General features: G+C 33.3%; 2 long non-coding RNA genes and 1 other non-coding gene across 4 annotated transcripts; all 3 read right to left on the bottom strand.

The window, feature by feature from the left end:
* Positions 1–159,440: 159,440 nt before the first annotated feature.
* LOC123384615 lies at positions 159,441–412,123 on the bottom strand. 2 transcript variants are annotated; one of them, XR_006595988.1, is made up of 7 exons: positions 411,815–412,123; positions 408,543–408,737; positions 400,740–400,897; positions 332,638–332,682; positions 185,384–185,566; positions 167,162–167,227; positions 159,441–161,113 (listed from the first exon to the last, which is right to left on the bottom strand). It is a non-coding gene; the product is annotated as an uncharacterized LOC123384615 (long non-coding RNA). The 2 variants fall into 2 exon arrangements; XR_006595989.1 differs by lacking the exon at positions 400,740–400,897 and having other exon boundaries at positions 411,815–411,959.
* LOC111556999 lies at positions 188,813–188,960 on the bottom strand. Its single transcript, XR_002736717.1, has one exon. It is a non-coding gene; the product is annotated as a small nucleolar RNA SNORA62/SNORA6 family (small nucleolar RNA).
* Positions 359,741–362,812, bottom strand: LOC111560117. The gene is made up of 2 exons (XR_002741688.2): positions 361,516–362,812; positions 359,741–360,213 (listed from the first exon to the last, which is right to left on the bottom strand). It is a non-coding gene; the product is annotated as an uncharacterized LOC111560117 (long non-coding RNA).
* Positions 412,124–552,487: the final 140,364 nt, after the last annotated feature.

Raw genomic sequence — 552,487 nt, 5'->3', positions numbered from 1 at the left:
CTCTCTGCATGATGTAAGAGCTTTATCAAGTCTTGGAGTTCCCTTTGGTACACAGACATATGTACTAAAATTGTTTTCTGTCCTCTATTCCAAACTTATAGGCCCAATATGTAATCATGTTATAGGGTCAAAACTTCCCTTCTCATTAGGAGAAAGGACAAATTAAAGACAAAGATGTCACTGATTTGAAGTAATTATGAAATCTCAAGAGAAGGAGAATATCACTCATGATTTTACCAATCACCTTCAAATAATCTCTAATTTATGGAACTGCCACATCAACTATACATGAATATGTATAGTTTCACTCAGTGTGAAGATTTTTTTCATATTAGTTTAGATTATGGTTTTTTATATACTTTTGAAAATTGAGTATCCATTTTGATGAATTATCTGTTTATTGATCTTTGTAATAAAGAAAAAGTTAAGTCGTGCAAATTTAAAGGTGAAATTTATATTAGATTTAATTTTTTAAACAACACTGAGATTAGTAGTTCTGAAGTGCAGAGATGAAGCTAGATTTTCTGGTGTTTACACATTTTTATTTGGATGCTAAAACTTTTAACTGTATTCTCAAGTGTATTGTTCATTTCATGGTCACATGGATTCAGTTGAATCTGGAACTAACTAAGCCTTTGAAATAAATAAAGGAAATTGATCTGTAAAATAACACTTTTCTCTTGGATTAAGTTTGTAAACAACACAATTTTGCATGTTATATTATTACCTAAATTCTCAAAGTTTCATTTAATATTTTGGCAAAAAGAAAAAAAAGTAAATATTCCACTGTCAGGAATAATGCCTTGAATTATTATTTCAGCAACAGCTATCTCATTACAAGAAACACAATTGAATGTGTGTTCCCTGATTTAACATCTAATCTAATATTTTGATACAGATGCATGAATGCTGAAATCAGTAAATACAAGTTAATATGTATAATATAAAAACACAAGGAAATAAATGGATGCCTGTCAAACAGATAATTAGATAAATCAATATCCTGGGATACATTATTACATTAAGAAGCTTTAAAGAGCAACAAACATTTGCCAAGATTTTTTAAGTGTAAAGAATCTTTATAGTGCCCTTTAAAATACATCAGAGAAATACCACTATAACCACAATGCATTTATAAAAACATAATGGTCATTTTCCTTAGTATTTACTTGAGGGTGAAGCAGAGGTAATGAAGACCAGAGTTTCTTCTACTTATTTTATAGCCATTTATTTCCATCATAATAGAACTAAAAGATTGATACTATCCAGGTTGCTTAGGTCAGCTTGACTTTGAAGCTCTTTTTTCTGCACAGAACTTTAAAGTAAACTAAAGAGCTAAAATGTCTTAAGTGCCCATCACAATATTCTGTGGTTGAAAACTAAATGAGAAACATTAAAGTTAGGGTCAGATACCTTGATATGATGCAGTGATGTTGGTTCAGTCAATGAGCTTGGTGTGATTAAAAACTATTAGTTGATAATAGTATAAATAAATAGTACAAATTACTATTAATTTACCTTAATAACTGTCTTCAACTATAAAATAAGGATAAAGAATAAATTTCAGGGATTAAGTGTATGGAATGCTACATATGTATTTTCAACTGCCATGGAAGAGATTTAGTAATTGCAAGCTATTATGCTTGGTCTGCAAAGGAGTATGTGCATTAACCTATAGTCAAGCAAAAGCAATAAAAAGATTGTCAGAAAAAAAAAGTATTTTAAAGGAGGTAGTTTAGGATGAATTAAATGTAGAATAGAATAGAATAGTTTAAAATCAGAGGCAGAGAGGACAGTTAAATGTTACAAAATTGTCCCAAATGTCTGATAATACACTGAGCCAGGGTGAATGGAAACAAAATATATGAATATAGTTCTGATTTTTTAAGGAGTTACAGATATTTAGAGCTAAACTATGTAATTTTACTCAAAATGTATATAAATATACATATGTAATACTTGCTATAGCGTGGCCTTGTATATTTTCTTTAATTCTGAAAAGAAAGCTCCAGAAATATTAGCAAAACTTTAAATGCACTAGCTTAATTTTTTAAGAGAAAATTGAAACTTAGAGTACGATATATTATTTAGCAACAATTAAATGCACTATCTTAAATTTTTTAAAGAACACATTGCACTTCAGAACCAAAATTTAACAAAAATAATCTGAAAAAATGTTAATATGTTGGGACTTCTTCAGTAATATATGTGAGGTGGGAAAAAACAAACAAACAGAATTTTGTCTCAATTAATTCTGTGTCTATCCAACTCTTCTAATGCTATCTTTGCAGCAATTTTAGGACTAAACAATCAACAACCTTACTAATAATTATAATTAATCTCTGACAAAAAAGCTCTATTCTAAACTTTAAAGTATGGATACAGTTTTTTATGTATGATACCTTTCATACAATGAAACATTATCAGGCACATTACTAAACAAGACACAACTGATGTAAAAAACAAAGAAATAACAGAAAATAACAGGCCTATGGGGAAATATAACAGAGCTATCAAAAATGGGCTTAAAAATAACTTTCAGGGAAGGGAATGCAAGACATGTTTTGGCAGAGAACTAAAAACAAACAAAAAACAAAAAACAAAAAAAAAGGAAATAAGGAAACCACCTATTGGAAATAAAAATTAAAGTACTATAACTGAAATTAATGATCTTGCATATGTGTTTCCTAGCATATTAACCACATTTGAAGGGAAAATTTTGACCTGAGGTGTGTGTATGTGTGTGTGTGTGTGTGTGTGTGTGTGTATTCAGAATAAAGCAAACAAAAAAGAAATGATTAATATACAAAAAAAAAAAAAACCATGAGACAAGGGATATAGTTAAAAGGTACAACAATCATATAATTAAAATCTAAGAATTCTAAGAGATAATGATATCCAAGATATAATACCTAAGAGATATAAAATATATAATGGCTGACTCTTTTAAATAAAATGTAAAAAGACACCAATAAAGGATTAATATCCAAAATACATAAAGAACTGATACAACTTAATACCCAAAGAACAAATAATCCAATTAAAAAATTGGCAGAAGGAATGAATAGACATTTGTGCAAAGAAGGTACACAGATGGGCAACAAACACATGAAAAGATGCTTCACATCACTAATCACTAGGGAAATACAAATCAAAACTACAATGACATAGCACCTCACACCTATCATAATGGATAAAATAAAAAACATAAGAAAAAACAGGTGTTGGTAAGGATGTGTAGAAAAAGGAACCCTCTTGCACTGTTGGTGGGAATGCCAATTGGTGCAGCCATTGTGGAGAACAGTATGAAGCTTCCTCAACAAATTAAAAATAGAACTACCCTATGATACAGGAATTGCTCTCCTGTGTAATTACCCCCAAAATACAAAAACATTAATTCAAAGGGATACATGCACCCTATATTTACTGCAACATTATTTACAGTAGCCAATCTACAGAAGCAGCCTAATTGTCTATTGATAAATGAATGGATAAAGAAGCAGTAGTATATACATACCATGGAATATTATTCAGCCATAAAAAACAATGAAATCTTGCCATTTACAACAAGATGGATAGAGCTAGAGAGTAAAATGTAAGTGAAATAAGTCAGTCAGAGAAAGATATATAGCATATGATCTCACTCATATGTGGAATTTAAGAAACAAAACAAATGAGCAAAGGGGAAAAGAGAGAGAGAGAGAGAGAGAGAAACCAAGAAATTAACTATAAAGAACAAACTGATAGCTACCAGAGAGGAGGTAGGTGGAAGGGGGTGGGGGTAAATAGGAGATAGGGATTAAAAAGTTCACTTATCATGATGAAATAAAATAAAATTATTTTTAAAAGACATAAAAAGACATAATTCAATGTATTTTTCAACATAGAGGGCCACATATTATTTGTAATTCACTGTTCACCTGGGAGATAGTTCAGCTATTTCAGATATTTGGATCTAGGTCAAGTTACAGTATACATTTCTTAGGAGAAAAATCTTGAGAAAATTTTTCTTAATCCAACTTGATAAACCATATTGCAAGTGGCCATTCTCCAAGATTTTGATGAAAGTGGAAGATGAAAGAATCTGAATTTCAACTTGATATTTCTTACAGTCCATCTAAGACTTTCCAGAAGCACTGAGGACGGATACTAATTGGTAGGTTCACGGTCACAGCCTATTCCTAAGGCACCCAGGAAAAGTGAGATAACAGGAAAAGAATTTTCACAATAGAATGTAAGTTGGAAATTACAACACAAGTAAACTTTGAAAAGCAACAGAGACTTCTATTACAAAATAAAGTAATAAAATAAAATTAATACAATTAAATTAAATTAAAAAATGCCAAGCCACAATGCCAAAAGCCTTTCTGAACCCCAAACAGAATAAAGTAGAAAGTTATACAAATTAAAAATGATCTTTTAAAAATCAGCCAAAGTAGGAGTCAAGGAAGTGAAGAACTTATTTCAAAGGAGCACCCATAAGATAGATAGCTGACTTATCAAAAAATAAATAAATAAAAAGAAAAAAAAAAGAAAAAGGAAAAAGAAAAAATGCCAAAAGATAATGGGATGACATCTTTGACAAGCTGGAAGAAAATAATTGCAAATCTAGAATTCAATGCCAAGTGAAAACATCCTTAAAAAATGAATATTTAATGCATTCATTTTCAGGTAATGAAAATTTGATAGAATTTGTCACCTGCAAACCTATGATGAAAGAAATACTAAAGGATTTTTTTTAGACAAGGGGAAGATGATTTCACAGGTACACAAGGACCCTCAGAATTTCAGATTAATGAATAACATGATAGGTATAAACCTAGCTATGTATAATGAATGGAGTTGTACTAGACAGTATTTTCATATCTCGTGTAACTAAAGATATATATTTAAAGTACATAAAATAACATGATTGGAGAAGGCAAAAGAAGTTGAAGTGATCTAAATTCTAAGATGTTTCTGTATTATCCAAAGAGAAGTAAAAGTAATTTACTTACTGTTAGAATTTGATATGCCAAGGAAAACTTGTCATAAAATCTTACTTATCTTCTAAAAGAATTTCAGTAAACAAATATAAATAATGTGTACCTACCAAGATAATACAGGGGAAAATAGAATAATAAATATTAACCAATTATAAGCTAACCAAAAGAACAGGAGACTAGTGTCTGAGGTCAATCTTAATAATTTATTTTAAACAAGCTAAACCAAATCAAACTATTTAAAGGTGTTTTCAATATCTTCTTACTATTTTTATTTATTTGTGGGATCTGTAGGAATGTCTGCTTTTTTATTCTTGGTATTGGTTCTTCTCTCTCTCTTTTTTCTGATTCTCTTTTCAAAGAACCACTTTTAGCTTTGGTGGTCTCCTTTAATAGAGGTTTTAAAACATATTTTATTATTTTTTGCTTTTATATTTATTATTACTTTTAGTTTATCTTCTGAAATTCAGACACCTATGTGGTCCAAAGGACACTGTTGAGAAAGTGAAAATACAACCCACAAAATGGAGAAAATGTTTGTAAATCAAGTATCTGATAAGAGATGTATATTCAGAATATATAAAGAATTCAGATGTATATTCAGAATATATTTAAAAATTTATATATTAATATATATGTTAAATTTGTAATATATAAATATTTTGTATACTTAATTTATAGTGTATATTTGTATATATTAATATATATATTAAATTTATACATTTAACAATGCCTTCCCACAAATTAAAATTCAGGATCAAATGACTTCAGTAGTGAATCCTACCAAATATTTAATTAAATAACTGACATCAATGTTATACAAGATTTTATAATGCAACTAAACAGGATTCACTGAAGGGGAATGTGATAATAGTTTAACCTTCAAGCTTCAATCGATTTAATTCATTATGTTAATAGAATTTAAAAATCACATAATCATTTTTATCAACATATTAAACTTAATAAAATTAAATATCCATCATTTAAAAACTTTAACAAACCATTTATTAATAAACTAATGAATAGTTTATACAATTTGAGTTGTACATTTGTGATTTGTGAAGTTTTGTGTGTGCAATATGCTTCAGTAAAAAGGTATAAACACATTACATAGAACAATAAAATATTTTTCAATTTTGCTTCACTAAACTTTTAGTTTCTGCAAGTGTTTTTTTTACATTTTTTTAAATGTTTTATTTATTTTTGAGAGAGATAGAGCATGAGAGGGGGAGGGACATAGAGAGAGGGAGACACAGAATCCCCTCTCTGAGCTGTCTGCTCAGAGCCTGATGTAGGGCTGGAACCCAGGAACCCTGAGATCATGACCTGAGCTGAAGTCAGACGCTCAAGCGTCCTAGTCTCCAAGGGGCCCCTAGTTTCTGCAAGTTTTTAAGTCCGTGCACGTTAAAAACAGATTGCTACACTCTCTGCTTTACATTATTTTGCGTTTTATTTCTCTAGAGAGATACAGGTTTTATTAGCTTACATAAAAATCAATGTAAAAAATCAAATCAAAAAGCAGAAAAGAAATAGCATACTTACAATCTAAAGGAAGTTTAATTATATATTGAATGTTTATACAAATTAAATAAGAATATTCTTCCAAAAACCTCTCATAAAAGGCAGGTGTTTTTAGGACTGACACTGGTACATGTTGGTTTAAATAGATTTCACCAAATTAGAATAGATTAAGAAATGAGTTTTACTGGAGAGAAATAAAAAGGAAGCTCACCAGTGTAGAGATGCATCTGGGTTCTCATGCTCCACATTATCTTGTGGAAATATGTTTCAGGTCAGGATTTCTGTTGCGTATGCGAGAGTTTAGCTGTAGAGAAAACTCTCCTTCCGTGCATCTTCCTCCAATAAAGCAACAGGAGGAAAAGGTCCTGTCAATGTAGAAATATGCAAGGTGCTTTGTACCGGCAAGTCTAGGCATGGATGTCAACGCTTCTAAAGTTATGTGGAAAGCTAGTGCCCAGCACTGGAAATGCTGGGATAGCTGGAGTTTGGGGGATTTGGGGATGTTACATTCCCCCTGTGTGAAGAGAGAAAGCCATGGCCCTCATAAAAAACAAAACATGGCTTTATTTTCTCTTATTGGGAGAAGAAGGCTTAGGGCTAACTTTATCCTGGCAATTGATGGTGAGTTTTCAGCTTAATTTTCAGACAATTTGCTCCTAGAATAAAAACAATGTGCCCCCAATGCTCTTTTAGTAATGTATTAAAACATAACACTTAGTACACAGTAGGCACTCAATAAATATTTGCAGAATAAATAAATGCATCTTTTTTTTTTTCTTTTCCTGAGGAAGAGAGAACCTGATAGGAATCATACCTTGTTACAAAGGAGTTACTTGTTACTTCTTTCTACCCAGGAATTTGGTCCTTTGTGAATTTAATAAAATTGAATTAAATAGTATAATGTCAACAGAAATACTGAGAAAAATTTATTCCTTCTATATCAGAAATGAAATAAAAAGGAATAATTGTCCATATTTACTTTTTTTTGCTCAGGAGCAAACATACTGTATATAGGATTCTTAGGTTCCTAATTATATAAATTAATTAAAACAAAAGGAAAAATGATAAAAAGCAAATGAACAAGAAACTACTATAGAATTTCCACATGCCTTAAAGCCTAACACTACATTTTATTGTTCTTTTTATTTATATATTTCCATTTCTACTCTAATACAGAGAAAACTTAAAAATCAAGGCAAATATGAACAAAATTGTGTTCCAATTTAAGAATTTCTTCTTTCAAAGGAAAAATAAAAAGGTTAAGTGATAAATATTGTTAAGTCAGCTTGGAATACTATGTGCCTAAAATTGATGTGTGATAATAAGAAGAAATCAACTAAGAAACTTACTAAGAAGTAAGAGCTAAAACACAGGCCTAATGACTGAGTTGTATTTATTCCATCTAAACGTAACTTCACTATTTTACTTTGCCTACCTGCTAAGGATATGCCTTAGCCCTTTATCTTGCAAAGTCAGTGAAAATTAAAGGAGCAGCCTTCCCTGAACACTAGAAAGGATCTTAACTTACTAAGAATTTAGCATGACTGGACTAATGTTGCCAAATAAAATAGAAAATGAATTAAATTTGAAAATCAGATAGATGGGTATATTCTTGGGAGAAGCATGTCTCAAATATTACATCATTCATTCTTAGGCTGAATATTAACTAACTGCAAATTTAATTGAGCATTCCACATTTTTAACTGCAAATCTGGCCACAAACTAGAGACAAACAAAACAAAACAACAACAACAACAAAACAAAGCCCTGAGGGCATCAGCTATGGGAACTTTAGTAAAAGTGAAAGAAAAAATTTCCAAGACTACTTTTACTCTCCCTTCTGAGAAAACCTTCAACAAACCTATATTGTGTTGGGTAGATTCTGTTTTTTGAAAAGTTGTAAAAGTCTTATTTAACCCTTGAGGGACAAACAGTTAAATTGAAATAAATAATTTAAAAATATATTTATGCATTTCTTTCTTTTTACTTGAACTGATCAATATCACCAAAGTAATAGGAAATATAAAAGCAGATAAAATGATTTTTTTTTCTCTGTTGGCTTTTATAGTTCTACTTTGGTTTTTGTTGTTGTTGTTGTTGTTGTTGTTGTTGGGAGTATTTTACTTTAAATTTGTTTTCATTTGCATGTTAAAGCTGTGACAAGCCCTTTTCTTAGTAAATAGAAGTTTCCTTTGTGTTGCTTATTTTTCCAATGTGGCTGCTAAAATGATAAGTTCTTAAGCTACTCAAAGGGATTTAAAATGAAGTCCTCTGACTACCTGAAAAGTATTAAGGGGTTTGTTGTAACTGAAATTTGAATTAACTACTGTCTAACTTTGTTAAGCCAAGAGCTTTCTCTATCTCCTTCTTTAAAAGCTGAATTTTATTATCAGTAGGCCCAAATAAACTAGATTTTAATTAATCTCATTTCTTTCTCTTTTTAGCTGTGCATTCTAGACAGCATTACATATCAAGGAGCTTAGAAATCTCAACAAATATGACAGAAAAATACTTGATATTTTGCTAGTTGAATATAAAATATAACCTTCTCTCCTTTTGAATTTTCTTCTGTTTAAATGTGGTAATTGAAGGAATTTTACTTTGGTGCCTACATCTTCCATTAATCTTAAAGCACTTATAAAACTCCAGAAAACTTAACTAATACATTTTTCAAGGTTTTTCTTTTTGTGGTATCAATTTGCATTTGTAAAAGCAATGATTAATTTATAGAAGATATATGTAGAAAGCATCAGGATTCAAATAATGTTTTAAAAATAAAAAAAAAGAAACTCATTCTTGGTAGTTGGAAGCCTTTATCCCCAACTAAGCCAACAACTCTTGGCTAGAAAAAAGTCTGAAAGAAGATGGACTAACTTCCAGGATTTAAAAGCATTTTCAAATCCTAATTGTCTTGGAACATAAATGCAGTCATAAGAAATAAAATTGGTTTGACAGGAAAGTTTCTTAAATCAGCAGGTCAAGCAAATCACAGTATTTTTTTTTTCCAGTAAGATATAGTTCCCTGAAAATTTTTGAAACATGAAAAAAATAGTTCAATGTTACTTATCTTTCATATTTTAGTATTATATTTTACTGATTACCAATTTTTGTCAATCTCCATCCTAGGTGTTCTTAAGTATTGATTTATCATTTCCAAGATTATTTATTGAATGCCTAGATATATACTGTTATTATTTTGCAGATGAAGTAAATTATAATTGAAGAGCTTAAGTAATTTTTTCACTGCTAGGAAACAGCAGGGTGAGCAATGAACTTTCAGATTTATATAAAGACTATGAACATTACTTGATGTCACACTGTCTGTTATATAAGCACTTTGTCTCTAACTCATCTACCCTTCTAAGTATCTATTGTAATTTCATGTATAGTTGTAAAAATGAAAGAAAAACATGATTATTTGAAGTGATTGGTCCTAGAAAAGGAATATACAAATGGCTCTCTTTAGGCAAGAATACATTTTAGCTATAAAGAGTAGTCTCATGCATCTAAGTTATTTTATAGTCTTCTGTTTCTGATCCCCTAAATTCATAGCAGCACAGTCATAGCTATTTTTAAAGTTGATCTTATGATTTGAATCTGAGAAACAACAAAGGTATATTTTAAACCACATATTTAAAAAATGTAATAAAATAGTTTGTACTCCCTTACAACATAGATATTTCCATTAGGAGAATACGAATACATTTTTTAAACTTTAAAATTATAAATACATTTTCCTGATCATTCATCATTTGTTTTGTTTTTTTTCTGTGATTTTGTATAGGTTAATAATTCCATTTCATGTGGAAACTATGGAGTCTGGAGCTGTGCAAATCTGCTCTTGATTTCAGCTACAAGGTATTGAACAGATTAATCCTGGGTCTCAGTTTTCTCATCTGAAAAGTGAAGATAATAACAATTGCCTCTTGAATATTATTGTAAAGGTTTAAGGAGATCACGGATATAAAATAACAATGACAGAGAAAATGCTTAGATAATAGCATAGATAAGAATGATAAAGCATAAAGGAATGAATGAAAGATGACTAAATCAGACTATCTAAAGCAGAAGTCAGAAGGTATCTGAAGAATATTTAAAACATGGAAGATTACATGTGTTTTAGATCTCTTAGAGGTTAAAGAACTACTATATTAAGAGAACTTAATTAAGTGAATCAGAAGGATAAGAATTGGTAGTTGGAAATTAGAATGCTTTTTTTAACTAAATTATATTTTTGGATTGTTTCATAAATAACATGAGCTCTGACTGATTATAGCTAGTGTTAGAACTTGATAATTGACACAGTAGTTGAAGTGGAGCAAAGGAAAGGAGATAAGGAGATCAAGGAACCTAGCAACCAGGTACCTCTTTTGATGTAAATTCATGTACATGAATTTCTGCAAAATGTGTTTGTTCACCTGTAATTTAAATGATGCACATCTCTCCAACCATATTCTTCTGTATGCATTTGCTAAATAGGGCTATCGGCATTATTCTTTTAATTTTTTATTGCTATTTATTTACTTTTTTTGAAAGAGAAAGGGAGTGAGCACGGAAAGGGCAGAGAGAGAGAGAGATGGAAAAAGAATTTCAAGCAGACTCCATGCTGTTAGCACAGAGCCTGATGTTGGGCTTGACCTCACCAACCATAAAATTATGACATAAGCCCAAACTCAGAGTCAGACGGTTTGGAATTTGGATGAGTTCTGTATGAAATTGGCCTGTAAAAACATCAGAAAATGATTTTGAAAGTTTTAACTGACTGAGTCACCCAGGTGCTCCTATTATTTTAAATAAAATAGGTAGAAATTGGGAAAATAATATTTTTCTTATTGGGATCATTAAATTGACAAGATTGGGATCATTAAATTGGCAAACTGTCACTATTATCTTAACCACATGAACATATTCTGTCAATAGGAAAGATGAAAAAAATGACAAATAGAAATGGATACAAGGATGGATGGATGGATGGATGGATGAATGGATGGAGAGTCTTAGTGGAGCTAACCCCAATTTCAGTAACCCAATATCTTTCTCTCTAGAATTTAGTATTTGTTTCTTAAACTTATCCTAACATAATAAAAATTCCCAAACTGATATGCCAGGAATCCAAGATATTCTTTTCTTAAGCTAGTCTAGGCATTTCTTTCTCTTGCTTCTGAAAATACCCCAATGCTAATGTAAAAGAATATAGCCAATAAACTCTCATCCTCAGATCCACTCCCCAACATTTTCTATTTTGCATTTCCTTGTGTTGTAGACCACAATCAAGCTGTCTTTAGAATCGGACATTGGAATCAACCAACTGAAGGGAGAGATGTGCTGGATCTTTCCTCACCATGCTTCTGTCTTCATAAAACAATCCTTCCTGTCAGACAATCTTCTCTTGGGTGGAAGTCTAGAGCGCTCCTGTATGTGTAACTACTGATCTACCTTACTACTTCCAGCTTACAGGTGATAATGGCATTTTTTTCTTTTGCTACATCAGGGTGTTTCACTATTCTCAGTTGATTTCTATTATTCTTCCCTACACTTTTGCAAATATTCTCCTTATTAAAATATCTTCAACTACCTCTTTTGTATGTCTATTTCTTGATGGCACAATGACTGTTACATATATTTAATTATTATTATAAATACACACATGTATGTGTTTTTAATTCTGATGATATATGTGAATATATATCCATTTGGAAATAAATAATATAAACACAGCAATAAAAAAAGGTAGAATAATTGATTTATTTAAATATTCTGAAATACATTTTATTTTAAAATTTTATCCTCAGTTCAAATGCTTTTTTCATTAATCACAGTCACTGATTTTGACGTTTTTACAGGCCAATTTCATACAGAACTCATCCAAATTCTAAAGATAAAATGACTTGTTACTTCAAACTCCTTGGTAAGTCTAGTTAAGTGCAACACTGTCAAAAAACTGAAGAATAGGGCTCTAGATTCGTAGATATATAAATTCAGAATGACATTCCCAAGTTTTATTTGACGTTTCTTGTATAATGTCAAAGAAAAAATATATTGGGTTGAAAATTTTCATCACTTCTCCATTAATTAGTAAAATCATAAAAGAAAATTGCCTTTTACCTTATAACTTTGGGTATTTTTGTTTGAAAGCAAATATTTGCAATCATAAGGACTCTTAGAAATCACACATACATATGAGTGAGGAATTTGTTTGTACCTGTTTGAATTTACAAGACTTTTTTCTATTTCACCATGCAATGATATGTTATTTTTTCCCTAAAAGTGATTTCAAAGTATTATACTATCATCTATATTAATCGTGATAGTAAAAAAACATTACTATCACAACAATAGTTTCTACTGTGCCAATATGACAACTTATTATTTATTCTTGTCTATAATACAAGGCAATATAATATGCCTTTTCTGCATTAAAATATAATTTTTGGCAATATACAAAGCAGAGACTAAATATCATAAAAGGCCATTTCTGGGACTAGCACTTGGTAAAATTCTGAAAAATTGGGATATGTGTACATAGTTGTTTGTTCAGTTAGTCACATAATGAATCCATTAAAGTAATTTTCTGATTTTCTAAAACAAGGACATTTCAACAAACAATAGATAATTGTAAACATTTTTAAAAATAATTTTAGGGGCGCCTGGGTGGCGCAGTCGGTTAAGCGTCCGACTTCAGCCAGGTCACGATCTCGCGGTCCGGGAGTTCGAGCCCCGCGTCAGGCTCTGGGCTGATGGCTCAGAGCCTGGAGCCTGTTTCCGATTCTGTGTCTCCCTCTCTCTCTGCCCCTCCCCCGTTCATGCTCTGTCTCTCTCTGTCCCAAAAATAAATAAACGTTGAAAAAAAAATTAAAAAAAAATAATTTTAAGTAGCTCTTTTGAAAAATAATTCATGTAAGTGACATCCTCAACAGAGCCATTTCATTAAAGCACATTTTAATGGTAGTGTCTGAAGTAGTGTTAAAGAGACTTATAGGTTTAATTTCCAGGATGATTTGCTAAAATATTCCACTATAGGTAAATGGACAACCTGCTATAATGATCAGTCACTAAAACTTACTCATTGTCTATTTAAGATTGCACTTGACAAATTGATATTTTTATTCATCATACAGTTTCTTAATGACAGAAAAGCTAGGGAATATCATAAAAGGTTATTCTCTTGAGTAAAATTATCTCATCTAAACTGAGGCCAGGTTGTTCTGGGGTAGCAGGATTCTGTTTAAAAAAGTAAACTGATTCAGCAATTTATGAAATAATGCTATATATAAAATAAGCCCATAGCATTTGACCACTGAAACCATCAATCTGCTTTATTTAAAAAGTTGTAAAATGTAATGCTTTCTAAAAAGTCATTTTGTTACTCCTGGATATGGTCAGTGACAATAAAGCTAAAATTCTCATTGAAATAAATAATTCAGAAAGGATTAGGAGACGCTTTTCAAATGGGTAATTGTGACAGAGACTGCCTGTTCCTTACCCCATCATAGGATATTCCTTTCTCTCTTTGAAATAACATCAGAGATTTCCAGGTGACATTTAATGGTCTAAACTAACATATCTCCCAGCAATTTATATGTGTAAATTTATATGTGTAAGAGAAATAAAATATATGTGCCCTGGTTAATGGAAATGTCATTTTAAAAGTGTCTTTTTTTCACTTAAAAATTCTGCTGGTTGGATGGTAGATGTGATGGTTGGAACTCAAGCAGGCATTTTATTATTATTTTTTTAATTTTAAAAAATTTTTTATTTCAAAAGAGAGAACGCGTGCATGCAAGTGGGGGAGGGGCGGAAAGAGAGGGAGACAAGAGAATCTCAAGCAGGCTCTGCGCTGTCAGTGTCAACCAAAGACAGGTTTCAAACTCAGGAACAATGAGATCATAAGCTGAGCCAAAATCAAGAGTCTGGTCCTTTAACCAACTGAGCCATGAAGGTGCCCTGTGGCATTTTAAATAATAAGAGAAAAAATTCATGAATTGTGAATTTTGGAACAAGGAATTAAGGACACTAGTTCTTTTGTGCTTATGAAACAGCAAAATTAAAGTTAAAAAGACGTAAGTAAGATAATTAGAACATCTCATTTTTAGTTTTGCTCATCTAGCAAATTTCTGGTAAAAGATGTTCTTGACAAGAATCCAGTTAGGTTTTGTGAATGTTGTTATTGGAAATGGTATAGGTTACTTTCCAAATACTGGTATAAGTGAATTGACAGGCAGGCAGTTGCCCAGATCTCCAGACCAAACGTAAATAGACATTTCGTTTGACAGTTACCAGGAAGAATTTATAAGAACTGCTTCTTCTCTTAGAAACTTGAATTAGATCTAGTTGAACAGTTGAAATAATCTGTAGATTATGTGGTAATATATTCTCTTCTTTCATGAGTGTGAAGTCTTTATTCTGAAAGTAAAATCTTGACTACTTTTTTGAAAGTGAAAGAGTTAATAGTTAAGGAATAATTAGTTTTAAAAAGAGCTAGTAGATCAGCTGGAATAAATAATTCAGTAAATATGAGTAAAATAAAAAGAACGTAAGTTTCTAAAAATCTGAATAAGTGAGAGAGTATGGCAAGTAATGAAAAGAAGACATCACACAAGTTAGCCCAACTGAAACTAGTTAATTTGTGAAAGATAATCTCAGATATCCCACCAAAGAACAATTACCCCAGGCCCCTATTTTATTCATTTTTGAGTTTCAAATGAATAGAAAACATCACTGATATAAAAATCAATCCAACTATCTCTCTGCCCTTAATTAGATATATGTAGCTCAAATATCAGTACCCCACGAAGTCATGTATGGCATGTGCATAGATATAGATATATAAACATTCATAGAGATAGAGATAAAGGGAGAGAAAGACAGAACATAAATATGTCAGGGAATAAATACATAAAAAATATCAATTAGTTCAGAAGCTTCGGCTCCTGAGTTGGACAGGGTAGTTTAGCTTTTACTACACCAAAAATCCCTTTTAAAAATGTCTGGATAAAATACAGGGACTGTATGTTCAGAGGCTTCAGACAGTGTTGAGACAATGAGAAGTGCTGGGGCTAAGAATCTGAAGAGAGAAGCTCAGGGATATTTGGCAGTCTTAAGAAGAGACTAAGATAAAAAGTTTTGGATGTTCTGATGCAATGAATATTTCAGGACTTCTCTTTTGCTGTTGAAGGTCCTGAAGTGAGAGGCATGAAAGGGAGGTTGACCTAACATTATTAGGTTTTGAAACCAGCCTCGGCTCACACAATTGCCAATTGACACACACACTTCAAAAATACCATACAGAAAAAGTTATTTGGCATGCAGAAGAAAGTACAACAGGTCCAAAAAACAAGAGAAAAATAGACCATAGAAACAGACCGATAACGATGGGAGGTATTGGAATTGACTGATAAGAATTTAAAAGAAAGAATGTATTTTTAAAATATTCAATATAGAAAACATAGATGTAATAAATAAATAAAAAGTTCATAGTGGAATTAAACTCTATAAAAATATTTCAGGTGAAACAGGGAGAGGATAAGATGTTCACTATCAAATGAGGTTCAAATTCAAAAAACTTCATGTATGAAATGGCATTTTAGCTGAGTTTGGAAGAGTAAGCTGACAAGTATGGATGTCAGTAAAGAAAGGATTATTAATGTAATTGAAACTTCTCTAGGCATTTAAAGTAAGTTCAATATCAAAACCCACACAAAATACACCCCCAAATGATTGTGGAGCCTGTTTTTCATCAATGAGAAGTAGAAGATTAGAAGAGAGTCAAAAACACAAATAGTAGACTAATCTCTTTTTCCAAAGTTGAGAAAGGTTGATTCTATACTCTGTAAACAAGTAACCATAGAAATAATTTTAGCAATATACAGAGTAAATATTGCATAGGCAATTTGAGTGATGATTCGGGGCCAAAATAATTCAACTCATGCCAAATTTTATTGGTTTCTTTCTCTTTTTTTTCCCCTAAAAAATTTTTTTTCTTGAGTTGCTAAATTCAAAGATGAGGGTCATACTATACACGTAATTTCGCTTGGTTTCTACCAAACATGTGAGAAAAAAACCTGCCATTTTTAAGTGTGGACCCAATGGCAGGGTTACAAAATGGATTGAAAATCAGTTAGCCAATAAATGCAAATAATTTTGATGGTCTGGGTCAGTCTGGACTTCCTCTTAGACTTTCCCTGTCGCCAGTCTTCTTATTTTAAATGAATTATTAAATAAAAATCCATATATTATATTTGAAGAAGATACAAATGTAATACCATATATTATATTTGAAGAAGACACAAATGTACAAGAGATGAAGCAATAAATCTTATTTTTTTCAATTCAAAGTAATCACAATAGGCTAAAATAGATGTCTGAAGTGAAAATGATAAACTTCTGTAATAATAAATGTAAAATAGTGTTTCTAAGTTCAAATATTCAATCAAACAGAAGCAGGTTTTGGAAATAAGGCTTGTACAATAGTTCACATAAGTGTGTACTACATTTGGTTGACCAAAACATCATTATAAATCCAGGTAGATAGAATATTGTATAAGCTGAATATAATTTTACACCATGTTAGAATAACAACAGATTGTGTAGTAATATTGTGGTTCATTATGAGCATTCTGTGCAAGAGGGCTAATGGTTAACTAGAAAACATTCAGAGGCATTTGACTGGAAAAATGAATGAAGGAAATTCACAATAGGAAAAAATATCAAAAGCATTAGTATCAAAAAGGGTTTGATATCAATTAAAAATAATTTTTTAAGTTTATTTATTTATTTTGAGAGACAGAGAGAACGAGCAAGGAAGGGGCAGAGGGAGAGGGAGAAAAGGAGAATTCCAAGCAGGCTCCACACTGTCAGCACAGGGTCCCACATGGGTCTGGAACTCATAAACTATGAGATCACGACTTGAGCTGAAATCAAGAGTCAGACACTTAACCAACTGAGCCACCCAGGTGCCCCATCAATTAAAAATATTTTGTCAAAGTATTTAAAAATATAATAAGCTCTGTTAAATTTTACCAATTAGATGAAATAATCATTAAATGTTTTTTGTATTCTGATTTTGCTGTCAATAGAAATTATTTTCTCTCTCTCTCACATATATATAGACTCATATATGTGTATATGCATATACACATAAATATCCATATAATGTATATAATATCTATCTATCTATCTATCTATCTATCTATCTTTCTATCTAATGAGCAGGATGTTGGTATATGGCCATCACAATTTTAAAGTTTATGAATCTAAGTGTTGAACATAAATATCTTTTGTTAGATTACTTTCTTTTTTTCAATTTGTCTTATAAAGAATTGTTAAAATATGTCACTAGTAGAATCTATACTGAGAAGCCTGTCTGTGTCAATCTGTTCCAATTTTATGATTAAAAATATTATTAGTTATGACTTAGTAGGCTAAAAAGAGAAGAAAATTGTGTAGTTTACCTTCGCTGAAATAGATTCTACAGTAAAATGTGCACCCATTAGTTTTATGTCTGGGTTTTAGGAGATATTAGAACCTGAAATTATTCCTTTTCTGTTTTCAGATCTTCTACTGAGTTCATCTCTGCAATTCATGTCAAATTTTCTCTCCTGTAAATTTTAAAAGATCTTATATGTTTTGCCCATTTGACCCAGTTCTTGATTCTACACTCTAGTCTACTGTTCTTTCTTCAGAATCAGAATTTTGGGATTAAATGTCTTTAAGAATAACTGATATCCTCAGTGTTGTAATTGGGGAAATTGAATCTCAGGTATGTAAAATATCTTGTACAGAATCACATGCCTGATTGGCCATGAGCTGATGTGATGAAGTCACAATAAAAAGTCAGACTTAGTTTGTCTTTTTTTTTTTTTTTTACCTTAACACTGCTTCCTTATTTTAGACATGTCAATCTTTTCTATAGAATCTCTAAGCTCTTTAGAAATACCAATGATGTTAATAAAATGCTGAACCTACAGTAGGTATTAAATGCATGTAGATTTGTTGACTGAGTTGCAATTTGCTCTTTAAAAAAAAATAAGCACAAAGGAAATCTGGTTTAATTCCACAGAAAAATAACGTTATAACCTACGTTAAAAACAAACTTTTAGAAACTTCAATATATTATAATGTGGCTCTGGGTCAAAGGAAACATATTCTTTAATGTAATGGTATAAATTTAGTTATTGATTTTCTTAAGACAAAAAAATGGGACTTTGAAATTGATTTTAAATACTTTCTCATAGAAGAAATCTATCATTTTTATTTTTTTTAATTTTTTATTTTAGAGATAGAAAGCAAGTGAGGGACAGAGGTACAGGTGGAGATAGAGAGAGAAAGAGAATCTTAAGCAGGCTCCATGCATAGAGTGAGCCCGATATGGGGTTTGATCCCACCACCTGGGATCATGACCTGAGCCAAAATTAACAGTCTGATGTTCAAATGACTGAGCCACCCAGGTGCCCCAAGAAAGCTATCATTTTATCTTAAAATAATACATGTATACACTAAATGAAATACATGTGCAGTGATATATAAATAGTGCTATACATGTATAGATGTGCATATGATTAGTTCCTCAGGAATGGAGATACATAGGTGGATGATGAATGAGATGACAAGTGAGAGAGAGAGACTTTGTTAGTAATTATATTCTTCAGTTCTCTGCAACCAAAGGATCAGGCAATTTTTTTTGGAAGGTGGTCACATTTCACTACCACCAAGAATCACTCCTGGATAACCCAGAACTAAACAGTTGAGAACAAGCAACACTGCTGTTTGGGATGGTGCCTAATTATAGAAAAGCCACATCCCAAATGAAAGTTCAAAACTTTTCAGGGGCGCCTGTGGCTCAGTTGGTTGAGTGTGTATAACTCTCGATTTCTGCTCAGGTCATGATCCCAGGATCATGGGATTGGGCCCCATGTTGGTGTCTGCATTGAACATGGAGCTTGCTTAAGATTCTCTCTCTCTATCTCCCAGTGCCCTTCCACTGTTACTGCTCTCTCTCTCTCTCTCTCTCTCTCTCTCTCTCTCTGAAATAAATAAAATGAAAAAAAAAACAAAAACAAAAAGAGAAAGTTCAAAACTTTACCCTCTTTCCCATATTAAAACGAACTATCTTTCACTTAATGTTGTCTTTGTTTCAAACATATTTATTTCAGGTAAGATAATTAGTAACATCTCCAAAGGAAAAGAAGTGATATTTTACTTTGGCTAATTAGTCATTACACATTATTTTTTTCTAAGTTCTAGTTCCTATGAGCATTATATGACTTTATCTAATTTGAATTCTTGTCACATTATTTCTGGAAAGCATATCATTATAAAATTAAAGTTTAGTAATTCAATATTCCTGTTTTATATGTCAACTCCTCAGAATCCGATTATTGTTGTTGTTGTTATCTGAGGAGGATCTATTAGAGAAAATCCTTTAGTGTGATTCTTAGATATGATTCTAAGAGATTGGCATGAGGAGGAAGAGGGTGACCCTACAGATCTACTGTCAGTGGCAAAGTAAGTAAGATTAGTGATCGGCCCTATGAGGCTTGACAAGAGCAGTGAGTAAGAAATAATACATAGATGGTACTAAAACCTGTAACATATGTCGTAAAGTTGCTTTAATCCAGAAAGAAGGGTAGAAGTGAAGTAGATCTTGAGCAAGACAGAAGTTATGAGTGAACCTACAGGAACTTCTAAGGTCTTGACAACTCAGAGAGGAAAAGAAAATTCAGAGTGGCTAAAGCCAGAGCACAGGAAGCAAATGGACTGATGGCCTGAAGTTCTGATGTTGTAAATGCAAAACTGGTCTCTTTTTTGTTTGTTTTTTCCAATAAAAATCACTAACCTTCAGCTTTCATTGTGAGCTATAGTAACTGAGTTTAATGAGAGCTAGAAGTTTACTAGGGTCTACTAGAAAGTTAGATAGGAAAATTATTTTCTTTTTATTTATTTATTTATTTTGAGAGAGACAGAGAGAAGGAGAGAGAGAGAGGAAGAGAGGGTGTGAGTTGGGGAGGAACAGAGAGAGAGAGGGAGAGATAAAATCCCAAACAGGCTCTGTCAGAGCCCTATGTGAGGCTCCATCTCATGAGATCATGACCTGAGCCAAAAATCAAGAGTTGGTTAACAGACAGAGCCACCAAGACACCCAAGAAAATTACTTCCTAATAAGTCATATCTTCCCTGGTAAAAGCTGTATCTCAATCAGAGAAACAATTTTAATAATAGTAAGTACTACCAAAAACTTGGAAGAAATTACAAGGATGATGGAGCTGAGACCCATTTCTACCCCAAACACTTATTCTCAGATCTCTATCAAAAAATGCATCCATTTATTATTGTTGAAATTTTTTCTTTTAACTATTTTCTCTGCTTATTAAGTTTTATGTTTTATATAATGTTTTATTTCAGCACTAAATTCTCTTCTTAAAATATTATAAGAATATGTGATGTTAAGTGATTTTTCTTAAACTGATTTAAGCTTTTTACTCTTAATCAAAGGACTTTGTCAGGTTAAAATGAGCTAGGTAATAACACTAGCCTAGAAAAGATGATGCTTAATGGTTTATTAATAAGAAAAAATGTGTAGTGGTAAATTTGGGATGAAATCTGTTCTGATTAAAAACTATGTTTATCAGAGGGTTAATAAATTTACATGTTTACTAAAATTGCATATGTTGTAACTCCAGGGTTTGGATAAATAAGTCTAAATTTTATTTTTCATAAATGCATAGTGGGTTGACAAAAAAAAAAAGCCCTTTCTATAGATCTAAAAGTTCAGTAAGATGTATTTTGATTCTAAAGTCAAGAAAATGAAAAAAAGACCCAAAAATAGTGTGGTTCTCTTCCATCACATTGTTCATCAAATGTGAACATAGAGCTCATATGTATGTGAACATACAGCTCACATTGTTGAACATCAAAGTTCAAATTGTCATTTGTGGTTATAACTTATATTTTGTTGTTGAAAATGGACTAGAAAAGTGACAAATCATGATTTCATTTTCTGATATCAGAAATGACAAAAAGTACAAAAGTTCTAGATATGCTTCATTGTGAAGGTACAGCAGAAATGGGCCAAATTGTAATGAACTTTTAAAATCCTTTTTACAAATGATACTCTGCAGGAAAATATCTGCTTTGAATATCATAGAATAAAAAAAAAAAAAGAATAATGTCCTGTAGTAATGTAAAAATAATTACTTATGTGTTTTTTTTTCCTTCTTCTTAGGTTCTACTTTATTTGGCAAAACTCAGAACTGACAATTCATATCTCTCCAATTTTCCAGAGACAAAAGGGCCATAGATTGGGGATCATCCACCACCATCTCCAGGTTTTATACTCAGGCACTTAGACATGGTTTAACTGATAACCTGACAAAATATTTACTACTCCAGCAATTCATAAGTAAACCGTATCTACATGAATGTAGATTTTGTTACTCATCTCTGGTACAAAGGTAAGATTCATAGTTGTCCCCACCTTAGTAATGAACAATCAGATCATTATTTAATACGTATTTGTTTTACTTTTTTGAATTGCCAGTGTATTTCGTAAGTTTTCTTTTCTGAACCATACTAATACAAGTTCCATCTTTCATACCTATTCTATCGAAATCTTGACGTGTCCTCAGCTCTCTGCATGAATAGCACTCTTCTTTGCCACATTCTTTTGTCAAGATTTTACTAAGAAATTTTTGAAGGTTGTTATAGTCTGTGCCTTTAAATTGGTAACTTAGGGAAAAATCACATTTGAAACTTTGTTTCTGATTCAAGAACTGAAAAGTTTACAGTAAGTTGAAATCACTATGGTATTAGCAAGGCCTGAATATAATGGGAATCCAGTAATTGTAAAAAGGTTTAATTTTCAATAAATTTATCAAGTGCTGACTGGATTATATGCCAGACAGACTGTATATACGCTAGCTGAGATCCTTGTCTTCACAGCACTTATAATTTATATTAAAATGTTGAAAAGTATTATAAATATGAGAGTTAATAAATTGTACTAAAGCTACTGAAATGAATATTAGAAAACATGCACTGTTAGTGATTTTCTTTCACTGAGTTAAGCTCTCTGTTATCAAGTGAAAAACTTTCAAGTGAAAATGAACTATTACAGCTTATATATCTTACTCAGACCTACCAGGCTATCATAAGGGTATGCCAGCAAAGAAGACACTTATTGATTTATCAACAAGGTAAAATATCAAAGGGTTGATTTAGGAATTTTAATATTTCTAATATTTCTAATAATATTTCTAATATTATTATTAAATTATTATTATTATTAAATATTTATTAAATATCTGATCCATTTGGTGGTAGAAAGTGTCCCTCAATAAATATTAAAATTGTGAATTGCAAAGATGAGTAAAAACAGAAATACAGTTAATACAGAAATAAGAGCTTTCAAAACCAAATATCAAAAGTGGAAGAGATTGTTGCTAAAATTAAGCCAACACTAGTGATGTTATCCTGTACAGAGTAAACCATTTTTTTTTTTGAAGGAGTGTTACTGCCATGCTATTTGGTGTTTATTATTGTTTTTTCATTGTGACAGCATTAAAGTACATTAAGTATCCTGGTCCCTTCTCATTTATTTGCCTATCCAGTATATATTTCATGATCCACAATTTTTATGTTTTCAACTCTTTGTATCATTATTGTTCTGTTGTGCCCACACAAGGAAAAACACACCTAGAATTAGGTCAGATATTTGCTTCTTTAGCTCATTCATCCACCTAGGAAGAATTACTTGAAAAATGCTATAGTTCTGCCTCCCAGTAACACTATTAATTCTTATTCTTCAGCCTTCAGTCAGTCCTTCAATGTATCCTTAGTCAATGCACTCTGCTTCCTGGGCAGTGGATATTTAAAGCCCTTCCACTTTATTTTTAAAGTTCCTTGGGGGATCATCCCATCACTCTCGATCATAATCTCCTTTTCCACTTCACAGACAAAATAGAAACTAATAGACCTTAATTGCTTGGCATTTCCCCCTCTCAACCACTGTATCTTTTTCAGTATACACAAATCATTTCCTAATTTGTGCCCTCTATACATGAGAGTAAGTTTTTGTATGTCAAGACCATTTCCTGACATACGACTGGCATTATTTTCTCAAAACACTGAATTTCTCCCCCCCACCAATGTTTTATTACCTGTACAATATAACCTCTCTAACCACTTTTTTTCTACTGTGTTTTCTCATGCAGCATTTAACTGTGTTCAAGTTTACCCATTTTGGAACAAAATAAGAAATAAAAAAAAAACTTCTTTCTGGAACCATGCATCCCTCCAGACCCATCCTCTCCTTCAGCTATGCAATTCATCTCCCCTCCATGTCATAAGGGACTCTCTTGAAAATAAGCTTACTCTGCTATCTATCAGTAATCCCTTTATTCCTCAACACACCAAATCTGGTTTCAATCAGCTTTATTTCTTCAATAATCATCAGAAAACTTCACTAAAATTTCTCTGATAACCATGGAAAAAAATAACACAGCACTACTGTTTTGTTACTATTTACAATGTACCCTTTATGACTCTCATTGCATTTTTGTTCCTCATCTGAAACTATGGACAACTCTCTCTTCCTTGAAATACCTTCCTCTTTTATCTTCCACTCCTTTACACTCCCCGGTAATTCCCTACATTTCTGTCCACATGCATAATTTCACTTTCTTTCAATGTCATTGTTATTTCTCATTTATTTTTTTTCAAATATTTTAATGTTTATTTTTGAGGGAGAGAGAGAGAGAGAGACAGAACGTGAGTGGGGGAGGGGCAGAGAGAGAGAGAGAGAGAGGGAGAAACGAAATCTGAAACAGGCTCCAGACTCTAAGCTGTCAGAACAGAGCCCTTTGCAGGGCTGGAACTCACAAATTGCAAGATCATGACCTAAGCTGAAGTCGGACGCTTAACCCACTGAGCCAGCCAGGTACTCCTTCTCCTCATTTTATTTTAAAATTGATGTTCATCTTGGATCCTTTTTATGTATGTTTGTTGATTAATCTCATCAACTCCATGGATTAATGTTCCATTTAGAAAATATATTTTTGCAGTCTTGACGTTTAATCATTTATTTTTGTGCAAACTTAATCATCTTTTATGTTTATAAATATTCCCTGAACCCACCAATATACACTTAGAATGTCTCTGTGAGGGGGGAAAGAAAAATTTAGAGAAGGAAAGATGTTAAAGAGTTTGCTTAGAATCTGTAAACAAATTAACATATACATAGAATCAGCATTATTTCAATTTTTCAATGTTTGTGTTGCAGAAAAATAATAAACATTACATAAACCCTTCTCTTCTCCACCACAGTTCCTAAATTATGGTTACATGTTTCAGTTGATACTATGGCATAGATGCTCACAATGCCTATTAGCATCATGACAAAAAGAATGAGGACGCCCTTGTTATTAATACTCAGCAATCAACTAGATGTATGACTTTAGTTAAATCATTTAGTCTTGCCAACTTTCTCTCTAAAAGAAGGACTAAGAATCAGATGCTTCCTAAGGTAGTTTAAAGATTGTAAATAATTCAACTAATCCTTACCACTTTTACATTTTCTAAGCAGAAGAGCTATTGTTTACTTTATGGCTCTTCATATTTACATCAACACTGCAGGAGTGCTGAAGAGCTTCTAAGAGCTGGCAAAGAAACATGTGGATGCAAGTCCCAGAGTCCATTAACCTCAACTGAGTAGGCTTATTCTCAGCTGCAAGTTTGTGTCCAGACATTTCATTATCTCCTCCTTTACTGTCAGCTGCCAGGATGCTTTTGTGGTCATTTGCATAATTTAAACTGCTGTCACTGACAATCTAAGTGTTGCTTTAGTCTATCTCTTGACTCTAATGTATACACAGTCATATACGTTAATATTAGGCTCAAATTAAGTGGAGTCTAATTCTATCAAAAGTGTGCAAATATTTAGTGTCTCCTTCAAATTCCTTATTTCTGAGAAAACTAAAGGAATGAAGAAAACCTAACTACTTGAGCACAAATGACTGACTTTTTTGAAATATGTGGTCAAAGTGCTATAATGATTAAATTTATTTTTCAGGTTCTTCATCTCCACCTCAGATATAACAATAATTTAAGAAGTGTCATGTTCCTAGTTTGCTTTGGGTCATCTTTAAAGTATAATTTAAAATAATCTTTATGGTGCAAATGTATTAAGAAGAAGCACATATCAGGAGAACATCTTGTGTTACGCGTTGGGGTAATTTACCTGAATGCAGGACACCTTGCCCCAAAAGGCAGGATAAATCACCTGTCGTTCTACTTTAATTCTTATTCTTCTCAATATCACTTCTTCTCCTTCTAGAGGCTGATTCCATTTCTGGAATCCATTAAGAATTTTATATTCCATTTACTAGTACCTGCTTCTTTTCATATAATCTAAATTAACCCAACTCCACTTGACAGTTGAGCTTCTAAGAAAAAGCTCAGTTCATCATTATAAAGCTGACCCAAAGGAATGGATAAAAAGGCTTTTATATAATAAAACACCGAGCTCTGGCAATCACAACTTTTATTAACTGGCATACTCTAAAGAGCCTAAGCAAACACATTTGAGAAATTGATTTCCCTAGGTAATATCCCTGGATGCCCTAAGTAAAATCCTTTGCTGAATAGTTAAGTTGGAAAAGACAGAAATAAAATAAACTTTTAATGTGTAACCACTCCAATCATCATTTTTGGCTTTAAAAAAATTTTGTAGGAGTCAAGAAGATAATTTTGCAATTTATAAATGATGTTTGGCAAGCAAATTTAGGTTTGTCTCTGTCTTGATTTAAAGGGTTTGTGAGGTTTGTTTAGTTGTTTTTTTCTCTTTTAAAAAATTTCCCAAAGTTTAGACTACAGGGGTCTTCGTATGTGTTTCTATTTTATCTTGGGCTTAAACTCTATGATAGGCATCACTGTATGGTACTATAATATGCTATTTATTTTTGGTTCTTGAGAGGAGGAATTCAGCCGTACTAGTTTTTATATTCTTAATGTCTTGCCTGACAGTTTATTTTGAAACTGAAAAAAGAAAGAGCTTTGTATTTTTTCCTTAGTATATGAATATTTGCTTATATTTTGCAATTTACAAAACACTTTTGGCTACATTATCCCAACCATGTGCTCAGGAGATCCTGACATTTTGGAATTTGTCAAGAAAAAAAGAGGAAGAAAGAAAGAAAGAAAGAAAGAAAGAAAGAAAGAAAGAAAGAAGAAAGAAGAAAGAAAAGAAAATCCAAGTAGTCAGATATATGTGCCAAATAGTCATATAAGAATTTTGCAATTAGTTTCAATAAGCAAGAGAAGATTAATTTATTGTTTACCAAGAGATGCCTCAAAGATTTGAAGAAAACAAAGAATAAAGTCCCAAATTAAATTAATCTGGCATCAAATGCATTCAATTTCCAAAATGCTTCATGTACTTTGCTTTTGACGAAACAATAGCACTACTTTTTTTTTTAATCATGGAAGGTTGCATTCATAAAATAGTCACATATTAGAGGGTAAAGAATGCTCCCAATACTATCCATAACTAATATGCATCATACTAGATAATGGATATTATTTTCCCTTATAAAAATATTTGTGACATTTATTAAGAGATTCAGTAAGTAAAGGTTGAACAAATGCTAGTAGGAGAGCTTCTCAGAGTGCTGCCTCTGGAGTGTGAACATTCTAATGCAATGCCAGAAGTTCACCACTGACTATGCATCCTTGATTAGACAGTTATCAGCACCTAGGTTATAGTTCAACCTGAAAAGCACACACATAAACATTACACATGCTGAAATGTTTTTAAGTAAACTAATATTTTAAAAATTTGGAAAAATATATTAAAGACAGAATTGAATAAATTATGATTCCAGGTAAAATATGATGATAGCTCAGGAGTAAGTACTATCCTTCTCTCATACATTACTTTGTGAGTATAAGAAAAACTCTCCTGGCTCATTCAATCTTTGCTTACTGCCTTAGGATAATGGGTAAACCCACAGCCAAGAAAAAGAGTAATAACAATAGGAAATTTGGTGTCAGACCTGGGGTCTAATTTCTTAGTTCTGCCACTTACTTGCTACATGAATGTGGAAAAATTAACCTTTCCTCTACAGCACAAGTCCTTACTCTGTACAATGGTTACCCAACTATGATCATCTCAGATAGATGTTAACTTATTCATTCTGTATTATTTTAAAATAGTATCTCTCAGGTTTCTCCTCTTCGTCAAGGATTTATGAGAGGATAATAAATCATATCCTATCTTTCTTGGTGCTTCTATTCAAATGAGTAAAATGATGAAACAGATAATAAAAAATGCATATATATGTCATATAGTGGTGGGGTGAAGCATGAAGTAAAGTAACAGTGGAGGGGATAGGTATAGGAGCACCATTTTATGTAGAGGCATATTTAATCACTGAAATCTGATGTAAGAATATTCCAGCAGAGAGAAGTGCTAAGGCCACAAAAAGCCTGTGTATTCTAGGATTCAAAAGAAGTCCAGCATGTTATAATACAAATAAACAAGATTCAAGGTTCAAGGATATGAGGCCAAAGAAGGAAAGAGATGACTGACCAGTTGGATTGCGTGAGAATCAAATGAGGTAATAGTATAGTGCAGTCCTAGGCATATAGTAAGTGCTAAATAAATGTAACACATTTAATCTCAGAATCAATCCTACTGGGAGAGAGACTGCTACCTAAAATATGCTGCACTGGGATAGCAACAGGAGTTGATTAACAGCAGTTTATGGAAAAAGCAGTGATTGAAAATTGTGGCCCTAGACAAACATCTAATCTAACAAACAGCCTAATCTAGGGGTTTGCCAAAGACAGACTCTTTTGGATGTGTTTATCCATTTAATTCTAAGTCTTTCTATAGTAAATACTGTCAATCAAGGATTACCGTAAAAGGTCTTGCTCACAAATGCAAACAAATGTCACTGCTTGTAAATATTGAAACACCACATAGACTGAGTTGGTTCCAAGTGTTGTAATTGGTATCACTAGAGGCTGATCATTTTTAGGTTGTCTTATTCATATTTTTCTATTGGATGGTTGAAAAGTTACAGTTGATTAACAATAGCAAAATAACCAAGGGGCTAATAAAAAGGAAGAAAAAATTAAATAAAAGAAACATCAATGTGTTCTTAAGCAAATTGTTTTTAACAGACAGACACACAATTTTTGAGTAGATGTGTTAACATGTCAATAGAAATATAGAAACATTCAATATCTTATTAGCACCTCTTGTGCAACAATTATCTCCTTCATAGCATTGATTTTTATTGATTCCTTAGAAATAATTACTGAATAGTTATTCAGATTATTTGAGTGCCAATAAAATTCATATATTTATGCTTTAAAATTTGTGAGGACAATATTCATATAAAATTGTTTTTGAGTGACAAAATAAAAAAAAAACAGCTGTAGCTATTAAGTGAATATACTGTTTAAGGCATTTCATGTCTTAATAGTTGAATCTTCCTGTGGTACATAAAGATAAAAGTGTAATACTGCATAGACTATATACTTCAAAGATATGTACAGCTGGTCCCACTCTCAGATGGGTCTGAGAGAAGTAAAGGAAATTTCCATTAAGACTGTGTGTGGTAGGTTTTCCTACATTTTCGGGAACTTTCAGGGTTTACTATTTCATCTAATAGTACTGGTGGTTCGTAAATAATTCTCAAATGGTTACCTGCCAAGGAAGCTCACTAGTTTTCAAACTGATTGACGTGACTCGTGATAAAAGACTCTCTGCCAAAGTAATGTTCAGATGAAATTATTATATTGATGGATCTCAGACATTTCTTTCAGTCAATTTGTTCAGGATAGGTTTAGGATTTTCATTGGATAATGCCATAATTGAAATACTACTGCTTCAGAGAAGAATTTTAAAAAAGCAAATTGAAGGATTTAGTAAGTTAAAAATTTTACTTATGAAAAAGGAACATATTCTTAAACACTTAGTGTAAGAGAGGCTCAAGCCCTACAAATTAAGAACATAAAATGATAAAATTGGTGAGTAGTTTGTTGTGTTTATTAGAGTTCCTGGTTGGGGGAGGGACTAACAAAATATATATAAAGTAAAAGTAGATTCTTTAATCCCAGAAAGAACAGGATGTTTTTAGATTTTAATACTTAAAGCATCATTGTTATATTCGAGCATTATTGCATACTTAACATTTTCTCTGGCCCAGATACAATTTCTTTCTTTTCTTTTCTTTTTTAAGATTTGACTTGAACAGCAAAACAAGCTATCTGAAATCAAACCCATTCTCGCATTTCTATTTCCTTTATTTAGATTCTGTAGGGAGAAAGGAGAGCTCTATCTTGGTTTGGACAGAAAACTAGAGAACAACAGGTAGAGGACTCTATTTTCTTCAAAGTTGTGCTAATAGAACTCTTTTTTATTCACTTCTTTCAAAGGGATAGATAGTTCTTTTGGGAAGTACAAGACAAAATATTTGAATTCTAAATTTAGTCTGCTACTATATTACTTATAAGGATGTTGGATAACTTAAGGAACAATTAAGTTGTACACTGCAAGGGCCTCAAGAAAAACTGAAACCACAACTTCGCATGAGGTAGCTGGATCTTCTCTTTCTTCCCCAACGCCCTGCCATTTTCTCTCTCCCTCACTGATTGTTTTTACACCTTTTCTTCAAGTAAGAAAATATGGGCACTATCAGCAAACAAAATTTATATGTTAAAGCTTTAACTAAGAGAAATATTCTGATTCATTTACTGAGATTCCAAATCATAAATGGAGAAAACTTTTAAATGGTCTGTTTTTTGTCTTATATTCACATATAAACTAATTAATTGTAACTCGAGGGCCAAAATCATGCCACAGTAATGGCGACTTCTGTGTATCCATCTGGATGGAGAGTTCCCGAACTAAGGTTAGTGTATGTTGAGCATAATACCATAAATATCTTCTACAGAGTATGCAGATACCACTAACAGAAATACATTTGTATTACTGAATGTATAAAGTAATTTACCTTAGTCATTTAATTATGAATTCTCCAAAAAATCAACTTTCTCTGTTATCTTAAGCTCGCAAAGATCCTGAGAGACTTACAAGCACTACTATCTTAGTGAGGTTGACGTAAGACCCAGCCATTTTAATGTTGTAAGTAGGGGCAAGAATAGACATGGCCCAGAAAATAGAATTTACAGATACTATTAAGAACAGGTCAAGATTCTAATCTGATTAAAGAGATAGGAAGAGTGATTCAACAGAAGATTTCTCATTCAAAAAACCAACGGAGAATATCTAAGAACTTGCATTCTGATGTCAAGCTTCCTTGATTCTAACTTAATTGCTATCACTCTGGGTAAGTAAAATAATTTTTCTAAACTTTAATTACCAAATCTGTAAAATAAGTATAGTAATAAAATCTATCTACTAAGCTATTAATAAATGGATTGCGCCATGAGAAAAATTTAGAAAACTGCCAACCACGTAGTATGGACTTTGTACATGCTAGCCATTATTATAATTTTGTTACTCTGTGGAAGGAAAGTTGAATAAAACTTGTGTAAATTTTTCTTAAACCAATATGTGAGTAAAAATATTGAAAAATAAATCACAAAATTTAAAAAGTATAGAAAATAGAAACTATTCCTTTCATTGAATGGGAGTTTAAAATAAACACTAAGGAGTTATCTGAATTTTATATTCTATAATTTTACTGATAATTATATTTTAAAATATGATGCTTTTGAAATATCTTTTTCTGGAATGTGATTTTTTTACTTACCTCCTTTTCCCTACAATTGTGGGTTTTTGGGTATGTATGTATGTATTCGTGTAAAAATAAAAAAAAATATATAAGTGATTTTAAAGCCTATTACTGAAACTTTGAGCTATGTATATAAATTTTCTATTGTACTCTTTTGCATTTATGAACATAGGGTAATTGCTCCTGTTCCACTATTGTTCTTCATACATTGAAAACTGGGTGTAAATAGAAAATGAACAAAACGATATGAGTACACTCAGTACTAATTTTAGTACACTTAGATTCTAGACTGTTTTAATAGAATTCTCCTAAAAGTTCACAGGGAAAAGATCAGTTTCTTAAAAGAGTACCATTGATAGGTAAGTATTCTTAAATTTGATCTATCTCATATCATTCAATAGCAACCTAAGTGTTTCAAAGCACTGTGATCAGTTTCTTAAAAGAGTACCATTGATAGGTAAGTATTCTTAAATTTGATCTATCTCATATCATTCAATAGCAACCTAAGTGTTTCAAAGCACTGTGATAAATAACTTGGCATACAAAATAAATAGAAAAAGTCAAAGTAGTTTGATTATAATAGTCACTTAGGAAGAATCTTCCTAAGATATTTAAATTTCTGGATCTTGCTCTAGACCAGGGTTCAGCAAACATTTTCTGTAAAGTGCCAGATAATAAATATTTTCCACACTGTGGGCCATATAATCTCTTTCACAAATACTCCACATTGCCACTGAGATAAGACAGTGGCCACACAAAATAGGGAAGATGATGAGTATTTATTGTATTTTAAAACTACAAAAAACACCATGGTCTGGATTTAGCTGGAGCTGGAGAGTGATAGGTTTTCAGACTAATTGAATCAATCCCTGGGACCTTTGAATAAAGATTTTAAATAAGTAGCATAGGTGGATTGTCCTGATCAGACATATGTGGGGAACATAAGGACACATATTGCAGGTGGCATGTGCATTTTATTAGATCTCAGTTTATAAAGATATTATATTCCTGAGATTTGTAGTTAAGCTCCACAGAGACTAAATGGAACAGGTAAGAGAGTTGTACATGTGATTGAACATGTGATTCTTTAACTCTATTTATTTGGATAGAATATAAAGCATTTAAGCTCTTCAAAAAGGTCATAATGGAGAGAAAGGAGTGCCACAAACACCATTTAAATATTTATGTATATATATCTATATACACACACATATATATTTTTTTTTTTCATGTGAGTGAGTTCCTTTGTCAATTTTAAGCAGTATAATCAAGCTTGAAGGTCACTCTAGATTTTCGGTTTCCCTTGAAAAAACTGACATATTTGACATTCTCTATGTCATCCTGTTTTGCATTTTTAAAAGCCAAAGCTCACCTGGAACTGAATATTGCATCCCCCTTTTAGTAAAAACATGTTTTTTTCATGATTCACGCAATCCTCACCTGGCGTACTTAACTCATTAGGGTTAGTTGAATGTCCTAGCAGGTATTTAATTTTAGACTCTTGCTTTACAGTTATTGTGTATACATTTCACTCATCAGGAAGAGAACAGAGGATCCTAGAGGGATTTCTTTAGGGGAAATGAAAATTGCCTGCTAATGGGTAGAAAGATTTAAAGGTTACCAAATGTATAATCCATTTCCAGAAAGTACCCATTTATCAATTCAGACTGATTATATATCAGCATAATTTGAATACTTTAATGTATGCATGCTTAGTATTAAATTTTCCTATTACACATATTCTAGAGTAATCTGATAAAGACTAAAATAAAACAAAACTGAACCACTTTCCCAAGGCAGGTTAAATGAACACTGCATTAAACTTATGTAAATGTAAATATCTCTATGTCTTTTAGACATTCTGTTTCTTATTAAAACTAATAAATGAGATTAACTTTGAAGATATTTTAAACATTTTTGTAATGTTACATTTGTAAGGTAAAATGAGGTAAAAAGCTGTTTGGGATTCAAGGCCATGAGACACAAACCTCAAAAATATAAGGTAATGAATTTTAGGAGTAATAAACAAGTAAAAAATTGTTTTTTGTTTTACTATTTATTTTTGAGAGAGAGAGAAAGAGACAGAGAGAGACAGAGAGAGTGCAAGTGAGGGAGAAACAGAGAGAGAGGGAGACACGGAATCCAAAGCAGGCTCCAGGCTCTGAGCTGTCAGCACAGAGCCCTACCCAGGGCTTGAACTCACGAACTGTGAGATCATGACCTTAGCCTAAATCAGACACTTAACTGACTGAGCCACCCAGGTACTCTGAGTAATAAACACTTAAAATGTCAGTATATGAAAATAATCTCTTAACATTTGACTTTATAGTCTCATATTGTTTCCCTGAGTTTGAGTTGTGGTATTTTAAATTCTGCCTGCCAATCTTACTGGAATTTCTTTCATCTCCCAACATCTACCTAATAAACCAAGTAGGATAGGATAACTCTACGGAGGAGGCACTTATTTTGTTTCTTTTTCAGACAAAGGGACTGAACTGTAGAGAGACTCATCTTTTCAAGTCACCTACTGCAAGTTTCAAGGATCCCATAATCCCATCATCTTTCATGGGACATTGCCTCCAAAGACAGGGATATACAACAGTGGATGAGGAAATTATGCTTTACAGATCACAGTCCAACATAGGGCTTGTTGCTGTCTAACTTTGCATAATCTTCATAATCTCTGAGTATTGATATGTGAGGAAGTGATATCTAGAGTGTAGCTCAGGAGAGAAGCTAGCCAACTAGGAGAATGGATAACAGAAAGATATGAGGAGCTTATAAAACAAAAACAAAAACAAAAACCTAGGTCCTTGAATGTCTCTTCAAGCTGCTGGATTAACCCACTGCCTTATCTCAAAATTTTTGTCATATGAGATACTAAATATCCATAGAACTTAAGTCACCAACAGTTGTGTTGTATGTTCTTTGCTACCACAAGCACACTAACATGAGGAGAATATGACACATGGTGTTATCCCATGCAAAAACTGATAATTGATAATTGAGTACACTTACACTACTGCATGTATTAAGAACAGTAAAAAGTTTAGAATTATAAATTAACTTAAAAAGCAAGTGGCTTAATATTGTTCTAAATTTATGTATCATAACTATAATAGACAGTAGAGTTTAAAGCCAGCCCTCATTTTTAAAATAGTTCCAAATATTCATGTTAAGTGTTTTGAGTAACCTTATTATTTATGACCTACAAATATGAAGCGCCTGACATCTATTTATCATCTCTCTCTATTTCTCCCTCTACCTACTTACCTATATGAAATAACATGCTGCAAATAAGATAGCAAATAAATTAAGTTTTAGAAAAATATTGTATATAATATTCACTAGTATTTGCATAATCCAATTCCACAATTACCTACTTAAAATCAACAATTTATGGGGCACCTGGGTGGCTCAATTCAGTGGAACATCTGACTTTGGCTCAAGTCATGATCTCACCATTCTTGGGTTTGAGCCTCTCATTGGGCTCTGCGCTGACAACTCAGAGTCTGGAGCCTGCTTCAGACTCTGTGTTTCCCTCTCTCTCTTTCTGTCCCTCTCTTGCTTGTGTTCTCTCGCTCTCTCTAAAATAAATAAAGAAAGAAACATTTTTTTAAAAAATGAACAAAGTTATTACTATTTATTAGGGCCAATTACACATATCTAACTTGTGAGATATTATTAGCACTGTTATCAGTTCAACCACATACATTTTTCAGTTAGATAATAATCTTGGCTATATAAATCTAGATAGGAGCTTCTTGTTTATGATTCTCTGGATGTATGAGACAAAAGATTAAGACTGGTTAGGAAGGCTAAAAATAGCTGAATCCCATATTTCTATTAGCAAGGATAAAAATTGCATACTTTTAATATCCTGATCTGATGATCAAATCACTAATCCCAAAGTGTTTTACTGTTAAATATTGTTTAAAGATATATGGTTTTAGGATTAGCATCATGATTAATGTCAATAATGTTTCTGCTATTTGATAGAAGATTATATGCAAATAAATATTAAAGATTAAACTGTTTCTCATTTAAGATAACCCAATTGTGATAGATTTATGTATGTACAAAAGTTTATGTGTGTGTATGTACAAATATTCTAGTATGTATAAATTCTACCTTCGTGTGTGTGTGTGTGTGTGTGTGTGTGCGTGTGTATGCACATGATGAGTGAGGGGCAGAGGGTGAGTATTTCATCAAAGTTTTTTAAATGTCCTACAGTTGACTGACAGTTCACTGTCAGTTCACTCTGGTAATTCTCTGCTGCATAGAATCACTCTGAAGCCAGTTCAAATATTTTCTTCAGTTTTATAGATATTTTAAGTGGATTTATTTCACAATTAATATGTAGTACCCTTGATATTTTACTTCTTATCACTATTGGCTTCTACACAAAGCAGAATTCAAAGCCTTTTTAGAATGATCCAAAAAAACATGTCTCCTTATATTCCATCCTTCTCAGTTTTGATCACAGTGGGGAGAATTATTTCTTTCTGTTCACTGGATGTGGGGCCCCAGACTGACATGACTCTTATTGGAGATTCCTGATATGTCTGGGTAATTGAGCTGGGGATTTTTCCAAGCAAACTCTCTTCTATGAAACAGGGTTGAATTACAGGCTGGGGAGATGTAAATGCAGATCATCATTCTTCAGAGATTTCTCTTGGCTGAAAGCATAGATGTGATTAGACGTTCAACAGTTTCTTTTCTTCAAGCTAATCTGTTTACCTCCATGTGGGTGGGCTTAAAACCAAATCTAAAACCTGAAATTGTTTTGTCATCAATGTTGACTGTCAGAGGCTCTGTCTACATGAAGCCAAAATAGCCAGATGGAAAATAAAAAGTAACATCCATCATCTAAACATTTTCCTTTCCCAATGCCAAGCGTGTAGATACTTGGAAACAATGTCATGGTTGACCGAATGTTTTGCTTTTAATCTAGATGTTTTGGCATTGTGTAGATACAACCTCAGCACGCAGCTTTACTTCCTGTACAAAATTCCCAGATCTGCACAATGGTAGAGATGTTTTTTTAAAAAATAATTCACTTAAATGTAACAAATATGTGTGTGTGTATTAAACTCTTCACTTGAATAATGCATTATGCTTACTTGGTATTGTAGAGTATATCATGCTGAATAACCGTAGTTGAAAACAAAAAGTAATCGCACACATGCACAAGTAACTAAGATTATTGGCCTACTATAATTTGTAATATTAAAAAAGTGCATTTTCATAATGCAACCGTATCAGAGAGGGGTTGATATGGCAGAGCAGACAGAAAGGAGAGCTGGGGAGGCCTCATGGAGAAACAAATTTGTTTTGAAAGTTAAAAATAACCAGGGCTTCTTAATAAGAATATGTGAATTTGAATGGCATTTAAGGTACAAAATGTATGAACGGAGTAGGCAAACACTGGCCTATTGACCAAATTTGACTGCTGCATATTTTTGTATATAGGTATGTGTATACACACTTATTAGTTTACTTTTTGTTTACTTATTGCCTATGGCTACTTTAGCATTACCTCGTTAACCTACAAAGCCACAGATATTTACTATACGGTCTTTTTGTTTTAATTAAAATAATTCTTTTTATTTAAAATGAATTTTTTTAACGTTTATTCATTTTTGAGAGAAAGAGCATGAGTGGGGAAGGGACAGAGAGAGAGGGAGACAAAGAATCTGAAGCAGGCTCCAGGCTCTGAGTTCCCAGCACAGAGCCTGACATGGGGCTTGAACTCATGAGCTGTGAGATCCTGACCTGAGCTGAAGTTGGATGCTTAACCGACTGAGTCACCCAGGTGTCCCTTCCCCCCCCAATTTTTTTAATGTTTATTTTCGAGACAGAAACAGAGCATGAGCAGGGGAGAGAGACAGGGAGATACAGAACCCAAAGCAGGCTCCAGCCTCCAAGCCATCAGCACAGACTCCAATTCGGGGCTCAAACCTACGAACTGTGAGATCATGATCTGAGCCAAAGTCGGTCGCTTAACCAGCTGAACTACCCAGGTGCCCCTACTCTATAGTTCTTTATAGACAGGATTTGCCACCCTCTGGTATATAATTTGTTTAGAGTAGTAAGGTAGAATACATTGTGATTGGCAAGTAGGATGGATGCCACTGATGTCCGTGCTTTGGATCAGGGGGCATTGAATACATCAGATTAAAAATAGGAAAAGAAAGAAAGGAAAAAAAGGATTGAAAAGGAATTTCAGTCCAGAATGTTTAGGATATTACTTAATATGAATAATAGCAAGATTAACCATTTACTGTTGACACAAAATCAGTGACAATGTATGTAATTGTTTGAAGGCTGAAAGAAAGCAGAGGTACTTTGGGAAGTATTTCAACATTTTATTAGCTTAAAGATAACTCTATTTAATTGAAATTTGATGCCAATGGTTTTAAAAACAAAGTAATTATGATGTAAATAATGACTCCTTAATTTATTCATTTTGCAAAACCAAATGCCAATGTTTTAGATGCTAATATAATTTGTTACCTAAAAATGATGGTCCTAGGGTCTTATCGCTTGAGATTATTTTTTAATTGTTTTTAATGTTTGTTTGTTTATTTATTTATTTATTATTTTTTGTTTTTAAAAATTTTATTTTTTATCTTTATTTTTATTTTTTAAATATGGATCTGTTTATTTATTATTTTTAAAATATAATTTATTGTCACGTTGGCTAACATACATTATATACAATGTGCTTTTGGTTTCGGGGGGAGATTCCTGTGATTCATCACTTACATACAGCAAGCACTTGTTGGGATGAGCACTGGCTGTTGTATGTAAGCGATGAATGTTTATTTGTTTTTGAGAAAGAGAAAGACATACACACCGAGAGTGTGAGTGGGAGGAGGGGCAGAGAGAGAGAGTGGGAGACACAGAATCTGAAGCAGGCTCCAGGCTCTGAGCTGTCAGCACAGAGCCCAATGTGGGGTTCAGGAAATGTGAGATCATGACCTGAGCCTTAGTCTGACACTTAACTGACTAAGCCACCCAGGCACCCCTGCTTGAGATTTGAAATTATGAATGGATTGGGAAAATTATGTAAATGTGCTGGGTTTCATTTTGGAAACTAAAAGATTAATGACAACTCTTTTTTCATAATGTTGATGGCTGAATCAAATAAGGTGTTCTGACTAGAGCAGAGATAATAAACAGTTATTGTGACTGTACTTATTATTTAATTGAGGCATAAATGTGTTTTACTTCGAAATAGACTTCAAGCAAATAGTTTCTGGTTTATAACTTAGTTTAACAATGTTTTGAAGGATAAAGTACTTCTTTTTCTGCAGGGAATATATAGAGCTCTATATCACTATGGCCTGCATGTTTTATCCAGCATAAAGTTCAAAGGAAAACTAAGGGAACAAAGTGGTGCCTGAAAATAGACATGGAACATTTTTTCTTTGCCTATTCACTTTATCCTCATAGCTCTGGCCATGTCTTTCTTGTATGTGGCTTTCACAAAATGTGAAACATAAGATAAGTTTAAAGTGATATGGGAAAAAAAGATAAATAAAACTTTGTTTTTCAGACCAAGACATAGTACAGATTATGACTTCATGTTTCACATATTTAATGTAATTTTTTTTACTTTAACAATACACACACACACACACACACACACACACACACACACAATACAGAATTAGATTGATAATGGCAGGAACCCAAAAATAAACTTCTCAATTTTAGTTATTTTGGGAAATACTTATATATCTCATGATGGATACACAACACAACATTTACAATAGTAGTTAGTTACAACACATGGTATCTATTCGCTAATGAAAGTTTCATTTAGGATAAATGAATATGTTCATAGAAAATTATGTTGAAACCCTGAAATTTACTTCAAAACATTCATATTCAAATTACTTTAATTGCAATTTTTTAGAAAGAACAACTTCCAATAGTGAAATTATGATTATGTAAAATTGGAATATAAAGACAAATGCATATGTAAATAAAGTATATAGATATAAATGAATGTACAATATTTTCATGAATAATAATTGCAAGTTTGTAAATATATTTGATATTTATTCTTATTGTGTTGCTTTGTTATTGTTAGGCTGCTCTAATACAGGCCATAATAATGAATTGGACAAGTTCATTTCTGTCTTTATAATGTTGTGAATGTTCATCATGCCATTCTCTCATGGTAGAATCTAGACGGGTGTCAGGGCAGAACTCTTCAATTTTGTTGTTGATTTCTTAGGCTCCACACATGACTCATCAATTCTCAGTTTGCATTATGTGGTGATTGATTGGGACCTGGGATTGTGAGAGGATATGTTGAAGATGGCAAGTGCAAATATATGATTTGAACTTTATAGTGGAGGTTAGTCATCACCTCATGTAGCTGTTTTTCTTAATGTAGTTCACAAACTGGGAAAGAAGAAACTTGACTCTGGTGAAGAAGAAAAGAGAAAGGAAATTGAGATGCTATTGTACCAGGCTGGCCCTCATGGTAAAGATTTCCCTTCCTTTGATAAATAGTATATTTTTTAAGAGAGGTGATTGAGAATATGGAAATCGATGTTCCATGTGTTTCCTACGGGAGCTATTTCTTTTTCCTTCCCTTCCCTTTTCTTTCTTTCTTTCTTTCTTTCTTTCTTTCTTTCTTTCTTTCACAACCACTTAAATGAAAGCTATGTAGATCCTGAAGTATTTCTTACAGACTGGCTCTACCTTTGGATTTAAGATATCTGTTAAGTTCCCCTATGACATTTGTGCTCTAATTAAAGGAAAATAGAGAGTATGTCTATTCCCTTCAAAGATAAGACTCTGGAAGCTATATCTCTTCATTCATTCACATTGGTCAGAATTTGGTCACATGGTTATTCTTCTGGGAGAGTGTGAAGTGTATTATTTATTCTGGAGACCATGACATCAGCTAAAATTTGAAGGTTATAATACTAAGGGAGAAAATAAAAATCAACATGGGAAAATAGTTAACAATCTGCACCACGATGATTTTGCACTTAAAAATTGAGCTATAAAAAACAAATATTAATACTATTTTTCTTATGGAGTTGTCAGTAATTGATCTGGGCATGGTCATTTTATGTGTTATGTGTTTGAAGAAATATCACTTCTACTTATTGGCAAAATATTCAAGTAAGTAAATGTAATTTTCAATGAGTAGTTATTTTTCATTTTCTTTTTGTATATAATTCAGAGATATAATACTTTTTCTAGGAAGTACAGTATATTATTATGAACACTAAAGAATAATTGTGTCTCTTTTGATCATTGTATTGTGTCCTCAAAAATTTACATTCTTGAAAATGTGTGTATGTTTTGAGATGATGAATATCTTTAAAACACTAAAAACCTGAAGCTATTGTGCTTTTATTCTTAAAGAAACATCTCATATAATCCACAGTTGGAAGGAACATGATCAACTTGCATGCAATATAAATGATTAAAATGGAAAAACCAGTGAATATAAAATGTATCATTAAAGAATTAAATATTTCTGACAATATATAAAAAGTAAAGAAGTTCATTGAAGGAAAATTATGGCCTGTATGTCAGAGCTTTTCTGCATTGTAGAAAAACATGCTTTTTGTAGAAGCTTATAATTATGCATGAACAGGAAAAGAAACGTTTTCCTGTTTTAAAAGGTTTATTTTTTTAGTTATTAAAATAAGTAAAAAAAATATTTCTGTGTAAGCAATTTAACAAACAAGTCTAGTAAATTTAAATGAGTTAACCTGAATAACTCATACAAAATACCTAATAACTAATTCTGATGAAGTGAGGAAATCAAATAGACAATTTGAATTTAATGCAGCCAATTTTATGTACAACATTATAATTTCTCACAATTTGAGTTTTACCATACTAAGCTTCTTTAATCTATACCATTAAAGAAAAGTGAATAAAATATAATGTTGATTTGTGGGATTCGGGCAGTTTTACAAAATTGAGAGCAAGAGCTGTTGAGGGTTATATCTCATGATATAAATGGGAACAGAAAAGAGGATTTGGAGAGCAGAGCTGAGCAGTCAGAGAAAAATACAGGCAAGAGTGGAAACCACCTAATTAAAATAACAGTGAGTAATGGGACTGTCAATACTGTCTAGTCTTTTACAAATTTTTCTCTGTATTAGGACTTTTTTCTCCAGAATTTTAATTGCTCTATATATTTTTTACAATACAGTAATTGAAAATATTTTTAAAAGATCACACTACTCATATTTTAAACTGACACTGAAATCAGTCTTATTCCTGCATGAGAATCAAGTATATATTGAACATACATAGTTTTCAAATTAAATGATCCTTTATTCATGTGAGAAAAGTCTTTCCAAAGGCAAAGAGGAAAAGTATTAATATATTAAGAGGTGACATGTGTTCCCAGGATCACCAAGGAATTTTAGGGAGTGGAAGTGAACGCTATTAACAATAGACACTGCTAGCTGGATCTGTTTTCTGCTAACTAAAATATAAAGTCACTTTTACTTTATTCCACTCTTTGTGTTTTTTTTTTTTTTGGGGGGGGGGATTTTCCTGGACAACAATCTTGTTCTTCAATGGAAAGGAATTGAACGTGAGTGAGATTCTTCTGGAGGTGAAACTCTTCTGGATCCTTATTTGGTTATAGACAAGTCTCTAGAGTGCATTTATACCTTGGCCTGCCCTCTGCCCCTTGATAGAAGCTACTTGGAATTTTTCTTCTATGCCAATGACTACATGGATAAATTTGCCTAATTCAGGGGTGTCACTTTTCTACATGTGAGTTATAATCTCCAACTCAGGTCCTTGTGAATAATTAAGTTGATATTTTTTTTTATCTCTGTTTCACTCTTTATAAATCATTTCCAAATCCACATGGAAGGTAGAAAGGGAAGCAGAGAGACAGTATTGATATTTACTCTCAAACCCCAACATAATCTAATTGCTGATAACATGACTAAGTACTATCAGCACTATCTGAAAGCATAACATTGCACAATGATGTATAATAATGTGTGTACAATATATATACTAAATGCACATACATATATATCTTAGTAAATAAAGCTAGTCATCGGAAAATTTAGTAATTATACTGGATTGCCTTTAAATATGTTTTAATAGATGCCCTAGATTTATTAAATTTACATCCTTCTTTTTTTTGGTTAGGAGTGGGGGGCTCTTCTACCATACCACAGTTTTCCTATATCAGATCCTTTATAGATTTTTTTTCTTTCAGAAATTATCTTACTTAAATCTATGAATGTTTCTGATTTCATTCAGGTCTCTCCAGAAATGCCACCTCCTCAGAGAAACCTTCCTTGACTGCTAAATAGAAAGTGTCCTCTTGGTCACAACATTACTTCCTAAACTCTTACTCTGACTTACTTTTCTTCATTGCACAATAACTCTCTGAAGTCATGTATGTTTTATGTGAATTTTTAACCTTCTTTACTAAAGGATTTTGTCTTAAATTGGTCTACAGAAAGACCACCAGCAGTTGCAAGGAGGAAGGATACACATCATGTGTAACCAGGCTGTCTCAGTAAGAAAGTGTACAAAAGAACTTGTTATACGATTTGAGCTTGTGAAAGGAGATTTGGGAGACTGTGTAAGAATGTGGGGTATTATCTGGGTTGGATGCTTAGTCTATTTGAGCTAGTATAACAGACCTTATAAACTGAGTGGCTTATATACCACAGAAATTTATTACTCACAGCTGTGAGGGCTGGAAGTCTGAGAACTTAATGGTCAAGGTATGGTAAGAACACTCTTCTGGGCAGCAGATGCTCTTCTTTCACTATATCCTTACAAGGCAGAAAGGGTATGAGAACTTTATGAAATTCCCTTTTTAAGGGCACTACTGCTATTCATGTTCCATGTTCTAATCCAGTCCCAAAGCCCCACCTTCTATTACCATGATATTGAGGGTTAATATTTGAACATATGAATTTTGGAGGGATGCAAACATTCAGTACACTCCAGGCTATTCCTTTGATAGCAGTGCTATTTTATTTTTTTCTTTCTCAAGGGCACATCAAACTAAGTCTTGGAGCAAATTCTTCCACATATACAGGCACTTATTAATCAGATGTTTTCTAGCAGGAAGCATGAAAAGAGTCATGCAAGCTATTCCACAGTTACCATAAAGAGCCACTCAACTTTGGAGGCTCTCATCACATTTTATGAAAGTTCCACATTTGGCAGAATGATAATCCAGAGACAAGAGTCTATCCCCCTTTATTAAGCATCAGCAACCAGAAATGCTACTAAAAAGAGCTCATTAAAGGCCTGTGTAAGAATCATGATTTCAGAGCCATCCCTTAAGAAATAGGGTTCAGGCCTCTTTGGTTCTCCAGGCCATTTGCATAAGTGATAGGTAGGGTCTCTATTTTATCCACTCTATTTTCTTGATATCTCCAATTTCTCCAAAGAAGAGCTTATTTATCTTACTAAATAACAAGTTACTAATTTTACCAACAAAACTATATATTTTATATGCTAAATAATAAGATCTTATGTGCTTATTGAGATATAAATAAATGAATGGCTTGCTTTGTTACTGCTAGGGCTCTTCGACTTCATGATATATTGTTAGCTGACATCCTGAAGTGTTGATTCTCAATTAAGGCAATTGATTTTTCCTCATTTCCAGATATTCCATACAAAGCCCTTACAGAATATGGTTCAGTTCACAAGCCTAAAATATTTTAAGTAAATCAAAGACATTTTAACAACATCAGTATGTCCTGATTTTTCTACTAAGTTTTGGCTAACCATCAGTTTCCTTTGTGGGAACATTTTTCTCTGCATACTATTGGCCAAGTAGTGTTCACTCATTTACTAGGGCCTGCCTGGAAAGAGCAGAATGAATGTGGTTTCAGAATAAACTCTGAGATGGATGCTGATGACACTAACAGATGGGGAATGACAGCTACACTTCTTACAGCTGATTTGCCAGTTATTTCTTGGAAAATGATCTGAGCTATGCCTCTAAGGCTGCACCACCCAACTAGAAACTTCTGAGTGTAGCAACTATAGATTGATCTTCCCTCTTGAGTTACTGCCTGAAGAATATAAAATTGCAGGTAAAGGGAATTATAGATTAATTTTCTTCAATCATTAATGTATTTTTGGTATTGCAGCAACATTTCTATTGCCGTGAAGATATCAATGAGCAGGCCTTGATTTTATTAAATCTATTGTCACTTAAAATTCTATGGTTTAATGTGTATTCATTTATAAAATGCATATGCTATATGAATATTCACAACTCTATATATATGCTGTAATCCTTGGTAATTAAATCTTATATCTTCATACTCATAAGATTAGTATGTTATGAGTATTAGTATGTTATGAGTATTAGTATGTTTTGAAATAATAAGATAAAATCTTTTTTCCTGGGAATTTCACAATGATTCCTTTAAATACAAATAGATATTTTACAAATGGATATTCTCTCATTACAGATTTTTCTAAGACACTTCACCAAAATAATTGATAGATCATTAACTCTAGCAAGGATGAGCATATTTGTAGTCTTAGAACTTTCAGCTATATTGTAAAACATGTACCCTGAAGGCATTTTAAATGCGGGTCATCCTGGAGAAATAAAGGCCAGAAGTTTGCATACAATTCCCATTTTGTTTGCCCAAGTCAAATCTCCTCTACACTGTTCCAGATAAAAGAGAAGAAAAAGACATAACTGCTGGTGGTATACATTCTTGGGATCTGAACACTTTCTTATAAATTATTATGTAGACATATGTGTTGTTAGAGGTAATTTGCTAATAATAAAAGGCAGACATTTGTAATGATTTGCTCTAAGAACAATAGACAAGTATCTCTGTGGTAGCATCCTTCTCCCTCAGTTAACTCAGTCATACTCTCAAGAGTTGAAAGAATATAAAATGGGGGAGTGAAGCATGCCCACTAGATATCTTCTACTTCATTCTTGGAATGCTCCATAGAAAGTGTGGTAAAGAGTCCCTAAATTGCTTCTTCCTAGAGTCACTATCTGCATTACCTGAATAAGAGATTTTAGTGACTTCCTTAAATGTTTCTAAGAGTGTAGGCTGACTAGGGAACAATGGTATCCAAGAGGAGAAAAATTATTTACTTTTCTTGAGAGCTCAGAATTTACTAACATCAATGTCAGTGAAGGAGACATAATACAGATTACTTTCTCCTTTCCCAAGGAAAATATTATTCATGTGATGCCATTTGTTATTTATAAATTTATTCATTTATTTTAATGTTTGTTTATTTTTGAGAGAGACAGAGAAACAGAATGGGAGTCGGGGAGGGGCAGAGAGAGAGACACACACAGAATATGAAGCAGGATCCAGGCTGTCAGCACAGACCCCGACACAGGGCTCAAATCCTCACAGATGTGAGATCATGACCTGAGCTGAAGTCAGACACTCAACTGACTGAGCCACCCAGACACCCAACCATTTTTTATTTATAATCTAAAGAGCAAGATATAGAAATGATGATTGTCGCCCTCATGACAATAAAACAATACTGTATAGCAGGTATTATTTTAACCTTTTCCTCATTGGTTTGATTGACTTTTCGAGGCCTGGGTGTTCCTTTTTACTGTAAGTACTCCTGAGAAAAGCAAGTTGAGAAAATAAAAAGATTACTATCATACTATGCCCATTTTTGCTATATTTGCTCAATTTTGCTATATAATTTTTTAATCTGGTAACTGAAATTACAAAAATGAATTGAAAATGTTATTAATCTACTTCTAAAATGAAGAAAAAAAGAAGGGAAAATGATATAGTTATTTCATTTCTTTTACTATATCAAATTAGAATTTTTTTTTGATTTTTTTTTCAACGTTTATTTATTTTTGGGACAGAGAGAAACAGAGCATGAACGGGGGAGGGGCAGAGAGAGAGGGAGACACAGAATCGGAAACAGGCTCCAGGCTCTGAGCCATCAGCCCAGAGCCTGACGCGGGGCTCGAACTCACGGACCGTGAGATTGTGACCTGGCTGAAGTCGGACACTTAACTGACTGCGCCACCCAGGCGCCCCCTCAAATTAGAATTTTATAATTACCTCTAAAAGATGCAAGAAAAACATAAGCAACATTAATAAAAATTCTTAAAAACTACCTATATATTGTAACAAAGAAAAAAAAACATTATTAAATTAAGTTTTGCTTTCTTTCTGTATTTTTAATAAAATTAGGGCATTTTAACACACTAATTAATAATGTATTAAACGCTAATGTTTAAATGTTTTTTGGTAAGTTAAAGAATTTTTTTTTCATTTTCATTTATATTTAACAAATTAATTTAGCCTAAGAGTAAAGGTATGTAAAGTTAAGATCACTAAGATAAATTTTATATTTTCATGATTTTGTTTTGCATTTTTAATTTTTTATCACTATTTCACCCTTCTTTTTTTAACCTACCCAGGAATGTAGGAAATCAAACAACATTGGAATTTGATACTCTCATTAATTAATTTCCATTCAAGAGATTATTCCATTTTCCAATCATCGCCTCAGTCCCAGCACTTTTACCAAACATTTTGCATAGTGTGATTAATTGTCATTATTTGTGGATTTCACAATTGTGAGTTCTCTTATTTGCTAAAATTTATTGGTAACGCAAAATAAATAGTTGAGGTACTTTCACGGTCACTCAGGGACACATACAGGATGGCAAAAAATTTGAGTTGCCTGTGCCACACATTCTCTGCTTAAGTCACACAAGGCAAGATTCGGCCTTCTTATTTCAGATCTCACAAGTGTCTTCTTCAGGATGTATTTAGTGCTATGTTTTGGGGCATTTTAGTTCGCATTTTTTTTTAATGTATGTAGTTTTGCTGGTTAAAATGGCCACCAAACATAGCACTGAAGTGCTGTTTAGTGTTCTTCAGCCCAAGAAGGCTATGGTGAATCTTATGAAGAAAATAGGTATGTTAGATAAGCTTCCATTAGATATGAGTTATAGTGCTGGTAGCCATGACTTCAATATACTTTTTAAATGCTTATTTGTTTTTGAGACAGACAGAGAGAGAGAGAGAGGAGAGAGAGAGAGAGAGAGAGAGAGAGAGAGAGAGAGAGAGAGAATTTGTAGGGAGCTCCAGGCTCTGCGCTGTCAGTATGGAGACCAACGTGGGGCTCAAATTCACGAAACTGGAGATCATGACCCTAGCCGAAGTCAGACACTTAACCAACTGAGCCACCCAGGTTCTCGCCCTGGCTTCAATTTTAATGAATCAACTATATACGTATATAGTTGAGGTATTTTAAAGCAGAAATTAATATAAAACAAAGTTATGTATTGATCATTTGATGAAAATACTGAGACTGGAGCCCACAGGAACCTAACCCTGTGTTTGCTCTAGGAAAAATGATTCAGTATTAGTTAATCTACTGTTTATGTCACTTAATAGAACTGCAGCGTGGGTCACACATATTGGCTATACTTATCAACTCCCAAAAATGTTCACTTCCATTTTTTTTTTTTTTGCATATGGCATTCAGTGACTATTTCCATCTTCAGTTTTGTGAAGATAAGTAGCAATTTAAAAAAAAGCTTTTGGGGCGCCTGGGTGGCGCAGTCGGTTAAGCGTCCGACTTCAGCCAGGTCACGATCTTGCGGTCTGTGAGTTCGAGCCCCGCGTCGGGCTCTGGGCTGATGGCTCAGAGCCTGGAGCCTGTTTCCGATTCTGTGTCTCCCTCTCTCTCTGCCCTTCCCCCATTCATGCTCTGTCTCTCTCTGTCCCAAAAATAAGTAAACGTTGAAAAAAAAATTTAAAAAAAAAAAAAAAAAAAAAAAAAAAAAAAAAAGCTTTTGATGGGGCACCTGGGTGGCTCAGTCGGTTGGGCGGCCGACTTCGGCTCAGGTCATGATCTCGCGGTCCGTGAGTTCGAGCCCCGCATCGGGCTCTGTGCTGACAGCTCAGAGCCTGGAGCCTGTTTCAGATTCTATGTCTCCCTCTCTCTGACCCTCCCCCATTCGTGCTCTGTCTCTCTATCTCAAAGATAAATAAATGTTAAAAAAAATAAAAAAAATTAAAAAAATTAAAAAAAGCCTTTGAGAGTTGTAGTTGTATTACTAAAGTTGAATTGGCAATCCATTGAAGAGTTGGAAGTTAAACATATTATTTTCTTAATTGGTTGATATATGTTTAACCTGTTGGCCATGCTAAATTTCTCCCTATACTTCATCCTATACATTCTGATAATTTTAAAGTTCCAGTGTTTTATGGCTCTACTATATTCAGTCCCATTCTTTAATTTCTATCCTTTCAACCTGTGATCTCCTCATCTCCCACTTGAACTACCACATCTATACTCAAACAAGTTTCCAAGTCTATGGTCTGTCAAAATAATTAAACTAGGAGGCCAGTTAACTGAGGTGGCTCTGGTGCCCTGGGAGCCTACATGGCAAACCAAACTTAACCCAGAGTCAGTGCGCTCAAATCTGAGAACACAAAACTTAAGAACAATCAATCACAAACAGCCATCACCTCTCTAACAGTTGCATCCCTCAAGATGTATAATGCAATAATATGACATTATCTTAAATTTCCCCCACATACCTTATAGACTCTTATGTTAATACTTCTTTTCCTGTTCACCTTCATTAATGATTTTCTTATGCTGCCCCAGCTTTGAACTGATATCAATTCTTCCAGGAAGTTTTACTTTGATATATTTTCTCCATATGCAATACATGTTGTTAGAAATATTTCATTTATATAATTGCATTTGTTATTTTTTTAAGTTTATTTATTTATTTTGAGAGACAGAGAGAGAGAGAGAGAGCGCGCCAAGGAGGGGGCAAGAGAGAGGGAAAGAGAATCCCAAGTAGGGATTCTGGCAGCACAGAACCCAATGTGGGGTTCAAACTCATGAACCACAAGATCATGACCTGAGCCAAAACCAAGAGTCAGCTGCTTAACTGACTGAGCCACCCAGGCACCCCAATCTTGCCATTTGTTGATTTGAGGCAATGTAAGATTATATTTTCAAAACTGGACGCCTCATTCATCTTTGTATCCTTAGAGCCTACTGTGCGTCATCTAGATTCTTAGTAATGTATCAATAATCCTTAAATGATTGTTAAGGTTAACAAGAATCTAATTCAGCTGAAATACTTATTTCTAGAAATTTAGATTCATAAGATATACCATCAAAGTTGCTAGTCATTACAATTTAGGACTTCTGTAAAAAAAAAAAAAAAAACTGTTCCAGGTAATTCTTTTTTTTTTTTTAAGTTTATTTATTTTAAGAGAGCATGGGAGGGGCAGAGAGAAAGGGAGAGATGGAGAATTCCAAACAGGCTCTGCACTATCAGAGCAGAGCCCGATGAAGGGCTTGAATTCATAAACTGTGAGATCATGACCTGATCCAAAACCAAAAGTTGGTTGCTCAACTGAGCCACCCAGGCTCCTCTAGGTCATTCTAATATAGATGATTCTAGGACCACATATTAAGACATCCTAACTTAGATAGTATTTCATGTCCCTTTTATATCTAATAGCCCATCCTTCTCTTGAGGAACTAGAACAGAAGACAACTATTTTCATAGTTATAATTGTGTTAAGTCTGATTCTAAATGTATAGCATCATTATACAAATGTTATAATAATGATAAAGTCTTATACCTTTGTATGGCATTGAGAGAGTTTCAAGTTTAGGATGATTGTTCAGAAACAAGGTAAACATTTCTGTAATTTGTCTTTTTGCTGTTGTTTTGTTGTTAGTGTTCTAGAAAATTACTCTATGCAGGAAGCAGTACTATATTGTCCTACTTTGTATATCTCTATTTGGTTCCCAAACAGTAACAAAGATGGAAAGACTTATGAAGATGTACTTTTGTTAATAGGCTTTAAGCATTTATTGAAGAAAGAAAAAAGTAGGAGACATTTTATAGAATAGAGGAACACATGTTCAAAAACACATGCACCAGAAATCTTAACTTAAAATATCTTCAAAGGCAATTTAACACATTTCCTGGGGATCCTATTATTTTAACAACTGTTGTCAGGAAATTTAACCTCATTTTTATCATAAACTTATCACACTGAAACTGTTTTTTTTTTATTTCTACGATTTTATAAGCAGAGAAGATAGAAACCTGCTGTTCACTATGCATATGTACAGAACACTCACTTGAGAAAAAGACTTTATTATATTGTTACTCAGATTATTAATCTCCAAAATTTTTTAATACAGTATATAATCAAATTCATTTTGACATTTTCCTGGAAGTCTAGCCAAAAATGAATTGATACTGGCTTATTAGTCTGCAATTGTGGATGCTTTTTATTTTACAGCTTCTTTCTCTCTAGAAGAGAAGGGACTGTAACCTTTTGGGAACTGGTAAATTTTTGGTAGTTATTTGCAAGGCCATTCAAAGTTACTGTCATTCTCTGAAATCAGTTTATCTAAACAAAAGTTGCAGTTTTAAAAATTGCCTCTAGTTCCAGACATGCATGATTATCATAGCAGTAGCTGATCTCTAAAAAGTAGAAAATAAGGAACAGAGTGGAAAGCAAAAGATGTATTTCAGGCTGTGATTATCCCATTTTAGCATAGCAGCTACACTGCAGGATGAACAATTCAAAGCACTTTTACAGATTAGAAACAAAGTACCCAGATTGCCAAAGCAAAGGTGATGGCTGAACAGTGGCTTTCTTGTTTCCCATTGCATTTTCATCAGAGAAATAACCTTACTGAGAACGTGTATTTTTCAGCTCAGAAACAGAAGCTATCGTTTTGGTTCAATAAACTGATAGAAAAGCCAAGGGATTCCCACTAATCTCATGGAATTTTGTGCAAGAAACGTATATACGTAAAAAATTATTTTCTTCTACAGCTGATTGCAATTATATTTTCTTAACAATGTCACAAAAATGTTTTGTTTCCTATAAGATGCTAAAGAAAAATTAAGAATGTTAAAAATGTATACAAAACTACACTGTTCAAATATAAAGTAAATTATTCAAGCAAGGCCAATTTCTGGATATTTAAAAAACAGTTTATGACATTAAGACATCAAGCATATAAAATATAAACTCCAAATTCTACCACCAAGTTGTTTAAAAGTATCCTAGTTAATTGAATAATTAATTCTCTTTTGAATATGTTTAATATTTTCTAATGAACCACACTCAACAACTCTGTGTGTGTGTGTTTGTGTGTGTGTGTGTGCTGATTCTTTTGCAGTCTTCAAACATCAAAACAAAAAAAAAATGAGTTAAAATTCTGTTAATACATAACAGGTTTCTGTTGGGTGATTGAAAAACTCCTGGGAAGTCAGGGTGTGACAGCTCCAGTGTCAGTTTGTGTCTGTGTGCTGAGGTCCCACAGAGAAGCACAGACACTGAACCACCCCAGATGGTTAGACATGAGCTGCCTACGGGCAGGGTGCTACAGAGACAATTTCCTAAGCTTCTGTCAAGCTCCATTATCCATCCCCTGGGAGTGTATGATTTTAGAAATGGTAGTCTCAATAATTTAAACATGAAACACAGTCGGAGGGAGGGGGAGTCAAAGCATGTTATTTTCTCAGTGTTCTTTTTAAGCATGTTTATTTCACAATTTCTTTCATACCATTAATGGTCATACTTCTAAGCATTTCACACCATTTATTAGTTTCATTTCTCTTGAAAAGTTTCTGTTCAGAGTAAATATTTTGAAGGTTTCCTTGTGCTAAAATGTTGATGGCTGTCACAGTAGGAATAGTAACAATAATTCTCATGAGGACCTGACTTGCCATCCAGTGTGTAAGAATCTCCAGAAGGTCTTTTTCAAATTACACATACATGCCTTTCTCCTTTCTCCCTTCTTTTTTGCAGGAGGAACATTAATGTCATCTCTCAGTTCCAATGGAAGTGTAACGTGACATGTTACTGATGGAAGTGGACTGTGTATAAAGAGTGTGCAGGCAGAGAAAGCATTGAGACCCACACATTTTGGCAATAATGGACAGAATACGTTCCCCACATACAGTGCCGGCATCAGTCAGCTACAAACATGTAGCAGATGGGCCCTGTGACAGTTAAGCAGAGTAGAAAAGGTGTTGTGAAAAACTGATAGTTGCATAAGAATACCTTACCCATCCATGCCAAAGTTACAGGAGTAAGCTCATTCTAACAACACTGTTTTAATTGAGCTGTGCATGACTAGAAAACATTTTGTGTTGTTTTTAAGGCACAGCATTAGCTATTAACTCATTTTCAGGAAATATATAATTTACTCTGTAACTCACAATCTTTCATCACCATAAAGCACAAAGCAAACTTTTGCATGGAAAATGGATCCTGATGAATGAATTGTGTCTGAGATTAGTGTGAAACACATAAAAGTGAGTCTAAGGAAGATTCCTAAAGCAATGGATTAGTGATCATTAAAAGAAAGTAAAGGGCTTCTGACATAAAGGATGAAGGGAACCTCATACCAGCAGGACTTCACACTTTTCTGTAATGCTGTCATGGCAGAGCATGTATCATTGTTTATGTAACAGTTGCTGAGGAAGACAGGCATTTGGGTCTTGTCCAATCAAAACAAATTTTAGTTTTAGTTATATTTTTAACTAGAAAACATAACTTTAGATTATAATGCAGAGAAATTATACCCTGAGTTATGCACGCACATGAACTGAAAGTAATTACGTTGTTCTTTTCATGTAGATTATTCTTTCAGTAGTTATGAAATTTGAGTTTACAAGCCACATTAGCAACATAGAACATATGAAGCTGAAATATCAAGAAATGTATAACTTTGAAAACGAAAACTGTGTCATAAAGAATCTTCACACTGGATATGCAGACTTTTCAGTTCTATAAGTGACATGATGTGGTATTGACTGTAGATATTATCTTCATTAGCTCTTTTCCTCAAGATTTAAAAGAGCATTTTTCACTCATGTCCTAAACTTACTAGTTCCAGCTGTATCACCCCATCCTACTCGTTCTTCTTTCCGCAAGAGAAAAACAATTATAAACATCAATTTAAAATAACTGATGAGATATAGCCCATAAGGTAAATTTATATTACTAGTTTCTATTGTATTAAATGTTATTTTTACTATAACTAATAAAATAATATTATTTATTACTTACCACTTACTGTAGTAAGTCCTTTATATACTGTATTCCATTTAATGACTACAAACAACATTTTTAAGATAGGAAAATAATTTCACCCATTTTATAATGGCTTACAAGGCTTAAGGGAATTCACCAAATTTAAATAGAGAAAAGAAGATATAATTAAATATCCATAACTGTACATATAACACATATGCCTTTAACATTATCATCATTATTATTAATTAAGTATAATTTCTGCTTGTACAATGGTATTTTCCCCATTGAATTCAACAGTATTTTGACATTTTAAAAATGGGAACTGCATTGACTAAAACTGAATTCATCGTTTACTTTGGCATGCTGTATTGCTTTAACATCTTTAGACACAATTTCAACAACCCTTGAGGCAGAATTTAATGAACTGTATTCACTGCCTGAAGTCCAGGCAATATTCAGGGCTCCTTGAGTTAATCTGGTAGAATCCTCAATCTGTGCATGATTTCTCTCTTTGGAAACCCCAGGTTGGTCAAGGATATATTTAAGTACATTTGAAAAACATGCCATTTTCTGACATGATGTCAAGAAACCACCCAGTGCTGCGAATGAAATTCAAATTTCTTATTTCAGCAGCAAAAGACCTTCACTGCTGAGTTCCAGCCTAATTTTTATCTTTATAACACACCACTGTCATCTCCATTCGATCTGAAATATGTCTACTTATTATTTTTGAACATACAGTTTTCGTTTTTACACTTCTGTTTTCCTCAGTGTGAAATATTTTTAACTGTTTTGTTTAGTCCTTATTTGTCTTCAAGACCAGTCTCTAAAGACACCTGTTTTTTATTTTTTTATTTTTTTTAACGTTTATTTATTTTTGAGACAGAGAGAGACAGAGCATGAACCGGGGAGGGTCAGAGAGAGGGAGACACAGAATCTGAAACAGGCTCCAGGCTCTGAGCTGTCAGTCAGCACAAAGCCCCACGCGGGGCTCGAACTCACGGACCGCGAGATCATGACCTGAGCTGAAGTCGGACGCTTAACCGACTGAGCCACCCAGGCGCCTCTAAAGACACCTGTTTTGTAGAATGTTTCCTGATCTATTTGTGAGAATTTATTTCACTTTCTTTTTTGTTTCTAACATGCACTATTATAAGCAATAGTATAGTCATAATTACATTGCAATTTATTTATCTCTTGCTTCTTTTTCCATTTGTATTTCTCTCCCACTTGGCTATAGATTTCTTTGAATAAAAAACATCCAGATCTTTGATATTCAATAAGGCTTATGAACTGAATTATGTGAAATCAAGGAATTCCTCATGATCTCTCACATATCAACTTATTTTAAAATCAATGTACAATTTTTTCCCCACTTGTTTGTAAATGCTGCCTCTGAACATCCTCATCTTAAAGTTTGACTTACTTGTGGCAATCAAGTACATTTGTAATGTTTTTATTGAATAGTCCTAATATAGTGATGAAAAAAGGAGCATCTAAGTTGAGTTTAGAATTTGTCACTATCTGTGTGACTCAGCTTTTTAATCTGCAAAATAGGGATAATAATCATTAATGATTGTACCTCTTTCATGGGTTTGTCTGGAGGTTAAATGGTACATTGAAAGGACTTAAAACAATATCTAGTATATGTTAAGCACAACAAAATGGCAGGAAACTTAGGTTGTAAACTCTGGGAGGACAGAGATTTTTCAAAGCTATATCCTCAGTGCCCTTTTATGGTTCTAGGCATAAAGTGGTGGTCCAATAAATTTATTCTTTGAACAAATGAAATAATTTCAAATACATTAATCTTCCCTAATATTGTTATATAAAAAAATCATACTTGATTTTGAATATTAAATAAGAATAATCCAATTAAGAAAGGGAGCAGAAGGCAAAGTGTATTCTAATGAAAGAAACAAGATTTCAAATAGAAGAAGGTATAAAAAAGGCATTGTAAATTGGGAAAAAGTCAGATTTACAATTTTGAAGGTTATAATACCCTTTTCTCTCCTCTTCCTCTCCATCATTAGTTACCATAATCAGTAATAACAGGTACCAAATTAATGACAGGAGAGTGGGGATGGAGAAATTATGATATAATACAGAGTTATTTAGGAGCCATCATGTATAGCTATGATTATGATATTGCCATCATATATAGTTATCCATTAGTTATTAATGGACATGAGGGTTTAACAAGAGGAAAATTTGAGAGTGAGCTCCAAAAATATATTTACCAAGTAGGTTATACAGGGAAAGAGTCCATTTGCATGATATATGATGATCACAGATTTAGACACTGAGTTTGAGATATCTGTGTAAGACAACCAAATGAAAATATCCAATAATCAATTGCACATATTCTAGGGATTGGGAAGGTGTTTGGTCTGGAAAAGTAGATTAAAAAATCCATCACATATAGATCCAAAATTAAATCATGGCAGCTCACTGAGAAAAATGAAGAGAATGAGAAGAAAGGAAATAATGACAGAAAACTAGCAAAAATGCATATTTTAAATTGTGAAGTTCAAAACATAGAGTATGTTGTCTCTGGAGCAATAAGAAGAAGGAGATGGGCCAATACAACCCAAAGCCACAGAGGAATAAGACAGACTTTGTGATTTTGACAATTATTATTTTTAATGTACTTAAAAATGCCCTCATTGGAGTAGAAAATGGAAAATCTCAGTTACAGTTGGGAAGTAATAAAGTAAAAATAATGTGTTTTTGAGGGAAATCACTTTACATAGTTTCTGTTTTCTTTGCGAAGTAGGATGTTATCTGCTAATTCTCCATGACACAAAGGAGAAAGACACAGAACATTAATCAAGACAATTCTGAAGGTGGAAAATAGAACTTTTTGTTTTTTTCTTTGAGCTGGTAGTAGACGTTAAGTGCTATATTTACACATTTAAATACTCTGCAAAGTCCCTGGTTAATGATTCTAAAAGTATAGACAATTCATCAACACATCATTGTAAATGGGCATAAAATGGATTTATGAATAAGCCTCAATTTTTATTTACTACCCTTATTTTGAGTGAATATGGATTTCTAATATTCATACACACATACACAAAAAATCTGTAAATTAAAAGATGGCTGTTGACATTTTTCACAGGTTTAACTGAATTAAAAAAAGATTTCATACTTTCTATTCAAGGACTCTTTTTGCTAACTTTTCTTAATCTCATTAAAAAGAAAATGTTTTTTGTTCAATAATGATATTAAATTATTTTTGCTAGTATAGCAGAACAACAAACATTAATTCATGGCACAACTCAAATATGCAATAAAAATGCTCCTCTTTAATTTCTATTGGTCGAAATTATCAAATTTGGGGGAGCATAACTTTCTGAAATAACACCATTTTTAGATTCTTTTGACTAGTAACTCATTTTTGAATAACCCAGTTTTCCTTGGATCAATGCTCAGTTTTTCACATTTCCTCTCTTGCCATTCTGACCATGAGACATAGCTGCTCCATGTTCAGACTGTCTAATGATACTTGGAGGAAATGAATGAAGCTTATTTTGTTTGCATACACATGTGCAGGTTTTTATGCTATTCTTGAGGCCTTCTTCTAGGTGACGTGGTCTGATCTGGGCGTTTGCACAGGAACGCAGCTGGCCCGGTTGAGCCATTGAATCTATTGTGCTGGCTAAGTCTGTGGATCTCATTTTTTTTCTTCTTTTTTTTTCTCTTAAGTTTTTAAATTACTTGACTTTTTGCTCTATCCCCTGATCTCTGTTGGTTGACCAGTTTCAGGAGCCATGGTCTCATCACTATGGCCTATATAAATTTCTGGGCCCCTTTATACTATGCTTTGGCCACAGGGACTCTGTATAGTACACTTAGATGTTCTGGTATGGATAATGTATATAATCACTGCTGTGCCATAATGTAGAATACAGCACAGAGCTTAATGCACAGCTTCTCCTAGAGCCTTGTAGTCTCCCCTCGCTCTAGCTATGTCTAGCCTTAATGCTTCTTATTTATGGTCCAGAACTGGGATACGGATACAAACACACACACACACACACACACACACACACACACACACACACGCACACACACATATATATGGAGAAAGAGAAAGAGATTTAATGAAGATTATAATATCCTGAAATTTTCCATCTTGAAAAGGAGAAAAAATATCTCATCAGTATAAACAGCTAGAGAAAAAGATGTAAATAGATCTGTCCCTCAGGGTGAGCACAGATACAGTGCTATGGATATTCTGGGAAGACAAATTAGTAAAAATATCACAAGGCACTTGAACTGGGCCTTATTTCTGAAGTAACAATTTCTGAAGTAAATATGAATGGAATTTGGCAAGCAACTGAGGTACTTAGGTTATTCTTAGAAAAGTAAACAATTTCAGGCAAGACACAGAGAGAGGAAAGGATTGGGCCTGTATGAAAAAAGAGTTTTTAACTGGCTGAAAGACAGAGACTGTGAAGGAAGAAATGGAATATAACATGCTATAGGTGGAGGAGAAGCATATTACGAAAGGTTTTCAGGGCCAGATGGGAGGGTGGTCATTTTTCTATATGCAATTATTGACAGGTGAAGGTTACTGAGTGGGGCTGGGACCTGATCAGAATTTTTGTTAAAGCAGTCCTATTTGAATGTAGGCACTCTTGAGAATTTCAGAAATGATGGGAACCCAAATTCTTTCACTCAGTTTACTTTTCAAGAATTAATTAGTAAGCCTGTGTTTATAATGCATTATTCTGCTTCACAGGAAGCTAGTCATACATATGTTGTGCAATAGTCAGAACTTTGTTTTGACTATTTATTCCTTCTGTTTAACAAACATTTTCACTGCTCAATCTTGTCCACTGGTTTCAAACATCAAGATTACTTTTTTATTCTCACTTAATGAAAATTTCCTGTTCCATTGTTTTATCCTGCTGTGTTCAAAATCACTAATTTCATAAAAGACATGCAATTTAAGTTACCTGTATTATTTTCATAAGGATGATTTTAATGGTCATAATTTTATGGTGGGAAGGAGCAAAAACTCTAGGGAGAGATAGCATACCTGCTCTCAGGAAGTAGGTAGCCTTGTGATCTGTCAACATGGTTATACTTAATGCTCTGCCATAATTAATTTAGGGAACTTAATTTCAAAGTTTAATTCTCAATAGTATAACATATATCTTATAAAATGTATACATGAATTTTATTGGATCTGACTTTCTAAATTCATGAAATAATCCCCATCACACACACACATACACACACACAACACACACACACACACACACACACAAGGTTTATTGGCCACATTTACTGTTTGTGCAAAATATTATTGGTGATAAATTTACGAGACAGTCTCTCCACTCAAGAATAGAATTAACAATTCTAGGCATTGTGATTACATATCTCATTCAAAACTATTACAGAGGAAAAGAATAGATTACTAATCACTAAAGATGGACAGAATACTTTATTTTCAATGTAAATTTTAGCAATGAATCACTTTATATATATTTTTCCTCTTGGAATCAGAGGAATAGTCATTAAAGTTTTATTAAGTTCAATAACACTCTCAAATTCTGCAAATTGCCTTCTTTGCTCCTGCTTTCTTCCTTCCTTTCTATTTTCCTGTTCCATATGAATTCAATCACTTAAACTAAGAGTGAAATAAACAAGGATGTACTTTTTGCAGCAACTTCATTAGGCATGAACAGTGCTAAATTTTTACATATTGAAAAATTATGTTCATCAATTTTAATAATATTGCTTGATTAATTCGAGTAATGTTTTTATTAAACTACTCTTTGAAATGTAACTACAATGCTTAAAAATATGAGCAAATAAGAATATTGTATCATAGTCATATTTTTAAAGTGACTATATGTATGAAATACATGCAAACTTTCCTGTAATTCCTATTATAGCAAAGAATATATATACAGAAACAAGTGATATTTAAATATATTTTCATTAAGAACATAAAATATCATAAAATATGAAATAGCAAATAGAGCAGGGTGATAGAAAATGGAATAACGGACTTCCAAAAATATATGTGTCAATAAAGCACTTAGGATTTCCATAAAAGCATAAAAAAGGCAACAAAAGAGTGAAAGAACTTAATGCCAAGCATCAGGCCCTGAAAATGATTGCTTAATTAGATCAAACTTTATTTAGATATGTATTTTTGAGATTCAAGGAGAGTCAAGTGATCATCTGTTTCTCTTCCTGCATGCAGATAATCGTAGGTAATCAATTTTAAAGATTATTGTAATAAAAATTTTTAAAGATTATTTTGACATATCATTTATATAAAAGGAAATGTATGTTATATTAAGTACATATATACAACTTTTTAAAAAATGAAGTGAATGACTCTATTCACAACCCAATTTAAGAAGAGGGTAATAAAAAGTATGATCATGATCCATACATTCTTTTGGGGATCAGGTCCTTCTTTATTTCCAGTGTGGATAAGCACTATTTGACTTCTGTGTTCAACATTCACTGGTTTTCATTTAAGTCATATATATTCTATAGTGTAATATATTCTGTATTATAATTACATATTTTACTATATATTAACTTACACATTATGTCTTATATATACATTTATGTATAATAGACAATATGATTTTAAGTTTTAATTTTAAACTTTGCATGAACAGTATCCCATGATGGACAATCTTATATAATAGTTCTATGTCATTCAGTTTTATTTTCTGAATTCATCCATGTTTATTTCTTAGAAATAGTTTATTCATTCCACTGTGGTAAAATTCATTATGTCAATGTACCATTATCCATTATCCATTCTTCTGTTTATGTACATTTGAATTGTTTTTAGGTGCTCACTTTTATATATGCTATTATATGGTTATTTTGGTATATTTCTCCCAGTGTGCATAATGAGGTGTATGTTATGAAGTGGAATTGTTATGCCATATACGGATCTTGTTTTTGTCAGACATCGCCAGATTGTTCTCTGTCAGAAATTAGTTTACAACATAATTTATAATCTATCCATAGCTTATCCTCAGTTGGCATTAATAGTCCTTCTAATATCTGACCACAATGTATAAAATATTTTCTTATTTTTGGTTTGGTTTTGTGTATCCTTAATCATTGATGACGTTGAATTTCTTTCCATGAGTTTATTCACAGTTCTTTTGCATTTCTCTGAAATGTGCGTATGGATTTTCAGCTATTTATTTTTCTATGGGGTAATTTTCTTCCTATTGGTTATGTGAGTTATTTATTTATTATAGGAGGATCTACTAGCTGTTTACCAAAATGTGTTTCTTTTTACTTTCTGGCTCAAGCTAGATTTTATTTCTCAGTCTCTTGCAACAAAATATATTATGCAGCTTGGAATGTGAATGGAAATGATGTGTGCCACTTCCAGGACAAATGCATAAAAGCTTTCAATGTACACTCACCCCAGTACTTCTCCCTCCTGAAAATTGGGATGAAGACCTGGCCACAACCTTGGAAAAGGTAGGTTGAAGATTCTTTCCCGACTAATGGTGTGAGACAAAGTCCCTCCCCACATTCACCTATCCCTCCCCTCCATCATCAGCAGACACACACACACATACACACACACACACACACACACACACACACACACACACTGCTACCACAGATCAAGGCCACTCTGCACTGAAACAATAAGAATTACAACTTTCAATGCATTAAGTCTGAATACTAAGTTCTCTGTTTTTGCTGCATAGTCCTCACTCTACTAATTCATGTATGATAGAATACAATCATTTGGTCATTAGACTCATTTCATATACATTCTTCCAGGTGTTGTTTTCTTTGGTGAAAACAAAATTTAATTTTAATATAGTTGAATTTATTGTACCTTTCCTTTAAGGAATAGCCTTTTTATTATTTTTTGGCTTATTACAACATTGTACTTGCCAAGGTAAAAAATGTATTGCTTTATATTTCTTCTCACAAAAGGTTAATGCTTTTTATTTTTCTTATTTGAGGCTTTTAAATATGATGTAAAGATGAGAAACAATTGATTTCATATCGATAAATTGTCAGGACATAAGGTTTCACCTAAACAATCTGTTCCTCACTGATATTCCCTAGCCATAAATCAAGCTTTTAATATATGTGTAGGTCAGTCTCTAGGTCTCTCTTCAGCACTGCTATCACACTGTCTTCATTCTTTTGCTTCAGAATATTTGCATATCCTGTAAGGCAACTTTTCATACACAGTTTTTCTTCTTCAGATACATCTTCTCTGTTTTTGTCCTTGTTTCTATATAAATGCTTAAATGTTAGTCAAATTTCATAAAAAATCTTTCAAGTTTGGATTTCATTGACTCTGAAGATAAATTTGAGTAGAATAAACCTATTTACCATTGTGATTCTTTATATTTCATACTTTTCCATTTATTTAGGTCCTTTGCAACGTTCTTTACTAAGAGTATATATTATCCCACAAACATATTCCATATGATCTGTTAGATACAGTCCTGATTATATCATTTGTTGCTATAAATTTTAATAACTTAAAAATAAACTTTTATTGGCATTTAATACATAAAAATAAAAATGTACTTCTCACAATTATACATCCAAACAGAGTTTTTTAGATAATGAGTAAGCACATTTAACCAGTAGGTCATAACCATCTCAACTTTCATGCATTTGATTAATGTTTTATAATTTGGAATTTTGACTAGATTACTAAACACACTGTTTAGTTCATTGCTCATGCTTTTTTATTGGATGTTGTAATAATGTCAACATGATATATAAGTTTCTGTTCTTCTTTTGTCTCAGACTGCTAACTGAAACATGACCCATTGGCATTGATTTTCAGACAAATAATGTACTGTTTGAGTACAGCACTTTGGTAGACATTATTTATGCATTCCATTGGTTTATACCAGAAATGGAATTGCTATGTTGTAGGATATTAATTAATTCAGCTTTAAGAGATTGTATCATACAGATACAGTTTTCTGTAGTGGTTGTATTAAAAAAACTTACATGAAAAAGTAAAATAAATAAAAGAGATAAGAATAAAAAGAGTGGAATAATACTGAATTTTCACAAATAACAACAGAATCTTTGTGAGATTTGTAGAAAATTAACAAGTGTATAGTTATAGAACATTAGAATAAATAAACACTTTTAGCAATTTTACTCTATGAAAGATAAACAAAATAAGTTTTATTGTTATAGATGTTAAAGACAAATAAAATGCCATTCCTTCAAAAGGTATTGTAGAGTTTACTCAAATCTGTCAAAATATTATGAGACTTCTACTTCCAGGAATATGACAGGTGAGATATTTTTCAAAGATCCTCTTACTGTATTGCCTAGATGTTTTATAAACACAATAAATAAAATTTTATATGCATAGCTAAATGTTCTAGAGAGGAAACAAATCTCCAGTACTCCCTGATAGCAAATAAAAAAGGAAAATAAGAAACTGAAGCCACAGTAAAATTGTGAGCAAAGATGAAATTCAGAGCAGCTTGACACTTTGGGGCAAAATGGGGAAAGAGGCTTACTGAGGTTTGGAATACAGATAGAGGCTCCATTTGGTTCAAAAATATCCTTCCAAAAAATAAAAAAAAAGGATAAAAATATATTTTCTTGTTAGTTTAACACTTTTTCTATTGCTTATTTTATTCCATTTTTAAGTTTCTTAAATGCATTAAGGGTTTATTTTGTAATATACATTTCATAATTCCAATATATAAAAGCCATGGGGTCTAAAGCTTTTCCTTTTTTTTTTTTTTTTTATTTCTGTAGTCAAGTTGCTCATGGAACTTGAAAGTTTTTTCTTATAGCTTATAGTTGGCTGAATATTATCTGTGGAAAATACTTAGCCTGAATAGAACATGACTTCCTGGGAGAAATTTTGTTTTTGCTTCTTCTGGGTGTCAGAAACACTATCAAACTATGACCATTTTAAATCATTTCCCACACTGTAATTGCCCGAATCGTCTAGATAATAGAAATTCAAACCTCAAGATCACTTAAAAGCAGGCTTATTTTTGTTACTGGTATTAATATTAGCTTCTTATCATTAATATTCTTTGTTGAGGTCATGACAGAGGCAGACATTTTTCTTTATAGGCTCTTTTAATTGATAAATTCGCTTTTGTTCTAGTCTGTGGGGAATAAGCTTAGGAATCCCCCTGGGTTTACACCAATGGGTTAACAAGGTATAAAGAAATACACAGCCATAGAATGTTCACACCAGAGTTTGGGTTAACCAGATTGGCACCCCGAGAATAGGGATGTGCAAAGGCACCTCAAGAATAGGGAGGTGCAGAGGCACCCCAAAATAGAAAGGGGGTACAGAGCCCCTAGAATACAGAAGGAAGGGCAAAGGCCCAAAATAGAAATGGGTGCAAATGTGCCCAATACATAGGTATATGAAATAAACAAGATTAGATATTCAGGGTGGAAGCACCCCCAATTTAGTACTATAGCAGAAAAGCTGCTTTCACAGGAGGATAGGGCCAAGATAGGTAAATTGGTGAATTGGACTTTGGACCACTGAGCTGCAGGCAAAGCAGCCCAGAGTGATGATGGTGAACAAAAGGTGCCTTGTTAACCCTGAGGTTATTCCGTATCTGTCACATCCCCAGGCTAGCTAAGATAAATAGGCACTACGCCTCCTGTCTGCCATTAACGACCATCTACCCATCTGCCCAGTGCCAGGATTTTGTTTTATATTGACCCAAACCCCAAACACTGTATATCTTCAAAATCCCCCTTTTCCCTCACATCCCAAAGTTAATGTTCACAGTTTCTTTGTCCCTTTGTGCACGTCCATTGCCATGTTTGTAAGCCTTCTGATCTTAATAAATATGGGGCAAGGACCCTTATTCGGGGCTCTTGTCTTTTCCCAGACATTAGCCATCTCTCACTTTAATCCTGTGTCCGCTTTTTTGCTGGCCAAAAGAGAACTTTAGACTGAGAGTCCATGACACTAGTCTACCTTTTCATGCATTGAGAATGTAGACTTTCTATGGGCTGAAGTCTGTTGTCACCCCAGCCACACAGGCCCACACCAAGCCATTTTTCCTATGTGCCCAAAGTGCTACACTGTCTTAGATTCCATGTTGCTGACTATTTTCTAGCAAATTAAAACCACAATAATATGTCATTTCTCACCCAACAGAATGACTATAAAGTAAAAGGCAGATGATAGCAAACACTGACAAAGATGTAGAAAAATGGGAATCTTCATACTTTTCTGGTGAGAATGTGAAGTGGTGAAATCATGTTATGATTCATGTTCATATGCATGGAAAACATACTCTTAAAAAGGAAATATAAATTTACCATACGATGCATCAATTCCACTCCTAGGTATATGCCCAAGAGACTGAGAACATGCATCCGCATGAAGATAAGTACACTAATGTTCTTAGCAGCATGATTTAGAATAGCTATGAACAAACCTCAAAAACATTGTGCTGAATGAAAGGAGTCAATCACAATATATCATCTATAATATGGTTTCATTTATTAAAAATATTATGAGGGGCACCTGGGTGGCTCAATCGATTAAGCATCCAACCTCAGCTCAGGTCAGAGCCTCACGGTTTGGAAGTTGGAGCCACAGGTCAGGCTCTATGCTGACAGCTCAGAACTTGGAGCTTGCTTCGGATTCTGTGTCTCCCTCTGTCTCTGCCCCTCCCCTACTCACACACTGTCTCTTTCTGTCTCTTAAAAATAAATAAATATTGAAAAAAAAATAAAAATAAAATATCATGAAAACCCAAATCTATATAGAGATTAAACTCAAACCTATAGTGGTTGCCTAGGGTGAGTGGTTGGGGAGCTGGGACAAATATTAATAGTAAATGAGCATGAAGGATCTTATTGTGGTGATAGAAATGTTATAAAACTGATTTAACACGATATTTGCACAACCTGCTAAATTTACTAGAAAAAAATAAAATAAAATAAAATATACATTGACTTACACACTTGATATGAGTGAGTGATATATTACCTACATAAAAATCATGGTCTATGTTATATTATATAATTATCACATAAAATTATTTTCAAGGTACATATTTATATTCAAAAAAATAACTTCACTTTTAAAAGTTAATTTTAGATTATGTTTTTACAGTGATTATTTACAGCATAATTAGCCTGTTCTTATCCAAATGCACAATCATCTTTTTTTTTTTATTTTTATGGAAGCTATTTCTATGCCACTGGTCTAACTATGATGCCAGATATTTAATAAATAGGTGAAAGAGAATGTATGCCTGAAGGAAATCCTATTTTGATCAAAAGAAGCCTTTTGAAGCATTTATAAGATTATTTCCATCAGCTTTGTTTTGTCAATAAGGACTAAAGCACAGATATTGAATGACTATAGATCTTTTTTTTTTCAATCTGATAGCTTAATTTTTAACTAATCTTGCCTACACAGATTCCAAGAAAAGTAAACAAAAACTGAAAGTAATCTAATAAAATTACTTTTATTTTTTGACATATGTGTCTAAAGTCTGTCTTTTTCTAATTAAAGCCATTAGTTGGATAATATAGACTTGCAACTTGTGAAACACATAGTGTTATAAAATTTGGATAAAATGCCTTTCAAATAGGAGCCTTAAAAGTTTGGGACAGTAGTAATTTTAGTGAAAACAGCTGCATACAGTATCTCTGATATGGGGTAGTAAGTATTCCAGACACAATCATGCTGGTCTATTGCATGTAGGAAACCTTATTACTCCTTTAAAAAACATCACACTAAAGTTGATTCTTAAAGATCCAGGTGGAAGTTTAGTTTTAGAATGAAATATTCTAGGGAATCTATCATATCTGTAATTAATTAATTAATTAATACTGCTGAATAGGCCTGACAGCAAGATAAACCATGCAGTTAGGTGGTTAAGATCATCAGAGCCAGATTAGAGCAGAGGTAACTAGATTACTAATCCTCTTTCAAAGATAGGCTAACCCATGAACTAGCCTGAGGGGTGGGTGGGGCGAAGATTCTCAGTGACTATTGACAGAGTTTTTGTTTGTTTGACCAAACTTCTTTAGTCAGTTCTTGAAATACTTCTATGTCCATCTATGTACTTCCTTGTAAAAGTTAGTTTTATGAAGAACCTTGTTAAGTCCATTTAACCAGAAAATTCACCAGCATTCTTCTCAAAGCTAGAACAAGCAATCCTAAAATTCGTGTGGAACCACAAAAGACCCTGAATAGCCAAAGTAATATTGAAGAAGACCAAAGCAGGAGGCATTACAATCCCAGACTTTAGCCTCTACTACAAAGCTGTAATCATCAAGACAGCATGGTATTGGCACAAAAACAAACACATAGACCAATGGAATAGAAGAGAGACTCCAGAATTCGACCCACGAAAGTATGGCCAACTAATCTTTGACAAAGCAGGAAAGAATATCCAATGGAAAAAGACAGTCTCTTTAACAAATGGTGCTGGGAGAACTGGACAGCAACACACAGAAAAATGAAACTAGACCACTTTCTTACACTATTCTCAAAAACAAACTTAAAATGGATAAAGGACCTGAATGTGAGATAGGAAACCATCAAAACCTTAGAGGAGAAAGCAGGAAAAAACCTCTCTAACCTCAGCCGTAGCAATTTCTTACTTGACACATCTCCAAAGGCAAAGGGAATTAAAAGCAAAAATGAACTATTGGGACCTCATGAAGATAAAAAGCTTCTGCACTGCAAAGGAAACAATCAACAAAACTAAAAGACAACCAACGGAATGGGAAAAGATATTTGTAAATGACATATCGGACAAAGGGCTAGTATCCAAAATCTATAAAGAACTCACCAAATTCCACACTCCAAAAAACAAATAATCCAGTGAAGAAATGGACCAAAAACATGAATAGACACTTCTCTAAAGAAGACATCCAGATGGCCAACAGGCACATGAAAAGATGCTCAACGTCACTCCTCATCAGAGAAATACAAATCAAAACCACACTGAGATACCACCTCCTGCAGTAAGAGTGGCTAAAATGAACAAATCAGGAAACTGTAGATGCTGGAGAGGATGTGGAGAAACGGGAACCCTCTTGCACTGTTGGTAGGAATGCAAACTGGTTCAGCCACTCTGGAAAACAGTGTGGAGGTTCCTCAAAAAATTAAAAATAGATCTACCCTATGACCCAGCAGTAACACTGCTAGGAATTTACCCAAGGGATACAGGAGTGCTGATGCATAGGGACACTTGTGCCCCAGTGTGCAGCACTTTCAACAATAGCCAAATTCTGGAAAGAGCCTAAATGTCCTTCAACTGATGAGTGGATAAAGATTGTGGCTTGTATACACAATGGAATACTACTTGGCAATGACAAAGAATGAAATATGGCCTTTTGTAGCAACATGGATGGAACTGGAGAGTGTTATGCTAAGTGAAATAAGTCAGGCAGAGAAAGACAGATACCATATGTTTTCACTCTTATGTGGATCCTGAGAAACTTAACAGAAGACCATGGGGGAGTGGAAGGAAAACAAAACAAAATAAAAGTTGGAGAGGGAGGGGGCCAAAGCATAAGAGACTCTTAAAAACTGAGAACAAACTGAGGGTTGATGGGGGGTGGGAGGGAGTGGAGGGTGAGTGATGGGCATTGAGGAGGGCACCTGATGGGATGAGCACTGGGTGTTGTATGGAAAACAATTTGACAATTAATTTCCTAATAAAAAATAATAATAACCAGAAACTCCCACCCTCCATATCTTATCTCCCTCAACATTAGATTAGATTTTTCATCCTCCATCATCATCCTCTAGGTGATGTCTGATCACCCTGTCTGTCTTCAGTTAGAATCCTGTTCCATCAGTTTAGCCAGATCTCCTCCTTACCCTTGATGTTTCCTCTTACTAATTTTCCCCTCTTGTTGCTTAGCTATAAATGTTGTATTCAGCAATTGCTCATGCTGTATTCAGAGTTGAGCTCATTCTCTCTCCCCCACTATATAATCCCATTACAGTAACCCTTATATCTATTATGAAGATCCCAAATAAAGTCTGATTTATCATCTTTAATGAGCTTCACTGATTTTTTTCTCTTTAACACTATCAATGGGGAAATAATTTAAGCATAATTATGATTTCCTTTAGAAAATTCACCTAAGAATTAACTTTTAGAACATTCATTTTGGGAGGAGGTAGTTAATGCTAAAATGTAGATTGAACGATTTTGATGATGCTTGGAATGCAACAATTTTGCTTTATTCATTGAAACAAAATATTGAAATACATCACCAATTGTGTTAAAATCTAAATAAGCTTGCCCAAATAGAGGATCTTCCTGCATCTCATAAGAAGTCCACAGGAATTTTTATGGGCAGAATCATCACTTCTTCAGGGAACATAGCTTTGCACATTTTAAATTCTCCCTGGAAAATGACTGACTGATGTCCCAGTGTTCTGTGTCACATAGTAGATAAAGAGCTGGAAATCATCGGCTACCTGACTGAACTGTAAAACAGATTTATTGTGTCTACTGAGAAGTTCCTTATTTTCATAGCAACTCTGTAGATTTAGCAGGATGAGTTAGTGACAAAATGAGGAGATTAATGTATAAACTTTCCAAATGAGTTTATATTTTAATACCCACTGGAATGTTGGTAACTGCCATCCTAATATAATCATTTAGACTTTGTTGGATTGCACTTTTTTCTAATATCAAATAATTTTTAAAAGATTAGATCTTTATAAATGTTTTAATTTGGTTGCCATCATGGTAGTTAGTTGATAAGATGACCCTCCAAGTCCAATGAACCACATTTCCAATGAACCAAGTCCAATGAACCATTATATCCAAAGATGTAAATACCCTTCATTATTTAAACGTGGGCTGACCCTGATGTAAGCAATGTAGTGCAGCAAAGATGGGTTGATCTTTCTGATTATAAGATTATAAGAAACCCAGTTCCTTCTGCCTTAGTCTCTTGGAACCTTTACTTGGGGAAAGCAGGACATAATGGAAGATATCTAACTACTTTGAGATTCCTGTATTATGAGAAAGCCAACATGGAGGGTTTTCAAGAAGAGAAAAATGCTTCATTAGTTTCTTACTGTTATATAGGTTATATTTTCACGTTCAGTCCATAAATTTTGCACATAACATTCAAGTCTATAATTGACTTCAAGTAATAGGAAATTTGTAATCTCTCACAGCCACCTATGGTATAATTTTATTCATCATCTGTCCAAACATACAAGTCTAAAACTTCTATTCACCATTTAGAGTTTTATATAAAACTGAATATAGAAGTAGAATACTTGTATTTAAGTGAAGATCAACAAGTATTTGGATTTGAAATTATTTGGGCTATTTCCTTTTTTTTTTTCTTCCAAATGTTCTATGGAATTACAAGAGCTTCATGAACTTAGATAGTAAATATAGCACTTAAGAAATAAATGAAAAGGACATATATTTATAAACATAACAAAAAGGAAGAAATGCAGTAAAGGAATTACACTTCTTGATGTTTGAAGAATTCACAGGTATATCAAAAATCTGTTAATATTTTAGTTGATTTCAATGTCTTGATATAATTTAAATACACACAAAGGTACTGTATATAAATGCATATATATTTAATTCATGTATATATTCTGTATATTCACATGTATTTATATATAGGAATCATGTACAAGAACCCTAAATAGGTCTTTAATAATTAAATAAGAATGATAAAAAATATCAAATGGAAATGTGAAAAATTCTCTTCAAATATGATAGACATTACAAAGAATGACATATATATGTCCATTGATATAAATGTTAACAAAATGTATTGGAAATAATCATAAAATGCTATAATTTTTGTGAAGGAAATGCATATTTAAAAAATTTAATTTAGCCTATTGGACATTTTCATTTTTCTCTGAGTATTTCAAGCCTAAATATGAGCTTTCTGGCATGCAACAGAAACAACAGGAGACCAAGTAAAGATTAGGTCATTCTTAGCCATCATGTTCTGAATTCTTTTTTTGTTTCAGTGCCATCACTGAATTCTCTTTTTGATTTGTTTCTTATTCTAAATTGCCTCCGTATTTCTACTGAATGAATTTTCCACTCTGCATTATCAATTTAATAAAAAAAGATTATAGACTCAATTTGTATAAATATCTGCTAAAGTTCTCTCAGATAAGTTGTCTTGGAAATATTTTAGGTGGATTTAAAAACCAAATATCTTCAAATAAAAGTACAAATAAACACCGGATACAATTAATATTATAATTTCACATTTTTATATTGTTGTCAATATTGGGGAACCAGTAAGAAAAAAAATTCTCATAAAACAATAAATTTATAAAAATGAGGTTGTCAGAATTGAAAAGCTTCAATCATTGCTAAACTCTTACATTAGGCTTTCTGAAACAGTATCGATAGCTGATTTTAGAAGGAAATTTTGGATGTTTTATAGTTAAATCACTGTTATCCAAAATATCATTTTTATTTGAACATTTGATGGCAGTGAAAATATGGTTGATTCTTATTCTAAATCAAAATCATTTCACAAAAAAGAAGTTTAACATATCTTTTCTCCTTTCATAAAAGAAAGTGATACTATTTTAAAACTCACATTACTGAAAATGAGAGATTTCCAGACATCCTGCTGATCACATGAAAGTATTTAACTACACAGTAAGGAATTTGAGTAATGTTACTTAGCCAGAGGAAGGAAAAGAAGGGCAAAAGTGATGTAGAAGCATTTTTCCCCATGATTCAAATTAGGCATGTTGATTTTTGTTGTTGTTGCTAAAAGTGCATTACAAGATTTCAATGAAGCTGTCACATACTTCGCTTTATTTCCAGTTGGAAACATGTGGTCTCATTTAGAATATCTTTTTTATTTTTTCCTTAGGTCATTTGGCACACCCCAAGCTATTTGATTTCTTTTAATCAAGAAAATGAAGCACATTTGCTAAGTCTTTTTATTAATCTGATTTTGACAAACATCTAGGATTCTCAATTCTTAGGTTTAGGCTAGCTTAACTTGGGATATTAAAAAAAAATAAGTTTGCTACAATACAGTTTATTTTATGAAAGAAAATCATGATAAAATAAAATCATTAGAAAAACAGAATAAAAAAGGTGGGAAAGATTAAGATGATAATGACTCTAAGAAATTTATTATTCAAAATTCTTCTGGATTGAGGTAAGACTAATGTTATTAAAATTATATATTTCACAAGTATATATGTGCATGCATAGATGTATATTTATATTTATAGAGGTATAAAGACAACATGATTTTGATACAGCTGTAAGTCATAAGAAAGTTGTAAATGATTGACTATTTCTTTTTTCTAACTATTTCGTTTAAGAAGAATAAATCTAAGATACTTGGAAGAGAAAGAATGAGTATTTTAAAGGTAGCAGAAGTAGTCACCTTATAGATTTCACCTACAAATTAGGAAAAATAGTAGGAGTTGATTACTATCACTATAACTATATATATATAGTTATATATTATATACACATATATATACATATATATAAATATATATATGGTTATATATTATATACACATATATATACATATATATAACTATATATATAGTTATATATATACACATATATATAACTATATATAACTATATATATACAGAAAACCAATTTTAAATATAATTTAAAAAGTGTAAGGATATAAGTTTTGCAAAATTTGAAGGCACAAATAATCCTTTCTTGCATGTTTAGAAAGAGTTGGTTGATATCTCACAATGAAATATCTTACAGGAAATAAACACAGAAAGATTTGTGTATGATAAATGGGAGACCTAGATGAAATAAACCCATATGCATATTGCATGATATATACATGTTATAAATATAAATATGTATCACAGCATGTGCTGTATATAATGGATATTTATACCATATACAAGTATATATAGAGCAAGATTGCTAGAAAACAGCCACATGGCTATCAAGTGCATGGATATACATCTGTATATTTAGGCCTAATTAACTTGTAAAAGCAATGACTAATCCATTCCTCATTATGTGTTCTCTCTAATAATGTTTATTAAGTGTTCCAAGCACAATGCTACAATAAATAATGTCATGATGAGAATCTTAGTTGCTATCATCAAGGAAGTCAATTTTCCTGTGTTCAAAGAACTTAATATCCAATAGGAGAAAACAGTTATATAAATGAAAAAGCACAAAAAACTGAATTTTATGACAGAAGAATAAATAAAAGGATGGGGAAGTGGAAGTCACATGTTCCATGTAGTCAAATACACTGTAATCTGATTTTGAGCCACAACACTTATAATCTGACAACTTTGAACTCTCGGAGCTATATATTCAAAATGGATGTAATACAATTGACCCTTAAACAACACATGTTTGAATTGTACAGTTCTGCTTATATGCAGGGTTTCTACAGTACAGCACTGTAAATGTATTTTAACTTCCTATTGATTTTTTTATTAATTTTTAAAAATGTTTTTATTATTTATTTTGAGAGACAGAGAGACAGAGAGACAGAGAGAGACAGAATGTGAGTGGGAGAGGGGCAGAGAGAGACCTAGACAGAATCTGAAGCAGGTTCCAGGCTCTGAGCTGTCAGCACAGAGCCCTACACAGGGATCCAACACATGAGGCTTGAGATCATGACCTGAGCTGAAGTTGGACACTTACCTGACTGAGCCACTCAGTCGTCCCTTTTTTATGATTTTTCCTAATGACATTTTCTTTTCTGTAGCGTAATATATTGTGAGATTACAGTATACAATACATAGAATATACAAAATATGTGTTAATCAACTGTTTATGTTATTAGTAAAACTTCTGGTCAACAGTAAACTATCAGTAGTTAAGTTTTGGGGGAGTCACAAGTTGTATGTAGATTTTTTACTGTGAGCGAGGTCAGTGTCCTTAAAGTTGTTCAAAAGTCAGTGGTAATATAACCTATTCAAAAGCTGTTAAGGGGCGCCTGGGTGGCGCAGTCGGTTAAGCGTCCGACTTCAGCCAGGTCACGATCTCGCGGTCCGTGAGTTCCAGCCCCGCGTCAGATTCTGGGCTGATGGCTCAGAGCCTGGAGCCTGTTTCCGATTCTGTGTCTCCCTCTCTCTCTGCCCCTCCCCCATTCATGCTCTGTCTCTCTCTGTCCCAAAAATAAATAAACGTTGAAAAAAAAATAAAAAAAAAAGCTGTTAAGAAGATTGAAATTAATAAACTTAAAATGCCCAGCACAGTATATATGTCACATGTAACACTTCAGTAAATTATATATATATATATATATATATATATATATATATATATATATTGCTGCTATTATTACTACCAAGGTGGCTACATGAACTGGCAGTTGACAAATTTGAAATTGTCACTGTATATAAGTGGGATTTAGATGATATGCAAGCTTATTTAATATTCTGAGGAGTTTCTGTCTATAAAGTTATTCAAATAGAAGAGAAGTGAACAGATTAATTGTAGGTAATATTTATATCTGGGTTACAACTCTGAAATGGGTTGCAATAGATTGTCCCTGTGATTCTTGAGTATAATTCCACAGGACATAATATGAAAATGGAGAAAAAAAATATTGATCAAGTTGCCATAAGCATTACAATTTTCTAGATAAAGAGAACCCAAAGGAATTAAGAATTTTTCTGATGATCAGGGACATCTTGATGGCTCAGTCAGTTAAGCATCTGACTTCAGCTCAGGTCATGATCTTGGGGTTCGTGAGTTCAAGCCCTACTTCAGGCTCTGTGCTGACAGCTCAGAGCCTGGAGCCTGCTTGAGATTCTATGTCTCCTTCTCTCTCTTCCCCCTCCCTGCTTGCATTCTTCCCTCTCCCCAAAATAAATAATCATTAAAAAAAAAAGAATTCTAATGATCAACTAACTTGTTAGTGGTGTCTATGGAACTCAAGCCAAGGACATTTGTTTTCTAGGGTGTGCCTTTTCCATTGCACCCTGCAGCATTATATTACAGTGTGTTGACTCCAATTGCAACCCATAACAATCTGTCCCCCATGGGACATTTGGGGCTGATTTTAAATATTACATTACAGTAATGAAATTTCACCTATTTTCCTGATAATAGATAGATATAAGTTAAGCCGTTTTTTATTTAAGGCTTGAGGAAGTTTCTACTCTTTTTTTTTTTTGTGCATTGATATACTATTTATCAACTTGTATTTAGAAACTTAGGATTCTGGGAGGAAGATGGTGGTGTAGGAGCACACTGGGCTCACCGCGTCCTGCTGATCACTTAGATTCCACCCACACCTGCCTAAATAACCCAGAAAACCACCAAAAGACTAGCAGAACGATTCTCTGGAGACAAGCATAGATGAGAGGCCCACAGAAGAGGGTAGGAAGGGCGGAGAGGCGGTGCGGGCTACACAGACTGGCACTGGCAGGAGGGAGCTGGGCAGAGGGGCAGCCTGCTTGCAAAGCAGAGCCCCTGAGTCTGGCTTGCAAAAGTGGAGAGGCCGGACGGAGTGTGTTCGGAAAGCAAGCAGGTCTTAACATCTGGAAGGTTATAAGCTAACAGCTTTGCTCGGAGAGCAGGAGGGCTGGAGGACAATGGGAGGGAGAGTTGTTGAGCCCCGGACAACAGAGCACAACTTGACAGGGAACAAAGGTGCTCGCCAGAGCCATCTCCCTCGCCCATCCCCCAGCCCAAATCCCAAAGGGAACCAGTTCCTGCCAGGGAACTTGCCTGCACCCTGCAAACACCCAATGCTGTGCTTCTGCAGACCCATCCTTCCGGCGGCGGGTCTGACTCACTCCCGGTGCCACAAGACCCCTCCTGAAGTGGATCACTGAAGGAAAATCGAGCTGAGCCTGCCCCTCCCACCCCTGTGCACCTTGCCGATCCACACCAGCTAATAAGCCAGATCCCCAGCACCACAAGCCTGGCAGTGTGCAAGTAGCCCAGACGGGCCACACCACCCCACAGTGAATCCCATCCCTAGGAGAAGGGAAGAGAAGGCACACACCAGTCTGACTGTGGCCCCAGTGGTGGGGTGGGGGCAGACATCAGGACTAACTATGGCCCCACCCATCAACACAAGTTATTCAAGACAGCACAGGGGAAGTGCCTCACAGTCCCACACCACTCCAGGGACTATCCAAAATGACGAAACGGAAGAATTCCCCTCAGAAAAACGTCCAGGAAATAATAACAGCTAAGGAACTGATCAAAAATGATTTAAACAATATAACAGAAAAAATTTATAATAATACTCATAAAATTAATCACTGGGCTTGAAAACAGTATACAGGACAGCAGAGAATCTATTGCTACAGAGATCAAGGGACTAAAGAACAACCAGGAGGAGCTAAAAAATGTTATAAATGTGCTGCAAAATAAAATGGAGAAAACCACAGCTCAGATTGAAGAGGAAACAGAGAGAATAGGTGAACTAGAAGATAAAATTATGAAAAAAGAAACAGCTGAGAAAAAGAGAGATTAAAAAATCCAGGAGTATGAGGGGAAAATTAGAGAACTAAGTGATGCACTAAAGAGAAATAATATACGCATAATTGGTATTCCAGAGCAGGAAGAGAGAGGGAAAGGTGCTGAAGGGGTACTTGAAGAAATAATAGCTGAGAACTTCCCTGACCTGGAGAAGGAAAAATGCATTGAAATCCAAGAGGCACAGAGAACTCCCTTCAGATGTAACTTGAATCGATCTTCTGCACGACATATCATAGTGAAACTGGCAAAATACAAGGAAAAAGAGAAAATTCTGAAAGCAGCTTGAGATAAATGTGCTCTAACATACAAAGGGAAACCAATAAGACTCGTAACAGATCTCTCTACTGAAACTTGGCAGGCCAGAAAGGAATGGCAGGAAATCTTCAATGTAATGAACAGAAAAAAATATGCAGCCGAGAATCCTTTATCCAGCAAAACTGTCATTTAGAATAGAAGGAGAGATAAAGGTCTTCCCAAACAAACAAAAACTGAAGGAATTCATCACCATTAAATCAGCCCTACAAGAGATCCTAAGGGAGATCCTGTGAGACAAAGTACCAGAGACATCACTACAAGCATGAAACCTATGGACATCACAATGACTCTAAACTCTTATCTTTCTATAATAACACTGAATGTAAATGGACTAAATGCGCCAACCAAAAGACATAGGATATCAGAATGGATATAAAACAAGACCCATCTATTTGCTGTCTACAAGGGACTCATTTTAGACCTGAGGACACCTTCAGATTGAGAGTGAGGGGATGGAGAACTATTTATCATGCTACTGGAAGTCAAAAGAGAGCTGGAGCAGCCTTACTTATATCAGACAAACTAGACTTTAAATTAAAGGCTGTAACAAGAGATGAAGAAGGGCATTATATAATAATTACAGGATCTATCCATCAGGAAGAGCTAACAATTATAAATGTCTATGCGCCGAATACGGGAACCCCCAAATATATAAAACAATTAATCACAAACATAAGCAGCCTTATTGATAAGAATGTGGTAATTGCAGGGGACTTTAACACCTCACTTACAGAAATGGATAGATCATCTAGACACACGGTCAATAAAGAAACAAGGGCCCTGAATGATACATTGGATCAGATGGACTTGACAGATATATTTAGAACTCTGCATCCCAAAGCAACAGAATATACTTTCTTCTCAAGTGCACATGGAACATTCTCCAAGATAGATCACAATCTGGGTCACAAAACAGCCCTTCCTAAGTATACAAGAATTGAGATCATACCATGCATACTTTCAGACCACAATGCTATGAAGCTTGAAATCAACCACAGGAAAAAGTCTGGAAAACCTCCAAAAGCATGGAGGTTAAAGAACATCCTACTAAAGAATGAATGGGTCAACCAGGCAATTAGAGAAGAAATTTAAAAAATATATGGAAACAAATGAAAATGAAAATACAACAATCCAAACGCATTGGGATGCAGCGAAGGCAGTCCTGAGAGGAAAATACATTGCAATCCAGGCCTATCTCAAGAAACAAGAAAAATCCCAAATACAAAATCTAACAGAACACCTAAAGGAAATAGAAGCAGAACAGCAAAGACAGCCTAAACCCAGCAGAAGAAGAGAAATAATAAAGATTAGAGCAGAAATAAACAATATAGAATCTAAAAAAACTGTAGAGCAGATCAATGAAACCAAGAGTTGGTTTTTTGAAAAATAAACAAAATTGATAAACCTCTAGCCCGCCTTCTCAGAAAGAAAAGAGAGAAGACCCGAATAGATAAAATCATGAATGAAAATGGAATTATTACAACCAATCCCTCAGAAATACAAGCAATTATCAGGGAATACTATGAAAAACTATATGGCAACAAACTGGACAACCTGGAAGAAATGGACAAATTCCTAAACACCCATACACTTCCACAACTCAATCAGGAAGAAATAGAAAGCTTAAACAGATGCATAACTAGTGAAGGAATTGAATCAGTTATCAAAAATCTCCCAACAAATAAGAGTCCAGGACCAGATGGCTTCCCAGGGGAGTTCTACCAGACTTTTAAAGCAGAGATAATACCTATCCTTCTCAAGCTGTTCCAAAAAATAGAAAGGAAAGGAAAACTTCAAGACTCATTCTATGAAGCCAGTATTACTTTGATTCCTAAACCAGACAGAGACCCAGTAAAAAAAGAGAACTATAGCCCAATATCCCTGATGAATATGGATGCAAAAATTCTCAATAAGATACTAGCAAATCGAATTCAACAGCATATAAAAAGAATTATTCAGCATGATCAAGCGGGATTCATTCCTGGCATGTAAGGCTGGTTCAACATTCGCAAATCAATCAGCGTGATACATCACATTAATAAAACAAAAGATAAGAACCATATGATCCTGTCAATCGATGCAGAAAAAGCATTTGACAAAATTCAGCATCCTTTCTTAATAAAAACCCTCCAGAAAGTCGGGATAGAAGGAACATACTTAAACATCATAAATGCCATTTATGAAAAGCCCACAGGTAATATCATCCTCACTGGGGAAAAACTGACAGCTTTTTCCCTGAGATCAGGAACACGACAGGGATGTCCACTCTCACCGCTGTTATTTAACATAGTGTTGGAAGTGTTAGCATCAGCAATCAGACAACAAAAGGAAATCAAAGGCATCAAAATTGGCAAAGATGAAGTCAAGCTTTCGCTTTTTGCAGATGACATGATACTATACATGGAAAATCCGATAGACTCCACCAAAAGTCTGCTAGAACTGATACATGAATTCAGCAAAGTTGCAGGATACAAAATCAGTGTACAGAAATCAGTTGCACTGTTACACACTAATAATGAAGCAACAGAAAGACAAATAAAGAAACTGATCCCATTCACAATTGCACCAAGAAGCATAAAATAACTAGGAATAAATCTAACCAAAGATGTCAAAGATCTGTATGCTGAAAACTATAGAAAGCTTATGAAGGAAATTGAAGAAGATAGAAAGAAATGGAAAAACCTTCCGTGCTCATGGGTTGTAAGAATAAATATTGTCAAAATGTCAATACTATCCAAAGCTATCTACACATTCAATGCAAACCCAATCAAAATTGCACCAGCATTCTTCTCGAAGCTAGAACAAGCAATTCTAAAATTCACATGGAACCACAAAAGGCCCCCGAATAGCCAAAGGAATTTTGAAGAAGAAGACCAAAGCAGGAGCCATCACAATCTCAGACGTTAGCCTCTACTACAAAGCTGTAATCATCAAGACAACATGGTATTGGCACAAAAACAGACACATAGACCAATGGAACAGATAGAAACCCCAGAACTAGACCCACAAACGTATGGCCAACTCATCTTTGACAAAGCAGGAAAGAATATCCAATGGAAAAAAGACAGTCTCTTTAACAAATGGTGCTGGGAGAACTGGACAGCAACATGCAGAAGGTTGAAACTAGACCACTTTCTCACACCATTCACAAAAATAAACTCAAAATAGATAAAGGACCTAAATGTGAGACAGGAAACCATCAAAACCTTAGAGGAGAAAACAGGAAAAGACCTCTCTGACCTCAGCCGTAGCAATTTCTTACTTGACACATCCCCAAAGGCAAGGGAATTAAAAGCAAAAATGAACTATTGGGACTTCATGAAGATAAAAAGCTTCTGCACAGCAAAGGAAACAACCAACAAAACTAAAAGGCAACCAATGGAATGGGAAAAGATATTTGCAAATGACATATCGGACCAAGGGCTAGTACCCAAAATCTATAAAGAGCTCACCAAACTCCACATCCGAAAAACAAATAATCCAGTGAAGAAATGGACCGAAAACATGATTAGACACTTCTCTAAAGAAGACATCCAGATGGCCAACAGGCACATGAAAAGATGTTCAACGTCACTCCTCATCAGAGAAATACAAATCAAAACCACTCTGAGATACCACCTCACGCCAGTCAGAGTGGCCAAAATGAAAAAACAGGAGACTATAGATGCTGAAGAGGATGTGGAGAAACAGAACCCTCTTGCACTGTTGGTGGGAATGCAAACTGGTGCAGCCGCTCGGAAAACAGTGTGGAGGTTCCCCCCCAAATTAAAAATGACCCAGCAGTAACACTGCTAGGAATTTACCCAAGGGATACAGAAGTACTGATGCATAGGGGCACTTGTACCCCAATGTTTATAGCAGCACTCTCAACAATAGCCGAATTATGGAAAGAGCCAAAATGTCCATCAACGGATGAATGGATAAAGAAATTGTGGTTTATATACACAATGGAGTACTACATGGCAATGAGAAAGAATGAAATATGGCCCTTTGTAGCAATGTGGATGGAACTGGATGGTGTGATGCTAAGTGAAATAAGCCATACAGAGAAAGACAGATACCATATGTGTTCACTCTTATGTGGATCCTGAGAAACTTAACAGGAACCCATAGGGGAGGGGAAGGAAAAAGAAAAAAAGATGTTAGAGTAGGAGAGAGCCAAACCATAAGAGACTCTTAAAAACTGAGAACAAACTGAGGGTTGATGGGGGGTGGGAGGGAGGGGAGGGTGGGTGATGGGCATTGAGGAGGGCACCTGTTGGGATGAGCACTGAGTGTTGTATGGAAACCAATTTGATAATAAATTTCATATAGTAAAAAAAAAAAAGACAAAAAAAAAGAAAGTTAAAGTAGCCATTTAAAATAGAACAGGAATTGGGCAGATGAAGGCATTTGATCAGATAATTTCTTGGTTAGAAGAGGTGATTACACATCACTTATGTATGTTTACTCTGTTGTGAGATAGCTATAATATTTTTGGTTTCAAAAGTTGCTAATTTCAATTCAAGCACTAGTTTTATTTTAAATTTAAGCTTGTGAGAAAAATGGGCTAAATTATATCCTTTATAAAAAAAATAAGTATTCATTCCTAAAAACATTTTTATGTAATATTTTAACATCTTGAAATCATCACAATAATAATGATAAATTATGTCACTAGTACCTACTCTTGATATAATACAGTGAAAATGGTATTTAACTTCTATGGTCTTTCTACCCCAAACGTATAACCCCAGTTTATTTATGAGAAAAATACAAATCTCAGTTGAAGAATATCATACAAAATAATTTGCAAACACTCCTCAACACTCTGAAGATTACCCAAAACAAGAAGAGTATGAGCTAATAGCTAAGGGAAAACTAAGGACACATGGCAATTAAATGTATCCTGTGAACCCTGAAACTAAAACATAGGACTACATAAAAACTGAGATAATTTGAATAAAATATGGTCTTTAGATCATCACAATGTATCAACATTCACTCAGGTATCATGACAAATGTGCCATACTAATGTAAGAAATTAAAAATAGAGAAAACAGATTTTTATATTTAAGAAAAATCCGTAGCATCTGCTCAATATTTCTGTAAATCTAAAACTGTTCTAAAATAAAATATTTATTTAAAAAAAAACAACACATGAAAAACACACTACTATTCAAAATCTAGCATAATTCATCGTAACAAATATTTGGCCTATACTTACTATATTCAAACTATGATAGATCTTCAGGATGGACAAGGAAAATAAAAAGTAGTCCCTTCTGAGAAGATAAACAGATGAGAAATTAACATGGAAAAAAAAGGTCAACATTATTACTCATTAGAGAAATGTAATAAAAACCACAATGCTATACTTCCATAAAATGACTAAGATTGTATGATCTTTATGTCTTATAATAATAGCTTGGAAACCACACCAATATCCATCAAGAGGTAAGTAGATAAATAACTTGTATTATAGCCTTACAGTGGACTACTGTTTAGCAATAAAATACATGGAACATGGCTGAATCTCAAAGTAATTATGTTATATGAGAGAATCCAGATAAAATGAATACATACTGCATGATTCCATTTTTACAAAACTCTAGAAAGTGCAAACTAATCTTCAGTGACAGAGCAAATGAAGTGTTACTTAGGAATGAGGTGGGTGTTTAGTGATTACAAAAAAACATGAGACATTTATGGAGTGGTGGATATGTTCAAGATCTTGATTGCAGTGACAGTTCCATGGATATAAACATACCCATGTATGGCAAATCCATCAATTTGCACACCTGAGATATATACAACTATTATATATCAATTATGTCTCAATAAAGCTGTTTAAAAAAAAACCCTACATTTTGGGCCTAATATTCTATAATAAAATTAAAAGAAATAAATGTAAAAAGCAACTTTTCCTTAAGAATCATATTCTATTGAAATCTGGTAGTTGCAATAATATCATTTCTTTGTATTTGTGTATTTTATTTTAAAATTTTAAATTAGAATTCTGTTTCTCAGTAACAGTCACTTTCTGAAGGTCACATAACTAAAATGTGGCATAGCAGTACTAACACCTACATATACTGACTCTCAGAATAGTGCTCATTCCATTAAACTTGGTGATTCAAGTTGAGGAGTAACTGCATAGTTATTGTTTCCTTCAATGTTTGCAGCCGTGAACACAACATTGAAAAGAATGTATAGCAAATGTTGGAACATGAATACTTATGTGGGGATGAACCATAGTACATCATCATTTAGGGGACCTTGACCTTTCATTCAAGTAACTATGCTTTCTATTTCATATGGTCAAAAAGATCCAAGTTTAACTATGTTTACAACGAATGGTAATGTCTTTAAAATATAGCAAGATTATTACCCTCCTCTCTAACGTTCCAAACTAGATGCATGAGTTCACAGGTACACGTTCATTTACTACTAAAGAAGTCTATATAAAATGGTTGGAAATAAAAAGGAAACCAAGAAGATCTTTGTGTACTATTTCCTTATGCAAGTTCTAGTCTTATCAGTTCCTCAGAGTCATCACAATATGATATATTACATATTTTCCCTAAGTTAAATCTTCAGAGGACTTTTCTTTATCTTCGTGATGGATGGGTTCCTTCAAAACTGATAGTAGTCTGGAGGGAAATATGACTTCAAATTCTAGTTTTATTATTCTTAGACTCTTAATAAGGTTAGCACACATGCCAATTGTGTTGAACATTAAGTTTTTTTTCACTAACACTCAGGAAATCATATAATTATTCAAGAAAATGTAAGTATGTTCATTCCTAAAAGAGAAAGAGCTGACATATTCAGTCAGTCCATTATGCCTACTGTTTCTTGGCTTATGCAATAGAAATGCTGGTGTTGATGTTAATTGAATCCACTTTTTCTCCCAGTCATGGCACTTCTAAAAAAAGAGTGAATAGTTTTCACTTTTTCCACAGGAAAAAGTTCAGGGAAAAAAAATCATGTTTTCTGCATTTAGAAAGAGGAGAGCTTAAAAACACCCAATACAATTAAATTATGTAAACATTAACACATAAATATTTTATATTTTATGACTTATCTATGATACTGTAAATACTTTATGCTCAGTAAGTGCATGTTTAGCAATAAATCTTTTCTCATATAAGCAGAATTAGTGAACCATTTAGAGTAATTATTTTGAAATCCAAATTCATAGTATGTTTGTGATATTTTATCTTGTCTTGATAATTAAAAAAAAATTCAAATTCATCAGTAAAGAACTCCCCCTGCTTCAAATCCCTCTCACACTCCAATTATCTCTGATTTCCCTTTCTGCCACCAGTTGGAGAAAACTCTCCCCTTTTTAAAGGGCTCATATGATTAGGTTTGGCCCACCTATATAATCTATCCATGTGAAGGTCAACTGAATCATATCATGTAACCTAACTGGAAAAATAGGATGAGGAATGTTGGGCCATTTTAGAGTCTTAGAAATAAAATTTTGCTTACCATAGTGTGGAAGATTGACATTAGAAAAACAAATACTCTGTTTCTATTTAAATATGTTGCTATAAAACATAAATTGGATAAGCTCAGAATGGTGAGAATATATACTTGGTAGACATGATCTTATCTGCATAGGTGGAATTATTTGAAGTATGAAACCCAATGAAGACTCTAAAATATCTTAGGATAAGCTGGATATAGGTGATTTGGCAGAATGGTGGTTAAACAAAATAATCAGGCTATATGAGCATCTGAGAGGGAAAGTGTGAAAAATTGCAAGTAATCAGCAATTGATAAACAATATGACTGAAGTGTCAAACATGGAATTACCTAGAGCTAGGATGGTGAGATTGGTGAGTGCTGGAATATTCTGAGCTTTGGTTAATTACCATTTATCCTAAAGCAGTAGAAACACATTGAAGTAGGGATATTAAAAGGTCAGGGGCTTTTTGATTATGTCAGTTTCCCAGTTCAAATCAAAATGTTACCCAGACATTTTCCAAATTCACAACAATGTCCATGAATAAATATTATTTTAAAAATGTTTTCCAGGAATAAATAGACTAGAATATAGTTATAGAAGAAACAATTTCTTACTCATGAGCATGATAATGACAGCTTTTTCCCTCTGTTTTCCCATCTCCTTCCTAAAAATAGTATATAACACAGTCTTACTAGAAGCTATAATTATCTTGTATGTGTAGAAAAAATCAAATTAAGTATAATCTTGAAATCAAAACTAATATACAGTGTTTTAGGTTAACTTAAAAAAATCTCTGAAAACACAATACTGGAAACAAGGAGGCTTTTAGACAATGTTTATGTTTTTAAATAAATACTATTTTTGAAACAAAGGCATCCAAGTCACTGGGCAGGCAAATTATACTATTTATATCCTTCTATCAACTATTATTATCATCACATGTTTAGTTCAAGTTAGCCTTGTATTAAATAGAAAAAAATTGTTATAGTTAAATATTTTAGTGTCCCTCACCTAACTGGGTATAACAAATAAATATTATTTTTAAAGTTTATATTTATTAGGAACATGATTCATGTTATTAAGCAGAGAAATCTCAAACAATGTGACTTCCTTTTTGACAGAACATTAATCAGGAGATAAAACTATATTAAAGCAAAGTTTCAGTTGGGCAGAAATATAACCATATCAGCTATTTTCCATCACACATTTTATGATCCATTTATATCAAAACAATAGAATATAGAAAAGGCACTAGTCTCAAATCACAAAGTCAAAACCAGGTCTAAAAGCCAAATGAAATAATTATAAAATATGCTAAGTCTCCTTAGACTTTTCTAAGAATCACATAATAGAATTAAGCCTAATGAGAGTTAGCTTTCATCATATAACTAAATTATTTCATGGAGGACAAAGAAGAAAGACAGTTTTCTTCTTTTATTTAAATATGTAATTTTGAAAAATTAATACTTATTGAAACCTTTTTGCCATTACTAAATAAGTATCATTTTTAGAAAGTATTAATATTTTAATGTGACATCTAATAATTACAGAAATAATACATATGTAAATAACACATACACCATAGACTGAAGGTGTGTGTAACCCTCAAATTCATATGCTTAAATCCTAGCACACAATGAGATGGTATTAAGAGGTGGGCCTTTGGGAGGTCATTAGGTCATGAGGTGATGCCCTCATGAATGGATTAGTGCCCCTACAAAAGAGACCCCAGGGAGCCCCTTCACCCCTTCTGACAAGTGAGAATGCAGCAAGAAGACAGCCAACAGGACTTCACCAGACACCAGACAAGTATGCCAGTGCCTTGATCCTGGATTTGCCAGCTTCTAGGACTGTAAGAAATAAATTTTTATTGCTCATAAGTTACCAGTTTATGATATTCTGCTGTAGAATCCTGTATGGACTAAGTCAATACAATTTTGTGAATAAAATTAGAATAAGAATCAGTAAGAGTTTAAAAGAATCAAATCTTCGGCCAACCCAAGTTTCCTGATTTATGCCAAACTCATAATGAACAAAAGAAGTGGGGGTGAAGTGCAGCATAGTAGTTTTGAAAAACCACGTTTTACACTTCTGTTGGAGATCATCTTGGTGAATAATTACTTTTGTAACCTTGCTGGGGAGGATTTCAACGGTATAGTATTCCTAGTGTTGGTCCATTCTAGAAATAGAGCTCTCCTTCCTACCCACACATAGCTGCATATCTACATGGTTATGATGGGGAATCACACTTTTTTACATGACCTCTCTCTTCTGGCCACAGTGTTGGAGTATGAACGAACCATAGCCACTAACATAGTCACTCAGAATAGTCCCTCATACTTCTTAAACTGGAATTGAGAAAAAACCGGAGATATGAAACTTCTAAGTTGACAATAGTATGGACTCCCTCTGTTTTCAGAAAGAAAATGCTAAAACAAATGAGAGCAAAGGAAAGTGGCAGGAGGGAAAGAGAGGGGGAGAGGGAAAAGGGGGGGGGGAGAGAGAGAGAGAGAGAGAGAGAGAGAGAGAGAGAGAGAGGCAAGCTAACTTCAAGTCCTTACTTGCACTTGACCCTGAAGCCCAATTTACTTTTGTTAAGACTTCTTGTACCACAATCCCTTCAATATCCCTGTATTCTTCTAAAAAGTTTCCCTTTGCTTTTATTGTTTAATTTGCAACCAAAATAATCTTAATGTGAGTAAGCCTTCTCTCCCAGCCTCAATGATATTATGTGTGTGTGTGTGTGTGTGTGTGTGTGTGTGTGTGTGTGTCCCTGTGTCTCTTTGTGTATGTTATATGTTTTATGTCCACATACCCACATATTCTTCCAGTCGTGTCATCGTATCATTACTGACAAATATAAATATTGAATATTCATTAATCCACTCACTGAATAAATATTTATTGAAAACTCACTAGTTGTAAGCACAAAGAAAAGTGTAATTTCAGATCCTGTTAAGTGTTAAAAGGAACTCACACAGAAACCTGGCAAAAAGTTAACTAGTCGTTGAGGATGAAGGCAATCTTTAGGTAGAAGAGATATTAAGTCTTCTCTGAGGGGGTGAAAGTCGAGCTGGGACACAGAGATCAGGAAGAAGAATAATGCAAGAAGAAAACAGAGCTGGTACAACAGCTCTATTATCAGAATGGAACCGATGAGCTATTTGATAAATTGGAGATTTGTCAAATCAAGATTCTAGTGGCTAAGTGCAGTGAACAAGGCTAATAGAAATAGAAAATGAGGTTGGGAAAGACCCTTACCAATGGGAAGTTACTGGAGGGGTTTTAGCTGCATTGTGACATGATGTGGTTTATAGTTTCCAAATATTACACTAATTAAACTACTGAGGTCAGATTTGTAGAAGGGTAGGTATAGACTGAAGGAAATACGTGAGGAAGCTATTGTATATTCTCAGTGAGAAGAGGGGCTGATTTGGAGATGACTGATATCCAGGGAGAATAGAAGACTTGGATGGATTTGGGATATATTGGAAATAAACAGGGGCTTGCAATAAATTTGGCGGAACTTGCTATACATTGGATATAGGTGGATGTAAAATAGTTTATTCAAATATAAGCTTAACGTACTCTTTTTGAGCCACTGGGGGGATGTGGCTGTAATTTCTGGAGACAGGGAAGAATGGATGATGACAAACTATGATGATAAAGGAAATGAGTAATACAATTTTAAACATGTTATGTTTCTGATGCTTTTTCAAGCATGTAAGCAAATGTATTAATCTGCTAGGGCTTCTGTAACAGAATACCAGAGACTGGGCAGCTTAAACAACAGACATGTATTTTGTCACATTTCTGAAGTCCGGAAATCCAAGATCAAAGTGTTGCTATGGTTGATTTTTGGGGAGCCCTCTTTTCCTGGCTTTCAGACTGCCTTCCTGCTGTGTCCTCACATGGCCTTTCCTCTGTGCACTTGCAAAGAGATATCCGTGTCTGACATTTTGTCCTCTTCTTAGAGGGACATCAATCTTACCAGGTTACAGCCCCACTGTCATGACCTCATTTAGCCTCCATTGTCTCTTTAAAGGTCCTGTCTCCAAATATGTTGGGGGTTAGGGCTTCAACATATGAATGTTGGGGGATACAATTCAGTCCATAACAGTAAAAGTACTAAAAATAAAATAAATGGAAAGTCCTGAAAGAATCACAAGCCACAATTGTAATTTGGTCTTTTTGTTCAACAATATATACTAATGTTGAATGCATTAGGAAAAAAATAGCCTAGAACAAAGTTGGTAAGGATAAGAAAGTACAATCAAAATTGTAAAAATAAAAAGGTAACTGAATAAGTCCCTGGACTAATGCCTTTTTCCTTTATACAGCTTTTCCAAAAATGATTTGGAAACAGAATTTCTTTCTAAATCATGAGCACTGAATGGAATGTGTTCTGTAGAATTTGTTTGCATATATATAACATGTATAGGTACAATTAATATATATATTGTGTATATATATTAAATAGTATGTGGAGTTTACCTCTGTACTTCAAAACTCTTATCCTCCTAGTTACAGGCATAAACTGTGTTTACTCAAGGCTTTCTGGGATTTATTGATACAATAGATTATATTTCTATTTTTGTTAGCTGTATCAATAAGTTATTGTCACAATAATGTACATTAATCAACCTCCAGACCTCAGTCACTTATTTTAAAAATTATTTTTTAACTTGCACTTCTGAGAAGTTAGTTGAGGGGCTCTTCTTCACTTCCGTCAACTTTGAAAAATATTGGCAGAATTGGAGATTCATCACATTAAGGATCAGCTGAGAAACCCACTACTTTTGACTAGGGCCCTCAACTCAGCCACAGTGTGCACATCTGAAACTCTGTTTCTACTCACTGAAGATTCCTAATGTTAAACACACTGAACTGAGCTATAGTAATTAGTTGAATTCCTTAAGCATTATTTTGTTATCCTAAGAATACATTCTTTGTTGTGATTGTGATTTTTGTTTATCTAACCTGATTTGTATTATATTTGGTGAAACTGCTTTCTAGCATCAAACACCCACATCTACTATCTTGTTTGCTTGTCTAGTATCATAAATATTGCTTATCTGCAAGAGGAAAAGTTGACAGTGAAATGACTAATATCAATCACTACGGTGTTCCCAGGGGCAGGGAAGTTTGGAAGGTTTCTGCTCAGAATGGTGTCCTTTAGACACATTTTTCCAAGATTTCCATTTCTAAACTTTCTCAGAACTCTTTCATACATCTTGTTTTCATGTGCCTAAGGACTGCTTTTACTTTACTTATTTATTTAATTTTCCCCCAAATCAGGAAATTTTGTCCAGACCCAGACTGGTAACAACTGGTTTTTGACTAAGCTCTGGAGAGGTTAAATATAGTGAGTCATCCTTAAGACACAATGTAGTTCACATGGGGTCTTTTTAATAGAAAAAATGTGCTTCCTTTAGGTCAACTGCCTAGTTTTTTAAATCTTTTTCACTTTAACACTAACACTTATACTGAGAACTCTTTCTAACTGGGAAAATTTTAATCAAGGACGATTTAGAATTGCAGATTATATACAATTGAAGAAAGAATTAGAAAAGTAGGAGTTCAATCTAAGGAAAATATCTAAAATTAAGAGATATAATCACAAAAATTAAAAAAAAAGAAATTAAGATACAGAAGAAAAGAAATGAGAACATGCAGAATACATTTACTACTTTCAGATGTAGAAAAGAAATGTTACCCATCAATAGAAAAATTCAAAAAGTCTCACAAAGTCACATATCCTAATATGACTCCAACACACTTCCCAGTGTACCACTGTCACAGGGGAATTTAAAAGATGTCTCTGTACTCCCACAGAGCTCCTTGTCATCCCAGAGATCCGCATTCCCTTGTTGTAACATCCCCTTCCCTATCCCAAACAGAATTTAAGGAAAAACAGAAGATTCTGCACATCATACAGATAATGTTGCCAAGAGCAGATTTTAAAGCAGGCCATCAGAGCTCCATGAGCTCCCAGACCCAATCAAGAATCGGAAGTAGTGAGGTTGGGTGAAATATGGGATGGACTTCAAAAGGTACAAGCTTGCAGTTATTTAAAAAAAATCATGGGGCTATAGTGAACAGCATGGCTACTATAGTTAATAATTCTGTATTGCATGTTTGAAAGTTACTAAGAAAGAAGATCTTAAAAGTCCTCATCACAAATGTTAACTAGACTTACAGTGGTGATTATTTCACAATATATACAAATATCATATCATTATGTTTTATACCTGAAACAAGTACAATGTTTTATGCCAATTAAACTTCAATTAAAAAGAAATAGAGGATTCTGAGTGGCTCAGTTGGTTAAGCCTCTGACTCTTGATATTGGCTCAGCTTATGATTTGTGAGATCAAGCCTTGTGTCTGCTCTGTTTGCTTGGGATTCTCTCTCTCCTTCTCTCTCTCTCTCTCTGCCCCTTTCCCCCTTCTCTGTCTCTTTCAAAATAAATAAATAAACATTTAAAAAAAGAAGTAAAGAAAAAGAATATATTTTGGCAGAATGTAACATTATAGATCCAGGTACATATCCAGAAGTTATCTCATGAGAAAGACTATAACAAAAATGTTTATATACCTTCTCTTAAAGAGCCATTATAGGAATCACATTATCCACCAAATATTAAAGTGTGGATATTATGAAAAAGTGCTTGAAAACAAAGAGAAGGCTTGTTTATGTGTACTAATTTTTTCTTTTTTGCCTTAGTGTGCATATGTAGGTAAAGGCCAAATAAACAGCAATTATTTTTTTCCTGCTAACTTTTTATTTTCCAATATTCAGTAGAATAATTGCCAAAAGTTGCTAAAATATTTTTGTTATTCTGAAGAGACTCTGGACATGGCCTAAACTTTCTCTATGTTTTAAATCAAGAAAAAATGCAGTGAAGATGACAATTTGCTGTCAATAATCTTAGAGGTTAAGAATTTAAGTATTGTAGCAGATGTCAAAGATAGTCCATAATTATTCAGTAACACTTTGTACCGCTGGTTCTAGAATAAAGTTAACATATAAATGAAGCAAAACATGATTCTTAGAAGAGGGAGAATATCCATGGTATAAAATGCAAACTTAAGTAGTATTTTAATATGTACTTACTAAACAATGATATCAATAATTTAATAATTTATGAAATAATGCTACTGACAATGGTGTGCAAAGTTATTTCCAATTGTTGGCAAATAAGTGAAAATGATACTTCACATGAAAATTATAAATTGAGGGAGAAGTCCTAGGAATAGAGGAAGATAGTCCACGAAAATCTTGACAAGAAGAAGGATCTTAGCATCTATTATAGACATAGAAAAAGACATATACATTTTGAGAATATAGAAGGAGGAGACCTGGTATTATTTAAAGTAATTTGTGGAGACTTCTTTCCTTTGTATCCAGTGTAAACTGCTTTTTTTATAAATCTTTTTTTTTTTTAAGAACGAGAGAGAGAGAGAGAGAGAGAGAGAGAGAGAGAAGTCTTGAGCAGAGGACAGGGGCAGAGGAAGAGAGAAGAGAATCTTAAGCAGGCATGTGGAGCCCGACGCTGGGCTTGATCCCACGACCCTGGGATCATGACTTGAGCCAAAATCAAGTGGGATGCTCAACCAACTGAGCCACTTAGGCACCCCTGTGTATATTGCTTTTGAAAACTGAATATTTGCTCTCTACTAGCTCTATTAGAGTTTTGCTTGGCTGAAAAAAATTCCTTGGTATGATAATGAACTTTAGGTGTTAGGTTGACTGGGTTAAAGAATGTTCAGATAGCTGGTAAACATTATTTCTGGGTGTGTCTATGAGGATATCTGGGAGAAATTAGCATTTGAATTTGTACACTGAGTAAAAGGGGTTTACCATCACTAATGTGGGTAGGTATTATCTAACACATTGAAGGCCCCAATAGAACAAAATGCTAGAGGAAAGGCAAATTCATTTTCTCTCTCCTCGAGTTCAGAAATCAATCATCTGCCTTTGGACATCAGAGCTTCTGGTTCTCCAGCCTTAGGACTTGGAATAAATTACACCACCAACTTGCTTGGTTCTCCACCTCGTAAGCAACATATCATGAGACTTTTTAGCCTCCATAACCATGTGAAATAATTCCTGTAATAAATCTCCTCTTACATATCCATATATATCCTATTGGTTCTGTTTCTCTGGAGAAGAGAACCTTGATTAACACATCTGGAAAAAAAATCAGTGATCTATTCATACCATCTAATTTACCAATAAATTATAGATAGATAGATAATAAATACAGTCACATAGAGTCACAGTGATCTTACACATACACATTTCCTAAAGTATCCACTTGTACAGTATCACCTATCAAATTTTCCACATAAGAAATTAGAAAAATAAAAAGTTTAATGCTAGGTCAATGTGCTAAATGAAATTCACAAACCCAAATTAAGTATGATTTATTCTTAGTTGTTTTTATTTAACAAATATGTCTTACTATGAGTCAGGAACTATTTTAAATACTGAGTTACAACAGTCAAAAGAAAATAAAATAATTTTTCCTTATAGATCTTGCTTTTTAGAAACAAAATTTTCTCAAATAAAATTTATTTGTATCATGTAACTATTTTACTGTAATGTAATTAATGGCATGAGATATTTTGTCTATTTTGAAACTGTAGAACAATCTTAAGGATTGGAAAATAAGTGTCTAAAAAGGTGCCTATCTTACATATCTTGAAACTATACTACATCCTTTTTTTTTGTTTGTTTCATTTATCTACCATTTTCAAAGATAAAGTTATAGTCAATCTGCCCAGGGATAGAATGCTCAAGGAGAATAAAAGTGATGAGAAATATGTATTTAAGCTCCTAGTAGCAGAATTTCTGTAACTCAGGCATACTCAGTTTATTCCCATTACCCAGCCACATCTCATGTACAAGGCAAACTCTAAGTTAGGACTCATACTACTAGCTTTCTGCTAGAGAGAATACAGAGCTTTCCTCCACATAATGGAGATTCTTCTGGTTGATACTTCAGAGAATAAGGTCTCATAACTGGACACTGGTGCAATCAGACAATCTTGGTAGCCCTTATCAAGAATTCCATGGTGAACAAATTAAAGTAGCATATTGGGAGTTTGGATCACCAAAGAATTTCCTTTACACTCCTGGTGTCTTTTCTACTCTCTTAATCTTCATCCAATTACCTAATTAATAAATGGATATAATTTGTCTATTCTGATCAGTTGGATCAGTTGGATCAGTCTGATCAGTTGTCTCTTTTCTGTTAAACCAATGAGAGGCAGGGGAATAGGTAAAGGCATTTACTCTACAGAAATGAAATTTTCCTCAGTTATCTCTTCCAGATCTGGACTGAGAGGGTAGGAGTTAGTCTATGCTAACCATGCTCTAGTCTTATCTAATTTAATTACTAGTAATGGTGATGATGCTTCATGTTCCATCTACTGATTCTATTATTTTTCAATTGATTCAGAACCCATATGAAGAAGAGGTGTGTTTCTTAGTGAGCCCTGAAAACCCTAACAAGAGAATCTTCTTTTCATTCTGTTGAGCAAGGGCATTACATCTTCATGTCAACATATAAGCCATCAAAAATAAAAACCTATAAAAATGAATTGTATTACCAATCTTTCTACATAAAGGCTTTACACCAGCATCCAAAAAAAAAAAAAAAAAAAGAAAAGAAAAGAAAAGAAAAGAAAAGAAAATGTAAACAAAGAAAAGAGAAAAGAAGGAAAACAAAAAGGGGAAAAAAGGTGTTCATCAAATGCTTCAGGCAACTTCAGGCACTTCAGAATTAAGAGACACCATCAAGTTAGATTTTGGTGTTTGAAGTGAGCTTTGAATTCACTAAGCCAGAGAGGAGAGACTGGATAAGGAAGAAGGCCAAACTGGATTTGTAGTATAAAAATATGAGCCAATGAGTGAAGGAGCCAGAAATATGAGAGTGGGAAGCAATGTGGTAAGGTTCGGAGGAGACCAGCCTTGTTGGCATGCTTAAGAAAGGGCAGTAGCCAAAATTGTTCTAAGAAGTATTATGCTTTAAAGGACCAGGAAAATAAATAAGAAACAAATCTGCTTCCAGTAACCACTCATCACTCTTTCTATGATGGACACATAAATTAATGTACACTAAATATCATTTCTACAACCCCAACTTATATAATTGACAAAGTCTCATCAATTGATTGAATACATTTGTTAAATTAATTTTAATATTACTCTCTACATAAATCTAGTCAAATCAGACATCCAAATAAAGTTATATGAAGTAGCAGATACAAAACAATAGATTTTTCATGAATATTTAATTTAAAACTTCAGTTGTTCTTATTTCAGAAATGTTTGAAAATTGAAGTAAATTTAGAAAGAGCATGCTTATTTTCTTATTTTGTAATTTTGAAAAACTGGGCAAATATTTATACTTCTGAATATATCAATTTATTATGTTAGTAAATACAACTACTTTAGATTTGTACTAGAAAATTCAAGCACCAGGTTTTTAGCTTTCAAATGCTATATTTCTAATTTAGTATTGGATATCTGTGGAACTATTTTTAATAATTTAATTAATGGTCTATTTTAAAAAGCTACCTAGTCACCTTAAAAGGAAATGTTACAGAAAGTTCACTAACTTCAAAATAATTCAGGTAATGTGTAATAATCTCTTAGTAAGGTTGCATTAAATGTGGATTGTTGTAAATGTTTGATTTACCTTAGTGGAACAAATATGCTTTTTTTTCCAGGAAGCCACTGGGATCTCTAAAGTGTTTCTGGCTAATTGGGAAAAAATTGCAGAGAAGCAAGAGTAGCAGATGGAAAGACAGTTGGCTAAACCTACTGCCCATACAACACAGTTGCCAAAACCCTTGAAAGTAATAGTCCATTTTGGAAACATTTTCTGGAAAAACAAATGTTTGCTACTGAAACCAACATTGGGTCCATTAGGAAATAGCCAAATAAAACATTTTCTTAGCAGACATAAATATTTTACTTGAGAAATACTTGCCAGGGTAAATATGCTATTTCAAGGTATATACAACAAGAAAGAATACATTATTGTAGTCAGAACATAAAATATATAAAGAATGGGTAATTAGTACACATTATTAGCTACCTTAAACTATTATTTATCTTATGATTGATATTTCAGCAGGATATTTACACTGGGGAACAGTTCTTTTGAATAATTAAAGAATGAGTATGTTTGTACTATATTATTTTAGCTTGTTCACTTTAGCTCTAAATGAGTTTGAAAACTATAAATAGCCTAAAAATTAAGGCAAAATCAACAACCTTCAGGGATATTGAGCAAAAGGCTGTATTTTAACTCTGAGTATTGAAATAAGTTTATTACTAATTTAATTAAGTTTATCTTTTAATGTTATTAAAATTCATCTTAAATACACATGCTTTAATTTTTCAGACACCTATCAAGGACAGTTTTTAATAAAAATCAGTTCAACAATCATGATGACAATATAAAAATAAATCAAATACCTATTTCTCTGAGTACTTTTTAATACATGAAAAAAGTTGCTTTTAATGACTGTCTTTGTTTGGGGTTAAATCTTATATAGATCTCTTGTTATTCTTTTATGAGAAGTATAAATATACATAAATTCAAAGGTAGTGAGGGATTTAAAATCAATCTAGTGCAATCTACTCACTAATTACAGAGGAGCAAATTGAGTTCTAGAAAGGTTAAGCTGTTTGCCTAAATCAGAAAACAAATTAGTCATAAAGCCAGGATAAGACTTTCAGTCTCCTGATTTTTAGAGCAGAATTTTAAAATTAAAGTTGTATTTTCTTATTTGGGAGGTCAGAGTAAAATTTCACATATTAAGATATAAGAATTTAATGAGTACCAGGTCAAGAATTTTTTTTCTTATTATTATCTCCTTTATCTATAAACTGAGGAAGAGGTAGAATTAATGTGGTGGTGGTGAAATTTTCTACAAATTTTCTTAGCACTAGTAGAAAAAAATGATGTTTTGGTTTTAATGAAAATTTGTAAGTATATTTTTTCATATTCTCTCCAAGCTATGCATAAAAATGTACAGTTGAATAAATTAAACTTCAAGGTTCTGTGCAGTAAAGATTTTATTTTGACAATAGGCGGTCTAACCTTGCCCTCATCTTCTGGGTGGTGATCTTAAAGCAATAGAACCTCTTTTCTGATGAGTGTGTTTGTTTACCTTTGTGCCATGGGGCAAATTACATGCTCTATGTTAACCATATGATTTGTGGTGGAGGCTTTGGACTATGTGGTGTCGTTTTGACCCCTGATCTCTGGAGGGCCTGGAGACTAAGATTAGTTATGTATGTGGTCTACCATATCTTCATGACTGAACACCAAAAAAAAATTCTGAACTCAAGACTCAGATGATCTTCTCTGGTCAGCAATATTCTGTGCTGCAGGGAGGGGCAAGCACTGTTTGCATGACTGTACTGGGAGCTTTCATGAACTAGAAGCTCATTCTTGGAACTCTCCTGCCCCCTGCCCTATGTACCTCTCCATTGCTAATTTTAATCAGTATTCTTTCACTGCAATAAACCATCACCACAGGTATAATGGCTTTGAAAACTTCTGTGAGTCCTTTTAGAATATTATCAAACTTGAGGGTAATCTTGGGGACCTATGAACTTGTAGCTGGTGAGTGAAATGTGAGTGGTCCTGGGGACTCCTGATCTATGCAGGGATTAAATATAAAAGGTACTACTTCCAAATGAAAAACAGGAATAAGTGTTTAAATTTACAATGAAAAGATAAAAAATAAGTATTTAAAAATGTTAAGCTAGAATAATTTGCATTAAATTCCATCAGACTCTGCTTCAATGAAAGACACTAGTGAAATTCAAATACTCTGGTAGCTACTTAGTAAGAATTCCATAATGAACAAATCAAATTAGCATATTGAGAGTTTGGGCCATCTATTGATGTTACTTTGATACTGATGTTAAGAAACAGATGATGAACATGAACGTGTTCATAGAAGTAGGCAGTCAAGGAGGAGGAGCCAAGATAGTGGAACAGCATGGAAGTTTTTTGTGTTTCTCGTGTCCATGAAATACAGCCACACCAACACTAAACCATCCTACACACCTAGAAAACTAATTGGAAGATTAACACAATAATCTGCACAACCTGAACCACAGAATTCAGCAGATACGTGGCTTGGAGAGGTGAACTCGGGGAGAGAGAAGCCGGTGGCGGTCAGGGAGCCGCTTTTTCAGGCAGAGAGAGGACAGAGACTGGGGCGGTGGGGGGTGGGGGGGAGGGAGGAGAATACAGGAAAAGCATCCTTCTCCAAAAGCAGCTGGAGAGAAAGTGGAAAATTGGAAGCAGCCACAGGGACTAAACTAAAAAGGGAGAAAGGAGAAAGGAGAGGTTTAAATTCCACTAAGACTGTGAACAAAGGGAGCCCAGAGTCTGCAAATCCGCAACTCGATATCTGGTGGTGCTCTGGTGGGAAGGGTGAATCCCCAGCAACAGAGTGGGGTCTGGGAGGTTGTCGGGCCACACGGGGAAAAGTGGTTTCACTGCTGGAAGGACATTTGGTAGAGACTGTTGAGGCCACCTGGTCCAGCAGACCCCAGAAAATGGCCACATTCTCTGGTGCTGGAACAAGGTCATTAAGGGTGAAGCCTGGTGCCAGATGTGTGTTGTGATTTTCCATAATCCCCGAAAAGCTGCTGCTACACTATCTTGCAAACTTTTTCTGGGGTGGGCTGGCACCTGCCTGCAGTCTCGGGGCACTAGCAGCACCAAGGTTCAGCAGGCGTTCCTGGGTACAGCTGGCTTCCGGCCATTGTTCGGTGAGACCCTCATGCAGAGGGGTGGAAAGGGTCAAAGCCGCAGTCCTTCAGAAGTAAGGGGCCGGGGAAAACAGCCTCATCTAAGACAAATCTGGGGAGAGAGGTACTGCTGGGGCCTGGTCACGGAGAGTGAAAAGCGGGGTGTGGACAAGAGCTGCGACAGAGGACAGTTGCACAATTGCTGATCCAGGAAAACAGACTGGGTAGCTGGGTGGTGCCATTTTCACCACTCCCGCGCATGCGCATATGCACCTAAGAGCACCACAACACTCCATCCCAGGAGGCTAGCAGCGCCATCTAGTGGAGAACGGAGCCATTACACTGAGCCCCACCCTACTGGGCCAACATGGCTCTTCAAGAACACAAGTCTTAAAGGCTACTTGGTTTATGGACTATAAAGCACTACATAGTCTGACTTCTAGAGGAAAATGAAGTAATTTCAGTCCTATTTCAATCTGTCAGCAGGTCCATCTATTCAATTTTCTTTCTTTTTCTCTTTTACTCTACTTTTCTTTTTCTGGAATACAGAAAAAGAAAAAATTCATTTTTATTTTCAATTTTAGTAAAAATATTTTTTTCTTTAATTTTTTTACTATATTTTTACTTTTGTATAAATTTTTTCAAATTATATCTTACTTCGATCATTTTATTTTAGTCTACTTCAGTGTATTCACCTTTTCAAATTTACAAACGATTTCCTTTTTTCTTTTTCTTTTTTTCTCTTTTTCGTTTCTTTTCTTTTTCTTGAATGCAGGAAGAGAAAAACTTCATTTTTACTTTCAATTTATATTAAAAGTATTTTTCTTTAATTTTTTACTATATGTTTTTGCTTTTATGTAAATTTTTTCAAAGTCTACTTTACTTCCATCATTTTATTTTAGTCTACTACAGTGTATTCATTTTTTCAAATTTTCAAACGATTTCTTTTTTCTCTCTTTTTTCCTTTTTCATTTCTTTTCTTTTTCTTGAATACAAAGAGAAAAGTTCATTTTTATTTTAAAAATATTTTTCTTTAATTTTTCCTACCATATTCTTTACTTTTTTGTAATTTTTTTCAAATTCTATTTTACTCCCATCATCTCATTTTAGTCTACTTCAGTGTATTCATTTTTTCAAGTTCTCAGATTATTTCCTCCTCCCCCCTTTTTTTTTCTCTAATCTGCCAAACCACTTTCAACACCCAGACCAAAACACACCTAGGATCTAGCATCATCTATTCAAATTTTGTGTGGGTGTGTGTTTTTAATTTTCAACTTTAATATTTTTTTAATTTTTTTCAATTTTAATTTTTCTACATCATTAATTTCTTTTCCCCCTTCAAAATGACTAAATGAAGGAATTCACCCCAAAAGAAAGAGCACAAAGAAACAACAGCCAGGGATTTAACCAACACAGATACAAGCAAGATGTCTGAACCAGAATTTAGAATCATGAAAATAAGAATACTAGCTGGAGTCCGAAAGAGATTAGAATCCCTTTCTGTAGAGATAAAAGAAGTAAAAAACAGAATGAAATTAAAAATGCTATAACTGAGCTGCAATCATGGATGGATGAAGCGGCGGCAAGGATGGATGAGGCAGAACAGAGAATCAGTGATATACAGAACAAACTTATGAAGAATAATGAAGCAGAAAAAAAGAGGGAGATGAAGGCAAAAGAGCATGATTTGAAGAATTAGAGAAATCAGTGACTCATTAAAAAGGAGCAACATCAGAATCACAGGGGTCCCAGAAAAGGAAGAGAAAGAAATAGGGGTAGAAGGGTTATGTGAGCAAATCATAGCGGAAAACTTTCCTAACCTGGGGAAAGACACAGATACCAAAATCCAGGAAGCACTGAGGACCCCCATTATATTCAACAAAAAACAACCATCAACAAGGCATATCATAGTCAAATTCACAAAATACTCAGGCAAGGAGAGAATCATGAAAGCAGCAAGGGAAAAAAAGTCACTAACCTACAAGGAAAGACAGATCAGGTTTGCAGCAGACCTATCCACGGAAACTTGACAGGCCAGAAAGGAGTGGCAGGATATATTCAATGTGCTGAATCATAAAAATCTGCAACCAAGAATTCTTTATCCAGCAAGGCTGTCATTCAAAATAGAAGGAGAGATAAAAAGTTTCCCAGACAAACAAAAATTAAAGGAGTTTGTGACCACTAAACCAGCCCTGCAAAAAATTTTAAGGGGGACTCTCTGAGGGGAGAAAAGATGAATATATGTATATATATATATATATATATATATATATATATATATATATACATATATATGTATATATATATGTGTGTGTGTGTGCGTGCATGCATGTGTGTGTGTGTGTATACGTATATATATACACATATGTAAAGAAACAAAGATGAAAAAGGACCAGAGAACATTACCAGAAACTCCAACTCTACAAGCATCATAATGGCAATAAATTCATATTTTTTAGTACCCACTCTAAATGTCAATGGACTCAATGCTCCAATCAAAAGACAGGGGTAACAGAATGGATAAGAAAATAAGATCCATCTGTATGCTGTTTAGAAGAGACTCACTTTAGACTGAAAGAAACCTTCAGATTGAAAGTAAGGGGATCTATCATGCTAATGGTCAACAAAAGAAACCCAGAGTAGCCATACTTATATCAGACAATCTAGACTTTAAAATAAAAACTATATCAACAGTTGCAGAAGGGCCTTATATCATAATTAAGGGGTCTATCCCCAAAGAGGCCCTAACATTTGTAAACATTTAAGCACCAAATGTGGTAGCACCCAAATATATAAATCAATCACAAACATAAAGAAACTCATCGATAGTAATACCATAATAGTAGGAGACTTCAACACCCCGCTCACAGCAATGGACAGATCATCTAATAAAAAAATCAACAAGGAAACAATGGCTTTGAAAGACACATTGGACCAGATGGACTTAACAGATATATTCAGAACATTTCATCCTAAAGCAGCAAAATATACATTCTTCTCCAGTGCACATGGAACATTCTCCAGAATAGACCATATACTGGGACACAAATCAGCCCTAAGTAAGTACAAAAGGATAGAGATCATATTGTGCATATTTTCAGACCACAATGCTATGAACCTCGAAATCAACCACAAGAAAAAATTTGGAAAGGTAACAAAAACTTGGAGACTGAAGAACATCCTACTAAAGAATGAATGGGTTAACCAAGAAGTTAAAGAGGAAATTAAAAAAGTATATGGAAGTCAATGAAAATTACCCAAAACCTCTGGGATGCAGCAAAGGCAGTCATAAGAGGAAAGTATATAGCAATCCAGGCCTTCTTAAAGAAGGAAGAAAGATCTCAGATATACAACCTAACCTTATACCTTAAGGAGCTGGAAAAAGAACAGCAAATAAAACCCAAAACCAACAGAAGATAGGAAATAATAAAGATTAGAGCAGAAATTAATGCTATCGAAACCAAAAAAACAGAACAGATCAATGAAACCAGAAGCTTGTTCTTTGAAAGAATTAACAAAATTGATAAACCACTAGTCAGTTTGATCAAGAAGAAAAAGGAAAGGGTGCAAATAAATTAAATCAAGAATGAAAGAGAAGAGATCACAACCAACAGAGCAGAAATAAAAACAATGATAAGAGAATATTATGAGCAATTATGTGCCAATAAAATGGGCAATCTGGAAGAAATGGACAAATTCCTAGAAACATATACACTACCAAAATTGAAACAGGAAGAAATAGAAAATTTGAACAGACCCATAACCAGGAAGGAAATCAAATCAGTAATCAAAAATCTCCCAAAAAACAAGAGTCCACAGTCAGATGGCTTTTCAGGGGAATTCTACCAAACATTTAAGGAAGAGTTAACACCTATTCTCTTGAAGCTGTTCCAAAAAATACAAATGGAAGGAAAACTTCCAAACTATTTTTATGAAGCCAGCATTACTTTGATTCCAAAACCAGATGGAGACCCCACTAAAAAGGAGAACTATAGACCAATTTCCCTGATCAACGTGGATGCAAAAATCCTCAGCAAGATAGTAGCCAACCGGATCCAACAATACATTAAAAAAATTATTCACCATGACCAAGTGGGATTTATATCTGGGATGCAGGGCTGGTTCAGTATCTGCAAAACAATTACGTGATTCATCACATCAATAAAAGAAAGGACAAGAACTATATGATTCTCTCAATAGATGCAGAGAAAGCATTTGACAAAATACAACATCCTTTCCTGATAAAAACCCTCAAGAAATTAGGGATCGAAGAAGCATACCTCGGGATCATAAAGGCCATATATGAATGAACCAATGCTAATATCATCCTCAATGGGGAAAAACTGAGAATTTTCCCCCTAAGGTCAAGAACAAGATAGGGATGTCCACTCTCACCATGTTATTCAACTTAGTATTGGAATTCTTACCCTCTGCAATCAGACAACACAAAGAAATAAAAGTCATCCAAATCAGCCAGGAGGAGGTGGAACTTTCACTCTTCGCAGATGACATGATACTCTGTATGGAAAACCCAAAAGATTTCACCAAAAAACTGTTAGAATTGAATCATGAATTCAGCAAAGTTGCAGGAAATAAAATCAACACACAGAAGCACTGCATTCTGGTTGCATTCCTATACACCAACAACGAAGCGACAGAAAGAGAAATCAAGGAATCGACCCCACTTACAGTTGCACAAAAAACTTATAAAATACCTAAGAATAAATTTAACCAAAGAGGCAAAAAATCTATACACTGAAAACTATAGAAAGCTTATGAAAGAAATTGAAGAAGACACAAAAAAAGAAAAAGATTCCATGCTCCTGGATAGGAAGAACAAATATTAAAATGTCAATACTACCCAAATCAATCTACACATTCAAGGCAATCCCTATCAAAATAACACCAACATTCTTCACAGAGCTAGAACAAATAATCCTAAAATTTGTACAGAACCAGAAAAGACCCCCAATAGCCAAAGCGATCTTGACAAAGAAAACCAAAGCAGGAGGCATCACAATCCCAGACTTCAAGTTATACTACAAAGCTGTAATCATCAAGAGAGTATGGTACTGGCACAAAAACACTCAGATCAATGGAACAGAATAGAGAACCCAGAAATGGACCCACAAACGTATGGCCAACTAATCTTTGACAAAGCAGGAAAGAATATCCAATAAAATAAAGACAGTCTCTTCAGCAAGTGGTGCTGGGAAAACTGGACAGTGACATGCAGTAGAATGAACCTGGACCACCTTCTTACACCATACACAAAAATAAACTGAAAGTGGGTGAAAGACCTAAATGTAACATAGGAAGCCATCAAAATCCTTAAGGAGAAAGCAGGCAAAAACCTCTTTGACAAAAACCTCTTTGAGCAATTTCTTACTCAACACATCTCTGGAGGTAAGGGAAACAAAAGCAAAAATAAACTACTGGGACCTCATCAAAATAAAACCTGCACAGCAAAGGAAACAGTCAGCAAAACTAAAAGGCGACCGACAGAATGGGAGAAGATATTTGCAAACGACATATCAGATAAAGGGTTAGTATCCAAAATCTATAAACAACTTACCAAACTCAACACCCAAAAAACAAATAATCCAGTGAAGAAATGGCAAAACACATGGATAGACACTTCTCCAAAGAAGACATCCAGATGGCCAACCGACACATGAAAAAATGCTCAACATCATTCATCATCAGGGAAATACAAATCAAAACCACAATGAGATACCACCTTACACCTGTCAGAATGGCTAACATTAACAACTCAGGCAACAACAGATGTCGGCAAGGATGAGGAGAAAAAGGATCTCTTTTGCATTATTGGTGGGAATGCAAGCCTATGTAGCCACTCTGGAAAACAGTATGGAGGTTCCTCAAAAAACTAAAAATAGAACTACCCTACGACCCAGCAATTGCACTAATAGGCATTTATCCAAGGAATACAGGTACTGTTTCGAAGGTACACATGCACCCCCATGTTTATAGTAGCACTATCAACAGTAGCCAAGTATGGAAAGAGCCCAAATGTCCACTGATGGATGAATGGGAATATATATATATATATATATACATATATATATATATATGTATATATATATATGTATATATATATATACACAAAAGAATGAAATCTTGCCATTTGCAACTACATGGATGGAACTGGAGGGTATTATGCTAAGTGAAATTAGTCAGAGAAAGACAAAAATCATATGATTTCACTCATATGAGGACTTTTAGAGACAAAACAGATGAACATAAGGGAAGGGAAACAAAAATAATGTTAAAACAGGGAAGGGGACAAAACAAAAGAGACTCATAAATATGGAGAACACACTGAAGGTTATGGGAGGGGTTGTGGGAGGGGAATGGGATAAATGGGTAAGGGGCACTAAGGAATCTACTCCTGAAATAATTGTTGCACCATGTGCTAACTAATTTGGATGTAAATTTAAAATAAATAAAAAAGTAAAACAAGTTAAAATTAAAAAAAAAATACTGAACAGAGCTAAGCCTAGACCTGAGAGCTCTTGGCTTTCTTTGACATTGGTCTTAGTTGGACACCACTCTCCTTTTGTAGATCTAAAAAGTATTGTTTCAAAGTTTAGGAGACCCAACAAATAAAACTATAGCCAATTTTAGACCCAAGTTCTTGAAAAATACAGCAGGTATGTATAAATATATATGCACATTGTTTCTAAAAAAAAAAGAAGACAGTCGATCAAGAAAATTATTCATCAGAATTTTAAACATTTAACGACAGGGGCGCCTGGGTGGCGCAGTCGGTTAAGCGTCCGACTTCAGCCAGGTCATGATCTCGCGGTCCCTTAGTTTGAGCCCCGTGTCAGGCTCTGGGCTGATGGCTCAGAGCCTGGAGCCTGTTTCCGATTCTGTGTCTCCCTCTCTCTCTGCCCCTCCCCCGTTCATGCTCTGTCTCTCTCTGTCCCAAAAATAAATAAACGTTGAAAAAAAAATTTTAAACATTTAACGACATTTAAACATATCTCCAGGAGCAGTAGCCATATTTAAACCTACTGAAAGCTCACAGAGTTGCATTTATATATTCCTACAAGCTTTATTACTAGCTCAGATTTACCCTGAGATCTGCTCTAGTCACATTCATCTGTATGCCCATTTAAAATTTTTTTTTTAATTTATTTATTTTTGAGAAACAGAGTGAGACAAAGTGTGAGTGGGGGAGGGGCAGAGAGAGAAGGAGGCACAAAATCTGAAGCAGGTTCCAAGCTCTGAGCAAGTGGTCAGCACAGAGCCTGATGTGGGGCTCAAACCCACGAACTGTGAAATCATGACCTGAGCCAAAGTTGGACTCTCAACCGACTGAGCCACCCAGGCGCCCCTACCCATTTTTTTACCCATTTTTTTTAAAGTTTAATTTATGCAACTCAAGTTGTTTGAACAGTCTAATGTCAAATAAGTGATTTAGAAACATAAAATGATACATTTTGACAATTTAATAGGATATGTTTGTGTAGGAACATCAGTGTAAAATGTTATAGAACTATTAATTCATCAAAACAAAAGCTTCTGCACAGAGGACACAATCAGCAAAACTAAAAGGCAACCGATGAAATGGGAGAAGATATTTGCAAAAGACATATCAGACAAAGGGTTAGTATCCAAAATCTATAAAGAACTTGCCAAACTCAACACCCAGAAAACAAATAATCCAGTGAAGAAATGGGCAAAAGACATGAATAGACACTTCTCCAGAGAAGACATCCAGATGGCCAACCGACACATGAAAAAATGCTCAACATCACTCATCACCTGGGAAATCAAACCAAAACCACAATGAGATACCACCTCACACTTGTCAGAATGGCTAACATTAACAACTCAGGCAACAACAGACACTGGTGAGGATGCGAAGAAGGAGAATCTCTTTTGCACTGCTGGTGGAAATGCAAACTGTTGCAGTCTCTATGGAAAAGAGTATGGAGGTTCCTGAAAAAATTAAAAATTGAACGACCCTATAACCCAGCAATTGCACTACTAGGTATTTATCAAAGGGATACAGGTGTGCTGTTTCAAAGGGACACATGCACCTCAATGTTTATAGCAGCACTATCGACAATAGCCATAGTATGGAAAGAACCCAAATGTCCATCAATGGATGAATGGATAAAGAGATGTGGTATGTATACATACAATGCAGTACTACTTGGAAATCAAAAAGAATGAAATCTTGCCATTTGCAACTATGTGGATGGAACTAGAGGGTATTATGCTAAGCGAAATGAGTCAGAGAAAGACAAATATCATATGACTTCACTCCTATAAGGGCTTTAAGATACAAAACAGATGAACATAAGAGAAGGGAAGAAAAAATAATATAAAAACAGGGAGGGGGGGAAAACGTAAGAGACTCCTAAATATAGAAAACAAACAGAGGTTTGCTGGAGGGGTTGTGGGAGGGGGGATGGGCTAAATGGGAAAGGGGCTTAAGGAATCTATTCCTGAAATCATTGTTGCACCATGTGCTAACTAACTTGGATGTAAATTATAAAAAAATAAATAAATTATAGAAAGTAAAAAAAAAAGAAATGAAAAGGAAAGAAAAAAATTAACATACTGTCCTCAATAATTTGTGGCTAAATTTTATTTTTAAATTATTTTTATTACCATGGAATAACACACAGTCCCCTTTTTAAATTATATGCCTAAAATGCATCACTGCACTGTACAATAAATATTTATTCTTGAATTAATTCTTTGAATTATTGGTCCCAATTCATTTGAGCTGATCAATTTTAAAATTACTTTTTTCTCCAAATTCTTACTAACCATTTAGGAAGATACCTGCAAAATCAAGTGTTGTGTGGCATGAAATCAGTAATCAGGTTAATTGTGAAATCCAAATATATATATATATATATATATATATATATATACACACACACATACATATATATGTGTATATATATCTATATATCTATATCTATATCTATATCTATATCTATATCTATATCTATATCTATATCTATATCTATATCTATATCTATATCTATATCTATATCTATCTGTGTCTATCTATCCACATACATGTAGAAAGATAGATATAGCCCTAGCTAGAGACATATAGGAATAGATATAAATATATAGATATAGATATAGATATGTAACGCTTCCTTTGTCATTATTATGCCTATCTTTTTGAGATTTCCCACCTACTGCAATGGTGTTGTATGCCTCAGCCTCTAAGTCTTGAGAAAAATTTACTTGAAAGATCAAAGTAGATATTTGTAAGTGATACATTAAAAGAAATACCCAAAGCCCTCTATGCAACTGCTTTCCTCTTCTGGTTCATTAAACAATATGCAAAAACAAGAGATAAAGATGGAGAATTGCAATTAATAAAACATCTTTGGAAATAGTTATAACCTTGTATACACATTACTGTGTAGTCATCTCTAAATACGACAACATATTTTTCCTGTCATAAATTTTACTCATTTCTTGAATGATTGACATACTTCTGTTACCTCTTCTTCCATTAAACTAGAGATGAACATTTCTCCATGAGATGATGACTAATAAATAATGGTGGAGAAAAATATATTTAAAAAAAATTCCCTGAATCCATGAACAAATTTTAATTGAGCCCTACAGCATTTGATACTCTAAATCTCTGAGCAAAGGTAAGAATGACTTTTATCGTAATATTTTTGAAGGATTTCCATATTGAATGTACTTATACCTATTATTTCAGCATTCATGAAGCTGAACTTGGCTTTGGGCTCGTGGCCTACTTGTCAGTTTCTTGAAATCAAATTTTGAAATTAGAATTTACCATGGACATACCAGGGAGGTAGTATGATGTGAGTTTAATTCTTTTCTTGAAGAGCAAGCTGTATTTTACAAAATGTAACTTCAATTGTCTCAAAGAATTTTTGTTTTCTCCTAACCTTGCCATTGTGTACATGTGCAGCAAACTTTCCTTAACCTGAAAATTTAATTGCTGAATTACTGAACATATTCCAAGCTCAGATATTCTGAAGATACAGTGATTTTTAGAGGAAATTAAACATGAAATTTAAAGTATTTCATACTTTTTAAGGGGTACAGCAAATACTGTTTTTTTTCTTTTTCCCCAAATTCACTGCAGTCAAACCAAGTCACAATAATCCCAGGCCCCAACTCAAAGCTGAATCAGAATTCTTGAGTGTGGGATGAGAACATAAACATAAGAGACTTTGTGGTTAGTTTTTGTGCACATTCAACTGTAAGAGACAATGTTGAGTATTCAACAATTAGAATAAAGCTCAAGTTGTTTGACATCCTGTGGTGAGGAGGTGACAGTGTGAGCTTGTTTTATGCAGACCCATTCAAAAACAGGAGCTCAAGAATTTTTCTTTCATGCCATCGGGCCATTAAATGTTCCACTTAAGTCTCAGTGTCTCAGTGTTTTAGTGTCCTCCACTAAGTAAGGGTATCACCCTCAGTCAGGCTTGGCAAGAACACAGAGCTTGCAGGGAAAAATGGACATTGTTTCTGTGGGATTACGAGAGGTGATTTACTTGTGGAAGGAAGGAGCAAGTGGAAAAACAATGAAAGTAGCTCCTCTGTGCCTCCAATATGTGTTAACTCCTTCAGTGCAGTGCCACATGTGTAATCTGTGTCTACATGACTCCACGTAATGGTTGGCCGGGTCTTGACAGGATTGGTTAGGCTGTAAATCCCAATCCAGAATTAAAAGATGCGCTGGTATCTCCCTCGATGATCTTCTGAATATGACTTGGTTTATCAGATAGATCTCACTCTGGAAGAAAATGCCTTTCCATTGTTTTGAAATCTTTAGTGGCTTCAGATCACACTTCTTAACTTTGGTATTTAATATTCTCCACAATAAATTGCATAAAAATACAGGCATACCTCATTTTACTGTGTTTTGCTTTATTGTGTTTTGTAGAGTTTGTGTTTTTTACAGTTAAAGATTTGTGGCAACCCGACACCGGGTTTTGGTGGCATTTTTTTCCAAAAGCATCTGCCCACTTTGTGACTGTGTCACACTCTCATAATTCCCACAATATTTCAAACATTTTCATTATTATTATATTTTTTATGGTGATCTGTGGTCAATGATTATGACTTGTTAAAAGCTCAGATGATGGTCAGCACTTTTCAGCAATACAATATTTTCTAATTAAGGTTCATACATTTTTTTTAGACATAATGCTGATGCACCCTTAAAAAACTACTATTAAGTGTAAATATAACTTTTATAGGCACTGGGAAAACAAATTTTCATCTGACTTTTTAGTGCGATATTCCCTTTCTTACAGTGATCAAGAACCAAATCCACAATATCTCCAAGGTATGCCTGTAGTTCATTTTAAGTTTAATTTATCAACCACTATTCTCCTAAAAGAATCTTCTATTTCAATTAAGCTGATTTTTTCATTGTCCCTCAATACTCAGATATCACTATAATTCTTTTTGCCAGATCACCTCCTTTTTCCCAATCCAAGAATCAACTTCAGCTCAAGTCTACCTCCTTCCTAATGCTTTTCTTGGGTGCTCTGGCTCACATCCTCATACCTCAAATTCAGTGTTCTAATTCCTAGAGAATCTTGTATTATCCATATTACTTGGTCATATTTAACATTTTATTTAATATTTTTCATCCTACAAATAAAATAGAGACACATTGATAAACAAGTTAAACATCTAACACTACCTTTCACTTTCAGAATTAGCTCCAAGTAGTCTTGATGGTAGAGATTCCCCAATACTGTCTGTACTCTAGTCAGTGTTGTTCATGTTGGAGGGATGCTTCAGGTTACCTATGAGAAATATCTGCCTGGTGCAAGAGGCCCATCCTCAAATTCACTTCACATCTTCACAGAGCTTCAGGTTGTAAATAATTCCAGTGACAAGAATTTCAGTTACTACCAACAGAGAATCTCATGCCAGTGTTTAACAGTTTTGATTGTTTGAAAGCTCTGTATTTTAAGTGGATTTATAGCTTTATGTTTCACCTGCAGCTAATTCCCAAACTCCTCTCCACTCATTTGCCTCAAATGTAACAAAATAAAGAGGATGGCTCAGCAGATTACCAAAATCATTAGATTTTTTTTTCTTTCTTCTCCCCCTGGAATTTCACTGTCATTGCATATTCTCTTCACTATTAAAGGCAAATATATTCTTTTGAAGATGGAATTATTCAATTCAGAAACAGTCATTACTATATTTTCTTCCTTGGGCATGGACACTTAATTTTTTAACCAGTTGTCCAACAATAACTTTTTCAGGGAAGAAAAAAACCTTATAAATTTATCCATTATGTTAAATACACCAAGAGAACTCAATTTAAAGCTTATGGCCGTTAAAAATAAATAAATAAAGCTTGTGGCAGTTAAAACAGAAAACATATATGTAAGTGACAAGACTATAGAGTAAAAAGACAAATGTATACTCTCAAAATATGTATATTTTCTAGAAATACTTAAATTTGGAGTGAAATAATTTGTTTTGACAAAATATACTTGTCATATTTAATAAAATATAATAAAGTGACCAAATAACATTAATTATATTTATGATTTTAAACTCTATTTAGCTCTATTTTTCAATAAATGAGTATCTATTTAAAAAGTGAGTATTACTTAATGAGTAATACTTAAAATGAGTATTACTTAAAAAATTCAGAAAGCAATTTCTCACAATTAACAATGAATTATATATTATTCAAAAAGAGTTCTCATGGGAAAGAATGGATAATTGACTCTGAACTGATGTGAACTTTCAGATTCAGAATTTAATAGCAAATTCAGTTATCCCAAAGGATTGTATGATCTCATTTGACATGCAGTGAGACTTCAAAATTAATGTAACATGCATTTATCTAATTTTAGCACAATAATGTCATGGAATTTAATAAAAAACATTCTTGGTTATAGTTAGTTTGAAATAAAATTGCCTTCAAGAATGAAATCCACAAAACAAAATTGGGTTGGAAGATGGTGAGGCAAAGCTGGAAAACCGATTATTTAATGTTCTATATGTCTACCTATAACATGAATACATTAAATTTTTAGAAAACTATTATTAGATTATATTATATCAAACTTTATTATTTTAAATGGAATTTTCAATAAAAAATTATTAGTATCAGTTATATTCACTTATTTCTGTTTTTTAACATATCTTAAATTGAATATGTATGGATATATTCTTTTAACTTCATTGACATAGATGAAGCAAATTAACCTCTTAATGACTTTTTTAAAAGCATACTTTTCATTTCAGAAACAACCTGAATACTAAGGCCAATGATTGCTCCCTAGCTATTTCATGAAAGATAATATACATACAAATGTACATATAGACACTGAAGTATGTTTTATGATGTGTGTTTTACATTTATGAAATACATTTATCTGGTTTCTGCAACTTGCTTTTCAAAATTAAATCACATCCTTGCTTTACATGCCAATTAAACTGCAGATAAATGGATAAAAACACTACACATCTTGTTGCAAAAACAGAACTGTAAGAAGAAAAATGGCAAAAGTATGAAATATCATTTTCTTATATGTATATGTTTAATTTTAAATGGTAATTTTTGAAAGAAAATAAAATTTGCTTAGACTCAATAAGAAATTAAATTACTATCCCACTAGCAATTAATTACTAAATATTTAAAAAATTATCTCCATTTTTTTGGTAATATCCACATAGTTTGGGTAGAAGTTTGGTCTGGGAGATGGTAGGAAAATCTGGTTATTTTAGAGTTTCTTCTAATTTAGTTTTGGGGCTTAGAAATAAAAAGGGAGCAATCATTCATGTGTTAGTTCAAATCACTGTTGAAAGTAATTGAGAATTTATGGCTGGAATTTGTAATAATGATTGAGAAGATACATTTCTCCCACAATGTAACTTCTAATTCACAATGATTAGGAAAAAATGAAGAATAGGAAAAAATGAAGAAAATCAGTGGCTGCACTTCAAAAGGTAGAAGATGTGGGTTTACAGAAAACTGGGAAATGGAGTCATGGATATTCTGTGTTCAAAAAGTCAAACAAATTATCATGTATTTCTCAGATAATCTCCAGCCTGGCATTGAATTCTACCTGGTTAAGTATTTGAAGTTTGTTTTCCCTTCCCCTAAGCTTCAGATAAATCTACAGTAGAAAATGTTGACCCGAAACACAATTTTGTTTAGCGCTATCCTATGGCCAAGAAAAGTTAATTATTTCAAGTTTTTGGTCTTCAAAATAGATGCTTCATGACTTGAAAGACATCCTATTCTAGTAAAAACTACTGCTCCTTCTCCTTTCTTTAAATGTTATAATTAACCTGCGTATTGTACTCTGCTTGATTGTAGACAAAACCAGTTCCAAATACCAAGTATAGCAGGGTGGCCATTGAAATAATACAAAAATGATACACATATAAAGGGCCAGATATAGCACGTTGTTTTCTTCTACACCATGCTTTCAGCAGGGCTGTAACCACGTGGAAATGTCTTACATAAACCCAATGAAAGCTACCAATGTATTAGCAGTGCTAAAACCTGTTATATTACCACTATGACACCTTACTTTCAGTTATTAACAGCCATTTTATTCAAAGGTGTATTTATCATATATGCGTGAGAATGGCTAGTGGATCACATTTAATCAGGATAGTTTTACCTAAAGATTTTTAACTTAAATTTATATATAGTAACTATATTCTATTTGTATTTGCTTGTCATTGTTTAATGTTTTAAAAAGGCATTCTTGTGATTTAAAATCAATAGGCATAGCTCTAAGCTATTCATGTTTCCAGAAATGCAGGACCCTTACAATACAGGGTATGTTGCAGATCCATGGGGTTAGTGAGAAATTTTACATCACAAGGCTTTACATCATAAAAATACAGTGAGACAATTTTCTCCAAAACTGGATCTAGGCAGGGTCTAAGAGATACTGTCTCATTATATTTTTGAAAGGATTTTTTTCTTCCTGGTAACTGAGATAATGGCACTATTAATGTCTCAGCATCTGATCATCACTTTTTATCAAAAACAAGTCTGAGTCATATTAGGAAAAGAAAATTAAAGGAAGTGGGCTTTGATATGGATATGAATACTATAATAACTTCCTGAAAACATCGTATTTTATTTCCACAAGAGGATGCCATGTGAAATTGGAATAAAAAGAATGTAGGTCAAAACTTCCCTTCTAGTATCTAATGAATACATTCCTAAATAAAAGTAACATAGGTTATTTCCTAAGATTATGAAAGCTTGTAATGTATAGGAATGCTGTTTAAATTTTATTTAAACAATAATTTATGGGGCGCCTGGGTGGCTCAGTCGGTTAAGCGTGGGACTTCAGCTCAGGTCACGATCTCACGTTCCGTGAGTTCGAGCCCCGTGTCGGGCTCTGGGCTGATGGCTCAGAGCCTGGAGCCTGCTTCCGGTTCTGTGTCTCCCTCTCTCTCTGCCCCTCCCCCATTCATGCTCTGTTTCTCTCTGTCTCAAAAATAAATAAACGATAAAAAAAATTTTTTTTAAACAATAATTTATCATAAAATTCAACACTTGCATCTCTTATAAATAATTATAATACATATAATACATATAATATATATAATATAATACATATGCAAGTAGTTGGTATACTTTAAATGCGCAACACTTCCAAAAATTAAGAGAACAGTGTTCTTTTCTGTTTTTTCCCTAAAAGAACCTATATCTCTCATTTCATTTTATTAGACTAATCATTTCAAATTCTAAAAAAAAAAAAAAATGTATCTTCTTTCAGGAGATACATACAGGTTGAACTGTTTTTATGAAAATAGAACAAATTTCTTCTCAATGCATGGTTTTAAAACAATTGTTAATCATTTGTTTAAAGAATTTGAGCTAATTGCATCAAGTTTATCTTTCAAGTTCATTGAAGCAAGTATCCATTACTCTGAACACCATGCAAATCTTTATAGTATATTAAAGAGTTGTTGTTGCATGGCACCACATCTCTCATTTCTTAGGTTGTATTATTTCTATCTTATTTAATTGTAAATTCAAACTGAAAACATTTCACTAATTTGAACTTTTTATTCATTTCTTAGTATCTATTCTTCTGGAATAAAATCCGGGCATAAGATTTTCAAAATAATTCCATTTTTTAATGTCTGTCTATTTTTGAGAGAGAGAGAGTGAGACAGAGAGTGAGCAGGGGAGGGGAAGAGATAGAGGGAGACACAGAATCTAAAGCAGGCTCTAGGCTCTGAGCTGTCAGCACAGAGCCCTACGTGGGACTGAAACTCATGAACCACAATCATGGATCATGTCCTCAGCTGAAGTCAGATGCTTTAACTGACTGGGCCACTCAGGCATCCCTCAATATAATTCTAATGTTTACATGTACACTTCATATGCTTATCACTTCATTGGATATTTAAAATAAAAGGATAGCCTTTTTCCTTTCTTAATTTATTTACTTTTCCAATAGTTAATGTCTTTCTCTATAACATTAGAGAAAAGACTTAGAGAAACTTAGTAGTTTTACCCCAACAGATTTTTAGTCATAGGTAATAGTTTTTAGGGTTCTAGAAAAGGCATGTATATATGCTATGATTGAAATGTTTTGAAAAACTAATTGAAGAACACAAACAATGGGAAACAACACATGATGACTGAAAACAACAATGAAGCTAAAAGTAATGCACAATTTCCAGGACTCTAAGGCACACAGGGTGCATGTATTTCAGCCAGGCCATGGCTAACGGTGGCACCTCCCATATTAGGAATAGAGGGATTTCTACCCAGGAAATGTCATTATGTCAACTCTCCAAGAAGCTCATTCAATTACATTGTGTTTCCAAATAAAAAGAAGAGATCCAATAGACACATATCTTCTCAAGTATTTGGAATTTTGATGCAAACAGTTTGGGGCTCATGTTACTAATTATTGCAATGCTTATTATCCTTTTTACTAAGAATAAGTACCTCTTCAATTTTATAACACTGAATCAGTTGGACCAGTTTTATTTGTAGTTGAAGGATTTGCCAGTGACTAGTCATGCCCACAGCCAAACAGTTAAAATCAATGATATACTTTTTTCCTGAATGCATACATTTTGCCATTCAAACCAGGGTAGGCATAATCTTGATGGTACAAGATGAATCGAACACTTCAATAAAACTATTCATACACGAGAAATTTTATATTTCCAATGAACATACAATTTGAAGAATGTAAAAGTCACTGTTATATTTAGAATTTGCAAGTCAGCATACATGCTGGCCATGTATACAGAACTAGAATATTTTCAAGAAAATTCCACTGGGAACATTTTATAAACAATTATAATTCATCTTTACTGATATATATACATGCTCTAAAGTGTTTTTTCTTTCTTCCCTTTACATTATTAATCTTTTGATCTATTTGGAAACATTTGATTTGGAAGTATTAGTGCCGATTTTCTTTATTAAAATTTAACAGATTAACTTTCTCTTTTTCATTTTGTTACTGAAGAAATGAGCTCAAGACAAAGACAAAACAAAATCTAACACCTGTTTCTCAAAAAAAAATCTCACTTCGTAACTGTTATTTTGAATGACTTAGAAATATTAATTCCAGTCACCAGAATACAAATTTGCATAAACTATTTTTTGACCGAAATGTTAGGATGACTGTGGTAATTATTTTTTGTTTTCAGATGCACTTTCGTACTGATCTGAAAATGCAGCAGGACTAAGAAAACTAGAGCAAAAGTAATCATCGATCTGTCAGTATAAGGGTTGGTAAACTTCTGCAAAGCACCAGATAGTAAATACCTTAACTTCTGTGAACCATACGTTCCATGTACAAAGTGATCGACTTCTCCTGTGACGCACAAAGGCAATCATAGACAATACATAATGAATGTCCATACCTTTGCCCCAACAAAACAGTTTGAAAAAATAGGAGACAGATTTGGCCTATGACTATATTTTGCCAACTCCTATCTTAATCTACTGATTAAGAAAGAATACATCCGGGATTTAGTTACTAAATTGGATTTGTTTCAATTGAAAATTATATCCTCTTCTTACCAGTTTCTTCCACACACTTGAAAAAAAGGCTACAGAGAGTCAATCATGGACAGAAAGCCCATAGTGGACTGAAAGTGCATTTTTTTAATAAAATTCAATTACTCTGTTCTCTGAATGTTTTCTCTAGTCTACCTAGTTAGCCAAAATTTAGCACAATTTATTACCAAATTCCTTATCCTTTGCAGAATACCACCCCCAAAATACCTTTTAACATCCTATTGTATTTAAGACTCACCATATAAACATATGAAAGCAGTTTATGATTTTAGCAGTCATGGAAAGCAACTGTCAACAAATAGGTTTTAAGTCTACATATTCTTTGCCTTATTATTATCAAAATTGTAGCAAGCCAGCATCTATCTGAATATTTTAAAGTATGCTATTTAAATGATAAAATTTAATGAAATATAGTGGTCTCCTGTCCCATATTTCCACAATTTGGATCTATTTACATCCAACTTTTTAAAACTTGTTCTCTATTAATTTTCCTTCTACATTTCTAAATAATTTTTTTATGCTGACATGATCTGATTCATTAGTTTTTGACTTTTTAAATTTACTTTCTTCATGGCGTTTTAATATTTACCTATTTTAAATTCTTCACAGGGTTTACCCTCTCCATATCTTATCATATATGTTTATAACAATTTTGGTAAAACAGATACTTTGATGTTTATGCTATTATATACAGTCTATTTATGTGTTTCCAATATTTTTTTTTCCCTGAGTGATCAAATAGAGGTTTAAATCCTCAATATCAGTTATCCTGTTTCTCCTCTCCACCCCCCCCCCCCATTCTTGTTTCTGGCTTTTCTGTTATTTGTAATGCAAAGGCCTTCCCTTCTTTAGCATACCAGTTTGCTGCTGCCAGCCAGATCGATTTTATTCCACTGTATATAGAATCTCACTGTGAGACTTCCTGTTTACCCCATAGGATTTTCTTTTCTTTCTTGATCATGTATCTCCCTCTTTACAAAAAATTAATTCTTTCTTCTGTTAAAGTTCTAGTTACAGGAACCTCCTAGGAAAGGATAAGGTGGGCCACCTTTACTTTGTCATCAGTATCTTTATTATACTTTCAAAGAAGAATGATGATAATTTAATAATTTCAAAATCATTTTTTCTCAGTAATTTGAAGAAATTACTCAATTATCTTCTACAATCCAATGTTGCATTTGAGAATTCTAATGACTTTTCATTTTCATTTCAATTATTTTGAAAGTGATTTTTTTCCTCAATGGAAGTCACTGTTCCAACATTTTACAATGAAGTACCTTGAAGTGTGTCTTTCTAGTCATCATTCACTAATGAGAATGAGCCTGTTGAATTCAAACATGATGTTTCATGTATTATTTCTTTAATAGCCCTGTCTACTCCTTTTGCTGTTCTTTCTTTACAATTTTCTATTTATCTTCTATTATAGTGATCTTTCTAGTATTTTTCTGTAACCTTGGAGATCTTCACATTTTTCCTTTCCATTCTCACAACTGAATTTATTTATTTTTTTGTCACAATTACAACATGTAAGAATTGTATCTTCCTTTTTGATATTTTAGTTGCTAGCATTATACTTATATTTAAATTTTAATTTATTTAATTTTAATTTACTTCCCAAGTCAGTGGAAGGATCCTGCTCTCTTATTCCCATTGAAGATAGATGGCCTCACGAGCACTGACATGTTTCCTTTTCTTTCTGGGCATTTAATTATTGCTGTAAAACAATTCAGTAATGCCATTTCCTACCCAGTTGATGAAAAGACATGTGTGTACAGGAGGTGCTCCTATAGGATTCTGGAGCCTCTATTCACTTGAATATTGTGTGACCCTGAGAGTCATCTACAACCAGAGTAAACTTTGAAGAAATACGATTACTAGTATTACTACTACCATCAACACCAAAGCAACATTAAATGATTAATAATAATAATATTAATAATAATAATGCTAATAATAATAATAGTGTAAATACATATATGTTTATTTTCTTAAGCCACTGAAGTGGCCTTTTCTACCACAATGATCCAGTTTCTCCTGGATGATTTAAATTCAGTATTGTTTATTATCTCACTGAAAATTTATTCATGTTTATTTTAAGCTTGGTTGTACTTTTTACATTTTCTCTGGTCAGCTTTAAATATTTTTTCTTTTTGTTTATGTTTCATATCTGTCTTTTTCACTTTGGTAGAATTTCCTGAATGTTTAGTAATCTTTGGTTTTCTGACTGTCTTAGAAATAACTTAATAGCTTATTCTTAAGTATATGTTTGAGGTCAATGCTCTAGAGTGACTGGATTTTTATAATCCCTCAATTATAAGATCTCCAAATGTCCAGGTTATTTATTTATCTGAGAAATTTCAGGTTTTTTCAAATTTTCAAAAAAAATGTGTGATTTCTTTGGCTGTATACAATTTATTGCCAATGTTTTTGGACTAGAATTTAGAAAGACTGCTGTGTTTCTTGTGCAGCAGATTTTGGTTTAGCACATCAATATCACCATATTTTTTTAAGTTTTATTTATTTAAGTAATCTTCTACAACCCAGCTGGAGCTCAAATTCATGTTACACTCGAAAACCTGATTTTCGAGGCAAAGATGATACTAATAGGAAAAATAATGATTGTGATTTATTAAATGTTTAATGTATGTCTGTAGTTTTTGAAACAGTTTGTGTGCAATGCACCAAGTAATCTTTCTCAGCCAGTTAGATCTTATGCTACTTTATGTATCAGTAGGTAACTTATTCAAGGTCAAAGAGTTAGTAAGTACAGGATTCAGAGTATGAATACAAGTCTGTCTGATTCCAAAATTCTCAATCTTTCAAATATGTTGGTGTTGCTGAAAACAATACCAATGGCAAAGATATAGCAACAGAGGGATACATTCTATAAGAATGACTTGATTAACCAAATTGCCATTATTTTCACTTAAAAATAAAATATAGACATATTGACATATTTTTATTCTTTGGAAGTTGTAAAAGAACATTATTTTCTGGCAAAAATAAAACAAAGTCTTGGATAAATATGTAATGTTTTAAGACTGAGAAATTGCAATTAAGAATAAGTTGAGTGTGAGTTGATATAAAAGAAAAATTGAAAAAAATTACTGAAGTAATCACATGTTATTAGATAATATGTTTAAGAAAAAAGGAAACTTTAGTTTTCTATCATAATTAATTTAACAGGTTTTTGATAAAGAGATCACAGAAATGTAGAAATTCTTATTCTATATAAATAAAAACCTGTAAACACACATACAAACATATACACACACATGAAAATAAATGTCTCATTCTCACAGAATTCAGTTATTATGACATCATAATGTAACTACTGCAATTTTATTGTTTATTTTAAATTTAAGTATATTTTCAAGTCATAAAGATATAAACTTTGATAACACCAGACAACTTTGCATTGAAAATGTTTACACGTATTTCTTGTAGAGACAATTCACTTGAATACCAAAGTAAACTTTATTTATTGATACCATTTTACTTAACTAATTATTAACTTTTTTTTTTCCTGTTTGGGCAGTGATTAAAAATAGTGCTTACAATCAATGGCTTTGTTCCTTGTTTTGTTGAAAGTGAAGAGATAGTGTCATGAAATTCAAGAAAAAAGGACAATTATTCTGAAAGTGAATGAAACTACTCTATTGTTTGACAAAATGGCACCCTAATCATCCAACCATCTCTTCCTTTGACATCTAGAAGTCCTCATTGTGTGTCCAATGATGAATGCTTTGTTCAGACTGTACATTTTGAGCTGTTGAAAGTAAGGGCATCTGCCATTTTTATGCTTATGTGGCCTTACACAAAACCCCTTCTGTTATTTGCCTGACAGAGGAGCACACATCTCCTGTTTCAGCAGAAAGCCTCTGTTGAGAGTTTAAACTTCCAGTTTCTTTGCCAAACAAATACCCTATCCGTGATCAAAGTAAAGCAAGGTTTTGACATTCAAGTTCATGTTTAGCATCCATAACAGATATTAAAAATGGGGGAAAACGCTTTAATTCTAAGGAAATAATTTGATTAGTATCTGGAAATTGGCATTTCACCAAAAACTACAATGACCAACAACACAGAATGCAGGCTTTATTTTGCCCTACTCTAATTTCTCACCATTCCTACTTTCTCAGGACTTTACCAAACACACTGGCCTTATGGTTTTTCATTTTCTCAGAGGCAATTTTTCAAATTATCCCCTAGATTCATTTAAAATTGTTCTATACATATATCATCTGTATGCTTTCTCAAATTCTTTATTTCTCTAGGATTCAATTTAATCACCACAGTTCCATAGAAATTGCTCCTTCCTGTGAGGGTTAACAATGTCTCCAGGTTCTCAAAGCCAGTGGGTCTGTCTCTGCTTTTCTAACACCATTTCTCAGAAGCAGGTGAAACACTGCATGTACTTACTGTATTGTAACGTTTACCACATTTTATTCTATTATCTATTTATCTCCATTGCCCTGGAGTGAGGCCAGGTACTGCCTCTTTTAGTCTATTAATCAAAAATGTCCAGCAAAAGTCCTGGTACAAATTGGAACTCCAGAAACATTTAACTAATGAATGCACAATGAGATTTAATAGTGTATTTTAGTGCTCTTATCTACTTCTCCCTGCTGTCTGGGCATCGGGAGCAATACATTTCAAATGACTTTAAAGTTTAGTGGGATCATATGATTGATTCTAGCCAATGGATAATTAATTAGCAGAAATAATGTGCCACTTCTGGGCTAAGATTTTTAATTACCATTGCCTCTGGTACCGTTTTCCCTCATCCCAGCGATGTTGGAAGTATGTGTTGAGAAAAGATAGTATATGAACAAAGCAGCCGGAATTGCTGCCAAATAGAGCACGTCTACCCTGGAGTTTCACCCACATCACAAGAGACTTGGATCCAGCACGAAATAAACTTCTGTTTTATTATGCCAAGATACTTCCAAGAAAAGAAAAGAACACTTCAGGGACAAAAGCTACTCAATATTCAAATGTTGCAAGTTTGCAGAACAAGAAAGGAAGCCAAGTCCCCTAGACCAATTTATTCTTAACATGTGGTCTGCATATCACTGATTGTCAACTGGGCACTTGAAGTGTGAGGTCAAAACTTATTTCCTTATAACAGTAAGGCAATGTTTTTATTTTCACTGTTGATATTTCCACTGACAACTCATAAACAGTGATGGACAAAACTGCTGGCAGCTTAGCAGGTTATTAAGTCAGGGAAACCAAACAGTTATACCAGCCATTGTATTCTTTACTCCTAAATAGTCCCAGGAGAAATATGCCAATTTCACTTAAGAGTAGTCTTAGTGAAAATTTATTAAGCAGGAATTTATGAACTTGTTATTTATTTAATTTTATTAATTCCTGGACCCTGAGTTAACACTGCATTAATAGTCTTTGTGTAAAAATGAGAAGCCTGCGTGTATCTTTTTTGTCATGAGGAAAGAACTTGAACAATTGTGTGAATTGTGAGCTGAATGGCTGCATTTTCATGAAAGACCATTTTACTTGAGCAGACAATTGACCGAGTGGGACTTACCTAACTTGGGTATTTGCATGTTTCACAATAATGACAAAAGTGAGTCTATTCCTTCAAGAAAAACAACTTATGGTAACAGGTAATTAAAAGCATGCACATGAGAGTGTTTTTTAAAACACAAGAACAAAAGTTAGGTTATATAAATCCAAAGACGTGAGCATTATCTCACCGAATTTAGGCTTCACATTGAAAAGGCAAGTCTTTCAGAGTATTTTATAATGTATAGAACAGTAAGGGAATAATCTTGATTAGCTCATTACTTTAAGAACAACAAAGAAACAAAAATGCATTAAGAGAGAAAAAAATAAGTAAAGCCACTAATTATTGGAAGAAGAAAGCGCTTTATATTTAAGTCTACATTCTTTATATTAAAAAAAAATACTGTATTGTTGAAAGTCTCCTTAATGGATGGAACGTACCTGTCAGTTCAAGATCCCAGTGTGTGAGTATATGTGTGTGTGCAGAGAGAGAGCACAAGATGATTTTGTCCATCTGTGTTCTTCTAGAAATACTTATTTCTAATATTTTACTAAAGAATAGAGAGAATGTTGCAATCATTCTACTAAAGAGTATAATGAAGATTGCAAGCAAAATTAAAGATTATACTAAAAAGTCATTTTAATTGCTGAACAGTTTTTAAAATGTGAAAGGATTTAGACGTAAGTCATACATACTACATCATTATTAATAGTCTGTGGGAAGATCAGACACTGAGTCAGTGAAAAGACCTTTATTTAAACAGGCCAGTGACCACAAAGCCATTTTAAAAGGCCATTAAAAACTATGTCAACAGATCCCATTTCCCCAAGCTAATTAACAACAAACAGGCAGCATTGAATCATTTTGTCTATGAGACTGTTTTTCATTACAAAGCTGCATTGGCATGGGCGCATTTCTATTTATCTCTGAGACAATATTCCATAGGCATGAAAAGAGAGGAAAAAGTAATTTTTTCTCCCCTCTTATGTAGGAACTTTGCTCCCACTCCTACCCCTGGTGAGTTTACCACACTGGGACCTCTGAGTTAAGAGTTGTCAGTCATATTGGCTTAAAGGATTTAAAAGTGTCTTTTTAAAATTTGAGTTTCCTTAATATTAACTGGCTTAGGCTAATCCCCTTGTCTCTATGTGGCATCTAGGAATGGGCTCCTACCAGTGTAGAGAATCCAAGGGACAATATTCCAATATGATGAGTAACAGGAAGAATGACAGAATAAGAAGAGAGAAAAGGAAGTCCAGTACCAGGTTCACATTCACAGGGGTGGCCAGAGTACCTGAAACTAGGAATGGATTCTAACTAACGTTGCTTCTAGCAACCCACAAAACTTACAAAATAAAATGATGTAAACTGAGAACTTTCAGCTACAATGCTTTCCATTCCTTAGCCAAGTGGGTAAAATATTTTCCATTTTTGAGTTAGATTATAGGAAGGCAGTATTTTAATGTTAAAATAAGTGACAGCCTTAATCTTGCGTCTTTAAACCAACGCCATCTAACAATCTATCAGAATTTCCTTTCCTTTTAAGAACTATTTCCTTGATTGAGATTATGTAGTTGCAGTGGGGGATTTTAAACCCGGTGTCCTGCCCTTTGGTCAAGGTATGACACATGATGCACGTATTTTCAGTAACCAATACACGTGGATCAAAGAATTGATCTAGTGTTGAAATATTACCTATTTTGTCTGTGCCAATTGAAGGTGATTTTTTTTGTCACTTGAAATTTAAACATCATTAGGACAAAATATTAGACCAGTTGTTTTCTTTCTTTTTTTTTAATGAGGAAACAAAAAAATCTAGTTATATGAAAGTTTAATCTATAATTATTAAATCCTTTTTTAAAAGCTGTCCCTGTGAGGGTCCATGCTCCAATGCCAGTAAACATGGAGTGGCATGCCAGGTAAGTATATTTCACTGAGAACAGAGGCAGTAGTGCCTTCCACAGGAAGGCTAGAGTAGAGAGAGTAGTAGAATATCTTGCCATTTTTGGTTAAACCTGTACTTTCTGAACTTTTCATGAAGCATACATATAAGGATGATGTTAATTGTTTCCACTGTCTAACATCAAGAAGCAGAAGAAAAAACTCAAAATATTCATTCTCAAGTGCAGTCATTAACATTGGATTTCAGGAAAGAAGTGTCATCCCTTCATTCTTACTACAAGGTAAAAGGGAACTGTTAAACCAAGATGGGGAAAAAGTTAGGACTGAGATATTTCCAATAATGGGCTTACTATGATATGTTCATGTAATATAGTATATGAAAGAAATAAGAGTATGTTTCACTACCGAAGGTACATATTTAAGATTCAGCAGCCATAGGAATATTTCTATCTGAGGCAAAAAGAGGGACATGTGCACCATGATTTGTTTTATACAATACTTAGAAACATACACAATAACATATTTTTGTCGATAAAAATATATAATAAAATCAAAGAAAAGCCCGATAAAGCATAAGGAAAGAAAAAATGGGATAGAAACTGTAAGGAATCCACAAGATATTCAAAATCATGAAAATATTCTGCTTTCCACGGTTGGTGGGTGTAGGGTAATTCTTGTATCACTGTTTTTATGCCTTTCATATTTGTATAAAACTACTTGTGTTTAATATTCAAAATATAATTTTAAATGATTTTTTTTCTGAATTTAATTTTGTTCTAATTAATAAACTATTTTTAGGGCAGTTTTGGGTCCACAGTGAAGCTGAATGAAAAGTGCAAAGATTTCCCATATAATTTCTATCTTTTTTTTTTAATGTTTATTTATTTTTGACACACAGAGAGAAACAGAGCATGAGCGGGGAGGGTCAGAGAGAGGGAGGGAGACACAGAATCAGAAGCAGACTCCAGGATTTGAGCTGTCAGCACAAAGTATAACACGGGGCTCAAACTCATGGACCGTGAGATCATGACCTGAGCTGAAGTCGGACATTCAACCCACTGAGCCAACCAGGCGCCCCTATAATTTCTATCCTGACACATGCATAGCCACCCCCATTATCAACACCAATCACCAGGATGTTACATTTTTTATCAAGGGTGAACCTACATTGACACATTATAATCACCTAATGTCTATAGTTTACCTTATGGTTCTCTCTTGATGTTGTACATTCTATGGGTTTGGATAACTGTAGGACATGTACCCATCATTATAGTATCACAGAGTGTTCTCACCACCCTAAAAATTATCTGTGCTCTGCTACTCATCTCTCCCCCATCCCCAATCACCCACAGAAATTAATGATTTTAATTGTCTCCAGTTTTGCTTTATCAAAATGTTGCATACTTGGAATCATGCAGTATAAAGCCTTTTCAGATTGTCTTCTTTCACCTAGTAATATGCATTAATGTTTTTCCATATCTTTTAATGGCTTGTAGCTCATTTCTTTTTTTTATTTTTAAAGTTTTTATGTTTTTTAAGTAATCTCTATGCCCAACATGGGGCTCAAACTCATGACAACGAGTTGCATGCTCTACTAACTGAGCCAACCAGGCGCCCCTCTCATTTCTTTTTAGTGTTGAATTCTATTCCGTTGTCTGGATATATACTACAGATTATTTATCAATTCACCTACTGAAGAACATCTTAGTTACTTCCAATGTTTCAGAATTACAAATAAAGCTTCTCTAAACAATCACAAGTTGGTTTTTGTTTAGACGTACGTTTTCAACTTATTTACATTAATATCAAAGAGCACAGTTGCTGAATCACATGGTAAGAGTATGTTTAGTTTTGTAAGAAACCACCAAAGTGTCTTCCAAAGTCACTTTCCCACTTTGTACTCCTACCAGTAATGAAAGGAAGTTCCTATTGCAAGTCAATACAGTGCTACTGCAGATACAATGATGCATATCAGAATACCTATCTTCATGGACATTACAGTTTATTAGCAATGATAACACACACACACACACACACACACACACTCACACAAGTCTGCTGAAGTTTTCTTTAATGCTGGAATTTCTAAGGGTATGTTCTTAGGAATTAGATCTCTAAATAGAAATTCTTAAGGCAGAAGTGAAAAAAAGCTCATTTTTCATTTTATTTCAGTACAGAATGTCATTTGATTAAATAAATAATGGTTTAACAGTTTCTTGATGTTCCCCCTGAAAATGTCTGATAACACTGAAAGAAAAAGCCCATTTGGCATACTACATATTGCCATTTGCAAAATATAAATTATGTGTTGAACATTATATTAGGTAGTATATATACCACATTACTTCAAATCAAAAATTCATCATTTGTGAAATATTTAAACTAAAAGGAAAAATTCAGTCCAAATAATCATAAGAATTTATCAGTTTAATTTATACCCTAGACATGTAAAAATGTGATAAAACTATTTCTCATTAATTAATAAGATATTTTCCTTATTATCCCTTTTAAAATGTGATGAAGTGTAATGTTATATTCATTTTATAAATGAGATCACTGATTATCAAAATGCTGTTGCCTGATAAAGTTACAAATACAGAAAATGAAATAGTTAGGATTAATATGTGGTTACTCAATCTCTACTCATACTTTACCAGTTAATTTGGAAGCAGAAGTTAAGTTCAAATTAATATAAAATAAAATTTAAAATTTACTGTAAAAAGAAGCTTATTCTTAATAAGAAAACACATAGATTAGAAAACTGAACATCATGAATGTATCATTATACCTATTCAGGCATTTTCTAATTCTCTGAAATGTGTATTATTTTCACATATTTTCATGTCTTATGTTTTTCTTGATTTAATGATTCTTCCCTAATACATTGCTACTGGAACAGATTGAATTGCTTTAGGCATATTTTTTTTCCTGGTTTACCAAGAAGAAAATTGCTCTTTATATGATATTATCCCAAAGTAGTTGGTAGTCTTTACACATTAATGACAATATGTCTTTTAAAAAATTCCTCTATCTTGTGATTTTCCTAACTATAGTCTAGTAATTATCACAAATTCCTTCAGCTTTTATTCTTCCCTGATGTTGCAATTTGACTAATTCCTTGACCTTTAAAACTTTATTAGCTATTATGGTATTAAACTCAGAAGTAGAGAATTGCCCAATTTCCTTAAAAAGATATATTTTAAACAGATTTTCCACTTTGCAATAATCATCTTTAATAAAAATATTCAATAGAAAGCACGGTATGTAAGGTTTATCCTAGACAGTACGTATGTTAATAATTACGAAAAAGAAAAGAATCTATTGTAAGAATCCCAAAATGCTCAATAGAAAAAACAAACGTAGCACATAGTAACAAAAATAATAGGAAATAAAGCCCTAACATCAACTATGTTTAAAAGTGAAAAAATCTTCTCATTTAATGTTGTCAAAAAAAGATGAAGTGGTGTGGCATATAAGGATAGGGGTCAGTCCATCAGAATGTATTGGGATGAGGGTCAGTTATGAATGGTGGACATCAAGGTGGAAGACACAGGGATGCAAATGGGGCATCTCAGCTTATACCTTATTGTATAATTGGACTTTGGAACACTGCAAAATATTTTGTATATTTAAAATAGAAAATTAAATTTAAAAAGATACAAATTTACTTCTTAAACACTGAAAATAACATGGAATAAGTGAACTGGTGTTTTAAGTTGGTAATAAAATCACATAGAAATTTCAAGCTTTTTAAAATGCACTATTTTAATTGTATGTCCTTAGCGAGATATTTAAAAAATATATATATATACGTATATATATATATATATATATATATATATACGTATATATATATATAGCTTAAACTGAAATTTTTATTTCTCCAGTAATTGTAAAAGTAGCATTACTTTGAAATTCTGATATACTATTTTACATGTAAATGTATATATTGGTATAAAGAAATAAATATTTTAAATGGTGTTAAAATAATTGAAAAAAGGAGGCTGATGTGGCTCTAATGCCATGCTGGCCTACCAAAGTAAACCACAATCTAAGCCTGTAAAGACCTCAAAGTTACAAAATCAAGACAGTAAGGACAACCCATCACAAACAGCCAACTAGACTTAAAGCTATAGCCAATTAAATAATTTCTTTTCTTTGCTTCCATATTTTCTTGATGGCTCCAGGTGGCAGAGGGTTCCCAACCACTTTCATCTTGACACTTTTGTTCAAATAAACTCTTAAAATTTTTAATATATTGCAGTTTATTTTTTAATAAGAGGATAATAACTGTTTTTTCAGAATAATAAAAAAAAGGAATAGAGTAAAAGCCTTGAAATGTTAAAATTGAAATGGATCTCGTAAAATATGTCTTACAAAAATACATATTTCTTGGGGTCCCTGGGTGGCTCAGTTGGTTAAGCACTGGACTCCTGGTTTCAGTGCAGGTCATGCTCACAGTCCTGAGATCAAGCCCCGCATCAAGCCCACACTGGGCACGGAGCCTGCTCGGGATTCTCTCTTCCTCACTCTCTCTGTCCCTCTGCCCCCTCAAAATAAATAAAAAAAACTTTAAGAAGTACATATTTTTTTTCTCTTCCCATTCAGAAGGACAAGGAATAATCTTTCAATCATAGTTAACACCAACTACTAGGGCTCAGACTGTGGAATCTAAATATGATTTCCCACAACAGAGACACAGGGCTCTTTGGAATAATGGTCACCATAGAAAAACATGTATCAAAAGGTAAAAAACCTGCTAGAGCAAGGATGCACGTTGAAGGAGAGAGGCATCAATATGAAATACTCAGGTGGCCCAAAATGAGGCAAGTTTAACATAAAAAAAAAGAAAAAAGAAAAAACAAGACTGACTAGTGACTGAAACTGAAATTAATTGAATAAATATAAAATCCATGATATTTCATATTTGAAAAAGATAAAAAAATGACACAAACAAAAAGTTAGTCACCATTGAAAGAGTTACTTCTTATTCCAAATTTTGGTGATTAGAAGGGAAAATAATGAATTTACTCTTCCTTTCTTATGTATATTGTATCTCAAGGTAATCAAATGACTTTAGCTGGTGAGAGAAAGTCTGCTTTAAAAAGAAATTCAACTAGTAAATGTGGAAGGAATATGAGAATTTAAAAATTGTTATTTGCAACCACTAATGAAATAAATGATTCAAGCAAAAATTATCAATAGATGAAATTATAAGATGGAAATTTGAAGTTTTATAATGAAGAGATCAGTCTTTTGCCATTTCACTGATACATTTAAAAAGACAACCAGGTATTATGTTTTTTGTTTATTGGTTTTGTTCTTATGATGCAACATGAACTCCACAGTCTGTATAGGTCTTTATTTTTGCAAAAAAACTGAAAATAGCTTGAATCTAAAAGCTAATCAAGATTTTAGAGCTAAATCTAATTTGCAGGAAATGCAAGAGATAGTGGAAAACATTAAATAGCATAATGAAAAAGCAAATGAACAGATGCATAGCAAAACTGACTTGGTTTCTTCAACAATGACTTGGCTTTTTTTTTAAGTGAAGGGAATATTGTTCTTATTACAAGAAATTTAAGAGAATAATCATCAAATGCAAAATGTTTACAGAAACTCCTCCCCATGAACCCTTATTACTGTCTGTAACATTCATTTCTTCTATTATAGCACTTGATATATTGCATATGATTTATTTATTTATGTGATCCACTCTTACTAATTTAGATCCACAGTCAGGATTATATTTTATTCATTACTGTTTTATTCCCATCTAGCGTGGTTCTTGATTCACATAGAATGACATATAAAACGCTCAATGACTAGTTCTGAAAATATCTTCATTGGGAAATGTCTGAGTTTTATATTGCTGTAAAAAAAATCACCACAATCTTAGCAGTTTAAACAACACACATTTATTACCTAACAATTTCTGTGATTCAGGAGCCTAAGCCTGGCTCAACTGGGTTGTACAAAGTCTCACAAGACCATAATCAAGAAGTCAGTTGGACTGCAATCTAATTTGGAGACTTGCTTCAATGATCACTGGGATTGTTGGCAGAATTTTTTTTCCTTGCTATTGTGAGATTAAATGCCCTGGCTTCTTGCTGTAAAACATACTCAGTTCCTGGAGAATATTCTCAGTTCTTTGCCACATGGTATTCCCAATATATCCACTTAGTTCATCAAGCCATCAAAGAGAGTCAGTAGGGTGAGTCCAAAAGCAAGCTCGAGTGTTATATAATGTGATGTAATTATGGAAATGACATTGCATTACCTTTCCCATAATCTATTGGTTAGAAGCAAGTTGCAGGTCCTGCATACTCAGAGAGGGGATTATACAAAGGCACGATAACTAGAGGTAGATGAGGGAGTCACCTTCTAGGCAGTCTCACATAGGACATTATGTGTAATATTGTTCAAAATCCATTTAAACAATAAATTGCCAAAAGTGCTTGCCCTATTGTGGAATTTAATCTCCTTGTAAATAGCCACAGTTAAACCTAAAAAATGTTTAGAATTATGTTTCACATTAATGTATTTGATTTTTTTCAAATAATGAAAGCCATTTGAATTAGACTGAATTGCTACATGGATTGTGAGAGCAACAAATTAAAACATAGTTTCATAAAACAATATTTATGATATTTTATATTGAAATAATGCACAATTATGTTGTTTTTGATGTACATCCTACACAGTTACTTGTTAACAGATTACTTAACTCTAAAAAATCAATTTTTATATATATAAACATTGTATTTCCTATAGCTCTTTCATATATATTCATATATATACTATATTTCATATATACTTTTGGGATACATAAGGGTATAAATAGATAAAGATGTGGAAGTAGATATAGATGTAGGTGTATTTTTTATTCCCAAGTTACATTATCAATAGTGCTGAAAGGGCATGTCCTAATGTGTATATCCAGGCGATTGCTTTTCTTTCAAATACCTAGAATATAATTTATATTCTCAGAAGCTTATAGTATAAGACTCAACACAATAAAAATGAATAATCCAATTAAAAATGTGTAGAAGACATGAATAGAGTTGTCCAAAGAAGACATACAGATGACCAACAGACACGTGAAAAGATGCTCAACATGACTCATCATCAAGGAAATACAAATCGAAATTACAATGAGATATCACCTCACACCTGTTAGAATGGTTATTATGTTAACAACAATAAACAACAGGTATTGGCACAGATGTGAAGAAAGAACAACCCTTTTACACTGTTGGTGGGAATGCAAACTGGTGCAGCCACTCTAGGAAACAGTATGGAGGTTCAAAAAGCTAAAAAAAGAACTACCCTATGGTCCAGCAATTCTACTATTAGGTATTTCCTCAAAGAATACAAAAACACTAATTCAAAGGTTACATGCACCCCATTGTTTAGAGAAGCATTATCTATAATAGCCAAACTATGGAAACAACCCAGTGTCCATCAACTGATGAAAGGATAAAGAAGTGGTATACATAAAATGGAATATTACTCAGCCATAAAAAGGAATGAAAAATTGTCATTTGTAATGATGAGGACTGAGCTAAAGTATTATGCTAAGCAAAATAAGTCAGTCTGAGAAAGACAAACACTATGATTTCACTCATATGTGGAATTTAAGAAACAAAATATGTGATCATAGGGAAAAAGAGAGAGAGAAAAACCAAGAAACAGACTCGTTAATATAGAGAACTGATGGTTATCAGAGGGGAGGTGGGTGGGGGAATGGTTACATAGGTGATGGAGATTATGGAGTGCACTTGTCCTGATGAGCACTGAATGCTGAATCACCATATTGTACACCTGAAACTAATATTACATGGTATGTTAACTAACAGAAATTTAAATAAAAATTCTAAAAATAGAGTAATGTTTAAATGAAAGGAACCTAGCTCTACTGTTCATACACTCTTGTGAAAGAGTGTCTTATAGCCCTTTCATTTTCAAAACAATAAATATGTTGCTCCCCCCCAAAAATGCCTATAATTGAAACAAATGTTTAAAATCTAAAAATTCTAATTGGTGATAGAATTTAAAAGGGAATTTTACTTTTTATTTTCAAATAGTAGTTCACTAAAATTGGCTATCTAACCATAGATTTATCTAATCAAATATTTATCTACCTACCTACCTACCTAAAAGGAGATCATTTTTACTTTCAAATTACTCTGATCCTCAGTTATATGTATGGGTTTCTAGACTCATATAAGCAATTCAGAATTTGAGAAGAAAAATGGTAAAGAGCAAAGGTCTCTCTAATATGATGATTAATCTTGTGAAATAGAAAAAATCTCTAAGATTTTCTTGAGCTGCCCTAAGAGGAAAGAGTGATTTATTTCTTCCACCACATGTCATGTTGGCAAAGAAACAACTTCTACTGAACTTACAATCACGATAATCAGTACCTATACTTGTATTTTTTTTTCATTAATTTGTTTCCTTAGAGATTCCATAAAAGTCCATACCAAACCAAAGGGCATTACTGAGGTAACATTCTACCTAATCTTATATGAAGGGATCCAAGAATATATGATTATACATATATTGCCATACTTTTACTATATATTCCAATATATGATTGGATTCCAATATATAAATACTGTGATGTATTGTTTGCATATTATTAAACAAAATTATTTCACTACTGGAATTATAAAATATAAAACACAACTCACTAAATAAAATATGAATCCATGTCAAATGTTCAGGAGGTTCCATATTTTTATGATTAAATATCTGGTAACATCTGCTCTTAAAGTGTTCTACAAGTAAAACGTTGCTGTGTTATGATTGGGTGTCTCAGGGAAAAAAAGTGACCAATGTTTAATGGAAATAAAAAAAAACAACTTATGAACAATCTTTCCCTATCCATAAAACAGCCATATAATTTCTGTTCTTTCCTTTCTCAAATAATCGCAAATACACAGCCAACTTTGATTTTAATAGGCAAATCTGTAAGCTGTTCCATTAATTATGTTATTATTTATTATTTATTTTTGAATGCTCCTTTAATATGTTTGTTCCCAATTTTTAATATTGTTATAATCTTCCCTACAATCTTTGAAAACACACCCACACATAGGCAATGAATGAATGATAGTATGAAATAATATATCTCACTCACTCCAACTGAAGCCAGAGCCAAAGTTGGAGACAAAAATGATTAAGCCTACAGATATTAATTACATTGCTTAGATGCTAGGATCACAGAAGTACTGAGACTGGGAAATTCTCCTCCTCAGAAATCTGACAACAATTGAAAGAAGCAGGTAGCAAAATTATCTACAAAATAAAATAACTACCTATAAAACAGAAGTTACATCTGAAGCATGTTTCCCTATACCTCAAAATTTCTTGACAGTGTGTAGCTTAAGCTGTACTAATATAGTTTCATGGTAATGTACATGCCTTTGGACTTGATGAGGTAACTAAATTAAACCAATACACATACACACACATACATACCCCTTAAATATTTTTTTATCTGGTTGTTCAAGGATACATGTGCAAAGATGTTCATAATAGCATTAACTGTAATAGCAGAAATTGGAAGGAATTAAAATGTTGTCAAATGGGAAAATGGATAAATAATTTTTGTCTTATAAAATACTAAAGATCAAGGAATTAGAGCAACATAAACTGTCTTGAATCTCCTAAACACTAAATACAATTTTACCTATTTTTCAACAAAAACTTAAAGTAACTATTATATCCCACGTAATCTCTTAGATCTTTAAGATGTATCAGAGAACAAACTAGTTAACAATTCCTGTTCTTGAGCTGGAGACAAAGAAATAGCTACAGAAGAATAAGAGTTTGCTAACGAATATAAAGCTTAAGCTATGTTTTAGGTGCTTTCATTAGTGCTCATATTCAATTATGCAAATGGTGCATATTTGTTATAAATATGTTCTATGATATAAATATATATTATTCAATGAAACATACAAAAATAAATTTAAGAGCATGAGATAAAGATAAAACTAAATTGTAAAACTTTTTTTTAAATGTTTATTTATCTTTGAGAGAGAGAGAGAGAGAGCAGGGGAGGGGCAAAGAGAGAGGGAGGCACAGAATCTGAAACAGGCTCCAGGCTCTGAGCTGTCAGCACAGAGCCCATCACGGGCTAGAACCCACAAACCATGAGATCATGACCTGAGTTAAAGTTGACGCTTCACTAACTGAGCCACCCAGGTGCCCTGATAAAACTAAATTTTAAATGCCTATTTTATTTATTATTGACAGTAACCTGTATTCCTGTGGTTATAATGCTATTAATAATATAGTGAGAGTGATATGATTATATACATCAAAATTTTAAAACAGCCTCAAGCATTTTTTAGTATAGTATTTCAAAGATCTGTTTTTAAATCTTTCTCACTTGCTGAAAATTATACTTCAGAAAGTTAGGTGACCTGATTAAAAAAAAAATTTACATTATGGTAAAAAACAATTTCTGTTATAATCATATTTTATTATAAGTTATATCATTATTGAATAATGAGATTAAAGAAAGAAAATAGATCATTTTTTTCTAACAAGATAAATTAAATGGTTTTTTGTCAATTGATATTACAAGTTGGGGAGGGGCAGAGAGAGAGGGAGACACAGAATCTGAAGTCAGCTTCAGGCACTGAGCTGTCAGCACAGAGCCTGATGCAGGGCTCAAACTCACAAACCATGAGATCATGACCTGAGCCAAAGTCGGACAATTAACTGACTGAGCCACCCAGGTGTCCCACATTTTCCCAAAAACTGAATTAGATTTTCAGAAAATATATCCATATTACTATTAAAACTAAATGTGAAAAAGTTAATACTAAAATATATCAAAGAAATATTAGAAATCAAATACATGAACATGTACATGTGTGTATATATTATATATAATGTATGTAAATATAAAGACATAAATTTATATAGAAGGAGATCCAGAATGTTTACTTGTTTAAATAGAAGAATTGTAAACTAGAATGTAATTTGCATTATTATCCTTTTTTGCAAGCTTTAAAAGAACTTATTTATAAGACATTAATTATTTAAATTGTAACAACTTAGGTATAAAAACCTTTTCGTCCTTCTCCCAATACAAGTTTAGATAACAATTTGCTAGGCCTACAAAGCAAATACATGATCTTTTAAAGAGCTTTACCCATTTTAGCACTTGTGCGAAATCCAACTATCTGCATGAATTAAATGCCATGCTTATTACCAATTTTGCTCTCTATTAACTGCACTATTGCAATAGGAATAAAATATATAGTCATTTTTAAACTAAAGTCCATTAAAAATTCAATTTGCTGAGGAGTTTAATTTACCTAGAAGCACTAAATGCATTTTGGATTAAAATCCAATTATCTTGATTTTATACAGTTTTATGCAATATTATAACTCTCTAACTCTTAGTTTTAAAGCTTCTGCATGAAATTTCCTTCTAATAGAAAGTATTTGCAATATGCAATTGCAAAACTTCAAAGTTACTTTTAATTTAAGAAGTTGTATGACCCTTACTTCTAGACTGAAAACAGGCTTTGACAAAAGAAAATTAAAAAAAGAGAGAGAGAGGAAGGAAGAAATATTGTTTATTTATCTTTGATTAAAGTCACAATTCAGTAAGACATGAAAATTGTTCAAGTGAAAATTGGACTTTTCCACCATTTTTCACAAAAAGGAGAGGGAAGCTATTATCTTCCAAAATAGAATAATTTGTTTAAAATGATGCTTATAACTTTAGTTTTCCCAAATAGGATTTACCTCAGAATTTAAAATGTACAAATTGTTGGCTTTATACACTTACACATTCTGAGTATATGTGAGGGTGCATCGGGCTGCTGCCACATGACCATTCATTCCTTCCTTCATCACTCAACCTCAAGATCTGGGGAAGTCATTCAAATGAAGATGACCACTGACCTTATCCCAGGAAGTGATGAGACAAAAAAGAAAATGAGTTGTGGTATAGGAGCCCCAGAACAGCATTAGTCATTATTTGATACAAAGAAAACTCAATACACTCTTTAAATGTTAACTCTTGCTTTTACTTTTCTTCAAATATTAATTTTCTTAATAATTTCTTAATAATTTTTTTCAAATTAACAGAATTCTAAAATTTTAGCTGTCCCTGAAGTGATGATTTAGCACATGAGGAAAAAAATATTTGTCATACACTAGTTACAAGAGGATATGACAAGAGAGGGACTGAGTAAAAGATTAACAGACCTTTATATTTTCAGGCAAGAATATTCCTGGGAATTGACATAACTAATTTTTAAAATCAAATTTTGTGTAGAATGTTAACTCTGTGTCTCAAGATCTAAAATATTATGTAAAAATGAAATGCAATGAGATGCATTCATGCTGAGCTGGTAGGGAAATCTTTCCTCAACCCTCAATTATCTCAGGTTTTTTATAATAAGTAAAATCACTGCCATTTAAAAAATAAGACCTATGTAAATACTAGTGCTAGTGAAGATTTTAAAACATCTGTGTCTCAGCATATAAGGTAGATTTAAGATCAATCTGTTTTAAATCCTGATAAGGGTATAAACTTGTTCATCGAATTGTTGCCCCAGGGACACAGGGTTTTGTTGGGTTTTGTTTGTTTTTCTGACAAGAGAAACTGGACAGTTTTATAATGATTGATGTAATTTTGTTTCTAACAGTTGTCTATAAGAGCAAGGTTTACAATACAGCGAATTACAAACAGATTAGGCAACAAGCCTGAGAAGGCAGCTACTTATCAGTAATGCTCTCCCATCTCTGCTGCTTGTGATTACTTTGTCAAGTCAAATTGTAAGATTTACCAGTCCAGAATATAGTCTGCCAACGTCCAGAGAAAAAAACACACATTTTTGGAGACATGAATATTTCTTCATTTAAGACTTGACTTATAAATTGTGCATATATCATACACACACACACACACACACACACACACATTATCCATAGTCAACTAAGGAATGGATGATAAAGGCCACAATAAAACCCCAAATTTCTGAATTGCAAGGCAAACAGACCATAATCAAGAAATTCTCTTCTCACTGGGTCTGCCTTCATTTCAGGGTTCAGAGGAAATAAACACACAGATTTGCCAATTGTAGGGATCACCATCATGCTTGCCATCAGATAAGTTATTCTGAGATGATAAATTCTTCTGTTGGAAGGATGGATAGAGTTGGCTCAAATGCCACTGAGATGTTAGAAATTATACTTTGATCTAGAATGCTTTTGAAAATCACTTTTGGCAAACATTTTGTTGGAGTTCTAACCAAAGAAAATTCACACAATAAATACAAAAGTGTGTGTAGGTCAACTTAAATGACCCAATTAACTTAGTTAAATAATCCCCAATTACTACTTAAAAATGCCTTAAAATTACTAAAATTTTAATCTGATGTAAAATCAGTTTTGGAAGAGAATACACACATCCTTTGAAGAAACACATATTTCCTCTACCTCTCTTTTATATGACTATCTGAAGACCCATTAATTCAGAAAGAAAACACATCTGATGTCAAGTTCAAAAGCTTGAGATCTTATAATTGCCTGCAGAAAGTTATTTACCTTTTTAAACCAAGTTATTATGTAGCAGAAAAAATAACTCAGAGACAAACTGGAGGTAACGAGGAGTAGAGGAATTTCCCTTCAACCCTGAACCATCACTTAGAGATACCTTCCCTCACTTAGTGATCAGTGAAAAATAATTATATATCAAGGTTCAGACACTGTAGTTTTTGTCAAGTACACAAGAAACAAATCTAAATTTGTTTGGAATGGAATGGGAAAACCATTCCCTGTTCATGGATCCAACGAACAGATATTATTAAAATGTTAATACTACACAAAGCAATCTACACATTTAATGCGATCCCTATCAAAATACCACCAGCATTTTTCACAGAGCTAAAACAATCCTAAAATTTGTATAGAAGCAGAAAAGACCCTGAATACCCAAAGCAATCTTGGAAAGGCAAAGCAAAGCTAGAATCATCGCAATTCTGGACTTCAAGCTACGTTACAAAGGTGTAAGCACCAAGACAGTATAGTACTGGCAGAAAAGCCAACACACTGATCAATGAAATAGAATAAAAACCCCAAAATGGGTCCACAGCTGTGTGGTCAACTAATCTTCAACAAAGCAGGAAAGAATGTCCAATGGAAAAAGTCTCTTCAACAAACGGTGTTGGGAAAACTGGACTGTAACTAACAGAAGAATGAAAGCATGACCTATAAAAGAAAAAAAAAGAAAGAAAGAAAAAAAGAGAGAGGCAAACCAGAAAACAGACTCTAAACTATAGTGAACAAACCAAGGGTTGCTAGAGATGGGGTGGGTTGGAAGATGCGCTAAATGAGTGATGGATATTAAGGAGGGCACTTGTTGTGATGAACAATGGATGTTATATGTAAATGATGAATCACTAAATTCTACTTCTGAAACCAATACTACACTACATGTTAGCTAAAGAGAATTTATATAAAAACTTGAAACAAAGAAAAAAATACTTGCATTTAATAAATGAATGAATAAATAAATAAATAAATAAATAAATAAATAAATAAATAAATAAAATTGAACAGGAAGACTGAGCTTTATATGTAAATAGCTGACTTTGGAATATGGTTGACAAAGAGGTTGTAGTAGGAATAGGAAAAGGACAATTTCCTGCCATTTTCTTGTTGTTGGAAATTACATAAATAAATTTGTTTTTCATGTGTTATTCCCTAGCATTATATTTTTGTCGGTTGTCATTTTAGTGAAGATTCGTTTAGTAAAAGACATTTAATATACTTTATGCAATGATTTAATGTTATACATATCAATTGTAATTCATTGGAGAGGGCTGCATGTAAAAAGTTGATGGCAACACTGTTAGTGCTGCTGTATTATAAAAATTACTAGTCTCCCCTCAAGACACAAGCTTCCATGGGAAGCAGGCTAAGAAATATGTGAATTTCCAGTGGTTTTCTCTGATGCAAGGATAGCATTCCTCTAACTTTTGGGGGTTGGAGGTAGGTGTATATTGTTTAGAAAAGTGATTGTACAGGGTTTCCATGAAATCACATTTTAACCAGCTGACGCAGCTCAACATTCTCTAATATATATGCATTTTTTAATGCATCAAAAATTTCAAATAATTTAGAAACTTAAATACTAATCCCAATAATTTATAAATATATTAAATATAGTTTAAGCTATTCAAACTATTTTTATACATATCTGAATTTTCTACCTATTTTCTTATTTTTCTTCCTTAAAAAAATATTTATGAAGAGCATGCTGTTCGTTTGAGACTGGGTTAACCTGTATTCAAAGGCATCATTTTAATTTGATCTAGTGAATCCACAATCATGTTTTATAATGAAAAAAGTTCCCGAAGTGCTGTATTTCTTTCCAAGGGCACCAGGCTGTTTCCTGGTATTCTTTAATTTTCTTTGCTTCATGAGACAACTATTAAAGAATTTCAGATAAATTAATAGTTAAATCACAGATCATGCCAATTCCTTGATATTAATAACAGAAACACAAGCTGAAGAATATCAGTAACAAAGTAGAACATAAGAAGCTTCCCAATCTGCAAGTCTGTTACATTTGTAGAGTATATAGTATGCTTTCATTTACAATTATTTATCATTTATCCAGCAAGAATCCTTTATTTCATTATTATTGGTGGTTATTAGCAGTTACTAACCCATGATTTTTCTCTACCCTTTCCTAAAATACTTATACTTAGGGTGGAAGGCATTGTCTTTTACTATTTTCAGGACAAAACATTTAAACAGTAGTTTTAGGAAGTGTGTCACACCAAGAGATTGTGAGAAACCAATATCTGTTCATGTGTTTTGGGGTCTTTTACTTTACTTTTGTTGATGAAACTTTATCTTTACTACTAAGGACTAGATGGCAGAATTTCAAACTTTCTCATTTATCTTTCAAAGAAAAGTTTACACACAATGGCTTTTTGCTCATACATAGCTTAATACACCAATGGTTCCTAATTAATTCAAAGTATAACATTTTATAAACAGAGAATGATGCATATTTTATGAATAGTATATCAGTGTTCATCAATAATCAATACTTCAGTCAAATGTAAATTATCAGGTTGTTTGTCTTTATTCAAATATAAAGAATAATGCAATACTATTTAAAAATATGTATCTCCCTGAACTTAACTAACAGTAACAAATGTATCATCACTCAAATAAGAACTTGTTGGAATATTCAGGTATCATTGTCCCTCCATCAAAATAATCAGAAAAGTCATTATAGCAATTGTCCTCACCATTCCTAGACATCACCAAAGTAGAGAAAAAGAAACTCTTTGGTTCATTCAAAACGTTTTTAATGGTTTATTACTATTATTTTTCTTGAAGTGAACTTAATATGCACAATAGGAAGAATTAAAATATTTACTGAGAACCATTAAAAAATAGCTATGGACTTTACTATGAATCTCCTGAGAAACTACCCATTCCATTCTATATTTTAAGAACCATATTCTCATTTTATTCATTGTATACAGACTGACTACATGAAAACATACAGAAATGATATAGCATTATCTCTTAGATTTATAATAAAGAAAATTATATTTATTTTTCAAACATTCAAGAGTTGGACAGGATAATTTATTTTCAGAAGACGTGTATGTCCTGCAAGAATTAACTCTGACAATAATCTCTAAATACCAAAGATCAGCCCATAAATTACTGCAATTAACTAGAAGCAAATATTGAATTAATTACTTGAGCACATTAAACAAATAATATGTAATAATTCCTGAACTGGTGATATGTAGTGAAGATGATATGGTGGTATCATCTTGTGATATGCCTAAATTTATCTGGTTCAGTGATTCATGAAGTACTATAATACAGTTGATGTCATGCTGCTAATTTAGATTAAATATTAGAAAATTTAAAAGTAGAAATATTGAGTAATAGAATTTGTATTAACAATCCCCCCAAACACAGGTACTGTAAACGACAAGACTGCCTAAATCAATGAGTTAATTACAGTAAGACAAAGTTTACTACAATTTAATTTACATGTTTTACTTCAAAAAAAACCCTCAAAAGTAAACATCAAATAAACAACAAATCCATTTAGGTATGGTATGGGGAAGATAAGGCATAATAAATGAATTATTAAACCTGAAGACTTGGGGCTTTTATGTGACTATCAAGCCAAAATAAACTTGAATTCTTTATATGGGAATAGGTGCTTTATAACCAACTTGGGATAAATACCAGTCTCATTTTAATAAAGGTAGAAAGCTATATCCGTGGTCTTTGCTGTATAAAATCTTTTATTGAATCAATGTACAAGGATGAAAGAACTCAAAACAGTATTAGGTTTACCAAAACTTAGGAAAACTCACACAGCATACCAGCTCTAATAGGACAAAATTTGTAGCTATACCACCAACATTGTTTTCTTGTTCATTTTATTTCTAATTCTAAGTTATGATAGGCTGGGGAAATGGGCACATTAGAGCAGAATAAATTCAAGTTCATATACATTTTCCAAAATGAATCTTTTCAGAATATATGATTTCCTCAGTAGAAATTCATATCAAATTAAATGTATTTCCAATACTTATTTGTATTTGCCAAACCCTTGTTATCTTGCCTTAAGATATATATGTATGTGGATATATGTATATGCATATGTCAAGCATACATTTTGCACACCAAACCACAACAGAACTCATTGACGTACTACGGGAAATATTCATTTCTTTGGGCAGAAGACATGAATAGACATTTTTCCAAAGGAGACATAAAGATGGCTAACAGATCATGCTCAACATGGTGTTGATGCTCAACATCACTCACCATCAGGGAAATACAAATCAAATCTACAATGAGATATCACCTCACACCTGTCAGAATGGCTAAAATTAACAACACAGGAAACAACAGATGTTGGCAAAGATGCAGAGAAAGGGGAACCCTCTCACACTGTTGATGGGAATGCAAACTGGTGCAGCCATTCTGGAAAACAGTATGGAGGTTCCTCAAAAAGTTAAAAATAGAACTACTATATGACTCAGCAATTGCACTAATAGGTATTTACCCAAAGGATACAAAAATACTGATTCAAAGGGGCACACACACCCTGATATTTATAGCAGCATCATCAACAATAGCCAAATTATTGAAAAAGTCCAGATGGCCTTTGACTGATGAATGGGTAAAGAAGAGGTGGTATAGGGGTGCATGGGTGGCTCAGTTGGTTAGGCATCCGACTTTGGCTCAGGTCATGATCTCATGGCTCTTGGGTTAGAGCCCCGCGTTGGGACTCTGTGCTGACAGCTCAGAGCATGGATCCTGCCTCAGATTCTATGTCTCTCTCTCTCTCTCTCTCCCTCTCTCAAAAATAAATAAACATTTAAAAAAATTAAAAAAAGAGGTGGTATAAATATACAATGGAATATTAATCAACTATCAAAAGAATGAAATCTTGGGGCGTCTGGGTGGTGCAGTTGGTTAAATGTCTGACTCTTGATCTCAACTCAGCTCATGATCCCACAGTTCCTGAGTTAGGGCCTTGAGTCAGACTCTGTGCTGATGGTACAGAACCTGCTTGGGATTCTGTCTCTCCTTCTCTCTGCCCCTCCCCAGCCTGTGCTTACTCCCTCTCTCTCTCTCTCAAAATAAATAAATAAACTTAAAAAAAAATGAAATCTTGCAATTTGTAACAATGTGGATGGAACTAGAGTGCATTATTCTAAGCAAAACAAGTCAGTCAGAGAAAGACAAATACCATATGATTTCACTCATATGTGGAATTTAAGAAACACAACAGACAAACATAGGGGAATGAAAGAGAGAGAAAGGGAGGCAAACCATCAGATACCAACTGTAGAGAACAAACTGAGGGTTGCTGGAGAGGAGGTGGATGAGGGGATGGGCTAAATGGGTGATGGGTATTAAGGAGGACACTTGTAATAAGCATTGGGTGTTTTACATAAGTGATGAATCGCTGAATTCTACTCTGAAAATAACATTACATTATATTATTTATTAGCTAACTAGAATCTAAATGAAAACTTGAAACATTAAAAAAATCATTTCTTAATTTCCTGTCTACTGGTAAGCTGGGATTCAGCTCATGTTGTCTGGGGCTGTCAGAGATTAGTTCCAAGCTGTGGGTTGGGCTCACATTTGTTCCATATGTCACTCATATCTATGAACTAGTAGCTAATCAAAGCAAGATTTCCCATGGCAACAGACACACATTCAAGAGGATAAGCCAGCCATGTATTTAAAAATCAAGCATGTATTTATCTGCTTCATTCCACTGGCCAAAGTAACCCACATGGCTAAGAAGGAAGATATGTATGGAAGAAGTAAATACAAGTCTGATGAGTCTTAAAGATGATATATAGAGTCATAAAGGGATAGATAATTTAGGTACATATACTATTCTGGAAGTAAGGTTGGGTATTCAGGGAAGATTATTTGATTAAGTGAAGATCAAATGTGAAGGATAAAGCGTTAGGTTTGCAGAAATGGAATAAAAGGGTGTATTACAAGTATAGAGGGGGGATTACTAGTGAGAAGTCCAGTGGAAGAAAGAGCATGGTATTCAATAAACAAAGGCTAAACATACTGACAGGACTTTGGGGGAGTTTTTGATGATGACAAAGCACAGACTGTATATCTAAGTTATTTAGTGTGCTATCACATTTGGGACTTCAACATTAGAATAGTAGGATACGTAGATTTTAAGCAGACAAGTGAGAGAAAATTTCAATTTAAAAATAAACATTCAAGGGGCACCTAGGTGGCTCAGTTAGTTAAGTGTCCAACTTCGGCTCAGGTCATGATCTCAGGGTTAATGGGTTCAAATCCCATGTCAGGCTCTGTGCTGACAGCTCAGAGCCTGAAGCCTTCTTCAGATTCTCTCTCTCTCTCTGTGCCCCACCCCACTTGTGCACGCACAGTCTCTCTCTCTAAAAAATAAACATTAAAAAAATCTTCAAAAAAATTAAACATTCAAGGCACCTGGTTGGCTCTGTTGGTTAAGCTTCTAACTCTTGATTTCAGTTCAGGTCATGATCTCACGGTTCCTGAGTTTTAGCCTGGCATTAGGCTCTGCGTTCACCGTGCAGAGTCTGCTTAGGATTCTCTCTCTCTCTCTCTCTCTCTCTCTCTCTCTCTCTCTCTCTGTCTCTCTCTCTCTCTCTCTGTCTCCCTTTCTCTCTCTGCTGCTCCACTGCTCATTCTCTTTCAAAATAAATAAAAAATAAAAATAAACTTTCTAGGGGCACCTAGTGTCTGACTCTTGGTTTCAGCTCAGGTCATAATTTCATGGTTTGTGAGTTCGAGCCCTGAGTCAGACTCTGGGCTGCTGGTGTGGAGCCTACCTGCTGGGGATTCTCTCATTTTCTCTCTCTCCCCCCTCCCCCAGTCTTTCTCTCTCTCTCAAAATAAATAAACTTAAAAAAATAAACATTCTCTCTTTAAAGCAAAAGGGAAAAATGGCTATGTGTTTGGAGAGAGTGAAGAGGAGACTTATAGTAGACTTTCTTTTTCTTTTCTTTTTTTAAGATTCTATTCTTTTAACGTAATATCTACCACCCGATGTGGGGTTCAAACCTACAACTTGGAAATCAAGACTTGCACACTCTAATGACTGGGCCAACTGGATGTCCCAGTAGACTTTTAAAGCAGTTTAAAAGTAGTAGACTGAGCCTGGATAGCGCAGTCAGTTAAGCATCCAACTCTTAATCTCGGCTCAGGCCATAATTTCATGGTTCCTAGGTACAAGCCCCACATCGGGCTACTCGCTGTGAATGAGAAGGCTGCTTGGGATTCTCTCTCTCCCTCTCTCTCTGTCCCTCCCCTGCTTGAGTGCTCTCTCTCTAAATAAATAAATGAATAAACTTAAAAAAATTTTGTTTAAAAAGATCTAAGGTAGTTTGGTCAAATAGAGTTTGCTGGTTTAGACTGGGTATTAGTCGCAGAGTTTAACAGTATAGACTTAAATAATGGTAGTAAAATATGAACACTAAGAGGAGATAATATTTATTGAGTTTTGCTATAAGCCAAACATTGTGATAAGAGCTTCAATTATTGCCTATGTAAAATTCACAAAATTCCTATAAAGTAATTAAACTTCTATCTCCATTTCATAATTGAAGATCTCAAGGCCACAGTACTTTTGTGGAGAGGTGAAGGGTGCAGGGTGAACTTCCTAACACCAAAAACCCATTACATTTACCAATAGTCTATATTGACCCAATTTTAAAAGTTGGCTTATAAATAATACAGTTATTAATTGTATAAAATTATTTACCTAATGTGGATCTTCTTCTAGCTAGTACTACCTAATGGGTCTGTATGTAGCACTACTGACCCTTCATTAACATTAACACTGAATTTTTTATTCCTTTTATCCCAGTCATTTTCCTGTAAGATGATGCTTTATTTTGCTAGAGCAGAATCTCCAATAATGGCTGTTTTACTCTCCTTTCTTATACCTTAAGTAGCCCTGCTTCTTGACATGTTGGACACAGAAACCATTTAACTGTATTTTACATATTTAAGGAGGACAAAATGAGATTCTTTGCCTTACATTAAATTAAGTATGTTTTACATTAAATTAAGTATGTTCTACATTAAATTAAGTATATTCCAAGTTATGTGTTCATTCTTTTCTAGAGTAGGAAAAATGGGAATTAAAAAATTAATAATTTTTTTTATTTAAACATTATTTATTATTGTTAAACAATATTAATAATATTTAATAATGTCAGTTTGATTAAAAAGCATCTCAAAAAAAAATGGTTTGCCAAAGCATCTGAATCTTGACCTTAGAAAAGCATTAAAGGTGATTTGGAAAGGATTTTGGGCTAAGACACAAGGCTTTATCTCAGTATTCAAAGTCCTATAAGGCCTATTATTCCCTCTTAAAATATATGTCTATTTTAGATACTTTTTTCTCTTTGTTGTTCTCACTAAACTATATGTATACCTTTTATTTTAGTAAAACCATGCTCCTTTTCACTGGCACTCAGGTTAATTCTTGAGAACTAACAATTCAGGCTACTTTCCAGCCTTGCCTGGTGTTGGTTAGACAGGAATTTGGAGAAGTTCAGGGGAGCTATAAGATTTTAGATGTAATTTTATCTTGGCTCTGCCAAGCTGTAAAAGAGTAATAGGATTGTGAAGAATCTCTGAATGTACGACAATAGGAAAACGTGATCAAGACTCAACTGTAAGCTTTTCCTCTTGCTCAAATTGCCTTCTGCTTCTTTGCTACTTTGAACCTGGCAGCCAGCTGTGTTGGGCCTTTCTGGAGAGAAGACATCTCATCCCTATAGCCATATATCTTGGCTCTTTCTATCTTTGCTCTTTCCCTTGGGGGCTTTAAGGATGCACAGGCTTTAAAGGATGCCTTGATTTAAAATATCAGTTGTTAGAATCTTTGTTCTAATATTGTCAGTTCTGAGTCTGATCAAAAGTTCAGAGGTTAAAGCAGAAGGTTATAATCCAGTGTTAGTTCTTTTTTCCTTTTTTTTAAAATATGAAATTTATTGTCAAATTGGTTTTCATACAACACCCAGTGTTCATCCCAACAGGTGCTCTCCTCAATGCCCATCATCCACCCTCCCTTCCCTCCCACCCCCTTCAACCCTCAGTTTATTCCCAGTTTTTAAGAGTCTCTTATGGTTTGGCTTTTTTTAACCTGAATTGAAAATTAGAATTACCCAGGGAGATTTCAAAACTACCTTTGCCCTGGCCCTACTCCCAAATGTTCTGTATTAATTGGTTTCAGGTGCAGCCAGAACATAATAGTTGTTAAAAACTGCCAAGTGATTCTAATGAGTAGCCAGAAATTTCCAGAAATTGCCTGATTCTTCTATTAGGACCTTTTGAGCTCTACCACCAATGTGGGGTCATCTAAAAATTGTGATGTTCTTTTACTTGCTCTATGTACCTGGACTCGAAGAAATCCTAAAATATTGTAGACAAAATTAGTAAATTTCCACTCATTTAATCTGTATTTGACCTGTCAAGATGTTGTCACAAAATGTTAAGAAGCATACATAATATTAGCCTAACTAAGCCTATTTACATCTAGAATTCCCATGGTTCTTTATAGTTGACTCTAGAATCACACAACCAGAACCTATCCACCCAGGATATAATTTTTTTTTCTCTGCATTTGTAAATTACAATAGAGAGTTCAGTTGATTTTTTTTCGAGTGTCATATTTTTAAATGGTCAAATATTTTTGAAAATTATTTCAGATTATATTTTATGGGTTGCATTAAAATTAAATATCTCCTGTTATTAGATATTTTCTGTCAGATTTTTACTTTTATAAATATAACAATGATTAAATAATTTGTAAACTGGCTGAATCAGTGATGATATCCTCATAAAAGTAAAACCACCTTAAAGGATCCTTTAAGAATCATAATGTATATTTTCAAATGGCTTTTAGTAGAAGTTAGGTGTCATCATTTTAGAATGTTAATTATTGATCAAAGTTTAAAGAGTTAAATAGTTCTCTCAATGGAGAACCTGTTCTATAAATAGATACCTAGACAGACTTCAAAATATAAAATATGATTCACAAACAGCTGGCCTTTGGTCACGGTGGCTAGAGCTGCAAAACCATAATTTCCATTTACTACCTTTTTTGGAGTTGTGCTGTAATGGACTGATTGTATTTTCTGTTTCAATTCATGGTTGGTTTTATTTCACAAAGACTTAAATTGAGTGCTTGCAGTTTTCCTCATGGCTAATTAAATTGCTGAGGAAAAAGATGTCTGGGTAAAATAACACAATATGCTTGGATAACATATGTTTTGCAGACTTACTTTAAGCCTGGAGGAAAAACTTAAAATAAACACCAGCACTCTTAAGATTTGGCAGTTGAGATATTTGCAAGAGGGGCATTTACCTAGCATTCCAATGTCAGACTAATTCCAGATCAAAAAGAAATATGCTCATCATAAATATTCTTAGATAAACCATTTTAAGATTTCTCCAGCTTTTAAATCATAGAGTTAATTATTCAGTTACATAACCATATATTTTTAAAATTTACTTATTTTTTAATTTACATACCACGAAGTTACATTGGCCAAGGCTGACTGTTTTCTTGGTGCTTCATTGAGTTGTCATTATTTGAGATTTTTTTTTAATGAATTGGGGGAGTTTGTTTACATCTGCTTTAAAAATATTGCAAGGTATTTGCTCATTGTAGCCATATACTATGTTGTATCCATTTGGGGCTTTGAATTTTATTTACTTATTTATTTTTTTGTATGTCCTAGAATGGATCCAAAATCCCTTTACAAGTATGGTCTCAGTTTTGTTTAGGTGTTACCACAACGTACCTTCATTCATGGTATTAACACAGTCTATCTTTGTGGTGTAAGCCCCTTGTTCAGTCCTATGTTCTTGGTAAGCTTCTCAGATTTCAAAGATGATGCTAATATTGACTCATATTTATTTATTTTTTTAATATGAACTTACTTTTCTAGCAATGTAATTAGCTGGCCTCTAGTTGCTCCTCAAGTACCATTAAATCTTAGACTTATCATTGGTCAATGATTATTAAAGCTTACCTCACATAAATATATTTAAGGAAGATTAACTGAATGATATGGAGTCATTAATTCCAAAATCTGATGTTTTATAAGCAATCAATCACAGAACAGAGCCAATCCATGAGTGTCCACTAACTCAAGGTAAAATGAGAAAAATAAGAAACATATAGTGTTTCTTTCTTAAGGTAAATATATTTAAAGAAATATATTTAAAGAAATCCTTTAACAAGATTTTAATTTTTATTCTCAGTCAGTAGAGGAAAAATATAGAATACACTAACATAGTGTTAGTGAAAATGTAAAAAAAAATTAATTGGAGTACCACTTACATAAAATAAAAATACATATAAAATATAAATTTTATAAACATAACACAAATAAAAATACAAATTAAACATATTGTAATGGAAAGAAACATAGCATTTAAAAGTAAATAAGTCAATAAAGAAAACAGATAACAGTAAATAAAAACCTTTCATTTGCTTTAACAGTGGTGATGATCACAGAATCTAAAAATTGAAACATTTCTGTGTTACTACTTAGACCCTCAGTCATCCTATTGCACCCCTCCATTTTTAGCATTCAACGTTACTGCTCTCTGAGGTCCAAAATCCTGGTACCAATTTTTACAGGCAATTTAAAGCCTGGAATTAACCAGGTCACTGGAATGATATATCAGCAATATGCTTTCATTGAATCATACCTACATTGCCATGGTCCTTGTTACTGAAAGTTATAAGAAAGGGTTCTATGGGTTCAGCTACTAATTAGAAGCTAAGAATAATTTCCTGCCTATTCTTCCCAATATTATATTATGTTACATTATATTATATATCATTTATTCTTTAGAGAGATGAAATACCTTGTTTCTCAGCATACCTTTGTTTAATGAATGAATTAATGAATACATAAATGAATGAATCTATTATCAGCACCATTCAAAATTGTGCCTCAAATCTGAAATTCATTTGTGATATCTCACGATAATCATGTCACATGTAAATGACAATTGGAGCCAAAAATATGCCTCACTTTTGTTACAACATATATTTTGATTGTTAGAACCTTTCTGGTTTTATTTTACCTGTCTTTCTCTTGTTTTTCTTCAGTCTTCCTATGTGGGGAATAAGCTTAGGAATCCCCTGGGGCTTACACCAATGGGTTAACAAGGCATAAAGAAGTACAGAGCCATAGGATGTTCACATCAAGTTTGGGTAAACAAGATTAGATGAATAAGGATACAGAAGGGGAGCTGGGGCCCCCAGAATAAAGTAGGGAGGTGCAAAGGCACCAGAATAGGGAGGGGAAAGGCCCCAATATAGAACATAGGTATATAAAATAAACAAGATTAGGTATTCAAGGCAGAAGCACCCCCCGCCATCCCCAATTTAGTACTATAGCAGAAAGCTGCTTTCACAGGAAGGAAGGACCAAGTTAAGTAGACAGGTAAATTGGGCCATAGACCACTGCTCTGCACTGCAGGGTAAAGTTGCCCAGAGCGGAGATGATTCACAAAAGAAATTTGCCTTGTTAACTCTGAGGTCACATATCTTACCTGTTTCATCCCCTAGGCTAGCTAAGATAAACAGAGGTGGTGCCTCATGCCCGCTGTAAACAGCCTTCCACCCGACTGCCCAGTGCCAGGATTTTGCTTTGTATTAACCCAAACCCCTAACCCCAAATATCTTCAAGACCCCCTTTCCCTCACATCCCCAAGTTAATGTTCACAGTTTCATTGTCTCTTTGTGTACTCCCATCACCATGTTTGTAAGCTTTCTGATCCTAATAAATATGGGCAAGGACCCTTATCTGGGGCTCTTATCTTTTCCCGGACATTTGCCATCTATCTTGCATTTTAATCCCACGTCCCAGTTTCTTGCTAGACAAGAAAGAACTTTAGACCCAGAGTCTATGATGTTAGTGTTCTCACTCATTTTTTTCCCTAGTTTTATTTATTGATGGTTCTACATGCATTCTTGTAAAAGGATTTAAATTGTTTCTGGAGTAAACTAATAAATATTGTAATGCTATAATAAAGGATTTCTAAATCCCAGTGCCACCATGTTTCAGATAGGATCTGAATTTACATATCTGCCTTATTCATTCAATTTAAGTAATGATTCTTTTTCTTTGACCTCTTCATGGTATGTGGTTTCAATAAACAGTTTAATTTTTCCTGTCATCCCCCAGGACCCCATTCCATTCAAGTAGTAATTGAAAATACTACCCAACTGCAACAGATAACAGGAAGGCAGAAGGGAGAAGCATGGGGCATATCTGCTTCAATAATTTTTTCTAGTTCTGCAACATTGATTAACTCCTTAAAGTTTAAACTATAATAGTTTTTTAACATGCTCTGAAAATTCTCAATAGAAATTATGGCAAGTGCTCTAAAAGCCACAAAAGTGGATAAGCCCAAAACATATGGTTTCATTGTTATAACAGATTGGCATTACATCCTATAGTATCATTTTTATAACAAATTTGAGTTGTATTTTGTTATCATCACAGATATTTGAATACTTAGCACCTACTGCCTACCAACCTGAAACTATGAAAGATACTTGGGTTTCACTTTCTGCTCACCAACCTTAAACTTTGTGGCTCAAGGGAAAGTAGCCACAATGTTACTTTCCTTAAGAAAAGTCAACTCAGTTTGGAGCCACAGTGTTTTCCAGGAAACTCTGCCATTATCACCTTAAACCTCCTTAGTATAAATTCCCATAAATCACTCAGAGTTGCCAGTCTGTAAGTGGTATATTTATGTGAGGAAGAGATCTACAAGGAATACGTGAAATTATCAATGTGGTTTCAGTTACCCAAAGCACTCTGAAACCTTAGCTCTTGCAATATTGATTAATTAATAAATATGAATTCAATGTGAGAGAATCAAGAGATACTCTTACCTTGTACTTAAACTTTCAATTATTGCTATTTGCTGCACCACGCACACTCAGCTTTTTTTGAGTTTGGCCAGAACATGGAGAGTTTTATCAGTTTTTTTCCATGATCCGTACAAATTTCCTATTAAAAGAAGTTAATATCTCAAATGAGCTGCCTAAAACTATTAAGGAGTCGTCATAATTAAAATACGTGTGTAGGTGTATGTATGCACATGCATACACACACACACACACACACATATGAGTTTGCAAGTTGCATACCAGACAAATTTAAATCAGTATTGAAATTTTTCCTCAATTTTAGTTTACAAAGAAAGTTAGTATTCCATCCTTCCTCTCACATGATTACTGGACCATGGAGTATTTCCCTATTACTGTGTTTGATGGTTTATTGCTGACAATAGCTATCTGCTCTGCTTTGCCAACCTCTGCTGATATTTTAATTGCTTTCTTTTGTTTCTATACACAGTTGAAATTTTGAGATAAATAGCAATTAAAACATACAAGTATGTTCAGTGGTAATCACCAGCTTTTTCGTCAACACCCCAAAGGATGAGGCTTTGAGAATAGTAAATGAATTTATGTTCCATTAAGTTTAAATTACAATAGAAATATTTTTTAATGCTAGTTTTCAGGAAGTTAAAAAAAATCATCATCAGCAACTCCTCTTACTTACCTATGCATCAAGAGTAGTCCATTCTTATTATCACTATGAAAATCTGTAAAATAAGGAGGTAGCAAAAGTTAGATTTTCTCAGGATCATGTGAAGTGGAGATATGGCTGTGATTAGATTTACAAAATCAGTATATTGAAATTTTTATTTTTATTTTAACTTTGCATACAAACAAATGCCCATTTCTTTTTCTTTATTTCCAAACAGTTACTTGCTTTTAATTTAACAATAATTGTAGACTAACGTAAGGCATTATAAAATGTCCTTACTTTGATGACACAGTAAGCTGCAGAGCTAATTTCAAAGTGTATGTGGAGACTTTTTTAACGAGATAAGATAATTTTTGGCAAAACATTTCTCTAAAAATATATGACTAACAATCATCTTTGTGTTAGTTTCTCATCTGAACCATCTTCCTTTCTTTTCACTGTCCGAACAGATTCAACCCTACCTTTGAGGACAAACTCAGACCCATTTGCTTTATTAACATTATCTTAAACACACTTCAAAATGGGACATGTTTCATTTGCCCTTTCTGTTCTTCCATCATTTCTTTATAAATTGTGGATTTGCGATGTCTCATTATTTTCAAGCTCTGAACTGTCTATAGTTATTTAGTATGCAAGGGTTTGATTTTATCTTCCCCACAAGAATATACATTCTTGGCAATGATTGAATATAAAATTCTTTTTTATAGCAATTGTTCAAAGTCTCATCCATGGTGTTTATGCAATAAATGTTTACTGGTTTTATATTTTTGTGAGATAGTTGATTGATGAATTTTATACTACGAATGAATTGCCATAAGCAGGAGTGGAAAGATGGATCATTCTTTACCTTCAAAATGTCAACATATTTACCAGATCAATAATATATCTAGCCTGATTAGAAGGTCCATTAACTTGAAGCCAGAAGATTTAATGGTACAATATTCATGGAGACAGAAAACTAAATAGACAATCACAGTACCCTGCTAATTACAAGAGGGATGAGAAAACTCCTACGGAAACACATAGGAAAAGATTTATGTGAATATTGTTACTTACTATCTTATATATTGAAAATTCTATCCAAACATGCTCACTCATCATTAATTATCACTGCCAATTATGTGGCTTCCTTGTGTTTCTTTTACAAGAAGGAATAGAGAAGTGTGGTTCAAGTTTGAGGGTTGATGAAAACTAAAGAGCTATTTTCTTTGGAAAAAAATTTTTGAAAATTTTTTTTCTAGCTGCCAACTTTATTGAATACAATTCTCCCTTTTGAAATTCTTATCATTTTATCCATGTATGAATATTTGTGAGCCTTTTCTATGGGCCTGGCAATGTTCTGTATTAATCCATTTAAAACTAATATCAACACATGTGGAAGCTACCAATATTATCCCATTTTGGAGATACACAGCCAACCTGACACCAAAGGCTAGGTCATAATGTCTACCATATCTTTCTAATTCTTTTTTGTTTCCTTTTTACTTTGCTAGTTGTATATCACTGTTCTGAGACCATAGCAAAGACTTTGGTTCCCATTTAGTAATGCTAAACTTGTCCCACAGTGCACACCTTTACTTCTGTGGAAATTTATTCATGGGTGATTTCACCTTCATATCCATCATGCTCCCCTCTCCTCTGCCTCTCTAAGTGCTTGTTGGAGAATTCCACTTGTGTCATATGGTGTTATCACTTTGAATTCAAATGTGCTCGGGTAGTTAAAGATGGAATGGAGAGGATAAGGTCTAACGTACCATTCTTAGTGTCCTAATTCAGGCACTTCTATCACTACTTTTCAAATCACTTAGGCAAATATGTTCCTCAAACACCTGGCTAATAGCATTCTGTTAATCACTGTCACTTTTCCTTTCTTCTTTTGGTACTCCCTCTTTCTGTCATTGTTCATATCATAGCTCTATTCCACAACTCATTCTAAGTTTTCAATTCCATTAGACTTTTGTTCTAGAGGAAAGAGCCAGTGTCCAGTTTTTCCACTCACTCTCTCTTCTATACCTTCCTCTTGTATTATCTTTTTTTTAAACAGCAATTTTGTATAATACAACTATATCATTCTCCCTATAATATTGAAAGGTTTCATAGTCCTTACAAAATGATGCCTCTAGTAATTAGCCTGACAAAAGTTTTTCATATGTGCCAAATTATTTCTCCACCCTTGCTGTACAACATCCTCCTCTAAATCTCTAGGGGTTTTCACCCACCCCTGTCTGGAAATTCCATGTTCATTTTATTCTTCACTTTTAGTCACATAGTTTCTTTAAAAAACTAACTTCCATTGTCTCCATTTATTGATTTATTTCTTTCATCCACTTATTTGTAATTTATCATGGCATACATTTTTTTTGTTTTCTATTACATTTTGCATTTATTTTTGTTCTATGTAAAAATAATGTATTTGTAGGCCTATTCAGTAGCATAGAACTTTCACATAATAGTTACTCAAACATGAGATTGCAAATACACACGAAGTATTCCAGGAAATACAGTTGGGAAACATAAATAACTATAAATATGTTAATTAAAAGGGCTTGAAAATGCACTTTAAACAAATAACTACATAGATAAATAAAAACGGGTTGCATATTTTGAAGGTGACATCACAAAGCTGACTTTGAAATGCAATTGTTTTGCCAAAAGTTTTTGTTGTCCTCAATTTTTGATCCACAACTAATTAACACCAAATATATATTTCAAAGTGTGGTAAGTGAATCAGCTGGATTAAGAATATAAAAGGAGAAATTTTGCAAAGCATAAACTTAGAAGAGAAAAAAGTCAATGATTTTTTCCAAGTTTACTTAAAATAGCATTGAGAGAAAGAGGTTTTTTGTGTGTGTTTATACTTTTTACTTTTAAAAATTGTATTTCATTTTTATTTAAAACACAAGCAGTTTCGTTGTTCTGTGGATGAAACCACTGTTATATTATAAACTATTTTTGGGGCGCCTGGGTGGCGCAGTCGGTGAAGCGTCCGACTTCAGCCAGGTCACGATCTCACGGTCCGTGAGTTCGAGCCCCGCGTCGGGCTCTGGGCTGATGGCTCAGAGCCTGGAGCCTGTTTCCGATTCTGTGTCTCCCTCTCTCTCTGCCCCTCCCCCATTCATGCTCTGTCTCTCTCTGTCCCAAAAATAAATAAACGTTGGAAAAAAAATTTATAAACTATTTTTTACTGTTTTGAAATAAATGTTATTAAAACAAATGAAATATCTGATAAAGAAAATTCTACTTGCATGAAATTCAAACAGCTTGAAAGGTAATTTAAAAAATTAATATTTATTCATTTTTGAGAGACACAGTGTGAGCAGGGAAGGGGCAGAGCGAGAGGGAGACACAGAATCTGAAGCAGGTTCCAGGCTCTGAGCTGTCAGCACAGAGCCCGGAACAGGGCTTGAACTCATGAACTGTGAAATCATGACCTGAACTGAAGTTGGATGCTTAATCAACTGAGCCACTCAGGTGCCCCCAAATTTTTGTTTCTAAATTGTCTTACATGTTTTATAAGATCCTAACCTTAAGTAAACAGAGGTCTTGCAAACAAAATACCAGACAGAATTTAAGTTTTTGCTCTTCATTGGCATTATCTGTGAATTTTGATATATCATTTAAATGTATCATTGATGATATATCATTTATATCTGAGCTTCAGTGTTATAATCTATACTATTAAATTTTGGTTACTGATATTTCTGGGTTGTGGATAAGAATAAATTAGATAATTAAGGTAAAAACACATAGCACAAACCTTGGCAAGATAGTTAGCAACAAATATCAATTGAATCTAAATTTTAGAAAACATTAAAGCAAGGGACTTAATTCAAAATCAAGTTAACTCTACAGTTAGTTTATTCTTCTATGCCTCCTAACCCAATCTTGTTGGAAAAATTACTTATAATTGAAAACAGGATACTGTCATAAAGTGAGCCTTCAGAATCATCTCAATGCATTTAACTATCATGCATTGAATATTGGTGAATTGTATATAATGATTATACACAATTAGCATGTTTAGTTAGCTAGTCCTTTATTTTTTTAAGTGTATTTATTTATGTTAGAGAGACAGAGAGAGAGAAAGAGAGAGAGAGAGAGAGCAAGTGGGTCAGGGGCAGAGAGAACCCCAAGCAGGCTCTATACTGTCAGTGCAGAGCACCACATGGGGCTCAAACCCATGAACCATGAGATCATGACCTGAGCCCAAATTAAGAGTTCAATGCTTAACTGACTGAGCCACCCAAGTGCCCCTGGCTAGTCCTTTATACTCCTTATTTAATTAGGTTTATTTCTAATTTAACTTTATCCTAGCAGCTATACATTTATCACAAATGATTTAATAATTGAAGTTATATTTGTGGTTGATTTTTTACCACATAAATTTACCACATAAATTCTTATTTATGTGTTATTTTTTACCACATAAATTCTTATTTATGTGTTAATAAACGTTATATCAGACAATTATTGCATTTTATTTATTATTTATGTGTTATTTTTACCACATAAATTCTTATTTATGTGTTAATAAACGTTATATCAGACAATTATTGCATGGTGTAAGAAAGACTCATGTTTGAATGCTATATATCACAACTAACTGTACAAAATTAGACAAATAATTTAATCTCCCTGAGCCACAGGGCCTAACAGGAAAACTTCCCTCTTAACTTTATATAATTGATATGTAAAAGTGATAATTAAACAAATAAAGCATGTGTCAAAACCTAAATAAGACTTTTTTTTTCAAATAGTAAGTGTGGTAAATATGACCACAATGGTATTGAGCCCCAAATAGGCAGTCTGCAAATGATTATGTATTTTTCTTTGTTTTACTCCTAAACACAGATTATATTCTATGTCACACTATGTATTTTTGCCAGAAGAATTAGAAATAATGACACATTGAGCACCACATTTCTAAGACTCAAAGTTGTTCCTTAGAGTAAGCCTCTGCACAAAGGAGTAAAAATGAGTACATTGAAATTGAGAAGAGATGCACAACCGTCTTAAATTTCCTCCTCATCAACAAATGCAAGCCTCCTAAATCTCTACAGTTGAACTCTAGTCTAAAGCTTCTTCAAATGCAAAAACATGAGAATAATAAGAATTCAGACACACCTTAACATTGATTGACATTTTTCTATTAGTTCCAATCAACTGCACGGTAGACACTTACACTAGGCCATGAATAAAGGGATCTAATTTAATATATCTGTATGACCTAACCAATAGACATGGGTTAAACAAAACCAACATGGAAAGTCTAGTTGGAAGATATTAGGGCAATAGGAAACACTTTTATTTGCTCATGTGGGGTTATTAACAACATTTCTTCATGACCTAAAATATTTAAGATCAAAAGAGCTACTCATAGATAAGGTTGAATTGATAAGCATGTGGCTAAGATGCCAAAGAATATTCAACAAATAATGTTACCTCAACTTGCATGATCTGGGCTATGAGTGACTACTGGCACTAGGAGGTTACTCAGGGGAATACCCATATGTCAAGATGTTATGGTATTAATTTATGATTTATATACAGTTATGTCTTTATCCATTTGCTCATGTGTTCTGCCCAGCATGCCCAAACAATTTGTGGACATATCCTTCACTTTGAAGGCACAATTTGAACAAATACTTATTTCAGGAATTCAGGAATCAAATAGTGAAAAGTGAATCCTACTTATTGATATATAAAAATATTTTACAAATGAATTACAGTACATATATTATATAATATGGCATATGTTGCATATATATACTGTATATGCCCACACAAGTCCTGGTATTTGGGGGATTCACTCTCATCCACCATATACCTTCTCCAGCCTCTACCTTCCTTTGACTCTTTTTGTTGCTCTTCCTGGCTCTGTACCCTAAAATTTATCCTCGGACCTGGCTTAATTGGTGAATAAATGACACTAATAATTTTCTGGCTTAAATGTTTTCACAAGTGTTTTGTCTCTGCTGCTACCCACTTATAGAGACATGAGTGAAGTAAACAACACATATAATTTCAAATAACTACTTAGAAGTATCCATGATAAATAAAATTTTAAATGTAGCTATTTATGACATTCCATATGTCTACTCTCAAGTCAGGAATAGGATATTGAAAATTAAAGTTACATTATTCTGCATCTCCTAATGTTAAATACATGGACATTTTCTGTGTAGTTTAATGTTTTTCAGGTCCCATGATTCAGTGCCTTCATCCTTCAGATGAGTACCTCTCCAGTAATTCAGTGGGTTTTATCTTAAGAGCATCAAGCAGGATAAGATATACAGAATGTAAACCTAGATAAGCATACTCCAATATACCCTAAATAAGAGAGCTTGAGCCCTCTTTAAATCATATCATACATAGTTTAAAGTCCCATAATTAACTAAGAGGTGAGAAATGTCCTTAACTACATATTTGTTTTATTTGAACTCAGTAACATTTTGCCACTAAATGTAAAACAAAGAATTGTGACTACTATGAGATAAATTTGGCTTCAGATTTAAGAAATATTTCATTTAGAAGATATTTTTGCTGTAAAAAAAAAGTAATATCCTTTTCAGTTCTAGAAGAGTTTTGTGGCCAAGGATCCCAGTTTGGCAACCAGAAACAACATAAAAAAATAAAGAAATATAACTCTTTATACTTTCTTTCTTAAAACCTCTAAACTGCACAGGAATGTAAAATCCTCTTTGTATCTCTTACTTAACGCTTTTACATTTTAAAAAAAGGCCTATGTAGATCACTTAAATAAAATCTCCCTAAAGTCGGTCTCCTGCCTTTCTCTTTGACCTCCCAGGGCTTACACCATAGGTATGTAATGTGTCACACGACCCCATGTTTTAGAGGGATGCCACACTTGACTTCTACTTTGTTGTCACCACCTTAAAACCTTAATAACTTTAACAAGACTTACTCTTTCACTTTGCACAGACCTTCTCTAGGTAGCCAGTCCTGTTTTCCACCCTCTCAAGGTAAAATACTGTATTTGGCAAAGCAATAACATTTAGGCAGGCTTAAAAGAACAGTTCATTTAAAATCTTCTTTCAAGAAAAGATGTCAGTGAAAAGTTATAAACTATTAATCACTAATAATTTCTGTTCTATGAATCATATGTGAAATTGAACACATAACCATGTATCAGAGACTAACCTGTGTTTGGGAAGAAACTTCATGTGAAGAGTATCAAGAACTTAATGCATATTTTGATTTACAGTAGCACTTTCAAAACATGCATTTTAGGAAGGAGTAAATGAGGAGGTATGTGTAGAGACATCCGTCTCACAAAATGTAAAAATTTTTACCACCGGAAGAATTTTATAATAGCATTTTCTCCCAAATATTGTAAGCTGTAACACTGAAGGCATTTCCTACTCTAAATGTCTGTCTCACTCCAGATGATGCTCATTCTATGCACTTCTTTTCATGTCCTGATTATAGCTACACTACAGAAAAAGAAAATGGCTAGAAACACTTGTTTTATAGAGACACAATCTATAAAGAAAAGTGCCTTGATGAAATGGAAATACTGAAGACATACATCCATTGCTATGCCAGTCTCAAGCTAGCAGAGGCCCTTCATGTTGGTCCATATTTTCTCAGTAAGGAAAACACAACATCAACTTTAGAAATCCACAGGCTACTTTTACATGAGTTCTGCCCAGGTTTTTCTTTTGTACTTTCACCATGTGCATTTCATTTAAAGGAAATGATTGCCATATGGTTTTGATTCATTTACACTCAGCTCATAAAAGTACTATGTTTTAGGAGGTATTTGATGTCCACGAAATTTCTGAATGTCTTTATAAGCCATTTTATTAAAACCAGGAAGTTATATTTTGCTAGCATGTGAAATTGAATAACAAATGTTTCATATTTGTTAAAAGAAAATCTCTCAAATCTATGAATGCATATATATCACAGAATGACTTTGTCTATCTACTTTCTTATCTCTATGATTTTGTTTATACATTCCCAGTGAAGTAGAGAATTGAGGAAGTTATTTACAAAGTTCAAGTTTATAACTCTTTTTACAGAATTATATACTTAATTTATTTTTTTTCTTTTAAATGTTTGTTTTTTAGTGAAAATTTAATCCAGATTCTATTCCACTTGCCTGTAAATATTCTTAAAATTTTATAGTAGAATTTATTACGTATATATATATAAGTTCATTTTAGTTTTTGAGAGAGAGGGAGAGTGTGAGCAGTGGAGGGGCAGATACAGAAAAGGAAAGAGAGAGAATCCCAAGCAGGCTTTACGCCGTCAGCACTGAGCCCGATGCAAGACTTAAACTCATGAACCATGAGATCATGGCCTGAACCAAAATCAAAAGTTGGACACTTAACCAACTGCGCTACCAAGTCACCCCCAATTTATATATTTGAAAATAAAAAATGAATGTGAACTTTTTGAGTTCTGTTTATTGGTTTTGAGTTCTGTTTATTGGTTCTGGAATTCAGAAAATTCCAGAAGTCTCAAGCATACACTTTGGTTTTCCATTCCTATAGATTTCCATTCATTATTTCTTTTGAAATTTGCTTATCCGAGTGAAAAGTTTAAATTCAACACTTGAGTTTAATTAATGTTAGATAATTAATTCAGAACAACTCATCAACAAATACACTGCAGGTACCGGTTAATTAAATAAATAGCAACCTAGTATAGGTTGGAAGACAGGATAGGGGTGGAGGAGTGGGCAAGGAATTTCCCTAACAGAGAAGATGACTCAGAGGAGCCTGACTAAAATTTGGTCAGACTATCAGTGGCCAGACTGTGGATTATGCAGAATCTTATAAGCCATAGAAAGTAATTTACATTGTATTCAAAACACGAATTGTAACCATTGATAAATTGTTATCAGAGGAGGAACGAAGTCAACTTTTTTTAAAAGGGTCACTTCTGCTTCTATGTCAAAAGGTAAGACTTAATGTGTGTGATATTTTGACTTATGTATTAAAGTAGACTCTCAACTTAAATTATTTTCATTATTTTTTATAAAATTTAAACTCAGATATCCCTCTCTGTTTTCTTCTTTTATAAAAGTTGAAATACTAAATGGAAAATACATTAAATATTTACCATCCAAGTGTTGATATTTATACCTTTCCCTTATGACACAGAAATATATTCCTTTGATTTTTAAAGTTGTAAAATTAGTGATTAACATTGCCATATATTTACTGTTAAAACTGAAAAAAAAAAACCACATAATCCAAACACAACCCCCAAAATCTCTTTTATTAAATGAACTTAAATAGACATCTCTTAAGTACCGAGGTACATCTTGGTACTATCATGTTTGGTAAAGCAAAATGAATTAAAGTAAAAACAAAAACAAAAACAAAAAACTAGCCTGATTATATTACCTGATCAGCAAAATAGGAAACTCAAATTTCTTCATTGACATATTATATATATAAGTAGTGCTCTTATAACAGGGTAACAGAAGTAGCCAGACATCAGAAATATGGTCTTGTATGATGGAATAGATTTCAAGAGGTAATAGCATCCTATTTTAAAATAGTGCAATTACTACTACATCAATATAAACTGTAGAAATGATTTTCCTCTTCACCGAATTTATCCAAGGCTTATGATAAATGAATGATTTAATTCAAGAATTTCATTATTTTGAGAGGAGGAAAAGGGATAATTCATTATCCAGTTTTCTTTTAAACACTGAAGGTGGCTGATGACTTGGATATAATGAAGAAGGTTGATGAGTAAGGAGAAGCATAGTAATGTTACCACAGAGTTACATTCTATGCAATTGTCCTTTCCTGTTCTAAAGTCATAATGAAACATTCCACATTGGTAGGGATATGTTGAAAACAGTCAAACAAAAAAGATAAAAAATTCTGTTTTCATATTTTTAAATTGTTTTTATGTACAGATTGAGCATGATTTTATCTATTTCCTTTCAAATAGAATAGCAGTCAGGAGAAAAAAGACACTGTATTGGGAACAGGTTTTTCAAAAACCCTCAAAGAAACATGAATCTACTGGCCTTACTTGAAATCATTCACCTTGAGGCTTGCAAACTTGGAAACAGTTGTCTCCCGACTGCAGCAAATGTAATTTTCTCACAGAACTCTGCTGCAGAAATAGTTTCACCTATGGGTGTGTAGAAGCAGCAAGAATACTGAAAATTATTCTTATTGTCTTGAATTATAAGGTTATCTACAAGATAAGAAATGGAAAAGATAAACAGCTACCACTTTTGAAGACAAAGAATAGCCATGCTTTCCTCTCTCTATATTTAGCTAGCCAGCAGGGGTTAGAATCTTTACACCCGGCTTTTGTTGGACATTTGAGGGAATTTTTAAGTTATGTGGAAATCCCTAGCTTTTATAGTAAAGCTAATTTAATAAGAACCAATTCAAGGGAGATCAACTTATTTTGCTGCAAAGATAACTGACAGGGGAAGCAAAAAGAAGAAATCTGTCATCTGCACTGGAAAAATGAGTAAGCAACTCTCACAAATAAAAGAACATGAGAATTATATTATGTGAAAGTATATGGAAGAAGCTTTCTTTTTTTATTTAAAAAACCTTTTTTTAATGTCTATTTATTTTTGAGATAGAGAGAGACACAGAATGTGAGCGGAGAAGGGTCAGAGAGAGAGGGAGATACAGAATCTGAATCAGGGTCCAGGCTCTGAGCTGTCAGCACAGAACTCGACGTGGGGTCAAACTCACAAACTGTGAGATCATGACTTGAGCTGAAGTTGGCTGCCCAACTGACTGAGCCACCCAGGTGCTCCAGAAGCTTTCTTTATTGGTACCAAAATGTGTGAACATTTTCTGGTGATTGCTAGTTTAAGAGGAATCAATGGATGATCTAAAGCATTATTTACTTTTATATACCTCTTGTTTCATGGCAGAATTTTCTACATTTCAACAGTCAGTACATTTCCACATTCATATATTAAATGCCCAGGGTTTAGGTGACTTTTTTCTAGAAAATAGGAACTTAGAGAAAATATATTCATGTTATCAAAAAGTGCAAGGAAAGGGGCGCCTGGGTGGCGCAGTCAGTTAAGCGTCCGACTTCAGCCAGGTCACGATCTCGCGGTCCGTGAGTTCGAGCCCCGCGTCGGGCTCTGGGCTGATGGCTCAGAGCCTGGAGCCTGTTTCCGATTCTGTGTCTCCCTCTCTCTCTGCCCCTCCCCCGTTCATGCTCTGTCTCTCTCTGTCCCAAAAATAAATAAACGTTGAAAAAAAAGATTAAAAAAAATGCAAGGAAAAACATATTATGTAAATAAAAAAAGTATTTAATATATTTTTAATATTTTTATTTATTTTTGAGGGGGGCAGGGAGAAAGGGAGACACAGGATCCCAAGCAAGCCCCAGGCTCTGAGCTTTCAGCACAGAACCCAACTCAAGGTTTCAACTCACTGAACTCTCAAAACATGAGATCATGACCTGAGCCGCAAAAAAAAGTATTTATTTATTTATTTAAAAAAGTTTTTTTTTAATGTTTATTTATTTTTGAGAGAGAGGGAGAGACAGAACATGAGTGGGGGGAGGGGGCAGACAGAGAGGGAGACACAGAATCCAAAGCAGGCTCCAGGTTCTAAACTGTCAGTACAGAGCCTGACTCAGAGCTCAAACTCATGAGCCATGAGATCATGACCTAAGCTGCCACTTAACTGACTGAGCCACCCAGGCACACTGAAAAAAAAAAAAAAAAAAAGTATTGACCCTCATGGTTATAAATCAATGTGGTGGATTCCTTGGTAAGAACATAGAAAAGTGGCACAAAATAAAACAATAATGTCTGTCCAAATACATTGAAAGAACAGAAGACATGAAGTCCAAAAGCAAATTTGAATGGTAAATTCTAATATTTCACACAAACATTGGGGAAATTACTATCCCAAATAAAGGACAAAACGTTTTCAAAATTTACTGATGTATTAGGTAAAAACAGTGTTCCATGATCTAGAAACATGATTATCAAGAGGATTGTTTAAATTGTTTTGGCAGATGAGAGACATACATAGGCCATATCTAGGTTATGGAGGCCTACAAAGTAGATCTGAGTTTTTAAGTTGGCTGTTAATAAAAGTAAGAGTGGTTGGGAACTGGTCATGTTTGTGAAGTAGGAGGAAAGTTTATTTTATACCTGTAAAGATTATTTAAAGAAAGTTGCATTATGGCTGTATATATAAGAATGAGCCAAATTACCTTGATTTATAGTTCAAAAAAACAGAACACTTAATCTTTTCTACAAATTTCTACAAAGGCTCATAAACCTGGGTCTATCAGCAGCAAAAATGAGAAATATCCATTAAAGGTGCTTGAAGAACTCTGTTTTTTAGACAGCAAATAATATAAAATATTTTTCCTTTAGAAGCTCAAAGGAAACCTCTCAATTAAGTGATATTTATATAAAATACTTTTCAGGGCAGCATGTAAAAGTAAAGACTAACTAAAATAAATACTTCCATTTATAGTAACATGCTACAAAAAATAAATTAAAAAAATGATTGCTTTGCGTGAGAATTCATTTTCATATGGCACAAATACAAATTTATTGCTACCAATGCAAATATTTTCAGATGTTTACAGAATGATGTGGCTTTCAAAGTTTACTTTAGTCATAAAATATCTCAGGACATAAATTCCATGCTTACTATAAGATTGGAGAGAAGTGAAAGTATTTTATAAAATATGAATTTCTTAGCACACAAGTGTTTTCTTTCTTGTTCTGATATTCATTGCTTTCTAAAATATTCCTGGGAAGGACATACAAACTTTCCTTTCGTAATAAACTAAATAAACTTGTGTGCAAATTTTACCCATTTCAGATTAGGGTATTTATAAGTGTTTTAATTGGAGGGATGGCAGACAATGGATTCCATTTAAACCCCTATAGCCCTGATTTTCAGATATGGAAAGTAGGTTGAGTCATCAAATAATTCCTTCCTGTTCTCCTTTATATATCCCTTTAATGTAAAACAGAGGAGAGATCGGAGATGTTTCCAGAGTAAAAGCAAAACAGAATTCTATCATGTTTTAAAATATATTTAATTTCACATAGAAAGGAAGAAAGGAAGGGAAGGAGGAAGGAAGGAAGGAAGGAAGGAAGGAAGGAAGGAAGGAAGGAAGGAAAGAAGGGAGGGAGGGAGGGAGGAAGGAAAAGGCAGGGAGGCAGGCAGAGAGGGAGAGAGAATTAGTAGCTATGTTGAAATATTACTTATGGCCAAATATAATAAATTCCAAACAGAAGCATTTTAAATTAGTGTGTGTTTATTATTACAAAATGTTCACTATGGGCAGATTTAGATAGATAGATAGATAGATAGATAGATAGATAGATAGATAGATAGATAGATTTGTATATATGTATGTGTATGTATATATATATATATGTTTGTATATAAATACACAAAATAAATGTTAACAGTAAGAGTTTATAGATAGCATCTGAAGTTTGAAGGCCAACTGTTTACTGGAGTCACAGAAGGCTAAGAAATCAAGAAGAATCATAAATAGATTGTTTAAAAGGGGAGGGGAAAAAAGAATCTGTATTCATATCAACACTCTTCTGACATATCTGCTGTCAAACAATATCTGTGTATTTCCAATTTTTATGTAATGAAACCTAGTGGTTTACATAAACTTATGAGGATAGAGGAAACAAAGGAATAAAAGCCGAAAGACTATTTGAAGATTAGATTAATGGTGATGAATAGAACATTTTATCTGTAGTAGCAATACTGATAAAGTCAAGTTAATCTAGGTTAGCGAAACTTCCTCCTATGGACACATGGACAGTATCTGTCCTTTACTTATTTCCTAAAGGTTAGAACAGGTTTCCATGACAAAATTATTTTTTTAATAAGCAATGAAAACAATGACAGAGGCAATAATGGCCACAACAGCAACAACAAATGTCATTATTGCCAAGCCCTGTGCTTCAATGCTGATATGTATCTGTAAAGAAAAGAGTTGTGATGCCTGTGTTAGATTCTTCTGGCTTTTTAAAAATTAATTAATAATTAGTTAATTAATTACTTTTCATTGTGTGTACAAGGTTTAGATTTTTTTGTGACATTCTGATTTAAGATTTTAAAAAAGTATTCTTTTTCTTTATTTTAATTTTTTTAAATGTTTTTAAAGAGAGAGACACAGAGACAGAGAGAGACAGAGTGCAAGTGGGGAAGGACAGAGAGAGGGAGACACAGAATCAGAATCAGAAACAGGCTCTAGGCTCCAAGGTGATAGTACAGAGCCCAACCCAGGGCTCAAACCACGAACTGTGAGATCATGACGTGAGCCCAAATCAAGATTCCAACGTTTCACCGACTGAGCCATCCAGGTGCCCTTAAAAAGTATTTTTAATAAAATTTTGAAATATTGGTTAATTAGACATTGAAATATTTTTGTTGCTGCATATATTGGATAGGTTACCATTACATAAAGTTTACGTGTTTTTTTTTGTTTTTGTTTTTGTTTACCAATTAGCTACATTCTTGTCCAAGAAAGGTTTTCCTTTTATTGCTTTCTTTGTTAATATTTTGGAATTATTTTACATATAATCATGGGAAGGTCTTGTAAAATTATGTACCACAGTATAAAATTAAATGTTTGTGGCTTTAAGTTATATAAAGCTTTTCTTTGAAAATACTATAGATAAGTGCTGTATATCCTATCTATATTCAAAGACATTTTCTTCCTGAGAACTGTTGACTTTGAACTTACTTTCATTGCCTCCTCCACCACAATCACAGCAGAGAAAGATGATGCTTAAAATCAATATGTGGTGAAATATGTTCAAGAATTAAAACAAAAATGCCAATACATTAAGAAAAGTGTATAAATATAGAGAGACTGTAAAGTAAAATATCTTTATCCTAAGCCCTCATTATATAGTGAAGGTCTAGAAATTATAATGATATTCTGAGAATCTACCAAGGTTCTGTTATAGGAAGAGTGAAATGTAAATAACAGGTCTTTGAGTCATTGAGTCCAAGAGAACAGGAGCACCAGGTCAAATACTATATTCTGTGAGGTTCACATAACACCAAACAGTCTAGAATATTCAATGTTAAATATCCCCACATTATTTTTAGGTGATATCTCATAGTTGGTATATGAATTCTTTAAATTTTTTTAACATTTATTTATTATTGAGAGACAGAGAGAGACAGAGCATGAGCCGGGGAGGGTAGAGCGGGGAGACCCATTATCAGAGGCAGGCTCCAGGCTCTGAGCTGTCAGCACAGAGCCTGACTTGGGGTCTGAAAGCACAAACTGCAAGATCATGACTTGAGCCTAAGTCAGACGCCTAACTGACTGAGTTACCCAGGTGCCCGGTATATGAATTTTTAATTGAAGTTTGAATTAAAAGGTACTACCCACACTCTTTGTGTGATTACCTTAGACTGTATTCTTTCTGGGACAGTTTTCTTTTTCTTTCTTTCTTTCTTTCTTTCTTTCTTTCTTTCTTTCTTTCTTTCTTTCTTTCTTTCTTTCTTTCTTTCTTTCTTTCTTTCTTCCTCTCTCCCCCCCCCCCTTTCTCTCTCTCTCTCCCCCTCTCTCCCCTCTCTCTGTCTTTCTCTGTAATGGGTAAAACTCAATCCTGGTTTGAGATAGAGAATAGGAGAGGTTAACTCAAAGAAAAAGGCTTTATTATTCCAATTTGAATGTACTCTGAGTTCTGCTTAGAAAAAACAATGATATAAATCAGAAAGTTAAAAAAGGAAAACAATTTGAATTAAATTAACATTGTAAAAGTATCATTTTTGAAGGTATACACACACACATTTCCTGTCTGAACTTTTAAAGTTACCAGAGTATTTTTTCTGCTGCAGATTATATTTATCTTTGGAAAAAGAAAACGCAATTAAAGGAAAATTTAAATATCAACTCAAGTACTCATATATGTGAAACAATTTAATTCCTTTCCATTTTCTCAGCATGTTCAAACTGCTTCCTTTGGCTTCCATGACCAAAATCATAAATGTTTACTTCTTGCATCTGTCTTTCTGTCTTTTTGTCCTCTTCCACAACACCTGCTGTCCCCACCATGCTCAGTGCTTCAAAGGGCATCTCCTTGGATATTTCTCAACTGATTTTGCACTCTACTTTGGCAAATATGCCCATTTCCATGGTTACAAATATTATTTCTTATATTTTTTCCCCCAGCCTTACCTTTATGTAATCCATGCCTCCTTTCTCGGTAACACCATCAACCTTTGGGTTTCTTTCAGTTTACACCTGCAATGTGACAGAAAACACAGACACAAACACATAATTAACATGGGATAAACTGTCAAGATCAACATACTGCATGTTCTAGTATCAGCTTTATAGGAATGACAGTTAAAAATTTCCTACAGTTTATATATCATTTGGCATATATCTTAGAATTTACTTTTTAAAAAATTTTTATTTAAATTCCAGTTAGTTAACATGTACTATAATATTAATTTCAGTAGTACAATTTTGTGATTCATCACTTACATACAACACCCACTGCTCATCACAACAAGTGCCCTCCTAAATATTTCATTTTGGATCTTCTTTTATTTAAAAACATGGTCAGTATACATTTAATATATGTTCAACATTTAATAGGTTAAAAAATCTTGGCATGTAAATTTGATTCTTTGGGTTTTTGCAAATACTAATGTTTTATAAAATGACTAATGTGGACATGGAATTTACAAGACTGGAAATCTGTGATTAGAGAAGGCAGACCCTCAGATAATAGCATGAATGGCTAAAGTTAGTCATATGATTTTTGTATACATGTTTTATAATCCACATTGTACTGTCAGTTATAATACATATCTCCTGATGGAGAACGCTTTCCTTAATTCAGGATTTTATATGGATTTCCTCCATCCAAAACATCTAGATTTATTTATACCTAGCTGTGTGCTAATATCTAAACCAATGAAAAGGATTCATTGTTACATCACTAAAAATTATTATTACTATAATTTGTTAAAAAGCTATAAACATCACCAACACTAGTAAAATCCTTCTTATTAAAATCCTTCAAATTGGATGTTACTCAATATTGAGAGTATAGTTGGAAAACATCCAAAAGCCTTCTGCAAATGTGTTCATTTTGGAAAATATCACTGTTACTAAGACAAATGAACAAAGCAGATAGCAATATAAATGGAAATAAAACAGTATTTTCTAGGATAAATAAATACAAAATAACTATATATTTTTTATTAAGCCCTATAACTGATAAGGGATAGAAGCAAGAAATATCAGTACAAAAAACATTTGCTTAGAACATTTGTATTTAGGATAACAAAAGTGACTCAAACACAGCCTTATATCCATGCCTCTAAACTATTTGTTTATGGAAATCTACTTCAGTAATTGTTTTGGCTAAGTTTGCTTTCCAGACCCAGACCCGACTCTGCCAGACTATTGGCATTAAGATCATACAGTACAGACTGGGTATATACAATTTTTCTTTCTTTCTTTTCTTTTCTTCCTTTCTTTTTTCTTTCTTTTTTGTTTTTTTTATGAGAGTGAAAGAGAGAGAATGAGCAGGGAGACAGGGGCAGCTGGAGAAAAGAAAATCCTAAACAGTCTCCATGCTGAGTGGGACCTCAATCCCACAACCCTGTGATCATGACCTGAGCCAAAATCAAGAGTTGGATACTCAACTGACTGAGTGACCCCAGCATCCCATATACAAACTTTTAATCAAATATTAGACTCCAGGGGTTTTCTGGGAGATTATATATATATTCTCTGTGTGTGTGTGTGTGTGTGTGTGTGTGTGTGTGTGTGTATATATATATATATATATATATATATATATAGTCTTCAAATATATACAAATGTTTTATAAAATGTAATGTGATACTTTGTGAGTTTTACTGGATGTTTTTAATTTTAAAATGTATTCAGGTGAAACATCCTATCATTATGGTTCATTATATTCTCTAAAATATAGGTAAATAACTTACAGTGAGGTCAAAGTTAAACCTTGCCAAAATTCAAACCAGACCTGTTAGTAGTTTTCCTAGTCTAAGTTACCTTTCTATACCTCAAACAGAACACTCTTAGACCTTTTGAAGTCCAGAATGAGATGCCATCAAGTTGAAGAGGATGACTGGAGACAAAGGCGGGATGAGGAGGATGGTTTTGATAAGCAAAGGCCGAGAGGAAAAAAATCAAGGATTGTTTAGACACTGAAAAGAGGCTATGGCAAATCAAGTAAATGATTCTACTAAATCCAGAGACATCATTGTCCTCAACTCATTCGATCCTGGTTGAACATTTGACTAAAGCCAACCTGCCTTGTTTCCTTGTAGTCTTAACAATTTTCAGATAATTGTTTCCTGCACCATTATGTCAGACTAAAGATAGACTTGCAGCCTAGCATTAAAACAAAACATCTGTTGCAAAAAATAACACTACTCCCCCCCACCCAACCCCCCATAAATAGAGTTAAGATCTGTAGTTAGAGAATCTTGGAAGTTTTTTTTTTTTCCTCATACAAGAGGTGAAAAGAATAAAAATGTCTTACTTAAATGAAATGAATATGCACCTATAAATAATGAATGAATGAATTATATAAAATTAGATCTTAAAATTTGCCAATATTTCTAATTAAATTATGGATTTCTTGAAAACACTATTCAACAGCATCTAGAAAAAAATATCTGGCAATGACTAATAAGGTATGAGTTATTCAATTTACTAGTCCACTTAGTCCTAATTCCTCAGGAAAGGTCTAATCTTGGTATAAATTACATCCACTGGAAAATAGTAAAGATGTGGAAGGCTGTCTAACTTTCTGACCTAGAAAACCAATATGAATTTAGAGTGGGGAAAACTGATTCACAATATGGTAAATAACATTTACAAGAATCCAGAAACTTCAAGTTTATTTAAAAAGAACTGACTTACAGCAATTCACATTAATTCCCAGGTCTTATTTTTTTCTCCCAGTCTTCCCACTTGGTGATAGTAACCTGAATTTTTTTTAAATTTTTGTTAATGTTTATTTATTTTTGAGAGAGAGAGAGAGAAGGAGTGGGGAAGGGGCAGAGAGAGAGAGAGGGAGACAGAGAATCCAAAGCAGGCTCTGTGCTATCAGCCCAAAGCTGACGTGAGGCTTGAACCCACAATAGTGAGACAGTGATCTGAGATGAAGTCAGCTGCTCAACTGACGGAGCCACCCAGGTGTCCCATAACCTGATTTTTAAAATGTAAATTGAAACAATATAAGCATTTTCAAAATGATTTTAAAATTATTTCTTCTGGAGAAATAAATCAGTCCCAGTACAGTTCAGAAGTTGTCCATTAGCCTCTCCTTAAGCTTCTCTAGGTCTCATTTTTGAACAACTAGAGCATAATAATCCTGCATATCAGTGCACGAGGGGAGAGATGTCATGGACTTCACTAATAACCACATATCTGTGGGAGAAGGGAAGACTATGCACTGGTCCTGTGTTTCTTCTCTGCTTCCCCTCCGGCTCTTGATGTTGACGTAGCATCTCTCCAGACTTTTCCACATGGCACTTGGTGAGGCCTGTGTATCTTCACAGGATTCCTCATTCTCCTCAGATCTGAAACGTGTTGCTCATCATCTGGAAGTTAGCCAGATCGCTAAATCTGCATCAATTTTTGCAACCTCCAAATTGATCTGTTAGTAAGACATTAGCCTTTCCCTACTCGTATGTCTGTTTACAACTTGGAAGAACATACCTCTATGTATCGTTTGCAAAATATTCACTGAGAGAATATGTTATGCTAGATATTGCTTTAGGCTTGGGATATAGTAGAGAACACAAGAGAGTGAAGCTACTGCTCATATGCAGCCTTTCAGTAAGGGAGAAAGAAAATAAGGGAAGTTACGTAAATATAAAAGACTGATTAGTCCTATGCTGAGTGATAAGTGCAATGATTGCATATAGGCAGACAGGGTGGATGGATGGATGGATGCTTACATGGAGAGGCCAGAGCATAATTTTTAAACCTGAAACATAAATGCTAATGAGGATCTACTCATCTAACTTTCAGAGACAGCATTCCAAGCACAAGGAATAGCCATTGCAAAAACCAAAAATGTGGAAGCAGCTGGACAATGTTGAGGAGACAAGAGATGTCCAGCGTGGCTGAAGCATGACCAGTGTATCAAAAATGTCTTATGCTTTTCCTCCTTTTTTGTCTCCATGAGTCACCATTTATTACAGACATAGTTGTGGCAGCCAGCTTTGTCCAGGTGTAATCTTGCCTCAGCTTTCTGCCTTAGCCTCACCACCAATTAGAATTGTTTTTATTGTTTTTTCCAAGGGTATTGTGATGAAATGGTATTGGACCTGCAGGAAACCTTGGTCTTCACACATATGAATGTGCCAGCAAAGGGCTGAGACCCAATGGGTGGAGACTGAGAATTGTATTTATTTCCTTTACTTCTACTCACTTAAGAGACAGAGAGAGAGACAGAGAGAAAGAAAGGAAAGGAAAGGAAAGGAAAGGAAAGGAAAGGAAAGGAAAGGAAAGGAAAGAAAAGAAAAGAAAAGAAAAGAAAAGAAAAGAACAAAACACTTTTCAGCTCTTTACTTTTATCCCCTTCTTTCCTCTAAGCTTTGTCTTATTACAGACACGAGAAAGAAAAATAGATTCTGTGGTTCGTAAATTTTTCTCAGGCCATATTCTTTTACACTTGATGCTGTGTCCTTTAAATAATGATTTAACAATATGATGAGTTTTTCTTCAGCTTTCAAGTTCAGGGTATCAGGTGGAACGAAAAAACAACATGCCCTCCCCTATTTCCAGTCAGTTGCCTGCGTCAGATTAATAACCTCCCCATCTTCCTGTCAGAATGAGGTAGAGGCAGAGATGAGATAAACTATACAGTGAGAAATAGGTAAATGCAGATATCCCTGTCACTACCATCTCTTAGCTCCTCTTTCCCTCAGCGACTGGTATCTCAGCACGGTAGGCACACAAGGAGCAGTGGTTGAGGTGGAGGACATTATCAGGAGGGGTGAAAGTGTGAAAGAATTCAGAGAGCTAGAGGATTCTGTGAGGTGATGAATGGGGACATTTGGCTTGTAGCCTTTCAGGAACTTAGGAGATTCTTCTGCCTTCATTTGCTCTGGGAAACAGAAGATTCTTCTTGGGATTTACCATTGATTTTGAATAGCTACAATATGTTTCAGCCACTGTCTGAAACACTCTATATACGTTATAGCATTTATCCTACTCTTGATTATTTGAATACTATTATTTTCTGCATTTTATCATTGATTAACATGAGGGTGAATTGTTCCATACCCTAAATCTGTAAAGAAACAAACATTTGAAGGTAGAGCCCAAAGGTATAAAGCATTACATTTAAGTTCAGGAATGGGGGAGAGAGAAGCTTAGGTGTTCTTGTAGATTTTTCTATTCTTTTCATCATTATAAAGAAAATGGATTCAAGAAGATCTTTCCAAGAATAAATACTGTAGCTTACTAAGAGAATCTCTTGTTACCTATATTTCAGTAAACTAAATATAGTAAAGAAGTTACTGGCAGTTTAGAACCCCCAACATATGTTACAATTTAAAACATAAAAAGGAGTTGGGGCACCTGGGTGGCTCAATTGATTAAGCATCTGACTTTGGCTCAGGTCATGATTTTGCAGTCAGTGGGTTGAAGCTCTGCGGCAGGCTCTGTGCTGACAGCTCAGAGCCAGGAGCCTGCTTCAGATTCTGTGTCTCCCTCTCTCTCTGACCCTCCCCCTCCCCTGCTCATGCTCTCTCTGTCTCTCTCAAAAATAAATAAGCATTAACAAAAATTTAAAACATAAAAAAGAGCTAAGAATGGTAAGACTTTAATGTTTTAAATCTTTGTATATAAATTGATAAAAAAATTTTAAAAACATAAATCAGATAAAGTCTTTGATCTTAGATCACAGTGATATGAGTTAACCAGTGCTCTATCATTAGCCTAATTTCACATGGTACTCCTTCCTGATGTTTTTGAAATTATGGATGTGTAGAAAAACATTTTTTTCCAGAGTCAGGATTTTTATTATACAGGACAATATAGAAAAACCAAAAGCTGAAGTTCAAGTTTTATGATAGGATATCATATTGCATGTATAACTCTAATTCTTCAAAGTTCAGATAGACCTTTTCTAGCATTATGATTTAACAGTATCCAATGCATAGGTCATCACTAAAATGAGGCTGATATCCATCCTTACACAGGTCCAGTTGGTGGCTCTGTACATTGGTTAACTGCAATGAGAAATCATTAGCTTTGCTCTTGTGAGCAAAATTACCAGAAAATTCACTTTCCCAATAGTATCCAACCAAGATACTCTAATCATTATTTTTCCTTTTAAGAAATGTCAGTAACATAGCAAGCCAGGCATCCATTGCCACTCCACTGGGTCTTTATGTGGATAAAACTTGCCTTGAAGCCGCAGATGGCTCTTTAATCTTATAATGATTCAGAATTGTCCAACCATACTCTGTTTTTAGACTTTTCACTGGAAGAGAAATCCATCCTGAGTCCCTTATTTTATTAACCTATTTGGCTGGATAGATCAAAGTTTAAAAAATAATAAGGCCAGGATTTCTATTACTTTATATATAATGACACAATTCCCCTACAGTTCTTGTGATTTCAGCACCTACAGAGATTAGAACACCATATTTTACAATTGTCACTCTGCAAGCTTAAAACATGGTGCTATCCCCATTATGGTATTTGAAAAGTAAATTCTTAAAAACAAATGAAAAGGTAGCTATACATCTAATTTTTATAAATATTGTAAGCAAATAACAGTTCAAATAAAATAACATCTAAAAAGATTGTATTTTTTAAATAAAGTCTAAGCTTTTCAGTATCTACTTTTTTTTTTATTACTGATTTTCTTTCTCTGCCAACACCCCAGAATCTCACAATGAATTACTTTTCAGGGCCTTTTACTTCATTATTTTTGTCTCCTTTTTTTTTGTTCCTTTTATTAAAACAGCAGAGGTCCATTTGGAGCCCCCTGCTTGGCACGGCTGTAGGGATTTAAACTTTAGCAAGTTCAAAGAAAACAAGAATTATAAGGAGAAGCCTTGGATTTATATAGATTCTTTTGAAGAGCTCAAAGTATGAGAAACCTTTCCCATGGTCAGGGTTAAGGTTACAAAGTGTAGAACATGTAATCTCTGTATTCTTGTCAGCCTCTTATCCTTCTATTCAATTCCCAAAACACCTTATTGAAAATGGTAGGTACAGTATCGGTCAAGGTCCCAACAGGAAACAGATTCTACTCAGATTTTTCACGAGTCTTTAGTAAAGAAAATGTTTACAGGAGTAAGAGGAGGGTTATGGGAAATAACAAAGGGTGTTGAGGTAGATACTAATATGTTATTACTGACCTTACATCAGAAAAAAAACACAGGAGAAAATAATGCCGCTGAAGCCTAGTGAAAGAGACAGAGCCAGAGAAAAAGGGCTACCTAAGGAATGCTACAGAGGTAAGTGGATATAGCCACAACCAGAGAGTATTGCCTATAGCGAGGAGGATGGATAAGAGCTGTCCCCTCCTTCTTTCCTCTGATCCCTCTGGTGGTCCACTATTACCCAAATAACCAGAAGTCAGCCCTCGGGAACATCAGGAAGGCAGTCTGCAGAGATCGGCCTCCTGGGCCTTTCTTTACAGAGAAAGGTAAAGAGTATGGAAAGATGCAAAAGCAAAAGGCACAGTTGTGCCTTTGTCATTTAGCTTTTTACTTTCTTCCTTTGCTCAAATTAAGAAAACCATATTCAATAGAGGGTATACACAGTCCTAACAAGTTATTAAATCACCATGGGATGATGCCAATTAAAATCATAAAGCCACCAGTAAAACATAAAATATAACATTTGCTAGTTCCAGAACTCTTCATGCCAGGCAAGAGAGAACTTGGGGGGAGAGATAGAGGAAGTAGAGAAATAATAATCAGTGTAAATTATGCAATATAATGTACTCATAGATCCTAAGATGTAAGGGATGCACATCAGATGGAACATAACAACACAGATATAAAGAAACTGTAGAATACTTATTTCACATAATTGTACTTACACCCTTCCTCCTCCCCTCCCCCCTTTCCTTTTTTCTTTTCTTTTCTTCTCTTCTCTTTTTTTTCTTTTCTTCTCTCCTGTTTTCTTTTCTTTTCTCTGCTCTTCTTTTCTCTGCTCTTCTCTTCTCTTCTTTTCTTTTCTTTCTTTGAAATTTGGTTTTATCTACACTATCCAGAGGATAACTATAGTGACTGAGAAGTTTGCATATAATAAAATCATTTCAACACATTGTTTCCCTTAACCCTTCAGACTCATTTGTTGTGGTATATAACTCCTCAACCTTATTAATCAAAGGTCAGTATTGCATCGAGATTTTAAATAATTAATGAATCCAACTGTTTGATCCAATAACTCATGTTAATACATTATATTCTAAATGCATAATTTAATAGATTCAAAATTATACAGCTTTACATTGTCCATCTTTGTATGATCCTTTTAGAATCCTGTTCCACTATTGCTCTCCAAAGTCAGCTGATACAAGTTAGAAGGATCTAGCAAATCTTTTTATACAGATGTTATCTCCTTTGGGTGCCAAACTTAAAACTATTTCCCTGGATCAAGATGGGGCTTAACTCTTTTTAAAAATGCCTGGACACAGTGATGGGTAGGGAAAGTGTTTTTTCTAATGGTTAATTCTAATAGTTTTATGCTTTACTAACAATAAAGCATAATAATGATTATATGAAAGAGTTGTAGAAGAAATAGTACACTTGGCCCCTGAAGCAGCATTGTATTAAAATTCTACCACTAGTATATTGATTGTTATGTATAAGTAACTGGATTCTTTGTGTGGGGACCATTTACAGTGAAATGAGGGTTAAAAAATAATATCAATGATAAAATAATTTTTAAAAAGTCATAATTCAGCAAAAAGTAAAAGCAGCCCCTTTACATAGTTTTCTTTTTAAAACAGAATCTAGGTCAAAGCTTGTGTGTTAAAATTTTTTGAGGGGTGTGTTCCCGGAGAAATTCAAGTAAGAGAAAATGGGAAATTCGGCAGCAAACTTGGCCATAGATTTCCAACAAACAAAGCTGATTGCTTGACCATACTGGATATCTCTTAAAAGATCATTGGAAACAAATGCATTTGGAATAGCCCATATAGGAGAGAATACATAACAATGTATCTGCTGGAAACTTCTAATTCCATCTCATTTGCTAAAATCCACCCCCTTACTTTCAGGTATGCTGGCATAATACTCCCAGGACTTTGTCACTATAACATCAGAGGACTTGGATACTGAAATTAATTGCCAAAATAATATTTTACTGTTTGTTTGTTTCTTTTAATACTTGAGTACACAAACAAAAAGAAATTCCCAAGTGAATTCTTTTTTTTTTTTTTTTTTTTTTGGTTTGGATTTTTTTAAGTTTATTTATTTATTTAGAGAGAGCACAAGCAAGGGAGGGGCAGAGATGGAGTGAGAGAGAAAGAAACCCAAGCAGGCACTGCACTGCCAGTGCAGAGCCCAACACAGGGCTCCAGCTCACCAACCCGAAGATCATGACCTGAGCCAAAATCCAGAGTCTGGCGCTTAACCAACTGAGGCATCCACAAGCCCACTGAGTGAATTATTTTGATTGTGGACATAATTATCCCAGAACCCCAAGGTGCAAAAGCAACATTTATCTTTTTGATAATCTGACTTAATTATATCAGCCAGCAGAATAAACCCAAAGTGACCAAATAGTAGTTTAAGCCTCCAGTTCAGTGGAATTCTTATTGTGTTCATCGGTGGGGGCACTGACCTGGAAATTGAGGTCTCTAACTCAGAAGAGCCTAAATTTGTGGGGACAGAGTGTAAAGGTGGCTCATGCAAGTGATAGTAAAAGGATTTACTTCTACCTTCCTCCATTGCTTTTAGATAATATATTCTTGCTACTGACAAAGTGTCATGTGATTACCATCAGATTCATATGCCACATCCTACAAGACACCATTCAAATCCCAAAGTAAAAATCTCTCTATCTGAATCCTTAGTTGAGTCTTCAGTGAGATATTATAGCATTCTATCAGGCCACCTGCTTCTTGGTTCTGGGGAACATAGTAAGACCAGTGAATTCCATTGTCAAGAGCCTGTTGTCTCACTGACGTTGAAATATAATCAGTGCATTAACCTGAGTGCATCTGTGGCATAAGGTGTTCCAAGGATTCTGTAACACCTTGATAACCGTACAGATGGAAACATCTCAGATAAGAAAGAAAAATTCTCTCTAGAATATGCATTGATTTCTATAAGAATATATTGTTTTTACTTCCAAGGTAGAATTGGTTGATTTAATCAACCTAACACCATTTAGTTGAATAGATAGCACACCAAAAAAAAAAAAAAAAAAAAAAAGTCATGCTCAATTGAGTATTTTGTGTTTGTAGTGCTGGTAGGGTTGACAGCTTTAGCACCTAAAAATGTAAAATACACCGTTATATTTGAATTTCACACATACAACACATATTTTTTTTTGTATGAGTATATTCCACATATACTAAAACAAACAAAAAGCCAATTGTTTATTTAGAATTCACATTTAAATTGACATTGTATATATTATCTGGCCATTTTAACTACTATCTACTTGGATATTCTAAAGTGCAAGTAAAAAGATCAGCATTGATGACAAAGTACTGGGGTTTGAAGTCCATTAATAGTCTCTATCACTGTCAAAATCACAACTTTAGTATAAATACTGGAGTTGCATATAATAGAGGCAAGTTGTCATCCATGGGGCAAGTCACGCTGTTTAAGATCGCTGACATAATTTGTGGGGCCCAGTGCAAAATGAAAACTTAGGACCCTCTCTGAAAAATCCCTCTGCATTTGAAGGTGATGGCAGTGTATTAAACTAAATGTGGAGCCTTCTGAATGTGAAGACATGTGTGACTATATGGATTACACATCCGTGAAGCCACCCCTGTTCCTATCCATATGGGTTGTGAGATATTCTTTGGGGATAAATGTTCTCTGTTGGGAATTAATGTGGGACAAAATGATATGTACACTTTACATATGAGAATGGTCTTATAAGTCCATTCATTTAACTCTTCCCCAAGACTTCTTTGATCATATCTCCCAGTATTTTTCTCTACTGTCTCCTAATCAAACTGGCCAACAGTGCCTGAGAGTCAGAATGTACCAGTACTTCAAGTTGTCTTTCCCCCATGTTAATTTGATGTGGCTAAGTTCATCCTAGCTCTGTCCAGTGGAAGGATTTCTCTTTTCCACTGTTTTGGAGTGATATTCAGGAAAGGGGATGTAAAATGGTAGAAGTTCTTTCTGGCTAGTGGCAACATATTGCACTAACCCATCTCTTAACCAACCAAGGCCTTTTTTAACTCTGTCAGTTGGTCATAGGAAATTCTCATTGAGGCCAGAGATAGGAGTTGAAGAAGAGGAACAGAAGAAAGTGACATGAGAGTCCAAGCCACCTATTTTACTGTGACTTCAGAATTTTTTTGAGCCTGATCTCTAAAGCACACTTCCATCATATAATGAATTGCAACTAGGTCTGCACAACTTTATGAATTAATGTATATACAACTTGGGTTTCAGTCATTTATTGTCATTACTAAAAACTAGTAGCATATCAGGAGGTTGATAAACTCTTTGATAAAAGAGAAAAAAATTCTTGGCTACAAAGGGTATTACCTTTCTCTAGAACACTAGGAGTTTATGCTGTGACACTCCAGTTAGGTTTTTCCAATGACTCTATACAGCATCCTTACCCACTATGCATACCTTAAGTACCATCGAATACACTGGGCCATATGGATCAAGTGACAGGTATGCTTTCTTTACAGCCTGAATTTGCTGCAGAGCATTTGAATCCCACTCACAACTACCTTCAGAGTTGCCCAAACAATTAGTTCTAGTTCTAGTCCCAAATGTGGTAGGTGCTATCTCCAAAATCCAAAATTCTTCATGAAGCATTGTTTCTCTTTGGAGCTGAGAGGTGCAAAACCTTGTTCTTTATCATAAAGAGCATATCCTAGCACCTCACAGACCACTGGAATCTTAAAGATTTTGTCATTGTGAAGGGCCATGTAAGTTCTGCTGAGTTACCTGCCACCCTTCGACACACATTTATCTACATACTGTATGATATTTGACACTCCCCACTCACTGGATCCAATTAAAGTGACATGATCAATATATTGGACTAATGAAAAATCTGGAGGAAAGTTAAGTTGATCTAAGTCCCTGCAGACTAAGCTGTAATAAAGAATAAAGGAAGTAACAGCTTTGAGGTGAGACAATGAATGTGAATTGCTACTCATTCCAGGCAACCATTCATTGCTTTTGATTCTCCCTACTGATGAATATTAGGAGGCAATTCACTAATTCACTGCTCACTTACCAAGTGAATTCAAGTTAGTTAACATACAGTGTAGTTTTGGCTTCAGGTGTAGAACCCAGTGATTCCTTTTTTACATATGACACCCAGTGCTCATCACAAGTGCCCTCCTTAATGCCCATCACCCATTTAACCCACCCTGCCCCACCAGCAATCCTCAGTTTGTTCTCTGTATTTAAGAGTCCCTTTTAAGAGGGACTTAAGAGTCCCTTTTAAGAGTCTATTTTTATCTTATTTTTCCTTCCCTTCCCCTATGTTCATCTGTTAAGTTTCTCAAACTCCACATATGAGTGAAATCATAGGATATCCGTCTTTCTCTGACTTATTTTGCTTAGCATGATACTCTCTAGTTTCATCTGCATTGTGGCAAATGGCAAGATTTCATTTTTTTCATTGCCAAGTAGTACTCCATTGTCTATATATACACCACATACTCTCTATCCATTCATCCATCAGATATTTGGGCTCTTTCCATACTTTGGTTATTATTGATAGTGCTGGTATAAACACTGGGATGCATGTGCCCTTTTGAATCAGCATTTTTTTATCCTTTGGATAAATTCCTAGTAGGGTAGTTGTTGGGTCGTAGGTTAGCTCTATTTTTAACTTTTTGAGGAAGCTTCATACTGTTTTCCAGAGTGGCTGCCCCAGTTTCCTTTCCTGCCAACAGTACAAAAAGGTTCCCCTTTCTCTGCATCTTCTACAACATCTGTTGTTTCCTGAGTTGTCAATTTTGGCCATTCTGACAAGTGTGAAGTGGTATCTCATTGTGGTTTTGATTTGTATTTCCCTGATGATGAGTGATTTTTAGTACCTTTCATGTGTCTGTTTGCCATTTGGATGTCTTCTTTGAAAAAGTGTCTACTCATGTCTTCTGGTCACATACCTGGCCATGAGTTTAAACAACAGGCTATGGATTTGTGACATTATTTAGATTTTTGAACTACATTAGATTTGAAAAGTGGAGGAAGGACCACTCTTTTCCATTACCATAGCTGCTCACTAGCTCTTGAGCTTTGCATCATACAAATCAAAACATACCATAGTTGGCTGCCTATCTCCTTTCTAGGAAATCAAAAATCTATTTAGTTATTATCACAGTGTCCTAAAGATCAATTTATCATGGTAGACACTCAAGTCACACTACCCACTATATTAATTTTGTCCAGCTTGCCTCGAAAGATCAAGTGTTGCTGGCTGGTCTGCCTTTTCAAAATCCCACCATATATGCTGATTATTAGTTTTTATACGATATTATCCTCCTACTGAGAATCACACCATGCAGACAACAGCCATCATCAAGATTCTCAGAGATGTTGCTATCTCCCTTAGCAGATTCCTTACTATCTTAAATGAAAAGATTATTTAGACACTCCAAGAGAACATAATCAGGTGGTAGGTTATCTAGTCTTACATAATAAATCCATTATAGCATCCTCATTTCCTCTTACTTTAGACAGTTTTGCCAATATTGTGTCTGTTTGTTATTTATTGAAAACATTCATAAAGCCCAGTGCAGATATCACATATAGCTACTGGTAAGGTCCAAGACTAAAGATACAGAATTTTTTATAGAGTTGGATCCAAGGAAGTATCAGTAGCCTAGAACTATATTTTGTGTCCAAAGATTTTGTGGCAAACCAAACTTTCACTTTATAGTTAGAAAACTATTCAAAGAGATATAGTAGGCATATTGGACATGGAAATGTGTTTAAGTTTTAGGAATACTAAGCAAGTGGGGTTGTGCTGACGTGGTTCCAGGAAACAATTCCAGCTATGGCACAGTCAGCTGTCTGTATGAGTGGAAGAAAAGAAAAAAGTTGGCGAAGTAAGTTTCCTTGGAATGGAACTGACTACACTCTCATGTCAAAGACATAACCAAGTGGACATAGGTTGAAGGCAGTTTTCTAAGCTATGCAAATGCACAGAGTGCTAATCAGGAAAGCACACCAAAAGCCATGCCACACAGTGATACAAAGTAAGAAGGAGCATCAAGAATATCCAATTGACAATAGCTTATAAATTTTATCTAGAACAAAAATAACAATATCTTTGAACTTTACATATTGCAGATAATGAAAAATCTAAAGGCCACCTATTTCAGGAATTGAATTGGCAGCTATTGGGCAAAACTAACATATTTTGGCAGGTCTAAGAAAGTCAGAAACTAACAAAATCCTTCCTGCTCCTTAATTTTGCTTTTACATGTGTTTCCCTGAAACAGAATTACCCAAAAATGTGAAATCATTTCTTGCCAAAATTATAAGAAACATAACTTTTTTTCTAATAATCCTTTGATATTTAGTTGATATAAGGATACATGATATGCTAAAATTTAGAAAGAAAAAGTACTTCTAAATAAATTTAAGCTCTACTATTTTGAGGATCTGATGAAGAAAAGAATATCTATATCTATCTATCATCTATCTATCTATCTATCTATCTAAAATTAACTTAATTCTCTCTTTTTAATAAATGGTTAACTAAATGTATGCCATTCTAATAAATCTGACCTTAGTACATAGTTTCAAACTTTTAAGGAAACTAGATACTAAGCTAACATGAGTATATTATAAAATTATCACCAAATTTTAAAAAATGCCAACAAATAATATTTGGAATTTGAACTTAGATTGTATCATTTTTATTCTGAGATATTTAAAATGTTTACTACTGGGGCATCTGGGTGGCTCATTTGGTTAAGCATCGGTCATGATCTCATGGTCCGTGGGTTTGAGCACCGCTTCGGGCTCTGTGCTGACAGCTCAGAGCCTAGAGCCTGCTTTGGATTCTGTGTCTCCCTGTCTCTCTGCTCTTCCCCCACTCACATTCTGTCTCTGTCTCTCTCAAAAATAAACATTAATAAAATAAAATAAAATAAAATGTTTAATACTGAAGTAAAATAGTTTTCAAAATATAGTTTGCATTTTCAGTCAAAAAAGTAAACCTGAAGAAGTCTGGAATTTTATAGTATAATTTAGAAAGTATGTATATTTGAGTGAAACACAGTTCAAGATGACTATTTTCACTTGGTCTTCATGTAGGCAGCATAAGTGATTGCTTTTTGGTGTTAGTGAACATGTTATGGAAGGCTAGAATGCCTCTGAATAATTTATCTTCCTACTTTTTCCATTGCCAATATTACTATCATTAGAAACTACCAGTCCAACTATGTCATTCTGAACAGAATTATAAAGCAGAATGTGTCAGGTAAGTATCACATATACAGCTAAGGGACTGACAGGCTTTAAAAGATGAGCAGAGAGGCAAAGATGGGTACTTAGGAAAAACATTTATAGGTTTCACCTCTCTATTGCACTATGCTTCATATATTTTGGATAGTTTGACCTATTTTCTTACTGAATTCTTCAGCTATGTTTAATTTTTTACTGAAATCATCCACAGAATTTTCAATTCCAAAGATGATACTTTAATTCTTATTAATTCTGGGATCTTTTTCAAGTCTGGTTTTCGTAGTGTCTGATTTTCTGCTAATTTTAAATGTCTGTAAATATATTTTATCAGTTTATATACACACACTTAAAGGTCTTACCCAAAGGTCAATTATTTGAAGCCCTTCAGAATTTGTTCCTGCTTCCAGTTGTGTATTCTGTCTTTTGTCCACTGTATGTCCGTGAAAGCTAGGCTGCACAGTGATTACTCATGGAATTGAGATTATGTTTTAGGCAGAACTTACTGGAACATGCCATACGTGATAGGAGGGGTTCAGAGAGGAAGATGGCCAGGAATAATCCCCATGATTCTAACTTGATTAATTTTATAGGTGGTAGTGCCATTTATTAATTTATTATGAGAAAGAAGAAGTGGGGATCAAGGCAGCTATAAAGAAAAAGTTATTTCATTTTTAAAAATAAATTATGATAAATAAGCAACTTTGCATACAAGTCTGAAATCATGATAATTTTTGTCTTGAAGGTAGTTGTTTCGCTACTGAATACATTACTTTCCAATTCTTACAATGAACCTCAACTAATTGGAGTAATTCTTGTATGTTGTGTTCCTTGCAAATTAAAATAAACTAATAAATGTGCCAAAGTTAGAACCTGAATTTAATCATGGATATAAAAGACAGTCCTGCCTCCCCATTTTTTTGTACATGTGTCTTCCACAGGAAAGTAACAGTCATGTATAAATTTTGAAATATGACAGATGTTTTACAGATAGGTAAAACTTGTGCTCAATCTGACAAGTATTTTAACAGGCTGAGAATAAGCTTTATAGATCAAAATTATGATGACTTATATGAGCAAAAATATATGAAAAATATTTAAAAGTAAAATCCAAAAGGTTTATCAACTAATGGATGTTGAGTGATGAAGCAGTCTTGTGTCTTCCTAACAATTAAGGAAGCTCACTCTACTCAAACCAGCTAGAGTGTATTATGTTCTCTGCCATGGAACTCTAAAAGGCACTCTACTCAAATGAGGAATCCATGTGAACTAAAATTATGAAGTTCAGGAAAGTGGTTTTAGCATACAATCTGTTCTGTCATGAAGTTATATACATGAAGTATTTGAAACTAGAGGAACTATGCAAAGGATATGGGACCTGAGAATAATACCATCTATATTAGTCAGGGTTCTGTGGAGAAACAGAACCAATAGGATAGATAAAAATATATGAGGAGATTTTTAATGCAATTGACTCTTGTAATTATGGAGGCTAAGAAGTTCCACTACCTGCCATTTGTAGGCTAGAGAACAAAAAGAGCTGGTAGTATAATTTAGTCCACGCCCAAAGACCTGAGAATTTTGTGCAGTTGGGGGGCGGGACTAATGTAAATCCAAAATACAAAGGGATCCAAAGGCATGAGAGCCAGAAGTTCTGATGTCAGAGGCCTGGTAAGGATGGATATCCCAGCTCAAGAGAAAAAGAAAACTTGCCCTTCTTCCACCTTTTTGTTCCATTCCCGTCTTCAGTGGATGGGTGATGTCCTCAACTCAACTTCCACTTTGATAAAGATGGATCTCTTTAGTCTACTGATTCAAATACTAATCTCTCTCACAGACATACCCAGGAATAATGTTTTACCAGCTCTTTGTCCCTTAGCCTAATCAATTGCCACTGAAAAGTAGCCATCTTATCATCTAAGTGCAAAAAGTATATAAGAATAGGTATAAGAAATATAACAAGAGTACATTTTTATAAGCCAGAGGAGAATAGGGTATTACAAAAGCTCATGGAAGCTATAATAACTTGATTACAGAGGAGACCAGTGGTTGAAGCCTGAAGATATCAATCATGATCATCATGTGTGTGTGAGGGCCTTGTTTTTAGGCAGGACAGTGAGTAGCAGTGCCACTTAAAGCACAGGGAGATTTAAGAAAACTGTTTGATATTCCTCCCAACCTTAAATGTTTGATTTTTTTTTTTTTTGCCAGCATATACTTGGAAAGGCCTTCAGGTAAGAGGCAGATTCAAGAGTCAATATCAACAAGGAGATAAAGTGTGGTGCATCCCAGGGCAGAACCATGGAGAGAAAAAGAAAGAAGATGGATTCACTGTTCTATTAATACAGATTTAACCTTTTAAAAATTTTTACTAGTTCTAACCTGCACAATGTAAAATGAGTTCCACACAAATCTTCTTTTAAATACTTTGAGATTCCATTACCATATTGGTTATTTATAAAATAAGAATTATAAAGGACTATGACTCTCACGTTTATAGGTTCAAGTGTAAACCATTATACTTAATAAATTTTGTGCATGAATGAATCCTCATTTGAATATCTTTGGTTCAGGGTTGTTCAGAGTACATAACTCAGAGAATATGACATGATTTCCAAGTTTCGGTTTGCTTGTCAAAGCACTCAACCATATAGAAGAGTGGCTAATGATTTCTTGCCTAAATGTGCAATAAAATTACGAGAGATGTGAAACTCAACAACAACAAATAAAAACATTTTCTGACAGCAAAATAAATGACTAACATACTTGAAGATGAAGACATACTTACTCAATTTGCTCTAGATTTAGCTGTGTTGCATTCAGCAGGAAGCTGTCCCAGAGCAATGAAGCTGCAGTGTACACAGATGGGTCTGCTTCTTCTGGGAACAGACATCTGTATCCATCTACAGCAGCAGATCAGCAATTTCTTTTAATCACTTTCTTGAAAATTTCTGAGTTACTTACTTTCCACCTAGAAAAGAGATATGCATTCATATTTACCTTAAATGCTTGGCATTATATTAATTGGATTGCTTTGAATCATAACTATTATTTTATTGATATGATAATATTACTTTAATATTTTTAAGTTCATTTTATCCACATTTTAATCCTGCAAGGTAGTTAGGAAGTTTTATTATATACACTGATATTTTAGGAAATGACCCAGGAAGATTAAATCATTTAGTCAGTGCTATTCAACTTATAAATTGTAAACCAAAAATTAAAAACCTAATCATTTGGTTACAAAATTATGATACAGTATTTTACTATAGATATTAGTTGAGGAAAATCAATAAATCGGCACTGAAATATGACCAAAATTAGGTTAATATTGATTAAAATAAATCCATTAAAACATTTTGGTTTAATGAAAAAAAAATGGTCCAATATTTTGGCCTCACCAATACCACGGTGATTTACAAATTTTCTTTCCTTTTTTGACTTTGTAGAATTGAACATGTAAGAAAAGTTACAGCAGTAAGGATACAGAAGAGAGGGAGAAACCACAACTTATCTTTACTTTGTCCATAAGATAGACTTTCATTAGCCAGCTAAAATTACCCTAAAAATGTGATTATGACCTATTTAAATAAACAGAAGAGTTGGGCTACATGGTAAAAAATGAAGAGAATAAAGAATAATTTGCCATTGTGCAATCTTGGAGTTTTAAGAATATGTAATGGAAAGGCAATTTGATTCTAATTGTTACTTAGGATGAGGTGAGGAAGGAAATAATTAATTATACCTTTGGGTAACTTTTATTCCTTTAAAATATCCAATTTACGACTTAAAGACATGATATACTTGCTTTAAATGTCTACATGGTTTTGTATATTGTAACATTCATGACTATAATATCTTTCCCTTATTCTATCATTTTGAAGCTCCCAGACCTTTATTCTAATCTCAGTTCATATTTTGAGAACACTTTCCCAATTTATTTTACACCGCCAATGCAATCTCCTTCTTGATGTATTTTTAGTGTTCTATATCTATCTCCTAAATGAAATTGTGGTTGAATGCCTATTACCATTATTATTATTATTATTATTGTCATATACTTTCTACTCCCATTGTGTATCAGCAATGCAATTCTAAGTTCCAGGTAATTTTGGCTCCCTATCCTTCTTGCCTTTGCCAGTTCTGCAGTGAGTAAAACTGTATCACTTTGGGCAAGAAAAGAGAGAAAGAATACATGTTTTACTTCATCATTGAATCATTATTTCAGTTAACCGTAAAGCTCATCTTACCTCTGTATTTTCTCTTTTGCCATTAATAGGTTTCCAGTTATATTCAGATCAAAGCATCATAAAAAATAAACACTTACAATGTTCCAGAGACTATTCTTAGAAATTACATTACAGTGTTATTTCATTAATTCACAATGTCTCTATGAATAATAGTCATTCCCATTACTGCAATGAGGAACTGAGGCCTAGCAAGTTTATACCCTTGCCCAAAGACATACAACTATTTTTTATAATTCTTTTTTTTTAATGTTTATTTCTTTTTGACACAGAGAGAGAAAGAGACAGAGCATGAGTGGGGGAGAGGCAGAGAGAGAGGGAGACACAGAATCCAAAGCAGCCTCCAGGCTCTGAGCTGTCAGCACAGAGCCTGACGTGGGGCTTGAACTCACAGACCACGAGATCATGACCTGAGCCGAAGTCAGATGCTCAACCTGTTGAGCCACCCAGGCACCCCAAAAACATACAACTATTAAGTGTCAGTAAGGATACCAATTCAGGCAGTTTGGTGAAATATTCAAACATCTTAAACAATATGACATATTGCTTCCATTAGCTCCCATTTTACCGTGTATTTGTGTCTACGCCTCACTTTCGTTCTTACAGTGCAGGGGATTTTTTTATTAGTGTTTATTGGTCTACACAACTCCACCATTCAGCATTGTGCTTAGAAACATAATCAATCAAAAATATAGTTATGGGTAAAGTGGGACCTGTTCTTTCTGCAAGTAAAAAATTACAAAGCAATGATTACTAGTAGAATACTTCAGTAAAAAAGAAAACTATTACCTGGAGAAACTAAAGATTTTTTGTTGGTTTCTATCTCGCCCCTTCTCCCATGGACTCTGGCCTAAACATTCTCTAGCAGTTCATAGTCATAGTTTGAAAAATCTTAGTTTACAGAAAATAACATGTGAATAGCCTGTTGATCAACTAACTACTCACCCCAGCCAAAACATTTAGTAATATATTCTTCAATTAAAAAAAGCTTTAGTATGTGATAACTATGTGTTGGATGTCACGTTATGAAGTCTAAATAAAATTCCCTTTAGTACTTCCTTTTACTATTCTATATGGTCACTTGGGAAAACTTGTTAAACATTGGCCTGAAGCAATATTCAGGTAGTGCTCCTTTATGGAGCTCAGTGTCTCACAAAAATCAGTCATAGCCATGGGATTTTGAATTATTCCTCTATAAATAATATCAGAAACAATAGTTTTAAAAGTTTTGGCTGGTTCAATGGATTTGATTTTTAGCCTTGGAAAGAATAAAGAGAAGGGAGTATAAACATTTGTGAAAAAAGAGAAACCAGTTGAATATTCAAATACAGGTTTTGCTATAAATGCAATGAATTCTAGTTCTAAAATTTAGTTGCTGATTTTGTTGATGATTCATCTTTTTGCTGAAGGCTTAAAACTATTTTTACTGACTGTGAGAGCACTATGAATTGAAGGCTTAAACTGTTATTAGCATAAATGTTTTCTTTTCCCCACTGAACTCTTATCACAGGAAATGTAATTCTTTTTACCTGAGGCATTACTTAGTAATTAAAGAAAAGTGGTTTCCTAATGCTAATTTCTGTAATAAAAAGGAAATGTATGAACACATTAAATTGGGAATTGTAGTGATAATAAAAGGTACATTTCACATGTCTCACCTAGAATTATGGTTTTCTTGCTTTCTAAAATAGAATACTAAAAAGGGGTTATGGTGTTTTCATTTTATTTTCCATGAACATAAAATTCCATGAAAAGACTAAGTATGCAATTTGCTTGCCTTTATTTTTTAAATTTTTGTGAGTTTCTTTTATTTTTTCTTTAGAACTTTGTAGATTTCCACAGATATATTTCATACATATTTTGTTAGATTTTTGCCTAAGTATTTCATTTTTTTAATTTTTAAAATTGTTTTAAATTTTTAATTTTTTCTTCTTTCCTTTATTTTCATTTTTTATTTTTTTAATTTAACTTATAGCAAGAATTGCGATCAAACTCCACTCATTGGGCCAGAGCCCCTTGTGGTGTTAGCAAAAGACTGGCCCCTCATGTAGCATACTACTTACACTTGGGAGTTCATAGCCAGTGGCCCCACTCGAAGCTCTAAGAACGTGCAGATTTAATTTTTTTGTGGCAATATGAGTGGTGTTGTGTTTTTAATTTCAATGTCAACTTATTTAATGATAACATATAAGAAATTAATTAACTTTATTCACATAGACTTTGTATCCTGCAATCTTGTTCTTATTGCATATTTGTTCCAGGGTATTTTTGTTGTTTGAGATTGTCTACACAGTTATCATCTGTGGACAAAGACCGTTTTATTTCTTTCTCTAAATCTGTGTACGTTTTATTCCTTTTCTTGTCTCATAGCATTAACTAGGACATCTAGTATGATATTAAAAAAAAAGAGTAGTGCATGAACACCTTTGAGTTTTTCCTTATATTCAATAGACTAGCTTCCAGTTTCTCAAATTAAATAAGTTAGCTATATAATCTTTTGGTAGACGTTTTTAACAAATTGAGGAAGTGGCAGCTGCCCTGCTGAGTTCTCTATTGTTAGTTTTATTATATATGCACATTGGATTTTGGCAAATGCTTTTCTGCATATATTTATGTGATCATATTATTTTTTCATAATAATAAAAATAAAACAGCATTAATACTTTCATCAATAATAGCGAAGTTTATTAAATAGTTAATATGTGGGGCGCCTGGGTGGCGCAGTCGGTTAAGCGTCCGACTTCAGCCAGGTCACGATCTCGCGGTCCGTGAGTTCGAGCCCCACGTCGGGCTCTGGGCTTATGGCTCAGAGCCTGGAGCCTGTTTCCGATTCTGTGTCTCCCTCTCTCTCTGCCCCTCCCCTGTTCATGCTCTATCTCTCTCTGTCCCAAAAATAAATAAATGTTGAAAAAAAAAATTAAAAAAAAATAAATAAATAGTTAATATGTTTTGAAACTGGGTTAATTGTCTTCTATGGCCCATTTTACTTAATTACATTATTAAACCAATGTTTCAGATATTATTATCATCCACTTTTTAGAGATGGTGAAATCTAAGTCCATAGTTAAGTATCTTGCTCAATAATTATAAAGCAGGTATGTGGTGCAATTCTTTATGAATTTAGAGATTCTAGTTTTAGAGGAAACCTAATCACTATACAGTTCAAATTTGCATATTTTTGAACACTCATTCACAAGTATTTTTTTAATGTTTTATTTACTCTATATTTATTGATATAATAGAAATCAGGGGGCAATTAGGTTATTTGCATTATCAATTTTTTAAAAGACCATGGCATCTTCAACTCAACAAGCTCAAGTGAGTGAAAGGAGGTGTTTTAGGGACAGCAAATCTACCTTATCTGATGGCATGTATCAAAGTCACATCACCACCACCACCACTGTCGCCATCATCATTGCCGCTACAACCACTACCACTCTGTAAGCCTGAAATCTTCTTGAAAATTAAGCTTAGGAAACAAATAGAAAATATTGCTTTGGGGAGAAAATAAAGTGGTGATTCTCAAATTTCAAATGAGAGTTTAATTTTTGTCTTTATTGCCACTTGATTCTGAGAGACGTTTTTGAAATTTATATTCATTCTTTTGGAGTATTAGGAGAAAGAAGACTATGGATGAAATATTTTAGAAGAGAAAGACAAATTCTTTCTTGTCATGGCTCAACATATTGGAAACCATCAATTTTGGAAAGACAACTTCATTAAGACAATTCTATATAGATGGGAAAGTCTACACAGGTAACAATAATCTATTGTCTCAGTAGTAACAGGAACATTGTGATTAAATGTTATTTTCATAATTAAAAATTACATATTAATTTTATTTTTTAATTCATGCTTTCCATACATAGTAAATAGACATAAATAGATACATAGTATCATTCAGTGATTTGTAATTGGATTGTAGCTCCATTCCCACTCTCCAATGCTATTTCCAGTATATCATCTTTCTTGCTGTTTGGTTTCAGGTTGCTGATCTTGGAATAAATGCTGTTGCTTCAGGCACAGATGGCCATGTGTGACACGGCTCTGCAGAAAACCTTTTCCATACCTGACAAAGGTGTAGAGCTTTGGTGATACTAGTGGAGTGTAATGACATGTACTGAATCTGTGTTATCATGGAGAGTACTGGCAACAAAGGACATGGTGTAGCTATGAGATAAGGAGATAGATGGAATTATAGAAGAGTACTTGTTCCGTAGATTCCAGAATGACTAAGCTCAGTGATGTTTTGTAGCATACAGGTGGAAACTAAAGGCCTTCTAATTAGTCATTGATATGAAGAGCAGTGATATTTGGGTCACTCTTGGTATTTTTCTACAATTAACAATTATGATAATTTGGAAAATATTATAAACAGAGACTGAAAATAGAGCAGATAATAGATATTTTTTAAACATTAAGGGTCTCATTTTCCCATGTTTTACTGAAAAATAATAGTTATAATAACATCATCAACAACTACAAAATTAAAAGCACCATGTTTTTCAGTAGAGGTTTATTTATAGAAGCATGTGAAGTATTCCAAGACATAGGAGTCACAGATCTGAAAATCTTTACTATTTGATTGGGAATATACAAAAACAAAATACCACAAATGCTTTTATTGTAAAATATTTGTATTGGTGCAAAGTTCTTTGGGTTGCTGAGTTGTCAGCAGATTAGCTGCAGAGACGGTGATTAGGTCAAAACTTTATTAAAAAAGAAAAGTATCATCACTTATTTTGGAAAACTTCCTCTGTCAAACTATTTAGATGAAGTCCTGTTGTAAAGATAATGCTTCATTTCAAAGAATGTTGGAGCCCGAGGGGTTTTACAGGACACGTTTAAGGCATGTATATTTGTCATCATCACACACTATAATGTGCAACATAGTTTTCCTTTAAGAAGAATTAATGAAAACATATTTTGACATTACGATTGTGGACATCTGTGTTTGTTTACATTCATTTCAGCTTAATGCAGAAAATGTCAAAGAAAGAATGTAGAGTGAAAATTGTGTATCTTTCAGTTTTACTTTCATTGCTTAGTACAAAGGGATAAAAATGCATGGGCTTCTTGTGTGGTAAGAGTTTTGCTAATGGATGCATAAAGCAAACAAAGCTGAAAGGAAATGTTTTATTGCTCCATTCTGGACCATGTGGATTTTTGTTGCTCTTGTTTTTATTGTTTTTGTTGTTGTTGTTATTGTTTAAAGACTACTTAATCTGAAATGCCTGGAACTTTACAAAAATTTGGATTTGTACCAATACAAAACTTTTCTCTTAAAACATTATAATGTTGCTTATTCTCTTGCCAAGCAAAAGAAGTTACACATGTTTGGATACCTCTGGAAAAGCCAGACAACTGAAAATGAGGGGGAAACTTATTTTGCTCAAAGTACTTTAATATTTTGTCCTTTTATAATATAACAAAAGAATTTAAATACATATATATTGATGATAAGCATAACCACACATTATCTAATTCTATTCAAATTAAAAGCTAATGCTGTTTTAACTTGTAGTATTGGAGTATGTCCTTTTATTGTTAATATAGATGGATCTCAGGATTCACACTATCTTTTAATCAGATACAATAGTCAAATAATTATTTTCTTTTTATTTTCAAATATATGCTTCTGAAATCAGATTGCCTTTTTAATTGACACGTTTTTTTTCTAGAAAATCCAAAACCAAAATATAGAACATAACATGTAGTTTACATTATTTATACTTTAATCTGTAAGGTGCAAACAAACCGTTTTTCAGGGGGCACTTGGTTGTCTCAGTCGGCTGAGCATCCAACTTCAGCTCAGTTCATGATCTCATGGTTCGTGAGTTCAAGCCCCGCATCGGGGGTCTGTGCTGACAGCTCAGAGCCTGGAGCCTGCTTCAAATTCTGTCTCCCTCTCTTTCTGGTCCCGCTTCCCCACTTATACTCTGTCTCTCTCAAAAATAAATAAACATTAAAAAAATTAAAAAAAAAAACCTGTTTTTCAAATGTGTATTATTAATTTGCAAATCTTTCTTTGTCATAGATTTTGATGGTGTAAAATTACATAGATTTAAAGAATGATTAATGCAAAAATGCAGAGAAGGTAATTTTTGAACTCCTATATTGATATTTTATTAAGTCTTCAAGATGGCTATGTTAACATTTCATGAAATAATTGGATTTAATATAAACACTTTCTCTATTTTAGAAATAATTGATTGATGTTCTCCTGTGCAAAATAAGATATAAGCTCTCTTACACCACACCCACGCATGTATTTTCCCTCTATTTAACCTACCATTACTGTTTGCCACAGAAATAAATCAATGCTTGATGTTTATATTTCTGTGTCTATCTATAAACATATGGTTAACAGCTGAGAAATGTTGATTAGTGCTAAGAGCAGACAGCAGTATCAGCCTCACCGGGCAGGTTTTCAGTCGGGGTAGCTCCCTAAAATTTGAATCAGAGTCTATACTTTATCAAGATTTTCCTGGTGCACTTTTGAAGATTTTGACTCAGAAAATCTTTCCTGAGACTTGAGATACTGGATATCTAAAAATGTCTCAAATGATGCCAGTGCCACTGGCCCTGCAACCATCCTTTGTAGCAAGAATGTCAGGAACCATGGTTACATTTCTTTCATTTGTTGTATTACAAAAGAAATAACATTTGTATTTCCTACAGTTACCTTTATCTCTTTTTTATTTCTTTTTTTAAATAAATAGCCATCATTTATTTAGCTTTTTGTATTCTGACAGAACTCAGCATTTCCTATATAGTCAAACACACCGTATACTAGATTTTTTTTTCTTCAGTCTAGGGAAAGGACACCTGCAGTTTCACAACCATGCTCCTGCTCTGATTTAGAATAACTGATCTCGACTTTAGAGGATGTAGTCCTGGGTCACTCTTTATTAACAGGAGGGCCTCAACTATAGATTTGTGGGACCCAGGGTGAGATAAATGTACAGAGCCTCTGTGTTTTAATACCTTTTTGAGGAGTTTTACATTCACAGCAAAACTGATCAGAAAGTACAGAGATTTCCCAGATAACTACTGCTCCCATTATACAGCGTCTCCTCTAGAATGGTACATCCCCCACCAGAATAGATTTGTTACAATTAATAAGCCTATGGTGATGCATTATTATCACCTACAGTCCATAATTTACAATAGGAATCATTCTGGGTGTTGTATATTCTATGGGTTTGCACTTATGTAAAACGCCATATATCTATCACGATAGTAACATAAAGAGCTGTTTCATTGCCTTAAGAATCCTCTATGTTCCATGAATTCATCCATTTCCCCATACTCCAATCTCCGGAAACCAATGATCTTTTTACTCTCTCCATAATTTTGCCTTTTCCAGAATGTCATATAGTTGGAATCTTACAAAAGTTCAAAAGTAAAATTATTCTGGTTCTAATAGAGAAATATCCTTCTTTCATTATAATTATTAAGATTATATGAATATTATTTTTCTATGATTATTATAATGCTCAAATATCAGTAAGTGTTATTAATAGAACAATCTGAAATGATCTTTTCAACCATTTTACTATATTTTTAAAGGTTTTTTTTAGGTTCATTTATTTGAGAGAGAGAGAGAGAGAGACAGCATGAGTGTGCACACGAGAGAGTAGTAGGGGTAGAGAGAGAAAGGGAGAGAGAGAATGCCAAGCAGGCTGTGTGCTGTCATAGCCCAACACGGGGCTCACAAGCAGGCTGTGTGCTGTCATAGCCCAACACGGGGCTCGATGTAATGAACCATGAAATCATGACCTGAACCAAAATCAAGAGTTGGATGCTTAACTGACTGAGCCACCCAGGCGCCCTGTCAACCACTTTACTATATTAACTCCACAGGATCAGTAAGGAAATATTTAAAATTCTTGCCTAATCAAGACAGACACTGACCCTAAACAAGCTGTAAGTAGATCGAGTACATATGAGCTGAACATCAACGAAGGGTCCTACATTTACAAAATGAGACAGCATAGTGGATTAGGAGTAAGTTAATAGAGAAAGACCAAGAGTCATCTTGGAACACTGAAATACGTTCATTAGTACAAAGTCAAGGGGACTAAAATAAAAGACTCAGATGTACAATCTTGGAAACACATATAAGTTTACATGAGCATAGTCCATAATTCTTCCAGACCCCATACCCTAACCATGAGAATAATTTTATGCACCAGTGGCACTCAAATTAATTTTCTGATAAATGAAATAATTGTTAATACATTTTTAAATAAAAATAAAACAATCACATACAACTAAATTTGTAATAAAATAAATATTATATTTCCTTTTCGATTTTTGTCCTTTTGGGAAAAAGTTTACATTTATATTACATAAACAAAAAAATGCATTATTTTGCTCATTTTAGTTCTTTAAGCACTTTTTTACATAAAATGAATGGCAAGTTTCCAAATGGCTGAAATTTTCTATTTAATTCTGCTATGACCAAATGAATTAAACAAAAAGTGCCATCAGAGTCTATTAAACATGATAATATATTATTGTCTTTTGGCTCTACTTTATTTCTCAGTGTATATTTCTATCTGTTTCATAGTTAAAGCAGATGTAAATGATATAATGACACATAAAATTATCATATCAAATATATTCCTATTATTATTTAATGCAAGTGATTCCTCAGTTTAATCTTTTTAAGGTTTTGTGTAAGAAAGAAGTGTGTTTAACTGTTTAAATAAAGGAATGTTTGTTGATACAATGTACTTTTTCTAGAGAAGTAAGAGCAGTTGCTTTGTTGTTTAGTAGCTATTTCAGGGCTTGGCATGAATAAACATATTTGAGATTTAATGTTTATTCTTGCAATGGCTGTTATTAACTGAAATAGTAAGAGTAACTTAAAAAAATATGTGCTGAGGTTCTGTGTATCATAGGACTTCTGTGTATTCATCTTACCTTAATTCTTGGCTAACGGAAATGAATATATTTCCATCTCATAGCAGCAGTCTTAAAACCACTAATTCTTCTGCTAGAGATCATTCTATAGCTCCCCCTCTACATATCGCACTGGATGGATAACTGGATGGATAATTTCTGACAAAATCACATCATCACTGATAACTGCAATTAATGACATAGTTATGAAATGTTGGCCAGCTAGATTTTAATGTCACATAATAAGTGAAATTTTTGAAATTTTGATGTGTAGAAAAATAATTTAGAAATAAATATTTGGTCATAGGCACACACAGAAATATTCTATAATAAATTTCAGTCTGTTTAGCAACCATGTCAAATATATTGCAGTGATAGGTCGTATGGCTGATAGTGGAAAGAATCCAATTTAATTTTGAAATATGTTCACAGAAAATGTATAGATTCACCACACTAATTTCCAAACCGTAAGTGGAAAATATATAATCAAAGTCAAACTGCCAACCAAAACCTGGAGCAAATGACACAATAAAATTTAATAAGTCCTTAAAATCAGTGCAAACCTTAAGTATAATTAGCTACCACCATTACTTTTATTTTTGGCTCTGTGGCAAATTCCTGAGAATGGCTCCTCTTTTCCTTAAAAAATATGAACTGAAACACCTTCTCAGTAACCTTCTAATGCCAGTGGATTAATCAAAAGAAGGAGTTACAGAATGTTCACATGCTAGTGCAGCATAAATAAAGGCTTGAAATGCACGTTACACCCTTGAATCTTGGAGGCAGGGGTGACTATTGCACATGAAATGATCGTGATGGCTTCTTGATGTTCCATTTGCCAGCATCCATTCATATAAACTGTGGCTGGCTACCTTGCTGCCTTCTCTATACCATTTAAAGTTTTTTGTTTGTTTTTTTTTTAATGTTATTTTTTAGAGACAGAGAGAGAGACAGAGACAGAGAGAGAGCGGGAGGGGCAGAGAGAGATGGAGATACAGAATTTGAAGCAGGCTCCAGGCTCTGAGCTGTCAGCACAGAGCCCGATGTGGGACTCGAACCCATGAACCAAGAGATCGTGACCTGAGCCAAAGTCAGACGCTTAACCGACTGAGCCACCCAGGCACCGGCCATTTAATGCTGTATCATTAATTAAGTGATATATGTATATATCCCCTTCTATATCATATCATACTTCCTAATGCAGCTCCATGTGAGAAATTGCTTTAAATTTTTTAACAACTTTGTTGTAAGGAAAATTTTTTTTCCATCTAAGAAAATATTTTGTTCACTCTGTAAGAAATAATAAATAGTTATATTCTAATCTTTTATTTTTCCTTCCATAAACAGAATATATTTTACCCTGATATTTGTTATTTATTGTTATTTGCATGCTATTGTTTTTGGTCTCAAATTGAGCAAAGCAAGAAAAAATAAAACAATTAAATAAATATAGATACTATTATGTTGAATATCATCAATGAGTTTGTTGGGTAATTCACTTTGGTTAATTCTCCACTTACCCCATTCTTTGAATCTATCAAACTGTTGTGCTAAATGAGTTACAATAAGAAACATTGCAAACTTAATGATATTTCATTTTCCCAACTTAAGTGGAAATAACCTGGAGGCATAAAAAACTGGAGTAATAATAGTTAATTAACAGGATTCATATGTATTATTAATAATAAAATTAATAAAAAGATAGTATGTAATCCATAGGACAAAAGGAGCACTTGACACATCAATTATCCTTAGAAATCCCAAGATATATTAAGAAGTTGAAAAGTATAGACTTCCCTTAATAATTCTTGAAAGAATTGGTTTCTTGGTATGTTTTAATTAATGATTTAAGAAGTTACAGGTAATTGTGTTACTGAAATAAATTTATAGCACATACAGACACTCCTGAATGTGCAATGAATTTGAATTCAAACCCATTATGTTTTTAATCAGGCTGTGGTGATAAGACTCCTAACACGTATTTCTTATGACTCTTTGCTATGGAATATTAAAATCTCTATTTCACATAATGTTATCTATATGTTCAATTTATGGTACTAGAGAAAACTTACAAAAGCAGCTTCTCAGGGTGTTTTTAGGCAAATAAACTGTAGGCACCAAATACTATAGATTTTAGCATTAGGGAATCTCTGTTGCAGAATAAACTAAAGAAAAAAGTGGTGAATGTCTCTTAGGTTAGGGCGCCAAGTTCACAAGTGGAAAATATTGCGTATCTCAAATATATAGTCAAAGTAAAGAATCAAAAAGGAGCTTAATTAATGAGATAAAAATAATAAGGTAGGTATTCAAAATGCTCTATGTACAGAAATTAGGGATAGCTAGTTACAAGCAATAAGATGAATAAGGAAAGGCCATTTTTTAAAAAGGTGAATGAGATTTAACAAAAAAGATATTTTAATATAGTAAAAACTCTTACTCAATTAAATATTATTATTTTTTAGGTATAAACTCTACTCTCTACTCATCTAAGGGTAAGAACTTTGGGAAATTACAACTATTATAATAGGATTAGTAGTAGTAATAATTATTTAATTTCCAATAATGAAACTTAATACTATGTATAAAATCAAACACAATATAATAATCCTTATCTAAGAAGGAAATAACATGGTGAAAATATGAAATCTATCCTGATTCTGATGTTTGCTATTTTTTACTTATAACTTGAGGAATTATGTTGCCAATATAGTCCGATCATCAAGAGTTACAAGATGCAGGCTAAATGTGTGTTAGTCCTTTTAGTGACAATATGAGATTTCCTGAAAGCTGTTCTAATAATTAGTTAATTATTATTCATGACCGTGATAATGGAGATGGAGCTTAATTCTAAAGATAACTAGGTCTTCATGTATGCTGATTCTATAAAGCAGGTTATTTCCACTTAATATTAATCTGTGTGCCATTTCTCAAATCCAGTTTGAGGAACTATTCTAGTTTTCTACATTGGAATCATTTAAAAATACCTCTAAAATTTACATTATAAATATTATTAAATGTCATTAACATTTTAATTTTAGCCTGAAAAGTGTTTCATCTTTTGCATAAATATTGTGCACCATTTATTTAGCTCTTGTATCTCAGCTCTGAATCTGCTGTTTTGTACTCTATTTTGTGATGCAGAACCTAAAACTGCCAAAATGTATTTCTGTTTTGCCAGCAACCACCCAACCAGGCACTGCCAACAGAAAGGACTAAAGGAAGACCTCAAGGCTAGAGGAGGAAGAAGGGACTTCCACCTTCTTGGGTCCTTATTGTTATTTTCTGCTCTAGCTATTATTCCTGCATTACAAAATACTCCCCAAAATACAGTAGCAAAGAACTGCCTTTTTTTAAAGACAAAGAATTAGTAGGTCAGGGACTTTATGGACTCATTGTGGGGGTCCCCTGTGAAACTGCAGTCAACTTTTAGCTAAGGTTGTAGTCATGTGATCATCCAATGGCAATACTGGGCCATCATCCAAGATGGCTCATTTCTATTGCTATCAGTTGATGCTGGCCCTCAGCTGAAAGTTCAATTGGACCACATACTACAATGAATGCAAGTGGCCTCTTCACCAACACAATCTTAGGGCAATCTTTTACATGGCAGATGACTTTCTCCACAAGTGTTCTAAGAGAAGCAGGGGGAAGTAAGATTTTCAGACCTAGCATCAGAAATTACACAGCATCACTTCTGATACATTCTCTTGATTACTGGTCTGGTAATGATTAAGAGGAAGAGGACACAGACCCCACCTTTTTTTAAAAGAGGAACATCTAAGAAGTCCGGGTGGCAGGACCTAGAACCCCTTCTCTAAGCACAGACAAGGCATTTCACAGATCTGAGTTCCAGGCCCTTCTTCCAAGTTCAATGTTTTAGTAATCCCCCCTTCCCACCTTTGATTCCCTCAAGCCTAAGAAATGGCTTAATTATATTTATTTACTTTTACAGTTACCTAACTCAAAATTTAATATCAAATTAATAACTGTTAATACTAAATATCTTAAGTTAAAATAACTGTTGTGGTTTTTGCCTTCTCATTGAACACAACACTACACATAAAAATAAATATTTGGAAACAAAAGGAAACCAACTTAGGTAATAATTTTAAAAATAATGAAATATTTCAAACTGATCCTGAAGAATTAAGTCATATCTGGGTATATTGATATTTTATTTTTTATTTTTTTAATGTTTATTTGTTTATCTTGAGAGACAGAGAAAGATAAAGAAAGACAGAGAGAGTAGAGAGGGAAAGGGAGAGGGAGGGAGAGAATCCCAAGCAGGCTCCACACTGTTGGCACAGAACTGGACGTAGGGCTCAATCTCAAGAACAGTGAGATCATGACCTGAGCTGAAATTAAGAGTCAGAGACTTAACTGACTGAGCCACCCAAACACCCTAGATATTTTAAAAAATTATTTTATATGAATTACAGAATTTTATCAAGGACTAAATATTGAGTTGTTTTTATATCTTCAAGTTCTGTTAGGATATCCTGGTTCTAAAAGTAATTCTTTTTAAAGTTTAATGTAGAATACTACTTTAGCTAAAACATGGAAGTATGTAGTAATTACAAATCACTTAATTACTTAATTGTAAGAATTTTTTATAAGAATTTATCCACGTGAAAGTTTTCACTGCGATTACATCAGATTTTATCATGTTGTTGGATGAAGAATGTTTGCTATATGTTATACATATACATGTGTACACATGCATAATTTATATATGCACATATAATGATGATTATTTCAATATGCAAATTAACGCATACATTAAGTACGCTGCTGTCTTTATAGGATTTATCCTTAAATATGGTATTGATTTATTTCCCTCAAATTGTGTTTAAATGTATAATTCTAGTTGTTTACTTGTTTGCTGAAATTAGGTTTTACCATTCCTTGAAATATACCAATCCATAATAGATACCAAATGCATCATGATCAGTAAAATTCCTTCTAGCTTTGATACTTTTATGTTTATTTGTTTTTTTAATCCTTTCTTCCTCCAGAGTTTAACATTCTTGGTAAACATTTGTACTTAAGTACATAGACCTCTATTCTTTAAAAAAAAATTTTTTTTAATGTTTATTTATTTTTGAGAGAGACAGAGACAGAATGTGAGTGGGTTACACAGAATTACACAGAAGCAGAAGCAGGCTCCAGGCTCTTGAGCTGTCAGCACAGAGCCCGACGCGGGGCTCGAACTCACGAGCCGTGAGATCATGACCTGAGCGGAAATCTGACGCTCAACCGACTGAGCCACCCAGGCACCCCCATAGACCTCTATTCTTAACCACATCTTATGGAGTTTCTAAATTCCCTCATTATTAGCATGAAAATATCACACTTTCTTTATAAAAAAATAGAAAATTGTATGGTGGACTTGTTTGTGTTTCTCTATTCCAGTGAGATAATGGATTGAAATGTTATGAAACAGGAAAAAAAAATATTAGTACACCCTCACAATTAAGAGCAAAATTCAATAAATAAGAGCTAAAATATTTGGGTTAGAAAGTTGTTTTGTTCATCTTTCTAACTCGGTGATACTGTGCAAGTTACTTAACCTCTTTGTCCTTCAGTTTGCTCAACTTTAAAGGGTACCTAACTCCTATAGTTATTATGAAAATTAAATATGTTAAAAGATTAAATATGTTAAAAAATGTAAAGCACTTAGAAATGTTTGGCACATTGTAAGGGCTATAAAAGCGTTAGCTATTATTCCATCAACTACAAAGAAAGATTTACTTCTGAGGAGGAGTATCCCTTACTTAAATTGTTTATGATGTAATCACTAAAGTTATTTAAGACCATACTGCATTTTCACAAAAGCAATTCTAAGCAGGTTTTGAGAATAAGGAAGATGATGTTGTAAAGAAATTTAATTCTGAAACCTTCCTAGGGAAAAAAATCATTCAGAAATCTGAACCAATTAGATGTGCATTACAAAAATACAATAGGTGATTTTTTTTTGTACTCAACCAAATATCAGTTTTTTGTACTCAACCAAATATCAAAAATATGAAATATCTTAAAAATACGCTATAGTTATCATGGTGAATATAATGTAGTGTGTGGAATTGCCAAATCATTGTGCTGTATACCTGAAACTAATGTAACATTGTAAGTCAACTATGCTTCAATATTAATTAAATTAATAAATTAAATGTAAAATAGTTTAATAAATAAATATTTACATTAAGTATATACCATTATAATAATCTATTGGTATCAGCATATGGGAGAAAGGGCTAACATTGGAAGGAGATAAAAATAATTTAGTATTTAAGATCTGCTTTAAATAATTATTTAAAATTGTACAAATATTTCGTATCTTTAATAATAATCACTTAATTATAAATTTGAAATAGTATATTCTGTGAAAAGATTTTAATAACAAAATTAGTCACAGTCAAAGATTTCATGAGGAAATATTTTAAGAAGTGTCTATGCTGTTTAACTAAAAAAGATAGAGAAAAATATCTATAAATGAGGAAATGTGTCACCTACTTACAGACTGGTCATTAGTTAACACCAACCTATCAAAATAGCCAATAGCTTACTAAGAAGAAAACATGAAAGACTACTTTCTCATTGGAGTGAAAATGTAAATTCTATTATAGCAAATCTGTTGTGACAATATGGTGCTATTGTTCTTAACAGATGCAAAGGTGAAAAAAGCTTATTGTGAATAATCAAGGAAGAAATGAATTGATTAAAATTGTATTGTGCTTGTATTGAAATGTCAATTTACACAGTTAACTACAGTGAATAGTCTCCTTTCTGATATTTTCTGAACCTAACAACACTAGGATTCAAGTTGGTGAGTTTAACAATCAGATTAAGGCATTTTAGTCTTCACACTAATAAATTAAGTATCAGATAACTTCTGTATACATGATGGATAATCTATTATTCCTGAGGCAAATATTGCTTTAAATGAACACATGGCAAAAGGAAGTTTAACAACAAATGATAATATATAAGGTAAAGTCCAAGGATAAGTTAAATAAATAATAAATGACTTTTCAGACAAGAAAAAGAAAAGCATATATATTCTGTTTAAATTACATGTAACTCATTACATTTAGGTTGTTTAAAAAATAATTTAAAAAACGTGCTATTCCAGAGACTTTATTTAGAATGCAGTTGAAATCAAAAAACTCAGAGACCAGTTTTATATTAAGTAAGATATCTTCCTAATTTTGTATTACTTTGGTAGTATAAGATGTGAACAAATTTCAATTACATAATGACAAAACTGAAAAAAATGTTGATATTTACATAGTTTTCTATAAGGTGTTATAAAATACACCTTTAGTGTATTAATACACTTAGTCAATACATTTAGTCCCAGAGGGCTTAAATTTCCTTCACAAAGTTAAAAACTAAATGGGAGAATATATACTCAAATAGTTTAATCCTATGTCTGGATTCCCATTTAGTGCTATTTCTAAAACATAATCCAGTCCCTGAAGTACCCAGTTACAGCAGTCAAAAAAGATAATATCACACAAATATCAAATATTGTGATAAATCAAATAACAGTAGAAATTTATTTAAAAACACATTTTTATAAAGTCCATTTTGAGCTATACATTTGTTACTATTTCATGAATTTTCACATTCTAGTTTAAAATTCTAAAACTGGGGGTGCCTGTATGGCTCAGTTGGTTAAGTGGCCAACTTCAGCTCAGGTCATGATCTCCTGGTTTGTGGGTTAGAGCCCCATGTGTCAGCTGTGCTGACAGTTCAGAGCCTAGAGCCTGCTTTGGATTCTGTGTATCCCTCTCTCTCTGCCCCTCCTCTGCTTGTGCTATCTCTCTCTCTCTCTCCCAAAAATAAATAAACATTAAAAAATATTAGAAAAAAGACATAAAAAATAAAATTCCAAAATAATAAAAAATAAATTTGTGAATTAAGATGCCTCATAATTTCAACCATTTAATAAATATTTTGATTTAAGAATATTTTTTATTTTTATTTTTTTAGTGTTTTTTTTATTTGTTTTTGAAGGAGAGAGAGAGAGAGAGAAAGAGAGAGAGAGACAGAGCATGAGTGGGGGAGGGGCAGAGAGAGAGGGAGACACAGAATCTGAATCAGGCTCCAGGCTCCAAGCTGTCAGCATTGAGCCTGATGCAAGGCTCGAACTCATGAACTGTGAGATCATGACCTGAGCCGAAGTTGGACGTTCAACTGACTGAGCCACCCAGGCGACCCAGAGGATTTTTTAAATGTTTATTTATTTTGAGAGAGGGAGAGAGAGAGTGCACGCACACTTGTACGTGAGTGGGGAAGGGGCAAAGAAAGGGACAGAGAGAATCCCATAAAGGCTGCATGCTGTCAGCGTAGAGCCTGGTGCAGTGCTTGGTCCCAGGAACCATGAGATCATGACCTGAGCTGAGATTTGGACACTTAACTGACTGAACCACCCAGGTACACCATGGTTTAAGAGTTTGAGTCAATAATTTGTTGCTGGAATAACACTGAATTTTAAATATGCTTAATAAAGGTTAATAGCTCTGCATTATAATCGGTGAGAGTTTGTTAACCTATTGTCTATGTATCTGTTTTATTCAACATGATTATATGTTTATGCTTGCAAAAAAATTATATGTTTAAATATGCTTGCAAAAAAAATCAGTAAACTATCATAAATTAGCTTGTAATAGAAAGTTATGTAACCCATGGCTGTTGCCAAGTTTATAATAAATAGTCATTTTTTAAAATATTTATTCAATCAACAAAATATATATTGATGCCTATGTCTGAATGCTATGTTTAGCAATAGTCATGGACAAGATGGTTGATTCCAATACCTGCTTCTTCTAAGGAAACTTGTCAGCAATTTCCAAAGAAGGCCCAGAATCACTGACATATAATCCAATAATAATTTTGATACCTTTTTAGCTAACATAAAATGAAACAGTGACTAAATTCCAATATGGACTCCAAACACCAGCCTATAGAGTATAGGAAAGCATTGAGTATACTCTTTCTCTACTAGGACATCAGTTATGTATAATTTTCAGGCAGCTTTGTGGGAGCCAGCAAACTCTCTATTGCCAGATATCAGATTACCTAATAATCAGCACTACTTTTGTGCAGGAATATCCAAGTGATCGAAAATCTCACCTAAATGGCTAAGCACTGGAAAGAACACTAATAACATTTTAATAAAAGTCTATGGAACACTTAAGTTTGCTCTTCCTCAGTTTTTAGAAATTTCCATCACACAGTTATAGGAAGACTTTATAACATGTTAAATTAAATACAAAATGGAGACTGAACGGAATTCCCTGAGCAGACAAAACATTTAAGCCAAGTCAGCAAAATTAAATCTAGCTTATTTCACGTAACTTTGGTTATTTCTGGTAAATGCTTCTGATAATTATAAAAGAAACTTTTATAAGTCATCTCCTAAAAATGGTATGAGAAAATCACTTTTAACCAATCCCTTGATGTCAGGAAGCCCCCATTGCATTAACCAATCATTGTAAAGGTTAAATAATTTTCTCATTTCTACTGTATGTCCATTCTGTAACTTCATGCCCCTGAGCTTCATATCTATTTTTATTTTTGAAAGCTCCCAGTTTATGAACTATTCTTGCATGCACAATAAATTCTTACTAAACACTATTTATGGATTTGGTGGGTTTAATTTTGCTACTTCTGGATTTTGGGCAAATATTTCTCTCAACATGTTTTTAACACAGAAGAAAATAATTACATTAAACAGGTATTATAAAATAATTGTTCAGGCTTTATAACAGAAGCATATAAATGTTACCCAATCACAAGTTCAAGAGAATGGAATAGTGGATTGGTAGAGTTGATTATTAAATATCGTTTTTGTTAACTAGTAAAGAAAACAGAATAGAGAAGTAGCCAAATTATACTTCCATTGCTAATGTTTCCACCAGATGGATTGTAAGAGCGATTGTGTCTTGAAGTGGTTTGGCTCCTTTATATTCAAGATCAGGCCCTCAAAGGATGCAGGTTTTCTTTCTTTTTTTTTTTTATTTCAGTCTGTGGTGACCTATTTAAATTGATAAAAATCTGCATGACTGTGGGCTTTTCCTTATCTAATTCAATAGCTCTTGTAAAAGTGCAGAGAAGGTAGCAATTTGCATTTAACTGGGTGAGAATAGAACAATAAATTTTGAAAATTAAAATATGATTATTCCCATAACAATTTTTAATGGATAGACTAAAAGTAAACTACACATGAATAAGTATTAAGTTTTTGACATTCATTATGAAGTACATTAAATCTCTTAAGATAGAGATAAATGATAAAGATAGAAGACGAAACATTACATTCTATAGCTATACCACCCTGAATGCTCCTGATCTTGTCTGATATTGGAAGCTAAGCAGGGTAGAGCCTGGTTAGTACCTGGATTGAGAAGGTGGAACGTTACTACCTAAAACAAAAAGCAATGAAGAATAAATAACAACAATAAAAATATATCCCTCACATAAGAGTGCCAAAAAAGCAGACTCAGTAGATTGGGGCGGGAAGGATAGTAGAATAAATAGTAGAAAAAAAGTTTTGAATAAATGTAGACAGGTGTTGGACATTATAAAAATCACTGAGATGCACTGCTTAAAAAAAAGTAATTGAGGCTCAGTGGCTCAGTCGGTTGAGTGTCTGACTTCAGCTCAGGTCATATCTCGTGGTCCGTGAGTTCGAGCCCTGTGTCAGGCTCTGTGCTGACAGCTCAGAGCCTGGAGCCTGCTTCAGATTCTGTGTCTCCCTCTCTCTCTGCCCCTCCCCCGCTCATGCTCTGTCTCTCCCTCTCTCTCTCTGTCAAAAATAAATAAACATTAAAAAAAAAAACCCAGTAACTTGAAGAAAATGAGAACCAGAGGCCAAAAGACTATAATCAGCAAAGCAAAGTAGTTAAGTGGAAAGAAATATACAGGACTGCAAAGACAAGATTGAGCATTTATTGCTATTATTATTTCATATTATATTATTTTATTGATAATAATCTTAATTTTTGAGCAGTTTGAAATATACAGAAAAATTGAGCACAGTTCCTCCTATATACCCTCCAACCCATACACACTTTCTTCTATTACTAAAATCTGACATTTAGCATGGCACATTTGTTGCAATGGATGAACCTATATTGATACATTATTATTAACTACCCATACTTTATTCAGATTTCTTTACTTTTTACCTAATGTCCTTTTTCTGTTCCAGGATCCTATCCAGGATACCACATTGCATTTAGTTTTTAAGTCACCATCATCTCTTGGCTTACAGCACCAGCTTCATAAGAGGTTTCTCTGCCTTCACCAATTCTGTTTCTGCTCCATTATTCTAATATCATTTTTTTATTATTGACTATCTCTCTCCTCTATTAGAAACAACATGGCGACAACAGTATGTCTCCCAAGCACTTTGAATAATGTGTGACACCTTGGCATTCAGTATTAGTCTAATCCCTCTCAATAACTAGTATCTTATTTTGAACTTCTTTTCAAATTCATGGATATTTGTTATGCAATTTCACACTGTTGGCCCCAACATTTGTGGCCATAGCTTTCTGTTAGTCACATCCATTCAATCTGCTTTGTTATCGTCAATCTACAAATTTCCATTACCTTTAAAGTTTCTCTGCACATATTCTAATTCTCTCTGCTTGGCCTAGACATCAAGATGATTTGTGGTTTCACATTCAGCCAAGCTTTTTACTCTGCTTCAAATTAATTCAATCTTTTCTCTTAATTTTAGTCAACTCAGCCTTGTCCAAAATTTTGCTTTGATGTTGAGATAGTGGTGCCTAAAGTTTTAATTTAATTAAGTGAGACATAGATACCATAATAAAGCTTTTCCCGTTAATTTATTTTATTGTTTACATTAAAAAAATTTTTTTTAACGTTTATTTATTTTTGAGAGAGAGACACAGCGTGAGTGGGGTCAGGGCAGAGAGAGAGGGAGACACAGAATCTGAAGCAGGCTCCAGGCTCCAAGCTGTCAACACAGAGACTGATGAGGGGGCTTGAACACACATGAACCATGAGATCATGACCTGAGCTGAAGTCGGACACTTAACTGACTGAGCCACCCAGCTGCCCCAATTTTATTGTTCACGTTTAAGATGTAAGCATTTTAAAGCAATGGGGCTTTAGGATTTTTCATATCATGCTGATGTCTTGCATTTTGAACTCTAGCATCTGAAACAAAACAGGAAAAGTCTTTGACCACAAAAACTAATTGAGATGGCTCCACTTGATAGAAGAAAATGCTTCTCAGTAAAGAACAATCTTAGTATATCAAACTCTACATTAATTTCTTGATTTGCAGTGCACCATCCCACTTTGTAAAATTGCTACGATTAGTGTCACAAATTTATGGTATGTTCACACTTTCCAAGGCTGATAGACATTCCATTAGTGTGCATGAACTGTAGGCTCAGCATGCTTCTCATTGATAATAAACCTTTTGAAAATGAAATGACTATTTTTGACAAAGTACAATGAAGCAGAAAATGGGCAGATGCCATAGATTGTATACTCAGTACAAGGAAGATTCTAGCTAGCATTCATAATACATCAAACAGACCGATGGGGTATTTAGTGGTTAACTCCAATGTAATGACAATTGCAAGCCATCTGTCTTGAAAGCCCGTAACACATAGGTCTACTGCTGACCCACGTGCATTAGAAAAAAAGACACTTGGATAGTTAAGTAATAGATTATACTTCAAAGCAAGAATGAATTACTAATAAACTACATAAAATTTATTTTTAATTTTACAGGATGACAACAGTTACATATAAGAGATTACAATCCAGCAGCAGTTAGCAAGTTTCAAAGTATTTGGTTCAACGATTTATATAATGGTTTTTCAGCCAACTTTTAGAGGGTACTTTTTTGTGTGTGCTTAGAAAATACTACAATATTTCCTTTGCAAATTTATACTATCAGACTAAAGCTTCTATTTTTAATAATAGCATATTTTAAATCTTTTTTTTAAATTTTTTTTCAACGTTTATTTATTTTTGGGACAGAGAGAGACAGAGCATGAACGGGGGAGGGGCAGAGAGAGAGGGAGACACAGAATCGGAAACAGGCTCCAGGCTCTGAGCCATCAGCCCAGAGCCCGACACGGGGCTCGAACTCACGGAGCGCGAGATCGTGACCTGCCTGAAGTCGGACGCTTAACCGACTGCGCTACCCAGGCGCCCCTATTTTAAATCTTTTAAGGTAGCATATTAAGTGGCATTAATTTTAGAGCCATTAAGTCAAAAGTTTTTACTATTCTTGGTTTTCTAATTTTCCTGTTTTTCATCTTTTAACAAATATTGGCTACATCCAAAATGTCTGATGTAATTTTCTTTTATCAACGTTACTATGCAATTTTATAATTTAAAATTGAAATGTGAAATTGTATGCAAGGATCAAAGCCTTGAGATGACATATTGATTTTTATACTAGATTCCCTCTATTAGTTTCCTAGGGCTGCCATAACAAAATACCACAAATTAGGCGGCTTATAATAATAGAAAGTAATTGTCTGAAAAGGCTCAGCAAAGCCATCTCCCACTAAAGGCCCTAGGAAAAAAAATGTTCCATCTTTCTCCCTTAGTTTTGGGTCGCCTCAAGCATTCCTTTGCTTGTAGATGCATCATTCCAATTTTCTGTCTTTACATGATTTTTCCTGTGTATCTCCACACCACCTCCTCTCTCTCTGTGTGTGTGCCCATATTTCCCCAATTTGAAAATATAGCTATTGTATTGGACTAGGGACCATCCTATTTACCTCATCTTAAACTGGCTAAATCTATGACTCTGATACCAAATAAGGTCATATTCTGAGGGACTGCAGTTAGAACTTCACATATTTTTGGCAGGCCACAATTCAACCTATAGTTTTGCTCAAGTTGGAGTTTCATTTCTTCCACTTACCATTTCCCTAAGCAAGTTATACAGTCTTTACCTCCATTTCCTTATATGTAGACTTGCTGTGAGGAATAAAGGTGCTAATATCCACTGTGGACACACAGTGATATAAAAATATTGGCTGTTGTTACTCTTGCCCAGTTACAATCCATTTTCTTATTCCAAGGATTTTTTTAGTATTTAGTTTCTTAAATTAATATTTCATTCTTTTACAGCAGGTTGGAAGGATGTTCAACTTTGTCACTTAGGGGGAGACAATCTCATGAGTTACAGTGTTTTGCCAGGAAGTGTTAGAAACAATGACACAGTGTATCCTGACCTAGTCAACCACCAGGCCAGGCTGGGTCCTACATTGTAGGCAGATTAGTTTCAGATCTAGTTTCAGATAGCTTCTTACCATGTTGTGACATGTGGTCTTAGAATCACTCCAGGGGCACCTGGGTGGCTCAGTCGGTTGGGCGGCCGACTTCGGCTCAGGTCATGATCTCACGGTCCGTGAGGGCTGTGAGTTCGAGCCCCGCGTCGGGCTGACCACTCAGAGCCTGGAACCTGTTTCAGATTCTGTGTCTCCCTCTCTCTCTGACCCTCCCCCGTTCATGCTCTGTCTCTCTCTGTCTCAAAAATAAAATGTTATAAAAAAAATTAAAAAAAAAGAATCACTCCAGTATTCTAATAATGAGACCAACAGATTAGAAATCTGGTCATATTTAGCTCCCTTTCAGAAATGTCATTGACCTATAGAAATGGACCAACAGAACTGATGGGAAAGGACATTATTCAATCCAGAACGACACTAGAACCTTATATAAATGTAAAATTATGTGATACAAAAATAACATGATTTTAAATAATACTCATTTCATAAGAGTCTTCCCTCAGGAAACAAACACCAAAGTGAATACATTTCCTAACTGAACTAAACTAATAAAACAGTTCCTTCCTATTTTAAAGAAAGTATGCCTGAATTTATTAGCCATATTGAATTGAAATATCTACATTGCAATTTAGAACTTCCAAGAGTTAAAAACATGACTCATAAAATAGATAAAATAAGCACATGCCAATATTTTTTTCTCACTAATGGAGGAACTTTAGAGGATACTAAAGCTAATTCAAAAGACAATTCAAAAGAAACTGAAGAAAATATTCTGGAAGAAAGTTTCTAGTTTAGATAACAAAACTGGTTATGTCCTATAGAGCAACAACACTATATATTTGGGGCTATCTTTTTTACTAAATATAAATGATGCTTTTCCACATATGGATACAAACATAAAGTAAAATTAGAGACAAAGAGTTACTTATTTTTATTATATATTCTGCCGATGTAACAATACAAAGATTAATTACATTTTACCAAATAACTCTTTCATTATATTTACCTTGGAATAGACATTACACTTACAAAAAATAAAAGGGCAAAAAAACCCCAACAAATAATAATCTATGATATTAAAATCTATGCACTATTATTTTAAGTCCCATTCTTTCCTTCAATCTATATGGACTCTACATAGCATATGACTGTGCTCTACATGTGGTGCAGTTGATATCAATGAGGACAAATTACATTTAAGGATAGTTCAATATAAACAGACAGGTTTATACTTAAACCTATAAGTGAGTAAATAATGAAGAAAACCTTTTCAATTGTTCAAATTAATCAATATATAATTTTCTTAGGTATTTTCTATATCAAAAATTAAATTAAAAATATGAATTTCTAATCTCCCACTATGCATTGACTATGATCTTCATTAGTAGAGTTGAACTTATTTCTAGTTAAAGCCAGACAGTAGTGAAAGGTATTAGTTATGATGATAACTAATGATTATTTTAATCATTTTTAACCACATATCCTTATATATAAGTAAAACCATGTTTCTTTTGAAAGAAAAGCTAACATATATTGGGCATCCACTGCTGGTATGTTGATGCTACACATGAATCCTGTTATTTTATAATATATTCTATTTGAGTCCAGATACTTCCTATTTATTTTCTTATAATAGTTCAGAAATGGATTTGTAGGTTGGGACATGTTAAATATGAATTAATCAAGTTAATAATGAATCAAGATTACTTTAGTACAAATACATATTTTAAAAATCAAGCTGATTTCTCTTTGAAACCATTTTTTTAAGTGAGAGGCAAGGCCATTTTATTTTTATTTTTTAAAATATTTATTTATTTTGAGAAAGAGAAAGAGTATGAGCAGGGGAGGAGTGGAGAGAGAGGGAGACAGAAAATCCCAAGCAGGCTCCATGCTGTCAGTGCAGAGCCCAATACAGAGTTTGATCCCACTAACTGTAAGATCATAACCTGAGCCGAAATCAAGATTGGATGCTTAGCCAACTGAACCACCCAGGTGCCCTGAATCCAAATATTTTATATTAATTTAACCCTTTTCCCTTGTCCTTTCTTCTGTATACAAGATTTTTCATTAGCAAAGTTTATATATAGGATACACTTCCTTCAAAAATTAAAGTTTATAATTAAGGAATTTAAATGGCATGTTTAGGATATAATTTAAATAAAGATGTCTTCCAGATTGGAGTAAATATTGAGAATACTCAATAAATCAAGAAGGCATACCTTTGAAATTGGTGAACATTGATTTTCTGAGCACAGAAACCAGTAGAGCAGTAGAAACAATAAAGATATTAAAACAAAAGAAAGCAGAATTTAGGTAATTTAGCCTACACAAAAATTTAAATCTTTCTTCTTAATTAAATGATTTTATTTTTTTTTAATTTTTTTTCAACGTTTATTTATTTTTGGGACAGAGAGAGACAGAGCATGAACGGGGGAGGGGCAGAGAGAGAGGGAGACACAGAATTGGAAACAGGCTCCAGGCTCCGAGCCATCAGCCCAGAGCCCGACGCGGGGCTCGAACTCACGGAGCGCGAGATTGTGACCTGGCTGAAGTCGGACGCTTAACCGACTGCGCCACCCAGGCGCCCCTAATTAAATGATTTTAGAATATAAAAATTGCTAACTAAATGAAAAAGATTAATTGAAAAAATATCTAAAGTGTTATTTTTTTTTAGTTTGGAAAATAACTAGTGTAATATCGCCTCGCTGATATGTACCTAAACTGACACATTTAATTCTATTTTGGAAAAGTAAACAACCCAAACCAGCAGATTAATTTCTAAATTAAATACATTGGATATAAAGTTACAACTATGTATCTAATATATAAATATTATATATGAGGTGTTTTAATTTCAGAATTAAGTTATAAGGACGTATCATTCTGACTTGTTATTCTCATTTTACTGGCATTCATTGTGACAGATTTTCTTGATAATTACCATACAGATTGCAAACCATAATAAAAATATATTTAGGATAACAGAAATCCCTACAAATAATTATATGTTTTATGAATTTATTTTTATGATAAGCAATTAAGTTAATGGGGTGTTGATTATTCATTATGTAAAGCTTACTCAGAAACAATATTTTCATGCCTTTATTAATGACATTCACATGTCAAATGAACATTGAGAGAATGAGAGATAGTCTCTGTTCTCATGTCACATCCTTTCTGGAGTGTATTGATAGTCAATGGACAAGTTCGTGTTTATTAGATTTAATAGAATATAATTAAACTATATTCTACTTACATAATTAAAGAAAAATAAAGATTTGTCCATATTTTTAAGTGGAGAAAGTAATAGGTTCCATTGCATCCTCTATATGAAATATGTTCTTATTACATGTTTAAATGGTTCACACTTCCAATTAAAGTGTGACACATCTACTCCTTTCTGTGAAATACAGAATGCCATGACCCACCTTAGACCTATTGATTCAGAGTATACGTTTTAACAAGATGTGCAGTGACTCCTATGTACATTCAATTTGAGAAACACCAGAATATGCAATAACTTAAACTGTTGCTTTTATAAACAACAGCGTCATTTTCCACATTCTTGATTTTCAATTAAGCCTTCCTGTTGGGTGAAAATGATAAAAGGGACTCCCAGTTTTATTTTGAGCCTTGGAACTTTCTTTTGCATTAGTGAAGTAAGTAGAAAACCTAATGTTTGCCTTTCTCTAGTTTTAAACTTCTCCCAATATATGGAAAGGAGTTAGGCGCTTTACATCATACCAGTGAACTTGCTTGTGATCAAAATAAGATAGAATGAAAATAACCAAACACAATTATATCAAGATTGAAAACAGGTGAGTGAAAAAAATATTCTAATGTTTTTAGATTGCTTTTGGAAAGGGAAAAGTTAGTGATAACATTATATTATATAACTTTGTTAATTTAATTACCCATATTGAAATAACTAGATCAACCAATAAAATGATAGTTATAGTTTTTCATTTAGTTAAAAAAATTACACAAAAATTATTGGAAAAAAATCAACCAATCCAAAAGAAAAAATGAAAAGTAAGGGAGGGAAAACAAACAGAAAGTGAGTGCCAAATAAGAAGTAAAAAATAAAATGGTTGATAACTCCAAATACCAGGAATTTAAATAAATACAAGCGGACTAGTGATATAATATGAAGAAAACATTACAATACAGAAATTAAAAAAAACATAAATTACAGCTATTTGAAGGAGACACCAAAACAATAAATAAGTAAAGTTCAAAGCTATTCCAAAAAATTTGAAGCACGTAAAATGTACATAACACTTCCAGTATTCGATAAAGCTTTAGAAGAAAGATCATTACAAATAATAAAATGTTTAATTCAGCAATTCATACAAATATGAATTTTTACAGGCCTAATAATATAACCTATATATATATATATATATATACACACACATATATATACACATATATATATATATAATTTACATCATATATATGTATATTACCATATTTATGTATATGTGATTTAATACCCTCATTTTATTATTTAGTAGATCTACAACAAAGTGTCAGTAAGGGCAGACAAGATTTGAAATATTCAATTAATAAGCTGATTGAATTGATAATTCAATTACTAATGATATCCCAAGGGCACCTGGGTGGCTCAGTTGGTTGAGCTTCAAACTTCTGCTCAGGTCATGATCTCATGGTTTGTGAGTTTCAGCCCCATGTTGGGCTTGCTGCTGTTAACACATAGGGGGCTTCAGATCCTCTGTCCCTTTCTCTCTGCCCCTCCCCCACTTGTGCTCTCTCAGAAACAAATAAAACATCAGAAAAAAATGATGTTTTAAGTACAGAGTACACAGAACTTTTAAAGTATGCCCAACACATTTGTGAAAATTGAGCATGTAATTTATTTTAAAGGAATCCCAATCCAATTATAAAAGACTGTTATTAAATTTCTTTTTTAACGTTTATTCACTTTTGAGAGACAGAGACAGAGCACAAGTGGGGGAGGAACAGAGAGAGGGAGACACAGAATCTGAAGCAGGCTCCAGTCTCTGCGCTGTAGCACAGAGTCCAATGCGGGGCTGGAACTCACTGGGAGATCATGACCTGAACTGAAGTTGGATACCCAACCGACTGAGCCACCCAGGCTCCCCAAAGATTGTTATTATATCCAACCTATTTTTTTTATCACAATGCAAATAATTTATACATTAAGTTAGATAAATCCTATTCTATAAATAAGAAATAGCTAATAGTAAAATGAAAAATAAAACTAGATATTAGAAAGTATAGAAATATTCAAAATAAAATTTAAAATATTTTTAAAAATGTATGTCCTAGATAAGCAAAGTATCATCTTATCATTCACTTCCTGCATATACACATCTTTCCTTAGATGATGGCTTCTTTGTTACCCTGTGATTTCAGCTAGTTAAATCCAAGACAATTTATGAATTTTTAGTTTTTCCATATTCTTTTTTTGTAAGAGTTAATCACTCTTTTGGGGTTCCTGGGTGGCTCAGTTGGTTAAGCATCTGGCTCTTGACTTCGGCTCAGGTCATGATCTCATGGATCGTGGATTCGAGCCCCGTATCAGGCTCTGCACTAACAGTGGGGAGCTTACTTGGGATTCTCTCTCTCTCTCTCTCTCTCTCTCTCTCTCTGTCCCTCACTCACTCACACACTCTGTCTCTCCCTCTCTCAAAATAAATAAATAAGCTTAAAAATGTTATTACTCTTTCTAGCTTTATCTCCAGTGAATAATGAACAATATTCTTTTTTAATGGAGATAAACTGTCAGATAACTGACATATAACATTGCATAAGTTTAAGGTGTATAACACGTTGATTTGATACATTTACATACTGGAATATGGTTACCACCATAGCATTATCAAACACCTCTATCATCTCTATTGTAGTGTTATCTAACATCTCTATCACCTCTAACTATGGCCATAGAAGCACTCCTAACATGAGTAGGTATGAAAGGAGGAATCAAAGAGCTGAGTACTATAGAGGTATATAAAATTAGCTGAGCCCATTTAGTTAGAATCCAGTGAGGTCTTAGAAATGTCTGTTCCAGGCCTAGAGGCATAGGGTGGCAGCAGAGAAATCTAGCAAACACCAAATCTCCAAAAAAAAACCCCCCCCCAAAAAAAAAAAAAAAACAAAACCAAAACAAAACAAAACAAAAAAAAAAAACAACACACAAAGATTATGAAGGAGAAGTGGATTTAAAATTAAAAGTTCAGGGGTGCCTAGATGGCCCTCCCCTCCTCTCTCTCTCTCTTCAAAATAAATCAATAAACTTCAAAAATTTTAAAATGAATTGAATTAAAAGCTCCTATAGTAAGGCTGCCATTAGCCTGCATAAAGGAGACCGGACTCTTAGGAAGATGTTGGGGGCGGGGGGATAGCAAGAATACATGTTTCATGGCTGAAACTTAGGGACTGACCTTATTCAAGAGGTATGTGCAAACAGTTTAGGAAGAGGACCATTCAGATCACCCATCAACGAAGCAGATAAGCTGACAAAAAAAAAAAAAAAAATCGGGAAGAATTTTAAAGCTTCTGTGGAACAATGTAGACAGGTCAATGGACTGATACAAGGCTGTTACCTGCAATTGATACAGAGTATTATGGGAACAAGACAAACTAAGGAAAAAATAAGATTTGGGCCTAAATTCTTTTATCCCAAGGTCGAGCCCCAAGGATCCCTGAACTTAATACTGAAACTTACATGGTTGTGATTTTTTATTTTGTGTCTGGAATGCCCTTCTTGTTCTTTTGTCAGCCTTTATGGTTTATGGGGATATTCTGGATATTCATCACATGGACTGGTTGGGATGAATTCTTTGGCACCTCTACCTTCATAAAGGTCAGCCAAAATATACAGCCCCAAAAAGCTTATATTCCTAGATGTTTCCGATTGGAAAATTGAAACTAGATTGTAGAACAGGCAAAGACAACTTACTTGGTCATTTCATAATGTTTTCTATAGGCCAAAGTGCTACACAATATTATCTTCAAATTTTATAACCCAATCTTCCCTGTGGAAGCCACATTGTACTTAGAGTCTCAGGGTAAGGTAGACGATTGAGGTTTAAACATGAAAAAGGCCAACAATGTTTCAGAAATGCCTGATATCGTAAGAGCATTGGAATAAATCACTTCTAGTATTGGATTTGTATGCATCTGTGGATATTGCTCATGTGACCTTTATCATACCTCTTAGGCTTGCCTTCCCTTGGAGAAAAATGCAGTATGCTTTTACTCTCTGAACATTACAGAAATAGTCATCTGTGGGTTAAATTAATAGTAGCATAATGTGAACTGTTCATAGCATGCAAATATTTCATTATGTTAATGATATTTTGCCGCCAGTTTACACTGGAAAAACTTGTTTGAATTGCATATTGCTTTGAATATTATTACTCAATGAGGCCAGAATGAGAAAAGTAGCAAAGACTTTGCCTGTCCAGGCCTGTTTTGAGTTCTGTGTATTCTGAAGCACACAGAGATATTTCACAGAGTGTTATGAATACATTTTGATCTGCAGCTACCAATGACAATAAAGAATTCTCAATGTTGAATTGGATTTATAGATCCTGGATATCCTACATCTGGAATTTTACTCTGGCCTCTATCCCAAATCATCAGACAAAAGGCCAAAACTGACTGGGAACCTTAATATAAACAAAGCATAAGAGCAGTGAAAGTAGCAATAAAATAAGTCTTGACATGAGAAATTATGCCTTTTCAAGACTCCATGGAATTAAAAATATCCATAACCAACATCACATCTTATCTTAACCTTTTATGAGAAGATCCTCTTGGAAACTCTACTGAAACTTATGCACACAGAGTTCAGGATTAGAGAACTTCCTTCAACTGTTAAATATCAAATGTGTAGTCCGTTTCTTGGCCCACACAGAAACATTATTTTACAGTCTTACTGGAAAAAAAAGTCATGACTCTTCAACTTTACATTATTACTTTGCAGTAGAATATGTGTGAACCAAGTTGAATGTAAGACAAGCTCTCAGGGGTTCCATTTTGGTACAGAAACAGCACTTTCAGTTAAGAAATGATTCTTATCTAAGACAATTTAGTCATCTCTGGCCAGCTGGCCATCCATGTGTTACACACAGAGACTGACATACTCTTTTGTCCCAACTGCTGGTGCAACGGGTGGGAGACTCTCTACAACATTTGTAGACAAAAGAAAACATGGGAAAATTTAAATGAATGCCAAGTTATCAGCCATAATGATGGTAAACCACTGCTAGCCTGCAACATTGAATGCTCTAAGCCCTGGACTGGGAATCAGCTATGGCTCCTAGCTGTAAAGCACACTATCATGAATTGGACAAAAATATGTCTTTACTCAGATTTATAAGCCATCACTAATTGAACCATCTAATAGTGGACTATAAATGCATATATCTGTATGAGTTGCCTCCCTAAAAAACAAAAACAAAAACAGGTATAGCAATTCAACCATGGACTTATTCCTTATGTTTATGTATTTCATGCTCATAGGAAGCAATTCTATAAAAAGGAAACAAAGAACTTGTAGGAGGTATACCCCAAACCACCAACCATTTCTTCCTATTCAAAGAAGGTCCCTAAAAGACAAGTTGGTTTAGCCATCCTTAACTTCTTAAAAAGTTACATGGTACTTGGTTACATGGCACATGGGGCGCCTGTGTGGCTCAGTCGGTTAAGTGTCTGACTTTCGCTCAGGTCATGACCTCACGGTCTGTGAGTTAGAGTCCCGCATGGGGCTCTGTGCTGACAGCTCAGAGCCTGGAGCCTGCTTTGGATTCTGTGTCTCCCTCTCTCTCTGCCCTTCCCCCACCCACACTGTGTCTCTGTCTCTCAAAAAATAAATAAACTTTACAAAAAAAAGGTACATGGCCATATTTTCCTCTCATTTGTCTGAACTTACAGACATCCAGGAATCAGGGGGTAGGAAAAAGGAGAAATTAAGGAGAAGAGTCTAAGACTGTACCTTCTTGAAATAGCCCACCTCCTCAGAGGACAGGCGCATTACTCTTCATTTTTATTGTACCTGCTTTACTGTACCACAGCAACCTATGCATGCACTGGTTCATTTAGCCTATATTGAAGGTACAGGATATGTGACCTTAGAGACTGACTTTGATTTAGGTGATACTGGGGACTTGTATTACCTTCCCAGGGCTGCTCTAATAAACTGCCATAAACTGCTTGGCTTAAAACAACTGCAATTTATCCTCTCACAGTTCTGGAGGTTAGAAATCCAAAATCAAAATGTCAGCAGGGTCATGCTCTCATCCCTAGCTTCTGTTGGTTGCCAGAAATCTTTGGCATTTCTCAGTTTGCAGAGACATAATTCTAATCACTGTCTTAGTATTCTCACGGCCTCTTTCCTCCATGTGTCTGTGCCTGCACATGATGTTCTCCTATCTTTCTGTTTCTGTGTCTCTTTTGCTCTTATAAAGACAAAAGTATTATTGGATTAAAGGCCCATGCTGCTCCAATATAACCTCATTGTAAGCTTGCATCTTAATTACAATCTGAAGACCCCATTTACAAATAAAGACACATCCATAGGTACTTGTGATTAGGACTTTAACACATCTTTTGGGGGAACACAATTTAGCCCCATATAATCCCCCTTCCACTAGTCCCAGAGTGCAACTATAATGGAAATTTTTTAGCTGTGGGGACTTGATAGTAGACAATCTCCATCATTGTCCTTAACTTAGTAACATTCATCAAAACATTTTCAAATCTTAAAACATGAGTCATTAACTGGAAAAAGAATAATCATAGAGCATCACTATGAATAGGAAAAAGCTCTAACACTGCTATTGTTGCATCTACTTATATGTGGTAGAGTAGAGCAATACAAATAAATAGTTAAATACAATAAATAGTTACAATAAAAATAAAATTCACCTTTGAAATGCTTTGCTCTAAAGTGAGTATCATACTTTAATTAGTAAATGACATTTAAAAGCATAGTAACTTTAAATAATAAAACCTCAAACTTTTAGGTCTAATCCTGCTTTTCTTTTTCTTTTCTCCACAATCTGAGATGTGTGCAGGGCTATAAATATAAAGAAACAAAATACATGAATTGTCACTATGTATTCACTTCAGTGAGACACAGAAAATATCAGAAGCAAAATCAATAGAAAATGTGTGTCTTTTCACAGAATCTACAAAATAAAACAAAAACAGAAACAGACTGATAAATACAGAGAATAAAGTGGTGGTTTCTTGAAAGATGACCTGATTTTGTATTTCATATGAATTGTAAAGGAGTTAATATGTGTTTAGCATGTTTTGAAAATCTTCAATATGTCTCACCATATCCATTCTCCACCCTGGTCTGCACTCTGATACTGATCTATAAGGACTATCTCAACAGACCTCCTTAGCATTGGACTTCCAGCTGATTTTCCTCAATGGGAGGCACTTGCATGAGATTTCAGGATGGAGCTGAGGCAGTTCAGAATGTTGGTTAGCCAGTCATTTCAGGACACCTGTGAGTAACTGTAACCTTTACCAATGTCACAGCTTTCAGGGGACCCTCTCTATACAACTACTCTCTCTAGGTTACTACTCCTTCCCCTTCATATCTGGGAAGTTCTCAGCTGCACTTAAACATCTTGATACCTAAATTCTGACCACTTTTTTAATTAGTCCCTTTATTAAACTTCCATCATAATCAAGTTTGATGCATAATCTGTTTCTTGCTGAGCCCTGACAGATCCGTTCGAAATATTTTTTTCACAGACATTGGAAAAAAATTATTTTCCTGTTTAAATAAGCTTTAAGTAGAAAAATAATACTAATGTATGTCATTACATTTTTAAAAATGGTGAGCACATATTTTAAATTGTTTAAAATCATTTAAGCTAGCTATATTTCAACTTTAATTTGTATGTTTCCAACTTTATGTAATTGCACCACTTACTCATTTTACATCATCCGTATCTTAACCATTTGTGTTCTCTAATATTCTTTCCTTGTACTTCATTTTATTTCATATAGCATCTTTTTTTTAATATTCAGTCATGCACAGTTTCTAGTACTGGAACCAAAATTTCTAGAGTAGTGACTCCTTTGTTTTACACCAAATAAGAAATCTTATCTGAAAATTAGAAATATTTCTTTATGACTCTATACCCTAAGATTTAGAAATTGTCCAAATTAGCATTATCATAGGATTCAGAATTCTAACTATTTATTATTGCTATTCTTCAGTCCCCTTCTATAAAACAATATGAACTGGATTGTTTAGAGTGTTTTACTAGGCTCTTCACAATCTTCACATAAATCAAATCCAAGATTCTTTTATGATATTTATGGGTAAGATAAGACACTTGGCTGATACAATAACATTGACAGGATTGATTTTTTTTTTCTTTTCAGTTGAATCTTATTTTAGCTTTAGAAGATGTCCTGGTTTTTCAATATACACAAATAGCACATTATGGTAATCATATGAGGGAACTTGACTGATTATTATTTTTATTTATTTATTTTATTTTTTAATTTAGAGAGAGAGAGAGAGAGAGAGAGAGTGCATGGTGCACAAGCGGGAGAGGGGAACAGGGAGAGAGAAAGAGAATCTCAAGTAGGCTCCATGCTCAGTGCTGAGCCCGATGCAGGGCTCAGTCCCACAACCTTGGGATCATGACCTGAGCTGAAATCAGGAGTCAGACACTCAACTGGCTCAAGCCAATCAGGTGCCTCTTGACTAACTGAACTCAAACAGAATTTCTCATGTTATGTGTCCATAATAGTCTAGCATACTGTGGGCATGTTGTCTTAGATTTACTTCTTTGCTAAGAAATGTAGAACAGATAAGAAAAAATGAGATAAAAAAATTGGGGAAGAATAGCCCAGATTTAATAAAAAATGGCAATGTTCAAATGACATTTGAAATATATACAAACTATGATTTTTAATACACAAAATAACATGTAACTATTTCAATTATAAAAAAATCATATGTAAAGCTTTATTAAATATACTCAAACAACTGGTATCCCCTAAAAAAAGGCTTAGGTCTACTATCAACACTGAACTATGAGAGAAGGATCTGATACTAAACATTGTGTAGCTAAAAATATGGAAGGCCAGATGTTATGCATCCCAGGCATTACAAGGAGCTTTGTTGTAGAAATATTATACTTGAAGCTTTAATGATATTTGACAACATCTACAAAGTAAGTGATATACCCAGTATCTATAATACAGTGATGTGATTCTGGTTGTAGGAAGAAAAATAAAAACATGATTAACAATTATGTGACTGCCAATCATGACTGTTAACTCAGATTAATGCTAAAAAACACAAGAGAAATGATCTGATTATCTAATGTTGATTGTTCAGCACTGCCTACCAGATAAGTGGAGCATAATGTTTGACAACTGTTTTAAGTCTTTAATGCTCTGTTGGTGACAGACACACCGGATTATCTCTTGACACAGAAAGGTAGACAGGGATAATGGGCCTTCATGAAATAATATACTAGAGATTAATTTTGTAGACAATCAACTTTGGAAAGAGTATTACGTTTCTTATATTTTCAAGAGCAATTAAAGCCAAATGCCTCTAAAGTCAAATGCCAAGAGTAGTAATCTACTCAGACCCTACTATAGAAACTTTGGGCATCTAACTATGAGCTATAAACTACAGAACCATGGTTTATGCCAAGTAAATAATGCAGAGTTAACTCTTGAAACCTGAAAGTTTATAATATTAACTGAAGGGATGTTGTTAATTAATACAACTCAGTAAGAAAAAAGTCAAGTTCTGAAAGAATTTATAAAGGTAATTCCTGGTTTACTAATACTATCAGTGCAAATAGTGCATGATAGTCTACAGCTCTCTCATGGGCTGACACTGCCCATTATCACCCAATTCAGAATAGCAAGTGGATGTCTGGTAAAGAGATATGTTTTTCCTTATGCTGTTGCATATGGAAAGCAATTATAATTACATAAGAAAGCAATAATCACTATTTAACATACCTCTGGCCCCAAAAGAGATAGTGGTTTTGTATATTAGAATTTTCCAATGCTTTCCTCTGGTAAGATATGCTATAATCAGTGGTTTATACCGAATGTAATTATTAGTTCCATATCTTAGCAATATGATGACTTTATTTATTGTACAGCAGTTCAACCTAGATAGCTTTTCTGTTTTTTTCATAATTTCATGATTTTTTAATTTTTAAATTATTTTTGCATTAAAATGCTCCTTCTATCCAAATCATATTTTTATACTTATTCTTTGTATGTCATCATTCCTACTTTTTCTGGTACCATGTTATAAATTGTATTGCCTTTTAAAATTTTGACTCTTTATACCTCTTTTTAATTTTTAAAATTTTTATTTATTTATTTTTGAGAGATAGAGAGAGAAAGCATGAGCAGGAGAGGGGCAGGGAGAGTGAGAGAGAGAGAATCCCAAGCACGTTCTGTGCTGACAGTGCAGAGCTGGATGCAGGGCTTGATCTTACAAACTGTGAGATCATGACCTGAGCCAAAATCAAAAGTTGGATGCTTAACGGAATAAGCCACCCAGGTGCCCCATTTATAGCTCTTTTTAAAGCCCTACAAATGCAAACTGGTGCAGCCACTATGGAAAACAGTATGGAGGTTCTTCAAAAAGCTAAAAACAGAAGTACCCTATGATCCAGCAATTGCAATACTAGGCATTTACCCAAAGGATTCAAAAATGCTTATTCAAAGTGGCACATGCACCCCAATGTATATAGCATCATTACCAACAATAGCCAAAATATGGAAAGGGCCCAAATGTCCAAAGACTGATGAATGGATAAAGAAGAGGTGGTATACATATACAATGGAATATCACTTAGCCATCAAAAAGATTGAAATCTTTCCATTTGCAATGACGTGGATGGAGGTAGAGTGTATTATGCTAAGCAGAAGATGTCAATCAGAGAAAGACAAATATCACATGATTTCACTCATACGTGGAATTTAAGAAACAAAACAGATGAATATAGGGGAAGGGAAAGAAAAGAGAGAGGGAAACAAAGCATAAGAGACTCAACTACAGAGAACAAACTGAAGGTTAATAGAGGGTAGGTGCATGGGGGATCTGCTAAATGAGTGATGGGTATTAAGGAGGGCATTTGTGTTGAGCACTTGGTGTTATTTGTAAGTGATGAATAAATTCTATTCCTGAAACCAATGTTACACCATATGCTAACCGACTAGAATTTAAGTAAAAATTTGAAAAAAAAGACAAATGAAACTGATTTATTGGACAGTCTAAATTCAGTGATATATCAATATGGAATAATTGTTTTGTCACTATCTTCAGCTGTGCTTTTTTAAGTCCCACTACAGCATACTTGGCAGATATCATTTATTATTATCTACATATATGTATAAAATACAGTGATAAAATGTAATCTTATTTAAACTTCAAACATGTATTTTTCTTATCATCCCAGTGGCAGATAGTTCTGGCATTAATGACTGGACACGGGGAAATAATATGGTCTGTTTTTTCAATATTTCTCCACTTAGTCATATTTTCTCTTTGGGTTTTGACTCAAAGTCATTAAGAGAAAGTAGAGGGAAAAGTGGGAGGGCAGGGGGACTCTTCTTACTCTACTACTTCAAGCTGGTATTGCTGTAGGTCTTGCCTGACTGTCCAAGCCCAAATTACTACTCTTTCACCAGCAATAGGGCTTTCACTGTATAGAGATGTCTTCTGATATAACCTCCTCTGGCTCTTGAGGCTTCCTTATGGAAGATGCCACCTTCTGTACTCAAGCCTAGTCTGCTTCCTTATTGTGCACTTGGACTTTCAGGGAAAGAATATATTTTTACCAAGTAAAATAGCTCTTTCTAATGAATTCTGTCCCTCCTCTTTCATGTCTTCCTTTGTCTTATTATCTTCTACAAAAAAAGGCATGCAATGCAGATTACCAAATCACTTGATTCAGCAGGGCTCAACCAGGAAATTATATTTCATCTCCTCTTTTTGCAGGTACTTCCAAACTCTGTTTCTAAACCTCTTGTAGTCTCCTCACAAAGTTTAAGGGAATATTAACTTTTACTCCCTGTGGAAAAAGAACCTTTCATCATGAACACTTTCCTTCTGAAAACTACAAGTTTATCCACTTAATTATTCAAGTGTTATCTTCTGCATGTGCAGTGGTGGAACAAAGTAATGGTTGTGGTTGCAGGGTCATTCTGCTGTTACTAATTTTATCCTATTAGGATATATCTATTAGTGATCTCTAGAATGTGAATCTCCCCTCCCCCTATTTTCGGCTTAGTGATAATTGCAATAAAAGAGTAAACATCTTGCTAAACATCCAGTTACATAAAAATTGTCAGATTAGCTACAGCTTTAAGCCATTACCTTTGAAGAAGCACCTCTTTGCTTTCTAGTAGTGTAAAGGGTATTATTAATCATTGTCTAAAATTATTGTCTCCTTTCCTCAAAATTCACTAGGCACACCATGTTACTTAAACCAGTTTTTGTAAGTAGCTAATGACCTTATTTACTAATCCAACCAGCTTGTTTGTTTTTATTTTGCTTTCTCTCTTCTCCATGACTACTCAGGCTCTGTGTTATATAATTTCCATTACAAATTAGCCAAAATTCTGATTTCTTTTGACTAGTCTGTCTATTTGTTACATTCACTTCGCTGCATACCATCATAGGCATGGGTGAGCACAGGTGTCTATTCTTTTTGTGCTCACATCATAGAAGCAAAGCATCATTTGCAAAAAAAAAAACATGGCAAATTGATCTCAATATACTTTTGAAGCCAGGAATTTCAACCAGATCCTAGAAACTGCAACTAAATTTTCCATTGTCATAATGCACCTTGAAACCTTTCCACTTGACTGATTTTCCCTGTAAAGATATTCCAACTAGTAGCTATGAAAAAATCCACTCGTTTATAGGATATCAAACATTAAACTGAATATTATAATCCTATTCCCTCATTCTCACTTAAGGAATTGTTGTCACTGGTGGTATCTATTTTCTTAATTCATATGTACTTCTCAACACATTGCAAACCGCATTAAGATTTTTTTCCCTGTTTAATCAGAGAAATCAAATGACACCATCTCATTCTTTTTTTGTTTTCCATAATCTTGATACTTTGGAAGAGTATTGGTCAGATAATTTCTAAGATGTTATTTGTTTGGTGTCTTCTCATGATTAAACTGGAGCTACAGGCTTTTAGGAAAAAAGTACTGGAAAGGTGTATTTTCCTTCTCTTATCATATCAAGGGATGATGTCAACATGATCTACCACTAATGATGCTTACTTTGATCGTTTGAATAAAATGGTGTCTGCCCAATTCATCCACTGTTAAATTACCATTTTCCCTTTCGATACTCTATTCTTTGGAAATGCATTACTACACCTGGCCCATGCTCATAGTATGGAGGAATGGCTTTATCTCTACTTGGAAGAGGTGGAACTACCTACATTTATTATCTGGAAAAGTTCTGTATGGAAGATTTGTCCCTACTGTTTTCTACTAATTGTATCTCCCATATATCTCTATTGTGTTCAGATTTCTACATCTCCACTATTAAACATCTTGTCTGCAGTACCATTATCTCTCAACTGGATTATTTTGCTGTTTTCACCAACCTATCCGCTGTAATCTGTGTAAAACCTTCAATACCTTCTCATTATGAAGGTTACAACTGCTGTTTGGTTGGACCTCTACTAATCTTCCTAGCCATAACGTGCCCTGTGATTCTCATTTCTCTCTCTCTTCTAGTTATGTTGCCTTTTCATGAGTTCACCTACTTATTATCCACCCTCTTGCAAATAGTTACACATGTTGGCAGGAAACCCTTTCCTGGTATTCTTAATTCAGAAAATCTTAGCAGTAATATTTCTCCCTTACAGCATTTGCCATCGTTGCAATGGCAGCCGATTTTTGCTTTGATGATAATTTAATCAATATAGGACCCACAAACACAAGAACTAGTATCTCTTTTCCTCCAACATTTTCTTTCTAACATGAAAATTAGACATATTAGTTTGGTGATATTCTATAAGTTTTGGTTGAATCAATTTAATAAATCAATTAATTAATTAAATTAAGATGACCTAATATTTAGGTCAAGCTTATTTAGGGATTATTACCTACGGAGTATCAGGGAAGGGTAAAGTAAATGTTAAGACAGTGAATTGACACTCTAATATAAAGTTTATATCTTCACTGCTTTTTATCCCCATTCCTCAATCCCTGACTATTTAACACCTACCTCTTTCTCTGCTTTTATAACTCTTATAATATTCCAAGTTCATCATTTGCATGTCATTTAGATTACTTCATATTACTGGCCTTTGTCTCATCATTGTCTCATGAAACTAGAAATTCATGTTTCTTCTCTATTTGTTTCTTCATATCCTGATTGTCTTTTCTGTATTGTTGGGGTTGCAAGTTACAGAAATCAACTTTAAGTCACTACATATAAAATAAAGATATCTTATTTTACCTTATTTTTGATGAAAAATGTAAATATAAAATTATAAGCACATTGTGAAGTGATTACTGAAATTGAGTTAATTAACAATCCATCACCTTAGTTATTTATTTCTGTATGCATGTGGTGAGAACACTTAAGGTCTACTCTCTCAGCAAATTTTAAGTACATAATACAGTACTATTAACTATAAGCACTGTGTTGAAATGAGATATCTAGAACGTACTCATCTTGTAGCTAGAGGGTTAATATACATTGTGGAGTTCAATGACACATTAGGGATGAATGCAAGAATCTAGAGTAGATGGCTTTCAAAACCTCTACAATTACTTCCATAAGTCTTATCTGCCTCTCTCTGTTCACATCCTTTACTACTCTTTCTCAGCAAATCCCACCGCATACATGTTTTGTATTTACAGTACGCTCTGCATCCATCAATCTCTCTGGTTTTAATAACCATGGGTGAAAGACTCTGTATATCTTAATTAGTTTGTTGACCTAAAAGAGACTCTGCCAAGCAGTGTGTTAACATTAAATACATAATGGAATTCTTTACTCCACACCCGAAAAAACAAATAAGCCAGTGAAGAAATGGGCAGAAGACATAAATAGACACTTTTCTAAAGAAGACATCCAGATGGCCAACAGGCACATGAAAAGATGCTCAACATCACTCCTCATCAGGGAAATACAAATCAAAACCACACTGAGATACCACTTCACACCGGTCAGAGTGGCTAAAATGAACATATCAGGTGACTATAGATGCTGGCGAGGATGTGGAGAAACGGGAACCCTCTTACACTGTTGGTGGGAATGCAAACTGGTGCAGCCACTCTGGAAAACAATGTGGAGGTTCCTCAAAAAATTAAAAATAGATCTACCCTATGATCCAGCAATAGCACTGCTAGGAATTTACCCAAGGGATACAGGAGTGCTGATGCATAGGGACACTTGTACCCCAATGTTTGTAGCAGCACTTTAAACAATAGCCAAATTATGAAAAGAACCTAAATATCCATCAACTGTCGAATGAATAAAGAAGATTTGGTTTATATATACAATGGAATACTACTTAGCAATGGGAAAGAATGAAATCTGGCCATTTATAGTAACATGGATGGAACTGGAGAGTGTTATGCTAAGTGAAATAAGTCAGGCAGAGAAAGACAGATATTTTCACTCATATGTTGATCCTGAGAAACTTAACAGAACACCAGGGGGGAGGGGAAGGGGAAAAAAAAGTTACAGAGAAGGAAGGAGGCAAACCATAAGAGACTGTTAAATACTGAGAACAAACTGAAGGTTGATGAGGGTGGGGGAGAGGGGAAAGTGGGTGATGGGCATTGAGGAGGACATCTCAATGAACACTGGGTATTGTATGGACACCAATTTGACAATAAATTACATATGAAAATACATACATACATACATACTGGAAACTGTACTTGAAAATTCCCTAAGAAGACAAAACCATTTTAGCTGTGTAAGAAAAACTAAATCTAACCTATTTCAAGAATATAAATAAGACTTCACTTATGTTACTTCTTGTAAATGCCTCTGATAATCATAAAAGAAACTTAAGTTTCACCTTCTTAAAAATGATATAAGATAATCTTGTTTAACCAAATACCTGCCACCTAGAAACCTCTATTGTAATAGCCAAGTATTGTAAAGATTAAACAACTTCTTCATTTTCACTTTATAAACCATTCTGTAACTTCAGGTCTCTGAATTTCATACCACTTTTAAATTAGAAAACTCCAAGTTCACGAGCAATTCTCATATATACAATAAGGTCATACTGAATACTATTTATTGATCTGATGCTTTTAATTTTGCTGTTTCTGGATTTTTGAAAGAGGTTTGAAAGATATATCGACAAGTAATTCTTAGGTGATTAAAAATGTTGATGATAAATCTTTTGATTCCAATGAAAGTTATTTAAAATTCTACCTGAAACTCAACATTTCTGGATAGCTTTATCACCTCAACTATAGTATGAAGTGGAAACTTTCTTCACAGAGTTGTAGATAGTATTAAATATGGTATCCTATATAATATGGAGATATACTCACCATATATTATATATTTACATTAGGCAGTTTTTGGAACGGTATTTTGAATATTAAATTGTTTTAAAAATATGTCAGAAAAATTTTATAAGGAACTGAAGGTATTTGACCATGAGGTTGAAAAATAAATAAATATGAAAAATTGAACTAATTAAAAAGCAAGGTATGTTACAAGTGATTGTTATGGTCTCAAAGATAATACACTAAAGACTATTAACTTCACAATTCAAATTTCAAAATAAAACTGAGGTTTTAGAAGATGAATATTTTTCAATTTGACACATAATTAGAAATATAATTTTCATATTCAATGTAATGAATAACTTACATTGTAATGCATATTCCTTTGAATTCATGTTTGTGTGATCTAGTCTTTGCCTGGTAAGAACTTTCATTGACAGAGCTATCCTTTAAACTTTTAAAAGCAAAGCATAACACTCATATTTTTATGGACCCTTTTGTCAATAAGCATATATACAACCATTGCTAAACCAGGCTATTTTCCCTGAGGTACTATTTCTCCACACTGTGTATTGATTTTGGGTATGTCCTACAATGAACTGGAACAGAAAAGCAAATGCACTCTTACACAAGTGAGCTTGTAGTGTTACACAAATTGCTTGGAAAATATCCATTAGCAAGAATATTGCAAAAGAAAGCTTCATGTTCACAGTTCTAAATCTTTAAAGAGTCTCTGAGACAGTATCTGGTAAATTGCAAGTTGAAAAATGGAAAGGGTAGAAATTGAGATTTCAAGGAGGTTTCAGCAAATGGACACTTAAGAAATTGCACTGGGACAAAGAGATATTATTGTGGCAAAAAACGATAAAATTACTGTTAGTAAAAATTTCCAAAAGGCATACGCATATTATATTTCCACCTGTCTGTCTTGTATTCACTATGGGATAGTTTAGTACCTCCTTTATGTGTCTTAAAACTTCTTTTGGGGCACCTGGGTGGCTCAGTCTTTTGAGCATCTGACTTTGGCTCAGGTCGTGATCTCAGGGTCATGGGTTCAAGCCCCATGTCGGGCTTTGTGCTGACAGCATGGAGCCTGCTTCAGATTCTCTTTCTCTCTTTGTCTCTCTGTCTCTCTGTCTCTCTCTCTCAAAAATAAATAAACATTACAAAAAACTTCTTTCAGATATTAATTTTAATGATAATAATTATGATGATGATAATGATGATGCCAGCAGACTAAGGAGGTCTAATGAAGTCAGTTCCTCAGATTTTGGATTGTTCAATATGCCTCTCTAACATAACACTTTCATCTATTTAGTTCTGTTTAGCAAAACTGAAGCTTAATCTAGAATCCAAAATTTAATGTAAATATTAAATAAACAACTGTTTGGCATTCATCTAGATACTTGACAGACACACAGCACAATTTTTTTTACTTGTAGTTTATTGTCAAAATAAATCTAAAAATGGTGAAGCCTAATTTTTAAAAATTTTTTAATGTTATTTATTTTTGTGAGAGACAGAATGTGGGGAGGAAAGGGCAGAGAGAGAGAAAGAGACACAGAGTTCAAAGCAGGCTCCAGGCTCTGAGCTGTCAGCAAAGAGCCCAACACTGGGCTCAAACCCAACACCTAGGAAGTCATGACCTGAGCTGATATTGGATGTTTAACCGACTGAGCCACCCAAGCATCCCCAAAGCCCAATGTTTTACAAGATTCTGTGATATGTAAAAATATATGAAGATGGGCTTCCAACTCAAGTGAAACATTATACTTAAATAAAATAATAATACATGCATCAATCAATAAATGTAATGGGAAAAACAAAAAGCAAAACCCTAAAATAAAAATTTCCATGAGGTATCATCAAAATGACATTGGCCACTTTTTTTATATTTTCTCATTTTTGTACAGAATTTATGGTTTTTTTCTTAATTTATTTGGCTTTTGTGAAACTAGGTACAACAGGGTGTATATCAGAATGTGTGACATAAATCTTTTACTTTATTTCATGACCATTTATGTCCTATATGATAAAAATCTAAAAAGTTGACTAGAAACCACTTTTTCTATGAGGATAATATCATATTATTTTCATGTAAAGTTAATAGTATGTTGAGTAAAGTTGAGGGTTTGGAGGATTTTAGAAGAAGTATTTTTTTCTCATAAAAAACCTATACAATTATCATGTAAAATATTATCTGATGATAGACTCACAAATTTCCACTGAGATATCAATATAGAAAATTAAACCTCATTACTGTGACAAAGTACTTAGTATACAATCTAATACTATACAATCTAATCTAGAATCTAAATTAATGACCTCCTTGTACACAGCCAATGGAGTCATATTGCAAATAGTGTCCAATGCCTTGCACACCCTCTCAATAAGAGGAAATAATAAGTTTATAAGTAAACAGGGAAGAAACTTTGGCCCTCCTAAATTGTCTACTTCAGAAACAGATCCACAGTATTCATCAGGCACAAAACTCTGTATAGAAATAGTAGGGCTATTGGTCATTGTTAATTATTTCTACAAATGGACTGCACAAACATTGGGTAAGTAGATGACCAACCTACATCATTTAAGGTATAGTCCTGACAGACAAATACTAGCAATGTAATTTTTTCTTTAGATGATAGAAATCAAGTATATGTTTTTTCATTAAGCTATTGACCTTTGATAATTCTAGAATTTAAATTTCCTTTCCTAAAATCATCTAAATAATATTAGTCTGGTATTCATCTTTCTTGATCTCAGGAACTCAAAATTTCTCCCATGTATATGTGGGGGTCTGTAAGCCATGTTCACGGGCATCACAAAGCCGTACTGCATGCCTGCTTGTCACCTTATTCAGTGAATTCACACTTGATGGCTGCAACTCCCCTGTGTATTCCATAAAGATCATAGCACTGGTGACTTATAAGCTGCTTTATAAGCAGGTGACTTATAGGACTGGTGACTTATAAGCTGCTTTATCTCTCCCTAAAGCTTGTCATAGCATTCATAGGCATTCTTTCAATCTCCAAAGCACATCTTATACGAAATTGTAATATTTTCAAAGCTTTGTTAAAATTTTGTGATAACAGAATTACAACCTGGTGAGAGCAAATTATTAGTGCAGTTATGATACTGACTGACACCTGTCACATAGGTCAACTATCTCTCTAGACTTTCCTTCACCCTTCCATTTCCCTAGCCTTTGCTGGCAGCATCATCCTTACCCATATATTTCCTATCTAAAGTTCTGGCCCCAAATCCTAGGAACACCAAGAAGAAAGGGAAACAACTTATGTCTTCCCAATCTCACAACCAAACTCCTCATTTAACAAACATATGGTCAGATAGGCTTTTCTCCTAAAAAGAGAAAAAAAAAACACATGTGGGTTGATTTATTTTATTTTATTTTTTATCTTTCTATTGACTGGATTTTTTTCTGACCCAGAAAATAAATTTTAGTTTGCATATGAGAAAGATTCATTAAAGAAGTTTGCTTCTCTCACATTATTTTTCTCAATCCCCTAAAAAGCATACTACTTCCTTAAAAATGAAATTAGTTTTTATCTTTTAATAACCAATAAATTTGCTAGCACTTTATTTATTTTTCAATGTCTATTTACTGTTTATTTTAGAGAGAGGGAGAGAGAGAATAGGGGAGGGCCAGAGACAGGGAGACAGAGAATCCTCAACAGGCTCCACACTGTCATTGCAGAGCCCAACATGGGGCTGGAATTCACGAACCATGAGTTCATGACCTGAGTGGAAACCAAGAGACATGCTTAACCAACTGAGCCACCCCGGAGCCCCTGCTAGCATTTTAAAAGTAATAAATGCATTGGTCCACACATCTAAATATTAGTATTTCAAAAAGGGAAGAACCAAATATCAGGCAGAACATCAGTTAGAGTTCTCTTCAGTAGAATTTTTATAATAACTTAACAAGCTCCACTCTTGGCCTAACTTGACCTCAGCATTAGGCTGGTACCCTAATGATGATGACTGTCTCAAAGGAGTTAGCTGTGACAGCCTGGTATCCTCCCTTGTTAGCCTAATAGTGCTATAAACCTGTGGACTGAAAGAGGAGAAGTGGGTTATTATTCAGATAATTTGGTCATTTAAGGTGTCTATGAAGAAGTAAGCTTTTAATTTTGCCTAAAGATTAAAAAAAATATACATATACCTATTTAAAAGACATTGCAGAAAAGCCTCAGCCTAATGAAAATCACATGAAAACTCACTAAAGCAGGAAGACCTTTCTATGCTAACATAGAAAACTGAAAAAAACACTAAAATACTTGAGAAGTAAGAGTGAAGGTAGGATCATTTTTTGTTTGGAGACGATGGGAAGTTGTGCAGTGCTTTGTCGTTTATGATGAAGTATTTGGATTTTATTCATGTAGAAAGAAAGTTGTACAAGTTTTAATAAGGGACATGATTTTATTTACATTTTTCACAACATCACTCTGGTTGCTGTGAAGGAGGAATGATCCTAGGGAGTCTTCAACAGAAACATTTACACTCTTATGCATAAGACACAATAAAATATTGGGTCAAGAAGATGGAAATAAATATGGAGAAGACATTTTGAAGGTAAGGCTTACATGACTTCTCGATAGCCCTTATATTTGTATGAAAAAATAGAGGAATCAATGATGATTCCCCAATTTGCAAACTGTAGAAAGCTACATATATGAATCAATACATATACATAAATACATATACATAAATACATATATATACATAAATACATTTATACATATATATGTGTATATATGTGTGTATATGTATATATGTGTATATATATATTTGGGTGATGGAAACATATAGATGTCATTTAATGTCATGGAAATTGAGGCTACCTAGAGAGTTCTAATCCACTTTAATGAAAATCTAATGCCTTTTTTACTTTATGAACTTCAAAATCTAATGATGAACCAATGAACACATGATAGCATATAAACTATTTTGCTATGTATTTCATCCATTAGTTTGAATGAACACACTGAATATTTTCCAATGCTGTATCAACACAAACTTAATTATGCTAAGTGTTTCTCATCTGGGAATCAAACAATTCCCTATTTGAGAATAGCACTGTAACTCTCCAGATACTCTTGACTTCCCTCGCTCTCACTGTAAGTTTGAACATCTAATTCATCAACACAACATGTAATCTACCTTTGGAATGTTTTATAAATGGACTAATTCTTTTCACTTCCTTTACTATCACCTCGGTCAAAGCTACAGTTAATTCTCACCTGCACTGTTGTAGTTTCCTGAGAGGTCTCCCTGTTTCCACTCTTGCCATTTTCCAGTCTACTCACAAGAGAAAAGCCTAGTTGATCCTTCTATATAAATCCTCTACTCAAAATTTTTTAGACATTAAAATGCAAAGTTTTTATAATCATCTACAAAAGTCTTCCCTGATTTTATGTTGACCCTACCTCCTCTAACCTTCCCCTTCTTGCATTATACTTCATATTAGCCTTTTTCTCCCATACCAGTCGTTTTCTTGCCTTAAAGTCTGTGAAAGCTGAGTTCTTCACCCTAAATACTATTTCCCAGATATACATATGTCTCACTACATACCACTAGATATCTATATGTTTCATAACTGTATATTTTCACTGAGATGACTCCACATCTTTGTTCAACTGCCGTCTTCATAGTGAGGTCCTCTGGGGGGTGCAAATTACACTAATATCCTGTCTCTCCTTTCCACGTAACTATTGACATCAAAACTTACTTATTTGGATTGTCTTCATTCTCCACCCAGTTATGTGTAGGTTACATGAGGGCCAATATTTATTTGTTGTTTTGCTATTGGATGTAAGCCTGGATAGAGTGCCTAACACATAAAAGGAAACATTTTGAATAAATTACTGAAATAGAGACTCTACAAATTTGCCATTTTTTTCATAACTGGATATTATTTTAATAGCAAAAATTGAGATAGATTAAAAATTAATAACAATTTTCAAAAGTGGGATAATGCAAATAGGGATAGATTAAAGAAAGAGTAGTGTACCATGAAAAACTCTTGAAATATTTCTAGTAAATAATAATAATAATGCAGATAAAATTTATCATTTGCTTACTATGTATCTAGTGTTGCAGTAACGACTTTGTGCATTCTTTTAGGTTAAATGGCTGCCTCTATAGCCATAGTGAATGAGTTATGTAACTGGAACTTTTTGCTGTTATCTGATTTTAGAATCTAAGTTAGTAACCACTATCTCTTCATGCCTCATATTTAAGAAGTTGTTTTTAACTCTGGTTCTAAATTAAGATCAACATTGAGGCTTCTTAAAAAATCGTGTAGCTCATTTTTATCCTCAAAATATGAAATCTCAATCCTCAGGGGCGATAAACAGAAGTCTTTTTTAAATAAACAAGTAACAGAAGTTTCCAAGTGAAACTTCTATGTAGCCAGTGTTAGGAACCATGACTACACAGCATCAAAAAATAATTCAGCCAGAAAATAAACCATCTAGAAAAATGTTTTATTCATTGGAAAGTGAAGAAACTAAAGGAAACAGGAAACAAAAGAAAAAAAATATTGCCATCAGATAGACATATAATCCACAAAAAGTTCTGAAATATCAAACTAACTTCTAATAAAATATTAGGCAGAGATAGGATATTAAAATCAACAACCATGCAAACAATTTGCATCATAACAGTAACAATTCTCCAAATAATTATTTTAAAAATGGGTAACATACACGTTGCATGAAAATTTGCCAAAACGTTTTTTTTTATATGATAGAATGTACAACATGAGTTTAAAATGTTATAAGCATGAATAGCTATTTTTATAACCTGTTCCTATTACCAGGGAACAATAACAACAAAAACTAAACAATGTAATCGCTGCAGCAAAGGAGTATTCATTCTATCAACACAGTTTACTTAGGCACCTATCTTCCACAGGTTCAGGAAAGGTGAAATATGTATAAAACACTAACCTGCACTAAAAAATTAAACACTAGAGGGGAGAGAAATAGTCTGTAGAAAATTAATATTAAATAATCTATGATAAATGATAGTAGGACCAATTGAATCAGATATGAAAGAAGGACAAAGAAGTTAAGTGAAGTTCATATAGTACAGAGGTTATATAAATAATGTTTTGAATCACACAGATCTGATTTTTTTTCTCTCAGCTTATACTTTGGTAAGTCAGTTAGATGCTCACCAATATTCAAGCTTCCTTTATTTACACTTAATATAGCCAAGTTTTAAATGGATACATCTACTACTGATTTGATGTTATACCTTCCAGCTGATTTGTTCCATGGTGTGACTAACTTCTGCCCAATGAGATGCAAGAAGAGATAATGTAAGCCTCTTCTGGTGCATAGCCTGAAAACGGAAGTTGAGCATTACACAGCCTTGCCTTCTTCCCAATGTCAAGGAAAAGAAATAGCTACGTTGGTTCCAGAAATAGAAACCATGTATGATAAAAGCACATTGGTTCTACCTCTGATAGCCAATTACCTTTGAACTGCTATGGGAGACAGAGATACATTTTTACCTTGCTTGAATCATTGCATCTCTATTTGTCTTTGTGTGTGTGTGTGTGTGTGTGTGTGCGCGCGCGCCTGCGCGTGTGCAGCATTAATAGTTCTCTAGGTAATTCATAAACTGACAAGTTGTATGAAATTACTCAAGTGTATATATGTGATGATAGGATTTGGAGGAATAAGTGCAAAAATATATGTTTATAATACCTAGTAATCCATAACATTAAAAGGGAAAATGTAAAGGAAAAAAGCTGGTTTTATCTCCAATTTTTAGTCATTATAAACTTCATAGGTAATCTTGTCAGTTTATAGTAAGGAATGCTCAAATACATATTTTAAAAAAACACAGTCTAGAGCCACTGAATTAAGGCCTACTTATTGTTTTCTTTCCTTATACTACACTTTGACAAGTATATATTTAAAATCCATACATTATTTCTTACTTAAATTAGATTCCATAAAACCTTTATTTTTATCAATGCAAGCCATTTACATATGGTATTCCATTTTTTCTTTTAGCGTATTTTAAAATATCTGTAGGTAATAATGCAGTAGGGGCATCTGGGTGGCTCAGTCATTTAAGTGTCAGAATCTCGACTTTGGTCCAGGTTGTGATCTCACAGTGGTTCGTGAGTTAGAGCCCCACATGGGCTCTGAGCTGACAGTGTGGACCTGCTTGGGATTCTGTCTCCCTCTCTCTCTGCCCCTCCCCCACTTGTTCTCTCTCTCTCTCTCTCTCTCTCTCTCTCTGTCTCTCTCTCTCTGTCTCTTTCTCTCTGTCTCTCTCAAAATAAATAAAAATGAACAACAAAAAAAGATGCAGTAAATTTTAAGTTTGTTTTCCAGCCCCTAATTTATCCTATATAAACTGGTATATAATGTCATTAAAATTAAGCATCTTTTAAATCTAAGTTAATGTTTATACCTTTTATTTGAAATCTGAACTGAAAATGTAAATTTTTAAGTGACAATTTTTTAAAGTTTGAAGTATCTACAAAGACTGTCTCTATCACCTTTTAATTTGACAAAAATATCATCTAGAAATTCTGACTACATCATCTTCTTATATTATGGAATGTGCTCTTGGTGTTCTGCCTTCTACCTCAATCAATCTCTCTCTACCTTACTAGGTTATAATTACTATGAGGGGTATGTTGTATGTGCTAACAAGAAGTGACCCATCCTCCTAAGTCCATGGTATTTCAGTTTTTAAATTCTAAGTATGGTTACTTTCATTTACTGTAGAAATGTACAGACATTATCACACCACTACACCAGACTCTATAGGGGAAGATGCAACAAGTTATACAACTTTTCCTTGCCCCACACCAAACACATTTGTAAACACTCAACTATTTCCTAAAATGGTAAAAATATGAATGAAACTAATAAGAAGTACCTAACCCATGGGAGTAGGAGAGGGAGTGGTGGTATTAATACAGGAACCATTAGATGATGATCATGATATCTGAAGGGTATCTCACAAAGCAATTTCCTAAAGAGGAGCTGTGCCTAACTGAAACATTCCTGAAATTAAATGCAAGTTAAAATCCGAGTTATGGAAAAAAACCCATATATTAGACTGTGTCACTGAGAATTGTATACTGGTATTTGAATAATAAAGATTTTTGAGGTGCCTGGGTGGCTCAGTTGGTTGAGCGTCCAACTCTTGATTTTAGCTCAGGTCATGATCTCAGGGTCTTCGGATAGAGTTCTGCATCAGCTCCGTCCTGGGTGTGGAGAGAACTTAAGATTATTTCTCTCCCCTTCCCTCTGCCCCTCCCCAGGACTTGTCCTTGCTCTCTCAGAACAAAAAATTTTAAATGCATATTTGCAAAATATTGACACATTTAAAATCTCTTTACACACTTTGTCCTTGTTTATATATATATATATACATATATATATATATTTATTATATATTTTATTTATTTATATATTTTAACTTTTTGAGAGAGAGAGTGTGTGAGCAGGAGAGAGGGGCATACAGAGACAGAGAATCCCAAGCAGGCTCCATGAGCATGACCTGAACTGAAATCAGGAGTTGGATGCACAATCAACTGAGCCACCCAGGCGCCCCTTGTTCTCTCTCTTTTAATATATATCTTTAGTTTTGTCACTTATTATAAGCCAGCTCAAGTCAAAGTTATTATCTGATTTTAGACCGTTTTTTGGTGGAGAACATGAAAACATGTCATGTAGATTAAAATGGCCATCATGACATTGTATTCTTTATCTAAAAAAGAAACAGATTTTATTTATTTTTTTTATTAAATTTTTTTTAATTTTATATATGAAATTTATTGTCAAATTGGTTTCCATACAACACCCAGTGCTCATCCCAAAAGGTGCCCTCATCAATACCCATCGAAACAGATTTTAAAACACATAATTTTATTAGAGTACAACTCAGTGTCAGTTTTTCACTAAACTTCCGAAGCTATTTGCAAAAATATCATCTAGAAAAATGTAAAATGTGTTAAGAAGCTAGATTTCTCCACAAATAGGATAGTCTTAAATACAATATTTTTTCCAGCAATATCTACCATCAGTTTGGATAAATAGTTTTCTGAGAAACCAACTGTCTCATCTGATCATCTAAGAAAATTGCATATGATTGGGATGTTAAAACCCACTGGGTATTTTTATCATTTTATACTCAAATACAACCACAGTGTAGGCTGTACTTGTTGATTTTGGTTTTAAGGTAGCTATTATATCTTTCCCCAAGTACTTCAGCCTGAAACACATAGCTTTTTCGTTTGTAAAATGTAATCATCCAAGTTTAGTGCATACACAAGCTTGCTAATGATAGTAATACAGAAACAGTGAAAATAAACAAGTACATATATGGTGGAAGTTTGGAATCTTCATTCTTTGCATTTATCTCTTTATATAGTAGAAATTAATAAGCTCAAAGCAATTTTAATGATTATCTGAAGACCAGTTTTACATGAGGTTTCAATTATCAGTGAAACTGGAGCAAAATATTCAGGGTTATGTCAGGCACCAGGGTAGCTCAGTCAGTTGAGCCTGTGACTTCAGCTCATGTCGTGATCTTGCAATTCGTGAGTTTGAGTCCCACATCAGGCTAGCTGCTGTCAGCACAGAGCCTGCTGGGATCCTCTGTCCCCCTTTTTCTGTCTTATATTCTGTCATATTCAGGGTAATGTCATCCGAACTACTTTCACACTGTTACAGCTCAAAACAAAAATGTCCAGCTTCCTTCTCCATATCTACACAGTTATCCAGGGAAACTAACTTTATTAGTTGACAGGTCAATTCATCTTCTACAAATGTTACCACTGTGGATATTAGCTAAATATTTACCAGGTTGTAAAATCATGCTATATGAATTTATTTTTCCCAGGAGATAGTTGAATTCTTTCCCAACCTTACATACTGTCCTGCACAGGATGTTAGCACCTATGGCAAGCCAACACCTATAACAGGAAACATAATATTACATAATGTAGAAGGAACATTGGAGATTATATATATATTCCATTTATATATATTCTAATATTCTTAATACTTAACATATAATATCCTACAAAAAGAGATAGTCTCTTTGTTGGAGTCCAGGAGTCAGGAAGTAGAATATATTTTAAAGGTTTGGCTGCCTGATGGGTTTTCTCAATATATATGCTAAGTCAAGAGATAATTCTTGACTTATTTAACTTATGATATTGTGACAATTATCTAAAAACTATATGACTCACACTGACCAGAAGAGTCACCTAGTTCATTTTACAAAACGTACAGTTAGGATTACTGAAATTAAAATAAAATCTACAGAAAAGTATCCTTCAAAACATTAATTAAGTGAGTTATTGTGAAAAGGAATACATATTTGTTGACGGATAGATGGAAAGAAACCTGTATTTGTGGCTAGAACATACCTATTCTTTAGTGTTAAAATAACACTTGCTTCCTTATAGTTTTCATGTACTGAGATGAAGTTTCTGTTTTATACTCCAAATTTCTGTCATCACAATTCCAGGAGTTCAATTTTCCAAGCCTTTTTACATATATGTGTCATATATATATATATATATATATATATATATATATATATATGTCATATATATATATATATGTGTGTATATATATATACATACATATATATACACACACATATATATTGACATATATATTGACATATATATACACACATACACATATATGTATATATTTTAGACATATTATCAAAAAAGGAGAACATGAAATATCTTATGTTTGATAATCACTCTGGAATAATGTGATAGTGTCTGAAAGTAACTAGATTCAGTGTATTAGTGTAGTTTTTTACTGTTTATTTATTTATTTTAAGGGGTGGGGCAGAGACAGAGGAAGAGACAGAATCCCAAGCAGGCTCTAGGCTCAGTGCAGAGCCCAACGCAGGGCTTGATCTCACGACTGTGAGATCATGACCTGAGCTGAAATCAAGAGTTGGATGCTCAAGCCAACCAGGTGCCCCTGATTCAGTATATTTTTATTGTTTTTTTATTATCTAAATTTTTATTTAAAAATATAAGAAAATAGACTTATGACTTCTGCTTTCAGTTCCAACATTAAAAGAGCTTGGAAGTCACCATTTCCATCCTTACACCAAGGAAAAGCTGAACTAAAAATGGACAATCTTTCTTGTGCATATCAGAGAACTGAGGTTACAGGTAAATCTCAAATGCTTAACAGACAGAATTCTAATGAGTCAAAGCCAAGATCTGCTTACTTGGAGCAGAAGCAGCTGGAGACATTAATTGGTAATAACACTGATATGATAATATTATTGAAATGGTACATGCTCATCGTGGACTAATCTGAGAGTGAGAAATTATAGGGGACCACAGCATAAGGGAGGCTTCTACACTTTCTAAAATTTTTCTTCCAGAACCCAACCAGGTTCTCAGGGTGGGGATCCAAGGAAGATCCAAATTCAAGTGTAAACAAAGTTTGAAGAGAAAGCAGGTATCAGAACCAGAGTCATATATTACACAGTTATTGTCTTATTAGGAAAGGAATTTAAAATAATATGTTAAGTGCTTGAATATAAAAAGTAGATGATATACAAGAACTGATGGGTAGTGTAAGCAAAAAGATAAACCGTAAGAAAGAATCAGTATAAAATGCCAAATATCAAAAGCAATATAGGAGAAATAAAGATGGCTTTTTATTGGCTCACGAGCAGCCTGGACTTAAAACGGAATCATATAAAATGTTGAATTAAAAGAAGAGAAGACAGAAATGATGAATAAAAAGAAATCAAAGAACCAATGCAATAAACATAAAACAGAAACAAACATGGTAGATATTAATTCACAACTATCAATAAACAATTTTCATGTGAATGATCCAAATGTACCAGTTAAAAAACAAAGACTGTCAAGGTGGATAAAACACAAGAATGTAATTCTATATTGTGTATAATGAACATACTTTATATATAAAAACACAGATATGTTAAAATTGAGAGACACAGAAATATGTATCATGTAATGGAAGATTACATAATGATAAAGGATCCAATTCTCCAAGAAGACCTAACAACAATCCTAAAAGAATAAAATTCATATATAAATGCATGAAGCTATAACTGTTATAACTTCAAAGAGAAATAGACAAATCCACTATTATAGATGGGAGAGTATACTTCTACATGCTACTATCTATAATTATATTACATTACATATTAGTTTTTTTTGATATCTCTAGTTCTAATCCATTATCACATGGATCATTGTAGCTTTATCCTCTTACTTGTCTGTAACTTCCCACCTTTTCACTAAGAAACATGCTTTCCACCATTCATTACTTAAGCGTTCAATTCTAATATCTATGTATAGCAGTATCAGAATTGTTAACCCAACACCCTGTGTGGGAAATAACTTTACCAACTACAGTAAAGTGCTTTTTAACAGTTTCTTTCCCATTTAGTGTTTGCTTATTTCAGAAGTCACTTAGATGAGCATATTTTCCCATATCCTTTTCAATGAGTTTTGTTGTTTTGTCATATCCTGCATTCAACCCTGGGATCTTCAATTTTTACTTAGTAAAAACAATGATATTCATAAAACTTAATTTTTTATGCTGTAAAATTCTATGGGTTTTGTCAAATGCATAGTTATGTTTCCACGGTTACAGTATCATACAGAATAGTTTCACTACCTTTAACATAGCCCTATGTGTCACACATTCAACTTTACTTTCTGGCACCCTCTGATTGTTTTATAGTCTCTTTCCTTTGTATTTTCCCAAAATTATATAATTAGAATGATTTATTATATAGCTTTTCACAATAGATTCTTTTACTTTAGCAATATTTTATTCAACATTTATCCATATGTTTGCATTGTTTGATAGCTCACTTATAATTGCTGAGTAATATTCTCTTTCATATGTATACTTCAGTTAGTTTATCCATTTATCTCAGTTACTTCCATATTTTGTAATTATGAACATTCATAAATGAATAGCAAAACATAAAACTACTATAAAAGTTCATGTGCAGTTTTAATTGTGTGAGTGTACAAAAGGTTTCAAATCAGTTGAGTTAGAGAGACAATTGTTGGATCATAAGATATCATAATGATTAATTACATAAAAAATCCTAAACTATCTTCTATACTGGCTGTATGTTGTGCTTTCCCTCCATCAATGAAGGAGAGGTCCTACTGACCTGCATCCTCACCAGCAATTGATATTGTTGGTTTTTTAAGTGAGGAATCTGATTGTACTTGGTTTGGTTGTCTTGCACAGAGTAACTCACAAGGCTGCAATTAAGGTGTCAGCTGGAGAAGTGGGTCACCAGGTCCAGAACACATTCAAGGGGAGGGGATAATCCAACTGCCTGAATACCAGGAGAGGAATCACTGGAGGCCATCCTACAAGCTGTAAAATATTGAGTAATATGGACCATCACAATACCCATATGCAAAATTATGAGCAATGTCTGGTTGGACATTCTACTTCATGACAGAGTGAGAAAGTAAATTAGGAGAATTTTCAGCATACTAATCTGAATACAAATACATGAATCACTGTTTTATTTCAATGTGACCTAACATTTCTTTAATCTAAAAAAATGCATTGTGCTAAAATATGTAATTATAATAATGACCATTACCCTGGTGAAATTCACACCACACTCTACTAGGTGAATTTAGTTTTGTGAATTTGTGCGTATGTGTATGTGCTTCAATAAAAGGCCATGACTTGGATGTGTTTACTATTGTATTCTCATTTTCTATCATGATATAAATACTCAAATATGTTGAATGATAGATTATTTTATTACTCTCCTTTGGTACAAATACTTTTGATGAATTCATAAAACACAAATATATTTTAAATGTAACTAAATACAAATATATTTTTGCAAGTTCATTTTTCCTCTAACAAGAGATGTGTCTTTTCCATGCCACGATGAGTTCCCATATTTGAAAATGTTGCAAACTACTGACTTATTGGACAGTGTAAAAGTTATGGTCATTTGAATTTACACTGTGTTTCTTGTAAAAAATATTTTGTTGTTTCAGTACAAGTTAAGACATGAGGTCATGAAAATGTTGTTCAACAGGTATCACTGTGTATGCAAAGTGAAGGCCAGAAATGTCGATAGATCTCTGTTTCTGATACAAGATAGATTCTGTAACTTAAGACGTGACCTTACTCAAATTCTATTCCTGAATCTAATATTACATTATATATTAACTAACTGGAATTTAAATAAAAACTTGGAACAACAAAAATAAATGAATAAATAAATAAGGCAAGTTGATAATGTTGTGGAATGAATCTTCAATATCTTCATCATTTTCAAGTTATTAGGGCCGGTTAATAACTCATTCCTATTTTGTTTTGTTAATAATATCCTTAGGTGTGAAAAAAGACTTCATTAAAGATTTTCTGGAGAAAAATTTTTTAAAAAGACCTGATTTTCCTCTTTGAGTTTCAGTTATCACTTGAAAATTGAGTTAATCCTATCTACCTCACAGAGTTACTGCTGTTAGTGTTTAATGAAACACTGTATAGGAACAAAGCTCAACTGAGAACAAATAGGTCTGATTTCTCCCAAATATTCCTTATAGTTTATGTACAATCAGTAGCACTCTCTAAAATTTTTAAAATGCTCTATAACCTTATGTGCAAAGTTGTTTATAAAATACATCAAAGTTAATTAAGACTATTTAATATTTTACAGATGTTCAAAAGCAGTTACCAAACATAAATACAAAAGTAAGAGTACATATTTTAATTAAAAATTGGCTACTAAATGGACAGGAATGTACGAAAACATCTGTGAACAAAAGTTTCTATTCAAAAGAATCCACTGCAATCAGAAAGCCAACAATACTATTATGGGTTTATGGTAGATTACAGGATAATATATAATTATTTTATTATTTTTTTATTTTTTTTAACATTTATTTATTTTTGAGACAGAGAGAGACAAAGCATGAACGGGGGAGGGGCAGAGAGAGAGGGAGACACAGAATCGGAAGCAGGCTCCAGGCTCTGAGCCATCAGCCCAGAGCCCGACACAGGCCTTGAACCCACAGACCGCGAGATCATGACCTGAGCCGAAGTTGGACGCTCAACCGACTGAGCCACCCAGGCGCCCCATAATTATTTTAAATTGTAGTTAAAAATATTATCTAAAATCATGTTGTCACTACATAGTGGATGACTATTTTAAGAAGAAAATCTTTATTTAAGCAAAAAAATCATTGAAAGTGATATTAAATTAACTTGATTCAACTATTTTCTGAGAAGAAAGAAATCACATAATCTCCATTTGCTCATTTCTTACCCGTAAATGAGAGAACATGGTCATAAAACTGACAAAATTCCATATAATTCTGCATACAGAAAAAATAAATGTTTGGCCTAGAGAAAAACTATATATAATCCCACAGAAATTATATCATCCAAAGGTGATATTTCATAAAAATTTGTTCTCATAATAGTAATTATATAGAGACACTAGACCTACTATCTTCAAATATACTATATTTGCAATATTTAAAAATGTTTTCAAGCCACAAATATATTGAATTAAGCATAATGATTCAGTGCATTTAATTTTTTGTTCCATCAAATTTGATTATTCCAGGGGCGCCTGGGTGGCACAGTCGGTTAAGCGTCCGACTTCAGCAAGGTCACGATCTTGGGTCCATGAGTTCGAGCCCCGCGTCAGGCTCTGGGCTGATGGCTCAGAGCCTGGAGCCTGTTTCCGATTCTGTGTCTCCCTCTCGCTCTGCCCCTCCCCCGTTCATGCTCTGTCTCTCTCTGTCCCAAAAATAAATAAACGTTGAAAAAAAAATTAAAAAAAAAATTTTGATTATTCCATGTGTTAAGAAGTAACATTTTTTTAAAAAAATTTTTTTAACGTTTATTTATTTTTGAGACAGAGAGAGACAGAGCATGAACGGGGGAGGGTCAGAGACAGGGAGACACAGAATTGGAAACAGACTCCAGGCTCCAAGCTGTCAGCATAGAGCCCGACGCGGGGCTCGAACTCACAGACCGCGAGATCGTGACCTGAGCCGAAGTCGGCGTTCAACCGACTGAGCCACCCAGGGGCCCCAGAACAAGTAACATTTCTTAAAGAATATAGTAATCATGTTTGGTAATTTGAAAAATTTCACCTGATATTAAATTCTGATATCAAGATAGATATACTTTATATTCTAAATCCACAATATTAATTGAATCTGAATATGAGAATATGTTATTTATGACTTGTAGAAATATCTGAGTAATTGAAAGTATGGACTTGCAGAGTAAGAGTGACTGAATATATTTAATGTTTGTTCTTAAAGCTACAATGGAAATTATACATGAGCGAGTCTGTCACTCTTGCTAATGAAATAATCATTTTTTTCAATCTGTTTTAAAGTAGTTCTAAGGGTTCAATCTTAGCTTGATTATCAGTTACTTACTTTGCATTGGAACAGTAACGAACATCCCATATATGGAAAAAAATTAAACCTAGAATACTTGGTTGGTTGAATACATACGTAAAAGGTCTATAAATCAATTGTTTGGTAATTCACCATCGTCATTTCACTGTCAGTTTGTGTATAGATGTAAAGTCATTTTTTATCATATTCGTGCCCTAGACAGCAAAGACATGATTTAGACAATAGTCATGTCTCTAGTTCTCAAAATTTTTGAATATCTTCCTATAAATCCGTCTTTTTTTTAAGTTCAGACCTGTCCATATTTACATCTAATTTTTGTTTATATATCAGAAATGTTATAACTTTTGTTTTCTTAAAAGAATATGACAATATTTATCTGAAGGTAATGAAATCACTTATCTTGGAAAGCTATCTGCAACATGTTTATTATAGCATTATTTACTATAGCCAAGAAACTATATAGAAACAACCTAAGTGTCCATCCATAGATGAATGGATAAATAAAATGTGATTTATTTATATATACAGGAAATATATTCAGCCATAAAAAAGAAAAAAAAAATCCTGACATTTACAACAACATGGATAGACCTTCAGAGCATTGTTGTAAGTGAATGGAATCAGACATAGAAAGACAAATAGTGTATGATCTTGTGGAATCTAAAAAAATATTGAACTCAATGATATAGAAAACAGATTGATGTTTGCTAAGAGTGGCAGATGGGAGGTGGGAAAAATGGGTGAAGGTGGTTAAAAGTATAAAGTTCCAGGTATAAGACAAATGAGTCCTGGTGATGTAAATAAATTACAGCATGACGATTATAGTTACAATATTGTATTGTATATTTGAAAGTAGCCAAGGGAGTAGATCTTAAAAAATACCATCACACACAAAAAATTGTAACTATGCATGGTGATGGATGCTAACTAAGCTTATTGTGGTAATTATTTTTCAACATACATATATCACATTATTATTATTTTGTTCACCTAAAACATATAATGTTTACTATCTCAATAACAAAAAGAAATTCATAATTCTATAAACGTCAAAACTCTTCTTTGTAAAACACTATCACCACATTATATTCATTGTGAAATTAAAAAGAAATTAAACAACTCATATTTAAAAAATTTTCCTACAATTTTAGAAAAATTGCACATGCATCATTTTTCATTTACTTATAATAATCACTGTTTTAAAAAATATTTTTATACCTTTTATTTTATTGACATTTCACCCGTTTGAACACATAGATCTTCCAAATTTGGCGATTTAAAAACTTTCAAAAGTTATTTTAATTTTTTAATGCTAACAACATAGTCTGGTCCTCAGTAGTTCTCTTTTCAAGGGGTTTACTGACACTTGCTCTAAAACAACTGTATATATTCTCAGCATTTTTCTTGTATTAACTTATTTCATAAGTCCCAACTATTCTTTCATTTTTCAGTCTCTTTCAATTTATTTTCTTGTGTTTTTTGTTTTGTTTTGTTTTTCTCCTGGAGGACCAGGACTCATAATTGAATGCCTATTACTCATGACAACAATGATAATAGTTTTGTATTATCTATTGTCCAAAATAGTTGGTGTTAGGATATTTTTGTCTCATTAAAAGATAAAACTTGTACTATGTAGAAACTTTATACCTTAATAGTGAATAAGATATCTCTACTTATATGTTATTAACATCTCAATCCTGAGTTCTTATTTCATGGGAATTCAACACTTTTTTTGTCAATATCATGCTATTTCCCTTGTTCCCATTTGTGACAGCATCATTTTTTAAACTTAGAACTATAATAAAGAAGCTGGATGAAGTCCTTTATTTCTTTTTATCTTAACCTCTAGGATCAAGATTAACTGTAGTAAAAATTGATGTAATCTTTATGAAAAAGTGCCTTATTAGTTGGTTGCAGGAAAGACTGCCAGACTACAAAGGAAGGGGATGTTTTCTAGCTTTAATATGTATTTAAATAAGAGAATTTCCCCAGAGTTAACTCAAAAACAGAAATTACTAAAAGCCCTTCATTCTTGAGATGAAATTATGTTGAAGTACTTAAGGTAGGAAACTATAGGATTGTGAGTAAATTAATTTATTATATTTTAATCATTTCATAATAAGAAAATCTTCACATAGACCATCCAAGAATGACACTAGATTCCATATAATTGATTCCTTTCATCTTTTCTATTTTGATATATTTTTTAAGTTTATTTATTTATTTTGAGAGAGAGAGAGAGAACAGGGAAGAGGGGCAGAGAAAGAGAGAGAGAGAGAGAGAGAGAGAGAGAGAGAGAGAGAGAGAGAATCCCAAGCAGGCTCTGCATTGTCAGTGCAGCGGCCAATGCAGGGCTCGAACTCACAAACCGTGAGATCATGACCCGGGCTAAAACCAGGAGTGGGACGTTTAACTGACTGAGCCACCCAGGTGCACGTCTATTTTGATATTGTTCTTTTTTTTAATGTTTATTTATTTTGGGGGGGTGGAGAGGCAGAGAGAGAGGGAGATACAGGTTCTGAAGCAGGCTCTAGGCTCTGAGCTATCAGCACAGAGCCTGACGCAGGGCTCAAACTTGTGAACTGTGTGATCATGACCTGAGCTGAAGTCGGATGCTTAACTGACTGAGCCACCCAGGCACCCCTGTTTTGATATTCTTAAGAAATGATTTTCACTTCATGGGCCAGGAAAAGTATTAAAGCTCCAACCATTGCATTCATGTTCCAGATAGAGAATCTGGGGAAGATAAGATTTCAATAATTCTCTCTAAAGAAATTTGTGAAGTACCACATGACACATTTGCTTTTGTCTAACTGGGCAGAACTAGTCACACTGCCGTAGAATGTGAGAGGTGGTAGCAGGAATGTTTTCTTATTTCAGGTTATCATTAGCCCAATTTTTTTTAAAAAAATCAAAGTTTTAATTATTGAAGAAGGGAAATGTGTACTGAGGTTCACAACCAAAGGACTCTGCCACAGCATCTTCCTAGCATAGATGTGAAGACACGAGGTTGTGAAGCCTGATTGGTTTGTATAAATTTTGTTACTTTCATTTCACAGCTTTATGACTTCAAGCAAGTTGCATATTGGTATCCATTTGTTTATCATATAACAGGGATAAAATGACATATATCTCATATGGTTATTATGAGATTCAAGTAAATTCTTAGAATAGTGCTTACCACATAATAAGTGTCAGAAAATATCTGATATTATCTCAACTATATGGTGAAGAAGGAGAGACATCATCACTACAAGAAAAAGCATCTGATAGGACTCTAATTACAAATGGCCAAAGCCACAAATTGTACAGAGCTAACTTTAAATAGGCCATTTATTCCACTGGACCTACCAAATGATTTAAGGTTTACCAACTTTCCTAGGAACTTAGGATTGCTTAAAAGAACACACATATCTCATATCCTAATGGCACTTAAAATGGAACAATGTCAAGGCAGGAACATAATCCTCAGAAAAAAATCTATGTTGATAATGTTTTTAAGTTTCCCCATTTTATAGATGATAACATTGAGGCAGAAGGTGTTTAAATAATCTTCCCAAGACCACATGGCTAAAAGATTTTGAAGCAAGCCTACTAAGTCAGAAAGTGTAAATTACCCGAAGCATAATTTTAGCTATAAAATGTCATTCAAAGGGAAAAAACACTATTCCATAGACCTGGGAGGTGAACTGGACATGAATCTTCATTGACTTTTTTTTTTAATTTTTTTAACGTTTATTTATTTTTGAGACAGAGAGAGACAGAGCATGAATGGGGGAGGGCCAGAGAGAGGGAGACACAGAATCTGAAACAGGCTCCAGGCTCTGAGCTGTCAGCACAGAGCCCGATGCGGGGCTCAAACTCACGGACCGCGAGATCATGACCTGAGCCGAAGTCGGCCGCTTAACCGACTGAACTGAACATACATCAGAACTGTCTGTGGGCCTGGTGATGAAAGAAATAAGGGGTTTTTTCAGTCATATGACCCCAACTTTGGAGGTTATCTAAGTTTTCTGATTTCTTTATTTGACAGAAAAAAATACCATTAGTAAATCTTAGTAGCAATGCTTAAATATTCCAGCAATGCCCATCAATTATTTTTGCAAGAAGGATTTAATGATAATCCAATCCTTATGAGGCAAATGAAAAGACAACTCGAAGTAATTTAGATGAACATAATCTGGGAATGATTGTTACTTGGTTGTGAGTATTATTCAAACATGGCTACTTCAAAGACATAATGTTCAAGCATTAATAGCTTATTTATTTGTCTCACAAATAAACAATTTCATTCATAACATTTAGAAAGTTGTCTCTTCTATTTTTTTTTGATTGAAAGCAATGTGCATGCATAGCTAAAGATGCAGACACGATTGAAACTAATTTAGCTTTTTTCTCTCCAAATGCATTTTAAAAAGAGACTCCATTAGTCAAAACATTACATTCTTTCCTCCACTTTGTTCGAGTCACGACGCTTTATAATAAACCTATCCTCCAGCTATTTTCCATGCTTTTACTGTACCCACTGTTACTGATTATATATAATGGCATGCTGATGCCTATATTTAACCCTCTTACTGTTCATTGTTAAAATTAGTCACTATGGTACCTGATCACATCTCATATCTTTGCATGTTTGAAGCTTGTTGAACAAAGACAGCAGGCAAGTCCTGGATCTTATAAGACAAGAAAAGCATGTTTTAAAGCAACAAAATCCCAATTATGTTTAATCTAAGGAGAGAAAGATAAAGTTGCAAGAACAAGGTATAATACCCTGCTTTGAAAATTGTCAAATCCTTGTCATTTGTTTCCATAGAATTACGAAGGTATTACTGCCGCTTAGTTCTTTTAACAGCATCAAGCATGCTTTGATTTGCAAGACATTGCTCTTAAAAGAGGGAAGAGAAGAAACAACATTAAAAAGTTAGAAAAGTATAGCATGAAATACAGAAGGAAGACTGATACTAACTGATACAAATATTACACCATTTTCTTTCAGCGTGTAGGAAAAGTGTGATGGGAGATACCATGCTAGAAGAAAGCACATAATTTTGAATTTTTAGTGACTAAATTTATTTCCTACATATAAAGAGAAAAGGAGGTGGTGGTTACTTGTATGTGTCAACTTGGTGAGGATATATTTATTCAATCAAACACTAACCTAAGTGTTGCTGTGAGGTATTTTTAGGTGCAGTTAACATCTGTAATCAGTTGACTTCAAGTATATAGAAGATTGCTTAGATAATGTGCGCTTATGTATCCAATCAGTTAGATGGCCTTAAGAACAAAATTAAGCTTTTCTTGAAGAAGAAGAAATTGTGCAACATCAGCTCCTGACCTAAAGTGTCCAGCCTGCCAGACTGTGCCACATATTCTGGATCTGCCAGCTGTCACAAGATTCCCTCTTTCTCTTTCTCTCTCTTTTCCCTCTCCTTCCTTCCCTGCTTCTCTCCACACACACACACACACACACACACACACACACACACACACATATGTATGCATATATACATATAAATACACATATACTTACATATTTATTCTACTGATTCTCTTCTGTTTCTCCAGAGAACCCTGGTTAATGCAATTGCAAAGCTTGCTGTATAAATCATACCAATACCATTTCTTAGATAAGGCTCATTTAAATCTTCTCTGCATTAATTTAAATTTAAATACATGGAACTTAAGCAGCTATTAAATATAAATTCCAGGGAAACAAAAAAGAAACATCTAGTAGAAAACAGAATTTAAGAAAAAGAATTTCTACCAATATAGGACTTACAATCCTAAGGGTGGTTCGTATTCATGAACTTAATTAAAAGAGATTTTTATTACATACTGAAGTTTAAATGAAAGCCCAACTAGATCATTTATTAGTTTTACTATTTATATGCAGGTAACTTACGTAAATCACTTAATTGCTATTTACTCTCATTCTGAAAATGTGTGTGTATATGTCTACTATATATAAATTAATTAATCCATTTTATTGTATCTTAAACACATCTTATCAATCGCTGTAACTTTTAATTATATGAAAATATATAATATTAAAAAAATAATTTCCTTCTTTTCCTCTGCAACTTGGGTGAGTGCTGTAGTGAAGATCAAAGAGATAAATAATAAAGTGTGAAGTGCCTGGCATATAATGGAAGCCCAAAAAAGATTAATTTTCTTCCCTTCCTCAAAGAATTACCAACATCATATGATTCTTTCACAATCACAAATTTGCATGTGAATACATGTTGTAAATTACAAAAATATTAACGTTCTGCAATATTAAAACTCAAATCAGTTTTTAAAATTAACACATTGCATTATAAATTTTTAAAGTATTTATGTGATGTTGACAGGTCCTGCAAAGTACTAATGTAAAAATATAATAAATAGTAAGCATAAAATTATAATAACATTATAATTTAATTTTGAAATGGACCCAACAGTAATATTTTAAGAAGCAGAAAAACTAAAATATTTATTTACTTTTTGTGATTAAGGAAACAGTAAGTCTTGAGTGACTAATCAACATAATGCTGTTGCTGCACCCACCTATTTCCAAATAATAACTTAAAATAGTTCTCTTAAATAAACATATCTCATTTTACTGACCTTTATAATTACAGCCTAGAGCAATAGTCAACAGAGCAGAATCAGGAGCCAAAGTGTTTGACTTCAAATCCTATAGAAATTTGGGAAAATTGAACTAAATGTACTGCCACCCTTCCCACCCTCCAGCATCTTTACATATCATACAGAGTTTTTGAGTGTATTTAGTGAGGTAACACAAAACATGTAAGAACAATGTCTGGCACATACGGTATCTCAAAATATATTAGCATAGTTTTGCTAAAATACTATGCTGGTACATAATTACATCAGGCTTAATTTTATAGAACTCACAAATATTTTTTTCAGACTTAAAGAGGTGAAAAAAGATTAATTTTACTCTATAGTAATAAATAATATAATAATAAATATAACAGTAACTCTTACAACATTTATTAGTTTTACAGTCTGACATCAAATATCAAGAATCTGTTATTTACACCAGATAATAAACTGCAAAGAAAAAAAAGAGACAGAGAGAGAGAGAAACAGAGACAGAGAGACAAAGAGAACTACAGGCTGATATCTAAAAACATCAACAAAATAAGAATATAATCATATTAAACTCAACAATACATTAAAAATATCATTCACCATGATCAAATGGGATTCATTCCTGGGATGCAAGGGTGGTTCAATATTCACATATGAATCAATGTGATACATCACATCAACAAGAGTAAGGGTAAAAACCATATGATCCTTTCAATAGATGCAGAGAAAGCATTTGGCAAAGGAAAAAAATCCATTCATGATAAAAAACCCTCAACAAAGTAGGTTTTAAGAGAACATACTTAAATGCAATAAAGGCTATATAGTAAAACCAACAACTAACATCATATGGCAAAAAACCAAGAGCTTTCCCTCTAAGATCAGGAACAAGACCAGGATGTCCACTCTCACCACTTTTATTCAACATATTACTGGAAGACCTCGTCATAGCAATCAGAAAAGAAAAAGAAATATAAATCATCCAAATTGGTAAGGAAGAAGTAAAACTTTCACTATTTGCAGATGACCTAATACTATATGTAGAAAACCCTTAAGACTCCATTAAAAAACCACTAGAACTGATAAATGCATTCAATAAGGTTGCAATATACAAAATCAATATACAGAAATATGTTACATTTTTGTACACTAATATTTAAATAACAGAGAAATTAAGAAAAACAAACCCATTTACAATTTTACTAAAAATAATAAAATACCTAGAAATAAGCTAACCAAGGAGATGAAAGACCTAGCCTTTGAAAACTATAAAACACTGATAAAAGAAACTGAAGATGAAAAAAAGACATGGCAAGATATTCCATGCTCATGGACTGGAAGAACTTACAGTATTAAAATGTCCATACTACCCAAAGCAATCTACAGATTTAACGCAATCCTATCAAAATACCACCAGTATTTTTCACCGAGCTAGAATTAATAATTTAAAAATTTGTAAGGAACAACAAAGGACCCCAAAGAACCAAAGTAATCTTGAAAAAGAAGAAAACAAACTAGAGGTACCACCCCCCAGATATCAAGATATACTACAAAGCTATAGTAACCAAAACAGTATGGTACTGGCAGAGAAATAAACACATAGATTAATGGAAATAAACAGGAGAGAACCCATAAATAAATCCACACACACATGGGCAATTAATCTGCAACAAAGGAGAAAAGAATATGTAATTGGAGAAAGACAGTCTCTTCAAAAAACTGTGCTGGGAAAACTGGACAGCTACCTGCAAAAGAATGAAACCAGACCACTTTCTCACACCATACACAAAAACAAACTTAAAATATACTAAAGATCTAAATGTGAGACCCAAAACCATAAAAATCCTAGAAAAGAGCATAGGCAATAATTTTTCTGACTTTAGCCATAGCAACATATTTGTAGATATGCCTCCTGAGGCAAGAGAAACCAAAGCAAAATTAAACTATTGAGACTATTTCAAATTAAAAGCTTCTGCAGAGCAAATGAAAAAAATCAACAAAACTAAAAGACAACCTACTAAATGGAAGAAGATATTTGCAAATGACATACCAACAAAGGGTTAGTCTCCAAAATATATAAAGAACTTAAAAAACTCAACACAAAAAAACCCCAAATAATCCAATCAAAAATGAACTGAAGACATGAACAGATATTTCTCCAAAGAAAACACATACGGCCAAAAGATACATGAAAAGATGCTCAAAATCACTCATGGAAATCAAAATGCATATCAAAACCACAATAAGATATCACCTCACACTTGTCAGAAAGGTTAAAATCCAAAACACAAGAAACAACACAAGTATTGAAGATGTGGAAAAAAAAAGGAGACTTCTTGATCTATTGGTGAGAATACAAACTCTTGCAGCCATAGTAGAAAACAGTATGGAAGGTTTTCAGAAATTTTAAAATGGAATTACCACATAATCCAGTAATTCCACTGCTAGGTATTTATGAAATATGAAAAAAAAATAATTTGGAAAGGCATATGCAATCCTTTATTTATTGCAGCATTATTTTCAATAGCCAAATTATAAAAGCTGTTCAAGTGTCTATTGACAGATGAATGAATAAAGAAGATGTGGTATATATATATATACATATATATGGATATTACTCAGCAATAAAAAGGAATGAAATCTTGCCATTTGCAACAATATGGATGGAGCTAGAGAATATAAAATGCTGAGCTAAATAAGTCCAAAAGACAAATACCATATGATTTCACTCATATGTGAAATTTAAGAAAAAAACAAGTGAGCAAAAGGGGAAAAGAAAAGAGAGAGAGAGAGAGAGAGAGAGAGAGAGACAGAGACAGAGACAGAGACAGAGAGAGAGAAGCAAGCCAAGAAAAGAGTTTTAACTGTAGAGAACAAACTAATGGTTACCAGAGGGGAGGTTGGTGGGGGTGGGTGGTGAAATAGTTAAAGAGGATTAAGAGTACACTTAAACATGATAAGCACTGAGTAATGTACAGAATTGTTGAATCTTATATTGTATGCCAAAAATTAATAAAATGCTGTATGTTCACTATATTGGAATTAAAGTAAAAAAATAATATAGAAAAAAACTGGATTGTTTCATTAGATTCAGTGAAGTAGTATGTGAACTAAAACCACATATTGGACAGAATTACATATTGAAAACAGAGACATTCTTTTCATTCCTTGATTATATGTTGTTGTTACCACAATTTTATTTGCGGGTTAATGATGGACTAAACAACCCTCATGCGATTGCTAAAATAATGACAGAATGATGCAAAGTGAATACAAATAAATATTCAAAATGTCTTTCTCAAGATATACCATCTGGAAAAAAATCAGAAAATGATTAGTAATTCATGAATAAATGAATGGGTTAAAAAAAAGAATTGGTTATTTATACTATCTTAATGGATCATGGTCTGAAATACAGACACACACACATAGATGTTGTCTTAAATTAACACTTAAATTAAGTGTTGTCTTAATTTATTATTCTTGTGTTAGGTAGACAAATAGTTCCTTAAAGATATCCATGTCAAATTCCCAGAACCTGTGAATGTTATCTTATGTGCTAAAGGGTGTGATTAGGTTAAGGATCTTAAAGAGCTTATCCTGGATTACACAGGTGAGCCCCTAAATGCCATGACAAATGTGTTTATTAAGAGAGGGGCAAAGGGAGATTTCACAGAGACGCACACAGAGGAGAAGACAGTGTGACGATGGAGGCAGAGATTGGCTGATGAGGCTAGAGACCCGAGAATGCCCCGGCAGCCAGCAGAAGTTAGAAGAGGCAAGAAACTAATTCTTCCCTAGAGCACCCCCCCCCCCCAGGAAAGCATGGTCACGCTGGCTTTCAGACATGTGGCCTTCAGATCTGTGAAAAAATGAATTTCTCTTATTTAAACAGCAACCTTCGTGGTAACTCGTTATAGCACCCCTAGGAAACTAATACAATTCTTCATGACTTTGGAGCCTAAGAATATTTTCCAAGAAACAAAATGAGCCATAGTCAGCTGGGTTCTATAATACAGAAAAATGATGAGGTCAAGTCTAGGTTATCAAGATTATAGTTTAGTGAAGGTATTCCTTCTACCCCCAAACATCATGGTAGATAAGGAAACATATTCTGGACACTATATCAGTGGCTCACATGACTCAGCAGTGCTAGGCACTTTTCACTTCTTTCATAGAAAGAATAAGTAGATGTCAGGTGAAGGTGCAACCTTTACTTTTGGTATAACATTGCTTCAATAGAATTCTTCCAATTGCCTAATAGTGGCCAAAATAGAGCACACATACTTAGTTTAAGGTCATTTTTTCCCCAAAATGGAGACAAAAATGAGTCTAAACATTATTCTGAGTCTGAAACACCCCAGCTCTACATCTTCAGCAATAACAGGGCTGGGAGAGGCTTATGCACTGAGATGAAGACTTCATAGATCTTCTGCCTCCATCACCAAATGAGAAGAGAGAGTCCCAGAAAATAACCCCTTCTTCTCAACACACAAATCCTTGCCACTATTATCAGAGTGGAAGTCACTGGGACTCATTTATTTTTATTCCTAGGTTATATAAGGTGCTATAAGACCCCCAAAACCTACATTTTCTGTACTGCTATCTCCATAATGCTCTCTGTACCCCTCATTCTCTTTCCTTTTTCCACCCCTCATACAGTCTTGAAATTCTACTTCACTAAAGATTCACTTATGTTTTATGTTCATTATTTGTTGTAGGTCTCTCATTTTAAAATATAAACTACAAGGCAGCAATCTTCAATCATTTTGTTTACTAATATATTCCCCAAGTGACTAGTTACTAATATATTCCCCAAGTGTCTAGCTTATACTAGGGGCTCAGTAAATATTTGTCACTTGAATAAATGAGTGAATGAATGATTAAACTGGCAACTTTTTCCTTTTCAAGGGGAAATAAACTAATCCTCAAATATCCTGACTTGGATTCAAAGTTAGGTTCCATTAACTAGAACGAGTAATAGATTCAGTTTTTTTCATTTTTAAAGCACAAATAATAATGATTATCCTTTGTGGATTTTAATGGGATTTAAAACTGTTTTGGGATATGATGAAGATTATATACATATATACATATATATACAATATAGCAAAATATATATATAATATTTTGTTTCTTAAGTTATGGAAGGAAAATAAAAGAACAGAGAGAAAGGAAAACTATTCAATAATCAGTAGTCATGTCAATTACCAGTTAAGAAAACACAACTCCCAAGTTCTACTGCTTTGTGTTCTAATAGTTTACTATCCTCTCATCTCCAACATAGCAATTTTATTTTTCTCTCTTAAGCAACCAAACACTTTGAAAACTTTGGTCTTTTCGAATTTATCCATACTTTGCTATATAGCAACTGTTTCCTGTATGTGTAAAACAAATTATAGTAGAAGAAATTCTGGGGAAGCAAGGCATTATTGTGTTTCGAAAAAGTCAACTGTTTATTTTCTTTTATAAACAAACACCGTAGTAGCCCTCATTGACAGTTCCATCAAAATATTACTGTCAGGGTCTTTATGGCAAGAAGCCAACTGTCCTCCAACAACAGCAAATAAAATTTGAGATGAGGGTTTCCATTTGAAAACCCTGTGTAGCCCCTCTCAGATCCGTAATGTTATGATGAACTGTGATAAAATCTGGGACTAGATTAATCTGGCCTGTTGAGTCTAGGACACACTTTCGAGGCAAGTCACAGTGGCCACTACTCCCACTGCTTTCAGTACAGTAGTAAAGCCTAACTGGGTTCCACTGGAGTCCCTCCACCCCTTTAGTAATGCAACTATTGCAGTTAATTTTCCTGTGCCATTCGCTAATAATTTCACTAGAATTCATTATAGACATCATCACTATTTTTTCTAGTGGGACGACAGAATCTTTTTTCAGGGAAGTTCTTTAAGTACAATGAGAAAGAAACAAATTTCATCAAGTGAAAAGCCAAAGTAAAAAAGACAAACCCTTGGATCTTGGAATCTGCATCTATATTTTTATTTTTTGATGATCAAAGAGAAAGAAAATATCTTATTATTAGATATCAGTCTTTTTTCAAAAAACATTAAATAGGTTTTAGACTTCTTTCACACAGGGTTAAATGGAGGGTGACACTAGAAAGAATTAGCAATGCACATGATTTCTCTGATTCAACAGCCTACTTGGGGACTTCCAGTTGACCCAAAGTAGGCTTAAGACAACTAACTCCAGGTAACTATTGCACATACTAAAGACCCTTAAATATAATTTCTAATTCCTTAAACAAAGGACAATCTATTTTTATAGTTAGACTTTGCCTATGGCCTAAGGGATGTCAAGAGTTCTATAGGAAAAGAAGTGATGGTATTCTTATGCCTCACTCATGACTTTTTTTCTTTCTTTCGTTCTTTATGACATCAGATTTTTTTGAATCAAATACATTTTAAATCTCCTTCCCTGCCTTAAATATGCTTGATTGGTTTTCACTGATATGATATCCTCAACTGTCTGTGAAATATCCTTTCCTAACCATTATAAAAATTCAGAGGCTTAGTGTTAAAATGATGGAGATTTGTACCTATGTACATCCACTACTGAAACTAGCAACAGTTCTGGCAGCAGTTTTGATGCCATAGTATTGAACATTTCTTGACTCAATTCTGTCATTCAAGTGTACACAGTCACTGTGTCAAAGATTAAGAGTCAATAATTTTTTCCACAAGAAAGGTAATAACAGAAGAGTAATTCTTGTCTTGGATATACAGTGTGTACCCAAACAAGAAATCTAGAAAAATATATAAAGAGAATTTCATTTTAAGCTTCAGTGATGCATTCAAATCTATTGTCACCAAGGGGTATTCTAGAAATTAGAGTTTTAGTTTTATTGTTGACAACCTTCCCTTGCATCTCCTGCCATGTTATCAGAACTTTGCATCTTGATTCTTGAACTGTTCCACAGAAGTTTTTCTCTTCATTCAGTAAGAAAACACTCTGTAGATGTGCTACCCATTTCCTATGGTTCTTTTGTCTAACTTCTTCCGTCAGGCCTTCCTTCAATTCAGGGTCATACCTCAGATTCTGACATACAATTTTGCTATGTTTTGCTGCTAGGTATTCTATACCATAAGGTAAAATTGTGAAGATAGGGAAAAAATAATCATCATCACCAGGATTTGGTGAACTATTTAATATACAAGCAAGTCTTTCCTATTGTCAAGGATAGACTCTGCTGACAAGGCTAATATACATAGTTGTACTATTGTATATGGGATTTCTCAACATTTCATTGCCCAGTGGGAAATTATGAAAAACTGTTTTACCAATCCATAAAATAAAATACCTAAGATTACAAAGGAATTCATTATGTTACAATGCAGTTATCAAATATGAAACAAATTTATGATAAAACAGTGTATGTCTTTCTTCATTACACACAATAAAATAAGACCTAGGCACATTTAATGAATACCATAATTCCAAAGTTGTAGTCTATTAGAAGACTTTAAAAATATTAAGTAAAGCTGTAACAACTTCAGCGTAATATAAAAATATATGTAATTTATACTGCTGATAAATTCAAATAAAAAAACTAATGGATTACTTTCCTGCATACACAATGAATGAAATGCTGAATTTCAGGTATAAGTCAGTTAAAATAAAGATTTTTGCTTTACTTAGTACCCCAAATCCATGGATCCCATGAGATGTCATGGACTCTAGTTTATAAATCTATGTATTTAATTATTTGTATCTTCCACATTCGATTGCACATTCTACCAAATCCCCTGGTCTATATCCAAGATTTGGTCTATGTCAGAATCCCATGACAAATGGAGAGAAAAAGCACCTGCATTGCCTCAAAAATGGCCTCAAATAAGTTTATTTTCTCCATTCTTAGTGCCATTTCTCTTTTTTTGTTGTTAACTACTACATAAGCATTTTAACCCTCCATTACTTTAATTTGTAACCTCTTGCAATTTTATGTTCTAAAACCAGAATGACCTTTATTTTTTTTAACGTTTATTTATTTATTTATTTATTTATTTTTGAGACAGAGAGAGACAGAGCATGAACGGGGCAGGGGCAGAGAGAGAGGGAGACACAGAATCGGAAGCAGGCTCCAGGCTCCGAGCCATTAGCCCAGAGCCCAACACGGGGATGGAATTCACGGACCTTGAGATCTTGACCTGAGCTGAAGTTGGACGCTTAACCAACTGAGCCACCCAGGCGCCCCCAGAATGATCTTTAAATATACAAATCTGATGATGTAAATTAGTGTCCTTTACTTACATTCCTCATCAGCTCCACTGGGCTTACTTTTATTATCAATAGTGTTGGAGTACACAAGTGTGGAACAGTATGGGTTTATTTATTTCTCATTAAATATATATTTATGACCTTACTATCAGTAATAATCAGTGCTAAGTGGGAATATGTGTGAGTGTGTGTATGTATGTGTATCTGTGTTTGGTTATGTTTATGTGTGTATGAGAAAGGACACAATGAATAACAAAATTTCTATTCATGTACTGTTTTCTTCTTCTCTTCAGATGGTTTCTTTAAGCTTTGGTGTGTGGAAATCTGTTAATTTGTGTGCTTCTCAACATTTTCAGGTCATAATAGTAAGCATTTTATATATTACTGCTGGAAGGCATGAAAGTGTGTTCTTGCAATGACAAAGTACATTGGAAAGCAATTAACATGCTAAGTAATTGTAGCTGAATGAAAATGAAGATTTAAAAAAAAAGGTATTTCAGGTTCTTTGGCTTTTTTCATTTTGTTTATTTTTGTTTAATTGGAGGAAATTCCCAGTGATTTATTTAGTGCTTTTTTAAAAAAATGGATATTTTCCATGCCAAGCAAATTTGGCAGGGTGAAAATCCAATCTGTTGAAAGATGAATTTGTGTAATAGCAATACAGAGAGTGAGGTTCTCTCTTCATTTTAGCACTTATTGTGACCAGTGCTCCCTTGGGCCCAGCTCATTCCTTATCTTTACGTATACAATTTGCACACTTGGTACTGGAATGCATGTAAATGGTCTACATTAAAGCTGATGATTAACAAAAGTGCATATACATAAAATATGTGTACTATTTTAAGCTGCCTCAAAATGTTTGTAATTTAACTAAATAATGAAAAAATTAATTATACCACAGAAGCAGCTACCTTTTTGTCTTAGTCCCCTTGGGCTGCTATAACAAAATACTACACACATGGATAGCTTATAAACAACAGAAATATACATCTCACAGTTCTGGAAGCTGGAAGTTGAAGATCAGGTGCCAGGATGGTTAGGTTCTGGTTAAGACCCTCTTCTAGGCTGCAGACTGCTTAATTTTGCTGCATCCCCATATGGTAGAAAGGGCTAAGGAGCTCTATGGGGCTTCTTTTATAAGGGCATTAATTCCAATCATGTGGGCCCTGTCTTCATAACCTTCTCTCTTTCAAAAGGGCCTATCTCTTGATTCCATTACTTCAGAAATTAGGATTTCCACATGAATTTGGGGGACACACAAACATTAGGACATTTACATAGTATGTAAAGATGTGTGCTTATTTTATTTGAAAGAGAATAAGGAATTGCTAACACTAATGTGGTATTTTTTACTTTACTATCTAGGGTAAGTAATCATCTATTTTAAACAATGATTACAAAAGTTATCAGCATTTCAGGTTTTCATTAAAATATCTTTCATTAGATTTGTTTAAAGAGTCACTTCTAAATATTGTTGAAGGTAAATAATATCACACTGGGATTATATTAAACTTATTATGACATAGCTTTTCAGAATATCAGGTTTACTTAAAGATTTTGAGAAGGGACGTTAAACACTAAAGAAAGATATGGCATGGAGTGTACAATTTGCATAAATTTAAAGAATAAATTATGGAGATTTAGATACGTTTTGATTTTGTGCTGCAGAAAGATGAGGTAGGCCATATGGAATTGTTCTGAATTCTTCCTTCTCCCCTTACTGTTTAGGATCCATCCATGGAAAATGTTTGGGAAACTCCTTAGAGGAATGTTAAACTTAAGAAAGCATCTTGTAAACAATGTAGTAAGCAAAATTGGCTATTTTGTAGATACTAGTCTGTCTCGAGTGCTTGGTTTATATATAAGATTTGAGTTTAAATATTTCAGACTATTGCCCCAGGGAATTGTGGCTTGTCAGTTGATTGTTTGCAGTATGAATGCAACCACAGTATTTTTCTACGCACAAAGACTAGAAATGGAAGTAGATCACACACACACACACACACACACACACACACACACACACACACCTATTGCATGTATGTAGAATTTACCTTGTTTTAATAATTTTATTTAGGGATTCAATGTGACAAGTACCATAAATAAAATTTAAAAGTAGCTCCCTTCTTAATAAAGAAGTAAAAATTTTGGGGGAAGCCTGCGTAGCTCAGCTTTTAAGCACCCAACTCTTGATTTCTGCTCAGGTCATGATCTCATGGGTTAGTGGGAATAAGCTCTGCACTGGATTCCTCACTGTCAGTGCGGAACCTGCTTGGGTTTCTCCCTCTGATGCTCTCTCTGCCGGGAGCCTTGCACTTTTTCTCTTTCTTTCTCAAAATAAATAAATAAATGTTTTTTAAAAAATAAGTGAAACTATTTTTAAGAAGTAAAACCTTTAAAAAGACCTTATCTCCTAGTTACTTTTTGATATTTATTATGTAACTTTTTCTGAAATAGTATTTTATATAGGAATTCTATACATTTCCATACATCATTCATACAGAAAACATGTACTGTATTTTAAAATGCAGTTTTTTATATGAAGAATCATAACCTTTAAAGATGTAATAGAAAAATACTATTGTGAATGAATGTGAATTTTCATAGAAAAATTCGTGGATAATATATTCCTCCAAAGATAATGCATATTTTGAGGATATCTATGTTATCTGAAATTTCAGGATAAGTATATTATCTATTGGTTCTTAATCATTACTAGTTTATATTCTTATTATTTTATAAATAATTTTTACATACCCTCCAACTTTGTTTCCTTTTGGGTTATTCTATCTTTGGATCATTCTTTTGCCAAAATTTTATGTAGAAATCAAGGTAAGAAAGCATTTGTGTCAGGATGTCTGGGTGGCTAAGTCAGTTAAGCCTTGGACTCTTGGTTTCACCTCCAACCATGATCTTAAGGTTTGTGAATTCGAGCCCCGTTTTGGGCTCCACACTGCTGGTGCAGAGTTGCTTGAAATTCTCACTCTCTCCCTCTCTCTCTGCCTCTCCATCCCCAGTCTCTCTCTTTCTCAAAATAAATAGAGCCAAAGCATAAGAGACTCTTAAAAACTGAGAACAAATTAAGGGTTGATGAAGGGTGGGAGGGAGGGGAGGGGAGGTGATGGGTATTGAAGAGGGCATCTTTTGGGATGAGCACTGGATGTTGTATGGAAACCAATTTGACAATAAATTTCATATATTAAAAAATAAATAAATAAATAAATAAATAAATAAATAAATAAAATTTATTTTAACACAAAGAAGAAAGAAAGCATTTGTGTGAAAACACTGGTCTGAAGAAATATATGCAGAAGATGCAATACATATATACATACATATATATATATATGTACATATATATATATAATACATGAACATTACTCAGCCATAAAAAAAGAATGAAATCTTACCATTTATGACAACATGAATGGATTTAGAGATACCATGCTAAGTGAAATAAGTCAAAGAAGGAAAAATACCATATGATTTCATTATATGTAGATTCTAAGTGATATCATATGGTATTTGTCTTTTTCTTATTTCATTAAAAAACAAAATAAATGAACAAATAAAATGAAACAGAAACAGACTCATAGATACAGAAAACAAACTGTTGGTTACCAGTGTGAGGAGTGGTTGGAGAGTGGGTGAAATAGGTGACCTGCATTAAAAGGTGTAAGTCTTCTAGCTAAAAGTATGTCATAGTAATGTAATGTACAGCATAGGGAAAATAGTCAATAATATTCTAATAACTTTTCATGATGATAAATGGTAACTGGATTTACCATGGGGATAAGTCATAACATATAAAAATATCAAATCACTCTGATGTACACCTGGAACTAATGAGATATTGTAAGTCAATGATACTTTCAAAAATATTAACAAGGAAGCATTGTGGAGAAAACAGAATTTATAGATCTCTGTAGTACACTGATGATATTGAGATGTCCTTCTCTCTGGAATGCAGAGTAAATAGAAAAAACTCTGTTCTTCATTTCCTTTGATGTAAATATTCCCATTAATTCCATCTGAATGGAAATTTCAGTTAAATCAGAACTTTTTTTTCCCCGAATAATACCAGATATAGAGCTATTTTATAATAATACATATCTTCTAAAATTACTTCAATCGAGCATATGTGTATGTGTGTACTTGTACATATATACACATGTACACACACTCTGAAGACTGAAATAGAAGATTGCTATTGTTATCCTGTCATTTGCAACAACATGGATTAACCTGGAAGACATTATGATAAATGAAATAAGCCAGAAAGAAAAAAAAAAACCTGCATGATTTCACTTATATGTGGCATCTAAAACTGTGGAAACAGGGAGTAGAACAATGGTTACTAGGGGTTGGGGGATGGGGGGAATGGGGAGATGTTTAAAGAGTACAAAGTTGCATTCGTGTAGCTTGAAAAATTCTGGAGATCTGATGTAAAGCATTATGACTATAACTAATAATATGGTTTGAATTTTGGGAAATTTGCTGAAAAAGATTTTAGGCGCTGTCACTATTAAAAAAATGGTAACTACACGAGGAAATAGACATCCTAATTAGCATATTATTAGCATACAGTAATCATTTCACTGTATGTATATTTACCATATGTATTATTATATATTAACTACATATAATATGTATTTATATATAATATAACCTAAATATATACACTTTTATTAAATAATTAAAATACAGAACAAAAATAATATAAAAACAGGGAGGGGGACAAAACGTAAGAGACTTAAATACGGAGAACAAACTGAGGGTTACTGGAGGGGTTGTGGGGGGGGGGATGGGCTAAATGGGTAAGGGGCACTAAGGAATCTAATCCTGAAATCATTGTTGCACTATATGTTAACTAATTTGGATGTAAATTAAAAAAAATAAAAAATAAAATAAAAAAATATATATATAGAACAAAGAAATAAAGTAAAAAATAAAAGAATCACATGTGAAGAAAAACAGATAATACACTTCAATTTAGAGAGATATAAAGCCTCAATACGTATTAACATAGTAATATGCCTTGTCAAATATTTCATATGTTTTTATTTTTTAATGTTTATTTTTTAGAGACAGAAAGAGATAGAGTGTGAGCAGGGGAGGGGCAGAAAGAGAGGGACACAGAATCTGAAGTAGGCTCCAGGCTCTGAGCTGTCAGCACAGAGCCCGATGCAAGGCTCAACCCATGAACTGCGAGATCATGACCTGAGCAGAGGTTGGACCCTTAACCAACTGCGCCACCCAGGTGCCCCAAATATTTCATATGTTTCAAAACTGAAAAATATAAATTAAGGTACTGATGTGGTCAGCAATTATAAGGACTTGATCCTGAACTAACAAGCAGTGTACTAAGTGTTAATTGCTACCACAGACCTTTCTCTAATGATGCCCAAAACTTTTAAGGTTCTGAGACCCCACGTACCTCTTTGGTCTTGAGGCTTTCCTTTCTTATGTTGGCATTTCATCTGTGGCATTATTTTTATTGTAAGCTAGTAGCTTGACAATCATAATATATTTTTTCATATGCATTTTATTTTTATCTAGATGAACAGAGTTTTTTGACAATTTTAAATATGTTTACAAGGGACAGAAATTAAATCATAGCACTTCAACTACTGATGATTCCACTTACCACAACTTAACATTTACTCTATGGATTGCTGACTAAGATGGCTTATTATCTCAAAGTGATTTCATTTTGATTTGCAATGGCCATGTTTAGAATAGTTTAGACTATGTTTCAATGTAGCTAAAAAACTAGTTATTTTTCTAGTCAACACAAATGAAAACGTTTTCATTGAATTTCCTCTATATATTACAAATGTTTTCTGTATTATAATAATACATCTTGAAATACACTTTGCAGTTTAGGAACGCACATGTTGATTGAACTAAGGCTTTAAGCTGTATTTAATCTAAACAAAGCTACTGGTAGAAATGAACACATTGGGCTATTCAATGGTGGGTTTTACTGTCTCAGAGCAAGCCACTGGTTTGACAACATCCCTTCTAGAGGGGATTGGTTGTTATGGTGTTATGGTTGTTATTACCATGTATCAGGCAATGAGGTGTGAATGTGTAAACAACATTTAGACTTTATGGGTGGGATGCTGATTAGTGACCTGAAAGGGTTAATGCATCCTTTCCCCCATTAATTAACAGGAAATAAGGTAGGTCCTTTAGAGAAAGACACTGATATTTTATGTTTATGTAAATAATAATACATTACTTTTGAAATTATAGACACTATTTTATTTTAACCTAAGCATCAGTAAATAAGCATTATATGCTCACAGCTATTTTTCTGGAATTCACTTCCTTTTCATTCCTTCTCTTTCTTTGGTGTATTTCCTAAATTTAAATGTCATAAAGACTTCTTCTATATATGTTTAAATAACAAAGAATGTTAGTTTTCCTTAGTGAAGCAGGCTCATTGGAGCTTTAATTCTTCCCAGGTTCCTCTTTGTGCGCATTAAGTTGGCTCTTCAAGTAAAATATACCACATGTATGAAAGCTCTGACGCTCACTGCTGCATGTGGTTCTTCAAAGACAGCATCTCACATGTTGATCCCCTTGCCACTCTGAGGCTGTCCCTGGATTCTCTCTATTGGTCCCTTTGAACAGTCTTTGAAGTGCCACATGTAACTGCAGACAGTCCTGGGATACATCACCACATTACGAATTCCAGCTGCAAGCCAGCTTCCTGCTGAAGTTGAGGGATTGGAAAGAGATCACAATATGACATCCATCTAGTTAAAATAAGCTCAAGAAAGTTGTGAAAGGGAAAACAAAATATAAGAGAACTGAGTCTCTAAATAGCCGTTAGGCGACTAATACACGAGATCTCCAACAATCAGTTGAATTTAGTATTAGCCCGGATATTTTTGTGGCACATCCCTAACAAATTGAAAATAATGACTCTAAATTAAATTCCTGCCTTTAGTGGTCTTCAGGATTCCCTCTCTCTCCTCATCCCCCTCAATCTTTTCTCTTACACAATTCTCAACTTGTCATCACTTTGCTCTACTTTTGGATATAGGCCTAAATATATTTATTTTTAAAAGCACTACTGACAATAACAACCACAGCAAAAATCTGTAGATTGAATATTTAAAAAAGAAATACACAAACATTACTAATCTTAATATCTGTTGATGTTTGTGGAGTTAGCATATGGGCTGGTCTTAATGTGATAAAATGAAAAAAAAAAAAAAAAAAAAAAAAACACCAAACCACACTTTAAGCATTGAGCTCATAAGAAGATAGACATATCGTGTTCTGGTCTTATTTGGCCAAGGCCCAGAAAATTGTGGTGCATTATATATTGGCTCCTCAGGGTGTCGACTTAGGTTCTTATTTTTTTGTATTCTATTTATATAAAAGAAAACATACTTACATATTCTTTTAATGAAGTATGTATTTTGATCACATGAATTTGTGTTCAAGTTCCTCTTCTCTTAATAGCATTTAATTAGGGGGAAATGGACACATACTCACTATCTTTTCTATGAATTCAGTGTTTTGTCAGTATCCATAATGACTTTAATCTATTCAACTCCCCTGTTTGTTCAGCATGTATTCTTTCAAAATAAATTTGCTCACATTTTATTACTATTTATTTGTTGTTCCAAATGTTCACGTAAATCTGTATTGCCATAAATCTCCATCCTAAATACAGTCAGTGTAGCTCATTGTTGGAGGAACCAGAAGCAGCAGCATCTAAGCCATGCATTGATTTTTGATTTTGATGACAACATTTGGGGCCTCTTTAATTTTGGTATATAGCTTTCATAATGACACAGTCCTTCCCTATCATCTGGAGAATTTCTTTTTTTTAATGTTTATTTATTTATTTTTGAGAGGGGAGAGAGAGAGAGAGAGAGAGAGAGAGAGAGAGAGAGAGAGAGAGAGAGAAACGTGAATGGGGAAGGACAAAGAGAGAAAGGGAGACAGAAAATCCTAAGCAGGCTCTGTGCTGTTACCACAGAACCAGACGTGGGGCTCTAGCTCACAAACTGTGAGATCAAGACCTGAGCTGAAATCAAGAGTTGGACCTTTAACCAATTGAGCCACTCAGGCACCCCATCATCTGGAGAATTTCTAACTTCTGACTCTTGTACTGGAGGTCCCATGCTCTGGATCTAGTATATTCTGCATTCATAGCATACATCCTCCCCCAAACCCTGTTTTGGGAAATAAGTCTTCCAGGAGCGTGCTCTAAAAGGATCTATGTGAACTATTTTATTGTGCCAAAACATGTCTGAAAATGAGTTTATTCTATACTCCTACCTGATTCCTGATTTATAAGGTAGATGGGTTTAGAAATTTAAATTATGAAAATGTTTCTTGAAGATTTTTTTTATGATGCAAAAATAAATAATATAAAATTTACCACTCTAACCATTTTAACTGTACAGGTCAGTAGTGTTAAGTAAATTCACGTTGTTATGAAATAGACCTCCCAAACTTTTTCATCTTGCACATTGAAAACTCTATTGAAGAACAACTCCCGTTTCCTCTTTCCCCTAGTTGTTGAGAACCACATTCTACTTTCTGTTTCTATGAATGTGACAACTTTAGATATCTCATATAAGTGGAATTATATAGTATTTGTCTTTTTGTGACTGGTTTATTTTACTTAGCATAATGTCCACAAGGTTCATGTATGCTGTAGCATGTGACATAATTTCCTTTCTTTTTATGGCTGAATAATATTCCACTTTACATTTATAAATACCACTTTTTCTTTTTCCATTAATGTATCAGTGGACATTTGGATTGCTTCTACCTCTTGGATACTGTGAATAATGCTGCTATGAAAATGAGTGTGTAGATATCCCTTCCAAACTCTGCTTTCAATTATTTTGGATAAAACTCAGAAGTGGCATTATTGTATCATATTGCAGTTCTATTTTTACTTTAGGGATAAAATTCCACACTGTTTTCCAGTGTTTGCACCATTTTATAATCCCATCAATAGTGAACAAAAGATCCAATTTTTCCACAGCTGTAGCAACATCTGTTATAATGTTTTTTTTATTATTGTTTTTTTTCATTTTACCCATCCTAATGGGTATAAAGTACTACCCTACTGTGTATTTTGTTTTAAGTGTATTTATTTTGAGAGAGAGAGAGAGAGAGAGAGAGAGAGAGAGAGAGAGAACATGGAGGAGAGTCAGAGAGAGGGAGAGAGATAATTTCTAGCAGGCTCTGTGCTGTCAGTGCAGAGCCCAACTTGGGGTTAAAACTCACCACCCATGAGCTCCTGACCTGAGCCAAAACCAAGAGTCTGACACTTAACTGAGTCATCCAGCTACCCCACTAACTGTAGTTTTGATTTGCATTTCTCTGATTATTAGTGATGTTAAACATCTTTTCATATACTTGCTATTTATACATTATTTTTGGAGAAATATCTATTCAAGTCCTCTGCTCATTTTTTAATTGGGTTATATGATATTTTGTTGTTAAGATATAGGAGATTTTTAAAAAATATATGTTCTAGATATAAACTTCCTATTAGATGTTTGGTAAATATCTTCTCCAATTCTGTAGATCACAGTTTCACTCTGCTGATTGTGTCCTTTGATGTACATAAGTTTTCAATTTGATGTAGTTTCATTTGTTTATTTTTGCCTTTAACTGTGCTTTTATGTTGTCATATACAAAACTGTTTCAAAGTCCAACCTCATGAAGCTTTTTCCCTATGTTTTCTTCTAGTTTTTTAATTTTAGGTCTTATATTTTAGGTCCTTAATCAATCTTGGGTTACTTTTATGCATGGGATAAGATGCAGATCTATTTTCAGTCTTTTTAATTTGTATATTCAGTTTTCCCACCACCATTTGTTAACAAGACTATCCTTTCCCTGTTGAGTGATTGTGGCACCACTGACAAAGATCATTTGACCATATACACAAAGGTATATTTCTGGAATCTCCATTCTTTTTCATTGGCCTATTTGTCTGTCTTTAGGCCATTACCATACCGTTTAGGTGATTATAACTTTGTAATATATTTTGAAACTAAAAAGTGTTAGTTCCCCAACTTTTTTTCTTTTTATAAATTTTCTGGCTATTCAGGGTCCCTTGAGATGGTATATGAATTTTAAGATAAGTTTTATATTTTTGCAAAAATGCTTGCAGTGTTATGGATATTTTAACAATAAGTCTTTCAATCCCTGAATTTATGTTCCTTTTCCATTTATTTGTGTCTTCTTTTATTTTTCTTCAGCAAATTTTGTGGTTTTTAGTGTACAAGTCTTTCACCTTCTTGGTTAGGTTTATTTCTCAGTAGTTCATTATTTTTGATGTTATTATAAATAGAATTATCTTAATTTTATTTTCAAATTGTTCATTTTTTAAATTAATTGTTTATTTAATTGTTCATTCTGAATGTATAAAAATGAAATTGAGTTTTAGGTGTTGATTTTGCATCTGGCAACCTTGTGGAATTTACTAGGTCTAACAGGATTTTTTGTGGAATCTTCAGCAGTTTCTACAGATAAGATCATAGAATCTATGAACAGAGATAATTTTATTCATTTCTTTCCAATTTGGATGTCTACTACTTCTTTTATGCCTAATCACTCTGACTAGGGCTTCCAACAGTATGTTGAATAAAAGTGGAGAAAGCAGACACCATTGTTTTGTTCCTAATCTTAGAACAAAACTTCCAGGTTTTCACCGCTGAGTGTGATGTTAGCTATGGGTTTTTCATAAATGGCCTTATTATGTTGGTGTAATTTTAATCTATTATTAGTTTTTTGAGTGTTTTTATGATGAAAAGGTGTTGAATAGTATCAAATGAGTTTTCTGCATCAAGTGAGATGATTATGTGCTTTTATCATTCTATTTATGGCATATTACATTGGTTGATTCCCATATGTTGAACTATCTTTATATTCCAGGATAAATCTTACTTGAACATAGTGTATAGTACCTTGGTGGTGCTATTAAATTCAATTTATTATTATTTTTATTTTTTTGAGGATTTTTTAATCAATAGTCATCAGGGATTTTTTTTTTTTCATTTTGCAGTGTCTTTGTTTGACTTTGATATCAGACTAATGCTGACCTCAAAGAATGAGTTTGACAGTGTACACTCTTCAAATTTTGGAAGAGTTATGGAAAGATTGGTGTTAATTCTTAAGTTGTAGAATTCTCCAGTAAAGCCATTCAGTCCTGTGATTCTTTTTGTTAGGACATTTTTGATTACTGATTCACTCTCTATAGTCATTATTGATCTTTTCAGACATTTTTTTGGAGAGGGGGAGTGCAAGCCAAGGGGAGGGGCAGAGAGAAAGGGCCAGAGGACCCAAAGTGGGGTCTCTGCTGATAGGCTTAAACTCATGAACTGTGAGGTCCTGACCTGAGCCAAAGTCAGATATTCAACCGACTGAGCCACTCAGGTCCCCCAATCTTTTCAGATTTTCTAACCTTTCCAGATTCAGTATTGGTAGGTTGTGTGTTTCTATGAATTTATCCATTTATTCCAGATTACCCAACTTATTGGCGTACAGTCGTTCATAATATTCTTTTATAATCCTTTTCATTTTTGTGACATTGGTTATAATTTCTATTTTGTTTCTTATTTTTGTTATTTGAATATTCTCTCCTTTTCTTTTGTTAATCTAGAAAAGGACTTGTCAACTTTTCTGAGCTTTTCAAAATCTCTTCATTTTATTGATTCTGTTAGATTGTTTTTCTATTCTCAATTTTATTTAACTCTGCACTTATCTTTATTATTTATTTCCTTGTGCTAAATTTGGGTTTAGTTTATTCTTTTTTTCCTAGTTTTTGAAGATATGAATTAGAGCTGTTGATTTCAGATTGTTTTTAATTGTATTTATTTGCAACTATAAACTTTAATTTTTGCCCTATTTCACTTAATTTAATAAATTTTGGTATGTTGTTTTCATTTTCATTTGTCTCAGAGTTTTTTCTAATTGCGCTTGTGACTTCTTTTTGACCCTGTAGTTGTTTAAAAGGATGTGGTTTAATTTCTACATAGGTTTTTCAATTTTTCTCATGATTGGTTTCTGTTTTAATTCCATTGTGATCACAAAAGGTATATTGTATAATGTTAATCATCTGGAATTTTTTAAGTTTTCATTTCAGATCTAACATGATCTATCATGAAGAATGGTCCATGTGCATTTGAGAAGACTGTATTCTGCTGTTTTATGGCTCAGTGTTCTGTAGGTCTGTCAGGTACAATTGGTCTATAATTTTATTGTCTATAATGTTCAAGTCCGCTATTTTCTTCTTAATCTTCTGTTTGTTTTTCTATCTATTATTTAAAGTATTACAGTCTCCAAGGGCACCTGGGTGGCTCAATTGGTTAAGTGTCTGACTCTTGATTTTGGCTCAGGTCATGATGTCATAGTTTGTGAGTTTGGGCCCCAGGTCAGGCCCTGCACTGACAGTGAGGAGTCTGCTTGGGATTCTCTCTCACTCTCTCCCTCTCTGCCCGTTCCCTGCCTGCATGCTCTCTTGAAATAAATAAATAAAATAAAATAAATAAAGTATTACAGTTTCCTCCTCTTACGGTGTTGCTATTTCCCTTTTTAATTCTGGAAATAGTTGCTTTATATATGTAGGAACTCTGAAGCTTGGTGCTTGAATATTTATAATTGTTCATTCTTCTTGCTTAATTGACATTTTAATCATTATATAATGTTCTTCTTTGTCTCTTGACTAATTTTGGACTTAAAGTCCACTACACCTAGTATTAGTATAACCACCACTATTCTGTTTTTGTTACCAGTTGAATGGAATATGTTTTTGCATCTTATCCCTCTCAGCCTATGTGAGCACAGAAATCTAAAGTCTCAAAAATTGTCATAAAAGTATCTTTCTGAAATAAATAAATGAATAAATAAATAAGTCCCTTGTAGACAGGACTTAATTGGATCCCAGTTGTTGTTTTGTTTTGTTTTGTTTTTACACATCCAGCTAATCCAGGCCTTTTGATTGGAAAGTCTATTCTAGTTATATTAAAAATAATTAATGGTTTGGAAGGACTTATTGTTGCTTTGTGAGCTGTTTTCTGTATGCCTTGTAGCTTTTTGCCTCCCTCTTACTACCTTTCTGTTTCTTGGTGTGTTTTTTTTTTTTTTTTAATATTGATAGGCTTTAATTCCCATTCTCATTTCTTTTAAGTATATCCAATAGATATTTTCTCTATGGTTACCATTGCAATTACATAAAACATCTTGAAATTATAACACTTTATTTTAAACTAATAACATCTTCAATTGCATATGTGTGTCATTTTATGTAGCTTTATTTTGTCCCTTTGATTGAGCTATGTTTCTTATTTCTTTTTATGCCTTGCACATTTCTTTTTTTTGGCTGGGATTTGGGCATTAAAAAACAAGACAAAACAAAACAAAACAAAACCAAAAAAAAAAAAAAAAAAAAACCTTTCCCAATCTTTGACTACTTGGCTTCACGCAAGGGGAGGCCTTCAGTTAGCTGGACTGGAGGTTCTAGGACCTTTTAGACCTTTTCTGATCTCTTCTTCCCCCTGGTGTCTGCCTGCAGAACTGCTGCTTCTTACTTCCGTGTATAGCCAATTCCATACTCAGACTGATCCTATTAATGACCAGAATCATGTGAGACAGAAACCAATCCCTTGGGCAGTCCCCGACTAGCCAGAATATTGGATGTGTGGTGCACTCTTTTGTTTCCAAGGGAGGAACCCTGGTATGGGGAAAGGGATGTCTCCCAGTTGCTTTGCCTTATTCAACAAAGAGTTGTGCCAAATGCCATAATTTTCCTATCTTTTTTGCTGGAATTCCTTCTGGTTTCACAATAGCCTTGGTGCTGTAGGTTTTCATTTGTTCTCTAGAATTCTCACAGAGATATTCTGGTCCATATATTGTTGTTAATTCCTTATTTCTGTATGGAAAAGAGGGCTTATAGTTTCCTAGGCCTCTATTTTGCTGATGTCACTCTTCCCTCAGATTTTGAAGGCATTACTTCACTGTTTTCTTGCTTTCAGTACCATTATGGAAAGTTTTGAAACCATTCTCTTTCAGGGTATTCTTATATTACTTATTTTTTTCTTTGGGGATGCTTCTGGATCTTTTCTTTGTTTCAAGTATACTGTTCTAAAGCAATATGCTTTGTTCTGGGTTACTTTTCATTCCTTGCTTTAAAATTTGGGGCCTTTTCAAACTGAAACTTTTTTATTATTATTCTTAAAAGGCATTTCTTAAATTATTCAAATATCCACTCTCCTATTTTATTTTCTTCCTCTCTTTTTTTCTCTATTCTCTTAATCAATAGTTATTATATTACTCTGAAATTGAGTCTTTTAGATTGATCTTCTAATTTTCTTATATTTTCTCTCCCATTTTCCTTTTACTTTCTCTTGCTCTATTTCCTGGAATGTATTTTATACATTTATGCTCCATCATATCTAATTGTTGCTGCTACTTCTTCTGTCTATTAAGGTATGTAGGGCCACTTTGCTTCTCATAATTAAGTGTTGCCATTTGGTTTCTGTCACAATGTGATTCCATTACTTTTTCTGGAATTTAACTATGACAGTAGAGATGGAGCTAAGGTGAAGGATCTAAAATTCATCTTACAAGGTATTTCTCCTGGATGAAGATATCATTAGGGGTTTCAAATCAGACAAGAACAGGAGCATCAGGCAAAAGAAACAAATCTGCTTCCACTGACAAAAAAAAAAAAAACTCAGAGGGATTTTTTTGGGTTTGCATCATTCTTAGTCTTCCTAATTTCCTCTGACAACCCCATTCTAATCCACAACGTATCATGATTTTCCAACTAATACTTTAATATCCAAGTTATAGTCAAGCTGCCAAATTAATCTACATATTTAATTTAGCAAAATGAAGGCATAGCTCTGTACCTGATTTTTTTTTTTTTTTTTGGTCAAGTAAGTTTTATGGATAAATGATCAAAAGAGACCACAGATACTTTCTTTTTTTTAAATTTTTTTTTAATTTATTTTTTAAATTTTCTCAAGTTAGTTAGCATATAGTGCAACAATGATTTTGGGAGTAGATTCCTTAATGCTCCCTACCCATTTAGCCCACCCACAATTCCTCCAGTAGCCCTCTGTTCTCCATATTTAAGAGTCTCTTATGTTTTTGTCCCCCTCCCTGATTTTTATTATTTTTGCTTCCCTTCCCTTATGTTCACACAGATACTTTCTGAGTTAAGGGTCCATTCTGGAGCTGAAAATTTGAAATCATGAGTTTCTAATTTTCTTTAAGTTCCTGTGCATTATTTAAATCACTAGCTCACTCCACAGACCTTATGTCCCTTCTTTTTTTGAAGAAATGGTTTATTGCAGAAGCCACACAATTTACCAAAGTGTTGGTTTATTATACCCTTTATTTCAGGTGACCACAGGTGATGATAATGTAAGTATCTAACTACCTAACACCGCAACACACAATTATGACTACCAGTAGCTATCTACCAATGTTAACAAAATTCTTGCTGTTTTCAAAATCACCCAGCTCTGAAAAAAAATTACAGATTTTTATTTTCTTGAACATCTGTTAATTTTAACAGCTCTATACTATTACTAAGTCAAGTCTGGTTCGGTACCCATTAGAGTTCCCACTCTAGCTAATTGTAAAGAGCAAATAATTTTTATTACATTTTAAATAGTTAATCTAATATTGGGAGATCTAGATGAGGGGACAGATCCTAAATGGAATATGCAGAAACTTCTTTCCTTGTCACACTAAAGAATGGGTCTGTCTAAGGGTCAGGGGAACCTACTTTGAATAAGAGACTGCAGAATATAAAAGCCATCTGCTGAGATGGGAAGATGTCATTATAGTTGTTTGACCCAGAATCATGTTCTCTGTGACCTCATTCACATTATCTAAACTACTCACTTTTGTCTTCCCTCATTCCCTGTATGACTCAGCTATAAACTCACATCACACACTAGTGAAACTCCTTTGTGGAATACAAGTCATAGCCAGAGTCCTAGCATGTTGGATGGCAGTCTGAAGGAATTTTGAGGAAAGCAATCTAAATGATCAGCTTCCTCTAGTTAATAAAGGAAAAAAATAAAATAAAATAAAAACAAAACAAAACAAAGAAAAAAAAAACAAAAGAAGAAAAGGAACAAAAAGAAAACAGAAAACTGAGTCTAATTTCCAAACCATTCAGTCTGATTTGTCAGCACCAATGTCACAGTGAGTGTCTGCTTATAACAGCCCTGCTTAAGACTAGCACTAAAGAATGTGGGAGAAGGGAAATTCTCACCGTAAGTAGAAGTAGGAGTAATATATTTTAGTTTCTTAATTCTAAACAGAAAATCGCCCTGTTCCTGGAATATATCTGATGATCAGGCCTGGTGTGACAAATTTGGAAAACTGAAAGCAAGAGGTGTGATTTTTCAGAATGAGGCACAAGTCTACATATACACATGATCCATGCTTTTTAAAATTTTTAATTAATTTAATGTTTATTTATTTATTTTGAGGGACAGAGAGGCAGAGAGAGAGGGAGAGAGAGAATCCCAAGCAGGCTCTGCACTGTGAGGGCAGAAATCTATGTGGGGCTTGATGCCAGGAACCGTGAGATCATGACCTGAGCCGAAACCAAGAGTCAGTTGCTTAACTGACTGAGCCACCCAGGTGCCCCTATGTATGACTTTGTTAATGCTTTTCAAATGGGCGTTAGGACACTATGTGAAAGATAACATTTTTCTGTGGCTATTGCAGTCACCACCATATATATATATATATATATATATATATATTTTTTTTTTTTTTTTTTTGAGAGAGAGAGAGAGCACGTGAGCAGGGGTGGCTGAGAGAGAGACAGGGACAGGGGATCCAAAGCAGGCTCCACTCTTACAGCAGTGAACCCAATGCAAGGCTTGAACTCAAGAAAAATGAGATCATGACTTGAGCCAAAGTCAGATGTTCAACTGGCTGAGCCACCCAGGAGCCCTATTACCATATACCTTGATATTGTCTCAGGAATTATTTGCTGCCTCTAAATTCAAGAAATAATTTTTACAATATTTATACCTCTGGATGATAACCATGTGTATGTTAACATAATATTTCAGATGTCAACACTGGGAGAAGTGATACATGACATTTACTAAAAGCTAACGTAGTGAATATTTACTCTGGGTCAGAAACTGTCCTAAGTGCTTCACATATTTTAACTCATCTACTATGCACTTCATTCTGTTATTATACTGATATGAGCACTCTGGCCCTTAGGATGGAGCTCCTATACACCCAGAATATGGTTCACATATTGGGACTGTTGACATTACATACACATGAAGAGGGTGTGGAATACTTTATTATATATGTAACTGAAGTCTCTGAGGAGAGCAAGGCAGTTCTCTCGAGCAGACCCAAAATGTCCTGAGAGAGCACATGGAGGAGATGGCCTCAAGGTTTTTATTATGCTGAGGTGCCAGGGCTGAAGGTGAGAGTTTCTGACAAGAGCAGGGGCTTTGGGTCTGAAACTTCCAGCAATGCCAAAGGATGCAGGACATGGCTAGGCTTTCTTAGCTTGTGTACCTGTGGGCCTCAAGGCAGGGAGCAGTTGTAGGAGCCCATTGGATATATTTCTTTTAAATTTAAGAGAGAGAGAGAACATCAACAAATAACTAAATGGAGTTGGTACTCCCTGTAATTCCATTATATAAAATCACTCAAAAAGAATATACAAATCAAAGAGTTAAAGAAAGGGTTACAGGGAGGGATCAAAAGGATGTTAAAGGGAGAAAGCTGGGAGACACTAAAAGGGAAGCAAAGACAGGGAAAATGATTCATCATAAACAAAATTGGGAAGAAAGGAAAGGCGGGATAATAAAAATTGAACGTTGTAAAAACATAGTTTATGAAATACCATTTAGTGCAGACAGGCCTAGGAAGATAATGTTCAACATTAGTAATTTCACTGGAATGATAGATGCAGAAATAAATTTTAATTTTAGGAGTCAATGATTAACAAGCAGTTTAAAAAGGAAAAGACAAATCAAATTATATTTAAGGAGGACATAAGTTTGAGTGAGAGAATTGCTGTCTCTACCTCCCCCTTTGGTATATCTTTGTACTTTGAATAAGTAATTCATGGTTGCTTCAAATATTTAGAACATACAAATTAGCAATCATTCTAAATTCTATACTCAAACCTAAGCACTAGTAATAATTTGTCTTTCCTCCCATCCAAGTACTAACCAGGCCCAACCCTGCTTAGCTTCCGAGATCAGACGAGATCGGGCGCGTTCAGGGTGGTATGTCCGTAGACTAATTTGTTTTTCCTGATACACATTCTCATTCATGGAATCCTATTCCACATAACTGCTCTGAAATTAGACACTTGTGTCAATGTTTCAAGGTCAATAGGTATTGATACATTATTATTTTAATAAGAGTCATATCATTACATTGTATTATGGATACATTAACATTTATTCTGAATTATGTCTATGTATTATTCTCCTGAAATGTACCAGTTCTACATATACACTGGTACAGATTGTGTTATTTTAAAAATAATTTTTCTATTATATATATTATGATTATATTAACAATAATTATTAGTTTATTTCCCAAGAAGGCTGACAAATAATATTAGCTGAGATTTCCAAAGTGTTATGTATTAAGGTAGGTTTTAAAAATATATCATTCTGGGGCCCCTAGGTAGCTCAGTCAGTTAAGTGTCTGACTTCGGCTCAGCTCATGATCTCCTGGTTCGTGAGTTCAAGCCCCACGTCAGGCTCTGTGCTGACAGCTCAGAGCCTAGAGCCTGCTTCAGATTCTGTGTCTCTCTCTCCCTCTGCCCCTCCCCTGCTAAGACTCTCTCTCTCTCTGTCTCTCAATAATAAATAAACTTTAAAAAGTTAAAAAAATATATAATTCTGTAAGATATTATTTCCTTTGCCAAAGGTTATTCCAAATTCTCTTTTTACATTTTCAAATTGTCTTTTTGCCCACTTTTATGTATTTTCAAAAATGTGCTTAATTTTCCAGATACTATTTGTTTGGGCAGAAGCTGGAAAATCTAAGCAACTTCACTCTTGACACAGAGATGTTGATCAGCCACAGGAAGTACAAAGAGAGCCAGTCACAAGTAGACCAGTGAGGATCATTTGAGAAGTAAAGGAGAAATGACCATCTGTGCTCAGAAGGCACCACAAGAAGAATGCTGGGTTTGGGACTGGAAAAATATGACCCTGCTATCTTAGAAAAATTGGTATCAACCTACTTTTGATTTATCAATGTAACAGTTTTTCCTGAAATAATTACTTTCTTAATTTTAGTCAAATAGAATTTATTTTGAGATTTCTTAAATCATGGATTTTTTAAAGATTTCTTTTTATTTATTTACTTTTTGAGAGAAAGAGAGTGAGTGAGAGTGAGACAAGAGAGAGAGAGAATCCAGTGCAGACTTTGCACTGTCAGTGTGGAGCCCAATGTAGGGCTCAAACTCATGAATGTTGAGATCATGACTTGAACCAAAATCAAGTCAGCCACCTAACCAAATGAGCCTCCAAGGTGCCCCTGAATATTTTTTAATGTTTATTTCTTTATTTTGATTTTGGGAGGGGGAAAGAGAGAGAAAATACCAAGCAGCCTCTGCATTGTCAGCACAGAGCCCAATGTGGGGCTCAACCCAAGACCATGAGATGGTGACCTGAGCCTAAATCAAGAGTGGAACACTCAACCAACTGAGACACCCAGGCATCCCTCATTCTGAATATTTTTACCATAGAGATGATTGTGGCCAAATGTGACAACTTTAAGTGTTAGATGTTGCTAATCCTCATTAATTAACCAGATACAAAGCTTAAATATTATATTTGTTAAACAAAATGTTTCAATGAACCTAGTTCTAAAGTCTTTTTCCCCCTATTTTCTCAGGAGAAAAAAAAATCAACTTATTCTCAAAATGGAAACAGTCTTTTATATTACAAGTAAAAACAAAACAAAACAACAAATGATTTGCAAATACTCTCAAGTAAACTCAGCATTTCCAAGTAAAAATCATCAGACAAGATTTCAAAAGACCAAGTATATACTCAATAGTTTGTTATCTAATATATGCAATGAATCCTATATCAACTAGAATTGAGTTGATATAATTTCTTTTGTTCTCATAGCACAGACATTTTAAAAAATTAAGTAGAGGGCAAACTGCTGGCTAATTTGCATTGAAAACCAAAATAAAACTATTGTTTTAGTGTCTTTTTGTGTGAAGTAAAAAGTAACCTGATAATTTCATGGATAAACACAGGTATGAATAAAATATGTACTTCTATAAAAGCGAACATAGTTTTGTTTTAAATGTTACTATAATTATCGAATTTATATTTTTTCTTAAAGAAGGTAACAGTTTCTCATGGTTTTAAACTACCTTGAATATTATAAATCTCTATATTAAACAAATTAACAATGTATGAACACAAAGCAGTCATGACAGTTTTGGAGAGGATCTAAAAGATTTGATTTTTATCATCGTAGGGCATCTGGGACTTGGAAGGACGCCAAGACATGCTAGCTACATCTTGACTTCAAAGTAATTATTCATTTTTAACAACCCAGTGCCAATCAGGCATCAATGAAGAAAATAAAATCCTGCTGTTTTACCAATTTATAATCTTTCTTATTTCAATTTTATAAGAAATTGATGTTAAATGTGAGAAAAGTGTCTTCTTCATAATGAAGTCTCTTTGAAATACTGTTTGAAAATTCTTTGTGTCTTTTTTTATGTATTTACTTCAAGAAGATGCAATGGCTTTCAAGTCTTGATAAACTGTCCATTTCCCTATGGTTGTTTAAGAAATAAAAAATTAAATTTGTGAAAGGTACAAGATATCTCATGATAATGGGTATAACAAACAAATGAAAAAGCCACACTTCTACTTTCTTGATAGCAACTTAGTAGCTTTTTTTTAAGAATAAGTTTCAAAAATTCCAATACAAGTTATGCTGCCATGATCAATGTCTGAATAGGTAGTTGTGTTTCTTTAAACTGAAAATGCTCCCTGCACAACATGAAAATCAAGTGTGTAAGAACATTAAAATGCATCAGCTTAATCAACTTTGGATAATTTTCCCTGAAAAGATAGCATAAAAATATATTTAAGTTGACTGAATCTTTAATCTTCTGTACTGTCCTGATCTTTAAAAAGCATCAAAAATAGACTCCATATGAATTCCTCTGACCTTCAAGTAGCATGAGTTGGTGAAAAAAATACTATTTTATCTGTACATTACATATATAAGAAAACATAAATTGACATCTGGCTAGCAAAATTGAGAAAAAGAGAGTGTAAAAATAGAACACATTTTAACAAAGAAAATTAAACATCTTCTGAGTACCTTAGCATTTTGGATCATATGCAGGATTTTATTACCTGTCCAGAAAAATATCACCATATAATTTTTTAACAACCACATCGTTATTATTTAAAAGTAACTGTCACAATATTACTACCCAATTAAATATTATACTTCTGCATACAACCATGAAAATCTGTGAACTGGGTAATATTTTATTCTTGTTTACTAAAAAGGAAAAATGTATCACAAGGAAGTTATGAAGGTCACATGAAGTAACAGAGCTAGGATTCTAGAATCCATGGTTTTATGTGTTACCTTTCAGATTAAATCATGCTTTTTCTTAAAATGAAAACAAAACATACGAACATGACTTCGGAGCCTAGAGTGATCTTGTTTCTATCCCCCAACCTCCTTATCTTCATCTCACATGGCACCCTCTTAGTAATCGAACTTGGTTGGTCATTTAGTTTCTCCAATCTCTCGTATTCCCTCCCACCTTGAGGAGGTGAACACGCTCTTCCTTCTTTCCATTGCATTCTTCTCAAAGCCTCTTTAAATTAATTATTTCTACTGCCCTGTCTTTCCAATCCAGGATTAAAAATCACTTCCAAACAATAGCCTTTCAAGAAATGCTCTGATCCTCATTCTAATTAGGGTTTATTTCTATGAATTTACATGAATAGTTTCCTTATCTTAATAGTGCAAATTTAAATTGCAGTTATGCATTGATTGACATGATTAATGTATAATTACATTGAAGAACCGCTCAACAGAATCAGACCTTTATGAAGGTAATAATTTTTGCCTATTCATATAGTTGGCATATTGTAGGCACTCAATTGGTATATAATGGTGAAAAAACATTGAATATTTTGATGCTGTATACAATTTATTAATAGAAAATATGAGTATAAATATGCATTTAATGATTTATTCAATAAAAATCAAATAATACACTAATTTCATTTTTTAGATTTCTTATGTGATGTTGCAAGTCCTAACTCTGTATCTAAATTTTCTTCTCAAGGCTTTATGATCATTTATATAATCCTTTGATATCAATACAGAAATTCTCTTAAAATGCTCTTGTTATTTCTCTTCTGGCATACACTAGAGGCCTTACATTGTTAATTAGAATTTTACTTATAAAGAGGACGAAACAATACCCACAAGAGTTTTTTCAATAATTTTAAAACATCCTTGCTTCTGAATATTTGGAATATATGTTCAGAAAACTTTATTAAAGGGCACTGATCCTTTAGACATACAAAAGTACATAAATAAACATATCAGATACTTAAAAATATTTAACACACAATAATTTTTCTGATTTGGTATGTTTGTCAACTTGCTTTAATATCAAACACTCCAAATAGTAGAATCTGCTTGTACCTAAAAATCTGTTTTCCCCCTTTTCCATAGTACTGAATTTATATGGGCACATAACCTATCCAGAATACAGATCATATGCCTCAGGTCTTTCTGTTTGTATTGCGGCAAGGTGTGACTATATTCTGGCAAGGGATATAAATGGGATTAATGTGTGTAATTTCCTGGTTGTTTCCTTACTAGGTAGAATTCTGCCTTTTATTTCCTCTTTTGCCTCCCACTGGCTGCTGTAAGCACCAGGTGGTCAGCTATCTTATACTGTGGGAATGAGAGACATTCCATCAAGATTGTGAGGTTACAATAAAAAGGGAGCTGGACTCCAGATGACTTCATGAAGCTGACTGCCTTACTAGTTCAAAATTTCACATGGCAGATGAATCATTTCTGATTTTTTAAAACCACTCTTATTTGGGTCTCTATCACACTCAGCTGATATCATATCTTAACCCATTCCCCATTAATAATTTTGCAAGTTAGCAATAAAAATGCACAAAATCATTTTATTAAATATTTCTCTTGAAGAAATTAAGATCATTCCTAGCTTGGCTTTACTGAAATCTTTATTTTCTTAGTTATTGGTAAACCTATAACCGATTGCTAGAGTACTACATTTGTTCTTTTGCTTATATAAACTTCTCTCAGAATTTTTTTTCTTTATGTGTTCTACTAAATATTTTGTGTTTTAATAGTGTTGGGATTTTTCTAATCCCTCAGTTCAATTCAGTAGGTCATAAAATTTCAGTTCTGGCTAATAAATCCCATCCATCCTCCAATGGCATTAATTAACTTTAGAAGATGTACTATGAAAATTCCTCTTTTATTATATAATGAAAGACTTGGATGTGCTGTACTAGGTGGAGAAGGAGTCTGATATATGTGGATTTAGTTTCACCTTTACTCAAAATACGGTCCAATATCTCACTTAGCATCTTGTATCTCAATCTTTTTTCTTTTGTAAAATAATGTAAAGCAAACATTTCTTGGTATAACTTCCTGAGAGAGGGGCTGTTCTTCTAGCCCTTTGGAAAGTGTAAAATGGAATGTAAAAAAAAAATTTTAATAGAAAAAAGAATATATGTAATTCTTCAAACTTTAAAACTATTGAATATTTATCCTGGATATTGAATTATAAAATAATGTATGACCAGTAAGATAAGAGATATTTAAAGATAATTTTAAAAGCTAATAGTTCCTATACAAAAAAATATTCCATTGAACTTATTGTTATATTTTTAAAATATGTAACAAAAATAAATTAACATGAAATTTACATAGAAAAGAGTCACCAGTGGTGATAGAGGGTTGAGGATAGTAGAGGCTCAAAAATAATCATTGTTGATGGATCCACATATCTATTAACAAAGGAATGTAGTAGGAATGCTGTGATCTTAAGGCCTAGATATCAAGATAAATCCAAGATTTTTAAGGCAATAGGTTAGCAGAGATAATTTCAAGTGAATCAATTTCCAGAATCCCAACACTCTTTCCTAAAAGGGATCTGCCTGAAGTGTTGCCTTTATCAATTCTGCTTTCCTAAGTCTTCATTCACAATGACACTTCTCTTTCTACAAAAAACAATATGAAAGAAAAATAAATAGGAAATACCACATACCCATTCTCAAACTTAACATGATTCATTTCTGGACCCTTCTAGGACACAAAGAAGCAATGTGCTTCCAAATAATTTTCCAATTAGAACAAAGGGAGAAATATTGAGAGGGATACTAATTGATTTCATAAAAAATGGCAACATCATGGCAAGACTCCATGCTTTAGATAATAGATAGCTATATTATAATCAGAATTCAGAAGTTAACATGCTTATCACTCAAGCATGTATTAACATTTCTATTTGAACTGAAAAATTAAGTAAGATGTTTTCTGACAGAAAGGAAGTCTGATTTAGCTAATTTGTTTGATTATGGAAGCTGGCCTTGCCAATTAGTTCTTATGTTAGACATTTTCTGAACATTGAACAAGATAAATCGGCAACACTAAAGTATTAATAAAATTTTATTTAATACATCATTTACTATACAATATGCCAGATATTACATCTTCATAATTTATAAATGTAGGAAAAATGTTAGTAATTCACTTAAAGATGTGTGAGGGTTTTTATGCTTATTCATGATTCTATTGTGGAGCATGAAAGTAAAAATTCATGAAAGCCATTAGTATAGATTTCCCTTTTATCATTTTGGTGTTAGTGATGGTGTTGGTAATAGTAGTGCCTGTTTGTCAAACATCATGATTTAGTCCAACAAAATTCAGCTATTAAGTTGCAAGCAGGGAAAAAGAGAAGAGTGTGCTTACCCCATGTTTGGATTTTTACCATAGAGGGCAATGAAAAGAGGAGCAAGTAAGGTCAGGATACTGAGAAGGACTAAAATGACTAACAGTTGTACATAAATTTGATAGGCAGAATGGATACGGTGAAATCTGGGATCAAGTGGATATATTTATTTTTTTAAATACTTTTTCAATACTTATTTATTTTTGAGAGAGAGAGACAGAGCGTGAGTGGGGGAAGGGCAGAGAGAGAGAAGAAGACACAGAATCTGAAACCAGGCTCCAGGCTCCAGGCTATCAGCACAGAACCCGACTCGGAGCTTGAACTCAAGAATGGCAAGATCATGACCTAGGCCGAAATCGAACGCTTAATCAACTGAGCCACCAAGGTGCCCCAAAAGTGAATAGATTCCTTATGCTATTACATAATGTTCATGATGAGGAAAGGGGAAAGTGAACAGAAAGCTGCTTTTAACCCTTAAAGGGCTATTTCTGTCAGTGTTCTCTCAAGGTGCAGTTGCTGGGAGCATGGTTTATTCATACATCAGGGTGCGGTAATTTAAGACCATTTGGGATTCATTGTCAGCAACAGTCATTAAGATACATGAATTCTTTTAATTATCTCATATTACAGGCTTAGAAATGTTCAAACAGCTTATTGCCTTTTAGAAGGAGGGTTTAACTTCCTAGGATAAATCTCATCCTAGGTAACCACTTTACTTTGACAAAATTACAGTTTTCTTTTGAAAACAATATGCCCAATAGAGATAAAACAATAAGTAAATAGATCTCATCATTAGACCTCACCTCATCATTAGAATATAAGGAAGATTACTGTTCTTCTGGATAAGAGGAGAGTCATGGAAATTTAAGGTCCTTGAAGCTACAGTTGAAAACTTGCAAAAATAAGTAGGAATCTCAAAAGACTACCTGTGCCATAAAAGCCTATATAAATTGAAGATTTCTCCAGGAAAGAGCAAGTGAATATGGCTATTTTGATCCAAAGGGACACTACAGAGAGCAGATCTGCAACTGAAATATATGTAGTCATAGGTTTGAGTATATAAAACTATAATGAAGAAATGCAGATTCTAAAATGACTTTCTATGTGTTGCCTGGCTGCCTCAGTCAGTAGGGCATGTGACTCTTGGTCTTGGGGCCCTGAGTTCCAGCCCCACGTTGCAGGTAGAGTTTATTTAAAAAAAAATAAACTGGCTTTATTAAGGGGTCACAAATAAAGAACTCTTCCTATTCAGTAACACAATACCTATAACCTCATTAGAAAAATGGGCAAATAACTTGAATAGGTATTTTCCCTAAAAAGATGTACAAAGGGCAAAGACATGAAAAAAGTGCTCATCATCATTAATCATTAAGGGAATGCAAATTGTACCACAATGAAATAAAATTTTACACAGATTTGAATGGATATAATCAAAAAGGCAGACCACAATAAATCTTATTGAGGGTGTAGAGAAATTGGAATGCTCATGCACTACTTCGGGAATGTAAAAGGCTTTAAACACTTTGGGAAATAGGTTTTTATTTCTAAAGATGGTAGAGTTACCATAAGACCCACAAAATCCACACCTAAGTATAAGCCCAAGAAATCAAAACATATGTAACATATATCTGTACAATTATACACAAATATTCATAGCAAAATTTTACTAATAACCCAAAAGTGAAAACAACACAAATGTCCATGAGCTGATTAATGGTTACCCATACTTTGAAATATTATTCAGTGCAAAGAAATGAAGTACATGTTACAACACAGGTAAATCTAGAACACATGCTACACAAAAAGCAAATAGTAACAAGATACTGCACACTATATGATTTCATTTTTATTAAGTATCCAAAATAGGCAACTCTATTGAGATAGAAGTAGATTAGTATTTGCCTAAGGTCTAGGGGAGTCTGTTTTTTTGTGGGGGAACAGGGTCAGCTACTATATATGGGGTTTTGGGGGGTTATAAAAATATTCTAGACTTATTTTGTGATGACCATTTTATAACTCTCTGAATCTAAAAAAATATTATATTTTACAGTTTTACTTCAAATAATGCAAACCATATTAAATGGTCATATGAAATAAACTAAACATTTGCATTTAATATTTGAAAATTTTGCTCCCTAAGTTCTAAATTACCTGTTAAGAAATAGTTTGTATCCATCAAATTTCCCAAATTGGCCACTATAATTTTATTTTATTTTTTTAAATATTTATTTTTGAGAGAGAGAGAGAAAGAGAGAGAGAGAGAGAATGCAAGCAGGGACAGACAGAGAGAGAGGGAGAGAGAGTCTCAAGCACAGAGCCTGATGTGGGGCTTGAACTCACAAACTGTGAGATCATGACCTAAGTCAAAATCAAGAGCTGACATTTGACTGAGTCACCTTGGCGCCCCTGGCTTCTGTAATTTTAAATTATCAATGGTGAAATTAAAACATTTAAAAAGTAAGTATAGAAATACGGGTTATAGTATATTAGTAGTTGGTTCTGAAAGGAGTATAGACTAAAACCTGGACTGAAACAGACACATTTAAACAGTCACTAAACAAGTTGCTTATGACTTTGTGTCTTGAGTCTCTTGACCTAATGGCTGGGCCATTTTCACTTTTATTTCATTTTCATTAATTGGCCTTTTCACCCAATTAATATTCATTTTCTTTCAGAAAGAAAGTATTGTTAAAGAGATCTCTCTCAGATTAATACGTTCACAGACAAAACAAAACAAGTTTACAGGAAGTCTTTATAAATTTTGCTAAGTGACCTTAGGTAAATTCTGACTGAGGAATGCTGGTATAAAAAAAACAACAACAAAACTTGGACTTTTTCAGTCACCAGGTTTGAAGAGTGGGCTTGTTGGAGTCTATTTCTGTCTTCTCCCCAATGTGCTTTATTCTTATAGACTTCAATAAAAAAAGACAAGGACAGAGAAAAACAAACAATAGCGTCCTTGACAAAAAAGTAGTTTTCATATCTGATTTGATGATTAAAGAATCTTTCTTTGTAAATGGTGTTTTTTTTTTACTCAACCTTTTTTTTAATAGAGGATTTTTTATTTTTGAATTCAAAAACACAAAATTAACTTAGTATTTAAGGAGACTTGATACATACATACATACATACATACATGCATACATACATATATAAAAACTTGGACACAACAAAATTAATTAGACTTATAATATTCTGAAAGATACTCAAGCCAGATGCCCATGGGCTTACAAAAGAAAGTGCTGTTTTTGTATTAAAGATTTTGGGCCATAGTGATAAAGAGAGCTTGACTGATTCTCTATGGGCTTACAAGATGTTAAAAACTGGCTTTCCAAAAATAATACTTAAGCAACTTGATAATATTTGAACAATCTTACACTTAATGATGTTATGTTATATATGGAAAAGTTGAACATTTTGATGTTTATTAAAATAGAGTTTGGGGAAGTTCCTGAGATGAGCAATAAAATGAGCAACACTTATGTACCTGGGCAAGAGTTTCCTGGAATAGAACAGTCATAAATCACATTGATGAAGAAAGTAGAATGGTATTTGTAAAGCCTGCTAGAGTAAACCATGTTAATGTAGATATAGGCTGAATGGAGTACACAGTTTCAGTTCACATGATAAAAGAGAGAAAATAGTCTGGAAAGGTAAAGGTTACAATACAGAAACACAGACTATAGTAAATAGATGGGTATTGTTGAGAAACACTATAGAAAAATGTAGAACAAAATACATTGAGTAAAATCTATGAAAACGTCCCACTAAATCCTAGGCTCCTTGAGGTCCAGATATTCTTTTTTGTTAACCTTTATGACACTGCATTTAGCACACACACACACACACACACAACACACATTAAAAATACATTTGAATAAATGAAGATTAATTTACCTTATGGGGATGTGAGATACGCCCAGTGCCAGATAAACCACAGCAGCAGAGATTAACTGTGGGCTGTCCATTTAATTTATCATTATGGAAGCTCCATAAAAAATTACTGATTGACTAGATAACATTAAAACTGCAAGACAAAACTTTAAATGCACATTTCAGAAAATGTCTTAAAATACATTTTGGACTCTTCTCAGGTTTCTTGTATATAAAATAAAAACAAATCTTTATGGGATTATGTTCTTATTATTGTTTATAAATTCTTCAAAAGCAGATGTACACTTTTGTACTATGCATGCGATTGGATACATGGCAAAGCTAAATAAAGCTACAATTAGTATACAAAATTCCCATCAACTCAGCACTGAGAAAATGCCCAATTTTTACCTTGAAAATCTACAAGCAATAATCTCCAAACTTCTCTCATGGTTCGGTTATCTTGCCTTTTTCTTTCACTTCTCCTTTTCACATATGTGTAGGAGAGCTAATTAATTCACATGACCAATACATTAAGCTGATATAGTGGCATCAAATATGTGGAAAATGGTGAAGTAAAAATAAAGATATTGTACATTAAGGAGGGCACTCATTTGGATGAGCACTGGGTGTGATGAGTCACGAAATTCTACTCCTGAAACCGATACTGCACTCTATGTTAACTAACTGGAATTCAAATAAAAAAAAAAAAAAGAAAGAAAAGCAGAAAAAAAAGATACTGTACAAACAAAGCATTCAAAAGAGAGCTGTGAATATGTGACAGCTGTCGCAGCAAAGCACTGACAGATCAGTGAGAGGTCAAGAACTGTCTTCCAGGCAGAAGTCAGAAAAACAACAACAAAAAAGAAATGCAGTTCCACAGAAACAGTGGTTGGGGAATGGGGACCGTGTAACAATAAATCTGGGGAATAGGCATTTGAAACTAATAAAATGTCATAGCCATATTAAAACTTCAGAGATAAGCATTATATAATACAAGTCACTTTAAAACATATAATGAGATTGAATATGAAACAAAAATTATATTTAAATTATCTCTTTATTCTTGAGCAAAATAGTTCCATTATCTTTAATTCAGCAAACTCTAAAATGCATTTTCTGCTTCATTGCAATTCACTGCAAATGGCCCAGATCAACATTCTGAAATTTTAAGTAGATTCTTTAGCCTTCTAATAGGATTTAGCTGCATGACTTCAATATCCAAATTTCTGCCTCAGTGAACAATAGCTCAGAGTTAAAATATTAAATAGACTAAATATTAAACACATAGTTTCCTGAAGGACAAATATTACAAGACAAAATGCTTTCGGAAAGAAAAAAGAAAAAGAAAGATAGCCTGCTGGGTAATCAGTTTCAGTATTTTGACCTCTCCAGAGCAAAGTGTTTATTCAAATAATTTAGCTCATTGTTTATCTTCAGAAGCAATATCCTAGCAGAATTATCTTCTGATGTTCATAGAGTGATAGATAAAAATAGATTCACTCCTTCCTCTACTTATCCAATTTATACTGTAAGTACCTTCAGCTTTAAAATGCTGTCAAACAGACATACTTTGAAAAGGCCAGGAAATAAAGCCATAGTCTCTGCAGTTTTTCTGAATCTACTGGAGGCATGCATGGGCTTTGGCATTAGGGACACCTGTTTGGCTCAAACATTTAGGAAAATACTTAAACTTTTTGAAGCTTACTGATCTCATCTTTTGAATGATGTTAAAAATTCATACCTGTCTTCCCTTTTTGCGGAATTTAATTATAGGTATCGTGAAAATTTAATAAAGTGTTTGGGATAGGCTGGGGGGCAGTCAAGAATGTTACTTTTCATTATTGGATTTTACTCCATAGGTCAGATAATGAGAATTAAATTAAAGTAAATCTCAAATAAAGAAAATTCTATTCATAATTTTTGGACAAAAATATCCAAAAGAGTAATTCAAGTAATATAAAAAATTTCAAAGAAAAACATTTATGATGTGGTTCTAAAAGCAGATATTAGAAGGAAATAAAATTTTATATACAATAAAAGATTTCACAGGAAAATAGTTATAGGGAAGGAGAAGAATCCTAACAGATTTAAACGGATGTTCAAAAAGATATTGGTAATCAGATCTTATTAGATCTAGAAATATTCTTTTATCCTCACAACTTGCTTTCAGTCATAAACCCGAGTATTAAGTCTTATACAGCATCTGTACAAGTTTAAAGCTTACTCATCTTTTAGTGCTGCCTCATCCATGACGGTCTACCGCCTAGAATACCTCATTCTACCTGGTCTAGGAATAACATCCACACTTTACTCCTATATGGATTTATGGATCTAAACTCCTAGAGAGAGGGATCCAGGCAGGCCAGGTTGATCTCAATTCCTCCACGTTGCCTAAAATGAAGACTGGTATGCAGCTTCACAGGTGGCAGAGAGTGATCCCTGTTGGGTCTTTTTCTATAGCTCGTGCCGCTACCTCAGACTCACTCCTTTGCTATTTTTATTATTTTCTCCTGCTTTTGGATTTTGGTCACGGCCACGCTGAAATGTTACAAGTACCCTCACTCCAAAAGGTTCCCCGGCTCCTTATCTAAATTGACCCATCTTCTGTAGTTCTTTGACTTGTCTTTACTTCATATGACTCTGTTCTAGCTGTAATACTTTATGTATGTACACAATAAGATCTATTTAATAAAATTTAGTGGCCTGAAGGAGTTAATAAGCATATTTGGGGAATAATAACTGACTTTTCCTGAATCATATACTCTACATCACATTGGCTTATGACTTTATATATTCTACTGTCCAAACAATCTATGCAAGACCCACAATCACATCATTTTAAACACAATCCAGTGGCATCCTGAAGTCCTACACTATTTCGTAAAGTCAACACCCAGTTCAAGATCAAATGTCTTGGGGCGCCTGGGTGGCGCAGTCGGTTAAGCGTCCGACTTCAGCCAGGTCACGATCTCACGGTCCGTGAGTTCGAGCCCCGCGTCAGGCTCTGGGCTGACGGCTCAGAGCCTGGAGCCTGTTTCCGATTCTGTGTCTCCCTCTCTCTCTGCCCCTCCCCCGTTCATGCTCTGTCTCTCTCTGTCCCAAAAATAAATAAACGTTGGAAAAAAAAAAAAAAAATTTAAAAAAATAAAAAAAAAGATCAAATGTCTTAAGAACAGAAAGATTCAAAATAAATAATTGCTTTTAAGGTTATGTAAAATAACTATAGTGCATAATAAACTATTCTAATTTTGCAATTTTAATTTATATTATAATTGCTTTGAAATTCAATATATTAATTTTTAATAGTTATTGGAATTTCAGTGTACATCACTTCTCATATGATATGTCATGGTGTTTAAATTATTTAAGTGATGGAGTATCAAGTTTAGTAAAATAAATGTCTTTTCTTATCATTGTTTCATTTTAGATACAAGTTTAACCATTCAAACCAAAACTATCTACTTCTTCAAAATGAAACATTTAATACTATTCTCTCTCTCTTTTACCAGAAATAATAGAATTATTATTAAATTAAAAATCCTTAAGTATGATAATATTGTATTAGGGTTTCCATCATTTGTTTTTCAGCTACATGTTTTTGGTATTGAATAGCTTTTAATCATTGAATTCTGGAAAATTGCATAATCATCTCTAATAATGTGCTCCTATTAAGATAATTTAATTTCCATTACATAAACCAATCACAATTAGCACAAAAAGCAAAATTAAGAACTTTAAAATATTTTGTTCCATAAAAAGAGTTATGTTGATAAACAATACAGTTAAGAACAATCAGAGGGGGCAAAGCATCACATAATCCACTAAATGAGACACTGGAAATATAGCATCCATGGACATAAAGTTAGTTATCTAATGTAATCTTCATAAGAACAACAGGTTTGAACTTAAATTTAATTGTGCCTTATAGAACTCAGAGTATTAAACTAAATTGAGGGAATTGTTGATTTTTACCTCAATTAACTATACAAATTAATTTTAAGGGTTTTAGATATTCAAAAACACTTTCCTTTTGTGTTGTTTTTATGAATTTATAAAAATATTGTGTGTCTTGAATTGAATGAAAGCTATAAGGGAGAAAAGTAGTGTAGAACTATAGTAATTTAAAAGTAAGATGGGACACATGCATTTTGCTTTAGAGCATATAACCTAAATCTGTAATTATTCATAATAAATTTAGTGAACAACTTAATTTATTGTATGTTACAATAACTGAAGCTACAAGTAAACTGAACCGAAATCTTCCAAGTGCAGAATGATGTAAATAAACACCTATTTGTTTATTTTACTATGCAATTTCTCTGGTCAGTGCCATGGACATATCTACTGAAAGACCAAATTTCGCGTATCGTGTGATTATTTTTTATTTTTTGTCATTTTTACTTTATACAGTAGCTCTGTTCCTTTCTTTTAAAAATATATATTCTTCTCATTCCTTCTTTATCTCTGTCTCTCTCAGTATCATTGAGGTAACTATTGAAGAATGTGTGTATGGAACAGCTACAAAAGAGCTTGGTTTGGCCACTCAAGCATGCCATTAAATAGAGGAAAGAAGACCACAGTCTAGAAAAACTTGCAACTTCACAATGAGTCCATACTTATCTGAAAAATATAATGAGCTCACACAAGTGGGCCATAAGTGTATTGCAAAATAACTTTTAAAAGTTAATACTTTTTTTTCACAAATAAATAGAATGATCTTATCAAATATTAATTCCCATCATCACGACAGATTGAAGTATATGCGAAAGGTATTTTTCTGAATGATAATCAAATTATAGATATAGAAATATATATATATATTTTATTATCAATATTATATTATTTATTTATAAATTCAAAAATTTATTTCTTTCTCTTTTGTTAGAGTACAATATTTATAAATGAATTATCACAGGCCATAACATCATAATCATAGTGATCATGGAAATGACTAGTGGTTTTAAAATCCATGAGCTGATAATTCCATAAATTTGTGTTAGCTGTTGTATTTTGAATTTTTTTAAATGTTTATATTTGAAGGAGAGAGAGAAAGACAGTGTGTGAGTGGGGGAGGGGCAGAGAGAGACAGAGACAGAGGCAGAATCTGAAGCAGGTCCCAGGCTCTGAGCTGTCAGCACAGAGCCCAACACTGGGCCCGAACCCACGAGCCCTGAGATTATGACCTGAGTTGAAGTCAAGACATTTAATCGACTGAGCCACCCAAGCGCCCAAGCTTTTGTATTTTGACTAAATGCAACTGAAAGTTAATATTCACAAGCATCATTCATTTTGACTCTTGAATACACAGGGCTTTCTTCTTTGCCTTATCCATCTATATTTATTTGAAGAAGAATTTATTTAGCAAAAATCTAGTTTTTATATATATCAATTGATCATTTCTACCACTATTCCATGAGCTACAATCTTCCTTGGAAAATCTCAACCTCAATATCCAACCAAAGAATGTCATTACTTGGATGCTTATTGTAAAAAACAAACAATTCCAAAGTTAGCTTTTGTATCCCTGCCCAAAACATTTCCTTCATCTTGATTTTCTATAATAAACTAAATCTATCTTTGTCTTTCTTATAAGAAATTATTAGTCGTAAAAGGAATGAGAGAATTACAACTATGTGTTAGCTGACTGGTGACAATATCTGGAATGGTGAATATGAGAAAAGTGAATGTTATTGCTGAGTGGCCAAGGATTTTCCAAAAATCACATATTTTGCTGTAGTTGGGAAAAGTAACTCCAACAATAGGATATTCTCAAAGGATTCTCACAGGCCTTTCTGCATGGGGTGTGTGTGTGTGTGTGTGTGTGTGTGTGTGTGTGTGTATGCGCGCATACGCATTCCTATAAAATAAGTTAATGTACCTTTATTTTATGGCATTTTAAACTCGTATATGTTTTCTCAATTCCATTTTCAGTTGGCCTGAATTAAATGCTTAAAAGACAGGACTAATTTTGTGAACTGTCTGGAAAAGGGCTGAACAATTTCCTATTTCTATCCATAAAGATGACATTCATTTAATTACTATTATCATTGTTTGAAATTCAGACCAACAAAGCAAGTCAATGAATATAAACATATTAGCTAATAATTTTTGTTATTAAAATAGGCAAAATAGAAAAGAACAAATAAGTTTAAAAATATGAATTTCTTTTTAAAGCTATTAAAATATTAACTAGCTGTAATTTAAAACATCAGGGAAAAATTAAAAATAAAAATAAAAAGAAACAAAATATCAGGGAGTAACACACATCTATATTTTGAGAAATTTATACCAATTAAACTTTGATAAATAACAGAATCAAAGAGTCCAAGATAAAAGCAAATTCCATTTAAGGTTGGACTGGGACTAGACATTTTCTCAGTCTAGCACATGGCTTTTTAAAAAAGAATTGAAGGCAATTAATTTAGAACACAGAGGTTTACACACTTTTTCAGTAAAGGGCCAGAAAGGAAATATCTTAAGTTTTGAAGGCTTATGTGGTCTTTTTTGGCCACTATTCACCATTGCTATTGAAGCAGGAAAGCAGACATAAACAATAGTAAATTGTGTGATTCCCCTCCCTGAGTGTTTTGTTTTGTTTTTTTAACAAAACTCAATTGCAAGCAAGATCTGTTCAACAGACCCATAGTTTGTCAACCCTTGTAAATTATTGAGTTTTACAAATAAAGTTGCATACAACAGTGTTAACATTTACATCTCTTTAATTCCATTACATTTATAATTTTTTATAAAAAATTATTTATTCATTCATTCATTCATTCATTCATTCATTTAATTCATTCAGTGTATTTCCTTTTTTGAGAGACAGAGACAGGAGTGTGAGCAGGGGAGGGGCAGAGAGAGAGGGAGACACAGATCTGAAGCAGGCTCCAGGCACTGAGCTGTCAGCACAGAGCCCAACACAGGGTTGGAACTCACGAATCCTGAGATCATGACCTGAGCCAAGTCGGCCGCTTAACTCACTGAGCCACCCAGGCACCCCTAATTCCATTACATTTAAAACAACTTACTGAATGGAGACAATTCACTCTAACTTCCTCTCTCTTGTCAGACAGGAATATACACATAAACAGAGGCAATATACAGTGCACATTTGTTATGGCCACATACTGTAGAACCAGTTTGCTCAGGTTTGTAATCCTATGTCCCAGACATTACCTATGTATGACTTTGGTAAAGCACTGCAACCAAGTTTGCTTTTTATACCCTATAACTTCATGCTAGTGATGTAAAGTGAAAAACAAAAGTATTTTGAAGGGGATTCAAAATAAACAATAATTTTTGCAAATTAAAATATCAGTATTGTTGATTATCCTAAATGCCAAAACAATATAAGAAACCCATAATAATATTTTCAAAGATATATTTTTCTGTTATAGTATCCATGAACATAAATCTGTTTGAAATATAATAAATTCTGGTGACAGTTTAATATTGGCAAGGTAATATATTAACAATTATTTCTTTCTTAATATATTTACTAGGAAGAAGACACATCTCTTATGAATTAGCTACATGGAATTTACTAGTGGAATTAATTAGAGATGGCATTCAGTTAAAGTCAAAAAAGCTTTTAAGAAAAATCTAATATTTCATCAAAGTATTATAAAACAAAGGCAAAGTGATCCAGAAAACAGTTTCTAAATATTCTTTTTTTTAAAAAATTTTTTTCAACGTTTTTTATTTATTTTTGGGACAGAGCGAGACAGAGCATGAACGGGGGAGGGGCAGAGAGAGAGGGAGACACAGAATCGGAAACAGGCTCCAGGCTCTGAGCCATCAGCCCAGAGCCCGACGCGGGACTCGAACCCACGGACCGTGAGATCGTGACCTGGCTGAAGTCGGACGCTTAACCGACTGCACCACCCAGGCGCCCCAAAGTTCTAAATATTCTAAACACAGGAGAGATTTTAGCTAATAAAACATACATATATATATATATATATATATACATATGTATACATACATATATACATATATATATACATACATATATATATGTATATTATATATACATACATATATATATGTATATTATATATACATATATATATAATGAAAATAACACCAAATGATATGAATGGGAATGCACAAATCTTTAATATAACTGTATAAGCATATCAATTATGTAGCTGTTAACTATGTTAGATGTAACTAAATTTGTGGATAGTTTTAGAAATAACACCAGCAAAAATATCATAAAAGTACAATCAGATAAGGATACAGAAAAGAAAATTTTTTTTTAAATTTTTTTTTCAACGTTTATTTTTGGGACAGAGAGAGACAGAGCATGAACGGGGGAGGGGCAGAGAGAGAGGGAGACACAGAATCAGCCAGGCTCCAGGCTCTGAGCCATCAGCCCAGAGCCTGACACGGGGCTCGAACTCCCGGACCGCGAGATCGTGACCTGGCTGAAGTCGGACGCTTAACCGACTGCGCCACCCAGGCGCCCCCAGAAAAGAAAATTTTGTGAAATCTATCTTCTGTGAGATATCAGGTTCTGACCACGTGACCGAAAATGGAACACTGTAGGACTTCCTTTGTCTATGTTTGCCAAATCTTTTTGACAAAATTTTATGTGACAAACATTACTTCTATGGGTGATATCAGAAGAAAAATCCATTCTGAGGAAACACACACACACAAACACTGCTTTCCATCAAAAATAGTTGAGACTGATTCATGTATTTTTAAATTCTTCCATTTCTGTTAATCATTAATGATATTGTTGCTTAAAGACATACTGTGTCCTCACTTTGCAATTTCCTTTTCAGTTGAGTGCACAATCTATATTTTCTTTTTTTTTCTTTTTAATTTTTGAAGTTTATTTATTTACCAGAGATAGAGACGGTACGAGTGGGGTAAGGGCAGAGAGAGGGGAGACACGCAGTCTGAAGCAGGCTTCAGGCTCTGAGCTGTCAGCACAGTACCCGACACAAGACTCAAACCCAGAAACCATGAGATCATGACCTGAGCCAAAATTGGACATTTAATAACTGAGCCACCCAGGTGCCCCCGTATATTTTCAAAACATGAGAATAGGCAAACATTGGTTTAATATCAATGCAAAAAATCCAAATGGTAATAGCAAATTAATATATCATAATTGGAAGTTACAAAATGTATTAAGTTACAATTTTGTTTTACCTAGTGATGCATTTTTAAAATCGTTTTACCCCTTTTAACCTAAGTTATCTCACTGTTTTGGATGGTTCAGAACAATGAGATTGACCTCAAAGGAGTGTGTGTGTGTGTGTGTGTGTGTGTGTGTGTGTGTGTGTATCTTTTAGTAAAGGCATTCCCTAAAAACACAACTTAAGAGGAGCTTGAGTGGTTCAGTCAGTTAAGGGTCCGACTATCCGACTGAGCTCTGACAGCTCAGAGACTGGAGCGTGCTTCAGATTCTGTGTTTCCCTCGCTGTCTGTCCACACTGCTCACAGTCTGCCTCTCAAAAATGAACAAATGTTGAAAAAATTTTAAAAAAACACAACTTAAGCCATTTTTACATAAGACTGAGGTCTAAAAAATTAAAGATTATTATTTCAAAAGGGTAAGAATCCAAATTCTTACCCTTAAAATTTCAAAGAAACATTAAGAAATTTGTAGTCAGATCTAACATAAAGCTAACAGAAATCTTTAACTTCTATAAAAATTATTATAAATAGGATAAGAATTTTTCTATTCTTAGAAAAATTGATGTAGAATAGAGTTTGAATTGAAATGAGGAAAATGTAGACAAATACAGTTCTAACAGAGTTCTAAGATGTGTGTGATAAAATATTCTGAGTCTAACAGATTGTGTATCATGAAAATTGAGGAATTTTTATACCCAGAGCATTCGAAACAAAAATCTAGAGGAATGGTTTTGAAATTTTAGGAATTTACCTGCCAGGATTCAACATGATGGCAAAAATAAAAATAAATATAGGATAGGTCCTGCACAATGCAATATAATGTATTATAGAGCATATGTATGATGCAGATTCATTTCCTATTTGTAAGGAACAAAACTTTCATTCAATGAAATAATTTTTAACGTCATTTTCCCCCCTGTGGTTGAAGATTGAAAATTCTTTGTGTTTTTTCAAATAAAAGAAACATGAAAATTTTCACTGTGGTAAATACATATATTTAAATATAAGCTAATAATTCATATAGCCTTCTGTTTTTAAAACATTAATAATGTTTGTTATGTCACCTATGTTTATAAACTGTAATCTATTTTATTTGAATCACCTTTAAAATGTTTCTCAGGCTCTTCTTATTTATTTATTTATTTATTTATTTATTTATTTATTTATTTACTTATTTATGTTTTAAGGTTTATTTATTTTTGAAAGAGACAAAGTGCGAGTCGGGGAGGGCAGAGAGAGAGAGAGGGAGACACAGAATTCTAAGTAGCCTCTAAGCTCCAAGCTATCACCACAGATCCTGTCCTGGGGCTCAAGCTCAATGAACCATGAGATCATGACCTGAGCTGAAGTTGAACGCTCAACTGACTGCGTCACCCAGGTGCCCCAGACTCTTCTCTTTTAAAAATGAATTTATAGATACAGTTTCCTCCCTTTATCATGGAAAAATCTTAGTAAGTACAAATAATTTGGTGTTCTTTTCTTTCTTAGTGATTGTATTGGGGATCTAATATATATTCAAAATAAACAGTTTGAGAATTGGAAAGGCAAGAATACATATATCATTGTATATAAAATAGACAAATGCAATATTGACAAATATGTGGTAATGCAGCAAACACACACACACACACACACACACACAAGAGTTGAATAATATTTTACCAAGCTAAAAGTGTATTGAAATATAAAAAAGTGTTCATTCTAGGAACTTGAGGATGTTATAGGTTTTTAAAGGTTCAAACACATAAATGGAAAGAATAATCGCAATTAAACAGCAGGAAATTCAAAAGACTATAATATTGGTAATATTTAGATATTTGATTAATCGGTAATCATAGGATATTGTCTTTTCACCACTCACATGTCGATCTAATTGAATCTGTTTCCACACAATATTTTTTCATTAGTGGAATGTCCCATTTTAAGCCAAATTATATGACCCTTCTGGATCCTGTAATTAGTCTACATTTTTGGACAAGCTTCACCTTCTAAGTTATGAGAGTTCTAGATATCCAAATTTATTCTTGTATTGGTATTTTTCAGTTTCACTTCAAATCAATTTATGTGTTTGTGCTTAATACATTATTGTTTCCTCTACATGTGCCAACTTCATGTCTTTCCTGTCTTTGATATCTTCCTTAAACTAGCTGTAAAACAGACTTGGAAAAAAGCTTAAAGGTTAAATAATATCTTCATATAAATTTACAAAAAAATGGTGTTTATTTTATAAATTGGTTGCAAAGATTTTTTATAAGATCTCTTCCTTTAGAGACTCTTAGTAGCAAACTCTTCCAAAATATAAGTTCATGTTAACTGAAAAAATAATTGTAAGTAAATTACACCTAAGCATTGCACATGTTATATTTGTAATTCCTTCTCTTTATTATTATTAAAGAAACTAGTCATTTTTTATCCCTCCAATCACTATGTAAAATCTTTAGAGGATTTTGTCTTAATTTTCCCTTGGAGATAATACAGACACTGTGTTATAATAAATTGATCATATAAAGCTGGATTTTAAAATATATATATTTTGGGGGCACCTTGGTGACTCAGTCAGTTAAGCAGCTGACTTTGGCTCAGGTCATGATCCACAGTGTGTGAGTTTGAGCCCTGTGTTGGGCTCTGTACTGTCAGGTCAGAGCCTGGAACCTGCTTCACATTCTGTGTCTCCCTCTCTCTCTGTCCCTCCCCTGTTCGCTCTCTGTCTCTCTCTCTCTCTCAAAAATAAATAATTATTAAAAAATTGTTTAAACATATATATTTTTTATTTTGTTTTGTTTTGTTTTAATTATGCCCTGGAGTTCGACCATACTCATCTTCATCTGTGGCTTCTAATACTTGGGATGCTAATGTGAGCAACTCCCATAGACGATGGAAATTCCTGGAATAAGACTTTTTTTTTTAATTTTTTTTTCAACGTTTATTTATTTTTGGGACAGAGAGAGACAGAGCATGAACGGGGGAGGGGCAGAGAGAGAGGGAGACACAGAATCGGAAACAGGCTCCAGGCTCTGAGCCATCAGCCCAGAGCCCGACGCGGGGCTCGAACTCCCGGACCGCGAGATCGTGACCTGGCTGAAGTCGGACACTTAACCGACTGCGCCACCCAGGCGCCCCTGGAATAAGACTTTTAACACTCTCTTCACACACACACACACACACACACACACACACACACACACACCCCTAAGATAAAGATTGTTGTTTTTAGCAGGAAACAAGATTCTTTAGAATTCTTTTCTTTGCTTTTCATTGGGTTTAGCTCTAGTAACACATTAATTTCATGTTTATGAGTCAATGTTTATAATAGTTGTTAAGGTATGAACTTCATTGTTCAACCCTGGAGATTATTGGATCTATATTTTTCATATTTTTCCCTTGAGACTGCGGGAAATCATTCTCAGAAACTAAGAACAAACAACTCTCAAATTTCATTGGCTAAAATGGGGTGTATAAGCTTCACTGAACCTAGATACACAAAATGATGATTTACTTATTACTCAATGTATTTTGTAAAATATTTAATTGCAATATAGATTTTATTTTTTAGCTACACTGGTATAAATGAAATACAAAAAACTGCATTCATTTAATGTATACATATTGATGAATTACTACTCAGTGTGTTTAGTATATGCTGGCTGACACAATTTGCTAGAACTTTATTCTGGTTTTTTTTTGTTGTTGTTGTTATAATTCAATTATTTCCCTTAGCTTCACTGGTAGCTTCTAATAGTTAAGGTCCTATTGTGAGCAGCTCCCACAGACAATGGAAGCTCCTAGACCATGACTTTTAACACTTCCTCTCCATTAAAAAATGTAGATTGTAATAATTACGTGATGAAATCATAGAAATATTTTTTCATTGCATAAGTACTAGCTGACAATTCTTATAGAAAAAGTTTTGTGTTTATTTAATTTTCAAATATGATTTACTTTTTCCATGCCCAGGATATTAGGATATATAGAATATTTAAAATATGACATATTTATTCAAAAGAAAGGAATTATAATTCATACTAACCATATAGAACACAGACCTCTTTGACTTCGTCTAAATTGATAGCACATTTTGTAATAGGCCAATGAAGTCTGTGACCCAGACATCAACCCTTCTGTGGAATCTTTTGAGGAAATAGCATAAAAGCATTGATCATAAAGTAGTATTATTGGTTTCATGATGTCAACAAAAACCTTATTGTATCCATCAAGTGTAGAGTCCATAATTGTATAAAATGATGGATTTACCACATCTTATAATGTATATACCAGTGTTTATTTTCAGAAAATAGGCAAATATAAACATTTTAATCAATAAAACAGTATTGAAAGAAAAATATTAACATGCCAATATCACATTTGAACAAATACATAACATTACTTCAATCATATGCTTAAATGCATACCTGATACACATTTTTGAAATGTTATAAATTTGTTGTGTTCTATACAAGAGTTTATAGAAAGGTGAGAAAGAGGACTGAATTAGAATTATAAGCTGATAAGTTTTCAAATGTCAAAAATTTGATGAAGGAATTGCATACTATTTATGAGAAGGTAGAAAATACATTCTTCCCTGGCATTAAATGAGGACCTGAAAATATAGGAAAGTTTAGCAAGAAACAGTCTTAAAATATCATAGTGTGATGTCTCTTTATGGTTCTATTCAGTTTAAACCAAATTAAGAATGATGATAACAAATTCCGAAAAGTCCATAACCCCCATGCCTGGCTAAATGGCTAAACCCTGTGAAAACGCGTAACTCAGAATTTGTGCAAAATAGTGACTAAATAACATGAATAATAATATAATTCAAGATACGTGTTTTTAAATTTGTATATGTCACACTTAAAAGAATAAATTATTGACTGCATTATGCTTCAGAATTCTCTTAAGTAAAATTCAGAAATGAGTCCCTAAAAATTCAATACAGGGCCTTTCTGGTAATGTTCAGTGATGAAACCACCATGATTTCATTTGTTATGAGTTAATTATTTAACTGCTTTTCCTGATTTTCTGGTTGTTTAGTTGCAGTGAATGGATTTATGGAAAGGCAACAGAAGACAGCTGGGAGCAAAGGGGAAAAGAAATAGAGATTTCAAGTAGAAGAAATGAGAGATTACATCATGTTTGGATACAGGACATTATTCAGATGACATAAATCCAGATTAGCTTTCCTTGCTTAAAGTATTAGGCAAGGATAAGGATTAACACTTATGACATCTGAATAAAGTTGGTTTCTTTAGAACACTGTTTTGGTAGTTTGAAAATGAAATATTAAAGCTGCCTATAGTAAAGTATATTCTTCAGTTATTGTAAATACATTAAATAAGATTTCTTTACAAATATTTTTCTTTTCTTAATAAATCCTTATTACTATCTTGATCCAATGAGTTCCTTTCTTTGTTGCCAACTAGTATGTAAGAAAGGAATGTACTGTGTCTTCTTTAATCTCATCCAGCACATAAAGTTAAAGATCTGAGACTTCCTCAATTAAAAATAGTCAAAGAAAGATGTTGCCAAACTGATTTATGATGTGAAAATTATGTTTAACAATACAGAGAAATTATAGCTGCAATATATGCTTTCGTTTCCATAGAAAAGCTAAAGTCTAAATCTGTAATCTCTTGATCTTTACAACTATTTTAGCTTCTGTCAATCTTGCTTAGGAATGCATACTGACCTGATTTTAGTAGTTGATTATCTTTATTTCTAATGCTAAGGTGGATCACATATCCAAACTTGACCTAGTTACATTTGGCATAGAAGGAACTTACTATATATTGGTGTAAAATAGTTAATAAAGCCATTATGACTTTTCTTCCTGGATGTTCTATATTTTATTATCATGTGCATTTTAAAATGAGAGAATGGAGAACTTAGAAGGAGAGGGTGATGGAATTCTAGTAATGTGAATATGATTTGAATTAGCATTACAGCATGTTTTTGTTCAATTTGTAGTTGAAGAATAGAGAGAATTCTATCTTATTACTCCATAAAAGAGAAAAAATATTCAATATTTCTTCCCCACCTAATCTCTGAAGTCAGTGCATCAATTCTGTGGTACTGAAAATTATATTTTTTTCACAGTCATTTTCTGAAGTGCAGCAGCAATAATAATGGGCCTAATTACTGAAGCAATACAAAATTATTAAGAGCTTGAACTGTGAACATGAATTACAAGGGTTCAAATCCTGCTTGGCAATCTCTTCTTTGTATAATGTCGTGCAATGTACTTAGCCCCTCTATATAATAATTTTATAATCTAAATCATATATTAAGAGGTTCTTCTGCTTGTAGAATCTGAATATTTTCAATATGCAGAACAAATTCACCACATTTGGAATCACTGATATTTCATTCTCCTTGTTCCTCAATGATATTTTACTATATAACTTTTTTTTTTACTTCATTGTCTTCACTAGAATCTTTATAAATATTTAAGAAAACATTATGTTGCATGGCTAGGCTGGTAAATACCATTTAGGCTTTCTACCACCAGTAAATGCAACACTGTTGGAGCAGTATGGGCTATTTTCAGCTCCTCCTTTCTGGGAAACCATCCAAGGAACACAGGCAGAAAGAGTCATTTTGAGAAGACTAAAAATTTTTTTCCCATAGAATCTGCTTCCACCTATTGTTCACACAGAGTCTTTCAAGACCACTTGTTCCATGAAGTCCTGCAATACCTTTTTCTTTCTCTATCTTTGTATTGCTTTTTAAAATATTCTGACCCATTAAAATAAAACATTGAAGACAGAGAAGAAGGTCTGTGGCAGTAGGAAATTATAAATAAATGCAGATACAAATAAGGCATAAAAATTCATGTTTAAATAATTTCAATAATATTCTGTGGCAAATATAATTTTTAAAATATTTGGAGCATCAGTATATATAATATTTCATGATTCACTAGATTAACTTCATTATAACTTTGGTAAAAGATAAAACCAATAGGAGATAAATAGGACAAAAATAACAGTCTCATTCTTTGGGTTATGCATTGGTGCAAAACAAACCATTATACAACTTAGTGACTTCAAATAACCATTGCAAGAATGTATTTTTCTCACACTTCTGATTACATAGCAAACTACTAAAATAATCTCTTCATTAAGAAATTAAACAGCAAGTCATTTCAAGTGTTAAATTATGTTTGTGGAATTCTTTAAATAGTTTAGTCTGGAGTTCTTCAGATAGTTTAATAGGAAATATCTCTAACACCACAGAGCTATTTTTTCTGATAATAAGACCTCATTTTTCCTTCTTGAAGAACTCCAATGTTTAGTGTGTAAGAAAGTATATGTTCATTCCAAATAGTAATTTATTTCTTATGACATTACTTGGATTATTTTGACATTTTCCATAATATTTTCTTCACTTCCATTTTGTAAAATATCACTTGTTCCTTTAACATGATCTAATCCTATGACCTAAATCAGTTGGCTGGTAGCAAGGTATATAATAATAAAATATTTCTATGTTATTAAGGCATTTTTTCATCTCCATATTTTATTTTAGAATATTTGAAAAAATGCAATTAACTACCACACCCTTGTTAACTTTTTAGAGAAGACACCCCTTTCATAGGTTTCGTGTATTTAATATTTGAAAGGATGCATGGTTATAAGATTTGGCTCTAGACTTCAGCAAAGTTGTGATTTTGGTTTGTTTTTTCCTCATTCCTGCTTCCTTTTCAGTAGTTTTGTCAATATTTGACCCTTTCTTCATTTGAGGTATTAATGACCTTAATGCATATCCATTTCTTTTTTAGTCACAAACTTATTTAGCATTAATAAATATTGATAGACTAATTCACACTGATTATCAGTAAGTATCAGTAATATCTGGTAAGTGTATAAATAAATGAAGTAAATAGTTGATAATGTTTAATATTTTTCCTATCAGCTATCTGTGGGGCCTGCTTCATATTACATCATCCATATAAAATTTTACTGATATTATATCTATATCTAGTGTTAAAATGTTGAAGGCATGCCATTTATTTTTCAGTTGCAATCATTTTCACTTTTGCAGTTTTCTTTTAATTATGGACTAAGTGATTTTTTTTAATGTCTCATAGTTTTATAAGTCATTTGATGTTTCTGTGGAACTCTTAAAAATATGTCTAACATTAAATGATGAGCTTTTGTTCTTGTTTTTGTTTTCGTCAGGTGATGTTTTAAGTAAAAGGTAGGAATATATTTTGGGGTGGACAAGTAATTATTCTGAGAGCTCATAAATTATCACATATTTTGGCTTAACAAATGAGCCTTCAGCCAAAGATTAAGTCACTTACTCTAAATAGGCTAGATTTTTAGCAGAATCTGACATAAATTCTGAGAACAAACTGATGGTTGCCAGAGGAGACTGGGTGAGGGGATGGGCATAATGGGTGAAAGGGAGTGGGAGGTACAGTTATAGAATGAATAAGTCATGGTAATTAAAGTCACAGCATAGTGGTTACAGCCAATGTTATTGTAATAGAGTTGTATAATATCTGATGATAGCTAAAGTTGTGATGAGCACAGAATAACATATAAACTTGTTGAGTCATTTTGTTTTATGAAACTAACATAACATTGTGTGTCAACTATAATCAAATAAAAAACAAAACAAAATAAAATAAATAAATATAGGTCAAATTATCTTCTATAAATAGGTGATTTTACCTATTTTTCACATACAGTGCAAATTAACCAATGTAAACATGGGATTTCTTAGTATTAAAAATGGTATTTGTTTTTGAAGTATTGGTGATGGGGCACCTGGTGGCTCAGTCAGTTGAGCCTCCGTCTTCGGCTCAGGTCATGATCTCACACTTTGTGGGTTTGAGCCCAGCATCAGGCTCTGTGCTGACTGCTTGCTCAGAGACTGGAGCCTGTTTCAGATTCTGTGTCTCTGTCTCTCTCTGCCCCTCCCCTGCTCACGCTTTGTCTCACTCTGTTTCTCAAAAATAAATAAATGCAAAAAAATATTTAAAAAAAAGAACTATTGGTGGTAATTTTGATTAAGAAATGTTGTGTTATTATTGCATTGATTCTGATAATTAAAAGTTTAGAGAGAAGAAATATCTTGTGAAAAAATTTCCATTAACAAGTAAGTTATTTAAAAAATGGGTATATAAATTCTCTTCTAAAGGTAGGGATTGGATAAGTTTATTTTTTAAAGCCTCTTCTCATATTCTAAAATTATGTCATAATAGTTAATCTTTAAAGAACATCTACTAAAGGTTTTTTTTAAAACTATTTGTATAAATTCCCCCCCCCCAAATGAGATGTTAAACTAGATAAAATTGGGGCAATTGCAACTTTAGAAATTCACCTGTTAAATTTAAGCCTAGGAAATATATATTTCTATTTAAGATATTGCAATAAAAACAATAATTTAATACAATAAAAAATTCTTCTCCTTTGAGCACCATGCATAGAATGTGCATGGATCTTTATTTCCTTTCACTTCATCTAGCCTTCTGTGGAATTCTATTTAAAGCCAGTGTGATCTTTATGTTCAAATCAGCCCTGCAGGGCTGCTGAACAAAATGAATAATGAGCCCAGTGGGATCTGACTAGCTATGTCTCAGTTTGTCATGCTGAAAATTAATTGAGAATAAAGAATTTGCAATAAAACTACAACTTCAGAGTGTTGGTCTCTACTGGTAGGAACTGACAAATGTAAAATAATGTGCTACGCAGGATATAAACTTAAGTTTATCTTGTATATAGCTTTTCAAAAATGATATTTATATAATTTGATAAACCCTGAAATACTAGGTAAGTGAACAAAAGGTGAGTCAATTTGTTCAGCAAAGTATAACAAGGGTAACACTATTTTTAAAAACTATAATCTGCTAAGTACACAAAGGCTATGCATTTACTATTGCCAAAATCTGAATGGAAACTGAAAACGTAAACCATTAACTATACTCTGCCAATAGCCCAGATGGTTTCTGTCATATAAAGACAGGAAAAAAAATGTGCATATTTGACTAAAATTTTGTTTTCAATTAACTGATTTATGGTGGTTGAAACAGTAATTATATGCTTGAATTTATGCAAATTTAATTTTACCCTGATTTATTCAATACTCAGTTTTGTGTATCACAGAATTTGAAATTTTGTTTTCAATAACAATTTAATCAATACAATTTATATATGCAGACCTATATACCCATAAGAAGAAAGAAAAAATAAATCTAAGATCAATCAAAAAACATTTTCATGTGGACAAGAGAAGGGGGTAGCTACTCATAAGTATTACTTTTAGCTCATTTTCAAAAATTCATATATATTTGCTTTTTATTAGCACATTTCTATTTTTGAAATGCAATATATGAATTATTATTTTAAAACATCAATAAAGTAACACACTATTAATGAAATAACAAACTGCTAATTCTTCTTTGCTATTAAAATAAGACCCACTGGGGTAATTTTCAAAATGTTTAAAATGTTTCATGAGTATTCATTGTTTTAAAGGAAGCCTATGTTTGTAAACACATTTTGTGTATATTCATGCTTTAGGTAATCTTATAGAGCCATAAAATAAAATAGCATTTTTTTAGAAAATTTAATATTGCTTCTAAACCTTTATTCACGTAACAGAAACATTTGCTTTGAACTATAGTTTCAGAGCACCTACTAATGTAGTCATTTTCTACCATAAATGCAACTTTCTTTCAAAGATAGAATTATATTATGGGTTATTTTCTGAAATACATTGTTCCTTTTTCCTTTCCTTTTGGTTTTAACTTTATTTACGTATATATTTATCAATAATAGCTCTACTTTTAGGTGAGCAAAGATGCACAATGTTATTTTTTTATATGTACATTTTACATATTTTTATTTTTAAAATTGAAAAATCCACTGATAAAAATTAGTTTTATATGTATCTGAAAGCAGAGTATTTCTGGTTATGTTGATAGTATAGAAAACTGCTCATGAATTCAGGATCAAATCTTTCTCATTATTTTAGGAATAAGTTGTAAATTCTAAACAAATGCCAAGATATGCTCAATATCTGAGCAGGCCTAGAAAATATTTAAAGTCTTACAAAATAAAAAAAAAGTTGTATTACTCTACCAACTTCCTATCTGTAGTAGAAAATAATAATAATAAAATAAGTATATGAAATAGCAAAAAAAAAACCCCTATCAGTTCTCATCATGATTAATAATCTATTGTTTTATATTTCATTATGATGACCTAAGCATGTGTTTAATTAGATTATTGATCATTCAAGCTCTGTCTGCATGTCACTGGGGGAAAATATGGACCAAATGCAATATATAAGAATAGTTTTCAAGTTTAATATGTTTCCTTCACTTCCATTTAAATCTTCTTTCTTGGCCAATCCTGGAAATTGATATATTCCAATGACAAGTAGACAATAACAAGTTTGCTAGAGCTTCCTGTTCCTTTATAGCACGTAGTTGCAATATATATTAATTTGGGTAATCTTCATTGTAGTAATATAATATGAGTGTTTAGGCTAATAGCATCTATAAAATGCCTAAATGGTCATTGTGAAACGTTTTTTCTAAATCAGCACATTTATAATTTATTTATTGATAACTACTAAGTAATAGATAACATATTTCTTGTTATAAATATAGAAGATTCAAGAAAGGGGTATATTTCTGGATTGTCAGAGGAAGGACCTACAAAAATGGTATCCTTCACGAAAGCATTAAGAACCAATAACGTCAAAACCAATTCTTCCAGAATACTGTCAATCAAATGCTTACAACAATCTGAGTAACATTCATTCAAGAAAATGCTTGAACCTGAATAATAACGGCAATCTTAGTAATCTTCAATAATTACAACAAGACTTGTGATATTTTAACTTGCTCTCTCTCCATCCTACTTTCACCAGGAGCTCCATGGTATCCTTAAAAATCAGCAACCTAGGTCTCTGGAGAAGCCAAAAGGGGTTTAGAACTTTCCCCTAATGATCCACATAATATTTTCTCTATTTCCTTAAAAATTCCCTGGAATAAGCCAATTAACAGAACTTGTTCTTTACTAAACCTGACTTAAAATCTATTTAGTGGGAAAAAAACCCCTATATGAGAGAATTTTTATGAAACAATCAGCAGCTATCAATAAACACTGCAGCTGTCTGAAGCAGTATTACCAGTTGTAGTGCTCAAGAGACTAGCCAAAATCAAATAAACAGAGAGGTAAAAAAGAAAAGAAAATCTGGAGAATGATATGCCCACATGGAGCTTTGAAAGCTCTGACAAATTTCTGGTAATACAGAAAGCCATGTGCATGTGCTTGGTTGTGTGCATATCTGGAAAAACCTGAGAAGGCACTACTTCTCATTTCTGACAGACTTGGAGGTGTTGTACAAGCAGAAGGAAAAAGGGTAAGGCAGACATGGAAAATTCCAGAGCACTAAAGTGTGCCTCAATACCCAGAGCCTCTTGGCAAAGGTGGGAGACTTATTAATTGAAAGCATTCAAGGGAATCTCAGACTAACCAACTTCAGAGAGACTGTACTAACTACACATAAAAAAGAATATGAACCTTACTGAATTAATCTTGCAAAGTCAGTAAACAAGCAAAGAACAGTAGCAGCAGTAACAACCATAACAACAGAAACAATAACAAACCACAAGACTTGAAGGAAATCTGATTTCCAGAGTGGTCTAATTCAATTTTAAAATGGAAAAGAATAATTTTATGACACCAAATGAGATAATTTAGATTTAATAAAGACATTCTGAGAAAGACAAACACTTCTGAATTGGTCTCAAAAAGAAAAAAATTGGATAGACATAACTAGTAGAGATTAAATTCATAATTTTTAAACTTCTCAAAAGACAATCCCAGGGTTATATTGATTCTTTGGTAAATTCTACGGGACATTTTAAAATAAAATACTGTCAGTCCTTCACAAAATTTTCCAAAAAAAATGGAACAAAAGAGAATATTTCCTTATGCAGCCTATGAGGCCAACATTACCCCAATACCAAAGCCAAAGACATTACAAGAAAGCTGAAAAAATACCACTTAAAAGTAGATTGTTTATATATACCATGGCCAAATTTTATCTATATCAAGATTGCAAGATTAATTTAACACATGAAAATCAATGTAATATGCCTTATAAATATATTAAAGGTAACTATAAGATCATCTCAATGCATACAGGAAAAAAACGTTTGACAATATCAAAAAAATTTAATGAAAAATAAATTCAAGAAACTTGAAATGTAAGGGGCTTCCATCAACCTGAGTAGATAAAGGATATCTACTCAAAATTAACAGTTCATGTCATACTTAATGGTGACATACTAAAGGCTCTCCCACTAACACCAGGAATAAGCCAAAGATGTCTACTCTTTCCTTTCAACATTGTACTGAAGGTACTAGTCAGAGCAATTAGGCAAAATAAAGGAAAGAAAAATTTATTTCCATCTAAAACAGAAAGGAAGAAGTACATCTGTCTCTATTCGCTTTCTTTTTTTTTTTTTAATGTTTATTTACTTTTGAGAGAGAGAGAGAGAAAGAGAGAAGAGTGCGCACATGCACAAGTGGGGGAGGGGCAAAGAAAGAGGGAGACAGATTCTGAAGCAGGCTCCAGGCTTTGAGCTGTCAGCAGAGAGCCCGATGGGGGGCTTGAACCACAAACCACGAGACCATGACGTAAGCTGATGTCGGACACTTAACTGACTGAACCATCCAGGCACCCCATCTATCTCTATTTTCAGGTGATATAATCATGTATATAGAAAATTCTAAGGAATCCACAGGAAAACTTTTATAATTAGGAAACAAGTTTGCCAAGGTTAGTCACAAAATCAAAATATAAATATCAATTCTTTTTCTATATATTGGCAGTGAACATTTTGAAAATAAAATTAATAAAACATTTCCATTTGTAATAGCAGTAAACATATTAAAATACTAAGAATAAATTTAACAAAAGAATACATTTGACAAAAGGTGTATTTGATTTCTGCACTGAAAACTCCAAATCATTGCTGTAAGAAATTACAGACCTAAATAAATGAAGAAAGAGCCATGTTCACAGATTTAAAGACTTAATATTGCTAAGACTGTAATGTCTTAAATGAATTTATAGAACCAATATAACTATCAAAAACTCAGCAGCATATTTTGCAGAAATTGTCAAGCTGATTCTAAAATCTGTATGTAAATATAGGGGACCTAAAATAGATAATCTTAATAAAAAGAATCTTAATGAAAAAAACAAAGATGGAGGTCCTGTACTTTGTGACTTTAAAATATTTTACAAAGCTACAGAAATTAGGAAGTGTGTAGTACTGGCATACAAACTGACATATAAATCAATGGAATAGAATGGATAATCCAAAAACCATCACATTTATAGTAAATTGATTTCATCAAGGATGGCACCATAACTCATTGGGGAAAGTGCAGTTGACATGTGAAAAACCCAGTTTGAACTGTGTGGGTCCACCCACATGCAAAAATAGCGCAATAACTAAATTTTGGGAAAGTTAAAAGTTATAGGCAGGTTTTTGCACAGGGGGTAGGGATCAATGTCCCTAACTCCTGCATTGTTCAATAGTCCTTTTAACAAATATCTTTGACCAATTTGATATCTACATGCAAAAGAATGAAATTTAGTTCTTGCCTTATGACATATACTAAAATTATTGTAAAATGGAACATAGGCCTTAATGTAAGAGCTAAATTTTAAAACTCCTCAAAGAAAATATGGAAATGAATCTTTGTGATCTTATGCTATATGATTTTTTAAAAATATAACACCAAAAGCACAAGTGAGAATGTATATAAAATAGATCAATTAAAGTCCTCAAACTTAAAATATTTTGTGTTTTAAAGATCACATCAAGAAAAAATGAAAGGACAAACTACAGAATGGGAGAAAATATTTTAAGACCTATCTCTGATAAGGTACTTATATTCAGAATATGTAAAGAACTCCTACATCTCAACAATAAAAAGAAAAAGAATTAAATGCTCAAGGGATTTGAATACTTGTATGCTACTGGTGGAAATGTAAAATAATGCAGTCCTTTAGAAAACAGTTCAGTGATTCACTAAAAAGTTAAATATGCTACCATATGACCCAACAATTCTACTAAAAAGGATATACCTGAGATACCTGAAAATATATATTAACACAAAAGCTTGTACATAAATATTTACAGTGGCATTATTTATAATATTCCCAAAGTGGCAAAAACCAAATGTCCATCAACTGGTAAATGGATAAATAAAATGTGGTATGTCCATACAAATGGGATAATATTCATCAATTAAAAGAGAAATGAGGTGCTAATGAACTTCAAGAATTCATAGGATTCTTGAAAATGTTATGGTAAGTGAAAGAATCCAGTCATCAAAATACATATCATATGATCCTATTTATATTAAATTTCCAGATTAAGCAAATCCATAAAGATAGTGAGTACACTAATGATTGCCAAGGTTTTCATATAGAGAGGAATTGAGAGTTGCTACTAACGGGTACAGGCTTCTTTTTGGAATGATGAAAGTGTTCTAAAATTCAATATTGGTGATGGATATCCAACTATGCTAATGTAATAGAAACCACTGAACTATATACACCATCTAATTTTGTAGATATAAATCAAGGTGCAAGTAAATACAAATAAGTAACATTTCAGACAGGTAAATATTACCCAACTGTAAAGTTTTAGCAACTTTGTACTTTTAGTGCCAGATAGTGATTCATTTTTTAGTTTTTCAGTTATCAATATTAAAAATTAAATGTTAAACACCAAAAACATAAAAAGTATATACAACTCAGAAGTCAGATGGAGGAAGATTAAAAGTATAGGGGCACTTGGGTGAATCAGTTGGTTTAGTGTCCAACTGTTGATTTCAGCTCAGGTCATGATCAAGGTTCATGGGATTGAACCCCATGTCAGAATCTGTGCTGACAGTGTGGAGCCTGCTTCTCTCCCTCTCCCGCTCCCTGCTCATACTCTCCTTCTCTCTCTCTTAAAATAAATAAATATTTTTTAAAAGTATAAAATATTACCGCAGAAATAAATGCAACTACATTAGTGGTCTCAGTATGTATAAATACATTAAAATTGCCAGTTATATTATAAAGACTGCAAAATAGACCAAACAACAACAAAACTATCTGTAAACTATTCCCAGTGGCATACCGAAAAATAAAGAATAGAAATGATAAAAGTTTAAAAGATGGAAAAACTGGTATTAAGTAGAATTTTATTAAAAAACAGATGTAGTTGAATTAATATTAAACCAATAGATCCTTTTAAAAAGGAGTACTAGGGGAAATGTTAGTTACCACACGAAGACAAAATGAGTTACTCATTAGTAGGCTAGAACTATTACAAACTTGTATCACATAACTACATAGTCCCAGAAATTAAAGGAAAAAACATAACATAACTAAAGATAGATGTTGACAAATTCATATTAGAACTATACCATTCTCAGTAATGAATAAATTATCAAAAATTAATTAATATATTGTCCTATATTTATTTAATGAATATGTGTAATACATTTTGGTCAAAGTTAGCAAACATTCTTTTCAAAAACTAATGTAACCGTTATGAAAAGATACCTTTTACCCAGCCACAGAGCAATTCTCAAATTTCCAACAGCAAAAATAATTGTATTACTAAAGATGGTTTTCCTAATTATAAATAAATAAATTAAAAATCAAAACCATGAAAATGCCCATCAAAATAGTAGCTTTAAAATAAAAAATAAAGTTATAAATAAGTTTTGTAAAAAGAGGAAATCCATTGATTTATATAATGTTCAAAATCTTGTAGGCTTATTTTGTTTTTAACTTTTTTTATTAGTTTTCTTTATTTTTGAGAGGCAGAGAAAGACAGAGTGTGTGGGGGGGGAGGGGCAGAGGGAAAGGGAGATACAGAATCCTAAGCAGGCTCCAGGCTCTGAGCTGTCAGCACAGAGCCCAATGTGGGGCCCAAACTCACAAACTGAGATCATGACCTGAGCCAAAGTCGGAGGCTCAACCGACTGAGCCACCCAGGCGCCTCATGTGGGCTTATTATTAAAGGTACGAATTACTGTTAAAGTCTTTCAAATTTACTACCATACTTGATCTCCATTTGATCTTCATAACCTTGTGAACTACATTAGAATTACATTGATCTACACACAATACAAAGTAACAAGAAAAATCTAAAAACATGTAGACAACATGAATTTAAATAATCCTGAATGTTTAATAAAAATATTTAATTAGAGTTGAGGAAAAAGCAAGTACTATGTTTAGTAACTGGACACAGATGGACACACAGAAACATTTTCTCCATTCCTGAGTGCTAATTGTGTGTCTGGCACTATTATAACTGTTTTACCTTCATTATCACATTTGGTATTCATAAGCTACATCATGATATTTTTGGCTATTGGCAATAGCAAAAATGAAAAACAAAACAAAACAAACCTCACATTGGCTTAAACAAGAAAAATGATTTCTTCACAAGCATGAAAACCCTGAGATTGCAGAATTGGCTTAATCCAGTCTCTCAGCTCTGTTTACAGATAAATGTATTTTGTCCTTTTTTTTAATATATGTTATATATGTCATATATTATATATATGTGTGTGTGTGTTATATGTTATATATATAACATTTATATGGTATATATGTTATATATATAACATATATGTTATATATATATAATGTATATATATACACACACACACACACACACACACACACACACACACACACACACACATTTATATATATGTTAGCTTGAGATGAAACTATGTGCAGCTTGACCCCAGCATCAATCTCCTGACAAAATGAAAAGGAGGAAAGAGAAATTTCCTTGTAGACCTCTACAAGTGGTAGAAGGGAGTTTCTATCTTTTTTTCTTTTCCTTCTCCCCTTCCTTTCTTCCCCCTTCCTTCCTTCCTTCCTTCCTTCCTTCCTTCCTCCCTCCCTCCCTCCCTCCCTCCCTCCCTCCCTCCCTCCCTCCCTTCCTTCCTTCCTTCCTTCCTTCCTTCCTTCCTTCCTTCCTTCCTTCCTTCCTTCCTTCCTTTCTAGAGAAAGAGAGAAAGCAAGGGAGGGGCAGAGAGAGAGGGAGACAGGATCTGAAGTGGACTCTGCCCTGACTGCAGGGAGCCCAATGTGGGGCTCAAACTCATCAACCATGAGATCAAGGCCTGAGCTCAAGTCAGACTCTTAACTAGTTGAGCCACCCAGGCACCCCTAGGAGGCACTTTCTTACTCTGGAACATCCAGCAGTCTCATCAGGACAACTTGGTCCAAACTTTCAGCAAGGGAAATGAGAGTATCTCCTAAAACCAAATCAATTATCTATCCTCTCCAGGTGGGAATGAGCAAATTCCCCTGATTGGCCACGGTACCAAGGTCCCAAACTAAAATTTGGTTAGAAAAGTGGTAAGAATGACTGGATACTGTATAATCATTTAAAACTACCCTCTACGGGGATTTTTTGTTATTATATTTATATTATGATATTATATTATTAGTCTTACTATCTCATTTTCCTTTATTGCTGAGACTCAGTTTTCAAACCCAGACTGTTCACACTAAAACTTTTTCTTCACCATATAAATGCGTAATACTTTCTAATTACCAGTCTTTCCTTATAGGAGGATTGATGAATTCTCATAGATAAGTAAAGGCTAATGTTGATGTTTTATTCTTCATAATTTCTTTTGTCTCTGGTTTATCCCTAGGATTCAGACTGTCTCTGAATATCCATAGTTATCAGAACACTGTATCTCAAACAGAAACTTAGAATTTTTACTACGAAAAGGTTTGTGCCACAGCTGCTCTTCTGAGACCATGACAGAGCTTCAGCTTTTTGCTTAGTTTGCTTGTTCCCAGTATAATAATATGCCATGTTCAGTTTCCCTTGGGATTTCTTTTTTACCATCTCTTTGGCAACTTCTAACAAGTTTCTCTGTGATATTTTATTACTTTCATCAGTAAAGCAACATGGCTTTCTTGCTCATATACAGCTGACCTACAGTCATATTGCTATTGACTGAATGTTTTTGTCCCTCCAAAATTATGTTGAAATCCTAATGTCCAACGTGATGGTATTAGGAAGTGGGGCTTTGTGGGAGTGATTTAGTCACAGGGAGGAACCTTCAAGAATGGATCAATGCCCTTAAAGAGAGCTCCCTTGCCCCTTCTGCTATACTATAGGAAGTATGACACCCTGCAGATGGTCCTCATCTAAGCATGTGGCAACAACTTCAGCCTCTAGAACTGTGAGAAATAAATTTCTGTTGTGAATAAGATATTCAGTCCATGGAATTTTTTTTATAGCCACCTAAATGAACTAAGATACAGTTGGTAATACAGTCAGAGATCTCATGAGTGATTCTATTGCTTCTCAAATGACCCCTGTTGCTCCCCTAAGCACAGAGTAATAGGTCTGGAGGACAATTCATTTTATGTATCTATTCAGTCTTTTTAATACCTTTTGATATTAACTATTATTATTAATACCTTCTTGAAAAACCAGGATCTCCCTCAGTATATGGAATCCAGGTCTGAGAACTGGGCCTCATCTAGAAATTGGACAATAAAACCACTTTTTCTTGGAGTAGCTTCTTTGAGCCTCCTCCTCATCTAGTGTTGATTTTGTTTTGATTGTGTAAATTAAGTAATTTTCATGTGTTGGTAGTTCAGACTCCTCTTAGATGCTAGGGTAAACTTGCTGCTCATTACAATAACTTCAGACATCTTAATTTTGATTTTTAAATACTACCTGTCTTCTGTGTTTTATAATTCTATTACTGTGTTATATAATTCTAATGCTAAAAGGGTACTCGGTACCACAGCACCTGTTGCCATCAGTCCTTACCTATAAAAGACAGCTATTACTTAACTTCTCAGAGATGATGGTGACCCTCCTACTGGTGCATCCCATGATGTTTTGGTAAATGTATCCACAGAATACAGTCAGCATATGGGTTTTCTGAATATAGTATATCACTCTAGTATGTCCATTTCTCCAAGCCTTATGATCACTTCCTTCAATCTTTTCCAAGGAAATTGTTATATTTATACTTCAGTTTGTGTATACCTAAGTTTGTGGGCCTTTCCAATCTTCCAAAAGCCACTTGGTAGTTTAGCACTTCTCTCAGGATCTTGCCAGCTTTTATAATGATTCAAAGGAGAATACTCCCATATAGATAGACTCTCTTGGTCAAATTTATCATCTGTTCTCCTTGAGTGTGAGTCCTTAATATCCAACCCCATCATATATCCTCTTGGCTCTTTGCAAGTTTGTATGTTTCCTCAGTCATGCAGGACAGGACCTTTGGAGTATACTTACTTCCTCTTTTAGTAGGCCAAATACTTCCCACACAGTATTATGTTGTGATATAATTTATTGTACAGCAGAAAGGATAAAGGAGTTCTGAAGGAGGTTGAGTGCTGCCTTGAATGTAAAGGCCTCTACATTACTTTTAAACATTAAGGGACAGGATGTTTCTAAATTCTGATAGGAAGGAATAGACACTGGTGCAAATCCAGAGAGGGCACCAGGAGTTACCAAATCCCCCATCCCAAATCTCAGGGTTCCACTCTTTCTCAATCATGTCACTGATGTTTGTGTTTCAGACTTGCTGGAGTTAAAAAAGCAATCTTTGGGGGCTCCTGGGTGGCTCAATTGGTTAAGCATCTGACTTCGGCTCAGGTCATGATTTTATGGTTTGTGGGTTCGAGCTCTGCCTCTGGCTGTGTGCTGACAGCTCAGAGCCTAGAGCCTGCTTCAGATTCTGTGTCTCCCTCTCTCTCTCTGCCCCTCCCTTGCTTGTGTTCTGTTTCTGTCTCTCTCTGTCCTTCTCTTTGTCTCTCTCTCAAAAATAGATTTAAAAAATTTAAAAAGCAACTTTTTTAAAGTTTGGCCAACCTTATAATTAAATTATGGGAGTGATTCTCAATGCTTTTGCCCTTCAGGAAATTGCTATATTGTCATGGAGGCTCAATGGCTTTCCCTATCACTTTCAGTTTGTGACCAGTTTGTGAGTAGTCATCCTTAGACTTTATTTTTCTTGTAAAAGTTTTAACAATTGAACCAGGACAGCATTCCAGATGCAGTAAGTACACCAATGGCCATTATAGGACCCACAGTGCCATGTAACCAATTATGCAGCTGTAAGATTATGTTTAAAATTTTTTAATGTTTATTCATTTTTAAGAGACAGAGAGAACACAGCATGAGCAGGGGAGGGGCAGAGAGAGAGGGAGACAGAATCCAAAGCAGGCTCAGGGCCCTGAGCTGTTAGAACAGAGCCTGACATGGGTTTTGAACTCACTGGCCATGAAATCATGACCTGAGCCGAAGTCAGACACTCAACCTACTGAGCCACCCAGGTGCCCCTGTAAGATTACATTTTAGGGGTGACATCTAGGATGACTCATGGTATCTACTGTCATAAGTTAGGGTCTCAGAAAACACACTATAAGGAAGATATTTGCAGGCATGGGGTTATTAGGGGAATATTTCAAGAAACTATACATGTGAAGGTTACTGTGATTGAAGCAAGAGGGCTCAGCTTTTATCACTGGATATAGGCTGCCTGTAAGAACAATTCACTTGCAAGCTGTCAGTAGTTAACACTCCAAACAGCTGAGAAAATAAGAAGGCATCTGGGCAGCCCACCACTATACTTCCTTTTACACATAAAGGTACTTAAAAAAAAAAAAAGAATATCAGTAAGTTCTCTTAGTCTTCTTATCTCTAGGACAAATACTGAAGTCTTTTAAAGTATATTATAAGTTGTTTCAGGACAGAAAGCATTTATATTTGTTTGCTCATCACAGTTTTGAACATGGTATGTGTCCAAAACCTATTTTTATTTTGTTAAAGAATTCACAAATATTGTGACTCTTTTCACTCAAGTGTTCTCTCTGACATTCCTATATGTAAAATTCTTGACCACCTTTCACATTCTTATAAATAACACTCACTGGTCATTCTTTCCTAATTGACATCTATTTTTTGTTTGATACAGCATAACATGCTTCTTGTGTGACTGTTAATGTACTGTCTTATTATCAGTTAAAGTTGTCATTATTTGTACATATACTTGAGATATAAAATACTGTATAGTTTGTGTAAAAAACACGTGTTTACTGTAAGTAATTTAAGCAATGCATAAAACCACAAAGAATGAAAGAAAAAATAAATCTTACTACTCAGAATTAACAATCTTAAACATTAAAGGAACATACAATTAGAATATGTATGTTTAAAATATTGAATGCATTGGGGCACCTAGGTGACTCAGTAGGTTAAGTGTCCAACTTCACCTCAGGTCATAATCTCACAGTTCATGAGTTCAAGCCCCGCATAGGGCTCTGTGCTGATAGCTCAGAGCCTGAAGCCTGCTTCGGATTCTGTGCCTCCCTCTTTCTCTGGCCCTCCCCCGCTGGCGCTTTGTCTCTCTCTCTCAAACCAAAAAAAAAAAAAAAAAAAAAAAGAAAAAGTTAAAAAAAATTTTTAAAAAGAATACATTTTTAAAACTTTTACATTAAGGAAAAAATATATAAAATGAAGGACAAAATCTTAACCATACAGAAAAGTGAACTTCTTTGTCAGTATACTCCCATGTAACCATGCCCTAGATCAAGAAATAAAGCAAGAAATACTTTGTATAATGTGATTTAGGACAAATATTACTTAAATTCAGTGAAAAGAAATTGATGGAATAACATTGAAAAATATAGTAAATTTTTTAAAAATCTATTTTAAACACTAAAAAATCTTTAAAAATTCATTCTAGTATTAAGAATAGAGATAACAAAACAATCAGGATTAGAGTAAATATATTTCATAAATTATGTTCCAGTATTAGATGAATTCAAATACAAACATTATATAAAAGATGCAGACATTAAAACTTTCACCTGTCTCCCTAATTCTCCTGATTATCCTCTTCAATGTTGTTAGTTATATAGTAAATATTATACCATAAAATTTATAACATTTACATCTTGTATTATCATCATAAACCCAGAATTGTTCAAAAATACTTCTCTACATTAATGACATTGTTTTATAACATATAATTTTTTCTAAGAGGTGCTATGAGCGATGTTCTCCTAAATTTAATCAAGGTTCTATTATGTTTGTCTCTTTACATTGCTTGATATTCTGGAGGGTTTATATTATACTTTCATATTACACATTCTTTACCTTAGGATTTTGTAAGCATTGTCCAATGCTTTTTAGCACTAAAGTGACTTTCAAGAAATTTCAAGACATTTTCCTGAAAATGAAACTTTTCAAGAATGCAATGAAATATAATGACTTTCCTTCTTATACTACGTGTAAAATTTTTCCTGGATGACTAAATAATATTTTCTTCATTCTTCAGTTCTAATAATTTATGTAGGCATGCCATGTGGTAGAACATTCTATGTCTAATATGTATTTTTATGATACTTATGATCAATAGGACATTCATACTTCTTCCTGAATACCTTAATCTCACTACTTTATTTATTATTATTATCTTATATATATTCATGCACACAATTTATAGATTTATTACAAACTTTATTTCTGGATCATGTTCCTACATCGTAACTTTGGAAATGATTTCTGTTCTATTTATCAAGTTGTCTAATTTGGTTATACCAATTATTCTTACCATTGATTATATTTTCCCTTCACATGTATTATCTTCTTCCTGATATTATTTAGCATTTTATGTCTATTTATTATCATGCTTTCATTAAAAGGGTCCATAAAAACTCAACTGAATACAATAGTACATGTTTATTTTAGCTCATACTACTGTGAGTTGGCTAGTGATTGGTGATCTGAGTTCAGTGATCTTATCTTCCTCCTGAGATTACTGGAGCATGAGACATGTTCTTCTCATGGTGAGAGAAGAAGCCCAAGGAGGTAAGTGGAAACATGGAAATCACCTTAAAATCTAGGTTTAAATCTGCCTAGGAGTCAAGGAGTAGGAAAACAATGTTGGCATCTTTACTGGGAGAAATTGCAAATTAAAGAGTAAATACAGGAGAAAGAGATCTGACCAATGTTGCAATCTGTCATGGAATATTTTCACCTACATTTCCTGTGATTTCCTTATATTCCTTTTCTGTTAGTAATTCCACTTCTATTCCTTTCTGATTTCTACTAATTGATTCATCCTTAGTAATATTAATTTCCTCTGCTTCGGGTCTTTTCATTTAATTTTATTTTCATCTTTTCTGAATTCTTATATTGATAAATCCATGTCCTTAAATTGTTTTCCATCTTGAAAGTCATGTGGATAGTTTCCTCCTATTACTTTAATTTTTCTGGGTGTGGGATAGGTGGAAAAAGGCTTCATCTAACGCTTTGTGTAAGACGATGTCTAGTAATGTCCATATTTGTCTTAAATGATCTCTACCAGTATTCCTTCTGCCTTCTTAGAGTCTGTATGTCAGTCTCTCAGCCTTTTAACCACACACTCAACTTATAACATGAAATAGGTGTGTATTCATAGAGGTACAGACAAAATATTCATAGATTTTCCCAAGAATAGCAGTACTTTTATGATGTCTAATTACAACTCAAAGTAGTCTTTCCTATTTTCCATGCATTTAAATCTTTATTTACACACTAGAAAAATGATATTGACTAGAATCTTATGAATTATATATAGAAGATATTTTTTATATGTGTGTGTGTATTGTGTATTTATATGTGTGTGTGTGTGTGTCTCAGGCATAAGTAATATATTTGATAATAATTTTCTGGTTTATAACAGCAATGCCATAAAGTTCCTAAACCCTTAACAGAAATCAGCAGTAGCCTAAGCCTAATTTACATTTATTTTCCATTTACTTATTGCATTATTTTGCAGTTAAGTATTATTATCATTTTTGTGCATCTACTTTTTTTAATTCAATTTAGTTAACATGTAGTATAATAATGGTTTCAGGAGTAGAATTTAATTCAATTACTGAATCAGACAAGTATTAGAATAATTTTATTCTTTCTAAATTATGTATTAATATTTTATTCATTTACTTAAAATCATGCTGTCATTGAAAAATCCTAAAATTTATGATCATGTCTAACATCCTAAACAATTGGGTCAGAAAATAAAGAGACTGGGATTATCTTGTGGGTAGACATGGGAAAATCTGCCATACAACAAATATTCTTACCTATAGCCTAAAAGAAATAAGACAGTGTTTGAAGCTCCCAGTGTAAGCTTTCAGCATCAAAGACTGTCATATTAATCCATTTTTTTTTACTTTTATAGCATTTCAAAGAAGAAAAAATATTTTCAAATCATTCAAACTTTATTCTGTTTTAATCATAATTAATACAACACATTTAATGTAATGATCATTACATATGTATGTATAAATCTATCATCTATCTATCTGTGTACCTACCTACCTACCTATATACCTATCTGAATTTGACATAATTAGAAGCAACTATCAGATACTGTAAATAGATTTAAGGATAAAAGGAATAGCCTTCAAATAAGGGGTTCCTATCACTAACATAAAATAGATGTTTGAACAAAATTAAAATCAGTATTATTGACTTATTCTTACTTGTGTTTATTGGGTTTTTTGGATACATGAATTCATTCATTTTTATTTTTAAAAAGAGATTATTTTAATGGTTAAAAAAACAGAAAAATGTACCAACTTGTATTCTTTTTTAAGGTTATGCTTTCTGGTGCTATATTAATGTTAGAACGCATGGTAATAAGGTATAGTATAAACCATAATAGGGACAACATTAAAGAGAAAATGAACAATATATAATTCTTAAAATGATCAAGTCCACAGTACACATACAATATTTCAAAACTAGCCAGCAAACTTATAAATCAAACTATATAACAAAACCAACAAACTGTATAAATCAAATATACAGGAAGACATTCCTATCCATAAAGCTTTCCTAATAGAATCCATATATTTCAAGATCTCATAGGGAAGAATATAGTAGTGGGTGTGTTCTGGATGTTAAGTACTATGGAGGAGATTCCAGAACTTCAAATCCAGGCCTCACCAATCATCTAATTATGCATGTGAACTTGAGTAATTTTCTAATACTCTCTACTCCCCAGTTTCTATATCTGTTAAAAGGGTTAAGGGCACATGGGTGGCTCAGCTAGTTAAGCATCTGACTCTAGATTTCAGCTCAGGTGATGATCTCTTTGTTCATGGGTTCAAGCCCTGCATCAGGCTCCATGTTGGCAGTGTGGAGCTTGCTTGGGATTCTCTCTCTCATTCTCTCTCTCTCTCTCTCTCTGTCTCTCTCTCTCTCTCTCCCTCTCTCTCAAAGCAAATAAATAAAACTTGAAACATTTAGGGGCACCTGGGTGGCTCAGTCAGTTAGGTGTCTGGCTTTGGCTCAGGTCATGATCTCACATTTTGTGGGTTTGAGCCCCATGTCGGGCTCTGTGCTGACCCCTCAGACCCTGGAGCCTGCTTTGGATTCTGTGTCTCCCTCTCTCTCTGCACCTCCCCTGATCTCTCTCTCTCTCTCTCTTTCTCTCTCTCTCTCTCTCTCTCTCATTAAAAAAACAAACAAACAAAAAACAACTTGAAACACTTTTTAAAAAAGGTTAATACTGGTATCCACCTCTTAATTTATGAGTATTTATCAGGATTTGAATAGTTTTGTAGAACATTCTTAGAAAATGATCTAAGGTAGGGCTCAATAAAAATACACAAATAATAAATAGTTTATCTAGAGAACACCAGGTGGGTGGTAGAGATTACAAGGGAAATATTTTGTAAGATGATACATGTTTTTACTTGAACTTTCATGGTTTTCGCTGGCATTTAGCAGGTCATCGTAATACTACGTGTCATAATGAATATATGCTTAGAAGCCATGGAGAACTTTGATACAATTCAACTTTTCTCTACTTTAGACTAAACAGCATGTGATAAGGATGAGTAGTTCCTGAATTAACTTCTGGATACGGTGAAAATAATACAATATGGGGAGGATAGGAAAATGTTGAAACTGTAATTTATAAAAAACTTTTCAAGTAGACAGTTTTGAATTTAAAATAGAAGGAAGAAAATTTGTATCCTTGTTATAAAAGAGAAATGTGACATTAGTGAGAATAAGGAAACTATATACAAATATTATGTTCTAATTTTTGAATCTAAAAAGGACCATGAAGCATAAACAATTAAGAACAGCAGCTGAATCTCAAATTATTTGGTTTATTCTCCTCCGAATTTCCATAAAGAACCAGTGGGATGCAGACTAGGACAAGTCTATCCATAATGATATCAGTGCTCAGACATATTTATAGACCAGTGGGATGAGGCATATAAAATCAAATCCTTTATTTTGAACACATTTAATTCCTATGGGCAAAGCAAATAAATAATTTATTACTTACTAATTTACTCTTTGTGCATACACAATAATAATAAATGTCATTCTACTGGCTAAATATCCCCCCTCTCCTTGCTTTTACATCTCATTCCCTCACATCTACCTAAGGAAATTGTTGCATTGATTCTCTCTCTTTCCATCACTACCAATTCTCTCTTTTGTGTTATTCAAATCAGTGTATAAATAAATTCTTTCTTTTATATTAAAAATTCCCCTATGATCCCATTTCCCCTCTAACTTCTGCTCCATTTGTTTACTCTTTACAGGAAAGGTTCTTGAAAGTGTAGATAATTGTTAGCTTCATAATGACCCCTTGCACTAGTTTTAGTCCACAAACTCCACTAAAACTCCTCTTTTCAAAGTCACCAATGACCTTCATGTTGTCAATTCCAACAATCAAATTGCAGTAATATCACTTTGGCTATTTTGGAGCATTTCATAGAGCATATTACTCTATTTTTTTTCTTGAGATCCTTTCTTCACCTATACTGTTGAACACAACTCTCATCACTAAACTTGGGAGTGTCAATCCTTTCACATGATTATTTTGTATTATCTATTGTCACTCTCTAAGGCATCTCACATAGTCTGACAATTTACTCACCTTCCAAATGCTAATTCCTGGATTTATATTTTATGTAGTTCTCTCCTGACCTTGAGTTCCAAATATCTTACACAAATTTGACTTTTCTACTTGTGTATCTGGTAATAATTGCAAACTTTGCACATGAAAAATGAAGTTCTTAACTCCATATCTATTTGTCCTGAAGTCTCTCTCATTTCAGTAAACGCGAATTTTATTTTTTCATTTACTCAGCAATAAACCCTTATAGATTCCAGTGCTCCTTTTTCTTTCTTTTTTCCCCTCCTTTCTCAACTCCATGTATGGTCTTTCAGCAAATGATATTAGCTTTGCCATGATAGCACATATCACCACTCCCAGTCACCACCCTTGTCTCAGACCCAACCATCTCTCCCCGTAGAATATGATCACATTCTCCTTTGCATTTTAATAGCCTCTCTATGGGTACTGTCTTAAGAGACTAAACAAATGTCCTTGTGCCCTTCTGACCAAGTGATTCTGGTAAAAAATTTTAGTCACATCATGTCTCTGTTGAACACCTGCTTGCAATAGTTTCACTTCTTGCTCAGAATGAATCTCAAAGCCTTTAGTGAATGAGTTACATGGCCCTGCCAAAACAGATTCTCCATCAATTGTTTCAGGACATTTCCTACTTGGTCTCACATTTTCTTTTCCACACTCCACTCCAGTCATATTGAACTCACTGCTGTCCCTTACATATGCCAAACAAAGTCCCATATGCAGACATTTGAACAGGTGTTTCTACTGAATGCTTTCCCCTTGACACCTCCATAATCGTTTAGTTCATTTACCTTCCCCTTCCCTCCATAAATGTCTTTTTAATGAGGTAAGATCAATGCATCCACTAGCCCAATAGGTACAGTACTTGGAGCACACAGTACATTTAAGGTCTGAAAAATATATTTTTTATTATTTGCTTATTTATTTATTTAGAGAGACAGAAAGAGAGTGCATGCTTGAGAGCAGAAGGGAAGGGAGAGAGAATCCTAAGCAGCCCGCTGGGTGGTGGGGGGGGGGGGGGAGGAGGCTAGATCTCACAACCATGAGATCATGACCTGAGCCAAAATCAAGAGTTGGATATTCAACTGACTGAGCCACCTAGGCACCCTGAGAATAATCTACTTCTTAAATGCTTTCCAATATATATTATCTTCTTCCCACTTGACAGAAATGTGCAATCTTCCTGACACTATTTCTTTAACAGCATGATCACTGTTTGCAAGTATTTTTATTTCTATAAAAAGGAATGGGTATTTCAGAAATATACATCTTGATGAGAATTTAATTAGAAACTAAAGGTTTTACCACTAAATTTAATTGTTGTACTGTGTCAGCAGCAATGTTTCTGTAAAGTACTAACTATAAAGCCAATGTTATTGATGTTGCATAAACAAAAATTTTCTGCACTGAATTTTGGTTGTTTATCATTGGTTTGGTTTCTTGCTACATGAAAAATATATTCCAACTAAGTTTCAAATATCTGCTGAGTAGAATGTGAACCACAGAACCACAGAATGTGTTTTTTATAATTAAAAAAATGTGCCCCAATTTCAATTGAAAGAATGAGTTTTGATGAGTTGGCTAGTACTGTTTTTACATTTCGTATTTGCTTCTGTGGCAGAGGTAATTGGAATGACATTCTTGAATAAGAATTAAATTTTCTAACCTCTAAGATGCTATTCATGAATGTCTGCTGAATTACCAGAATCAAAGGTATGTGGTACTTTCATGCTACATATAGTCACCAGTCTCCCACTTGTATCGTGGCCAGTGGTGCCCTCCCAGGCTGTGGTCTTGATCTTCCTGCCCTCATAACCACTCCCTTTTGTCCACATTGGAATCTTCTATATTCTTGTGCTGTCGGGTATTCCTAGGTTGATATTCTAGTTCTAGTTCATTACACAAAATCTAATGTATGATAAGGTTTAAGAGTTTAATTATGCCTCTCTATGTCAATAGTTAAGAATTTCTTTGATTCAAAATCCTAAAGTTTGATTAATAGCTTCTAGAGGCTAAGAAGAAAGAAAAAAAGTAACCTCAGTGAGGAGGTAATTCACTATTCAAATCATATAATTTAATCTAAAACACATGAAATCTTTCTTTATATATACACACAAGTACCATATAAAGATATTTTGGTAAAACTTGTAATGCTCTATATCTGTAATATGATTTAACTTTAGGGATGTTTACATGCATATATTTTCTATGTTAAACATATGTTCTGTATATGACTTTAAACAGCATGAATCATAATCTTTCACTGAACTGATCAGAGTTATGAATTTAGGGATATTACTTTCAATGTAATATTTCACCTTCATTGGTGAGGTAGTCTGAGGAATATTCATTACATAAAATAGATAAGATTTATGATCTGATTCTCCCTTGCAAATACAATATTTTCTGAGAAATTTAATAAATGGGGATAACATGACTATGCTTCATAAATATTAAATTTAAGTATTATATTTACATGTTATATTCCAATGCTAAAATTCTCACAAGATTCCTCTTCTCAGGTTAAAATCTCTTGATAGAATTCTAGGCATTAAGTTAAGATGCAAAAGGAAGTTCTACAGTATTGAGATTTAGGACCTCAAAGTTGTTTGTGTTTAGGCACTTGGATCATTTCTAGTGGACACTTTATAATTACTGTATCACTAATTATCAATTTACTATTTTCCTATATATGTTCATATATATGTATATAAATATATACTTATATTCACATACTGATATTTGTACATATAATGTATGTGTGTAAACGTATATATATATGTATGCATATATATATATGTGTGTACATATATACATATGAGAGAGAGAATTTTTATACTGACTCGTTCAAGAAACTATTATAAATGTAAACTTCTTGGACTAGAAGAGTCAGCGATAGTGGATAAAATGTATCAGTTCCTCAGAATTAGAAGTCTGAATCTGGAAGTAATCAAAGGCTTTCATCAGGAATGGCTAACCTGTGTGCTACTTATCAAGTACCTCGCTATTCCATTATCTGGAATAACAGGATTCTTTTTTTTTTAAATTTTTTAATGTTAATTTTATTTTTGACAGAGAGACAGAGCATGAGCAGGGGAGGGGCAGAGAGAGACAGAGAAACACAGAATCTGAAGCAAGCTCCAGGCTCTGAGCTGTCAGCACAGAGCCGGACGCGGGGCTCTAACTCACAGACCGCGAGATCATGACCTGAGCCAAAGTCGGACGCTCAACTGACTGAGCCACCCAGACACTCCCGGATGAACAGGATTCTTAAAAGTATAGGTGATATATTTACCAGGCATCCTTACTCTCAATTGAATTATAATAATCATGGTCACCATTTAAATCTGCTTAATAACTTTTAAAAAGAATTTAAGAATAATGCATTATGATAATGCTTAATAACATCTTGGGACTCCAGGGTGGCTAAGTTGGTTGAGCATCTGACTCCTAATTTCCACTCAGGTCATGATTCCATTTCAACCCCGCTTTGGGCTCCCCTCTGAGCATTAAGTCTGCCTAGGATTCTTTCTCTCCCTCCTTCTGCCCCTCTCCACCACTTGCACATGCTCACTCTCTCTCAAAATAGACTTAAAAACTCCAAAGGGATTTGACACTTTAACCAAGAAAATGCCTCATGCATTTGGGAGCATCAACTACTGTGAGTTACCAAGCAAAATTAACCAAAATTTAGTCACAATTCAGGGGAAAAAAAAATCTGTGTGTAACTGATATAACATGAAAGTGTAGAAGACTCAAAACAACAGACTTTAGTATGCATAATTGCATACTGTAATGCAATTATCCAACTGCCATATATTTCCAGATTCTGCACAAATGTAAAATAAAATAGTGTCATTTTAACAAATAACTAAAGGTGGAGTATAGCCTGGGAACAGTTGTCTGATTCTTTTCTTCACTTTAAAACAATAAGGAGGTTACCAAGCTAAAGGGGTGAATGTGCCCCCCAGGGAGTAGACAAAATGTCTGAAAACATTTCTGATTATCATGACTGGGGGTTTGACTTTATCTAGTGGATAGAGGCCAGGGATACTGCCAGTCCATCAATGAACAGAACAACCCTCACAACAAATGTCAATAATGCTGAAGTTGATAAACCATGGTAAAGACAATAGTTAAGCAGAAAAGCACTACTTCATAGGTCTTTTTTTTTTCCTGAAAGAAAGAGGGTTACGTTTTTTTCCTTGAATCAAATATGGTGGTTACAAGAAGAGTGATTGCAACAATACATTTCCCCATCCCATTTATAGATAAAATTGAGTTAACCTAAAAAGTGTAGGTAGATGGTATTTATAACATATACTGATACTTTATAATATTAATAACTAAATTTAGATAAATAAAATAATATAAAAATTAGTATTGTCATACTATTTAAGAGAGAAATCTGTTTCTTATGGTTCTTAGATAAAGAGTCATTTATTCTAAGCAAATGATGAAATTGAAAGGATATGAAATTGACAATATAGTGATAACTGATTTACTAAATGCATTTCAACTTAATATTGCAGACAATTCTAAAATTAACAGAAAACTAAAAGTGCTTGAAGCTGGCATTTTGTATAGAAATCTGTATACTTATTAGTGGTGCACACACATGTTCTATTAACATTCCTGTAATAGCTGACAAAGGAAAAAATATCACACTAACAAACATGCGTATGTATTAACATAAATATGTTCATAATAATAAACTTACCCTTTGTTAGACACAGTTATGATGTCATCTGAACAGTGCTTTAGGCTGTAAGGAAAAGAAAAGGTTTGTCAAATACTGCACCTAAATAATAATTATAGCAATATTTAGATTTTTCATAATTTGAGTCATATTTGATTAATTAATATAAAAGCCGGCATGATTTTCCCTCAAAAAAATGTAACATAGTATTTTCTATGTAATACAAACTTCTGATGAGCAAACTTAAGATTAAAGTCACCAAACAAATTTATCCAGATAGATGTAATATTAATTTATTACTTTCTAAAGTTGTGTTTTACAGGCATAAGTACGTTTTTTGAAAAAAGAATTAACTCTATACTTTTTTTTAAGTCAATGATTATAAGGTATATTTTACTAAATTAGATCATTATTTAATCTTATATTAATTTTTAGCACCTTAAACTTAGAATATGATGGCATACTTCCAAATATTTTTAGTATATGTGCTGCCAAGGCGGGTTCAAATAATATTTTTAAACACTTTAGAAACTAGTATTCACACATTATTTGCTAATAAATAAATTATTGTTTGTACTCCCAAATATGAGATTTTTCCATCTCCCAATAATATTCCATATTCCTTAGAATTTTGTTTCTATTTGTGCTTATGTGTATGTTCCTATGTAGATATGAATAGTCACCTGATGGATTGGATTTTAGCAGAGATGTGTGTTTGTGTATATGTACCTTTATGTGTTTGTGTGTGGATATGAAAAGAGTTTTGTGATGGATTAAATTCACTTGAGATTATGGGTTATATTAGAATATCATTTTTAATTAATGCAGTTCATAGTAGTTTAAATGTATACCTAGAACTAGTTTGATGATCTATCTTCATAATTTAAAATAGAAAATAAAATTATTCCTCTTAGAAGTTTCATTTTCTAGCATACCTTTTTCCTTTGTGGAAACATACATTCTGCTATAACTACCATTATGTTGGCTGGATTATTATGAAGTTAATGCATAGAGACATTATGTCACCCAAATTTCTCAACTTTAGAGATCCCTGTCTCTCAGTTTCAGTGTCAAGCTTCCTATTCTATTAACTTTATTTTTTCCTCCTTGAAGTAAAAGAAGGTATTTGAATCTTCTACCAAGTGAGAACAGCTCACCAATCACTGCCCGCATTCCAGAGAAGCATATTTTATATGAAGTTGGAAGATGTAGGAAAAAAATTAGTATTTTCTTATTATGTTTTGGGGTGGTAGAGATAATTATCCTCCTTTGATATATTTCAAATTAATTTAAAAGTCTCTTGTATATGTTTAAAACAACTGTTACTAAATATATGGGGTGGTGCATGTTAATTCCATTTAAAGTCATGCCCAATGGCAAAAAATAAATAAATAAATAAAAGTGTGCTACTATGTAATCCTTATATTTGGCAGCATTTTGTAGCTTAGACTGTAAGTCTTATGTTAGGCTTAATGGTTATTTTTTTGAGTTGAATGTTTTGAGAACATTTTTTTCTATATAATATTCTACATATACATTTTTAATGCCAAAGATTGTTAAGGGAAATTATTTCTTACCCCGGAGTTGTAATAGTGGAATATTTCCCTTACGCATGCAAAAAAGCTAGGTTTTAAAGAATGAAGAAACTAAGCAACAAAAATATTTATAGAATAAAATCACCTAGAGGCTTTTCCTCTTTTTTGGTGCCTCCCACTTTAAATACCTATACAGACATCTATGGCTACATCTACATCTACGTGTACAGCTTTATCGATCTCTACTATCTATCATAGTCCATGAGTTTCTTCTCTAAATGGTTATATTTATGCTCCAAAAAACAAATCTTTAGAATGTCCTAACACACGCAAACACACATACACACACACACGCACACACACACACACACCCCTATACAATGAATACAACCTATTAACAGGTTAGTAAAATTTGCTCGTGGGGGGGGAAAAAGGTTTTTTTTCTCAATTTTTAACGAAACCTCCTATCTTCAAGGAAAAAAAAATAACATACATATAGCTGGAGAGAAAATATTTGGACAGAAAAACCATTTAAATCCCTGAATAAATATATGTTAAATAAATCTAATAGAAATTTTAAGAGTACTCTGCAAGTGAAAAAAACTTTATTAAAGTTATTCAAATTATCTAGAGTTATTTGAGTCTACATGAAGAGTTTCATTTAAAACAAATACACAGTCAAAGAGCTGTCTGCTGTCCTTATTTTAATAATTTTCAAAGGAAATATCTCCATTTTTTCCCATTGAATAATAATATATATTGATTTTAACAATACATAAGAAAAATACAGTAAGGTTAATCTGAGACTACATACTAAGATCATTTGTTTATACTAGTGGACATTGGCATAGATAATAGATAATTTTAAAAGAATTGCTAAACTATTTCTCTGTTATGATTATATCAAAGGTAGAAGATATGAAATATAAAACGAGATTGGATCAGTGATAGTTTCATCCGGATGATGAAGGCTTACGCCTTTTTCTAAGGTAGAGGGAGAATGCCTCTTGAATAGAGAAAAAGTATGCTAGGTTTTTTTTCTATAAGGGTATTTTGCTCAGAATAATAGCATTATGAATACCTGAATGTTCCCAATGTTTCACAGCGTTGGGGACACTATTTTGCAATCTTGATTGCACATCAGATTCAATAGAGGACTTTAAAAATCACTAATGCTTTCATAATTTTTAAAGCATCCCTCATCATTTCCTGTCAATTATGAAGAGTGCCAGATTATAGAGCTATGGGTAAAAGTATTACATGGCAAAAAATTATTGCATGGAAAATAATTTTCTTTGAAATTTAGTTTTAAAAATTAAACATCATTTTATGTAGTGTCTACACATACCAAATATTTACTTAATGATTCATAATTTTAAAAACTCACTTATAAAAACTTAACTCAGAAAATGATACCAGTGATAACCACTTATTGGATGTCTATATGAAAATGTGTTCTCATTTTATCCCATAATACACTATACCTCTTTAATCTTTGAAATATCTCTACTTCTTAATTCAATTAGAAGTTAGCATTTCAAATATAATTTTTAACATATTTTATCATTGTTTACAACTATTTAGTACTGAAGACATCAGAAAAAATAGCTCTTTTAAAATTTCGCTTCTCAGTGATTTCTTATATCTATGAAACGGTCTGAGGGTTGTTTTGGTCTCAGGTAATTTAGTGTGTGTGTGTGTGTGTGTGTGTGTGTGTGTGTGTGTGTGTGTATGTGTGTGTGTGAATTTATTTTATTTTCTTAATCTTTAATCCCTAAACATTATTGATACAGAATTTGTATATCCACTTTTTAAATTTTGGATTGACTACTATTGTTCATCCTAGAAGACACTGTCATGTAACCTTCCTAAACTTAAAATGAGCCCATTGACCCTAAATACCAAACAAAAAACAAAAAACAAAAAACAAATTGATTCACAGCGTATCTTAATGAGTGACCTATCTTGACTTATGATACATAACAGCTTACAGATATGAAAAACATAATTTACCATGAAGATACATCATTACATATGTTATATAGTTTCATGGGTACAAAAATCAGCTAGCCCATTACATTTTTATGAACATTTATTAAGATTACTATACAATATATGCAAAAGTGAAATCAGAAGTAAATGGATTATTTGCTATTTACTATTGTTCCTCAAAGATGTCTGTTCTTTCTCTGCATCTTTCTCTGCTACATTTTAATGTCTAGACTAGTGAATTACACACTAAAGCACAACATATATATATATGTTCTTCTTGCGGCCGAAGACCTGCACAGACTGCAAAGGACCGTTGGAAGGCATGTGTATATATATATATATATATATATATATATATATATATATACACAACTTTAGACAAAAACCATATATATATATCCATATATATATCCATATATATATCTCCATATATATATATATATATATATATATATATATATGGTTTTTTTCTAAAGTTGTGTGTATATAGTATTTATCTACATTTAAGGAAATATTTTGAACAGATCTAACTTATAATAATTGAATGTAGTCTTATCTTTATGAAATTTATTCTTAAATTAACTTCCCTAATTTTCACACTATTATGAATCTTTGCTTTTTTTCTAGTAAGAATTGATATTTAACATACAGCTTTCCTGGAAATATATATGAATACCTAATTACCCCAGGTAATAATGAACAAGAACTTTATGCTCTTTATAATGAAATGGTTTTCTATTGTCTTAATATTTGAAATATATGCTAGATTATATTTTTAATTTCCTCATAATTAAGAAATTTCATATAATATTTTAAGGTGACACAAAATCAACATAAATGGAAAATAATAATAAGTATTAAACTTCCTTTTGCATGTTCTTATTCATGTGCTTCCTGCTAAATGATGTTTTAATGAGTTTAGAAATTTTATAAACAGTAGCTGAAAGAATACAGGGAATGAAACATCCTTAACGATGAAAGATTGGACTTCATGCCTCAAAATATAAATGCATTTACTTTGATTCAAATCAGATCACAGTAAAAAAATAAACTTTATTCTATGAAATACTTTTTGAAATGTGCTAAGCATATCCACTTGACTTCTTTAAGTAGCCTTGGCATAAAGACATCTCTTTTGGTATCAGATTAAAGTACTCATACTTTTCCCAGTAAAGTGTGGATTTTGAACTGTTCCCCTGTAAGTCACTGTCTATATATTTTCTTCATAACATAAAAATCATTTCAACAAGACATATTTAGACAACCAGAAAATGTCTTGGAATTTCAAAACAATAGGACATTTTTTTCTGAAGATGTTATTTTTTAATTTTAGTTTACTTTCAAATGCATAGCGAAGCAACCCATAAATTTTTGTTGCTTTAAATAGGAACTTTACCATGGTTTCCATTAAGTAACTTAGTTTCTAATACTGTTGATGTCACAGATCTGGAAAATGAGGACCTCAGTTGTTCTCTATACATTTTAGGATTGTTCAAGTATTTAAAACAACCCAGAAATTTGAGGTTGAGCACATCAAGGTGATGTCTGGGGTTTTGTTTTGTTTTTGCTACATCTTCTTCCATGTGTACCTTTTAGGGTCTCATACCTACTAGTTAATGTATATATTTCAAAAGTTCTGGGGCGCCTGGGTGGCGCAGTCGGTTAAGTGTCCGACTTCAGCCAGGTCACGATCTCGCGGTCCGTGAGTTCGAGCCCCGCGTCAGGCTCTGGGCTGATGGCTCGGAGCCTGGAGCCTGTTTCCGATTCTGTGTCTCCCTCTCTCTCTCTGCCCCTCCCCCGTTCATGCTCTGCCTCTCTCTGTCCCAAAAATAAATAAACGTTGAAAAAAAAAATTAATGTTCTAGTCCCTTTTGTCATTAAAGAGAAGGAAGGATGAAGAATAATGTTTCAATAGTTTCTTAATTTTAATTAATATAGTTGGTAACACAAATGTATTTTCTTCATAACATAAAAGTCATTTCAACAAGACATAAATAGACAACCAGAAGATGTCTTGGACTTTCAAAACAATAGGACATTTTTTTCTGAAAATACTATTTTTTAACTTTAGTTTACTTTCAAATGCATACCAAAGCAACCCATAATTCTTATTGTTGGTATTAAATAGGAACTTTACTATGATTTCCATTAAGTAATTTAGTTTCTAATACTGTTGATGTATTAGTATGGTCATGCAAAAGATATGTGAAGTGCCTTCAAATTTAGATAGAGATGCCATAAATAATTTTTGAAAAGTATTTATTTCACAACATTTTGTATAATTGATATTAAATTGTTCATTTATAGAAACTGTATGGCCATGTTGTCTTTGCTAAAAATAAGTTGAAACACATATTCAGCAGCATACAAAGACAGGATGCTCTCAGTTTTATAAATGTGCCTTTTAAAAGAAAACGCTTGAAGAGCTTAGAAAACTTTGAGTTTCAATGTACCAAATTGATTGGTAATGTTTATATTTGCCTTTAACTTCACCAACCTCAATATATTTAAACCTTAAACTCCTCACTACATTGCCTTATGAAGACAAAGTCCATCACTGTAATTCCCCTGCAATCAATGAGACTTTCACAATGGAATTTCAAGTTTACCCACTTTATTAAATATTGTTAAATTTGTGTGTGTATATATATATACACACAGTATATATATATATATGTATATATATATGTATATATATACATATATATATACATGTATATGTATATATACATATATATATATATACGTATATATATATATATACTGTTATATGTCATCAGAGAACCACTGAAGCAACCTGAATTTAATGGGATAAAATTCTGGAGAAAGTAGCACTACAGAGGATGAGTTGACATTCTGCAGTGGCTTTTTTCCTCAAGGGATTACCTGACTTCAGGAAAAAACTACCAGGCTGAAGATCCAGGCAAAGATCTGGACAGAACATGACTAAAAAGAATAAGAGAAACTAACAATGTATGTGCCTGCATGTGTGTGTTTACTCTCTCAAGGACTTGAATCTTTTCAATTACTCATAGGCTGTGCTTAATTTGTATTCACTTAATTGGACATAAGTAATAAAAGAGCATGTTTCCAAATGTGGTGATGACTGTGTGGGATGATGTAATATCCGTTAATAGTACATATGATAAATGTTCTAGTTCTTCAAAAGATTACTTCTTCATTGTGACCAGTGGATTACCAGTCCGTATTTGCTTCCAAGTAACCATGGAGTCCTAAGTTACCAAGTAACTTTTTTGATTATCAGTTTCTTGACAGCAAAATGAAAATCCCAGTGTTGTTAAATACTTTATAAATAACCCTATTTAAAAGAAAACTATTATCATTACTATTGGTGTTATTATTATCATTTGATTATTACTAAAAGAAGACTATATTGGCAGGTATAATTCTAGATAGATAAACACATATTATTCGGATATCCAATATTCAGCATCTATTAGGATGGAAACGTAATCCAAATAAATTTATCCTTTAGATTAAAGAATTATAAATGACAATGAATTGTATTTTATGGGCTTTTCATTAATAATTTATTTCATTTTATTTATTTTAGGTTTTGAAATTTCTCCAATTTGCATAGGTAAACTATGAAACAATTTGATTGCTTTGTTGTCATTTTCATTGTATCACATACTTAAATTGGACTTTATTTTCCAAAACCGTTTTGCAAGAATTTATTCATACCTTTGAAAAACCATATCATTACTACTGTGTAAATAATCTCTGCTTCCCTATTATTCCAGGATTCCTTTATTTATTTATTTATTTATTTACCATATGTATAAGACATTCCACCATCACATATTTATCAGGCCAGGTGTTCTTGCAGACCCACATGATGGAAGAGTGAAAAAAAAATTCTGTTATCATAAAGTGTATATTCTCTTCAAAAGATACTGAGAATAAAACACCTACACAAGATATGTAACAACAATCAGCAATTAAAATCGTGAGGTAAAATAAAACAAAGTAAGGTAGAGAGTAGGAGAGATTTCCCTTTTATACAAGATCATCAATGTAATACTCCTAGATACAGTAGCATTTAAACAGAAGACCACGTCCATTATGAGTACAAAGTGTTGTAACTACTATAGTTTTGTAACCTGAAATAACCTTTAGTAATGTTAATTCTTTCTTACTTTTATTTAAAAATATTTCCCCTTGTTTTTGTTTTTGTTTTTGTTTTTTTGCTATACTGTAATTTTATTGAGTCCTCCAGAACACAGAACACACACGCATACACACACAAAATGAAATTTGCATTAGAATTATAACAATTTAGAATTTAGGGGCCAAGATGGCAAGGAGCGTGGAAGTTTTTTTGTTTTTTTTTTTTTTGCATCTCTAGTCCCTGAAATACAGCTAGATCAATGCTAAATCATCCTGCACACCTAGAAAACTGATTTGAGGATTAACACAACAATCTGTATAACCTGAACCAGAGAACTTAGCAGTTATGTGGTGCTGAGAGGTGAACTGGGGGAGAAAGCCACGGAGGGCAGGGAGCTGTTTTTGCTTGCAGAGAGAGGACGGAGATTGGATGGAGATTCTATATTTTTTACTTTTTTGTAAATTTTTCAAATTATATTTTTTACTCCCATAATTTCATTATATTCTATTTCATTATATTCATTTTTTCAAATTTTCAAACATTTTCTTTCGTTTTTTCTTTTCTTATTTTTCCTTTTTTTCTCTACTCTATCAAGCTCCTTTCAACAACCAGACCAGAAAACCCCTAGGATCTAGCATCCTTTATTTGATTTTTTGTGTTGTTTTTAATTTTTTAAATTTAAATTTTTTACCTTATTAATTCCTTTTCTTTCTTCAAAATGAAAAAAATGAAGGAATTCACCCCAAAAGAAAGAACAGGAAGAAAGGACAGCCAGGGACTTAACCAACACAGATATAAGCAAGATGTCTGAACCAGAATTTAGAATCACAATAATAAGAATATTAGTTGGTTTACTCTGGGATTAAGAGTATAATTTAGGAAGGATAAACATTTAGATACTAAGTATGGCCAACTGGGAAACCTATCAATGTATTTTGTGAACATTCACTAAAAAGGGGAAGCCCAAGAAATGGCTAAATTAAGTTACTAATGGGAAAGTAATTAATAACTAATCCTTCACAGATAACCATATTCTTTTTTTTTTTTTTTTTTTTTTTTTTGGGACAGAGAGAGACAGAGCATGAACGGGCGAGGGGCAGAAAGAGAGGGAGACACAGAATTGGAAACAGGCTCCAGGCTCTGAGCCATCAGCCCAGAGCCCGACGCGGAGCTCGAACCCACAGACCAGGAGATCGTGACCTGGCTGAAGTCGGACGCTCCACCGACTGCGCCACCCAGGCGCCCCGATAGATAACCATATTCTTAAAAAAAAAAAAAAAGAAGTTATTTATTGATGGACAGGCAACTTCAGTAGCATGCATAAATGGTTAAATGAAGATGTTGCCCCATTCAATTAGGTTTGGTAGATTTGGTAGCTGTTGTTGTGGAATTTACAATCCTGATGATTTTGGAACAACTGTTGATGTCTATTTTTTACCAGAAACATGTGACACTTGCTAGTAGGACTTAAGGAGTGTTATTCGTCTTTATTTTATTTTTTTTTAATTTTTTTAACTTTTATTTATTTTTGGGACAGAAAGAGACAGAGCATGAACAGGGGAGGGGCAGAGAGAGAGGGAGACACAGAATCCTAAGCAGGCTCCAGGCTCTGAGCCATCAGCCCAGAGCCTGACGCGGGGCTCGAACTCACCGACCGCGAGATCATGACCTGAGCTCAAGTCGGACGCTTAACCGACTGAGCCACCCAGGCGCCCCTTAATTTATTTTTTAATTTGAGTATAGGTGACACATAATTTTACATTAGTATCAGGTATATGATATAGTGATCCAATGTCTCTATATATTATGCTATTCTCACCACAAGTATAGATATAATCAATCACCATACAACATAATTACAAAATCATTGACTATATTTCCTATTCTGTGCTTTTTATTCCCATGATTTATTCACACCATAACTGTAAGCCTACATCTCCCACTCCCCTCCACCTATTTTGTGCCTCTCCCCACATAAATAATACCTTCTAGGACCATCCATGTTGTTGCAAATGGCAAGATCTCATCCTTTGTATGGCTGTATAATATTCCTGTGTGTGTGTGTGTGTGTGTGTGTGTGTGTGTGTGTGTGTGTGTATGTGTACACTTTCCTTATCCATTCATCTCTTGATGGACTCTTAGGTTGCTTTCATATCTTGGCTATTGTAAATAATGCTGCAATAAACAAACATAGGGATACATATATTTTTCAAGTTAGTGTTTTCATTTTATTTGTGTAAATACTCAGTTGTGAAATTATTGGATCATATGGTATTTGTCTTTAATGTTTTGAGGAACCGCTATGCTGTTTTCTGAAATGTTGTTATAGCAGCGGAATGAACGAAGGCAGTTTTTTTTTTTAAATCTTACATTCTTATTATTGTTGGTTGAAGATGTTTATATGTCTTTAAATTTTCAGTGGAGTGGCTACACAAATTTGAAAACTAGGGAAGGAACAGATTTTAATAATACGTCTCCTCACATAGTATGAAGTCAGTAAGCATGAGGTGCATAATAGAATAGATTCTGGTTTGTACACTTGTGAAGATTGTCAAATAAGTTTTACTGTTATTTTCAGTGTCCCTCTGATTATGGTGACACCCAATATACAATCAAAAGTTTTATGTCATTCTGATGTATTCTAATCCAGGATTTCTCAAGTAGGATATAACAGATTTTTAGAGAAACCTACAATACTGATGTTCATACAAAGAGGCTGTGCCCCTTTATATGAATGTTTAAGAATACATTCAAGACCCGAAGGAAGGTCAAAAGTAAAGAACTAACTTTCCCAGCTTAACAATTTCAGAAATCCATCATCTGACTACTGCAAAGTAACCTTACACAAGAAAGTGGACCAATTAGCCCTGTCACTCACAGACAGCTAAGTACAAAATGGATTTAAGGTTAGAGCTCTGAGATAGATTTAATGCATGACTTAAACAGTATGTATTATGGTTCAGTGCTACACGAATGACTGGAATCTTTGGCACATTTCTGACAAAGTGACTGATGATTGGCTGTAAGGGGAATTTTGGCTTGATAGAAATGGGTCAATGTTCAGTGTTGTTCCTCTACTCAAATAGAAACAAACTCTAGAAAACTGTCAGAGCTTTATTTTATTTTATTTCTTTTTTAAAACTTAGTCTTAGTTCAGCCACATAGCAGCAGTTCGATACTGACAAACATGGAAGAATGTGGTCTTCCTGGTAAACAATGAAGAAACAATTTTTCTCAACAACTATAATGAAACAAAGCATTGAATAAGACCAGAAGACCTGGATCCTAACCATAGTTGTGACACAAACTGCCTGTGAGATAGGAAGTGAGTAACAGAGTCATTCATTTCCCACTTACAGAAATAGAAAAAGAGAAAATGACTAAATAACCATGAAGTTTCTTCAACTTAAAAAACAAAAATAAAAAAATAACCATTATTCTATGTCTTAATAGCTTGCTTTTGTAACTCCAGTTGCTACATTACAGGATGAACTTTCAACAAAATGGTTCTTTCAGTTCAGTTTTGACTTTAAGCCCATGAGAAGGAATTATATGAACAATGAAACTATGGCAAACTAAAGTGTTTGCTTTTTTTTAAAGAATGTAGTAACAAAGATATTTTTTGGAATAGGAAGATTATTCATTATAAGTTTACATGAGCTATTGAATCTATAATAATGTTTCACTTCTCAGAAATATTTTAAATAAGACAATATTCTTAAAGTAAAAAAAAACATAAAGGCTAAAATATATGAGCAGGATATATTTGCTTTTGTTTTTCATTCACATAGCATTTTATATCATTAATTAAATCTTCAAAACAACACTAAGAATATACCAAAATGCTAGTTCACTTTGAGTTACAGTTTAATGGCTCTCTTTAATCACAAGGGATCTGAATAGTTATTTCTGCAACCTAATGGCTTAGAAATTTGTTTTAGATGAGGAGGTTTGGCTATCTGTTTTCCCATAAAAGTGAAAATAATTATTTTTGAAACTTAAATGTTCAGATTTAATCAAGTTTTTAAATGAAGTGTGGCAAAGTAACAGTATTGTAAAATTTTAAATAGAATGGTATCATCTAAATATGCTGGATGATTAAGCAAAAAATATTATGATGATAATATACAAAATCTATGTCATCAGCCAACAAGAGACAGTTTCTTGAAATAAGAAATAAAATTTTTATAGAGAACAGTAATAGTCATATATACATATATAGAATGGAATTTATATGTATGTAACTGAAAGGAATGCCCATGTGTCCAAACTAGGTTAAAAATTAGAAGAGATATTTGAAGGTAGAACAGAGGAAGGTTATTATTATATAATGGAATATTTTCACTTCATCATTTTATTGAAAATCACTGATTAGATCTAAAATATTATCATTTAATTTTCTTTCTTTCTTAGATTATAAACTTACAACCATCTATATCAAATCATTTTGTTACATTGAATGGGAATTGAGTATTTTTTAGATAGTTAATAATTTGGGAGTATGTTTGCCTCTCCTATCCCCATTATTTAGTCTACTACTGGTTAAGTCATAATAGGTGCTAAATACAATTAGTTATAGATTAATGCTAGTCATTTACTACCTTCTGATATCAGTGTACTTTAGTATCATCATGCATAAAGTAAGGGGAGCTTAATGAACAAGTAGTGATGGTAATGCAATACATAACATATAAGAAAATATTTTCTATTACAGATCAATGTATATTTTATTCAGATATACATGTATATGTATTCATTATATTATATTCCTTATGGTCAAACATGATTGAAACATATGTATCATACTCTAAAATGAGACAAGGTAGATCCACTGATTATCTTTATTATTTTGCTAAAACAAAATTTAGCTAAACTGTATGACAGATATGCTATTTTGAGCTGATTAAAATAGTCTGAATATATAATGAAATTGTAAATTATATCAGCAAATTTGGCCTAAAACTCAGATTCAGTTATGTAATTATTAGCATGTAAGCATGACTCTACTTAATATATAAATGAGCTAGAGAGGAAGTAGGGATTTGATAACAAAAAAAGTCATATATATATATATATATGTATATATATATATATACACGATGTTTTTAGATTTTGACCTTTAAAGTTACAACATTGTTTGCTCTATTTAATATATCTTTACTGCATTCATAAAGGCCTACCTGATATGATCTGCTACATGTGTGTCTCCAATATGATTAAGACTATAAAAATGAACATTGCAGGATATACAAATAACTATAAAATGAGCACTGTTAACAATTACTTTATTCCCATGATATTCACATTATTGATTGGTATGAGCATTTTCCTGAAATTCAGGCCATTTGTCTCCTAAATATACAAGTAAACTTTTTCTATTTCTATTTCTAATCTTAGAAAGTGTTAATTACAGAAAATATTAATTAAATAGCTTTTATAATTTACATCTTATCCATTAAATGCTTGGTACATTATCTGCTTCTCATAATTTAAATTTTAAAAAAATCCTGTGTTTTTTTCTTGCTGTATTTATTTTTTAATGCATTAATCAAATTTTACTTGGCCTTTAGATATGTCAACTAAATAATTGTATGCCAAAATTTCAGGTAGATGTTTTGACATATTTTCTGAAGTCTAGCTTGGCTGTGTTTATTCATGCTAGCTTTTTAGTCAACATGCCTCCAAATGAGCATTCCCACGATGTCAGGGAACAGGGCATAGATATCATAAAGGTACGTTATGACTGCAGAAAGTGAAATATTGTTCTCATGCTGCTATGAAGTGACATTCAAAATATATATTATTCTTCCCTCACAACGAGCAAATTTAATTATATATTTTGATTCAACATTTCAAATGGATTAAAGTGGAACAGTCTTCCTTAAGTATGGGATTTAACCTTGAAAATCCTGATGTGATGAACTCACTTCATTATATGTGAACACATGCTTATTGCATAATCTCTAATTCTCCTGTTTAAAAACATAAATGAAAAAAGTCTAAAATAACCCTTTGAAAATCCGCAGCAATACATACAAGTATATTTGTTAATGTGTAGTGTATAGGTTCATTCTTTTTATATCACCTTCTATCTTTACCTAAAAGGTAAAGAGCTGTATCTCCATTACCACTGTTTTTTTTCAAATTTGACTTTATAACCTTGATACTTTAGGTATACCAGTATATCTAAAAATAGATAAGAATTTTTTTCTTCTCTCTGAATGTTAGGAAAAGTTATTGGGAAGATTTTGTCTTTCTGATGAAGCACAGCATTATAAAAAGAAAGGTTTTTGGGGACTGTCACAATTGATGTCTCCTTCTTTCTCTTCTTGAAAATCGTGATTTGAAATTAAAAATGCTAGTATGTATGCACACAGTCTAACCAGAATTTTATTAAAAATATCAGAAAATCTACTGGTAAATTTTAAATTATTCAATTGACACATTTTAATATTAAACAAACTTTGAAGATGCGTGGAGACACAAAGAACTTTGAAGATGTATGGAGACACACATAAAGCAGGAGAAAAGCACTAAAATATTTTTGTTTAATAGATTAACATAGAATTAATTAATTTGTTCACCTGAATAAAATCTACATGGAAATTTCCCTGAAGTAAGACAGATATATCACATCTTTCATTATGGGAACTGTGTTTAAAAGTATTTTATCAAGGGGAACCTGGGTGACTCAATCAATTAAGCATCCGAATCTTGATTTCGTGAGTTCAAGCCCCTTAGTTGGGCTTTATACTGGCAGCACGGAGCCTGCTTGGAATTCTCTCTCTCCCTCTCTCTCTTCCCCTCCCCCACCTGTGCTGTCTCTGTCTTTCTCAAAATAAATAAATAAACTTAAAAAATGTTTTATTAATAGCTTAAGACTGTTGACTTTTTCTGCATCATTATTTTAATTATTTTCTTTAATGTTTAATATATATTATTTGTTATTATTATAATTGAATGCATACTGTTTACTAGACATTATATTTTTTAAATCTTTCTAACAACTCTTTCAGACATTACCATAAGTATTTTAATATTTTTTAATGTGTGTTTGTTTGTTTGTTTGTTTGTTTGTTGAGAGACAGAGAGAGAGACAGTGGGGAAGGAGCAGAGAGAGGAAGAGAGAGAATCCTAAGCAGGCTTTGCACTGTCAGCACAGTGAAAACAAGAGTTTGATGCTTAACTGACTGAGCCACCCAGGTGCCCTTACCATCACTATTTTATACATAAGTCTGAATGTTTAATGCCAATTATGTTGTTATAATTACAAATATATGTTAATGGAGAAATAAATGAACATATATACATTTTTTGTATCATGTATCATGAATTACTGTAAGATTTTTCAAAAATGTATAAATATGCTTAATTAAAATTTCAGAATTTTTCATTGCAATTTTAAAATATTTTATATATTTGCACATTCACTTAAAATGTTTTATCCAGAGAAAGCATGCAAAAAATTTGTTTAATAACATAATTTTTAAAATTATATTGCTTTTCTACTCATCATCTCTTTGGTTTGACAAGTTATTGAATTAATAGTAATATCTTGTGTCATCATAAACTTTCATTTGTATATACAGCACATTGGGGAAGTTATTTCTGGCTAAAATCTTGATCAGTATAATCCATCAGAATTATAAATAAACCAAATATACAATCAAATTTGTAACAATATTAAAAATATTAAAAAGCTAAAAAGAAATGTGAAATTGATTTTAGAAATATATTTTATTTAACCTTATTACTCAAAATGTTATAATTTATCATGTAAGTTTATAACATTATTGAGAGTTTTTATTCTTTTTTTGTTTTTGTACTGTCTTTAAAATCGTTTATGTACTGGACAGGTGAATACATTTCAATTCAGACTAGTTACATTTCAAATGTCTGATAACCAGGTGACTAGTGCTTGACATATTGGACACTACTGGTTCTGATTAATGATAAAATTGTATTTAATTGCAACGTGTTAATCCTAATATTCAAGATAATGTGACCCTAAATGTTATACCTTTGAGGTGGACTTTCTTCAACCTAGACAGCTATTGGAGCTCATTAGTATGGTTGAAAGGACAGTGAAAATAGGTCATCATCTAGTTCCCTTACATAAAATATCTCTCTAGCCTCCTCTTCTTAAGAGTGTTAGAGCCACTGAGAACTGATGCAATGAGAATTGTCAATGAGAATTGATACAAACATGTTTCCCTCTTTCATTCCACAGAGCACTTTATACATCACTCTTCTCTTATTTTCTTTCTCCTGTTCTGGTTACAAGCTGCCTTCTCAGAAAATCCATACTTTCAATGTTCTGCTGTTTTCCACGAACATTACCATGGGAATTAATTCATTTCTTTTTCTACTTTTGTCCTACAGATTTCTGATAAATAAAAACCTCTGTTAATATGGTTTTTAAAAAAAAATTCTGTCAAATAACTGTTTATTTTTATGAGTATATATTTCCCAGACAAATTTAAGAAAATATAATAACATTAACCATTTCAAATAACATAATTTTATTAACAAATAATCTATCCTGGGTGTGTGTGTGTGTGTGTGTGTGTGTGTGTGTGTGTGTGTGTGTGAAGGATATTAATTTTAAAAAGTACACTCAGGTCCAGATATACTTCACAGTGAATTAAAATTGTAGCCTGAATTGCTACAAACTTTAAAGTATAAAAAAGATTTTTACATGCAAATTGACATTTTAATTGTAGTACAGAATTCCTTTCCAAATTAAATAAAAATAGAATAATATTCCGTGATGCTCTGTAACCAGATCTTTACAATACCTAACTGGCATAGCCATAGGCATCTGTTAACTTCTTACTCCAAAGTGCAATTTTTTCCATATAGTAAGTTTTGCTTGATAAGCTAAATCTTACTTTCAATTTAAGGGTAATATCAAATAAGTTTTTTTTTACCCTTAATCTGAAAAATTAGGAATTCTGACTAAAAAAAATAATATTAAATAGAATTGGAATCAGTATTCTCCATAAAATAGCGTTTCTTTTTATCTTAGATGATTAAAGTTAATTGGGTGATCCGATTATTCAAATCTGTTCAAAAGTTAATTGGGTGATCCAATTATTCAGATCCATTCAAATCACAATGAACCAACATCCATCTTCAGACAAGGTAACGAAAATATAAAAATGATGCACTTCTAAACTCGTATACTTCACATACCTCCATGTTTTGTACTTCTCAATATTTTAATATTTTTTACATGTGGTTATTCAATAGCTAGAAAATGAATAAATCTCCCGAAACACACATATATATACATAAAACCTAGAGAAATATTCACTGTAGCTCACTTAAACACTTGTATTTCTCTACCCTGCTCACCTCTAGAAAACAAGATAAATTAGTCTATGATCTAGCAATCTCACTTCTGGGTATATCCAAAGGACTTGATATCAGTATATCAAAAGATATCTGTACTCTCACGTCTATTACAGCAATATTCACAGTAGCCAAGATATGGAAGCAATCTAAGTGTCTGTCAACTGATATATGCTTTTTTTTTGTTTGTTTAAAGGCAACACACACACACACACACACACACACACACTCACTCACACACAAAGGAATATTACTCAACCTTTAAAAAGAAGAAATTCTGCATTTGTGACCACATGAATAAACCTGAAGGATCTTATACTGAATAAATTAGGCCAGATACATAAAGACAAATACTGCACAATCTCACTTATATGAGGAATCTAAAGTAGTCACACTCACAGTCTTAATAACTTGAAAGTACTAAATATGTAGAAGTTGATTTACTTTATTTTAGGAGTGTTATTATTGCCGTGCTGCCAACTGTTACAGAGAGAAGGAAACTGAAGATCAAAATTGTTAGTTTTCCTTCCACATTGCTAGTAGCCCTGTAAGTTTGACAACTTATTATGTTTGCAGTATTTTTACTAATATTTTATATTGGAGTAAGCTTCTCATTTGGATTCTGTAGTGTATTATCTATGAATCTTTGTAAAAATAATTTTACATATAGAAGCTACATGTGCAATAATTTAATGAAAGCTAAGGATGTAAATTCTAAGGATCTAGAGATGAGTAAGACCATGCTCACAGTCCACTTCTGGAGGCCTACAAAGTAAGCAGAAGACTATAATGCACTGTGAGTAGTTCTAAGCTGAAATCAATAGAAGGAACTAAAGATGTTCAACCTCTAAAAGGATAGGGAGTGGTTGGAGTCTAGAAAAAATTTTCCTGAAGTTAAGATTTCTCAGCTGAAGTGGGCAAAATGTTCCAAGATCCTATAGCCAGAGAGTATGAAAGTTTAAAGTTTAAGGAGTTCAGAACAGTCATGGAAAGTCACTGGCAACATAATAAGATAAGTGATAAGAAATAACACAATAATGAAAATATGATGATAAACTGTCAAAAGAGATGTAATTTTGTTTCAAGGGAGAAATAATTACAATGTAATAAATGGACTATTTCTTTAAATATCTTTTCTACAAAGAATGCTAATATGTCCTTTCCTTTATCACTTACTCTAGAGAAATATGAACTATATTATTCTTTTTAGAGTTTCAATTATCCATGTTAAAGATATTTCACCTCCTTTCTGACTACATAAATGTTCCCCAGATGCTATCCATTTTTATTCCAGCAAAAGGAAGTTTCAATAATTCTCATGTAAAAATAAGTCCTGAGTAGCTTATCTAACTTCTTAGAATAATGAAATATAGGAAGAAGTTTCTGCATGGATATACTTTTTTTTCTTTACATATTTTTCCAATAGGCAAATCTATTTTATATAGCAATGTCATTTTATTCAATTTTAATTTTTAAACAATTAACATATGAATACTGAATATACTCATAAGGCAAAACAGAGAGGGGGCATAATAAAGATTTTCTTCTGTATTCTTTATACTAGGAATACAGAAATAGAAAAGCATGGCTTCAAAAACTCAGAGGAACTTCATAAAAACAGCTTACTTACTGTGTTTAGCTTTTTACATTTCATAATCTGCATTAAATGAAACAATTTATTTATGTATTTGATCACATTGACATTCATCCATAGTGGAATTCAAAAACAAAATCAGGCTTGGATTTTTTTTTTTAGTTTTCTACTGCATGTATCAAACTAGCCAAGGATAACAAATTTAGAATGTTTATAGAAGTCATCATAAATGTATCTATTATTGAAGTTGATAAATGAACTTCTCAGCCCATTAAAGAAACAAGGAAGGGATATCAAAGTATTATATTTGTTGCTTTTCATGGAATGTATTTAAAATGTTGAAAAATATCAAAGAATATCTCAATCAATGGCAAGACATACAAACTGATTTGGTGTTTTTTTTATAAGAAAATTTTATCAAAACATATTATTATAAAAGTAGTATTTATTGGCTTTTTTCTAGTATATAAATTTAACACCAGAAACTCAAATCTATTTAAAGATATCTTCACTTATTGAAACAATGTTCTTGCAAAGTATACTGTACTTATTGTTTTCCTAAAAATATAAGGACAAACTGCTCCCCATTCAGTTTATGAAATAAAATTAATTGTGTATGCTTTCTCTTATCTGTGTGTATGTGTGTACATGTGTGAGTATACACATATAACTGGAAAGAGTTATTTCAGTCATTTTAAAAGATAAAAAATTAACTATGCATGTTTAAAGATATTATATTTTGTGGTAAAAGTGTAGAAGACAAAACAAAAAACTTAAAATAAGTACAGTGATCATGTTGCTGGTAATAGTATCAATGTTTAAATGATTTGATAAAATTAAAAAAAAATATTTGCTTTATTGGTTACTACTGTGACATCTAGATTATGGTACAATATACCTAAAAGTCATTTGTTTAAAAATAAATTTTGGTAAAATGCTGACATCCAATCCTGTTAGATTGATTTGTTTTGTATTCTGAGGCAATATGAACTGGACTGGTTTGAAGAGAGCCAAGGAACAATACAAACAGGATGGTGGTTTGAATATGAAGCCAATTATATAGTTAGCTTTATGGCCTGGTATATTTTGAATTTAAGATACAATTTTAAATGGACAGAAATAGCTCCTATGCATTTACTTTCATGGAAATCCTTAATTTCATGGGCGTGCCTTAACAATGTACTATGTTCTAACTAGAGCTTGAAGCTTATTTTGGATATTGGATTGAAGATTTATTAAAGATAGATAGATATATCCTTAAACATTACATTTTGATCCACCTGTATGTTTATGTGTATTAGAATATCATTCACTAAAGGTTTTGCGCTTATTTGCTATTACATGGCCAAAACATTTATTGGAACTATTATGATTTATTCATGTAAATGGCATGGGTCATGGAAAATTATTTTTCTGTTTAAGTGTCTGCTTAATTAAATTACTGTTTTCCAGCACTTATTTTTTACTTCCATTTCTGTATAACAAAAATAATTTCTGTATTCATGTGGCATTTACTTGATTTTATTGCTAAAAATTGGTTAAATATAAAATAAAGAAAATGAATTGAAAAATATTTTATGTATATCACTTTTGAGACTAGATTTTTGTTTTGTTTTTGGAACTTTGGAGGAATCCTCAAGTTGACTCCTATTCTTCTAACAAGATTCAAAAAATCATTGATCTCATTTTTGCTTTCTGACATTAAGATACTACAGAATAATCATCATTTATATTTCCTCCTCCATGTCTGGAAATGTACATTTGCTCAAGATTTCTTTTAATAAAAAAATCACATATAGAGTCTATAATCTTGTCCCCAAGCTGGCTTGTTATTGTATTCTGGGCTTTTTAGTTAACATGGCTATTTTTTTAAGATAAAATATATTATGAATTTATATTTATCAATCATATTCAATAATACATCTTATTTTTTAAATACATAATTTTCATTTGTATTGACCTTTTAACTGCACATCTTTAAACCAAGTCAAAAATCGAGTTCTCAAAAACCACCAACAAAATTACTTATTTGCTTTATCCTGCAACCTGCACAATAGTATAGTATGCTTTATTGTAGCAATAGTTAGAAGTCAAGAGTATTAGGTTATGTAGTAGAAATAAAAAAACTCTTCATGATGATATCATAGTGTGCATCACTTTTTCAGATCACTCTAGATCTGAAAGATCTAGAATGTACAATAGTCCAAGTTTCCTAAATAATTTGTCATTCTCTTGAAAACTGGAGTAAAGCAAAACTCTCAGATCATCATATCAGAGGAAAAAGAATACATTTATATTATATATAGTGTTTATATATACATATAAACAATGTTTATATGTATATATATGTATATATATGTATATATGTGTATATATATACAATGTTTATATGTATATATATAAACAATATAAACAATATATATATATATAAATAGTTTATATTACATATAGTGTTAATATAGTGTTTATATTTATTGTCACCAATGAGCATATATTGAATTTTTAGTATATTATGTAGACTATGTGCACTTAATGAACTTAATATATTTTAATTAATATGATTAAGGTTTTTAATATGTTAAAATTTCAATTCATAAGTTCATAGGAATATTTGTGGAAGTAAAACTGTTAGTTACTGTAAGAAATATATGGAAACAATTCATTATTATAAAAAGAGGTAATTAGAAAAAATTCAAGTGATTATCCTGTCCCTGCTTTATAGATTGTACCTCAGTGTAAACCCATGTGATTAGGACACAATCTCTTTATAAAAGTATTAAAGTATTACAGAAAATAAGAATGCTAACATTTTGCAAGCCCTCATGAATTAATGGAATAAAGAAATAATTGTCAGTGGTTTTGAATATCACTAAAAGAGAGACAACCAGACATTATGATCACTTTAATGGTCAAAATAATTTTTGAACAAAATTATTGCCCAAATATTAAGCCTGAATTTATCTAGACACTGGATTAAACTATTAATTTACATGCAATTCAGAAAAAGAATATGCAAAATGACCACTGGTATGTAAATATCAAAAACCAGACTGCTTATGTTATTAAAAGAAAATTATTTCTTCCATAAACATACATTTAGAAAAATATGTGGGTGAGGAAAATTATACAAAATAAAGGATACGTGAGAAGCCATAATAACCAATTAAAATTTATAACCTTTGTTTGCCAATGACTATATATGGAGTGATAAGAAAGTCTCTATGTTAAAATTTTTAGGTTTGTTAATGTTATTGTGGCAATAGCTGAAAAAAACCTTCATTAAAAATGCCTTCTGGGGGCGCCTGGGTGGTAGAGTTGGTTACGCGTCCGACTTGGACTCAGGTCATGATCTCGCGGTTCATGAGTTTGAGCCCCACACTGGGCTCTGTGCTGACAGCTCAGAGCCTGGAGCCTGCTGAGGATTCTGTGTCTCCCCCTCTCTCTGCCCCTCCCATGCTCATGCTCTGATGTTCTGTGTCTCTCTGTCTCTCAGTAAAAAATAAATGTTAATTTTTTTTTAAAAAAATGCCTTCTGAAGTACAATTACATAGTGTTAAAATTTGTTTGAAAATTATCTGGGATGGGGAGTGAATAGGCAGAGACATAGATGAAACAAAATTGTATCTTGATAATTACTGAGGCTGAAAGATTGACATATGAAGATTCATCATGCCATTCTATTTCATATATATTTGAGATATGCCATAATATATATAAAAAATCTAGAAACATAAATATTTCTATACCACTAATAAGAACCCATTCAATGATAAATGCATTTTGCATTGCCTCTCATTTCCCAGCAGTTATAAATGCATTTATTTGTATTTTAAAGTTAAAGAATATGTTAATTAAATCAAAAGTAAAAGTTCACAATTTAGAGAATCTATTAAGTTGTGGATTTAGCTGACATAAAAGCAATCGAAAGTGTCAATTGAACTTGGTTCCACTACCAGCTGCACTGTCTTTGGGGAAGAGAAGAAGGTGGCTGTTTGGAAGGGTATTGTATCAAATTTCAGGATGCTCAGTCAGATATAACTCTTTGGCTTAGGACAATCATCATTCACATCTCTCTTTTTAATTTCTATTTTTGTGTCTGTTTTCATTTTAATCCATTGTAAGTCCAACATTTTTGTTTATTAAGATACTTCTCTCTTTATTTTGTTTCACTCAAGTAGCAATTGCTTTGACTTATTCTAATTCATAAATAGAAAAATCACACTGTCTGTAATCATTTTTAAAAATGTTCCATTGCTTTGCTTATTACTGAACATTATTTTCTTCAATTTATCTGGAAATATATAGAGTAAATGTTAAGCAAATTATTAAGAAAATTATCATAATTTACATACATAATCTAAAGTATAGGTGATGGAGTGCTGGGGTTCATTTGTACCTTTTAGACCATGAGAATTGTATCATTTTTTCTTTTATAGTTAAAACCCATTTCCAGATCTTCATGGAAAAAGAGAAGCCAAGTATTAAATATTCTGCCTCATAATTCTAGTGAGCAATGACTACAATCTAGTTAAGAATATTAAATTTAACTGTCTTTGAGACTACTGAAGTAATATATATGATATATTATTTGGTCACCTTAATGAACTTCTTATAATGAAATAAAAGTCACTTTAATTTATTTGCAAGACAATATTAAAGCAAGATCCACATGCAATTAGGTGTACATTGGAAGTCTAAATTTTGACCCTGTCAAACAAACAAAATGGAAAAGTTTCTCTGTGAAACACTATTCAAGAGCAATAAAAACATAAAATTCACAAAATCCAACTTAACCAAATAAATGTGTTAGATAAACATGGGAAAAGTTATTATTGCATGATAATGACTGATTGATTCCCTATCTCCTAATATGCATAGACATGTGTATGTCTTAACCTATTTGATAGTTAAAATACTGGAAGCTTTTTGACTTTCAAATATTTGTTAAAATTAAATACATAAAAGAGTTCCAATGAGTGCATTAGCATTTATGAGTTTGCAGAGGGTAAAATTATTTAAATCCCTTCCCAGAATTATGATCAGAATGAGAAATTTAAATTCTCTGCTATTATATGTTTAATGATATTTGAGTGTATAGGAAATAAGTTTACAGAAAAATTTAACAGATATATGGAAGACCAAGGAATGGTTACATTTTATAAACAAAATGGCTCTGCAGATCTTTTGACAACCCTTTCAAATTTACGTAGTCCTTTTTTTCAAAGCCTAAATACTGAAATTAGCACATAATGTGGAATCTTAGAGATTAAAAAAATATCAGAACATGAGAAACATCTCATATTTAATAGAATGTGTGGTATAGTATTCCAAAATGAATGTATGTTTTAGAATATTAATGAAAAATTTTGTTTGGAACAATGCCAATAATGGAACTAAGTACACAAAAAGAATTCTATATTCCTATTTTAGAATAATAAATGACATGATACCTGTTCTGAAGTTGCCACCATGAACTATTTAATTTTGTTATGTTTATGATATAATCAAATGTGGCCATGTTAAGAATTTCAAGAAATTGTGGCATAGAATAAAACCAGTTATTAGGTATATTCCTTTCCAAGAGTAGATAGATCATTATAATAGTAACTAACATACAATAAACACAATAAAAAAGAGAAAATATTTATTATGATAATAATAGTTGGCAGCAGTAGTAGTAGTATATATCTCAGCTGCAACTATTCTGTGACGTGTAAATTCATCATCCTACCTTAAAATTTAACATTTAATATTCAGAGGGGAAAATTAACAAGATTCTGGGAATCAACAAATAGATGCTCTACTACAGTAAATGAAATAGAAGGTGGGCCTTGTGATACCAGCATTTTTTGTTCATGCTTTGGGCTTTTTTGTGTAATTCCTTTCCTTTCCAATGAGAAAGATTCAAGACTTGCTTCTAAGTGATAGACTATGGCAAAGGTATGCCACTCCTGTGACTACATTAAATAAGATTCAATTTTGCTAGCAGAATCACCCTAGTTTTTATCTGTGTGTGTTTGGCTTAAGAAGCAAATTGCCAGGATTCTTACTACTGTAAGGAAATGAATTCTACCAACGACCTAACATCTCTGGGAAGTAGATCTTTCCCAGTTTGAGCCTCTGGATTGTAAACCAGCCTTGAAGACCTTTGATTTCAGCCTTGTGAGACTTTTAGAAATGATCCATATTCAGGCTTGGATTTCTGACTTATAATAACTGTGAGATAACAAATATGATTTATTTTAAGCTACTAAGATTTTCATAATGTGTTATGCAATGTATAAAACTAATAGAGATGATTGAAAATAAAACCAGTAAATACGTTTCAGAGAAAACAATATCATCATTGCTTGCCTGGCAAGGAATAGGTGTATCACTCAGTTATATGATCAGCAGGTTTCCCTGGGGAGATACTGTAAGCCCTCTGTGAGGGCTTTTTGAACATGAATGCTCATTTAAGATTAGTCACTTTTGGGGCTCCTGGGTGGCTCAGTCGGTTGAGTGGACGACTTCGGCTCAGGTCACGATCTCACGGTCTGTGGGTTCGAGCCCCGCGTCGGGCTCTGTGCTGACCGTTCGGAGCCTAGAGCCTGTTTCAGATTCCGTGTCTCCCTCTCTCTCTGACCCTCCCCCGTTCATGCTCTGTCTCTCTCTGTCTCAAAAATAAATAAACGTTAAAAAATTAAAAAAAAATTTAAAAAATAAAGATCAGTCACTTTTTTATAACTGATAGTTTTATTTTTTTTATTTTATTTTTTTTTAATTTTGTTTTTCAACGTTTATTTATTTTTTTGGGACAGAGAGAGACAGAGCATGAACAGGGGAGGGGCAGAGAGAGAGGGAGACACAGAATCGGAAACAGGCTCCAGGCTCCGAGCCATCAGCCCAGAGCCTGACGCGGGGCTCAAACTCACAGAACGCGAGATCGTGACCTGGCTGAAGTCGGACGCTTAACCGACTGCGCCACCCAGGCGCCCCTGATAGTTTTATTTTAAATGAATTATTCAAAATTAAAGAGAGTACACAGGTAAAGATATTAAATAAAGAATACATTTTTACTTTCAGAAAAATTCTACCTGTGTAAATTGGGCAGTTAAGCCAGAGCAAAATAATTGGAACTTATAACTAAACAATAACAGTTTTATAGAAGTTGCAGATTCTGAAAAGACCAGAAACAGGACAAAACCCTAAGAGAAGGGCATGGTAGGAAGAAGGTCAACAGGAAAAATATGGCATTTTATGAATATGAAGTAGTGTTGTTCTGGCACCATTTTTATATAGTTTGGATCTATTAAATCAATAGAAAAAGAGTAAAATAAAGATTACAAAATCTATATTAATTTTAGGAGTATAGAACATCCGCACAAAAGAACACTCTTGATAAAAGAGACAAACAAAAACCAGACCCTTGAATCAGAGAACAAACCGCTGATTGCCAGAGAGTGGTGGGGAGTGGGTGAAATACGAAAAGGGCATAAAAGTACACTTACTGTGATGAGCACTGAATAACGTACAGAATTGTAGGATCATTATATATCACACCTGACACTAATATCACACTGTATGCTAACTATACTTGAAAAAAAGACTTTTCGAGAGTTATCATTTCTAAGATATGACAAAATTCATATATCGAGACTCAAAAAGGGAGGCTATCCCAAATCTAAACCTAAGTCAGCCTGTACTTATGGGAAACCTAACAAACACCAGTGTTAGCTTGCTTATCCTTCCCTAGAAAATAAGACCTGCTAACCTTTTAAGGAAATCCCTGCCCTCCTAGCCATTCATGCCCTGTTTCTGCATTCACTCTTGTAACACTCTATAATCCCCACATCCCTCATGAAGAGTGCTCCACTGCTCACGAGGCACTATAGTCCCATGAGTTGTTTCCCCGTGAAAGAAGCACATTACAATTGTTGCTACCTTGTCTATTTTGTCATCTGACAGACATAATATGTGTCTCATCATTAAAACTGAAGAAATATCATGCATCTATTGAGTTTTCATCTAACCAGTAGGAATTGAACACTAAACCTGGGCAGCAGGGCCATTAGAGAAGAGTGGGTAAGAGCTCTAGAGTTAGAAGATCATGATCTGAAATTCTCTCAAAATCCCTGATTACATCAGAATGACTGAGGAACTGAAACGCAGGTAATGATACGGACTCCTAACGTCTTCATGGCTTTTAAATGGCAAATGGATAATAAATTCAAATACAAATCTTCAAATATTTAAGAACAATATAATAGAGTTACAGATAAATGGAATTCACCCCTTCTCTATATTTACAAATTGAAGAATTGGCAAATACATAGTACTTTTTGCCCCAAAACTGACCATTGCAGAAAAGCGTCAAAGACCAAAGAGAATCTAAAATACTAGGCTCAGTCAAAATTCTGACTTTTTTCTTATCTAAAAGGAAAAAGCATCACTGTGACTACACTGTCCCTTTTCACCTGAAAGAATATTTTCTTATGTCTAAAAAGAGAAAAAAAGTAAAAGGAGGAAATCCAAATGCAAATTGCGTGTTCATTTTAATTTCCCAATTTTTTACTATTACAGTTACTGACATAAAATTAAAGAGATACATGAGAAAGCCAAATTGATCACTTTCATTATTGTTAGGTCTATTAAGTCTTGACATTCTGAAGAATAATATCCACTGTGGCTATCACTGGTTGCCAGTATGATTAACTGGCATTTGCTGAGATCATTAGAAACATGATATTTTATTGACTTAGAGGTGGAAATCCTTTTGGATTTGAATTATTTAGTTCTGAGCATTTCAATACTTATCTTGTTCATGTCCATAACAATACGACATTAACACAGAAGTGAGGTCAGAAGTGAGGTTACTTCTCAGTCTCTTAGCCTGTGCATGTCTCAGATTCACCTCATTCGAATATCTCTGTCTCACAAGTAATTTCCAGTGTCATCTCATTCCAGGTACCAAATTGCCTCTTAGTGAATGAATAATCATCAGTCTGCAGCTATAAATGAAATTAACACATGTACATTGTATTAATGCTTTTTGCAAATCAAATTAGTGTTAGAATAACTTATGTATAGACCTCCATTTAATGTATATACATTTGTTCTATCTGGCCTTTTACACCAATATACAATTTTTAGCAGTATACTTGGAAATCAATCTCTATCTGAGGTAACTAAATTTCATTAAAGATGAAATGGAAAAAAATAGAACATAAAATGACAAAATATATTTTTAAATTGTAAATTATCTTTTGAATCTTTTTTTTAAATTTTTTTTAACATTTACTTTTTACTGAGAGACAGAGAGACACAGAGCATGAGCAGGCGAGGGGCTGAGAGATGGAGAGACACAGAATCCGAAGCAGCCTCAGGCTGCGAGCTGTCAGCACAGAGCCTGATGCGGGGCTTGAACTCACAAACCGCGAGATCATGACCTGAGCCGAAGTCAGATGCTTAACCGACTGAGCCACCCAAGCGCCCCATCTTTTGAATCTTTTGATCCCTGAGCATTTACATGATATGTTATACTCCTGATTAATGTAAGACATATTTATGGTTTCACACTGCCAGGGTTTGCTACATCCTACTAATTAGCACCATATTTTGGAAAAGAAAACTAATTTACAATCAGGTATATTAAAATAAAATGGAAAAACATGAGGTAGGACACTGCACATATCTGATATTCAAAACTACTTTAACATTGTCAAAAAGCAGTTATTTAGTTTATGTTATGTTTCTGAAAATTCAAATAAATAAAAAGGTGAAATATTAAGAATATAAAACATTTCCAAGTGAGTGAGTGTGTGTGTGTGTCTGTTTATGTGTGTAATAGTTTTCTGAATAACTTGGGAGTAAATTTTGTGCACTGAGTCCTTTTCGCTAAATATTTCTATGTATATTTTTCCCCTCACAAGAATTTTTCTTATATAACAACAGTACAATTTTGAAATCAGTAAACTCAATACTGATATCAGAGCTGTTCTTAAGTTGTGTAGGACTCAAAGAAAATAGTTTTATTTTTCCCTTTCCTATATACATAATTTACTTTAAAATGTATTAGAAAATTTATGGGTGCATATAGTAATTTTATGATAATTTAGAATAATGGAAAAAGAGTATTTGGGTTTTTTTGCTCAAACTGCATATGAAAATTCTTCATAGTATATGAGCATCATCTCCGCTTGGTCAGGTCTAAGAACTATCTCTTAAACTTTTAATTTCTCAAAAGTTGCATTGCTGGCTGATTTAATATCTCCCAACATGAAAAACACAATAGTAACACTGTTATTACTCACATGCATGGCCCTTGAGGATCAATATACATGAACCAATAGAGATCATCTTCCTTTGCTGCTTCATAACACCACTTATTCATTGCCAGCGACATCGTTGCTCATGATGCTGCATCATACAACACACCCTCATACATACTTGTTCTCAGTGACATGCCAACTGTTGTTATCATGTTCCATAGATGATGGCCACAAAGGCAAGTCTCACCCAGAATATGTAGGCAAGTGGCTACAACCTTTAATTTCATGGTTGTAGTAAATTTGCGTTCAGAATTTTATTGTGTAAACATAGAACATGTTTCCAGCCATGGATTCTCTTGAATTCTTTAGACTACAATCATTACACTTCTGGCTTATGATTTCTTCCAATATTAATCATACCCATTCTTTCTACATCACACCAGTAGCATGGAGGGTGGAAAAGGGGAAGAATGGTCCCTTTTATGCCTTTCCCTCATAAAGTGTGTATTAAGTCTGACCTGGAAGGAAAGAATAATACTACATAAATCAGTTGCAAGAGAGGACATTCACTGAGAGGGAACAAGGTCACAAAGATCTTTATTATGTTCACTTAGAGATATTTTATAATTTAAAATAACAATACATTTAAATCAGTGACCATTTTGAGTTAACTTTTGTATGTGGTACAGAATATCTGCTGAAGTTCATTTTTTATGTATCCAATTTATCAAGATCACTTTTTGTAAAGATTATCCTTTATAAAATTACCTTAGCACCTTTGTAAAAATATCACTTGACCACGAATACATGGGTCTATTTCTCAAATTTATTATTTTGCATTGATCTATTTGTCTACCTCAACATATTATGTTACTCCCTTGAATATTGCAGCTTTATAATAAGATTGACAACAGACAGTATAAGTCTTATAAATCCTTTTTTGTTTTAGTGTGTTTTAGCCATACTGTCTTTTGCATTTCAATATTACATTTCAAATATGTTTTCTGCTTCTATAAAAGAGCCTGATAAGATTTTAACATGATTTCATTAAGCCTATAGATCAATTTGAGAAACATATACATCTTAATGTACTGAATCTTCAAACCCATATACACAGTGTATCTCTTATACATATCTTATTTAAATTCCTTCAGCGATGTTTAGTAGTTTATGGTCTTGCACTAAACATGAATTCAGGGTTTGATTGCCAAAAGAGAAACACGACAGCCATAATGATGTTTACAAATCTATAGCATTTTTTCTTTTAAATATTTCTTTATTTTTTAGAAAGAGAGTGTGTGAGCAGGGGAGAGGGAGACAGAGGATCTGAAAGCAAGCTCCACGTTGTCAGAGCAGAGCTCAATGCTGGGCTCAAACTCACGAACCGTGAGATCATAACCTGAGCCGAAGTTGGACACTTAACTACGCAGGTGCCCCTACAGTTTTTTTTTTTTTAAGAAAAAGAATAATATGCTAGTAAAAGACTGAAATAAACATAAGCATTAAGGGCAAAGACTCCCTCAGAGCATAAGACCCAGTAAGGTGAATCTTAAGCTCCCATTATCTTCCTTTTACAAATGCCATATCAAGATATACTTATCTCTTGGGTCAGAAAACTACTGATATGTGTACAGAATACATGAGAATCAGAGAACCCAAAGTGCAGTTTCAGTTGAGGATTCTCATACCCTGTTGCACATATACAGATATTTTTCCTATATAAGCAGGCCACCTGGAAGTGTCACCAGGACAGAATACAGATTTTAAATTTCCCTGTTATCAATAAGTAATGTGACAACTTTATGTAAACCATTCCATATAACCCAAACCCATGGTTACAAAGCAACACTATTTTTCATATTATTTCATGACTCGATGTAGTTCAATGTGTTGCAGGTTATTTAGCAAAATATTCCAGACCAATTCCATGTTTGCTGAATTAACCCTCCATAGCACGTATCTGTAGACCTTGAATATCTTTGGTCACATTTATCCTAATTATTTCATGTCTTTCAATATCCAAATGTTCATCATCAGTATGTAAAAGTAGAATAGATTATATTAATTTTTTACCTTCATCCATGTTAAACCTGCTTATCAGTTTAAATAATTTTTGTTGTTTGTTGTTGTTATTAAATCCCTCAGGGATTTCCTGCCAATAATCACATCATCCAAATGTAAAGGCATTTATCTTTTTTCTTGTCTGGATGGCTTCCCCACCCCCTGCTCCCACACTGCTGTCTAAAAGTAGAGCTATAATACAGACCAAAATGAAGACAGACCAACTAGTTACGACACTCTTATAGTAGTCTGAGCAAATAGTTAAGACTAAGGTAGTAAGAAATATGGACTTAGACAAACTATTATAGTTATAAGTAAACAATTTGCTGCTGATTGGTTGTGGGAACATGGAAGGTAATGAGAGGAATCAAGAAAACTCCTCTATCTCTGTGTGAGAACTGCTGATGTGATGCACAGAGGGAAATAACTTGATGGTAGGGCATGGGTTTAGTGGGATATATATATTCACATCAGCAGTTCTCACACAGATTATATATATATATCCATCCCACCCCATTATATATATAATGACTATATATATATATATATACACACACACACACACACACACACACACACACATATATGTGCTTCAATTTTGATAGTTATTTTTATTTTTTTTCAACGTTTATTTATTTTTGGGACAGAGAGAGACAGAGCATGAATGGGGGAGGGACAGAGAGAGAAGGAGACACAGAATCGGAAACAGGCTCCAGGCTCTGAGCCATCAGCCCAGAGCCTGACGCGGGGCTTGAACTCACGGACCGCGAGATCGTGACCTGGCTGAAGTTGGACGCTTAACCGACTGCGCCACCCAGGGGTCCCAGATAGTTTATTTTTAAACATGAGATCCACATTATATATATAGATAGATACACAGATATAGATAGATATCTATATAGATATAGATAGATATCTATATAGATAGATATAGATATAGATATAGATATAGATATAGATATAGATATAGATATCTCAGGTTATTGTGATGGGAGGAAGAGCTACAAATTCAAGTCACCAGCATAGATAAGGCTTTTAAAGACATTGAGACAGATGAAATAATGCAATAAGAATTGTATTTATAGAATTTGGGGCATGTTCAAATAATAAGACAAAGAAGACTCAGTGCTTTCAACTGTTTTATAGAACCAGGAGTCAGATATGCATAAAAGTTAAAGTTTTAAAAACCAAAGCTCAAAATATTGATTAATTATGGTCATTAATATTCCTTTATTGTAAGCCATACTTGACAGTTGAATGGATGTTCAAGTTAGATCAAAAGTAATATAATAGCCTGATAATGAGAACTACAGTTTCTAAGGTAGAGATATTTTCACAAAGGATGAAATAATATCAATATTCAATATGAGAAGTCCAATTATACAGACGACAGCTTAGTCTTTGTTAAGCCAATTCTCAAAATCCTAATAATAAACATAAATTTAGCAAGTATACCATAGGTAAGATAGAAATTGAGATTAATAGTTCAAATTATTAAAACACTCTGACAGTGGTGTTAGAATAGATAAATTCATGGGCTGAAAAGAGAGGACAGAAGCACTTCCAATAATGTAATAATATTCATTACATTGTATTGCAATTAAACTGTGTAATTTTAAGATAGAGATGTGCTTATGTATGGCAGTTCTACATCAAAATAAATATATACACAAAAAGTTATAAAAAGTTATATTAAACTATAAATAAACAGAAATTTTCCATATGCAATAAAAACTGAAGAGGTTTGCATGGATACAAGTTGCTGAAAAGGTTTCATAAGCTTGTCAGTCTTGCCCACTGGAAAAATGACTCACAATGATGCCCTTGTTAGGTCTGTGTATTATAATTGGCCTAAGAAAATATTCTTTATTTCTTTAACGCTGATGTTGTTTTCACATAAGATCCATGTTAAATTACCTGTATTTGAAATGCTTTTTTTCTACTTTCAAATGTCAGGTTATTAAATTTCTTTTTTATTTCTCTATGGAACAGGCTGGTTTTCCATTGTGTAAAAATGTCACAGAACAGCTGTGACCTTATGTTTGGAGATGACTGCCACAATGAAGTGTCAAAGCAAGTGAAAATGCCATTCTGTGATGAAATGAGCTACTTCTATCACATTAATCATATTTATAATGACTGGCACAGGTGTAGATTGCTGAATATAAGATAACTAATAAAATGACTATTTACTATAATATTCTTCATTAGCAGTAAATTAGAAAAAAAAATTAAAGAGAGAGTTAGGTCACCATATGTCACATAAATGAGACCTAGGCTATTCACATGGGCAGCACTATGGGCATATTCTAAGGCAGAATCTATTTTTATCATGCTATGGAACATTGGGACATTTTTATTTCTTAATATTTTATATTTGTTGTCATGTTAGAAACAGAAGTAAATTTTTAACATCCAAATATTATCACCCTTACAGACAAAAGCACTGAGACTTTCCTTTCAATTTAACAGAAAATAGAACACTTTTAACTTTTTAATAGCATAGGTATTTAGGAAGGCACATTGGAACATACTACCACAAGAATATTTGTTTTTCCTTTTATCTCACATTCTATTGAGTAATGAACCTACTTTAAAAAATCTATGTATTCAAGCTGGCCAATTTTTCTCTTACTTCTAAGAGCATGTATCCACAACTTCTCATAGTTTTATATTATTTACAATTCTCATTTTTAATGAACCTATGAAGAAAATGTAGGCAGTAAATAAATAGACGATCACTAGAATTCTACTTTGGATTCACTCTACACCTGCTTTATAAATGGATTCCTATTATGACTGTTTTTCAACAAAATTAAAGTGAACTGTATCAATAATGTACTATATCCATAATTCTTATTACTTCTAAAGAATGACAAATAATACTTGTCAAGGGGCGCCTGCGTGGCTTAGTTAATTCAGCCTCTAACTCTTGATTTCTGCTCAGTTGTGATCTCACAGTTAGAGGGTTCAAGCTCCACATCAGGTTCTGCGCTGATGGGGCAGAGCCTGTTTGGAATTTTTTCTCTCTCCTTCTTTCTCTGCACCTCCCCATTCACATGCTCTTTTCTTCTCTCAAAATAGATAAATTGTAATATATAGATATATTTGTCAAAAATTATGACATTAGAAAAAAGTATAGATGAGAGCATACATAAAGAGTATGAAGCCATACTTAAGGATTCGGAAATATGTTTAGTCAACATATTAAACGTGATTACATAATTTCTATAGTGTACATGTTATACTTTCCTTTCTTTTCTCATTGGAAAGAGCAAATCTAAAAACATTTAAAAATATAGTTGTAAGTAAATGTTTCACCTAAAAGAAAAATTCACCAAAATTCAAATATTTTCAAGAAAGCTTAGAGTGAGCTCAATATGTGTTTATTAATCATTGACATCACCTTCAAAACACACACACACACACACACACACACACACAACACACGGACACAAAGACACATCCTATACGCTCATGAGCACAAACTCTACCAATTTTATATATATATATTTATGTGTATATATATATATATTTATTTATATATATATAAATATATATATATATAAAGTATATATATATATAAAGTATCTCTCTGATATTAATATATATATATATAAAGTATCTCTCTGATATTAATTTATTAGTTGTGTAAAAATCTGGTGTTCAGATCTCTGAACATATATATATATATATATATATATATATATATATATATAAAGTATCTCTATATATATATATATATAAAGTATCTCTCTGATATATATATATAAAGTATATATATATAAGTATATATATATATATATGTTCAGTATATATATATATAAGTATATATATATATATATGTTCATATATATGTGTTTATATATATATATAAAGTATCTCATATATATATATAAAGTATATATATATATACACATATATATATAAAGTATCTCTCTGATATTAATTTATTAGTTGTGTAAAAATCTGGTGTTCAGATCTCTGATTTGAGACTTTTATCCCTTCTGAGATAGCATGGGCTGGAACAACTGAACATTCATGTGGTGGAAAAAAACTAGAGCTCAATATGATCTACCATAAAAACAAACAAGTATATGTGACTATTTACTTATAATTTTTACAAAAATATTTTTTAAATAGGAAAATTATTTCTTCAGGATATGCAAAATTTTCCAAAAACACAATTTACAACAGATAAATATGATAAATTGGACCTTATCAAATTGAAAACTTCTGCTTGCCAAATGACACTATAAGAAGAATAAAACAGTAAGCAAAAGGCAAATATAACATATTTTCAAAATAGATAACTAATAAAAGACTTGCATCCAGAATGTATGAAGAACTCTCAAAACTCACTAAATATACAAGCAACTCATCATCAGCAGAAGATTTTAAAAAGATTTTAAACTTCATTATGAAAACAAAGGCAAATTAGACCATGGAAAGATGCTTAATATCATTAGTCCCTAGTGAAACAAATTTAAAACCACAGTGAAATACCTCTAAACACTTCCTAGAATGGCTAAGATCCCACTCTTGCCATTATTAGGTGTTGATCAGGGAGTACAGAAAGCAGAACTCTCATATATTTCTCATATATTTCTGTTGCAGAGGCAACAGCTAGTATGGAACACAATTCCACTGTTTCTAATAAAGCTAATGTGCACTTACCATAAGACACAGCAATTGCCAGCAAACACTTTTGGTATTTACCCAAAGATGTGAGTATGGCATTCAATCAAATATACCGTGTGAATATTTATAACAACTTTATTCAGACCTGCCAGAAACTGAAACCCACCCAAACTTTCCTTCGTGAACTGGTAAACAATGAAGGGCAGATCCATACAATGAAATACTACTCCACATTTAAAAGTCAGCAAACTACCTACACAGCATCAGCATAGATTAATTTCACATTCATAATATTAAGGGAATGAAGACAGACCCAAAAGTCTACATACTGTCTGAACCTATTTTAATGACCATCGTGGATTAGGTGAAAGTTGTACTGACAGGTCAGACCATGTGTTTCCAGGAGATCAAGTGAGGACAATGCTTGTTTACAAGTGGGTATGAGGGAATTTGGGATAGTGATGGTATATCTTGACTGTGGTTGCAGTTACACAACTCTGTGTTGTTCGAATCTCACATAACTGCACATTAAAAAAGGGTGACTTTTACTGTAGGCAATTTAGACCTAATCAAATTATAACAAAAATACAGGAGGAAATGTTACTGTTTGATGAGAGAGGTTATGTATCTCTTTGAAAATAAAACAGGACGGTAGCAGAATAAAGTTAACCTTGCTTGAAAATTATAACCTGGAAAATTCTATCTCAGAATAAGAAGTCTTTTTTCTATAATTGTTTTCTAACAATGTTTTCTTTCTTTTCATTTCTACCTTAGATGAAAACATGATTTTAATAAATAGTGAAAATAAAATCTAAACTCTTATAGGAAGTTTGCTACTATTTGTTTTACCAAAACAATACATATTCTTGCCCGGTATGTGTAAAACTGATCAATGCAAATCATTATCCTTTCTAAGAAGGTATTTGACCCTTAAGAAGTAATAGATACAGAAGTAATCTACCGAAGTCACATACTTTGTCTATACTGGTGCAATCTACCATCCCCTTTGTCTTTATAATTAATTTATTTAAAATTAAAGCATTTCTCATGATTGATTTTAGAACACTGGGTGCTTTTTTTTTTAAGGTTTATTTATTTAATTTGAGGGAGAGAGAGAGAGTACAAGAGCAGGGGAGGGGCAGAGAAAAGGAGAAAGATAGAATCTCAAGCAGGCTCTGCACTGTCACAAGAGAGCCCAACATGGGGCTCAAACACACGATCCACGAGATCATGACCAAAGCTGATATCAAGAGTCAGATGCTTAACCACCTGAGCCACCCTCATACCCCAGAACACAGGGTTCTGATAATGTTCTTACCCAAGCAACAGATTCAAACAATAGATGGAGAGAACAACTCAACGTAATAGAAGACATGTAGTATCCAACATATATGAAGAAAAGACAACCTGTAAGTTTTAGAACAAAGTCCACGAACAGAAATTAGGCAGTCACAGAACCCAAAATATTTACAGCAATTAAAGATACTGAAAAGGAGCTCAATCTTACAAGCTACCAGATAACTATAAACTAAAGCAATTAAAGCCATTATTTCAAACCACAATGTTGGGAAAAATAAAGTAGAATGATAGATTCAAATGTTGGCAAGAATAAGGATAAATTTATTTCCCTTAACTGATTCTGAGAGGGTAAATTGATATTATGATCTTCAGAGCAATTTGTCACTAGCTAATAGGTATCTATTCACAAATTTGAGTACTTTAGAGTTAAAACTTATATTAAAGTTAAATTAGACCATAAAATGTATTTATAAGCAAAATAAAATAAAATAAAAATAATAAGCAGATAATGTATATATTTTTTTCATAATTCACATGAAATGACATATATGCAATGTTCTATATGGTAGGTAGATGTTTGTCCTGTATGTAAGTAAAAACATAAGAAATTAGATTAAAGGAATAAGGTCAGGCACAAGACACTGAATGCCTTTTGATCTTGAATAAAGTTTAGTCATACTTACAATATTTTGTTTCTAAAAGTAACAAAAATAAAATATATTGTCATATTTTTTTAGAAATTTGTTTCTTTTAATAATTTATGACACCTTAACATTTACATTTCTGAAAATAGAGAAAAGTAGATTGTAATGACAGTTTATTTTTTTAGTTAAATTTCCATACTGGGTCTCTGTGTAAAATGAGGCAGCCAAGATATTACTTTCACGCTATTTTTGGTATCTCAAGTAGAAATAATAACTTACATAACTAATTGTTCAGTATGTTTATTTGACAAAGTGTGGCTTGGAAGTAGATTTTTTACTTGTGCAATATTGGCCTTTTTTTTTTAATATTTTCCCTGTAAAACAGAATTTCACCAACCGCAGAGACTGGAAAAAGTATTCATCATTAGGTCTTTGTGTTAAAGGCTTTAAAAATCTTAGTTTCTAACAAAGAGCATACATTTTATTATCCTGCTGAGATCTACCAAGCAGCAAATATGCGCAGAGACCCCATGATAGCCACAGTGGTTACAACGGTTAAAAGCTAAGCAGCACTCTGCATTTTGGATAGATTAAATGAAGAACACAGTCTTCCAGTCATTAATTCTGCTTATATGTGTAGCTTTTGAGACTTTAGTACTTTAGGTTGAACAGTATTTTTAGTAATATAAAAGTAAAAGTAACTTAACCTTGTAAAAGGCAGTGAAGACAGAGTATCAAATCATTAAAAATAAATAGGCTACTTTGAAACATCCAACTGAGAAAAAGTCCTAGGGAAGTAAAAATTGTTATGATGTCCTACTTCCAAAGAAAGTAAGACTTACAGCCAAGGATAAGATCAGCTGAATGTCTTTTTGTGACCTAAATGAATATATGTGTTTAAGAGCTAATATATTACCATATTAAATAAGTTTATGAATGATATATCTGAATTTATGATTGCTTTAATTTGTGCTGTGATTATGATTCTTTCAAATATCTATACACATGTGTAAGCACACACCTCTTTATTTTATTGTGTAGTATTTTGGTTCACTGCATAATAAGTCTCAGCTTCCTTTGGTGTCCCAGCAATGAGAGTCACTTAAGAATTAAAACAAGTCAGGAGGACCTGCACAATTTCACTTAAATACAGACAGAACTGTGAAAATACATTAAAGTATTTTAAAGTCTGACAAGTAACCTTTGACTTGTAGCAATTGAAAACATTAAATATGATGCAGACATAGGACTAAATCAACAAAAACTACAGACTTGGATTGGAAACCTTTCCCCTCAGAACTCTTTGTCAGATCACTCTGTAAGATGACTCAACTAGGAGAAAGATGCAACACAGACCTTAAATTTGGACAGAGCTTATTTATCATAATTGGTAAGAAATTGGGGTGCCTGGGTGGCTCAGTCGGTTAGGCGTCCGACTTCGGCTCAGGTCATGATCTCGTGGTCCATGAGTTCAAGCCCTGCGTCGGGGACAGCTCAGAGCCTGGAGCCTGTTTCAGATTCTATGTCTCCCTCTCTCTCTGCCCCTCCCCTGTTCATGCTCTGTCTCTCTCTGTCTCAAAAATAAATAAACGTTAAAAAATTTAAAAAAAAAGAAATACATTCCCTTAAGTACCTAAGTTAGTATTTTCTTTGATATACAAAAGAGATTTCGTGTCTCTAAGCAAGAACATGAAAATACTTACATATAGTCATCAAGTTAGCCCACCTAACAAACATTTATTCTCATTTTAGTAGTCTGCTTTGAATTTTTTCCACTTTTTTGCTCCTTGTCTAATTGCTCTGTAACATATAACAGGCAGATGACAATATAGTTGCATGAATGACAGAAAAATTACGTATTTTCAGAATGCCTCGCCTCACCTCCACCAGGTCATAAAATATTTTGACAATTAGGAAAATGTTTGAATATGCACTGACAGGTCTTACAATAAGCCTGAATACAGGATATGAGCAAAACAAACTAATAAAAGAAGTCTCCTAGGTTTTTGGTTTAGGTAACCAAATAAAAGACTGTGTCACTTAAAAGTTAGAGAAGTGGTCAATCATGAGTCTAGAAGTGTGTATGAGGAGAAACAAACCTTTATTTTAAAATTGGTTTAGTTAGGGGGCGCCTGGGTGGCGCAGTCGGTTAAGTGTCCGACTTCAGCCAGGTCACGATCTCGCGGTCCGTGAGTTCGAGCCCCGCGTCAGGCTCTGGGCTGATGGCTCAGAGCCTGGAGCCTGTTTCCGATTCTGTGTCTCCCTCTCTCTCTGCCCCTCCCCCGTTCATGCTCTGTCTCTCTCTGTCCCAAAAGTAAATAAACGTTGAAAAAAAAATAAAATAAAATTGGTTTAGTTAGATGGCTCCTGGATACTAAAGCAAAGATACAAAGTAGGAAGTTTGATATTGGGGCAAACACTGTTGGTGCACCTCCAAAATGTCTTAGGTTCCCATTGACTGCTAGTGCTATCACTCACCCAACTGCCGCATACACTGCCTGTGCTGCTGCCTATACCTGAGCATACATTGCATTTGGGCCACTGTCAACACCTCACATTAAACAGTTTCTTCCAGGGCAATAGCAAGTAAAGAACAAAAGGCAATACTCTTGTCCTCATGGTTCAATGTACATCATCACCATGGGGCTAGACTTATATCTGAAAGCAAGTCTTCATTGGGCTTCTTCTGTTTCCTATTGTTTCCTTTGGCTCTTTTACATTACCCATGACAATACAGTAAAATCTTGGATTATGAGTAACTTGTTCTGCAATTGTTCTGCAATACGAGAAAACATTTTTAATAAATTTTCACTTGATAAATGAGTAATGTCTTGCAATACAAGTAGTATGTAATGCCGAATGTCACATGATCACAAATGAGCCAATGATTCTTCTCCCCTCTCTCTCTCTCTCTTTCTGTCTGTCTCTTTGCAGGATTATGAGTGATTGTCTCCCATGCTCGGATGCTCAGTCTCAGACCACAGTGTTTGGCAGAAATCAGTTATTTTTCAGAAGGTTGGAAGGTGCCCACAATAGCCATTAGTGTATTTTTGTCACTTCAAAGCACCTATGGACAGTCCTTTGCTTTTCCATACAAGAGTAAGCTTAGGAATGCTTTGCTTCATTCTAGGTCAGGCTGCCTGCAGATATAGACCCTTTCCTCTGCTCCTTATTTCCAGTTACATTCAATACAGTATATGACAAGAGTTTATCAACACTGTACTGTAGTCAATATCTGTGCAAGTGTATACAATGGCCCCCATGCAGAAAAAGATTCCATTGAGCCAACAGATAGCAATCATTCCATCAGTAATAGTGAAAGTCATCCTATATCCTCCTCTCTCGTCTCCCTCACACTAGCCATGAAAGTTTTGAAAGGTAAGTGCAGGTTGATTTATTTTCCTTTATATTTTTATATTTTCTTTATTATTTTGTATTATATTACAGCATTGTAATCATTTTACTTGAATATTCTGGTTTGTGTAATGACTCATCTGAGTGCACTATTTCTCATGAGGAAATTCTCTTTGATATGCAAGTGCTTTGGTTTACAGGCATGTTTCCAGAATGAATTATGTTCACAAACTAACGTTTTACTTACTTTCTTGCATGTAAATTTTATTCTCAAACTCTTTTTAGGGAATCCTAATAGACCTAATATACAAGTCAAATAGAAAAATTTGGTTTAGAAATACAAATGTAGAAAATATCAGTATAAATGACATTTAACACAGAGCCTTGCATATAATTATGAAGCTAATTAATGTAGATACAGGTAAAAAGTGGGTGTAAAGCCTCGGTCCTGGGAAGCTTCAGTATTCAGAGGTGCATATGGGAAGAACAGTCAACAAAAGTAACTTAGAATGTCTTGTGAGAAAAAAAAGAATAATAAAGTGATGATAATGCACCAAGATGCTCATATGATCAAATATGCCAAAGTGCTATAGAATCAATAAGCTGAAGAAACTGAATTGATCACAAAAAAAATCTTTACAAAAAAGCAAATGTAGAAATATATTGAATAATTACAGCAAAAGCTTCACTCTCAATATTTCATTTTATAAATGACATGAAATGATTTGGCATCTTCAGCAGGACACAGAGGCCAGTGCCTCCTGAGAAATTGGGACAGAGAACATTAAGGAAAGAGGCTGACAAGAAGCAGCAGAGGGATGAAATTTTGAAGAACTGCTGTGAAGCCCTAGACATAATACCAAAATTAAAATTTATACTGGAAGAGCAGCAGAACATAATTTTATTCATATAATATAGAAAACAAAATCTGTGATTGTAGGTTTGAGAAACTCTAGTAGAATGTTAAAAAAGAAGAGAGAGATTTAGTACAACATGCAACGAGAAGAAAAGCTGGATCATAGAAGAAACACTAACAGTCAATACATTAAAAAATAAAATATCCATATGTAAACGGTAACCATAAAATGATATAATAATATCACATGATTTTTACCCATCAAATGTTAGCAAGAATGTGATGAGGGATTTCTGGAAGTACACCATTATTTAAAGCTTTCTGACAATCTATTTGTCCCTTATACATTGGGACCCAATAATTTCACTAATAGAAATCAATCCTAGGTACATTTATGTTCTAAATTTTTTATACAAGAATAACTTATTATTTCCTTTAGCAATATTAAAGGCAATGAAAATTTCAAAAGGTTAGTTATTAAATAAATACTGGTATATTCTCAGAGCAAATATAGATGAACATTAAGGTTAATGATTTTTTCCTTTTTAATACCTTGATTAGTTTTTTTTATAAATTATTTAATGTTTACTTATTTTTGAGAGAGAGAGTGAGAACGGGGGAGAGGTAGAGAGGGAGGCAAGTATTGGAAGCAGGCTCCAGGCTCTGAGCTATCAGCACAGAGCCCATGATGGGGCTCAAACTCACTAGCTATGAGATCATGACCTGAGCCGAAGTCAGACGCTTAACTGACTGAGCCACCCAGGAGACCTCTTCTGATTAGTCACAATATGATTAAAAACACAATTTAATATAGTCAAATTGAGATATTTGTATGCCAGCCAGACCTACAGCTACCATGCACATACGCCTATTATATGGAATTAGCAACTTCCATCTCTCCTTTATCCAGATAGCCATAGTATCAACTATGGCCTAAGAAGAATGTGAATTATAACACCACAATTGTTCTGAGGTATTAACATGCCTTGTACACTTTTGGGTAACATATGGACCAGAATTTATATGTAGAATGAAAAATATGCCTCTGATAGTAAATCCGTAATTCGCTAGGAGCCAACAATTATGAAGAGTTAAACTCTGGAGGGAACCCTGGTTCCAAATGGAAAGTATGGTACATAGAATGAGTCCAGGCACAACTACCAAGAAAGTTGGAGACCACTTGATGTGGAAAGAATTGTGAATGCCTATAATAGCTATATCATAAGGGATCACATAGACAGTGGTTTTTAAACAAACGGGGAAAACAAACAAACAAGACCAGATCTTGTCAGCAAGTTAAAATGAACAAAATAATTTTAAAGCAATGGTGAGAGCAAGAATTTAAGGAACTGTGAGCAGTCTGGGTTGAACAAACAACATTATTCCTAAGGAAGTTTTGAATACAAAGTATGCCCCTGATGATTCTAAATGATACTAAAGAAGCAAGGAAACCTCAACATGAGGCAGAGAGTATATAGGTTTAAATCAGTGTACTTGATATTTATTGTAATACTCCTATGATCTCACTCATATTCTTGAACTTCTAATGAAGTATCTGTGGAGTCAGAATGAATACTTTGTATTTTTCCAAAGATCCTGCATTGAGAATATGTCTCACTTATTGTATCAATTGCTCTTCATTTCAACCAAGATCAAAATGTATAATCTATAGTACGAAGACAGACTGTAAAAGTAGTTAAATGTAAATGGATTCTAAAATATATTTTTACCAGGGGCGCCTGGGTAGCTCAGTCAGTTAAGCATCTGACTTCGGCTCAGGTCATGATCTCGCAGTTTGTGAGTTCGAGCCCCACATCGGGCTCTGTGCTGACTGCTCAGAGCCTGGAGCCTGCTTCAGATTCTGTGTCTCCCCTCTCTGGGTCCTTCCCATGCTCATGCTCTGTCTCCCTCTGTCTCTCAATAATAAATAGACATCTAAAAAGTAAAATAAAATATATTTTCACCAAATGAAATAAATAACAACAGATGTTAATGATAAAAATTTTCCTGTAATAAATGATTCTGTTTTCATTGGATATCAGCTACTAAATAAAAGAATATATGTGTAAAGGTTTGGAAGTAAATATTTGGTTAATCTTTGTTGAGTTATCTATTTATGCAAATTTTTTACCTTCGTAAATTTTGTGAACTCATAACTTTGTGTACTCATATAAGTTTTAATACTTTCAGTTTTTTTCTTAAAATATAAATGCTATGAAAATGTAGAGCTGTACTCTACCTTTCCAGTATCTTTCTAGATAATTAAAATTGATTTACAAAACAATCAATGGGATTAGTGGCAAACATTGCCATTCACTATTAATAATAGCATACAAATTTTATTACATTTTGAGTGTTCTGTTCACAGAAATAACTAGTTTAAACATAATATATACTTCTAATTTCCTCAAGTAATGTGTAGACAAGTAAAATTAATAAAGTATATGCATGCAAATCATTTGCCCAACAATCTATTTTTTGATAAAGGTAAATAGTTACAACACTTAATTCTGAAATTGCATATTATTTTGGCTAATCATTGGTCACTTAAGATGAAGGAAATACTCTGCAATTAGAAAGAAAACAAGAATTCCCCTATCATCATTTTTATGTAACATTACACTAGAGGTTGTACCTGGGGTCAATTTGAGAATAAATATATATAAACATAAAGCACACAGACTGTAAAGGTAAAAGTAAAACTAGCTCTATTCAAAGATGATGTAATCTTGTATACAGAAAATCTTAGGAATCCACTAAAACTATAAGAACTAACAAACTTGTTCAGCAAGTTACAGGAGAAAAAATCAATATAAAAATAAATTTTATTTCTATATACTAAGCAAAGAAATTAAGTAATAATTCAATTTACAGTAACTAAAAATAAACTTATTAAAAAAATTAACAATAGTGCAAGACTTTTACACAGAAAGCTGTAAAACGCTGCTGGAAAAAAAATTTAAAAATAAATACAAAGACTACCTGTATTCATGGAACAGAAGACTAACATTGTTAAGATGGCAACGTTCCACAAATTGATCTACAGATTCAATATGATCCTTATGAAAAACTTAGCTGTACAATTTTCTTTTGTAGAAGTTGAAAATCACATTCCTAAAACTAAATGGAAATGCAAGGGATCCAGATTAGCCCACCCCCAAAAAAATCTTGAAAAAAAATCACATTGCCCTATTTCAAAGCTTACTACATAGCTGTAACTACTTTGGAATAGTGTTAGGTAGTTCTTCAAAATGCGAAACAGAATTATCATATGATCCAGTAATCCTATTCCTTGTTATATAACCAAGAGTAATAAGAATATATATCTCCAGGGGTGCCTTGGTGGCTCAGTCAATTGAGCGTCTGACTCCTGGTTTCAGCTCAGGTCATGTTCTCAAACGTTGGACTCTGCACTGCCAGTGTGGAGCCTGCTTGGGATTCTCTCTCTCCCTCTCTTTGCCTCTCCCTTGCTCTTGTTCTCTCTCTCTCTCTAAATAGCTAAATAAACTTTTTTAAAAGTTTAAAAAAAGAACATACATATCCAGGAGAAAATGTATATAAATGATCATGGCAGCTTTATTCCTAATAGCCAAAAGGTGGAAATAATTCAAATATCTTTCATTAAATGAATGGGTAAATGAAATGTTGTTCATTCGTACAATGAGATATGGTTTGGTAATAAAAATAACAAAGTACTGATACATACCACAACATGTATGAAAATTGAAACTTTATGCTCAGTGGCAGAAGCCAGATACAAGACCACATATTTTATGATCCCATTTATATGATATGCACCGGTTGTCAAATTCATAAAGATAGAAAGTAGATTGGTGGTTGCCAGTGCTGGGAAGGAAGGGTTGTGACTGCTAATGTGTATAGAGTTTCATTTAGGTGTAATGAAATTTTCTACAACTAAGTAGTGGTGATACCTACTCTACGAATATACTAAGAAACATGTAATTGTTCACTTTTAAAGGGTGAATTTTATGATATGTGAATAATCTTAATAAAGCTATTTTTTAAAGAGATGGTTTTAAGAAAGACCAAGAAAACAAATAAAAACATACATATATTTAGTACTTCTATCATTCTAAAGACCTTAAGAGATTGTCTTTATTTTTCATTAAATTGGTAATGATTATATAGATTTTCATCAAGAACTTATTTTTTAATTTTTAAAAATTTTATTGATAATAAATATTTTCAGTTACATTGCTCAGTTAAACATGACTTTAATAATATTAATTATAAAATATCTTGACATAAGTCTTTCAACCACAATTTACTTATTTATTTTCAATATAATTTCCCAGGGATCTCTTTCATTCCAGGCTGTGGAGATCTTAAAATAGTGTCTTAACAAACTGGAATCACTTTTGGAGGATGAGCAAGGACTCTGCTCCTTTTCCTTTACTATCTATATCAAAAAGACATAAACTTGTTATTCCTTTCAGGTTAGATTACTTTAATTACTGGATACATGGGTGACACTTTGAATTTCAGTTGGGCAATTATGCAATATACACAGATGAAATAAAGGCATGAATATATTCGGATAAAGGGACCTCATGGCTTTCTTTGCTTCTTTCTGTTTTTTTTTTTTTTTTTTTTTGATAAACAAACCTAAGCAAGCATTAAGAAGAGAAATTTGTAATTTCTTAACATTTTCTAAAATCCTAGAAAATTCTATAAACATAATGTCAGTAACTTTCAATTTCTTTAAACTTAATTCCACACAAATTACAGTCATCTACATAATAAGTACTTAAGAATACAATATCTTTGAAGTCTGTCAGGGTGATCTCTAAAAAGCTTTGTTACTCATTTTAGACCCTGGCATTACTGCCCATCAACTAACCTTTTTGTCTTTCTTTTACTTACCTTGTATTACAAAACTAACCCAAATTTAGGTGAAAGTTGTAGTTTAAATGGTAAATAATTAAAAAGCAACCTGCCAGCTCATCAGCAGCAGTATATTATTTTGTCAAGATTTTAAGAACAAATCAATTGTTTCTTTAACCAAAAAAAAATAATAACTGTTATTGCAATCAGAGGTAAGGTATTCTATTAAAAGTAAATTCCACAGAAAAGCAATGGTGCTCACTTCAACTGATAAAAGAGAATAGCTGGCATGGCATATTTTGTAGGAGTGATGTCAACAAAAAGCTTTTAGAATAAGAAGTATGTGATACAATAGTTTATAAGCCTATAAACTTCAGTGTGATTTATCTTTCTGTAATGTGAATGGATAGATTTATAAGCCATCCCTACCATCCACTGATGATTCATTAAGTAAGTATGTTTTCAGGCTGCTGTATACAGAACCTTCAACCATAAAGTCATGCAAGTGGTGACTCACATACCATATATTCAAGAAGCTTTTAAAATCAAACTTTTTAAAACTGTAATTCACCAATTACATGTGGGTCTTATGTTTGCTTTGTAACCGACACTGACAAGGGAAAGCACTTTTCTGAGTGTCTCTTCAGCTGTTTATCAGACATTTGTGTGCCCTCACTTCTAAATGGGTGGGATCAAGTAGTTGATTAATACTATTATTCAACTTCTCAGTTTGTTCTTCTTAGAATTTATTTCTATACTTTTGTTACCACAATAAAGGTTATCAGAGACCACTGTAATTCCAATTTTCTGTGGTAGTGAACAATAAATCTCAGTGTAACTCCATTGATTGAAAAATAATAATAATTGATGAATCTCAACCATTTTTAGAGTTGAGAAGATTTGAAGAATAAGATTTTAGTCCTATGGGTCAAGTCTCTCAACACTTGCTCCGACCCAAATTAACAAAATCTAAAGAGGAATAAGCAATTCACGCAGAAAACTCTAGTTTTTACAATCCATTTGAAATTAGAAACAATTCTTTCATGTAGATGTACCTTAACAACATGCCATTAAATCCATTAAATAACTCAGATGCAGCATCAATGATTTTTGCTTACATATGTACAAAGTTTTAATTTTGTTAGAAATGTCACTTCCTAATAAAGATGGCTACCATAGAATAAATCTGTGTGTGTGTGTGTGTGTGTGTGTGTGTGTGTGTGTGTGTTAATTTCTCTAATGACAAATGGCTTTTTTTAATGATCTTCCTAACTGGTAATAGTGACTGACTTTTAAAATAGAGAAAAAGACGGCAAAATAACATACAAATCACTAAAACTGTTTCAAACGCATTCACTGTAGATTTTATAAGTTAACATAAACATAGAATTGTTTTACCCATTAAGACAAATTAATGTCAAGAGGGCACAGCAAGTATCAACTGACTAAATTTGATGGTCTTGCCTTCTATAATTTTAAGATTATAATCTAGAATATTAAACTACTTTAAAATATATAATATAAATATATATATTATTTTTTGAAAGAGAGACAGAGTGCAAGTGGGGGAGAGGGAGTAGAGGGAGAAGAGGGATAGAATCTTAAATGTGGAGCTGGCCACAGTGTTTGATCTCATGATCATGGAGATCATGACTTAAGCAGAAATCCAGAGTCGGAACCTCAACCAACTAAGCCACCCAGGGGCCCCTTAAACTATTTTTAAACCTTCATCATATATGCTGAATGGATGTCACTGTGAGTCAGGACACTAGGACTTAATAAAAGTAATGGAAATTATCTTGCTTTATACAAATGATAGAACTAGAAAGAAAAATATGAGTTCAGCCATTTATAAAAAGTCAGAAATGGCTTTATGCCAATCTTCATAAATTTATAATTTAATCAACACTTCAGGGAAAAAAAAAAGTGAGCCAAGTACATTTTTGTGAGTAATAGACAGCTCTCCTTAACCCTCTTGCATTACCAAGTTCAGTTTTACTTTTTTAAGAGCAGTCATTTCTACTCTGATAATGTAAGTCCAGTATTACATAGTTAACATATTGGTGCTCAGTAATATTTGAATTCAAACGAGGAAATAAGTATCAAAAATATCAGATACTCAGATCAGAGCAACTAGAAGAACTTCAATCCAATAAGTCTAAGTTACTAAACTCAGTTAAATTACGCACATTGTGCCAGTTACGTTTTCTTGAAATTATTCACTTTCCAACGGAAGTTGTGAATGTCTACCTATGATGGCTCTTCTCATATTATTTATTAATTATCCATTTTATGCGAGATATATAATAACAGCTAGGCACCAAATATGTAAAGACACAGTCCCTGTTTCAAGAAACTGATAATCAAAAGGGAAACAAAAAAATAAATTGACATTTGTTGTTTTGTGATCAAAAATGATGATAAATCTAGGTATTTATTATGGAACACCACCTGGCATATCATTATACCATAATGTCACTTGAATTTGAGATTGAGAATTTTGCATTAACATCCATATTAACAAATAATGTCATTAATATATTCTCTTCCCAAGCAATTATTATTCATATTTAAATGAAGAAATTTTTATTTTGCACCATATCCCTGGACTTTTATGAAAGTTCTGAAAGCACTTCTGTTATAAATCTATTCATTTTATATCTAGCATTTTAGGAAAATTTCAGTTTTGTCCAGTTTTTCCAAAACAGAACAAGATGTTTTCAGAGATGTTTATAAACAATGTATTAGATCAGCAGTGTATGAAAAAAAAACAGGAAGTACTAAATCCATGGTATTTGTAATATACACATTGACTATTTGCTTGCCCTTTTGAAAGCTGCAATTTAATTCATGGCTTCTGGGTTGGAGACTAAGATATAGCATTAGCCACTGGGGCTCCGTGATATGTAATTTTGTGGTATGTGTTGATGAGCAAAAGTGGGGTTCATGATGGAATGGCTCAGGCTTGACTGCTTTATCTTTGGAATAAATATGCAAGGAAATTTTAAGAAATTATTAAGATCCCTGCAAATTCTTTGTTTCTAGGGATGATTTATAAATCTTTTATAACAACCTGCCATTTTGCATCATATAATCAATAATTATCATCCTTAGCTAAGGTAAATAAATCTGTTGGACAACATTGATAACTAGATCTCTTCTATTCCTGGATTACTTGATCTTCACTGAAATGAGAACTTCAGAATCTTAAAATAGTATATATTTTTTAATCTTCTCATGATTATTTTCCCATGATAGATAAATATATCCATGTGTGCTCTGTTACTTGTTATGTTTTAAGTTCAGACTGATTCTCAAAATAAATCATAACAATAACAAAATATGAAGGCAAACTATTTAATCATTTTAAACTATTTTTGTAATTATTTACCAAAGGTCCGGAAAAGCTTTTATTAAGCATGAGCTAACTGGTATCCTCTATTAACTTTTGAGATAAAATGTGTATAAGAAATCAATCATGAGGGTTTTATTCTTTTTAAAATTACTTTTGCTATTCTAGTTCTTTTGCCTTTTCATATAAATTTTAGAATTGTTCATTGCCAGTAATTAGAAACACAATTGATAGCTATATATTGACCTTGTATCCAGAAATCTTGCTGATATCACTTTATGTCCAGAATATTTTGTGTTGCTCTCATTGGAATTTTAACATAAACATATATTAGAAAAATTTTCATTTTCTGTGTTTTTTTTTCTTTACTTACTACAATGACTGTGACTTCCAGTATAATGGTCTACGGATGGGTGAGACTAGACATGCTTGCCTTGCTCCTGATTTCTCAGGGAAACTGTTCAGCCTTTCACTATTTATAATGATGTTATCTGTAGGGTTTTTGCAAATTTGCATTACCGGGTTAAAGAATTTACCCTCTATTCTTAATGTGCTAAAAGTTTCTTATGATCAGATGTTGGGCAAAGGCTTTTCTAAATCTGTTAAAGTGATCACATGACTATTCTGTCTTTTGTAAATACAGTGAATCACAATGAATTTTATATATTGAATTGCTCTTTCATAACTTACATATACTCTACCTATCTAAGATGCCTTGCCTGTGTGTGTGTGTGTGTGTGTGTGTGTGTGTGTTATTTTATTGTTACAAAGAACTTGTGCAACTCTACTCATAAAGAACATTGTTTTGTGGTTTACATACAATTTGTTGGGTTTAGGTATCAAGAAATGCTGATTGCATAAAATGAGTTGGAAAATATTTCCTCCTCTCCTCATTTTTTAAAGATTAATAAATGATATTATTTAATCCTTAAATATTTATAAAATTTAACAGTGAAACTTTCTGGGCATCTTTCTTTATTGGAAGATTTTGGCTGATAATTCAAGTTGATATTATATTATCATGTTATATATTTCTTCCTGAGTATATTTTGGTAGTATGAGAATTTCAAGGGTTTTCTCTTTTTCATTTAAATTACCAACTTTACAATCATAGAGTTTTTCAGAGCATTTACTTATTATCCTCTAGTTTCTATGTAGTATGCAGGGATATTCTCTCTTTCATTCCTGATATGAGTAATTTGTGTTTGGGGGTTATTCTGTGGTGAATTTTGCTAAAGGTTTAATACTTTTTTCAAAGAACCAAATTTTGTTTCACCACTTTTCTCTTGCTTTCTTTTATTCTGTGAGGTATGAGCTCAACTTATTCTTTTTTATCTATTTTCCTAAGATGTACCTTAGATCTATTTCAGATTTGCCTTACAGTCTAATAAACACATTTAATGTTATAAGTTTCTGTTTAAGCATTGAAGAAATTTTTTATATATTGCATTTTCATTTATCTAAAAATATCTTCTATTTCTCTTGAGACTTTCTCTTTGACCTATGAGTTATTTAGAAATATTTTGTTTAATTTCTAAATATTTGAGAAATATATATATATATATATATATAATATACTCATATATACACATATATATGTATACCTACATACAGTGTATATCATTTTGTTACTGATTATCGCATGGTAAAAATGTACTTTCCTACATCCAAAAAAAAGGTCAGTAAGGAAATATTAGTGGCAAGGAAGAATTTCCTTCCTTCTCTGGGGACCTGATTCTGATAAGTAAGGAGGTTTCAATGATTATTTTGATATCAATGATAGTAGGTGGAGATGTTATAGCTGTTCATGTAGAGATACCTATAGCTGGAGATGTTCATGTAGAGATAGCTATAGCTGGAGATGTATGGGTGGAGATGTTATAGCTGTTCATATAGAGATAGACTATAAAAAAAAACAACTGTAATGTCAATACTTTCTCTATGTTAGTAACAGTAATGTCAACAACATTCTCCATACTATCAATAGGGCCAGAATAAATTGTAGCAGTGAATACTCAAGGCAGAAATTGTAATTACTTAACAATTCCAAAGGGTGATTTCAAAATATGTTATCACTGGTGAACACTGAGAAGAATGAGAACCTTCCCAAGGTCAGAATGTTATTTGGCAAGTTATGTATATATACAACAGGATTATAACTACTCTAATCAGAGGTCAAATTTATCAATGTCATTTGCAAAAGGACATGTAGCAGACACTTCAAGTAGAACTAACTACTGATAAGTGGACTGACAACAGCTCATGCATTAACAATTTCATTTTAGGAAAAAAAAAAAGAAGTGCAATCACGTATTATATCCAAAACCTGCTAAGGGTAATGACTTACACATACAGTTGTTTTACACTTCACTTGATTGATTAGCTTCTGAAAGTTTATTCAGCTCTAATCAGGTTAGATGTGAATTAGAGTGCATTTATATTCATGATTATAATCGCACCTAAATCGGTAGACCCAAGAAATGTGGTATTTCCCATTCAGATACTGGCATTCTCATAATCCTTTGTCTATTTATACTTTTAAAAAGACATCTTATGCCCTATCATCAATAGCAGTACTCATACGAAAACAACTTAATCTAAATTAAAAAAAATTATCTGTCTGTAGATACCATAGTTTAAACTAGATGTGCTTAAAAAAAGTTAGTCGTAATAAGAATAAAACATACTCTAAAAAACCCACAGAGGATTGTGAAGTTATATAATTTTTTAAAAATATGAAATTAAAACTTGTAATGTCTCTCACACACATACACACATGCACACACACACACATCTCTAAAAAAAAGGTTATTAAAGTAAGGCTTCTATTGACATCCAGATGTGTATGAAAGAGTAGTTCAATATCCTGGTTCCAAAGAGAAAAAAATTCTTCTCAAAACCTGCTTGGAAAAACAAAAACAAAAACGACACTCTATATGCAGACACAAATGCACTTTCAACAGTGTTTCCTCATTCGAACTCACTTGCTATAATTAAAATACATATGGACCAACATCCTTTGGTTTCAGCTAATATATTGATTCTTTCAAACACAAATTACTGTTCAGTTCTCTGTATATCCTGGGTTCAGGAAACATGTCTTTGGACAAGACACAAAAGGCTCTTCCTCTTCTGAAGCTTAAATTCTAGTAGGATATGACAGATGATAAATAGCAAAGTTATGGAGTTATTTGAAGTAAAAGTTTCCTGGGCAGAAAGAACAACTGGTACAAATGAAGAAAAGCACATATGACACTGATATGATTCTAGAACTCTCCAAAATTGGGCCAGTGTGCAGTGGACTCAGTGTGAACACAGAAAGATGATAGCACATTAGTTCAGGGCGGTTGGCAGGTCCAGGAAGAACAGAGCCATCTTAGGAAAGAGGGAAAAGTTTATGGTCAGTGAATCATAAAAAGTGTAAAATAAAGGACAAAGCCATTTTCCTTCATACATTATTTTTAAAATAACTTCTACAGCTAAATCCTAAGGAAAATTAAAACAAAACAAAACAAGAACAACAACAAAAACAAGATCCTCTTTGATCTAAAAGGCCTGGTTTTCTTCCATACCAATTATAAACATTTGCCTTTTTTTCTTTTTAGGGGATATTGCATCTCATTTAATAATGGTGTTTAAATACTGAGTACAGTAATTAAATTTTTTGCTATGCAATGTCATATTAGCCAGCATCCTAGAAGTTTTCTAATTTGGATATATCAGAAAAGAATGGTTTACTGACACAGGCTTAAAAGGTACTTACTTATTTTTACAAGGTAACTATTATGTTTCTGTCATTTTCAGAGTTCCGTTTGACCTCTTTGACAGAGATCTCAATAAGTTTTGCCTGATAACACCTGTGATATGTAATTTAAAAGGAATTGCCTGCATTTTTTATGGCTCATCAGATCCACTCTGAATGGTCAATTAGTGTACATCAATAATTACTGCACATTCTAGAAAAGAAGATTTATATGGAATTTATAAATTATAACTCAATTATCCATCAAAAATAGAGATATGAAAACACAGCAGGTGAGTGTGAACCATGACAAATTGGATAAGCTCTCACACACCATTAAACAGCCTCAATAGTCATGTTAGGGGGAAGACTTTTGCACTTTTTCATTTTGCCTTCTCATCACCTGTTCCAATTATGTCTCTCCATAAATGAGGTCCATAAATGCCATTAAAAACAGAGTCATCTAATGCCAGTTTCCTGTTTAATAGTCATAAATATAATAAAATGATAATAAAAGATAGTTCATTAAAATGAACTATCCTTTACTGAACATAAAATTTATTATATTTAATACATAGCACCATCTAGTGAAATTTGAGGGGAATGTGTAATATATTGAATATGATGCAAAACAACTTTGCAAATATTAGAGACTAGTCCTTGTGCACTAGTTATGCATTTAAGTTTCTCCAAGAAATTTCCTAAAGAATAATTAAAATGTTATATCACACACATTTATATATATCACATTTGTAAATGTATGTTTTTTATATTAATGTTTATACAACCAGGAAAATTATCTTCAACTCAAACATACAAGCAATCCTATGCAAGCATTTATTATTTAAGTGGGTATTCCTTCAAAATTAAGAAAATACAACCTAAAATAAGTCAACTAGAATATATGAAAGTAAAATGATACATGTAGTATGTGTTGTCTCTCAAAACTATTCAAAAGTCTGTAACTTCTCTCTGTAAGAGGAGAGTAATCAGGGTATCCACAAATGTACTTCAATTTTTTAATTTATTTATTTTGAGAGAAAGGGAGAGAGAAAGTCCTCCCACACAGGAGAGGGGCAAAGAGAGAGAGGGAGAGAGAGAACTTCAAGCAGGTCTAGCTGTCAGGCTGTCAGCACAGAGCCTGACACAAGGCTTGACCCCACAATCCTGAGATCATGACCTGAGCTGAGATCAAGAGTTGGATGCTGGGGGCACCTGTATAGCTCAGTCAGTTAAACATCTGACTCTTGATATTGACTCTAGTCATGATCTTACAGTTGGTGCCCCGTGTGGGGGTCCATGCCGGCAGTGCAGAACTTGCTTGATATTCTGTCTCCCTCTCTCTCTGTCTCTCCTCTGCTTGCCTTCTCTCTCTCTCTCTCAAAATAAATAAACAAACATTAAAAACAAAAGAGTTGGACAGTCAACCAGCTGAGCCACCCAGGCATCCCAACTTCAATTTTCTTTTCTTCAAAGAATGTCCCTAATAACTTTTCATGATACTATTTGATGGTATTTTTTTTTATAAAATGCAGGCTGAAAGTTTATGAAAGTTGTTGTAATAAATTTATTTATTTTTTATACTAAATTGTCATTTTTTGCATTGTAATTCATTTTTTATTATTTTTTAAATAAAAAAAATGTGGGGCTTGAACTCATGATCCTAATAACAAGACTGAACTGCGATCAAGAGTCGGACGCTTAACCAACTAAGATACCCAGGTGCCCTAGTTGTCATAATAAATTTAATGTGCTTGTTCACAAAATATACTCTGGATTGTTTTACATATTAAATACTGAAATATCAGTTTATTAAAATAATATGTATAGAATTGCATGAACATCATATCTTACTCCTTGTGTTGATTTCTTGCCATTTTAACATAGAGTTCATCTATGCGTAGCATTTATATTTCTATACACATATGTATATTTCTATACACATAGTTTATATGTATATTTCTATACACATAGTTTACACATAAATTTGATCTTCAATGGTAAGAATGTACCATCCTTTTTGAATAAATTATTCTTAAAATTTTAAGTGTTTAATGATTCATTTAAAAATTACAACAACAAACCCATTACATGTTAAGTAACATTTTTTATGCTACTTATGTTATGAAAAACATTTTTCAAAATAAGAGAAATTTTATGAAAACAGTAGGACTAATTTACCAAGTGAATACATTGTTTTGAAATAACAACGTTTTAAAAACACTCTGGCAATAAAAGTTGTATCAGGACTTAATAATACTTTTTAACTAAAAAGGATAAGTTATAATGCAATCAAGTGTAGATTTCTTTTGCATTTCATAACTGGACTTTAAAGGCAATTCTAAAGAGATAAATTCAAATGACCTTTGTAACAATTTTAACTAAATCAATTGTATTATTTAGCTATTAAGTATTGACCAACTATCATGAACTATCAACTTAATGAATAAGAAGTACATCAGTGATGAGAACATACTGTCTGATTTTCCAACTATGAGAGGATAATTGACCAGAAGCCCTAGGTGCTATGCTCTGAAATGCGTTTCCATGTGTGCTTAAAGGCTATGCTTTCCACAGTCTCCTCCCAACCAGTGACCAAGTAAGATATAGCTAAAAAGGCAGACCCGTTCTGGGCGACATGGGACTCTAATGACAGCCATCTTTGAATTAGGAACTCCACAGCCTGGATGAGCTTCCTGTAAATTGTTACTGTCTGTAAAGCTTCCACCAACCTTCTTTCCCCCTCTCATTTACTGGGATCAGACCTGCACTGCAATTCAATGGTTCTCCTTGATTGTTCCAGCTCCCAGATCTTACCCCATACTTTTCTCATGGGTATTTCCCCTAATAAAATTCTTGCACACTTAATTACATTTAATTTCATTTGCCTTTACTTCTAGAATTCCAAAGTGGGATCCTGGAAGGACCAGATTTTTTTTTCCCTCAGAGTGATAGATATTTACTCCAGATACTGGTTTGCTTTTGTTACACACAAAGCTTTGGCTAGGACAACAACACAGAAACTAACAATACTTAATCCAGAGGCTTGAAATCCCACACAGAGTAGCACTGGGTAGGGGACAGAAGGGTAAAATTTAACTATCAGTTATGCCCACCAGCAGGTCACTTCAGAATCCATGTACTTGGGGATTGCAAGTCAAGCACAAAGAACTATGATGTCAGATGTAATTGACCTTGATGAGTAGGAGAAAGAATTCTGTTCTTAGACAATAGGGTAGGGAGGAAGATGTATAGAACCCAGTTGATCTACTTGGATAACCTCTGTTCCATCTGTATTCCCATGCCCCATTTTAACTGTGAATAGACAAATGCAGAAACCTTGAGCTGAGAAGGAAGTTAAGATTATCAAGGGATCAGGCCCATCTGGAATGAAGTTTTGGGTCATACTACTAAGTAAGCCAGCACGACTCTGAAGAGATAACTGAGAGTGGGAGGGGTTTAGAATGGATGATGGTGTTTGGGGAGGATATCAGTTGTAATTTCAAGATCAATTGCATCAATGGGTGCTAAAATTCATAGCAGTAACACTTTTCTAAATTTTTCCTTTAAAAAAAAAACAGGCTACAGAAAACCACCAAAGAGCTACCCTGATCCTACGTGGAGAAGCTGATCTGTTTAGCACAAGAGGTATACTCTGGTGGGCATGAGAATGGGAGCACAATTGACCAAGAGCCCTAGCTTCTGTGCACTGAAATTCATCAACTGTGTTTGCATCGAAGCCAAGGTTTTCACTATCTGCTCCCAACTAATGACTGAGAATGGCAAGGATCCTAAAGCTGGCCTATTCCTGGAAGATAGGACTCATTGGATTGCCCAATTTGGCTCCAGAACTCTCCAGTCACTGTGCCCAACATTTCTAAGACTGAAAAACATTCTAGGAGTCTTTCACACACATCCCTAGTCTCTCTCCATCATCTGGAATCAAATTTGCATGGCAGCATAGTGGATCTTCCAGCTATACCAGCCTCCTCCCATTTTCTCTCATGGGACATTTCAGGATTTTTCTCTAATAAAATTCATGAATGTTTAATTCTGACAGTGCAAAGTCAAGCAGCTCAACGCTAAGTTATGCTCCAGGTTAGGAATTACTAAATATACTAAATTGACGCTTTTGCTGATCCACAGCCAGTAACTTAGTAGGAAAAAAAATTCTTCCCATCTTTGAATTAAAATTCTCCCTGCATTTAGAAAGGCTAAAATAAAAATAGAAGGTAAAAATGAGGTAAAAAGAAAAAAGAAAACAAACAATTCTGTTATAGGACATAGGACAGGCAAAATAGAATAGAAAGTCTGTTTCCCAAATCACAGCTCAAAGAAACATGGAAAGAAGCTCAAAAGAAGTTCGTATTAGGAGATTCTGCTCAGAAAGGGCCAGTGACCACATAAATAAATTGCATTATTTATGTTTAAATCCTTGTGAATAAGAGAAAATTATATACTGGCCACCATTTAAAATATCATCCGGACAGAGTTTTGTAACACAGCCTGTCCTCATTTCTTCGCAAAATATTTATGAATAAGTGTATTCCTATAAAAGCTCTGGATACTAAATTTTGAAGCAATCAAACTGTTATTTTAAGGTAGAAATCACAATTTCTGCTTAGGGCATTCTCTTTGGTATGGTACATTTTTGTGCATAGTTTAAACATAGACAAATAGGGGAAGTTTCTAATTATTGTTCTTGGCAAAATCTAAAACAGTAAGTTAAAATACATTCAGTTTATACTGCACAGGGGTGCTGCATAGGAGGATCTCCTTAGGTGTGATGGAAGCTGGACTGCACAAGGGGTATGTGGTTATAAGTACATGCACAATAGAAGTTAGGCTAGTTGCTTTCTGCAATATGGTGATTGACCCTCGAAGAGAGGAAAGAGCAGAATGAGTGTCCTTGCGCTGGTCTGTGGAACACTAATAGTTGTAATGTTTCAGGAACTTAAGAGAGGATCACGTGCCTCTATTTGTCATGGTTAGAAACATGAAGTCAGGTACAAGACCTCAGGAAGTAATAAAGAAGGGTAGCAATGATGCAGAACAAGGAATGATTTACATGACAAAGAGATCTCGGGAGATATTTATGCAATATAGAGAAATGTACTGGTACTGCCAGAATATGTCCCCTCTGGTGATGTCAGGGATTTTATTTTGGGGATAATGAAGTAGAAATAAACAACCTCCTTGTACTAAAAATTGATGTGAATAAAACCATATATCTAGACAGTCTCCATTCACAAGCTGAGATATTCAATCTTTTTATTTGGCTTATAACTACATATCTGATTCTACTTTTTACTAACCTTTGGCAGACAAACATAAGCTTTAAAATTGGGCACTAAAGAAGTCTTGTCACAGTCAAGAGAAATCATGACTTTGGTATCTATTGTCTGCCACTTTCATCATGAGAGAGGGTGCCAAAAACCAGCCACTAAAATCCTTTTATCTGTATGGTAATTTAGACAGTTGGGGATTATGAATGTATATTTTGTTCTGTTTTTATAGGTGACCTAAAGAAGGAGAAAGTTGTGTTTCTCATATTAAAATAGCCTTTCCATTAGCCTATCACCACACCTAGGAATGTAGATCCAGATATACTTTCCTAGAAAGTTCATTTGTGTGATCTCTTATTGCAACACAAAAGAAGGAACCTGGGATATCCATACCACTAGTGTTTTGAATTATGAGTCTATTTCTAGGAAAGGCATGCAGAAAAATATCTTCAATACATATTTGGAGACATAGCCTTTCTATATTAACATACCCTTGAGCTTTATTTTTTTACTTTTGACTCTAGTAAATTCATGCAGTCTGCGATATAAAACAAGACATATTATTCATTACTGACAAGTTTTGCGTTTTATTTAAAGTTCTCCCTTACACAATTCTAAGACCATTGAAAATAGGCTGAGATTATTTTACTAACTTTTTAAAATTTCAATGCCTCCCTAAAGGGCACCCAGGGGTATAGTGCCTGGTACAATTTTTATCTTGAGGGAAAATACGTAATAAAAATGTAAAAAAAAATTTAAAAATAAAAATAAACATGTATATATTTTTATGTATTACAGACAATAATTTAGTAAAAGTTGCTTTTTTTCTCCATTATAATAGTACATTTTTATTGACATAAACAAAATATAAGACAAAAGAAAATACAGAAAATAATAGTGTTGTCACTATTAAAATTCTTAAGGATATCATGCCTAATATCATTATATTCATTATCCTTGTTTATGTAAATCAGCGCTACAGGTCCCAGAATTCCAGGTCTCAACACAACTCCCATTTGCAATTATTCCTCATCATTATCTCCACTTTTAGTACTTCTCTGCATAGATTTTATTTCCTCATATATTATGCTCCCTAACTTTGAAAATTCTTCCAATATACAATCTAGAATTCAACATTCATTATCAAAAAAATTCCTAAATCATTAACCTCATTTCTGAACATTCCCAAGTCTCCCCCAAAGACAGTGAATGATACCTCTAAATTTTTATTATGTGGCAGAGTTTCTTTCTTTTTTTTTTCTCCCAGCCCTGATACAAATAGGCCCAGAATTATTCTGCACACACCCTTTGGCCCCTCATTCTATATTTTAAAATAAATTCCATTATTTCTCCATAATTATCCCAATTTTTAATTTCATGTAATCAGATTTTATACTATACAATTTCTCTCTTGATTGTGGTCATTCACTAATGTGGATTTTATTTCCCTGTAGTTTTCAGACTGAGGGCCAGACACAATGAATAAAGCATACTCTCATCAAGAAACATTGATACAAAATTTATTAGGTATTAAGAGACATTTCTAAAACATTTAAAAGAAAAAAAACGCGGGAAAAGTTCAATAAATGATCAAATATCAGAATGGTAAAGAAATTTTCAACAGCAGAACTGGAAGCTATATTGAAAACATTAAAATTCTATAGGGGATGTGTGTGTGCGTGCGTGTGTGTGTGTGTGTGTGTGTGTGTGTGTGAACATATACAGTTAGAACTCTGTATATGGCCAAACTATTAATCAAATACAGATTAAATATGCACTCTCAGAAATGACTCCCATTTGCCATGCCATGGAACTACCAGACGATGTTTTCAATGAAATCATGAAAAATGAAAATATTGAATGCAGAAGTTAGAGAGTTCATGACAAAAGACACATAAAGATAATCATCAAGAAGACAGTAAAACAAAATTGGAAGATACCACTTAAGTGAGCAGTACCGGTAACAAAACTTCATATCAAAGCAGGTAAACAAAAACACCCAGGGGGTACAGTTGATAAATAACAGAGGATTCCAGTGAGCTTTCAATTTCAGATAAACTACTTTTTTAGTATAAAATGTCCCAAATAATTCATTGGACATATTTATACTAAAAAATAGCTACTCATTTGACATACAAGTTCAACTGAGTATCTTTTATTTTTATTTGCTAAATCTAAGTTACCTTATCTGTGAAAGATAACTCCAAGAAATAAAACATCTAGATGATTTTATATTTAAACATATTTATATGTATTGACATTATTTTAGAAATTTTAGAAGAAAACAATCTGTTACCTAATAAATTAAGCAAGTGGAGAAATACATAAGTAAGTTTGGAAATTAAAATTAACTTAAAAAAAAGAAAAAAGGAGATGTAACTATAAAGAATTAATTCTGCCAACTATTATATATTTGTAAATGTGAAAATAAATAACAATTTCATGAAATGATTGGGAAAGAGCATTGTGTATATCTGTGTAGGTGCACATATGTGTCTCTTTGTTTGAAATGCTAAAAAGTGTTAAAAAGATAAACCATTATTTTCTATGATATGAAAATAAGTAGTGCTTACTTTTTAAATTAAAAAAAATAGCAAGATTGGGGTGCCCGAGTGGCTCAGTCAGTTAAGCATCTGACTTTGGTTGAGGTCATGATCTCGCAGTTAGTGAGTTTGAGCCCCGCGTTGGGCTCTGTGCTGACAGGTTAGAGCCTGGAGCCTGCTTCAGACTCTCTCTCTCTCTCTCTCTCTCTCTCTCTCTCTGTCCCTCCCTCCCTCACACTCTGTCTCTCTCTCTCAAAAATAAATAAACATTATTTTTTTAAATAGCAAAATAAAATTGTATTTACAATTATACAGTTAAATACTAAGTGACTGGAGAGTTGCTGTTTCTGGTGTATTAGTCTAAGGAACAACTAGATTTGGGACAGACAAATGCTTTTTTCCCCTCCTAATACCTGTTAGTGCCTTTTGAGGTCTTAAAATATGTTTAAGTACTAATTTGATAAAATTTCACACTAACTTAAATATTTAATTAAACCTTGCCTTTTAGCTTTATGCAGAGATTAGAGACAGCCAGAAACTGACACTGCATCCAGCCTACAATTTCAATTATATGTATTTAGTACTATATTCAACAGAGTACTATATTATGTTGTTTTTTTACTTCACAGAGCTTATGTTTTAGGTCATTTACAAATTTACAGAAAAAAATCAATGAGGAGTACCATGAGTTCCCATATACATGCTCCTCCCCATTCAGAATTTCCCCTGTTATCATAACTTTCCTTCATGTAGTACATTTGTTTTGATTAATAAACCAATTTTGATACATTATTTTTTTAAATTTTAGCATTTTTAAAAAATTGAAGTATAACTGACATACAATATTATATTAGGTTCAGGTGTACAGCATAATGATTTGATATCTGTACACACTGCAAAATAATCACCACAATAAGTATGGTTAACATCCATCACCTTAAATAGTAACAAAACAAATTATTGTGATTAAGAACTTTTAAAATCAACTCTCTTAGCATCATTAACTATAGTTACCATGCTGTACGTTCCATCCCCATGAATTATTTATTTTATAATTGGAAATTTGAACCTTTTGCTCCCCTTCATCTATTTTTCCTACCCTGCCATCCCACTGCTGGCAACTAGCAACTCTGTTCTCTGCATCCATGAACTTCTATTTTTGTTTGCTGTTTGTTTTGTTTACAGACTCCACGTATGAGTGAGATCATATAGTATTTACCTTTCCCTGACTCACTTCACTTTAGCATTATGCCCTCAAAGTCCATCCTTGTCACAAATAACAAGATTTCATTTTTTTATGACTGACTTGATTATCATTAAATAAAATCCATAGGTTACCTTTGGTTTACTCTTTGTTTTGTACATTCTATGTGTTTTGGCAAATGACTAATGACATATATTCACCATTACAGTATTATACAAAAAAGTTTCATTGTCCTAAAATCCCCCTTTGCTCCATCTATTCATCATACCTTCCTCACAGAACCTCCCAACCACCGATGTTTTTACTGTCTCCAAAGTGTTGCCTATTCCAGAATGCCATATAGATAGAATTACACAACATACAGCATTTTCATACTGGCTTTTTATACTAAGAGATATGCATTTAAGGTTCCTACAGGTGTTTCTGTGCTTTTGGAGCTCATTTCTTTTTATCACTGAAGAACATTCCCTTGTATAGGTGTGCTGTAGTTTGTTTATCCACTCACTTCCTGAAGGACATCTTGATTGGTTACAAATTTTGGCAATTATGAATAAAATTGACATAAATATTTGTGTGCACATTTTAGCATACATATGTTTTCAACTCATTTTAGTAATTGCCATGGGGCACAACTGCTGGATTGAACGTGAAGAATATATTTAGCTTTGTAAGAAACTGCCACTGTCTTGCAAAGTGTCTATGCCATTTTACATTCCACCAGCAATGAACGAGAGTTCCCGCAGCTCCACATCCTCACCAGCATTTGGTGTGAGTACATGTTAGTAACCAAAATATTAGGAGCCTTTAATTATACAGAAGCATCCATAAAAGGTGGCAAATCCTTTGGTTAGGAGGCAGCAAGAGTACTTTGTTTCGTGTCACTTTTGCCTACCAGATTTAAAACACAGAATGCTATAAATGATTTCAGAAGCTAATGGTTATAAAATACATATCCACGAGTGAAATACAAATAACTGTTTTCTACTGACTTTTAATCCAATGATTGGCTATTTGTTGATTAATTAAGTATATCTGTGGCAATTTTTCCCTGAGTAAGAATTTTTCTTTCCTTTTTCTTACCTTTTCTCTATTTTTTCTTCTCTGGTTTTGAGATTTACCACTGTATTATTTTTAATTTTGTTTGGAATTTTACTTAGAAATGAATCATATGTGTATATACATGTACATAACCCCAATAGTTTTTATTATTTAGAGCTGTAACAGATTCACTAACCTTTTAATAACATGAAACTTGATATCTAAACTCAGGTTTAATGCACTATGTTGGACTCACTGACAAAATGGCCAAGAAATGCAAATATGAATAAAAAAATTCAGTAATTAGGCTCTCACTCCTTTCATTACTCCTGTGATTTAGGACAAGTTATTTAACCTCTTTTCAATTACCATGCATGGCATGAAATGAGGAACATACCATATAAACATTAGGTGGTTTGATGAAAGAACAGAATAGCATAATGTAATATGCTTTGAAAATAAGCATCTTATTTAACATGTTTATATTTGTTTATTTTATATTTATGATTTTTAAAAGCATAACCCCATGGATCTGTCATCAATTAGTATACTTGATTATATATTTAAATGTTTCATTTTCAATAGCTTGAAAATGTCATGTGATACATTGTTAAGACGTGGATATGATTTTTAAAGATGCATTGTTTTCAAATTTATTTATTAGAGAGAAAGAAAGAGAGATTGTGAGCGATGGAGGGGCAGGGAGAGAGGGAGACAGAGAATCCCATGCAGGCTCCACAATGTCAGCCAAGAGCCCTTCACGGGGCTCGATCTCATGAACCATGAGATCATTACCTGAGCCAAAATCAAGAGTTGGATGCTTAACTGACTGAGCCACCCAGGCGCCCCTAAAGATGAATTTCTAATAAACAAACTGCTTCTCTAAGTTATGGTTTTTGAAAAAAGATATTCATGAAAAACAGCAAAACATAAATATGAATAGTAGTACAGAGATCCTTCTCTGCTGAGGAAAGATAAGTACTCCAGTCAAAACCAAAATAATTTTTGTAAAGTATCAGTAAATAGGATAGATCTATGGGAACTGACTTAAAAAGTTATAATAGAAACATTTTTATTCTTCCCATTATGAAGGGTATAAAGATACAAAATACCAATAGATTTTTGTCTAGAACGGCCTGAATCTAAAGTGCTCCAGGATATGTGGATTGTGTAAAAATGTCTGTTCTCACCTAGGTTATCCTGAGCCCATTTTCACATACTTTCAAATCAGAGAAAGTAGTGGAAGCTGTCTTTAAGATTCAGTAGAGACTAATTTCATCAATATCAATATTTGAGGTAAAGATAGAAGCAGGAAGACTGATGGCTACAATATCAATTTTCAATATGGGTAAACCACGCTTACTAAGAAAGATATAATTTGAACTGTTTCAAAATTATCTAATAAAAACTATACGTTATGTATATTATATGTTAGTTTCACATCTCCCCCCAACCCCCTTGTTTTGGCTTCAGATAGATAATTCTGACAGGGGACTGGTGGGGTGAACAGTCAGGCAAAAACAGAGTTGTCCTAAAACAATAAATTATTATTGTTATAAGAAAACCTTACTCACTTCCTCCTAAATTTCTATTGCTATTTGACAGATGACAAGTTGGCCTTGTCAACTCATTCTAAAAAAAAAAAAAATGGCAACATCTAGAACTGTAGTTTTTCACATAGCGTAGCAATTGAAAATTCCAGTTGTTGAATTACTTTTGAAAACCTAGATTATTATTATTATTTCAGCTATTTTAGGCTTGTGTAATATATAAAATAATAGAATATAAACATGGAGGATTGTTAATTTATATTTTCATCTGAAAAACTAATAAATGCAAATACTTTTGATAGAAGTTTACCATTAGAAAAAAATTGGTTATCTGTATCTGTTAATATCTATATATTACCTATATTATATGTTATTATATATATATATACACCAGTTATAATATATATATTTTTCAGTACCTATAAAAACATTTATATGTAGCCATGGAAGACTACTGTCTGCGTAATGTGGTTTGAAGAAACTGGGAATTGAAGTGTGGTGAAAATATTTCTGAATTCTGTCACGTAAGTAAATGTTAGAGTTTCATTAGAAATCAGGATATGGTATTATATTTGACCACATTTTCAATGGATTTCCTGTAAAATATAACTATCCTTTGAATGAAGTAGCAGATTAAGCTCATGATAATGAAAAATTGTCCTAATTGAGAATTACTTGTTAAATGAAACATAATTCTGTCTGCTAAATATAAGTGAGTAATGGTGTTACCTAAGGGTTTATTGGACAGCTCACAGGACCTCCAGGAAGACAAGAGAAGTTGGCTTGAATACCTGATAGTCCAGAAGAGTAATCTCAGTCAAGTAAAGGATTGGTTAGTGAAAAAAACGTCACTGCCACTGCTACCAGGCACAGACACTGTAGACTATGCTGACCTCATCATTCTCTTGACCGAAGATGCCCCCATATGAACCTGTTGCCACTGCTAATCCCGTAAACTGGATGTGGATTCTACTGATTCCATGAACCTCACCATAAATCCCACGTGACACTGCTCTTTATTTTATTTGGTTTTGCCTCAGTGTCCGGAATAGGTGCATGGGATTGATCAGTCTGGTTTCCAAGTAAGTGCACATACTACCTACAAGACAGATTTGGAAAGCAAGAATCTGAAAATATCAAATTCTTCTGTTTAAAGCAGGGACTTCTTTGTAGCATAAAAGATTCTTCAAACATATATATGGCATTAATTTACTGAGGAACAAAAAGTAATTATAAAAACCTTCAACAACAACACCTTCGGTTGTCCAATATTAGTATAATTATCTCTTCCCTTATCTTCATTTCTAAAATAACCCCCCCCAAATTATCCATTTTCCCAACATAATATAATTATATTTTATACAATCAAATACATTTAAACATTCCCATCAAAAAGCTTAAACCAAATTATCATGAACTATGGCATACAAATTTAAGACCACAATCATATGCATTAAAATTTTATTCTGTCAAAATTCTCATTTTGATATTGCCAATTACACACACCCTTTATCAATAAAAGAAAAAAGAAATATATAATGAAAGGGAATTATTTACATTGTACACATATGCATATGCCAGAGCAAGTAAGGGAACATGGGTAGATGCTAGAGTACCCATTTTTTAACATGTCAACAAATCACAGTTGGTTTTGACAAATCCTCTACTTCATTAATCATATCATGCGTCCGGTAATTTCAGCAAGCAACTTAAGTGTTAAGAGTTCCTGCCCTGTAAGGTAACCCATATCTTCATTTTTAGGGGATCTGAGTCTTTGTTGGTCCTACCTGTATAAAATGGCCACGTTTTCCTTAAGGTATACCCTTTGATATAACATCACAAGTGTCTCCATTTGCATTAACTAAGAACAAGACTCAGAGTCTTTCAAGTGAAATTCTTTAGTTGTAAAATTAAATTATTCAAGAAGTAGGAGATTGATAAGACAAGGAATAATTATCAATAATGAGTGTGGTATTAAGCCAGCTACCATAAAATGCTATTCAGGCTTAATCTTCTGGGAAAATTCTGGGAAAGAGTGCAAATGCACATTTCCATCTTATTTATTCTACTCATGGGATAAGCATCATTGGTTGAGTGCTGCTCCAGGGTGCTATAATCACTTGGCATGTCCAGCCTGCTGCCAGCACTGTGTAGGAAGCTAGCCTTTCCAAAACCCAATATAAAAGGACCTTCAGTATCAGGGATATAGATACTACCTGGTGGAAATCACCTGGAGCATATAAAAGGTCCAAGAGGTATGGGTTAGGTATTGCCACTGCATGCTACACTTTGGTGTTCTCTTGTGTTTAAATTATTTTCCTTCTCATTTTTACTGAAACAGACAATACAGATTGCATCACTGAATCCACAATGAGCGCTGATGCTGTCACTATAAACAGCTACAACTCTAATAACTGCAGTTACAGGACCTAGATATAACTATTGATGTCCTATTGCAGTCCTTGATTCCTCATATTATTAGACACTAACTCAAGTCTATGGTAGGTGTGCTTGACCAGTGAAGTCTAGATCATGGACCTCGCTGTATATGGAAAGCAGATTAAAATAGAAAATAACAGGAATTTTCATATTTTTATATGATGCTAGAAAGAACTCAAATAAAAAGCATAAATGCAAGAGGAGATATTACAACTGATGTCACAGAAATACAAAGGCTCATAGGAGACTACTATGAACAACTATATGCCAACAAATTGGTAACCCTGATGAAATAGACAAATTCCTGGAAACATACAACCTACTAAGACTGAATCATGAAGAAACAGAAAATTGGTTCAACCAGTAATGATTAAGGAGATTGAATCAGGCCTTAAAAATCACTATTCACTTACCTCCATGTTTATCTTTTATTCTCCTATCTCTGTTCAAATACAGTCTAGAATCTCCTCAGTGTATACGGGAGAACAGAGAACCCCCAGATAGTTCCATGGTCTCCAAACACTCTACTTTCTCATTGTTTCTTCTCTTCCACCTTGATCTTATCATCTACCTAAAAACAAATGTCATTTCTGAGGGAAAATTTCTGTGGTTATATCCTTTTATTTTATGTTCCCATAATATCCTGTATTTTTCTAACACTATCAAAACACAATTTTTTCTTTCTTTTTTTTTTTTTTCAACGTTTTTTATTTATTTTTGGGACAGAAAGAGACAGAGCATGAACGGGGGAGGGGCAGAGAGAGAGGGAGACACAGAATCGGAAACAGGCTCCAGGCTCCGAGCCATCAGCCCAGAGCCTGACGCGGGGCTCGAACTCCCGGACCGCGAGATCGTGACCTGGCTGAAGTCGGACGCTTAACCGACTGCGCCACCCAGGCGCCCCAAAACACAATTTTTTCAAATCACGATTTTATTTTTTAATTTTTTTAATGTTTATTTATTTTTGAAAGAGAGAGAGAGAGAGAGAGAGAGAGAGAGAGAGAGAGAGAGAGAGCACAAACAGGGGAGGGACAGAGAGAGAAGGAGACACAGAATCGGAAGCAAGCTCCAGGCTCTGAGCTGTCAGCACAGAGCCTTACACGGGACTCATGAGTGGTGAGGTCATGACCTGAGTAGAAGTAGGATGCTTAACTGACTGAGCCACCCAGACACCCCTCAAGTCATGATTTTAATGTTATTTATTTTCTATTTATTTTCTCTGAAATATTCAAACTCCACATTTGAAAGTTAATTTCTCTTTTATTTAATACTTAATCTCAACCACCTAACGGGTTTCTCTTCATTTGTTGTATTATACATATCGGAGGAAGGAGAAACCTTTAAATGAATATTAAAAAGTTATGGTATATTGCAATTTGTGTCTTAGAGAATTCTCTCATGCTGATACCTAGTAACCGTGGATCTTGAGTCTGGTAGGTGTTTTATAAGGCTTGTGGGGTTATCTAGGTGAATGGTGGCTCAGACCAGGGAAATGATGGGAATTGAGAGGATTGGACAGATCCCATAAATATTTAAGTGGTAAATTGGTAAGACAGAGTAAGAGTTGATGCATGGAATAAGGTAAAATGAGATGGCCAGCTTGAAAAAATTGACTTTACTGGATTGATAAACTCAGTTGGACAGTGATGACATTAAGTTAGAAAACAGAGAACAGCCAGTTTGGATGATAGGAATATTTTCTTTGCCCTTATGCTGCACAGAAATAGACATTCTAGAGACAGTTCATAATGCCATGTTTCATTCTTTAAATTCTTTAAATGTTCATATAGTTTTTAGAATTATATACAATAAATAATCTATGTCTCACTAATTAATTATGACAGATTTTTAAAGCATATTTTATTTTTTATTAAACAGTAGGGACATCTGGATGGCTCAGTCGGTTAAGCGTCTGACTTCAGCTCAGGTCATGACCTCACCGAACATGAGCCCCTTGTAAGGTTCTGAGCTCACAGTTCGTGAGTTTGAGCCCCATATCAGGATTTGTGTCTCCCTCTCTCTGCCCCTCCCCCGCTTGCACTCGGTCTCTCTCAAAAATAAATAAATTAACATTAAAAAATTTATTAAATAGTAATAATTTATTAAACAGTAATAATATTCTCTCAAAGAAAATTATTATATGCTGAAGATGTTATGGGAAAAGTTATAATTTGAAGGGTAACTAACCACAATTTTGAATTTTATCTTTCCTAAACTTAAATATAATTTACAGTCATAAATAACAATGAGCTTTTGTTATAATACTCCTCATGAAGAAAGATATTTTACAACCCCCACAAAATGTTTCTAAAATATTCTGTTCTTGTGTTTTTACCATTTAAGTTGGCTACTTAAAAGTGCAAATGGAGATTCAAATAATGACCCTATGCTGCCACCCAATGGAAGATATGGGAAATTATCTGTTTTAAACGTACTTCAGTGATGTTTATACCACATTAAGTAACATTTAGAGTATTTTTCTATTAAAAGAATATCCACAATGTACAAAGGTGTGCGTCACTATATATTAATTTCTTTAGTTGTAATTAAACTTGTTTTATGTCTTCTTATCCTCACTATGGCCCAACTCTAGTTTTATTTTGTAGAAGCATACCCATTCAGGAAATGAAAATTTGATGTTAGTTAAAAATCAATACATAAAGTTATTAAATATTTAAATTCATTAAAACAAAATACAATATTTAACCACACATGGGTATATAAGTACAGTCAAAAATGAGTGTGCAGGAGGAAGAAAATAATAAAGTGATTCAACATTGAAAATGGGGTTGGGGTTTGCATATAGTATATTAATTTAGGACAGAGGTGTAGGCTTCATCTAGATTTTATTACAACTCTGAAGCTTAGCAAAGGTGAATTTTGAAACGTAAATAAAGCATTTTATCTCAGATTCTATTTAAAATGGGAATAATATAATTTATATCACAGGACTTTTGCAAGGATTAAATTAAGTAATATCTGAAGAGTACTTGCATACATTAGTCGTCAAAAAATAATATCTAGCAATAAGATTTTCTGTACAGTAAAAACATTTCACAAGTTTTATAATGCTTTAAAAATATTAACCCCACAATCAGCTGTGGACTTCTTGGTTGACACATATTTATATCTGAAGTCATATAAGCTTTTAATATTCTGATTAGAATGCATCACTAATAAAAATCACTTAAAATCAGATTTAGTAGATACATTAACCCTGCTTGTAAGTAAGGCTTACTTTTGCTTACACTGCAGTAATGATGACGGTAAATAAAAGCATGATGTTTTTGTGGACTTGAGTGGATGAACTCAAGTATTTTTTAATTTTAATGATTGTCCTACTTCTATTTCATTAGACCTTGCTAAAATGACCGTCTCTAATGGTTCTGATTGCTGTCAAAATTTAAGACCTTTCCAGTGTTCTGCAAAGTTTGGTCTATAGGTCACTCACTAGTGGTTCATGTTTACAATATTTCCTCATGTTATTTAGTCCTCCACTGCTGGCATAATAAATTACCATAAACGTAGTTGCTTAATACACACACATTAATTATCTTGTAGTTGTATAGGCTAGAAATCTGATGTAAGTCTCGCTGGCTTAAAATCAGTAAAAGCAGGCTATTTGCAGGACTGCCTTTATCCCTGGAGGCTTTAAAATAAAATCCTTTTTTTTTTTTTTTTTTTTTTGCTAGCTTCCATAGGCAGCTTAATCCCTCACTTGCAGCCTCTCTATCTTCAAAATCAACACCATTGCATCTCTCTGACCATTCTTTTGTGGTCACATTTCCCTGTCTCTCTCACTTGCCTATCTCTTCTTCCACTTCTATGAATCCTAATGATGTCACAGGACACACCCACATAATCCCCTTAAATTAATCAAATCTGCAAAGTCTTTTCTACTATGTAAGGTAACATTCATAAATCCTAGGAATTAGGACATACATTTATTTGGAGACATGATTCTATCATATCTATCAGTGGCATCAAGTGGTTTGGCAGTTTTGTTTTTTAAAACAATATTTTGTTTTGACATGTATTTCACAATTTTGAAATGTTGAGTCATCATTTTTATAGAAATCACATTACAGTCTTAATCATTACTTCTGAAATTAATTTTTAGTGAAAAATGTTATTAGAAATTTATTTATATTTATTGATCAACAATCAAGCTGCAAATACACCAAACAAAAACAGCATTTTGAATATTAACTTACACAAATGACAATTTAAGTTTGAAACACATATTTGTGTAATAACACAGTTCAAAGATGGAATGAAACAAAGTCTGCTTTGAGGTCTGTGAGGGGGGGTATGTCAGTCAATAAAGTTTACACATGAAGAAAAATGCATACAACAATCCAGGTATGCCTTTTTATCTTGAAAATTGTGCTATACCACTACAGACTTTTAAAGATCATATTACATTGGAAACTTCTCTATTTTTCTATAAAATTCAGTATTTTTTCAAGAATTATAAAACAATAAGCTGCATAACAAATAGGAAGATAAAAATTAAATTCAACCAGATTTTGATGTTATGTCAAGTGGTATTTATCAAACATTTGCTTGACTGTACAAAGTATGGGTTAACACATAGTTTTTACTTGGGACAATAATAAAAAGAAACTATACTGATCTGCATAGATATCAGTGTTATACAGTCCTCTTAGAACAGTGTTCACTAAGAGTATTTAAGATCACTACATCAGAATCACCTGAAATTACTGACAGGCGCTGAGTCAGAATTTGTGCAGACCCCATGGTTCTTAAAAATCTGCAGTTTGAGAAACATTATATATATATTTTTTAGTTTTATTCATTTATTTTATTTATTTTTATTTATGAGAGAAAAGGCATGGAGGGTCAGAGAGAGAGAGAGAATCCCAAGCAGGCTCCATCCTATCAGCACAGAGCCCGATGTGGGGCTTAAACTCAAGAACTGTAATAACATGCCCTGAGCCGAAACCAAGAGTTGGACACTTAACCTACTGAGCCACCCAGGCACCCCAAGAAACATTATCTTATGCCACATATGAGAATATGTCATATGCTATACATTACATATAACATATGGGATAGTAGGACAATGTTAGGGTTGAAGTGTGAATTGCCATTAAAATTAAGATGGCTGCTAAAATTCTAAGAATCCTTTATGTAGTAAGAAATTTTTTTTTTTTTGAGAGAGAGTGTGTGCAATTGAGTGAGGGGCAGAGAAAGAGAGACAGAATCCCAGGATTGGCAGAGGGAGAGGAAGAGAATCCCAGGAGAAAGAGAGGGAGAGGAAGAGAGAACTGGGGCTCATCTGAAGTGATGAGCATGTTCACCTGAAGCAGGGCTCAAGCACACCTGATGTGAGACTTGAACTCAAGAACTGTGAGATCATGACCTGAGCTGAAGTCAGATGCTTAATGACTGAGCCCCCCAGGCACCCTGTAGTGAGATACTCTTAAAGATCAGAGTTGTTTTTTCTAATTTTTTCTTTATCATTTACCTAATTTATTTTAAAGCAGAATGAAAGGTTAAGTGTTACTGAATGAGTAAATAGGTTATTAGTATACCTTCAGAAATATAAACAGTGAGATAAAATTTTAAAAATAGAAATCTTCCTTGAATTACATGAAGATAAAGAACTTCTCTGTATGGTATTAAAAGCATCTCATTTTCATATAATGCACTTATTATGAATTTTTCTAATAGCAGTGTAAGGGAAACATATATTCAGTGTAGATGGTCATTACAATTCAATTTATAGAAATTAAAGAGAGCACCTCTATAGATCCTAAGATGTTAAAATAATTATAAAGAAATATTATGAATAGCTGTATGCTACAGAATAAGACAAATGAGATGAAATCAACAAATTCCTAGAAAGATAAAAATCACCAAAATTGAATTAAGAATCAATCAAATTTGTAAATAGATCATGTAGTAAAGGTGAACTAATTAAAAAATCTTCCCATAAATGAAACTGAGTTAACTTTATCAAACACCTAAGGTAAAGATATCCTAATCCTACCCTAACTTTCCAACTCTTTATATTACCCCAACATGGATATAGGATGAAGATTAGAAAGAAAGAAAGAAAGAAAGAAAGAAAGAAAGAAAGAAAGAAAGAAAGAAAGAAAGAAAGAAAGGAAGAAAAAAAAGAAAACCACAGAAAAATATCTTTCATGAATATACACACAATTTTTTTAATATTAACAAACTGAATCTATAAACATAGAAACCTTTATACACCATGACCAAGTGGGGTTTATCTAAGGAAAATTTGGTAGTTTAAAAACCATAAATCAATGAACATAAATAACATTACCTACTTCTACATATAATAGGATAGGAAAGACAAAACAAGCAAACAAATCTAAAATTTACACATGATAATATCAATAAATGCAGGAAAAGCATTTGATAAAATGTAACATCCATTCCTGTTATAAGCGTTTAGGAAACTACCAACAGAATTGAATTTTCTCAAACTAGTAATAGACAGTTACAGAACACCTATAGCTAATGTCATAGTTAATAATAAGTGAGTGTCTCTCCTCCCCATATTGGGAAAAAGACCATGATACCTCTTCTTAACAACCTCTATTCAACATAGTACTAGAAGGGTCTAGCTAGTCAAATAAAATTTTTTAAAAGTGCACAAAGATATAAAATAATGAATAAAACTGTCCTCATTTGTTGAACACCGCAAAAAAGAGCTGGCAATAATACAAAACAAAACAAACAATAGACAACAAATTCTGAACAGCTGGAAGTATAGTTTTTCATGACTTCATTTTCTATTCTCTCAGCATGTTAATTATACTTCCTTTTTTGTTGTTAGTGTTTGCCTGAATTTGGAAATATAATTTACAATTAATGTAAATCTTCCTTCATATTGCACTGTACCACTTGATGTGTAGTGCACACACCTTATAACAGAATATTCCCAAAATTTCCCACCTGTCTAACATACCTGTCATTTACTTTATCTACACACTATAACCACCTCATACATTATTTTAAATAAAATTTTAGCTGATAAATTAAAAAGGAGAAAATAAAATATTTTATTTTACCTATAATAGTCCCTTTATAACACTACTGTTTTCTTTACATAGACCCATATTTCTGAACTGTATCATTTTCCTTTTCTATAAAGAACTTCTTTTAAAATTTCCTTTAAGACAGGTCTACTGGGAAAAAATGCCCTCAATTTTTATTTGTCTTAATATTTACTCATTATTTAAATGATAATTTCACTAGATACAGACTTTTAGGTTGGCCTTTGTTTCTTTTCCTTTTAACATTTAACATATTTCACTAGACTTTTATCTTATTTCAAGAGTGACTATTAGACCATACTACTTATCATAAGGTTGAGTTGCTAGCAAAGTAGAAGAATAAATATCTTCTGTAAGAATTTTAATCTCAATGAATACTGAAGATGTGTTTATCTAAAATTAATAAAAATTTCAGGATTTATTTTTAAATAAAGACTTTATGTTGAAATATTCATACCAGTCAATTCTAGTTTTAAGGGAAGAAAACAAAACACTCAATGTTTAAAATAAGTGAAAATATTTTCTATTCAAAATTAAATAAAAACACTACAAGCCCTCTAGAGAGATACTTATATTTGACTTTTCAAAGTGACCTACTTTAACCAGTTATAATTATTTCAATCATCTTTCTATTCAATTTATGAAATGAAAGCTTTGCTTTTTAATGGGTAATCTGCATTTTATTAAAGATTGAAAGCAATGCCCATAGCTTAGTTATTCTTCACCGAAGCAAACTCTTTCTTTGGAACTCAATGCTTATCATATAGTTAAAATGCACATTTCAAGTAGTTAATTTCAGGCTTGAAAAACAAGAAGCACACATATAACTGCTATGGTTACAACATAAAAAAAATAATGCAACTTTGATTTCTCAAGTACTAAATGTCATGTTCTGGAACTCCACTGAGATAACGTAAGTTAGAGCTTAATTTTCAATGAAGTCTATATGGAAATAATAAGCACAGAATAACAGTTCCAGTATGTGTGTTTGATGTAATTAGAATGCTAATAGGAAATGCTTCAGTGAACAAAAGTCAAGAGTCCACATCAAATTTAAATTCAAGCACTGTGAACAATGAAGTTTTTTAAAATGCTTTATAAGAAAAAAGAACTATATTTTCTTACTCAAATTTCTTTACGTCTGAAGCAGTTAAATCTCATACTTACATAAATGGAAATTTGATAGTGTCTCATTTTTTTCTTCTTATCAAGTCTGCTGTGTGAATAGGTAATGGTCTGGGAAGAGTTGTATGGTTTTTTTTGGAGTTCAGTCCTGTGTTCTTTGAGTTCTGTTTTGGTGCTATTTTGACTTTATGAAAAGCAGGATATTAAGCTTGAATCTCTGAGCCACTGTTTTCTCCTCTGTAAAATGAAGATGATACTTAGCTTGGTATCAATACATATGTAATTGTTTTGAACATGAATAATATATGTAATGAAACAATCCAATCTATTTATATACTAACTGAATGATGTTAAGTTCCAAAACTTGCAGTTAAGTGAAATATTAGTAAGCAACTTCATACACGCGCGCGCACACACACACACACAAATTCTTACAATATGCTTTCCTTCAGGCTTTAAAAATCAATAGAATGACCTGAAATAGCATATTTATCTCAGTCAAGATTTCTTCATCAATAAAGTTTTACAAATGAGTTATCCTAAAGGATGATGATTGTTTCAATAATGTAATATAAATTAATAGAATAATTATTTGATTTGTTTGCTATTTTACTCAATTCACTAATAAAAAATAAAGTTTCAAAAAAATGAAGATAAGTATACAGCTATTTAACTTCAAAGTAGAGGGGCGCCTGGGTGGCTCAGTCGGTTAAGCGTCAGACTTCAGCTCAGGTCACGATCTTGCAGTCCGTGAGTTCGAGCCCCGCGTCCAGCTCTGGGCTGATGGCTCAGAGCCTGGAGCCTGCTTCCGGTTCTGTGTTTCCCTCTCTCTCTGCCCCTCCCCCGTTCATGCTCTGTCTCTCTCTGTCTCAAAAATAAATAAAAAACATTAAAAAAATTTTTTTTTAATTTCAAAGTAGATATTTACCACAGGTTTTCTTAACTTTAAAGTCAGTATATGTAGGGGCGCCTGGGTGGCGCAGTCGGTTAAGCGTCCGACTTCAGCCAGGTCACGATCTCGCGGTCCGGGAGTTCGAGCCCCGCGTCAGGCTCTGGGCTGATGGCTCGGAGCCTGGAGCCTGTTTCCGATTCTGTGTCTCCCTCTCTCTCTGCCCCTCCCCAATTCATGCTCTGTCTCTCTCTGTCCCAAAAATAAATAAAAAACGTTGAAAAAAAAAAGTCAGTATGTGTATATTTTGTTTTGATTTCCAGTAGACCATCCCAGTTCTATTTTTTTTTTTCTTAACATTTTGGTACTCTTGCCAAGTCTTGGAAGGTTACTTAATTCCTCAAGGAGTTCTAGTTCTATATTTCCTTTTTCAGGATAATAAAGAATTTGATGGATGCTTGGATTTTCTCTTAAGTGCACTTAAGTATATACAAGGTTTTTTGGAGAAAATTTCAAATTAGCAGTCTTCCTTATTTCTTCATCACCTTGCACCCATGTGGAAGCTTAAAACAGCAATTTCTAATATAAAGTATGATTGACATTATTTTTAAAAACCGTAAGAAGTATGAAAAACTTGAATTTCTTGGGGTCAGTGAGGTATTTGAGTTCAAGCATCACTTTTCAGGTAACTTGCTACTTGACTGATTAGTTTATAAGTAATATGTTTCTACTTTATATCTAAGAAGTTAACTACTTTTATGCATCAAATGCTTACTTAGCTCACATCTTTGATCTTTTATCCTTGGAAATTATGAAAAAGGAGAATGGTCTAAAATAATTTGATTTGTAGATAAGAGCTTGCTAAGCAAGGAAGTTATGAACTTTTAGGGAATCTTAATTATCAAGGACAAAATATAACACCAAAAAGTAATTGTAGTCCTAGGACAGAAGATCACACCCTGAACAAAATGTTTATTATTCCTGCAACCTTTAGACTTAGTATTACTTTTCCAAGCAGATTTTATTCTAAGAGATCTAAGGGGATCCAAGAATGACAGGTTTGCCAGATGTCTGTTTATTGGCCAGCATAATATTTTTTTTAATGTTTTTATGCATTTCTGAGAGAGACAGAACACGAGCAGGGGAAGGGCAGAGAGAAAGAGGGAGACACAGAATGCAAAGCAGGCTCCAGGCTCTGAGCTGTCAGGGGCTTTAACTCATGAACAGGGAGATCATGAGCTGAGCCAAAGACGAAGCTCAATTGACTGAGCCACCCAGGTGCCCTTGGCCAGCAAAATATTTTCACAAATAAGACAACATCTCAAATCTTGGAGGGGCACCTAGCTGGCTCAGTTGATAGAGCATGCAACTTTTATCTCGGGGTTGTAAATTTGAGCTCCATGTCGGGTTTAGAGATCACTTAAAATATTTTTAAAAATAAAATAAAATCTTGGACATAAAATCCAGGATTGATGAATTATCTATTTTTAATAAAAGAGTAAGAGGGAGGGACCAAGAGGGTGACATCAAAGACTCTTGAACTTCCCCTCTACTCCAAGAATAAACTGAATGTACAGCTACACAGGGTGCAATCTGAAATCCAGGAACTAGATGAATGAGCCCTTCACATCAGGCAAGTGCGAACATACCCACTTGGCAACAGGTAGGAAAGGTTTACCATAAACTCCACCTGGACACAGTGTCATAAACCGGTAGGGAAGTCCCAACTCCCAGCTTCTTTCTGGGAAGCAAAATGTTTGAACCATACAGCTAGTGCCCCAATTTGTAAGACTTATTTGAGGGATGAGACCCCAAAATGCCACGCTGTGAAAGCCAACATGGCTGGCATTTGACGAGTTGCACAGCACTATACCTATCAAGGAAACAGGTTTTGTTTGTGGGTTTTTTTTTTTTTTTAGAAAGTATTTTCTAGCAACCTTTTTTCTCCTTTCTGTTTAAATGTCTGGCTGCGGGTGAGGGGTGGCACCTGGGTGACTCAGTCCCTTAGGCGTCTGACTCTTGGCTTGGGTCAGGTCATGATCTCACGGTTCCTGAGCTGGAGCCCCATGTTGAGCTCCGTGCTACCAGTAGAGTCTGCTTAGGTTTCTCTCCCCCTCTCTCTCTCTGGCCCTCCCCACCTCTCTCTCTCTCTCTCTCTCTCTCAAAATAAAAAAATTACCCCCCCCCAACCCTCAGGAAAAAAGTCTTTAAAGTCTGTGGGGGCGAAAGGAGGCTTAGTCATTTAAGCCTCTAACTGACTCTTTACCTCAGCTCAGGTCTTGACAGGGTCGTGAGTTTAAGCCGGGAGCTGGGCGTGAAGCCAACTTTAAAAATAAACAAAAACAAACAGACAAATATCTGTTTTAAAAACTCTGTGTAACAGATTTAGTTGCAGTAAACTCGGGAGCTGAAGCAGTCCACTTACCCTGAAATTCCTCCTTTGTCACAGCCCCATCACCCGGGTCCTGCTTTTCCTTTTGCAATCCTCTCAGAATTTCTGGCGAACGAAAGAGAAGGCGTGACCTCCCGTGGGCGCTCACGGGAGACGGTGTTGCGCATGTGCACAACTTCGGAGGTGGCATCCATCACAACAGACCCGCCTGGGGAGCTCCCTTGTTGCGCGGGAGATCTCTGTTCAAATAATGCAGAGGAGAGTCCCTGTTACCCAGAACAGCGATAGGCAGGTTAACATAAGAAGCCTCTCTGAGAGGATAGCGGTCAGCCCTTAGATATGTAACCATCAGAAGTCGCAGCACAGGAGGCTCCCTGGAACTGGTTACTGAAGTTTCCAGAAGTGAGGCGGCCAAATGATACGACTGGCTCGAGTGGTCGCAGCAAACTCCAGCTCACCTCGCTGGCAAGTATTTCTTGAGAATGTGACACTAACATCAGCCCAGTTTTCAGCGACAGCAATGGCACCAGTTGCCGCCGTGAGCTGCTCTCAGGTTCTCTTCAGACTTAAAATATAGACGCCTTTACGTTTACTTTTGTAGATTATTGCTCTCTTTCGGAGTCAAGGTTGGTGCTACGTAAGTGGGTGTCTGCTGCAAGGAATTTGAGGACATCCTCCTACATTTGCAGGATATTAAGGACTCCAGATATTGTAAATGTTTCTCTTTAAGTTAGGACGGGAATCCAGAACAACTCCATACAGACCTTGTGTGTATCGATGATAGGTTATTGCTTTGTGGTTACCACAAAGCTTACATAAAACTTAAATGCCTAAAGTCTTGGCATTTAATAAAGCCTTCCGGAGGAATGCTGGCGATTCAGGAGAAGGCAAAGGCCTTCTTTTGGAACTTCTATTGCCTTTCATAATTACTAAAATATTGTCTTGTATTTTTATACTGTAGACAATTCCCAAGCTCAAGTTATCACAATATGCATGTGATGAGGGCATCGTTATTATCTCTGCTATAGAAAAGAATATTCAAAGGGTAATGGTCAGTTCAAGGTTATAACTGAACTAGCAAGAGTAGGAGATAGGACCCAAGTCTCCCAAGTTATAATTTGGTATGTTTGTACTAATAAAGCCCATGTTATAATAAATGCATTAGTGATACATGTTGTACAGTATAAAAATCTACCCAAGAAGTATGTGCCTGTATGCACGTGTGTGTTGTTTCTAAAGCCCCTAAACTCCCCAGTACATGGAGTTTTAAAACTATAAGGCCAGCCTCTCAAATGTTTTTTTGAAACTAAATTCCCCCTATATTTTATGAAACTAATCTACACAGTAACCGAAGGTTTTATTTTTCAGTTTCTGGAATTTTTTTTTTTTTTATTCTAGTAACAGTAAAGTATTTTTATGTACTTTATGTATGTACTGTAAAGTATTTTACATACTTTTTATGATGTAATATTTATTTATTTATTTATTTTTTTTTTTTTTAATTTTTTTTTCAACGTTTATTTATTTTTGGGACAGAGAGAGACAGAGCATGAACGGGGGAGGGGCAGAGAGAGAGGGAGACACAGAATCGGAAACAGGCTCCAGGCTCCGAGCCATCAGCCCAGAGCCTGACGCAGGGCTCGAACTCCTGGACCGCGAGATCGTGACCTGGCTGAAGTCGGACGCTTAACCGACTGCGCCACCCAGGCGCCCCATATGATGTAATATTTAAAAAAGAGTAAAAATAACTGTTTGGTAACAAACTTATTTTCTTGGCCAATCAACTTTCCTATATTCAGAATAGCTGATAGGGTGCTTAGGTGGCTCAGTCAGTTATGGGTGCGACTCTTGATTTCAGCTCAGGCCCTGATGTCATGGTTCATGTGTTCAAGCCCTGTGTCAGGCTCTATGATGACAGTGCGGAGCCTGCTTGGGATTCTCTTTCACCATCTCTCTCTCTGCTCCTCCAGGGCTTACGCGCTCTCTCTCTCTCTCAAAATAAATAAATAAACATTTAAAAAAATAAGTGAAGTGAACCCCCTAAATTGAATTAAGATACAGTGAGTATGCTTGGTTCCTATACCCCAATACTGCAATGTTTATGAAAAGGTATAGAATCAAAAATATTTTAAACAGGAACACATGGTTCTATTCATTTTTCTTATAATATTGTTTCATACTTACTTGACCCTTGTTGCACTTTCACCAGTCATATTAAATCCTTCTCTTTTATAAGTTATTTATGTAGCAAAAGCTATGATGCTAATTTAATAAATAATTATTTTAATACTATTTCACTTAAATTGAAATTTTATTTAGACTCATATCCTCAAAAATCTCCTTTATCTTCTATTTCATACTCTATAAAATTTTCACGCATCCCTACTCTTGTTTACAAGAGGAACTGGGAACAGAAAAGCTATACTATTTGAAAATAAATTAACCTGTCACATTCCTAGCTTGGCCGAGCTAGTAACTGTTTTTATTCTACCAAGAACAGTTTGCTGTTGTATTTCCAAATCAATTATTTGTACAACATTTCATTTGAATGACTTTCAGATAAATTTTAAATTTGGTCCAACTTCTATTGCTCTTCCATTTGATATCCTTCCACACATTTCTCTTTTCCTAAATATTGAAACTGTTCAACCACTTTTTTTAAAAAAATCTGAATTCTTACTAGATAAACACAAACTTCTTTGATTTATTTATACTAAAGTAATAATCATAAAATTTTGAGTTTCTGAAAAAAAAAGAAGTAAAAGGAATACATACTTGTTTTAAAAATTGTCCAGGTGATTGAGAAGAGTAAAAAGTTAGTGCAAAAAAAATACTTTCCTAGGCAATGAAAGATATTTGATAAGTTCAATCCTTCACTTATGAATGTTCAATAATTTTGAAATTTTTGTTTTGCATTTTTAGTTGTTTGGTTCCCCCAAAGGAGGACATGTCTATACCATCGGGATATCTCTGAAATAATGCATCAGTGAGTATTCAGGGTTATTTTTACATTCAAAAATATTGATAAAAATAACATGCAGCCATGACATAACACTATGACATATATAATACTAGCTTAAGAAAGACTTGTCATTATACTTTGTTCTGTTAAATAATTGATGGGGTGGCATGAGTTGTCATTGCTTTCATTCAAGTTCTAGCATTTACTCTAAGCCTCTTCATTTCTTGCCTTCCTTCATATAGTAAGATAGCATGGTTGAACTAAGACCCAGAGAACTCCTTATGTTCCTGCTGAGACTTATACTTTACTTCCACTTAAATGTTCTGCCTAAGAGCCACTGCCATAAAGGAAACTATAAAGGGCAGTGTTACCCATATGAACATGATCAACATGACTAAGTCTCTAATTTAGCAAGAGAGTTAGACTCATTATGCCCTACATTCTAGGTTATCTGAGTTCCCACAAACACCTCAACCTCCCCAAATTCCTTAATATCTGGGCACTTAAAATGACCAACACGTTGATCTCTATGCCTTCACATAATATAACGTGATCTATCCCTATCTGCAGTCATCTACTTCCTTCATATTTCTCTTCATTCAGTGAGGATTTTAGTGCATTTCATTGTATTTCACCAATTGTATATTTTCTCATTTATGGTCATTCAATGTTAAATAGGTAAATATATTAATAGATAAATAATAGGGGGGCACAGAATCCAAAGTAGACTCCAGGCTGAGCTGTCAGCACAGAGCCTGATGCAGGGCTCAAACTCATAAGCTATGAGATCATGACCTGAGCCAAAGTCAGATGCTCAACTGACTGAGCCACACAGGCAACCCTTGACTTCCTGTCTTCTATCGAACTTTTCTTCTCTCTTACCTCAGACATTCTAATTGTCATACCTAGATTTTTAATTAACAACAATAGAACCACCTGCTGAATCTCGATTTCAGTTATCTCCCTGTCACCTTCTCTTTTTATAGTTTAATCATTCAAATACCTTGACTCTAAAATCTTTATAGACTTCCATGACCTACAAACTACTGACTTTTTCACTTTTCATCAACCTCTCACATCCTCACTTCTCTGCAGAGAGGTCCTAGCACCAATTGTCCACGTGTTTAATTATACCCTTGCATATATCCTCCAGTTTGCTCTATCTCTCTTGATTAAACTCTTCAAACTGGGGTATGTGTACTACAACTACACTTGAATTAAACATTCTCCTCTGTAAAGCAGCATGTAGATATAACTGGGGACACACACACACACACACACACACACACACACCTTTTTTTAACCGATGTAACTCTCAAGTGGGCACTCCTATACTTGTCCTATGAATTCATTTTTCTACTTTTCTGTGAAACTAATTCTCCAAATCTACTTCCCAGTCATAAATTAGTTGAAATTTTGTTTCTTTTATGGGGCGCCTGGGTGGCGCAGTCGGTTAAGCGTCCGACTTCAGCCAGGTCACGATCTCACGGCCCGTGAGTTCGAGCCCCGCGTCAGGCTCTGGGCTGATGGCTCAGAGCCTGGAGCCTGTTTCCGATTCTGTGTCTCCCTCTCTCTCTGCCCCTCCCCCATTCATGCTCTGTCTCTCTCTGTCCCAAAAATAAATAAATGTTGAAAAAAAAATAAAAAAAAAAAAAGAAATTTTGTTTCTTTTACCAGTGAGCTAATTCAAGCAATCAAGAACTTTCCCACATCTACCCAGTGCCAAATTCATTAAACTTCTTTTTTCTATCTTTTTCCCTATTACAGTGGATGAATCATAAATATTTCCATCCAAGATTAGGCTCTCCACATGTGCATTGAATCCCACTGGTGCATCTATACAAAAAATTCCCATTTTCAAGTTTCCCTTTCTTCCTGAACAGCAATTCATATCAACATTAGGAAACACTGTATTATATATCACACAAAACAAATGAACAAATGTCACTTTTAACTCAACATCTTCCTCCAGTTACCACTGTATCCTTTTCTGTGCTTCTGTGTTGTAGTACATCATCAAAAAGAATGCTCTACTCATGTAGTCTTTCTTTTTCTTCTATTGAAATGTATTGAATCCAGGCCAGATCCTTGAGTTTATCATACAGTAGAAGGAAGCCCAGTGATCTCCACTATGCTAATTTAATAACAAGTTTCACTCTACAGTTCATTCAATATATTATCTGCATTTAACACATATTGGTTTTCTGTGATAACCACTTTCTCTTTGCTGCCATATTACTACACTGATCATTTTAAATAGTTTAATATATTTTTTATGCCTTCCACAAATCTAAATTTTATAATAAACCAAGAAGATTAGCCTCCTATTTATATATATTATCTTCCTATTTATTTTAATAAACTTTATTTGATTTTATTTTATTTTTAATTTTTTTTTCAACGTTTTTTATTTATTTTTGGGACAGAGAGAGACAGAGCATGAACGGGGGAGGGGCAGAGAGAGAGGGAGACACAGAATCGGAAACAGGCTCCAGGCTCTGAGCCATCAGCCCAGAGCCTGACGCGGGGCTCGAACTCCTGGACCGCGAGATCGTGACCTGGCTGAAGTCGGACGCTTAACCGACTGCGCCACCCAGGCGCCCCTAAACTTTATTTTTAAAGTAGTTTTAGGTTCATTATAAAATTAAAGGAAGTTATAGAGTTTTCCCACATATCCCCTGCCCTTACACGCATAGTCTTCTCCATTATCAACATCCCCCCACCAGTGTAGTACATTTGTTACAATTAACGAATCTACATTGATACATCATTATCACTTCAGACTGCCTCTAGGTTTGGTACAGGCTATGGATATAGATATGGAGCTATATATTTTTTTTCAACATTCTTTATTACAATATCATACAGAGTAATTCATTGCTGTAAAATTTTTCTGCACCACAGCTATTTACCTCTTAAACCCCACCCAGTCCCTAGCAATCACTGATCTTTTTATTGTCTCTATGTGTTACATAGTTGGAATCATACAGTATGTAGCCTTTCTACATAAGCTTCTCCCAATCACTAATGTGCATTTAAGTTTTCTACATATCATTTCAAGGCTTGATAGCTCATTTTTTTTTAATTCTGGATAATATTCCATTGTCTGGATATACCACAGCTTATCTACTTACCTACCGAAGGACATCTTGATGTTCTTGTGTGAACATAAGTTTTTAATTCTTTGGTTAAATATCAAGAGATCAATAGATAGATCTTATGGTAAGAGTATGTTTAGTTTGGTAAGAAACCTCCAAACAGTTTTCCAAAGTGGCTATACCATTTTGTTTTCGTGTTACTAATGAATGAGAGTTCCTGTTGTTCTACATCCTTGCCAGCATTTGATATTGTCATTATTTTGGATTTTGGCCATTATAATAGGTTATTTCATAGTTATTTTAATTTATATTTCTTGGTAGTGTATGATGTGGAATATCTTTTCATATACTTATTTACCATCTCTATATCTTCTTTGGTAAGTGTCTGTTAAGGTCTTTGGTCCATTTTTAATCAGGTTGTTTTCTTTTTGTTGTGTTTTATGGGTTCACTGTATATTTTGAATAACAGTCCTTTATAAGATTTGTCTCTTACAAATATTTTCTTCCAGTCTTTAGCTAGTCTCCTAAATCTCTTGATATTTTCTTTTGTAGACTAGAGGTTTTAATTTTAATAAACTCCAGCTTATCAATTGTTTCTTTCATGGATTATGTCTTTAATGTTATATACCCAATGTCATCTAGGTTTTCTCCTTTGTTATCTTCTAGGACTTTTATAGTTTGATATTTTTCATTTAGGTTTGTTGATTGATTTGGAGTTAATTTTATGAAGGATGTTAAGTCCGTGTCTAGTTTGTTTGTTTGTTTGTTTCTTTCTTTCTTCCTTTCCTTTCCTTTCCTTTCCTTTCTTTTTTTTTTTTCTTTTCATGTAGATGTCGAGTTGTTTCAGTGACTTTTGTTGAAAAGATGATCTTTGATCCACTGTATGTTGCTTTGTCAAAATCAGTTGACCCTATTGATGTGGACCTATTTCTGGGCTCTCTATTATGTTCTATTGATCTTTTTGTCTATTCTCTTTCCAGTACCACTTGGTCTTGATTACTGTGTATTTATAGTATAACTTGAAGTTGGGCATTGTCAGCCCTCCAACTTTGTTCTTTAGTATTGTTTTGGATACTCTGGTTTTTTGCCTCTCCATGTAAACTTTAGAATCATTTTTTTTTTTATATCCTCAAAATAACTTGCTGAGATTTTTATTGGAATTGCATTGAATTAATACATCAAGCTGAAAGGACTCACATATTGACAGCATTAAATCTTTCTATACATGAATGTGCAATACCTCTTCATTTATATACTTCTTCTTTATTCTCTTTTATTAAAGTTATATCTTTTTTCTCATATAAATTATGCCCAAATGTTGTTAGATTTATACCTAAGTGCTTTGGTTTTTTAGGCTATTAATGTAAATGCTATTGTGTTTTCCATTTCAAATTCCACCAGCTTACTGCTGATATATAGGAAAGCAATTAACTTTTTGGATTAGCCTTGTATCCTGCAACCTTGTTATAATCAATTAGTTCCAGGAGATTTTTTGTAGATTCTTTTGGATTTTACACACTGAGCATTCTGTTACCTAGAAATACTGTTGTATTTCTTCCTTCCCAAATCTTTCTTACTATATTAGCTAGGACTTCTAATATGATGTTGAAAAGCAGGGGTAAGAGGGAACATTTTTGCCTTCTTCCTGATTTTAGTGGGAAAGCTTCAAGTTTGTCACAATTACATTTGGTATTAGCTGAAGGTTTTTAGAAATATTATTTATCAAGTTGAGAAAAGAGTTTACTGACAGTTTTTTATTATGGATAGGTGTTGGATATTGTCAAATGCTATTTTTACATTATTGACTAATACTTAGGTTTCTAAAACATAATGGATTTTATTACAGTCATAAAATTAACTCAAGAGATGTTTCTTCTAAACACACAAAAAAATGCGATGGTTAACACTCAATCTTTCACTGCACGGGATATACCAAAAGACTTCCTTAGCTTCAGATGAATAATTGTATATATAAATTTGGGGTTACTTGAGTTGGTGCATAGATGTTACTTCCCTGAAATATTTGCTCTCTCAGAGGTATTCAGACATTGCCATAGCTCTGAAGCATGTGCACCAATGTCTATTCAGTCCTAAAGGAAATGACAGCAGTCTGGAGAAATATAATTGCTTATGTAAGGAAGTGAATGAGAAAACCCAAAGAGCTTTAACCCAGGAAGCTGTCCTATTTGACTAGAAGGATTTTATTTAAATGTGATAATGTTAAATAAGACTGCTCACTTTATAGGGGGAAAAAAAAAACCTTTGTTAAGTCAGTTATTTTCTAGAAGTAGATCCTGAGGCAGGGGTTCTAGTTCAAATATTATTCGGGGAATGCTTTCGGGAGAAGGAGAATTGAAAAAGCAAGAAAGGATACAAGAAGAAAGTTGAACAAGAATGTGTTTTTAGCTATAGAAACATACAAATTCTGGAACACAAATTGTAACATTTTTCCCACCTTGAGGCAAGGGACTGCCCTTTGGGATCCCTCTGTCAATCAGGCATTAGGGAAGGTCTGGGTAAGGTAGCTCCCATTTGACCATGCTCCATTCTTAAGTAGGAAACCTAAGTATGTATTAGGCAACATTAACAGTGGGAGGAGGGAAATCACACTAGCATCTCCTTTTAGAGCTGATACTTACTAGCTTATATATGTGTCAATTTCCCTACAAAGAGATGCTTTTCTCCCAGTTTCTTTTTTTTTATTTTGGACATGGCCCACCATTTTGTTTGTTTGTTGCTTAGCAGTCAGTATACCTCAGTAAAGGTGAGCTCAGCCAAATTAAGTCCCAACAGGTCCCGAGAGACCTCAGTTAACACTTGAGCATCCCTCAGTGCATGTAAGATAGAGATTACATTTTAGAGAGATAAGAGACTCAAAGAGTTTCATTTCTGTTGTCACTGCCTAGGACATGGAATTAGTACTGCTAAACTTTGCAAAGAAGTGGTAACCAAGGTGTATACACAGCCTCCAAAACCCTAAATCATTTTCCTTGGTGGTTTCTGTGTGAGTGAATTATTTGAAATGATGCTAAATAAAAAATTTTAAAGCTATATTTGTCACAGGACATCTGTAGAGAAGAAAATAATTTTTAATTATTTGATTGTTTTCTTTATATGAAATATTCTATCTTATATCATGCCATCATTAAAATGTTAAAAATAAAAACATAAAAAATATCATTACTATGTTTAGGTTTTGCCAAGATTGTATGTATGTAACAGCAGAAAAGAAAACTTTGAGCTCTCAATGGTTTTAATAAGAATACAAACCTAATGAGGCTTTACTTTGTCAAATTACTGTTATTCAGACTCTTGCTGTCATTGCTCTTTTTGCATAAAACAATTAGCCTTTTATGCTCTATGATATATAAATTTGGTGCTTGTCATTTTTACTGCAAAACACAGGGATCATATCATTTGTTTTTATATGCTCACCCCTTAAAACAGTAAAGCATTTTCCCCATTCCTATTCAACCATCCCACATTGTTTTTCCTTTTGTTTAATTCCTACCACAATAAATTTGATTAATATCCTCTCAGACACTCAAGCCAAATGAATGACATTATATTTTCCTCCTCTTCTTTTTTTTTTTTTTTTTTTTACAAATTGATTCACAAAACTTTACTTTTTCAACTTTATAAAGTTTTCATGCCCACTTCCATTATTCTTGATCAGGATTTTTTTTTGAAAGTTTCCTTTGCATGGGTATTTGCTTCCCCTTACAATCTATCCATAAAATTGCTACAGTACCTGCTGTAATATTATATTTTGGTAACAACCTGGATGTCAGAATTCTATTTAAGACCTTTTCCTACCTGTCCATCACCTGGTTAATAATAGTACACCTTCCTGAACAACATGTAAGACATTGTAATATGGCTGCTATGTTGCTCTTGATCCTGAATCTACATATATCCTCTAGGTCTGCCCTATGATCCCATTTCTCAACCTCAGGATAAACCTTTCGTATATCTGAAATATGATTTTTTTCATGCCTTCTCTATTCCTCATTGTCTTTCCACCTGACTAATCTGATCTTTTATTCATACACCCCTCAACTATTACTTGTAAAGGGAGCATTTATTACTTAGTAGTTCTATATGGTATCTTTTCTTTCTCTGCCTGCACACTTTTTGCTAGTTCTTAAAATGAGATTCTGTCAGTGCTAAACCTTCTATTTTGGTATTAATTTCCTCTTAATTAGAGTTGATATTTATATAGAAATGTGAGATAGCATTGATTATCTTCCAGGAATTTTAAGAGATTTTTTAATTGTATTTTAGCTGCTTATTTTGTTTGTTCAAGAAAGTTGTCAGCCAAGCTGTCATTCTTTGGAGATAATATGTATTATTATTATTTTTTTTACTTGCATACCATTTGGTCTTTTATTCCATTTGTGTTTCTGTAATTTAATTATGAGGATGTCTAGGTGCTAGTTTATTTTTAAGATGCTCATACTTAACTGTGCTTCCTGAATCTGAAAATACATGCTTTCATTATATCTAGAATATGCTTAGCTCAGTTTAAAGATGGTTTTACTCATTCTTTTGATGGAACTTCTATTACATACTACATTTCTCATAATCTTTTCTTATACTATTTCATAATGTTTCTGTGAGGTTTCTGCATTTGACCAATTCTCTACTGAATTATACCTGATTTGCTATTTAGTGCACTATTGCACATTTAATTTTGATTTGGTCTTTTTCAAATCCATATTATTTATTTATTTTTATTTATTTACTTATTTATTTATTTACTTATTTATTTATTTACTGAGACACTTTTTTTGTTTATATTCTGGTTTTTAAATTAATTTAAATATTTTAGAAATACATACTTTATTTCTTGGATGTCTAAACCTGTGTACTTTGTTTCCTTTATTTTGTTTATTTTTACGTATGTATGTAAAGTTTTTTCCCAAGTTTTTATTTAAATTTAAGTTAGTTAACATACAGTGTGATACTAGTTTTAAGTATAGAATTTAGTGATTCATCCCTAACATATAACATCTGGTTATCATCACAAGTGCCCTCCTTAATACCCAACACCTATGTATGTATGTATTTGTCAGGCTGACAGATGCATTCTTGTATCATGAGATGCTTAACATTTTACTTAAGTGCATTTGTGACAGCTTCTGCTGTCAAGTGCATCACTTGCAACATCTAGTGCATCACTAGGATATAACTACTTTGTATGTTAATTGCTCCGTTACAAGAATCTGAATAGGCATGCCTGCTTAGTCATGATTTCTTGTTTTCTCCCATGGAATCAAGGCAGACAGGCAAGTTTCCTTTCCCTAAACGACTCCTTAATTGAGGGATATATATTTTGTTATTATTTCTTATAATTCCCACCCTTGTTACACAATTCCCTATAATAGATTGTCCCAAGGCTTTATGTCTTGCCTTGCATCCCCACCCCTGGCACACATAGGTATTCAATACAAGCTTTTTTTGTTAATAAGATGGGCAAACTCCCCTAAGTGCCACATCATAAAATTATGCATTTGAAGCTTGTACTTATTTTCTTGCAAACTAACCTGGATATTTAAAGACTGCTTGGTTATTTAACCCCCAGATTTTAGGTGCTTGAAAGAGGAATTTCAGATTAGCTACTTTGTTATGGTGTTAGAACCAGAGCCCCTCATACTCTCAATAGCACTTTGCATTTTTTTATGATGTATTCTATTATTAACTATATTGTGCACTCGTTTTGTCCCAATCTATAGTGAAAGAGAGAAAACTGGATAATGCAATTTGTTACAAGAATTAATGAGTAGAACTAAAGGGTCAATTTAAAGTGCCCGATATTATATTTTATGCTTTAGCTTTGGTCATTAGCCCATTTATACAATAACCATTTGTATAGAACACAATTCTTTATTATTATTTTATTTTTTAAATAGAAAACTAAAAAATATTTGTTCTGTATCACATACTAAAGGCTAGATTTGTAAATTTGCTAGGATTAAATAAAGAAACTCCAAAATTACAGTAATGTAACATAACTAAGGGCATATTATTCACACTACTGCTGTGTATATATTAGCAAGAGCCTCTGTTCATAGTAGTCAGTCCAAGATCTAGGCTGGTGAACACTCATTAATCTGCTTTCCCTGTAAACAATTTACCCACAAATTTCCCAAGTAAGACAAATTTCCTATTCAGTTTTGAGACTGAACTCAGAGTCCAGAATCTCTGAATGATGCTTTGTGTCTTCATGAGAGAAGAGGGACGCTTGATAAAAACTTAGTTCTGCTTTCTGAAAGAAGCTCACATGTCTATTATTCTCCAGAATCACTGTTTCCACTTACTGTGATATCCTTCACTTATAGTTTTGGCCTTAGTATCTTGATAAAGAAAAAGCCATATTGATCCTGTTTCCTGCCACTAGATTATGGGGGGCCCTAGGCAGCTTCAAATCTCAAAAATTCTTAACCTCTTCATTAATACAGACTGATCAGTATAACTTTCCTTAAAACTTAATTGGATTTATGTTTATTTTTTGATGATAGATATCACCCAAGATAATAGCTATATGTTTCATTGTCACTGTATTGCTTGAATCACTATTTTTTCATGCTGCAATAACAATTTCTCCCATTTTGCTCACTGTAGGACTTTTAGAATATGTCCCACATTGTACTTATCTATAACACCAGCATCTCCTTCTGTTACACCTATTTCTGTTCCATATCAGGATGGGGTTACTTTCACTGAGTTAGCAAACTGCTTCCACATTTCAGTGACTTAGTAAAACAAGTTATTACATATTCACACCCATTTTTCCAAAAAGAGTTGCTTTATTCAATATTAGCGTTATGAGGGGACATAAACCAATTCCCATTTTCATCTTGACGATGCTTCAAAGATCACCAAGGCAGGAGAAAGGGACAAGATAAATAGTGCTTTGCTAAGGCTATTGATGCTTCTGTCCAGAATTGTCTCCCGTCTAAACTACTATACCATGGCCAAAACAAGTCACAGGTCGATTCCTAACTTTAAAAGGACAGAGAAACACTATCATATGTTTCGATAAAGTGATGATCCAGAAATTTTGGTGAACGGCACTAATGTCTAACACATTGTTTATATACAAATAGCACAAAGGAAAGTATGAAGATCTATACATAAAAAATAATGTCTAGAATTTATTCAGCATCATTTTTTGACAATAGATATTCTCTTTCACTGAGTGTTTTTAATAAAGCTTTTCAAATATTTTAATTTTGTGATATTATTTTGAGTATTTAGTCAAAAAGTGAGGAATAAGATTTGTAAATTTGCAAGAGTTTCCTTTTATCACATCCCTAAAGGTTAGAACACATATCCTTACAAATTTTAAAAACACAAATAATTAAATATTTTCTCCTGGGATATAAAGTTAAACCAGGTCAATACAATTTTTAAAAAATTATATTTTGATTTACTTGGAATACCGTAATCAAGTTTCCTTTGAAATCATTGATATGTTTCCATTTTCATTTGCATAGTTCTTGTATTTTGAGATATATCCCACCAATAGACTTTTTAGCACTCTTAATGTTTTAAAAAGTCTGTTATGTGAGCTATTTGAAGTAAAGGAGAAATAAATATTCCTTTTATTCTTTCAGACATTTTTCAAGTCAGCATCACCTCAAGAATCCCTCCAGGTAGATTTGGTATGCCCTGTTTTTCTTTAGTCCTGCCAGATGAATCAATTTAGATTCTTACTATAGGCTCAAAATGCCACATTGCACATGTGAAGATTTTTTTTTCCACACAGTGAGTCTGCTTATGTTTTTGTTTGCTGTTGTTGTTGTTGTTTCTTCCCCTCTCTCCTTCAGTATTAATTCAGATTCAGTGAGTGCCTGGCTTCCAGGCATTTGCATCGCAATAACTCCAAGTGGCAAGCTAGTAGGCTCTGGCCTGGAGCCAAAGGGGCTGAGCTGCCCTGAGCTTCCTTGTGCTTTCACTATTTCTTCAATGGATCTTTGGTATTAGCTTAAAAAGGTGCAATAAATCCGGCTGTTTCCTCAGTTGGAATGCTATGATTGAATTAAAGAACATTTTAATATCTTACAGGAATCTCAGAACATCTGTTAAAATCTAGCTGAATATGCTGTGGTCTAATGGACTGGAAAAGCATTTTGTGACTGTCCACTCTAGTAATTTTCCCAGCTGCCTTTCTTATTGTTAATATTTCAGCAATTGCATTCTGTGTCACTGAGTGGTCAGAGCAATTTCCACTCACAAGTCAAAGCTAGGCAGTTATCCTCTTTTTCTTTACCTTTTTTTTTTTTTTTGGTGGTGAATTGTGGCAAATATCTTCATCTAAAACTCCTGAAGACTCAAAGGTGTTTCACTGTAGCTAAAGAAAGTTTGAATTCTAAATAGAAATTATTAACCTACTTTAATAATCCACTTAAGAATTTACATGACACATATGTAAGGGGTAGACTTTTTTTTTTCCAGAATTGAAGTCTAGAGAAAATAAAAAAAATAGTTTTCATGTTTTCTCTTTCACATATACACAGAATTCAAAAGGAACAACTTTTCATTATTTCACGATTTCAAAATGAAATGTGAGGAAGATTCCTCAAAACCCTAGTTTCATATATCACTAATATAAATTTGTTCATCTGTTTGTCTATCGATTTAATAACTTCTTTTTATTCTTTGCTACATTTCAGAAATGATACTAGGTTCTGTCCCTAAAAATCATTTGTAACATCCCATTAAGCAAAACTAAAAACCAGATAATTAAATAGGATAAGTATAAACAGAGCACATCGGAATGTTTGGTTGGGTCAAATACCAATTTACAGCAAATGATTTTGTGTTGTCTCTCTTTCAATTTCAATTTTTATATCCTATAGGCAAATAATCTATTGTATTTAATTTAGTGTTTAGCATTTTATATTACAAATACTTTTCTTCCTAGTCTTTTTGTTAACTGAGTGGGCAAGTTTTTCTCTCTAATGAATGAAAAGTGGAAGTGTACATTTCACATTCAGTGAAATGTCTCTGAATAATACATTTAAAATTACAAGTCCTTCCCAGTCAGCAATCTTTATGACACTGTTAGCTTTATTTTCTGCATAGTATTTATTGACATTTAAGAAACAGTGTTCTTGTGTAACTGTTGTATGCTTCCCATGCTCTAAAAGGTACACATTTGAATGTAAGATCAACAAAGGCAAAGTATTTCTTCAGTTTTTCTACTGATTATTTTTCTTTCCTTTTAGGTCTAGAATAGAGCGTGGAATATAGAAAGTACTGTGTAAATTAGCAATTATCAGTGGAGAAAGTTATGTGATTAGGTAAAGTATAAGTTTTTTCCAGAATGTTGGAGATACACATATGTGTGTATGTACATGTACATATACATATATATAAACATACATATACAAACACACATACATATATATACACATTATATATTTTATTTCTATTTACATATTACTATATATTAAGTGTACAAAATACGCTTTTTAAATACAAAATGCTATACATGTATGCATAAAATACTGATTACTCACGTACATACACACTTGTTCTTGTGTGCTTGAGTTTTCATATTATTACTCTTTAAATTGTTAATTTACATTATACATATTTTTATATATGGTGTAGTCCACTAAAAGCATTGAAGAAGTAAGCATAGAAAGGGAAATAAGTTAAGGGGCTTAGATGAGAATGGATTAATATTAAATTACTTAGAATATTGCAGTTTAAGAGTTCAAAGATTGTATATTTCTGATTATGATAATGTATTGGTGTGGCAATGGGATATGAAGTTAAAGTGGACTGTAATGAAAATTGCTTCAGTGAATTAATTTAAGGATTTGTGAGGCCAGGTTTAATAGGCTGCCTACAGCTCTTGACATCAGGAAGGATGATTGCAGGTTAGTCAATTGGAATAAAAGTGTCACACAGGAGCCCAAACTAATTTGGAAAAGTAACCTTGAGTGTGGTAGAGTCATCAGATTACTACAGCTACAAAGATATTGAAATACTGCAATGTATTTTTACTAAATCAATGTATTTTTTACTAAATACGTTGTATTTAGTATAGGTACTAATACATTTACTAAATACCGGGGCGCCTGGGTGGCTCAGTCGGTTGAGCTTCCAACTTGGGCTCAGATCATGATCCCATGGTCTGTGAGTTCGAGCCTCTTGTTGGGCTCTGTGCTGACAGCTCGGAGCCTGGAGCATGCTTCAGATTCTGTGTCTCCTTCTCTCTCTGACCCTCCCCCATTCATGCTCTGTCTCTCTCTGTCTCAAAAATAAATAAACATTAAAAAATTAAAAAAAAATACATTTACTAAATACTAATACATTTACCAAATACAATGTATTTTTATTAAATTTTACTTAAAATCGACACATGTTTTCAAATTCCTGTCATTTTCCTTACCTCTTTTTCAAAGAAGTGGATTCACAGAAGTTCCTACTGCAGGCTCTCTCCCCTCTAGTTCTTAAGGCAGTGTAGACACAAAGCAAAGTATTACTGAAACTCTAGTTCTCCTTTTCTCCTCCTCCAGTTAGGCAGGAAGAATTCACAGACTCCAAAGACATCCATATAATTTTCTGACTGTTCCAATGGGGAGGGAAAAAAAAGCATTCTTTTACATTGATCTTATGTCTCTTTTCATATAATCGTGACCAACATGTCATAGATTATTTTTTCCTTTGTGATGACACAAATTGATCTAAACCTTTCAAATTTTGACTTGCTGAAAACAATGCCACATGACTGACCTCTAGATTTATACCTGTGTTGTTGTTGTTGTTGTTTTCCCTAGTCAGAAGTAGCATTTGGGCAACAGACCCATTATCCATTCCATATTGAAGTTTCTGTGCCTGATTTCTAAACATGTCATCCCTTGTTATCCCATTTTATATGACTGAATTCCTGATTTGGTTGCTTCTTTTCCAGGATCCTGTCTAATTTTCTTACATTTTTAAAATGTATTTTAGACTGTTTTTACTGAGGAAATAAAAGTTATTGTTACCAAATAATGTTTCATATATTTGAAAACAGGCATTATATTTACATGACTTTTTCCTTTTCTGTGCTAAATCTCATTTCTTTGAATTTTCTGCTTTTAGACATATATTTTGATCTTCACTACCTTTGGCACATTATCCTTGGCAGACAACTCTTCACAGAAAGAAACAAACTAAAGCTGTACCATAATCTTCCTTATTCTCCACATTGAGTGAAGAGTAAAAATTGCATATATTTTTGGGAATTACAATGCACTGATGGACCTTCTATCAGCCAGAAGGTTTATTTTTTACATGCTAATGTTAAATCACATGATACTTATTGTAACAATATTTTAGTTGTTTTACTGACTGAAGTATAATCATAACTATTCCTTGTTCCAGCCAAATTATATCCAACTGATTACTCTAGATGCTCATATTCCTTTAGGACCATGAATCAAACATATAACTTATGCTCCATTGTCCTTGCTCCTTGAAATCCATGAAATAGGTCAGTTCCTCAAGTGTAACTTTAACCTACTGAATCAATTGAATGGAATCTACTGAATGGAATATAACTGTATTTTAAAAAATAAACAATTCTTTCAAGCCAGAAGGGAATGCAAACTTAGACTAAAAATAAGACAAAGATATTGAAGGAAATTAAAAAGACTTTTTAACCAGGGTGCCAGGGTGGCTCAGTGGGTTGAACGTCAGACTCTTGATTTTATCTCGGGTCATGATCCTAGGGTTGTGGGATTGAGCCCAATGACAAGCTCCATGCTGGCCATGGAACCTGCTTAAGATTCCCTCTCTTGGGGTGCCTGGGTGGCTCTGTCAGTTAGGCATCCAACTCTTGATCTTAGTCAGGTCATGATCTCACAGTTTGTGACTTTGAGCCCTACATCAGGCTCTGCTCTGACAGATTGGAACCAACTTGGGATTCTCTCTCTCCCTCTCTCTCTTCTCCTCTCCTGCTTATGTGCCTACTGTCTCTCAAAAATATAAAACTTAAAAAAAAATAAGATTCTCTCCCTCTCCCTCTACCCCCTCCTACACATGCTCTTACTCTCTCTCTCTCTAAAATAAATTTAAAAAGGTAAAAATAAAAGAAATTAAAAAAATAAAAAAATGATTTCTTAACCATGTAAATTGTATAACAGATATGAGGCATTTTTTTAAACAGAGAGAGAATGTAAACATATTCCATAAAAAATCATTCTAGTTGACTTGAGATAAAAATATTGTGCTGAGTAAAATACAATTTTCAAGGGAAATAAAAGAGAACTTAAGGAAAAGGATAAAAGTTTAGCCCTACACATTTAATCAAAAGACAAGAACTATGTGAGAAATTTATCTCTGAGAAAATTTAAGCATGACCTGACAGTATATAATAACTCCAAGGCCCATCAGTTCCTGAGTTTGAGTGGAAGAAAATAAAATTAATGACCAATGTAGTGGCCCATCAGGTATAACTGATTTAGATTTTTAAGACTATTATTTAATTCTTAGCATTGGCTGGTAAAGGCCAAAGTTTTGAGTTATTTATTGGTTAATTTAGAATGGAAATGTTTAGTGCAATAAGAGAAATAGCAAATAGGAACTAGCTAGTCAGTCCAATTGCTGACTAAAAACCTAGAAATGAAAAAAAAAAAAAAACAAAAAACAAAAAACAAAACAACTATTTTAACTCTGATGAAATTCAGATCCAAATAATGGGAAACAGAATAACAGTTGTTGGAAGAAATGGAACCTTACAACTGCAGAGGACTAGGAGATCAGATTGTTAGGAATATTCGGGGGAGAAAAGTCTGGATTGTTTCCCTTCTGTCTAATGTGACGCTGATAGCCCAAAGCTAAAGGTATGACAGAGTCATTATGAGGTTAGAGCTGAACATCTGTCCCAGATTGTACTCACACTTTCAAGCCACTGGGGATGTTCATGCTACCCTAAACCCTCTAAGAGATAGCACAATATATAAATAAAAAATGATTTCATTATTATGCACCACTGGCCCAGATCTCATAATCCTAGAATCTTGCCAGATCCATTCATATCAAGAAGGCAGCAACCCCATAAAGTGAATAGGTAAGGTAATATTAAGGGGATGCTGGACTATTACTAGGCTGAAAAAACAAGTTTGAGGATGGCTGTACTGTAGGTCTCTAAATTCACTTACCCTACCCAGGATATGGGGAATTATTAAAAGGATAGCAGCACTTAAAATTAAGAACAAGGTCTTTGATGCAGTGATTTGGAAGTAATCCAAGGAAGGGTTCGCTTGGAATGGTGGGACTCATTAAAATCTTAAATTTACACCCCTCCTCCACTAATGTGAAGAACACATTTTAGGGTCTTACTAAGATTTTTATCTCTACCTATAGCTACAGGAAGGAGGATATTAAGCAAATCAAGATGAGTTCACATGGGAAAACTTAGAAGACAATTAGGAAGGACATAAAATGAAAGTGGTAAAATAAATAAAATAACATATACCAATGAAACAAAAATGGAGGAAACCAATTGAACAGAAATGCATAATCATATTTTAAAACCCAGAATGATGCTATAAAACTGGAAACGAAGTAATAACAATAGGATTGAAGAAGTACTAAATAAAAATATTGACCACAGAAATGAAAACTGAGTGAATAAATTGAATAGAATTCTAATTGGATAGTTCAGGAAATCCAATAGTATATTCACATCACAGAATATGAACTCTGAAATAACTGCAGCAACTTAAAGAGATAGTCCAAATCACTGTAATACAGAAGGCAAATTAAATCGGTATATATAATTCCATCAATCAAAATATAGACAGTTGTAAACATTATCAAAATGTTGCTTTGGATATGAACAGTTAAGAAATATAGAATTTTTAGGAAGACAGCAAACTCTTAGAAAGTTAGTAATTGGAACAGTCAATCTGGAAAACAATTTTGAAATATTTAATTAAGCTAATTATGATGTGCCCTTTGACCTGATGAGCCAATCCTGCTCCAAAAAGGTATACGTATGCAGTATCCCATGTTATATATGTTAGCACAGTGGTAACATAGTGACCATCACTAAGGAATAATCAGCATCTAGTAAAATATCATATATGTCCATAGAGAAACATAGAAATATCTTTAAATGTAATACACAATACCAAATATGCAAAAGTAAAATTATGAAACAAAAACACCATTAATGTATTTAGCATAGACAAATGCGTACTTAAGGAACTTTGTCAGAGATGTCAGAGTAAGTGTCTATAGAAGCCCTGGAGGGGTAGAGTGAAAATAAAAGGAAATCAGAATGAAGTGCCTGGGTGGCTCAGTTGGTTGAACGTCCACCTTTGGCTCAGGTCATGATTTCATGGTTCGTGGGTTTGTGCCCTGCATTGGGGTCTGCTCTGACAGCTCAGGACCTGGTACTTGCTTCAGAGTCTGTGTCTCTCTCTCCACCCTTCCCCTGCTTGTGCTCTGTCCCTCTCTCAAAAATAAAAAAATAAACATTTAAAAGAAAAAGGGAAACAATGAAATAGAAAAAAAAAATTAAAATCATAAAGGGTTTTACCTGATTCTGTGAATGTGATATATTGTGAGCTTAATGGTAAGATAAATAAGCCTCTGCATCTGCAGTCTAAAATTGGATGAATGATAAAGAAGATGTGATATATATATATATATATATATATATATATAGTGGAGTGTTACTCAACAATCAGAATGGAATCTTGCCATTTGCAACTACGTGGATGGAACTAGAGGATATTATGTTAAGCGAAATCAGTCAGAGAAAGATAAATATCATATGACTTCACTCATGAGGACTTTAAGACACAGAACAGATGAACACAAGGAAGGGAATCAAAATAATATAAAAACAGTGAGGGGGACAAAACATAACAGACTCTTAAATATGGAGAACAAACAGGGTTACTGGAGGAGTTGTGGGAGGGGGGATGGGCTAAATGGGTAAGGGGCATTAAGGAATCTACCCCTGAAATCATTTTTGCACTATATGCTAACTAACTTGGATGTAAATTTAAAAAAACTTTTTAATTAAAATTTTAAAAAGTATATGTTCAAAGAAAAATAATTTTTTAAAAAAAGAAATTACCTCTTTTAGGAAAAGGTATTATAGCAGCATATAACATTGAGAATAGGGAATTATGCATTGTTTGTGTTGATTCTGTGTTTGCTCTCAAGAGTATTTATTGACCTATGGGGCACCTGGGTGGCTCAGTTGGTTAAAGGTTGGCTCAGGTCATGATCTCACAGGTTCTTGAGTTCGAGCTCTGCATCTGACCTGCTGCTGTCAGCATAGAGCCCATTTTGGATCCTCTGTTCCCCTTTGTCTCTGCCCCTCCCTTGCTCATACTTTCTCTGTCTCTCTCTCAAATATAAATAAACATTAGAAAAATAATTATTGACCTATATATGATAAAACAAGTAATACTATGAAATATGTTAAGTGCAAATCAGATAACAAGATTAGATAGAACATATGACTAATGCATATGAATTGAATATTCATACATATCAATTAAATATTCATATTGAATATGAATTTAATATAGTTCCCTGCAGAAAATATTCCTACTAGATAATGAATGGAAATATAAATAAAATGGGCACACTATCCAATTAATTTTTAGATACTTGCTGAAAATAATAGTGATACAAACAATAGTAAGCAACTGCAATTCTATCTTTTAAAAGAGAAAACCATGTGAATTTATCAAATTAAAAATTAGTAAAGATAATATTTACTATCCAGCAAGATCTGAGAAAAGTTTAAAATAGCCTCGTTTAAATCCTTTTTTAAAGAACATGCTGATTTTTAGAAATCAGATGAAGTTCACTAAGAATGCTATAACCCAAAATATCACATTTCATAAATTGATAGGATACTAGATGCATAACAATTATACATATTGTTTTTGAATTGTTGAACTATGCAATTAGAAAATAAATAGATTCCTAATATTAACTTGACTTCTACTTCCAGCCATAATGGAATAAATGAGATAAGATTTAAACTCTTGCCTTAATTTTTTTTCTTAAGCAGGGAAAAATATGAATCAATGTTGTCACATATTAGACAACACACAGTACATGGCAATAATCTATGAAAAAAAGAAAACATATGTGATCTCTCTGCTCAAGCTTAGCATCTAGCTGTAGATTCCATGCAACACACAAGGACAGTGACAATAAATGAAAGAGGAAAAAGATTAGCATCAGAAATGCCAAGGTGGATGCATGCATCTGGGCACGTGTAAGGGGAAACTACCTGAGACCAGGTATAAAACCAAAGGAAAGTAGTAAGCCAAATAATTCCTAGATTTTCACAGGTCTTTTAAGAGGCTGTGCTTTCACAGTTCAAACAGAGAGAGTTTGTAATACAAAGGGCGTTAGCTATATACCGTCAAATGTGTCTAAGCTTAGTAGTGGGACTAAAATACCTTTAAGCTAAAACTTTAAGCTAAGAATTCTAAGACTTCACTGTAATAAAACCTAAAAACCAATCATGCAAAAAAGCAGTCAAATAACTTTGTATTGTATGTCTGATGTTATTTGAAGGAATGAAACAAAATTTAGCATCTGAACAATATAAAATTGACAATTCCTGGCATCCAATATAGAACTATCAGGCACACAAAGCAACAGGATAATATGACCCATGATCAAGAAAAAAATAAAGAAAAATCATTAGAAACCTAAAAATGAAGCAATGATATAACTGACAAGGATGTTAAAGCAGATATTATAAATATTCCTTATATGTTTAATATGTTAGAAAAACTGGCTTTGATAAAGAAAATTTATTAAAAATCAAATTGGGGGACTCCTAGGTGGCTCAGTCAGTTGAGTGTCCGACTTCCCGCTCAGGTCATGATCTAGTGGTTCATGGGTTTGAGCCCTGCGTCGGGCTCTGTGCTGACAGCTCAGAGCCTAGAGCCTGCTTCGGATTCTGTGTCTCTCTCTCTCTCTGGCTCTTCCTTGCTCGTGCTCTGTGTCTCTCTCTGTCTAAAATAAATAAGCATTAAAAAAATTTTTTTAAAGCAAATTGAAATTCTGGAGAAGAAAAATAAAATATTTGCAAAAAACATAATAGATGAAATGAAAAACATATTAGAACATGCCAAATGAAAATAACAGTAAACTTGAAAAGAGAGCACAGAAGTAAGTTTGAAAACACAAGAGCTTCAGTGACTTATGTGACAATATCATACAGGCTCTCGTATTGTAAACTGAGGAGCCAAAAAATTAAAATAAATAATGGCTAAATGCTTTCCAAAAATAACAAAAATATAAATCCGTACATACAATAATATCAGTGTGGATAAATCTCTAATTATGACAAGCGAGAGAAGTTAAACAAAAAGATTATATACTATAGAATATACATAATGTAAAAATATTATTATGATAAGCAGATCAATGGATGCCCCTGGTTGGTAGATGGCAAATTAACTCTCAGGGTATATTAAAGAACTTTCTAAGGTTATGGAAATATTATATTTGTCATATAGTATGAAGTATATATTTGTCAACCCTAAAGAAGTTGGTGAATTTTAATAAATTTAAATGGTACCCTAATGAAGATCATTTTTAGGAAAGGATTTGGATTTATGAAATATAGGAGAACATAATTTAGGAGATTTCCAGCTGTATATCTATCAACACTGGGCCATATCTCATGAAATTTTGACACAAATGGAGTTTCCAATTTTGTCTATTGTAAATTAAAACAATCTGACTATATTATTTCCCAGCTTTAATACTTCTAAATTTTTTGGACTATCCTCAATTTACCACTTAAATAGATGTTCATATGCTTATATGAAAAGAAACAGATAGTGTCCATACTTAGCAAACATTAGGTGTCCAGTGGTAGCTGAACTATAAATTAAATTATCATAGCTGGAGTGTCTCTCTCTATTCCTAATTGATTCCAGGACATATGGATGGTAGAATTGAAAGAGGAGCAATTTTTTAATTGAAACACATTGTCATTTAACTTCAGGCTCACCTCTTTGGCCTAGAATGTACAGGATTACTACATATCTAGCCCATTATTTGTGTCCCAACAAAGTCCAAGTGAATTAGATTTCAGTTTAATAGTGCAGTATCTAGCATCTGAACATTTATTTGGTTCCTTATCATCATTTAATTCAATTATTCATTATCATCCTAATCAATATTATATTGTGTTTGAATTATAGTTCTAGGCTAAGCATAAAATTATTAAAAACATAAATTCTGAAAGTTACGTCAGTTTAGATGTCTATGTAACTTGCCCTTAACTTTCTTGTGATTTAATATATAATTATAAAATAATTTATCAATTTTTAAATCTATTTTGTTTCTAATAAACAATAAGCATTTTTATATTCACATTATATAAAAGTATATAAAAGTATTAGGCTTAGACTTTTCTTATAAGGTAAATTTCTTGAAAAATAAATGCAAGCCATGTTTAAAATGTGAAAAGTAAGGAGTTTGGAGGGAAGGTGGCAGCAGAGTAGGAGGACGATAGGCTCATCTTGTCACAAGAATACAACTAGATAGCTTTGAAATCATCCTGAATATCCCAGAAATTCACCTGAAGACTGGCAGAACAAACTCCACAACTAAAAGTAGGGAAGAGAGCACATTGAAGAAGGTAAGAAATGCAGAGATATGGTTTGGGATAGAACCTATCACGGCAGCTGTGGGGAGGGAGCTACAGTCACAGAGAAGGACAAGAGACAGACTAACACACAGAGGAGCCCACACAGTGAGGAGGAATCCCCATAGCAATTGGCTTGGGAGCAGTCTGATTTCAAATTCTTGAAACCAACAGGGCTTAAGGTCTGGAGTTTCATAGTTTGGTTTTTTTTTTTTAAGTTTATTTGTTTATTTTGAGAGAGAGAGTGCACATGCAAACAGAATAGGGTCATAGAGAGAAGGAGATAGAATCCCCAGCAGGCTCTGCACTGTCAGTGTGGAGCCTGATGCAGGGCTTAGTTTCAGAAACCCAGAAATCATGAACTGAGCTAAAATCAAGAGATGCTTAACCAACTGAGACACCCAGGTGCCCCAAGTCTGGAGTCGTAAAGATCAGAGTGCTTGGCTGTGAAAAAGCTCAGAAGGTATTGAGGCTGCTCTTGGAGAAAAGGCAGGGCAAACATACTGAAGACATAGCATTGAAACAGCAATCTGGTGATGGGGAGGTTAGCTGCTCATCTAAGAGCATGTCCCAGAGAGGCATCAATCACAGAGAGACCCCTCCAGGAATAAAGGAACTGGCAGGCACCATTTTCCCCCTCTAACTTCAGCATAAATGCAGAACCACCTGTTAAAGCCAGCATGGCATGGACACTTGCCACCTAAATTGCTTACATCAAGTCCCACCACACCTCACCCCCTATGCTCTGGTGGATTTGCCCTTCCCAGTAATGTTTGACTCAGTCCCAACTTGGTGGGCTCCATCTCCCAGAAGACCTGCCCAAACCCTTGCTGACACTAGCTGACACTGTGTCTCCTGGCCCAGGAGTTTTGCAAGGCCTTTGTTCACGTGGTGAACAATAACAAAAGGGCAATCGAAAAATAAGATAAAACAATTGTAAATATTTATGCACCTAACCTGAGAATACCAAAACACGTAAAACAATTAATACAGAACATTAAGGAACTAATTGATAATAATACAAATAATAGTAGGGTATTATATCACCCTACTACATCAATGGACAGACAGATCATATAAACAGAAAACCAACAAAAAAACAATGGCTTTGAATAATGCACTTGACCAAATGGATTTCACATGTATATTTAGGAAATTCCATCCTAAAGTATCAGAATACATGTTCTTTTCAAGTGCATAGGGAACATTATCCAGAATAGATCACATATTAGCCCACAAAACAAACCTCAACAAATTAAAAAAGATTGAAGTCATACTATGCATATTTTATTTTATTTTATTTTATTTTATTTTATTTCGTTAATTTTTTTAACATTTATTTGAGAGAGAGAGAGAGAGAGAGAGAATGCAAGTAGGGGAAGGGCAGAGAGAGAGGGAGATACAGAATCCGAAGCAGGTTCCAGGCTCCAAGCTGTCAGCACAGAACCTGATGTAAAGCTCGAACTCACAAGTGGTGAGATCGTGACCTGAGCCGAAGTCAGATGCTTAGCCGACTGAACCACCCAGGCGCCCCTACTATGCATCTTTTCTGAACACAACATTATGAAACTAGAAGTCAACCAAAAGAAAAATTCTGGGAAGATCACAAATGCTTGGAAGTTAAATAGCATGCTACTAAACAATGGATAGGTCAAGTACAAAATAAAAAAAGAAATAAAAAAGTACTTGGAAATAAGTGAAAATGAAAACAATGGTTGGGGGATGCAGCAAAAACAGTTGTAAGTGGAAGTTTATAGCAATACAGGCCAACTGCAAGAAGCAAGAAAATTCTCAAGTAAAAAATCTAGCACTATACCTAAAGGAGCTAGAAAAAGAACAACAACAACAACAAAACCCCTAAAATCAGCAGAAAGAAAGAAATAATAAGAATTAGAGCAGAAGTAAATGATACAGAAACTAATATACAAAAGAACAGATAAATCACACGAGGAATTGCTTGTTTAAAAAAAATCAATAAAACTGATAAACATCTAGCCAGTCTTATCAAGAAGAGAAAGGACTCAAAGAAATAGAATCACAAATGAGACAGGAGAAATAACCAACACTACAGAAATATAAAAAATTAAGAGAATATTATGAAAAACCATATGCTAGCACATTGGACATTCCCTATCCCTGGAAGAAAGGGACAAATTCCCAGAAACATAAAAACTACCAAAAATTAAACAGGAAGAAATAGAATATTTGAACATATGGATAACCAGCAAAGAAATTTAACCAGTAATCACACAACTCCCAACCAACAAAATTCACGATCAGATGGTTTCACAGGTGAATTCTATCAAGTATTAAAAAAAAAGAGTGAAGACCTATTATTTTCAAACTATTCCAAATAATAGAAAAGGAAGAAAAACTTCCAAATTCATTCTATGAAGCCAGCATTACCCTGAAACCAAAACCAGATAAAGACAGGAGAACTACACACCAATATCTCTGATGAACATAAATGCAAAAACTATCAACAAAATACCAAAAACAAAAACAAAAGCAAATCCAACAATACATTTAAAAAATCATTCACCACGATCAAGTGGGATTTATTCCTTGGTTGGGTGGTACAATATTCTCAAATCAATCAGTGTGATATAACACATCAGTAAGAGAAAAGATAAGAACCATATGACCATTTCAATAGATGCAGGACAAACATTTGACAAAGTGTAACATCTATCATAATCAAAACCTACAACAAAATCATTTTAGAGGGAACATACTTCCACATGATAAAGGCCATATGTGAAAACCCCAGTGCTAACTTCATCCTCAACGGTGAAAAACTGAGAGCCCTTTCCCTAAGGTCAGGAACAAGACAAGGAAGTCCACTTTCACCACTTTTATTAAAAATAGTACTGGAAGTTCTATCCTAAGAAATCAGACAAGAAAAGAAAAAATCCACACTAGTAAGAAAGAAGTAAAATTTTCATTATTCATAGATAACATAATCCTATATACATAGAAAACTTGAAAGACTGCCAAAAAAAGCAAAAGAAAAGAGAAGAAAAGCTGCTAGAACTTATGAACAATTTAGTAAAGTTAAAGGATACAAAATCAATGTACAGAAATCTGTTGCATTTCTATATACCAATAGTGAAGCAGCAGAAAGAAAAATTAAGAAAACAGTCCTATTTACAACTGCACTCAAAATAATAAGGTACCTTGGAATAAACCTAAACAAGAGCTGAAAGACCTGTACTCTGAAAACTATAAAACACTGATAAAAGAATTTGAAAGTGACAAAAAAAAATGGAAAGACATTCCATGCTCATAGATTGGAGGAACAAATATTGTTAAAATGTTTATAATACCCAAAGAAATCTACACATTTAATGGAATCCCTATCAAAATACCACTGGCATTTTTCACAGAATTCCAGAACTACATAAACAATCCTAAAATTTGTATAGAACCACAGAGTACTCTGAATAGCCAACGCAATCTTGAAAAAGAAAAAGGCAAAACTGGAGGCATCACAATTCTGGATTTCAATTTATATCACAAAGCTGTAGTGATCAAAACAGTATGACTGGCACAAAAATAGGAATATAGATCAATAGAAAATAATAGAAAATCCAGAAATAAACCTACAGTTGTATGGCCAATTAATCTTTGACAAAGCAGAAAGAATATCCAATGTGAAAAGACAGTTTCTTCAACAAATGGTTAGGAAAACTGGACAGCAACATACAAAAGAATGAAACTGGATCACCTTCTTAAACCATACACAAAAATAAGCTCAAAGAATAAAAGACCTAAATATGAGCCCTATAACCATAAAAGTCCTAAGAGTGAGCACAGGCAGTAATTTCTCTGGAATCAGCTAGAGCAAGTTTTTTTTTTTTCCTAGGTAAGTCCCCTGAGACAAGGGAAACTAAGCAAAAATAAGCTATCTGTACTACATCAAAATAAAAGCTTCTGCACAGTGAAAGAAACAATCAACAAAACTAAAAAGCAACCTACAGAATGGGAGAAGATATTTGCAAATGGCATATTTGATAAAGAGTTAGTATCCAAAATACATAACTTATAAAACTCAACATCCAAAAAACAAATAATTCAATTAAAAATAAGCAGAAGACATGAATAGACATTTCTCTAAAGAAGACATACAGGTGGCCAACAGACACATGAAAAGATGCTCAGCATCACTCATCATTAGGGAAATGCAAATCAAAATTCCAATGGGATATCATTTCACCCCTGTCAGAATGGCTAAAAACAAAAATACCAGAAAAAAGTGTTGGTCAGGATGTGGAGAAAAAGTAACACTCTTGCACACAATGCAAACTGACTTAGCCACTGTGGAAAACAGTATGAAGATTTATCAAAACAAGTTAAGAATAGAATCACCCTACAATCCAGGAATTGCACTACTATTTACCCCCAAAATACAAAATAACTAATTCAAAGAGATCCATACATCCCATGTTTATTACAGCATTATCTATAATAGCCAAATTATGGAAACAACCCGTGTCCATCAATAGATGAATGGATAAAGAAGATTATATATATATATATATGTATGTATAATTATATATAATATATAATTATATATATAATATATATAATGTGTGTATACATACATATATGTGAATATTATTCAACCATAAAAAAGAATGATATCTTGCCATTTGCAATTGACATGGATTGATCTGGAGAGTATAAAGCTAAACAAAATAAGTCAGAGACAAATATCATATGATTTCACTCAAATGTGAAATGTAAGAAACTAAACAAATGAGCAAAAGAAAAACAGAGAGAGAGAGAGAGAGAGAGAGAGAGAGAGAGAGAGAGAGAGAGATGAACCAAGAAACAGACTCTTAACTATAGAGAAAAAAATAATGGCTACCAGGTGAATAGGGGAATGGGTGATAAGTGATGGGGATTAAGTGTACTTGTGATGCTCACTGGGTGATTAAAATAAAAATTTACAAAAATAAAACAAATGTGAAAAGTAAGCAGTTAAATAATAAAGTGTAATATAATACAAAATTATAATAGAGTACTGAATACTTTTTTACAGAGGCATTTCCAAAATTTTTATTAAATTTAATTTTAATTAAACAGTATTGAGGATTTTAATGGAGCAGAAGTGAAAAGATCGTCTGGTTCCAAATTACCAATTGCCATTCAACAGTCTTTGTCTTCACTATGTCTTCTGCAGTAATGCACTCATAGAACATTAAAAATATCACAGTCTTTCTTGTCAACTGGCAAGGTGACAGTTCTGAGGATAGTTGTACAGCCACTGAGAAACTAATTAGCATTATTACAGAGGATTGTATATGATAATTAACAATTAAACTTAAACTTTCAGAATAGAAGCTGGTCCTCCCTAGAGGAGGCTCTGCATAGATTATTGCTAAAGGAAGAACTTAATAAAATATTCTTTATACACCAGTTACATAATTATGAGTCTTTGCCACAGCCATTACTATTTAAGTGTGCTATTGTCACCTGAAACTTTGAATATAAATTTCTCTGTAATTCAGTACTGAATAATAATGTGGATTTTATCAACAACATTATATTGTGATTATTTTTTAAATTTCCAAACTAGGTACTCTTGTAATATTTGGCCACACATATTTTTAAATAAACAATTTTGATAAACAAGGGAACACAGAATAAAAATCTGAATGATGTTTTCATAACCATATCCTAGTGGATTTTTGAGACATCTGGGACCAGATGTTATGGAAAAAATAATCTCTATTATGTTTAAAGCCATGATATAAAAGTCATCATTTTTTTATGTGGATGAGTTTTTATTTTTTTCCAATATATTAAATTTATTGTCAGATTGGCTTCCATACAACACCCAGTGCTCATCCCAAAAGGTGCCCTCCTCAATACCCATCACCCACCCTCCTCTCCCTCCCACCCCCCATCAACCCTCAGTTTGTTCTCAGTTTTTAAGAGTGTCTTATGCTTTGGCTCTCTTCCACTCTAATTTCTTTTTTTTTTTTCCTTCCCCTCCCCCATGGGTTTCTGTTAAGTTTCTCAGGATCCACATAAGAGTGAAACCATATGGTATCTGTCTAAAAGTCATCATTTTAAAAGAATAATCTAATCCTCATGTAATAAATTTTCTTGGGTATTTAGCATTGCATATGTTGTTTTTCTATTTTATTTGTGTATGGATATATGATAATTTCATGGAAATAATATCTATTCTGTAATCAGCAACATAAAATCTAAATGGGGTCAACAATGATATGGAGGGGGGATTCTATTTTGCATGTTATAATTTTGTATGCTTGTTCATAACCAGTTATTTTAACAAAGAAATAAAACTTTGTCCTTTTTTTTTTCCTGAAAGTGATGTAATTCAGAGTGTAGAACATACTAGACATTCAATAATATGTTTTTGGAATTTGGAATTTATGCATATTCATTATTGTTAGTGAATTTCCTAGTATAAATTAAGAAACCTGCACAACTGTTGTGTCAGTCACATGTTATTATATATGTATTAATTATTTTTGTTATCAGAAATATGATTTCACAAACTGCATCCTCTGATCTATACTAGTTTTTGTTTTTTTGAAATCTAAATTTTGAAGGTAAAGACTCATTGCAATTAAGCTTTAAAACATATTTTATTATAGATATAGAATTATATGGTATTTTTAGTGAAATTACCATATTTTCATTAGCCGGTTTCTACACAGGCCTGAATGGTCCTGGGCTAATGATATATTCATGCACTTAACATAGTCTTCTGCAAAATACAGGGCTGTCCCTGTATAATGAATCGGTTACTGAAGCAGTAATGAAAAATGACCTCTTAGACTACATCATAAAAGACATTATCATTTCCATCTTGGTCTCTTGGATCACTTGTCCTGGAGAATGTCAACCACCATTCAGTTAAAACAAACAAACAAACACACAAATATCCTGAGAGGTGCAAATAGAGAGAAACTAGACACTAGACAAAATCAATACCAGTTTGCCAGCTATGTGAGTGAATCTTCCAGTCCTTCTTCAAGCCTCAAATGACTGTGCATCTATCTGCAAATCTATTAGACCACAAGCAAGAATTACATGGCTTGGCCCTTCTTGAACTACTAACCCAGAGGGATCTTTCAAACTCTTTACTCAGTTCCACCCTGTAATTACATCTTAAAACTATATATTACAATTTTACAACCAGAATATGGCATTGAGGCATTGATACAATCAAGGGAAAGAACATTCCAAACACCATATGGATTTCTAATGTTATATTTTCAGTATACCCTTTTGAAAAACAAATGTGAATTTTAGAATTAAAAATTTAATAACTAAAGTTAAAATCTCAATAAGCAGACTTACCAACAGGATAGTGAGGGCAGAGGACAGAATCCATGCACTTGAAGTAGAAAAATAGAAATAATAAAATGTGAACAACATAGAGAAAATATATTGAAAAAATATGAGCAGAGACCTGGGACCTATTGGACTATAAGCAAAGATCTAGTATCAGTGTTAATTGGAATTCTGAAGAGAGAGGGAAAAGGATGGTGCTGAAAAAGTATTGGAAAAAATAATGACTGAATCACCTACTTAATTTTGACAAAAGCTATAAATCTACAGATATAAATAGCTGAGGAAACTCTATGTAGGATAAACCTAAAGAAATTGACACCCATACACATCATAATCAAACTTCTGAAAACTAAAGATAAAACATCTTGAAAGCATAGAGAAATCAAATTTTAACTCTGGGGAAACAATTTGAATAACAGTGGATTTCTCATCAGACACACAAGAGGCCAAAAATGCCACAAAATGTTTTCACTGTTGGAAAATGAAACAAATCAAAACAAACAAACAAACAAACAAAACTGGGGGAGGGGGGAAGGTGGCCCTTAACCAAGAACTTTATACACTTTATACCTTTCAAGAATAAAAATATTCTTCCAGAATGAAAACAAACTCAATGCATTATTAGATGAGGAAAACTAAGAGAATTAGTCAACAATAGACCTATTCAAATATAACGGCCCTAAATTTCTATAACTAAAGGAAATAATAAAAGAAGAAGCTTAGAGCATCAGGATAGAAGAAAGAACAATATAAAAAGTAAAAATGTCACTAAATGCAACACATTTTCTTTCTCCTATTGGGTTTTCCCAATTATGTTTAATAGTTGAAGCCAAAATTATGACATTGTCTGATATGGGTTTAAATATATGGAGAGGAAATTTTTTAAGACAATCATACCATAAATGTGGGAAATTAAAGGGACATAAATGAGATAAGGTTTCTATACTTTTCTCAAACTGATAAAATGTGAATACCAGTAGACTGTGATAAGTTATGTATGTATAAGAGAATACATAGAAGTAACTAATGAAAGTTATAAAACAATACATACATAATCCCTATAGGTATATTAAAATGAAAGTTTAAAAAATGTTCAAGCAACCCTCTTTAATTTAGAATAAAGAAAGCAAAGAACTAAAAATCAGAGAGAATACAAAATAAAACAATAAAATAAAATGGCAGATTTAGATATAACCTGTCAGTAATTGTATCTATCAATAAATATATATGGTTTTAAACAACTATTGAAAGATTGGTAGATTGAAAAACGTGATCCAACTGTATACAACTTATAAGAAATTCATTTTATTTAAAAAAAATTTAAAGTTTTATATGAGAGAGTCAAAGACAGAGACAGTGTGAGTGAGGTGGGGCAGAGAGAGAGAGAGAGAGAGAGAGAGAGAATGTCCCAAGCAGCCTCCAAACTGTCAGCACAGAGCCTGATGTGGGGCTCGAACCCACGAAACCACGAGACCATGACCTGAGTCAAAACCAAGAGTTGGACACTCAACTGACTGAGCCACCCAAAAGCTCCAAGAAATTCATTTTAAATGTAATAGTTTGAAAGTAAAAGGATGGGAAAAGATACATCGTACAAACAATATAAAAAAGCACTATTCTGTAAATGATACATATATCTCTTAACTTAAAAGAATGAAATTCTAATTTCTGTCTCAGGGACTTCATTGAAATTACAGAAATATGTCCAGCCACAAATGCTTATTGGAACTAAAAGGTATTTAACATTAATGAATCGGAGAAAATACCCAACAGAGTTATGGATTAATGCTTCAGCTGTTCACCTTTCATTGCATGATTTGGAGTGGTAAAAGACCTGGTACTAGTGAGCTGCCATTAATGTAGCAGCAATTCCAATAACAACTTTTGAATTGCATTTTCCTTTACCTACTTCCTTCTCCCTTCATCCTCAGTCCTGGTTCGTATGATCATGACCCATACAAAGTATCTGCAGCCAATCCTGGCATCTTTCGCTTCCTTCAGGGAAACATAAATTATAAGAGAGTACTTTCTTCTTAGTGGTGTTTAGCTAACTACACTAACTATTCATAGTAACTGTCTATTCATTTTCTTATTTATTTAGCTATTTGAAAGTTCTTAACATTTTAATCATACAGTTAATAGTTATATGGGTAAGTAATTTTTACAATTTTACCTGGGGTAAAAAGATATACATTTATATGTCAACTGACTGATAACACTTCAAAATATTACATGTAAAGGAGCTTTGGTTTCCATATTACAGCTAGAACTGAGTCAAAAGAATTTGGCCACTGTGATGTAAGTCAATTTCAATCCATTATTAGTCTATGGAAATACTGTGACGATGTTCTGAGTTAAAATTTAACAATGTGGTCAGAAAACAGTAAACTTACTATAAAAATTACATTAATTCTTATGCAACTATTATCTTCATGTTTTGATTTGTTTTGAATTAACACTTGCATTTCCTCTTTAGATTGAAGAAAATAATTAATTTATGCTTTGTGTTCAGATTACAATAAATGCCAATGAATGTGGCATATAGCATACCACATATTTTTTTTATTTGGTATAACAATGGAAATTCTAAAAAAAGAATGCTGAAATGATGAATAATAGAGTTAAAATCCCCTTTTTGTCTTCTTGCTGATTTGAAATTATACCAGTGGATAATACTGAACCAATAACTTAGGCTGAAAAGTCTTGTAGTCTCAATTTATCTCCCCTTTACATCCTTAAGGTTACAAGATAAAGGATGAATTGGTTCAAGGTAAATGTGCTTTTTATTGCTATTGCAGGATAGTAAGCATTTTTGTTTCAGTGATTTTCTGTCATTATGTGAGAGTGATGGAGTCTGTGTCTCATAAAACAGTGTAGATAAAGGGTTTTCTTGATACATTAAGTACCCTAGCAAACCCAATGTTCAGTGTCTTCACATGAGAATATGGTTTAGTGATACCTACGGAACACAGATCTTCATCAAATGTGATCTAATTTCATGAAGAATGGTAGCACAGAAGTATCTTTCTCCTGAGCAAAGATGTTTGTTTCAGTTCTATATATGAAAGAGAGTAAATAATGATTTATATTTTAATGAATACAAAGTAAAAGTATTCTAGAGAAATGAGATCCAATTTATTTAATCCTTTTCAAAAGTGTAATTTCACCATCTGGGTAACATGGTTTCCCACTGAAAACCATCATTAAGCTACTTCTAAGATCTTTCTGGGTGCCTGGGTGGCTCAGTCAGTTGAGCATTTGACTTTGGCTCAGGTCAGTCTTGTGGTTTGTGAGTTCTAGCCCTGCACTGAGCCCTCCCTCCCACCCCCTATCCCCAGGGTCAGGCTCTGTGCTAACAGCTCAGAGCTTGGAGTCTGCTTTGGATTCTGTCTCTCCTTCTCTATCTGCCCCTCCCCTGCTCACGCTCTCTCTCTCTGTCTCTCAAAAATAAATAAACATTAAAAAAAAGATCTTTGGTTTTTTTTGAGAAAACAAAATATTTTAACTTTGTTTTCCAAATTTCCATGGTAAAATTAGTTTTTCTCAACAAACAATTGGACTATACAAGTATGAATACTAATGATATACCTTCCTTTTTAAAATCATCACTCTAAATCATCACTTTACATAGGCAGATAGATAATAGATAAATTCTGAAAACTATTAGTTACATATTATTAGAGATGCTAAATAGTGCACCATACATTTTAAATCATCACCACATTGACACTATTGCTGATAGATATTATGTGTTTTTAATTTTCAGTTAAAAATATTTTGCAATGAATATGCATATGATTGTACATATATCCTAATATACAGGTGCTTTTACCTCTAAAAGATTCTTGAATATAATATGTGTGAGCTTTGTACATATTAAAATCTCAACACATTAATTTTAATTTCTTTTTAAAATTTTTAAATAACATCATACTTAGAAAAATCCTTTTTTAATTTTATTTGGGGGGAGAGAGAGCATGAGTGGGGGAGGGACAGACAGAGGGGAGAGAGAGAATCCCAAGCAGGATTCATGCTCAACAAGGAGCCCAATGCAGGGCTTGATCCTAAAACCCTGGGATCATGACCTGAGTCAAAACCAAGAGTTGAAAGCTTTACCAACTGAGTCATCCAGGTGGCCCTACCAAAGCAAATTTAACTGTTGTTGAGCAAATTTGTTAATGATATATAATTATTTTTCTCTATTTTGAATTTGTCACAGATTATTGAAGGTTGTAATGAGATAGCAAAACTAAAACAGCCAATTTATTAGAGGACACTTTAAGAAATTGGGTATAGTATTTTTGCTCTGTAATATCATGGGAAAATATTATCTTTGTAAAATATCAAGAACCTTAATATAGTGTTCTAAATTACATTAATTAAAATGAATAATATAACCATTATAATATACTTACTTGCTAAATTGCCTTAACTGATTTTTAATATTTATAACCTGACAGTATAAAACTTAGCTCCTTTTATTGTTAATATTCATATAAATAATAAATATCCATGAGTGTCATTTATTTATGAAAACACTGCTACACGTGTTTAAGTTTAAAAAATAAAGAAGTTTGTATATACCCTACATTCATGAAATTTCCAGTTGGTGGAGGTGATAATAGCAACAACTAGGAAGACGTGTAGAAAAATAAATATATATAATCAGGTACGACATAATATCTGCAGATGAACAACGAATATAATGATCAAGTAAAGAGAAAATCATGAGTTACTGTGTTATTTATGTAGGAAGTATAATTTAAAAATAAGCCAGAGGGGAGAGAAATAGGATTTGGTGATTTCTGGGTTAAGGAAGCAGACTAAAAATATATAACAATGTGCTCCTTCTCAAAACTCCACAAAACTAAAGGCTTTTTTTAAATACCAAAAAACCTCAAAGATGGCAAAAGCAAGGAAGGAAGAAAGAGCCACAAATTTTCTCATATGCAAAGTAAATAAATAATGTTCAAACACTTTGGATGAAAAAAAATTCAAACACGCAAGCTATGAGTGGAAAAAGATGAGAACAGGATTTCAATAAAGAAACTTTCAAAATGCATAGGAACTGGAAACATTTATACTTTGGAACTAATGGTGAAGAGAATCACAGGAGGACTTGATAACCTGAGATGATCCCATTCTGTCCTACAGCTGCTGTTGCTCCTCTCTTTACAGACATCTAGACCTTTTATTATCTGGAGAGAAAGCCAAGATCGTTATATGGAGAACACCAGTTTGAACTCAGAGTCTGGGTACTGTGACCATGTTCTGGGAACCTGGATAGGTATAGGAATTTCAGGTGACAATTCATCCGTGGGAATAAAAACAAAATGTCAAATTTCTATACAGCAACATAAGAACAAAGGAGAATCTTACCAAAATGACAAATACCCAAGCCAAAAATCACAGGGGGAGCAAAGGGACTCCTCTGTTTGACAGGAAAGGGAAATCCCAATATATCAGCTATAAATAAGGCACAAAAATTAATCTTTCAGATTAGAATAGTCATTAGGAGATAGGCATGGTGAGGAATAACATCAGCAAATCTCAGTACAAGTTTATAGTTGTTATGTATAATAGAATGCCTAGGTAGGCCTTGACCGGATTTGTATCTGTCTTTGCTTGTATCATTTATGTGTTGATGAACTTCTGCTCTTTGCTTTTTCTCCTGGTGCCTACAATCAGCTAAGACAATGATTTCATTAAACAAAACTAAACAAACAAACAAAAACAATATTTTGCTTTGATTTACTCCTCAGTGCTGGAAATGAGCCAATGAAAAGTTAGAACTACAGGGGAGGCAGTTCCCTTGAATTATATTTTCTGCCTGACATTCAGACCTGATCCATTTTTATAAACTACCAATGTCCAGTATGTAGTAATCTTCATGCAAGCAATTCATATGAAAACATTTTTTTCAAATAATGATATTGTTTTCTTCATAAAATTGTTTCATTTCTAAACGATATAACTTAATATTAAAATGCTGTAAACAACTCATTGTGATAGTTTGAAACATCAGTGTAATGTGATTATATTTCTTTTTCCATTTATAGTGCAGTAAACAAATGGTACTTTTCATGTAAGACTGATTATATTATCGAAAACATATTAAATATTTATAAGTTATTTGGGCATTTCCAGATACCATTAAAAAGTAGTCACTCCCTGCATTAATTACTGTGGGTTTTAAGTTTTAAATCACCCATTTATCTATAATTTATTATGACATATATATATATATACACAGATTATAAAATATGTTAGCAGTTAGAATATTTTCATCTTAGATTTGAACACAATTGGGCCTTCAATTTCGTGATGCATTAGAACTCAAGGCATTCAGTTATATATCAGTTTAGTTTGAAGTTCAAATATTTTGAAATTTTTATTGCATACTTACCTACAAAAAATTATTTATAATTTTTGCATGAGGTAAAAAGAGCTATAATGTGCATTTATTATACAGCACACCATTTTCATTTTGGACTCTCAGAATTGAAAGATCAGTGATTGTTGCTTCAATTGCATTGCCATCACCAAGCAATTAGTTTGATAATATATATAGTCTTTTTAAATTTTTTTAAAGTTTGTTTATTTTTGAAGGAGAGAGAGAGACAGAGTGCGAGTGGTTGAGGGGCAGAGAGAGAGACACACAGAATCTAAAGCAGCCTCCAGACTTTGAGCTGCCAGCCAGCACAGAGCCCGATGCAGGGGTTGAACTCATGACCCACGAAATAATGACCTGAGCTGAAGTTCGGTGCTCAATCAACTGAGACCCACAGGCGCCCCCTGAATATTCTTTTTTTTTTTTTTTTTTTTTTTTTTTAGTTTATTTTTGAGAGAGACAGAGCATGAGTGGGGGAAAAACAGAGAGAGAGGGAGACACAGAATCTGATGCAGGCCCCAGGCTCCAAGCTGTCGGCACAGAGCCTGAAGCGGAGTTTGAATTCATGAACCTTGAGATCATGACCTGAACCGAAGTTGGACGCTTAACCAACTGAGCTACCCAGCTGCCCCACCCCCTAGCTATTCTTGATAAAATATGTACATTTTTTGCCTTGCTGGATTGGAATTCATTTATTCTATTTCAGATAAAGTATAGCCATATCTTCTCTGAAATAATATAACACTCAATAATTATGCCTGGGGTGGATAGTTACATGTTGATATTTTTATATCCAACTCTGAGATATGATTCACCCATTAAAAGTGTGCAATTTTAGTATAGTCATACAGTTGCACAACTATCACCACAGTAAATTTTAGAACATCATTTTCATCGTCCTCCAAACCAAAACACGTACCCAATAGCAGTTGTTCCCCATTTCCTGATAACCCTTCTTCTACCTGGTTCTAGGTAAAATAATCAAGTTTATAACTGCCTAATTTGAACATTTCATATATAATGGCATCATATAAATGTAGTAATTTGAACCTTTTTTTCTTGGTCTAGAGAGCTAAAGGTTTGCCATTTTTTTCTGCTACTTTTTTTTCAAAGTAAAATTTTTGGTTTCATTGACTTATCTTTTTTTGTGTTGTTTCTGTACATTATTCTGTAATCATTATTTTGTTCCTCTGCTTACCTTGAGTTTATTCTGCTCTCTTTTTCTAGTTTCTTATGATGGAAGGTTGGTTATTAATTTGAAATCTTGTCTTTTTTCCAGATTTATTGAATTATAATTGACAAATAAAATTTGTACATATGTAAGATATACAAAAAATGTATAATAAATGTCTTTTTAAAAATATGTGTGTGTTATGAGAATACGTAAGATTTACTCTCTTAGCAAAAATTTATGTTTGCCAGAGGGAAGGGGGGCAGGAGGATGTGCAAAATGTGTAAAGGAGAGTGGGAGATATAGGCTTCCAGATATAGAATGAAGAAGTCATGGGAATAAAAGGCACAGCATAGGAAATGTAGTAAATGATATTGTAACAGCCTTGTATGGTGATGGATGGTAGCTATGCTTGTGGTGAGCATAGCATAACATATAGAGATGTTGAATCACTATGTTGTATACCTGAAACTAATGTAACCTTATGTATCAGTCATACTGAAATAAATTTAAAAAATGTAGTCTGTTAACAAATTTCTAGTACACAATACAGTATTATTAAGCATAGTAACCATCTTTCTTTTTTTTAATATGGGCATTTTAAAAATTTATATTAAATTTATAAATTTCTCCCTGGACACTAATTTAGTTGTATCCCTTAAGTTTTGTTATGTTTTCCTTTCATTTTTTTTTTCATCTCAAAGTATTTTTTAGATTCCTTATGATTTCTTCTTTCATCTATTGGTTATTTAGCAGTTTGTGTTAATTTCTACTTATTTGTGAATTTTTCAACTTTCTTCTGTCATTGAATTCTAATTTAATTTCATTATGATTAGAGGAAATTCTTGAAGAATTTAAATCCTTTTAAATTTACAGAAGCTTAGGGTGCCTTGGTGTCTCTGCGGTTAAGCATGCAACTCCTGATTTCGGGTCAGATCATGATTTCACAGTTCATGGGGTCAAGCCCCCTGTCAGACTCTATGCTGACATCACAGAGCCTGCTTTTGATTCTTTCTCTCCCTCCATCTCTGACCCACCCTTGCTCTCTCTTTCTCAAAATAAATAAACTTTAAAAAATAAATAAAAAATAAATAAATTCACTGAAGCTTATTTCATGGCCTAGCATGTGGTCTATTTTAGAGAATATTAAATGTATACTGGAGAATTGGTATTCTATTTTTGTTGAGTGGAATGTTCTATAGATGTCTGTAAGGTCTCATAGTTTTAAATTAGTTTTTGTTTTGATCTTCAATTTCATTTTTGATCTTGTGCCAATTTGTTCTACTTATAACTTAATGTGAGATTAACTATTATTAAACTATTATTTTTGAATTGCCAATTTCCCCCTTCAATTCTTTCCTTTTTTTCCTATATTTGTGTAATCTCTCCCTAGGTGTGTGTATATATATATATATATATATATATATATATATACATATATATATAATACACAGTTATACATATGTGTATATGTGTATATATGTGTACATATATGTGTATATATGTACATATAATACATAGTTATTATATCTTTCTTATGGATTAGCTCTTTTTCATCATTATATATTTGTCCCTAGTAATTATTTTTGTTTTAAAATATGTTTTGCCTAATATTAGTATAGCTACTCCAGCTTTATTATGTTTGCTGTTTGCATTATACATATGTTCCATCCTTTTACTTCCAAATTATTTATTTCTTTTGATTTAAAGCATATCTCCAGTAGAGAGCATACAGTACCTTAAAAACAAAAATAAAATTCTGACTGACAGTCCCTCTCATCCATTCATCTGAATTTTTTTAATCCATTCAGTTTGAGTGTTATCACTGGAGTAATTTGATTTATGCCTGCCAATTTACTTTTTACTTTCTGTATGCTTCAAGTCTTGTGGTTCTCTAGCCAGTTCCACTGCTTTCTTTTACATTAAATGAATATTTTCTAGTTTAACATTTTAATTCCCTTAAGAATTTTCACTGTATTCCTGAGTTATTTTCTTAAATGGTTGTTCTAGGTCTTACTATATGCTTTTTAATTTTACCACAGACTACTTCAGAGGTATAGTGACTATATTCCAGTAGATAGATAAATATTACTTACGTTGCTATATTCCCCCTTCCCCTTTTTGAGCATTTAAAAATTAATATATCTAAATATATTATAAACCCACCAATGCATTGTTATAATTATTAGTTTATATAACTTCATGTATTTTAGCTAAAAGAAAATGAGGAAGTGAGAGCATATATGTTTTATAGAATTTTTTATATTAACTTTCTTGTTTACCATTTCTACTTCACATTTGTTTCTATGAATTTGAGTTAGTATCTGTATTTTTCTTTTTTTTACTCCACATCAGCTGTGCTCTCACTTGCCTTCTTTGTGCATTATTTATTATCAAGATGTTACATTTCTATATGTTATAGGACTCAAAATACAATTATATTGTTTATATTATTGCTTTTCACTTGAGTAACAGGAGAACAAAAACATGCATTTTGTTGTCTTCTATGATTATGGATTTTTCTTTACTGCTATTCTGCTATTCTGTTTGCATGTGTTCAAATTACTATCTTGTGTCACTTATTTTCAATCTTGTAATGTAAGTCTTCTAGTAATAAATAATCTTGGTTTTTTGATTATTTGTGAATGTCTTTATCTTTTCATCTTCTTTTGTGAAAGATACTTTATGCTTAAGATTCTTGGTTGACAGTTTTTTTGTGTGTATTTTTTTTCTTCCTGTTATCACTTTAAATATGTCATCCCACTGCCTTCAGGCCTGACTTGCTTCTCCTAGGTCAGCTCTTTATCTTACTAGAGGGTTCCATTGTGTGTGATGACTCACTTTTCTTTTGCTTCTTCAGGATTTTCTACTTTGTCAATGCCCTTGATAATTTTTAATATAATGTGTCTGGGTGTGAATCTGTTTGCATTTACCTGATTATTAGATCACTGAGCTTCTTGGAAAATTAGTTTTATTCATCCAATTTCAGAAATTCTCAGCAGTTCTTCAAATATTTCTGTGTACCTTTCTGTCTCTCCTCCTGGTACTCACTTTATTCATATGTTGGTGTGATTAACGTCTTTCATTTTTATTCACTTTCTGTATTTTGTCTCTTTGTTGTCCACCTTACATAATCACTAACAATCTATCATCAAGTTCGAGTACTCTTCTGTTCATGAAATCCACTTTTAGTATCTCTCTAGTACTGTATTTTTTGTTATTCTAATAAACTCTACAACTTTCATTTTTTAAAAAATTTTGCCTTATTGATATTCAGTATTTGGTGATACATTATCATCATGAATTCCCCTATTTTTTATGCATGATTTCCTTTAGTTCCTTAAATGTATTTGCTTTCAAATATATATCTTGTAAGGTAGGTAGTTTCCATTTTTTCTTCCTCTTTTCTTTCTTTTCTTTTCTTTGCCTTCTTTTTCCTGTGTAAGGTTACTACTTTCCTCTCTTTGTGTGTCCTAGAATTTTGTTGTTGATGTCAAAAACTGGACAAGTTAAATAATATATCAAACTAGACAATGATCTTCTGTCTCTTTGGGGATTGATTTTTTTTTTTTTTTTTTTTTTTGCTTATTTGTAGTCTCTGATGTTTATGGCCTGTGTCTTTTGACATGGTATCCCCACCCTTGGGTGAGCAATGGAAATTGGATCTAACCCCAATATTTTTTGGCTGCTATACTTATTTAAAGCCTCAGCCATACGAGTTGGAGCTGGGTAGAAGAAGGGAGCTCCTAGCCCTTTGGCTCACCTGGAATTCACCTCTGAAACACAGAGTTGGGGGTTACATAAATCATGGTGGTAATTTCCCTACCCATTGGGTACTGTAACCCTTGAATAAAGACTGAAGCAAGGAGAAGCCACATTTTTCATAGCCACATCCAGCCAGAGTGAAATTTCAGTCATGATGATTCAGGAGTAAGCGGTGGGCTATAGCCTAAATGCCACAGACGCTCACTGTTCTTAAATCAAGTTTTATTACATTTGTTTTGAATAAATATTTCTTCATTGGCTGTATGCTCTTAGGACAATTTCAAAAACTTTTGACAGTTTTTTTAAAAATAATTTCCACCAGTTATAGTTGATTTTCTTGAGAGGGTCTGTGGAATATCTCACATTTCCATTCAGAAAGTAATCCTCCATAGCATATTTTTATCTTCTTTTTGCTGAAATCATTTAGAAATGTTTATGGAATAAAATGAATTAAAACTAACAAATATTAAATTCTTAAAAGTTCTGTACATTAAAAGATGATTTTCAATCATTTAAAATAAATGTATATAAGGATGTTATATCTCTCACTTTAGATTTCATTGTAAAATGCAACAAACAAATGTTCTAGTTTATTTAAAATTACCACACCGGCAGGGATTGTTAAAATATATACCCCATATAGGACAGAGTTAAAAAATAGTCAATTTTACCAAGGCAATTAAATATGCATTATTAAAGATACGCTCTGTTACTTTCATCTTTACACAATTTACAGGCCCTCCCTTTCCTCAGCTACTGCAGCCTATCAGTGCAGTTGCTTGAATTCACAGTCATTTTCATTAAGCACAATTGCTTTGAAGTTAAATCTTAAGCCATTGCAAGTAATTCCATGCTAATGCAGAATGTGACATTGGTTAGTTGGAAAAGGGGGAAAAAAGCTGCTCTTTGCTGTAATTTATTTTGAATGTGCCTTATATAATCTTCAAGCAAACCTATTTCTGAGAGGCAAAAAAAAAATGTAATTGGAATAACGTACAAATTGTTAAAACTCTCCTTCAATTCTGTTGTGAAGGAAGAAAAATATTGTTGTGGTGTCCTGTTTAGCAGGTGATTTATTCTTTTGCTAGGTTAGAGCTCCCCTTTGTGGCTATTTGGTTGAGACACACCATGGGCTTATTATTAATACATTCCAACAGTTAAACATAAATTACCCCCAAATATTTTCCAACAAAATATATTGAGATAATCATCTATAAATAATTTTCAGATTCGCAGAAAGTATAATTTTTCTCTTTGAATAACACTGCCAAAGAATTTTAATAGAATGAAAATCAAAAAGGAAATAAAATGTATGGTATTGACAAATATAAGCAAATTTATACCTAAGTCAACGTCCACCAATTCCTCATACTTGACAGGCACTTAAGTTTGAAATAGTTTATTTCCAAATATGATGAGTAAAGTTTTTTTCTGTTTATTTAATTAATTTATCAAATTGATATATGTACTTTTAAAGGTATGAGGACATGTAAAAAATAATGTTGTCCTCAATATACTGAAAATATGATTCTTGTAAACAACTGTCAAGTGTCTTATTGTTAAATGATGGTGACATAATGGAATATTCTTCATCCTGCCTCATATGGTTCCGTTATTCCATGCAGCAGCCAGTCATTTAATGAAGGCGTAACTCAAAGACAAACAAAACAAAATCAAATCTCTCTACTTAAAAGCCATCGATAGTTTTAGTATAAAATGTCAGTGTGCATAAAGGAGAATAATTTTATCTTTTAAAACTAGGTATACTTACTGTGAAAATTTAAGATGTTAGTGTAAAAAAAATTGTGTAGATATATAAAATGTGCAAAACTCAGTAGATATGTGAACAAATATTGTAGACCACTATTACAAATTATGGGTTTAGAGACCAACATCTGCAGCATATTAGATAATACAAATTCATTTTTTTAGTTACTGTACTAATTTATATTCCTGTAAGTTTTTGGTATGTTTTATTTTTTGAAGAACTGACAAAGTGGTTTCCACAGTGGCTGCATTTTAAATTCCTACCAAATATGGATTACAGTTACAATTTTTCTACATTCTTGCCAAAACTTGTTATTTTCTGTATTTTTATTTATAGCTCCAACTGTTATCCACTACCTCAGGCAGCTGCAATGTAAAACAATCATCTTTAATTTTGATCAATGTCCCTAGGGAAAAGACTCTTCACACTGGGTGTCAGATCACATAAAGGCAGTCTTTTCTAGATGAAAGTGGAGTTTTTCAGGGAACCAACAGACTGGTCAAATACTGACATTTCTCTGATAATGAGTAAAGATGGAGTCCCAGCCTAATTTTGCCACCTCGTTTGCCATGGTGCTGGTTTTTTGCTATAGTTGCAGCTGTTGAATTTAAGGTAACCACAGATGCAGAGAGGGGCAGTGGAAATAAGATACTACAACACCATAAAGCTATTTGTTATTACAGAGATTTACTGATTTTTTTTTTCTTGAAAAAACTTCTTTTGGATTGCTGAAAACCATTGGTTGATTTCCAGAGTTCTGAAAAGTGTTAATTCTGAAAATTGTTGCCATTTTTGTTGTTGCTTTAATGGAGGAGAAAATTTTCAGAGGTACTTTCTCTGTCATTCTTTGCTGACTCTGTTGAGTCTTGATCTTGTTTGGACCCTGAACTTGGTCTTCTATCTGCTACATTCCATGAGAAACACAAAGTTGAAGTTTGCCTGGTCACAGGATTGCTGTCAGGGTAAGTAACTTTTACTTCTTCGCTGCTTTATATCTGCACACATATTTTGGCCCACTGTGTCCGTTCTGTCTTGTCAGATCTTTAATACTTTAAGAAGATATATTTACATGTATCTTTACATTATGGCTATTTAAATTCAACCTCTTGTTTAGCTCAAATGTATAGAAAACAGTGTGATAGAAATCAAAGTCTGAATGATAGCTATATAATTTAAGATGCAAAAAAAAATGAACATAATTATGTTTAAGAGGGAAAGCCTGTGGAGAGAGAGCGAAAACACTCAAAATCAGGTGTAAATTATGAAGCATTTTGACAAGGATAGTTGGAATAAAAGCAGAAAAATATCTTCAGAAAGGAACAGTGAGGCCTTACCATTCTTGAATTCACATGTGTTTTTAACAGTCTCTCCCTAAAAGACACCAGAGGAGAGGCTACTGTATGTCTCTCTAATTATCTTTCTTTTTTCTTCAGTCAGAGCATTCCCCATCCTTGATGTTGGTCCAGTGCTGAGATAGAGATAATGATCAGGTCTAGGATGAGACTCCATGTGTTGGAAGAAAGAAAGAACATATATAGTTGGAAGTTAGAAATTTAGAAAGCCCATCACTGTTCCTCTGTCCTTAGGGAGAGTATATACAATAATCACCAGTCCAAAAGAAATTCAGTGTACTCTAAAATATTTGAAATTTAATATCCATAGCATCCAGGACACCCCAGAACACTAGGTTTCAGGCAGACTCCTACACCTGGCAGGACCTTTGAAAGGATAAGGAATTTGTAATCCACCAGGAAATGAAACTCTTTTTTTCCTGTTTGTTTTCTTCTTTTTCTTCTCATCTTTCTTCTTCTTTTCTCTTTCCTCTTCCTCTCTTCCTCCTTTTTCTCTTCTCTTTCTCCCCCTCCTCACTTTGACAATAGCTCCTCCTCACTCTCCTCCTCCTAGGCCATCTCCCTCTCTTCTTCATAATCCAAAAACATGCTAAGACTATCCAGCTAGTGTTTGTACTTTCAAATGATTGTAAGATATACTGTCTTATAAGAGAATGTGTTTCCTGAGAGAGATATATATGTTAAGATACATAGTTAGATTTACCTGTAATGTATGCATCCAAATCTTAGCTTTAAGATATAAGCAAAGACTTCAAAAACATAATACATATCCTAAAAACTCTAAAAGAAAAAAAAAACTACAGCATGGGTTAAACACAAAATAAAAGCTTGAATAGGAGCTACACAGAAATACTTTATATCAAGGTTTAATGTAAAAATTACAGTTTGGGGGAAAATATTTGTAATACATGCAAGAAGCAATTGCTTGATCGACTCTAAATAAAAGCATACCTAAAAATAAGAATTAGGTAGGGTTTTCACTGGGAAAATAGACCAGGTATACATATGTTGAAATGAGTATACTAATAATTAGGATAACACAACAGTTATTTCCCAGTTATTTCTGGGAAATAATAATATTGGCCACGTTACCGATAAACATATTAAAAGATGTTCAATCATTACCTATAATCAAAGCTAGGTAAATTAAAGTCACATATGTGAGACTGATACTTTATTTTTGGATGATCTCAAAACACCCAAGTTTTTTGGAGTTGTTTATTTTGTACAACTCTTTTGAGAGTAAAATTGACTTTATTGATTTGAGGTAAAGATGTGAATTTCTAAACAGCAATGCTATTCTGAGGAGGTACCCTAGAAGAATATATGTGTGTGATTGTATATGACAAATACAGGGTGTTGACTGCAGTATCATCTGAAATAACAACAACAACAAAACATAAAAAAAATAATTGTTTCTATATACAACAATCACTTCATAAACTTTTAAATTTATATATATGAGATATATCATAGACTACAATGGTGGGACTTTTTATTTGGAATGAAGAAGTCCAGTTGAAAACTAGTATATGCTCGTTCTCACCAAATGGGGCATTTGTACATGTGACATTGACTAGCTTAACACCCATTTTAACCTTCTTCTATTCTTGCTCTATTGTACTGGCTGGAAACCAAAAACTATTTTCTCAAACTCCTTTACAGTTAGGCTTCTGGGGGTAATTAAGATTCTTCCAATCAAATATACTCTGGTGTCAGTTTGATTCAGGACTGGATTGTGGTAATATGACGAGCTGACATGGTCCAAGGTGACCATTTTGATGGCACTGTTTGTGGAAGAGGCAGCGCAATTCTGCAACTATCTGCTCCAGATGTGGTTCGAGGATCAGGCTTCTCCTTTCCTGATCAGGGTGTATGTTGCTGGTTCTGGAATCGGCAGCTGTGGGAGCAGCTTTCTGAGACTGGAGCTTCCAGATGGCTATTCTCAGAGGCAAAATTAGTGGCCATCATCTGTGTTGTGATTTTAGAAATCCCTTTTAGAAGCCCAGTTTTATTTTTTTAAACCTTCTTAAAATTCGTTTGTTGCTTTAACCAGTTAAAATGTTTTCTCTTTTCTTCAATTTTCTGCAACCTGAGTAAGATACATGAATTATTACAAAAATGGCTCTCTGGGATGCAATCCACAGAATAACTGCTTCATGTTGATTTTTTTTATTTTACATTTGTATATTTTTTATTTGTTACAATATATACGTGGTACTTCAAGTTGTCTTATATTTGTATTTTAGAAAAAATTAGAAAGTGTTAAAAATGTTTACCTTTTAACTTTCACTTAACTTCAATCATTTTTAATCAAGTTTATATATTTTTCACCAAAATAATACAACTATATGGTGTGGGGGTAGGGGGAGGAGGTTTAAATCTTATCTCACTTGAACTGACTCAGAATAAAAGATTAAGAACTCAAAATTTCATTTCCTTGTCCTATAGTCAACAATTTCTGACATTTTTCTTTCATTTATCTTTATATTTTACAAATACTATATTTATACTGCTATCTCTTGATTCACAATTCCAGATATGACTTAATGTTTTCTAATAAATGGAATGAGTATTAACCTTGCAGAGAATATTCTCTTCCACACACATAAATTCTTTAGCATTTCTTTTTCAAATGAAGTAAAAATACTTTTTAGGTTAAATCATCATCTATTTTGTGTTAAATACATCAGCATGCAATTATGTAAATATGAATCACTAGTGAATGAAGCTATAAACCAAATTATATTTTTTTTCTTGTTCATCTTCTTGTTTTCTTTAAAAAAACAGTAATTGACATTTTTACTTAGACCTACATTCCATTTATCCAGTTTTTTCAAAACTATTCAATGATCTCTCAATAATTTTTCTCTAATTTGTTATTATTTGGACTGGGTTCACCCCAGGTTCAGTTTACTCTCCCTGTAAAGACACAAATGACTTTCAATGGCCTTTCCCCAACCATCCTGGAAACTTCATTCGACTACATCGGTGTTCTGACTCATGTTTGCTCCCTCTTGTGATCTCAGTATTTTTGACTCTCATGTTCTATTGGAATGCATCTTTTTTATTTTTTAATTTTTTTAATGTTTTTATTTATTTTTAAGAGAGAGACAGAGAAAGACAGAGCATGAGCAGGGAAGGGGCAGAGAGTGACGGAGACACAGAATCTGAAACAGGTTCTAGGCTCTGAGCTGTCAACACAGAGCCAGATGTAGGGCTTGAACCCATGAACCTTGAGATCATGACCTGAGCTGAAGGTGACGCTTAACCAACTGAGCCACCCAGGCACCCCTGGAATGCATCTTCTAATAACTTTCTGAAAAAGGGAGGACCACAGATACATTTTGGAGATTTTACACATAGGAAAATGTATTTTCACCATTGAATACGTGTTTCTCCAGATTAAAACACAGGTTGAGAAACATTTTGTCTAAGAATAAGGATTGTTTTGCATTGTTATCTTCTAATTTTTCTAAAAAGAATTACAGTCCCATTTTATTCTTGGTCTTTTGTATATGATCTATTATATTCTCTCCTCTATACCTTTTTTTAGTAAATCCTTAAAACATTGCAGTGAAAACTTGCACCCTGTTTATAGCATTTTTCATTACTTTTCCTGCTTTTTTATTGTCTCAAATATCTTAGTCTTTATGGTGATGTTATGACAGAAATAAGCACTTCTTACTGTATGCACATAAGACTCAGCTTATTACCCTGTTATATCATTTAAAACACTTCCATAAATATCTGTGTTTCCTAAAAATATTAAAAACTCTCTCATGCTGCTGTCTTCTGTCCCTTTCCATTTATACTAATAGTTATATACTAATGTATATATGTATGTGTGTTTATATATATATATATGTATATATATATATATATATATATATACATATATATATATATGTATATATATAGTCTTTTATCCTAAGGGAGGAGTGTACTAAATGCTTATGTTTAAAATGCTAAGTATGACCAGAAGTCATATGAAGGTATCATCACAATTAAAATAATACTATCCCAGTCCCATATTTTTGACATTTGTATCATCTCTGTTCTCAGTGTCTCGCACTTTTTGAGAGTGGAAACATTTGGTTTTTTTCTTAATGACATTATCAGGCTTATTAAAATATTTAGCATATGTAGTCAACTTTGGTACCATTGTCATCAGGGCAGCATAATCAACCCTTAGTATGTCCCTATAAACTAGTAAAGTGTTTAAATGAAATCTAGTTTTTAAACTATGTGAAAAGTACATATTTAGTAGTTAAAATGATAAAATACAATTTATTATAGAACTTTAAATTCTATCCCTATCCTTTTTCCATGCTCATTTCTTCTAATTACAGGCACCCACTTTGTTCGATTTTTTGAAAACAGGAGAAGTCATTTATGTTCTCCACATTTCTAACACAATAGTTGGCAACCATGCATACTATTCTGAACTGTGCTTTCTTATACTTAAATCACATCATATACATTTGTATATGTTACACATATTAATTAAGATATACATATGTATGCATGTATTTGTGTATGTATGTATAGATATCCATAACGTCATGTAATCATATATTATGTTTTACATCTATTTATTTAATCTTCATAGTGATCCAATGTAATAGGAACAATTTTCATTTCCATTTTACATGGGAGAAAAAGCACAAAGTTTTAGTAACTTGTATAGAATTATAAGGTTAGTGAGTAGTGGAGCTGGGACACATGCCTAATCTAGATCCAAAGTCAATGTTCTTAAAATTTTGCCATCAAGTTTAATGGGAAAGCAACAGATTAAAAAATGTTTTCCATAGATTATACTGTCTATACCTAAGTACATATACATATAAATCTGTATAATTTTGAATTTTTTGAGCTTTAGTATTTTAAAGTGGGAATTCTTATTTTTACGGACTTCTTAGTGGTTCTAGATTTCTGAATCAGTTCCTTTTAGCATGGTTGGAATCAAAGTCACAAGGCAAGCAAACACCATGCATGCTATAAGCCCAGAGATAGATAGGTAGATAGATAGATGATTTATAGATAGATAGATAGATAGATAGATATGCATATATAATGAGAATATGACATAATGTATAAGTATAGCAAAGCAAGGAAGTTCTTCACTGGAATGGTTACACTGCTGATGCCGAAGTGCCCCAGCACAACCACATATCAAAATTAATGGTCTAAGCTCAGCACTCAGCACAAAGCTCTAACAATTGTATAAATTTCTCATTTCCCGTGGGTTGGACTGAAACATTAAATTTCTGGTGCACCTTTATGTGGTCCAGTGCAAGGAATTCAGATCTATATCTATCTTCTTGTGTTCCTGACCATGTTTAAATCCTCATAGATATTCATTGGATTGCTTGTTTGCAAAACCTTAAACAGAGTCATCATTCTCATTGAATTTTTATTCCACCCTCCTCTTTGTGATCTGACCTATCTCAGCTCTTCACTCCCAGCAAGCAATATGAAACAAAAATTTCCTTTCTGTGATCACAGTTCAGAATCAGGATTTCTTCTTAGGGATACTGCTACCTACTACTTCAAACTTAGTTTACATGTCCTGAAATGTGCATTACCTGACTGCTATAACATTTGTCATTCTGCCTGTCAAGAGTTATAGGACTTGCTTGACCTTTTCTGCTTTAGCTCACTGCTCTAGAACTAAATCACTGTAGAGCCTGACCCAAATCTTACAGTTGAGAAGACCTGTCATCTCTTCCTGGAAACAAACCTTCCCCTCAATAATCTATGGCATTTGCCTGGAAAGCTTTCTCTTATTCCCATTTATTCCTTGGCATGATGACTCTTTGATTTGAAGCTTTGTGAATTATTACTGCATTGGATACAACCATGTTTTTATAGGAACACTGGGAGAAAAAAAGTAGCGTTACACTCAAATAATTAATCAAAGTTATATGTCAGGAATTAGGATATCAAAAGCATTTTCAGGAGGAATAATTTTCAGCAGCCACATGGAGAAAATATAAATCTGATCTCTTTTCTATCTCTACACCTTGCTGTGTTCATTAATTAGATTGTAAAGCAGAATGCATTTTAATCTGGTTAGAGAAAAGTGGAAACTGATAAATCAATAATAACAAATATGCCAAAGAAACATAAATTAGAATAATGTAACAATGGAGCTGAACCTCGGGGCTTTTTCTAGTCCTGTCTTCATGAACTTAGGCAGAAAATCCTGAACCATTGGCATATGCATTTATCAATTTTGTATGTAAGAGTTTGGAATTTTAAAAATCTTGATGCTCATAAGCCAAATCTCAGACGATATTCATCCACTGATAGGTGTATGTTTTCAAAATAAGGTTTTCATATGGCTCAAAGATAATTTCAACCACACTCTCCCTGTTCATGCACAAAACAACAGGTTTGTGATATACTTGATTATACTTGCTATAAATTGATTATACTCTATCATACAAAGTTATTTTCTTGAAAATTTATTTATCATTCATCCATAGAATTAAAATTATTCTTTTTTTATCAATTTAAGTAGTATTTCTCTGTGCAAATTTTTACCAATTTGTTTTCTGTTGTCTTCTGTATCTTTTAGGAATAGAGATACAGAAACAATAGAGTTAAGGAGTGTCATCTTATTAGTAATATGACATGGGATCAACACAATAACTAATATAACAAAAAAGAGAAATGAAATAAGCACATAGGAAATATCTGTGACACAAGGTTAAATGTATTTTGAACTCTGATAAACAGGAAATAATGAAAGCAAACTCCTCAGTTCATTCGTTTAGTTATTTTTTCCAAAGTATATATTCATCAAGTTATTTATACTTTTATATTATTAAGGCTGCTTTTCATAAGAGATATTAAGTGAGAATTTCATATGCTTACTCCAAATTTCTAAATAAGACTTTAGAATTTGGGGAACTCAGCAAGTTACATCCAAATAAATTTACACCTAATAAGTATCCTGAGCAACACACTATGTCAGGAAGGCAACTTTGGGATTGGTCAGATGGGTTAAAATTACAGTAACATTGCTACTAAGGCCATGTATCCTCTACATAAAAAAGGATAAAAATTATTATAAGAACCACTTGGATAATATACATAAATTCAGTATCTCCCTTCCCTCCTAAAAAATAAAGGAAACCATAAAAATATCCTGTGCTATATTATCCTAAATTCTCACTGTCAATGTCATTGTTGAGTATACCTGGTTTACTAGTAAGAAAATCTTTTATTAAGGAAAGTACATTTAAGAAAGCATATGCTCCTTTATGCTAAGTGCTCTTAGGGCAAATAATTAGAGTCTATAACATGTAGCTTGTTCCACTGTAGTGGACAAAATTCTCGGTTCTCATTGGCAAAAATCAATTTGAATCTTACATTTAAACAGTCTTCTGGGGGTGCCCGGGTGGCTCAGTTGGCTAAGTGACTGACTCTTGGTTTTGTCTCAGGAATGTGGAGCCTGCTTGGGATTCTCTCTCCCTCTCTCTCTGCACCCTCTCCTCTCCTCAAAACAAATAAATAACATTTAAAAAATAGTCTTCTGTGGTCATCATTTTTTCACAAAGTTTATGGTAATCTGTCATTCAACTGATTGCAACTTAAACACAATAGCATCCTCAGTGTTCTATTAATGGAACTGAATTGTTTTAAAGAAAATAATTCGTAGTATTTAACAATCTTAACACATACCTCATATAAATGACTTGTTAGCCCCCTTCCAACATGATTATTTAATCTAATCTAAACTCTTAAGAGATAGTTTAAAAAAAAGCTTTTGCAATGCAACACATCATTCTTTTTTTTTAAACTAAAGATCTTTACCTCAGAAATCATTCTTGATATGTTTCTTATGATTTATTCTACAGATTATTTAGATATTTTAGGAAGTAAGCATTAAATTAAAAGTCTCTCTTCATATAAAACTGAAAAACAAACAGAATTGTTCCAATTGATGAAATACTTTATTTTTTTTAATTTCTCATTTCCCAGACTCTACAATAAATGTCTATATTGAAAGTTTGAGATCTTTGAAGTTTATATTCTAAAAGAGAAATATATAAAATTCTGTTTATATGGATTTCAACTTTTCTATAAAAAGCTACATTAACATATATTATTTAGTGAATGTTGTAGTCTTTATAGGGAAAATCATCATTGCAGAAATACCTAAAATGGAATCCATTATCACAAACAAGGTTTTCCAAAATTATACTTTATTTTCTATTTGTTATTATAATCAAGTCACTGACATTACCAGAATATAGGTATTTTAACTCGGTCAAATAACATCATTTTTCACCATTTCCTGGATATATTTTTATCAACAAAATACTTCAAATAAACACATTTTTCAGGAATTCTGATGTTTCTGTTTAATTTTGCTTATAACACACACTTGGAAAGACGGAATAATTATTCATTTTACCAAGAACTATATGATATTTTAAAAATACAAATAATAATAAAAGTAACATTAAAATATCAAAATATTTGGGGTGCTTGGCTGGCTCAGTCGGTTGAGGGTCCGACTTTAGCTCGGGTCATGATCTCGCAGTCTATGAGTTCAAGCCCCACATCAGGCTCTGTGCTAACAGCTCAGAGCCTGGAGCCTGCTTCAGATTCTATGTCTCTTCTCTTTGCCCCTCCCCACTCATGCTCTCTTCTCCCTCTATCTGTCAAAAATAAATAAACATAAAAAAATATATCAAAATATTTGAAATCCACAAAATATTTCATGTTTGCTTCTTATGTTTGCTTCTGTTTGTGTCATTCAAAAACATCTTTTAATAAACTAAAACAAAATGATAATTTTGTATGTCAGAACTCTATTGCAAATCTCTGTCAGCTATATTCATCAGAGAGAATCATTATAGAATACTTTTGTATTGAAATTACCTAACAAGAAAATAAAATGTGTTTGGTTAGAAAGAATTCAAAAACATATTTATAGGCTTCACACCAAAAGAAATTATTAAAGTCATGGAAAATATGCAAAATCCAAATCTATACTGAACTAAAGAAAAATTTACTATGAATAAATATCAGGCACAGTTTTTTAACCCAAGTTCTTTAAAATTCGATAAGCTGCAAACATATGCATAAAATCAAACACCCACACATTTCTCATTGTTGCAGTACTACTCAGAAAAGTTATAGGTTAGGCAGCAGGTTCCCAGTAGGATATTTAATAATTTATTAAGCCTGACCCTTTATACTGCTGCTGAATACTCTGGAGACAATGGTAGTCCAAAGAAAAATTGTACCTTGATGTTGAATATACTGAGCTAATCTTAATTGTAAGTGAGTGAATCACATTTCACTGCTTTTTGTTTAAATTGGTTAATTTCCATGGAGAAATGCAGAACTCAGCAGTTCTTGCAGCATGATTTTTTTTTAATGTAATGAAAAGAAGCCAAGTTTTCATACCCTAGAGGAAACTCCTTGATCCATAGCACAACACATTAGTGTTTTGAAGTTTTAACTGTGTTCTGTTGAAATGTATTCTCTTGGGAGCCAGTATGCATTGATATTGTAGCATAAGCTTAATCTTACCATCACCAAATAATCCTATTTTTGTTTGTTTCTACATTAGAATTAACAATTTAATTGTGAATTTTCCTTGCTATCACCATCACATCTATCAACCAGTATGGATAGCCCATTTAAAAAATCTCTGGTCCTGAAATGGTCTCAGCTTTTCTCTGATTCAACAATGCTTCCTTCTTTATTAAATTATTTTCATCAACATCCAAATATCCTACAGTCCCAGCCAAATTTAATAAAGAGAGAGAGAGAAAAAAGGAAACTTCCCCTGCCCTCAAATATTATCACCCCAATTCTTTCCCTCATAGCAAAAGTTCTCAAGAGATTTGTTTTATTATTCAATGATTCTTTTGAATGCAAGACACAGTGCAGACACTAATGACACTCAGAAAGATGAAAGACTAAACTCTGTTACTTCCAAGTATAAAGGGAGAGAGGTGTCACTTGGGGCCGCAGAGGAGTTTGAACCCCAGGACAGAGACAGTGTACCATAAACGAGCTATAAGGGCAGTTTATGTTTGACAAACGAGGTGAGGTTAGTTAGGTTTTGTGGCCTCCCTATGAATTAGCTAATTTGAATAGTCCAGTGGGTTCTGGTAATTTGAGAGACTGTCTCTAGTGGTATGACATCTGGCCCTAGGGTGATTAGGGTAGATGTATAGTGGGCACAGAGCGTGAGAGACAGAAAATGGAAGTTGTTGGATATGGATTTACTCAGCAGTTCAAGATTAACCTCTAGTGAGTGCTTTAGAAGTGGCTCAAAGTATCATGAAAGAGGAAGGAAGGAAGGAAGGAAGAAAGGAAGGAAGGAAGGAAGGAAGGAAGGAAGGAAGGAAGGAAGGAAGGAAGCGAGGGAGGGAGGGAGGGAAGAATGGAGAGGAAGGAAAGGAAGGATGAAATCTATTTGCAATCATGAGTATTTCAGTATTTCTCATATTTTTTTCCTATTTACCACTCCTATCAGAATTTTGTCCACACAATGATTTGTAAATGAGGTCAGTGATGACACCCACATTGACAAATCCAAAAGCTAATCTTAAGTCTTTATCTATGAGGAGCATTTGACATGGTCTGACCACCTCCTTCTTCAAACATACTCTTCACTTGATTCCCAGACCAGCACTCCATTGCTAGTCATTACTTGTCTCCCTGGACTGTTCATGACTTACTAACCTTTACACGTTGTTTGTACCAGTCCTTAACCTCCTTTCATGTCTGTCTGCTTTCACTCCCACAGTCCCCTCATCCATCCAGGCTGTTAAATTCTGTGTTTAAGCTGAGAATTCACAAATATGTCTCTTAAGCTCAGAAATTTTCCCTGAACTTATATACAATTATACTTTATATCCAACTTATATATATCCCCAAAATTTGTGATAATGAGTGGAGAGGATCGCTAATGATGGAATCAGTGCAGAAGCTGCAGCTCTGAAATAAGGATATTTGAAATCTTTCTGTTCCCAAAAACTTTCATTATCACCTTTATTATCTCACTTTCAAACATGTCACTCTCCAACCTCTTATCATTCCAGTGTAATACTTTGAGTCCTACAACCCCAAACTGGTTTGATCCTACCCAGATCTAAAACTCTTGTTGCTAATACATTTTAAAAGCCCCTTATTCCTCATCCCTCTGGTGATATTTCTTTCCTTGTTTGTAGGTTAAGTTTCATGAGCCATTATTTATTATAATGACTCCTTTGCATTAGTCCTCAACTTTTCTTCCCTTCACTCTGTATCACTGCTTCCTTATCATACAGAACAATGTCTGCACACAGTAGGCATTCAGAAAGGATTTGTTGAATGAATGGACCCTTTATGTTTTAAATAATTCTAGAAATATGCAATGTGTAAGTGTCTTCTAGATCCTTCTTTTTCTTTCAGGTTAGGAAATTAGAAAATTAGATGGGAAAATGGTGTATCTCAAGTCACACAACACTTTTCCAGCAAAAGACTAAGCCTTGACCTCAATTTTCTTAACCTCCAATTCATCACTCTTCTCTTCCTAATTTCCAAGTTTCTGAACAACCTAATTCATTTTTCTCAGATACCATTTTAACCTGTATTTAATAACATGCCTTCTACCACACAAGTTGCAGAAATACATGTATATAAAGAAATATTTAACTTTCAATAAAAAAAAACCCAAATTTGACAGTGGTTCTATAAGACACACAGATTCATTCCAATAACCATTTTAGTTACAAATGCAAATTCTTAAAATATGTAGTTTTTCTAAATTGAGACATGATTGAGGAAACTTTTTAATTATCTTTAAAGACTTCTAATATTGTCCTAGAATCAAGATATGGGGCCCTTAAGATTCTGCCTCTGAGAAATCTGGGGACAAAAGTAGGATTATATTTTACACCTTGATTTTAGTTAAAGATTAAGAAAAAATAGCACATCAAAATGTAATTTCTGAAACAAAATTATTCAATCAGTTCACTGATTTTGAAAATATATTGTTAAAGGTAAACTATTTGAAAATGGATGTTTTAAAAAATGAGTAGATGAGTTAGTAACTATCTTTTTTTTGTACTTCCACTAATTAGCAGAATTAGAAATAAATTCAAACAATTTAGTTATAAAATTTGACTAATTACTTGAAGAACCTTTTTTTTATTAATAATTCCAGTTATTTAACATACAGTATACAATGAGTTTCAGGTATACAATTTAGTAATTCAACACTGACATCCAACACCTGGTGTTCATCACAAGTTCACTCCTTAATACCCATCACCTATTTAATCTACCTCCCTACCCACCTCCCCTTTGGTAACCATCAGTGTGTTCTATATAGTTGTGTCTATTTCTCTGTGTCTCTTTTTCCCCCTCTGACCATTTGTTTTGTTTCTTAAATTCATGCATATGAATGAAAACATAGTGTTTGTCTTTTCTCAGACTGACATATTTTGCTTAGCATAATGAATCAGGAACTATATCATCTGACAATTTTTATCTCTTAGATAAAGCATAATAGAGAGATTTTACATTTTGCATTTATTTCTTTTGTGTTATTATTGTATTTTAGGTAAGTTATTTGAAAACTGAATCTCCAAATCTAATAAATACCAGAATTATCACATTTTGAAAATATCAACAGGGAATAGAATATACTGCTGAACCTAACCTCACTAACATCTAGACACGGTGATATGTGCAGCTATCTAAGCACCCCAAACTAAATAGGAAATGTGCATGTCATTAACAACTATGTCACAGTCATAATTTTCTTAATCATCTATCACCTGGTTATACTAGCTTTCCTGACCAATTATTGCACTGACTTTTGTTTTCTTTTTGTTTTCTTTCTTTATGTGTGGAGAATTAGGTTAGAAATACAACTGAATTACAGCACACTCTTCATCCATTGTCTTTTCGTTTGTTTCATTTGTTCATTACTGTATCCATATATTCCATCTTTCTTACTCTTTCTCATTCTCATCCTCATCAGCTTATAGGTACTCCAGTGTATTTAATATATACCCTTGAATTGTCTTTACCTTTTATTTGGGGAGGATATAATTTTAAAATGCATCTAAATGACTTAGCAATATAAAATATGGTACTTTTTATCTGTTTACATTTAAAAGGTGTACATACACTAGTTTCTTTCCTTTGACTGCTGCGTTTTATTATATAGGGTGTATCCACTATTTATCTGTTTCCTCAGAAATAAAAATTTAAACTTTCCAAACACCATTACAAGAATGCTGAAATGAGGTCTGGACACATTTCATCTTCCAGGATTATGTGAAATTTCTCTAGGCTATATACTCTGGCAAGGGATTGCTGAATCATAGAATGTATTTTGACTGAGTATACTAGACTACTTGCCACAATTACTGCACCAGCCAAATTTCTACCAGCAGTGCAGAGAAATTATGGATATAATATGGTATTTTTTTAATTTTCATTTATTAGTTATGATTTTGTGTACCTTGTACAGAATTCTTTTAGTTTTATCCTCTGTGAAATGTTGTTTATATAGTTCTCTATTTTTCCATGCATTTCTTGCTTTATTTCTTAGTGATTCACAAAGATCTCTTTTATTTTAGGTTTTAGCTTCTGGTAGGTTTTTGAGTTTGAATATAACTTTCTTAACCTTTGCATATGATATGTATATAGTTTAATCCATCAGTTTGTCATGCTATTTTTTATACTTTAAGATAATGCTATTTCAAAATTCCTTTCCTAAGTGCAACATATAGGATTTATATTTCACTGTAATTATTTCATTATTTATTTACTCACATTTAAGCTAGATGAATCTGTAGTCCACCTCTGTAGATGCTGCAGAGATCTCCTTTTATTTTCAGGAGACTGAGCCAGCTTGCCTGATATGGTAGATTAAATAGTTTATCATTCATATATTGATTTGTTTTCCCCATATTTATCCTAGCATAAATCTAGATAGATGGATACACACATACATACATACATACATGGATACATAGATAGAGATATATAAATAGATATCTGAACCTTCTATTTATTCCCGTTGGTAGATTTGCCCTCTTAAAAAACTGGTTTAATATGTCTGAATTTCTTTTAATTTCTTTCCTTTAGTCTACTTTTAAAATGATTTAGATACATATCATATATATTAAATAATTTTATAGATTATTTTCAAATTAATTGATATCCTCATAATATCACCTTCACCATTTAATGGTGTGCTTAGTATCTCCATTTATTCTGACCATCATTTATGACTTTCTGATAAATTTTAACATCCCCTTCATGCAAATATGAATTAAATATATTAATGTGTAATTTATAGTTTTTGTTGACACTGTAAGTTGTCTTACGCAGTACTCTTTTAGTTGATTATTGTTCTTAAAAACAAATCCAATTTATTTCTGTGAATCAATTTTTATACTCAGAATCTTTCTGATCTTATTATTTCTAATATTTGTAGATGAGAATGGGATCAAATCTTTTTATAATACTGCCTATAAGCAAAGGCAGTCTGGTTACCTTCATTTCTATCTTAACGTCTCTCCCTTTTTTATTGTCTTATAGTTCTGGTTGGAATACATAGTGCAATGTAAAGAATGAGAGATGATAGTAGGCATCCCTGTTTTATTTCCATCTTAGAGAATAAAGGTACCATTTCTCCATCACTTAAAATGTTTGATGTAGGTGTGTTATTAATTTTCTTTTGTTAAGAACTTTTTTTATCCTTAGGTCACTAAAGGATTTTTGCTTTACATTCTCTCTGATGTTATATAATTTTACATTTGTATTTGCCAGTTCAATCAGTTTCAAATAGTATATCATTGTGGTTTAATTACTGATTATATAGATTGTTACTAGTTACTAATATGCCAACATGATTCTTATTCTTTCTAATAATGGTCTGTGATTTTGTCTGTCTATCTATATACTTGTTTGTCTTTTTTTCCTTTATTCTTCAGGGTACTATATATAATCTTTTGCTATTATTTTGTTACCTACATGTTTTCCACATGTCTTCTCCCAGTTTGTGGCTTACTTTATACACATTCTGTGGTATCTCCTGAACAATAGTTCTTAGAGTTTAAGGTAAATTTTATTTCAATATTTTATTACTATTTCAACTTTCTGTTTTGTTAAAATACTAACCCCCTCTAGCAAGGACATGAAGAAGATATTTTGAATTTTCTTCAAAATGTTTTACATTATGTGTGTATATTTTTGCTTTTAAACTTTCTAGAAATGATTTTGTGTATGGTGTAATGTTGCAATCAAATTTTATTTGTGCTCACAGAAAGATTTTTAGCAGTGCTATTGTTTTGTTTTGTTTGGTTTGGTTTGGTTTGATTTGGTTTTATGTATGCAGACTAACTCCACCAAAGAGTTACTCCCACATACACACTTAATGTTTGTATTAGTTGACCTATTATACAGCCACACTAGAAATCAGATTCCTGCTCAGTGGAGTGGCAGGTCATGTTGGTTAAAACAGAACCACTAGCTTATGAGGCTGGTCAGCCTTAGGCAATGAACCTTCTTGTCTGAATCAAATCAAACAGGAAATGAGAGGGTAATAGACAGATAAATTATTTCCCCTTTTCTGCTTTCAGTTAACTACTCAATGCAATTTTTCCATGAAGCCAGTCCATATGACCACATAGAAATATCTGTTACAGAAACAGCTGTGTTTCCATAGAGCTTTATGTGAAGCAATAACCAGAGAGTAATGCTTCATTATGTATTTCTTCCTATCTTTTTTCCTGTCTCACATCCCTATTGTCTTACTCTTATTCTCTTAGGATTGTACCTTTCAAAAAATGTCTTGACATTTAGTCTGTGTGTAAGGTTTATTCTTTTAGGTCTGTTTCAGAAAACAAGCCCTCAAATTGGAATTTCAGAATTGGATTCCTACCTCACCTCAGATGATAATGAATCCACTGATGATGGTGTTTGAGATGACAGTAACTTTTGGAAATTGTCACGCCATAATTACTTATCTTTATGCTATTATCAGTTGAGATGAAGCTAGGAAGAGGGGAAAACATTGGGGAATTGATTCAGTATTTCATCAGTATGAGACAACAAAAACAATTACTGTGCAAGAAGATTGCTGCCTTTGATTGGTATTGGAAGCCTTGCAAAAAATGTATTAGGCTCAGAGTAGTTATTCGCCAACCTGGTGAGTGATTTTAAGCCAGAGGACCTCCATGGCAACTTTAAATTAGAATTACCTCTTCTGGTCATATGATTGACAGTACTGAAAAAACTGCCCTTGGGTCTTGTAGGAGCTCCAAAGGGAATATTAAATGTGGAATACTGACTAGATTTCTATTACTTAATAAAGGACTGATAAGTAAGACAGACATGAGCAAACATATTTGTAACCTCAAATTGGTAAGCCACCACCATGACAACAGTGCCATTCTGAGTTGTAAAACTGAATATAAAACAGGAAAATTATACAATTATATATGAAAATTTTCATTAACTTAATTTATCAAGTACAGAATTACTTTGGCAGATGGCATATATCTGTTAGGAAAAGTTATAATTATGATTTATAACAGGTGTATGTAGTGTCATATTGTACTTTTTACTCAAGGATACTGTATGGATCCCTATAGAGTATGACTAGAAAATGAATCCAGGGTAGAGCTTTTGTATTGTAGTGACTCAAATTAGGGCACTTTTTACCAGATCTGTGGGTGTGTTTTTCTCTTTTAATTACACAATCCTAATTGTATAATTATATGACTTGCACCCACTTATATTTGTGGAACCAACGCTAGTTACCACAAAGTACTTTTGCAGATCATTCTATTCTGCCCAGGAACTGTGAGGGTTACCTCTGGCAAATACTAGAATTCTGTCACACCAATCATCTTACCATCCACACTGAAATCAGATAGCATGTTTCATTAACAGTATTTACCACCCACATCTCTGGTTCTTAGAAAACAGCCCAAAGAATATTTTTATGCTTGCTGTCTCCTCACTGAAGCATTTCTCAGTGCCTGCTAAAATGATTGTTTTTTTTTTTGTTTGTTTGTTTTTACCTCATCAGGGAATATGTCTAAATGGTAGAGGAGCACAGCAAACAGTATAAGATTCCCTTACACCATTCCTATGTTCAATACACTTGGGATTTTACCTTTCCATTTCGGCAAGGAATTTTTGGAATTTCAACTTCATTTTCTGTAGAATCCCACTGAGTCAGGTTATGATCAACTCTTACTGAGAAATCAATTACAACTACGTTTGTGGCAGCACACCAAATTCAAGATCTCTGGCAAATGCACTCATATTTATAAGTTTAGCATATAGAAAAGTATGTTTCTCATATCCTTGTCTAGCACCATAGGGGTACATTTTTATAGTTACACCTAAGTTTTCTTCAGAGGTGTAATTGTAAAAGTTGCTTTATTTTGTCTTATAAGATTCCACATCTCAAATTTGATTTTATAGTTGGTCTTGTGGAATATGATATGATTCTGGATTTGTGGATATTATAAAGTCATAATTTATACGTGTACATGTATATGCATATACATATATTCATGTAGTATGTATTATACAAATTTGTATCTATAGATAAATAGTATATATTTATATAGCCAGCTAATGACACTGAGTGCTTAGACAATGTACAGCATTATATTGTGACCAGGAATAGAGATACCAAAATTTAAGAATAATAATTGTAATAATCATTATCATCACAAAAATTGAACAGCAGCAACTGAAACAAAGGAAAATTTTCCCTGGAGAACTTGAATAATGCTGTGCTGTGTAACATAATCTTTACTTTGCCATGATAAGGGAAGTAAATAAAGATAACCAAAGAATGATATTACATATATATTACAGAGTAGGATGATATTACAAGCAGATTAGATGTATTATAGAATATAAATATATATATTATAATATATACATATATACATGTGTATATATACACTATATAATATAAATATATATATTATATAACATATACATATATATATATATATATATATATATACACACACACACACACACACACACACATTTTTTTTAATGTGGCTGCAGGAGAGGAAATATACGTTGGAAATATGTGAAAACTGTGTTTGAAAAGAAGGATGAGATGAATTTGGTGTTTGAGATACTTTACTTTAACAGTAGTATAAAAAATATATTAAAGGAATGTCCCAGGGCTCAAGTATGCATTCAGAATACAGTTGATATAACATTTTAAGGTATATATTTCATCATCTGTTGACAGTGACTGCTACCTTTCAGTTTCACAATCGAAAGTGATTGCATGACATATTATATATTACCCCAAAGTAGAAAAAATAAATCTTGGGGTGCGTGGGTGGGTCAGTCGGTTAAGCATCTGACTTCGACTTAGGTCATGATCTCGTGGTCAGTGGGTTTGAGCCCTGCGTTGGGGTCTATGCTGACATCTCACAGCCTTGAGCCTGCTTCACATTCTGTGTCTCCCTCTCTCTCTGCCCCTCCCTTGCTCGTGCTCTGTGTCTCTCTATTTCTCAAGACTAAATAAACATTAAAAAAAAATTTAAAAAGAAAAAAAGAAAAAAGAAATTCTGATTATAAATTGTGTTTTTAATTTGAACTCAAAACTGAACAGTCATTAGCAAATTTTTTCTTCAATGAGTACATTTGAATTTTTATTATTAGTTGGCATAACTTTCATTTTAATGTCTATTTTGTTTTAAAATGCCTTCCTGTGGTGTAAGCCCCATTGGTTCTGATGGAAAAGTTCAGCTTTCAAACCATGTACCCTGAAGCAAACAATATTTTTTCTAGTCTTTAGAGAAAATAAGCAAACATAAATTAAGGGCAGAGACTGTGTCTTTGCAGTGTCCTTTTTTGGTGTGGTGTTCAATGTATTAAAGATTGTTGATGAATATTAAATCATCATGATGACAAAATCCTAAACGGTCTCATTCTTTAAATCACCAAACTATGAAATTTTATCATTTACACATGATGTTAAAATGGCTGGGAAAAAAAGAGAAAAACTTTATATTTCCTCAGGTCATTTTGAAAAAGCAAAACAATTGGCATACATGACAGCCTCCCATCTATCTGTGTGTTTAATAAAGCCAAATGTGATGAAGACTAATGTACCATACTGATGTTTGCAGGATTTCATTAACGTATTTCCAAGACCATCATAACTCACTCACCTCTGTTGAGTTTATGAGCCATGGGTTTTGCTCCAGCACATAAAATCAGCTTGCCTAACACAATGCAGGGACTAATAATATCAAAGATGACACTTCCTCACATTTTGAAGCAAGGTGACACATTTATTTCCCCCTCCCCAGTGTAATAGGACAATGGAGTCATTTAAATTAGAACTGAAATTAAGAACTTATACAAAGTCACTAAGTGATAGTAAGTTATCTTTCATAATAAAAGTCTCATATTCTTAAATCACAAAATTCAGAGTGCTATAGCAAAGCAATACAATTTATCAGATTAATATCCATAAAATTTCCTGTTATATAAATTATTACTCTCTATTCCTACTGCTATCTGGAATAAATATTTTTAAAATCCTCAAGCAGCTTTAATAACATGCTAATAATAAATGGATACATTTACTCATTTATTATACCCCAAATGATAATATAAAGGGAATTTAAGGAAGACATTTATCAAATATATAGCATTCATCTGCTTTTATTATTATGTTGAATCAAATATAGAACTAAGGATATTTTCATAGACTGTCTATTTCACTCTAGTCCACCGCCTTTGGTGATTCTATTAGATTTGTATTGCTGCGGTTCTCATAAAAAATAAAATGATCAAGTGTGTTTATAGCTGTAAACCACTTAAATAAAAAAGCAAATGAATAAACTAAAAAGTAATGACTGCAAGATCTGGCTTCTGTCTACTCTGTTCTCTTGTAATCGCCTTCTCTCTGATGCCTCCCTATATCCCATTTGCTCCTCTCTTGCCTCACTACTCTTCTTTCGCTTCATTATGTCAAATTCATTCTCTCTCAGATCTAATATCCTTTCTTCCCATTGTGTTTGGAAAGCTTAAATGCAGTTTTTGCGTGGCTGCTTCCTTGTGATCTTATAGGTCTCAAATTTTAAAATTCTGATGTAGATGACAGAAAAGGAATCTCTTGTTTACTCAAATACTAGAATTAGGTCAGTGTGTTTTAATGGATTTAGCTTAAATAACGTGTAATAATACAAGGATTTTTTTTTAATTATGAGGCAACAGCTCAAGTCCAATGTTACTACGTAAAAGCTGTGCAACATTGTCATATTGGATAAATTATTGAATCAGTTGAAACCTTTTATTTCACCTATATAAATGTGATGCTTATACTTACACTACAAAACAAAAACTCCTGGACAGGTCTCTGATATTAAATGTATGAATTTACAGAAATGTTCAACCTAGGATTTTCCCCCTCCAATATCCATGGTAGTCTCCAAAAATGCTCATATTGTCAAAAGGTGGGGTAGAACAGAAGATTCCATTTAACCCTATAGGCAAGCAGTCCAAAGCCTTGCAAAACACAAAAGCAGGTTAGGCATTTTTGTAAAATGTCCATATTTTAAATTCCAATGATATATTAAAATGATTTAAATTTCCTGATACATCTGTGTCTAATCTATAATATTCAAATAAATGCACGCATAAATGATACACATTTTATGTAATTATTTTACACAAAAGCACACAAGAAAGGAATATAGTGGATGTATTAGTATGAACAATACAGCGAATTATTAAAAAAAAACAAACTGAGATCCAAGATAATTAAAAAAAAAACAAAACAGGACATATTTTCTTTAGACCTGTATGTATCAGGACGTTTATTCTCTAGTGAAGAGGTAATATGGTCACTTCTTTACAAATTGCCTTTGGTTCTTGTGCTTACCCTAATTGTGAAGTTAACCTAATATAGTTCAGTACAATCTATTTGTGTTTATTTTCAAATAAGCTTTTTCCTCTCTCACTTAAGATTTAACTCTAAAGGATTTTTTTACTTTCTAAAAAATATTTATGATTTATTTTTGAGAGAGAGGGAGAAAGACAGAGCATGAGAAGGGGAGGAGCAGAGAGAGAGGGAAACACAGAATCCAAAGCAGGCTCCAGGCTCCGAGCCGTCAGAGCCTGATGCGGGGCTCGAACCCACGAACCATGAGATCATGACCTGATCTGAAGTCAGGCACTTAACAGACTGACTGAGCCAGGTGCCCCTATTTTTTGCTTTTTTAAGCAGGTCACGTAACTCAGAATATCATAAATAAGAAAAAAGAGAAAGCAAAATATATAAAATTGACAGCATAATTTAAAGTAATGTGCAAAGCTAAATAAATAGAAATGAAAGAATATGAGTAACAAGCCCATAGCCCAAATACCAATTTCCTACATATATTAGAATTATTAAAAATCAATAATAAAAGGAACAACAGTTGATCTACAATGGGCAAAATAAATGAACAGGCTACCAGCAAAAGAGAGACAAAATGGCAATGCGCTCAACACATCTCATAATTTAATGAATTATAGTTTATAGTAATGATGAGATAAATGTTTCTACTTGCCAATTTCCCAAACAAACCAAGTTTTATAAGGCAAAACATAGGGAATTGTGGTGTGAAAACCAGAACATTCATAGAGTGGACATTAACATATTGAGCAACTACTTTGGGAGACAATTTGACAATACTGGGCAGTTTCAGCCAAGAAACATTTTTTGAGTATCACCTTGTTCCAAATACTTTTCTAAGCCAAGAAATTACATGAGAAAAAAACTCATAAACCTCCCAAATCTCATGTATATTATGTTCCAGATATATGACATAGTCAACAAACAAATTAATGGGTCAAACACGTATTTGGTCAGATGGTGATATGTGCTATAGAGAAACATAAATCAAGGAAAGGGGTACTAAATGTAGAGTTACATGGGTTGCCACTGTGAAAGTGACATTTGATTAAAGGTTTAGAAGATATCAGGAAGGAAAACATCAGTGTTTGAAGGCAGAGCCTTGGTAAAGACTCTATCTACATATTTTTTAGGAAGAACAAGAATTCGATTGTGTTCTAGAAGATAAAATAAAAGGAAGAATGTTAGGTAAGGAGTAGAGAAAACAATAGACATGAAGGTAGATTGTGTATACCTAAAAAGCCTTTGACAGTCTGAGATGGAAAGCTATTGTAAGGATTTGAGATAATTGTCTTCATCTGATTTAGGTATTGATTTGGGTTCAAGTGCTGATTTTGTCTCGTTGGACTTCTGTATTTGACTACATTATTAAACTTTTCCCTCTAAATTACCCTTTTCTCTTTTGAAAAAGTGGAACTAATCACCAGAGCCATCTTATACCTATTCACACTGCATTCATAATTGTACCCTCATAATAGTACTTACTCCATGTAGAAATATGAGGATTTGAGTAATAATTTTTATAACTTGTATAATAATTTATATAATTTTAAGGGGAATAAATAAGATAATATGTAAACCAGATTAGCTCATTCTTTGGAACTAAACCTAATAAATATATAAAAGACATTATTTTTAACTTCTATCTGAAGAGAATGCAGGACTTTTTTTTTTTTTTTTTTGATTGGGGAAGTAAATAGACAACATGTGAGGCACATACCTCTTTTAAGACAATGGAGTGCTCTATTTTAATAAAATGCTGTATGTGAGTGTGATTAGAATTATTTTTATTTTTAAATGTTATTATGATTGTTAAACATGGAAGTATCTAGCTGTAATTTGGAGATAAAATAGAATACTCTCATTTCATTGTATCATTAATATACTGTAAGAATTGTTACTGGAGCATTTGCCCCTCAGTCAGCAGAGGACAGGAAAACTTCATGTGGCTTTCCAATTTGAATTAGGAAATAAATCGAATTAATTTCTCTAGCCATTAACCTTCCACATGAACTTACTGAGCTTTAGTGGATCCTTGATTGGTAGCTATTAAAATACAATATAATTAGCAGTATCCTAATTATATCAAACTCATTTAAAGAAATGATTTTCTTTTTCTTTCCATCCCATAGAGAGAAACCAAAATCACACATTTTTATTTGGCAACTAAAAAAACTACAAAAATAATTAAAAAGAGCACTTCCTTATGGATTAATTAAGTGGTGTATATCATTTATTATTTTATATAATTCATACAGTCATTTTCATATAGTTAATGTCTATTTCGTGATTTAATTGTGGAAACAGAAAAGTACAAATTATGTGTATATACATACAATGCAACACATATATATGCATAAATTACTCATGGAAAGTTATAAATTAGTTGGTAAAATAATTAATAATCTTTCAAAGTAACAATTAGCATTATATTTATTAAAAAACAAGAAAGTGATACCAATCAGTGCTCCAGTAGTATTGTATGGGGAGAAATCACTTCTAACTAACAAGAGAAGTCAAATTTTCTCATTCTAAAATGGATTTGAGACAGATTTTACAGATTTAATGAATAGCTAAGACATGTTTAGAATTTAGAGGAAACACTTTTTTTAAAAGAAGAAACAGACTTCTAAGTAGACAAGTTAAGCAAAGATAGATATAAGAGCAAGAATATATAAAGATTATTTGAAAGCAGTGATTTTGAACTAAGGTTTTTATCCATAGAAATAAATATTACCTGTATTCATATAGTCAACAAGTAATTACTGATGTGATCAGAAATTTTCTATGCACCTAAAATACACTCTTGTACAAAGATTTCTGCCCTCCAGGAGTTGACATTCCAAAAGGAAATGTTAGAGAATAATCAATAAACAAACATAATAAATAGTAAATAAAATGGTGTTATAAAGAGAAAGCTGATATAGGAAAAAGGAAAACAAAACTAAGATCTTTAGGGGCGCCTGGGTGGCTCAGTCATTTCAGCGTCCAACTCTTGATTTCGGCTCAGATCATGATCTCATGGTTCATGAATTTGAGCCCCTCATCGGGTTCTGTGCTGACAGTGCAGAGTTTGCTTGGGGTTCTCTCTCCCTATCTCTCTTTCTCTCTCTCTCTCTCTGTCCCTCCCATGTACTCTCTTTCTCTTTCCCACTCAAAATAAATAAATAAACTTAAAAAAAAAACTAGGATCTTTATTTTTGATACTCTGTTCTCTACATTATTTAGAAAACATATTAGTTTTATAATAACTTAAATTGAAGTCTTGAAGGAAATGAGGAGTTAGCCATGGGGATAATGAGGGAGAGTATATAGGCCTGAAAAAGCAGATATTATAATTTCCCTAAGTGGGATGCATGTCTGATGTATTTGGGAAACAGAAAAGAGACGAGTATAGCTGAAACAATTGGAGAGATAATAGAGAATAAGGTCAGAGAAGTGATCAGATCTTGGAGGAATTCATAGGCCATTTTAAAGGCCGTACAAGGGCCTTAAAGATCAGTTCATTCAATCTCCTATAATTAACGCTTAGTAAACTGAGGCCCAGAGAGAATATATGAATTCCTGATCTTAAAGAATTTTCTTTTCCAGTACAGCTCACAACAACGCAGTTCATCCGCATTCATCAAACATCAGTGGCGTATGTAAACTGCATTAGTAGATACAGTAATAAAGTGGAAAATAAAATCATAAAACAAGGCACCTATGATTCCACTTTGTAAGTTCTTTAATGGTGTGAATACCATAGTGGAGAAACAATGGAAGGATACATCCAGAGGCAGTAAGGAGAAGTTGATTGTGTAGGGAGGAAGGGCTCCAAATAAGCACAGAAATCTTGAGGAATCTTAATGTATATGAAAACAAGTGTACACAAGATAAAACATTCTAATGGTAGTGGAGTCACAGAAATGTGCATGTATACAACACATACAGAAGAGGAAGATTTTTGAAAAATTACAATATATAGACAAAGATGGGAACAAAATGGAAGAAGAGTAATGTAAGAAATCTGGAGAAGTAAGAAAGGATGAGATTGTGAATGGTGTTATTGCCTATTAAAAGTCATGAGACTTATTTGATGGTTAAAGGAGAGCCATGAAATACAAAGACTTATGTTTTACGAATATAATTATGATGGTCCAGCAGGGAATCCTGTAGAAGGAAGCCAACTTGAAAGAAGACAAATTTGGATGTTATTGAAATAATGGAAGAAAAATACTGATCTAATGGGTGAAGAGGAGGCCGTAGGATCCAGGAACATTTGGTAAGTATTAGGAATACAATGTATTAGGAATACAATTAGGAATACAATACATTGTATTTCATTGGTGTGGGTGAAAAAAGATGACAGGGAGCGATTTACGGACAGGCTATAATGATGGTGACTTCGCTGAAAGAAACCGTGCGACAATAGGAGTTTGACTCTGCTTCCTGCAGGTATCGGAGCTCCCATCAGCTCTCGTTTGTTATCTACTAATAACTATGAGGGTTTCACCTGTATCTCTTCTATCTGAATTTAAATTTATTTTTTGTCTTCTTCCCTGGTTAGTTATTTCCCTCTCTCAGTTTCAAGTTAGTTAAAGAAATATCTAAACTATTTTTCTAACATTTGAGCTGACATCTGTGTGTGTGTGTGTGTGTGTGTGTGTGTGTGTGTGTGTGTGTGTAGAATGGAGGTAGAAACTTAGTTCAACTCACTGACAAGATATGCCATCCAGCAAAAATATGAAAACTCTCTTTCCATAATTTTATTAAACAGACTTTTTACACAGGACACTGCCATTGTTCCAAACAGGAATAGGAACAGTGAGGGAAAAATAGGAAATATAAAGATCAGAGAAAGTGAATAGAATTATCGCTAAGTCTAGTATATCTGTGATATAATTTCATCTCATCATTTTAGCAGCTAGATGAAAGATGGAAAGTATGTGATCAGCTGGTAGGGGAAAAGATTTTATTACTGTACACATTTTTATGAAATATTAGTAAATTTTGATTTAAATGGCATCAGGGTTTCTGCCCATTTCTTCACTGGATTATTTGTTTTTCGGGCATGGGGTTTGGTGAGTTCTTTTTTTTTTTTAAATTTTTTTTCAACGTTTATTTTTATTTATTTTTGGGACAGAGAGAGACAGAGCATGAACGGGGGAGGGGCAGAGAGAGAGGGAGACACAGAATCGGAAACAGGCTCCAGGCTCCGAGCCATCAGCCCAGAGCCTGACGTGGGGCTCGAACTCATGGACCGCGAGATCGTGACCTGGCTGAAGTCAGACGCTTAACCGACTGTGCCACCCAGGCGCCCCATGGTGAGTTCTTTATAGATTTTGGATACTAGCCCTTTGTCTCATATGTCATTTGCAAATATCTTTTCCCATTCCGTTGGTTGCCTTTTAGTTTTGTTGATTGTTTCCTTTGCAGTACAGAAGCTTTTTATCTTCATGAGGTCCCAATAGTTCATTTTTGCTTTTAATTCCCTTGCTTCTCTAAAGAAGAAATCCAGATGGCCACGAGGCACATGAAAAGATGCTCAACGTCACTCCTCATCAGGGAAATACAAATCCAAACCACACTGATTTACCACCTCACGTCAGTCAGAGTGGCTAAAATAAACAAATCAGGAGACTATAGATGCTGGAGAGGATGTGGAGAAACGGGAACCCTCTTGCACTGTTGGTGGGAATGCAAACTGGTGTGGCCCCTCTGGAAAACAGGGTAGAGGTTCCTCAAAAAATTAAAAACAGATCTACCCTATGATCCAGCAATAGCACTGCTAAGAATTTACCCAAGTGATAGAGGAGTGCTGATGCGTAGGGACACTTGTACTCCAATGTTTATAGCAGCACTTTCAACAATAGCCAAATAATGGAAAAAGCCTAAATGACTATCAACTGATGAATGGCTAAAGAAATTGTGGTTTATATACACAATGGAATACCACTTGGCAATGAGAAAGAATGAAATATGGCCTTTTGTAGAAATGTGGATGGAACTGGAGAGTGTTATGCTAAGTGAAATAAGTCATACAGAGAAAGACAGATACCGTATGTTTTCACTCTTATGTGGATCTTGAGAAACTTAACAGAAGACCATGGGGGAGGGGAAGGAAAAGAAAAGTTAGAGAGGGAGGGAGCCAAACCATAAGAGACTCTTAAAAACTGAGAATAAACTGAGGGTTGATGGGGGATGGGAGGGAGGGGAAAGTGGGTGATGGGCATTGAGGAGGACACCTGTTGGGAGGAGCACTGGGTGTTGTATGGAAACCAATTTGACAATAAATTTCATATTAAATTAAAAAAAATAAATAAAATGGCATCAGGTTCGTAGTACTTGGAGCTTCTTCAAGTTTACATGAAAATCCCTGGAAAAAAAGAAAAATAGTCACAGCGTTCATGAAGTTAAAGACCAGTGTATAACTTGGATCATGTTCTAAGAGGACTCTCCACTAATGGTAATTTTACTGAGATTAGCTAGATTTACCATGTTTTTCTTTAAATCATTTCATAACGGAACTCTTAACCTTGAAACTGGCAGCCTGATTTCACTTCAAGGTAAATTAATTGCTTCCATTTTTGTGCTGATGTATAGATGCTTTATATGTCTCTTAGCAATTGCTTAATTCTGCTCTGCAATAGAATAGGTTTGGGTAGTATTTATCTCACAAATGAACACCTTGAAGTTGAGAAAGCATGTGTTACTCATCTATGTATTTCCTGCAGTGTTCATAAGGTACTTAAAAATGATTATTCAATTATTGAATGAAATTTTGTTATCAGAATGGCATTATAATATGGAGCAATTAAATAGTCTTTTGTTGTATGTTGCCTCAGTGACCTGGAAACTACTTCATGTAATAGAATGAAATAATATAGGCATGATTTGAAACTACATTTTCGTTAACTGGTTGATTCATTATCCTGACACTTACAAGCCGTGTTTTACATAGCTATCTTAGCTCATAACTTATCACATAGTATTTTCCCATAGGTTTAAAGAAAGAAGTATTTTTCTCTAAATTTAACTCACAAAAGATAATATATATTTTTTAATTGCTTATCAGCTATATCTAGTTAAGTCTAGAGTATAAGGTAAATACATAATTATTCTTTGATCAAGTACATTACCTAGTATTTAATTATGATAATTCTTCTGGTAAAAAAAGAAAGAAACCCATGTATATAGGACTGAAAGCATTTACTTGCATTCCATGAATTTTATTCCAAAATTTTTAATTTATAATTAGCTTAATTTCTGAAACATAAAATATATTAGTATTTTGTAGAATTTTTGGTGAATTTTTAATCTAAAGTTTAATATAAATGTGTGTTTAGTATACTGATAAAGAGATCTATAAAATATTTGATAGACATATACCACTTATATCTCAGGAATCCTTTCTTAAAAAGAAATATAAAACAGGTATATTTTAGTGGAGGAATTTACTAGTCAATGATAAACTTAAAAAAGTATATCTTTTTAGTTATTACAAAAGTTTACAGAGAACTAAATTGTGTATGATTTTCCTATGAGAGTGTATACCTATATTGATACCATTTCCCATACTGATGTATATACTTATTAATAGATATAGATATATAATTGTTAATTAAAAACCACTAACATTATCATTTAAATTCAATTATTTTAGGATAAAAATAATTGAATAACAAACTATCTTTATTAAATATTCTTAAATTCAGGAAGTAATTTCATATGATTATTTTATGACACATTAAATACATTATATATATATATATATATATATATATATATTATACTATAAGACAGGTGTTGCTATCTGATTTTTCACCCTCTCTAATTGAGGGTGTGTGATTTTCTCAAGGTTCTATTATACCTAAGTGATAGAGATAGTAGCTGAGTTATGATGTCAAAATGCCATAACTATTTAATTTAACTATTATATACTCTTGTCACAACTGAATTTAATTACCTGGTAAATTTCAATGCATTGCAAAGCTTACTAAAATTTGTAGTTACAGATTTTATTTTTTTTTTAATTTTTAATGTTTATTTATACTGAGAGACAGAGTGTGAGTAAGGGAGGGACAGAGAGAGAGGAAGAGAGAGAAAATCCCAAGCAGTTTCCATGCTGTCAACACAGAGCCCAGCACAGGGCTTGATCTTACAAACTGTGAGATCATGACCTGAGCCTAAATTAAGGGTTGGATTCTTAACCAACTGGTCCCCCTGGCACCCTACAGATTTTATTTTACAACATTTAATAAAATTTACCAAAATGTAAGCAATTGGCTAGGTACTAAAAACATGCATATGGAAAACATATTTCTTTGCATTTAAATATTTAATAATGTACTGTAAAGATGATAAAGTGTGATAAAATAATAGAATATTTATGAATTTGGATATTCTAGATTCAAATGCTATGCTTGAATCCAAGCTCTGCTACTAATTGGCTTTTGAGACAATTTACTGAACCCGCATTCATGATCATAATATTGACAATAATAATGAGAATGATGATAGTAATACTGGGATTAAACTCATAGGATTGCTGTGAAGATTAAATAGCACAATAAAGATTTATGCATATTTAAGTAATATTTATGGCTTGAATTCACAACCACAAGATCAAGAGTTGCATGCTTTGTAGACTGAGCCAACCAGGCTCTCAGCAATGAAGTATTTATAAATTAAGGTATATACATTGTTTTTCAGACATAATACTATTGCACACTTCATAGACTATAGTATAGTATGAACATAAATTTTATATGCACTAGGAAACCAAAAAAATTCATTTGACTCACTTTATTGCAATATTCACTTTATTGCAGTAGTCTGGAACTGAACTTCCAATATATATGAGGTATACTTCTATATTATAAATTTTATGAGATATCTGTGAAAAAGTAGAAATATGGAATGTCTTAGTATCGGGAGATTGAAATAAAAAGAGAAGGAATTTTCATATTGTCAAAAGTTGTATTTAATAAACTGTGCCACATATTCACGTCATCATTCTGTATGTCTCTCTGAACCTCAAACCCCACATGTAAAAGTGAAATAATATCAGATCATTCAACTGAGTTGATAAATGAGGCTTATAACAAGATGTGCTACACTGTACACCAAGTAAAATTCCTGCTTCATAGTACACACTCTATAAATGTCATACCCTGTCTTATGTATTCTTCCCTACGTCTTGTGGGAGAAATAAAGAATGCCTGGAATAGGAAACAGGCTTCATACAGTCAGTTGAATTGCTTTCTCAATACATCACTATATTGCCAATATTGAAAAAGCTTTTACTATAAACATAGTATTATTTTTCTGCTATAAGAAAATCTCATAGATTTTGTTCATTAAAAAAAATTTAACATTTATTTATTGCTGAGAGACAGAAAGAGACAGAGCATGAGCAGGGGAGGAGCAGAGTGGGAGGGAGACACACAATCTGAAGCAGGCTCCAGGCTCTGGGCTATTAGCCCAGATAAGGGGCTTGAACCCATAAACCATAAGATAATGACCTGAGCTGAAGTTGGATGCTCAACCAACATAGCCACCCAGGCATCTCTAATTTTGTTCATTCTTATACAAAAAAGTCAAAGAGACTCACACAGACAGAGAAGAAGAGAGAGAGATCAATTGTAAGTGAGAAAATGTTATCAGCCAATATATCTCCCCAGGTGAAGACCAGAGTAAAATGTTTCACTGGGGTAAGTTTGTTATTTTCTGACAAATAACGAAATTTCCCTGGAACTGAGAAAGCATTATCAATTTTTTATCATTTTAGATATATAATTTAATTTTTTTATATCATAATGTGGTCACAACTTGTAAATATTTGTTGCCTTTGAATTTCTGTACCTTCAAATGACTGAACCATATAACGTACTACACATTTACTGTGGACATGTCAGATAATTTTGGCATTTGTTAAGTTATGTATGACATAAAATATCTGTTTACTTATTTTTTTAAAAAAATAATGTTAATTTATTTTTGAGAGAGAGAGAGAGAGAGAGAGAGAGAGAGAGAGAGAGAGAGAGACTGTGCAAGCAGGGGAGAGGCAGAGAGAGAGGGAGACACAGAATCCTAAGCAGGCTCCAGGTTCCAAGCTGTCAGCACAGAGCCTGACATGGGGCTTGAACTCACCAACCGTGAGATCATGAACTGAGCTGAAGGTGGACACTTAACTGACGGAGCCACCCAGGCACCCCAAGATCTGTTTGCTTCTAATGCTTGTATTTTAGGAAAGCTCTTTAGTCAAGATTTATCTGAGTATATACAATTTTTAAAAAGCTTTTTAAGCTAATCTATTTTCACCAAATAGAAAGCAAGAAGACAATTTACTAAAGACTTAAAATATGTCTCTGATTATTATGTTGGACAGTCCACAATAACCTCTGAGGCATATACTGTCATCATTTCATAGATGAGGAAATAAACTAGAGGTAAGATAGAGATAAAAATGTGTATAACTGTTTAAAAGTTCTTTGCTTTTTACACTGAAAATCTGTAGTAGTAAAAAAAAAAAAAATGAAAGGGTCCAGAAGAAGAGGACTGGAGAATTTGTTGACTCTAAGCAGAATTGTAGAATAGAACAAAATGAGAATTTAAACTTGACTTGTGAAATCCTATGGCATAAAGGAAAATCAGATAAAACTGATTAATTAAATGTATCAGGAGGTTTTTACTTACAGTTAATAGAAATCCCAACCAAAATTGCACATGACAAGAAAGTGGGAAGCAGATGCTACTAATTCTTAATACTTTCATTCAAGATCTCTTGGCTTTCACACATTTCCTTTTTGCTGGTCCTAGAATTTCTTCTTTTATCCATAGGCTTGTTATATCATAGTTAAAATTAAAACTTCACCTGCAGTCCACCCTTGTGTATGTGATTGCATCCAAAGAAAGGAAGGGAAGTGTCTCCCTACACATTGTTTTAGTTACAGTGGAAATCTTTTTCCCTAGGTCCATCCAGCCTCACATCTCTAATTTATCGTTGGCCAGAACTGACCCAACTTTCCCGTCTCCTTAAACCAATTGCTGGCCAAAACTATTAGTTTTGCTAACCTTACTTAATTCAATCATCACTTATCCCCTGGGCCTAGAAGGGGCCCATCTTTTCTGGACACAATATTTTCATCTGTCTTAACTACATCTAGATTATTTTGGCAATAAAGAATGAGAAAGTAGCTTCTGGATAGACTGTACCTGTCACTTTAGATATGAGTGACTTGGAGACAAGATATGGTCCTGAGTTGGGGTGTTATGGGCTTTATTCCGTTGTAAGCTGACTAGGTTCAGGTACCAAAGCATTATAGTACTTGAGAGAGTGCCATCCATTTGTAATCTACGTGATACTGCCTACAGTTTTATATCATATAGCTTGGGTAGCCATTTACATAAGCTCTGGCAGATACAGTACCTTACAACTATCACAAAGAGATGTTGTATAAATTACAATGGATTTCAGCACATATAATATTGTATACAAAGCACTGAGTGCCACAATACAATAACCATTTAATATTACTAAAATATATTAAACCTAATGTGCCACAAACTGAGATAATACTTTAATCCTTTAATATAGTTTTAATTTAATCATAACAATGGTCTTATGAAATGAATAACCTTATTGTCCCCATTTACAGAGGAGGAAATTGCTTTATAGTTCAAATATCTTTTCCAGTATCACAGTTAGTAAATAATAGAGATAAAGCTAAAGCTTGTAAATACCAATTACAATATCAAATCATTGCAGTTAAATACCACTGTAGTATATTTCAGAAACCTAACTAGGAAGAAAATGAGTAATCAATGGTCAAGAAGAAAAAAACAACTGGAATATAAAGGGAATTGTCTTGGCAATAACAAAAGAGAGAGAGAGAGAGAGAGAGAGAGCGAGCAGAAAAATCAGGGGATTCTCTTGGAAGCAATATTAACACTGATTAAGAGAATGTCAGTTTCTCTAAATTTTGACATGTGAAATGAGTCCAGAAATAAAAATGAGGTGTTCTTTAACCAAGTATAATTATACTCATGATTCATAAATCATAATGTGAACAAAAGTTTTTTGAGTTTCATTGTGTAAGTGATTGAAGTAGAAGTAGTAATAGCAAGAGTAGAAGCATTTACAATTTGTTAAAAATAATAAATAGACACAATATATTAACAAGGATAGAGAAATGCCAAAATGTCCTATCTGTATGTTTTCAGATTCAGATGATTCTAAAATGCTTTTGAAATAGGTGACTGATGCAAACAAACTTGTAAAGAACAGTGTCTTTAAGGACCATTCCTTTTGAGGCTTTGTAGTCTTAGAATCTTTTCTTTTTCATTTCCTAGCTACATTGAAATGGGGAAAGTTACCTTCTTGAGATTTCAAATTCTCCAGCTGTTAAATATAGATTAATAATATTAATTTGTTTTGGTCTTTTTGAGGTCAAAGGTTGATAATATATGCCAATCATCTAACTGGCTGGTTGCTTGGTACATATCAGGCATAGTTTTTACCTCAGAACAGGAAAAAGAGTTATGAAAAAGATATGGAATTTCTATTTGTGTTTAGTTTATCTTGCCTTTCACCTTACTCCACATGCAGCCTGCATTCAAAAATTATCTTTGTGTTTTATATCCCCTAGGCAATTAATTCATTAACTTTAAGTAGTTCCCTTCAATAGAATATAGTTCCTTAATATAGAGAATAAAATTGTATAAAACTTCTTTTCAAAATCATCAGAGTCAACATATGCATATCACAGAGAGCTATGCACAAGGAATGAGAAATCTGAAAGAGTAAGCTCCTATTTTATACTGTGAGTCTGTGTCAAGATGGCAGGTAATAGCACCAAACTTTGCCAGCAGTAAGTAAGAAAATCTTATCAATATATTCTATCTTCTGTCTTACTCTATTTGGTATGCCTTTGTGTCACTGGTTACTTTGCTTGATGAGAATCAGTTTTAATTTCAATCATATTTTAAAATTCAATATTAAAAGATAAACATAAAACAAATTCCAAAAGGGTTTTCCCCATACCTTTCAATGAAATAGAAAAACTAAAACTGAAAAAATAACCCCAATATATTAATTATAGCATTTTTATGTTTTATTAAATAAAAATATTAGATGAAGCAAAACAAAGAGCTACATCTCAAATAAATCTACTATACAGTCTACTATGTGAATTTATCACTGAAGAGAAGGGAAGTCATATTTCAGAATAAGAGCCTTCTAAATTATAATACCTTAAGTACATAAAGAATTTATTATATTGTCATTAGCTTTCTCATTTAGCTACATAAAAATGACAATTTAACACATTGGCAACAGCTCTTGGATATTATTGTTCCAAAAGACTAAGATGAACACTGTACAAGGAAAGACAGCTTGGAAGCTGTAATAAATGGAACATATAGTCTTAATAGTATTTATATTTAAAGAGAATACATATTTTTTTTTATTTTTTCCATTTCATTTCATTTTTTATTTTTATTTTTATTTAGTTAGTTAAATATAGTGCAATATTAGTTTCAGTTGTACAATATAGTAATCATCATTTCCATACAGCACCAGGTGCTCATCACAAATGCAGTCTTTAATCCCCATCACCTAATTAACCCATCAGTTTTTTCTCTGTAATTAAGAGTCTTTTCTTGCTTTGTCCCTCATTGTCTTGTTTTTTCCCTTTGCTTATTTGTTTTATTTCTTAAATTCCATCTATGTGTGAAATAATATGATACTTGTTTTTCTCTCACTTTCACTTAACATTGTACTCTCTAGCCCATCCATGTTGTTGTAAATAACAATATTTCTTCTGTTCATGCCTGAATGATATTCCATTGTATATATGAATCAATTTTAAAGCAATCTGAACCTAGAATTCTATTAGATTTTCACCCTTTACCAATATTCCAGTCGCCTTACCCATCCACACCTCCCAAGATGCTTTAGTAGTTCCCCATTATTGTGTGTTTCCCAAGTTTTATTGTGTTTCCAAAGTTTTATAGATGAAATTATTTGTCTTCCACATGGATATTTAACTAGATTGTGAGACAATTAATAAATTTACATTACTGTGAAAACAAACATCACAGAAACAGGGAAAAACACAATCACCTCACCTTAGCACTCTGATCAGCTGGGAGGAAGGCAGAGCAGATGTGCTCAGGCTTTCTAGGGGAAACATTCACTAACAGTTCACCTTTGTACAAAAATCAGTTAGCATGTTTAAGTGGCAAAGGGAAATGGCCAAAGTTTGCTAAAGGGGCTTTCTATTGTGTCTGGATCATTAACTATTTTATCTATCATCTATGTATGTATGTATGTATGTATGTATGTATGTATGTAACTATCTATCATCTATCATCTATCATCTATCCCTTTTTGATCTATCAATCATCTATCTATCTATCTATCTATCATCTATCTATCTATTTCAGAGAGAGAAAATATGTGCAAGTAAGTGAAAGGGACAGAGAGAGAGAGAGAGAGGGAGAGAGAGAGAGAGGGTGGCAACGTGGGGCTCGATCCCATGACCCTGGGATCATGACCTGAGCTGAAATCAAGAGTCAGATGCTCAACCGACTGTGCCACCCAGACACCCCTGCTTTATCAGTTTAGGTATTTTGATGTTGGGGAACCTGAGTAATGCAACTGAGTTCAGATTACTCGCTTTTCTTTGGTGCAATGCCTATTGTTATATTTCATTAATTCAAGAAACTGATGATTATGTTATTAGGCAATAAGGCTTTATTTAATGTGGATAAATTAAAGATCACTAGTGATTTGATATTGATATCCTACTCATCCATTCAAATCTCCTTCTCCTTTCCTGACCCACAAAGGCAGAGATGAGTGAACATTCCATTTGCTGTCATAGCATTTATGCATACTATCACTTAGCAAAGATAAATCTTAGTTTAAATGTCTGCTTTCAAAATCTGTGATGAGCAACACTTTTGAATCCCTTCTGATTTGTAACAGAGAAGGGGCTCTGTCACTGATGGTGTATATCACTATGCAGAAATGAAACTACTATAGTTTTTCCATGTTGTTCTGTTGTAACTTTTGTGTAATCACCTTTATGACTCTATTAACTTTTCCAATCAAATGTGGCACAAACTAATATGTATGAATAATGCCTAAAATATATGAATATACTAGACAATAATTAAACCAGGTTAAATTATAAAGAATTTTAATATACTGAATATATTATATTGTGATACAAAAACATAGTTTTCATGGGTAGTTGTTTTTCACCAGGATGGATTTTGCTGCCACAGCTGACTTTGGATAATAATTGGAGACATTTCTAGTTGTCACAATGGTTAGAAAGTTACTACTATCTAGAAGGTAAAGGGCAGAGATGCCAGTAAGTATCCTACAGTGCCGAAGATAGCCAGCCACCCTCCTCTTTAAAAGAATTATTCAGGCCAAAGTGCAAATAAAGCCAAGGCTGAGAGAGCCTGCTATAGAGGTGGTGTGGTGATGATGATGATGACGATAATGATGACAATGATGATGTTTCTTATCATTAATTTTTCTGAACAGTTTCTACCAAATATAGCGTTTCTATATTAAAAAGGTACTAGGTTTGAATTGTATTTCTAAAACCTTCATTAATTAATTAATTTTATTCTATAAGGAAATATTTTTTCACTCACTTATGTTTTAAGCCATTGCCTGTGTATGACGGAAATGGATAAAATTTTAACCAACTCACTAAAAATTATATATACTCCCAGATGTATATTTCAGTCACATGAATATGACTCCAGTTGCAGATAACAACTTATCTTATACCCTTTGGTACTTGACATTTTGAATAAACTGTCTTAAAATACTTGTAAGTGTTTCTGTTCTTCTTCATTTAGACTTTAGGCAGATGGCTGAATAAAGTCACCTGACTATATTTTTTTAATGTCCCATTTCCTGACATGACTCAAGGGACTTCAGCATACATCTGCCATGATATTTATTTTCTCTCTTTTAATCCTACTCATTTTTACCTCTGCAAATGTTCATCTATTCCCGAGTACGTTCGGCATACACACACACACACACACACTGCTATTGCTATTTCTATGTGTGCATGTGTATATATATACATTATATTATATATGTATGTATATAAATATATATGTATGTGTATATATATATGCTCTCTCTATATATACTATTTTGCATAAGATGCTTATACATATGAAAATTAAAGTACTTCTCATAAGATATAAATTAATTCTTTGAATTTATAACTTAGTAGTTCTTTAACAAATTCTCCTTTCTTATTTGTTGATCTTTACCATTTCTTATAAAATCAGTGTTGTTTTAAATAACTGAAAGTGCAAAGGAACAAAAGATTGATGATATTTAGATTTATGAAGGGTACCACATTTAGATATATTGTTTTCAATTCTTATGCTAATATAGAACATTTAAATTATATATTAAAATACATATATATATGTTCAGCAGTAGACTATATTATTTTAATTACATGCTACATAAATCTATAGGTTAGTTTTGTGGTAATTGTTATTTCATTTAATAAAAACAAATTTTCTTGGATATACATGAAATTTAACTAGAATGAGTCATTAAAAAGTGTGAAAAGTTTTCAAGTATTTTAATATGATAAATAATAAGGATGCTATAAAGGTTTTATCAATTACTGAAGTACTGATTGGCACACACATTTTGATGTATAAATATAGACACATGATTTGAAGATGCTAGTGAGCTGGTATCTGACTTGACAAATTCAGGGAATTCTAGGATGAATATACTGCTAAAATACAGCTGAAGATGTTAAGACATATTTGGAAAAGCAGTCAGAGAGTGAAGTAACAATGCTTATTTCTTGGATGAACCTAGATATTTGATGATGAGACAGATGCCTTTTTTATGATAGTAAAAAAAAATTATCTTATTCTATCATTAGATTTTTTTTTCATTTATTAAATTAAATTGTTTGGGTATATTAGTTCAGTGGGCTAGTAACATTTTTTCCCCTCCAAGATAACACATTCTTAATGGCAAGATCAAACTATTTCCAAATAAAGTTGAGAGAATTGTGCTGCTTCTCTGTATGCCCTTTTTAAAACTAAGGAATGAAGACATTTCCATTCTAAAATGTGTCATATATCTGGTTTATATTGCTTTCCATTCATAAAAAGAAGGGGAAAAGAACACCTCATTTTTACATTACTCATACTCTGTAATTTTCGGGCAAGAAATCATTGTTCAGATGAGTGAAATATTTATGCATTTGTTTAAAAATATTTATTTGGTATATAGTGTATTTTATTAATAATGTGAAATACTAAATTTCCATGTTAAAAAGCTGTACAGACCTTACCCTCACAAAGCTTAGCTCTAGCAGGAATCACAGTATTTAAACAATTATTTACAATAAAGTAGACATATATTGACTACTTAGACTCTAGGAAAGACATTCCCCAAAAATTAAGTTACTCAAGAGAAAATCAAAATAAGAAGAGTGTTCCCTTCAGGTAAAATTGTAGGTAAATTCATAAATGCAGAGACACCATGAAGTAATAGAGAAATAATGTTTTCAAGATAGCTAAATCTAGAAAGATGGAGACAAGGATGGGAGAAGGAGTGTATAACTAAAGCAATAAGATATCTAGATTCATCTAGATTCAATTTTATATCATATTTACAGTAAAATATACTAAAGAAAAGCGAAATACATCTATAATAATACTTAAATTGAATGCATTTTGCTTTAAGCATCATTGAATCTGCTGGATCATATGGCCCAAATTGCATAGCAGCTTGGACCTGCTACAGAGCCTTATTTTGTTCTGGGTCCTACTCACAACTAGCATCTTTTACAGCCACTTTTTATTTAAAAACATTTTTTAATGTTTATTTATTTTTGACAGAGAGACACAGAGCATGAGTGGGGGAGAGGCAGAGAGAGAGGGAGACACAGAATCCCAAGCAGGCTTCAGGCTCTGAGCTGTCAGCACAGAGCCTGATGTGGGGCTCAAACTCACAGACTGCGAGATCATGACCTGAGCCAAAGTCAGATGCTCAACCGACTGAGCCACCCAGGGACCCCTACAGCCACTTTTTAAATGGAATAGAGTAGCACACATAATTGCTTTTTTTTTTCTCTTTAGAATATGTTAGTCTTTGGGTAAGTTCTGTAGACATATTTTCAAGTGTAAACCTTTTGTAAAACATGAGTTTCATATTATTACCCTAACTTACAACAGAGGGGAATTGACATACTGGAAGCTCAGTCAGCAGTGTTGGAGCTGGAACTTGAATCTGTAGGACTCATATTAACAAACTATTAACTGCCATGCAATTAATTACATGATTACACAGAGATCAATTCAAATAATTTTCCAAATTATTTGGATGGCCTTTCTCATCTCTCTTTGTATTCAACAATCCACCCATGAACTATTCCCTATTTCTTTTGATAACAATTATTAAACAGTCTTTGAATAAGTGCCTGATATGTTACAGACACTGGGTTAAACCTGATGATTCAGAGATGCATGACAAAATTCCAGCCATTCAACAATCTACAGAATTGCTGACACCCAGACAACTGATAAGACAAGAGACAGTGGAGAAATAAGAGGAGTGAGTGGTAAGACAAAATGATACAGTAGTTATCACTTACTCTTCGTGACTATTAGGAGATGCTTTTCCAAGAAAATCATTCCTGGATTGATATTTGAAGAATAAGTAGCAGTGAAGTAGGATAATAAGGTCATGAAGGGCATTCCAGACAAGTGGAAATGCACACGCCAAGATTTAGAATTTTGAGAAAGTATGATAAAAGCAGAAGGAATATAAAGAATTGAATTAGGGGCACCTGGGTGGCTCAGTTGGTTAGGTGACCGACTTCGGCTCACGTCATGATCTCGCAGTTTGTGAGTTCAAGCCCTGCGTCGGGCTCTGTGCTGACAGCTCAGAGTCTGGAGCCTGCTTTGGATTCTGTGTCTCCTCCTCTCTCTATCCAGCCCCTGCTCACACTCTGTGTCTCTCTGTCTCTCAATAATAAATGAACATTAAAATTTTTTTAAAAATCATTAAAGAAAATAATTGAATTATATGCATTGATTTTCAAGAGATATAGGGGGAAAACATAATTTTTAATTGATTGTCCTGTGAAAAAGGGAGAAAATAAAAAGACTAAAAATTCCCTTCATCTTGGCAAATTAGACAAATAATATAATTATTAATTAGATGTTATTAGCCAGGGTTCTCTAGAGAAATAGAACAAATAAGATGTGTGCAGAGGGATGTGTGTGTGTGTGTGTGTGTGTGTGTGTGTGTGTATGTGTGTGTGTGTGTTTAAGAAATTGGCCCACACAGTTGTGAAGCCTTCACCAGTTCAAAATCTGATGGATAAGGCTGGCACACTGAAGATTTGAAAGAATCACGATTCAACACAGAAGCAGTATGCTGGAGAATCAGGAAGAGCCAGTGTTCCAGATCAAGTCTGCAGGCAGGCTGCTGGCAGAATTCCCTCTTGCTCAGGAGAAATCAGCTGATTGTTCTACTAAGAACTTCAGCTGATTGAATGAGCCCCATGTTAATTAAGGGGGCCAATCTCCTTTACTGACATTACACCAAATTAAATGTAAATCTCATCCAAAAACATGTGCAAGATTCAGGATAATGTTGGACCAAATATCTGGCATCATGGCCCAGCTAAGAGGACACTAATATTAATCATTATAGAGGGGGAGTACTTCATATCACCAATAATACTCTTCTTTTGGAAGTAGTGGAAATCACAAAAATTCCCAGCATATTTTCCAATTGGTAGGGAGCCCCACATGACAGCTAAAAAAAATCTTTTTTTGTAAAATTCTTCCTGATTATTCTTTTTTAAAAAGTAGACATGGAATCTATCCCTGAAAATGATGGCCTTCGTAGCAAGGAGTGCATGCTAGTAATCTTAAATTTTCCATATTACCAGAATATTTTCTTTTTAATTATCAAAAAAATCAAAATCTATTTAAAACTGAGATGACCTGAAGAGCAGAAATTTCAAAGGTTGGTAAATCATCTCCTTCTGTATCCTATTTGAATTGGTCTCTGAGGAATTAATCTCCAATGAAATGTAGTCTTATGTACTCAAATTGACGATTATGTTCATATGTCCAACAGGTTCATTATATTAGTTCCTCTTGTAAGTCATTAATTTGATATCTTGATAATTTAAATTTATGGTCACAGATAGGGACATATTTCTAGATAATTTTCTAAAAGGAATCGGTTTCCTGTATAGTTCTATTGGACATTATATAACCTACATTTAGACTAAATCATGTTCATGGTGAAAGATAAAAATCTCCAACTTGGATGCTTCCACTTAACTGACTTTTCCTTTTTTAAAGAATTTGAAAACTCACTACTACCAAAGTATTACAGTAATTTTTAAAGGCTTTGTGTAGTCTCAAACCACTAATCTATTCCTGTCAAATCTGTTAGATCAAGTTGCACTAAGGAATCTATTCTATCTCATTTTTTTTACTTTTCTTTTTTTTAAATCTTTTAAAGTCACTTGCCCTAATATGCCCTACATAATATGCACTAAATGCACTCATCCAATTTTTCTTCAGTATTACTTCAGGAGAAAAGTTTTGGCAAATGGCAGTACAATTAATTCAAGAAAATTAGGATAAAAACGACAACAAAATGTCTATGACTATAAATATGAAGTGAATTAGTTTACAGCAAGAGCATTCTCTATCCAGAAAAGCAACAGCTCTCTTTTATTTTGTGATAATTCTTAAGACCCCAGAAAATTATAGATATCAATATTAAGCATAAATATACATATTTAAAGAAAATGAAATCTCTTTTCAATACACCTTTTGTCATTGTATTGTTAAAATAGTTAATACTGTGTTAATGTTTAGTGAATAAGTATTTAAAGTATTCAATGAGTTATTAAAGTTTGTGTCTCTTTGGAACAAATCCACATTTCTCCATGGTCTTATGTTAGGACTAGAATTCTGCAAACTATATTTCTTCATGGCCACCTGATTTTCTTTTCTTTTTTTTTTTAACGTTTATCCATTTTTGAGAGACAGATAAAGAATGTGAGCAGCGAAGGGTCAGAGAGACAGGGAGACATGGAATCAGAAGCAGGCTCCAGGCTCTGAGCTGTCAGCACAGAACCCTACGCGGGACTTGAACCCACGAACTGTGAGTTCATGACGTGAGCTAAAGTTGGACACTTAACTGACTGAGCCACCCAGGCTCCCCTAACCACCTGATTTTCTGTTAGGTTTGCTTCTGTTTATAGCAGGTGCTACGAGGAAACTGGCAAACAGAATATGGAAGAAGGAACTTGCTCCTTTTTCTTTTACTGCTGCTCCTGACAGCATTGTCCCAATATGAAATTCTACCAATAGCCATTGTTTCTGTTTTCCAGCTTGTTCTCACTTTCCAAAATTAGGTTCGTGGCCCTTTCACTTCAATATGAACACTGGCTGAGGAGCATCTTCCTCAGAGGTGCATGCTTCAGCTCTTTAGGCCCCTCTTTTCCAAGCTTCTGGGGTCTGACAATGGCAGCCAATCCTCTTTGTTTCTCCAGCCCTAGGTTTAGGGCTATTCCCTACAACTCATACCTTTGTTACTTTGGTTTTCATTTGTAATTTTTATAGTTGTCTACTATCCATATAACCAAATCCTTCCAATGAATCTCCCTGTTGAAATAATTAGCGTGGTTTATTTTTCCTTGATGGGACCCAGAGTAATAATACAGATTATTGCCAGTCATTCTAGAAAACTTCTAAGAATGGGTCTCTTTAGTTCTAGAAGCAAATGAGAATATGTGTGGTTATAATCATGTAAAAATTTTGCAACTATGAATTTACTGAAAAACACAAACACACATGAATATATATAAATTCTACACAATTGAAGTACCCAATATCTGGATTTTTTTTTACCAGTTAATACATTACAAACCATTTTCTAGCTTACAACTTCTTTAATAGGCAATGTGGTGTGGCAGATTAAAAAACAAAAACAAAACCTTATGTTCTAAAATCAGACAGAACTAAGTTTTCCTATGCTGCTGAGGCACTTTTTATAGACATTTATTATCTAAATTCTTATTTTATATCACAATTATATTTTTAGGTTTCTATCTCACTGGGATCTGAGCAACTGGAAGATTACGTTGATTTATCTTTGTATCTTTACACCTAAAATAACACAAAGCATAACGCTGGTGCTCAAAACATGTTAGGAAACATTAAATTATATTGAATTGAGCACATTGTAAATTGTAAAATGGTGTAAAAACACAAACTGTTATTATTTCAATGTTACCATAAACTCATGCGATAAGAAATTTGAATCAATTTATACTATGAAGTGATACACATAAAGAAAAAAAAATTTACGGAGACGAAATTGTCTCCTGCCTGGCAAAAATGCTTTCGTGATTTCCCATGAAAGTTAATTTTAAAGTACATAGATTGGTAGCATATTCTCCATTCCTATCATCCCTAAAATAATCTGACTGATGGGTTAAACACAGTTATCTCAGATATCGATTAAGATTTGTAATTCTCTTAGTGTCCTATAATACAAAAACAGGACATACCTAGTGTAATAAAAATAGTAATATTGGGGCGCCTGGGTGGCGCAGTCGGTTGAGCGTCCGACTACAGCCAGGTCACAATCTCGCGGTCTGTGAGTTCGAGCCCCGCGTCAGGCTCTGGGCTGATGGCTCAGAGCCTGGAGCCTGTTTCCGATTCTGTGTCTCCCTCTCTCTCTGCCCCTCCCCCGTTCATGCTCTGTCTCTCTCTGTCCCAAAAATAAATAAACGTTGAAAAAAAATAGTAATATTATTTTATTTGTAAGACCAAACTTTTAGTACATTTCCAATTTTTTTTACCTGTTAAGAGGCACTAGAAAATAGTATCTTTCAATAGATGTTAAAACAGGTAGAAAACTTTTGTCTTCTCTTAGTTCAATTTTTGCTCCCTTCTTTGCTCTGTTAATCTCATTAAATAAATAATGAATCTATAATATTTTCAATTTTTCACTCAAAATGTAATGGTTTGCACTGATACAATAAGTGTGTATGTCATAATTGCTATAAAATTATATGTATTAATAGACACCAGAGAATTAAACTTCACTGAACAGAATCTCTGCACGGTGAAAGAAACTTATTCATTTTGCTAGAGGTCTCCTGTTCTCTTTTCTATTATACTTTGTTCTTGTGTTGTCTGGAAAACTACTTCTCATTTTGAGTGTTATTGCTTTAAAAGTTCTATCTCATAACTAAGCCTTCTGGTCCCACTAAGAAATGCTTTTTGGTCTTGTTACATAAAAATAAAAAGGATACCATGAAGAACTGCTTACCTTGCACATGAAAAATCAGCTGATACCTCAATTACATTCCAACACTTTAGGGACATTCCACAGTTATCCTTTGTGGTAAGCTTTAAATCAGCCATCTGGATTTCAACAATATTTAGGCTCGACACTTTGAATGGGGAATCAAGCATTTCCATAACAGTTCTCCCAGTGCTCAAATCCTCATATCGATTCAGTTTTGCAGCGTGTGTTACACTGTACTGTGTTCCGTGCTGAAAATGATATGTTTTTACTAAGCTGATGGTAAAATCATCATAACATTTATCAGTATCGCACCAGGCTATTATGTCCCCTACTGGAACAGATATTACTTGTTCAAGCATTTCTGTCCTAAGAAAGCAGATTGTATTCCCTTGCTTCTGATTTTTGGCTAGAGGTCTGATCTAGACAGCAGGAAACCTGAGTTTTGAATTATATTAGTACTTCCTTTTACTGTAACTCAGGTCCCTTATTGAATACATAGTAATCACATTCACCTTCCTATTTATAATTAATATCCATTTGAAAATGCAAGGTATGAATTTAAATACAGAAAACTTGAAATTAAATCCAACAAAAATTATTGAGCACCTATTTTACTCCTCAGTGTAGATTTTTAAAATATACTTAGAAAACGGTTTGTGTCCTTAATATATATTTTAATTTTGTTGCATTGAGCTGATAATAAATTAAACAATTGAGAGTAGATACAGAAAAGAGGATTGGGATGTCAGAGTAACCAATAATTATAATAAACAAGTTCAATTGTATACATAGCTTATTTTCATTAAATTTAGAGCAAAATAGCCTATTTTATGTTTTTTTTTTAAATTTAGAACCACTTTCTGCATGTATGTATGTGTGTGCAGCTTCTCCCCCAGATTTATCTTATTAAAAAATACTTTTTAGAATCAGGCCTGTATACAGAGAATAATCTGATGGTTATCAGAAGGAAGAGGACTTGGAAGATGGACAAAATAGGTGAAAGGGTGTGGGAGATATAGGCTTCCCGTTATGGAATGAATGAATGACAGGAATAAAAAGCACAGCAAAGGGAATAAAGTCAATAATACTGTAATAGCACTGTATAGTGGCAGATGGTAGCTACACTTGTGGTGAAGTAGTTTAACATATAGAGAAGTTGAATCACTATCTTGTATACCTGAAAATAAGGTAACGTGTGTCAACTGTATTCAAATAAAAAGAAATTAAAAAATAAAGTCAATATGTATACAAAAAAATGCTACTAATGATAGCTTCCAAGGCATAATGTAAGGATCTTTCCTGTTCATACTTTTAAGAGTTAACTTTTACTACATTTTTTACTTTATTCATTGTTCTCCATGTAAGTGCTCCACAGCCTTTTTAATGCCAATTGCATTCTTCTTAGAATGCTTTACACTTACTGCTCCCTCTTTGTGAAATATCCTTCCCTCGATCTCTTATTACTCAGTTCTTTGCATGTGTTATGTTTTTGTTCTAGTGTCCCACTCCTGGAATCTTTTCTTTTCCCTTTCTGCCTTCTTTTCTTTGTCTCTCTATCTTTGTCTTTCTTTCTCTCTCCATCATTCATTTTCTCTAATCTTATTCTTTTATGTTTATATTGTTTTACTTGTTTATTTTTTATTCCCTCTTTCAAAAGGAGTACTTTTGGAAAAACAGAAACCATACTGGGTATTTCAGCAGAGAATTGAATATGAAGAATTGATTTTACAGGCATTAGAGACCTGGGGAAAAAAACACTGACCTAGCAGAGATATCGCAACTGCAGGTATCAACTTAATACCCCAATAACTGACAGAAAAAATGGAAGAGACAGAGAGAACTTCTGAGAAGACACTAAATGGTTGTTGGTAGTGCTCTGAGAACTTGGGATTCTTAAGAATGGGTTCTAGGGAAATGGGGCTTAGACTGCTCAGCATGGGACAAGATTTGGCTAGTGCTGAAGAAGCTGCAGAGAAACCCTCATGTTGCAGCACAGGGATGATAGTTTAATAATCAACATATCTCGGGGCGCCTGGATGGCTCAGTCGGTTAAGCGGCCGACTTCAGCTCAGGTCATAATCTCGCGGTCCGTGAGTTCGAGCCCCGCGTCGGGCTCTGTGCTGACAGCTCAGAGCCTGGAGCCTGTTTCAGATTCTGTGTCTCCCTCTCTCTGACCCTCCCCCGTTCATGCTCTGTCTCTCTGTGTCTCAAAAATAAATAAACGTTAAAAAAAATTAAAAAAAAATCAACATATCTCATCCCGTTGGTACATTGTATCCATGCATCCACTTATTATAATGAACTTCCATACAATACTGATTGTAATTTTATCCTTTTGCCTAACAAGATGCAATTATTTTTCATGCAAGCAGAGAAGTTATTACCCTCTCCCCCAAAAGGGCACAAGATGTTAAGACTCATTTTATTTAATTTTCAGCATATATAATATCATTCCATCTGTGGTTTATTTTATTTTATTTATTTTATTTATTTATTTAGTATGAAATTTATTGTCAAATTGGTTTCCATACAACACCCAGTGCTCCTCCCAACAGGTGTCCTCCTCAATGCCCATCGCCCACTTTCCCCTCCCTCCCATCCCCCATCAACCCTGTTTATTCTCAGTTTTTAAGAGTCTCTTATGGTTTGGCTCCCTCCCGCTCTTTTTTTTTCCTTCCCTCCCCCATGGTCTTCTTTAAGTTTCTCAAGATCCACCTAAGAATGAAAACGTGGCATCTGACTTTCTCTGTATGACTTATTTCACTTAGCATAACACTCTCCAGTTCCATCCACATTTCTACAAAAGGACATATTATATTCTTTCTCATTGCCAAGTAGTATTCCATTGTGTATATAAACCACAATTTCTTTATCCATTCCTCAGTTGATGGATATTTAGGCTCTTTCCATAATTTGGCTATTGTCAAAAGTGCTGCTATAAACATTGGGGTACAAGTGTCCCTATGCATCAGCACTCCTGTATCGCTTGGGTAAATTCCTAGCAGTGCTATTGCTGGGTCATAGGGTAGATCTATTTTTAATTTTTTGAGGAACCTCCACCCTGTTTTCCAGAGGGGCCACACCAGTTTGCATTCCCACCAACAGTGCAAGAGGGTTCCCGTTTCTCCACATCCTCTCCAGCATCTATAGTCTCCTGATTTGTTCATTTTAGCCACTCTGACTGGCATGAGGTAGTATCTCAGTGTGGTTTTGATTTGTATTTCCCTGATGAGGAGTGACGTTAAGCACCTTTTCATGTGCCTCGTGGCCATCTGGATGTCTTCTTTAGAGAAGTTCCCATTTCTTCACTGGATTACTTGTTTTTCAGGTGTGGAGTTTGGTGAGTTCTTTATAGATTTTGGATACTAGCCCTTTGTCTGATATGTCATTTGAAAATATATTTTCCCATTCTGTTGGTTGCTTTTTAGTTTTGTTGATTCTTTCCTTTGCCGTGCAGAAGCTTTTTATCTTCATGAGGTCCCAATAGTTCATTTTTGCTTTTAATTCCCTTGCCTTTGGAGATGTGTCAAGTAAGAAATTGCTGCAGCTGAGGTCAGAGAGGTTTTTCCTGCTTTCTTGTCTAGGGTTTTGATGGTTTCCTGTCTCACATTCAGGTCTTTTATCCCTTTTGAGTTTATTTTTGTGAAAGGTGTAAGAAAGTGGTCTAGTTTCATTCTTCTGCATGTTGTTGTCCAGTTCTCCCAGAACCATTTGTTAAAGAGACTGTCTTTTTTCCATTGGATATTCTTTCCTGCTTCGTCAAAGATTAGTTGGCCATACTTTTGTGGGTCTAATTCTGGAGTCTCTATTCTATTCCATTGGAATAGAATAAATGAACTAATAGATGTCATAGTTTGGCAGGCAGAATTCTAAAATTGTCCATCCCTACAAAGATGCTCATCTCCAAATTTTCAACAGACATTAATCTAGATGCTTTTTTGAAGGGACTTTGGTGATGGCACTAAGGTTACTCATAAACTGAATTCAAGATGGCATTATTTTACATTATCCAGGAAGGCTCAATGTACTCATGTGAACCATTGAAAACAAAATAAATGCTTAAGAGTCGTTCACAGACGTGCAGCTAAGGGGGAAGCAGGAAGGAGGAAGTAGCAGACAAGAAACGAAGCAGAAGTGGCAGTCAGAGAGATTTGAGGAATGAGTATACAATGCACCATTGCTGGTTTTGAGACTGAAGACATACCATGAGACAGAATATCTGGGTGACTTGTAGAAGATGAGAAGAAATCCTGGCTAACAGCCAGCAAGGAAATGGAGACCTTAGTCTTTCAACTATTGGAACTGAATTCTGACAGAAAAGTCTGCATGTGCTTGGACTTAGAGTTGACTCCAGAGCCTCTAGAAAAGTTTGTAACTGCTGATGCTTTGATTTCAGTCTCATTAGATGCTAAGCCAAAAAAAAAAAACAAAAAAACAAAACAAAAAACAAAACAAAAAACAAAACAAAAACAAAAACAGACAAGCCCATCAAACTTCTAATTGACAAACTACTTAGACAATAAATTTGTGCTGCTTTAAGTGAATATTTGAGTTTGTGACAATTTGTTATGAGAGTAGTGGAAAACTAAAGCAATAATAATTTGATCTATCCTCATTTCACTCCTTGATTCCAAGGTATGTATTTTATGGCAGTGGAAAAATATAGCCCATTTTTTGATATTTATCTTAAAGCATAGATCACATTCTGTAAGATAGAACAATAAACATTCATGGTGTTATCTCTCCACTGGTACTATAACTGAGCCTGCAGTAGCTGTTCCTCTTTTCTATCAAAGCAGTTTCTTGGGTTGGCAGAGTATATGGAAAAACCTATGAATTCTATGTCATATAATAATTCTAAAATTTGTTTGATGCAAAAAAAGTCTCTTGTTTAGAAGCAATAAGTCCATAGATGGTGGTGCTAATAAAAGCATTATGTGCAGGAAAGGCAAATCCTTAGGTATCTTTCTAAACCAATGAGAACAAATCACTGGCCTCACCATGAGATGGGATCCAATGAAATTATCCCTAGAATGGTTCTGATGTAAGAAAGTTAGGCACTCAGAATTGAAGATAGCAAAATGAGTCTTAGAGAATAAATTATATTGTTTAGCTCATGGCAGAACCTCTGTCCTTTTTACCATGACCAATCTGTAATAAAGCCCACTGAACAAGATTCAAGGTGGCTGTAGAAAGAGGTTGGCTGATATCCAAAAGATAGGTCATGTTGTCCAGCTGTTATTGAAACCTCCTGAATTAATAAACCACTTTTTAGGTAAGCATTCAATGATAGACAGATATCTTCATATTCTTCTCATGTTAAAGGATCTATTGATATTTCCTTCTGAACTCATTTTCACTAGTTTTCTAATTTTGTTTTCTACTAATTTTCCAATTTTATCATAGAGCCAAATAATTAGCTACTTCCCATAAATTAAAATAAATCTATATATCTACATGTTTCTCAATCCAAAAAATACAAAGCATATTACATATTGATGTTCTGTCCACTGAGATGATTTCCATTCATCATTGTCTTTCAAGGATATACTTTTGATCGAGGCCCTTTTACTGCAGTAGTTTCTTTATGTTTGGATACATTATATGGACAAAAGTCCTAAGGTTCTTACTCTTCAGTCAATTTGTTGTAGGAACTCTGAAAGATGCCATGAGGAGAGTGGTCATGTTTAAAGAGAAGGTAATAAAGGAATCTGAGTCACTTTCTCATTCTACTTCCTATGCCTTGTTTACTGCTGGTACCTGATCTCATATGCATCATTTACCCAGGATGACTTATGACTTCTGTGCATGCCCTGCCTGATGATTTGGTAGGTCAGAAGACCAGCAATCCAAATTGTCAGATAATAATATCTTGTGAACATTTTCAGTTTATAGAGGGCTTAGGAGTAAGCCTGAAAGCATTTCACATAAGGAAATGAAAAAAATATTATATGCAGGAGAGGGCAAGGTGTTGCTTTAAAACACTCCCAGAGTTCCTCAATGCCCTATTTTGTCTTGGCAAATATTTCATAGAGCATACCTTTTTGCCACAAACATTTACATACCAATGGAACTGCTATGTAGAAAGTTCATATGACATCACAACTTTTATTGCAGACTGGACTTCCTAAAGAGCTTTCTCTTTATCTTGGCCTCACTCACTCAACATTGACAGTGTTAGTTGTTACACAAAATATGGATAACACATTGTTTTTGAACTAAATGATGCAAAGTGCCTTTGGATGGGTTATATTTACATGTTCTAGACCCGTGGATACCCAGAACATATAATGAGATGGGAAAATCCTTCATTTTTTGTGGGGTTTGACTCCAACCTCTGGTTTACAGTTTTCTTACTAATCATGTTATGGCCATTGCTACATTCTGTACATTATATTTAATAAGCAACACAGGTAAACTGTCGTTTGTCAATACTGTCAAGATGTATTCAGGCTAGGTTATGGCAAAAGCAGGAAAATTGATACAGTCTTTTAAAAAGACTTTGAAGGTGTACTGTTGTACCTGCCAGACAATAATAATCAACCTCTGGTGTACTTTATGCATTGGTAAAAATAATAAAGCATTTCCTTGATCAATACCTGTATAGATTTCCTCTAGTGAACATACATATAAAAAAACCAAAATCACAATATATTTCTACAATCCGTCTGCCTCTGCACAGGCCAAACAAGTGAGTTAAATTGAGATGTCTTTGGAATCACCAATACAGAATTTTCAAGTATTTGCTAGTGACGATAGTCATTTTAATCCTTTCAGAGATGTGGTATTACCTTCCACTCTCATGGATATTTACCAATATGTCCTCACTACTCATTAGGAAAATTATATCCTCCTTGCCTCTTGCCACTATGTGCTGCCATTCAATCTTATCATTCTCAGATGCTATCTCTGGAGCTACTGAAATCCTGAATCTCATTTTAAGAACAACATCTCTCATCACCATACCCAACTTTCAGAGGAAAGCTATCACAGAGATTTCCAGTATGCTGGAAATCTCCTCACAAATGTAGTTCTCAATGCCTTGGTGAGGAGAGTGCCAGTAGCCTCACTTCTTTATTGGAGAATAGAATAAATGAATAGGAAGATATAACATATGATAAGTGCACTACAAAATTTCTAACTACCTTAAGACTTTGAACCATTTTGTCCTATATTATACCGGGAGAGTCCTTACCTCCCAACATCATTAAATATAAGTCACTGTAAATACAAGTCTCAAACAATCAAGTAAACTCTTATACCCAAAGTTTCTGTGCAAACTGGCATCTTAAATGCATATCTGGTAAGTGTACTTATATAAATTTGACTTACTACAGAATTTTATTCCATTCCTTGTGTTCTACCGCTAGTAGAATTCCAAAACTTATACTTATGTGTTTTATGTTATAAAATAAACTAATAATATGATATATAATGGACTAATCTTAGAATTATTTTGCAGTCTATATACTCTGAGTCACTTAGTTTCCTGATACATAATTCCACTTATTGTACTAGGAGATATAATGAGAGGTCAAGATGTGTTTAGACAGGAACAAGTAACACTTTGCAAGTCAGCTTCCCAGGATGAGATTAATAAAAGTTATTAAAGGAAGTTAAAAGTTGTGTTCTTAGATTTTGGAGAGCATCAGCCTCCTTAGAGCAGACATCCTTGTGCCAACAAAAAGGTTCAGAGGGATTTGGGGATTTAATGTTCTCAGCTTCATCTCATTCTATGTGTCTATATTCTTAGGATTCTACTCTTTCAAAATCAATACTTCATCTAAGAGACTGAATAAATCTATGAATTCATCACATGCCACAATTCTGAAAACTATGTAATTACATTTTGGATCTAATATTCAGTGAGTTCTATCCTACAGCTAGAAGAGATGATTAGGTGATTCTTTTAAGTCTACCATAGAAACTCTCTGAGCTGTAAGTTTGTGATATTTTACATAAGCTCTTGTATACATTCACAATCACACATTCCATCTCACAGATCCGATAGCTATCATTACAAGAATCATGGTTATGTACAACAGCCTCTTGCACCTTCCCCCATGTACTTGCTCAGTAATCATTACTTTATAGTCAATCAAGGTATTAATTTAATAAATGCTATTATCAAGACAGTATATTAATATTTAATTTTTAAATCCCAAGGAATTTAGGAGAAGTTCAAGCGAAAACATAACAATCCCATAATCATATGTTTTTGGTTCTGTTTTCTTGAAACCATCTAATAACACATTCTGAATCTAATACTAAGTATTGCCTAATCATGGGATGCAAAACTTCACTAAATATTTCAACAGAAAAAAATTAATATAGGATCTAATTTACATACTTTTGGGATATCTTGAAAAGAAAAATGAAAGCATTCAAGTAAAAGAGCAAGAACATTTGAATCATTTAAGATTAAGCATGGGGGAGGAGTCCCTATCAACCTGGGGTTCAGACTTCTAGGAATTGGTGCTTCTGGGAAGGTGTTGGTACCTCAGCAGAGACCTTGTAGAACCAGGCTCTGAGCAGGAATCAGTGTCTAGCTAGTAATGGTAGTTCTAAGAAAGTATAATTAGATTGATTTTGAGTGCTAAAGGAAGCTGGAAAACAAAACCAGATGTTGCTTCAAAGGTGAAAAGCCAATGATGTAGGGTACCACTGTAATAGCAATCAGAGAAGAAGTAAAAAGTGCATCTATCTCTTTCCCTTCCTACATTCTGTAGTGCACTTATTTGGCAGGAAGTAAAAGAAATCAGCAGACAAAGAAAAAATATGGTTGAAGAATCCTAGTCCAAGCATTGTAAAATGGAATAAAAAGGGTTAGATTTGAAACTGAATGACAAGAGCTTAATTATTGACAGTCATGATTCTGAACTACAGTATATGTTGTATAGTAACAAGATTTTGGCAGTCAAGTTCATTATTTTTCTAGAACCTTGGGACTCCTACTGGAAAGGTCTTAGTACTTATTTGTTGAGGAACTTGTTATGAAAAAGTGTCTTGATATATATGTAGGGGGATAATATATACTAGCATATGCCACCTTAGATCATTTTATTGGAATATGATGGAATTTCAACAAAATTAAAATAATCACAACAAAGTATGTATTAGCATATAATTTAAAATATAGTAAATTAATCCTATAAGATTATGTGTTATATATTATCTTAGTTATACTCTAGTTCATATGAAAAAGCAAACTCAAATGCCCATTGTTTATTTTGAAAATAAAATGCCAAAAAGACTTTGGATCCCAGAGATGAAGTTTGACTAGACTATTTCTTTCTTTCAAACTTCTTTTCAATATTTATAAATGATTTCCCTAAAATATTTTACGGAATATGTTTGAATTAGTTTTCCTCTTCTAAATGGGTTATTCCCAAGATAATGACATATAAAAATATAAAAAACAAATAATACATATGAGTGGGCTCCAAAAACATGTGTCCAATCTTCTCAATTAATTAGTTAATAAATTAACTAATGCATTATTCATTGAAATACTTAAAAGCCTAAAAAATAAGGAAAAAAATAAACATGGAATCTGTGATAAAATATGCTAGCATTTTTAATTGTCACTTGTACAGAGAATTGAGGGAGTATGGAAAAGTGAGTAACTTACTCTTGCCAGGTGAATTGAAGACTGCTTTGTGAAAAGAGGTCACACTAAGATCTTAGCAAAGCATTTTCCCAATATTACTTCACTTTCCATTGGGATTTTTTTAAGGTTTTACCTGTAAGCCACATTTTATATGCAACTTGCAACATTAAATCAAATGGCAAGGTAACCTTGTCTCTCATGACAAGCACATGGTCTCCCATGAGTTATTCTTTCCTTGATATATGAGCATATCACTTTTGATTTTGTTCCTTTTTGTTTAGCAAAGTACATATTTTAGCGTAGTTTTATGATGCATTTACATTTACATATTACCATTCATTTCAGTTCTTGGTTCGGTTCGTTTTAATACCTCATTAAATGAAGTATTAAATGGTAGTCCCTCCTGGGCTATGTTGATGTTTCTTGTGGAAGTCATGTCTTATCATAGATTATAGATAAGAGGAATTAGCAGATAAAAGACCCAGTTAGTGGTAGAACTTGATCTTATATTCTGTAAAAGCTTTGTCCCACAAACACATAGTGTGGGATGTTTTGAGTGATATTTCATATGAGTTAGAGAATAGTATATGGTCTTTCTCTTCTCCATAATTGGTCATGTTTGTTTACTTCACCTACAATATTATTTTTGTTTGTCTGTTTTCATCTAACCTCTTTACTCCTAGTTACCTTCCAGTACTCCTTCAGCATCTTTTTCTACAGAAATATGTCACTGAAACTTCATAGACTTGGTACGATTCTTCTTAAAACTTGGGCTTACTTCTCCCAAATTATATATAAATTGCAGATAACATTTTATGTTTCTGCATCCCACACAGTACTGTATCCTCCGTGTTGGCAAGGAATACATCTTGAATTGTTTCCTATTCACTTAGGAATGGAATTTGGAACATACTATAAATTATCCATATTTGGGCTGAGAATGTATATGAATAATAAGGTAGTTATATGGAATCTTGTAGGTAATAGAATATTCAAATGTTAAGTTTAGAAAAGAATCTATAGGAAGATTTTTTTGCGTCTGTAATGTTGATTGAGACAGTTTATGAATAATTACTTTATTTTGTTTTTGTTGGTGAAGTTTTTTTTTTCTTTTTCTCCTTTCTGTTGGTAGATTTCCTAAGCCAGTTTTAAGTGCCACTAATTTAGCTAAGCTTTCACTATTCCCAGTTGTTCCTTTACTATTTTATTTCTATTTGTTTACAGTAGTCATTCCCTTATCTGTGATTTCACTTTCTGTGCTTTCAATTACTCATGGTCTCAGTTACCCATGGTCAACCACAGCGCTGGAGCAGATGATCCTCCTCTGACATGGGGTCAGAAGATGAATAGTAGCCTAATACTATGCCACAGTCAATGCCCATGTCATTTACCTCACTTTATCTCTTTGTGTAGGCATTTTATCATCTCACATTAGCACAATAAGAGGGGGGAGTCCATTACAGTTATTTCGAGAGAAAGACCATATTCACATAACTTTTATTACAATATTTTATTATAATCATTCTGTTTTATTGTTAGTGACTATTGTTAATATCTTATATGTCTAATTTATAAATGAAACTTTATCATACGTATATATGTACAGGAAAAAGAGTATATTTAAGGTTTGATACTATCCATGGTTTCAGGCATCCACTGGAGGTCTTGGAACATATCCCCCTTGGAAAAGGGGGATAAACATAGTTTCTATCATGCTGGCTTTATATCTTAACTGTGTACAGTACAGTGGCTAAGAGGCAGTAGAGGGTAATGTTTAGGCAGAACTTCTCTGAAGTCAGACTGACCACTTTGAACCTTATTTAAGTCAATGATTACCTATGACACTGGACAATTTGTTTAGACTCTATTTGTCAGATTCCTCAGGTAAAAACCCTCATTGAGTTATTGTAAGGATTAAAAGTTACAATATTTAAATTTTTTTAACGTTTATTTATTTTTGAGACAGAGAGGGACAGCATGAACGGGGGAGGGGCAGAGAGAGAGGGAGACACAGAATGGGAAGCAGGCTCCAGGCTCTGAGCCATCAGCCCAGAGCCCGACGCGTGGCTTGAACTCACGGAGTGCGAGATCATGACCTGAGCTGAAGTCAGACACTTAACCAACTAAGCCACCCAGGCGCCGCTAAAAGTTACCATATTTACAAAACACATAGATCATTACCAAACATAAAGTAATCTCTGACAATATGTTAAACATTATCATGCATTTATTCTCTTCTCTGAATTAAATAACTTTTGATTTAGCTTTTTGTGCTGCAGCAGATAATGCAAATTCTATCAAAATTATTTGTTTTTGTTATTTTTACCATTGATCCTTGAAATAGCCTCTTTTACTTACAAAGTCACATACATTGTCTATCCCATTCTCTTTCTGAAATTGTTTCCTTTTCCCTTTCATAATACCTAGAAGTTTAAAAATAAAAACTCAATATTGCCTCTTTTGCTATGTATTGCTTTTTAAACTGGTCACACTAAGCCTTTAGTTATAATTGTATTGCTTTATTATAACTATGTCTATATTGTGCTTTTGTGACTAAGCTCTTGACTATTGTATGCTGGCATTTCAATAATTTATAAGGACACAAAACAACATGTCATTAACTTTCAGAGAATGTTCACCGGAACTGTTCTGAAAGCTTTGAACCCAGGGGTTTTTCACTGAAACTCTGACAATCAACCCGCCTGGTCCCATTCATTCTTCATCTTTGTATTTTCTCTCACTGAGAAGAATGGTCCAAATAGGGAAGTAGAGCACTCTAAAGGATAATGCACCAGATTAGATTCCAGAAGGCTGGGGACCAGTCCCTGGCTCTGCCTTTAATTACCTGTGTGGAAAAAAAAGCAAAGAGATTTAATGTCCCTTGACCTTAATGGCTTCAGCTACTAAATGAGGAAGTTTAGCTAAGTCAGTGGTTTTCATTTTTGGAACACAGAAATAACAAAGAATGGCTGTCTTCTTGTTTGCTATATTTTATTTCGTTTCTTTGTTTTTGTAAGCATTATGGTAGGTCTATAGAAATATAAACGTGTTCAACACAAAACGTAGTTTGTGATGCCTGACCCCAGTTGGATTTTTGTTATTGTTTTTCGAAAGACTAATGGAAGCAAACATAAATGTAATAATTACTACACCAATTATTTCTAAAGACTTTCATATTCTATTGTAAAGACCAAAGAGACTTTAATTTTAATCATTCATTCACTCAAGGTATTTACTTATAATTCATTCAGTGCATAATTTTTGAAAATTTATTAATTTAGAGATAGAAAAGTGAATAAAGCATGTTCCAGAGATATTCTGAATTAAACTGCATCAGAGTGAACAGAAGAATAGGATTTTCCTGAGTATCTTCAGTGGAGATATGTATTATAACATATACATGTTATATAATGTCACAGTCTATATTTCAACCCTCTTAGAAGTTCTCTAACACAAGGATCATGGCTACTGACTCCATATGAATTGTTGAGACTCAAAGAAAATGAATAATTTATTCAAAGAGGTGTTGCTTGAAGTTTCTGCTAAAATTTCTATCTAAAAATTCACCAATTTCTTGCATACATTAATGTGCCTCTGCAGAAAAGAAAACTTGGATGGCTTTAACACTTTATTAGTACCCCATGAAGGCTGAAACAAATGATAAAAGGAGAGATTTGTTTTCCAAACTGGTTATACACTTAACGTTATTTCTTTAGTTTCATACTAATCAATGTCAACTCTTCCAATGGAGTGTTTATGTTTTGTGGAACAATAAAATAGGTGCTTTCAATCTTGATTCAAAGGAATCAATCAAATATTTTCTTCAAAATTGCACAACTTCAAACATATTTTTACATTGTATTACAGACAATCATTACAGAGATATGAGCCATTTCTTCTTTTAACTTTTGGCTACCAAATTGGAAGCAAATTCATTATAAAAATTGCATTCACTTGCAGACTTTTTATTTTTAATCCCAACTGTCCATTCTAAATCCCCAAATCCCTGGGGGCAAATAGACATGTAACATTTATGTTTTGAACCATTTTTCATTGTCCCATTAGGGAAATAAAACACTATACAATTGCTTTCTTTCCTTTTAAACACACTTCAAAATCCCCCTTATTTCATTCATTGTAGTAAATGGAAATTTACCAAACAATGTGGCAAAGACAAATCTTTTAGCAGCAAAAGAAATGTCTCTAGGGCTTCCTGTAAAGTGAGAACAAAGTGCTTCATAACCCTATTTGAAGCTGGTTAATAAGACACAAATGTAATAGGCTTCACTGCATTTAACTTCAGAAAAAGCACCAATATCTTCAAATGTGAGCCTCAGATTATTGCCTCTGCAATTTGTTTAGGCAGCCAATGCACCACAACTCATTCCCAGCCTACAAATTGCTTTTGTTAGTGGGAAACAGCATACAATAAAGCCAGATTTCCTGGTGCTTTATTGACTCATGATCAAGTAGTTGTTGAGAATTCTTTTGTCTTCTTTCAATGGCTCTCTCAAATATTCTAAATGTTTTCAAAATAATAGCCTCTTTAAGTACTCTGGGGTTTCCTTTAAACCACTGTAATTCTTTGGAGTTTTTGTTTCCTTAAAATATTTTACTATTTTTTTTCAAATTACCTATATTTGTTTGAATTTTAGCACTACTATTTATTTCTCTAAATGTGGAAGATAGCACTTATTGTCAATACATTCATTTTTTAAATCTCATTATTATATTATGTTCTGATGAGAGTAGAATATTATAAATCATTTCTTGTAAGCATTAATGTAAAATATGCCCCTACTGTATATTTTGTCAGTTACATTTTGCATTACTTTGTAAATGTTATATAGTCTAATATACATATCTGGTATGCAACATATAACTCTGTGTTACAAACATAATTTTTCTAGCATTCTGGATTATATAAATTTTGCTCATTAAATATATTTAACATATAAACATGCACTTCAATAGTTTCTATTAAGTGAAAACCAAAAAGTAAAATATTTGAACATCAACATTACTATAGAAGTACAGGACAAATATCTTCACATCAAATTTCAAATTATAGAAATCTTTAAAATAATTTATTTTAATAACATTCATTTATAATTTCCTTCATAAACTTACATGAGACATTGTTTATAATTATTTTTAGTTTACTCATGAAAATATTAAAATTAATGTTACTAACATTGAAATATTTTGTGTCAAATTAGTGATTGTAATTTAAAAAACAAACATACAAAATGCGTAGATCTTAAAGAGGTTATTACATTACATTACTTTGTAATAACACTATCCCTGGGGACAATACAATAAATGGAGTTCATTGATTTCTAACATCTGTGGTATCTGAATTCTATCAACATCCAGCTTTATTGACAACTTGGAAGCAGTGTGCTGGTATGGCATCATGCTTCACTGTAGGGATTAAAATATCTAAACTCCAGTAAAGTTTTGAACTAGGATATAGAGCATATGTAGAAACCAAAGACCAACACAGATCTGAAGTTCAATAGATAAGAAGGAATAGAAACCAGGTTGGTGCAAATTTCCCTTGTATGACATCTTGTCAAAACTATTTTTGATAAATGCTGCTAAACTAAGAAAACTTTAATGTGCCTATGTTATTTTTATTGAACTGTGTGTTCTTACTTTTACCTGAGGTAAACTCTAAAGTTTATATGTGACTGTTATGCCCAGAATTCGTGATCCCCAAAGACCACCAGGGAGCCGAGTCCGATGCAAAAGCAAAAGAGCCTTCATTCGAGCTAGCTCGAGCTCAATCCCCTACCTGCACCGACACAGCAGTGAGATACCAGGGAGAGAGAGCGAGTTTCAAAAGGACAAAGGTTTTATTGGGGACTAGGGGTGGTTGGTGAGGTAATGGCTATGGCCTCAGCTGATTGGCTGGGGAAGGGTCCTGGGGAAAGGTCCGAGTCCTGTTAGGCAGGTGAAGGGGGGGGGTTACTCAAGGGGAGGAGGTGTGGTCAAGGTGAAGGACACAGAACAAGATGGAGTTGGCCGGCGTAGGCCCGCCCTTTCATTGACATATATGTTTATATATGATTATATATGATCAATATATAATTGATCATAAAGTCAAAATCTTTGTTGTCAAATAAATTGTACAAAAAGTGTGAAAATTCTGAAAAATGAGCTATAGACCACACTTTCTAAAATATACTAATAAAAAAAATGGAGCTGATTAGCAGTGTAGATGCCTAAACACAATTTGAAGGCTTCTAGTTCAAGGACATATAATAGAAGCTTAAAAAGAAATCCACTTCTTATTTTGATAAGTGCAAAGCATAAATGCTACTAATTTTTGAAGTTTAATGCTGCTGGCAGTGCACTGCAGACTCTCAAATTGATATAAGCACCTTACATTAACATATAACCTAGAAGACTCCAAAATCAATTTAAATGCCTTAAATTTATATACAACTTAAAATTGAAGATTTAGGTGGATTTCAAACAATGAAGAGAATACGGGATTGATCAAAATTTGCGAACTCAATATCTATTTGTCTCAGAAGATGTCTTTCTCCTGAGAAGTGGTCTGCAATAGAAGACACTCCCTTTTAATCATTTTTATTCATACATGTGTATATGTATATGCATGTGTATACTTGAATGAATGAATGAATGAATGGTGAATGATTGATGTATGAATTAGCAAATGCTAATTGAAAATGTAATATTAACTACATATATTTTATTTAATATATATTATTATTCAGGGATGCCTGGGTGACTCAGTCAGTTAAGCATCGGACTTCGGCTCAGGTCAAGATCTCATGGTTCATAGGTTTGAGCCCTGCAATGGGCTCTGTGCTGACAGCTCAAAGCCTGGAGCCTGCTTCAGAGTCTTTGTCTCCCTCTCTGTCTCTGCCCCTCCCTCACTCATGCTCTGTTTCTCTCTCTGTCTCTCAAAAATAAGTAAACATTAAATATATATTTTTATTCAGCATGTACTAATTGAGCAGCTACTATCCAACTAGAACAATGTAGATAAACAGTGGTAAGTAAAAGTCAGATATAATGCCTCTGCCATGGAATTTATAGTCCACCATGAAACTAATTATAAAGCTACTTGAAATGTTAAGAGATTATAGAAGGTTTTACTATTAATAAAAAGAACTAAGTATAAAACACTCAAATAATCAAAACAAAATATAAAATTGAGACGATCTATCTCCTTCATCCTTCTTCCTGACCTCTTTGAGTATCACCTCCTACCCATGTGAATTTTGAACAACGAGAACAACAAGGTGTTATCAGAGAGATCACCTAGAATTAATATAAACAGTATTTTGCCACTTGTTATGATATTTAAAGTAAAGGTCATATACATTTGATAAAAGGTATCTTGTAAAACAAAAGTGAGGTCAGGAGAAATCAACTCCTCGCTAATATTGAAAGTGTTACCATCATGAATTCACAAATTTGTAGTCTGACTTTAAGGGTTGTAGACTTAAAGACTTGAATTTCAAAATACATTGAGAATGTTTATATCACCTATGCATGACCTCACACCAACAACCTCAAAAATAATTTATCTATAAACCACAATTGAGTTTTACTTGTTTATAATGAGATATGGGATAACCTTATTTAAGTGATTCTTGTCTGAAATCAGTTACACTATGCTTCATGCATGTGGATTAGCTATATGCACCCATATCCTCAGTAGGTAAACGCTTACTACCAGAAGTAATCTTCAGCCATTTTACCTCCCTGAATGGGGATGGACACATAACATAAGATGCGGGGCTTCTTTAAAGTTTTGCACACTGAATAATCCTTCAACAACTACCCCTCCTCCCATTCTTCCTTGAATCATTGGTCAGGGAGCTATTCTGTGTTCTTTGGGAAGTTTGGCATATGTTGTGATGATTCTTAAAACCTCTGATTTCCCTCAGAGGAAAAACTTATTTCTAACTTCTATAAAAACAAACACAATTTCTAAGAGAACAAAGTTACTTGTCTGTGGTTGCTTTAGGAAACAATACATTTTTTTAAAAAAATGTTTGTTTATTTATTTTGTATACAGACAGTGTGAGCAGGGTAGGGGCAGAGAGAGAGGGGGAGAATTGGAAGCAGGCTCTGCGCTGTTAGTGCAGCACAGAACCCAAGGTGGGGACTGAACCCACGAACCATGATATCATTCACTGTGCCAAGTCAGGTGCTTAACCAACTGAGATACCCAGATGACCCAGAAAAGAATACATTTTTATAATTTGTATGAGTTATGTTTTCCAAAAATGAATTTATAATCTTTGAAAATTATACCAATTCCAACGTAGACATTTGTATTTTTCAACTTGAGTGAGTACATTGCAGTGATATCACTTGTTGCCCTCCCACTGTTGTAAGTAAGGGGCTTTGCACATAAATTATGAATCTTGAGGGACACCTGGGTGGCTCAGTCAGTTAGTTAAGGTCCGACTTCAGCTCAGGTCATGATCTTGCAGTTTGGGAGTTCGAGCCCTGCATACGGCTCTGTGCTGATAGCTCAGAGCCTGGAGCCTGCTCCAGTTTCTGTGTCTCCCTCTCTCTCTGCACCTCCCCCACTTGTCCTCTGTCTCTCTCTATGAAAAATAAAATACACATTTAAAAAAATTAGTTAAAAAACATTATGAATCTTGAAATGGGGAGATTATCCTGGATAAACAGATAAGCTCAATGTAATCACAGGGTCCTAATGGGGTGGAAGCAGGAGGGTCAGAGTCCGAGAAGCGAATGGAGCAATGGAAGTGGAGGTCTAAATGATGTAATTGCTATCTTGAAAATGGAGGAAAGGGCCATGAGCCAAGGGAGGCAGTCAACCTCAAGAAGTCGGAAAAAGCAAAAGAACATAGCCCTAGAGTTTAATGCACTGAAAAGCATTTAAGATTTTTGTCCTCCAGAACTGTATGGTAAATTTCAAAGAAAATAAAAATAAATGTGCATTATTAAACCACTAAGCTTGTGGTAATATTTCACAACAGCAATTGGTAACTAATACATATACTTAACCAGAATAAGTCATTGTAAATAAAACAAAGAAATTTAGAAATTTAATTTCCATCTAGAACAAAAACATAAACATTATCCTAAGAAATAAATATATTATATAAAAATACACCTTTATTGGAGTGCCTGGGTGGCTCAGTCGATTAAGCATCTGACTTCATCTCTGGTTATGATCTCACCATTCATGGGTTGAACCCCACGTAGGGTTCTGTACTGACAGCTCGGAGCCTGGAGCCTGCTTCTGATTCTGTGTCTCCCTCTCTCTCTGCCCCTCCTCCACTCACACTCTGTCTCTCTCTCTCTCTCAAAACTAAATAAACATTTAAAAAATTTCAGTTGGTTGAGTATCTGACCTAAGCTCAGGTCATGATCTCACAGTTTGTGAGTTCGAGCCCTGCATTGGGCTCTGTGCTGACAGCTCCAAGCCAGGAGGCTGCTTCAGATTCATATCTCCCTCTCTCTCTGTTCCACTCCAGCTGGCACTCTGTGTGTATCTCTCTCAAAATAAATAAACATTAAAAAAATAAAAATAAATAATTTTTAAAAATTTAAAAAACACACCTTTATTTACTCAGCATTAAAAAATATATTGAATACTGTTTAATTTCATTAACATATTGTTTTTGAATCGCAGCCCCACTAAATCTAGTTATATCACCTTAGACAAGTTATTTGCCAACTGTGTGCTTGAGATTCTTTTTCTGCAAAGCAAGCAAAATACTTATAAAATGGGCTAGAAGAGAGCCTGGCACATATTAAGCAACAATTGGTACTCATGTACTTACTTACCAGATTTTTTTGCTGGGTATTACTCTATTTTATTACATACCTTGCAACAACTATATCTTTATATATTTATATTTTATAAAGTGTAACTTATATGAACTGTTACAAATTTTCAGGTCACTGTTTATTCTTCAAACAGCAAATTTCAAAAATATTTGAGTACAATAGACCATACTATCTAGTTCTTTTATGGCATTACATTAATCATTTCATTAACATGAGAAACTACATAATTACATCAAATTGTTAGTAAAGAAAACATTAGTAAAGAAAACAAATTAAAAGCAAGATATAGAAAGATTCAATAAACATTCTGAATAAATTTTTTCATAGTATATATATCGCAATATGTCAAGCCTGAATTAACAACAGAATCTAAAGTCCTATTTAATGGTATCTGAAAACACGCAATTCCCTTCATCTCCTAGCTTAATAGAAATCAGATATAGCCATGGTGTTAGACTATAAACTAAAAATTCAGAAACCTAAAATAGAGTAATAAATTTCTTTTTAACATTATGCTACCATCAAAGTAGTCAATAATAATTGTTTGTAGAAAATTGTTTAGCCTTTCCTCAACTATGACTTAAAAAGTAATTTCATCTGAAAGTATTATATTTTAGCTGACACGAAGGACCTGCTTAGTGAGTCCTATTCTTATGTAGTGTGGAACTGTACTTCAGGGTAATTTACAAACTACATGTGTGATTGGTGATTAAAATGATCTCCAAAGACAGTGTTCTATATTGGTAACAATTCTCTGCCTATTCAAAGAGGAAATGAACAATCAGGAAGGCAATAAGCTATTCTTATGTGTTCCTACATAAAGATTCTAAGTAGATTCCTTCTCAAGATAAGCATGGTCAATTCAATTAACAACTAGGTAGAGAGACTGTTTGGTTACAGTTTTTATAATGATCATTATTATCATCGTTATTGTAATCATTATTTTTCTTTACTTTTTCTTAATAGTAGACAGTAATTCTGTTATTTTGTCTCTTTTTTACCAAACACATAAAAAATCGAATATGTTTTGAATAGTGAAGTAATTTTACATGCAGTTTTAAAGCAATCCCAGGAACCAATTTAAGCACATTAAAATATAAATATCATAATCTATGCTATAAGATAAATATAATAGATAACATTATAAAAGTAAATATAAAATATAATTTATAAATACACAAACTTCAAACATTATTGGACACTATTTAAGAATATGACACCTAGGGGCGCCTGGGTGGCTCAGTCGATTAAACTTCCAACTTCAGCTCAGGTCATGATCTCTCAGTTCGTGGGTTCAAGCGCTATGTCAGTCTCTGCTGACAGCTCAGAGCCTGAATCCTGCTTCAGATAATATGTCTCCTTCTCTCGGCCCCTCCCCTGCTCGTGCTTTGTCTCTGTCTCTCTCAAAATAAACACTAAAATAAATAAATAGATAAAAGAATATGACACCTATATTAAAATCTAAGTATCCATTTGATTATTTGGCATGATATGTATCTTTTTATAAGTGTTAGCACAGATATTGGCAATTAGAAGAAGGTCTATATGTCTCTTTCTCTCTTTCACTATGTACTGCATTGTATGTTCCTACATAAAATATATGCATACATATATGTATAAAAAATATATACATAAATATATACTTTCAGACATATGTATACTTATATAACTATATACATTTCATTTATAAATCTCTAATATATAAACATATATTATTTCAATAAATAAATTAACATATCCCAACTTCCTATAGAATATGTTATGTCTTGTCAGTGATTGCACTTTCTTTCTTTGCTAGCAAATTTTCTGATTCTCATCTATAAAAGCACCACATCACAATAAAATGAAGCAAACATTAAGGAAAATGACATCAAAATTAATAGCTACAAAAAGTAAAATACAGTGAAGCAAGGAAAGCCATTACAGTCCCTCCCATTCCATAATATGTTTTAGAGGTGGCCTTCCTGTTCAGAGCTGTGAGGCCGTGCCCAAAACAATGTTTTGGGCCAAGTATTGTTATAGGCAATCAAGTAAATGGCAGCCTGATTGTTATGGCTGAGTGAAGAACCAGTCCTGGCAACAGTGGGAAATTGGGACTAAGCAAAAATTAGACTTTGAACTAAAATGAAGTGAGGCTTCCCACTGTCAGAGAAGGAAATTTTAAGCAGGGAAAAAGTCAAAGGCAAAATGAACTGTATGGTGTTGAGATAAAATGAGAGTTTTTTGTGTACATAAAGGTAGATATAGAAAGAAACATGGGTGTATATGTGTGTGTGTTTGTGCACATATATCCATTCGTGTATTTCTTTGGTCTATCCACTGAGAAAGCCTAGAAACGGCAACACTCTACAAATAATGAACAAACCCATTGCTTAGATCTTAAATTACATAGAGAAGACCCGAGAAAAACAATAAAATGAGCTTGGAATATTTTGCTGTGATCAGAAAATAAGCAAATGCTCAAAGGCTAAGAGCAACATGCCAAAAGGGCAGGTGATCTAATTTTAAGAGGCTCCACTGGACAAATCTGTAGTAACAAAAGGCAAACACACACATTCAAAAATATAGTAAAAGATTATTACCTATGGTTTACATGAGAATTCATAAATCCATATGAATATAAATAAATAAATATGAGAGAACATTTCTTTACAGTTAAATTCCAATTAATAAATGCAGAATAATTCATAGAATTAGAAACTCACCATTTGGTAACTCTTGTGGTGAGAACAGATATAGACAAATATCAATGGATGCAAAATAATGGGTGAAAATGTGAAAAAGATAAAATTTATAGGGTCACAAATCATCTCTTCCTAAGATACTCATAGTGTAAAAACAAAAAAGGAGTGAAGAAACTGCCAGATGCCATTGTAATTTATTGATCAAAATTAACAAGACCTACGATAGGGCAAAGTTTTATCATGCACCAACTGACATAATATAATGAGAAGGATCCACCTCAAATCTCTGATATCTCTGTTGAAAGAGCTCTATACAGACTGTAATCAGTCAGACTCAGATTGAAGCAGTATCCTATAAAATAACTTCTTGTAGTACTTACTAAAAAATAAAATCAAGATTGTGAAATGATGAAAAGACTACAAAACTGTTCCAAATTGAATGTGACTAAAGAGAGTCCGCAATGTGCAGTGTAAGGTTGAATCCTCTACTATGGAGGACATAATCAGAACAACTGGGAAAACATGAAAGTAGTATACTGGTGTTAATTTTTTAGTTTTAATGTTTGTACACTTGTTCTGTAAAAGATGTCCTTGTTGCAGTACCTGGGTGGCTCAGTCACTTAAGTGTCTGGCTCTTGATTTTCATTCAGGTCATGATCTCCCATTTTGTGGGATGGAGCCCCAAGCCTGACTCTGCACTGACAGCATGGCAGCATGGAGCCTGCTTGGGATTTTCTCTCTCTCCTCTCTCTCTGTGCCTCCCCCACTCATGCTTTTTCTCTTTCAAAATAAATAAACTTAAAAAAGAGAGAGGGGGTCCTTGTTTATAGATAATAGACACTAATTTAATAAGGCTAATAGATCATCATGTCTCCAAACTACTTTCAACAAGAAAAAAAAAACAAAAAATATAGATAGATTATGGAGTAACAGAGATAGAGATATATAGATGCTGACAAAGCAAATGATATGTTAACAGTTGGGGGATCTGGATTGGGTATATAATGTAATTATTTACTACTTTTGCACACCCACAAATACGTTGAACTTTTATTCAGGACACATTATGATGCAGCTTATTTTGCTTTTTAATTCTCAGCCACAAATTATCATTTCTACCTTTGCTTCCCCACTCTAAATCTTGGGTGATACTAATATTTTGTCCAGACATTTGTGGACACATGCTTTGGTGGCCAATTCTATAAAATGGAGACTGTGCATTTTCATCTCTTTTCAGTATATACTTGGTGATAAAGAATCTTCTCAACTACCACAAATCCCATTTGAAAGCTGTTCAAAATAGTAATAACAGGGAATATTTTATCAAAGTATTATTAAATCTGGCTTTCTTCACTCATTTTCAGTTCTGCTGAATATTTTTTATAAACTCCATGCTTTTTCAGTCACATACAGAATATTTTGTGTGTGAATGCCTCAAAATTACTTTAGAGGTTAGCTGGATTGTTTATTTACAACAGATCAGATAGATCTGCATATTCTCTATCACTGAATTAAGAACACTGCAGATTCCATCAACATGATTAGAAAAATAAGTCAGTAAATAAACCCAGTCACATTCAGCAAACAAATCATGAGATTATAAATCAGAGCAAAACAGTTAATATCTTACCTCTATCAGTCATTGAGAGTAGGATATTTATTTATTCACCTCATCAATCTGAAGATCATCTCTTACATAGACAAATTTTTAAAATAACAGCACTTATCTTACATAAATCACCAATTTAAGAGGGGCAAAGTGAAATAATGAATGTGTAAGTTCTTTATGAAGGGCAGAGTATTCTTATATGATGGGAATATCTGAAATGATTTCTCAATAATTTAAACTCATAGTCTATGTGTTTCTATCGTACTTACGTTTTAGTTGTTTTTGTTTTAATTTTTGCTATGTTTATGTTTGGACGTGGATTAACTCCTGTTTGAAAAAATCATCCATGTCTTTCTGCAGCTGGGAGTTTTTTCTTGTATGGCTCTCTTAGGCTGATATAGTAGATAACAAATAAAATTTTAAAGTTATTTCTAAAATATAGCCTGTACTCCAGAAAATTGTGGTCTTACATGTCTGAAAGGAATGTGATTTTCTGTATCCATACAAAGCCAGGAATATTGCCAAATTATGCTTAGAAAATCATAGAACTTTAGAGCTGGAACTAAATTTATAGTGAAACCCCAAATATATCAGAAAAATAAATAGATCTGCAAAGGTTAAATAACATTAAAATTTAAGGTCATGATGTTAACTGATCTCAGATTTGTGACTAAATCCCATATTATTTTATCTGTATATTTCATTCAACTGTACAAGTTCCTCACAATTTCAAATAGGATTTGATCAAAACCCATTCCTATTTCATTTGAAGTTTGCACAACTAAGTAAACACTTGCTTCTAGACTCTTTCTGAATAATATTATAACAAAATATTTTAGAAAAAAATGAAGGTTTTTCACTGTCAATGTGTCAGAATTATTTTTGAAAGTAAATTAAGGATATTGTTTATATGCAATGGCTAAAGTTCTAGAGTTTAAAGATATCAAGACAGTGGATGGTTCTATGTCTGCTTTGCTAGAAAGAGAAACCAATATCGTTGCTGTAAATATTTTTAATGAGATTTATTTAAAAACATTTATTATTGACTCCTGACATTTAATATACACCACGTGATTGGTCTAATACTATTATAATTATTTAATGAAATGTCAACTAGTGAGTCAAGGAAAAGTCTGATGAGGACTTCTGAAAATAGAGTGTTTTTGGTTTTTAAAGGAAATCCATAAAAACTCAGTCTCTCAGTTTTGCTGAATAAGAATCAATTATCACATTACCTCAGGTGCAAATCACAGCCATCTTGTATGTGAATAAGAAGCCAAACTAAGATGTGGTCAGCCCACACTGTGGTTGGCTAAGCAGAGTCTGAAAGAAGCTGGATCTTCTATGACATTTGCTGAGATTGTTGAGTTATTGAATTACCTACCCTGAAATTTTTACTCACGTATTTCATGTGCAGACTTATAAATAATGAAAATAAATGGTTTTTGTTTACAAAAACCTAGAATATAGATTTACTTACAAGACAAAAGTAATTATAGGGATAGGAAAAGTCACTGGATACTTTTTACTAAAAATTTGTTAGATCAAAACACATATGTCCTTACAAGGATCTACAACTTGTAATAAGTATACACTCCCTTATAGTAATTAATACAGTAATGATATAATTATTTATCCCCCTCCTTTTTAGTGATTGATCCAGGAATGCTAAAATCTTCCTTTGAATAAAAGCTGAAATAGTCTGTTATTCTAGGGAAAAAATATTCCTGCAGTCCGTATATAAAGAGAGTGGATATTCTTTGTCAGTAATAGGGACAGATTTACTAGTAGTTAGAATTGGAAAATACTTTAGAAATGTATATGTATACATGAAGGAAATGAAGACTAAAACATTAGGCTGAAAATATGAGTGCAAGGAGATATTTGAGGATTAGTGTTAGATCTTCTGGTCAGTTTTGTTTAATACACTAAAATATATTGCCACTTCTATCATATGATAGTACCTATAAAAGGTCGTATGGACTAGAAAAACCCTTGGGAAAAAATATGTTCTAGTAATATGTAGACAGAAATATGGATTTTTTAAAGTACCACCTAAAAGGTAATCAAGTAAAATTGAATATATATCTATAGCCTTGTAAACGCTATTCTGTTTTTCAGGTTCACTACTCAGAAATTCCAGGATAATTTCAAATATAATAAAAAATTTTTGAAGAAATGAACAAAATCTGAATGAAAGCCTAAGAGAGTGAATAGCTTATACTTGACACAAAGGAAGCTGTACAAAAGACACAAGTTGTTGTTGTTGCTATTATTCATTATTGATTATTTAGAATATGTTTGGAAGTTATAGAACCCCAGGGACTTTGTCAAAAATGTTAGAAACCAGAAATGTTTCAGGTCATATATTGACTACAAAAAGGGAATAATGACTCATTTTGTTCCCTCCTGTTTGTAAAAGTCACAACTCAGAACCACTCATGTATGCCCATGGCAGTTCCAGAAATACCACAATCTATCCCACAGAGCAGAACAACCCAAAATTCAGACTTAGAAAGAAGTAGATTACCCCAATTTGGAAAAGAACTTAAAGATTTTCCAACTGACTTTCCATTTTCCAAATGGATCTAGATGATACATTTATTGATGGTTGTGAAATTATTCTTCACATGTATAAAATAAAGATTTGTAAATGAACTTAAAAAACACAAAATCTGATTATGGAATAGGTTTATATGGCAAATAATAAGATGTTTAATGAATTGGACCTTCTACCTTTTGAGTACCTGATAAGCGAAATTTATATTACTTTGTATAGTGACATAAAATTCACTCCACGAAACAAAAGCAAAATTCAAATTTTGAATTCAAATTCAAAATTTAAAAATTTTGAGTCAAATTATTAAAAAACACTAGTATAGATAATAAAGACTGATATTAGTTTGATCTTCAAAATTCATGATTATTACTGATATAACTATACCCATTGCAGTGTAATAATTTAATATTATGACATTGATGGAAGCAATTTTTTTTCTTTTACTGACATTTGTCCTTTCCTGTTGGAAAAATTAATCCTAAAGTTTATTTTTATTTTTATTTTTCATGTTTTAAAACATAATCCCTCAGTGAAAATGTCACCTTGTAGAGAAAAAGGATTTTGGAACTCTATTTAATTAAAGATAATCAGTGCAGTGTGGTAACTGCCATTTTTTAAAATAAAATAATAGCTAATAAAAAAGGAAAAATAATATCAAGACAAGGTTACAAATAACAAGGACATGAACGAAGTAACATGAGAAAACACATACTACATACACATATGTACACAAATTATATCAATGAATATGATTTTATTTGTTATTTGCTACAAATAATTTCCCAGATGATTTCAATTGGCATACACTTTTTTTAAAAAAGATGGCAAACTTCCCAGTTAATTATACATACATATATATACGATTCTAATTTTAAAAAGGAACATGAGAAGTATGAGAAAAGAAGAAAACATACACCAAACCAGATGGATAGTTAAATATAATAAAATATGGGCAAAATGTATTCATAATTACTTTCCCAATTCAGTATTCTTAAAACACATTCTATGTTTAGTAGAGTGTTATGGTCTCAATGTTTGTGCCCTTGACCCCCAAATTTATATGATAAAATCCTAACCCTCAAGGTAATTATATAAACGGTAGGGCCTTTGAGATGTGATTGTATCAGTAGGATGGAGACCTCATGACTGAGTATGCCTAGGCCCTTGATCTTGCAGCTAGCCACCATAACTGTGAGAAATAAAGTTCTGTTGTTTATAAACCACCCAGTTTATGGTATTCTGTTTTAGCACCTGAAAACAGTAAGATATCAAGTGAAGTTACTTGTAGGAATCGAACTTTATTTTCCTCCGCAAAATATATCTAATTATCCTAACAATATTTATTTAAATTGTCCATTTGTCCCCATTAACTTTATCTGTCTCTAAACAAAACCTAATAGCTTTTACTTTTATGTGTCTCCCATTTCTTTGTTTGTTATAATTACCTACGTTTCTTTATTCCTGCATTAATATCAAACTCATAATTATTGGTATCACTTGGCAGAGGTCACTATTGTTAAATATTTTCTAAGTTTCCCTAACTTCATTTATATATTTTTCCTATACAGAATTAAGAATTATCTTGTCTTGATGCATAATACTCCTGTTCAAAATTCAATCTTAATTACTCTAACTTTTGGATTTATTAGGGGAAAAAGACATTTTGTTTTGCAATATTAATAATGGGTAGAGGATTCACAGGATTTGGAGGCTGATTGAGGAAAATATATATGAAATCCAGAGGCAGCAACACACAAAAAGCTTCATCATGTAGCACTTAGAGTGGTATGAGAGAGGGTATTGCAGATAGCATGAGGCTGTCCAGAGTATTAGGCCAGGGGATCACCATTTAGTAGGGGAGGAAGAGAAAGGACTTAGGTGTCTAGGTGAAGTCACTCAGCAACAGAGTAGAGAGTCTCTAGGTCAGAGAGTTCCAAAGGCCAGTGGTGGCTTTTCAATGGCCAATAGGTATTGGGTGTGTTACCATAGAGTATGCAAAGAACACAGTCCCTAGAAGGCTAAAAATATGCTCATTTGGACTGTTTTAAAAATAAAAACGGGTTTATAAAAATCTGAAATGGGCATTGGTAGACTGTTGAGCTTATTATGAAGAAATAAACAACCTAAGGGGGCAATGTACAGGTTCCATCTTAGGCTGATTTATGTAAGATCATACTATCTATGAAAATGGCATTTATTCAGGTTTTATAGAACATCTTTTATTAGAATTTTATTGAGGTTTTCTTTTACACTTTGTACTTTAAAAATTATTTTCTTTACCACATGTGATCCATTTTGTATCTCTCCATCTATTCATTGACCCATGTTTTTATCTTGAAGTGCTTCTCAAATTTAGTTGCATTAGCTTCACCTTCTAAACATCTCAGCATGGCTGTCTTCAACTAGAGTTGAATATTTATTATGGTACTTTCAGTACTTTCTTTTCCCTTTGAAGTCAAATTACCAACTATGAAAGGAAAGAATCTTAAGAGTAATAATCTGTGAGTTTTAACTAATGCATACACTTGTGTAAACCCAAATTCTTGTCAAGATATAAGATATCATCATCACCTCTGAAGGTTATTTCATGCTCATTCCCAGTCAATCCATTTCCCCATGCCCTCGAAGACAAACACTTCATGAATAGAACCATACATTTTTTTGTAAGTACACATGCATTCAGTAAAATAAAATTTTGAGATTTTTCCATGTTGTCAAATGTATTCAGGAGTTTATATTTATGGATTATATTATTCCACTGTATACATATACCACAGTTTGTTTATCCATTTTCTTACTGATGAATATGTGGGCTATTTCAACTATTGAACTATTATTAATATTATTAGTCTTTAAGGTTTTATTTTAATTCCAGTATAGATACCATATAGCATTAAATTAGTTTCAGGTGTACAATATGGTGATTTGACATATGTATACATCACTCAGTGCTCATCATAAGTGCTCATCATGATAATCTCCAGTATTGAATTATTATAAAGTGACTATGGAATTCTAGTAGAAATCTGTTTATGGACATGCATTTTTATTTCACATTTGTCGATATCAGCAAGTATAATTTATGGGTCATAGGGTGGATGTATACTTAGTTTTATAAGAAATTTTGAGAGTTTTTGAAGTAAGCATACCATTTTATATTCGTATATGATGGTTTCATGTACAACAATATATAAACAAAGGTACTCTGTACAAAAATATATCAGCATTGCAGTTGCACTATATTCACAACTTTTGGTTTCACCAGTATCTTTAATTTGAGCAGTCTAGGGAGTGACGTGTGACATCTCATTATTTTTAGTTTGCATTTCCTTGAGAAATAATGTCTTGAGCACTTTCTAAAAAATAGTTTTTCTGCCCCACCCCATATATTTTGCCATATGTTGGTCTTTCTTTTGAAGTATCTGTTCTAATCTATGTACATTTTTATTGGATCATATGTAATTTTATTGTTGAGGTGTAGAAGTTTGTTGTATATCCTGTATCCTAGTCTTCTTTCAGATTTATGTACTGCAAAAATTCACTCTAGGACTAAGGCTTTTTATTTATTTCCTTAATTTTGTCTTGGATAAACAATTTTTTTTATTATTTGCAATATATTTTTAAGGTCTGGATCTATCAAGGAAACTTTTACTTCTCCAAAACTGTGTTTCCTTCTAGAAAGTTACAGTTTTTAAATTTTTGTTAATGGATATGATTATCTCAAATTTATTTTTAGGTAATAAGTGAATTAATGATCTCAGTCCATATTTTTCTTTATGAATATCCAGTTATTCCAGGTCCAATGATTTAAAGGTTTTCTTTTCCCAAGTGATGACACTTTAATCTTTTGAAAATCAAATTATCATTATACAAAAATGGATTCATTTCTAAGTTCTTGTCACTGATGTAGTTGTTGAGGCCTCAATGTATGAATTAGGGGGGTCATAATTCAGTCCATAATATATTGACTCATTTTTTTTAAAGACTATATTTAGTTTTTAGTTATTCAAACTAAAAACTTTTTTTCCTCTGTTTTTCAGAAAGAATTATTTCCACTGGCCTATGTTTAATTCAATGAATTTTATTGTATTATTTCCACTCACCTGCTAAGTCCATTCAGTTAAGATTATTATTTTCTTTTAGATATTGTATTTTTTAATTCTAGAATTGTAATTTGATAATTTTCTTTTTTTAGAACATTTTTTTATTTTTTAATTTTATTTTTATTTTTTTAAATTTACATCCAAATTAGTTAGCCTATAGTGTAACAATGATTTCAGGAGTATATTCCTTAGTGCCCCTTACCCATTTAGCCCATTCCCCCCTCCCACACCCCCTCCAGTAACCCTCTGTTTGTTCTCCATATTTATGAGTTTCTTATGCTTTGTCCCCTCCCTGTTTTTATATTGCTTTTGTTTCCCTTCCCTTATGTTCATCTTTTTTCTCTTAAAATCCTCATATAAGTGAAGTCATATGATTTTTGCCTTTCTCTGACTTACTAATTTTACTTAGCAAAATGCCCTCCGGTTCCATCCACGTAGTTGCAAATGGCAAGATTTCATTCTTTTTGATTGCCAAATAATACTCCATTGTGTGTGTGTGTGTGTGTGTGTGTGTGTGTGTGTGTGTATCACATCTTTTTTTTTTTAATTTTTTTAAACGTTTATTTATTTTTGAGACAGAGAGAGACAGAGCATGAACGGGGGAGGGTCAAAGAGAGAGGGAGACACAGAATCTGAAACAGGCTCAAGGCTCTGAGCTGTCAGCACAGAGCCCGACGCGGGGCTCGAACCCACGGACCGTGAGATCAAGACCTGAGCAGAAGTCGGACGCTTAACCGACCGAGCCACCCAGGCGCCCCTATATCACATCTTCTTTATCCATTCATCCATCAGTGGACACTTGGGCTCTTTGCATACTTTGACTGTTGTTGACAGTGCTGCTATAAACATTGGGGGTGCATGTGTCCCTTCAAAACAGCACACCTGTATCCCGTGGATAAATGCCTAGTAGTGCAATTGCTGGGTCATAAGGTAGTTCTATTTTTAGTTTTTTGAGGAACCTCCATACTGTTTTCCTGAGTGGCTGCACCAGCTTGCATTCCCACCAACAATGCAAAAGAGATCCTCTTTCTCTGCATCCTCGCCAACATCTGTTGTTGCCTGAGTTGTTAATTCTGACAGGTGTGAGGTGGTATCTCATTGTGGTTTTGATTTGTATTTCCCTGATGATGAGTGAAGTTGGGCATTTTTTCATGTGTTGGTTGACCATCTGGATGTCTTCTTTGGAGAAGTGTTTATTCATGTCTTTTGCCCATTTCTTCACTGGATTATTTGTTTTGTGGGTGTTGAGTTTGATAAGTTCTTTGTAGAATTTGGATACAAACCCTTTATGGTTTGGAAATATATTCTCCCATTCTGTAAGTTCCCTTTTAGTTTTGCTAATTGTTTCCTTCGCTGTGCAGAAGCTTTTTATTTTGATGAGTTCCCAGTAGTTCATTTTTGCTTTTGTTTCCCTTGCCTCCAGAGACGTGTTGAGTAAGAAGTTGCCGCAGCCAAGATCAAAGAGGTTTTGCCTGCTTTCCCCTGGAGGATTTTGATGGCTTCCTGCCTTACATTTAGGTCTTTCATTTTGAGTTTATTTTTGTGTATGGTGTAAGAAAGTGGTCCAGGTTCATTCTTCTGCATGTCACTGTCCAGTTTTCCCAGCACCACTTGCTGAAGAGACTGTCTTTATTCCGTTGGATATTCTTTCCTGCTTTGTCAAAGATTAGTTGATCATACATGTGTGGGTCCATTTCTGGGTTCTCTACTCTGTTCCATTGATCTGAGCATCTGTTCTTGTGCCAGTACCATACCTTCTTGATTACAGCTTTGTAGTATAGCTTGAAGTCTGGGATTGTGATGCTTCTTACTTTGGTTTTCTTTTTCAAGATTGCTTTGGCTATTCGGGGTCTTTTCTGGTTCCACACAAATTTTAGGATTATTTTTTCTAGCTCTGTGAAGAATGCTAGTGTTATTTTGATAGGGATTGCATTGAATATGTAGATTGCTTTGGGTAGTATTGATATTTTAACAATATTTGTTCTTCCTATCCAGGAGCATGGAATCTTTTTCTATTTTTTTTTAACTTTTTTGTGTGTGTCTTCTTCAACTTCTTTGTTAAACTTTCTGTAGTTTTCAAGATATAGATTTTTCATCTCTTTGGTTATATTTCTTCCTAGGTATTTTATGGCTATTTTTTGTACAACTGTAAATGGGATTGATTCCTTGATTTCTCTTTCTGTCACTTCATTGTTGGTGTATAGGAAAGCAACCTATTCCTGTGCATTGATTTTATATCCTGCAACTTTGCTGAATTCATGAATCAGTTCTAGCAGTTTTTTTGGTGGAATCTTTTGGGTTTTCCATATAGAGAGAGGATCATGTCATCTACGAAGAGTGAAAGTTTGACCTCCTTCTGGCCGATTCGGATGCCTTTTATATCTTTGTGTTGTCTGATTGCAGAGGCTAAGACTTCCAATACTATGTTGAATAACAGTGGCAAAAGTGGACATCCCTGTCTTGTTCCTGTCCTTAGGGGGGAAGCTCTGTTTTTCCCCATTGAGGATGTTATTAGCATTGGGTGGTTCATATATGGCTTTTATGATCTTGAGGTATCCTCCTTCTATCCCTACATTCTTGAGGATTTTTATCAAAAAAGGATCCTGTATTTTGTCTAATGCTTTCTCTGCATCTGCATATAAGAGAATCATTTGGTTCTTGTCCTTTCTTTTATTGATGTGCTGAATCATGTTAATTGTTTTGTAGATATTGAACCAGCCCTGCATCCCAGGTATAATCCCACTTGGTCGTGAGGAATAATTTTTTTGATGTATTTTTGGATCTGGTTGGCTACTATCTTGTTGAGGATTTTTGCTTACATGTTCATCAGGGAAATTGGTCTATAGTTCTCCTTTTTAGTGGAGTGTCTGTCTTGTTTTGGAATCAAGGTAATGCTGGATTCATAGAAACAGTTTGGAAGTTTTCCTTCCATTTCTATTTTTTGGAACAGCTTCAAGAGAATAGGTGTTAACTCTTCCTTAAATGTTTGGTAGAATTCCCCTGGAAAGCCATCGGGCCCTGGACTCTTGTTTTTAGGAAGATTTTTGATTACTAATTCGATTTCCTTACTGGTTATGGGTCTGTTCAAAATTTCTATTTCTTCCTTTTCAGTTATGGTAGTGTATATGTTTCTAGGAATTTGTCCATTTCTTCCATATTGCCCATTTTATTGCCATATAATTGCTCATAATATTCTCTATTATTGTTTTTATTTCTGCTGTGTTGGTTGTGATCTCTCCTCTTTCATACTTGATTTTATTTATTTGGGTCCTTTCCTTTTTATTTTTGACCAAACTGGCTAGTGGTTCATCAATTTTGTTAATTCTTTCAAAGAACCAGCTTCTGGTTTCATCGATCAGTTCTACTGGGCTTTTTTTTTCTTTCTTTTTTTTTTTTTTTTTTTTTTTTTGGTTTCGATAGCATTGATTTCTGCTCTAATCTTTATTAATAATTTCCTGTCTTCTGTTGGTTTTGGGTTTTAATTGCTGTTCTTTGTCCAGCTCCTTAAGGCTTAAGGTTAGGTTGTGTATCTGAGATCTTTCTTCCTTTTTTAGGAAGGTCTCGATTGCTATATACTTTCCTCTTATGACCGCCTTTGCTGCGTCCCAGAGGTTTTGAGTTGTGGTGTTATCATTTTCATTGACTTCCATATACTTTTTAATTTCCTCTTTAACTTCTTGGTTAGCCCATTCATTCTTTAGTAGGATGTTCTTCAGTCTCCAAGTATTTGTTACCTTTCCAAATTTTTCCTTGTGGTTGAGTTCGAGTTTCATAGCATTGTGGTCTGAAAATATGTGCGGTATGATCTCGACCTTTTTGTACTTACTCAGGGCTTATTTGTGTCCCAGTATATGGTCTATTCTGGAGAACATTCCATGTACACTGGAGAAGAATGTATATCCTGCTGCTTTAGGATGAAATGTTCTGAATATATCTGTGAAGTCCGTCTGGTCCAGTGTGTCATTCAAAGCCATTGTTTCCTTGTTGATTTTTTGATTAGATGATCTGTCCATTGCTGTGAGTGGGGTGTTGAAGTCTCCTACTATTATGGTTTCTTTATGTTTGTGATAATTGATTCATATATTTGGTGCATAAATGTTTACACATTTGGTGCATAAATATTTACAATTGTTAGGTCTTCTTGGTGGATAGACCCCTTGATTATGATATAATGCCCTTCTGCATCTCTTGATACAGTCTTTATTTTAAAGTCTAGATTGTCTGATATAAGTATGGCTACTCTGGCTTTCTTTTGTTGACCATTAGCATGATAGATGGTTCTCCATCCCCTTATTTTCAACCTGAAGGTGTCTTTCAGTCTAAAGTGGGTCTCTTGTAACAGCATATAGATGGATATTATTTTCTTATCCATTCTGTTTCCCTATGTCTTTTGATTGGAGCATTGAATCCATTGACATTTAGAGTGAGTACTGAAAGATATGAATTTATTGCCATTATGATCCTTGTAGAGTTGGAGTTTCTGGTGGTGTCTCTGGTCCTTTCTAGTCGTTGTTGCTTTTGGTATGTCTGTATATATGTATGCATGTATGTATGTATGTATGTATGTATATTTTCATCTTTTCTCCCCTCAGAGAGTCCCCCTTAAAATTTTTTGCAGGGCTGGTTTAGTGGTCACAAACTCCTTTAATTTTTGCCTGGGAAACTTTATTCTCTCCTTCTATTTTGAATGACAGCCTTGCTGGATAAAGAATTCTTGGCTGAGTATTTTTCTTATTCAGCACCTTGAATATATCCTGCCACTCCTTTGTGGCCTGCCAAGTTTCTGTGGATAGGTCTGCTGCAAACCTGATATGTCTTCCCTTGTAGAGTAGGACTTTTTTCCCCTTGCTGTTTTCATGATTCTCTCCTTGCCTGAGTATTTTGTGAATTTGACTATGATATGACTTATCGATGGTCAGTTTTTGTTGAATCCAATGGGGATCCTCTGTGCTTCCTGGATTTTGATGTCTGTGTCTTTCCCCAGGTTAGGAAAATTTTCCGCTATGATTTGTTCACATAACCCTTCTACCCCCATTCCTCTCTCTTCCTCTTCTGGAACCCCTATGATTCTGATGTTCTTCCTTTTTAATGAGTCACTGATTTCTCTAATTCTTAAATCGTGCTATTTTGGCTTAATCTCTTCCTTTTTTTCTGCCTCGTTATTCTCCATAGGTTTGTCCTCTGTATCACTGATTCTCTGTTCTGTCTCATCTATCCTTGCCACCGCAGTATCCATCGGTGATTGCAGCTCAGTTATAGCATTTTTTTATTTCATTCTGACTAGTTTTTACTTCTTTTATCTCCGCAGAAAGGGATTCTAATCTATTTTTAACTCAAGCTTGTATTCTTATTACTGTGATTCTAAATTCTGGTTCAGACATCTTGCTTGTATCTGTGTTGGTTAAATCCTTGGCTGTTGTTTCTTCCTGCTCTTTCTTTTGGGGCAAATTCCTTCATTTTGTCATGATGGATCAGCAATCACGCAACAGTCTTCTGTCTTCAGCTTTCATCCACTCCTTGCTATTTCACTGTCCCTGACCAAGCCCCAGGCAGTAACTCTCTCCTGAGTTTTGTCTCAGATGCAGCTGTTTTCCCAAGCCCCTTACTTCTGAAGGACTGTGGCTCTGACTCGTTCCACCCCTCTGCGGGAGGGTCTCACCGAGCAATGGCCAAATGTTAGCTGCACCTAGGAATGCTTGCTGGACCCTGCTGCTGCCCATGCTCCGAGACTGCGGCCAGGTGCCAGCACGCCCCAGAAAAAGTTTGCAAGATAGTGTAGCAGCAGCTTTTCAGGGATTATGGAAAATCACAACACACATTTGGCACCAGGCTTCACCCTTAACGACCTTGTTCCAGCACCAACAGCCATTCTCTGTGGGGTCTGCTGGGACCAGGTGGCTTCAACAGTCTCTACCAAAAGTCCTTCCAGCAGTGGAACCACTTTTCTCTGTGTGGCCCAAGAACCTCCCAGACCCCACTCTGCTCCTGGGGATTCGCCCTTCCCACCAGAGTACTGCCAGGTATCAAGCTGCAGAGTTTCAGACTTTGTGCTCCCCTTGTTTACAGTCTTAATGGAAATTAAACCCTCTCCTTTCTCCTTTCTCCCTTTTAGTTTAGTCCCTGCAGCTGTTTCCAATTTTCTACTTTCTCTCCGGGTGCTTTTGGGGAGGGGAGCTTTTCCTATATTCTCCCCCCGTCTCCATCCTCTCTCTGCCCACAAAAGCACCTCCCTGCCTTACTCGGCTTCTCGCTCCCCAAGTTCACATCTCTGTGCCAAGTACCTGCTTAATTCTGTGGTTCAGGTTGTGCAGATTGTTGTGTTAATCCTCCAATCAGTTTTCTGGGTGTGCAGGATGGTTTAGTGTTGGTCTGGCTGTATTTTATGGACGTGAGACACACAAAAAACTTCCATGCTGTTCTGCCATCTTGGCTCGTCCCTATTTTGATAATTTTCTTATAATTTTTATTTGTTTGCTGTAATTCCCAACAAGGTCATTTCATATTTGTCTTTATTGGTTGCCTTATTTTCTAGACAATGTCATATTTTCCTTTGTCTTAATTTGTTGAGTAGTTTTTATTTCTATCCTGACCATGATGAATGATGAATATTTTATTTTAGTATTTCTAGAGCTTCTAGTGTAAGTTCTGTACGTTCCTCCTATGATTATTGATTTTTTTAAAGCAAGTATTCAACTTGCCTGAACTACAGTTTGCCTTTCCTATGGGGACAGAAGCTCCAGTCTCAGTTTAATTCTTTAACCTTATCTGTGGTGCTTAGAGTGTTCTCCAGTAATTCACAATGCAGGGGTCAAACAGAAACTCTGGAAATTTTTATAAACAAATTTGGGTCTCTCCTTCTCTGGTCATTTCCAGAATTTTCCCTCTCAGTTTCATTAACTCTGTTTGTACAAACTCCCTCTTCTGTTTCTTCAAGTCTTTTAGCCGATTTGTCTAATAGAGTTTGAACTATCTTTGCTGGAGAAGACTGAGATTGAGCCTCAGGAAATATCTATAAAAGAGGGAACTCTGGGGCACTTGGGTGGCTCAGTCGGTTAAGGTTAAGTGTCCAATTCTTGATTTTGGCTCACATCATGAGCTGAAAGCACTGAGCCTGCTTGGGATTCTCTCTTTCCCTTTCTCTCTGCCCCTCCTCCTTCTCTCTCTCAAAATAAATAAGTAAACATTAAAAAAAAAAAGAGGTAACTCTAGTGCTATTTTTTTCTTCCAAGTTTGATTTTCATTCACCATATCTAAGTGATTTTGGTTGTGCTTAGTGCCTTCAGGTACATTTTTGTGTACAAAATTAATAGTTTTTTTTCTATGGGAAGGGTAGTCTGACAGGACCTGCCTGACCATAACCAGAAGCACTACTGATGAAGTATTTTTATACAACAGAAAAGAAAAATAGCACAGTATTAATATCTCTCAAATATTCTTGTAATGAATAGTGTGTTGCCAATACCTCAAACATATTATGTAATGTAAATATCTTAATTGAATTGAAGTAATCACAGAATACATATTTACTGCCTGATTCTATTTAGGTATACCAAAAAATAGTTTAAAGCTTAATCATGTTATTTTGCTTGGAACATATCCTTCTGTTTCTTCATTTTGCTTGACTCTTTGTGTTTTTAAAGATTATATAAAACAGTCATCTCTCCTGGACTTAAAGGAGTGGCCTTGTATAGGAGGTAAACTTTCTGCTCTAGCTTTTGGTTGACTCTCAAACCTGTCCAAGCAGCCTATTTTATTTTTAATGGTTCCCAGGAGTTGAGTGTGTGGCAAGATCTGTCAGTATCCCCAAAGGGAGAGTCTCAGTCAGCACCAGATTCAGACCAATTGGAAGCCAGACCTTCAGGAAACAGCCTTTAAAGTGCGCAAATTTATGCAATCCTCTGGGATCACAACTATGAGCCTCTCTAGTCACAAGAGACAGGAGATCTGGAGGTCACCCCTGGTGGCAATTGCTAAAACTGGTGCTCCAGATAACTGTACAAACTCCTTTCTGGGAGGTACCAAGCAAAGGGAGAACATGAGGATGGGGCCCACCTGCCTCTGGATGTGTGTTAAATTAGATGCCTGACCCTCAGGCCAATGCTTTAAGAATAGCAAATAAATCTCATTCACATTAAGTTTGTGAGTGTTTCCATCTTCTGTCTCTGTACTGAGCCCTAGAGCAGGTGAGTCTGAGCATGCAGACCTTTAAGAGCTGTTTCTAAAATTGTTATAGACTTATGGTCTTGTGGACTCCAACCCCATTGGTTTTCAAAGCTAGATGTTTGGGGAGCTCATCTGTCAAGTGTAGGTCTTCAAAATTAGTGTGCCTGTGTTGGGTTCAAATCTTTTGCTCATCAGAGAGAAACTTCAGGTTTGGAGTTCCCTCCTGATTGTGGGTTGCTGTACTGGGGATGGAGTTTATGGCAAGACTGTGTTCCAGCTTCCGCTGACTCTGAGGTGGGTCTTTTCCCATTGACTTATAGCCTAAGAGTTACTCAGACTGCTTTTAGTTTAGTTCCACCCCTCCCCCCACCCAGAGGAAGTTGTTCCATATTTAGCAGCAGATTCATTGTGTCAGTGGGAGGAGGTGAGCCTAGAATCCCCCATATATTTTTTTAAATGTTTTTATGTATTTATTTTGAGAGAGAAAGAGAGAGCATGAGTATGGGAGGGGCAGAGAGAGAGAGAAAGAATCCCAAGCAAACTCCACACTGAGCAGAAACCCTGATGTGGGGCCCTATCCCATGAAATGTGAGATCATGACCTGTGCTGACATCAAGAGTTGGTTACCCCACCGACTGAGCCACTCAGGTGCCATTTTTAACCAGAATCTCCCTCAAAAATAGGTTTAAAATGCTTGAAGAAATATACAGTATTTACTTACATTCTCTTTTATTTTTTTCAAATATTTTTAAATCACATTTATTGACTTTTTTTTATTTATGGAATTCAGAGACAAAATTTAAATCTGTAATTCATTCCCATATTATAACATGGAAAGTTTAAGGGAATGCCTAGAATATGAACATTAGAAAGCCATTACACTGATAACAGAAGGAACTATCTAGAAATTGAATGGCAGTTGGAAAAGATGTGACAAAATTGGCTGAAGTTTTACTCATGACTCCTGCACTTATTTATTAGAACCAAAATCTATACCGGGGAAGTCTAAATTGAAATTAGGCTCACCAGGACAACCTGATAGTTAAATACACCCTGGTTGTTTTCATGTTTGCTTAGTGAGATGTGTTGATGGAACAGTCCTATGTAAATGTATGTAATTTGGAGGTGTAGTTCTGTCTCATAGATGAGTGATGATTGCATAGAGGTGACATCTGAGGCCTTCTTCTTGGTTAAAATAACCAAGCAGAAAATTACAAAAAAAGCTAATAAATCAATACCTATGCATTTATTTATCATCTTTTTAGATAAAAAAAAACATGCTTCTTAATATAGAGCTTCTTAATATATTTTATGTATCTTTAAAAAATGCATGCACAACATATGTGTCATTCTGAATATGGAATTTAAAACCTGAATCAGCTTGGCTGCAATAAAATGAACTTTAAGTCAAGGCAGGTAATATTCCTAAACTTTAGTTTTTCCCCTCTGTTAAAGTGCTTAACTAAATTTGTCACTTTAAAATTTCCTTATTTTTCCATTTTGCAATGAAGATACTAAAGTATCTACCTGTGAGTGGATAGAGAGAATGATAATCAGAAGAGAGAAAAAGAAGAGCTTCAGATACATTCACCTTTCTTCCAGGATATGCAGCCTCTCCAGAGACAATTCCAAAACCAGAGCATATCTCACTTGTATATACTTGTTTGTGGACTATAAAAGATACAAAAAAGTCTCCACATACTTATCACTCTATGTTGCCTTTACTTTTCTCTATCTCATCAGGAGTCAACAAAGGAAACTGCTGTTTTCCAGATGGAGTACCCAATCTATTCCCAAGCCATACTTCTCACAAATGGTAAGGAGTGAATCAGTCACTTTATCTTTAATTGTAGTAGTGTATGTATATTCATATGTCTATTGAAAATGAAATATTTTAGCAGTGCCAAGTACTTTCTGAAAATGCCATTCAAACATATGGTACAATATGTTTATACCTATTGCAGACCATCTGCTGTCTAAGCTCAATTGCACATTTATTTTACTTCTAATTCACAAAGAAAATGGAAAATAGAACTGGCCTATGTACCATAATTTGGCTGAGCTTTAAGCAGGTGCAAATTCAATAAGAAAACATATTTGGAGCTATAAAAACCTCACTTATTCTGTCCCCATGTGGGTATATATTCTTTCCAAAGCAATGCAAATGTTTCAGCTCTTTATGCTTAGATCTGTTGCACTGAGTTTGTAATAGGGTCAGGTGGGATGAGATTGATTTGGAAACTGGAGAACTATATAACCTTTTGCTAAAAAAAAGTAAGTTATGTCTATAATAATATTTGTAATACAATTTTAATGGTGCCATACAGGTTTTATAGTAGTGTTAACAATTACAAGGGCTTTATTCTTTTAAAAAATTTTTTGGTTTTAATGTTGCATATCTTATACACAGAATGAAAGAATGAAAATATGATGCTGGATTTCCATGGGCCTAGTCATCTTTCTTATTAAAAATGTAAATATTTGTCAGAAACCAAACCATAGATATACAACCACAGAAAGAAAGAAATAAAATGAGATAATATCCTTATATAACAATTAAGGCATATATATACTTGCAATCTAATACTTAACTCTGATACAAAGGTATTTTTCAATGATAGTTCATTCCAAACAGCTCAGATGTTCTTCTAAATAACTCTAAGTAGCTCTTTGTTAAGTAATGTTTTGGGATTAATTTTAATATAATGTAAACTTTTCAGTTGAATCATCATAATTCCAAGACCATTTGCCAGAAAATGTCTGATTAAATAAATATGACTCTCTTTTATTTGAAATATTCTTCATTGTCTTGGTTCATTAGGTATGAAATGTTGATGACATTTTCATAAAGAGGCTGCATACATCATAGTTCAACTGGATAAACTTGTTTTAAGAGTTCCTATACCATAATCTCAATATAAGTAAACATCTTTTCTATGAAAAAGGCACTTGATATGGTCACTTACTTGATATAGGAATGATGTGTATTTATAATGTCGCTTGATATATATAAAAAAGTATTTATATAATTTTTCCCAAATGTGTCACCTCTAAGATTGGATATATATCAGTAGAGGCAAATGCACAAATGAACATATGTACATATATACTAACATACAAATAATATCCCACAAAGACAATATAGGTACATTATAGGAATACAAAGAAACAAATTATTTTTTTGGTCAATGGCTGGGAAGTACTACTGCAACAGAACAGAGTAGGCATCTAAAGATTTTTCTTAAGGAAGCCCAATCTAAAAATGAGTTTGAGTGAGTGTTTGGAACTTGACATGTTGAAATAGGAAATAGCATACCTGTGGTAAGGAACCATGAAACTTACAAGCATTGAGACTTGCTTTATATGAAACAACTATTTGCATTGCTTTCAAATTCTTACTGCTTCTGAAATATAAAAGCAAAAAATAAAAAATAAAAACTAGTGGTATTGATTTTAAAAATGGTCCCAAATCAAGGAGCCATTACCTTTAATCAGGATGGTAAATAGGTTTATTCTCATGGTCATCTTGTGTTAATTGATAGAGGTCTCCAAAAGCACTATCCTCAGTATCATTCGGGGTCTTTTATGTTCAATGGAAACAAACACAATGATTGATTAGTATTGCCTTCCAAGGTCATGTGACACACATTTTTCAATAGTACCTTTAATTTATGGCTCCAACCTTTCCCCCAGTAATACAAGACATATATTTAGAGTTAACAAGCTGAATCCTCTTTTCACTATAATTTATTTGCATTCATCCCTAATCAAAATTGACTCAAAGGAATCACAGAATAAATTAAATCAATTAATTAAACAACCTGACTTTTCAAGAGACACTTAGTATTGCACTAGATTCCTCTGCCCTTCTCTAAAGTGGCCACAAGGGAAAAGAGACTTTAGCTTAATTCTGAGTATGAGAATATAAAGATGAGGTTGTGATATTTTTAGCGGCAATGTGTCTAAGTTATTCAGAAATGTTGGTTTGATTATTTATTATTGAATCTCTGTATCTGAATCATACAGAAGTCAGTTTTGTTTTCTACCTTTTTTCCTCTCCAAATACCTACCCTATAATGTTTGTTTGCTCGCACTGCTTTCTGAAAAGTGACACAACCAATAGGAGTAGAACATTATTCATGATTTTTATTTACCTAATCAGTCCTTACTGGGCACCAGAAACTTAATTCTATAATTTTGACATGGATCCATACAATAAACATATATATATATATATATATATATATATATATATATATATATATATAACAGGATTGTTCCAACCTTCAAGCTTAAAAAAATGAATTAATAACAATGACTTACTGTGCAATTAAAGTTGCAATAATTAAATATATATTTAAAGTCAATATGTTATACATATCATGTCATATATACATTACATGTAAAACATAGTATATATGTGTATATATGTATGTGTACATATATAAAATATAGTTACAATTAATATACAATGTGAGTTTGTTCAGTTCAATATTTAGCTGACTGTGAGTTACAAAGATATACTTGTGAATCCACAGAAAAACAACCTGAAACTGAAATTTTGGGATTCAGATTCTCTATGGTCTACTGATACATCTCTAGTTGCTCTTGATGGATGCTAGCACTTTATGTCATCAAATTCAATACTGACATTAAATTAGAATCCCTATGAAAATTAGCTGAAAGGTCAGACATTCTCAATGCTAGACATCAAAATATGTAGCAGTAGAGACCATTGCTCATACAGTAAAAACAAAACAAACAAAAAACAAAAGTAAAGAGCTCTCTCTACCTTTAATATATTCTCCAGTCACCTACTTCACCCATGAAATATTATCTCTTATTGCCACATAGAAAGTTTCTGTGTGATTGCTTTTTTTATAGCTATAATTTATTTGGCATTTTTCTATGAGGCAGTCTCTGGGTAAGGAGTCTAGAATGCTTTTACTTTCCTACTCTAAACCCTATTCAAACCCTGACTTAGGCTGTCGTGGCTTTTAAGCTTTCATTTTACGTTAATAAAAAAAAAGTTTTCTTATGTTTCTTTGTGTTGAGAAAGCTGTGTGTGTGTGTGTGTGTGTGTGTGTGTGTGTTCTAATTTATATATGAAAAATCATTTACAGTCAGTAGTACTCACTCTTGTTTCCTGAGCTAAGAAGTTTTTTCTTCTCTCTTTTAAAATGTTTACACTCCTTCAATAGACTTTTGTTCAATGTAACATGCCAAGTACTGTCCTCAGCTCAGGCACATGAGTGTTAAATCTTGCTATGAATTCTTCCATTATTGTAAAGATCTTATTTGATCATTTAACATGAACAGTAAGTTGAAAATCACTTTTATCTTTAAACATCATTCTACTGATTTCGCTTTTCCATGGTTACCAATGTGAATTCTGAGTAAAAAGGACTGATTCTCTTTTCTTCCAAGGTTTACAAAAAGTGGGAAATATTTTTTTTCTTTTCCACTTTACCCTGTGTATTTAGGAATTTCAAAGGACACATGCATGTGTCTCTACTTGGGACTTGGCTAATCCATTCAGTTACCAGATTTAAGTTTTTCTGTAGAGTATTACTCTAATTACACTACTACATGTCTTGTAAAATTCTTTTTATTCACAAGATACATCTCTTGGATCTACCCTTCAACAGATTTTTGTTTTTCTCATGATTTCCATTTCTTTGATCTCATGCTTCAGGGTTGTATGGTTTTTATTGTTGTTCATTTTTTAATTCTTTTAACAACCATTTCCTCCTATTGTTTTCTGGACATTAATTCATTTCATAGAAGTGACCATTCTCTTTTTAATTGCCAACTTTTTTAAAAACGAAATCATGGTTTTTTTGGTTCTACAAAGTAGTTCTGTGTTTGAATTGTATTCCTTTGATAGTTATATTTTTAGGAAGTTTTTCCATTAGTTCCATTTCAACAGGAGCCACTGTTATGCTTATTCACATAGGTCCCTCACCTTCAGTTCATGTAAATTATTTAAAAATTCTTTTAACGTTTATTCATTTTTGAGAGACAGAGTGTGAGCAGGGAAAGGGCAGAGAGAGTTGGGGAGACACAGAATCCAAAGCAGGCTCCAGATTCTGAGCTGTCATGGATGTCTTCAGCAACCCAACTCTTTTAACTGGTCACTTCAGCTATAGTAAGGGATGGATTTTTATACCATCTCTTCTCATTGTATGTCTTTTTTAAAGGGGATAACTGCCCACCTGATGCACATATATTTTGAATAATTTTTTATTCTACAAAGCTTCCCCAAATAACCAAGGGAAGTTGTATTCTTGACAGATTGCCCGAGCAAGTTGAGGGCTCTGTGATATACTAGGGAGATTTCTGTAAATATTGCAGATCTCTTAGGAACATCTCTAAGGTGGACATTTTTGTGTTTTGGGAATGGAGGCAAGTTAATGGTTGATTTCTACAAAAGAAGCATGATTCCAAGTGTGCAAATGATACCCTAGAAAGTTGGAATTTAATCAGCTGCACAGGTTGACAGTGCATCCAACATAGCCTCCCAGCCAATTGGTTAACGTTATGATACCCAATTGTTCAACTTTAATAATCAGTTTCTGTTTTTGGAGGGATTGCCTAGGGCATTGAGTCCAATCTGCCATATTTATCTAAGACACCTGATCAGTATAATCTGTCTATGCCATACAATGACTGAGAATGGGGTTTGGACAATGTTCCAAAGTAATTTTTGTGGGAGGTACAGGAGTATGGACCATCTTTTGCTGTCTTCAATAGACAAGTAATATTTAGGGTAAAAGTGATCAAATTGTGGTCACAGCTTCTGGCAAAGGATAGCAAATCTAGCAGTTAGTTAAATTCAAGGTACTTTAAACAGATGGGAATGCCACATTAGGACATTTTCATACTGGAAGAAACATTCAAAGTTGGTTGTGAAATCAAAGTTCATTAATATTTCTCTCCTTTCCCCTACCAAACAGGTTGATTGTGTTCTTTCCCCAAGTGCCAGACTGTTCTCCCTTTTTATCTGAAAATCTGTGTGCCACATTCCATTAGCTATGACATATTTTTCCCTCCAATAAACTGTTTGCAACTAGACCTTCACACAAAAATATCAGGTGCAAGTTGGACAATGCATTTTCATAAAACTAAATTGGAAGTAACTTTGAACCACATCCCCCCCCCCCACCTCTTTGACCATACTATCACATAAAGGATGTATCAACCAGGCTGGCCTAAGGTTACTGGTGGTGAAAGAAATATGCATCATCGCCAGGATTGAAATGAGTAAGGTAGAATCCATTCATTCATCTCTAGCTGAGAGAGGATGATCTCTTTCCAAAGGAGCTAGATTCACTGATCAAACTGCTCTGTTTGAGAAACAGGAAGAGGTAAAGGAGAAATCTCTTTAACTCATAAAGAAGCTGTTACAACACTTAACATTACCAATTGCCCTCAGATGATGATGGAATTTCCACAAACAGCCTGACTATTGGCTTATTGTTGAGTGACTTTTCTAATAAAATGAATGTCATTTTCAGAGTGCAAATGGTCTCAAAATCCAAAAAAAAAAAAAAAAAAAAAAAAAGAAAGAAAGAAAGATATCTTAAAACTAAAGAATTAAAAAAATATTTTAGGAATATTACCTACATTCCACATTGACTTCTCTATATCAAAAGAGAAAATAGAATAGAATAATATATTTATGTTTACTGGCTCAATCATATTTCTATACTATATACAATTATCTGAGAAGGGAGACATTTGTCAGTGGCTGGTTAATACCAAAGAAAGAAGGAAAGTAATCTATGATATGATATAGGTATGTGAATGAGGAGGGTGAGGAGACATAAAGGAGCAGGAGTAATTAAAATTGAAATATAACACAATATAAGTAATTGTAATTGAAATTTTAAGCTGTTATAAATTCAGATTAGAATATTATAGCTTTAGGATGTTAAATGCAATTCCTGTGATAACCTCAAATTACATACCTATAGAACATATACATGAAGAAATGAGAAGGAAGTTAAAAACTTTCATCACCAAAAATTCACTACACACAAGACAACACTGCAGGACATGAGGGACAACAACTATAAAGTACAGAGAAAAGAAATAACAAAATAAGAGAATTAAGTTCCTCCTTATCCGTAATTACTTAAATGTAAATGCATTAACTCTCCAGTGAAAAGACAGAGCTGGCAGAATGCAACAAAAGCAAAAATCCAACTAAATGCTATTTACAAGAGACTTACTTTAGATCCAAAGATACAAATAGGTTGAAAGTGAAAGGATGGAAAAATATATTCTAGGCAAATAATAATCAGAAGAGACTAAGGGTATCTATACTAATATCAGGCATAATAGACTTAGATTTTTTAAAAAAGTTACAAGAGACAAAGAAGGACAGTGTATATTAATAAAAGTTCAACAGTAGGAAGATATTATAATTATAAATATTTACATACATTAAAATATATGAAAGCAAAAATTGACAGAATCAGAGGGAAAATAGTTCTACAAAAATAGTTGAAGATTTCACTACTGCATCTTCTATAATGGAAAGTACAACCAGACAGAAGAAAATTTAAAAAATAGAATATTTGAATAACACAATGAACAACTACATCTAAAGGATATATACAGGACACTATACCCAACATCAACAGAATGCACATTCTTCTCAAGTGCACAAGGAACATTTTCCTGGAGAGATCATCTGTGGACCACAAATTAGAGCTCAATAGATTTAAAAAGTTAGATATCATATAAAGTTTATTCTCCAAGCACAGTGGGATGAAATCATAAGTTTCAGAAGGAAAGTAAAATAGCAGGAGGGAATAAAATAATAGACAGTTGGAAAAGCCACAAATATGTAGAAATTAAACAACACATCTTAAAGAAATAATGGATCAGGGTCGCCTGTGTGACTCAGTCCGTTAAGCATCTGACTTTGGCTCAGGTCATGATCTCATCATGGTTCGTGGGTTCAAGCCCCACGTCGGCCTCTGTGCTGACAGCTTGAATCCTGGAACCTGCTTCGGATTCTGTGTCTCCCTCTCTCTCTCTGCCCCTTGCCTGCTTGTGCTTGACTGTCTCTCTCTCAAATATAAATAAACATTAAAAATTTAAAAAAAAAAAAGACTGGGGCGCCTGGGTGGCTCAGTCGGTTAAGCGGCCGACTTCGGCTCAGGTCATGATCTCACAGTCCGTGAGTTCGAGCCCCGCGTCAGGCTCTGTGCTGACAGCTCAGAGCCTGGAGCCTGCTTCAGATTCTGTGTCTCCATCTCTCTCTGACACTCCCCCGTTCATGCTATCTCTCCCTGTCTCAAAAATAAATAAATGTTAAAATAAAAAAAAATAAAAATGGATTAGAAATCTAATCCAAAAAAAATACAAAAAAGAAAAAAAATTTAAAAAAAAAGAAACAATGGATCAAATTAAAAATCTCAAGAGAAATTACAAAGAAGTTAAAAATGAATGAAAATTAAAATACAACATACCAAAACATGGGATCCAGAGAAGGCAGCACTAATGGGAAGATGTAAGCTATAAACACTTGCATTGAAAGAAATACAAAAGAAAACAAAACAAATAAAAAAAAAAAAACCCACAAACCAGCAACGTAAATTTACAATTTAAAGAAGTGGAAAAAGAAGGAAAAAAAGTAAACCTAAAGCTAGCAGAAGAAAGGAAGTGGTAAGGATTAGAGCAGAAATAAGTATAGTAAAGACTAGAAAGAAAAAAAACAGTAATCAATGAAAAGATAAAAGATTCTTTGAAAAGATAAAAAAAATGGATAAACCTTTAGCTTGATGGATTAAGAAAAAAAGAAGACTCAAATTCCTAAAATCAGAAAATAAATGTAATTAATATCAATTCTATGGAGATAAAAAGGAGAGTACTATGAACAATTGTATGTCAATCAATGTATAACTTAGATGGAGTAAACAAATTCTTAGAAACATACCAATTACATGAAGTACTTAGAGTAGTCAAAAGCACAGAGAAAGAAAGTGAAATGTTGTTTGCCAATGCCTAGAGGGGAGGGGAAAATGGACTTACTGTTTAATGGGTGGTGATAGTTACACAAAAATATGAATGTACTTACTACCACTAACCTGTACACTTAAAGGTGGTTAAGGTGGTAAATTTTATGGTATGTACAATTTGCCATAAAAAAAAGTACTGCTCTAAATCTTTAAGAACAATACTGTCAATGCAATAGGAAAATGGGCAGAAGACTAAATAGGGATTTCTGAGAAAAAATTGCCAATATATCAAAAAAAGGTATTAAAACAACATTAGTAATCAGAGAAAATAAGCAAAACCCATAAAATTCCTTTTCATACTCATTTTTGTGGTAACAATTTTAAAAGACTGACAAGTCCAAGAGTAGTAGGAAATGGAAATGTTTTAAAACATGTGCACTATTCATGGAAATGTATACTGGAGAGTAGTTTGGCTTTATTTAGGAAAGGTGAAAATATATATTCCCTAAGACCAAAAACTATTTCATCCCTCAGAATAAAGTTAGAATCTAGGGTGGCATAATGCATGCGTAGGAATGATTACAGCAGGATTCTCAATAGCAGAGGGAAAAATGGTCAATACAATGAATAAATAAATTATGATTGATTCTGAATGTCAAAATCATTAAAAGCAAGAATGCAAGACTACATTTTAATAAAAATGAACCTACAGTTATATAAAATAACTGGAAGAGGTAAAAAAACATCTTGTTAGATGAAAGAACAAAGAAAAAAGTCTGCCTACAGTATGAACTCTATACGTAAAATGTTCAATAACAGATAATATAAAACTATAGTGTTTTAAAGATGTGTACATAATTAGGGAAACAATAGAGACAAATGAAATAATGAATATCACAGAAGTCAATATAGAGGTGAATTCTGGGAAATAGCTGTTTGTGATTGAAAAAAATCATGAGATGAGGGGAGAGGACTATGAGTTGCTGGTGATATTTTATTATTTCTTGACTATAGTGGTGTTTATACAGACACTCACAATATGATTATTCATTAAATAATATATTTTGTTCTTTTGTTATCTGTAGGAATCATTACTAAAATGTGATCTTGGTTAATATTTTATTTTTATTATCCTTACTATTCTTTTTAAGTACTGATACTTATTGTACAAATAAGTATCTCATTACTTGCAATGCCTTTATCATGTGTTTTTGCTATAACTTAAAAAGAATACCACAGCATTAAATTTACTTTTACAGAGCACTGAGACCTACAATTTTCAGTGGGAGTTTTGTGTGTAAAAGGACACCCAAAGACAGAAAGAAGCGGCATGACCTAAATCCCCAAGTAGTCATGAAGATAGTGACTTTGAAACATATGTCAGGAATATTTTAGGAACTGAGAA

This window comes from Felis catus, chromosome A1, assembly GCF_018350175.1.
Source record: "Felis catus isolate Fca126 chromosome A1, F.catus_Fca126_mat1.0, whole genome shotgun sequence".
NCBI classification, from domain to species: domain Eukaryota; kingdom Metazoa; phylum Chordata; class Mammalia; order Carnivora; family Felidae; genus Felis; species Felis catus.
Note: the sequence above shows the minus strand (reverse complement) of the source record. Positions and strands in the feature narration are given on the sequence as shown.